This window comes from Larimichthys crocea, chromosome III (assembly GCF_000972845.2).
Source record: "Larimichthys crocea isolate SSNF chromosome III, L_crocea_2.0, whole genome shotgun sequence".
Taxonomy (NCBI): domain Eukaryota; kingdom Metazoa; phylum Chordata; class Actinopteri; family Sciaenidae; genus Larimichthys; species Larimichthys crocea.
Window position 1 is genome coordinate 40,991,897 of NC_040013.1, and position 510,081 is coordinate 41,501,977.

The window sequence follows — 510,081 nt, forward strand, 5'->3', positions numbered from 1 at the left end:
AGCCTTACTATACAACGCTTACTGGGGTGTGTAAAAACATGACAAGGCTACTGCTGGTAGATGACGTTCTTGTTATAGAATTGTTTCCATATGTCGTAAGGTGATATGAGTTCTGTGCTCTCAGTGGGAGAATCGAAACCAGATTAACAGTTTTTTTTTTCATTTCTATGGTACAATAAAAAAATATAAGAATTATTATATCATTTAAAAATTAATTTATCATGTATTTTATGTTTAAGAATAATTTAATTTACTAATCCAATATGCTTGACTTCATTGTATTTATAATACAACTGTAAATAGTTGTGAATTTCACAACTTTGAATTTCATGGATGTCTGTATGTTTAAAAATAAGTTGATTATTTATTTAATGTGTGTTTAAAAATGAGTTTATGATTTTTGATATATATTTTAAGTTAAATATGTGTGAAATTCATTGTAAATAGTTAAAAATGGTTAAAAACGGTGTATTTCATATGTTACGGGAACTTACCGGAGACCAGATGGAGGCCAAAAGGGGCTACGGGAACTTACCGGAGACCAGATGGAGGCCAAAAGGGGCGGAGTCTTGTCTGGTATATAAGGGAGAGGGGAGCGAGAGAGCTCATTTCTCCCTTGATCCTCCTACAGACAACATCTGTAAGGAGAGAGGTTTATTATTATTATTGTATAGGTGTGTAGCCTGAAGAAGACCGTTACCGGTCGAAACGTTGTGGCATTTTAATTACCTTTTTGTTTTGTAAAAATATAAATAAAAAAATACCTATACCTTCCTACGTTTTCCCTTCCTTTTGGAGGTTTTTTGTTTTAAAAGAAAATTATGGATGGTTGGATGGAGGTCAGTTATGGCAGGCACCACCAGCCGACACGGGACTGGGGTTACGGGAGGTCCGAGGGCTGGATAGACCGAGCACTCTCCTTCCCTCTCCAGAGGGAGTTTTTCCCTTATTCTACCTCTTTCATACAGTAAGCATCTGTAGGAGAGAGGAGTGTTATTTTATAGGTGTGTAATTGCCTGAAGAAGACCGCTAACGGTCGTTGTTTTATTGCACACCTTGTTTATTTGTGTTTATTTGAGTTTTATTTTATTTCATTAAAAAAACTAATAAATACATATCTCTTTAATAACAAGAAACTATCAGTTAATTTTTTACTTACTTACCAGATTTTTTCCTTCCATTGGAAGTGTGTTTTGTTAAAAAATAAATAAATTAAGCACCATGAGTGACTGGACGGAGGTCCGTTACGGTCGACGGAGATGACAACGGCCACGTGAAGAGACATGCAACTAGGGTTACGGGAGGTCATTCTCCCGCCCCTTCTGGAGGGAGAATTCACACTGAATAGTTTTGAAGCCCACTGGGTTTCATTTAATCCAAAAACAAATAATACAGTGTGGCTTTATACACACACACACACACTATAACTAGATTTACAATATACACATATACTTAATTTAACGAAATTAACAATAATAATACTAATATTTAATATTTTAGTAATATTTAATTACTATGCAATTCAAACAAATATACTTTATGTATTCTGAATACATAATCTGATTCATATGCATTTAAATTCAATAAATTATATTAATACTGAATACATAAACCTGGTGAATATGCATTTCAAATGAATAGATTATTTTACATTGATGTATATGCATCATGTAAAGTTTATTAGGTAGGTTTATGTTCAAAATATAAAACAAATTAAATGGAACTTTGTCATGTAATTATTTTACATAAATCTTAACTTTTTGATTTTGGGGGGAAAAAATGTCTCACCCTATTTTAGGAGAGCTTTGGGGTCCCTGATCATAAATCAATAATAAAATTTGACCCCCCCCCCAAAAACAGATATGGGTTCGTTGCTTCAAGGCAACAATATGCGACAAGGGTCATAAAACACTATGGTTTTCTAAAATACATTATATTACTGGAACAAGGACAATACACAAAATTATGCATGTTTTAAAAGTTTTTATTTGATAAATCCATTGAAGACATAAAACATTCAAATAATTCATTTATTCAGTGTGAAATTTCAGGAAGCAGTTGCGATCGGGGGTAAAGCAGAGGTGGACATTGCATTTGCGGCACATAGCTTTTGGTGTACCACTGCACTGTGGCACCCTGCATCGCCCCTTGTCCCCGGTCATAATGAGCCAGTGGGCTGTTTGATCCAGGCGGACATCCGGGACTGGAATGGGAGCTGTGGGTCCTCTCTTCCTCTTCTCCTCATATGCGCCAGCAATGGACAGGCTGTGGCGACCTCTCTTCTTCTCCAGGCTCTTCCCACTTTTGCAGAGGCCCTCTGCAACATATGACTTGAAAGTATAAAGCTTCATTACCTCTTTCTTCCCCATACCACTGCCTTCACAGTCTCTTCGGTAGAGCAGCCAGGTGGTAGTGATGACCATGTCCAGGAAGTGGAAGACCAGACGATGGTACCACTTCTTTGATCTGACTTTGGTGCGATAGAGGGCAATCAGTGAATCAAGCAGGTCCACACCACCCATGCTCTGGTTGTACTCTTTCACCACAGCAGGACGGGGAACACTGATGTATCTCTTTTGCTTGCGATCCCACCTGTATTAAAAGTTGGGGTTAAATAGCTGCATTCCCAAACAACCCGACTCAGAGAAGACGATGGGGACTGTTACCGGCCTCACACCGTCCACGGGCTGAGCCTCGATCAGAAGGACTCAGGCTCCCGAGCAGGGTCGGACTGGGAACAAAATTCTGCATTTTTCCTCTGGACCGGCCCACCATTGGACCGATGAACCTGCCCCCAAAAGACACGCAATTAACTTTGAACATATAGGGCCGGTGTTTAGCTCGGTAGTTTTAAGCAGCTGCTCCATATTGCGAAGGCTCACTGCGGAGGCACAGGTTCGACTCCGGACCTGTGCGGCCCTTTCCCACGTCTTAACTCAGATTTTCTTTGCTCCTCCTTTCCTCTTTTTAGAACCGCTGTCGTCCATAATTTATTGTAATTAATATTTGTGCAACATACAGTATGAAGTTTATCTATAGACTGTATATGAGTCTATCCCTGTTTCGGTTTCACATAAACCTAGCGGCTGCACGGACGCATCCATTTGAGGGGGCAGAGGAGGGGGCGTGTAAATCGTAACTTCTGAACCTGTCATGAAGAGGCAAATATTAACTGATATTAGCCAGTGCAACCCAAAGCCTATTCCAAATGGATGCAAATGGGCCGCAAGTCCATTTTGGGCTGCTGGGCAAATGTTGCAAAGGCTACAAAATAACAAATACATACATACAAAAAAACATCGGAGGCCACTGGCCCAAATGTGGCCGAGATGGACCGGCCCATCTGGCATTTGCCCGGTAGCGCAGACTGCCAGTCCGAGCCTGCTCCCAAGCGACACCGGGCAAGCGGTCTTCCGTACACCACATTTCCCATGTCCGCCCGTCGGATGGGGATTCGGTGCTGGGCTCTTCGCTCGCCGCTACTGAGGGAATCCTGGTTAGTTTCTTTTCCTCCGCTTAGTAATATGCTTAAATTCAGCGGGTTGTATTGTCTGATCTGAGGTTGTAGTCAAACTGTGTTATGGCTACAGATGTTATAGTTTGGGTTTGTATTTTTATTTTTAATAAAAATAATAAACATGAAAAACTCAACATGAGCCCCGAGGGCTATCTTTAGGACTTAAAAATGGTGTCCTAAAGGCCAGATTCAAATGCAGTGTAGCAGTTCACTGCATTTGGAGGTGGTCTTTAAGACAGTTGGCTATTGCATTTAAAAATATATCATTTCCCCTCGGGGTGAAATGAACTTTATCTACCAAGAATAGCCCTGGAGTGTTATGTCTAATGAGAGGGTGCTCAACAATGGCACCATCCAAACCACGCACAAATGTAGCCATAACACTGTTGACAAATCTCCTAGATCTATCCACTCTCACCGGATTTGCACCAGCCACTGGCACCTCTGACACAATGAAGAAAACATGATCATCATGAGGGTGCCAGTGGGGAAGCTGGTGCAGGTCCTCCTTCATCCGGGTGACGAGTTCGACACTGGTGGTCTCCCCCAGGTCGTTCCCGCCACAGTGGATGAGGAGGACATCCGGCGCTGCTCTTCCTCACAGGCAGCTTTGGAAAAAAGGAAGAAGACGTCTCCAACGCAGGCCAAACCAGCAAATGGAGACGTCAGTAAGGCCTAAGTTCCTTCCGGTTGTCTCTGCAGCTCTCTGGGCACCACGTCGGATAATAGCTGTCCCCTATTATCCAGACGGTGACTATGGGAAGATAAAGAGAACAATTACTTCAGTTGATGGAAAAAAAAGTTAACTAAAAAGTGTGGTTCATTTTGTTAGGTTTCAATATTATTGTCGTATGCGTTAATTAAAATAAGATTGATGAATAGCTGAGACTGATGTTTTTGGCATTGGCACTCGTGTTAGGGCGGCATGTGGCAAGCTGCCTTAAAGCTTGATCCATGGAGAGAAAGAAATAAACATATTGAAACAATATAACAGGAAGTCCATATATAGCAGTAGCCTTCATGTTTTACACACCCACAGTAACAGTTGTTAGTCAGGCCAACATTGTACACTAAGCTCGACTGATACTTACTGTTATCGGCATCGGTAGGGGTGGTTATAACCACCATTCTGCTTGAAGCTTGATCCACGGAGAGAAAGAAATAAACATATTGAAACAATATAAAAATTTGCAAGAAGCGAACATGAAGTCCACATACACACAGCAGTCTATACATTAATAGTGACCTTCTAGTAGCCTAGACTGGTACTTACTGTAATTTCCAACTTTAATCGTAATGGTTGCCATTTTTTTTATCTACTGAGAGAAAGAAAGAAATATATTGTTATTAATTATAACATTGTTATTTAATTGTAATATAGTTATTTATTACCCATTATAAACATGGTTAGATTGATTGCATTAGTATTTTTTTATCATGCAGCTCTTCTACATAGGTTACAAGTTTTCTCCAATAATTACCCATGTTTAAAAAAAAATAGAAACAAGAGAAAAAATATTCGCTTTCCCAGCTCGCCGTCACCAGTTTCACTTCTCCTATTTTGCGTATGTCCTGGCCAATCAGCTCATCGTACATGCTGTTGATGGAATCCCGGTTTTGACTCTGCCGTCATCCTCTCAGATGTTGCGCACAGTGAGGAGACGTTGGATGGAAGGAATAAAGTGAGGGGTGAAAAGCATCTTCATTATCCTGTGAAAGTTGGTCTGGTAGTATTCATCTTACAGACGGGTGCTGTCTCTGGCTAGGGTGGTTGATCTGACACCTGTAGCACTGCTTGCGTCGAAACTTGTGAAGGGTGATGTTGAGCAGATGGATGACGGCTGCCTTTACACTGTTGAAGAAAGCCGATGACACACCCCCTGTCCGTCTCATCAGCCGCGTTTTCGTTGTCTGCGGGAGTGGATGTAGCAGGTGAAGAGGGTGGTGCCAAGATGCCGGCGGAGGAGTAGGAGCGCTGAGACTCCCCATCCGCATTGTCCGTGTCCGAGTTGGAACAGCCATCGGATGAGAGGATCGGGGATGGAGAGGCCGCACGTTTACTCTTCTCCGGGATGTGGTCTGGGGAAGGGAATGGAGGCCAGAGGAGAAACTTCATGGCCGGGTGAGGGGAAGGATGAGGCCTCCGGCTCCTGAGGCAGGGGGGTCCATGTGGTGGTGAGCCGTCTCTGGCTGTAGCGTCGGTTTAAATCGTCCATGTCTTTCAGCCGGGTTGAATCAAACAGCGGGTTGTGTTGGTACATCTGCTGTTGTGTCTCCTTTGAAGCGTTGCATGGGTGAGGGGGTGCGGTTTCACAAGGACAGAGTTTTTTTCACTGCCAGAACATCATTCCATTTACAGCAGCTGGTAAACCGTGACGTAATATTTTTTCTCCAATTTCTTCCATCGTCGTTGGAACTCAACATCCCTACAGCAGACAGAGGCCCCACTGTTTCACCCTCATTCCTCTGATACAGCCAGAGCTCACTTGTATCGTACTTGAACACATAGCCCCAATAGCCTTGCACTCCGTACGGCTCCAGAGACCATTCTTCATGCAGAGAATCGCACGGGGGCGATTGTAGTCGACACAGATAGACTACGCTCTTTGGAGCATCAGCGATCGATCTTGATTCTTGAAAGATTGTAACAGGTGTCTCACATATCAGAGATGCGATGACTCTCTTCTGCTGTAAATGCTGCATTTCTTCGTTGCTCGAGTCGTTATTATTGTTTTTTTCTACAACATTTGGGGTCTTATCTGCGTGTGTGTGTGTGTGCGTGCGTGTGTAAAACTGCTGACGGGGGTAATAGAGAAGACACCCCCATTTCCAGAACATTTCTTTAACTTTACCTACATTCAGCACAACCAATAAGTCCCCAAGACTCCATGACTCAGAGGGGAGAAGACCATAAATGCTAATGCATTTAATAGGTAAAGTAATGTGTGTGTGTGTGTGTGTGTGTAAACCTGTTGATAGGGGTATTAGGGAAGACACTTTCACACAACTTTTCCCTTATCTCATCTTGCACTAAGTGTGTGTGTGTGGGGACGGTTAAAGTTGTAAAACTGTCAAGGTGGGGTCAACGAAAGGTGTGGAGTATATCTCTTATTTCATCCACCAAGTAAAAAACAAAAACTAAACAAAGCTTACTGAGGACATCCAGAGGATGAAAAATTCATTAAATTTTTGTTTTTTCATTGTGCTTCATCAGTGCTAGAGACACAGCATTTAGTTGGATCATTACATGAGATCACAGTAACGTGTTCAAACATGTTAGCACTGTCGCCTAACAGCAAAAAGGTTCTGGGTTCAAACCCCCCCAGCCAGGTCTTTTGGGGCCTTTTTTGTTGAGGAGTTTGTAAATGGGGCTTTGTGGAGTCTGCATGTTCTCCCTGGTTATCTCCGGGTTCTCCGACTTCCTCCCACAGTCCCAAGACATGCAGGTTATTTAGTGACCCCTAGGAGAGAATGTGAGCGTCACTGCTTGTTTGTCTCTGTGTGCCAGTCCTGTGATGAACTGGCTGCCTGTCCAGGGTGTACCCCACCTCTCGCCCAGTGTTAGCTGGGACTGGCTCCAGCCCCCTGCAGCCCTGGTAAGGATAAGTATTTAGGGAAAATGAATGAATGACATGGCAGCGACCAAAGCCACCACACTCTGAGCTTCAGTAGCCTGTGGTTGATGTCACCGATACAACGTCCATATTTTATACAGTCTATGGTCTGACTCGGTGTAGAGAGATCAAAGTTTCTCGTCTATTTTTGGCTCAAAACTCAAATATATAAATATTTAATCTAAATACTGACTGGAGATGGAAAAACTCACCATTCTTGTCTCTTGACATGTATTTTCTTTCATTTGCCTATCTTTATCACTGAAAATGTATTTTTTTCATCACGTGAAATAAGAGAGAAGCGATGCTGTGTCACCACAGTGGTTAGTTCATTTTGTTTGTGTGCTTTGTCAGAAGCTGTCAGATACGCTGCTTTCACAATGTGAGGACACTGTGCTGCCATGCTTCCCCTTTTCTCTGTTATCCGAGTTTGTCAAAAAATGAATTCAACTTTGAGTAAGGGTTGACTACACGGATAGTTTATATAATATACAAGCATCTGTGTCATAGTATTGAGGTATAAGTGTGTGTCAAACAAGTATTTACTAATTAAATATACATAAGTTATGACCCAAAGGGGTCAATGTCACAAAATTAAACACATAAATGTTTTGGTGCTATTTAATGGTGTAAAATCACCATAATAATAATAATAATTTTACACTGTGCATTGTTTATTTAATAACTAATAGGTTATATCAACACTGAATGTAGCCACAAGGGGGCACAAGCCAGTGTCTTAATGTGCTGGTCCCAAGCCCTGATAAATACAGAGGGTTGTGTCAGGAAGGGCATCCGACGTAAAACTTAAATCAAACATGCAAATCGAATCTATGACCATCTATCGGATCGGTCGAGGCCCGGGTTAACAACGACCGCCATCGGTGCTGTTCACCTACAGGGTGCTGGTGGAAATTGGACTACTCTTGGTCGAAGAAGGAGAAGAGGAAGGCGTGTTCGTAGGAAGAGGGAGAAGAGGAAAGCCAAGAGTCTAGGACTGAGAGTAGGGACTTTGAATGTTGGAACTATGACAGGAAAAGGTAGAGAGTTGGTTGACATGATGCAGAGGAAGAAAGTAGACATACTGTGTGTCCAGGAGACCAGGTGGAAAGGTAGCAAGGCTAGAAGCTTAGGAGCAGGGTTCAAGTTGTTCTATCATGGTGTAGGTAGGAAGAGAAGTGGAGTAGGAGTTATCTTGAAGGAGGAGATTGTTAGGAGTGTACTGGAGGTAAAAAGAGTGTCAGATAGAGTGATGAGTCTGAAGCTAGATATCGAAGGTGTGATGTTCAATGTTGTTAGTGGGTATGCTTCACAGGTAGGATGTAAGCTGGAGGAGAAGGAGACATTCTGGTTGGACCTCGATAAAGTGATGCAGAGCATCCCTAGAAGTGAGAGTTGTCATTGGTGCAGACTTTAATGGACATGTTGGTGTAGGAAACAGAGATGATGAGGAGGTGATGGGCAGGTTTGGTATCCAGGAGAGGAACGCAGAAGGACAGATGGTGGTTGATTTTGCAAAAAGGATTGTCGTGTATTTGGTAGTGATGCAGTTGAAGATGTTTGAAGAGAAACTTCGCCGACACTGTCTTAGTTGTATAACAAATTTATTACAATAAGTTCAGTATTGTAACAAGTAAAACGTTACTTCGAGAGCCCCTGGCCGAATGATGAGACCCTCCTGATCTATGCGGGACAAGCCCTTATATGTAATAGGTTATGCCCCCAAAACATACAATAAAAATAACTCACCCCAAGACATGCAGTAAAATAACTCGAGTCAGAGCGACAGATAGATAAGAGAAATTCCTTTCCCAGGATACCCCACCTATGGGCCTTAACCTTTGACCTGACCCCTTATCTATCCAGTTAAAAGAAATCATATTCTACATCACATCTACACATCTGACAGCGGTGCCAAGATAGTATTAGCTTTAGTATACATGATCTATACATGTTGGCAAGGCAGAGAGACAGAGATGGGAAGGACGTGCAGCAGGCTAGGGTGATTAAGGATAGGGATGGAAGTGTACTGACAGGTGCCAGTAGTGTTATGGGAAGATGGAAAGAGTACTTTGAAGAGTTGATGAATGAGGAAAATGAGAGAGAATGAAGAGCAGAAGAGGTGACTGTTGTGGACCAGGAAGTAGCAAAGATTAGTGAGGATGAAGTGAGGAGGGCATTGAAGAGGATGAAGAGTGGAAAGGCACTCGGCCCTGATGATATACCTGTGGAGGTATGGAAGTGTCTAGGAGAGATGGCAGTAAAATTTTTGACTGGGTTGTTCAACAGGATCTTAGATAGTGAGAAGATGCCAGAGGAATGGAGGATAAGTGTGATGGTGCCCATTTTTAAGAACAAGGGAGTTGTGGCAACTACAGAGGAATAAAGCTGATGAGCCATACAATGAAGTTATGGGAAAGAGTAGTTGAAGCTAGACTAAGGGCAGAAGTGAGCATTTGTGAGCAGCAGTATGGTTTCATGCCAAAAAAGACTACTACAGATGCAGTATTTGCTTTGAGGATGTTGACAGAGAAGTACAGAGAAGGTCAGAGGGAGCTGCACTGTGTCTTTGTAGATCTGGAGAAAGCTTGTGACAGGGTGCCCAGAGAGGAACTGTGGTATTGTATGAGGAAGTCTGGACTAACAGAGAAGTATGTTAGAGCGGTGCAGGACGTGTATGAGGGCTGTAAGACAGTGGTGAGGTGTGCTGTAGGTGTGACAGAGGAGTTAAAGGTGGAGGTGGGACTGCATCAGGGATCAGCTCTGAGCCCCTTCTTGTTCGCTATGGTGATGGACAGGCTGACAGACGAGGTTAGACAGGAATTTCCATGGACTATGATGTTTGCAGATGACATTGTGATCTGTAGTGAGAGCAGGGAACAGGTGGAGGAGAAGCTAGAGAGGTGGAGGTTTGCCCTGGAAAGGAGAGGAATGAAGGTTAGCCGCAGCAAGACGGAGTACATGTGTGTGAATGAGAGGGACGCAAGTGGAAGAGTGAGGTTACAGGGAGAAGAAATAAAGAAGGTGGAGGATTTTAAGTATTTAGGATCAACAGTCCAGAGCAATGGAGAGTGTGGAAAAGAAGTGAAGAAGCGTGTGCAGGCAGGCAGAGATAGTGAATCTATTGGTAGAAGGATGCTGAGTTTTGGGTTTATGGATGCAGTGAAAGAGGACATGAAGTTACCGTAGTTGGTGTGAGAGAAGGGGATGCAGAAGACAGGGTTAGATGGAGGCAACTGATTCACTGTGGCGACCCCTGAAGGGAAAAGCCGAAAGAAGAAGAAGGTTATATCAACACTGTAAACTGTAAGTGCTATCTGCAGGGTTTTTTGGACAGACGATTGACCTTTTTTATTTTTTTAATGTTTATTCAGTGTGATGGAACAATACAATCAGATATACAAAATGCTTTATAATGTGTAACAAAATAAGGTATGTATGAGGTCAAAGTGACAGTCTGAGAAGATTGGAAATGAGCGTAACATTAGCAGACTTCCCTTCACATGATACACATAGAAATAAGAGAAAAGAGAGTTTGTTGTAAGTACAAGAATAGCAGAAAACAAAAACAAACATTGCTGATGGAATTGTGAAAGTACAAAACGTATCATGTCTAAGTCATAATGCAATGCTGTATGCCATAATGTTATAACTGACTACTTTAAATGTTTGAAGATATTTAAGATATTAACATAAGTTTTCAGCAATCAGCCGATATTGTTTCAATGGTAACACTTTATTCATAATATGTAAAATGTAACTTAAGTTCAATAGCAGTGTACAGATGAGAACTCACAGCAGTTATTCATGTCATAGGATGAAAAAGCACAGCACAACCCTGATTCTAAAAAAGTTGGGACGCTGTGTAAAATATAAATAAAAGCAGAATATATCAAAATTACAAAAAATAAAGTTTATTTGTTTGAACAGTAAATATGTTGTCTTTCTACGTAACAGTGGAATAGAGGTTAAACAAGATTTTTTTTACCCAGCTTTGTTGGAATCAGGATTTGTAATTAACAAAATTCATTATTCTTTCCCATTTTAATAATGCAATGGTATTGTTATTTTTTATACATGTGTGATTTCTTGAAAACAGTTTGGAGTGTACTTCTTTTTTGCCTTCACAGATTTAGAAAGAAGAAATATTTCATTAGTTCTATATTTTGGGCTTATCTCTGCGTGTAACAAGTTGTATTCTAAACAGAAATGTGTTTTGGTAGGCAGGACATGTCTTACCAAATAGGTGTTATTGGTTGTATTATGTATTGTAAAATGAAGGATCCTAGAGTCAGGATATTTCAGCCTTTGCTGCTTTGATTTTTTTAAAGCTTTGCCCAGCAACATCCCATCTAGCTCTGTATATAGCTGGGGAATAAATAAAAAAATAACGTGCATAAGATGCTGGAGTAGCACAACACCATCGTCACACACAGACAGACAAGACAAAAGACTCTAATTTACAGACACAAGCACACACACATGCACCCTGGCTGCTGGGGCAAGGTGGCCACCCACACCGCACTTTCTGCAGGAAATGCAGTTTTTAGTTATTTTCATTCTCCAGGCCAGTCTAAAACATAATAATGGCTCAAAATAAATATATAAAATTAAATAAAACATAAAGATTTAATACGTGCAATAATTTCACAGTACATGCATGTCATAATGACAAATAAATCCTCCTCTGACCAGAGGTTTGATTGTAGGTTTTATTCTAAGGATAACGGACCGATCTAACGGCTCCACTTCCTCCGTCTGAGCGGCTGCCCTCCGCGAAGATCGTCTATTGAGGCGATGACTCAGCAGGAACAAAGAAAAAGAGAAAAAAGCAAAATCTTTGAGACAGACGGGGGCGTGACACAGCCCGAAACTGCAACTTCAGCTCCCACTTAACTTAAATAAAAAAATACAAGTATTGTTCAGTATGAGCACATGTGAACATTAGGTTTTTCTTTTTTTTTTCATGAGAAACACTGATAATTTCTCATCCAGTTTAAATTATAAGACAATAATCTGTTGCATATCTCAGTGCACCAGGTTTTAATTATTAAGTGTTAATAACCTATAAGGTAAGCAAACTATGGTGGAAAACTAGATATCATTGACATCAGCAATAGCAAAATCAAGTCATCTCCAACGAATAAACACCCACTGGAAGAAATAATCCACAATACAAACACCAACAAACTACATTTATAAATATACCGAGCAGAAGAAATATAAAGAGAAACATATGTACTGTAATATTAGTAACTTGTACATACATATGTACGAAAATAAACAAATTTCAAAGTCAAAATGATTGAAGTCACATTTTTCATTTACCATATCACCATATGTAAGAGAGTGAAGAGGAAATCTTAATAATAGTACATAGATAGTAATAGTAAGGACTGAAAACATTACTTTAGTAAAGGTATCAGAATAAAATATACTTAATGTAACAAAAGTAAAAGTACTCATTATGCAGAATGTAATCTATATTACATTTCAGAACATCATTGGATTCAATTCATTGATGCGTTAATTGATGGCTTCAATGCAGCTGGCAAAGATAAAGCTAATTTATTTTATACTGCTGGGTAGCTATCATAATCTGTAATAGTAGACCACAAGTTATTAGCTGATTTATATTTTATATTTAAAATCTATGCCGTAAATTAAAGTAAGTATTAAAGCTGTTAAATAAACATAATGGAGTAAAAGGTACCACATATGCTTCCAAATGGTTGTGGGCAATAAGCAGTAAAGTAGTGTAAAATGGTTTATACCAAAGATTCATAAACACAAAGCTTATGTGCGTTAAAAGTGTAGTCCTTTCCTTCGTGCTGACAAATGTGGTCCTCAGAAATGTGTTGAGAGTGAGCCCTCGTCTCGTTTCCCCCCTCTGTGCTGCCCATATGTCAAAGTCTTTGTGCTTTTCAAGACAGCGAGGCGACACAGGGAAAAAAAACAGCTGGATCCGAGGATCAGTCCGGCTAGCTCTGTCCTCACCTCAAGACACCTCTTTCTCCTCGTCTGCCTGACTTCGACAAGGTACCGTATCGTTAAACTCTCCGTCAAACAGAAGAAAAACAGGCTCTTTATCTCGGTCCAGGCTCGTTTTTTTTGTTGTGTTGTTTTTTTTTACCTGAGCTTTCTGTTTTGACCTAATTTTCCAACTGCCTGCTAGTCAGCTAGCTCCCACATTAGCTTCCCTCTGGATGCTGATTAGCGAGCTAGCTTAGCTGATTAGCCTCCTGCTGCTTCATGAGCGGATTAAATCAGCTGTCAGGAGAAAGGAGAGGACAAAGCGGCTCAACTCAGCCCACGGTCAGTGTTTCCAGTCGCGAAACAGAAATAACGTAGCTGCATTAGCTGCTATCAGTCTGCCTGATCTGTGGACTAGTGTAGCAAGACTTCAGATGACAATAAATGACAAACAAATGAAGCCAACATCACAAACGCCTTGGTCAGAAATGTTATTTTGTGTGACTCTGATCAGCCTGTGAGTGTTTTTCTCTTTCACAACATGTCATCAGAAGCAGATATCGATCAAATGAACAACCTGACATCATCATGATAATTATTTAATAATTATATTCACCTGAAGTTCAAACTGCTGCCATTATTAATGAAGCTGTGCACATGACTCACTCAGTTACTTTCACTGCTCTGCGTGTCATTTTAAAGAATTAGTTGAAATGAGCACCACAATGTCAATTAGAAAATTGTTTCCAAACAACATCCAAAGTAAAACCTTCATAAAGTCATTGTGTTAGGTTTGGAAATATAATTTAAATGACACAAATGGTAAAATGAGGAAACACTGTGATCATATCCAGGGTTAAGGTAGAATCTCACCCAGATCATAATAATCAATAATCACTCTCCGAAAACACGTGACAATGTTAAGTTTAAAGGTCCAGTGTATAGGATTTATGAGCATCTAGTGGTGTAATCACTGCATTGCAATCCCCTCACATCTCCCTCACCTTACTAGTGTAAAGGAGAAACAGCACTTGAAAGGCCGTGTCTAGAGTCAGTATTTAGTTTGTCTTTTATTTATCTATTATTTATTGTCTATTTGATATATGCATAAAAACATACAAACAGCTCCCAATCTTACACACTGGACCTTTTTTAATATCTTGTTTTATAGAAAGGTAAGTGTTTTACAAATGGACTTATAATATCAGTTCTTAATGCCAGTTTCACTCGGAAATGTGGATTCAAAAACTGTGACATAAGGGAGTGAACCCATTGGGTTCAGAGTTAAAACTGTCAATTGTTGTAACTCTAATGAGATTTAAACTAGCCATCGTCCAGTCTGCAGGTCTTAATGCCTCTAATCAGGTTTCCATGCAATCTGGTTTACAGCCTGTATCTGGCTGATGGTGAGAATGGCATCATAGATGGCTGAGGAGGTGGAGGAAGCTCAGAATTCGTAAACATATTCATTCAAGCTGTTTTTTGTTTGTTTTATTTGTCTCATGCCGGCATTTCTAACTCTTTCTGTTACTGTGTGCACACTATAAACATTACAACATCTTATTGAACAACACACTGTCAGAGAAAATGTCATTATTATCAAAAATGTACAAGGCTGATAAACAAAGACTAATTTTTAGTCGTTTTCTTTGTATCCTTTTCGATGACATCCTTGTTTGCGTCACGTTTGCTTTCTTGGTTTAGTGAGTTTGGTGAGAAACGCTGAACTTTTCTGTGTTCTGTCTTCTCTCTGTTTATGCAGATCATTTTAGGCTTGTAGAGATGTTTTGTCTCTGAGAGTTCCCCACAGTTCTTTTATTGTATAAAACATTCAACAGAGACATTTATTTCCAGAAACTTTTTCCTGTTACTCTGGATAATCCAGACATCACTGTAAAAAATGTTTATGAACTGTTGACGGAGAAGATTGCCAATAAGAACAAGGTCTCTTGTTCCAGAGAGAGATGTTGCCGTTTAGTTTGTGTCAGGTTTTTGTCAAACTAAATCCTCCCCACGAAAGGGAGATACCACTACGGCGAAGTAAAGAAATATGTTTTTGTTCATTTGGACGAGCTGAACTTTTAAAGAATCAGACTGTTTTGGAAAATAGGTTTGTCTTACATCTTACCAAAGTTTCAAATGAAAATACATTTCAATGTAATTTAAAATAAGTTGTTTTCTGTAAGATTTAGTTTCAGTCTCAGCCTGTTACGTAGTTACACTCACATTTAATTTCACTTTAACAAATAATCTAGATCTGTCAGCTCTGAAGAAAACTTATATCCGTTCTGTGCGTCCAGGATGTATTTGATGTACATGTTTTGTCTTGTTGGCTAACAAACTAGTCTGTAGTCAATCCACTCTCTTGGGGTTAGAGTTAAGACCAAGCTCAGATCTGATAACCCCTCTATGAGTTCAGGACTGCTGATGTGAATCAGACAGGCCAAGGGTTGTTGATAGGTGAGTTTTCCTGGAGTTTCCTTCCTTTGATCAGCTTCGACCAGCAGTTTCACCTGACCTCTGAGGGAAATGTGCAGAAACATGTATCTAATTTCACATTGTAGAAAGAGTAATAGAATCCTTGTGCCTTGACTTTCTGCTCCAAAACAACATTTCATCCGTCTTGATTGTTTTCGTGTCTCGATGCCTGGAAGGATTTGGGCCCGTCAGCTGTTCACATAAACAGAGAAAGCATACATCTTCCTTCTTCTTCTTAGTCTTCTTTTTTTTTCTTTTTTTTTGATTCAGTCTTATTTTTGATGTCGGGTTTCAGGCCTAAACTGTTGTTATCAAGGATGTTCGGCTCGACTGTTTCTCAAAGCTGCAATCATAGGTTTTATTTTGACCGGTTTAGTTCTGTGGTCACTCCCACACAGTCTGAAAACAACTCGGCTCTTACATGAAAGCTTCACAGTTTGCTGCTTTCTGAGCGTCCTGTGACTATGAATGGAAGTTTTGCTTATTTCAAAACAGAAAGAAAACTCCAAGAATGGAAAAAACAATCATTAACACCTCTGACCAAAACCAAACAATGGTAGCTGTTATTTTGTCGGTTAAACTCCATCATCCTTCATTGATTACTTTAGGAAAACTCTTACTCTTAGTGAGGCATTTACTTTCATAGCATAGCATAGCGGTGTGGCTCTGTCACTAACCTTTCTGTGGAAGATGTCTAACAGAAAAGCTAGTAGCTAGTGGTACAGTAGTGTTTGTATTCCGTTTGTTCCAGAGAACAGCACCAAAGTAACTAAAAGCACCCTCAGCACATCTGGATCTTATTGTAGGTACGCCACCTGATGACGTCAGTGCTTTGACTGGACTGGTGTCAGCAGTGGTTGCAGTTATAGCAGCTCCTTGTTGCCCCTCTAAGGTCTGACGCTAACAATGATTTAAATCACTGATTTAATCTGTGGATTATTTTTTCAGAAAACAGTGAAATCAACTCGGCACAATTTCCCAGAACCCAACATGGTGTCCTCAAATGTCCAACCAATAGTGAAGCCAAAGATATTCAGTGTATAATTATGTCAACCAGAGAAAAGCAGAAAATCCTCACATTGTGGAGGATGTTTAGCATTTTTTGCTTGATTAAAGGATCAGTTTCTGATTCGGACTCATTGAGTGTGTACACTTTAGTGACATCCGATGGTGTTGTGGCACATTGCAGCCCCCTCCACTTGCCCTCCCTTTCCAGACATAAAGGAGAAACTATGGTGGCCACAAAACATGCAAAAAAGAACCCTGCAACACTTCCTGTGTAGAGCCAGTGTTTAGGTTGTCCATGGCGGACTCGGTGGAGGAGGACCCGCGGTTCTGTAGACATAAAAGTTTCATCCTAAAGTAACAAAAACACAACAATTCTAATTTACAGGTGATTATACACTAATTAAAACATAGTTATTAAACGTCCATGTCTGCCATGTTCTGTAAATCTGAAACACTGCACCTTTTGTTCAAGTAAAACATCTGTCTATTGTTTAATAGTAATGTTGATAGCAGTCTGACTGATAAAGGGTCATTTAGGTTGATATTGCGAACAATCAGAGAATCTATTCATTACAATATTATTTTTTTTTTTAACATGAACAGCCCTAGTTAATAAGGATCTCTTAGATTTGGTTATTCAAGAATTGCAGTTTCCATACAAACAGAACCTCAGCAGTTATCAAAGTTATTTGCTGTGGCTTTAAATCTTTGCCCACGGTGAAAGTCACACTGTTCTCTGATTAGTCCTGATTATCCTGCTGTTTGTTGCCTTTGATCAGAAGGGCTCAGGCAGTTTGTGCACTTGACAGTTCGGGGGCTTTAAACCGTTTTAAACCGAGGGTATTACTGAGCAGAAAAGGATTTGATTTCCTTCAAACGACACTTTTTACATGCAGCCTTTGGTAGCTGGTAAGAAATGGAAGTCATATTTGTTATTTCCCTAGTTTCCTCTTTATTCTCTGATCAGCAGTTTGTCATCTCAGTCAGAAAAAGCTCAACAAAAACACAGAAAACACTTTAATGCAAGTTTTCAACAGGACTGTTCTCAGTTTCCTGCAGTTGCTTCCTGTGTTTTATTCCTACTGATCATATCACTGCAACATTAATACCCAAACGTGTTTGTCGTTATCATATTTACGGATATAGAAGATACAAACAAAGGGTATTATGGCTTTATGGTTACCAAAGTATCTGTGCTGAGTGATTTTATTCAAGGTCAGAAATTTTGAATAGCGCACAAAACAGTAATTTTCGTATGTCATAGCTTTTTTTAACGTGACTTGTTCCCACAGCTTTAAAAAGAAGCCAGATAATGTATGCATATAAAAATAATGGTATGATATGATGTGTGTTATTGTCTGCAGCTGGTTGGGAGGCTGATGATGTGGTGTGAAGATGGAAGCTCCTGAATACCTGGACCTGGATGAGATCGACTTCTCTGATGATTCAGTGGTCAGTATGATATCAATAAGCCAGCAGCTACTTACTGCTACAACTGCTAACTGCATCTAAATAACATTACTTCTTACTACAGCTGCCATTTCTCTTAGAGCATGCAACTACCTACAGTGATGTGTCAAAACTTGACAACCATTGCATAGAACACTGACGTTTAGCCTCTGTGGTGCCAGTGTAGACGCTGCAAACGCATTTATACACTCGATATCCAGTTTATTAGGTACAACCAGCTTATGCAGTCTAAAAACAGACCTGCAATAATTTGGTTTTAATAGATTAAATATTAGAAAAACTACAGCTTTTAAAATAACCACGAAACCTCTCTAAGGCAGTTTGAAGTTAACCTCATGAAGGATTTAGAGAGGCTCCATGAGTTTTAACTCATGTATAAAACTAGCCAATGTGTGAGTGTTTATCTGTAATTATCTCTACTTAGAGCAACATTACTGCTGCTGCTGCGATTAACTAATATCTAAATATAACTGCACAGCTGCACAACTGCTGAATACAATTTTCAGAAATATCTTTCTTTTGGTCTTTCTTTCTCATCCTGCAGTATTCTGTTACGTCTCTGAAGAGCATCCCAGAGTTGTCCAGGAGAAGTGATGGCCAAGCTGAGGAGAGGCCAGGTAACTAAGTGTTATAGAGGCATAGATTAGTTTTTTGTTTAGTCTGTTTTTAACTAAGTTGTGAAGTTGATTTAAAAGTTATAGCACACCTCAGAAATACAGAATTTGACGTCCTCGTTTACTTTTAATACATCTGAACTTCAGCAGGTTCCATTTATCATAACTCAACTGATTATCAACTCTTATTATCTCTCCTCCTCCTGCAGCTCCAGCCATCAACTGGAGTCGTGGCGTTTCCTCCCACAGCGGAGGGGGAATCAAACCAACAGGGCTTGCTGAGGTTCACAGTAAATTTCGGCCGGTAAAGAGAGTGTCCCCTCTCAAACACCAACCAGAGACCACTGACTCTGATTCTGATGGTAAAGTTCAGGGCCAGGTGCTGGGTGAGCCGGTTGAGGCCAGTAAGGATGACCCGAGCTCTGACAAACCGACTCTTGCCTCCACCTCCTCTGATGGGTCAGGAGGGAAGGCTAAGGGCCTGGGTAGCAGCGTTGGTGTCGTTGGTGGGAACAACCCCCAGGCCCTGTTCGGGGAGTTGGAGCACTACGATCTGGACATGGACGAGATCCTGGATGTGCCTTATATCAAGTCCAGTCAGCAGATGTCCACGCTGCCACGCGTGCCACATGACAAGCGCTCAGTGACGGGAAGCAACCTGGGTGGAGGCACCCTGGAGAGGAACCGTGGAGGAGGGCTGAAGAGCTCTGCTTTACCCCACAACGAGCCTCTGAGCCTGGGCAGCAGCAGTTCACAGACTCCGGTACAAATTCTTTAATACTGTTTATTTGGATCTGTTCTTCAGAAAAGACACACTAGTAAACATGAATACAAAAAAAACTTTAAGTTATGTAAACGTAACTTTTCTTTGTTTATAAGGAAACTCTACAGGACTGCTTAAACCGTTATCCAATAAACGTGTACCGTACTTTATATAGGATTCTGTTTCAATGATTAATGTGTTTAATAACAATAAATATGAGCTGTTTTAATAAATTACGTAATCTACTGTAATGTTATTAAGTGGAGTTGAAAACTGACCCAGCTGTAAATCATCTTTCTTTTCTGCAGTATTGTGTTCTGTCTCCGGTAAAGTGGTCCGACCTGAGGAAGTCCAAATCCATGGATCCAGACCTCCACCACCTCCACCGCTCCCCAGCTGGAGGAGGCTACCAGTCGGAGTTGCTCTCTTCCGGACTCCTCAGCTGCTCCTCCTCCCTCTCTTCTTTCTCTGATGCAGGTACAACCTAAAAATATCGTCAAGTTTTCTTCTTTGTTTTACCCTTTCCTGTTGGACAAAGACCCTGTACGCATAACTTTGACTTGTATGAATCATGACTTCCAGACAAGCTGGTGTCTGCACGTGTCTATCCAGACTCCCAGACCCAGAGGCCAGGCGTGGATCCCCCAGGGGGCCCAGGGATGATGTTCCCCATGCCAGGATGCAGTGTGGGCAGGCAGGATGCTTCCAAGTCCTGGGTTCCTGGACAAGGAGGAGTAAGTGGAGCCAGTACTGTGCCAAGGGGCTTTGGAGGAGGTGGAGGAGCAGGAGGGGAGGTTGATGAGGAGACCAAGAAAAACCAGAACATCATCAACATCGTAAGAGAAGGACAGATCTCTCTGCTGGTAAGTGGGAGGTCATCCTACTAAAACGTTCTGACCAATGGAGGGAGCAGTATGTGGCCGATACTACTTCTCATTTTCCTCCTCACCTGCTCCTCTCCCTCTACTATTTCTTTATTCTTCTCCTGGTGGTCCTGCTTCTTTCTTTCTCTCCTTCCTCCTCCTTTCCCATCTTACTCGTCATACTGCAGCCTCATTTAGCAGCAGATAACCTGGAGCTGATCAGAGATGAGGACAGGAACAACCTGCTGCACATCTCAGCCTCTCAGGGTCATGCTGACTGTCTGCAGCATCTCACCTCTCTGATGGGAGAGGACGGCCTCAACGAACGCAACAACCAGCAGCTCACCCCTGCGGGACTGGGAGTCAAGGTGTGTGTGTGTGTGTGTGTGTGTGTGTGTGTGTGGTGTGTGTGTGTGTGTGTGTGTGTGCGCGCGTGCATGTGCATGTTTTTGTTACTTACTGGGGACCTTTTCTGATCTAAACACTGACCCTGTCAGGTCCAGTAGTCCTAATGGGGACCAAAGACCTGTCCTAATCCTGCAAAGGGGTGGGTAAAGCATCAATCAAGGTTAGGTTAATGTTTAGGTTTAGGCTTGAGTTAGTTGCTTGGCTGATTGGTTGTTCAAGGGTTGGTTAAGGGTTTGCGTTCGGCAGTTAGGCTGTCCACGGTGAATGAAATCAATGGAATGTCTTTACTATGAAAGCTGCTCAAATCATAGTGAGTCAGGTATTATGTTGGTTTTAGAAGGATTACAGTCTTAAATTACTCTTGTTCATAAGCTTTCATTGCACTTACAGTAATGTAACGAGTTGTTGTCAGGTAACATTATCTTCACCTGTTCTGTGCTGTGTGTGTGTGTGTTTCAGCAAGATCCGCCCTCAGTTATTAATATCAGTGAATGGACATTGAGAGTCAAATCTCCTGTGTAATTGGTTACACTGGTTTTGACATAAGTTTGTTAACCAGTGGGAAAACCTCCCTAGTTTACTGTAGGATGTAGTGTTAAGCAGACATATCTGGGCAGGTATTAGCTTTTTATTAACTTATTCCTTCAGTGTTGTTACAACCAATATGAGTCAGTTTAAATGATCATTAATAGTGTGACTGGTTACTTATTTACTGTAGAACTGCTCACTAACACAGTGCCTGTAGAAATATGTTAGAAATATGCCATGTGGAGCTGAGAATACCGCTGATTCTTACCCATTTTGACACGTAATTTCATAAGCATCAACTTATTGACACAATGAGCAAATACAGTTTTCCTCATAAATAATAATTAATACCTGTGTGATTAATAAATGGCTTCAGCTCATGTGGCAGTGGTCATCTGTGATGTACTTTTCCTGTGTTCCGCTGCTAAAACAAGCTGTATATTCACCTTCCCTGATGCTCCTGTTCAGCTTAAAATCTTTAAGAAATAAGTTGATTTTCCTCCACTGTGTACTTGCAGGGAGAAGTATCAATTTTCAAGGAGGGGAAAAAAAACATCTGGAAGCTAACGGGCATGCAAACATTTGTCCAGCTGTTGGCAGCTGGTCAGTGAGGTCACAAAGTATTAAGATGGAGGTTTTTGATAAAATAGTGCGAACTGTTACACAAACTCTTTTCGGCCGCAACAGGATGTTCAGGAATGAAAGTGAGGAAAGTGAGTGTGGTAAAGACTGAGTAGCTCTTGTTTTGTCTGCGCTGTATTGGAAACCAGGCACTTGATTCGCTGCCAAAAAGGAAGTGTGTTATCTAGAGACAAGCTGGCAGGCTGAGTCCTGATTGGCTTTTATCAACAAACCTCATGTTTACTCACTCAGATTATTGGGATGACGGCTTTCCAACCGCCTGGATCATGAAACATGTTAACTGTGTGTATGTGTGTGTGTGGTGTTTGTTGCAGAACGGTCATTTGGAGTGTGTTAGGTGGATGGTGAGTGAGACAGAAGCCATCGCGGAGCTGAGCTGCACCAGAGAACATCCCAGTCTGATTCACTATGCTGGCCGCTATGGACAGGTAACACACGCACACACAAACAAACACACACAAATTTAGCTTCTACATGTCAGTACTTACTAGAAGTTGACAAGACACATCTCAAGCCACTGGTGCTCCATCATGTTTGTGTAAACACGTTGATATGTGTGGTGTAGGATGTGCTCTGTGCAGCTGTTTATGGGACACATAACTTAAGTATCTGACATGCAGGGTGGGAGTGTGTGTGTTTTTTGTTGAAGAAGACTGGGGTGTGGTCGCTTCACTTGTTTTAATAAAGGAGGGTAAAAAAGCCGTCCTTTCTGTCTGTCTCTGCAGGAGAAGGTCTTGTTGTGGTTGCTTCAGTTCATGCAGGAACAGGCAATCTCTCTGGACGAAGTCGACCAGAACGGAAACACTGCTGTCCACGTGGCAGCCCAGTACGGACACCTGACCTGTATACAGGTGTGTACTGCTGGGAAAAAAAAGCAATTCCTCTGTTTTCTGCCAGCCTGTTGTGGCTGGTACCGAGGTCAGTTTCATTAGATCATTTGACGTCCCTTTCCACCTTGGTAGCACCATACGTCATGCAGATTCAGAGCTGGGCCTGATGGGAGCAAAAGATTAAAAATGGAACACATGGTTACTCTCTTACTTTAACAGTCTTACAATTTGTCTTTGTTTGTTGTTCTCACTTGACCTTCCATCATACGTTGTGCAGAAGACATGATCACATTACATAATGGGCCAGATGTTCTGCTTTGAGTTTACAGACAAAGAGAGCCCCACTAAAGATGTTGTCCTTGTAATTCTTAACCTACAACTCAATGATACAGAACCACACATAATGTTATTATTTGAATACTTTAACACTATAAAAGCCCAAATTAAAGCCCAAGTTTTAGTGTTATTTAGTTTTTTTGTTTGTTTTTTTTCCCAGTCCGCAATCCAGGCGTTGTGTTTTTCAGGAGCATCCTGTTCCAGTTACTCTGCTCTTACTAATCAAAAACATTGATTTATTCTAAAACGCTAAACTAAGCACCAAGTTTCACAATGTGAAGCTCATTTTCCTACAGTCAAAGCAGACTTTCAAAACTTTTGTATTCTGGTAGGTGGCACACCCTGCTGAAGGAGAGGGGGATGTTATCAGTCTTGTCTGCTTCCTGCTGGCTAGCCAGGCTGACAATTAAAATACTGATTAATGATCCATTTTAGATAAAATAGCTCCTTTTTTTTCAGCAGATCCAAGTAGATCTCCACTATGGGGAGAGCATTTTACTACACCGAGGCAAAATTACAGATAACAAATGTTTCTGATTTGAATCCTGACTCCTTTTTAGAAACAAGCATCAACATGAAAACTGAAATCTTGCCAGGAACCACAGGTCAAGGGAAGTAATGATCTCAGTCTCTGTGTCTGTATCCAGACTCTGGTGGAGTACGGCTCAAACGTGACTGTCCAGAACCAGCAGGGGGAGCGGCCTTCCCAGAGTGCCGAGCGACAGGGACACACCACCTGCGCTCGATACCTGGTCGTCGTGGAAACCTGCATGTCGTTGGCCTCACAGGTTGTTAAACTCACCAAACAGCTCAATGAGTAAGTTATAATTTTTACCTTAAATATTTAAGTTAAAGATTTTTGGACTGGATGGTTTGTTGTAGTTTCCCAGTTGTTGTAGTTTCTTAGTCCCCAACAAAAATATTGTTTAAATTAACAACATATCTGTCCTGCTGTCTTTAAATGGCCTGTAATTTGATAAACTGAATGAGGTTTTCATACAGTATGAATCACCAAATTATCAGCTGAATGTACCAGGAACATACATAATTTTGAAATGTCTACACTCAGTACAGTGTCTAAGACTCATCTTTTAGGAACAACAGCTTGCCTTTCACTCAAAGCTCCTGCCTACTTGCACCTCTTGGCCATTAAGTTACCAGTCAGACAAAAGCAAAGAGAATTTCAAAGACAGCAGAACTGTTTGTGCTGGTTGTAGCAGTGCAATGAAAATACGCTGTGTGTGTGATTTGTCATGCAGACAGGCAACAGAGAGGATAACTCTACAGAAACAACTACAAAGACTGCTAGACCCCAACAAGACAGAGGGGACACCTTCCAGATCACCAAGGTAACACACTCGCACATTTAGGATCCTCATTTTATACATGCACTCTCTTTAGTGGTACTTCAACCACAGCTTTGACTCCATTGAGTCTTAAGTTGTGTAATTTTAGTTTATTTAGATTTATAAATTAAATTTGTATACCACTATAACTCATCCATTATGACTGTGAGAGAAGTCAAGCACAGCAGAGTTTGAGGATGGTCACCTCCACTGAGATGAACTCACACATGAGCAGCAGTAGTGAAGGCATGAGATGGCTTAAATTGAACACCTGAACCAGCTGCAGGCTTTGCTCAGTTGTGGGGTTTAAATTAAAAACAAAACCAAAACATACATTTTTAATGTGATAAACAAACAAGTACAATAACATACACCTAAAAGTAAATGGTCATTTCTGTCTCTCTCTGGAGTCCAGCTCGCATCAGCCCTCCGTGGAGGCGTGGCCAGAGATGATGCTGACAGCAGAGGGGACTCCAGGTGACGGTCAATGGTTGGTTCGTCAGGGAGGGGTGGGTCCAGACTCCGTGCTGCGGCAGCTGCTGGGGAAGGACATGTCGGACACAATGTGTCCCAGGGAGAGGCTGCCTCCGGCAAGTGGCCTTGCCAGAGAGGGCCCTTGTGGCCCTGGGGCTTCTGGGGCCCGTAGGGCGGGGCTTGTGGAGAGGAGAGAGCTCAAACTAGCGAGACTCAAACAGATCATGCAACGATCTCTGAGTGAATCAGATACGGATGGTTATCCACCGGAGGAGGGTAAAAATCAAGGAGCTTCGGCTTCAAATACACTGCGGCCTGATAGGCCGTCCCACCTGCCAATTACAGAGGAGGAGCCAGTGTCAAACCACCTTAATCTGGTGATGAGGAAGCACCTTCCCCCCTCTTCCTCCTCATCTTCCATAGCTGAGAAGAAGCTGGCATTTTCTGTCAGCGGGTCAAAGTCGGTGGACAGCATTGGTTACAATCCATCCCCCACCTCCAGCGACCCTGAGGCCACAGACGGTAAAACACCAGATGCTTCTGCCGACTTCCATGACGCCACTAATGGGCAGAAAATTGCCACCAGCCCCAAGAGTGCCCTGAAGTCACCCTCATCTCGTAGGAAGACGTCTCAGAACCTCAAACTGAGGGTCACCTTTGACGAACAGGTCCACAAGAGCACCAATCAGGAGGCAGAGCAGACCAAAGGGCACCATGGGAAGGAGAGGACTCCAACAGGAAGCTCTGAAAGCAAGCGGCCGTTTGGGGCATTTCGCTCCATCATGGAGACACTAAGTGGAAACACAAACCATAACAACAACAACAACAGTGGCGGTCAGTCAGGCTCTGCTGTTAAACTGTCCACCTGTCAGAGCTCTCCTGGCAGGAAGTCAGAGAATAAAGGCAGTCCAGGAGGAGGAGCCAGGGGCAAGAGCAAAACCAGTAACGTTTAACCAACCAGTGCCTACTGAAAGGCAGAGAGCACATAACGAACAGACCACTACAAAGAGCAAATGGCAAGAGGCAGCGAACATGAGAAATTCATAGCCATTGAATGACACACACTCACTTTCATGAATATCTCAAAACCTAATGCACATACATGATGTGACATGAGCAGAACCTACTTTTTCCAATGGTAGCCATGATCTCTGAGGATAAACCATCCATATATCCACTTTGAAATCATATCAAAAGATATTTAAAATGTATTCAGATGTAAACCAAGTTACTGACTCCATTGCAACATTATATTAAAAGCACCAAGTATCATGGTAAATGTAGTGCTAAATTATGTGATTAGGATTATGTAATACATGTTCTAGGATAACATGGCATTTCGTCTTGAACTCTGGGAGTAACTATGCCAGAAGTCAAGTAAAGAGAGCAAACCCAGCCAAGGGTGTGAAGGGTTTTTCAAAGGCTGAGAAACAACACATCAGCCAATTCACAGCAGTAACGGCTCGATTTGATGCTTAATAAAAATTGGACTTCAAATTAACAAATCAAGAGAGTGATTGGATCATTTGAACATCAGACTAAAGTTCTATCGACATATGTACTGTATCTCGACAGCCACAGTTTGTATATTTGAGCCAAACCACAAGAGGTGGAAAAGCTAACTTTGCTTAATTTTTGTGTTTGCTTTGGCTATAGTCACATCAGCTGATTACAAACAGACCAGGTCTTGTAAACAAACAGTTTGTTTATGACCTGGTATTCTGCCAGTTTGTCCCCTTTTAATAAAGGAAACTTGAACTTGTCAAATAGCAAAAGTGGCTTTGAGACTGCACAGAATAAAAGCATGCAGCGTTTGTTTGACTGTGCGTAAGAAGAGCCAACATCTGTCCTCTTTTACCTACAATACCAAGTTGGCATTGCCATCACAAACATACTTGTTTATATACTTAATTAGTCAGTAAAATATGATCTCACTCAGTGTCAACCTTTTTTTCTGGAACTTTAAACAGTATCTTTTTGTATAGTAGGTTTAGTATGTCAGCTCCAAAAAACGCTAGTAAACCCAGTGTTAAGATTATTTTGTCAAACTGCGATTCCCATGGTCAAGTTTGAACTTTGACACAAAATAAATGTTTTATAATACATGTTTATCCAGTAAATTAATTTGAATGACAACAACACGTTCTCTCTTCTGTTAGTTCTACTGAAGATTTTATACTTGCTAACATGAAGTTTCTCATGTTCTTTGCCTCAAACGTTTGACTTCCTGTGTGTTTTTTATTATTATTTTTATACAGTTCAAGGACTGAAAGACAAAAACAGAAACCGTCTTAGCTCTGTTAGTCTGTATAAAATGTATCTGATGCAGTTTTTCAGAGACGGCAATCACTGCAAAGTGAATGAGAAGAACCTTTGTGTTGAATGAAACTGAAGTGTTTTTTATTGACGAACTGAAGGAAGTTTTGTTTGTGTGTGTATGTGTGTGTTAATTGGCAACTTATCATACATTTTTAGTTTTGTCACATTTAGTTAACTTTCATTGGTCTGCTCAAACAAACCAAAACAAAAGTGTCAAAACTTAATCACGGCGATTAAAGGTTTCTGTTTTTCTGCTACTCTGTTACTGTACTCTGAACTACACTAAAGATGAATATTAGTATTTATGTTTATGCACACAGTTATATGATTTGATTTTTTTTTTAAAATGTGGTTATAATCATGCACGTGGTTAACGTGCACCAGCACAACAAATAGTTTTAAAACCACTGTATATAGAGTAGTATTTAATTTTTTTGTTCATCATATTCCACACCATTTTTATTTTTTTTAATTCCCATGGTTATTATCTATGCAGTATTTTTGGCATGAAGTAGATTATAGTTGTTTGATGTGTTTGAGACGGGGAGGTTTAAGGATGCACCTTCTACAGCGGCTGACAAACGATCATATGAACTTTTTAGAAAGATAAGAAGTTGAAACGGAAATAAAAACTTGTTATTTCGGAGATTTTATACAGAAGATTGTGAACATTGACAAACTGTCTCAAAGCTTGAAACTAGAAGATGAAGGCTGTTATCTGATGCTCTGATCCAGTGTTTGAATGTCATTATGGCAATGGTAGTGGAAATTGATGTATTTATTAAAATATAGCAAAAACAACAAAAGCATATATAGCAGAACAATTTTATGGCTGTTTGCTGTGCCTCATGGCATGTCTACAGATCTCTTCATGCATTTGATTGAAGTTTAATTTGACCAAAACATTGATGTAAGGGGAGACACTTGACTGGTCTGTCTCCACCACTTACTTTTACCAAATATTTACATCTCTGTGGCCTGGTAGTTACAGCAATAATCGCACAACACTGATGTCATCTGTAATTTCAATGCTGAATACAGACATGAAAGTGTCAATAGTGGCCCCAAGAGGCTGCAGTGTTCATTACACCTCACAATTTACCATGGTTGGGCAGACAAAACATGGTATAACTTAAGATTCTTACAGTATTTTGGGAAAATGTAATGATTTTTTTCCTGAGGGTGGTGCTGGTGCTAGAGGGAGGGTCAATTGGTTCTCTAAAATCACTGGGACTGGGATTCAGCAGGAGTATCCACATCTAATGTCGTGGAAATCTGGCCAGAAGTTGTCTGTCAAGTGTTAGTTGGACTGACTGTTATCCTCAAAAGAAAACTCTCAATCTTTTATTTTGGAAAATAAGTTTCATTTATAGCATGTGATTCATGTCTGTGTTCAGTTCTCACCTCTATGACATATATAACCTTAGCACAAAGACTCATAGTATTCCTCATATCGTTCCTTTTAGCCTTGCCACTAACAAAGCAAAAATTCTTCTGCTTGCCATTTTAGTTTTATTGCGTGTCAGCGGTGTGAAAACACCCCTAACAGAAACACAGATTACAGCTTCAGCTCTCTAATTTGCAGCTTTGGGAGAAACTGGATCACATCTGTTATGTTTTGATGCATGTTTATGTTAATACAAATACTGTGCTTGGTTCTGATACAGCAGAATTTTTTCTAATCCAAACTGATCATTGTTGGACATAAGTCTGTCGAGTTTTGCTTTCACATTCCTGTATGTTTGTACATCTACAGTTTGGATCAGAGCGATTCTGCTGTGCAGTTTACTCATCTGGTTTACCAAGATGTTTTTTTTTAGTTTTACACACACTTTGGCTGTTGTTGACTACAGTCTACAGATGATGATGGTGGGTGTTTTTGAGGCAGTGGCCTGGGAGAATTTACCTGCATCCAGTCTGCTGTTTAAGACCAGTTAAAGGAACAGTCCAACATTTTAAATGTCTTCAGCAGAGTTGGATGAGAAGTTGCTCGGCAATTTCATCTCTTTGCGTCCAGTAGAGAGACACTATTTGATACACACACTGATGCTGGTGATGATGTGTTTCCGTTCGTCCCGATGGTGTTGGATGAGGTTGAGGTCAGTCAAGCTCTTCCACGTACAACTGGGAAAAACATTTCTTAATGGAACTGGCTTTGTACATGGGCCATTGGACACAACTGGTTCTGTGTTTATGTTCAGTGTGATCACATGGTGATGGTGAAGGTGACAAGAAAACACATAAATAGTTGTCCAAGATGTCCACATACTTTTCGTCACATAGTGTATCTCTGAACTGGATGCATAGAGATGAATCTGGAATCAATCTTCTCTTCTGATTATAGATTTAATGCAAAGAGCTGAGTGGCGGGCATGGTCCACTTCACTCCCAGTCGTGGATTTGTACAAACAGAGCTGCAGAGTTGGTAACACTTTATTTTATGGATCTGTAATTCCATTTTTTCTCTTTCCTTTGAAGAAATAACTATGTTTTTCCTAATCATATGGGCAATGTAGACCATGCTTACTTGGCATCAACATATTTAAATAATGAATATCCCAATAATAATTGATATGAATAAATTGAGCTTTTCTTTTAAGGAAATTTGTCTAAAAACCAACAACTATAGTCTAAACTGAACAGAACTAACTACAAAAGCAGAGTAACATAACACTGTCTATATATTCAGTTGAATGAATAAGGTAATTAGAGACACCATTATTACAACAGACTCATAAAATAAAGTAGTCAAAAGTCCTGAAGAGGTTTTTCAGCTCTGTTCGCTGGAGTAACCAGGAAGATTTCCTGTCTCTATCGTCTCAAAATATTACTTGCTCAGTTTTCTGTCTGTGAATGATTTTCTGAAATGCAGTTTATTTTATTTGAAGTGTCTTCATTGTAACCACTCCTTCAGGATGAGGGAATGGAGCTTGGCGTTGTTAACGGGGCATCTACAGAGAAGACTGAACTCTACCTGTTTGACCTGTTTGTTGTATTTTTAATGAACTCTTCAGATGGACAGTGTTGTTGCATCGACTTGATGTTTACTCTCAATGCAAAAAAAAAAAAAAAATGAATGAAAGAGATGCACTATCAGTGAATCTTGATGTCGGAACTGAATTTAGTTTTTTGTTTTGTACTAACCAGCGTGTACAGAGACAGACGGCTTCTGTCCTTCTGTTATTGAAGCTATTGTGAAGACAAACTAAAATAAAATGTTACTTTGAGCAAATAAATGCTATTCTCTTTTTTTTTTTTTTTTTTAACTCAAACTTTTTCTTTTAACTGTTGAATAGCTTCATGATCAGGGCAATATTTCATAAATGTTTGAACTTACACATACTATTCTGGATCATCCCAAGATCCTTTTTGTACATCGTGACTTTATTTTTGATAACATAACGTAAAAATATAAAATTCTGGATGCAGTGGATGGCAGCAGAAAAACGTGTTTTTTCCACATAAAAAGGCCTACATAAAATCTGTATTTTAGAGCTTAATAATTGTAAACTGTATTAAGAACATTTTACCTTGTCATCAGACCGCTTTTTTTTTTTTTTGGCACTAAGCATAAAACATCTGTATTCCTACACATAAGTCCCGACTATACCACACCACAGTAACTGTGTCCAGACTCTCCCTTGAAACCACCATTTGATTGTTTTTTGTATGTTTTCTCTCCTTAACTGATGTTTCAGTCAAACCTCCCAAAAGCTAAAAGCTGCTTAGTTTTACAGCTCACGCTATGCTTGATTTTTTTTATTTTATTTTTTTTACAGATTTTCTGAATATTAGGTTAAAATTTGGTTGTAAACATGGCTAATGCTATACATATTTAAAATTTTACTAGTAGAGTTGACACACAAAGCATACCTCATTGAATGAGTCCTTATTGTCGCCAGCTGAGCAGCATGACACAAGACCAACAGATGACAAAGGAAAACCATGAAAAAACAGATGCAATGTCCGTGTTGGTTGATCGTCAGGCAGGAGTTAAACCCTAAACAAAAACTGAGCGATAACCAAAAAAGTCACATATGAGATACTTGATTGATTGAAGTTTGAAGACAAGTTTGGCAAACTTCAAGCTCTTTCAATAATGACTGAGGCTGTCTTTACTTTCAGTGAGACCTTCTCCAGCACTGTCAGAGGCCCTCTGCAGGTCCCTGGACCCCACTTTTGACTACTGCTGATCGAGATGGATGTCATGTGTGAATTGTGCTCTCTGGTAATTTAATGGACAATACATAACAAAGCGTATATTTATTTCTGTGTGCCTCAGTGGCATCAAAAACAGTCACTTAACGGGGCAGGATTTATGGTGTTTGGGTAGCAAATTGGCCTTTGATGGTTCCCACGCAGGGTCGACTGCTTCCCCATGGAGCCTAATGGGGTTTGCTCTAATAGCGTCCCTCAATCATGGCTGCAATATGAAACATGAGCTTGGTAGCTCACAATTAGCAAAACAACACAGAGATACGGGGATATGAAATGTGAAGAACGCAGGATTTATCAGGATTTTCCGAATACTTCTCGCCAGTTCATGTAACAAAAAACAAGAGCTATTTGTTTTCTTTTTTCCCACCCGCTCTCTTTCTCTCTCCTTCTTTTCTTTCAAGGGGGGTAGGGGTGAAGTTAAACTGATAAATTAGACCTCATTTATTGGACAACAGTTTGAGTCGATACCCAGGGGCCTCTGCTCTGCAGCGTGGACGAGGCTCTAGAGCCGCTAATTGGTTTGCTTCATGTGGATGGAGGGGGTGTTTGGTGGGGTGGGGGTAAAGGGGTTGGTGAGGCAGGCGGGGCAGTTGGGACGAAAATGCTGCATTTGGCCGGCACTGATACTCAAACACACACACACACACAGAAGCAGTTGTCTCACGGCGGATGTCCACGGCACACGCCACGAAAACGGACGAGACAAGCGCTTGATTTGACAGCCGGGGCGGAGGGGTTGGGTAGGGGGGTGGAGGAGTCATGTATAGATTTTTGTGTCTGTTGTTTTGGCTTATTTGTGTGCTTCTTTTACTCAGTCAATCAAATTTAATTGACACCGCTGGGCTGGGGCCGGGGGCCCCGCGGCATGCTGGGATGACAGGCCTTTAATGCCAAAGAGAGGAGAGGAGGTTCTTCTGCCTGTGAAGGATGTAGGGGGGGGTGAGGAAGTGAGGGCGGGGAAGAGGAGGGTAAGGGTGACAATTCCTCAACCCGTCAACATCATTAATTGATGTAACAACAGCGATGATGGATACTAATAAATACAACCTTTAAGAAAAAAAGTAATTAGATGGTGTCCTGCTCAAACTGCCGCCCCTGATTCTAGACTGGCTGATAAACACCATTTGTCTTCCACGGAGGCCTTCAGACGGACACGGGGCATGATTTCCATGCAGATCAAACAGCATTTGCATTTTGGCCTCAACAAAGAAGACAACAGTGTTCTCACATCTTGAGAAACCGCTCTTTCAGTTTGTCTTCCTACAAAGAGCCAAACTCTTTCCTGGTCTCAGGATGAACCTGTTGATATCACAGTATGAATCTTGTTGACCTTTTGTAGAACATCCAGTCAGAATGGCCAAGGAGTTGAAACAGAATTTATGGCAAGATAAATTGCATTTTTGCATTATGTCATTTATTAAAGACTAGTCATTTGACAGGCCGCAGCTTGAATTGTCTGCAAACATCTACATCGTCTCCACAGTTCCTCAGAGAATGGTATTGTGGGTGATATCAGGTTGTAGAGGCTACTAGTAAATCTCTACTTAACCTTAGTGCCATGGAGGATTCAAGTAGTTGCTTCATCCTGTCTGATCAATGTAATCCTGAACCGGTTTATTGACATGTGGAACTCTGCAACTTTTTTTTTTCCCAACTTCGACCATCCAAAAACATTAAGTACTGTGTCAGCATATTCATTGTAACCAACAGAGGGAAAACCATCCAAGATTGATCAAGAACTTTCCCAACTCTTGACTTCTTCAAGAACAAAGATTAGATTAAAGTTGGTAAAGATAGCTGTAAGCATTGGGATGTCATTACTGCGCTGGACATGGATGCCATGATGAGTATGATCTATGCATGGCGGGAGAACCCAATGAGGTTTGAGAAGTCTCATGATACCCTGGTTAGTGAGACTGTCCCAAAGCCTGACTGTAAGGAGGAGGAGGAAAGTCTCATCCTTATTGTGTAGGGCTTCCTGATTTACAACAATGGACCTTTGATCAATGTGCTGAACCAACGTTATGTTACCAATGTACTTTATTTCCATCCTGTATGAAGAAGAAGAGGTGAATATGAAGAGGTGCTGTAGGAACTAGACAGTGCCAGAACCTTCTATCTCTACCATGGATTTATCTCTTCCCCTCTTGCCACTGGACACACATGACACACACTGATGTGTGATGACAGTTAAAAATAACAAATCCTGAATCTGACCTTAGCTTGATGCAGCACAACCCAGACCTGAATACGACAAGTCCTGACAATGAATGAGCAGCTCTGAAGCTGTTAAACTTGAATGTGAGCAGGACATTCCTACAAAAAAATACCTGGATAATTTATGTTTATTGTAACTTGAGTCTCATTTTCATAGTGTCCTCCATCACATCTGTCTGTAATAATAAAAATGTAATCACCAGATTAATAGCTGCAATGTGGGAACAGCTGGAGCAGTGATGGAATGTAACTACTGTAAGTACATTTTTTCCAGTACTGTACCTAAATACAATTTTGAGTGATTGATACATACTACATATTTCTACTCCAACATCGTCAACATATAACATTAACAACAAAAATCAAGCTGAGCCACAGAAATTGTGTTACTACTATTATTACTAGTGTTACTAGTAATTTCAGTGCTGTTTCAGTGTGTGATTTAGTGGCATCTAGTGGCGTAGTTGCTCATTGCACACCCCTATGACCGAAACACCCTATCTAGAGCTAGTGTTTAGTTTGTCCATTCCGAACTACTGTAGAAACATGGCGGTTCATTTTAAGGCAACAAAAACAAAATAATTCTTATTTTTATGTTATTATATACAAATCAAAACAGAGTTATTATAGATTTTTGCCATATTCAGTGAACAGAGCCCCCTAAATCTGACACACTGGACCTTTAAATTACATTTGAAGAATTGAAACAGCTCTTTGTTTAAATATTGGACACAAATGAAGATTGAAAATGCTTTTAAACTGCTTTAGTTTAGGATCATAAACTTAAAGCTGCGTAAAGGCACCACTTGAAAGCAGTCATTTTTAACCAGTAATTACTGGTATATTAACATATAATAATATTAACATATAAAAACAGTTGAAATTGTAGATGGAAAAAAAAAACGTTTTGTTTGTGAGCTGATGGTATATAAGGGAAATAATATATGCATGCTGCATTCACAGATATTTATTTTACAAACAAATGTATTAATTACTTATAGTTGGTTGGTTCCTGGTGTTCAGACTCTACTTGTTTATATTTGGATCACAGGCTGTGCCTTTAAGTCTGTGACATCATTCGTTTTTGTATTTTAGTTGCTTTTATTGTGTCTGTGTTTTATGTTTCAAAAATCATTTCAGTTAATATCTGTGAGAAGAAAGTGACTGCACAATCATTTATCACATTAACAGGTTCTATAATGCCTCATTCAGTTATAATCTGACAATTCAGCCTGTTAGTGAAGTTCAGTGTTTATATTCTGAACACAGTATTTATAATTCAGCAGTAATATTGGCAGGTGAACAGATAACATCAATACTCAGAGACATACTGGAAGAGGAGTCAAAGCTGAAAATTACCATCTGTTGTAGTTATTACACTGGAAACTGATGAAGCTCTGTGAACCGAAAGAAAGAAAAAAACGTTAATCATCAATATGACAGAAACATTCAGAAATTTTACACTATCCTTTCAGAGTTTTACTCTAGTGCATCTGCACGTTATACATCTGTACTGTTCTTTATCTTGACGTTCAGCTTTTGCTGAATCTCAAAAGCACATCTTTCATATAACAGCTACATTCATTTCTAGACATTAATCTGCAAACATGATAAGCACATTTTAAACATAATTTGTTTTCTGGACCAAAAAAAAAAAAAGCTTTGATATTAAAAGAAAAAAAAAAACACAAAACAGATGATCAAAATGTTAAATAATGTTTGTGCACACCCAGTGAGAAGCAGACCAGAGTAAACAAGTCTATTAAAAAAAACATTCTGCACGACTCTTCTTCTGCTTTATCCACCAAATGTTATCTTCATGCAGAGGCTGCTACCATACAATGTGTTTTTACAACATATTGATCTATCATGTGATCAATATATCACCAGGTACCATGTTTAATCAAACTTTACAGTTTTAAAGATTTCTTTCTTTACAAACCTCATTGTTGTTAGTCTATACAAAAAGTATAAATAAAGGCAGGATAAGCGAAAATATAATTATTGTTGAATGAACATAGACATGTTTTTCTAATGCATTTCATTATTGGATTTGTTTTAACATAGTTTTTTTTTTACAAATTTGTTCATCTTGTTCATTTGTATTCTCCAGATGCTTCAGTGGTATAATTATTTTCACTTTGACTTCTTATTTATATATTTTTACTCATTAAACCCTACTTTTAATTGCTTTATTCATATTTGTTTTGTTTTGTTTTGCTGTTGTTGTTTTGCTAACAAAAAACTTCTCCAGAATATTTAATTTCTCCATAACAACATTATACTGTTTAATACCCAGGTTACAGTGTTACACACAAGCAGCAAATTAAAATGAATTATTAAATCAAATCAAGACATTAACTGGACTAGGACAAGGTAAAGCAAATATACAGGATAAAAGAAATCAAGAGACAATTCAGTTACAATAAAGTTTTCATTTTAAACCATGTTTTTTAAGGGATTTAAATATATATTCATTATTATATTAGATTCATTGCAGTTAGTGAGGTTTGTCTGCTGGTCTGTAGATCCTGTGCAGGGTCAGCGGGGGGCAGCATTGCAGTTTTTAACCTGTTGTAGAAACAACTGGGCCTCCAGCAGCAGCAGTTTTGCTCTTTAGCTGCCGTTTGGCATTTAGCTCCTCTGTCACACAGTCGATTTTGTTGATTCTGGGCATGAAAACAGCAGCAGTACCTTGTTAAAGTGTTTGTTTGGCCTTCAGACTGTTTGTCCCCAGAGGACAAACACACACAGAGCACATATCATGAATAACCTGCAGTAAACTGCTGTCTTATTTTAATTTGCCTCTGTAATTGACAGCGGGCTCAGTTTGCTTCTGAGTGTCACCCTGGAGACGAAACCGACTGCTGATGATGTTCTGTAAAATGTCAGAAATACACAAGTGTTAAACTCAAAGAGATAATTGATTTTGTTCCCCCTTAATTTCCTAGAAGTTGTTGTTTGTGTGGTGGCAGGAGATTTTCAGCAAAGATGCTCTTTAATAAACTGCTGCTTTTCTCTCTTTACACAGACCTGAAAGAACAACAGAAAACATTGTTTACATTTCTACATCAGGGGAGAATGGCTGAACGGAGACATGACACTGTTTAAGTCTGTTAACCAGCCTCTTTGAGTATCAGTTATTTTCATGTTTTCTTCTTTTGGCTGAGCGTTGGATGAGCTATTCAAAATCTCCTTTTAATTTTAGACTAATGAAAAATGAAAATCAGCTTTCAATACAATACAAAGTTTGCCAAACTCAAATTCACTTGATGTTTGAGCTCAGTAGACATTTAAAGTACATACAGTCTAGAGTACTATTTCAGTACTATATTCATTGTACTGGAATCAAGTTAATTAAGTTCATGGAAACAGATTGAATTAATGTGACTGCACTGAAAAACTTGCACTTCTTTTTACTCAATTGCGGACAAAAAAAAAAAAATCACCCTAATGAGACTTTTTCTTTTCTTTTGCAGTGAACATAGACCAAATACACCAAACCACCAATAGCTGTTTTTAACAACACCTTTGGTATTTTATAGTGGAGTTTTCCTTTAACTAGACACCATGCATCAGAGCATGGATCCTAATGTCATAAAACTTTGGGAGTAGAGAGGATTTTGTCTGTCACTTATTGTTTTGTGAGGAGACGACAGCAGAGACTCAAACCTCTGATCGCTCATTCTCGCTCAGTCCGTTATCGCCTCCTGAATGAAATAATAGTCAAATAAAACTCTCTCATTTTGCTGAGGGGTCCCATGAGAGCCTCTTAGGGGCCCCTGAGGGTCCCCAGACCCCACTTTGGGAGCAGTCAGTCGGGCCCACGTTTACAGGCTGCGGTAATGATGCTTGTTTGTCCAGTGGTCTGTAAATCACACCGATATTAGAGCTGTCACAGGATCCACTGGAGACACAGCAGACCATCACTAATACCCCTGAACCCTGGAGACGCTTCCCATTGGATCTATAACACCAAAAAAAACAAACAAACAAAAAAAAAAACACTACAGTCAGCCTGCAGAGGAGATAAAAGTAGTTTTAAAGCAATACAGACCATCTTTAACAGGAACCTCTGGAGATATATAGTTTAAACTCTAAACTCTATAAAAGAGCTTTTAAACAGAGAAGGAAAGGGGAATTTATTTGTGGTAAACTTGTCTTTATTTCACTCTCCTACTAATGTCACTGCATTAGTTAGCAGGTCAGTCATTCAGTGTTGGGGTAAAAGGTGGTTTACATTATCATAATATAATCTCACCTGTGATTGTTTGAGCCCCCACTGTAAAGGAATAGTTCAACATGTTGGAAAGTTTCTCAGTGTTTGTGTTTGTTTGTGTTCCACAGAGATACTCTTTAAGAAGCTGCAGAGATGAAATAAAACCAGGGAGTCTCATTTCTGTTTTTAAAAAGAGGAAACTGTTTTACCAGACAGAAACAGTTTGATTCTGTTAAGACGTGATTCCAACATTTTAAAAATCTCTTTACTGCGATTATTTCTGTTACAAATTGAGAGACGTTGACTGTCCAAAGTTCAGAAATACACTTACCAGTATCTCTAAAGCCATGGTTAGCACAGTACAGTTCAGCCACATGGTCATGGTGGCTCAGTCTGGTGTGGTGTGTTCCACCTATGATAGACCACTGATGTTACTGTTACAGTGTTCAAGATTTGATTGGCTGTAAATAAGGTCCATCTACATATTCTGTCCAAATAATACTAAAGGGGGGCATCACTATGAAAGAAAATTATAAAATTTCTCCCTTTCGGTTTTAGATTTTTTCTCAAAGGAGAACACAGTAAGTGATGTTAGAGCACATACAGTATGTGTGCGATGCAACCTCATGCACTTTAAATAAAATTGCCACAATCTGTGGCTCTCTTTCCATGTACTGTTCCATGATCAGTCTCATGTATGTGTGTTTGTAAGCCAAGAAATTAATATTAAATACACCTTCCACTTACTATATAGCGAGAAGTAGAAACATATTTTATAATTTTCTCTGGCTCCTGATGATTCCAGATGATGGGAAGTCATTGCACTTAAACACTGAATTGACATTTTCCAGGCCTACATTCATACAGCCAAGTTTGAGACCTAAATCTTTGAAGAGGGTCTGTTTTTTTTATCATCCATTAGTATCCTTTAATTATCTACATTAAAAAATAACCAAACCCAATCCGACACTGAGGCTTTATACAATAAACAACCTTTAAAACCAACACTTTAAGAAAAAAAAACTCCCCTTACAGGACTGAATCCTCCTGCAGAGCCTCACAGCATTTCAACAACCTCTCCACCCTCAGCAGCATTTTGTCTTTATTTTCTGCAGCGTTCTTCATTCATTACAGCAGCTTTACTGGAAGACGAGCAGCTTTTATTGGCACTGTTGCCTGTAAAATCAGTCAGAGCCGGCCGAGAGACTAACCTTTAAACTGAGAGAGAGAGAGAGAGAGAGAGAGAGTTTGTTAGAGGAAAGATGGACGTTTAGACAGTAAACAGGAAGCAGTCCACAAACACACACACACACACACACACACACTGTCATTATTTCACACACACATACACAGAACTGTAGATAGACATATTTTCAGCACTCCACACTATGTGTGTGTTCTGATATTTATTGGGAAGCGACGGCTCCTTTAACCTCACCCATCGACCACCCAACGCTCCCATTAAGGCTGACTGGGATGTCCACAGGGAGAGAGAATGTGAGAGTGTGAGTGTGTTTGTTTTGGAGGGGGGGATCTTTAAAAGGCAATAGGTTGTTTCTTGGAGCGTTTATGGGCTGATCTCTTGTCTGAATGTTTCTATGTGTGACTCCATAGTGTGTGTGTTTATAGTGAAGTGCATACAGTGGGCAGCGTGGACTAAATTTAGCTCATCAGAACAGAAAACCAGCTCCTTGTTTCAGTCTATTATTAAAACTTTACCTTTATATGCCATTTTTTTCATTTTATATGTATAATGGATCATATTTCTGTAAGAAACCTCCTGGTTTCCAATGTTTACTGTTAATACAATCACACTTCTCATTAAAGGAATAGTTCCAGAAAGATTAGATAGATTCAGGAAAATATATTTATTCCTTTATTATAAGAATAAAATGACAAGACTGATATCAATCTCATGAAAGCACTCAAAGTCGGAGTTTCTACTTGTAAACTTCGGGCAAATCCATCGACCCCCTAATACAAGAAGAAGTAGTTATCTGACATTACACTCACTTCTCTTAGATACGTTTCCAAGTATATAAAATCCATAAAATAATGTACAATACTGACACCACATGTGCATATATATAAGACTGCTGTGCTAAGAGTTGAATTGTGTGTATACTTGTCAAAGAAACATCAGTGTGTCACGGTCAGTCTTTTTTTTTGTTGTTTTGATTATGTTTATCATTTTTCACCTGGAACATTTGGAGGTCACAAGTTAGAAATATTAACTACGTAACTAGCATTAATTCCGACCTTTGACTTCGTGAAACAAACGGCAACCTCCGTTGCTGTGAAATGAAGCTGACCCCCCTAAGTGCCAAAACCTGCAGTTCCTCAAACAGCCACTTGAGGCTGGCTCCAGAATGAGTCCGTCTCCATAAGCCCCCATGTTAAGATGTCCAACTTCACAGCAGAAATAAACATGGTCTCTGTAGCTAATTTCCCCATTCATGACAACTGTACTGAGGCTGATTTTTTTCTTTTCACTCACCCATTTTAATGATAATAAGAGAGATTACCTGGTGGGGATAGGCTTAATCAGCATTGTGTGAACTCGTTTGGCCAGAGCTTTAACATAATTAACATTCATTTATGTAAAAGTCACCACCAGCTTAGCATATTACCGTAATATTTGCTTTTTGCTAGCCTGTTTTCAGCTGTAATATAATTATATATGCACATCTGTTTTATTCACCAGTCTCAACAAGTCGCTACTTTATTTTTTTAATGATCTTTATTGTAGGTTGTAATTTACAAAAAACAGCTATTGAATACACAGATCTGCTGTGAACTGATTCACTTTTGAATATAAAAATAATAATAACAATATTAATACTTAATGGCTCTGCGTCACAGTTGAAGTTTAACCACTTTGGTTTCTCCGTCACTTCCCCGGGCAGAAGGGACAGGAGTTGTTCTTGCTGGACTGCAGCCACACTCTGATGCAGTCTTTGTGGATGGTGTGGGAGCAGCTCAGTGGGTGGCGGCTCTCTGGATCCACGTGGTTCTGACACATCAGGCAGAGTTTGCGTGCCATGACAGCCTGACCTCCACTTGCTGCTGTTCTCTGGAGGGGAGGTGTCGGCCTCTGGATGGGGCCAGGGGGCGTGGGCCTACTGATGGGCCCCGGGGCTGACCTCTCGTTCTGCACTAGCTTGAAGCCGACCTGCTCGATGACCTCCTCCATGGACATGCCAGCGAGTGTACCGCGGGAGCTCTTTACCTGCTGGAGCAGTGACGTCAGCTGAGCCCTGTTGCACTGAGGGAACCGAGTCCCGAGTTTCTCCAGGACCTTGTCTAGTTTCCCGGCAGAGGTGGCTGCAGCAGGGGGAGGTGGGGAAGGAACCACAGGTTGTATTTGCTGAACTGGAGGGGACGGGGAGAGATTGGGTGGGGGAGTCACCCTCAGTGGTACTCTGATGTGGGACTGGAACTGAGGCTGAGGTGGGAAGGGAGGCTGTAATTGGTGCGGAGGTAGGTGTTGGGGTTGGAAATGATGGGGGGGTGGCGGGTGGTGGTAGCGGTGACGGTACTGTGGATGGTGAGGGGGCGGGTACTGCTGGTAGAAGTGTGGATGTCTCTGGGGAGGGAGGGGTCGGTTCACTGGACTTAGAGGAGCAGGAGGGGGCATGTACTGAGGGCGGACCAGTGACTGCATCACCTGATTGAATTTCAGGTCCGCCTGTAGGAGTAAAGAAGAGCTCACGTTAAAAACAGTAAGTTGAACACCTTGAATGCTGATATTTCTGAAAAAATGTATATTATGAATAATTTTGTAATCATTTTAAATCAAACGTTTCCTGGTTTCAGGTTCTAAAATGTGACGATTTGCTGCCTCTCTTTCTTCTGTTGTAAGAGGCTGAAAGACAGACGCCGAGCTGGGCTTCAGGCTGTTGGACTATTAAGTAGTATTAGTTGACTGCTATGTCTTGTGTTGTTACCAAATGGCAACCTCTGTGGCTGGAAAATTAAGTCTATGTGGAACTGTGTAAAACTGTAACTCCTTGAGACAGGCCACAGAACGTTTCAACCTCAATAAGCGCCTGTATTAAAGCGTCCAGCTTCACAGCAGAAATAAACATGTTTACAGCCTGGTACAAAAACAATTTTGTCTCTATAGGTGAGTGTGAATGTTTTTTTTTTTTTAACTCACCCATTCAAATGATATTAAGGCTTAAAGTGATGCATTTATTAGCTGGGAGGCATGACGGCATATTCTGAGCTTCGAAACAGCGCGTCGGAAACATTTGGGTGACGTCACGCATACGCTGTTCATTCTTTATACTGTCACTGGTTGTTGCACTTGATGTTTGCACTGATGTTTGACTATAAATCTTTGCTAAGAGATTTCATAACAAATACACGTGTACAGCTGTCCTTATTTACAACAGCAGTACTGTACTCTAAAACTGGTGGCGCTGAATCGCAAAAGTACCAATTTCTGTGCAGTGTTGCTTTAATAGTTGCATAGAGGAGAAAGCCGTCATATCATATCACATGGTAATATCCCAGCCAATTGAAATGTATGAGGTAAATATCGTCACATTTGCTACCTCTTTGTAGAACAATGTTAGAGTGAAAGATTTCATGTTGTTCCACAGTTTATCAATTCAATAAAAATGGAAATATTTAACACGTCTTTTCTGTGTAACTCAGTTAAGAGTAACATGTTTTTGGAAACTTTGGGATTTCCACTGAAGCTCAGGGTTAGGAAATTTGAATCTCAACGCCTCTTTGTCCTGGTTAAATAAACTTTACATGAGTAAAATTGGTTCAGGTAACATTTCATTCAACTTCATCCATTTAAGAATATATGAAATTTCCCTATCTGAAATCCTCACAGTTGATAGACAGGTCTTACCTGCGGGACCTGCGGCAGAGTCGGTACGTTGATCCTCGGGAGGGACTCTAACTCGCGACCCTGCTGGAGCTGCTGCAGAACCTCCTGGAAACGGCTCTGAAGCTCTACCTGGTTTCTCCGGACCAAACTTTCCGTCTTCTCCCACTTCTGTCTCTCCTGTGGATACTGCTGCGGACATTCCACCCTGAGAGTGTGCAGGTACTGTGCCACCTGGGTCAGGTAACCACAACAAGGTCAGTGCGGCTGCAGGGTGTCCTACCACTGGTTTTATATCACATGATTTTGACTTAAAAACTAATACTTGTAGTCTGTGATGACTGTACCTCTTTCAGCCAGGCCTCGATGCGAGCCATGGCGACGTCTCTCTGCTTTTCCACAGCGACGATCTCATCTTGTAAGGCCAGCAGCTCGACCTCCTGCGCCTTCCTCACTCGCTCCATCTCCTGCCTCAGCTCTTCCAGCTCCTCCTGCCACCTCCTCTGCTCCTCGCTCTGCTCCTCTGTGAGAGCAGTTAGCTTTTTCGAGCTCTCCTCGAGCTCTTTGGCCAGCCTGGAGGGAGGAAATGTTTTTTTTTATTTTCTTTTTACTCTTTTTTCTGCAATTGTCCTCTTTCTTTTGTTATAAAGTGTGAGTTTAAATTATACATACAGTCTTTTCATTCATTTATTTCACTGTGTTCTTGGTTTTTACCTGTTCCTCTCCTCCATTGCTCTGTTTTTCTCTGACATCATTTCCTGTTTCTTGGCTAAGAAGTTCTTCCTGGTGGCCTTGGAGTTGTTCAGCTGCAGTTTAACTCGCAGAGACTCCAGTTTGTCCAGAAGACCCTAAAACACGCAGTAACAGTCTGATGGTAGAATACACTACAACACCACACCACACCACGCCCTGCCGAGTAACAGTGAGTGTGTGTGTCTTGATCTCACCTGGTGGTGGCGGGTGGCCTCTTCCTTCTTCTTCTGCAGTTGTTGTTTGTCCTTCTCGTGCGACACCTCCTGCTCGTCCTGCTTCCTCATCAGACTGTCATATTGCTCTGTCAGGCTGGAGCTGTACTCCAACATGGCCGCCACTTTACTCTCCCAGTCGGAGTCCGTGTTGACACCCAAGTCTTCTGTTGTCTTGTCCGTCTGCACAGCCTGCACCCTCTGCAGCAGGTCTGGGAAAGGAAACGAGGAAAGGACAAAACCAGGAAACAAGAGGGGACAACAACTGATTATATGAGACCAACAATGATTTCAAGGCGCATGGGTATTGTAGTTTTTAGTGACAAAAAACAGGTCAGTAAGATCATAATGTCACTGCTTGATTGATCTCATATTTTGTCCCATTAAGCAATTCTAAGTTTCTCCCCTCTGGATGGAGATTCAAGTATAGCAGGGTTAGAAATTATTTTCTTTTTTATTTTATTTTATTTATTTTTTTAGACTTGAATTAATAATATTGGTGGGGAGGATAGTGATTTAACCACGACTGCGTAGGCTTTAATACATGCTTTACACATCTGTTAAAGGTTTTATGTGTATATATGACAAGACCAGTTCCTCCTTCACTTTGGGGATAAAAAGTTAAAGCTGAAGTTTAAAGAACATGTGATATTACATTATTATTATTATTATTGTTATTATTGTTAATGCACTGACCTATACACAGTGTTTTGATTAGAAGGGGGGTCATGTTATAATACTATAAGCACTGTTGGTTAGCAAGCACTACATTTCCCTGTGAAATATACAATAAACTGAATTTGAAAATTCAAAAGCGTGCGTCTTGCTTATAGAATAATACAATAACATGTTTATGCATGTTTAATATACTTATAATCGACACAACATGTGGCATGTTACTGTTATTATCATGACTTGACACAGTGTGTCAGTGACAGTGTGGGAGCGCTTGTTAAAGGTTGGAAAAGATAAATAAATAAAAGTGTCCGCCTGTTAACATATAGTGACCACAGGGGGCTTTTATTTTGAAATGAAACTGTCTTCCAGGTGCATGTCACATATTGTGGGTGTTGTAGTTTGAAAGAGCAGCCTCGTCCTGACTCTAATAAACATGTGAGCATCAGACAAACAAGCACGGCTCATCTCTCCGACACAGAAATCGGTTTCATTAATTTCTGACATGATATTACCTTCCACCGTGATGTTTGCTGACTCCAGGTCCTCCTCCTCCTCCTCCTCCTCCTCCTCCTGGACGTGCTCTTCCTCTGAGGCCACGCTAGCCGTCGCCCCGTTAGCGTCCATGCTAACGAAACTACAACCGGAGCTGAAAGTTGAACCCGGCTCTGCTTTGACTTTTCTGTCTCACAAACACGCAGGCTTTGCTCCGCAGCTACCTAACAACTACCCCAGCGCAGACACCGTGGTTTTAAAACACACGCGTGAGCCACATCAGCTGTAGTTTTACTTTACTGCTGCCGCCAGTGATTTTCTATGAACACGGAAATGATGATCGTGTGTCGCTGAAAATGACCCGTCTGAAACAGCGCAAAGATCGTCTATGACACTTTAAAAAAAACAAACAAAAAAAAACTTTATTGAACATCACCGAACAGGACAGTCACAATAGAAATATTAAATTACAAGTAAAAGTTTAAAAGCATTATCAGCAAAATGTCAGTGTTATATCATATTACTGGATCATCAATATTGTAAAAAGGTAATTTAATGTTACACATGCTTTATATACTTATAGCTGGATGTTTCTATATCACAGCATAATATTTGATAGTTTGTTCAGGTGTTTTGATGCTAAAGTAACTAACTCAAATAAATGTAGTGGAGTATAAAGTACAGTATTTAGGTGTAGAAGAGTAGAAATATATACCCGCTTACACTGCTGTACAGCATTTATGTAAATGTAGTTCAATTCCACTGTTGTTTAGTGATACACGTACATTTTTCACATGAAGTCTGAAGTTAAGAACACTGTATGCTGACACACATGAATACAAAATCATAAATAAATTAGCTTATTAAAGCAACTAGAAAATAACAAAGCAGCCTTTGTCCAAACAGAAAAAACACGTAATCACTGGCATGAACAAACATTATTCAACTCTGAGTTTATTTTACTTCCAGTCATCATTATCCTGTCATTTCATTATGTTATTGTGTTTTATTATGTCATTTTGTGGTGAACACCTCCAACGAAACAGCACCCCACAAATAAATCTGTGACTTACTACAAAAGTTTTTTGTCCTTTCTTTAGACATCTTCAGTTTACTCACCTGGCTACCAAAGTATTCTATTTTTCTATTTCCATATTTTAGCTGCAGCACTCTTTGTAAATATGTTTTCATACATAACTTATGAACACTGTTAGAGGGAGCCTGAGATCTAAGGACGTTCTAGCCTACGACCGCTTGACTGCTGTCTGCAAGAACATGAAATAGTTAAAATAATAAAATAATTTTTTATTCTAATTCAATAGACACCTTTCACAGCAACCATTGGATAGTAGATACCAATTAAGGTTCAGATCCATTCAGGTCAAACAGAGTCAGGGTGAGGCTGTGCTAAATGGGACAGGGCCTTGGTTGGCATCATTGAAAACACCTGTGTTGACCCTGCTATTGCATGTTAAAAAAGGTCTACCATTTTATTCTGACTAAATTTGAATAACTTTCTATTTCTGTTTGTAACTCTGATGTAGTTTTGTACTTGTAAAGATCTTAGCACGGGTTTAATTTCATCTATCCATTCAGTAAATCGTTTTAAAACCTAAAATCTTACAGATACTGAGTAGCTTTTGTAAAAACAACAATTTCCCAGACATATACATGTTCTGATATTATTTCAACTTGAAATAGGAATGAGCGGCGGAGTGAGACCTCCTCTCTGGTTTCCATCAGGAGTCCAGTCAGTCACATGACGGAGCCGGGAATACCTCCTGACTCCCCGCGCCTCCTCTCCTCCTCCCCTCGCTCAGTCAGTCAGACTGTTTGCTCTGTCTTGTCGGGGTGTGTGTGTGTGTTGTGTGTGTATGTGTGTGTCAGTCAGCTAAGCTAGCTCGCTCGTTAGCTATCATCACCATCAATCGCAGCGGGGAACGACGCGAACATGGCGGACACAGCCAGGCACCCTCCGCCGGAGCACACCGACTTCCAGGAGCTGGAGGACGGGGAGGACCTGTTCCTGGAGCCGGCCGCTACACAGGAGGTAAGGTGGTGGAGGAGGAGGAGGAGGCAGAGGAGGAGGAGGAGGTGGTGATGAAGGGAGGCCATGGCAGGCAGGGCGTGATGCTTCCAGCTGACAGCAGATGAAAACTTAAAGGAGGGGGGGCTCCGGTAAACAGGGTTAATTTTCTGAATGAGGTTTGGTGCGTGTGCCCGTTTCATCCATTCGTGCACTGTCATCATTCAGCAGAGCAGCCGTGGAAACGTTTAGCTGTCTGTGTGTGTGTGTGTGTGTAACGATGGCCTTCAAAGCGACACTTACAGGAGCCGAGGAGGGTCATATTTGCGCAGACGAAAACGCAGGCTAAGGTGTGTTTGCTCGCGCTGTCAGGTGACAGTCACACAGGTGCGGGTGATGCTTTCAGGGACGACTGGGAAAAAAACAAAACAGAAAAAGAAAAACAACCAAAAGTGCAGTTCAACAAGTTTCTTCCTTGTTTTCATATTTTAAGACAGTTGTTGATGTTTTAATTGCTTTTGTTAGACACAATCCTTCTTGTGGGTTTACTTTACCTTTTTAACGGTGGAAGCTACAGAAAGGAGCAAGGATCCAGACAATGTTTCAACACGGTGTTGGCTTACGCGTAAAAACAATTACAGGTGGCCGAATATTCTAATGTAATAGGGCAGATGTCAGTTAAATGCTGTTATTTTCTAATTAATAAACATCATAAGCTGCAGCCTCAAAAGTCTGAAAAAAACTGAACACTACAGAGGTATGTTATGTTGCTGGATTATTGTACGGTGCACAGGCAAAACTTAATCTATCTCGCCTTGTTCTTTCTAAGAATTACAGAGAACTACAGCTTTTTCATTTCTGAAATGAACACAGTGCAACACCTTTTATGTTTCTTCGATTTTTACTACCCAGCACAACAGACGTGTATTTTCAAACATGGACAGCAAATGTTAGAAACGTGTTTAAGCTCCGTGTATTTTTCTCAAACCTTCTGTGTGAGCAAAATCAACTTTTATTGGTCGTCCATGTCGACAAAGAACTTTGATTCTGGTTGCAGGTTAATTATTTAACCTTAGGTCAAAATATTTTCCGCACTGTGCAGAAAAGAAATTCTCAGGACACTGCAGATGCAAACATCCAGCTAAACAAATGGAAACATGTAGCTGCAGGCGAGAGCTGAACAACTGTATGTACATGTACAGTGACTGTGACAGGGACATGAAATGTGGCTTCCTGTGTCAAAGTGACACAGGGCTTGTGTTTGGGCACCTTTTGTTGTTGTAGCCATGATGTAATTGGCACTTATGCATTACACGGCGTGTAATGCTGCCAGCAAACCACATTTTTCATTTAGTTTCAGAAAACTGCTGAACACAACAAAACAAAAACACATAGGGGGGTTCCAGAAGATTTTCATGATGTATGTTTTTAATTTAATATGTTCTCCATAAAGACAACCAGGCTTGTTGTAGGACTTTGTTGCCAAATAGCAATGAGCAGTTCTGTAAAAATATAACATCTATCTATCTATATAACTTTTTTGCTCACCTAAAACCAACTATATGCATGACTAGGTACCACCAGTGGTAAATTGGTATTTGTACGGTCTACAAGACGAATCACATTGATGTTGGATAAAAAAGAATTGTAACTTTCCAGAGCAGCAGCAGTAGCGGTACTGCTGTAAACCTCTGCACAGTGTCTTGCCGTCTGATAAGTCTTCAAACTCAAATGACACAAATTTTCATTGTCTCATCGGTACATGTAGCAACATATACCAACGCAGCCCCAGTAATATCTTTAGTCTGAAGGACTGGACAACAAGTGCTTGTGTTGACTGAAAACCAACACAAGTGCTTCTTTATATTTAATCTCCAGCAACAACCGCATCTGAAGTGACGCGTCAGGTCATGTTTTTGTTCTTCTTCTTTCTTTTCTTTGAATTTAGGTGAACAATAGTGAAAGTCCAAAACATTTAGAACAGTTTCTTATGTGAAAAGTTTCCTCTTAACATGTGTTGTAACTTCAGCTCAGAAACAATCTCACCAGGCTGCAATAACACACACACACACACACACACACACACACACACACAGAGGCCTGTTTTTCTCTTTTTGCCCTGTCAGCACTCTGGATTTCATTCCTGGTGATGATTGCCTTCCTTGGGTGTCACAACAGGACTCGTAAATGACCTGTGTGTGTGTGTGTGTGTGTGTGTGTGTGTGTGTGTGTGTCAGTCATCCACCACTTCCCCTGTGAGTAACAGAATGGTTCTGGGTGTGTTTTCATGGCTCACACACTGCTTCACAAGGACCAGTAAACAGATGAAGGATGTTAAACTTTAAGGTGGACTGGCGTTAAGTGCAGTGCTTAATAACCTCTGACTCCTTGTGTTTCCTCCTTTAGTGTGTCATTTTGCAGGAATGTGACACAGACATTCAGTTGACAGTTTCTCAGGTGTAACCTAGCTGAAACTGAGACAGTCTAACGTAACAGTCCTGCAATAAATCCTCCAATCATGACGTTATACCGACAGCTGTTTCCGTTATTTAGTCTACCATTTCAGATATAAATTTGGTCTTCAACTCAGGGTTTGGTGAGTATGTGGTCAGATAAGCCAGCAGGGCGCCCTCGATAACAGTTGCACCTTTCTGTGTTTTTTTAGTGTCACTCCAGTTCAGCTCTCACATGAATTTCCTCTGTCGTGTCCTCGTGTTCCCTTTTTACACTATTTCTTGCAGACCTTCTAGCTCAGTCTGTCTGTCTGTTTGTTCACTACTGCAGACTGAAATATCTCATTGACTATTAAATAGATTCTGATGAAATGTAGTTCAGACATGCACATGAGCCCCTTTTTAGATGAATGAATTTACTTATTTTTGATCTGTTTGTCTTAGAATTATTCAGGACTTCTGATCTGGATTTGGCCTAAGTGATTGGTTACATGTCGCTGGTTGTTGTAGCTGTTTCCAGTTGAAGTATGTGGTCAGTAAGAGATTTGCACGTTTGTTATTTGATATGTGAAAGTATCAGCGTTTCCTAATTGCAGATATTAGTGCCAGTTTGTTTATTCACTCTTTGTTGAATTCAGGTGTGTGTGTGTGTGTGTGTGCGTGTGCATGTGTGTGTGCACACAGTGTTTCCTCTGACCTCTCTGTGCGTTTGCTGAGTAAGGAAGGAGGAAGCTCCTTATTATCATCACTCATTTCCTCTTCTCTTCCTCCTCCACACTCCATCCTCCATCCTCTCCTCTTTTCATCTGCTCAGCTAAAATCTCTCAGTCGTCCTCTTCCTCTTTGCCCCCTCGACTCCAGCCGCGTACACAGGCTGAGAATTTGCTTTTGAAGCAGCAGGTGATGGTTTCATTCAGGTCTTTGTCTTTCGCTTGTAACAGAAGCTCAACAACAGACCACCGATTACGAAACACCTTTCTAACGGTGTCACTTTTCGGCAGAGTGGACTTGAAAACACAAACTGGCCTCATACAGTCATTATAAAATGTTCTGAAGTCATAAAGTGAGTGAAATCTTTTCTTCAGGATGTAAATCTGGAAAGTTAAATGGCTCAAATATTTAAACTGCTACTGTTAACAGATGTTCTGCAGTCTTCTACATCCACAACATTTTCTTTGTGTGTGTGTGTGTGGGTGGGTGTGTTAGTTGCGACACACTCTACCCATGTGATCCAGTAACTGTCAACCGCTACATGCAGATGAAGAAGGCTATCCTCAAGTTGATTTGCGAGCTTCGGTTCCTTCTTTGCAGTTGTGTTTGGAACTTGTCTTGTTTACCAGCTCATGGTTTAGTGCCTTGCAGGAGAGCACTTCACTGATGCAGGAGCTTGAAAATAAAGAAGCTGCTCTCATATTAGGGTCCACATTTCACCTTTCACTGCCATGAGATGAGGGATTTTACAGCTCTGGAGAGTTACAATTATTTGAATCGTCTATGTAATCATCATGTAAACGGCTTAAATACAGCATCCACGTTGCACGGTGATCTACCAGGAATGTGGGCTATATTTGATCACCTAATAAAGTTTCATGATGTTACGGCAAAATGCCAACTTCTTTTTGTCAGACGACCCAGTCTTTATTATAACTATTGATTGCTGATCAACAATTCCTTCTGTAGGTCCTATTAGGGCAAAAGTGCTGTAGAAAGTACCTTTTTAATCACACAAATCCAGTTTTTCTGCATCATTTAATTGGAATAAAATCCACAGACTACCTTAGTTTCCTGCTGAAACTAAACAATTTTTTGTTGCTAACTCAACATGACTGATTACACTAAACTTCCTCTAATGTTCCTATGTCTCATTACTGATCCGAACTGCGAGTCTCTTTGCCTGGAAGAGCTGTGACTGTTGCTGTGACGTCACGTGATCAGCACCACGCTGCTGCTGATCGATCAGTTTTACCTTCAGTGTTCGTGGAGCAGCTGGCCGTTTCCTCGCTGGCAGGCAGGAAGTTCTGTGGTTCAGCAGGATGGATGACACAAGCTGCTGGAAGCATTTTCTTCTTCTTCTTCTTCTTGTTCTGTGGAATATGTTGAGTCTGCACAGCTACTGTACAGATGTGGCCGCTGCTCTGCCTCCACTTCTCCTCTGCTGCTGTAAAGGGGTGAAAGTTAAAAGACTATGAGGAAGTGTGTGGAAGTGAAATACTCTGGAATAATGATGTTTAAATGACAAAGTGCATGTGCAACCACTGTTGAATATTTAATTTGGGGATGTGCTACTTTTAATTGCCTTACCTCAAAGTACCTTAAAGGGATAGTTGTGTTTTTTGTAGTGGGGTCATATGAAGTACTTATAGTCAATGTTTTACCTGCAGTAGATTGCCATCAGCACATTCCCAGTTTGAAGTCCCAGCACAGAAGCTGAGCTATGTGCCGCTGTGGACAGGATCATCAGAAAAAATTACTTACTTCCAAAATATCAATATCTGTATGCTGTATTGAGAATATTTTCACCACCTTTATTTGGCACTAACCAAAGAATTTCTGTATTCCTACACATATTTTATCCTAATTTTTTTTGGAACGTCCGTAACAATAAAGGGAGCCTATGAAAGATAAACAAAATAATTTAACAAGAATCTCTTGATACTAATAATCTATGATATTATCAGTATGAGTATTAACTTTATATTACTCATAAAAACTGTCTGGTTGCCCTTATTGCTGCACAAGAAGTGACGTATTTTTTTTGTGTGTGTTTGTAGTCAGGACCAGCCAGTCTACCTGCCGAAGACATCAGTACCAACTCAAACGGACCCAAACAGGATTCACTGTTTGATGATGATCCGGAGGACCTGTTCGCAGGTACAAACTGTCATTGATCTCTGACACCGTAGTATGCGATGTGGACACAGCAGCACACTGAACAGTGAAGGAGTCACTGAATGTGACGTGACACCTTAATTTACATATGTATATAGATTTTGCAGCTTTATAACACACACACACTCACTGCGCGTCTCTTTTCGTCTGTCCTACCGTAGAGGCAACAGAGGAGGTTTCGTTGGACAGTCCAGAGAGGGACGTCCTGCTGTCCGACGGCCCGTCGCCTGCCATCACCCCCATCACCCCTCCCACCTCAGTCATCACCCCTCGCCTCGGCCTCGCCCACGACGACATGTTCACACACTCCTCCTTCGACGAGGTGAGTGAACACACACACCACTTTTATTTTTTACACACATTGCTTTTTAATTCGTCTCGATCAGATCCTTGGAGGGTTTATTCTTTACTTTTAAACTGGGGAGAAAAACTTTTTTTTCTCACTGAAAAGGAAAAGAATTTCAAATTTGTTTTGTAGAATTAGATGTCAATTTCATTTTGTGAGGTTAGTATAAGACCAGATAAAACTTAATGATCCACGGAGGGGAAATTCACATCTTCTTATCTATTTGAAAAGAGTCATCATAAATCATGTTGCTGTAGGAAAAAGTGTTTTGTTCCCGTTTTCTGTAGATTGAAGAGGAGGAAGGCGGCGATTCATTTGACATGCACATATCAGTGTCTGACCCTGAGAAAGTTGGTGAGTACACACTAATTTCACACCCCTACAGTCCTGGAATATCCTGGATTATCCTGGAGCAATGAGAGCTGTATTTCAAGCAGAATAAGATCAGAGAAATCTTATTGGGGAAGTTAATAGGACAAAATGGGTTTTCCAATTAGTTCCTTTAATCAGCAGCCAGGAAGACAGTGCTTATGTTTTTCATCAGCCCTCCTTTCTTATTGTCCTTCCTGGAGATGATGTATTACATCACCTTTTCTCTGTAAGCAGCGACTCTGAAATGGATGAAGTAAGATGCAGAGCAGACAGTGACAGCACAACGATCTGCTCAGTCATACTGTTCATCGTACTTTATTATCGTGCTCATGGATTATTGATGTAACCACTGAAGCTCTGCAGCCTTGCTAATGCCCTCTGCAGTCTCTAATGCGTAATTACAGGCAGGTCACAGCCTAAAGTGTTGGACAGAACAAACGACACACTGGTGATTTAGTGGTCAAGTCTGTCCTGAGAGTTATTAACCATAAAGATGTAAGCTGACTGTACAGGACATTTGTTTTGTATTCAGCGGACGGTTTAGCTCTTAATTACTCAGCTTTCTTGACAGTCCCTTTATGTAAATATGAACAAGGCCACAAAGAGACAGTAAACAAAACTGTTGCAGCACTTTCTCCAAGAAAACACATTTAACCAGTTTAACCAGTTTGATATCTGAGCTTAGTGTTATCGCTGTTTGAATAGCGAGGAAACAAATGAAAATGTATTTGTGTGTGTGTATTTTAGTGCTTCATGTCAATACCATAGACCAACACTGATGCGACATTGAAGCAAACTAGTCATTTTTGTGTGTATTGTGTGTTCCAGGTGATGGGATGAATGCATACATGGCCTACAAAGTGTCGACCAAGGTGAGATTTATTTGAAACTGTACATTTTATATGATCTTACTTGTCTCACATTGGTCTATTTAATATATAAAGACAAGAATTTGTTGCGGTGACAATAAAGAAAATCAGAACTGCCTGCTACATTAGGCGGAAACGTTCATTACACACTTATTTACCACTACTCAGATGAACATCTCCAAAACTTATTTGAAATTGTTGTGGATATAAACAGATTGCGTTGTGCCAGAGACTGTTCACAAAGTTATCTAAATGTTAGTTAAGCTGCAACATTTTCAGTGAAATCAGACTGACGATTCAACACCAACAGAGACCAGCACAGCTGCTGAGACAAACACAGTAAATTTTCTTATGAGCTGTCTGTCTGAAAAATACATTTTAGTGTCAGAAGATATGTGTTTTGTCTTGTGTTATCTTATCTTATCTTATCTTATGCTACCTACAGTTAGCATGCATGTGAACAAGTTTTGGAAGTTAAGTTAATAAACTTCAGCATTTAACACTTACTGTCAGTGGTTAAGTAAATAAGTACATTTACTCTAAATATTTTAGGTAATTGTACTTTAGTCTATTTTCTGCTATTTTAGACTATCCTACATTTTAAAGGGAAACTTACTTTTTACTCTACTACATTTAATTTACAGCTTTAGTTACTTTAGTTAGTTTAGTTACCATGCAGAATAATGATGCACGATATGATCAGCAATCAAATTCTGTTGTATGATTAAGATAAGGCTGTATTAATGCCAGGTGGAAATTAATAAGTTACACAGCAGAATATAAAGTTATTAATTATGAATTAAAATCATCTCCACCTTTACCAGCTGCAACATTCAAGTGATGAACACATTAATGCACCAGTAAATATAATGCAATAAAATGATTAAAGTTGTTGTAAAATGGACCATCCTGCATGATGAGCACTTTTACTTATATGTACATTTTGATCCTGATAACTTTGTACTTTTACTAAATGTTTGAATGCACAATGTTTACTTGTGACAGAGTATTTCTACACTGTAGTATTGAAGTACTTTTACTTCAAAAAATAAACTGTCTGTTTACTCAAAGATAGAATGAAAAGATCATCTAAGTCAGTCCGATGCATCCCCTGAGGAACCTCAATGTATTTGTGGTGATATTTTTGTCTGGACCACTAGCAGTGTTACTACATGAAACATGTAGAAAGCTGTTGCACTGATGTTTTGGTGGCCATATTGAAGAGTCTCGAGTATTAATGTGAACATAATATGTTTCGATTTGTCTTGTAGACAAAAAACAGTCCTGTACTGTCATTTGAGAAGCACAAAACCTCTGCATGACCTCAGTTTTATTTTCTGCCCTCTCTCTTTGTGTCTCACGCACAGACCTCCATGTCTCTGTTTAAGGATAATGAGTTTTCAGTAAAAAGGCGTTTCAGTGATTTTCTGGGTCTACACAGTAAACTGGCCTCAAAGTACCTACACATAGGCTATATCGTCCCCCCAGCACCGGAGAAAAGCATTGTGGGTAAGTAAGTAAAGTCCATGTCACACTCTCTCCGCTGTTCCCAAACTGAGGTCCAGGCACACAATAGTAAATATTCATAAATATAACTAATAATTCACGTGTCTCCTCGTCTGCAGGGATGACCAAGGTGAAGGTGGGGAAGGAGGACCAGTCGTCCAACGAGTTTGTGGAGAAGAGGAGGTCAGCACTGGAGAGGTACGACATGAAGAAAACAACAAATACACAAAAACACAGCTGCAGGTTTATTCTGAAGGTTCACTATATAAAAGTCAGAGATATCTTATTAATAATGAAACCTTTGGCTGTTAAGTGAGCTGCAGTCACCGTCCTGTTGCTCACACCTCGTAGGCCAGTGACACAAGACTGAACGTTGTAATAAACATTGAATGGTGGAAAATAAATTACCCATTGGACCACAAACACCCCATCAGCCAACACCACCAAGCAACTGATGTCCAAGCCAAGCCACAGCCAGCTGGCTAATCCCACTTTAGTTACAGTCAGGCCCCTACCTATCATTGTTGTTGGTTACTGGAAAGCAGTCAGCCCCGAAGGTCCTTGATGAATTAATTGTCTGCATTAACAAGGAAGCTAATGTTAGTCAGTTAAAACCATAATATCACAGCATATTTGATGTGTTTTTTTTAGCTTTGACTTTGAACGTGTGTTGTAGCGGGTGTGCCCAAGTGTTGCACATTGTTGACACCAGAGGGAAGTGGAGGCACCTGGGAGTGTGCATACATGTGAAAGTCTGTCCTGAGTCTTTTAATATATGAATAATAATGATAAATTAAAGGGAACTACCTTTATTTTATTTATTTCTTTTTTTTTTTTTCACAGTTGATGCAGGGACAGCTCTCTAATCTCTCCTATGTGATGCATTCAAGGGCAGTCTAACCTGAGAAATGATATCAGTTACTGGTTTTAGTTTTTATTGTTCCCACAAAATAAACAGTAAACACAATTAGTAGCTTTTGCAGAAATAATTGTTAGATAATGTTTCTGTTATATGAGACCAAATAGTTTCTGATTTTCTTTCCACTGCTGTAATGTAGTAATGAAACAGAGATTATTGTTTCCCATCCCCCAGATTGGTGTATTTCTGGCTTTTAAAGTGACACAAACTTTTTAGTTTGACCTAATTCAATATTTGAATCTTTATTGACATATGCACAGAGAACATAACTTTGTTATAAATATGGCTGAATTCCATTTAGCCCTCTTTATTTACACATGTGCTTTTCCTTCCTCGATTATAATTAAGTTTGCTTTAATTGTGTGTGTGCACGTGTGCATGCGCTCAGTTGTGATAAAGACTAACTTGGTCAGTACTTTACGGGCCGAAAGGTTAAAGCACAAATATTAGATACATCATTATCACAACACACATGTAACTGTGTGTGTGTGTGTGTGTGTGTGTGTGTGTGTTCGTTCAATACCGAGGAGGTTGGGGAAAGGTGGGTGGGGCTGACATTCTGCTGCCCTTTACTGATGGTGTTTGATTGACAGGAAGGTCAGCCAGTGACCGCTGATGGATCTCAGAGCTGCAGAACTCCACACTGATGGACACACATTTTAATTTTTTTCTTCCTTTTCTAAAAGCTGAATTAGGAAATCTGAATATACACACCTTCTACCTCTTTCTCCGCTGCCTCGTATCAGTCAGCCAAGCGTTATAACTAACTAGCAGGTCTGCCAACAGCAAAGGTTTTCTTTTGATGAGTTTCTCCTTTTGCTCTGTTTCAGGTATCTGATGAGAACGGTGAAGCATCCCATCCTGCTGAAAGATCCAGATGTCCTGCAGTTTCTGGAGAGCTCAGAGGTAAAAATAAAAATAAAAATACTCGAAGATTATGAAAAAGAAAAAACTAGGACATCACTCCAATATGACTTTTTAATATTCCCACCACACCCAAAGAACATGAACGTACCTGATCAAGTGTCAAACACGTTAGCGGCAGTCAACAACAAACATGTTATGAACAGTCAGACCTCCATTTTTTTCTTGTTTCCACACAGAATCGATTTAGTTTAGTCAGCCTTTAAAAGTTGACTACAGTGTGCATTATCAGTGAGATTCTTCGTCTTCATCAGTGCTTCACTGCAGTAAATCAACAAAACCTATAAATTGCAGTTTGGCTCTGTTATTTTAACAACTTGGACCAAGCGAATGCTGTTGTCTGAAGCAGGCCTCAGTGCCAACACTTAAAATTCGTGGCCAGGCTGAACGTGGATGGCAACTGTAACTGTTGAGCCCTGGTCTGAAGTCCTTTTCCATTTCTGGAGTTTAACTTTCACCTGGACACTAGATCACTAGGTAGGAGCTAAGTGTGGCAGATTTGGTTGTGAGATGTAATTTGCAGCAAGGTTTGGATCAGGCCCCTTTTTTTTACTTTGTACTGAACTAGCGATAAGACACCACGATGAGACTTCACATGGCTGAACTATATGGGTGTTATAATTGATAGTTACTATCCAGGATTTATCTATTTATCATGCTAGGGCTTGGAACTATATTGATTAATTATTTTTTTTAAATTGTTGCACGATGTCTCATTTTCAGTCCAAAAGTAACACAGATGACTGATGATGTTTTGAATCACATATTTTTGAAATCTGTTTAATGATGATGGTGATTAATGATGTTGATTTTATCTGCTGCACAGCTGTCCTCTACACAGAATAATTGATTAAACATGACAACTTTGGGGCAACAGAAACGAGCTATGTTTGCCTCCAATTGATAAAAGTCAAATATTCACTCTCTTGTAGCTCTCTCTTTGGTCTCTACCTACTCCTGAGGGAAATATCTGTCTCATTAGCTGCTAAATGCTCCACTATATTCACCAGCTGGTTGCTTAACTGTGTCTGGCTGCTGGTTGATGCTGAACAGGAAGTCTACAGCAGGAAAATTGGATTTGACCCAGGACTGCTGCCACAGAATATTCCAAAAATATTATGTCTCTTTATTCAATAACCTTGACTGCTGTTCTCCAGTGTGTGACACTCTCTCACACAGAAGCAGCTTGGATTGTTCAGAGTGTCAATGGTCAGGGGGTCATGAATAATCCATCCTCTGAGGACCATTAATATCCACGATAACGTCCTCGTAATCTGACCAGTAGTGTTGCGACGTCTCACTCTGGATGAAGAAGTTGGACACACACACAGACTGACTGAATAACTAATAGACAGCCTTGGGCCCTGCCTCAAAGAGGGTAAAAGCAAATAACCGGCCCCCAAAAGAGGCACAAAAAAAAAACTGTGCCTGAGTTTCTCTTCACTTCTTTTTCTCAACATGCAGCAAAGCGTCCTGACAAGGTCAAACCAACGAGTCTGCGCCTGCAAGCAGAGCCTCTAAAAACTGCCTTAGGGTTTAAGGGCCTGCGGCGTTTCCTGTTTCCTTGTTTTATTGTCTACTCTCAGTAAATTCTCTGTAACATTTCATCTTGTTGGTTCAAACTGTCCAACTTCCCCTGCCTCCTCCTCCTCCTCCTCATCACCCTCTCTGCCATCTACCTAACTGCTGGTGGGATTATGTTGGGAAGGAGCCGGCAGTCGTGAGGTCCAAAATAAATGGCCTTGTGTCACAGATTTAACAGATGAATCACTCGGACACTTGACCGAGCGTGTCGGTCCGTCCGGCCCGCTTAATGAAACACAACCAGAGGAGGAAGGAGGGAGGGAGGGAGGGAACGGTGCAATTCAAAGCTATTTTTACCCCCCCGCCTCCACACATTTACCCTCGTTCCCCCATCAGTGAGGACCCCGGGGACCGAGCCGTCCCCCGGTTGCTCCCGTTCCTGTTAAATGAGATTGGAGGGTTAGGGAGGCGGGGAGGGTAAATCTCCTCCAGCATCAGAGGAAAACCCTGTATGTCCAGGAAAAAAAGCAAACTTTTCCAAAATGAAGAAAAATGAGCCTATTTTCAGATGGACGTCCAGGCGTTTTCAGAGTGATGCGATGGGTTCTGAGTTGGTTTTTGCGGCTGTTAAAGTTGCTCTGCACATAAAGCAGCTGCATTAAGTCTGATTGGAAACGTGGGAGACATTACAAACACATGGAGAGGAGAGAAAAGGCCAAAGCTGGGATAGATTTAGAGGTGGAAGGAAAGATGGGAAAAAAGCAGAAAATGGGGGAAAAAAAAACAAAAAAAAGAAGAAAAGAGAAACAACATTCAGCAAAAGAAACAAAAAATTAAAGGAAAGAACAATCATGGTGATGAAAAAAAAGTGGACAGTGAAGATTTAATACAGAGACAAAGACTTGGAAAGGTGGAAAGGATGAACAGAACAAATTAACATTAACAATTAACAAGAAATGAAGAGAAACCCACACGAGACAAAGATGGAGAGATTTTTTTTTTTAGAAACTATGAATCAAAAATGAGTATCTGACGAGATAAAGATAAAAAATGGAAAATGAAAGCGCTAATTAAAGAGAAAACTGTAGGAGACTGGAAAGAAATGTAAATTAAATCAAAAGATGAAGAAAACTGAAGATTGGATAAATGGATGTTTGCAAAAAGGTTATTGGAAGCAATCAGAAAATGAGTGAGCGACAAAGAAAGAAAACAACGGCAAGGAGTCAAAGAAGTGGATACAGAAAGAGAAAAAGATTAAAGTGAAAAGCAAATTATAAAATGAAAGAGAGAAAGGAGGAGAGTGATATTATAACATGACTATAAATCCTCCTATAAAAGCTGGGCCTGAATTAATGACCAACTACAAACTAATAATGACTGTTCTCTAATAAAGTTCAGGTGGAATTATCAGTACTATAAAAGCTCACCTGGTAATTTTAATAAACATTTACACTTTTACAGATTTGTCATATTTTCCTGAAGATTTTGTAAAGCTTGAAGCAGAAACAGGTGGGATTATGCCCCTTAAACCACTGGAAGACTTGTGATGTGAAACATCGGTGCAAGAAGTGTTTTAGTTTAATTGATCAAAGCAACTGGAAATAATGTTTTAATAAAAACAGTATTGAGGTTTAAGGGAGAACGTATATGAACGTATATTCATCAAATGCCTGTCTGTGTTTGTCTCTTTCTCCGTTGTCCAGTTGCCGCGGGCGGTCAGCACTCAGGCTCTGAGCAGTGCCGGACTTCTCCGAATGGTCAACAAGGCTGCAGATGCCGTCAACAAGATGACCATCAAGATGAACGAGTCAGACGCTGTGCGTAAAGAAGGGGAGATGGAGGGTTGAGGGGAGTGATGGAAGGAGGATGTACAGGAAGAGAATAGTGGATATCAGGGAAGAAGAGAAGAGAGAATGAGGTCTCAGTAAGATTGGATGAATAACGGGAAGTATAGGAGCAGAGAAAGATTAAATATGAAAGGATGGAAGTGTTGCAAACAGTGGGCCTTGGTCAGGAAGAAAGTAAGGGGAAATGAGGGAGATGAAGATGGGAAGGAAAAAAGGAAGGCAATATGCACTAAGGAAGTAGTGATGGGGGAAGGAGAGGACGAAAGAAGGATGAAGTAAGGAATTAGGGGAGATGGAAAGAAGAGAACAAAAAATGAGAAGGGAGGAAGAAAAGAAACATAGGAATAAGGAAGTAGGGAGGAAGAAAGAGGATAGAAACAAGGCAGTAGGTATAAAGGGAAAGAAGGACGATTGGAAATATGACAAAAACAAAGAGATGATTACTGAATAATGAAAGATTATTTTAGTTGACACAATTTAGCTTAGCTTAACTGATGCTCTGACTGAACTGCCATCTGTGTGTGTGTCAGTGGTTTGAGGAGAAGCAGCAGCATTTTGAAAATCTGGACGTTCAGCTGAGGAAACTTCATGCCAGTGTGGAGTCTCTGGTCTGTCACAGGAAAGGTACGATGCCCAGTGTGTGTGCTTGTAATTATTTCCTGATCTCTGAGGATTTCGTGGTTGCTCCGAAGGATCAGGTTCAGCTATTAGCTTTCTGTTCACATATACAGAAAATACAGTGTCGCTATTACACCATGAAACATTACTCTAATCACGCTTCCATCCAAATGGTGAGCAAATATTGACCAAATTCTCAGAAAATCTGCAAAAAAATTAATTAATAATGCTTGCTTCCAACCACTGCTTCTGCTGCATTTGCCTCGACAGTGATGTTTCATGTAGCTGTAACACAATTCACTTGAATTATGCAGGAGATAGTGTAATTTGTAGATTGTTCAGTTTCATTCCCCAGATATCAAATACTGACACTTTGGGTTGGTGGACTGAAGATTCGCAGCATGCCACCTGTTGTGTTGTGTAGCTCACTCTGAGCCACTTTGACGACCTGAGAATGAGACTTAAGAGATAAACTGCAGTATCTTTCTGACTGACCTGACCTTTAAGTCACACGTGTCACATGAAGGTGGACAGATCAGGTTTTACTTCAGGGAGTGAAGACTTCTTATAGCAGTAGAAACATTCAAACTATGAAAAATGTTTGTTATTCAACTTTCTGTTGTTGTTTGTTTGATATAATTAATATTAATTATATTTCCACAGAAGCTGGATTTACAAATTAATAATTGTTGTTTTTTTTTTTAAATAGTTAAGTAAATTTCCTCTGTCGTCTCTTCTCCAGAGCTGTCAGTGAACACGGCGCAGTTCGCCAAGTCGGCGGCCATGTTGGGGAACAGCGAGGACCACACAGCCTTGTCCCGAGCTCTGTCCCAACTGGCCGAAGTGGAGGAAAAGATCGACCAGCTGCACCAGGACCAGGCCAACGCAGACTTCTACCTGTTCTCAGAGTTACTGGGTGACTACGTCCGCCTCATTACTGCCGTCAAGGTACGACTGTGTCTGCTTATTACTCATTCCTTCATTTTTGTAGTCAGTTTAACGACTTCTCATCATGAAGTCAAATCAACTAAATAAAACCTGCAGCTTCTGTAACAGAGGAAAACATTTTCCGTCTTCAGTACTCCTCTTTTCAGCATCCCTGAAAAGAAAACACTGTTTGTGGTTCATAATAAAACTTGAATAAAGGTATTTTAGTTACATTAAATGATCTCAAATGATCTGATAAATAATATCTTGTAATCGGAAACTGATTTTTTGAAGTTTCAGGGTCTTTGTTCAGAGTTATTTATTAATATTGTGAGTATTTCTAGGACAATTAGTGTTTATTAAACTATGTGCGTGTGTTTGCAGGGTGTGTTTGACCACCGTATGAAGACGTGGCAAAAGTGGCAAGACAGTCAGTTGCTCCTGCAGAAGAAACGAGAAGCTGAAGCCAAACTGCAGTGCACCAACAAACCAGACAAACTGCAGCAGGCCAAAGACGAGATCAAAGAGGTGAGACAGACAGACAGGCAGACAGACAGGCAGACAGACAGAGAGACGGATGAATGGCCAGAAAGATAGATGGATGAATATAGACAGAAACAGTAATGAAAGTACTGTGGTTAAATTCAATTAAATCTTCGATTTAGCCTCATATATATCGTGTTCAGTGTGCACGGAGTTGCTGAAATGGGCCAAAATCAATTAAATAAATTGCTGTAGATTAATAATGGTTCATTTTATTTGATTGAATGGGCACGTAATATTAATTTCTGGAAATATAGATTACAGTCACTCTAAACTAAACTTTGAAATAAATTACATGGCGTATAATCTTTCACTTTCACTAACATTTAAGCAACAATAAATAAGAAAGTGGTAATAAAGATGATGCAGCATTGTTAGACAGTAATGTAATATTAGTAAATAAGTAATAATAGTAAGTTTCAGAGCGTACATGTGTATTTTAAAAGCTAGTGAATCTACAACTTTGCTAACAGCCAAGCTGGCATTGCTTACTAGTCCAACAGCAGTCAGCCCAGCTCGGCGTCTGTCTTTCAGCCTTTTTATTTCACAAAGCTCTCACCAACGACTGAAAGCCAGTCACAGATTTGCTCTTGTCTAGCAGCTTCTTGCTTCATCGTCTCCTCTGAGCCTGGCTTCGTTGCCCGCTCTACTGGTTCTGATTCCGGTGCCCATTCTGGCATCACTCCCCGTCCCCGGGCCTTAAAAACCTATCCTTCCCGGCAAAGCTGCTGTGCTAATGGTGTACACACTAACTCTTTTTTATGAGATGGTGAGACCAAAAGCACTTGCATTCATCACGTGAACACAAACACAAGTCCAAATGAATGATGATATTTGCCTTTAATCAGATAAAAAAAACAAAAAACGATGTTGGAGGGCACTGAATCACATCGGCCACTTAAGAAACTAATGTTGCAGGTTATTGCTCTGACATCTGATGATTGCCTTCATTACACCCTATAATCATGAACATTATTGTTCTTGAAGCCTTTGAAAAATGAACTGTGCACTTTTTTAGCATTTTATGAGTGTAATTATAATACATTTTATACGCTTTATGGCTCAAAATCTAGTTTTACTTAATCAAGTTAAATGTTGCTCCCGGGAATGACTCTCCTTTCGCTGAGGTTGTTGGTGTGTCCAGTCAGATAAAACGAGCGCACCTCCACTGCTCAGTCATGTGAAAACTTTTTTTGGTATAAAAATCTTGTTTTCTTTCAGTCTGCAGACTTCACATGAACTCAGTACGACAAACAAGAGCAGGAGAGAGTAGAAAAGTACTTTATTAGAGCGTCTGTTCAAGCTGTCACCACACAAATTCATCCTCTCTCTCAGGATACAACACACACACACACATACAGTGGGCATGGTCGGGGGTCTGGTATTAGAGCAGAGGAGCTGTCAGATGTGGGGTGTTGGGAAGTGGGGGAAGCTGTCAGAAGCTGCAGACGAGGACAGATCGCAGTAGAGTTACAACCAACATTTATTTGGAGCCGACATGAGTTTTGCCGCCTGTCAGGAGTCGGGTTTTGGTTCACGCCTTGACAACAGCCAACAGAAAACACACAGCGGCTTTTTCTAAAAAAAAAAAAAAAGTCAAAAAAAGAGAAAAGAGTTTTACTTCACGCTGCTGCTGTTGGAAACCTGGTGAGCCGCTGCTACAGACAACACGTCACTGCTGGAGACCAGACCTCTTCACACTGTACATACATTTATAGTCCATGATCTGAAGGGAAAGAGTGATTCTGTGCACATGAACCTTTTTAAAGGTCCACAAGAAATTTGTGTGGGAACGATTGGCAGAGGACGTGGGGAATGTGTGAACGTCCTCCTCCTGTGAAAGCAGCAGAAACTCCTCAGCCGCCTTCTTTCCTGCTGCCTCGCTGCTGCTTGTGTCATGATGTTTTCCTTTTCCCTGGACAAACATATCTGTTATCCTCCTCACAGTAACAAAAAATGAGATAAGTACGAGGGAGCATTTGAGACCAGGTCCACACTGAGCAAGCTAATTTCCTACTCGGACACATGCACGCACTGTAATCCATTATATCTTGTCTCTCATGTCATTTGTTAATAAACTGGCTTCAGTCAGGTACCTTATATACATTACATCTGTTGCATTTGCCCCCTATGTAAATATAAGTACAATTTTGTATATTTCATTCTCTGTACTTCTACTACAATTCAGAGGCAAATATTGTACATTTAATTTGTATTAAGACACAACTTTAACTTGTTTATATTGTCATGCTAATACTTTTGTACTTTTACTCAATTAAAATTACAAAGCAGGACTTAGTAACTTAAAATCTTTCTTCACTAAAGTAGTAAACTCAGTCGGTAAATTAAAGTAAGCACAGCAAAAAAATTCTAATTATCTTAACTGAGGACTGTGGTTCAGCACTAAATCAAACTTCCCACAGCTCAGTGGTTTAAAACACAGTGGTGTGTTTAGGGTCTGTCACATTATTGAACCACACTGCCCCCTGTGGGCACCAGACAGAAACAACAGGCAGGGTTGCTGTTGCTGTGAGTCTGCTGCTGTCTGTACACTGTTTTGTTCATAGAAATCCTCCAAAATGTGTCAATAAAAGTCATTTATCTTCTAGATGATAGACCAGACTTAAATCAGAGCTAACCTTTCAGGGAATTTATGGACCTGAAGTCTTTTTTTATGTTTTGTAATTTAAAGTTGTTGTTTTTTTGTTTTTGTTTTTTAAAGGAAGATACGAATATTATTTAGTCTCAGAATGCTTAAATCTGAAAATGTGCAGACCAAGGGAAAAAAAAAACATAAAAAAAAGAACAATTAAAGGAATAATTTCCAAATTAATATAAACGTTTACAAAATGTTCATGCCTCTTGATCGATGATCTTGGGGGTTAAAGTAGCTGTTTAGACTCTTAAAAGTCCTCCTGGCATGCTCCGTCGTCAGATACACTTCTAACGACTGTATATCATTGGTCATATTTACAAAAAAAAAAAGCTCATTTTTGATGTAAACGTCTACATTTAGCTATTCCTGCTCACAGAGCTAGTACTTTAAGAGTAAGAAATAAAATAAAAAAATACAGTAAATACAGTATATGTGCTGCTGTCTCCTGGCATGCAAGGTCTCCACCTAGTGTTGGATGTATTTTTAAACCCACTGGGAATTTTGAGTTTTGAGCCTTTGCTGTAGCTCGTCAGTGTGGTGTGCTGAAGCCAGAGTAACCTTACAAATTAGAAATAATTTTATGATAATTATTGATGATGTCATTGTGATTAGATCAGAAGCTGGCTCTACAACTAAATCAAAGCACGCCATTTCTATTACTTTCTCAATGTCTCAACTCAGACTAAGCCAAAATAAAATAATATAATATAACTTGAACAAAATGTTGATTTAAAGGTAACATCTGATCATAGAACAGCACAAAACAATAAATATTTACTTCAGATTGAGTTTGTACTCAGAAAGTGCAAAGGAAGTGTTTGTTCTCAGCTCTTGTGGCTTCAGAAATATTAGATATCTCATCCAGGTAACGCCTCGGCTCGTTTCATGGTGTTTCAGGGAGGACTTTTCCTTTTGGTTGGTGATTTTATTTGCTCATGTCTCTGGATCTTCCTCTATGATTTTGGAAGCTCTGAACATTTTTTCTTGCCTCTTAAATTTTGTTGCATTTTCCTTGCCATGCCTTCCTGCAACCAGGAGATTGAGGAGGTAGGACCTGCCCCGTCTGTCTGTCTGTCTGTCTGTCTGTCTGTCTGTCTGTCTGTCTGCACCTCTATGTCCACCTGCCTTACTGCCTGCTTTACACTCTTTAGTTGCCTCATTGTACTGTTTGGTTCTCATATCAATTGTTTTGTTGAATATTTTCATGATGCCATTCATTTGTCCATTTCTCCTCCTGTCAAACAGTTCAGCGTCACATGAATTAGTTTGTCAGATTAGGTCAGAATTTCTGAAATGTTCACTTTGGAATATTAAATAATTCTGATCTTTTTTTCTGAACATCAGTGCAGAAAATGTGTCCAAATTCTAACGTGAAACTTAAAATCAGACAAACCCTTTCATGTGACAGATCATCAAGTCAAACAAAGTTTTTTTTTATTTGCATCCATGTGGCTGATAGAGCCTTCGGTCTTTGTCTATGAAAACATCATATAACCAGGGATTCGAGCTAATTAAATTCATCATTATTTCATCTCTTTAAAGACTCATTTAATCAGGCAGTTGTTGTGTTAGTTCAGTAAATAGCAATAACTTCAATTAACAAGCTTTCTCTAAACTCCAAGTATTAACACTGTTCAGCCAGTTCATTACAGGGATGGAAATACATGCAATGCTCATTATTTGATTCAATTAATTATCTCTTGATTACTAAATTATTAAATCTTTTAAACGTTTTTAGACTCCCAAAAAATGTAATCATTATCCGCTTTGAACATTTAATATCACTTGGGCCATGATCTTTAAAGTCATACAGTGTGCACAGTTTGTTTTGTTGTTGCTGAATCTTTAAAGTCCAACATCTGTAAAAATCTTTAGGTGTTCAGGATTTGTTGAGTTTACAGCTGAGAATTTATAAATCAAAATATCCAAACAGACCAACAAGACACCTTGCTGGGAACAGGAATGCAAAATGCGGATATGAAATGCAAATCATAATTATCCTTGTCCTTCTTTGTGTATGTGTGTTTCAGCTGGAAGGGAAGGTCCAGCAAGGAGAGAGAGACTTTGAACAAATCTCCAAAACCATACGCAAAGAAGTCAGTAGGTTTGAGGTGAGATGGGTGGATGGATGGATGGATAAATTAAATGTTCATCTGTTGATGTCAGGTACCTGAAATTCTCTGTATATTAAAACATGAAAATATATGTCTGACTTTTAGCCGTTTGTTTTTTTCCAACAGAAAGAGAGAGTGAAGGACTTTAAAACGATCATTATCAAATATCTGGAGTCACTGGTTCAGACACAACAGCAGGTATACAAAATAACAATATTATCACTATTCTTTTTATCTTTACATTTATATATTACAATACTGTTGTATGTAATTTAGCATAATAGTTCAATATAAACAAGGATGACTCTCGTTTTATGGAAGTCTACGGCTGCCCATATTAAAATCGAATTAATCAATTTGGATGTTATACGATTTCTTCTTTTGGAATTATCTAGAATTAGGAAATGATTTATACATAAAACAAAATTTCCATTTTGCATTCATAGCAGTGCTATGTTTAGGAGTGCACTGAAAATTCTTTGTCAATGCATTAATTATATTATATATAAATTATATATTTTCACACATCATTTCAAAATACATCACGTGCACACAAGGTTCACTTAGATTCAATGATTTCATTTGTAATATTGGCAGCCACAAACTTCCATAGTCTCAGAAGATTTTTTTCATATAAGATTTGTAACTAAAGCAAATCTTTTTCTTTTTCTACTGCAGCTGATAAAATACTGGGATGCCTTCTTACCCGAGGCCAAGGCCATCTCATAGAGTCCACACATACACAACAGACAGTCCTGACTGGCTCTGGTCAAACTACTCTACCCATAATGCACCTGTCCTCCTGGGTCACCCTCATCCTCCAGTTTATGCCCAGAGTGAAAAAGAAAAGTGAGGCAGCGAATCAGAGGGACTTTTCTGCAGTTAAAAAAAAAATCAAAAACAAAACTCTCTTGAATTCACAGTTCACCTTCTGCTCTTCCTCTTTTCCTCCTGCTGAACTCTGCTGCGTTCACGTCCTGAGAGAGTCGCTGTTGTTTCCCTGACTGATGCCATCACAATTATAACAACAAAAAATCTGAGTTCCCATGTGGAATTTTTTTGTAATCTGAAACCTGTAATGATTATTATTTTCCAAAGCTCAGAATCCTGTATGACATGAATGCAGCATGAGTTATGACCTCTCCTCTGCACACAAACACATTCTAACATGGTGGTTTTTACAACTTGAGCACTTGGTGAACTTACTTTTTCAGCAGACATTACATGAATGGGTGAGTGGAGAAGTGTGTTGAGGGTATTTGCCTTTATTTTTAAGAATAACCTCAGTGTTCTGACCTGTTGAATGTATGGAAGCACATTCCTACCATAGAAAGGAAAAAGATGAAAAGTTAGAAATGATCAAAATAAAAGTGGTTCAGATCAGAGAAAGTCAAAACGATGTGATAGCTTGGATTATGGTACAGTTTTAGTGAAGAACTAAAGTCAAAATTATGATACATTAAGTCTAACAATTACATTTTTAGACAAAAAACATGACTTTACAATGTCCCCTGATTTAACATTTATATGCAGTGTATAAAAATAAAGGAGAACACTCTAGTTGTAATCTGATATAAGTGTTTATTCATAATTTGGAACAACTGTAATCCTTAGTATGAGTACCAATACCTGGAGGCATAAATGGATTATAATAAAAGAAAATACAGTCAAACAGAGTTGTAATAATATATAATATGTCTTAATGGGAGTTAAGTTATAATTGTCGACAAAAACCTGACTTGGAACTATATTATATTGTCTTTAAAACAATTTCAATCAATACAATCTTTGTATTCTGCGTAGAAATGCTAAATCGGAGGACTTAACGTTATCCAGATAAATGTTCCCAAGGTCAAGAATGATCCGTCACTCTCAGATTCATCATAGTGTTTGCACGTGGCATAAGATTTATATATTTAATCATTCCTGACTTTTCATTTTATCTTGTTTTCCTGGCAAGAAAAGGCTTCCATACATTGTTCCTAAATAATACAGTAGCCGTGGCAGTTGCTCTGGAGAAGGTTAGAGTCAGTTGAAGCACATTTAAAAAAAATGCAAAACTGTAACTTCTACCATTTCCTTCCCCAGCAACAGAATTTGAAGCTCTCTCATTGGATGTGTCCTGCTGACTTCTAGCCTTGCAACCTTTGATTTTCTCCTTTTCACCTTTTTTTTTTATTTTTTTTTTATCCAGCACTACCTGTTGTTATGCCAACAGTGCTAGCAGCTTTTTTTTTTTTTTCTTTTTCTTTTTAAAGAACAGAGCAGCAGGTGGGGACAAAATGGGAACTTTTCTCCACTAAAAATCTCCCAAATAAACTTTAAGTTAGAATGTCTGTGGTTTTATTTTGAAGTTTGGAACGTGAGCTGTGAAACTGATCCAGGGTCAGTGATGAAGGACGACTGACTGCATCCTTCCCTGTTTTGTGTCTTGTACTTCCTGTCACCTGTTCAGTCCTCTCACTTCCCCTCATGCCTTTCAAAACAAAAGACCTTATTTTTGTTTCTTTCTTATTTTGTTGCTGTATGATCGTCAGTGAAGGCAACATTTTTCTGACTGTCATTTTCTGGTTCAGTTCACTGCTGCAGTCAGATGAAAATAAGATACCATTATGTCTAGGTATTGTTAAAACAGTGTGTAGCTAAGTCTTACTCCACACTTAAAACACTCCTGACAGGGGTTCCAGATCTAGTTTGGGAAGCAGCTCCACGTCCAAGGAAAAGTCTTCATTAGTAATTCAGTACTTCATTTAGATAATGTGTTCGATCATGCAGTTCAAATCAACAGTCAACAAGAACTGAGCAGCAGTTCAGAACTGAACATGAAAACTTCGAACAGTACCTTGATGTTTTTCTTCTTATCTCTTTTCCTCAAAGAGGAGAGACTTTGATGTTTTGAATTTTGGTTTAATAAATTTAACTGGAAATTAAAGATTGCTTCTTAGCGTCTTTAGCACTTTCAGTTTCGGCAGCTTGTGATGTTAACGAGCAGTTTTCGCTGCAGAGGAAGGATTTTCTGTTGAAGGAGACTGAACTGAAGCCAAAATTCAGAGTGTCCGGGTAGTTTCAGGAGCAGAGGAAGTGAGTGACTGTCAGGTGACAGACTGCGTGTCCGTCCAGAGAGCAGCCTCAGACTGTGAGGATTATTTTTGCAGGCGGTTTCTCTTCCTATTGATCAGTGTGAGGGCTGCAGTTATAAATACTGAACTGCAAATTTTACTCTTCTTGATTTCATTTTGTTGAATTTAAAGCACATTTCATTATGAGAAGATCTCACATCCCGAATCTGTCAGAGAAACTACAAATCTGACATTTTCATCTCTTATTAGATTCAAGTTGAAAGTAAAACTGGAAATATATATATTTTTTTTTTTTTTAGCCCTCGTACCATCTATTCCTCAATCTTAAATCATATTACACTGTGTTGATTGCTACCTTTTTAATTTTATTCAATGTTTTATTTCACGTTTTTGCCGCCCAATTAAGTGCAATGGTTGAGAATATTTCAGTACGTTTTTGCCGCCCAATTAAGTGCAATGGTTGAGAATATTTCAGTTGATTTTATTTTATTTTTTTCATTTTCATCATTGATGAAATGCTTTATCTGGACAGATTTTTTAAACTCTTTTGGTTTTGACGTGACATTCCTGCAGCGCGGCAGAACAAATGTTTGAGAACTTTAATTACAATAAAGGAATGTATCTCATCAATGGTTGGACTGGGTTATTATTATTCAACAGTATATTTCATCTTTATTTGAGGGGACGCAGATCACTTAAAAATGAAAGATGAAGGCAAAAGGCTGAGAGGGCTGTGGATCTCTTTTTAAATGTTTCTAATCTTTCTAAAAACAAACATTTTAAATCCTTTTACTTAGTGTCTGTTATTTATATTATTATAATTATCACACTAACATTTTATTTATGTATTCCTCTGCTTAATTTTACAATTAGTGTTAATTTTATTTTTATTTCCCTCATCTTTATAGATGTATTTTTATTGTTTTAATGAGGCTCCATTTTAAGGTGCATTTCTCATTGGATGCTATATCAAAAATACTGTTTATTTTATTTTTATCATACAAATATATGGGATATTCAGTATTCAAGTGACAGTATACAATCCCATTTATTTTATATTTATAATTATTAATGTAGGTTTTCAGTAGACAGCAATTATTATTATAAGTCTTGCATTTTCTTTTCTTGATCCTGAAAATGAAAACTCTTTTTTTAAATTTTGCAAACTAAAATTATTTTTTTAAGAGCAGATAAAAAAAAACATATTAACACGTTATTATTGTGTGTTCACAAGATGTAAAAAGATCTTTTGTGCAAGATAACAATTTTTTTCTTAGGTACACTGGGGGCGCAGTGAAATGTTAAAATGTGTCGGAGGTGTTTGCCGATCAGATCAGGTGTCATAGTATGAAAACTGAAGGTCAAGAACCGTCGTTCCTTCTTGGATCTTGGAAGACATCCTTAATTACAGGTAAGACACAGTTTGACCCGCAGGCAGACAATCCTTAGCTGCACACCTGTCCTGTTACCTGTCTTCTGTCACTGTAATCGCCTGTGTGTTCTGTGAGAAGTGTGGCTCTCATCCTTTTTTTTGTTTTTTTGTCCAAAGAGTCAGTCTGTCAGAACCCCATAGTGATAATGAGTGTTGAGACTGGAAAAGATTCACACAGACTGTCAGGAGGCCTCGCATCAGCTCTGCATATACTACACACACACACACACACAGACTGAGCATATAGGCAGAGTGCTGTCAGAAAGTGGGCTGTATGTTACTTTGCATTATGGTTGTCACAGGATCGACTAGCTGTCATATTCAGCCTGCAGGTTTCTGTGGAAGATGAACAAATTCATATCTGACTTTATTAAGAGACACCAGAGCAATATTTAGTGTGTTCACACAGTGTGTGAGTGATTAAATTCATGCCTTACAATATCATGAAGTCCACCGCAACCTACACACTCATGACCAGAGTCGAAACGGCTTCTTTCCCACACTATTAGCATCATAAATATCAGCATTAATTAATTTTACAAATGTGGGATCATTTCAAAAAGTCACTTTGATTTTTTTATAATCCCAAATGTATACCCCAAACATACTGTTTTTTTTGTTCAGAATGAATCATTTGAACAATGCATTGGTGTAATTTCACGTGTTTAAATACCACTGACTGAATCAATTATGTTATCATGACTGTAGCCACAATTAGCATAGCAACCAACCAGTAACGCCATAACAGTCACTTAGCCAACAACCGTTTCAGCGACCACATCAATGTGTATGGAATCCTAGAAGGGACATGTAGAGGAGAAAAAAAAGTACTTATAAGTGAGATCAGGTAAAACTTTTGATAAATACTGGTGTTTGAAAGAGTGTACTTTTGCATTACCTCGCAAAAGTGCAGAGGCTTCAGAACATATGTTAGAAGTCAACTAATAATGGCCAATTAAATTTTGTTTTGCAACTGATAATGTCCATATTTATGTCCTATGTGTTTATATCTATGTTATGCAACTACAGTAACTAAAGCTAGCAGAAGTTATATACAAAATGAAAAGCCTTGTAGGGTTATAGGGATGATCTCAGTTTTTAAAAACAAATAATATCAAACACATAATGTTTTTATAATTTTATTTTTATTTTAATTGGCATGCTTCTCTTCCTTTACAGTCTCTGCTGCCGTACAGCCTTACCTTTATCATGATTTTTCCAAATGTCATAAATGTAAAATGAACACGACATTATTCTTTGATGAAGAGAATACCAGTAGTTTCGTTTCTTAAGGGCAACACGAGAAGCAATAGATTGTGATGGTGCATCTTACACATGCCCCCTGCTGGAGTACAAGGCACAGCCTGTTGAGATTTTTCTTTTGGGTATCAAATGTAACATTTTTCCTAAAATCCATAAAATGTAACGTCCCTATAGCTTTTGCTTTTGTGTATTAGACAACAAGTCAACCTCCTCTTTAGGCACATTATAAATCCTCCCTCTTCATATAGTTTTCCTTTTCAAAACATACAGGACCATTTATATTTAATGGCTCACACACTGACTGTGGTCTTCCTGTCTCTTTCAGCTTGAGAATAATGTAGGTAAACCTGCATCCTTAACCTCCCACTATCACTTAAACTGAAGAGTAATGGTGCATCCACATTTCCAGCTTCACCTCCACCTTTAAGATTTTCACTTTGACTCCAGAATAATGTATCTGCATCTGTTTTCCTTGCTCACTCTAACCTCTTGCTCTCACATGACTCCAGAATAATGTAGATGTATTTATTTTTACACTCTCTGCCTCGACCCCAGTCGCTATCAATCTGGCTTTAGAATAATGTAAGCACATCTGTTTTGCTCACCCTCCTAACCCCTCAATTTCCCCGCCACTTCAGGATAATGTAGGTGCATCTATTATCTCCGCTCACACCAGCACTGCTGTCTCCAACCCGTTTTTAGAATAATGTAGCTGCATTTACAACCACAGTCGTAACCACCGCCCCCGCCCCAATCCTCTCACACTATCGCTGCAGAGTCGGGGAAATAAATAAGACACTGCACAAATGAGCTGAAAGTGCAGCTCTGCTTTAAGCTCCAAAATTGTGCAAAGATATTTATTATTTTTGCTTGTCATTTACACCAAATCACCAGACTCTGAGGTTTCTGTATTCTCTCCATCAGCTACTTTAACTTTCTCCTCATTTCTCCGGAGATACAAACACAGACGAGGTGCAGGGAGGGAGGAGAATGAAACAAAAAGCACTTGGTAGCAGATAACAGTGTTGTTGCGGCGTAACACCAAGCGTTTATTTATCATATCTCCAAATGGCGGTGTAGCTGTTGTGCTGTGGTCAGGATACAGTGACCTTAGTTGATCAACTACCCCCCTCAGAAGCCTGATAAGAGGGCTAATATAACAGCAAGCAAGGGGGGAAGGCTGTACTGTAATTATTTCTACGCTGTCAGAGGGGGAACAGACCGTAGCCCCCTTGCCGATTCAAATCTGAGGGGAAACTAAAAGGAGGAGGAGGAGGAGGAAGAAGGGCCACAACAGCAACAACGCCAGTGAGACAAATATCAGCCGGCCGCCGCGACACGCCTGAAATTGGACCAGTTTGTCATGCACAGGGCTGCCACATACACACACACACACAAACACACAACTGAAAGGCCGGACAAGACTTAATTCAAACTTTACTGGTCATACACAAAGCCGAAATACTCACAAGAAGATGTTTGAAAAATTGGTCGGAACATTACACCATATCATGTCAGTGCTCACCTGCACACCGAATTACATACATACACACCGTAAATGAATGCTTAAATCTAAATGTTTTACACCAAACCCACATGAACTTACAGAGGCCAGAGAAGAAAGCAAGCCAACGTAAAGTGTGAAAAACATCAAAGATGAAATCAAGTAATGGCAGTGACTGCAACCAATACTAACTACTCAATATACTCTAAGATTTATCTTCCCACTTAAAAAAAAAAGTCTCAATAACAACAGCTCGTCACTCTAATAATGAAGGAACATGTTACCCAGTTAAGAGTTTGACTTGCTGTATTTAATGGAGCTCTACAGCACCTATAAAGTAGTGGTGATCACTGTTTCTATCTCTAATCCCAATCCAATCTATCCCAATTTTATATCTCACAATTTTGTGAACGGGACGTGGATGTTGACGTCCCCTGTGACCAAACCAAATAACGGAAAGTTTTAGCAGTGCACAAACTCTTGTCAGCTATCAGCTAGTCGTCTTAGTCCGGTTCTTCAGCTCAGCCAAGCTCATGTAGTCTCACTGATGTTGGAATATTAAATACAAATGAGAGACCACAGCTGGAGGATCCTCCCATGACATTTTCCCACTGAGTTACAACGGAAATGAACAAAGATTATGGTGGCATTGTTCAGGGTTCAGTTAGAACAACAGGACAGAAACAGTGACGTTCAAGCAGCCTCTCGATGCCCAAATAATAACTAATGCTGTAGAAGGCTCTATGGCTGTGGATATGCGACCATACTCGGTGGTAGAGAGTACAGGACTCTTTGGTCAGTGTGTTTGAGCTCCACTAGAACGTGCCTTTGTGCCTCCCCTGTATAAACAAGAGAAAGCTGCAGTTGTTTCTGGAATTATCAACTGCACTGGCAGTCACACTCACCTCCTAATGGATCTTTAGGGCTACAGAGAGCCACTTAACAATGGCTGCCCAGTACATCACTCTGGAGGCAGAAATGAAAAGTCCAGTCCTGCAAACTCGCCCCATTTGTGAACAGCGAGCGTCTGGCAGAGATACTAAAGGAGGTGGTTTTAGAGTGGAAATTGGAGAGGTCAAGGAAAAGTATTGCAGTCAAAACCAACAATGCAAAAAATGTTATTAGTACTGTCCGCGAAGCTAGACCGGGTCCACCAGTGCTTTGTGCAAACTATTCATTTAGCACCACAGAAAAGAACAGTTGGCCAGCCAGGTGTCCCGACTCATCGCAGGGATCAGAAAGCGTGCTGCTGCATACATTTTTGCAGAACAAGCAGGTGATGCTGAATGTACCATTCACCTTCATTCAAGATGTTCCTATCCGCTGGAACTCCACTACGACGTGATGGAACGCTACTTAGAAGAGCAAGGCACGGAAAAGACATTGTTGATTTATCTGACCAGGATGTGAGATTGCAAAGGAAGTAACTGAGGTCCTTCCACCTCTGAAAACTCACAACAACGAGCTCTGAAACTACATCTTCAGTTGATGAAGATGCTAAAGGACGTTGTCAGAAAAAACCTGCAAAACGGATACTTCTGAGTGTGAATTTGAAATTTAATTGAAAACAAACACTGTCTCTAAATCGTGTTTTTGATGATTTATGGTTCATCACTTGGTGGTGCACTGATCCAGCATCATTTCCAGACTTTCTGCTCTTGTTCCCTCACTACTGTTTGATGCATCAGAAACAATCGCAACCAAACTTTCCCCAAAACACATAATTACAGACAGCTGCAGAGTCATTTATGAGCAATTTCAGTTGTTTTTTTCTTTTTATCTGTCTGGAACTGAAATTCAAACCAAGTTTGTTTGACCTTGAAAACAACAAATAAGAAATCCAAAGCTGCTCTCTAGCTGCCGCAGCATATAATTGTTGAGAAACCAAAAAAAAAAAAAGTGTCAATTGTGGCTTTTATTGTGAAGCTGGGACGATGTATGGGCCGTTGTCGCTCGGTGATAGATGACACGATACCCAGCTTTCCTGATTTCGCAAATTTCTGTGAAATGTGTCTGAGTTCATGAAGGCGAGGAGATAAGAGACTGGAAGAGGTTCACCGGCCAATAGGATTCATCCATTTCTGCCTCTTATCTGCTGATAGAGGAAGACCCTCTCTCTCCTTTCCTCTCTCCTCCTTCCCTCATCTCCTTTCAACTCATTTCCTTTTCTTCTTCATCACCATCCTTTACCTCGTGTCTCCTTCTCACTTCTTTCCTTCTCTGCTCTTCTGTCATCTTCCTCTTTTTGTCTCCTCTCCTCATCTCCTCCCCCTTTGTCACAAATCTGTTGTTTTTCTCCTCTTTCTTTTCTTTCCCTTATTCTCCCTCATCTCACCCCTGTTGTTTTTCTTTATCCTCCCTCAACTCTTATTACTTATTACCTTCTTCTCCCTCTCATCTTGTATCCTTCTATTTCCATCTCCTCCCTCGTTCTTTCCTTCGTGTTTCCTTTTTACTTCTTTGCTTTTCATTTCCTCCCTTTGAGTTATTTTAAGTTAAGTCTACTACATATGGCTTAAGTTATGGTCTTTATTTGTCACATCAGCATAACAGTTACAGTTAAGCAGTTATTGTTGGCAATGAAATTCTTATTTTCATGCTCCATCCAACCATGCATGAAAAATCAAGTAAAATGAGAAAAAAAGTAGTGCAGAAATTAAACTATCCTCCATCTCATCTCAGCTGAGCAAAAGAGCTGATTGTGAACTACAGGAAGCGACATTGAGATAGACAACACCATTAATGGGGTATGATAGGTGTATGACCTGGTATAGTAGCTGCATCATCCTCAGGCATCACAGAGGGTGGTGAAAACTGTTCAAGAACTGCCATCCATGCAGGACCTCTACAGCAAGCGCTGCGGGAAAAAGGCCTACAACCTCGATCACCCCAGCCACAAACTGCTCTGCACTGCCACTGTCTGGAATACGGTACTCTGAAACTCATAGCTGTCACTTAGAGTGCAATTTCCTCTTTTTTAGGAACACCCTGATCACATTCATATACTTGCACAGTCAGTAAAACCACAGTCTGATCCACTGGCCACTGAACAGCTCTGCCGCAGCAGTTGGTGTTAAGGGCCTTATTCAAGGGCACCTTGAGGGAGGGGCAAGTGCTGCCATCCAGATCCCAGAGTGAAATGTTTAGGTCTGTCAGAATACAAAAGACAGATGCTAAAAGTTTTGTTGAATATGTTCATTTACATCAAGTGTAGGATTTATAATGTATATAGTTAACAGAGATGTGAGTCTATAGAGGAAGTGCAAAACAATAGACTAGAAACTGTAGAAATGTGTATTCTTAAATGTTTTTTTGCTGTGGTGACTTGCAGTATACTAATCAATGTTAAAACCATGAGACATAGTAAATAATAGAGCTGCGCTGAATAGAGTTGGAGTGTAAAAAGTGTGTTGGCACAGATCTTCACTGATTCACTCTGTGTGTTTTACTGAAAAACAGGTTCGAACTGTTTGTCTTTAAAAACCTCAGAGGCTCTCCACAGTTTCCGGTAAAACTGCCAGCGCTGCCGTTCATCTGGCTGAGACACTAGATCTTCTTTTTGTCTTTTTGTTTTTTTTTTCAGATCTCTTAAAACAACATTGATTGTTTCCCAGAATGACTTTCTGTCGCTGTGGTAATGATTATGCAGATGTGGCACAACCTTTCCATTTGACGGGCGGTTCCCACAGGGGAGGCGGTGACATGGCGGCTGTAGCCACGGCCGACAGGCGACCGACATGCCCCTTCCCCTCCCCTCTCCTCCACCCCACCCGACCCTCCTCCTTGTGCTTAGTCTGGCCTTTTCCTGGATGGTGGAGGAGGTGATGGAGGAGTGGTTCTGTTCAAATCAGCACTGGAGCTGTTATCTTAAAATGAACGATTCTATAACAAGTAACCTGAAATGCACTGTAGCACTGAAATGACATATTTTTTTTTAATGATATCATAATAAATATATATATATATATATATATATATATATCACAATACATTTTTATTATTATGAGATTAATTATTATTATTTAATTTTCAAGAATTGAAGAATATACTACAAGAAATATTATTCAGCACTGTTTCACAGTGTTGGACAGACAGATCAACACTTTCATTACAATGCAAATTTATACATTTTTTATATTGATTTTTGATATATAACATATGCCAAACTATTCCAGTCAGATATACCTGCATACATTTCTGGGCCTTTTAATACAAGACGAATTGTTGGGGATTGTAATGACAATGTCTGCACATCTGTTCAGTCTGTTATAGTTTTGCACATTTAGGCGAGGTGGTTCACTGTTCATGACAAGTTTCTCTACTTGCAATATAAAACAGACATAATTGATCAATTTATGTTTGCGTAACTTTGTGACACCTGAGGAAATAAATCAAAAAACAGACTTTCTAAAGAAAATATTAGACATGTATCAAGTAAATGTGTTTGGACTGTGACAGAATAAAACCTCCTCTCATGTCTCTTGGCTTCTCGCTGCTATTCCCTCCTCCAATGACACACTGATTTATTCTCTCTGATGATTGGCCTTCTGCCGTCTCATTGACAGCAAACCTTCTTCATCATATCTCCACTTTTCCTCTTCTCCTCCTCCAAATCATTTTTCCTTTCATATTAAGTTTTTTTCCCCCTCCCTCTGCTCTGCCACTGGATTTTATTTGACAGGAAATATTCCAGGCGATGTGGTGTGGTTGTAGATCTCGGGCCGTGGCAGACAGTATTGATCGGGCTGATTTGCATACATAAATCTATTGGCTATCTGACACTTGCCAATATTCTGGGCAGCAGGGAGTGGCGGTGCTGAGTCGGCCGGGTCACATTATCATTGGTGATGGAGCTTTGATGAAGTGTGACAGCGCTGCACAGCTGCTGACTGACTGGCTGAAAGACTGCACTGTAAAAAAAAAAAAAAAAAAACATGGGTCAGGTTTAACAGCAGTTTGTGGCTTTTTAAGGATATATTTGTCAAGACATGTTTTCATTGCTTCATGATATATTTTTAACAACACTTTTTAATGTTATTTCATGGAAATTAGGATATATTTTATCATAAGTTGTTGATGAAAAAGATTGAAAAAAAAAATTGAAATATCCCCAAAACTTTTTTTTTTTTTTTTACATAAATTCATTGTCCCCAGGAGATCAATCCAAAATTTCTTGATGATCAATTGTGTGATTGTTCATCCAAGAGATGAAATATCTCGACTCAACAATCAACAATCATATGAATGCTATGAAATTTGATTCACACATTCATGGACCCCAGGTAAGTATCATAAATCTCGTAAACAAAGTGCAATGTTAGAAATATAAATTTAGTCAAAGTCACAACTAAAACAGAACATTTTAAGTTTGGTCACACAGTGTTGAAGCTGCATGGAGGTGGTGGTCAAATGTCTGTGGAACCAGCATTAGGACTAGCAACTTCTTAGTATGGGGAACACCATATTGACGATACCCTTTAATGTAGAATGTGCTGTAATAACATAACATGTCATGTCATGTTTAGTCTACACTGTAGAGAAAATGATAACTTTATTTCGATTCAGTTACTTGATTTAGTTTTATTTTTTTTCTAAATTAATAAACAAAAGATTATGGACATTATCTGTACATTAGTAAGTATTATGCCAATAATGACAAAAAAATAACTATATTGTTTATACAGTATTTCTTCTGCTTTAATTTACATACACATTTATGTAAAATGACAATAATTGTATGTAATACATTTGTGGCTCATTATATGCATGTTTATGTCCACACCATTAATAATGGTTTTCTGTAATTTGTAGGTAAATCTTATTAGTTTTAAATTCATGCATATTATGCATGATATTTTGAATATGCAATAAGTTTCTTCTCAATAATTCTGGACACAAATGTAGCAAATCTTCATTACATCAAAAAAAAAAAGAGTACAAAGCTGCACTGCTCTCTTGAAGTTGAAACCTTCTACATGATTTGGACAAAAAAGTAAAAAGAGTAAGGACAAAGTCTCGAAAAAAATACATTACATTGCATTGTCTGTCAGGATTTAAGCTAGTGAAAATATTGTTTTTGTTCTGACTTTAAGTGGCCTCTTTTGAATCAGAGATCAATAAAAGTGAGAATATTTTTTTATATTTAACAGGCAGAATCTGACATGTTGCTGTACCTGGCAGTGAGCCTAGAAGGTAACAAACTCCAACTTGACTTAAGGACAAATTGGGCCGTTTTCATAAACAAAAACACAAATCTTCTCCACTTGAGCTCTGCTGTGGAGCTGCAAAGGAAAAAGACAGGTCAGTTTCTTGTTACCATCTACAGGGAGCTTTGCTGTTCACAGATTTGCTGTTAGTAAGATTTGTCACTGAAGTCACTTCACTTCAGATCACTACAGATTTGGCTGAGATCTGGCTGCCAGATCACCTTTAGCGCAAGTATCAGATTAGATTTTAATGAATGACCATTTATAAATAATACACAGATGTATGACATGTTCATGTGCACAAGGTCAGCTACTGCACCTTCATGAGCTGTTTAGTTAAAGACATGACAAACATATTTAAAGTGTTAAATCTTTGTGGTCTGTACTGTTCTCACTCCTGACAGGAGACTCTTGAGGGACCGCAACAACCTGCAAGTCACCTGTGGTCCACCTTGCTGTGCTGTAAACCATAAACCGCAGGTAAGGATGTCTTCAATAGTCTATACAGTGACTTTACATATTCTGGCTGTAGTAATATCAGATACAGCTCAAACACATTATTTTAGTAAAGGCATAAAAAAACATTAAACAGTGAAATTTGTGTAATACTTTTAATAACTAATGAAAAAACATCATCATATGGACAACCAATGGTGGAAGGTAGGTGTTCCACCACATTCTCTAACTCTCACTTGGACATATTTATATTACATATCTTTATTTTGAGCTTTTTAGTGGACCTAAATATGTAAAATTATTCTCCGGAGAGCAGGAATGTGGTCAGGGAATTTCATACAGTAACAAAGGTTTGGCTAATTGCTGAGATGTCTCACTCTGGACCAAAGTTACAGACCAACTGACCTCTTAAACAAAGCAGCCTGTGCCTCACTGTCCCAGATTTTATACATCCATAGGATTTTTCCCGTTTTATTTGAATAATGTATGAACAACGCCTGCAGGTTGTTAACCACTAACCTACTTGATAGATGTGACTTTTTAACAACAGTACACATAGTAAATACACTACAAGTGCTTATTACAGTATGTGCGTGCACTTGAGTGAGTGCATTTATGCACATCTTTATGTGTGTGTGTGCTGTGAAGCAGTGCTGCCTCCAGTTTCTTTGTTTCTGTCGGAGGAAAAGGTCAAAGCAGCAGAGAGAATTAATTGAAGAGTGAGAGAGCACAGCTGGCTCTGTCAGACCAACCAGGCCTGTGTGTGTGTGTGTGTGTGTGTGTGTGTGTGTGTGTGTGTGTGTGTGTGTGTGTGTGTGTGTGTGTGTGTGTGTGTTTGCAGTGTATAGAAATTGTGTTAATGTAGATTTATGTATTTCTCTGTCTGTCCCTTGTATGTGTGTTGGCTTCAGTATGTACTCAGTAATGTACTGGGTATTTTAGATTTAAACCATTTTTAGATTTTTTTTAATAACCATTATTTATTATAATATCTATGAATTATTTAGTGCATAAAATGTCAGACAGCAGATGATACCAGATATCCTTTATACATCACCTGTAAATATTTGGTATTTAAACTTCATAAATAATTTCACTGGTTTCTTGATCAGAATTTTCATGCCCATGTCATCAGTCAGTGAAGTTGTGAATTTGAACCGGCACCACCCACCTGTCTGCCTGTAGGATGCTAGCACAAAGTCGAGCTTTTAACAGATTAGACAGGATTAGCCTTTATGTTAATTGCGATGGTTTCCGGTGGTAAAGATAATTCTGGTACAAAGCACGTCAGACTAGACAAGTGGAACATGGAAAATGGTGCCCTCAGGGCAGTGTGCCATATTAATTTGTGATAATTCCTTGAAAACATGGTTGTATTTCAGGCCTATATATACAGTATATATAAGACCTAAGTGGGAAAAAAACAATAATTTAAGTAAAACTTCTTCTTAAGATCAAACATTTAGATGAACTATGGACAATAAAAGGGCAGAGTGGGTGTTCAGCATATCTGTCTGTGTGTAAAAGTGTATATAAACTGCACTATAAACACAAAAAATCATTTAATGGGGTATTTTTTCATCAAACATATCTCAATACTTCTTCCACCACTGGTGTGCTTATGTGTGTGCATGTACCTTTGTGTGTATATGCTCTTGATTGTGTGTGTGTGTGTGTTTACTCCCTCATTATTTGGCCATGTTCCCGGTGTTGTGTCGTCGTGGGAACGTACCGTGACAACCTGCTGCTTTCGTATGCAGGAGACCAACACTGATGGCAGAGCAGAGTTAATAGCTCTTCTGTGGCAAAGCTCTGATCCTTCAACAACCCCCAAACACACATCACCGGCACCCCTCCCCTCCCTTCTACGCTGTGATACAAACACCGAGTGGCACAATTTAATGAAGTTCTGTTCTTTAAAGCAAGTGGCGGTTTTCAGGGTTGGAGGGAAGGGGGGGAGGTATGAGAACCTCCCTGCTCCTTCAGCTCATCTGTTTCTTTGAATAGTTTGCACGAGCCGATCGATGCGCCAGTTTTCTCCTGGCCTTTCAACGCTGTCACCCGTCATTGAGGGATGCAAATTCACGTCAGAAACTGGCCTGACACTTTTCCTGTCGGGCTCGGCACTCGAAAACGCTGCAGCTCAGCAATAAACGGGGTGAAGGCCTCGTCTCTCAGAAGGCCGACAGAGAGAAAGAGAGACCTTTTCCATCAAAGTTTTCTCTCTCCGTCCTGACAAGATAAGGATGTGAAAGGACACTTGGTAAAGTTCATCTGTTTCTAGATGGAGAAGCAACAAAGTCAGAAAAAAAGGAATAAGTTCTCTGATAGTTGACTGTTGAGATGGGTTCAGGTGAGAAATACATATGTATGTATGCATACAGTACGTAAGCCTCCAGCGGGTCAGACTACTTCCAGTCGAAAACATACATATAAAGTACCAGTCAAAATTTTGAACACCTTCTCATTCAAGTACAGCAAAGCGAGCAAACACCCCCACAACCCTCACACCTCCTTCTCCATGCTTCACAGTGGGAAGCACACATGCAGATACCATCTGTTCACCTTCTCTGCATGTCAAAAAGACAAGGCAACTGGAACCAAAAATATCACATTGGGCCTCATCAGACCAAAATGCATATTTAGACTGACGAAGAGGGACAAGGAATCGACTTCCTTGTCCTTCTTTGTATTGGTTTCTTTTAGCAGTGGTTTCTTTGCAGTAATTCAGCCATGAAGGTCTGATTCACACAGTCCCCAAAAGTTGATGAGATGTGTTTGCTTTTTGAACTCTGTGAAGCATTTTTTATGCAGACTCTAAACCAAAGTTCCCATAATTGCAGATTTCTGTGACTGGTAACTGTAATGAACTTGAAGCAGAGGTCATTCTTGGTCTTTCTGTCCTTGTGCGAGAACTATTTTCATCAAAGAATTTAATGGTTTTCGTGACTACACTTAAGGATAGATTAAGTTCTTAAAATGTTCCGAAAACTGACCTCCATGTTTTAAAGTAATGATCAACTGTTTCTCTTTACCCATACTTCTTGCCATAACATTGATTACTATTGCATATTTACTATATACCAGTAAAACATCAAAACAATTAAAACAATTTCTTCTGAAAAACTGAAAAAAAGAAATTAGAAATTAATTAATTATAATAACATTCAATATCAATGCAAGACGTTTATGTAATAAAACTAAGGGCCATGGTTGCAGGTATTGTACAAAGGGAGAATTGTAAAATTGTTGGCATTGAGTCATCATTGCATCATTTAACATAACCTGGGATATGCAGAATAGTTTAATATTGATGTTCTTGTCTGGTGACATTGTTCGGCAGATTGCAACAGAAGAGTCAAGGATTTTGGGCTTCTCAGCTTTGATTTGGTGCTGCTACTACTGACACTGATCGTACTCTGTCAGATATTTTTGCAGAGAGTGAGAGTCAGAGACAAAAGACAAAATGAAAGTGAAAGACCTTTTCTAGAAAGTTTGGTCAGTCGATCCTGACAGAATGAGAATGTGAAACAGCTCTTTGTAAAGTTCACCTCCATCTGCTGGAGGATAAAACAGAGAAACAACAAATTAGGAAAAAAGTGCAAAAGTAAAAAGAGCAAAAGAGGAAAAAGAGAGTAAAGAAGACCTCATAGTCTAGGTAGGAAACATAGTAACTCACCTCAGATACTCTGACTGTATATTTGATTTCATGACATTTAAGTGCTTCATGACTAAATTCAAGCTTTATATTTCACTAGTACCACTATACTTTTTAAATTCTCTCAGTGTTGGATACTTTTTGGCTGGAGCCCTTTTCACAGGACCAGAATTTCCTGTAGTTTTTAGATAATACTCTCTGTATTCCACAATTTTTTGGTGTAAATTTGTGAGGCACAGAGCGGCAGTCATACAAAGATATCCACCCGAAAAGTAAATATGTAAAGAAAAAGGGGTTGTAGACACATGCTGCTGCATGACTAATAAGTTATCTTTTAATACAAACTTCTTGGGGATACAGCTACCATAGTATGCAGGCAATACACTCTCAACCAAACCTTAAAGTTTCTCTGAAAATACTCAATGAGGTTATCAAGGTAGCTCATATTAATGGATTTTTCTGCTCGTGGTGAACATCTGTACTGTACTATTGGTGACTAAAATCTTATCAGAAACATTCAGAAACATTTACTAAAAAAACACCCTCACTGCCCCACTCATCAACTCCTCCATGTGACCCCCTTTACCTGCACTCAGAATGATCTCAAAGTTACATAGCCCCTAACTTCCTCTTATCCCTCGTGGAAAGAAAACTCTCTGGGAGGAATACCTGGCAGAGGAAATAGTATAATGGGAAGACTTTTTGTTCAGTCTACTTCCTCCTCTTGACCCACTTTAAAGTTGTTCGGTGAAGTGAAGTTTCTCTGAGAAAAATGTAAAAAGAAAGCGTCTGAGGAAGATGCCAATGTAAAGAGTAAGATCTGTGTTTATTAGTTTGCCAGTTGAAACATTAATGCTCCCCAAAGTCTCTTGACTTTTGACACTTTTGAATCTGATATACACCTTCCAGGCTGTTGGGGTAAAATGTGCCTTTTCCTTTGCAAAGAATACATTGTGACCTGCTGGATGCAAGGCATCTACTTGTTTGCAGATGATGTGGTTCTGTTTGCTTTATCAACTCTGGCACACAGTGAGGCCGTTTGAAGCTGAATTAGAAGCAGCTTCACCACATCATGACTTCTACTTCTCTTTCTATCTTCTCATTTTTTCTTCTCTTTGACCTTCTGATCTTCATCCTCCTCTCTCTTCTCATCTTTTCTTTCCTCCTCTTCCTCCATTTCATCTGATTTTGTTCATTCTCTTTTTCCATCTCACCTACCCTCATCAGCTCTTCCTTGCCTTGACCTTCACCCTCTCTCTTCTCTCTCTGTATATCTCTTCGTCTCCTATCTCCTTGCTCCCTAAATCATGCTTTTGTTTTTCTCATCTCCTTGCCCCGCTCGCTTCTCCGCTCTCATCTCATCTTCTCTCCACTTTCCTCTCTCTTTCACACTTCACCTCCTCTTAGCACTTCTCTTTCCCTTCATCCCCCTCCTCCCCCTCACCTCCCCTCTCTGCCTTCGGCTTATTAAGATTTCAAAGATACAAATGGCGGTGGGCTGATTGCTTTCAGGGAATCTGCCTTTAATAATTACAGGTGGAGAAGCTCGGGGTAACGTTGGCGGGGCAGAGACTAATGGAAAACTAGATTTTTTCACTGAATTAGAGTAAGGAGGGGGATTGATCCATATATTGACAAGCCATCAACGGGCCGTAGATCAGGAGAAGTGCTTCGGACTTGTCGGAGAGGGCGGCGGCAAACTGGCTCTGACGCTCCGTGGCATCTCGATGCGCTTCCTGTAGCCACTGCCGGGATGCAAGGAGGATCAAACCCACCTTCATCTCCAGGACTGTAGAGGGAGGACAGGATGGAGGCTGCAGAGTTAACCTTTTTTTTCTAATGACTCCCTCCTCCTCTTCTTCTCATGGAGGACCTGAATCAAAATGTAAATGCTGGAGCCACAGAGGGAGCAGGGCTTTGGGATCTGCTCGTATTGATTATATGAAGTGAGTCGGAGTCGCTCTGTTCAACAACCAAATGTGTTTTCCCCCGATGCTCTGTGACAAGAATTACTCAGCTGGCTTTGGGCTCAGTTGCTAATGACATTTCTGATTTCAGAGTACACACATTCACTTTGGCATAAAATTCAAGGACTCTTAATGTTTTTCACAATCCAATTTAGTTTTAAAAGAGGCATTTTTTAAAATAATGTGACTCGACTTTAATCATATTAGTCAATAATGAATATTTCAATACCCAAGATATTGTGAATTTGTTGGTTGAAATAGTAATCTCAATGAAGAAATGCATCCACACACACCAATCTGTGCAAAAATCTTTGCAAGCTTTGGTCAGAGTCCTTCTTTAAGGAAAGAACGGGTAGCTAAATAGGTAATTAAATCTGAAACCGGATGAGCTGTGTTTGTTTTCTCTATGCTTGAAATAGTAACATGGAAGAAATATGATATGAATATAATATTAGATATCACATGTTAGATACGGCACAGTGGTGCAGTGGTTAGCACTGTTGCCTCAAAGGTTCCAGGTTCAAACCTCAGCTGGGGCCTTTCTGTGTGGAGTATGCATGTTGTGTCTGCATGGGTTTTCTCTAGGTGCTCTGGCGTCCAAAGACATGCAAGTTAATTGGTGACTAAATCGCCCATTGGTGTGAATGTGAACACGGCTGCGACGCTGATAAGGATAAGTGGTTATGGGAAATGGATGGATAGACATGTTAAATTAAATCAGAGTTAAAGTAACACTTGGAATTAGTGAAATTGGCCATGCAAGTGTCAAAAAGCACAGAGCAGCTAGGTCCTAGTTTGTTATTTAATGAATTAATAGAGGCACCTGCTGTTCAAGCCACAACCCCCCCACAACTGTTAGGTGAAACCATGACCATGACCTCTGACCTCTGTGTGAAGGAGGGAAGAGTATTTCCCTGATTTCCCTGTGGAGATAAATTAAGGATCATATCATTAGTGCAAGGCTTTAGTTTTACTAGGTTTACTAACAGATTCAAAATCTGTATCTGATCAGTAGGCTTGTATTTTTCTTGAAAAACTACAAGTACTTATGAGCAAGTAAAGGAAGATGATTTTGTCGGATCTAAAGCTAAAATGAACTTTCATGCTCAGGTTGTAAAATATAATTTCTAACTGATGAATGCAAGATTGAAGCTAGCTCTAAAATGACTGTACCTTCACCTAAAAGAAATGTTTTTTTAAGAACATAAACCCTCTCCATGTCTCTCAAACTGCACTGTAGCAGCAGTAAAACCCCCACAGCTTCCATTAAACCTCAGTTTGCAGAACAGCACGCAGTCTGACCCCCTCAGGAGTTCATATATTTTACTGTAAACACTGATGTTAAAGCTCAACTTTAATGCTTTCTGAGATTTTTCGGTTTCTGTCCCCCGAACGGAAATTAAACTTTCACGCTTCTTGCTGTACAGTAAACACACCACATACAGAACAGGAGTTTGTGTATTTTAAAAAGTCCATGTGAGGTAATTTTGTCGTCTCGGTGTGTGTGTAGGGGGGTTGTTTCCTGCCAAGAACTCTTGATTTTTTTCTCATTTTTTGGGTGGTATGATGTGTTGTGTTGTGAGCGCTGTATGCTGCAGCGAGGCGATGCAGCTGACCGATCCATCCATCATCTGCTTGTAGTCTCTCTGCTACTCGCTCCTCAAACTCGGTTTTTGTTTGGAAACCATTCATCATATTCCTGGCCAAAAGACATCCCAACCACAGCTGTGTGTGTGTGTGTGTTTCTTGGTATGCAGTCATGTATTTGTGCTACGCATTAAAACAACTCAGTACCAAAAAAACAAAAACAGACACAAAATTGTCCCCGGGATATTTTTCATATGGCTGAATTTATTAAGGTGAAGGTTAAGATTCTTGGAAAGAATTATCTATTTTTCATCTCAATGATCATTGATTGTAACGTCCCGACTGGACTGAACAGAGCTTCCATGTTCATGAGCTCATGTTATGCAGCTGGAGTTTTATTGTAGTTGAGCCCAAAGCTTCTAACACCAAAGACAATATCTAAAATATCTAAAGAGGTAGAGATTCCATTTATTTGTTCAGATACAAAAAATAGACATAAAGTACAAATAAAAGCCAAAATATTTTCAGTTGGCAACAGGTGGGGGGGCTGCCTCCACATGAAGCCAACACAGAGTAACGTAAGAGTTACGTACGTAAGGTTTCATTGAAACCATTTAAAGGCACTAAAACTCTCACTGAAATCCTGGCGTCCATTTCACAAAATTTGCAACATGCAACATTATTTTTGAGCATTTACTAATCAAAACAATTAAATCCATATTTATCTGCACCAGGAACACAACAGGAAGTCCAATTTTTTGTCATCCTATCCAACATCCAGTATTATTTTACAAACAAAATATGAAGACCTATACCTGCATAGAGCTCTCAAAGTCCAGATTATCTTATTCCTAACAGATAATAAATTGTCCGCACCATGCAACCTTTTAGGATTTCAGGGGCTCTGAAGACTGTCATCAACAATAAAAATTCACATGTGAAAATGAGATTAACATAGTTGTTAGTATGATGCCTCTGTGTATGTGCATAAGGGCCTTTTATTAATTAAGATTTTCTTGTAGTTAGTTAATAATTCATGATCTAGGCCAGACCTGATTCTTATTAATTAGATATATCATCCTCTTTTTCTGCTTTATTTAACTTAAATTAATGTTTTTGGCAGATGAGTTTGTAAATTTGTAGTTTCACATTTAACAGAAGCTAAAAAAAACAAAAAAAACAAAACTTGATTTGAAATCATAATTTACTCGCAGAGAAATGGAGCAGAAATTCGGACACTGCAATTAGTTTTTTACCTCGAGACAGGCCAGACCTTTTTATCTAGGTCTCTCTCTCTCTCTCTTTCTCTAACTCTGGCCTGCTTCCCGTACATCTGCGGACTCAAAGCTACAAATGACGTGATTATGATATATCATGTAACAGAGAAAGTCTCTTTGTTTCTGCCGTAAAAGAAAGAAATCAATACTGGGGCGGTGCGGATCCTTCAGGGGCCACGGCGTCTCCTCTGGACTGACCAGGTAAGGGTTAGGCCCGGCCGGGGGTTTGGCGGGCTCAGAAATGCTGATTCTACATTTAGCCTGACAGTGATGCATGTTTCGGCCTCGGCGTCCGGTTAGCCCGGTACCTGAGGGTCCGGCCGAGGAAGATCAGCTGCAGACCAGGATGAGGTTAAGGATGGAGGAGGAGCAAAGGGGGAGGCCAGAAACCCAGAATTATTTTTAGAACCAGCAAAGTCTGGGAGGGAACGAAAGATGAAGGAGACAGAGGGAGTATTTTTTATGAGGGTGGGAGACGAGGGAGTTGAAGAGAGAGAGAGAGTGAGAGAGAGAGAGGGGAGAAACAGATAATTCTGTGAGAGAAAGACGAGCTGTTCAAGATTTCATATGAAAGTCTACAAGACTTTTATTTTATTCTGGTGATACATTTGGGAATAACCAAGAATTTGCATCTTATCCCAACATTATGAACATTTGAACACATGGTTATTTTTGCTCAGTTTTCACTTCTTATATAATATTTAAAAATATATATAACAACATTTTTGGTTCTTCAGTGTCACAAATCAGGTACATGAGAAATAAATAAAAGTGAAACAAAAAATAAGATGGTAAACATTAAACCCATAAATAAACATCAGAATGTTGGCATTGTCATTGTGAGCATGTTACCATGCTGATGATGATTAGGCAGCCTCACATTGCCGCTATGGCTGTTGACGATTTGGACTCCATGTGAGAGATACTGTATATGTCCTGAGACAGTTTCTTTTCATCACACGTTAAATATGTATGTGTATATGAATGGATAGTGGAGTATCAGTGATGATATGACATTATGAGCATCAGCACATCAAAAAACAACATAGTGATTAGATGGTTTTATTTTATTTATTTATTTTTATTTGCACTTTATTCCTGCTTCCCCTCCACCATAGGCACACACACACTCTGTCCCCTCCCTGTTTGTGATGTTGACCTTTGGCCTCTGACCTCTCAGTGGAGCGTGTCGAGGGTCATCATTAGACTGGTCTAGAGCCTGTGGGAGACATTCAGCTTTGACACACTGCTCTGACTCTCTAGATAAAAAGATTTGAAGGTTGGATACTACTGAGGGTCGATGTATTGAATTACCATTACTGTCTGTTCTGTAATTCACTTGCTGGTTTATGGACTTTGCAAGTATGTTTTTCTAAGTCAGTGATTTTACTAATCAAGATTATTTGAAGGGTGTCATTTTCATTTTAACTTTACATTGTGTTTACAGGAGGCATGCAGTGCAATGTGTGTTTGCACAGGATGATGAGAATGTTAGCTGAAATTCTGATTGGCACAGTAAAAATGTGACTTGAGAACATGAACGTTTATGTTTACTTACCTCTGTGTGGTCAGAATTTGGAGTCATAAAATATTTTGATTGTTGTGAGTTTGTGATTTATGCTGTCTGAACCGAACCATCTTTCTGCTGTCTTTCACCAAAGGTAATGACAATGAGATCTTAACTCTAAACTAGGGATGCATCACTTTGATTTAGATTGATCCGTATTGGCTAAAATAAATCATTCTTTACCGAACTCTACAGTGTTTTGTGCGTCTCAGCCTGCGAGTGTTGCAATGCTGCTCTCTATTATTAATATTATTATTATTAGACTTTATACTTAGAGTTACAAGAGAAGACATGGCATTTTCAGATTTATTAGTTTTGTCCATCATCCGTAAACATCATCACAGTTTATAGAATCACTTCTTGCGTTAACTTTGACCTACTATGCTGAGTGTAGTTTGCATTATAAAGAGAACAATGACTCGAGTCAACTCAAGTCCACATCTCTGCAGTTTTACAGTGCTAAAAAAAAGTACTCAGATCTTTTACTTAGAAATACAACCAAAAGTACTGCATTCAAAATCTTATTTGAAAAAGCACAACATTATTAGCATCAAAATATACTTAAAGAAGCAAAAATAAAAGTTTGCAAAAAGGCCTATTTCAGAAGAACATGTTATGTTATATTATGTATTATATTATATTATTGTGTTGTTATAATTATTGATGAATTAAGGTGTTCAGCACTTTAATGTTGTAGCTTGTAAAGGTAGAGTTTATTTTATTGACTTCATATTCTGCTGGGTATAACCTATAGTCATACAAGTTTATTAGTTGATTTATATTAATGTGTTAATAATCAAAATCTGAGATGGGACAACAGCAAATACATGTAGCAGAGGAGAAGTATAAAGCTGCATAAAATGGAACCTAAAAGTAGCTAATATACTCACTATTTAGAGTACTGTACATTTCACCTCTGTAGTCCTGTCTTCTTTAATTGTGCAGACACGTTTCTCAGTACAAAAATCTCCACAAACAGATAAAGACGTTGCAAATAAAACATCAGAAGTCAGACTAATGTCATACAGAATCAAAGTTTTTCCCGTGTGTTTCCATATGGGAATAATGTCGACAAGTAAACAATGCTGACAGGAATGTGTTTACAATAGATAACAACAACAAAAAAAGTAGCATTTGTTAAACTGCTGGCAGACTGTGCAGCTGGCCAAAAGTTAAAAATAAGGCAGAGGTCCTCACAGAGAGCGTGTAAATCCTCACACAGGATGGATGTAGCTGTCGTTATTGCCGTTGTTGTTGTTGTGTCCACCATTCCTTATAGAGACAATGGTGTTAATGAGCCTCACATATCAACCACAGCACACTCCATCCTCTGTGTGTGTGTGTGTGTATGTTGGTCAGGGGCTGTATATCTCAGTGTGAAGGGTTGGTTTTGCTTGTATTTGTCTTTAGTTGTCTTTTGAAGCAGCTCAGACCCAGACTGAAAAACTAATCCACACTTAGACAAGATCAATGACTGACAGCTGATAGCTTAGCTTCTTTCATTCAGCTGTAACCAAATCAAAAACTATTTATGGACACACATACTAATACTAAGGGCTTACACATACTAATTTAGTGTATTATCTCCCCAAAACTCTACACTGAAATCTCCTTTTATAGACAAACTTTATGACATTTTTGATGACAGCACCCAAATTCTCCAACCTTGGACTGTAAAATTACAGTTTCAACTCTCACTTGGTTTGAAATCTCTGATCATCGGGCTGGTACAGCGCTGGATTCGGGTGGGGCGTCATGGTGCGTTCACTGTCTGTCAAAGGCAGGATGTGGTAGAAATTCTCTGTTGAAATCAGGCTCAGGTTTGCCATCTGTCAGCTCTGATGGCCTGGCTATCGATCCAACGCTTGGGTCACCCCAGGACCCTGACCCCCCACATCACTGCCTGACACACACACACACACACACACACACACGCACACACAGAGGCAGGTTTAGGTATGTGACAGTAATGTGACAGTCATTTTCCCTTTGTGATGGCTGTCATTGTCAGCCTGCTGAGCAGCTACACAGCCGTCACTCCCAACCTTTTTATCCAAATCTCACATAAAACCCCAACGACCTCCATCACAGGCTGATCCACATGCTGTGTGTGTCTGTGCGTGGGCATGTATGTGTGTGCTGTTCAATCAGGTTGATAAAATACACAGCAACAGCTAATGACAGGCAAAAATAAATCAAATATAAAAGAAAAACAAATGGGGTGTTTTTGTTTTTATAAACATGACAAATTGACAGCTGCAACTCAGGAGTGTACGATAAGTGTGTGAATGGAGAGTGATTATAGGTCTGGACGTTAATTTAATGTCATTGTTTGGCAAACATTTTCAAATATAGATTATATAGCTCTAATGTGTATATGTTTACTGCCTGCACTACTAACAAACCACTACTGTAAACTGTTTTTCATATGATCCAATGTTTTGGGATTAACCTCTATAACATGGTTTCTACTTATAGACAAATCAGCCAGCTGACATTTGTATTGCACCTGCCACCTCGGCACTTGCAGGTGTCATTTCTGTCATTGTAATCGGAATAATAATGCTATCACATCACACCATCTTATAATGTGATCACATGATACTGTAAAATGAGTACAAAGCTAATAAAAAACTGAGAATCAGGAAACTGGCTCTGACAGATCTCTTTGGACGGATTTCTTGTCAAATGCACTTAGAAAGTGAGAGGCTTTGGGCAAAATACTGAACAAGTTCAGGCCTGTAAAAATAGGACTGAAATAATTCAGAAGAACTTCATTTGTAATGTTATGCAATGCAATGTAACTGTTCCACCTGTTTGTCCTCCAACAATGATGGGTTATCTCTCTGCAGGGGTTAAGTCAGAGGCTACTGGACCTCCATCTGTTCTCTTTAGTTGTGCCCTCTTGTCCTGAAGATTGTTTTACAGCAGAATACAGTCTCATAAAATTCTCAGTAAGCAAGTAGAAGAAATAACAAAAGGAGGCCAATATATATTCTCTAAGATATCTTTGTATTTCATTTTTATTTGCTCCCATGTCCTGTTGGACAACTGGCTTTGCAAATTTAGAAAGTAAATCATATACTTGTTCTTTTAAATGCCCAAATGAAGACTCTAGTCATTAAAAACGTACTTAATTCTTAGTCCTTAATTAGGCTTTAAACTCATAATCCTCAATTAGAAGCTGCTGCGGTGAAGAATTGGTCTCTTTCCATTGCCATTTTTGCAGTTCTGTGAGATGGATGATCATGGTTTCCTTTGTCTACTTGCACGCCCTCCTGGTCAAGATGGTTACGCGCAGTAATCAGGAATAAATCAATCCAGGATAGTCCAATCAGTCCTGTACGAGAAAAGAACCGAAACAGCCAGATATAAAGTATCAGAATGAACTAAGACAAAACGCGTCACTTTATCTCGGAACGGGTCCCTCAATTTATCAATATGTGCTCATTTACACCTCATATGCTTTTACGTAGACTGTATATCTGTATTCTACAAAAGCAATGTTATTATCATTGAATGGTATATAAGTTCCTATTTTTTAGTTCAGTTTCAAGTTAAGATTTTTGTCTGTTCATCTGCCTCTCTAAGTAGTATGTGTATTTGTGTTTGCTGATGTATAGCTACAATTTCCCAAATTATAAATCAGGGGTGCCAAATGTATGGCCCACGGGCCTGACAGGGAGTCTACTCCAGACCACTCGATGACTTTGCATAGTGTAAAACTGTGCAAAGTCATCCAGTGGAGAGAAAAAAAAAACAATGGAAAACTGCCCATTGAGTTGTGCTGTCCGAGAATAAAGTAGCAGAATACATAGATTTTACCTTCTTATGTACAAATTGCCACAATGTGTCAGCTAATGTTCATTTAGCATTTAACAACCAGTGGAAAATGTCTTTTTCAAAAAGTGAACAGGTGTTGGTGTTGTCAAGAAAATTGGGCCACTTCCTATTTATTCCCCGAGGTTAGCGTACTTATCATGGTGAAAAATACAACTTGCAAAAACAACTGAGAACAGAGAAGATAAATGAATGGTTGGTATGTTTGAAGAAACAGCCATCTGTTTTTAGTCGTAGCCATGAGATCAGCGATGCAGCTGTGAGATCTAGCTAACGAAATAGCATCAGCATCAGAGCCATACTCAGGGCGAGGTTGCATTACACTTTCTCGTTTTCTACCATTTAATCATAATCTATTGTTACCTGTCATTTCTAATAAAAATTTTATTGTATGTAATTATTGTATTTAATGTATGTTCCAACTTCGAAAACACCTCCGTAACTCTCCTTCCCTTTCTTCAGCTGGCTTTCAGGGTTCAATCCAGACTTTGAAAAACACTTAAGCAGATCAAATGTGCCGTCCTGCAGCTGGGACATGCAGCAGAAGAAACAGCAGAGAGGAGCACATTGAACTGGAATTGGTACTCAATTAAGAGTCACTTTAATGAGAAGAAAAGCTGTTTTTTCCTTTTTTCCTGTTTACCTTCAACTGCAGCTGATCTATTCAGGTTACTCATCATTGACAGTGTAAAGCTGATCTCATTTTTCACTTAAAGTTTACAACACTACATTTTTCAGGTTTTCTTCAGGTGGTTCTGTAGCTGGAAGCTCGCAGGTTTTAGTATTTCTTCTATCCATCTCTGTCGAATGAAACAAGGCTCTGGGACGACCTCTGACCTCTGACCCCTCTTTTTAAGGTACGCTCTGTTTTACACATGGTTAATGATTAAACTCTGAAACGATTAAACTCTGAAACGATTATTCATTTAAACTCACTAAAACTCTAATTAACTCATGAAACCAATACAATTATTTGACCATAGGACTCAAAAACATCTCAAATGTGCAGGATAAAAGCTAATTGCATTCTTTGTCACTGAAACTGAACGAGGATGGTACATTTTACAGAATACCTTCAGGACATAAATGATTAATTATGAAATTCTGTAAATACCAGACACAAAAACTTCACTGACATATTAAGCACAACTAACGGTGAGTGTCTAACGGTGATACGGATTCTATTGGACTCTAAAAACTCTCTGTTTCTCCACTAAAAACTGGATACCAGAAACAATTCTCAATTTAAACAGTGCTAATGAAATCCGCCCTACAAAGGACACATATACTAGATACAAATATTATCCACAGAAACATGTACTGAAGTAATGCATTCTTATTTATTATTAATTATATTGTAATGGAAATTGTTGCAGCCCAATACTCTAAACTGTGTTGAAGCAGAAAACCCAAATAAAATAAACAGGCAAAAATATTATTATTGGTTAGAAAACACCAAGCATCAATACAACAAACATTTTCCATTGAAACCAATGTTGTTCAAATTCTCACCATGTGGCATCAAAACTCTAAATCAAATATACTCCAAAAATGTATTAATGCTAATTCATTCTTGTGAACATAGGGCAATAAAGCACACATATACTCATTTGATAGATAATCAAACTGATGGAAAATTTAAATTTTTAATTGAAACAGACATTTTCTATGCAAGCTACTTTTAAAAAAACAGTATCAGTATCTGCGGCTGTAAAACATCCAAATTGTGAACAAAATTCACAAAACACTCACACACAAACTAGCTGAGATGTGTAAAATAAAAATCTACACACACACACACACACACACACACACACACACACACACACTCTCCAGCTAGAGGACGAGGCAGCAGTAGGCGGGCGGTCCAGTTTTTCTTCTTCATTAGTGTTTGTGCCTGCAGGTGTTAAATAATATTAATGACCTCCAGCGTCACTACTTACCTCTGCGCTCGGCCTCGCCTCAAGTGATTTTATCGACTCCCGACTCCTCAGTCAGCGTGTGTGTGTGTGTGTGTGCGTGCATGTGTGTGTGAGATTATTCTGCTGCGATATTATCAGGAACTTTAATAAGTTGATTAGCAGCGAGGCGCTATCTGCTAACTGGATCTAGATGATGATGTTGATTGGACGGAGCGCACCGCCATCCATCTTTCTGATTGGCTAATAACTGAAATCCATCACAGTTTCACCCGGCTTTGGTCATGGTGTGTGTGTGTGTGTCTCTCAGTGTGTGTGTCTCGTTCACCCCACTTAATCTGCTTTATTTCATTTTCTTCTTCTTCTTCTTCTTCTTCTTCTTCTTCTTCTTCTTCTTCTTCTTCTTCTTCTTCACCACCCTCTTGTTTGTTTCACTTTCGCCTCTCTCTGTTTTTACTTTCCCTCCCCTACCTCCTCCTGTTTTGTTCTCTCTCTGGTCCTACCTTTAAAAGTATTTTCGTTCTTTTCACTTCACCCTTTTTTCTCTCCTCCTCCTCTAGGTTTAGAGAGCAAGACCTTGTGATATAGGACACACACACACACACACACACACACACACACATAAAGAGGGTGTGTGTTAGTCTTTCAGAGCAGAGAGTAAAACTTTATTTCAGTTCAGATGATAAGAGGGAAAGAAAGAAGTTACAGGCGAAATGTTAAAAGGAGTCAAAAAAGGAACAAAGAAACAGAAAAACAGGAGAATGAGGGAAGGAAGGGAGCGAGAAAAGAATGAAGGAAGCGAGAAAAACATGGAAATGAAGGGTGGAAATATGCAATTAAGGATGTAGAGAAAGTGATGAAGAGTAAAATAAAGAGAAAGACAGACTGAACTCTATATAACACACTCAACAGAAAGAAAAGAAGAGGCGTGTGTGTAGGCGTGTGTGTGTGTGTGTGTATTGATCGGCAGCAGTAACCACATGTTCGGCCAGTATTGATATTCAGGGTCACTGAAGCCAACAGCTCTTTGTTCAACACACACTCGCACACAAGAGTGCACACGCCGTTAAACACACAGTGGTAAAACATGGCCAAATACCTCACACACCAAAGAGACACGATAAAGTGCTCACACAGTAATAAGAATATGAATAAAACGGACAACTATATTTATAGAGCAGCTTTCTAAACAGAGTTACAGTGCTTCTGGAGGCTGTCCGCACTATAAAAATCACAGCAGTTTGTTCAAAGTAAAATAACAATGTGAAAGTTTGTTGGAACCCTACAAGACATAACATTTTTTATGATTTCCTGCCAAGTGACTAATGAGTGAGTAATGACTTGTGTCTCAGAACCAGAGGTGGAGGTAATGCGTTGTTAAGGAGTAACTTGAGTAACACCACATGTGAATCTTACTTTTAACTTTTCTCCTTGCTGCAGTGATGTAGAAGTGTACTCTGGGACTCAGTGACATCACTGTTGCTGGTGGTTAGAGATACAACACAGCACGTTTCTGGCTGCACACAAGCACACCCAGCAGTGTTGTGGCTCGTGGTCAGAGGTGAAAATGAAGTAACTTAACTTAAGTAATGTAAGTTACTCTTTAAACACCATTTTAAGGGCTCAGTGTGGTTCCTGTACGTACATGTATGCCGTTATTTTAGATTCTTGATTTTGTGTGTGCAGTTGACAACGCTGCATAGGTTGTGAGGATGTTGAGGCCTTAGATGAGCAGCATAGAAATAAGTCTAAAAGACCACCCGCCTTCTCTACTTGTATTCTGCTCTCTCAAAAATTTGGACACTTGGATAAATCAGGGCTTAGCTTTTTGCATTCATTTTTACACTTCATAAATGAATCGGGAAAACCAGAAAATCTTACACACACAAGTTATTTGGCTGCCCCTCCACGCATCACTGCACCATCTGCACGTCTTTGCCTAGATCCCCACCTGAACCCAGAAGTCGTACCTGTTGCTTGCTGATGGAGGGCTATTTTCCAACTCAGTTTAGATCAAACACCTCTGTACTATGGTTACTCCTAATATTTACAAAGGCTCAGTCCTTGCCGCAGCAGCCCAGAGTTTGAATCCAACCTCCGGCCCTTTACTGCATGTCATTCCCCATCTCTGTCTCCCCACATCCATGTCACTTCTCAGCTGTCAAAAATGCCCCAAAAATATATATCTTTAAGAAAATAGCGACATGGGCAGGGCATTGAATTTGATGAATTTATTGTTTATCATTGTTGGGTTGTGGTCATTCTGAAGCACCATGAGTTAACAGTTGAAGTAGAGGCTATATTATACGTACAGTATATTATACTCCATTAAAACAAACTGCCCACGGTGGTGCTGATGCAGTGTGTTGTGAGGCATTGCTTTTGTTGAAGGAGAGTGAAGCATCGCTCCATTAAGAAAAACGCTGTGCGCATTTACGCACGAGGCACAGCAGCGTACATCATTGATTATTTGACAGGATCAGTCAGGATCTAATGTTGTGGGTGCTTTTACACATCTTCTACACATAGCGTTTATCTGTAAACACTATGCACTATGTAACTTTGTGCTCCAGGTACGATCATCCGTGAGAAGTACATAACGCTTTTTAGTCAGACACCACCAACTATTTCACTGATTATGGTGAAACTGGACTGTCAACAATGAGAGTGGTATTGCACTCTGAAACTGGGGGTGCTAAATTGCAAATATACCAATTTTTATACCATGTTGCTTAAAAAGAGGTATTTCCAGCAGCTTTAACATACTGCAAATGTTAAAAGCTCCAGGCATTGGACACTTGAGATATCTACATGTTGTGTTTGACGGAGCAATTTTAGGGATACACAGTCCTCTCAGACACTATACACAGAATCACACTAAAGTACATACAAAAGACAAAATCGCGTGTGTGTGTGTGTGTGTGTGTGTGTGTGTGTGTGTGTGTGTGCACAACACATGCATTCTTCTAACTTGCTCTAATTAATTCCTGCCTACTATTCTCTGGCTGTAATGTTCCCACACCTCACTGTCTGACACACCTGTTGACTGGCTGAGGTGTGTGTGTCTGTGTGTGTGTGTGTGTGTGTGTGTGTGTGTGTGTATGTGTGTGCAGGCATGTCACTCTGAGTAATTAGTCTTTGGCCTGAGCAGAGAGCCAATACACTGTTTCCACAGCAGCTGAAACTCTTGAGACTCACCATCTAACACACATACACACACGCACACACAGATGCAAGCAGTAGCAGGTTAGATTAATGTGTGTTGTGTTTGTCGTCCCGGAGGAAAGCAGCTCACTTAATAAAGAAAAATAATTCCTTTCCTCTTTCTCTAGATTCCCTTCACTTTCTGGGAACTGTGTGTATGTGTGTGTGTGTGCGTGTGTGTGTTTGTTTGTTTGGCTGAAAAATGCTCTTGTTAATATTTTGGATCAACATGTATTATATTATTTGGGTTTTACTCAGCCTGCTATATCTTACTTTGCATTGCAGGGACCTACTGTTTTTTTCTTCCGTTGTTTCTTGTTACTAAAAGCCAAAATGTCAGTGCTCAGATGATTTAAACACCATTACTAGTAACCGAGGGGATAATATATGGAGATATGAAAAGATATGAAATTTCTCTGTTCCTTTTCAGGTTCAAGATTTGTTGTTACTGCTACAGTTAAACAAAATGTCACTCCTGTGATGCATCAAGGCGCAACATAGAAGCATAACAAAGACAACACAACAGAACAGAGACAATAATAAATAAACACAATAATTGCCAAAAACTGCAGTTCCTCAAACAGCCACTTGAGACCGGCTACAAAACGAGTCAATCTCCCGAAACTCCCATATTAAAACGTCAGTGTAAATAAACATGTTTGGTGCCTGGTTAAAAAAAAAAAAAAAAACAGTTTTGGTCTGCATGTTTTTGACTCACCTGTTTAAATTATATTAAGACTTATGCATAATTAAGGGCATGGCTGTTTTGATTGAGAGGTGCGTAAACTCTGTGGTGAAAGTTTATTCTTAATCTTGAAACCACTGGTTAACAAAACAATCTCATCATAACATGATCTTACTCAGCAGATGATTTTGACAAAATTGAAATGTTCATATTTTTAAGTGTTAATGCGCATGACTTCTTGTTCATGTTTCCAAAGTCTAGAGCACTGTATCCAAAAAACTTGGGATGCTGTGCAAAGGCAAAACTTTTGACAGCAGAAGTCAGTCATGTGTTTGTTTGTGTTACATTTCAATTGTTTGTTGAGTGTGCTGCTAGCATCTCTATCAGAAGTTAATCAGTCGATAATTTACGCTGTATTTTTTAAAGTTTCTCTTAGCTAAAAAAAAGTATGGGAACCCCTGATTTTGAGTGATAGGTCCTTAAAATGTAATCAATTACACACACAGTGCACAGAGAGTGGTCTCCAGGGACCAACAGACTGTATTTGCTTCAGGGCTCCTAAAGTGCATTAATCCAGCTGTGGTGATAACAATATTCATTTTAGTAAAACCAGGTCCATGTCAGGCCCGGGTCAAACATCCCTGGATGGTTTAAACAAGGTCTTCCAAAAGGTCTCGCAATGATTTTAATTTCTTTTTAATGGTTCACCTTTCAATTCAGCATCAAATTCAAGATTCTTGTGATCACTTCCAGCTCTTGCCTACAGCAGAGATCTACAACCCGCAGTTCTGTGAGGGTTTGTTGGTTGTTTCTCTCCAGACTTAAAACTGTCCTTTGGAGGAGTCACATGCTTAAACTTTGAAACACTCTGAAACACTCTAATTTTGGACTTATACTTGGACATGTATAATTCTTCTATTCACTCTTATTTTAAATCATTTTATTCTAAAGTCTGTGTTTATGCTTTTTTGTGAAGCACTTTGTGATGCTCTGCTATTGAAAGGTGCTATGTAAATAAATGACTTGATGATAATGAATCATTCATTTAACCAAATCTTAGCAATGAAACAGCTGCTAATATTTTGACCCAAAAAGTTTTAGTTCAAGATCAAATAATTTGATGGACTTTTTTCCCATAAATTATTACAAAAATCCTCCCCTTGATAACGGTTGTACTCTGTAAGCATAAGCATAACGTCAGCAACATTGCTGAGTGTTTTTCTTTAGGATGCCACACACAAACACACACACAGTCCAGTTGAAGGAGAGTTGTATCATCATTTAGTCTTGTTTTGTTTCCTCTGTTTCCTCATTAGAAGCAGGAGATTAAAGCTGCCTGGCCATTGGTCTTCATTTGGACCAACACACACATTGATAATGGACCTGAGTGTGCGTATGTGCGTGTGTGTACATCTTCCAACATGCATGTATGTCTTTGTACTTACTGTGTGAGCTTATATGGATGATTTGTTACTACTGTTCAAGTGTGTGTGTGTGTGTGTGTGTGTGTGTGTGTGTGTGTGCGTGTGTGTCAGGTGACTGCCTTCGTAATTAGCCAGGTCAAGCTAATTGACCTTGTGGTGTGGGTTCGTGTTAGCCGCAGATTGCTAACGTTTGTCGTGTTGTGACTCTGAGCAGTGATGGATGTGTCTGAGAGCTTGTTACACAAACCAACAGAAAAACCAACAAAACCCTGTGAACCACAGTGAACCTGCAGGACTTTACTTGTTTTTATTTATAAGTGATTGTCAGGGTCAGACCACCAGCAAACACCCAAACACATTGTCTGTTTCAACTGTTTTCCTCCATGCAGCCTCAAAATATTGCTGGTTCCCTGATTTTGTCTTAACCCTGAAATATATTATATTAATATGTGATTTGATTTGTTGCAGTCCTACTTTCAAGTGTCAGGAAATGTTCCCACTGTAGGGCTGAAAAGTGGTTGTAGGAAAACATAGTTTCAGCCTTTATAGATGGTGAAGTACTAATGAAATATGTTTTCATGGCAGCCTCACAGACTGGCCAAAATGTAGCTAAATACATTAATAAAATATGTTGATGGTGGCTTTAAATTTAAAATGTTTTTACTCCAAAGCAAATGTAATTTTACTGGTGAAATATATTGTCTTCTGTGGTAACATTTTGTCCTGTTTCCTGTAGGGTGGCATTAGAGGTAAGCCTCAGCCACAGAGACCTGGACCTGGATAAATGGCAGAAAATGGATGTATGCACGCAAATGAGCAGGACCTGCTGCTTCTGGAGGGGGGGACAACACCTGATGTGGCAAGTAGTGGTGGTTAGTACATTTTCAAGTGCTGTGAGTACACATAATTTCCAGTTTATTCTGTTTATGCTGGAGTTTCTGCTCACTTTATAGATGAATGTACATTTAAAATATTAATTAATGCCACAAGGTTTACTACTGTACATTCAACTATATAAAACTGGTAAAGCATAAAGCAAAAACATTTGAACAAACATGATGAATGAATTTCCTTCAAACCTACATAGTTTACCTCCTACCTACCTATGCAAGCTTCCAGTCTTCTTCTTTCCTACCATTTGCTGGCTCATTACTGTTTCTTGGTTACTGAGAAATTAGGAGGGATTAGTAGATTTTGCTGTCCTCTGTAGAAAATGTTATCTTATTTCCAGAACTTGTACTTTTAATTGTAATTTCTACATTTTATCATGTTTAAATATTAAGGTACACTACTTTTATCCATAAAAGGATTTATTTTTTTGCAGCTAAATGTATCTTCTGGAGAACCTTTGCCAGCAAATGTGGAATGAGTGGAATGACAGAGGAATTCTTGCAGATTGTTGATTACCCACTGCCCACAGTGTAATGATACAAGGTTGGTTGAAAATCAGCAAAGTTTCTGAATACCTTTTAAGCCTCTGAATACAGTCATTATTATTAATCATTATTATTATATCATCATTTTTCATTTGCATGTAATTATACATTGGATCATACAGCATTTGTGTGAGTTGTCTGACACTGATTCTGTTGTACAAACTGTTTCCCTTCTAAACATTGAACATAAATTTGGGATCAGAGCAGCGCTGAAGTTGCCTTCAGCTAACAAGCAGGATAGATTTGTTCTCCGGATCCAGTCCTGACCTGTGATCGGCCTCCTCGCTCCATACAGATCCACTCTGAGGCAGCGGCGGCGGGTTATCGACGCCTCGAGGCCATTATGATTTATACCGAGAAACATCTAGTCAGCCGGCTGCTGGCGAGCCTTTTTACAAATGATGAAACGATAAAAACAGGAAGTCATATTTCCTCACAAAGGCTTTTTTTTTTTTTTTTTTTTTTTTTTTGAAAAATTAAGACAGAGCGGTGGAGATGGATGAGGCTTTAAAGTGACGGCGGTGGTCTATGACTGCTACTGAATGGGCCGCATCCTTAACAAATGTCCCCATCACTCCTGCCTGTGTAGTGAAGCTCGACCCCCCCCCCTCTCTCGCTCTCCCTCTCCCTCTCTGCAGAAGATGGATGTGTGTGTGTGTGGCCTATGACAGAGTAATGTGTCCTGGCATACTAGTTGGGTTTATTAGCAGAAACTAGTTATTTCTGGGCCCCCCTGTGAGTGTGTGTGTGTGTGAGTGTGTATCAGCAGTGATAGATGCAGTGTGGCTCCAGTTGATTTTGTTCATTTGTCAAACGGCTGGAGAAAGGGTTAATCAGCTCTCTCTCTCTCTCTCTCTCTCCCTCTCCCTCTATTTCTCTTTTTCTATTTTACATCTCTCCGTCTCTTCCTCTGTCGCAGCTTCTCTTCTTTCTCAATTTGTTTCTTCATTCTCATTTATAGTGTCATTCCCTTTCTCTTTTCCTTTTCTTCTCTTTCCTTTCTCCTGTACATTTATCCCTCCCTTCTCTATTTCATTATTGTTTTTATCTTTCTCTCTTTTGCCTTTCGTGTCATCTTACTTTCACATATGCAGCCGCACCCAGAAAAGTGATAAAACTGCACCTGTGTTAGCATTTATGCACAAACAGTTAGTACAGTATATCCAGGAATTTCACTCAAGATATGAAAAGTAGTGTAAGACATCTGGCTTGTTATTAATGTAGTCAGGTGTGTGCTGGACAATTTCTGAAGCCAACACGAGTCCAGATTTGGCCCATGACTTCCCAAAACAGAAGTCCTCACTCAGTTTTTTAGAGCTGGTTAAGTTTTGTTTCAGTGCTACAACCCTGATTCCAAAAGAGTTGAGATGCTGTGCAAAATGTAAATGAAAACAGAATGCTAGTGCACAGTTTCAAAAAGCAAGATTATCAGTTTGAACATTAAACATCTTGTCGTTAAACTGTATTTAATTGAATATAGTTCAGAAAGGATTTGCAAATCATTGCATTCTTTTTTCCATTAGTTTGACACAGCATAAAGAATGGGCGACGTACACGCAACATCTCATTTCTGAAGAGCTGAAGGTCAAAATCTGTGGCTCTAGCTGCTGCCATGTTGGTACTCCTGCCTCTGCCACATCCCGGTTAATCTAAACAATAAAAAAATTTTAAAAAAAGGAGCCGGATGGTGCCTGGGTATTCAAATAAGCCATTTGTAACAATGTACACATGTCATTCAAAGCAGCCACACTGTTAATTATGGTATGTTAATTAATAATGATTAATTTGATGATGGTGGTATGGTGAGTTCTTGAACATTCACCCTCAGTACAGTTGTCATGAATGTAGAAATTAGCTATAGAGACTAAAACGTTTTTTTGTACCAGGCTGTAAACATGTTTATTTCTGCTGTGAAGTTGCACATTTTAACATGAGGGCTTATGGATACAGACTTGTTCTGGTGCCAGCCTCAAGTGGACGTTTGAGGAACTGAAGTTTTTGGCATTTGGCATAGGCTTCACTTTACAGCCACGGAAGTTACCACTTGGTTTTACGCTGTGCCCCAACCTTTTTTAAAAGTGGGGTTGTCAAGCACAACAGGCTGACTCAGCTATACGAACAACTGTCTTATCATATTAAAGCCATCTGCAGCCAAACTATACTAGCAGAAATTGAGAGAGATATCAGAGAATTTTTTTTGCTTTTTATTGCCACCAGAATAAAAGCCGTTTTTTTTTAATTATTTGCTCATCCATTTATATACTTAATATTTTATTGTATTTTTATAACTTAAACACAGTCCATTTGAAATATGATCTGAAATCAGTCTAAAAATCAAGCACCATGACAGAGTATAAATGACAATCAGAATGAAAACAGTGATGGAGAGGAGCATGTAAGAGAGAGATGTAGTGAAAAGGAAGTAAGAAGAAAGAGAAGAACAAGGCGACACATGGGAAACAAACGGTAAAAAAGATAAAAAAGTAATAGCCCGTAAAGAGATGGAAGAAAAGGAGGATGAAAAGATAGAAACGCACACACACACTCATCCCCTGCTATCCATCCATCTCAGCTTGTGGAAATAAGGGCCTCCTTGTTGTCAGCTTGTTATTTTTTTCCCTCCTCCTCCCTCGCTCTCTCTCTTTCTGTTCATCGCTGCCTCACTCTCCCTGCTTCCTGTCGTCCGCCAGCGTTCTGTCATGTGTGAAGGTATCGATTTGCCAGCGTTTTAACCATCAAACTGCGGCTCCGATTTTTAAACAATATCTGACGGACTGAGGGAGGGAGGAGGACGAGGGAGGGGAGAGATGAAGGAGGAACCAAGGAGGGGAGAAAATTGGGAGAGAAAAGGGAGGGGATGAAGAAGGGATGAGTAGAAAAGGAGTGACGAAGAGGAGGAAATTATGAGAACTTAAAGTGGACAACAGAAGAAGGAAGTAGTGGGACAGAAGAGGAGAAAGAGAAGGAAAAAGATGAAAATAAAGGAGAGAGATAAAAGCAGGATGAGGATGAAAGAGTGAGGAAGAAGAGTATAAGTTCACCTTTCTTATTCAGCTGTAAAAAGTGCTTTCCTTGAATGATGATATGCAGAAATGCAAGAGAGAGAGAGAGAGGATGGAGAAGACTGGGGGGTGGACAGAGGGAAAGGTGGAGGAATAAAGAGGAGAAGACAAACATGTCTCCTTTGAAGCTCCATCACACTGGCCTCACCTCCGAGGGCAGACAGAGTCATCAAAGCAGAAAATAGAGAAAGAGGGGAAGAATAGAGGGAGCTGGTTTGAAGAACAAAATAGATGGACGGATGGGGGAGGAATAAAACTGTTTTTTTTTTTTAAAGAGAGATGTAAGCATTAAAAGATTTGAAGAGACAGGCAGGGAAATGTGACAGAGTAGTTTATAGAAAAAGACAGAAGACCAAAGACACAAAACAGAGGGAGAGAGAGAGAGAGAGAGAGAGAGAGAGAGAGAGAGAGAGAGAGAATGATTAGGAGAGATAAGGAAAAAGAAGAAAACCATATCAAAATGAGGGGGGATACATCGGTTCAATCAAAAGAAAGAAAGGGAGACCGTGGAAGCCATTGGTATATAAAGAAAAGAAAAGGTAACAGAAAGATTAGGAGATGGGAGAGGGAGAGGATTTCAGAGAGAGAGATAAAAGAAGAGACATGGACAGATGGAGGAATTTAAATAATGAAAGCATTCAAAGAAAAATGAGCAAAGAAAAGAAAAGCAGAGTTGAGAGATGGAGCGATTGGACGACAACAATCTGACTACTGAAAAAGACAGAGACGGAGAGGGACGGAGTGATAGAAAAACGAGTGTTGGTCCTCTTTATAGATCGCTGTTTGCTCAACCAAAGTTTGGCAACATTGATCTGCTGCCAGCACTGCATTTATCACCGTGTGTGTGTGTCTGTGTGTGTTCACATTATTCTGTTTCTATTTAACAATCACGCCAATAAAGCAGAGTACATTAAAGTGTGTGTGTGTGTGTGTGCGTGTGTTTGATCTCCAGACCTCCTGCTGCGAGCTCACACACACACAAACACACACTTGTCCGCGGGGTGTTAAGGCCATTCAGTGGAGCATCTCGTCTTACTGGTGTGTGAAAACAATAAGAGAGATGGAGGAGGACGAAAAATCCATCCATCCCACTGAGAGAGAGAGAGAGAGAGAGAGAGAGAGAGAGAGAGAGAGGGAGAAAGAGAGAGCTCCATCATCTTAAAAAAAAAACCCTCCTCTCTCTCTGTAGGTAGTTTCAGTTTTAACAAGCGCGTCGTCTCTGATCCAAACAGCTGAGACAACATGAAGAGTTCAATCAAAAAAAAATCTAAAAATCAATCCATCAGGGGGGCTGTGGTTCAAATCGACGCCATAATATCAATCAATCAATCAATCAATCTGTTTTTGTAGTTTTGTCCGTCATTTTGATTAGTCATCATTTTTCAGCGATCACGAGCCATCAGTTTTTTTTCTAAGTTAACAACTAAGATCTGAGAAGCTCAACTCGTCCATCTCATGCAAGTCTTATGCCGCACGTCAACAGCTTCAGTCTTGCGTCACTGTCACACCTGGTGTGTTCAGCCACAGTACTGCTGTGGGACATTTGACAGTGCCACAACTCAATACGCTCTCTTTCACTACAGGAACTTAACAAACCCAAAACCTGGAGTACATGACTGAAAAGGCAACAACAGAAATGATCTTCCAATCTAATAACGTTTAAACATTAGTATAATTAAATCAAATCAAATGAAGAGAGGGGCTCTTCAAATAAATGATTTGATGATACCCCAGACCAGCACACACCCTGCTAACCAGCTGTTCAGACAGACCGTCCCCCCAGACTGACTGCTGCTACCAAACACAAATGCCCCATCCAGCATCCAGAAGCTCAGTGCTTCTTTTTCTCTAAGGAATCAGAATAAGCTTAGCTGATTTTCACTCTTACTCACTCTTCGTCAGTAGTTTACGCAGGTATACAGAGTATAGATACTTATTTTCCAGTCAGCACTGGGTATACCTACTTACTGATGGACATCATTCAGCAGTTTTTTTCTAGGATTGCAAAGGCAACGTCCTCTTCAGTCTCTTCACCTCCGCCATTATATCAATAAAGGCTGCTCAACCTGGTTACATTGCCTCTTGCCCAACATCCGTTCGGACACCACACCCCTTCTGCATTTCCCTGCGCCCTGGGACTGAGAAACTCCTCTTCCTAGTGGTCCAAAACACCTGTTGTACAAACACTAACACCCCAAAGTGCTCTGAGTTCACAGTCAGGGCAGTCCGGTTAGCAAACAGCAGCATTAGTTCACAGCAGTTTACTTTACTGTCCATAATGTATAATGTGCATTGCAGTCGGAGGCCATCAGAGGGAAAAAACAGAACATATTTTCTCCATAAAATATGTTCCAGTATCACCAAAATAAGTGAAATAGTTGGTGATGTGTGACTTAGTGTTGTGAAGTTTAGCAGACTTATTGAGGGTGATGTTACATGGTGTATGAACAGACGTACAAATGTTGTTTTATGGTAGAAAATTTACACAATGTAGCTTTAATTCTAAAATTTTCATTTACATAATGATCTTTCTTTACAAGTGACAGAAGCCACCTGACCATGTGCAAATAGCACCGGCTTAATTTTGCGTTAACTAAATATGTAGTAGTCTTACATGTTACTGTTTATAACACAGACTGTTTATCCTTTGCTTTTGTATAAATGGAGAGTGTAACGTCTTCTCCATGCACCACTACACCACTGGGTGAGCAATACACTGAGATTCAAAACACTCGCCACTCATCATTAATCGTCATTTTGCATCGCCACTGACAGGTGTAGGGGTTGCAAGTTTTTCAGTTGAGTTATATAGAGGATAAATTTCAACTTAAAGTGAACAGGCAGTGATTTTGTGTATATTATATTTTACTGTTAGTGGGCATCATCATCATGTTTTGCAAGGGTCAATTCACCATGAATAGCAATTGCTTTCTCCAGCGTTTGAGTCTGTACCTATGAATAGGGTGTTACCCAAGTAAGTGCGACCTGAGGCATATTCTTATGCTTTTGTTAAGACTTACGCATGCAGCTTTATTGAACGTGTATTAGGTTGTGAGCGCTGCCAAGATTTATAGCGCTCACCTCTAGCTGAATGTATCCAGTGTGACACTGATGAAGGACTAAAGCTTTTGCTTCTGACTGAAGCTAATGCTTTGGCTATTGCGTCCCCAGTTCACTTCCAGCTGAGGATGAGGATTTGTTGCCCCTTTTCCACGCTGCTCAAAAGTTGCTTAACGTTGTTGCAGGGAGAGAAAGTTGTTGAGTCTCTGCCCAAACCTGCTGCACAATACAGACCTACCTCTGCCTGTGAGTATGAAGCGAGAGGGGAGGGAGAGACCCCCAGTGTTGTTGGCAGAAAAGACGCTCAGCATGCATAGGAATGATGAATATTTGAATATATTTTTATTATATTCTGTCTGAATAATTAACTAAATTTATCGCAAGCTGATTTTTAGGAAATAACTCTGAAAAGCTGCTAAATCTAGCCAGAAATTTGCCAAGTTGGCAACACGGAGAGATGCACTGCCCAGCTAGGTTAGGAAGACAGACAGACTAGAGGGAGATGCACTACAAGATAGCACAACAACTTAACATTACTGTCATTTGCTGACATCAAACTTGGAGAGGCGAGAACACAAGTTTACCTGACTGTTGTTCCTGCAACTCACTTTCATGATTTTATTCTTCTTTATTCTTCATCCTCTCGTTGAAGCTGTAGACATTGCCACCCAGCTCTGTATGATGACAGAAGAGCGTAGACTTATTTGGGACACCACATGACTGTATCAAGGATATTACTACATGAACTTGGGAACACTTTGGAAAACCTTTGTCGATAAACACAGCTTGTCACTGCATCACCAAATGAAAGTTAAGACTCTACCCTGCAAATCGAAAGCCACATTTCAACAATATTCAGAAACACCACTGACTTTTCCGAGGCCGAGCTCATCTGGAATAGACTGATGTAAAGTGGAAAAATTGTAATTTAAATCCTGGATGTCCTCTGGGCTGAAGAGGAAAAAGACCATCCAGATTGTTACCAACGCAAAGTTCAAAAACCAGCATCTGTTAGTGTTAGTGCCCATGGTCTGATGGGTAAATTCCACATCTGTGAATGCACCATTAATAATGATTGATAAGTACCCCTGCAACGTATGCTGCAAAACCTGACGACAGATGACGTCTTTTTTAAGGGCGTCACTTCTTATTCCAGGAAGACAAAACCAAGCTACATTCTGCATGTTGTATATGACGATAGAAGTGGAAAGCATTTCACTCCAGTGTCGGATAAAGGTGCTGGTGCGGCTGTCAGGAAGAAAACACCAGTGAAGAACAAATAGAAATTGTTTCTATTCTCTGATGTGGCTGTTTGCAGCTCTGGGTTAACCAGGGATGCAACCATCTAATATGGATCTTTTCTCCACTTTTAGTATCTTTTTCTCCTTCTTACCTCCTCTGGTTTCTTAGCCCTCCTCTCGTTCTTCATGTCTCCCTCCCTTGCTCCTCCCTCTGCTCCGGCCTTCACTGCTAATTAGTTTCAGAGGGAGAGGAGAGAGAGAGAAGGGGGGAAGGACAGATGAGGAGGAGAGAGAGAATAAAGAGAGCACAGCAAAGAGCAAAAAAAAAGGAGAGTTAACTAAAAATCATTCTTACTGTTTCTAAAAATGCTACTACAGTGACTACTGCTAAAACTACTGATGTGATTACCACAGTGAAACTGACTACTACTTCTTCTTTTATTTTATCTACTGGAGCTTGACGGGACAGGGTAGCTTCACTACTGCTACTATTAAATTAAGACTCCACTGATTTCACTCATAAAAATCACGTACTAGTCAAAAAGAAGTACAACGCTACATGTGAAAATGATTCTTCTGTAGCAGGCTTCGTCAAGTCTGTGAAAATAAACCTGATGTCATCAGGACATGCAGGCCTGAAATACAGCAGCAGTGAAACAGCACAAAACACAAAAATGTCTAATTGTACCAACAAAAATGAAACATTTAATTACTAGAAAACAAGAAAATATCCTAGTAGATTTAGAACAAAACAGCAACTTCTACCAGTCTTTGCACTTTTACCCAACTATTGTATAACTTCTACCACTTTCACCTACTATTACAATACAGCTTTTGCGACAAACACTCCTACGATTATCGGTATATACTATGAAAAGCCCTGCTACTGTTAATACTACTACGAGCATTACTTCTGCCTACTACAGCAACAGTTTCTTCTTTCATGCCACGACTAGTGGAGCTTCGCCATGCCTCAAACTCCACAATCATCAATTACAATCCAAAAACAAACACACCCTCCAAATTTGACGGTCGATTTAAGGTGCAAAAAATGTCCATCTCTCTCTCTGCTCCGTCAATGCCATTGCTCCCACGTCAGCATCACTGCCTGTTCTTCAGCCCCAGCACCCACCTACAACCTCTGGGGCTTTTAAAATATTATACTCATAACTCCTGAATATCTGTATCATATCTGTGCCATCACATTGAAATCCAATTAGTGTCAGTCTCAGGTTTGAATTTCATTATAGCAATTAGTTAGTTAAAGTTTATCCAGGAAATCTAACTGAGAACACCCAGACAACACAGGGTAAGAAGTGACTGTACAACTTATGCCATCACGCATAAAAGTATTGTGCCTCACATATTCAGAATTAAGACAAATGAAATAAACAAAACTAAACTTTAAACCTTTCCCAGCTTCTGGACTCTGTTGGCTAAACATATGATGACTTTGAAATGGCAATGTCACTGTCTATCGGTCAGCTACTACTTTGGTCCAGAATGATTTATCTCAATAGCTATTGGCCGAACTAGCCCTGACTTTTTGAGTCATCATCAGATATAAATTTTAAATTTGTCCAAAACTTGTTGGTGTATTTACAGTTTGGTTTTCTTTACAGTGAGCATGATACACTATATTTGCAGAGCTGCCAAATAGGTTGTAGGTTGTATGTTGTTTTGTTGGACCAAGGACCATTTTAAAACTCATAAGCAAGTAAGTTGATGAATGAACAAACATTTTAAACATTTTATACAACCAGGGCTGTTAATGCAAAACAAGAAAAGGAAAAAAAAAAAAGGAAAAAACTAAAACAAATAGGTACTTTTGAAAAATAATGACTAAGACAGGAATCTCTCTCTTCTCCTCTCAGTTAGGACTCTAATTGGACAATGAGAGGTGTCTGAGGGGCCCGCTGAGGGTGTGTGGTGGGTGCGTGTGTTGGCAGCATGTACTGTATATCTCTGTGTGTGTGTGTGTGTGTGTGTGTGTGTGTGTGTGTGTATGTGTGCGTGTCAGCATTTCGATTTTCTCGCAGCATCCCTCTCTCTTTTCTCTCTCCTTGTGAGGAGGAGGAGAAGGATGTGTCACCGCGGTTACGGTTGCAGGCGGTGACAGGACAGCAGCTGCTCTCTCTCTCTCTCTCTCTCCGCTCCACCCCTTTTTATCTCTCTGTCTCTCTCCCTCCTCATCGGTCCGGATGAACGAAACTCAGGGGAAATCATCACTATGTTTACTCCGACCCCCCTCCCACGCCACCCACCATCTCTGTCCCATAACCCCCTGCTGCCCGAGCCCCTCTAAACCTCCCACCCCCATATCTCTGTTTTCCGCCCCATGATGGTGGTTGTTAGACAGATAGACAGCACCACCCCCTACCTCCCCGCCCCTCCACTCTCTCTTGTAAATTTGTGACCTCCGCTAGCATCCAAAGAAGAGAAGAAGGAAGAGATAGAAGGGGAAAAATGGCCGACAATTGGCGGTGATGTGAGGAGGGAGGAGGGGGGAGTAAAGGCCAGACAATTGGTGGTGAGGGATGCAAGAGAGAGGGATGAAGGGGAGAGGAGAGAAAGAGGCCTTGAGAGGGCGATCAATGCGATGTTCACCTGCCGTCCACCTCCCCAATTTAAAGAGAAGGAGCACTAACGATTTCCCCGGCGGCTCCTCCGGACTGATGGAGCCAGAGAGGAGAGGAGGCGCAGAGAAAGTAGAAAAATTAGGCTTCAGCACAGCAATGCATATAGATGGGAGAGATGTGGTAGGAAAATTAGCTTTTAATGGTGGAATGCATGTAGTTAAAATAGAAACAAATGCGGAAAATGGCTTTTAATATGTGTGGGTGAGTGGAGGCCAAATTAGGCTTTTAATGCAGGAATGCATAAGATGGGAGAAAGATTACTGGTCAATTGGTGAAATGCATACAGAGAGAGGAATTTGGATTTAATGCAAGAATGTACGTAAGAGAAAAAGAGTAGAAAATAAGCTTTTAGTGTAAGACAGAATATAAATAGGACAAAGATCGCTGAAGAATGAATACACATAGTTTAGAAGAAGTAGGTTTTACTGTAATTAATCCAAACGGAAGATTCACTGTAATTAAGAAAAACAAAGTTAACAATGTATGAATAAATACACAAATAAAGACTGCTGGTACTAAGATGCAGAGAAAATTAAAAAAATAAACTTTGCATAAAAAGACATCTTGAAAATTGCCTTTTATTTTCAAAATGCAAAAGCAACAGGCTTGCTGTGACGGTGCATTTAGAATAAAGCAAAAGAAAAGTAAATATGCAGATGCTGGAGAAGATTACGGTTATATTTAAAGGTACTGCTGAAATCTTCTGGCCACAGTCCTGCTCAAGATTTTGTGACGCTGGTAACATCCAAGCCCCAAAGAAGCGCTTTGATTGACAGGTGGGTACCATTACAGGTGACTTGATTAAGCACCCATGCATATTTCAGCCTGGCTCAGGTCCACCTGCTCCATGTCTTCCAAGATTTTTACATTAGCTGCGACTGGAAAGATGACGACAGCCAGAGCCTCCACACTTTGAACTTCACCACATTTTTTTTAGAAACCTGTGGGTGATGTCATGGATACGACATCCATATTTATACTGTCTATGGTCTTAACCATGCTGTCATTCTCATCTAGTGAGAACAGTCTCTATGCTATGTGGTACTCACTGACACCCAAAGGTAATGTATATTCCGCTTGATTATATATGTCTGTTAAGATATATCATATTAATCAGAGAGTTTTTAAGGGTTGTAAGCACAGAGATGATTCTCATCTTGTCATAAACTGTTTGCGGAAACCAAAAACATCAGTCAGTCTTTTTTAAAAGACACCTGCCTGCCAATCATAAATGAGTATATGAGTATCCATGACCATTATATAAGGAACAGTACAGTATAATGTCTCCATGTATGTCGATATATATTTCAGCACAGTCTGTACTGTTCTACTGTGTTAGATGTCAATATGTCTGTGTAGAAATGTCAGCAGACTAATTCCTGGGCATTTATAAGACCTTGTGGCCTCAGTGATTCAGAATTTGAATTGACTGTGTGTCATTGTCATAATATCAAAGCTACAATAAGACACACTGATATATCTGACCGCCCCTCCTCCTCTTCGCTCTGCCTTTGACACATGTGACTATTCATGTTCCCGCTCTCCTGCTCCGACCTGTCAGCCCTGTCAATATGATTATTCCTCTCTCTAATTGCAGTCAGAGAAGGAGGAAGGACGAGGTGGAGGAAAAGAAGAAGAAGGTGATAATTGTCGCTGTAGAGAAGGGCGAGACTCCCCATCGTCACAATCGGGTCAATATGGCCGACATGGTGACGGCGGTAAGGAGAGAGAATCCACTTATGATGGGAGTGTCGTTACTGTACTGGAGGTGAGGAGACGACGAGATGAGAGAAACAGGAGATCTTTCAGAGCAGTTTTAAATCCACAACCACTTTTGTACAGTCAGCCACTGGGAGCAGAATCACTGCTGGAAAACAGATCCTGCAACAACGTCCAAGTTCTGTTACTTTACTGATGTTTTACTCAGAACTAGAACCAAACCCAGAGTTGTAGATTTGAGTCCTGAGGTTTAGGCCATAAATATGAGAACTGCCTTTGTGTTGTATTTTCCTGTTTAGTGTTGTTTTGTTCATATTTTTCTGTTTGTTGAATACATGTGATAGCATCACAAGTAGCTAAATAGATTGCAAAAGAAACACAAGAAAACATGTCATATGTCTGTAAATGCAAAATTAGAAGCTAAATGTATGGTTCAATGTGAATTTTAAGTCAAAACTCTTTGAAAGTCTTTCAAGACGAAGCTTTAAAAGCTAAAACTTAGTATGACCATTCAAGTCTCAAGTTTTGAACTGGTAAAATGTGAATCAAAAATAGACATGGCTTCAATAGCCTCACATCTTAATATTAGATTAATTATGAATGTTTCTATAATGAAACAAACTTGCATATGTTAATCAGTAGCTTAGTAGCTTTTTAATGTATTAGCATTCAGACCTTAAACACTTGAACTTTGCTCACTTGAATTGCCTCAAAATAGCTCTGACAAATAAATCTCCTAATGTACTTTGTAAAGTTACAGAGCTGCAGCGTACTTTTTAGAACATTTCCACTTTAAAAGGCTGAAAGATCTGAGTTCAAACTGCAGTAGATTTTTCCCTTCCAAAGTTTTTGGATTGATTTTCAACCTTCTAGGCACAGATAGAAAGCCCTCCAATACAAACATGTGAAAATGATTTAGTTCAGTTAGTGCACACAATTCAAGCACTAACAACATGTTCAATGCAGAAACTTCAGTCCTCCAGTGATTGTCTTACTGAAAGTGTTCAGGCTGTGTGGTTACCCACATGGCAGCATTTAGACTTGGCTCCTGAAAAGGGGTCACGCTTAATCCATTAGAGGAACTTGCATAGGTTTTGGGGTTCTGGATAACTCATTGGTTAAACTTTTTTTTAAATCCTGGATACTTCCACAGAAACTCATATATGACATTATTTGACAAGGTTTTAGCCATGCCAGAGGCTCCACTGCTTTGCTCCAGACTGAAATATCTCAACAACTATCAGATGGATTCCCATGAGTGTAACAACACTCTTCGACATTCCCCAGAGGATGAATCCTACTGATTTTGTTGTCCGCCTGACTTTTCAGAGTGAAATATCTTAAGTATTTGATAGATTGTAAAACCGATTGTTTTTTTGTTCTCAGCTCTTAAACTGGTGAGCACAATCTCGTTATTAGTGATGACCTGAGCTGTAATAGAGCAGAATTATCCTTTAATATCTGACTGAATGCAGCCTTACGTTTGTGTTGTGGTCAGTTTAGTTTGTGGTTGTGTGCAGGTTAGCTGTTAGTTCTCAGGGCTGCTCTCTCTGTCTGATGATGTGTTTGCTGCTGACCTTTAAACAACTCTGTCCCATCATCCTTCTCTTACAGAGGCCTGCAGGGAGCGAACACACACATAACCACACACATAACCACACACATACACACAGACACACACACACACACACACACACACAGTTATACAGAAAGAGAAAGGACAATCTTGCAAACACACACACATGCATGTAAATGGACTCCTGCTGGCATGGGAATACACACAGTATACATGTAAGAATGTACACACACACACACACACACACACACACACACACACACACACAGAAGCATCACTGTCTGAGGTTTGGTGGTAATGAGGCCTGTCATCCTTCCACACAGCCTCTCTCCCTCCCTCTTTCTCTTTCTTTCTTTCTTTCTTTTTTCATTGATCCACTAACAGATCCCCAATATAACAACTAGCAGTCGCTGTGGGAGCCTCCCTTTCCTCTCCTCCTCCTGCTCCTCGACACGCATCCCACTGGACCATTTAAAAACCTACCACCACTTTCTCTCTCACCTCCTCCTTCTCTGTCTCTTTCTCTCTGTGTCTCTCTATCGCTTTCTGTTTCTCTCTTTCGTCCTCCGAAACCCTCTCTGCCCTCCATCTCTGGCTCTCTGCTGGTTCGTAGGGTTCAGACAGTCTTGTTATATCGGCTGACAAACAGAGAGGGGTTTCTCTGCAGCATGTTGAGGAGAGGTGCTGGATGTTTAAGGATGTACTTTGTCCATCTGTGCGTCCATCTCACCTGGTGGTCCTGTGGAAAAATAATACAACAAGAGCCAGAAAATATAGACTCAGCTGAGATGTTTCAGACAGTAGAGAGGACCAGAAAATGACATTTCTCAGAGAGTTTGCGCCACTGTTTACCTTTTACATGCTCATATGTTTATAATAACCTTCAAGGCACAAGAGTTAAGGGGTTTTTAGAAACTGTATGAACGTGGGCCAACGTATCATGTCCCATTATGTGCTAGATTTGAAACCACTAAAACAATCCTTTTTAAAAAGTAAAGCTTATCCTAATTTTCTGTGTAAATTAATTTTTTTTTTATTTAAACATGACTGAGGCAGCTGTGGCTCAGGAGGTAGAGCTGGTCGTCCACTAATCAGATGTTCAGAGGTCCTCCAGTCTGCATGAACCCCCAAATTGCTCCCAAAGGCTGCGCAATCGGCGTGTGAATGCATGTGAATGGTTAGTTCCTAAAACTGATGAGCAGTTGGCACCTTGCATGGCAGCCAACGCCATCACTGTATCAATGTGTGTGAACGGGTAAATGAAATATGTAGTGTAAAAGTGCTTTGAGTGGTATATAGTGTATAAGTACAGTCCATTTACCATTTACTGCACACAGAGAGTGGACAGTATCCAGTAATGACTGATTTACAGATTTACAGAAACTCAGAATAAATAAGTACAAGTTATAAGTTTAAATGATGATATAAATGATAAACTCTAGCCTCTAAATGACTATATTTTATCATGTAGTTTGGTCTCTCTTCCTGTTAAAATTACATTATTTAAATGATATGAAACCTCTCTATATGGATGTTTTAAGTGTCTTAATAGAATTCTCATACACCATACATTTGATATCTATAGCATGTGAGTATTGGAGATGGAGATGGAGTTAAAACATCCTTTCCAGTGTATCCTTTAAACCTAGATATTTTGACACCAGATGTTTGGTGACAGCAAGTCTCATAGGTTATTTTGGAAGATATGGAAAATCTCAGCCTTTTTGGCATGTGATGTCTAATAACACAAACGTACCTTTTGTGCAGTCTGACTTGCATGAGGTTTGTAGCTTTTCTCATGCTTTTGACTGAAGACATCATTTGGGTTTGTCTTCTGGGCTTAAACATGTATACATTATTGGCTTTGTTTATAAAGAGAGTGAATAACTCACTTCACTTCACTTAATTTCACTTCACTTCATCATTACACTTTTTGCTATTGACCTTTAAAGGAAAAGTCACTTTGCAGCGGCCGTTTAAAATACAAAACAAGAAGCACAGTGCATAAAAAACAAATGTTAAAGTATAAACCAACAAACAGAAAAACAAACCAAAAACTAGATAAAGGAGATTAATAACTAATAATTTATGGCTTTGATAATCACTTTCACAGTAACTTTAAAAAACTCTGAAGGACTGGCCAGGGACCTTTGTTGCTCTCTCTGCTTTGTTTCTTGTTCTCTCTCCACCATCACTATCTAATACATGCATAAAATGCCCAAAAAATTATTTTTCAAAGTACGCACATCATATAAGTTTCCATCCAAAATCACTATATAGAAGCTTTCCAAGAAAAGAAAATACAGATAAAAAACATGAGTGGAAAGAAGAAAATGGTCTGATCATTTAAAATGAACAGAGCTGAAACTCCCCCACAGCCTCGGGCTGCTGCTCACCTTTAGCTGTTCTGAAATAAACAGGAGTCAGAAGTGAAAATCCGGATTATTTTCTTAATTTGTGGAGATCTGACTTTTCAGAGGAGCAAGTGCGTCGAGTTGACGGCGGGGATACATTTCACTGTTTTCTGTCGACTTCCTGTCTTCCTCCAGAGATTTCTGCTCCGCTCTGACCTTTGTGTTTGGAGATGTTTTCCTCCCCTGTGTGTGTGTGTGGATGTGTAGGTGTGAGTGTATCTGTTTATCTGTTTGTATCTTTGTGTGTGTATGTGTGTTGTAGAACAGGGGAAAACAAATCACCCGCTGTAGTTCTCATTAGCAGCAGTTTTGTGTCAGCGCTGAGAGATCAGCTGTCAGCTCTCGGGCAGCTTCACCTTTTACCAACAATAATTACACCGTTTAACGCCAACGCTACTCAAACAGCGGCCCGCAAAACCCACAGCTTGTTCGAATGAGAGACAAAAGAGTGTTTGGATTATTTCCACACGCAGCAGGTGTGTAAAGTGAGAGTAAAGCAGAGGGACTTCAGGATCTGGCATGGTGTACTGGTTCAGTCATGACGAGTTTAGCAGTGTTTTACCCACTTTGTTCAAAGTTTTAAGCATAAATAGGTTTCATGTTCATGATTTTTTGATGTGATTACATGTTTAAATGCCTCAGTATCGCATTTGTATTGTTTACAGAAAACTCACATAACCAGGATACTAGTTATTAAGCTCTATTTATGTTGAATTTATTGAATAATGTTATTTATCAGTGCAGAGAATTGCAAGATACTGCTGGTTTCTAAATGACTAAATTGTGAGTTTAGCAGTTTTTGGTCTTAAAACCATAAACGTGTAAATGCTGCCATCATGGCAGTCCTGCATGCCTCTGCTGCTTCTCGGCTAATGGGGGAAAAAAATTGGCAAAGACGTGGGTCATTGCAGACATGAGGTGGGCTGAATGATGCCTGGTTGCTCAAACAAGCAATCTGTAATGACACCCCCATTAATCAAAGTGGCCATGCTGTTTTTATGTATAACTTTAAGCGTTAATATAATTTGAACAGGCGAGTTCTATAAAAATGTACCCTCAGTACAGTTGTTATAACGTTGAAATTAGCTATAGAGACCAAAACTGTTTTTTGTACCAGACTATAAACATGTTACATTTTAACATGTGGACTTATGGAGACTCACCTCTGTAGCCAGCCTCAAGTGTCCGTTTGAGGACCTGCAGTTTTAGGTCTACTTATTTAGAAAGAAAAGAACAACTAGTTTTGCTCTATTGAACTACCTATTGACTCAAAGTCAGTATCAAATTAAACACATAATTAAATATTCATTTTACATCATGCTTCAATGCCAAATTTAAATTTCTACTTATATTTACAGAAAAGCTGGTGGATGCTGTATGTGTATATATTTATAGTTAAAAGTGTGACACCCTGCGCCCTGAAATAGCACCAGACATTAGGATTATAGCTAAAACGTGTGCATGATGATGTGCAGAATTGTCCAATGAGAATGTAACATAACATTTTAGGTTACAGGTCATGTGATACACAGTATTTATCATGACTACCTGAATAATACCAGGTAAATATGCTTATGTGATATTAGCTTTCTTAGAGAGTTGGAGAGGATGATCTGATATATTAAACAAACTGTACATAATGTAAAAAAAAAAAAAAAAAACATAAGTAAGACAGAGCCAAGCACCAAAATAATGAAACATTGCAAGATTGTTTTGCAACAGTATATTATTTATTGTAGAAAATACTCCTGTTGGCACTTCTTCTGCTGTTTTTATAAATAATGAAAACAGAACATGTGATATATCTGTTAAAGAGGTTTTAAATGTTGTATTAACATCAGTGAAATGAGTCATAACTTTCCTAGATTATTTTGCTACCATGACTGTTTTTCGGGTTAATTTAAATCACGACGACATTAAAAAGAACAAATCACAAAAGATTAACAGTCAGAAGAGTTCACTGATCTGGTAACAAATATGAACATTTCTGAGGGACAGCTACAGTATCAGTACAGTAATAATAACCACAGAATATTTCCTCCTGTGCAATTTGTGCTGTAGTTTCTGCATACATTATATAATGCATAATGCATCAGGAAGAAAAGACTCATTTAATCAAACACGGAAACAGAAATCTTCAGTTTCAATGATGGAATGATAAAAATCATCATAATAAAGTGCAAGAATGGCATTTGACACTTGCTACAAAGGTTTTTGCATACACTTGTTAACAGTTATTGAAAATGAGATATGTCGGTGCTGATTAGATGCATAGCAGGTGTAAGCAAATTTGGCAAATAAAGAATGATTTGGCAATAAGAGATTAATAAGGAGCTACATAGTTCTGTAAGTGCAAGTTTCCATGATACGCATCATGTTTGGGTCACAGTTCATTATTTAGTTTGATATGAGTTTGGGGATAACACTAACTGGCACCATCCACTAAATATGCAAGTATGCTAACATATTAAAATGGTTAGCATGAACCACAGTGAACCTGATAAACACACAACTGTCAAACTGACACTGCTCTTCTCTGCATACAATGAGTCATAATTGGCTGTAAACGTCATATCTCCAGGTTTTGGTATGTATATTGCATGCTCATGTTGAATAAAATCCAAAAAAATCACCTTGCAGCACATACATAAATGCTGTATTTCTAGAGTGAAATGTGGTCTTCTGTTTCATTCAGTTTTATGTTTTTAAGTGACTAAAATCATGTGTCAGGGCTCATGAAACCTTTTGTTTAAAAGCCCACTAAATATTAATTTGAGGATTGTAAAGTTGCTTGAATGTGGAAAATTCATCTAAGTGCAAGAAAGAAAATGCCATTTTGGAGATATTAGGTTTTCACCTGAGCATAGAGAATAATTTGACATGCCAATGTTTACTATCTATGATGAACTTAACTTTGTGTCTGATCTCCAAACCAAGTCAAAGTTGTAGAGTGGATTCAGTTGGTTCATTTGTCTTTTTCTTTGTCCTGTATACCCTATTTTAGAAAGTTTCCCCTCCTTTCACAGACAGTTGTTCTTTTATAACTTAATTAAAATATCTGTTTCCTATCTGCATACAGTAGAAATCGATCAGAAGTTCACCTTCGCCAGGTTAAAGCACTCTTGCTGACTGCTTCAGAGGGAAAGTTAAGTGTTTGTTAGCATGCTATGGCTTACAACTACATTTAACATGCTAACATTTAGCCTCTGTAACACGTCACAGTTAGCATGTGAACATGTTACCATTAAGGATGCAATGCTTCATGCTCATGTTAGCTTGCTAATAGGTGTGGGTATTGAACTGCAATGTATTTTTGGTACAAACCAAAATGCATCAGTGGCACTTTCAAATACTGAAAGATGGAACTGAATTTGGTTGAATGCTTGGTTAGATTTTTTGTCTCGTTTTCTATCTGATCAAATCTTTCTTGATTTAAATCAACATTTCTGATAACTTTTGTCTGCATTTTGTTTTTATGACAATTAAGTCACGTTAAGACAAAATTAAACACTGATAAGTTTGAAAAGTTTATAGAAGAAAAAAGAAAAATAATATTTATATTAAGTACAGAGAATTGTATTGTTTCAGTCTCAATACCAGTATTGGTCCTGGTAAAATTTCCAACAATACCCAGCCTTACTTGCTAGCATGCTAGTGTTAGTGTGTTAACATGTAAAAGTAATCATATGAAATTTGATTTTGACAAACTGCAAAAATGGACTTCAGATCGATTTCTAGTATGTCATAATAATATACTGTCTTTGCTGTAATTTACCAGCCCTCCACCTCCACTATGAAGGGTTGTTTGACAGGGATCCTGCCACTGTTGACGATCACACACTCGGTGTATGGCAAGTTCCTGTCGTTGGTGTCCTGAAGCTCAATGGTGTGAACCACAGCCTGCCAGATGGAAAAGATTCATATATTATCAGCAGAGATGTATAAAGTACTGGAGTAAAGGAGTGGAGTAGAAGTACAAGTGCTATATCAAAAAACTGACTTGAGTAGAAGTTGTTCTTTAACCAGTGTTCTTTAAACACCATACTTACTGTAAGTGAAAGTACTAAAGTATTCAAAATGTTTTGTACTTAAGTATTGCAAGTAGAAGTATGTAAAAAAAAATGCTACTCAAGTACTGAAAGTAAAAGTAAAAGTACAAGTACAAGTACTGTTTTTTTATATTACTTCAAATATTTATTAAGGCACAACTTCTAATGTTACAGTGTTACAATGTTCATGGTCGAGTTCTGTGATTTCCCATGGTCTGTAATCGCGTCTGAATGAATGCGAGAGCGAGGGGGCGGGGGAGCAGGTGAGAGAGCGCGCGCCTAGGTGAGTCAGGTGTATGATGTACGGCGCACGAGCGAGGTTGATGTGAGACCAGGACTGTTATGTTGTTGTTTTTTTGGCGTGGTTACGGCCGACAGTAATCGAGTCCTGTAACCAAACCGTTCAGCAATAAATGCAGGTTTGTTGAATAACACCTCGTCATTCATCACGCGTCCGGCTGGACGCTACAGTAGTAACGAGAAACGATTCAGCACATGAAAAATGTATCGGAGTAATTCATCAAAAATATGTAGTGCAGTAAAAGTGGAAGTTGGGGAAAAAAATAATACTCCAAAAAAGTACAGATACTGCATTTTAGTACTTAAGTACAGTACTTAAGTAGTTCCACTTTGTTACTATACATCTCTGATTATCAGTTGGTTTTTATAAAGGAGATCATCTGTAAAAAACAGAGTGGATTATTTCTCCATAACTGTACAGTGCATTATCCACCTTGTACAATATCCCGAAGATTGTCTAACATTTTGTTTTGTTTTTCTTTATCTTTAACATAAACCTTTTTTTAATCAACAATTCTTCCTTTAGGCTGCTGAAAATATTTCATCCTGTTACATCTCCTCTTTGTAGGTAAGTATTTGGTTTAGTCGTAGATCTGTTAAGAGGTCAACTAAGCCAATTTAAGAAATCAAACTTTTTCTTCACGAATTTCAACTTTTCAACTACAACTAATTTAGACCTGGTTGATGAACTACAGATTCCATGAGGCTTTGACAGCACACCTGGGACTAAGAGTATTGAGAGCTGTAGTTATTGAATGCCAAAAAAAAAAACTGCTCATTGAAAAAAATTCAGCACAAAGAACACAAAACATTTTGTCACTCAAATGTATGACTTGATCCACTGATGAAGCTGAAAGTTGCAGTAAGTAGACTTCTTTGTCTTTGTTCAGTTGGTGAAGTGCTGTTGTTCACTACCCAGTACAGCAGCAGATACTGAATAAAATTGTATGCAAAAAACTCATGACCCTCATTATCCTTTCCGGAAAGACTAAGGAAAGAAGTTGTCTTTAAAAGAAGGCAGGATTTATGAGAAAATTCTGCTCCTTTTTTAAATCTCTCCCTACCTGACCTGGACTGCTTCCTGTGTGGGTGGAGCCCCTGTATCTATACAGGAAGTCAGCTCACTTGTGGCAAAAATTACTAAACAAAGAAGCAGGCAGATCTCACGTGGATGACCTTTTCTCCTCCATAGTTTGGATTGTATGTTTTGATTTTTTGATAGTGTAAAAATGAGTTTGGTAACATTTCTCATCTATCATCAGAAATGTCTGGAGCCAGACTCCACTAGCAACAAAATGTCTTAAAATGTCATATCTGTCAATGGGAACCTAACCACATGTCACAACAAACTTTCATGGAGCAGATTTATGGAAAATGTCTGAGGGTATACCCACCATCCCGTCCAGGACTTTGCCAAAAACCACGTGTTTCCCATCCAACCACGGTGCTCTGGCAGCCAGGATAAAGAACTGTGATCCGTTGGTGTCCGGACCAGCGTTGGCCATACTCACCTGGTACATGAACACACACAAACACAATTCACGTTATCATTATTTTGACAAGTTATACTTCGGTTTTAGTCACCTTTTCACTGAAAAGGCAGAAATATGCAGAGCTTCAAAGCATTTTAGCTCATTGTTGAGGAGACAGTGCTCACCCAGCCTGCTCCGAGATGCTTCAGTTTAAAGTTCTCATCTGCAAAAGTTCTTCCATAGATGCTGTGACCTGCATAGAAAAAGAATTTAGTCACTTTTTGTTACTGACAAATTGTGTATAAAAAGCTAAAAACAACACAAATACGTGCTTTTTTAACATTCTGCAACTTTCCTTTTGCACCTTATTTCTTAACAAGAAATATAACATGGGTACAAACTATTGCACTAATCTTTGTGGCACAAATGGCACAACTGATGTGTTGACAGCTTTGCATGCAGTATTTTGGTGAAAAAATATGTGTGTCTGAGACACAATGAGTATCTGAATGGAAAGCAGAGAAGTGGATTATACATGGATGATAGTGGAGTTTGCTTTTCATGTTGTGAACTCAAGCCTGCAGAAAGTGTTTGAGTGTTGAGTGTTTGATATTCAAAAGAGCAACACATTTAGCAGAGGATCACTTTGAGTCTCATTCTTACCTCCAGTTCCATCTCCTGTTGTGAAGTCTCCTCCCTGGATCATGAAGTCCTTAATGACCCTGTGGAACTTTGTCCCTTTGTAGCCGTAACCTTTCTGCAGAAACAGACAGAAACAGGAAACTGTCAGCATGAACACAAACACACACAATGACCACTGCACAGTCACAGTAAGAGAGAATAAGCAGTTTGAGAAGATTAGATGGTCACATTTGTGTCCTCACTCATCATCACAGCCCCATGCAGGCAAGGTGTAGGTGCACTTTTTCACACAAAAAAAAAAACACCCAGTCTGAATCACTTTGTTTTCTTTGTCAATTAGAAAATGGTTGGCGGACCAACATAGCACCCTGTCAGTTCTTAAATTGAGTATCACTGATGTAGAAGGTCACAGCAGACAAGAGACTGAACAACAAAGATTAAGATGCAATTAACAAAAAAAATTATAATTTTAATATCTCAAATGGAAATTGTGGAAATTACATGTAAAACACAACAAAACCATCACTGAGACCTAATGTGCAATATTGACTAGAAATATAGAAATGATGCACAGTATGATTTAGTGTTAAGTTTCCTTATAATAAAAATAAATAAATAACAAAAAAAGAAAAAAGTGAGGAATATGCAATATGTATATAAATTAGGAAAGGGAACATAAGAAAAATTTGTGGAGGATAGAAACTTAAACACTATATGCGTTGATGTCAGAGTTTCTGTGTGTGTAGACAGCCCACCTCTCCGGTTGCCAGGGCAACAAAGTTATTGACAGTGAGAGGGACGACCTCCCCAAAAAGGCCGATGACGATCCGCCCCACCTCGTGACCCGCCACTGTGATGTCAAAAAACACCTGGACACACACACACACACACACACACACACACACACAGACTGTCAATCAATCAGAGGTGTAAAATGACAGGAAACATTCACTTGAGCAGTTTTTGTACTCCTATATACTACTCTAAAGCAAACCACTGAACTTGTAACTTTAACTACATTTTATTGCAAATTAGGACGTGGTGAAAGTAAAGTGCGGGAAAGTACATTTACATAAGTACTGTACTTACCTTATTATGAGACAATTCAGACAGACATGTGGTACTTTTTACTGCACTATATTTGCAATATATTTAACTGAGTTTATTTACTAGATTCAGATGAATGCAACAAAATATAATCAAGTAATAAATCATATTATTATATCAATAAAACTTCATTGATCCATGGGAGAATCCAAGCTAAACCCTTTGCAAAACTTGTAACTTGAGTTTGTCCACGCTGTATTTCTTCCACCACTGAAATGAGGACAGAGTGATGTTTTTTATTTCTTCGACAAATCATATCCTGACAAAAGTCAAGATTAAATTTGACCGCAGAGATAGGACAAGCAAATTTGATCACTAAGAGGGATCTGAAGTGCTTTCTGGTTTCATGAACACACACACACGGCGAGTAATGCTCTCCAGAGTAAAGCTGATGGATATCAGGAATATATGTCTGAACATCCCATACTTACTGCAGATAATAAGTATGTTGACTTCAGTGAAAGTTTGACTGATGAACCTGCAGAACTCATATATAGATATTGTTTTCTCCCTTCATTTAACGTTTCATCTCCACTATTTCACAATATAACCACGTGTTGACAGGCCACGATATATTTTATGCTCTAATAACTGGATATTATTTTACATTAAACCATTTGAATATTGTGTGTGCGTGTATGTGAGAGAGCCAGAGATAGAGTGAATGTCCTGCAGGCAGACCCACTGTCTGAATGGACACGTGTACAGCTGTGCGTGTGTGTGTGCGCGTGTATTAACGCACATATTCTAGAAAGCTCTGTGTGCTTATGCAGTGAGACAAGTGTGTGTTCCGTCTTCCGGTCTTGGCCTGACCCCCCTCTGCTGAGACCGGGCTCTTCGTTGCGCGCGCGGGCGAGCGCGTGCTCGTCTTCTGTACACCAATGCACGGTCCGGGGGCGCGCGCAGTAGCTCGCCATCAACGGAGGAGAGAGAAGAAGACAAGGGTTCATGCAAATAAATGCGGCAAATATTATCACCCACCTTCTCGGTGACTTTCGGTCCTGATCGTGGAACCACGCCGGATACCGGCTGCAGACATGCTACAGAGAGGACGAGGAGAGCAGGAGGAATGGACCGGAGCTCCATCTTTAATCATAGAGAGCGAGCGTCAGGCCCCTGCTGGGAGTAACGAAGAAGAAGAAATCACTGCGAGTCACAGCTGAGAGGCTGGCCGGGAAACAGCGCTCCAAACTCGGCTGCATAAGCAGACCACTCCCCCTGTGGGCTGACCCTGGAACAAAGTCCCGCCCACTGAGGAGACGAAGCGAAAGGAAAGGAAAAGAGAAATGCTAAGGAGAGAAGATAAAACCAAAACGTGTAAGCATAAGGGATGACATACAGTATGCAGAGAGGAGAGGATAGGAGAGGAGACAAGTGCAAAGTAGAAGTGCAAAGTAGGATGATGATGAAGAAAGGGCAATCAAGGAGATATATATATATATATATATAGATATAGATATATAAAATAGTGTTTCTAAACAGAAATGTTGAACATGTATATGTCCCAAAAGCTCTGTCTGCTGTGAAAGTGGTGAAAACAGAACACTGTAGATTACTAAACACCTCACTTTGAACAATTGTGTGATAAAAAGATTTTTTTAAAGTATAAACAGAGCAAAGTATGTTTTATATTTTAGACCACAGTAGCCACCTTTTGCTTTGATGATAACTTTGCACGGTCTTGGCATTCACACGGTAGTCCCAAGAAATGGTTTTCCAACAGTCTTGAAGGAGTTCCCATATACAGTATGCTAAGAACTTGGCAGCTTCACTCTGCATTCATCCCGAACCATCTCAGTTGGGTTTAGGTTAGGTGATTATGGAGTCCAGGTCATTTGATACAGCAATTACTGTCTTCCTTCATCCTGGAGATGTGTTTTTGGTCATTGTTCTGATGAAAAACAAATGATGGGATGATACGTCACTGCAGAATGCTATGGTATCCATGCTGGTTAAGTATGCCTTGAATTTTTAATAGATCACCAACAGTGTCACCAGCAATTTGAAGATGATGACCTGATTCAAGCACTTCCTCTAAATAGTTGAGTTGAGATGTGTCTGCTAATTAAACTCAATGAAGCATTTATGTGGGCTCTAATCTGAGGTGTTTTCTTTTGGATTCTTTATGCTGTTTCTGTGTTTGGCTTCCGGACAAATTGACGCGGGCTACTCGCGGGTGTTCCTTGCGGAGCCAAGCGGAGGCCAACTTCTGGGACACTTCTGAACCAGACCACAGCGGAGTTGTTGGGATTTGAAACATTGACTAGAACAGCTGCATATTGCTCTGGCAGTCGCGGCGCATACGCAATGCAGCGTATCCGTCCCTCGTGGAATTTTGGGGGTAACTCTGCAGCAGGTTTTCGTGTCTTTTCTCTTTACTTAGTTGAGTGGTATTTGGCATAATGTCGATTACTACAGATAGAGCTGTTCAACACTTGATGGTCTTGAACATTAAGAATTAAGAAAAAATTCCACTGCTCAACTTCTGTTAATCAAAAATTATTACATGTGACTACCTCATGAAGGCGTTTGAGAGAATTTCAAGCCAAAGAATGTACAATATAAAACATACTTCATTTTGATGCCTTCATTGTTAATCTATAATGTAGTAAAAACCACTGAAAGTCCAAACTGTGTGTCCAAAACTTTGACTTCATGCATGTTTTTTTTTTTTTATCCAGTGTATTCAAAACCATAAAACTACTCCACTTTGGGTTAGACAACACATCCTGAGACACAACACACCCTAAAAGCATGTTGAGCACAAAAATGTTCTAAAATTAAAACACAACAACTGTGAACCTTCAAGTCCACCAAAACAAATAGTGTCACATTTTCATTCTGTTCATTAGAGAGAAAAAACTCAAGCAAGTTGTTGACACTGACACTTAAGTCAGTGGTAGGGGTCTCATGGTGAACATGAAGGGCTTATGAGACAGAAGGGAAAGCATTCCTGCTGAACAATGGATTTGCTTCTAATTTTAGTCAAACCTTCTCTGGATAAATAAAGGTTACCAGTCCTGTTTGTGTCGACCTTTAAGATCCTGAGCTGATAGAAACACTAACATCTGTGTGTTTGATCATTTGTAGTAACCAGCAGAATGCCACACCTGTCAGAACAAGCACTGCTGCCGGAGCACAGACTGATACTGAGTGAATATAAACACAAAACTCAGCTGTTGTTTCTGTTATTAAGTCAAATCTTAAAGTGAGCGCAACAAAAACAAATGTTTTAACAATTTATACTTTTGCAGTTTTATATGTCATGAAGTGTTTGTCCATAACAGTGACCCCTGTCTGCTGGAGGAGCAAATATCTCCAAGACATCATTTCAAATTCAGTCGTTTCACACAGATGCATCCCTCATGTGAACATGTTAATATGTCTGATGACAGCAGGAATTATGCTTTTACTTCGGAGGAGACATGAAATACTGCTACAATAAAATCACAGATCTGTGGAAAACTAAAGACCTCAGTTCAATAAATACTCATTTATCATGTCAAAATGAGATGACTGCATCATAATTATAGTGATGAAGTTGTAAATACTTGAAAATGAAATAAATTTAGAATAAACAAATAGTATTGCTTCTGTCTTTACCAGGGCCGTAGCCAGGATTTTAAAAATACAGAGGCCTCCTCAACCCACCACAATGTATATACTGTAAATATATTGGATTATTATATTTTCTGCAGGTTTTATTTCTATGGAGCAACAACTGCTGACAAAACTCTAAATAATGTTATCCAAATGTAAAATAAACAAAATCATCTTTTGTCCTTTGTATAATGATCCTGCATCTCTGTGCATTTCTATTCTTTCTTCATGATTGACAAACGAATGCATTTTCCAGCATGCAGAAATCAATAATCAGCTGCAGCAGTTAGTTTTTAACATTAAACAGAGGGATAATGAAGTCCATACAGTCGTGTATTAAAGCTTTAAAACACTGCATTAAAAACACCTCCGCTCAGCTCGCCTTCAACTGCAGGAAATAAAGCTGAAAAAGAGAATATAAGTCCCTGCTGAATACATGTCTATAGAGATGAATTATAATAGTCAACTTGCTGTGACCTTAACACCACAGCCAGGACACACACACACACACATTCACACACGGTTATCGGTCTCCTGTCAAAGCAACCCGTCCATTCGTCTTTTCTTCCCGCCATCCTCCGAATTAATTAAGCAGAAATGTAAACGTTTTAATTGAATGTCAAAGCAGGACCTTAACAACATGCTCCTATGTAAATGAAAATGGCACTGCTTTAAACCTGTATATTTATATATATATATATATATATAATATATATATATATATATATATATATATATACAAGAGGCTCTCACACCAAGGTTACGGGGGGTGGTGGGTGCATGTATTTGTGTGTGTGTGTGTGTGTGTGTGTGTGCGTGCGCGCAATTGAACGAGGACATGCCAACGTTTTAATTGAATTACCATCAGTTATGTGCTAACTAACCCTCATGGATTTAAACCAACACGGCCTCATTTAGCACCAAGTGGAAATTAACCCATTCAAATATATAGTAGCAGAATAGGATCTTAGGACATTCAAAAAAGCATTAATATGTGTTTATTCAACTTGTCCTGATTACTTTATAAGCCTTTTGTCTTGTACTGGTGTAAACAGACCTAAAGCATCATCAAAATACATGAATAATTCAGATTAAACTGGCAAAAACCTATTTTATGATAGATACTCAACCAGAGATGACAGGAAACAAGGACACAATGCTTCCTGCTTTGATGCTGGATGTAAATTCTTATTAATAGCCACCAGCTTTATTGGCTGCAACAATAAGGTGTGATTGTATGGAGTCTTATGGGGAAATTACCCTACTTCCCCCATTGATTTATGACCTTAGAAAACTGTTTCCTCAAGAGTTTATGCTCTCCATTGCTAGTTTAAAGTCTTCTTCAGTACAGTCTGATGTTTATTTTATAAATGATGGTCCTATTTAGAGTGAAATAGATGATAAAGCAGACTATGCTTTAGGGCGTGGCTAACTTGTGATTGACAAGTCAATCTCAGTGAGTCCAACCTGTGCAATTAGGCTCATAAAACTCAGATCACACTGTTAAACTAGGCAGTGCTGATCAAACATGACCAGTTTCTGTTAGTGCACTGTGGATTTCTCACCAGTAACATGATCACTATGACAATGCTAACATACTGATGCTTAGCAGGTAAGATGTTAACCATGATTACTATCTTAGTTTAGCATGTTAGCGAGGAGAATGGATGTGTGAGCCAAAATTTCATGACAATCTATCCAACAGTTGTGGAAATAGTTTGATCTAAAGTGGTGGATGGGCCGACAAGCATTCCTATTCTTAGAGGTGCTATCATGTCTAAGAAGTCCAAACCTGCAACTTCAGGAAAAAAAAAGGTCAAAAATATATTGTTTATTTGTCTTAACTATTTTATTCAGATGTAAATATGAGTATTAGTGATTTGAAGGGAAATTTTTGGTCAGTAATCAAGATTAAATCTAAATCTGTTTTCATCATTTTGAGGAACTATAATCTCAGTTTTACTGATTATGTGAAAAATAAAGCTCTGAGTGTAAACAGCAGCTCTGCAGTGTTCTAACATGAAGGAATACACTGCTTTGCTAAATGAACTCTTGTTAATATTGTGTTTTTTTCTTTTCCTGCAGCCGTCTAAATAATTAGCTTTTGTTGTAGAAAATGATGAATTTGGGCAGTTAATTTATTGATCGGCCGGCTCCTCCGATGTGCTTTGCTTTAGAAAGCCATTAATCAATGGATGAAAACACCTAATTCTCCTCCTGCTTTCCTTTTTTTCTTTTTTCTTTTCCTTTCTGTATGTTTTCTGTCTCCAAAAGAGGATCCCCAGCCACAATATGGAGAAGAACGGTAATTATAGACTAATGATGATGATGATAATGAGGTGGAAAAATAATAGTTTATGTACATTTAGAACAGGGAGGCTCATGCATAAAAATACATAAAAGCAGTTCAAATATGAGTTAACATTATAAAAACAAAGCTTAAAGCCACAAAAGAGATCAAGCTGTCGATTTATAGGTAGTTACAGTGATATTACGCCTAAAATATAACAAAACAAAAAAAAGTGAGCAGTATCAATTTATACATTTTTAGTAATTCATCCATATCAAGCTTATATCATGCTTGTATGAATTGTGTTTAAACATTTACAATATCATTTTAATGATCAAATCAGACCAGTTTAACTTAATTTACCTTCACATATGAATCCAGTCAATCAGTGTCTCATTTTATTTCACTTGAGCCATATTGGATTTTTTGTTTAATTTCACGAGAAGAAGTAAAAAGATTCAGAAACATTCATGTAAAGGAGGCGATAAAGACTGATTCATATTTAAAGATGAACCTATTTCTGTCATAAATTTCTGGTGACAGAATGATTATTTCATGCTCCATGACCTCTGCTTACTGATCACAGTAATTGTTATATTGTCAATTATATTGGATGTATTGACTTTAGCTGTATGTTGAAAATTTGGGAAATGGTTTAAAATACTTTGCACTTTTAGAAATCAGATAAGTTACACAAAACTCCACTATAATTACGAAGTGCATTTTTTCCAATGTCTTGAATCCAAGAGCAGCATGTAGGTATATATAACCTTTTTTAGCCATGCTAGCGACATGGCTGAGTGACAGAAGCAGTTTATGATGACCAGGAAAAAAAACATTAGATATATTTACTCTCATTTGCTCTCTGACCTCCACATATTTCTTATCTTATTGCAAAGAATGTGTTTGTCTAATGACACAAAATAAAGACTGGAGTTGAACAGAGATATTTAAAAGTTTATTCCTACTGACTTTCGGATGAAAAGCACAACATTTTCACCACATTACTAAACCCTTCTAAAGTCATCAACACTAAAAATAACGCGACACGGCCTTGAGCAAGTTTTTCTCTTTCTTTAGTTAAAGATGTCATCGTTGCTGACATAAATCTAATGTGATGTTATTGAAATGAGTTATTGTGATGCCATAGATGTGACTCAGGAATGTCAAACAGCTAAAAAGATCATGGAAATGACTAAAAAAGGAACTAATGATGTATAAGTGGACTGAGAGCCCATTCCACTTCCTTTAATGTCAAAAACTGTTTTTCCTAACAACTCATTAACAGGACATTTTTTTAAGGATTTATTGTTATTGTACAATACAGGGTTACACAATAGCCTGCACTGTATAATTACTACACTTATACTTTCAATGGACAACTGTAACTGCTACACATGCTGTAGTGTATTCGTCTCACTCTGTTCATCCTGTTACATATTGTTTATATCTCAGCTTAATGTATTCACATATATATATCCCATGGAAATTTTAAAATGTTTATATATCCCTCATCTCATTTATATATCACTTCTTTTTGCACTTCTGGTTAAATCCAAACCTCATTTTATTGTCTCAGTACTTGTATATTGAGCAATGACAATGAAGATTAATCCAATCTAGTCAATGAAATGCAGCTCTAACGCCCGGCAAGAAAATGAAGATATGCAGTTACACACACACACACACACACACACACACACATATCTATATATATATATATATTATATATATATATATATATATATACACACACACATACATATATGTATGTATAGATATACATAAATATATCTTCACAGAAAACCAAAACCTTAAATTACCTACTAGTGGAGCCAGGATTTGAACTCCCAGCCCTGTGATTCCCCAATGGCTACTGTCGACCCTGAACTTGGGTTTCAGCCAATCAGACGGCCTGTTGTTGCCCCACATTCCTCTGCGCTGAAAAAGTCGCTTTAAGCCGACAAGAGTTCATTTTCAGACGCTTATGTTTGTGTTTTTGTTCGTTATCAATCTACCAGAGGTCCCGAGGATGACAAATGGGGCCTGTCAGAGCGACGCCAGTCATAACAACACTCGCGCTCACACACACACACCCACACACATTTACGTTTTTAGGCATTTAGCTGATGTTCTTATCCACAGCAGCTTACAATGACTGATGTATACACACACACTGTATGCTTTACATGCCTGTGTGTGCGTCTGTGATTGTGTGTGTGTGTGTTTGCATGAGCAGCAGACGGGTGGGAAAGCTCGGGGTTGTGGATAACAGGTCAGACCCAGAAACACAATGAGCTCGGCTGTAATCTGTCTTATCTGCACACACACACATACGTATGCACGCTGAATTGAAGTGAGAAGTTGATAAAGAAGCTGAGGTGAGCTGACAGCAGGATGACCACCTACAAGACAACAATAATAATAAATGTTGTAATGACAATCTTAGTTGCAACACTGACAAATGGGTTCAAAGTTCTTAAGAAGATACATAATTGGAAAGAAGAAAAGACTCCAGCTAACACCCTCTCCCACAACTACTACAAGTTCAACAGAAGGCAAGTTATCTTTACATTTTCATGGCAAGAGACCTCTTGAGAGTTTGTGAGACTGGTGACCATGATGGTGGCATGGTAATATTATTCTATGACACCTTCATTCAAGCTCAAACCTGCATTAAAAGCGACATTACGTAAAAAGTGGTATTTTTGCAACTTAGTGCCCCCAGTGATACAGCTGTCATAAATATGGACAGCTGTAAATGTGTATTTGATACTTATGATCAAAAACTAGTGAGTCGACAACAGCCATACATCAGGCAAGTGCAACAACACAAGATGTAGCTGCTGTTGAACTTACTAGTCCAACAGCAAGAAGCCCAGCTCAGTGTTTGTCTTTCAGCCTTTTGTTTCACAAAACTCTCACCAACAACTAAAAGTCAGTCCCTGATTTACTATTATCTGGCAGCTTCTTGCTGATTTACTCATTCTTTTCTCTTCTTTGCTTCTTTCATCAGTGTCCTTTTCACCTCTACCATTATGTCCACAGAGGCCGCTAAGCCCAGTTACATTCTCCACTTGCTCAGCTCCCGTTCTTGCACAACATTGGCTCTGCTCTCCATTCCTTAAACTTCCTCCTCTTCCTGTTGGTCCAGAAACACCTGTGGTGCGAACGCTAACACTCGCCCAGTGGTCTGAGTTCATTGTCCAAGCCGCCTGGCTAACATACTGATCTAACATTAGCAATCAGCAGCTATACTTTGCAGCAATTTACTTTACTGTCCATCAGGAAAGACTGTTCATGGAGTTGATGCGGAGCAGCTGGAGGACATCAGAGGGAAAGTAGAAAGCATTTTTTCCCATTAAATATGATCCACCAAAATAAGTGAAATAAAGCATTACATATTTCTCACAGATGATCATACCATAGTGCAGAAACAGGCGCACTGAGTTGGAAAAGCAGAGGCACCATTCACCTAATTATAAGGTATATAATATGGTAGAAACATTACGCAATTGGGCTTTACAAATGTAAAACTTTTTTCATATACTTTTTACTCCCCTGCATTTGTCTGACAGCTTTAGTTGCTAGTTCCTAGCTGGAAAATGCACCATCATAAAGCTTAAAACACAACAGTTTTTTTGAATAGTTAACTTTTTCGAGACTTGTGGTTCTCACAGGACGACCAAATTTCAGAGTTTATTTACATCCCACACCACTTACTGTAGTTTTTGTGACCTAACCCTGACTAAACCATAATCATGGTGGCTAATCAGAAAATGTAATGTCAAACTCCCTGTTTATCATTTAATAGATCAGTGTGTAGGATTTAGTGGCATCTAGAGGTCTAGTTACTGATTGCAGCCGAAATGCCCTATCTCAAGTCAGTGTTTAGTTTGTCCACTCTTTGTCCACTCACTGCAGTGTAACAAACCATAACAATTCTTATTTTCAGGTGATTATACACTAATGAAAACATTGTTATGAATATTATATTTTGATTCTGCCATATTCGGTATCAGAGCCCCCTAAATCTGACACACTGAACTTATTAGGAGCATCTTTTCCCGACAGTCCTTTTATTCTTATATGCATCGATCAATAAAAGAGATAAAATACAAACAAAGATAACACTGACCCAGTGTTCATTTACTATGGACCACAGTTCACTTCACACTTTCTAGTCAACATTTAGATTTGCTGCTCTGGTAGACACACGCACACACAGGAGAGAGATTCACATGTAGCCATGTGACCATATGAAATTTGTACTGTCAATAAAGATCATTTGAATTGAACTGAGCTGAAGAGAAAGAAGAGAGAGACACGGGAAGAAACACAAAAGCCAACTTGTAGAGAGGGAAAACAGAGAAAAAGAGTGGCTGGAGATGTGGATGGAGAAAAAAACGGGGAAAGTGTGAGAGTAGAGAAGGAGAAATAATACGTGTGAGAGAGACTATAGGAGATAAGGGAGAGAGTGGGGAGGGGTGAGAGAGAGCGAGCGAGAGAGAGAGGAAGAGAGAGAGAGAGAGGATCGCGCAGCAACTGCTCCTGTAGTTTTGGCTCCGGAGACGCGCAGGACGCAGCGAACTGTCCCGGCTCCCCTCGATGGTTCACCGCAGCACGGAGGAGGGACAAACCTTCCACCGCTGCCCGGAAATCAGCGCACAGGAGCCGCCGTACACGCTCTGACAGCAGTAAGCATCTTCTGCGCTTCAACAACTTTCACATAAAAAAGAAAGAAAGAAAAAAAAACGCAGCACCCCGGAAAACTCCGTGAAAACCCAGCAGAGCGCCCACACGTCTTTTGCCGCCGAGCGTTGCCTCTTTTCGGCTACGGATAGCACGCTGCACCGCCGATTTGACTGGACCTAACTGGACCTATTTATTCCGTCTGATGAAACTTTTACTTACTGCCTGGTTTACACTGTAAACTCACCCAAAGTGCGCGTGAGTGTGCGCTCGCAATTTTATTGCTTTTATTTGGTGCGTTTTTGAGCTTGGCGTGCGTAAAATCCGCGCTAAAACATCCGAGACCGAGACAGCGCAGCGGAGCAGGGTTGACGCGGAGTGTCAAGCCAGGCTGGAATCAGTTTGTACTGGGTTTTTTATGGGCTGTAGAGTTTATACACATTTTAAGCCTCAGAAATTAACCATTAACCACGTGTCTTTTTTTATTGCCATATGGAGAGTTTACTGCTTTCTCTCTTTTTCTCTCTCTTCTTTTTTAGAAAGGATGAGGAGTAAAAAAAATGATAAAATACTTTTAGATGTGAAATTTATGTAAATAAGCTCCTGCAAGTCTCAGTTATAAGATGGAGAGGCTGGAAAGGCACAAGATGATACTTTCTGGCTATGTTGGGGACTCTATGTTGACACTATGTTGCCTTAAATCCTTTAAAATTTATCATATTTGGGTGCACCCTCTGATTTATTTAATCAGAACAGAAACAACCAGTCTTTCCATCCATCCTAAACTCATCTTATACTGCATGTTGAACGAATTTAATATATATAATCTAATATTTGTTTTAAACAGACACACGTGAGAGTTGATGTTCAACTTTCTTCACAGAGCAAAATCTGTATTTTCATTCAGTTACATCCTGCAGGCTGAAACAGTGAAGCGTGTCAGACAGAATAAACTGGTTAGGATCATTTGAAACACCTGAAACAGAAACTTATTTATTGTCAGCCAATAAGCTTTACTTAATTATAATTATTTCCACAAATATAAATTTAAAGCAGGATGTCTCTGTATGTAATTTTCTCTTTAAACTTCAAGTTTCAAGCCTGAAATATAAACTCAACACGAGGAATCAGACTCAAGTAAATGTTTCAAATGTAAATTCAATGAATAAAATAAAATAAAAGTTAGTAATCAGCATACAAAAAAGCAAAGTATCACTTTAAATACTAATATTTAGAAGCTGGATGTGTTTCTTTCGAGGCTTTAGTGTAGATTAAATTTGGAATACTTTATGTTCCTCTTCACACATAAAAAAAAAATGAATGAAACAAATTTCCTCGACATATTGAAACTATTTCTCATTATTTCGATTTTTTATAATTCACCAAAAGTTTAGAACTGAGTAAAAACATGATCAGACTCAGAGGAAGAAAGTGGATGAAATGTGCAAGATGAGGGCAAACACATCATGTGTGCTCGTGTAAATTTAACACAAACAAACAGCATCTGATGAAGCGTGAAGGCTGAAACAAACGCTGCCTTTTCCTGTGTTCATGTGTAAACTGTAAAAAGCTGTAAATCACGCTGAGATCAGGAGGCTCAGCTGTACGCCGAAAAGTGCAGAGAGTTTAATGTGAGTGATGAGACTCAATTCTGTGTTCGATATGTGATCAGCATCAGTTTCACACTTTTAGAGTAAACTCAATACAAACACACTTTCAAATAGGTTCAGTTGTTGAGTCTTGGTCTCAGTAAAATGCCTGAAAAGTGTTTTTATTTTTATTTTTATGTGGAAATACAGTGACACATTTGAATCTCTTAAATATGATAAATCTCCATAAAATAGTAAAACAACACTTCTTAAACATGACTTGCCATCTAGATTGTGAATGTTCTGTCTCCTTCATGTTTGTAGTGAATATGGTGAAATAGAAATCAAAAACGTAGCGAACAGATTTGACCCTTTGTGTGTCTCGTACATGTCTACATCCAGCCTTGACCTCTGTATTAGTGTGTGTGTGTGTGTGTTTTGATGCTGAAGATTGACATCCTCATCCTCTCTGATCTCTCCTAGCAGACAGGGTGCAGCCATGCTGAAGCCAGGCGACCCGAGCGGCTCGGCCTTCTTGAAGGTGGACCCGTCCTACCTGCAGCATTGGCAGCAGCTCTTCCCTCAGGCGCAGTTAAAGGCTCCTCTGGCACCGCCGCCACCTCCACCTGACCGCCTCTCCATCCCCGTAGACAGCCTGCGCCCGTCCCGCCTACACAGCCACCTCCTAGCCTCCACACACTGTACCTCCTCTTCTTCTTCTACATCCTCTTCCTCGGCTTCCTCTTCAGCAGCAGCAGCGGCAGCAGCAGCCGCAGCTCTCACCCCGTCGTCCTCCATCTCCATCTCCACTTCAGCAGGGATCTCCCAGCTGCCCGTTCCCCAGCAGATCGCACTCTTTGGGCAGGCGTTGGCCCCCATTTGTGCAGGGCCTGGAGGACCTGGAGGAGGAGGAGGACCTGGAGGAGGAGGAGGAGGAGGTGGTGGTGGTGGAGGAGGAGGAGGAGGGGGAGACCTGATGGTGGTCGTCCCCCCGGAGAACCAGCAGGGTCACAACCCAGCAGCGGGGCTTCTCCATCAGGCCAAAGAGCAGAGCTGTGGGGGCGTCAGCGTGGTGTCGTCCAGCGTGAAGAGCAGCAGCGGAGGAGTGGAGGAGGGCAGCAAAGGAGCGACAGCCAGGTTCAAACTGACATCGGAGGAGCTGGACTACTACCTGTACGGACAGCAGAGGATGGAGATCATCCCACTGAGCAACCACACAGGAGAGGTCAACAACCGTACGTACACACACAGAGACACACAAACACACACACATTCAAACTTGTCACTGCCTGTGGGGGTAGAATGTTTTTTGGGAGTTTTATTTGAAATTGAACAGTGAAGAGGTGACAGGAAATGAGAGGAGAGAGAGAGGACGACAAAGATTCCGCAATCGAACGGGATGCCACAGTCACAGTATGCATACCATGTGTATGCATCTTAACCACTGGGCCACCCGGGCACCCCATTTGAGTTTACATACACACAGTTATTATAACACTATATCATAAGATATTCTCGGTGGATCATTTATTGCGTCTACAAAATCAGTGATAACTTCTGACCTTCAGTTTTTATTTGTTATATTTTCCCATAATGTCTGATAATTCCCCATAAATTTAGGTCTGCAGTGCTCAGTAGTGATGTTGTTGTATATTTCTGTCCATCGGTAATAACTTTACAGTAATTTAATCATTGCTGCTGCATATTTCTGTCATGTTACTTTAATCATTCTGTGAAAACTCTCTTTGTGCGGTGCTAAATAGTGACGTTATTCAACTGTAACGAATCTCTCATTGCATTACAAAATTATTTTTCTAATATCAGGAAAAAAACAAATTATTTCCATAATATTTGTATGGTATACTCACAGGGAATGTAGCGTAACCATTAATTTATAACAACTTTTATATATATTTTTTATTCTCTGAAATACATTTATAATATTTTATTACATTTTCTGTGCTTGTTAAAATGTTTCAATATGTATCTAATCAAAGCTCCACAAAATTATTGTCCGGCCTTAATTACAGCTACATATGAGCTTAAAATCAACCACGTCAAATAAAGTAGGTGAACAAGAAATGTATGATCATCTGTAGATTTTTCCCACCTTAAAACTAATTTTTCACAAACACTTTAAAATTCAAACTATGAGGTTTATTTAGCCATTAAAACGTGTGTGTGTGTGGCCTCAGCTCACATGCAACAGAAAACTGTTTATTAAGTTGTGTGAAGCGGCGCGTCAGATGTTACAGTTGGTTTGACAGCTGCAGGGTTGGACAGTAGGAGCTGCAGGAGGGTCAGAGGTCAAGGGTCAGCAGCTTGGCAAGGGTGCAAACACACAGAGAGAAGCAGCAGTAGGCCTGCAGCTCAGTTAATATTAAACATACTTCATTCAGATTTGATGAGGAATAATCATCAAGACGTCCACCTATCTGCCTTTACAGGGTCATTTGACTTTTTGTAAAACATAAAACATATATGTTTGTTTCTTTTTGTGTATATTAGTTTCATTTTAGGAGAGTTTTCAATAGGTGTGAACAGTTAAACAAATCAAACGTCACGTCAGAAACATTTTTTTCTTTTGCTTCGACTTAAATGACTTGTGAATTGTTATTTACTTAAAACTTTCACACGTTCAAAACCCGCAACAAAATAACAAAATCGCGTTTTATTCCGCGTTAAATTGAAGAAAATCCTTTATTACTTTAATACCTGCTGTGCGCGTGTGTGTGTGTGCGCGTGGACAGATATTGACAGAGCGCCGTCATGCGTAAAAATCACACACACACACACACACACACACACACACACACACACACACACACACACACCGCTGTCTTGTTCAAAATCTCCTCGAGGTGGCTCAGAGGTGCGTTTCATCCGTAACGTCAGAGTGTCCCGTTACAGTTAAAAACGAAGTCTTCACATGCTCAGAGTTGAAGCTCAGCGGCCCGTTTGCTCGGCACCAAACGGACTGCCGCTGCGCTTCACGCCGGACACGTGGAGATGAAAGTTAAGTCTCACGTCCGATAGTTTGAAACTGTTCAGGGCGGATATGTTGTGTTTGAACAAAAAAGAAACGACAATGAAAGAGAGAGCTCAAAGCATAAAGTTGATCATTTCTCCTCATGCGTGCGAGTGCAGTGTTTATCAGTCTTATGGGATCTAAATGTAGAATTTCTCTCCCACCGTAATATTTTAATAGATGATAATATTCCCGTAAAGTTTGTCTTTATTCTAAATATGATTTTCTATATATTTTTGTATAACTCTTTGAAAGTTAATCTTAGTTTGATGGCTGTCTTGAACTTTATTTTATTAACAGTGTATACACATGTGGCTACGGTTCCTATAATATCTCCATAATATTATGACTTCAACGTTTCTCATTGAGCTCGCTTTTCATTTTTCCTCTCAGTGATGTTTCCAGACTTTAATAGACTATATTATCGATGAAATGCTATATCATCTTATTGATGTATTGTTTTCCTATGATAAGCCTTCATACTATTTGTCATATTTCTCTAGTATTGGACTTTAACGGTGAATGAATTAAACTTTATTTAATCTAGTGCTGTATTAACTAGAATATTTGGTTGACTGTGCAGATCGTGCTGTTTGTTCAGTAGTTTTGTCCTGCAGCGGTGTCACCATCCTCCTATAATAAAACTATAAGCCTAATATAAGTTCATAGGTTAACACTGAAGTCGTATCTTTGGAGTTTATCATGAAGTGACTGTCGCTGTTTATGGTTTCAGGCGCTATGGCAGCGATCCTAAACGCCAGTGAGATTATGTATGTAGCCTATGTATGTATAAGCGTGTGTGTGTGTGTGTGTGTGTGTGTGTGTTTGTGTATCTGTGTGCGCTCCTCTCTGTTTATTCCGCGGTGATAAAACGGACCATCAGCAGTAATCTGCGTCGATACGCGCCGGCAGGGCCGATGAGGGATGGAGGGACAAGCAGGAATTAATTGCCGTATATAGTTTTGTGTTTGTGGAGGAGAGAGAGGGAGGGAGGGAGAGAGGGAGAGACGCAGAGAGGGGAGGGGGATCGATCCGCCGGCCACCGGCCCGCTATTTATCATCCCAACACGGCCGTATTGAGGTCTCTGGGGTGTGTGTTTGAGTGTGTGTGTGTGCGCGCGCCCGCGCGTTGTGTTGGGAGTGTGTTGGGTGGTAGATAAAGCAGTCACACACACACACACACTCACTCATGTGTCACCGTCCGACCTTGATTATTAATTACACCAATAACAATTCTAACAACAATAATGGTAATAATAATAATTATAATAATAATAATAATAATAGAACACACATCTGAAAACTGAAATGACCCAAAAAGTCACATGTAGTCTAGCTTATGACTATTTGGTGAGTATGAATCAGATTTTTGTATTTATTCTACATTATTATTATGGTTACTGTAACGTTCTTCCATATATTTCTTATAGTTTCATTAAGCTTTAACATGTTCAGTGTCATTAAACAGTTTAACTTAAAATTTATTCACATGAACTCGCTCATATTCCAAGAAATCTGGAAACTGAACTTAAACTCAAATTTACATTCTATTACGGTTATGTTTTTCTAGACCAGTTACGTCATATTTTATGCAAATTATGTATAGAAAATCTCTATATAGATTTAAATATTATTGTTATGCAGCAGAATTACACTGGTTGTAAAAGCTCTTGGTGAAATGTTGTGATCACATAAATAAAATTTACTTGACTTGTTGAAAAAGATGTCAAGACAAGAATTAAATCAAACCGTTAATAATAAATTAAGTGTAGAATTTGGTGAATTTTCATTTCAAGTATTTTAGTATTGCACTTACATAAAGTTGGCGGACATGTGAGAGATGGACTGCAAAAACACTGGATCCTACATTTCCCATAGTTCAACATATTTTCATTTGACCCTCCCTCCCTTGTGCATGCGTTTGTAACACAGACTTTCTGTTATCAGTTTATTATTTTCAAGACCATGCACATATAAATTTGATGACATCATTATGACATCATTGGGGTTATTTTTTCAGACTTGACAAAGCCCTTCTGGAAACACAGAGGACATAACACTGACTGAGAAGTCCTGCTTGTGATGAGTAAAATGACTTTCATGTGTGTGAAAGTCTTCTTTCAAATACTCAGTACAGTACAATACAGAGTTTGTGACTACACTTCTGGTGTGGTTTGATGGCTCTGAGTGAATTTGGCAACAGGGCTGAACATAATGAGAAATTCATTATTTTGTGTATAAAAAGAGCTGTCAATCAACTGAAAAATAATATCAGCTTCCAATCATATGGTTTAAATTTTCCCAGGGACAAGGGTTAACCTTAGTTTACATCTAGATCACAGACAGATCCATAAATGATCAATTCTGCCAGATTTGCACTGTTGCCTAGGAAATCAACTCAGCTGTTATATCCTCAAAATACAGATAAATAATGAGTACTAGAAAATAAACGTATAATACTTTAACTTATAATAAACAAAGTTACCTAATTATTTTGAGAAAAAAAGACAGTCATAATATTTAATAGCTACAGGTTTAATGTGTTTGTATTTATAAAAGTGTATCTATGTCAGTATATAGTTTTTTTTTCTCAAGATTAAACACAATAACCTAAAAAAGAAGTCACATGAGATTCACTGTCTTAGTTTTGTTTGAGTATAAAGTTTAAACCTGTATATATTCTGTCCAGTGTATCAGATCTACTATCACTGAGCAAAAATTGGATAAAGCATAAAGTGTCTGGACTTTTATATTTAATACATTCAAAATTTATTTTGTTCTTATACAGAAATAGGTCTGGAAGTTATCTGACAGCTGGGATGTATTTTGTTCAGATACAAAAAAACACAGATCAATTCTAACAAATTACATCTGGACTAAATGTCAACTGGCAGTTTTATTGTAATTTAATAAAACTGGTTGCATACACACACACACACACACACACACACACACACACACACACACACACACACACACACACACACACACACACACACACACACACACACAGCTCTGCTTGTTAGATTCCAGCCGCTGTTGTTCACGTTCATATTTAATGAACCCATGTTTGACATGTTCATACTTCTGTCACACATTAATCCCCTTGCTCTCCACTCTTCACACATACACACAGACATAGTGGGCCTCTGACAGCCGTCCAGAAACAGTTAATATCTATAATTCCTGCATGACTCCTGTCCTGTATTGTAAGGTTGTATCACCATATCTTGATGCTTCTCTGTTTATTAGATTCTTACGAGCGCCACAACGCTGATGTTCTAGAAAAAGTTGTTTTTATGTTCATGCTCATATTTTAAACTCAAAGACTGCAGCTAACACCTTCAGCTTTTGTGCAGCTCACTCAGTAAAACATTATTTGCAATTCAAATAGTTGTTGTGTTCGTTGACAGCTGATTTCCTGGTTTAAAAAAACAACCAAGCCAACCAGACCTTGGTAGGAAGGATTAAGAATGGGGACGTCACGTCATTGCCAGAGCCAGAAAAATAGATAAGATCCATGCAGCTGTACAGGCGGTTATAAATCAACTCATGGGAATAACAACTCTTTTAACATTGTTATTTATTTCTGCAACCAACATGACAAATGTTAACTATCCCAGCAACCACCGTCATGCCGTGTTAATCTGTCACAAATAAATTTCCACGTTGCACATCTGATTACACATATTCTTGATTTTCATTTTTTTTCATATTTTTTGTGGCTTTTTGCACATTCTATCCTAAGTTTTAAACCCTATCCAGCTCTTTTAATCCTAAAACTGATATATTTAACTTTTTTTTATTTTTTGTAAATTGATATTTCTATTTCTTACCTATTATGTCTTATCTTTGCAGTATGCACCAAAATACTATGGCAAATGTGAAAACTTACTTTGCAATAAATCAATATCTGATCCAGATTCTGGTTTACAGAATCGCCAGTTTGTGGCTATTCCAGTGAAGGAAATACCTGACCTGAAAAATCACACTGATACAAATATTAATTAAAAATCTAATATCATCCCTAATTGCATTATACACCCAGAAATATTACAGTGATAGCTACAGCTATATAAACACTATAGCTAAATCTCTTTGTCTATCATCATGTCACACACGATCTTCCCACTGAAGTGGTCCTTGTGTATACATGATGAATGTCACTCCTTTTAGCTCTGTTTATGGTCTCCACCAACCCCTGATTAAAATATCTGTGGCTTTAGCTCCTACATGTAGTTGTTTTCTTCACCAGCTAGTCACTAACTGTGTCTGTCCAGTGTTTGGTGTATCAGAGCTTCTTTGCTGCCTTTACCATAAAACCATAAAAGTAAAAACTCAGAGCTAAAAGAGGCTAAAGTGCGCTGTAGAGTTTTTTTCAGTGTAGGTTTACAGAGTAAAAGTGCAGCCTCTCTGTGTGGCCCGTCCTCATCTGGACTCACAGCTGTGTTGGAAACAAACACAGCTATTAATATCGTTAGTCTTTATGAAGTATGATGGTTTTTGTTGAGGAGAAGCCCAGGCGTTTGTTATGGAGCCTCAAACTTCTCGTCATTTGGTGCGTGTGATGGCGGCAATTCAGGAAATGACACTGTATTTTGCTCTTGCAGTTAATTGCTCTGGATTAGAGTCAGATGACTTGAAATGTGTATATGAAAATTTACTTTTAACAGATAGAAATGTTTAAAAATCAAGATTTTTAGGCCGATAGGAAGATATAGTATAAAGTGCCCACAGACGTTTCCACTGGAAACGGCGTCCGGCGCTCAGAGATCAGAGGCAGAGCGGAGATGTCTAAACACTGGCGATGGATGTAACAGAATACTGAGTTTGAATGATGGGTAGCGAGGAGAGCACGCCATAACAAGTTCACAGCCAGTTCATCAGTCTGAAAGAGAGGAAAAGAAGAACGCAGAGGAGGAAGAAAAAATAGGTTTACTGAAGAAAGTAGACAGCACTTTAACCGCAGCATAGTATTCTTTTACTGTGTTTTTTTGTGTCTGTGTTAGTAGTCAGCTTAGTAGTAGTGCTAGTATTTACCATAATAAAGACACGTGAACTCATCACACATCCACACATCCACAGAATGTCACATAAATTGCGCTGAACACGTGTTAAATCACATACAATAAGCAAACAATATAGCAAATATGAAATATCCATAAGCAGATATACAATGCTAAAATATAAACAAGGTTAACAGTAAGGAAAGTGAGATACATATAGGTATGTATTAGTTTGACAGAAAATTATTAGCAGTATTAATTTTACTAAATGTAGTTTTCAGCCAAGCCTTTTATCAGCATTGTACTGGAGATAGTTCAGCTGTTATCATGTGACCTAGTATGGCATTTTAGTTACACAAATACCACAGCTGAAAGCTCTGGAAATGGAAACTCAAACCTCTTAAAACTTGTTTTATTGTTGACACATTATCAGAAATACACGTAAATACTTATTTTTTTTCAAGCAATATATTCCAAATTAAAATGATTGAACCTACATCTCTTATCATTTTTAAATTCAGAAATATATTTAATGTGAGTTTTGTTAGTGTACTGAAAATATTATGACTCTCATTTTCTATATACATATCTATATACATTAAGTGTATTAATAAAAACATATTTAGACTATAATTTCCTCTGAGTAGTAGCAGTAGTGATAGAGGTACTAGTAGTCAGAGTACTGTTTGTGTAGTAGAACTATGATTAATTTTTATGTTAATATTTACTTGTATTTACTCACATTCAGTATGTTCAATATCATTTAAGTTTCAGTTATAAAAATCATGTTTTTCTACATGTTTTTTCTTTGTATGTATGTATTTTTAGTTAAGTTCTCACATGTTTAATGTTATCTAAACATATGCAACTGCTTTAAGAACTCTGGCCCAATAAGATTTAAAATTGGTGAAATTATAATCAAAGAATAAGTAAGTGAGTTTCTACTGAACTCATCTCCCATTCATCTGTGTGCAACTGTATCAGCGTTTGTAGTAGCAGCTGCAGTATTAAGTGTATCTGTGTTATAGTGTGTGTGAATGTGAATCAGATCAGGACTCCAGTGTCGTTATGAGCTAAAAACACATGAATCATATCTCACAGAGCTCACCTCAGAGCTCAGTTTGAGTCTGAACACCTCATCATCTGTGTTGCTCTCTGCGCTGTGAACTTTCTAATGAAGCCCCAGCGCTGTGAAAATAATCTGTGTGTGTCGCTGTGGCTGGACAATCACAACTACTACAGCCAATACTAATCAGTTCAGCAGGGAGTAAATACCTATGCTAGTATATATGCAGATTAGATTAATGAATTAAACATTTCTTTATTAGAATTGAAACAAGAAACTTGCTTATTCTTTCTGACAAAAACTTTTGGGATAGGGTCACATTTTGAAAGTTTTTAGAGAGTGGTGAAGGAAGTATTCAGATTCTGTCTTTAAGTAAAAGTACGAATACCAAACTGTAAAGAATACTATTCTCAAGCATGTAAAAGTAGGTATAATACAAAATATTATCAGTGTTTTTATTACTCATGTAAAAGCAGTTGTAGTGGGTTGAGATGAATTTTGTAGAGAACTGCAACTAATTATTATGTTTATTATAACATATATATTATGTTATTATTAATGATTCTGACTTAATATTTTCTTCATTAATTTGTTATTGTAAAATTACCCAGTTTTTTCAAACAACAGTGCAAACCTCATACATTATATTATATAAATGTATTATATTAATACATTTAAATAAAAAAAAGGAGAAATTCTCACATTTGAGAAACTGAAAAACCATGAAATGTTTAAATATACTTAATCAAAATAGTTACCAACTAATTTTCTGACAATCGACTAATTGGTTAATTGTTTCAGCTGAACTTGTATTACCTGTTGGGTAGTTTAATTTATTACAAAACATCTTATCTCATAAACCTTTCTGAGGCTTGGTGTGCACAAATCTTAATTTGTAAAGTAACTAGTAACTAAAGCTGTTCTCCTCTAAAATGTAGTGAAGTATTAGTAAAAAATGTAATGAAAAGAAAACACTGGAGTAAATACAAGTATCTCAAGTGGTAAGTACGATACTTGAGAGTAAATTTACTTAGATACTGTAATATGTTAAAGGAATTGTTCAACATTAGGAAACTATCTTATTTTCTTTCTTTTCAAGAGTTATCTTAAAATATATATACCTCTCTCATATCTCTCATGCCTTAAGTACAAAGTGGTTAGCCTAGCTTAGCATAAAGACTGGAAGTAAACAGAAACAGCTGGTTTGACTCTGCCCAAAGTTCAAAAGTACTTCTACCAGCACCTCTAAAACTCACTTAATAAAATATTATATAATATTTCTTTATTCAGTACAAAAAATGAATGAATATATGTATACTATGTTGGGGGTAAACGCAGTCTTCGCAGTGACGTTAGTTGGCGTGGTTTGAGCAGATATCAAACTTTAAACTGAGATTAAAATTAAGTTTTTGTTTATGTCAATTTAATAAAGTCCAGGATCATGGAGAATTCAGCCTTTTGAATTTTTCCCATTTACTCGACCGTGAACCTGTGTTACTTTTTGTGGTTTATAAATGACCATAATATGGTTTAATTTACTTCTATCAATCATGTTGTAAGAGTAGCCGTCACTCTCTCAAATGGCGGATATTTAATTTTGGGAAAAACAGAAAAAAAACAACATTAACATCCTGTTCCTCTCAGCCTCTCTGCTCTGTGTGGCTCTGTGGGAGTTTTGTGTCCAGATAATAATCTCTCATTATGTTGCTACAGTCAATTAACATCCATTACTGTCAGACTGCATCTCTGAGTAAATGTTGACACTCGCTAATTCCCAGCTATACGCTGCTCGCCACATTTAACCTGGAAAAACAAAGACCAGAAAGGACTTTTTTTCCTCCCCCTCATTTGGACTTTTTATAGGATGGTTTCAACACATCAACTCCGTGATCCTCTACTTTCCTTTCTCACTTCGTCAGAAGGTTATTGTATGACCAGAACACACAATTTTTCTAAAGATTTAAATAACCATTGACTTCAAGCAAGTACTAATAAAAGAAAGTTCATGCCATCAGAAAGTGCAGATCAACTATACAGAACTCCAAAAAAAGAAAATAAACAATATTTAACCTCATTCATCATTATACAACTATACAGCTGTTACATAAAAAAACAAGTGTATTTACAAGATATATTCAAGGTGTCTTTAGGTCCTTAAAAGTTAAAATTTAAGCTCAATACTACTTTTATTTTCTTCAGTCATCTTGGATCAAGAGAATTGCTGCATTGACACGTCACAATAAACACACTTGGACTGAAAGAGAACAATAAATCATCGTAAAATTGCAAGAATCTTGCATGCATGCATAATCATAGATTGAATCAGGGTTTTTATTTTTTATTTTTTTTAAATACCTTTTTAAAATAAAGGATGTGTTTTTAAATCATATGCTGCATATGTATATTGTTTCATATAAATGTGTTTGTTGTTTGTGTGTCTATAAAAGGTAATAAACAGTCAAATCTCCCTTTTTCGTCTCCAGGCTGTGACATGTGTGCAGACAACAGAAACGGCGAGTGTCCGATGCACGGCCCTCTTCACTCTCTGCGTCGACTCGTCGGCACAAGCAGCACAGCGGCACCTGTCACTCTGCCGGACGTCCCTGATTGGCTCAGAGACCTGCCCAGAGAGGTAAGACTTCCTGTCTGACTGTTTGCTTATTCGGCTGCCTGACTATTATATTTGACAATGTTTCTAAGACTTTTTAGCAGATGTTGTGCATTTCACAACATCAGAAAACAATTTCTAACCTCTGAACAATGAAATAAAGTCATGGTGCTCAAAGTCAACACACATTGTTTTGACAAAACATTTTGATTTGGATCATCTTTGTTTAGAAATAGCAGGCATACCTTGCTGTTTTACCAAATGCACACTTGTACTTCATCTGATAACCTGGTCAGAATACTGACCTTGGTCCCAAACAGCTGCCCAGTGCATAGACATGAACAGATTGGTGATAGAATTATCTGTTCTGTGTTTTGTGTGTAGGTGTGTCTGTGCACCAGTACAGTTCCTGGTCTGGGTTATGGGATCTGCGCAGCTCAGAGGATCCCTCAGGGAACCTGGATCGGCCCCTTTCAAGGAGTCCCTCTGCTGCTGGACAAACTGCAGTCTGGAGCCATCAGAAACACAAGACACCTGTGGGAGGTAAGAGGGGTGTAAAGGGTGTGGACTTATGGGTGATGTAGTACACATTTTGATGCATGCTCACGCCCACAGCATCGTTCATTTGTACAATGAGATGAGCCCCTGTAAGCCGGAAAACAATGACGTGTGGATGACGCTTACTTTATCAGACTCCGCTAACAACACTGTGAATTAACACATGCCCTTTTCACGTTCAAGTACGATTAAAGATGTGATTATTTTTGTTACATATTCATGCTCTACGGACAATTAGATCTACTATTATCATCACAACTAACCAAAACAGAAATAAATCATCTTCTGACTTGAGCGTTTATAATATAATATACTCCCTTTCTTACATATTTTTCTGAGAAACAAACCCGAAACTTTAAAAAAAATATATTATTATTTATTCTTTACTCAACGTGTGACCACTCGCTTCGGTTGTTGTTGTTTCTTTGAGAAAGCAGACATGCATTAAATTCAGTGGTACAAGTATTAAGTACTGCAAACAAAAGACATGAAACATGTGATTTATGTGTACATTATTGGCTGCCACAAGATGTTCTAAACCTATAAGCATTTTAGTCATTATAATAATCATGGCAGTCTAAAAATTCATGTTTATTGACGTGAAGTTTATTTTTCCATTAATTTTTCCAGCCTGACTTGCACATAAAAATACAGTATATAACAATAATAAAGAATTGCAGTCTTTGTCCCTCATACTGTTCTTTCATACTCATATTTTGGACAACATTTGGCAGGTATTAAATAAAAAAAGGTCTTTAAAAGTGTTAAATGTGTGTGTGTGTGTGTGTGTGTGTGTGTGTGTGTGCGCGCGCTTGTGGTCAGTGTCATGTCACCTCTCAGTCCATTGATCAGAGCAGATTGTATTTACATACAGTGGCAGGAGAAAGTCAACGTGGCAGTTATAAACAGCTGCATTAGCATTAGAGAGAGAGAGAGAGGAAGAGGGAGTGATGGGTGCTGGGGGACAGAGAGATAGATGAGTCCCTTGTGGCCGAGCTGGTAAAGGTCAGTCAGACGTCGGTTGACCAGACATCAGTCTCTCCGCTGTTGACCGCAGCAGCACATCAGGAAGGGAGGAGGGGGGTGGAGATGGGTGGAGTGGGGGGGGACTACAAAGGATCAGAGGTCAGAGGTCAGGTGGGGGTAGGGGGAGGGTTCATGCAAGACATTATAGGCCAAGTCCAGCAGTCATGTCAGGATTTGTGCTTCAAACAGAACGAGATGAATGAAAGAGTTGCGTTCACTAGCAGCAGGATTTTACTGACAGTCTGTTTACAAGCTGACTTTGCAATACAGAGGCATCTACAATCACTGTGTTTCATAATAGTTCCTTAGTTGTCAGTCTCTTTCAGAAGGTAAAGTCACTGTCAGACAGCAGTGCGAGAGTCTTTAGCTTCTGTAAAGTGATATATATGAGAGCAGGGTTCGACTTTAAATGGCATATGATCAGAATATACTCAAAGGTGGACCTGACTGAACGGACATCAATATGGAGTTTATTGACTGCTTTCCTCCTAAACAGCAGAGATAAGGAAGGTGTGGATGGTTGAGAGCAGAGTGAAACTTAGACCTCAACCACGCTGGAGATATAAACAAAGTTTTGGACAACTGATATCCAGGAGCTAATGGTCAGGTGCAGTTATATGCCATGGGCGTATACTCGCTAAAAACACATTTGATTGGATACATTTATGCAACCGTCACCAGCAAGAAAAAAATAAAGGATTAGTAGAACATGAATGAATGTAAGGAAAATGTTGTTTTTTTTTCTTCTTGAGTCATTTCCAATTTTCTATATCTTAGAATTTCTCAAAAGGTAACTCTAAGATTTGTGACTTTAGAATGTAAAATGGCTTTTAAAAAAATGTTACTCAGTATTGCTTTATTCTCATATACAACCTTTCCCCCACAAATCGGCTCTTCGACTCTTCTACTCACTTTAGACTAGTATTTATTTCTTGTATGATATATTTTCTTTTTAGATTCCTAGTATTTTTTTACACTCTGGTTTGTAGAGCTCTGTTGTTTGTGTTTCTTTTTGCTGCACCTTTATTTAGACTGGACGCTTGAGTTTTTTTTTAAAGTAAATCCCTCACATTAAGGTATTTTATAGTATTTCTTGTTTTTGGACCCAGCAGACTTGAGCTGCGACCCACTGTGGGGTCTCAAACCAGCCTTTGAAGCCCTCAGCCCTGGAGAAATGCTGATCCAATAACCCGGCTCTAACCATCGGCAGATTATCGTCTGCTGGGCTAAAACCAGTCATTAGGCCTATTGATGAAGAAGCTTTACACACAGATCCCATTAAAACTCGTTTATTGATGCCCCCCAAAACAGGAAGAGATATTTGTCCTATAGCCAATCAGCGAGCTTGTGTCATGTTGTCTATGGTGTCCAGGAAGGGCCAGTTTTAATTAAGACACTTTCCGTTACGTCTGGGTGGAACAGTGGAGGGTTTTCTGGTGCTGCAGTATTTTACGGCTCGACAAATTGATCTCCTCTGAGGCAGCGCTCTGTGTTTGAGTTGGAGTTTATGGAGGAATAATTCTTTAACTATCTGACCTGGAGCTTTATCACTTACTGTCTGTGTGCTGTGGTGTCAGGAGAGTCATGAGGAATAGTGCTTAACACAAACATTACTTTAATATCAGTGTTATTTTTTGTGATTTTTAACTCCATATATATGGTCTGTTGCTCGGGCATTAAAAAAAGGATCACAGTAAGCACATTTTTCACAGAATCCTATAAATAAAATGTAGTTAATTAATCTGTTAATCAACTGACAGAAAATTAATGGACAGCAATTTCTTTTTCTATTCCTCCAGTTTCACTATTGTGATGACATTTTCTCTCATTATGTTATATTTGGATGGGAAATGATTTTCTGCCATTTAATGAACTAAAGGTTTTTTGGAGAAAAAGAAATGGACAAATGAAATATAATAATTTGCAGATGCAGCCTAAAAATATGGAGTAAAATGTGTTCAAGTACCCAAGGTTAAAATGTTTTCATGCACTCTCAGATCAGTTAAAGAATGAAAGAAAGACAAAGGAAACGTTGAAGGATGGAAAAGAAAAATGATAGAAGGAGAATGCTGGAAAGAAAAGAAGAGGAAGAAGAAGAAAAAGTAAACAGAACAAAATAGAGAATGAAGTAAGAAAATGGAAAGTAGAAAAGAAGGCCAAAAAAGAGGAAGATATTAGGGATATTTTCTCTGGGTATCAGGCAAAATCTGAATCTGTAAAGTAACTCCAAGACATTTTTCATCAGCACTGGAAGAGGAAGAGCTCAGATACTGGTTTTGAAAAAGGTTTATTTGTATGACGTTTATTTAAAATGTTTAACTTAAAATATAGTGGCTAAAACACAACAGAAAAAATCCTGATTTTGGAATACAGTGTTCTTACCATAAAACATAAATGAGCAGTAAAATTTACCCATCTATCTAACATTTTATTGCTTTTAAAGCAATTTAAGAAGGAAAGCGGTTAAGTAAAATAAAACAGGGGAGATTAAAGTCAGGAGTTTTCAAAGTCCTGGATGTCTATGGGATTGGGATATTTGATCCAATATACGCTCAAAAACAAAGCCAAGATAGCCTAATATATCTGTTTGACATAAGTTCATGCTGTACCAAATGCTATCTCTAATGGAATATTAAACTTCCACTTGTTGAGATCAGACAGTTTGGAGCCCCCGCCACTTTGAAAAACCTCTGAAATAAGTGACTAGTTCATGATCTTATTACAGTTTTATTGTGAAAACAGAATCTGTCAAGTAATCAATCTTGAGTGTTCCAGAGGTTCTGAATTACCATGCACATTTTTTAGAGATTCCAACAGGTCTAGCAGAAAAATTCCTGTTTTAAAACTTTGGGAAAGCTCAAAAAGCAAGTGGCAAACCAATCTATTTTGAGTCTATCCTAAACCAGTCATGTCACATAGCTCTTCTCCAGTACGCCACACTTTATTCACCTGAATGGTAGTGGAGAACAGTTGTCTTTTGAGTTTGAAAGAAAAAGTATGGAAGAGATGGACACAGCTGTACAGATAGTTGGAAATTGGCAGAAATAACAATCTTAAATCACTCATTTCTTTGTTATCATCTCCCAGCAACCACCACTGCACCTGTGTTGACTAAAAAAATGACATTGCCAGCTAAGATATTTATTTGCCACAGATTGGTTACAGCATAATAAAAACTCCCCCAAACACAAATCAGCCAGCAAGATGTTAAACAGACAAAATGGTAATTCAGTCTAATAATCAGACCATAAAACATATCTTATGGAGAATGTACAATCTAAATTTTCGAGGTAACCAATAACTTGAGCGGTGAGATAAATAAGAAAGAAATGTAACATTTCCCTGTGTAATGTAAGTATTTAGTAAATATTCACACTTTCATTTGACTAGTTGTTGAGGGAAGGCGATTTCTCATTTTGTCCCTGCTTGGAATTTCCAGAGTATTCAAACCGATGACCTCACGGTCCGAACCTCAAGGTCGTCCTGATTGAGAAGAATGTGCAGTGAAAACATGAGAAAAATCCTGAAGTCACAGCTCTGACCTCGTCCTCTTGGGTTTTACAGGAGTTTTCTTTTGGTCAGATCTGAGACTGGACAAGCTGTCAGCGCAGAGTCAGTGAAAACAGCCCCAAACATCATAACTTCAGAGCAGCAAAGAAAGGAAAACTTCAGCTTCACAGTTTGAGGCAAAATATTTTGTTAGTGTGGGATGTTGATGAGACACATGAGGATTCAGAAAATTCCAAAACGCATGTTGTTATCTTGGCTTTATGCATCTCAAAACAGATAAATCTATTTTCTTTGTCTGTTCCTCGTAACTGAATTACTGTTCCTCGACTGTTGGTCTGTCCATTTGTATTTGTCTGTCCGTCCATCATCGTATTCCCACTGTATTCCCAACAGAATTCCCATTGACTTTGTGTTTTCAGTGGTTTGTGGTCACAGCGTCCAGTAAAGGCTCTGTAATGTTTTCTTGACTGATGTCATTATTTAATGTTTGTGTAACTGTCTGTGTTCTGGGTTTTATTAAACGGTCTGATCGCCATTGACATCATCAGTTTGATTACATAATCATTGATGGTTTTATGTCAGATTACATGTTTTGGTTTCCTGTTGCTTAGATTTCACTGAGGCGTTTGGGTTTTTATTGATGGAATTTTTGAATGAAAGCAGTTGATGACCACAATGATATCAGAAGAGTTACTCTGGACAAAACAGGGTTTTTTGGAGTCTAAGCAGCTATTGGTTTAAATCACTTTATGTATGAAGCACACTTAAAGGATAAAGCTTGTGTTCATCTCTCAATACTTTTTGATTTCCCTAGCCTGTCTGTGGCTTCACAAATATATAGTTTCACTTTGGTTGAAACAAACATGAGGAAAAAGTGTGTTTTGGGGGTAAAATTCCAGCAGTGGATGAATACTGTACACATTTGGTGCTTGCATGACAATTTGTGGCAGCAGGATGGTATGTCATGGTATGTGTTTTTAATAGTTTTGCTACTGAAAATAGCTGAAAACACCTGTGCATTCTATATGTGACAATGCATAATGCATTATTTTAAATATACTTATTAGTTGTGGTAGTAAAACTCTGACCAGACACAGCAGGTTCAGGACAAGTGTGAAGCTGGAGAGCGAGGAAGAGGGAGGTCAGGCATCAGTCAGCACCCACTTCTGGATGCCTGAGCAGGAGTTACATGGGGGTCAACCCCTGGGTGCCAGGAGCCAAACCTGGCAAGAAGACCACCTTGGTACAATATTCCCTTATGTCAAACTAGTCTCAATCATTCTTGAACTCTGTGTTCATGCCTCGACTTGGTCATGTTCACTGGTATCAGCCAACAAAGCTAATGGCAGCTTCAGTAAGCAGCAGCTGGCGGACTCTTTAGCAATAAGTAAAGCTATCTGTCCATCAGGAAACTCAGTAAATCACCATGAGCAACCGAAAATATTTTCTTTTAAAGTGTGATCCAGTAAAATCAGTGAATAAAGTTCTAAAGTTGTCTTTTAATAATCAGTAAAGACTGGCCCCCAGAAACACTCCACTCTGACAGTGTCCATTGTTTTTCAAACCATTGTCTCATTTGTGGTTGATGAACAAGAAATCCTTAAAATTTACTGACCCATATTACTATTTTCCAACCTATTTTACTAGCTCATATGGCGTTGAGACTTTTGTCATACAGAAGTGGATGTGAAGAGCGATGAGCATGAAGTGCACCAACAAATCTGCACACATATTTGCAGATCTCTGCCACAGTAAAAGTCAACGTAAAATGTAAATGTAAAAACAGTAAGAGCAAAAGACTTTTCAGCCATTCATTTCTATATATTCATTGACAGATTTGTCTACACATTCATAAATCTATATATACTGGATATATAATGGATTGACGCACAGTTACACATCTCTCCACTCACATTTTTTGCTACAACAATGGTCCCACAGAGTAGAAAGTGTGTACCAAAGACCGTTTTCTGGGGGTTTAAAAAAAGATTTCTGGCTCCTTGGAGATCATGTGACTTGAAGGTCAGGCTGTGGCCACTATAAACCACCACTCACCCTGGCGCTGTTTGGTTAAACCCACTTGGTGAGTCGGGTTAACTCAGTTCATTTCTCTTCTCTGTGTGACATCACCCTGTAGGCATGGTAACCACGGGGGGGTTCAAGAACAAAGACTGGGTTTTTCCATCAGGACCTTCATGTTGGAATAACACAGAATGTGTGTGTGCGGACATATGTATAGTTGCTTCATAATCCAGCAGCATGTTTGATCAGCGTGTTTTTACACAGTGATAGAGCCGCCGCTTTTTTCCTCTCCTGTGTTGGTTTCTGTAGGAGCTTTACATGCCTGAAGGAGCTACAGTACAAACGGTTACATGCTCTTTTCCTGTCACAAGTTTGAAACTCTTTCCTTGTCTTCTTCTGTCAGCACAGTTTATCAACATGATCACTCATCAAATCATGATTGTACTAATTATCTGTATTATCTGTGTTCTATATACAGTATACCCGTTTTACCATTCCCATCCTAAAGGAAGGTTTCTTTGACTTTGCGAGTTAGGAAACGTCTGTAAAGAAGATACGTTTTGTACACCTGATTGAATGCGACTTCACTGTTGATCTGGTTAAAGGTTTGTTTGAACTGATGGTTGAATGACCTTAATGGCAAATTAAGTGGGTGGGGGTCAGTAAGAACTTTTGGTGCATTCAAAAAAAGACAAATTGATCTGAAGTTATTCATGCTCATACTACACCTTCAAAATGTAACATACACACATGCAGTAATTCAACTTATTCCCGGTTTGTTTGAGGAAAATGCAAGAGACGACCAAATGAGGTAGACATTAGTTTTTTTAAAGAAGGACATTTGTTCTTGAAAATCTGTTGTTTTATTGCAAATTGGACAATTAACATGGTTTCACTGCATAAACTTAAAACACTGTTTTCTTCAGTAAATAATACTGATAAAAACAAAGTAAATGACTGTAAAATCTTCAATTCTTTTCACTGGAAAGGGGTTGACTGGTGGATGTTTGGTACGAGTCAGTGTCAAGCAGTTGGGTTAAGGTACGTCAGACCAGAGGGTCGAGATCTGATACGGGTGAGTGGGATTGATTAATAGCTAAGTTGGTTTACTATGGAAATATGCATATAAGAAAAAGTGAAGGGATGGGACAGGATGGGTGAGTGAGATGAGTTAGTGGATAGTTGAGGTTTCTCAGGTGAGTGGAGAGGGATATCTGTCATCATGTGGTTGTAGGACTTTAAGATTAGTAGGGGTTCTTGTGTTGTTACCTCATATGGGTGGAGTTACCTCAGTCCTGTGGGCGGTGTTACCTCACTTGGTGCTTCTCCTTGTTGTGTGAGAAAGCAGCAGCTCTGCTTTCAGACGGGAATTGGCTGCTGTTGACGCTGAGGTGAATCAGGGTCGGTTATCCAAATATTATCAATTTCTCTGACCGATTATTACCCCTCTGATTTACGAGTCGGCTTGCTGCTCGCTGAAAATACAGTTTCAGCTGGTGAAGCAGCACTCACTGGATGTTTGGAGGCCCAGACTGTTGCTCTTGGGCATGGCGGTGGCGGCGGCGGTGATGGCAGTGATGGCAGCAGAGTTTATGAGGCTTGCTGCTGAAAAATGGACTGCTCAACGATAGATTGTGTTTAAGAAAACTAAAGATCTAAGAGACTAAATACCAGTGTGTCAAAGACAGGATGAATGAGAGGGAGTCTGTCTTCATTTTGCTCTTATTTAACCGCCATTTCATTTCACCTGGCAAATTGGCCATGGCTGGTTACAGAAGATTTAACATCCAGTGTGACAACAGAGAACAGGATCAGATGGAGAAGTGTGTATAACCAGTTTTTCTCTCTGTTAGGATATTGAGAGAGATGAGGAAGAGGGGGTGGATGAGACAATGGTAAAGGAACTGAGGATTTAGACGTTAAAGGGGAAGTGCAAGAAAGTAAAACACAAAGGAGATAAAGTTTGAGATATGTTTACTATGTGTCTATTTTGTGTGATTTTTTATTTTTTTTTACAGCAGCGGATTAATCAGCATTTGTTGCTCTAGTCAGTATTTAAGACTGAGGTAAGACTAATTAATTAAGTACCAATTAAAACTATATTCCTGAAGGTATGCAGAGGACATTGAAAGTACATAATGAAAAGTGAGGTGGTAGAAAATGTTTAGTTAGATCATATTTTGATGTTTCTTTAAAGAAATTACTTGAAATAATTTTTCAGGAACTGACTTAAAAACTAACTCATAAAGACCTTTGAATCGAAGCAGTGGTCTTTGAGGGTCCCTGGAACCTTGTTAGTATACTAATCACTGATGATTGGCCTTCAACCTTAAATGAACGCACCTTATGGGTTGGTGATTTTGTTTTTTTAGCCTTTTTCGTGAGGTGTTCACACTATTTTGTTTTCACTACCTGCAGGAGGAATATGAGGCACATTAAGATTAGGACAAGGAGGAAGAGGTGAAGGAGGAAGGAGAGAGCGAGGAGGAGACATGGTAAGATAAGGAGGAGGAGGCCGATGAAGAGAGCAGATAACAGTAGAATTAGTCGAGTTTCATTGATTAGCTGTAGAACAGAAGTGTGCAAGCATTGATCGGCTCTCAGGAACAGTTTTACAGGATTTGGACTGAAAAAGAAGAAGAAGAGTGTGTTTTGTAGAGAAAGGGAAGAAGAAGAAGCAGACTGACAGTCAGGCTTTTTCTGACCCTGATGTTCTGTCATTAGATACAGCAGATTGGTTACTTAGCATCGAAACACCTTGTGACCAATCAGGAACTAAAACACACCATCTAACGATGACTCTGTAATTCTGTAATCGTACTGTGAGTCCATACAGCTGTAGCTGAGCACTGCTGCATGTTCTAAGCAGATCGGTTGTGTATGTGGCACCCTGCAAGAGTAACAAACTGTCAGTCAAAACAACCATCTCTTATTACACTGTTCATAATGTGGTCAATACTTTACAATACAATAATACAATTTGCATCCCAACACACTCTCAGGGGGCGATCATAAATGATTTCTGAAGCTTGCCTTCAACGGGGTGCACCTGCGTTTGCTCCTCTCTTTCATTGTATCCTACAAAGTCTTTCTGGAGTTGTTTAGCTGAGCATACATTTTAGAATATTTTTAAGGTTTTGGCTGAAGGAAAGAAAAAAAAAATCCAAATGCACAGAGAGGGTTTGAAATGGTCTTTGAGGCAGATGCAAGTTTATCTGAGACTTTCCTGCTCTTCTAGCATCTTATGTAAAACCTGTCTTTTCAATTCTACACAGAGATGACTTAACATAACATGACTCAATAATTCTTGGTGCAACATTGTTTTTCTGGAGTCTTATTAAGCTCTTGCCAACAACTAAAAGTCAGTCCCAGATCAGTCCAGTCCCTGTTGAGCCCAGCTCCGGTTCTGGCACGACACTGGCTCTGCTCCCTATTTGCCTATGCCCCGTGACTGTGCAATCCTTTTTCCTGGTGGTAAATTGCCTGTGCCATCATAAAACTCAGATCTCAGATGCCAAGCAGCCTGAAGACATCAGTGGGAAACATGATCCAGTTTTAACCAACATTTGTGAAATAGCTGGTGCTGTGTGAATTAGGGCTGTGAACAGTTATATACTTCTCGTAGGTGACTGGAGTACAAAGTTACATAGTGCAAGAGCAGACGTGCATGGCGCAGAGTGGGACACCATTCACCTGACACGAGTAAAGCATGTGTGTATGTGTTCGTCTATGTGTGTGTGTGTGTGTGTGTGTGTGTGCGCGTGTGTTTAAGTGAGAGAGTGCCATATGTGTGTTGCAACACCTTTTAGACATGATAACTCACAGCTGCATTAGTGGCTTACCGACACGCACACACGTCACACACCCAGTGATAAACACATTTAACACGCACAGATGCATGTACACACACTCGCACACACACACACACACACTGTTCTCTGATGGTGAAGCAGCCATTTACATGCCAGTGTTGCTTCAGAGCTGCAGTTAAGTGTTCTTAACTGATAACTGAACCGCATTCCTGTCTGGACACACACACACACACACACGCTCACACACACGCACAGGGTATCTCTGTAGCGTCTGTTCAGTCCAGACAAGAAGGAGATTTACTCTCTGTAATAAGGTCAAAAGGGCAAAACACTGTCGGTAAATTTCAGACACACTTTATGTCTCTCTCTCTCACACACACACTCAGCTGTGAGTTGAAGTTGTGCAGATCACTCACCAACAGACGTCATTTACATATAAAACGTATGTGTTCAGCACAAAAAAGACATATTTTTGTCATATTAAGAGTGGATTTATTATTATTTGGAATACTACACTAAACATTTTTAGAGGAATAGGAATATTAAAATCAGCATTTTGGGAAATACATGTCTTACAAAGGTAACAAAATCATACATACATACATACATACATAAATACATAAATACCAGTGCCTCTAAAGCTCCCTAATTAACATGTCACATCCATGTTAAATCCCGGTAGTGGAAGAAACAAACTACAATAAACTAAAAAATACTCTATTACAAATAAAGTTCTGCATTTAAAATCCCACTTAAGTAAACTATTAGTATTAAGTAATAATAACTGTACTTAAAGTATCAGAACTAAAGAAATACACATTCTGCAGAAAAATCACACATCAATGTGTGAGCATCAAGGGAGCTACTTTGAACTTACAAACAGTTAGTGCTTGAGTAAATTTCCTTAATTAGTTTCCACCACTGTTTAACCGGAACAAAAAACAAAATATAAATATGATTCACAATTACATGTCAGACTACTTGTCAGTAGCTCTAAAGGACAGGCTGGCTGCTTCCCCCTATTTTCTTCATCTGTCTTTATGCCAAGCTAAGCAGCAGCTGGCTGGAGTTTCATATTTAGTCTACCATACCATACAACATGAGAGGTATCCATCTTTTCATCTAACGCTCTCTAACACATACCAGAAAGCAAATAAAGTATGTAAAGTATTTTTACCGCATGTTCTGTTTCTCTAAATATCAAACACACCAGTCTGCGGGCTTGGAATATGTCCGTCGTGTCCAATGTAAGCAAAAAAAGATAAACAGATAGATGGAAAATGGAAATTGTGTGCTTTGTCGTATTTGGGGGAAAATAGCTTTTGCAATATACTCCTCTTATTTAAATATGTTGGTTCATTTAATTTTTTTGATGAATCTGCATACACACAACATTTTATTTCATCCCTTATTTGTTTCACATATGGTTCACATTTGTTGTATCTTTAATGTTTTGTAATGCAGAAGAGTAACAAGTAAAACATAGATACATGCAGGAAACGTGATTTATTTTTATTTTTTTACCCTGAGCCCTTTTGCTTCATTGTGATGCTTTTTTATATTTTACATATTCTTTATATTATATTTGCACATTTTATATATTGTATAATATATATATATAGAATGTGCTTTCTAAGATTTTAGTTTAAAATGCAAAGAACAGAGTATCGCTGTTTGGTAGTTACCATGATTTTGTGTGTGTGTGTGTGTGTGTGTGTGTGTGTGCGTGTGTCACAGTGATAGAGCTGTAAGTGAAGCACTGACATCAGAGATCAATGACTGAAAGAGTGAGCTGTAATCCACCCTCTTAAAAACACATGCACAGTCTGTCACTGCAGTGTGTGTGTGTGTGTCAAAGAGAAAGAGAGAGAGTTAATCCTCCCCTCTTACCTCCACTCTTCTGGTTCTTGTAAATGTTAAGAGGCATAGACAGACAGATTAGACTCTGTCTCTCTGACATCTTCCACTTCAGTTTCACTAAAAAAGTTCAAAGTAAATAATCAGTCTCATTCTACTTTACTCAGTGACTTCGACCTGCAGTTAAATAAAAGTTAATTAAAAATAAAATTTAAATTTATCTTATTGAAATCAGAAAGGTCATGGATTGCTCTGGTAACTTAGTGGTTACAGCGTATTCCACATATCTGCAGCATCCACTGTTTGAATCCAGCTGTCACTTGTTTCCTGTCTGCCTTTTCATCACTGACTGTCCAAAAGAAGGAAAATGCCAAAAAAATTAATAAATAAAATGTACATTTAAATGTATGTCAGCATCAATCAGCATCTTGGATGATCCCCCTTTAATGTTGTTTAAGTTTTTGAAAATATCACTTTTATCACTCCTCTGTGGCATAAAAAAAACTGTTGTGCGTCATTTTATTTATCGGCCAAAAATGACATGTTTTGTATCTCTGAAAACTTTTGATCTGGACAAGAATTTTAAACACATTTAAGGGATTTTGAAAGCAGTTTTTAATGTTGGACAGAAATTTTTAACAAACAAAGCATTGAACGTTCAGCTTCTCCTCCAGCAGCAGCTCATGCGATGTGTGGTCTCAGAGTGTGAATATAAAGCAGTACGGTGCTGAAAGGGTCATCTGTCCCGAACAAACTGAAGGTCAAACAAGGATAATTTATTGAGCTTTAGGAAACCGAAGCTGCTACAAAAAAAAAAAAAAATCAAGTTTTGTCACGATTGTTGTTCTCAGATGGAAAAATGACAGCCAGAGCTGTGAACTGAAGCCGACAGGCTGGCAGTGTTTGCAACATTTTCTAGCTGTTGAACTAAACAACATGTTATATTTGGCCGTTTGTCTTGCAGATGGAATTTTGCCGCGATGGATTCGATAAACACAGGCAGCCAAAATGTCTTTGACAGAACAGCATCAAGCTAGAAACCAGCTGCTGGTCTGAGAGGCTGCAGTTCACTGTTTTTACTGTACAGTCAGCCTACAGTCAGTAGAGTCACACACAGGTGGTTTGGGTACATACAGGATATAACATATTGTCAGAGTTGCTACATTTAAAACATTACAGCAGGTTGTAAAAATGACGGGATTCATAAATTCCCAAATATATTTTTTTAATGTAATGAAATGTATTACAAGAAGATTTAAAAGTGAAACAATAAGAGTGAAAAGTAGAATGATTGAATGTATAATAAAATGATCATTTTACTTCATTAGCTTGGCCCATTTAGTTTTACGCAGGATGACTAGGCCCAAGCATCATGAAACAAAATACATGGAAATTATTTTATATACTATTTTGCCCTTAATGCTACATGAACTTTGTTTTTATGGTTATATTCAGGTACGTTACAGTTAGAGAAAGATGCTCTTTAAATATTGAGTTAAAGCACAATAAAGGTGTGTTTACTGTATGAACATTTAACCTAAAATGTAATTTCCCCTGGAATTTTTGTAGCATTAGATCATATCATCGTATCATCATACTGTCTGGTGAAGGATCATGACCCGTAACAACTTCAGTGCTGATTTTTATTCATTTTTTTACCTACAAGTTTATTATTCATTTTCATACAGTGGCCACAGAAAATAACTTTTTTTATGATTTATGATGTTTATGTCTGGTAGGTCTCTGGTAAGATCATAGAAGAGGATTCCTCAGTGCTCAGGCTTTAGTAGTTATTGAACATAAACAACAACAACAATACTGATACATTATACTGCATTACATTTTCACTTAATAATATTTGAAGAGATAACTTTGGAAATCTAAAAATATTTCAGCCCCTCAAGAATCTGACAACCTTGTGTGGCAGGGTGGACACGCCCCTACAGTCCCGTAGCTGAGATTACTACTAATTTTTACCCGATTTGTACACCTAATTTCATAAAGTTGTAGATATTTTTAATCACTCACATTTGGCTGGGTGGTTAAAAACACTTTCTTATTTAGTCTGACAAACTCATATTTATTCTTACTTTATGGACTCAAATGTTGTAGTTTTTAAATTCCCCATTATTGTTTTTTTTAATGAGAGTTTTAACCCAACACCAGTAGGCTCATATAACTCTAACAAGGATGATCTGATTCAGAGACACAGAGAGAAAATTGAAAGTGGATATGTGACATTTTAAAATAAATTCTCTACAGACAGACAGACAGACATCAACGTGCTTACATGCAGAGAATAATAAATGAGGCTGTTTCCTTTGATTCTCGCAGTCATTTACAGCATTGATTGTTTGTTGGCTGTATGGACAGCAGAGAGGCCTGCTATTGGCTCAGGTCATCACCTTATAAACGTACTGAACGCCTCCTCAATACAGTCACACTGCATCACCACGAATGGATGGAGGGATGGATTAATAATGAACACACACAGCAGCTGAGGGAGATCGACACATTTTAACAGCTTATTGTAGCCATGAATTCTTCTGTTGATTTACTTTTATTGTGTATACTGTTTTATCTTTGCACTAGAATCCCAGATATAAATGTCTGAATGTTTTCATCTTTATATTACAGTTTAGTCCACACCACCATTTATTATTTGTTCATTTATTTGTTCTGCAGGGAAGTACTGAATTTTCTCTCCAAATACATTTGACAAATACCAGGAGACTACGAGGACCAAAACAAATTATAACAAAATAACAGTATTTATAATTCCAAAAAGTGATTTGTATTGAGGTACCTTTTAGACTTAAAAAAAAGAGAAACAAAACTGCATACTTCATGCACCTTTAAGTCTCTGAGAGGCTGCTTGTTGACCAACACAAAACAAAGAGAAAAGTCAGTTTTTAAAGGTGCACTCCATCAATCTTTCACAATAAGAGTTCACTCAGACTATTAATATCCACAGGAAATTGTTGTTGAAGTCTGTTCGATGTTTGTTGGATGGACTCATAAGAAAGAAAAAATGAATGAAAAGAAAGAAAAAGTTTCTTTCTTCTTCTTTTTCTAAACGAGACTTGTTCATTTTATGCTTCATGTTCATGTATGTTCATGCTTCCACTGTCACACTGAAAACATATTTTTAGACTTCATAACTTGTTTTTACGGCTGAGGCGTTGGCAGACAAAGCAGCAAGGCTTTTAAGCAGATGTAAATCAGGTTTGTATAATGTTTAACACCCAACAGGCCTGTAATAATCACAGCTTCAGCATGACTGCAGATTAGAGGCTAATGATTTGTTGCCAAGGCTTGCTTAAAACATTTCAAATCAACTGGAGTTATTTCTTTTTGTTTAACCTCAAAGTGCCGGATTTGTAATAATTTTCAGTTACAAGGGTTCATTCTTAAAAACACTGAAACATGATGATGATTACTGACCAATCTTTTGTTCAGATTTGTGACTTTGCTTTCCCATAAATATGTCATGGGTATAAATACTCTGGAACAAAATCTTAATTTAATGGAAGTTGTATATTTTCAGCTGTCCGACAGAAGAGCAACATTTCTTAATGTGAGGCTTTCCACTGACAGTTATGTAACCTTTTACCTATTTCTACTGTAACTTCATGTCATGAAGTACTTTATGTCTTAAACATGGGAGTAAATATTGTGGGAGTGAACACTCATAGGATTTCAGGAGTGATGTATTTAACTCTGCAGGGACTTTTTTTTTTTATATATCTCTCATACCTCATACCTCATCCCAAACCCCAAACCTATTATCCACATATCTATATGGAATCATTCCCAACTCAAACAGTCGCGGAGGATGACCGTCCACCAATGAGCTTGGGACTGCCCAAGGTTTCTGCCTGTTAAAAGGAAGTTTTTCCTCACCACTGTCGCCAAGTGCTTGCTCATGGTGAAATTGTTGGGTCTCTGTAAATAATATTATTATAAAAAGTACGGTCTACACCTGCTCTGTATGAGATAACATTTGTTATGATACAAATACAAATAAAATTGAATTGAATTCATATTTTCTCATGAGATCTATGGCACATAGAAGAGACTGAACACACTTCCCCTCTGTTATTTTAGATCTGTAATGCATTCTAATGCTTGTATATCCAAGAAAAAAAATATTGTACCTATGTGAATGAAATAACATTTGAAAAAAATTCAAAGCCCAAGATGACTTCTTAAAATGTCTTGTTTTCTCCACAACTTATAAAAGCTAAAAGCTTTTCTTAATAAGTGACTTAAAACAATTAATTGATTATAAAAAATAGTTGGTGATTAATTAGTTGACTACTAATCGATTCATCAGGTAATCCTTGCATAGATGAAAAAGTATCTAGATATACCATCACTGTGTCTTTTACTTCTATCTGTAACACTGCCTTTTTTTAACAGCTATGCAGGACATTAAGGTCAATACAGTACTTAATTAATCATAATGATCAGAGCTCTTTTGTGTACTACTTTCAAGTCTGACTCTGTATATTTGTGTCTTCCAGATCTATGATTCAGAGGGGACGTTACAGCACTTTATTGATGGTAATGATCCCAGTAAATCCAGCTGGATGAGGTATATCCGCTGTGCCAGACACTGTGGGGAGCAGAACATGATGGTTGTACAGTACAGGTAAGAACTCTAAGTCTTAAAGTCTAATAACTCTGGCCGACATTTGATGGAGGTTTGTCATTCAAAAGTGCCCTCTAGTATACCAGGATGTGTAAAAAAATATGTGTACTGTATATTGATACCAGTAGGCTATACTGGGAAAACTGTGGTCTTGTTTCAGATCTGCTATATGCTTTTCATGCTCATCCTTTAGATCTTCCAGTTTTTCATCATGCTTTTCATTTTCTTATTTGTTTTGTATACATGAAATTCCTCACCTTACCCTTTCTCCTCTTTATATTCCTTTCTCTTATTCTCCAGTTTTCCAAGTCTTCCTCAAATGCTGTTTATTTCTTATTTTCTTGTTCTCTTCTGATTTGATCTCTTTTTCATATTCTTCAAGTATTCTGTTTCATTCTTTTGCTGCTGATTGCATTTTTATCTCCCTGGCATGGTAGGCATTGATCACCGGGGGAAAGTAAAACATCCACACACCTCTCTAACATTTTTAAATTCTCATTGACTAGCGAAGTCCTCTTAGCTTCCATCTCTTTTCACTTAACACCTGTTTAAAACAAGCCTTTAAACATTCAGTCACTACCATAGGATCAGCTCTTTTAAGCAAGGTATATTCCCTCATTGCCTCTGTTATCACTTAGCATGTTTTCTATCTTTTACATCATCCAATTCTTCTTGTTTGTTATTAGGATGGTGTATTTTATCAAGGTTGACTGTGTGCCTATTTATCACAAGTATTCACTTACTTTTAGAGGTAAAATATTATTCTTTCACTTTCATATTTCAATACAAATCTCTGTACCAAAATAAGAGTGGTCACAGTGCATCTCCTAAAAGTAGTGTAAATGGGGCAGGGCGGGGGGTACTCTCTACCGCTGTACATCAATCCTTAAAGCTTCATAGAGCTGCAGACTCATGGTATGATTTTATTTATCAAACATTTCCATATATAATCAGATTGAAGACAAAATTTCTTCCTGTTCACATTTAACATACTGCACTTACCGTACCCAAGGCTGTAGCTGTTCCATAGTGCTGTATTTCCCATTTATTACCCCACTTCCCCATGGAACATAAAAGATCTCTAACAATGTGCAAAGAAATTCTCACTTTCAGTCTAGTATCACATTACCAGACCTATCTCCACACTTTGTTTTAGCGCTGTGCAAAAGCACTACCAGTGTATGCTCACACACTCTTTGATGAGGGGATGAACTATTATGACGAGAGGAAGAAAAAAAACAGTATGAGAGTGAATTACGGGAACAGTAATCAGGTAAACCTGTTAATTACTTATATATATATATTATATTGTATTATATATACATTATACGTCTATTTATTTGTTTATTTGCATGTCCTTGCTTGTTGTTGTTTACCTATTGAGCGTACTCACCAGGTGAATTCTTACTGTGTCATTCAAAGCAAATGATGTCACATTGTAATGATATCACGTCAGACTCTTGGACAGGCTGTAGTTGTTTCACAGACTCACTCATGAGTATAACACCTTTTATGCTCAGTTCAAGCTCATTCATTTCTTGTTCTTTTTTATTCTTTAATCTATCAAAGTCTTTCTGAAACTTTTGCAAAATTTGCATGCTTCTGCAAAGCCTCTTGTATCTGAACTTTTTCAGCTTGCTCTCTGGCCTCCTCCTCTTTTCTCCTTTATTTTAAGCTGTCTTTTCTTTTTTCAGATTCCTTTCCATTCTTTTTCCTGCTAGTTCTTCTGAGTCCTAGTATTATTTTCTTTTGTTTTCGTATTCATTTATTTCCTGCTCATATTCTTCTCTAAGCTTTTTCAGTCGTGTGTGCTTGTCCTCTTGTCTCTGTTGATCTTCTCGATGTCGTGTCTCCCACCATTCTTTTCGTTCTTTCTTCCAAGTCTCTCGTTCTCGTCTCATCTCTTCTCTGTTTTGCATCAGCTTTCTGTCAGCGGTTGTGTTTATTTCTAATTGAGATCGGATTATTTTATCCAGAGCTTCAAGTTGCTGTTCCAACTGTTGTCACTGATATTCTTTATATATTTCAAATCCCTCTTCTCTTCTTTTCTCTTTTCCTCTTCTCTCATCCTTTTTTTCTTAATGTACTTCTCCATTTACTTTGTGTTTTTTCTCTGCTCTGTCTTATTTGAGTTTTTCCTTTTTCACTTGGTTTTTCTTCATCACTTTTTCTTTCTAGTTTCTCCTTCTAATTCTGCATCTTTACTTTCTCTTTCAGGATCCTCCTGACTCCCTTTTGTATAGCTGCCTCAGCTTCTCTGTGGTGTAGCTTCTACCACCATTTTTCTCTCCCATTGTTTCTCCATTGTTCAACAGCTGTCTCACATGTGTACTATTATTTGGATCTTGGACCTGGTATTTTCCTCCAGAGTCCTCATTAATTTAAAGTCCCGAATATTCTTCTATAAAACTCTCAATTGTTTGTTTTTGAAGATCATGATGAAGTCTCCTGACTTCTTGCTAAAAAAAACTCCTTCATCAGTTCCACAGTAACTTTTTCCTCTTTTGAAATGGCTGATCTGTAGCAACAGTATGAATACATAGGAGATAACAAGCTGATGCATTTTACAAGCTCCTGTTTAACTTTCTTATCGGACAGAGTTCTATTGTACAAACCATGTGCGTTGACTACAGTTGCAGGCTGCCCATCAATCTCTCCTGTTGCTTTTTGGCAAAGCTTGGTCACTGTCAGACTTACAGCTTGTTGGTCATGTTGGGCAACCAACCGACATGGAGGTGGAGACCTACTGACATAGTAGAAATGCTGCATTTACAGTACTTTTTACTAGTGTTTTATAATAGTTTTAATCTTTTAGCAAAATATTGTACTAACTCTGATAACTACAAAAAGAAATACGTCTGTGACTCAGGATAAATAAATCCTATGAACCAATACAGGCAATACATACAATACAACAATTCAATTTATCTTACTTATTTCTTAACATTGGGATGCATTGTTGTGCATTATCATTTATTTATGTTTAAGTTTAACATGTATAGTGTTAGTCTGTAAGCTTCTAATGAATAATAATAATTATAATAATAATACTACTACTAATAATAACAATTGTACATGCAAGAATCTATCTATTACGGTACAATATGGCCACACGCGGACCGTAGGTTGTGAAGATGGAGACAATAGCACATCTGTTATCATTAGTGTTTAGTTTATTTTTATTAACAAGAAACAAGAGAATACATTTCCATGCCATATTCTTAATGATTTATATGATTTTTTTGCAAAAAGATTTGAAAATATAACAAAACAAAGTGAACATGAAAGAACATGGTAAAACAATATGGTATTGACCTTCTGTAATTTTAAGCATAAGACGTCAACATAGAACAACAAAACCAGAAAACATATTTAACTTGTGAAACTCAAAGTACAGTTGAATTACATTATGGTACATCATTAATGTAAATGTGAAATGTATACATTACTTATTAAAGTAAAATAAAAGTGATTTATATGGTAAAGGTCCAGTATGTAACATTTAGCAGGATGTATGAGCAAAAATGGAATTCATAATTATGACTATGTTTAGTTGTAGTGTAAAGTTAGTTTAACTTTTTTGAAACAAGAAAAAAAAAAGATAATTTCCAATGATTGAACAGACTGTGCAGCTAAAGTAAAGACACATAATTAAAGCTTAATTAGTTATTATTTTCAGTGATGTATCTTATAAAATGTAAATAGTCAGAGCCCAGATAAAATCACATATTATCCTTGTAAACACATTTGGTTAAAAGCTTTTAACAGTTAATTGGCATGATAACACATTGTTTCATCAAATAAATATCCAACTACTGTAGCTAGAGCACACTAATTTACTAGCAGCTGTGTGAGGGGTATGTGTGTCGTCATGTGGAGACCTCTATCCCCGACCTCTAGATCTGGCAAATACAGTAACAGTTAGAAACATGTTAATGTTAATAAGATTAATGATGCATGCCACTTCATTTTAAAGATCATATATATCTGATCTACAAAGAGTGAATACACCATAAAATATCTACACTTTACAAAAACAATAAACAAAACTAAAAAAACAATTAAAAAGAATTACATAAGGAAAAAAAATAGCAATTATCATTGATTAACACGATCACTAGTTTTGAAATAACAGTGATGGGATGTAGTTTTGTGTTCACCAAGCTTGAACTTCAGTTTGAATCAGTAAAGAAATGCTTTTTTTGATGAGACATTTTTAGTGTGCATTGAGCTGCATTCACCTTTATTTATGTGTACTGTGCCAATGTTGTGAAATTTCTTAGGAACATGACACCTCACAAAATGAAACAGTTCCTACTTCTGGCTTTCTTTACATGTTCTTGTATCCAGATGTCTATTTCTTCCTCGTGTACTGTAATTAGTTCATTGATTTCTTTGTCCAGATTTCTTGTGTTTGTTGAAGTTGATGTCACTATCAGGGTATTCAATTCTTCTTCTTGCTTTTTCTTCAATATATCATAGTCTTTCCTATATACTTTGTGTTTGCACAGTTGTTTGATTAAAAAATCATTGTGTTTTTGTTGCTTCTGCTTCAGATCATCATGCTGTACCAGCAGATCTGTAAAGTCCTGGGTGTACTTGTCTCTGAATTCATTCATTTCCTCAGCTTGCTTTCTGGCCTCTTCTTCATGTTTCTTCTTGATTTCTGCCAGTTTTTCTGCAAGGGAGTCTTCTAGTTCTTTCAATACTTTCTTCTCTTGTTCTTTTTTGGTTTGATCGTCTTCTATTTTCTTTTCATATTCTTCTTTGAGCTTTTTAAGTTTAAGTGTTTGTCTCTGTTGATCTTGATGTTGTTTTTTCCACCTTTCCTTGTGTTTGTTCTCCGTAGTCTCTTGTTCTTGTCTCATCTTCTCTCTGATCTGCATCACCTTTTGGTCAGCAGTTGGCTCTTTTTCAGATTGTTTTGTCTTACTTTCTTCTGATTTTTTCTCTTCTTCCTCTCTATTCGACTGTTCTTGCTCCTTCTTAATGCACTCTTCCTTTTCCTGGATCAGTTTGATTTCCAGTGCTCTTTTTTGTTCAGTTTTGTTCATTTGTTCCATCAATATCTTTTTCTTTTCTTGTATTTCTTTTTCATATTTTCTTTCTAGTTCCTCTGTTTCTCTCTGTATCTCGTCTTCCTTTTCCTTCAGGATCCTGTTCACTTCCTTTTGTATGGCTGCCTCAGCTTCTTGGAACATCTTGGAGATGTAGCAGGTGTCACCATTTTTCTTCACCATTGACTTAACTTTGCTCAGTAGCTCTCTGACTTGAGTATGATTCTGATCTTTGTTGTCGAAGACCTGGTATCTTCTTCCACAGTCAGCAATCAGTTTTTCAACAAAACCTTCACTGTCTCCCTGTATAAAACTCTCAAATGATTGATTTCGAAGCTCATCTCCTCTGGTGAATATAATAATGATAAAGTCTACTGACTTCTTGCCGAAAAAATCCTTGATCAGTTCCACAGTATCTTGTTCCTCTTTCGTAAAGCGGCCAATCTGCAGCACAAGTAAGAACACATGAGGTCCTGGAGACAGCAAGCTGATGCATTTCACAAGCTCCTGTTTAACTTCCTCATTGGACAAACTTGTATCGTACAATCCTGGTGTGTCGACTACAGTGACAGGCTGCCCATCAATCTCTCCTGTTGCTTTTTGACAAAGCTTGGTGACTGACCCTAAGCAGGCTTTAGAGTTGAAGCATTCTCTGCCCAGAATAGAGTTTGCGGTGGCACTCTTTCCAGAGCCAGTCTTCCCAATCAGCACCATCCTGATACACTCTCTGCTCTGATGTTTATAATCTGCCATCTTCAGTACAGATTTACATCTTGAATCCCTATTCAACCGGGGCTTGGCCATCATGTCCTTTGTGAAACATTTGGAATCACTCACTCTCATCCTTTCCACAGTATGCAACACTTGAAATACTTGCCGCTCGTCCCTAATGTTGAAGACGACATATCGTTCTTCACAGCTCTGGCAGAGTTCCTGGATGTGCCTATTCTCCTTCAGAGAACTTACAACATCTGGAGAATTAGGGTCAGAGTTCACAGTGAACAGAATCATGGTGAAGTCGTTCACTCGAGAGCTGAATGTGTTCTGCATGGCCTCCATCTCTTTCTTGTCTTCTTCTGTGACGGGACCCACAGGTAGGACCAAGATGAATGCATGGACACCTTCAGGATCACAGAGGGACATACACCTAAATGATTCCTTTCTCACTGCCTCCTGAGGTTTTCCATACAAAGCAGGCAGCTCCACAAGGGAAACCTGACGTCCACACACCTCTCCTTGATTTTTGACACATTCTGAGTCAGAAGGTAAATCCAGCCTTCCTTTTCCTAGAATGGAATTTACAACCAAAGTTTTCTGGGTTTCAAATCTGCCACACAACACTAAATTCAGAGGAGGTTTAAAAGCTATTGTCATGGGATCAGCTCCTTCAGTGTAGTTTAGATGTCCTCCTTTGTTGTTATTCACTATGTTCTCCATCTTTTCTATCAGTGCCTGATAATCATGTTCAGGAAGATCTGTTTTATCAAAGTAGATCTTGTGCTGCTTTTGTCTGCAGTCTTGGATGACTTGGTTCACTGAAGAATTCTGTACCTCCTCATTTTGCATTTCGATGACCATTGTGTATTTAAAAGCATCTTGACCAAAGAAACTCAGAATGAACTTGAATTTTTGTCTGTCCTCTTCATTGAAATCACAAGGGTCCACCAACAGTAAGATAATATTTGGTCCAGGGGGGCAAAGAGCAACACACTTTTTCATCTCATGTCTCACTCTATCGTCATACAGACTGAAGACATCTGAGGTTTCCACTACTGTTAGTGCTTTTCTTCTCCATTTCCCAAAGGTCACTCTACATTGCTTTGATATATTCAGATTAGAAAAATCTCTTGTGATGAACTTGCTTAGTGTTGAGTTTTCACTTTTACTCTTTCCAAACACCAAAATCCTTAGTTCAGATCCTATAAAAACAAAAAAAAACGAAAAAAAGAAACAAGAGCCAAAGCATTAAAATTTGCACAACTTAGACTTAGATGAGTGTTCAGTTTTATTTTTGTCAGTTCATAAATGCATTTGAGGACCGTCAGAATCAACTGGATAATGTTTGAAAAATGCATCTTAATTATAGACATTTTAAATGGTCTCTCTACTAAACTGGCTACAGCTGGCTAATGAAGATCTGTTCATCCATTGGCTTGACATAAAGAGCATGGATGTCAAGAAATGGCTCCCTGTTGTGTGTTGACTATCAACATTTTTTCCATCTATGTTTATGCAGGTAAACCAGTTTCAGTCGACAACAATTAGTCAGCTGAAACTAAAAGGTTTAATCATATAGTTGCCAAGAACAAGTATGTTTTTATAAACACTTCTGCTATTTTAGCCTGTGGCTGTCTTATACACTCCCTGTTCCTTTGTCTGGTTGACCTCATGTCTATTCTCATGACATCACATATGAATTCTTACCATAGTTACCAGGTGTTGCCATATTCTCACTTCAGAGCAAAGGAGAGAAATTCTAGTGGAGAGGTTGTAGGGTGGCTGTTTGGGTTTAGGAAACAAGACAAAATTATATTAATAAAATGCAGAGATAAATTAAATTACACAAAGTTACAACTGGTCATACATGCTACTACAACTAGTAAGTGGACTTTGAGTTGGGACTGTCTGTCATATTAAAAGTGTTGCTTAAATGTTGGGTCAGTCATATTGGAGAATGATAGTTAAATGATAGTCCCATTGCCAGGACGTCAAATACTGACATAAATAGGAAGCAAATAAAGTGGCTACAACTACAAATAGCTACAAAACAACAACAGTCACAACTGATTTTCATGTAAAATAAATGATAATGTTGTTTTTTTCCAGAAAGATCTTTTTACAGGATCATATTATAGTCTATTACACACAGCTTACTATTTTTGTTGTCAAAAGTAACCAAAAGATACAGTATATGAAAAGTATAATTTTAATTTCTACAGGCACATTGGATAACATTCAATACATAAAGATAATCATCTGCTTCAATTTAACTAATTTCTGGTGTAAAACTTCATGATACACAAACCATATACAGCATTACCATAATTGCATTATATACTTATTTCATTTCATGAAACTATACTTAATTGACTATTAACTACTAATACATGATTAATTCTATTAGTAAATATATTAACATGTTGCACTAACCTGAGGTTTTTGCTGCTGTGCTTTCATTGTAGTGTATTTCCCATTGTAGCTTTTGTTGAAGTTCTCTCATTTGTTGCATTTCTTTTCTGATTGTCTACTCACCAGGTTAAATATTGTTGCATAATCTTTCATCAAGGCACATCGAAGTACCAGCTCTATAATCAGATTATCTTACTCAGGACGAACTTTATGTTGATACAGCTGACGGGGCAGGGCTTAACGTCACACAAATGAGACAGCCCAGTATGGACTAGGAATACTGACTTCTCGCTACCCATAAGTCATTTTTTCATAAATGTGAGAAGAGATTTATGGTAGTCAGGGTTGGGCATATAACACTAACACGCCAAGTGACAGTATCATCATTATTTCTACAACATGTGTGTATTTTATAGGTGTGTATTACTTTAACATCAGAGAAATGTGACTTGTGTGGGACACTGATGTTAAAGCATGAATCTGAGAACCTCTAATTGTCTGCATTTGGAAATTCCCCAAAGACCGGAAAAGGCGTGGGTGAGCTTTCCCATCAAGGCAATTAAAATTAAAACTGAAACTTGTCCCTAGCAGGGTGCAGCCATGAATAAGCATGTTATTAAAATAATGGGTCAGTTGTACTGTATATGAAATTAGCTATAGAGAACCTGACTGTAAAACATGTTTATTTCTTTGACATTTGGCATTTTGTTATGGGGCCCTATGGAGCCAGCCTCATATGGTTGTTCAAAGAACTGCAGTTTTTGGCACTACTTCTTTGACAGCCAGTGTCTGTGAACCTGTAAAACAGGAATGTCAGGTCATGGTTTTATATTCGCTTTTCCCAAAACTATGAGCTGAAAGCTGCACACGGCTGGTGACTAAAGATTTTCATTGTGGGATTAGACTGGCAGTGTTTTTGTATTGTGGTAACTCAAAGCTCACACTACAGTAATTTTGGTTTGATTATTTTTCACAGCATATATTGTGTGAATCATAGTATAGTACACTTCAGTAACAACAAACTGTGACAATTCGGGTCCATCTGATCATCAGGCACACCTGGGGATTATCAGTTAGCCTTTTTTGTAATAATTTCAGGGTGTAGTTAGTACTTTCATTGATTCTATGTATTTTTATACATTTGTTGAATTTACTTAGAGAGTACTTAAGCTTAAAACTCAGTGTTTTTGTCACGGTTTAGAGGCAGATTTCCACCAGTATGACAACCCTTGACCAAAGAGATGTTTTTGGTACCTCAGATTCAGTACCCTCTCAGTGTAGGCAGAGCTGATTTTCATTGATTATTATAGCAGTGCTATTCCAGCAGTTGGGAAACAACACACAAGAGCTTTACTCTGATCTTGAGAATTACTTTACCACCTCTGCTGCTGGCTCAGAGGTGAAACAAGAGAGAAAGATGCAACAATCTCACCTACACCAGGCTGTGTAAGTGGCAGAAAGTGATGGCAAATATAACCTGAGCAGAGGATAAGGTGAGCAGTGAAATTGTCAGTCTTGCAGGTTACACTGCAGGTTACAAATTGTCAGTAAATAAAGGCTGCAGCGTCTCCTGACTAAAGTAAAGCTCGTAAAGGGTTGCTATGATAATCAACTCTGTCTATGTTGAGCCTCTTTTCCTACTGGATCGCTGGCATGTTTACACTGGGCGGCCTACTTAACTGATGTCCTTTGCATAAGCTGAAGAACATAGAGAAGAAGCCACAAAAAACAAGCAAAATCGACACAGTAAAAATCAGGATTCACTGCAAAACTATACTGGGTGTTGGGTGTTGTAACATGTATTGTCGTGTAGCCAATATTAACTTTTAGGGGCATCCGCTGGAGCAATGTTGGATTATGTACATTAATAGTGAAGGACAGTGCACAAGGAATACCTTTTACCAAGGTCACTGAGGACAAAAACTAAGAAGTCTGGGTTTGTCTCTGTAGTTAAAAAAATCGTGATGAAATCATTTACTCTAAAGCTGAATGTTTTTTGAATGGTCTCCAACTCATTCTTGTCTTCCTCACTTGGGGTATCTTTTGTTACAGAGCATTCACTGTGTGTTTTGAATGTTGGCCGGCAATGGAATGTAAAGACAAATATGAATGAAACAAAAAGATGCTGCTCTGAACTGGTTAGCTCTGACTATCAGTAGCTGCTACCTGTAGCACACTACGTAGCCAGAAGGCCACACCCCCTATATTGGTTTACCTGTTCCAGTAAGAACGGCAACAAAAGCAAAAGCTCCTTCCATAGACAAAGTCTTTAGAGTTTTTAAATCAATGAAAGGAGTCTTTCAGTTATACAAAAATGCACAAATTGAAGCCAAGTCTTCCAAGGTGCAGAAGTTGCCAGATTTATTCATAACTATTAATTAAAAAGAAAGAAATGTTACATATGGTTTAAAACATCAATCACCAAATTATAGTTTTGTTTAATAAATTCAAAACAACACAATGGAGAGCATTAATTCATAAATCAGGTGTACATTTATCATGTAGCTAAATTAAATGTAATCCAGTCCAACACTGTGTCTCCACCTTGGTGACATAATACACACAAAACTGCTGCTAGACTTGCTTGGTGAGCTTGTTTTTCACAAGGGCGGAGAAGCCAGTAAAGAGTCAGAGCTGTCTTCTGTCCAATGAGGAACAGACTCAGTATTTTTATAGCAAGATACACATCAACTAGCACTGTTTTTCAGTGTCACACAGTTCTGTTGCCATGTGAGATTATATAACATACCAATGACATTAAAACAATATATATCTGTATGTTTAAATATGGCCACCTCTGTAAAGACTGAACTTCTTATTATTTACAACCAAGAACTCTATGAGGAAAATAGAACAATGTAAATATTCAAACACTTTAATTATCTACATATATATTTTTAAATAGAAAAGTAACAAAAGAATATATTAGCAAATTTTGTGGAGGAAAAACATTCCACTTGCATATACAGTAATACATGGTGATAAATACAGTATTAACATCCTGTAATTAGAAGTTCAACTGAACTAAAAGATAAAATAAGATATTTATAATGTGGCAATATATTTAGTTACATTTGACAACTGCAAACATTAATGTAAATGAGAAAAAAACTAAAACATTTCTTTTAAAACCAAATTAAACATGATTATATCCTTTATGCATTAATTTATCTGCTTCATGTTTCATTGGTTTACAACATTTAATAATTCTCAACTGAGTTAAAGTGTTAAAGCTAAATGTTCGTTAACTTTTTGTTTAATTTGTGTAAAAACATCATCAAATGTCATTTTAAATGACAATATACGCTTGCAGATTCGACCATTAGGCCAAAAACATTTTTTTACAAACATGCTGTCTGTTACACAGATACAATGAACTTTACACTGAACCAGCTAATGAACATGAAAAATGTAAAATGTTATAGAAATGATTTGCTATAGAGTGCAGTGGCTGCCAGGAGAACTGTTAATTATTCACAGACATTTGCATCTACAACTATACAACATAAATAAGGTATTGGTATCTAAACATATTGATATAGGAATATATATAATATATACATCAAGTCAATGCAAAAAAAAGGCCAAAAGTCAAATCACTTAATATTTTAAGTTGTCAAAGCCATCCATCCATTTCCTGTAACCACTTATCGTTATGAGGGTCACGGGTGGCTGGAGCCTTTCCCAGCTGGTATTAGGCATGAGGCGGGTTACACCTTGGACAAGACGCCATTTCACACAGGTCCATTGTCAAAACAAACATTCACAATGTTCCATTTGAAACTGTGCCAAAACGTCTTATAAAATGGAACAAACCTTGTCTTCTGTGGCTTTTTCCACGTGTTCTTGTATCCAGTCATTTATTTCCTTCTCGTGTATTTTCTTTAGCTCCCCGATTTCTTTGTTCAGCTGTTCTCTGTTAGAATGTGTCAATAGCGCATTCATTTCTCGTTCTTGTTTTGTCTTCAGTTTATCAAAGTCTTTTTTGTATACTTTGTTTCTGCGCAGTTGTCCTATCATCAACTCATTTTGGTTTTGTTGCTTCTGTTTCAGATCGTCAATTTCCTTTACGTACTTACTCATCTCAGCTGAAAGATCATTGGCATATAAGTGTACGAAATCATTGTAATCTTCAGCTTTCTTTCTGGCCGCCTCTTCATTTTTTCTCTTGATTTCTTCCATTTTCTTCTTGTAGTTTTCTTGTACTTCTTCCATTTCTCTTTCCAACTGTTCTCTTCTGACTCTAGCTTTTTCTTTTCTTTCGTTTTCGCATCTTTCGAATTCCTCCTCATATTCTTCTCTGAGCTTTTTAAGTCGTTTTTGCTCCTCCTCTCGTCGCTGCTCATCTTCTCGATTCCGTTTCTCCCACCATTCCCTTCTTTCTTGCTCCCAGGCCTCTCGTTCTCTATTCATGTCTGCTCTACTCTGTATTAATAGCGTCATCTCAATAGTTGAGCTTTTTTCTTCTAGTTTTTGCTCCACAATGTTAAGTTTTTGTTCCAACTCGCGTTGTTTGAATTCCTCCTGCCTTTTTTTGTTCCTTTCCTGTTCTTCTCTCTTTTCTCTTTCTCTCTTCCTCTTTTCCTTCTCATTCTTCATTCGTTCTTCCTTTTCTTTAACTAGTTTGGCTCTCATATCTTGGTTACATTCAGAGAATAATTCTGCCATTTTTTTCTCCTTCTCTCGCATTTCTTCTTGATGCTTTCTTTCAAGGTCCCTTTGCTCTCTTTGTATGTCTGCTTCCTTCTCCTTCATGATCTTCTCCTCTTCTTTTTGTATTGCTGCTTCTGCCTTTCCAAATACCTCTGAGGTGTAGTAGCCATTGCCATTTTTCCTCACCATTGACTCAACCTTGACCAGCAGCTCGTTGACCTGAGAACGATCCTTCTGATTGTTGTTATTGAAGACCTGGTATCTTCCTCCACATTCTATCAACAGTTTTTTGATGAGGCCCTGAGTGTCTTCTTCGATGTAACTTTCTATTGTTTGTTTTCTAAGATCATCTCCTCTGGTAAATATGACAACAATGAAGTCTTCTGACTTCTTGCCAAAAAATTCCTTGATATGCTCCACAGTCTGTCTTTCCTCTGGTGTAAAGCGGCCAATCTGTAGCACTAATAAGAACACATGAGGTCCTGGCGCCAACATGCTGATGCATTTCATAAGCTCTTGCTGAACCTGACTGCTGGACAGAGCTGTGTCGAACAAGCCGGGAGTGTCGACGACAGCGACAGACCGGCCATTAATCTGTCCCTCTTCTTTTTTGCAAAGCTTGGTCACTGACATTTGACAAACTTTAGAATCGAAGCACTCCCTGCCCAGAATGGTGTTTCCAGTGGCACTCTTTCCACAACCAGTCTTCCCAATCAACACCATCCTGAGGCACTCCGTTCTGTGCACCGCCCTAATAGACTTTTTTTTCTGCACTGCCCTAACAGACTCTTTAGCTGGCATCGTCCCGACAGACACTTTTTCCTGCACTGCCCTAACAGACTCTTTAGCTGGCATTGTCCCGACAGACACTTTTTCCTGCACTACCCTGACAGACTCTTTACTTGACCCTCCCATGAGAGACTCTCTACCCTGAGCCATCCTGTGAGACGTATCCTGGTTTAAACAAGACCTACTTCTAGTAAGCGGTTTGGGAAGCATAACTCTTGTGAAGGCTCTGCATCCTCCAGCTCTCATCTTTTCCACGGTATCTAACACCTCAGGCACTTGTTGCTTGTCCTTGACATTGAAGACAACATATCGTCCACCACAGCTCTGCAAGAGCTGCTTTATGTCTCTGTTTTCTTGAAGAAACTTCACAGTCACTGGAGAGTTAGGATTTGTCTCTGTAGTTAAAAGAATCATGATGAAATCATTTACTTTAAAGCTGAATGTTTTTTGAATGGTCTCCAACTCATTCTTGTCTTCCTCTTTTGGGGAATCAAAAGGTAGGACAAAGATGAAGGCATTTGCACCATCAGGACCACAGAGGGAGATACACTTGGATGATTTGTTCATTGCTGCCTGCTGAGGTTCTCCATACAAGGCAGGCAGCTTCACCAGAGAAACCCACCGTCCACACACCTCTGCCTCCTTTTTAACACACTCTGATGAGTCAGCATGCGGACCAAACTGTCTCTCCCCTAGAATGGAATTAGCTGCTAAAGTCTTCCAGGCTCCATGTCTCCCACACAACACCAGGTTTAGAGCGGGTTTTGGACATTCAGATGCTTCCACGGTATCAGTGTCCTCAGTAAAGTTTAAATAACGTCCCCTGTTTTCACTGACTATGTATTCCATTTTTTCAATCAATTCTTGAAGCTCACAGTCAGAAAAATCTTGTTCGTCCAAGTTGATTGTGTGATGCCTTTGTCTGCAGTCTTGGATGAGTTGGTTCACTGAGGAATTACATTCCCTATCATTTTGTGTTATGATAATCAGCAAGTATTTGAAAGCATCTTGTCCAAAGAGGCTCATGACGAACTTAAGTTTTTGTCTGTCCTGTTCATTGAAATCAGAAGGCTTCACTAACAGCAGCAGAACATTTGGTCCAGGGGGGCACTGAGCCACACACTTCAACATCTCGTGTTTCACTCTAGTCCCAGACAAACTGAAGACATCTGCTGTTGTCACAACTGTGAATGGACTTTTTCTGCAGTCTCTTTGAATATACCCAAATTGCCTGGTCATTTTTTGTTGAGAACAATCTTTTTTTCCAGTGATGAAGTTGCTCAATATTTTCTTTTCATTCTGACTTTTTCCAAGCACGACAATCCTTAGGTCAGTTGCTGTAAAACAAAAACAAAAAAAACAAAAGCATTACACATTTTCAGAATTCAATTCCATTGTTTTTTAATTAATGCCTGTCATTCATACATGGTTTTTCTTTTTTAAAGTTAAGAGACAGGTTTCTCTTCATCATGTAAAAATAACACACAAACTGCAACTGTTTGGTCTATCTGGGTTAGGGAATGTTTTTTGGGATTTATGTTTTTCTTAAGTACACAGTTATAAATTTTGTAGAATTTTTATTTCCCAGAAACTGGTCACCATGAAACAGATCATGGTCTGCAGAGCTCTATAATTCATGATAATTATTAAATTGCAACAAAGCGGCAACCTCAGGTTCCAGGAAATTAGGTCAATGTAATGCCTCGAGCGACCACTTGAGACTTGCCCCGGAAGTAAGTCAATCTCCTGGTTCAGAAAACGTTTTGAATTATTTTTAACTCACCCGTTCAAATAATATTAAGGCTTAAAGTTATGTATTATTAACAGCAGGGCCGCTGCAACACTATGAGTCATTACTTTCATATTACAAATATAAATTTAATTCAGTATTTTGTCAATATTGAAAATATTGATTCATGCAAGAATGCAGCTTTTAGTATTATGGCATCATGACAATAAACATGACATTAAAATTCTATATATGATAAATGTAAGGTTGTCTTCCATTCTCTCACCCTGCAACTATCTTATACCAAGTTTGGCCCACTGCCTTTGTTTATCTTTGTTACATAAGGCAATTTATTTTTTTGTAGTGGATTTCATTAATGTCTTCCTCCTAACTGGAAAGCCTTATTAGTCTTACCAAATGCTGACATAGCCATGTTGTGTTAGGGAAATTCCACTGTAGCTGAAGTCGGTGTCTGTTGGGTTTAAGAAAACAAGGAAAAGGAAACAAACAAAAATTATGCCATGTTGCTGGGCAAAACACATCACACATAAAACATCTGAATACATGACGTATGTATAAAAGTTCCTATAGATATAAATATAATATATAATATTCATTAGCTTTCTTGCTGGTTGCTAGTTTTCTATTTGTCTTACTTTATATTCTTTTCCCTCTTCACATAATTAAACATGCTGCACTTACCTGAGGTTGTTGTATAATTTATTGTAGTTTTATCATATAGGTTGCTGCATAACCTTTTCTCGAAGTGCTTGAATCAAGTCCCAGCTCTAAAAAGAAAGTCAACTCTTTATCTTGCCAGCATACTTAGAAAGTTGATGGGTAGGGCCCACATACACGGAAGTAATGTTGACTCTTTAAGTGCCAAAACACAACACTGAAATCATCCTGGCGGTGTTCGGTGGATTAACTGCTCATGACCTATTTCCCTTAAAAGACGCGGAAGTCCACGTGATTTCTCATCAAGGCTCAGAAAAACTGGTAAAACTCGTCCTGTTTGGAGTATTTATAGTGTGCATGTGAACAGTAAATGACCAACAGCTGATTTTTTAAGCAAAGTCATGAAATGAGTTCAGTTACCTGTTGAACCTTTGGTTAGAAATTGGTCTTTGGCCACCTCCAATGTTTTAGAATATTTTCAAGATGTTGGGTTTTTCAGAGATCAGGTTTAAATTGTAGAATGGACTAAAGGTCTTTCTCTAATAAGATATTTTTTCTTTCCTGTTGACTAGCTTGGACAAAAGTTTAAATCACTGGCAGGGCTGAACAATAGGAATTGTCTGAGGAAAGTAAAAATCCATGTCAGGCTAGTAAATGTTTTAACTGACTTGCCTGATTGGGCAAGTGGTATATAAAAGATAAACACACAAGAAGTGTGCACATGTGCTGTACCTAGCACTATTGGGTACATGCGAAAAAATGGTGGTGGGTTAAGACAAAGTTCACGAGAAGCACAAATTAGCTTTTAAGTTATTCTGGAAACAGGAGCTTATTTGGGTGACATTAGAGGATTTGGGCCAAACTCAAAGTATGTATTGTGCAGTTTGCTGTTTAAGAGCAAGACAGATCGCACATGGTCAGTTTTCAAAGGTATGTTTCAGATAAATGTTTCAATATTGTTCTAAATAAACCGGACAGTACGTTGCATCTAAGAGAGAAAAAAAACCCTCAATGCTGACACCTGACTGGCTGCTGCTGATCTTTTTAGGTCTGACTTGTTAGAAGTTGAGCTGTAAAGTCATTTTGAATGTAGACCCTTCAAACCTCAGAAGATTGCCACTGAGTGACTACAATTTTGGAATGACTTTGTTACGCTTTGTCAGCATGAATGTTCTAGATAAACATATTTTTATGCATGTAGACACATTATTACACCTTTTTAGGTATTTGGTTTGTTTAATTTATAACCTCACACTGTTCATATGTATGCTATTATTTAAAAGCTGTTTATAAAGCTATTTTTGCTTTGTATGAAAACAGAACAGAGGAAAGATCAGAGAGCTGACGATACTGTGTCCCACTGATCTGCCAGACGAACAGTTTTAAACTCAACCACGCTGCTGTAAGGCAGCAGGGGTTTTTATTTTTCATACCTGAGAGCCTGTTGGATGTGTTTGATTTATAACACAGCCCCGCCTGAATGTAGCAGCGTGTATGTATTAAACACATACATTTGTTTTAAATACATACAAGCCACTCCATGTTTGTGGACCCCACTTTCTCTTTTTATCCTGGGAGGTCATCGGGTATGTTTGATTTATAGCCTGGTCCCTCCTGGCTGTGTTTTTACATGGGTCCAACACCACCCCACCCCTCCCCCAGTGTGGAAAGAATTAATAAAACACACAGTTCAAGTTGTCTGGCTGAACTAACTTCTCTCCTTAAACATTTCTGATCTTTATCTGTACTTTCACTCACTGACATTAATGGAGAAAATGCATATTTTTTTTGTTTTTGTTTGTGAAATAGTAGTATAGCACTGAAATCTGAACTTTGTTAAACTGCTAATTCGGTGTCAGTCAGGTTCTGTTCATGTTTTTTTAAAAATCGTTCATTCCTCTCCTCATTGTATTTCAGCTCGGTGTGTCTTTACTTCATTAAATAACCGTAATGTCACACAGCTGACACCCCCCCTCCTCCTTCCTCTTTGGCTTTTCTTTTTGTCTTCTTTAATTTTTCTGTCTGTTTGTCTTTTCTGCTTTAGTTATTTATCCTCCTCAAAGTGTCTCTCTCACTGTTTATGCTGCCCTCTTCCCTTGAGAGTCGGTTTGGCAGAAAAAAATAAAGTTGTTTAAATTTTGACTCTGATGGATTATCTATCTGTCTATCTATCTGCAGAAAGTTTCAAGTCTTTCATGGAAATCAGATTAAACCTTGACGAAATGAATGATTGGCTGATTCAGAAAATGGTCAAAAAGAAATCGTTTTTTTTGTAACGGATCAAATCTTAAATCTTAAACAACACCAGTGTGGTTGTTGTTTCTGTATTTCTTCACTAAGCAGGTTTGGATTTGACGTTGAACTTTGGTTTTGGATGTATTTGTATTTTAACAGTCTGACGGTTAAATGGGGCTTTTGATTCCATCAAGAGGCGTTTTAGTGGAGTGAAGTCAAACTTAATTAGTTGAACGTTTCTCACATGGGGAAACTCAATGTGTTTTGAATTATCTGGATATTAAAAAGCAGTTATGGTTTGGATTAAATATCTTCTTTTTTTCACTTTAAATGGGTGTTTGCAAAGAATAATTAGTTATCTGGCTTGAAGGCACTTTGGCAGGAAAACATGGGAGTCGTGTGGGAGTTGAACCTGTGACCTCTCAGTTACCATCAGATCTGTCTGACACCCTGCCACCCCAGTGGGAGAATAAAACATGTGGGAAATAGTTTTAAAATAGTTTGGACTGGATATGAAAACGTGGTTTAGAACATGGAGTTTGCTCATGTTGTTAGAATGATATTTTTGGGTGGATGAGGTGTTGTTTTAGCAGTGGTGTGACCCAGGAACCATCAGCTCACTGGCTGCATGTTTGAACAACATCACATTAGCTGGTCTGAAGAGAGTGAGAGACACCAGATATTTCCCATAAATCATTCGGGTTTGCTCAGATGTGAAATCAAGCTGTTATCAGATGGGAGGCATTTCCAAAATCAGACCTGGACAGAGTCAGCGACACCTCGCACTGTCCTGTCTGCGTTTCTGTAAATCAGCTGGGGTTTAAGGATGAAGACAGTGTCAGACAGACTGCTTGTTCAAAGCTATGAGCTTTCAGTGAGACACCAACTGGCCACATACATATGAAGATATTTATTGATATTCATGGTCCTCAGAGTTATGTTAATGACCCCCTGACCTTTTCTTCAGCACCACCAACAGGTGAAAATGTCAATTTGTCACCAAGAAAATGATCAAAGTCTATTTTTCAACATGCTGCTGTTAGTGTGGCTACACTTAATGTGTCATAACCTTCATATGAAAATATTATGGAAGCCAGCAGAAGGAACTTTGTATTCCAACATCACTATAGACTAATAATACATAATTCTGTATAGTTAATGTTTTTTTAAATTTTTTGTCTTTTCTTTTCCATCTTGTTTCTTGCAAGACAAATCTGATGATCCCAACCCTCATTTTGGGAACCATTGCTGTAGACCTCAAAAGAAAAAAAAAAGAAAAAAACAACTGAACTGGACCACTCCTGTTCCACAGCTTCACACTGAACCGTCATCCGGATATTTGATTTTCTTCCCAGATATTTTCATTTATCCTTAAGATAACAATGGGTTATTTTTGTGCCACATTTCAAAATCAAAGTGTGTGTGTGTATTTTGTTGCAGGTCCTGTATCTTCTACAGAGCATGTATGGATATCCCCAGAGGAACAGAGCTGCTGGTTTGGTACAATGACTCCTACACTTCGTTCTTTGGCATCCCACTGCAGTGCATCGCTCAAGACGAAAACTGTGAGTGAACACTACTCACCTTTCTTTCTTACTCTTCTTCTTCTTTTTTATCTCTTTGTCAGTGACACTGTAGTTCATCATCAGAGAGTTTATAAAGTGTCTGTGATATTTCAACTGTTTAGCTTTGTCTGTTGGTGTAAATTATACATAGAGTATATGTTACAATTAATGAACATACCCTAAATTAACCTAATACTAAAGAACTTAACCAGAGTGATGCAAAATCAGAAAAGGGTATTGGATCTCCACAAAATGTTTCAGATGTAAACATGACTCTGTAACATCTAAATGCTTCGAACATAAGCCAAACCTCTCTGCTCTGCAACTGCCCTGTGTGCAGGACAAAAGAATGCAGTTTTCTTTGGATGGTGCTCTAATTTGATTACAGACAGTATTTAAACTTTAAGACTCGAAGAAAGCTTTTTGCTTGCACACAAAAACAACGCAGTGAATGCATTTTTTTTTGTTTGTTTTTTGTTACAAACTCACCTGATTTATTGGTCTCACCAACTGAGCCAAGACCCCAAGAATCTTTTGTTTGCTAAATTGTAGACATTCTGCGGCCTGGTGTTATCGCGCTGCGCCCTCTCTTCCATTCCTTGATGTAACACCAGGGTTTTCCATCAAAACCATTCATCCTCTTTTTACACATTTGTGAACCTCCATCTTTTATCTGGGTTTGTCCATCTTGTGTCAGACGATTTCGGCTGCATCTTGTAAACCTCATAGTTCCAGTTTGGTGATGTTCATGTTTTATGTCAGATGTCCACCTGGTTCTGGTTTGGGCTAATTTTAAATAAATGTATTACTTTTCAGTTAAAGAAGGCTCCTGTCAAAATGGTTCAAACAGTGACTGAAAGGAGCAGTTTGTATTTTGCCTTAAATGATTAAGATTTATTTAGATTTATGTTGTGTCATGTGTCTTTTTTTTTTAACCTTTGGATGTCTCTTCTTATTTCTATCTTGTTTTGGTAGATTTCACATACAGTGGTCCCTCGTTTATCGCGGGGGATACGTTCTAAAAATAACCCGCAATAAACGAAATCCGCGAAGTAAGTTTTACAATTATTATACATGTTTTAAGGCCGTAAAACCCCTAACCACACACTTTCATACAGCTTTTTACACGCATTTTGTACAGTACTGCCTTAATTAATCAGGACGCAGAACACACGTGCGGTTCTCACTTAGCCAATCAGGACGCAGAACACAATGCGCGTTCATACTGTTACAGTACGCTGTAAAAATACTGCATGCAAAATTACACTAAAGAAATCCGCAAAACAGCGAGTCCGTGAAAAGTGAACCGCGATATAGCGAGGGAGGACTGTATCTTAAATTTGATTTTACAAATATCAAATAGTCCTAAAATGGTCTAATAGTCTTTTTTCAGTATAAACTGATTCTAATTTGTCAAAGTTAGTAGTTCTTCAACAAAAAGTTTTATAGTCTGTAAACACCCACACAAGCATAATGCTGTGTTATATTCAGCTCTTCACTATGTGTACTGAGTACATTTGCATATTTATTTGTTTGTTGTTTTTATACTGCGTAAGCAGATAAGGATGACACTCAAAGTCAAGTTGTCCAGTTGGTCTCCTCAAAGTTGACATTTTCGTGATTTCAGTTGATTTAAATGTTTTCGACAAACTGGGACATTTGAGTGCTGGTGAAGTTTTTCTTTCTCTCTGTCTGTCTGTCTTTCTCTCTGTCTGTCTCTCTCTCTCTCTCTCTCTCTCTCTCTCTCTCTTTCTTCTTTCCACTTTGTGTGTCCTCCTTTCTTCTCCCTTTGTCTCTTTTCTGTCCATTCTCTCTGTTTCTCTGTCACTAATTTATGTTTGTTTACATCTCCTCTAGTTTTCTGCTCAGTCAGCCTGTTTATATCTTTTCTATTGAAACTGTTTTTCTCTGGATTTGACAGAGTAACTCCCCGCAGGGGGGAAAAAACAAACTTTGACTTTTTTTTCGTTACAATTATGGCGCAAAAAAAACAAAACATGAAGCCGGAGTTTTAATCTGTGGAATCTAAATTGAAATGAATTGAATTAGGAGCTCGTCTTTCACAGAGTCGCAGTTAAATGAGATCGTGCTGATTGCAAATTAGAGACGTTTGGCCACAAACTGGTTTGTTTTACAGATGGAACGACTCTTTTACATGACATCGTTCATCATGACAGGACTGCGGCAGCCTCAGCACACACAGTCACATACTATACACAAACACACATTTATACTACCATGTTTATGAAGACCTGGTTTGACAAGACATACAAAAGCTTTTCAACAAAAATTGAAAATAGATGTTTTGTTTTGTTTTTTATCTGCATTAGCTGTGTGGCTGAGGTGACGATCATGTTGACTGGTACAAAATGTTTACCCAAAGTCAAATATTTTGGCAATCACTGGATGGATTATGCAATCTAATACACACAGTTCATGGTCCTCAGAGGATGGGATTGATTTTTAAATGCAAAGCGAACAGGCGCTATCAAACGTATGCACTTTACTTCAAAGACACGCCTTACCTGAAACAATACATATAAAGTGCACAACTTCTGCATGTCATCGCTCTAAAGACTTGGACTAAAAGTTTTTTTTAGCTCTCTGTTTCTACTCAGTTCTAGCAATGAGAACTTGGAGAAAGTCCTCAGTCTCTGAGGAAATCGATTGAAACTGACTTATAAGTCTAGCTAATATGAAGCTTCTGCAGAGCTAGACAAATGAAACAGGTATCTTACAAAGTTACTATTTTTTTAGTACAATCCCTTCGTGTTTCCTTGCTTCTTGGATCAGTGTTAAACTGATAATATTTGTATGTGTGCAAAAATGAATTATAGGTTATTAGTGTAGTTTAGTGCTGTCTGCCAAAGGGTCTTTATTACTAACTGAGTGTGCATTGAAGTAACTCTTTCATATGGTAAGATACTAAAGAAACCAGAGTCATAAATCTGAATGAATCCAGTGATCTATCAGTAGGTGTCAATTATTTCATCATTTGAAGGATGTAAAAAGGCCAACACAACCAACTAAAGTCCTGTGCTTCAACAGACAAAAACTCAAAGAATAGAAATTACCTAAATGTCCTCAGTTAAAATTGACTTGCCTCTATCTGTGTAGTCCTCTAGTGCAGATGTACCAAACGCACACAGATACATTGCGTACCTACACACACTGGCAAACAAAGACCGGAGGATTTGCTTTTGTTCCACTATGCAGTGAAAAAAGTTTGTTCACATCCAAATGAAGTGAAATTAGATTACGCTTCTTTTGTACAAACTGAAAGACAGCCGTTCTGCTCTAAATTAAAGACATTTAGCTACTAACTGAATTTGGGTTTTTCATGGCATTCATCTTTATCTGCTGATTGTTCCCACAAAAGATGAGTGTGCCGTCAAAACTGAGACAGCAGGACTGTGAGTCTTTGTGTCCTGAGTGGAGCAGACAAGTTTTATTTTGAAAGTTTTGATTTTGACTTTATATTTGTGCAGAAATCACAAACTGAACAGATTGAGGCTAGGACCTGTCCAATACTGCCACAGTTCCCTGTAATTCTATATTTAGCTTCTTTATTTGGGTGCTACAATATCCAATCTGAAATTGAAGGGAATTTAAGCTGTCAGAACCCAATGTGCATAAAATACTACATGACTTGGTGTGTCAGTAAATCTGCCCTCCATTGAATCGGTCAGTCTGCTTCATTATCAGAGAAAAAAGACTAAAAGAGAAATTAAAAAGGTGAAATTAGTCAAAAATTAAAATGTGAAATAAAATCAAATGGATTTGACTGACACACCATTCTTTTTTCTTGTTAAACACACCTGACATTAACTTTGCTCAGAGAAGTTTTACTTTCACACAGAGTTAAACAAGCTTGGAGCACAGTGACACTTTCACATTAAATGCAGAATTAGCACACATTCAGACAGGATCAGGGATTTCAGAAACCAGTGGTGGTGGAGTGCGGTAGGTGGGGAGTGTTGCTATTTGGCTTGGCACGTGATGTCATTTTGGTGGCATACCACCCCAAACAAGAAGGCAGTAGTGAACCCAAATCTGTTTTCCCGCCAAGAACAGAGAAGAAAAAGAAGACGCCCATAAGAACATTGACCTGAAGCTTTTCCTTCATTTCCTATCTGCGAACCAAAACAAATGGATCCCAATATGAAGAAGCACACGACCCCCACTGAAATGAATAGAAAGATCTCTGTTTTTTTGCCTGTCTGAACACCCGCTTAGTGTAGCTCCACTGGGCCAGTCTAGTGTTCAGTGTTTTGCCAAACAGCTCTCAGGCAGCAGTACCAATCAATCAATGTAAATCCAGATATTCGAACCCGCAACCGCATTGTCACAAATCTGAAGCCACAGGGACAGAAATGTAACAACTGGTTACTTGAAGTTATTAATCCCCTTTAAAAAAAAAAGAAAAAAATTGCAATGCACCAGGCAACTTTTTGAGCAGCAACATCCTGGAGCATTGACCTGGGTCACACAGTCAAAATATCTACTCAAATCCAGCAATTAAAATCCAATGGCGCATTATCTGTTACCTTGGTGAGTGTTTCATTGGGACAACAAATACAAGGAGTAACCTAACCTAATCTAACAGACAACACAGACAGATAATTAATAACAATTATACATAATGCAGATGATGATTTAAGTAATTGTTTAAATAAGAAGAAAGCCAAATCTAGATAACAAAAATTAAGAGGTAATCATCAGCCTGAATTATAACTTTATTAAGTTGCCAAAAATGTGTGTTTCATTCATTTAAGTAAATTCAAACACACACACACACACACACACACACACACACACCAACAGAAACACACAGCATTAAATACACATTGCCCTGAACACTCAAACACACATATTAAAGATGAACATAGAACACAGCGAAGCCAAACCACACAGCAACACACAACAAAGAAAATACACACACACCCACCGAACACACAGACACACACTATCAAAGCACACACACCCTGTGGTTGTTTACTCATGCACGTTCCATCCAATCACAGCCTGTTGGCTTGACGCTGCGCAGCCCGGCCGCCGCCTAACAACAACAGCATGTGCACTGACAGAATCACTTCAGGGGGACTCCTCACTGTCTTTCTCCTCCTCATGTTCCTCCTCATCTTCTCTGCATCCTTCTCCCCCTCTTACATGTTTCCTCTTCTTTTCCCTTTTCCTATTCCCTCTCTGTAACACATTAGCTGTAAAACAAAAGCTGTGTTTTTATAGGAACATAAGAGGAAGAGTACAAAGAGGATGAGGAGAAATGCTATGAGTGTGAGAAGAGGACAGAAGAGAAGAGGAAAGGAAAGTAGCAAGGAGAAAATGGGAACGATGACGATGATGAGAGCAAGGAAAAGAGAAAAGGGGGAAGAGAAAGAAAGAAGTAGAGAAGGATGGAAGAGGTGAAGAGAGAGGGAGGAGAGAAGAAAGGAAAAGAATACACTAAGTAAAGGAAGGATGGAGGACATTTTGTCCACCTCTGCAGTAAACTCTACTTCATATTTACATCTCTTTATTTGACGTATTATTATTACCATTATCATAATCGCCTCTATTGATTTTATAAGTCTTTATTATCTCTGGTAACCTATCATTATTGATTACTAACAAAGCTTTGGCAACATAATCTGAACAATACTTCATACCAGTAAAGAGAGGAAGACAGAGAGACACTTAGAGGAAGCACAGTCAGATACAGGGAAGTCTCTGGAGGAAGTCAAAGTTTTTCCAATAGTAGTTGGTTCAGTTTTATTGATGTCATTATATAACAACATATGTATAAATGCAAATTATAACTGTAAAAGATATGGCTGTCAATTATTTCCAAAACATCCAATGTGCAGAACCAAACCAACAATGAATAAGTCCTACTAATAAGTTTTGTGTGTAAAAGCCTGATATGTCTTATACCTCTGTGCAAAAGAGCTTCAAAGACTATGAAGAATACACCAATGAGCCACCAATACGTTTAGTTTCCTCAAGAGCACAAATCTGCCACTGAAAATAGTCCCCAACGAATGCAATGTTCCCATCTGTTAGTGTTTGCTAAAAAACTAGCATCCAGTTGTTTACATAAATTACACAAAAACAATAAGAAAAGTATAGGATAGTGTAAGCCGTGGTTAAAATAATATTTAGGATATACAGTATCATAGAATTTTGCCCGCACATAAACAATTAATAAACAATGCAATCACTCTTGTAAGTAACACACCAGGCTGGCTGTTGCCTGTGGCGCTAAATAGTGAATTAACATCATTTGAGTAATGCTCGATTTTAAAAGAATCTTTTGATTTTGAAGACATCAAAGTTCTTATTCTCGTGCGCACATGCTTTGCAGGTGTGGCTCTGTTCCACACTCCTAAATGATTTGTGGATCAATTTTGTGTTTTCCGTTGAGCTGTTGGACTTTATTCTGTTGATGAATGTAACGTGCATACTGTCAAAATGGATGACAAAGAGAAACGGATATAAACAGCAAATAAAAGACAGGATGGCTGGGAGGGGTCGTCATATGGTTCCCATCACGAAGAAAAGAAGGAGAAGAAGAGTGTTAAAATGATCCTAGAAATGATAGATGAACCGGAAGACTGATACAGAGATAGAGGGTGATACTCCACCCAATTCTTTTCAGTATCAAACATTCACTTCCTTTCGACTTGAAAAGCTCATTTTAAAACTTTGCACTTAGCTCTGTCATTGAGATTGGAGTCTGTGGTCAGTTTGTATTCATGTCACACCCCTCTGAAAGAGAATCCACCCCTTATAAAGAAAGAAAACACAGACTCTGCAATGTTGCAAACTCCATCTGCATAATTCTCCCATTTCGATGATGCATTTCATGTGCAGCCCAAACCGTATTGACTGGCATTTTTTGTATATGCAATGTTTGTTGCAAAATGAATTAAGTGTTGGTGAGCGGTGCGTAACGCAGGCATCAATAGTGCCGTCGGGAAACTTACAGATGGTGTAATTATCTCCTCATAAGGTTATTAGAGGATCAATGAAGCCTGGTGGCCTGATGGCAGAGGTGAGCAGATGAAGGATGGAAAATGGTTATGATGACCGGACTGCAGAGGTGCAGCACAGCCATGTTACTCATTGGATTAGTTCTAATGAACGTAAGAGTCTAGATGTAATGGGGGTATTACAGATGCAAAATGGTCCCAAGGAAGTGGTGGAATAATACAAATGAAAAAAAGCAAAATATATATATATATACTTAATAACAAAATAAGTAATTAAGTTCAGGAAATTAAAATGACTGTTAAAGTTTAGGAAAAAGTCAGTTTAATTGACTTCCTGCCAGGCCACATGGCAAGTCTTTCCAAACAAACCAGTTTTACAAGTGAAACTGTCCACAGTGAGTTAAAGTAAGACAAGCCCTTTTAATGTCATTTCAAACATAATGAAGAATTATAAAGTCCAGCTCTGTCAGTTCGTCAGACCACAGAACAGAACACAGCTGAATGCTGGGTCAAGTGAGGACAGCTGGCTTCAGCTGGTTCACCCAAAATCTAATTTACACACTTTTATATGTTGTTTTTTTCCTGTTAATGTCATTTTACTTCACTGTTTTATTCACCAGCAACACTTATGTATTCTGTATCTGTTCATCTTATCTGCCTAATACCTTTATTTAGACAGCTTCCATTTTTATATTTTATGTTACAAAGCATCTATCAAAACAGAATTGACAAAAGTGTCTCACAGTTATAAGCACAACATAAAAACCTTGAGAATACTCAGCATGAAGGACAAATGCACAATAAGTTCAACAATAATTGAAATAAAATACATGTTGGGTGTAAGTTGATATAAGACAATATCAATCATAGCATAGTGGTAGCAGTAGTAGTTTTGATTGTACTATTGGATGTTATACTGGCAAGATAATCTGGATCTAGTTGCAGTACAAGTAACAGTCGAAGTTGAGTAGTATTGGTAGTAATAGAAGACATAGTATGAGCAGTATGCAGTTGTAGAAGTAAAAGCAGCGGTACTGTTTTTATATTTATCTTTATTATTGCTACTATTATTCTTGTCACATAATCTCTATCATAGTAGTTGTTGCTGTAATAGGAGTACTGTACAAGTTCAAAGGTCGTAATAATATTAGGGCTGGCAATATCATTAATGGTAGTTGTAGCATTAGTAACAGTAACAGTAAATGTTATAGTGCGCTTGTCCAAGTAAATTAAAACTCACTGGGACCTTAGTAACCCCCCAGAAACAGGCTGGAGGCCCAGTTTGGGCCCTGAGCCGTAGCCATGTTTTGAGAAATTTCTGTGGTCAGAGACAGGAACAGCATGTAACTGTAACTGTACTAACGAACAGACTCCAAACAGCCTAACTAAACCCATAATTCCATTCACTGGAAGCAGGAGCTGCAGTTTGCCCTGGGCTAGCCATGCGGATCTGGCCTCAGTTAGGACATTGTGGCTGGCTTTTTTGTTTCCATCACAACAGCAAAATCTGAATTACTTTTTATTCATCAAACACAGCACACAGACAAAAAGATTGTTCTGGTGACAGATAAACATAGACATATAGAAGGCCACTTCAAAAGTTGCTTGTAGCTAAGAATGGGTGAGTTGATCCACCTGTCTGTCCATTTTTCACCATGTGTCCAGATCTGCTTGGCAGTGTTCACAAATATTTTTAGACCACTCCAGATTTCATTTGGCAAAGTTAGCCTAGTTAAACGTCACCCATTCCATGTGCTCCAGCTCATCGTGTTTTCTGGATCCTGTGACTTTCCCAAGCCAAGTCAGATATATAAGTCCGACGGTATGTTGTTATGTTGCTATAATCCATCCACAGGGAGGAGTTTTGAGCAGATGCAGAGTCACTGGTTCTTTACTTAGTTCTTTGTGGATATCTAAGCTGAGAAAGTCTTTCTGAAAACTCATTCTCTTGCATAACCTAATCATTTCTGTCTTTCTGATATTTGTCTACAGTAAACGTCCCAGGCACGGTGGTGGAAGCCATGACCAGGCAAGAGTCCCTCCAATCCTTCAGCAAGAACGGCAAACCCTCTTCCTCGTCTTCCTCCTCTTCCACCCCCTCCACCGCTCTCATGCGCTCTATGGTCTTTCCTCACTCCCCCTGCCCTAGGAATTTCTCTCTGTTGGACAAGGTTGGGGTCGGGATTCAGTCGGATTCCAGTTTTGGCCAGTTGGGGTCAAAGAACCAGCGAGTCCTGGCGAGCCCAACCTCCACCAGCCAGCTGAGCAGTGATTTCAGTGACTGGCACCTGTGGAAGTGTGGCCAGTGCTTCAAGACCTTCACCCAGAGGATCCTGCTGCAGATGCATGTCTGTCCGCAGAATCCAGACAGGTAAGACAGCATCTTTTAACATTTCTATCTCTGTATGAATCTTAATGCTGGATGAACCCACTACATAAAATATCACAGCCAGAAAATATTACACAGTCACAGATACTCGAATGTTGACCAATTCATCCAAAGTCCAATCTCCCTTAATAATTGTTAGTAGGTCAGACAAGCTTAACCAAAAGACACCGTATGACACAGCATTTATTAGATTGTTTTCAGGGTCAGGTAATACAGCTTCAAGAAGCCATCAGCAAGGACAACAGTATGTGATGGAATGACATGTTCTCAATATTAACACAATTAACATTAATTGAGGCTCATTTGGGCCTCAACAAAAAAAGCTCCTCAAACATAAAAAGTTTTATGTTCTTTTCAACATGGACGAGTTTCTAAGTACAGAAAGGGGAAAGCCAAGGTTCCATTGGGTGGAATGGATTAGATGAATTGTTGAAGAAGATGCTAAAGTGTCCTCTCCGTTGTGAGTTCCCAAAAACTCGAATTCTTTGCTTCTACCAAAGTCAACATCTTTTGTCATCAACGATTTCTCTAAGGAGCTCATCCACTTGTGTTGTAGTCAGACTATTCCCATATGAGTCCAAAACTCAATACATTGAATCATATTCAACTTTTGGGCCCCATATTGCAAATTGTTGTGTACAAAACTTTAGGATTATGACACACAAGCTGCTTGTGAAGGTTGATGGACAATTCATTTATCTTTTGAGCTTTAAAATAATGATCACTTTAACATTTGTACTCTTAAGAAACCATTATGGACAAATATAATGTCTGACAATGGTAGCCATTGCCACAGTCCAGAGCAGAGGCGGTCCTGGCTACATTTACGCCCTGGGCGAACTACCCACTTGTTGTGTTGCAAACACAAACCAGACTAGGTTGCCAATGGAAATTAGTTGCATGACATGATGTCAATTCTAATAGTTGCTAGTTCAGCAAAACTAAATACGACCAAATACAGTCTGCCCGTTTCTCCTCTTCTTCTTTTCTTTGTTTTCTAAACTGGGCACCTGATGGCTTCTTTGGTTTTTTACTTTGGTCCATGATGAAAACTCGACATCACTAACCACTATACCTTTACCAACACCGTCAGTTCGCCGTCACGAGGTCACGTAGATGAGTGAACCGATTTTTTTATTTTTTTTATTTTTCATTTTTCACATAACCCAATTAATTACATGTAGGTATACGGGTCTATGTTAATTCTAGGAATGAAATACAATTTATTTGGAAGCAGTTTGTGTTGTGTGGCCTGCTGCCTGGGATCAGTCTATCCCTCACCCCCCCCCACCTTGCCTCTTCTGACACACACACAACCTGTATGACTCTCAGCAGTAAGTTGACGTGACAATGAGGGTGCCCACTTCACTAACTTGACGTGGAAATGAGCGGTATAGTTTTTGTTTTTTTTCAAGGCGCTCGTGTGCCCTCACATAGATTGCGCCCTGGTTGGTCGCCCACATTGCAAAAACCGGCCCTGGTCCAGAGATTCCCAACTAGTAAATTTAATGAAGAGTCAAACTAATTTACTGCTAATTGCTTTAAAGGGAATAAAATTAGACGTTTCAATCGGTTTCTCCCTGGATAAGAGAGCAAAAATGACACTTTTTGCAACTTATCCTGTATCTTAATAAAGCCTGTATTACTCACACAATGAACATGACACAGCATCTGAGTTTTTAAAATCTGTTGTTGCAGTTTTTCAGCGGAAGCCAGCAAACCAGACACTTACTTGTAATTTATTACTTTGGTTGTCTCATCATCACACCGTTTGTGTGTGACAGAAAGTGGGAGTATTTGGGTAAGACTGAAGAGAGTGTAAAAGTGTTTGAGTGTTTATAACATCTGCCAACTTAATTATATACAGCATGGATGGAAGAAGGAGGGAAGAAGAGGAGATGTGATGTGTGTGAGTGTGTGTGTGTTGGGGGGACGGAGGATGTATTGGAAATTTTTTGCTTAGCTTTATTTTTTGCGGGGAGAGTCAGAGTGGCGTATAAATCAGTGCTGTGCGTCAGTGAGAAATACCTCGCCTTACGGTGACGGGGCCAGGAAAACAGATGCCACTTATTCAATAAACTAATACTCATAGGGAAGAAAAATGTGGGCTGGATATGGAGGAGGGAGGGAGGGTCGATGTGGAGCTGCCTGTCAATTGGAAGGTTTTATGGGACAGAGGAGCAGATAAAATTCAGCTGAACAAGCCAAACAGACCTGAGTCCTGGAGCTCCGGGGCCCCACTAAACCTCGCATTCACACACGTGGACCAGTATACCCATCACAGCGTCACTCTGCTCATAGAAAAAAGGGCACACCTCATGTCAGAGCATCACATTTTATTTTTCTGCTCCGTCATAGTACACAGCAACAGAATCTGACAGGATGGCAAGCAGGAAAATATTGCAAACCTGTAGAGTTTTGCAGACTCAACTCAACTCAGGAATTCAACAATCACAGCTCCCCTGAGCCTAAGCAGCAGGTACTTTGGGTCTTGTAACAGGTTTTAGTTGTCCTTTACAGGGGTTGTGGCAGTCCTTGCAGTGGTTCTTGTGGTCTTTCAGGAGTAATTGAGGGTATTCTATCTATGTTTAAGATAGTCGTTATGGTCATTGAGAAGGCTCTAGGAGTCCTTTGGGTGGATTTTATCGTCACTGTTGTGTTTCTAGGTTTTCTTCAGGTGGTTCTTGTCCTCCTTAAAATGGTTAGGGTTCTTTTCTATGGTTGAACACACTTGCACTGCATACTGACACCCTTTATGTTGGTTTTTATTTTGATTAGTCACCATTGTGTATTATCTATGATGAGACAGTTTCCAGTGTTTAGACATTAAAGTAGTATGGCTGCGCTTTGTGGAGTCTGGCTTTTCCACCATTTGCCTGTCTCTCTTTCCCTTCTTGATTTCTTAACGCCTCTCTCCCCCCCATTCTCCCTCTGCCTCTCCCTTCATACATATTTATTGATGTTTACTTGATGGGAACATTTGGAGCTGAAGACTGATGGCTCTTTATATCAGCTTTAAAAAAAACACCACACACCTCCTCTCAGCTCCATCTCTTTCAGGTTTGTTTTTTTCTGCTGAGTGTTTCTTTTTCTGAACTTTTTCGTCTTCTGTCATTTTTTCCCCCTCTGTGTCATTTCAACAAAATCCATCATCAGAGGAGCAGTTTGTTTATGCCAATGAGGCCTTGGAAGTGCTTTCGAATCAGTTTTAAACTGGTGTCAGGAGACAGGATACTGTTTAAGTTTTGTGATGGCGATGAGTGATGAATCAGTAAAAAAAAAAACATAACAGAAATGGACTGCGTTTCCACTTACAGGTTTGACATACTACAAAAGCAACGCAGTATAAACCACTGCACTGAATGAAATTAATAACCACTGCTTTTATGATTGATGTGTTTACCACACTGGTGTTTAAAAGAGTCATTAGTGCTTTTACTGAAAATGGGGGTATTTTTGCTAAGCACTTTGATCTCCAGTGTTCACAATTCAGGTCTCATTCTAGTGGCTGATGTTGTTTAGGAATACAGCATGTATGTGTATATGGATATAATCACGCTTGTATATCAAAGGCCAGAGTGTTTACAGCTGATTGAAAGTGTGTATCATCACAGAGTTGACTTTATAGAGGAATTAAAAGTTCATTTTGTCATTTGTTTTTATCATCTAGCAATGCCTTGTCAATGATTTGGCCTCAGCAAATGGTTCTTCCGTTTTTTTCCAGTGATACTTTAAACATTTAACATTCTTTATTACTAATGTAAGGTCTACAATAATCTCATGTGAGTAATGGGGTATGTTAAATGTGTAACTCTATCACTGGAAAATATGAAGAACCCAGAGCTGAGACAATTGACAAGGCAAGAAGTTTAGCCAAATATGAGCCTGAAAAAGCCACTTGGTTTTGATGTGTCAGTGAGGTTTGGATTCATTTTCATAGTGATACTTTCAATAATGAATGAGTGAATTGTCTTAACAGTTTTTATGTTTGGTATAGCTTGTGCTCTTAGAATGTGCAGAATAAATAAGCAGCATTTAGACACTGATTTAGATTTTATTGAAGTGAGCTTTTACTGAGGGACATCCAATTAAGACTTTTAGTTGAGTCCAATTAGCCTTTGGTAATTAATCTGCTTTTGTGTCAGCATTTGAAGCTTCACAAATATACATTTTGGTTCTTTGTAAGAAAAGAGTCACTTTTGCAATTACAAAATAATTGATGGAACAAACTGCACCTTTATGAAGTGTTGCCTAAAATGGTGACACATTCACAGACTGAACAACTCTACATTTTTATTTCGTTTTGAGGTAGGAAAAGCATTTTGAGTAATCAATAGCTTCTGACTGAACTGTGTCCACTATAGTTAAATAAAATACAAACCCCACTTGCTGCTCTGTGAGCAGAGAAAATTCACAGAAACAAAATTAACTCAAAATCTTTGCATGTCAGACTAAAACAAGACTTGTTTCTGAGTCTTGCTAAACAGTTGACATTCGGGAGATTTATCACCCGACAGTGAGGACATATTTGCATTTAACACTAACACAGATGTGTGTTGTCCCTGCTGGACACACAGATGTGTTGAGAAATTACTTTATTCTTTTTTCTCAGTGTGTAGCCACAGGAGTAACTAATAATGATCCATCACTGTGATGGACGGGCTTGTAGAAATTCCTTCAAAGTCTATTTGTATCTGTCATGTTTGCCACCGTAATAAAAACCTACTTTGTGTTGTGCCTGCATACCAGTGGATTTTAATGTTTCAGTAGAGGTCTGTGCATTTCACACTTTTCTGTTTCAGTTTCTTAACTTTGGTTAAACACATTATTTGTGTTCATTGAATCTATTCCTTTAGTATTAATGTTGCAGCGGTTAAAGCAAGAGCAATTTGCTGCTTGCTGGCTATTCTGTCTTGTATTTTTCTTTGATTTTACTGCCTGAAACATGTGCCTCACTGTCCTCATTTAGTTCCACGGGACTCCTAATGTGTGAAATTAACTAAAGTGGGAAACACTGCGGACGCACCGTTAAAACACTGATAACAGTGTTAAGATGGTAAGTGTCCTGTGTTCTGTGGAATACGTCAGTTGATGAAAATGTGCCCCCAAGGCTCTCTCTGTGATGACATGATATTGGCTGTTAGCTTGGTTTTTGTGGTAGGCTCATAAGATCAGTTCAACTGGTTGATGAGAGGACATTATGTGAGTTCTCTGCTTTAATAGGTTGGTCAATACAGTCAAAGAGAGAGAGAGAGAGAGAGGGAGAAAGAGACGGAAACAAAAAAGAGAGATGGATGTTGGTGGAAAAGACAGAATGAGAAGTAGATGGAAGGAGTTTTATGTGTTTGTATGAGGGTTTACCAGTGATTTTATTTGTTTGTGGATGTGCGCATGTCTGCTCACATACATACAGTATGTATGTATGTGTGTGTGTGTGTGTGTGTGTGTGTGTGTGTGTGTGTTCAGAGTGCCATTGATTGTGTATTGACGAGGCAGGAGCGGTGATTTATAGCTGCTGGTCCCTGCGGAATAATGTCTTCATACGAGGCGGACAGAGGAGTCGTCCTCACAGCGCAGTTATAACTCCATATGGATTAGACCGACTCCATACGGGTCAATCAACACGCTTCACTCTGTATTACTGCATGCTGCAAACACACACACACAGATTCACTGAGTCTGAAATTAACTTTAAAGCTAAAAACAAAAACAAAAAACCTCTAACTCTGCTAAGAATATTTTGTTTAGGTCCATGGCACATAAATGTGCTTGTCTGTGATGCTTTTTGCAGTCATTTAGTGATGAAGTGTTTTTCTTCAGTTTACTCTCTGTGATAACTAACATTTTCCATCACGGAGCAAACAGTTACAAAGTGAAACTATATTTGTTAGATTGTATATCAGTTATAACAGTGGTTTGGAGTCCAAATAGACAATGTATATATTTGATTTGATCTTTACCTTGCAGGTTATAATGAAATGTTACATTTGAATGTAAGAATGTGTTCTTACTACCTTTTGGGTGTCTGTAAAGTTGTGTTGTACATAAAATATATCTATTATTGCTTTTGTTGATTGAAAAAAACATATATAGTTAGAATTTAGTGTCAACAAAGCAGGATGAGTCAAATCAGTTTACTATAGTATCAAGAAAATGATTCTACGAAATTCATCTAACAAGTTGATTTGTGTTGGAAATAATTAACATTATCTCACAAAATGATCACTTGTATTTGTTAAGGACAGTGCTGTGACGTAGGTTGGTTAAATGTAACTCATAAGGGTTAGGTTTTAACATGTTTTGTTAAAAGACACGTTAACAAGGGCGTCATGGTGAGGGTACTCAAGGGATAAGACATGCCATGTAAACCACAACGTCCACTTGCTGGTATGAATTACTGTTTTTTCCTACAGTCAATGGACAGCAGTTTTAAAACCCTACAACATCCAAACCCCCTGCTTTCCCTGCTCATGACCGCCTCTTGACCTCTGACCTCCCTCTGATTTAATGAAAACATGTATATGTGCCAAGGAACTTCATTCCCATGTAGTTTTAATAATTGGAGCAGGGAGGAGCTGGTTGGCATGCAGTTTAGGTCTTGCACACACACATTTTGTCTCTTTCATCAGCTCATGTGTTAAAGGTGTGGACACAGCGACACGTTGACACTGACTCTGTTGTTGTTACCACATGTTGTGCTGAAAGGTGACACAAGGTTTATTGTCCTGAACCACATTTCGAAGACGTGTTGAAAATGATTAATTTTATAGATCCTGCACACACACACACACACACACACACAGGCAAGATTAAGTGGGAACAACATGGCAGCCGTTTCTACTCTCATCGCCCGTCCAAACCAAGCAATATTAGTTTGCCTGTGAACCAAATCGAAGCTCCAATTTTGTGTTTTTGCTAGGCTGTCGCAATGTTGACTTGAACATATGTGGCTGTCTGTGTTGTCGACAGACTGTAACACCGTCAGACTGAATAACTGTGTGATGCTAACAGGCACCAAGAGAGATGCTGCTCTGTTAGCTGCACAGGACAACTGCTCAAGAGGAACACGTTTGTTTGTAGTGAAGATTAGAAACAAAACAGAAAAGAGTTTTAAACTCTGCTTCTTTCTCCTGTTTGAAATCGTACATTTGCAATGGACTCGGTTGGTCGGACAAATCAAGACATTTGAACATGTCACCGTGTGCTCTAGGAAATCATAATTAAATTACATTTTTGACTATTTTGACATTTTACAACCAATAAATATTTGCATCGTATTGCATTTTTAACCTGTATCTCCTCTTTTGTTGTGTGTTTGAAATAGTTTTAAAAAGCAGTGCCTGCAGTGTGGTTGTGATGCTTTTGCTTTACCTGGAAGTCTGGTTTGAGTGACAGATCCATGAGTTTAAGGGCAACAGAACATTTCTATTACTTTCTCAGGTAAACTGTAGAATTAGACTTCTCGCACTGTTGTGAAGTAATACTCCAGGAATATGTGCTTGTTTGTATTTGATCCAAATGAAAGGTTCTATTTTCCTGGATGGTTCTTGCTGTGCACAGTAATACCATTGAAATTAATAAAGGGACTGCTTTTTTACACACAGTGCTAATCATATGAGCTCAGGTCTTGCTTGTCTGTCATGGTTACAGTTAGAATTAGGGTTTAACATCAATGAATTAGACTTACTGTGAGCTGCATGTTGTACGAAACTCATGGACAAATAACCAAAACCATGTGGGTGGTAATTCATGCATATGTGTGATTGTGTGCAGAAGTTTGCAGATTTTATTCATTTGTGCAGCATATTTGCATGTGCCTGTGTGTGCATATTTAGGTTGCATATGCACATATTTGTATGTGTGTGTGTGTGTGTGTGTGTATGTGTGAGCGCGTGTGTGATGGAGGTGTTTATGCTTCACCTCCTCCTCCGTCTCTTTCCACTGTAATAAACAATAACCGGGCATTAATCTCTCGGCCTGCTGCCTTAATAAATAATATCCACACATTCATCAACTTAAACTATTCACAATCAATGCAGCTCTTCATAGAAAACCCACCTAATAAATAGTGGTGCGGCCCACTGAGGCGTGAACTTATAGACCAGCCGGCTGATAAATGAACCGACCCCCACGGCGAGACGCCTTTTATGTGGAAAACTGCAAGTGAGAATTTTTCGATTTTATATTACACTATTTTACTCTTATTACTTTCCTCTGTGCGTGCGTGCAAGTGTGTGTGTTCTGTCTACATCCTCTCAGGGTACAGTAGGTGTTTGTGATTTATTGGAGCGATGAATATGTTGGTCTATTTGTTTTATTCTAGTTCTGGGGTGTTTACCTATTTGTAAGGTACTGATGTCAGAGTTTTGTCTTATTGGTTTCAGAATAAGAATCACTTTATTTTCTGACTAAAGGAAGCAGATGGGTATTTGTCCCAGTCGCACTGCTGGAGAGACATTTTAACTAACACAGTAATACAGAACACAGTGATAAACAAGGCACAGGTATGTGTGTATGTCTCAGAGGGATACAAGCACAGTACATAATATATGGAGAAAGACATTCCTACCTACACTGTGTGGAATACGGTGATTAGAGCTGCATATATGAATGTGATGTTAAAATTATTGAGGATTTTATTGTTGTTGTTGCTGTTTAGGGGTAAAATCAACATATGTACGGTGAATAGAACATTAGAAACAAAAAGAAAAGAGTTTCCGTCATCCCTCTGAGACAAAATCTTTGAAACCGAATTCAGTTTTGTGGAATTTGAAAAATGAAACAGATTAATGCAGTCAGTCATGTAAGTTTGAATAAAGTAAGATCAAGGACAAGTCTAAAATGCTGCTAGTTGGGGAACATTTTTTGGAATAGTATGTGAGCATACTGTACTATGTAATAGTTTCGGTCTCTATAAGTGTGGATGTTCAGCCTTTAAAAGGATCCACCTTCATGATTCTCATCTTTCTTTTAATGCCTGATTTAGGAAGTGATTAGCAACCAATAGAATAATCTGTCTCTAAGCATTTGAGTTGAGAAAGAAACTGAATTTTTTCATTCTTAAAATTGTTACCTCTTTGGATAGTATTTTGATTAAGAAAAAGGAAATACTTATTTTATTTGTAAAAGGGACAGAAGCAGGAAAAATGATGGAAAACAGAGAGGGGATGCAAGATATGAGCAGAGACTGTGATCACACTGAAAGTGTCCTGTAAGTTAAAACAAAATAACAAGATAATGATAGCAGGAGACTGTGTGTTCAGCTCAATAAATAGAAACAGTGTAAGATTAGATCTGCTGCTGCATGGAAGCAGGACACTCTATTAGCAGACACACAGCTATTGTTTGGCTGTTTGTTTCAGTCTGATTCAGTCCCACTGTGAGCTCCCATTTGGGCCGAGCACACACACACACACACACACATTCTCTTTATATCTATCTATATCTTAGTTTTGGTTCTGTTACTGTCTCTATCTCACTCTCTCTAACTACACAAACACACACACACACACACACACACACACACACGCACACACAGATACACAGTGATAGATGGTCCAGTCATGATCTCAGCCTGCATTGTTGATGAGGGTCATGCTGCCATGGTTACCGGAGCAGTGTCCGACTCCCCCTGCCCTGTGTGTGTGTGTGTGTGTGTGTGTAGGCTATCTGTGTTTGTAGACCTTTATCTAGTTCTATGTCTTAATGTGTGTTTGTGCCCTGTATGTGTTTTTTGTGTTATATTTATTTGTGTTATTAGCTGTGTTTGTATGTCGACATGTCTTCCTGTTTATGTATGTGTGTCTTTTCGTTTGCATTCTGTATGTTTGTGTGGTCATTTGAATGTTTTATTTGTCTGTAAAGTCAACCCTATGAAGTCTCCCGGGCTTCATAATCTAGAGAACACAATACACTATATCCTAACATCCTCACTTTGAAAAGGACAAAACTCAAAAAAGTTGAGAAAGAGAACAACATCAGTCTGAATAAAGAAAAATGTTTCATCTGCAAAAAGTTCAAGGAATGAATAACTTCTTTTTTTTTTCTTGACATTTCTGTGTCGTACCATTGAAGTGGGTCATTCCCACAAGATAATAACACATATAAATTTCAGTAGTTCAGTCATGTTCCAATGAAAAACAGTTGCATACCATATTACAATGCATGACCCAGAACAAAAGAAAATAACATAAAACATATTTTACACAAACAGCAAAGATACATAAAATACCAAAGCTACCATATATTTGTTTTGTAAAGATTATCTGACAAAGTGTGCACTTCAGTCAATATTTTAGTCTCCCAACTAAAGTAATCACAATCTATGTTTAATTGTCTTGATTAACAGAGATTAAAAAAAAAAGAAACGGAGCAATTTTACATCAAGCATCTTCAAGAACTTCCAGATTTCACCAAATCATAACAGCAGCTGTGCTCCACAGGAGCTGGACAGACTGCACATACACACTGGCCTTATTTTCTCACCTGTTTCTCTCTCAGACCATACCAGTGTGGCCACTGCTCCCAGTCCTTCTCTCAGCCGTCAGATCTGAGGAACCACGTGGTGACACACTCAAGCGACCGACCCTTCAAATGTGGATACTGCGGCCGTGCGTTCGCTGGTGCCACAACACTCAACAACCACATTCGCACGCATACAGGGGAGAAGCCGTTCAAGTAAGTAACAGTGAGTACCCCCCAACCCACCTTGTGCTCCCTCCAGCCTGCTCTAGACTTCAGCTGGCCTGACCAGTTTCACTTACAAATGACACCTAGCTAACACCTACTGACATTCTCTTTAACCCTCTACTGACACCCTCATTACTACTTCATGAATCCCAAGCTATCACCTGCTGGCATCCTACTAAGGTTTTTCTAAAACCCAAACAACCACGCAATTTTATTTTACTGAATACAACCAAGCTACCATGACTCTCCTACATCGTAGAACTGAGTCACTTACTGTAGGCAACAAGCTTACAGGTGTGAGGTCCACTGATTTTTCATTGCACTATGGCTATGATGATTTTAGAAAATTGCTATCAGATCTTATCTTTGCAGCTCTGACTAGGCTTGGCTAATATAACATTTTTCATACTGGTTTGATTTTAACCCAAAGACTGGACTGATAATACTGAATTTCACTAGCTACTCCCATAGAGGTAGGGAGCCATGGATTTTACAAAAATTTCCACAACACAATCCTGCAAACGTTTCACAATAAAAGCTTTGTTAATAAAATAAAGGGTTTCTGTTCAATGAAAATTAGAAAAAGTAAGAAACTGAAACTGAACACTTATACTTCTGCTACATTACTGACTGTGCTATCTAAAAAGCTACCTTCCTAATGTTGCAAACAAGCATGGGTGACATTACAGTTATCAGGGAGTTATATAAGGGTTATATTTAGGGATGCACCGAAAATTCGGCCACCGAAAATTTTCGGCCGAAAATGGCCCAAAAGTGCATTTCGGCTTTAGGTGAAGTGGCCGAATAGTGGCGTGACGCAATTGACGCAATAAAACAACGTGCGCGGTGATCTGGCCACGGTTGCTGATTCTTTTCTCATTCACACACAATAAATCCACGATGCAGGGTATAGGAAAAACACAGGCAAGAAATACATCATACACTGCTCTTTAGCGAAGCTGTATACTTCTCGCTATATTACAGCGTCTCACACATGCGAGGTGCGTTCATTGACCGTCGGAATGACTTTGATGCGTTCATGAACGTGGGAAAAATGGAAATTCACCGGAAATATAATAAAACTAAATAGTATTTCTTTCAAGAACAAATGAACAGTGATGAAAACAACATGGGCTTTCTAACAGTATAAATGAAATAATAATTGTACTAACTGGAATTCTATTAGAATATTTGAAGAATATTTACTTTCTTTGAAAAAACATGTCTACAAATTTATTCTAGGCTATTTATGCAATAGTAAAAAAATTGTGAAAAATTTAACAACCGCATTTCTTATTCGGTTTCGGTATTCGGCCAACCATTTCATTTTTATTCGGTTTCGGTTTCAGCCGAAACTTTTCATTTCGGTGCATCCCTAGTTATATTGAAAAGGAAAAATGATAAGTCATTGTTAATTAACTTTCCAGCAATGTATTTCACATACTAGCAACTTACTGTGAAGACTCGTCTGCTCAGCTGTGATGCTACACTGCAAAGAACAAATAAGCATATGTTTACAAATGTCAAACTAGTCCTCTAAAACTGTCATCACTATAACTGTTTACACAGAAGCAACTAAAGTCATGTAGCTAAACTGAAATCTCTTATACTATTCAAAAGGTGTTAAGATTTGCACATCTGTCCATCCGTTCATCACAAGCACTTACAAGCATCAGATTCTGGTGAATTTAGTTATAGATGTGATAAAAGTTTTGTCTGAATTTCTGCCAGAATGCACCAACAGTAAATTTTAACAACAGTTAATGGAGACTTCTTGATATGTGTCTCTGAGCGTAATCTCACCAGAAAAGGGATTGATTTTTTTTATTTTGTTACATGGAGAAAAATTTTAAATTGTTTAATGCAAGTGTTGTGAGTCTTTTGGGAAATGTAAATACAGTTTTGAATTCTTTTGCATTTTATTTTAGTTCCATGTTTCTTCTCAGCGTTTTGGTTCTACAACTCAAAAGAGATGGTGAGCTTTGGGGTATGTGTTGTTATAGCTCTTTTCCATTATTTATGATCCCTCTGTGGACGTGTGACTATTTTGTTACATCTTCTGTGATGGCTGCTGTGACCTCTGACCTTTTTCTCCTTACCAATGACTTCCTATGATGTTATCCATCGAGAAAAAGATCTGCTTGTTCTTGTATTTTGCTCTTTGTAAATCACTATGGATGAGGGAATCAGTGAAAATGCACACATGTTGTTCAGTGTAAATACAGAAGCAGCTCGATCACAGCAGTTAGCCTGGTAATGAATCTCTGCACACTGAGACTGCTCATTTCCATTTTTTACTCGGTGAAGACTGAAATAATTAGAGGGCAAGCCACACTGCAATTAGGGGTTTCTGGAAGCTGCTGTTGTCATGCTGTCATCCCATCAGTGGTGGAGGACAATAAAGATTCCCCCAATGGACACAGAGGTCAGCATTTAGAGAAAGGACAGGAGGGGACAGAAGGGAAAGGGCAAAAGAGTAAGAGATATAATAGAGAATGAATAAAGCAAAATAAGGGATTTGAGTTGTGGGAAATCTAGAGGACACCTATCAGGGGAAAGCTGGGGGGAAACAAATTAATGTTCTTAATAAGCAATCAGAGAAATCCGAACTTGTCATTGACGGAGAGTGAAAGGGCGAGAAGAACAAGTGAGAAAATGAGAGAGTGGAAGAGCGTGCAGGAACAAGAGATCACGTTGTAAAAAGTGAAACAACAAGCTCCGGCGAGAAATCCGGTTAAAGCAAATCAGCGTTCTTAATAAGCAATCGGAGGAAACCCCGAACCTTTTCATCAGCACTTCAGAGTCTCGGTGGAGGCAGAGCGGGACAAAGACAATCATGGACGGGCGTCAGAAATCTTTAGCAGATCGATGGCCTCTGGGAGTTATCTCCTTTTGGACGATGCAGCGAATAGATTAAAGCTGCCACTGTCACTTTGTCAGGAGGAAAACGCTCAACTTTATTTTCCCGCTGAGGAGACGGAGGCAGGGATTCTGTGTGGTCGGCAGCTTTTCAGCACTGATACTCGCTGGACTGTGGAGCTTGTCAAACTGCTGCTGTTTTCTCTGCTCTTCTGTTTTTCTATTGTATTCTATTCAGTCTCTCAAAGTAAAGCAACAGCAACATCGCAACTGTAAATGTTTTCCTGAGGACTGAAGAGAGCAAAAGAGAAATGTTTATGTGATGCCTGCTAGATTTTCTTCCAGTTCTTTTAGGTCAGAGTTAAGTTGTAAGCATTTTCTTTTTTTGCTTTTCTATGCTCTGTTTAGTTTTATTCCACATCTGCTAGTCTGTATGACTGAAGTACTCGAGAATCCTGTCAGAATAAAACCCTGTGCAATAAAAAGTCTGTGCAAACGTCAGCCCAAAAAAGAGTTTAACTACATAGCATATTTACATATTTAGAAGCACATGGACCAGGGAAAAATTATCAAATCTGAGCAAGTTGACAAAGTCTGGCAAGCTAAGCACTCTGAAAGGCTCCTGGTGGGGTTTGAAGTCACATAGAAAATGGACAAAAACACTCGGCCGTGATGTGACAGAGACACACGCCCAGTGGGTTTTGGTGTAAAAGCTGTGTATGACTGTGGGTTCATCACTATCAAAAAAAAAATTATAGAATAATTAAGTTGCACGTTCATCACAAACACTTACAAGCATCAGATTCTGGTTAGAATTGAATAGTTAGAGATGTGATCAAAGTTTTATCTGAATTTCTGCCAGAATGCACCAACAGTAAATTTCAGCAACTGTTAATGGAGACTTCTTGATATGTGTCTCTGCCTCTTCCTGATCCCATCAGTCCTACCAATCTGTGACTGAACACAAGCTGAACTTGTTTACTTCCCATTCCGTTGCTTTTTAAAGGAAAGATTAAGATAAGAGTGAAGCTGAAACTTCACTGATCCTTGAGAGAAAGTGATTAAAGCTACCTCTGTCATTTTCTCAGGACAAAGTGCTCAATGTTATTTTTCCCTGCTGAGAAAAGAAGGAGGCAGTCGGTAACAGACGCTGGCCGGTCGATTGCCAGCGGAGTGCAGCCACCTTGCTGCTCTTTGTTCTGCAGGACAACCGTCTTCATGTCTGTCCTGGTGGCTAAGTCTCTGTGACAGAGAAGCTTCAGAGGAGCTTTGATGTTGGCAGATGTTGTGGTTTTGTAGACTTACAGACAAATTTGAACAGGAGGGACCACCTTGGGGGCAGTTTAGTTCAGTCAGAGGTCTGTTTTGTTTTTCTTGTGCTGTAAGAAAATGTACAAAATGAGAAGGACTCAAATGAAAGATCAATCTGCTACAAGTCTTCTCAGAATAAATACTGCTGTTTACAATACTGCATGATGCCTGACACATTTATTTAAAGTTCCCATGAAATGGACAAAACGGAGTGCTATTTGCTTCCACATATTTATTAGTTTCCTGTACAAACAGGAAGATGGGGAGGGACTTGTCATGGATATTGATTGCAGTTTGCAGTAGCTAACAGAAAACAAAAAAACTGAGTGTGTGCATTGCATGTAGTGCTAGAAACTAGTGTCAGCATCTAGCATCTTCCAGTGAACATGGACAAACCTGCAACCAAACACAATCTCTGAAACCAGCATTGTTGCGAGTTTGACTGGGAATGAAGTTGACTAACAAGGTAGTTGTCTTGCTGGCTTTGGCCATTTAGTGGTTCGCTACTTAGCAATCTTACCATCAGGAAAGTCCCCAAATCACCTCAGTGCCTTTTGGTCTTAGATGCTACTTTAGGAAGTAGTTAGGCTAAAGCTATTTGTCCATTAGAAAACTCAAATCCAAGAGAGTTGAAGTTAAGCAGCCAGAGGACATCAGAGAAAGTCTGAAAATATATTCTCTATAAAATATTTACCAAATTCAGAATATCTAATTTCACAGTTAAATGATTGCTATAGCTATTGTAGTATTGGGTGCATGTTTAAATGGATTTTGAAGTAACTTGTTTTATTTGAACATTTACTGTACGACAACAAAACAAACACTAAAGTACTGCACGTGTGTATATCACATGCACGTGTGAATATCACATGCATTGTTGCATTTGGTGTGATATTCCTTCATTGTGATGAACATTGGCAGTTTCAGTTCTGTTCTTAGACTTAAATATCTTGAATATAAGGTTGCACATATGTGGGAGATGATGTCTGGACAAAATTATCATCCAAATCATTATATATAAAAGAAATCACATTTGTTTACTACAGAAAGTCACCATTAACCAGGTTACTAAATTGGAAACATTCTGATTGTTGGTTTACAATGGGTTTGAGATTTAAAGAGCAAAAACTCAAGTTAAAGACCTTCCAATTTCCATTGTTCAGTCCACACTGGGCTGAGCTTCAATACAAAAAAAAAAAAATGTCTTTCTCCTTCCTTATCTTACACTCCCCTCCCTCCCCCTGCTCCTATCTATCTAACAGCATGTTAGTCTTGTTTCAGGGCTGCTAAGTCCAATACCTCAACACAGCTTTCTCTTTGAAGAGCCCCCCTCCTGCACACACACACATGGCCTTGATCCAGCACACACACACACACACATTAATGTACATTTAACTGCCCCCTAACCCCCTCCAGCTCAGACTAAAAGCTCCCTCTCTTCTCCCTTTCTATTGAAAGTGACAGTGACGCTGCTTTATCGGGCCTGGACATGTCTGTGTGTGTGTGTGTTAAAGTGTGTGTGAGATGGGAATACCCTCCCCGCCTACTAGATAGATTATTGACAGGTGGACCTTGTGTGTGCATGTGTGTGTGTCTAATTTGTCGGTCAGGTTGTGAAGATCAGGGCAACAATTACAGCTTGCTGCTCCGCTGGGCCTCACACACACTTTATACTGTCACTGGATATTAGAGTTAACAGGGAGGTGTGTGTATGTGTTTGTGTGTTGACAGATCTGTAGGTTGTGTCTGTGCTGTTTAAAGTCTTGTTCTTTTTTTTCTTCAACAGTGTTGTTGTGTTTTTCTGATCTTCTCTACATGCAAACTCTACTCACTGTCTATTAACCATCTTTTTTTATGTGTGTTTCTCTTTCTGTACGTGTTTGTGTGTGTGTGTGTGTGTGTGTGTGTGACAGGTGTGAGCGTTGCGACCGCAGTTTCACACAGGCCACTCAGCTCAGCCGCCATCAGCGACTTCCCAACGAGTGTAAACCAGTGAACGAGAGCAGCGAGTCCATCGAGGTGGATTAACCCACAAACTGAAAAATACTGACTGACGCTACATCCACATTAAGGCAGCAAAATCTGAAAACGCATCTTTTTCCCTCGATTTTGGCCCGTCATCCACACTAAGACGCCTTTTTTTTCCTCATGACAACAGCAAGAAGAAGACAACAGGAAGAAAACATGGCTTTACAGGTTTTGTGTGTTGATTCAGGGATTTTAATTCCCCATCCGCTATAATATGCCTGAAGTAATTACAGATATACTTAATAAGTACACGACATATAGTCAGTTGGAGATATTAACTTCACTAAGCATGACAGGCTTTAAAAATTGCTTTATGTCACCTTTTAGTGTGAAAGATGAAAACTGAGCCATTGGAAAACTTTGACAAAAGCCTGTTAGGTGATTGTCATGAGGTGCACGGCAGTAAAAATTAAGAAGACAACTTTCTGTCACCTCTAACTCACTCTGTGATTGCTCATTTCAAATGTCAATATTGCCCATCTCAGGGTGCAGGTTTTATCATTAAGCTGCATATATTGATCATCAGGAAATACTGATTTAGTCGCCTCAATAGCGGGTAAACATGTAGCATTTATGAGCCAGAATCCAATCACTGTTTTATACTTGTTTGGTTGTCTGACAGAATCATAGGATGGTCTGTATTGGAGCACATTATAATCCCACTGCTGAACACACATTAGCTGTAATTAATAGTTTTGTTGTTTGCTGACCGACAGAGAAGCTGTTGTCCTGGAGTTTCAGTGTGGACAGAGATCTTTACAATAAATCTGAAAATTGACGTTTTTCTTGAAGAGCGTTTTCAGATTTAGCCATGTGTAGTGTGGACGTAGTCCGACGGTTTACAGCTTTGACCTAACTGACTGACTAAGAGACACAACAGCCACATTCATCCTGCTGGAGAGAATCCTGATTCAACCAAACCAAAGATCCTTTTTTTTTTTCCAGCAGAGAGGAACTTTCAAATGAAGGAGGGCCGGACTAATAAACTTACATTTTTTTGGACAAGGATATTTATTGGAGACTTTTGGGAAATCCCGTCAGGTTTCCCTCCAAAGAAAACTCTTTCTTGAAACCGGGACAAAAACAATGAAATACCAAAAAATTCAGACTGATGTTCTGTCTGTAGCTTTACTTCTCGGTTTCTTTTTTTTTTTTTTTCTTTTTGCAGCAGCGATGCCAAAGGAGGGCGCGACCAAAGTAAACAGACTGAAAATGCACAACAAGCAACAACACGAACGTCTGAGGATGACGCTTGAGTTTTACATCACAAAATGAACAAAATAAAATGACGAGGAGTATGTATTGTAAAGAAACAAAAACAAAAAAACAAAAAGAAAGGACAAAAGAAACAAATTATATTTACCTTCTTGCTCATATCATGCTTCGGGCACTTTTGTTTTGTTTGTTAAAATGTTAATAATTTAATTTTTGTAGCTCTGATGTTGGCAGATGAAAAGGCAGAGAAAGAAAGGAAATACAGATGAGATAATGGATGTGATTTCTTATAGAAATAATCCCACATAAAGAGATGTGTTAAATATAAAGCTGACACAGCGTGTGTTTAAAAATGTATTTGGGATCAGTCCTTGTTTTTTCTCATCTTGGCATTTAAAACATTTTCAGGGTGAACATTTCTTCCATTGTATTCCATCTTTTCAGTTACTTTCATTTCAGATTAATATAAAGATGACATCTGATCATCAGAGGCACAAACATCTTCAAATCCAAAAGGGCAAATGTTTCTGGTTTAAAAATGCTTTCTCATCTCTCTCATAAAGTGTCGTCTCATGAACTATATTTGCTACGTAATGCAAGTTTGAATCCATTCACAAGCAATCTCAGATGTGTAAATAGTCCTGTGTCATTCTGATACACTTTGTATTAAAATGAGTAAGGGTAAAAGCACAGTTATTTCATAAACACCAAATAGGTTTTTGTGCCTGAGAGTTTAAAAAGCTTTAATAATAATGATAATAATAATAGTAATCTGAATACTGTAATTTCCCAAAGATTAACAGTGTGAACCTAGTGGATGTAAAGCTACAGTCCAAACCAAATTCAAAGGGATGTTTCACCGCACAAAAACACCTTTACTTTTGTCACACAGGCGTCTGTAAGAGTTCCTGAACACTTTTGGTCATTGTCAGAGAGTTCAGATCAAGAATCTTAGCTATTTAATTGTTGTGACTACAAACCTGCTCACATCTCCACCTACTGTAATCATAACCTGTACTTAATATGCCACTTTAAAAGGGCCATTCTGAACAAGCTAGAGTGTCAACAAACTCGGCTGTCTTCTGGCATGCACACCAAATGTGAGCTAAATGAAACGAGCACCAAATTTCATATTCATATGTGGCTTTGCTCAGATTTGGCTGCAGCTCTTACCCCGAATTTGTGCTGACTTGTGCATACCAGTCACTGCAATGTTTGGGTACCTTGTCTGCCCGCCAATCAACATCAGTGTCTGTATGTTAACTTCAGGACATGCTGTCCTTCAGTAAGTCTGCACCACAGTTTTCATGTTTGTCGGACTATTTGACTGTTTTGTGTAAATTTTGTCCAGTGTGTAAGATTTAGGGGGCTGTATTTATAAAATATGGAATATTCTGGAATATAATCTGTAGAACTAGAAAGGACAGGGTGAGGTGAGGGGTTGCAATCAGCAACTAGATGCCACTAAATCCTTCAAACTGGTCCTGTAAGTTATGTTGTAACGCCTCACATGCAACTCTGGCAATGACTTTTAACAATTGGAACTATCTAGCAAGTTTTGAAGTTTGGTGAATGAAATTTGAAGTAACCACCATCTTGGCCTTTCATATTTTATAAAATAATCTGTCTGGTGTCATAATTTGTGTTAAGTCTCAAATTTCAATCACATAAATTAAGCCTGAAAACTAAAAAACATCTGTTTCACATTTTCACAGATGGAGTTTAATGATAGTCATAGATCATCGAGTGTTGTACTTTATTAACATGATGGTTAGATCAGTTCTGTAATGTGATAACAAAATCCTGATGTTTGTGTGGTGGTGGCGGAACTGGAGAACAGACATGTTGGAACTGAACCAACAGCTCATCAAACTCTTACAGACTTGTTTGTGTTACTAAAAGTAAAACAGTTTTGAGCCAGAGTGTGACATCCCTTTATTCAGAATGCTGAATGATCCAATGCTGTATATAGAAAAATACAAACCATGGGGTTTTTATATGATGGATCAGTGGACAAAAACACAAATGTGAATATGAACCAGAGCTCTGAGCAAATTCACTTTCTGTTCACGTGAGAGGATGGACTTGAAACATGTGACAAAAAGTCTTCAGCTGCTATTTATTTAAAATAAAACCAACCTAAATTACTGAACATAGACAACCTGGTGACATATTTGTATATTTATACAAGCTACGGGAGAGTTTGACAGTAGAAAATGTTTCAAAATCAAACTTTTCAGTTTTTATGAATACCCTGTTTTAAGTCCCCCTTTCTGATTTCACAAGGTGACAAAGACACAGCATCAGCCCATTCTCCAGAGACCAGAGTAATTCTGGGAAATGTAGGAACTCCCTGACTAAAGTAGAGCTTGCAGTAGTTTGTTTTTACTGTTCTCTCCCATTAAGAGGTACTGTGGAAATAAATAAATTTACTGTTGGCTCTTCTTTAAAAATGAAAAAAAATATTTGGTGTCAGACCACAAATTAAATATTAGAAAATAAATAAATAAATAAATAAATAACTGATATACAGCATTTATTTTCCCACAGTTGGTTGAAAATATAAAAAGACTTTCTGGACAGAAATTGAATCTTGCTCAGCCCTTCTGATGATGATAATCATTTTCTCTGTTATATGAAAAAAAAAAAAACTGTCATGCCAAACAGACAGACTCTGAATCCATTTTGACTCGATCTTGTTTGCATGATTTCTCTGACTCCTTTGCCCCGTTTTTTAAATGAATGTCAAAATGAGATCAAAAACCAAAAAGACGTTGTTCCATAGGAAATAAAGCTGAAGTCCAGTTTTGATTCTTATCAGTGATGCTCTTTGTGATTTTATTGTTCTACAGTGTTTATCCATGCAACTTTACAGAGGATGTTAAAACCAATGACAGCCGTAAAGAATGGACAGCGCCTGAGTGAGTTTCTGGAGCACCATTTTGAAGCCCAAAAAATGCAGCACTGGACGCCGCCATGTTTGACTGTACTGCTTCTTCCGCCTCCCAGCTAATCTAAATATCGGTAAAGATGTGACTCATCGGTCTTTACAGCAGTCATCAAATGACGTCTGGGTGTTTGAAATAACAGCACATCCTGTCAATCAAAGTGGCCATTATGTGCAACTTTAAGCCTTAATATCATCTGAACGGGTGAGTTAAAAAATAAAAAAATCAGACTTCTAAACATCATCTGAACCAGGATGTAAACATGTTTATTTCTGCTGTGAAGTTGGACGTTTTAATACGGGCTCACTTCTGCAGCTTGTCTCAAGTGGCCGCTCAAAAAACAGTTTTTGGCACTTCTGCATTGGCTTCGTCCTCTAATGTTTAACTAACAAACCGCTTTTAAAACAGCTTCAGTGATTTTTACCAGCTGAGATTGAAAAGCAGCGAGGTGCAGAAGAAAAATTAAAGGTTAAAGCAGGTAATATTCTGTTGTTGTTATTTTTTTTTAAACTTGAAATGAGGTGTCTGCACTTGCTCAACTCTTGCCCAGCTGTGTTTGGAGCATTTTAAAAGGGGTGTGGCTTCTTCCTGCTCATAGATCACCTGACTCACTTCAATGTGTTTGGAGCTCAAACAATTACATAAATTGCCACACAGGTTGTTTAGTGAGGTTTAGTGACTGATCAACAGCTGCCTCTACTTACTGCTAATAATTTGTCACACACACACACACACACACACACACACACACACACACACACACACACACACAGCGCTGCCTTGACCTCAGCTCAGTCAGTCTGCATATATACCAACTGGACTTTCCACTTTCCAGTCTGATTTCAGAAATTATTCCTGTGAGGATTTGAGAAATTCACCAAAACAAACACAGTCAGAGCTTTCAAACATCAATCACAGCTGTTTTTTCACCGTGGGAACCGGATCCAAACCCTGAGGCCAAACAAATGATCACACAAGCAAAAGTTTCATGTCTTTTTCTTCTCTTGCTTTTCTTTTTTTTTTCTCTCTTCCTTTTTTTGGTTAAATGTCTGAATAAGTCCAGATTTGATTACACGTAATGAGATTATGGAAGTGGTAGTTTTAATTAGAAGCAGTTAGTGAGAAAGAAGAAAAACAAACTGAGAGAAACTGCTGACTGAGAAACGAGGCTGGGGAGGGGAAAAAAAAGTTTTTAACTGTTTTGAGTTTGAGTTTTATTTATTTGAACAAGTTGAAATACAAAAAAAAAAAAAAAGACATCAAAGTAATGTGCACAAAGAGAGGGAGAAAAACCTCAGGAATGGCTGATTCATAACCTAAATAATATAAAACATTCACAATGTGAAAGACATGTCCACATTATATAACAAAGAAAAACAGAACAAGCCAGATGTATTAGTAATAATTAATAGCATAATTAGAATAATTGGTCACTTGGAAACCGGGCTGAAAAAATAATAATTGTTCATAATAGTTTGAGATAACATGACTGACATTTGACTTGAAAGTAATCAGATTACAAATAACGGAACCACAGAATGTTTCTGTAAACATAGACTAACAAAATTCAGAGGAAAAGTTACTTCAAGTCAAAACTTGCCTGACGCATCTCCATGAAGGTTGTGGTGATATCAGCTGCTATTGCCCAACAAAGCAGCGCTTCATCAGTTTCATGATAAATAATATGAACAGCAACAACAGCCTGCAAACAGTCCTAAAGAGGTTACTGCTTTTAAACGTCATCAACTCAAGAGAATTGTATCAGTGAAAGACTCACCTTCAAGCAGGTTGCTCTGTTGCAATGAGATGCCGCAATGTGCTGAAGTGCCAAGTCAAAGTCAAAGCAGCATCTATGGATAGAAAGGGCCTTGACTGTGTTGTCTGCTGTTTGGTACTGGGCACAGTGAGAGTGAACCAAATAGGTGTGGGTCAGAAAACCAAAACAATGAGCCGAAAGAGGCTAAAACTACAGAGTTGGGTGACAAATCTTTTCTAGTTCATCACAAAAAGTCACGTGATCCATTATTACCAAAGCATATTATTGTAGGAGCTTTATATATTGTTGTAATGAAATGGGAAATCATCTTTAAATGAACAGAGACATTTTTTTAAGTAAATAAAACCTGTATCTAAGAAGTAACTTCAAACTTCAGTTATCAGATAAAAATAAAAAATAGAATATTTTTGCTGAAATAGAATGGAGGGAAAGTAGAAATGCTCTCGAAATAAAAATGAAGTGGATAATTTTTTAACTGACTGCTGGGAGGTTTGGGCATTTTTATCAGCTGTGACAGCTAAAAAAATAAGTCATCAACAATAACAGCCTTAGTCAGGTATCAGTAAAGTTTCCTGGCTTTATCACTGTGTGTGTGTGTGTGTGTGTGTGTGTGTGTGTCTTTAATGGGTGTAATGGTTTGCTTTTGGTGGAATTTCCTGTGGGGGGAAAATATTAAGCAGACGAGAGGTCACACTTTCAAAACCAATTAGACATGAAGTTGTGGAGTTTTTTTTTTTTTAGTTTTAATTGGAAACATGTTGGAGGAGAAAAGTGGGAAAGTTTCACTGTGAGAAAATCTGTCTGCTGTTAACCCGGCCTCAAGTCAAAATATGGCATGAGTGAGTGTGTATATATGTTCTTAGATGTGTGTGTGTGTGTGTGTGTGTGTCCTCTCTGAAGCGATGGGAAGTAACTAAGTACATTTACTCACATCTATGAGTTGTCAGCAGTTCCACCAACGAGACATTTCCCCTCTAAACTGTTTGAGGCCCAAAGAGGTTTACCTCCAGTATTTCACAAAAAAATGAAAGATTAGAGAGGGTTAGGGTTCCTCTCCCATTAATCATCTCATGACCCCTCACATTTGTCTAGCTCCACCTCAAACCAGCTACAACAGTAAAATGCTGCTTACACAGAAATAATAATGTGATTCAATATATCAGACACAAGGGCAATGAATACGTTTGTCTTTGATAGTGTTTTGGGAAATATAGTAGATAGTACTTCTCTTAGGAGTTTAAATGCAGGACTTTTATTTTTATAATGTTCTATTGGTACTTTTACTTTAGTAAAGAACCTGAGAACTTCTTCCGCTTCTTCCTTTTTGTAGGAGCCATTGGGTACAAATGATTTTATCAGCCTCTTAAAATTCGGTATACAAGTATATAATTTGGTTTTACAAGAAACAAAAATAAAATGTCAGTAACACTTTACATACAGAAATACATTTCATCAGCTTAATAGGTGAGATTCAACAGCCTTTTTCTGATATTTCAGGTTTGATTTAGGTTTAAAAACATCTTGGTTAAGGTATGTTTATCAACTGTCACATATAGACATCTTTTTAAGCATCTACAGACAAGCAAACAGCTGAAATGTTACAAATCATAAACTATCTGTAGGCATACGATCCAAATAAAGTGTTACTGTATGTTTTAAATGTATTTTTGCTGCTTGTTAAGTTTTGCGTGGAGGACTTGATAGTTTCCAGTTCATTAATATCACCATTGTGTGAAAGATGTGTGGATCTGTGGTGTGTGGATGTCCATGTGAAACTTGCCTGATGAGTTTCACAGAATAATTGTGGGAAATTGCATCGATCCCATGGCGTCACGTGTGTACTGTATCCACAGTAAGAAGGCAGTACATATTTGAACTGAACTTTATTTAACCTGCAGCACCGACGACGGGTCGGACAGCTTCAGTTCACAGCTCCACTGTGTTCATGCTGAAGTTTGTTTTTTCTCCCCTGAACTCTGATGAATTTCTGAGGTGAACAGAAACAGAACAGAGCAGGAACATTTCATTTTTTTTGATATTCCAAAAAGTTTTACTCTCTCTCAATGAAATGCGCTCGTCAATAAAACAATTGTGTAATAAATGGAAACTCAAATAATGATGTCAACTTGGATGGCCTGACACAAGAGTCATGTTTTCTATGAGACCATCAGATTAGATCATCTGATCAGAGATCAGGTCAGAGGGAAAGATCAGGCAATTAATTTACATACTCTGTTACATGCATTGAAGTTCAGAATTTGGAAGGCTTTGACCACAATGATCAGCCTCTCTTCTATTTAATTTGAGGTTCTTTAATGAAGAAAACAATTCGGTATTCTAGGGATCAGACTGAATAGAGCGTCAGAGGACGTTCACATTAAGTTGAACTTCTTTATCTTCCCCTGTCAGTACATTTTAAATCATAGGGTGTGGCCAGCATGTTTTTCCAGGTCTACTTCAGGTTTAATTAATAAATGGCAATATTGTCACACCAGGAGCTGAGCGCTCCACCAGTGTTTTAAATGTGGAGCGTCTCCAAGTTCTTTAACAGACACATTTCTGGAAGTATTTGTTTGTTTTGTTGAAATAATTTGCTGCATTTCTTTAACGAGAGATGTTATGACAGATCGTTTGTGTACTTTACTAAAGTGAAAGTACTAATATCACACTAACTATATACTCTAATACTGTACTCCTTTGCATTAAAAATGTTAGTAGTAAAAGCAAAATTAGGAAAATGTATTAAAGTATTAAAAGTGATAATAATATTATTTTAAATAGTTTTAATAAATCAATAAAATAATAAGAAATGTGTATCTGTATTGAACAGTTAATATGAGCTAAAGGAATTCGCATTCCTTCTCCTGTGTTGTACGTTTGTAAAGAAAAGAAAAGTAACAAGTAACAAATGAATTATGAATTCATTGCCATTGCCTTATACATGTATACAGTGAATTTTAGGCTTTAGAAATGCTAGACCCAGGACATAAATACAATAGAGGGGGAAAAAAGCTGCTAGTGAGACAGTCCACTCATTGGCTCGGTGGACATTGGAGGTCAGAGGTCACCTCTATCATTGCCATTTACAGAAGACAGCACTGACTGTGCCAACCAGCACCAGAGGTAACAACTTAGCGAACCGAAACGAAACTGGTCATTTTATTCATCATGTGATTGTTTCTGTTTGTTTTTGTTGTACTTTTTTGTCGACACACTCACACACACTAAGACTCACACACACACAGACTGTATGTGTGCGTGGTTGTGTAAATACATGAATACCTGCATGGTTTTCATTTTCACAGCTCTTCGACAACTGAGGAAGCTCCATCTGCTGAGGAAGATTGTGTGATATGACCAAAAGCTAGTCACATCTGCTAAATGGACCTTGAGGTGACACTGTTTCGCCGATTTCACTTTGATGTGATTTAAATCTTTTTCCTCAAAATGTGTTTGTCTTGAAGTGATGGATGCTCTCTGTTCTGTCCTCACGTGAGCATTAAAAGTGTGTGAACTGTGCAGGAAGCATTCAGTTATCGCTCAAAACAAGTTTTACAAGCTGGAATTCACGTAAAAACACACGTGGATGATAAGATATTAGAGGAGGATTTCATTAGAAACCTCAACATCACATTTCTTATTTTGTGTCTCTCTTATTTTGTTATCTTCCTCTCCTCCTCCTCTCAGTAGATAGATGAGTTGGGAACATCTGTTCACCGTCAGCACTGAGGGCCCAGATGTCAACACACACACACCCACAGATGCAGCAGTGTGTGTGTTAACATGTTGTTCTACATATGATAACACGTGTCGTCTGTCTGCAGTTGACCTCCAGCTGGTTTTGTTCTCACTTTACATTCACATCAACCACAACTTCCACAGTCAACGTTTTAGTTTTCATTTTGTTATTGGCTTTTATTAAGCTTTTAGCTAGTATTATAGTTTTTAATATTATAAAATATATTTGTAATATATTTTCTTTTTTTCGTTATTGAAATTATTTTTACTACATCAATTCATTTACATATTTGCAGTTTTGTAATAAGGGACATTATAAAGTATAAAGATTATTGACTAATATTTTATCCTACTACTCCACTACACGCAGCTATAGTTACAATCAATTGTAATCGATTATAATCAGCTCATAAAATATAACATTTCTATCAAAAAAATACATAATGTAGTTGAAATAAGACGCTTACACGTAATCATGTGTGAGCAAATATCTGCAGTCCTGCAAAATCAGTACTTTTACATATAAAACTTACTTATATAATACATACCTATACTTGTAACTTGTATATAAGTATTTTTGACTTTGTGGTACTAAACAGGAGAACAGTCTGTTGAAAAACATTTTAAAAGGTGAAAATTAGTGTGTCATATATCAGATATTTCATATTTACATCTCTTGCTCTTAATAAGCATTCATGTGTAGTTATTTTAAAGAAAAACATCAACCAATCAGAGCAGAGAGTCCAGAAAAGTGTATTTATCTATGCGGAGAAACGAACAGACATGCTCGGGATTTAAATACATTTTTTGAGCTTTGATTTAAATAAAATACAATTCGGCTTTTTGTTGGAAGTTATAATTTGAACCCAAAAAACAAAATTACTAAAAATGATTCAAACAAGAATAAAAATGAAATATATCAGTGTTTACGTTATGCTTGAACCAAAGCAAAGATAAAGGATTAGAAAAGAAATTCTTTATTTATTCATCAGTGGAAACATCTCTCCTGTGGCACATTAATCGTTTTAAATAAGCAGAAATATATTAAAGATCTTTATTATAAAATAACAAAAAAACAGCAGATTTTATCCCAAAATAATTTATTACAGACAAACACAGTTCAGTCCCCAGAGTTGTCTCTGATGATAAAAAAATAAATTAATGTCTCACAGTCTCTTGGGTCAGAGGAGTGTTTGGAGGTTTTTCTGAGGCTACAGCGCCACCTGCTGTCAGATAAAAAACCCTCATCAGAACACACACCAACTCATCAACACAACTTCTAATAACTTAGTAACATTTTATTTCCTCTTTTTTCTTCAGATTTGAAATATGTCACTTCAGGTTCAATAATGCTTCAGATATGACTTGTACGATGCTCAAACAATCATATTAAAAAAGGACCACACAACTGGTTTTGGTAGTGATAAAACTGTTCATCACATACAAAACCAGGGGAATGTTACTTTAAACAAAAGTTTCACGTTTCCAAATGACCACATGTGGTTCTTAATCACTGCTCCTCTCCATACCTAGTGGATTTTGCAATTTTGAAGAATCCCCACTTTATTTATCTCATTAGTTAACTAAACTTTAAAAGGTCATGTTTGCACAGAACAGGGTGGTTTTGGATTTGGTCTCAAATTTTTCACATAGGAATCACATTCAAAGGAATCATTCCAGGACCTGTATGGACAGGAGGACATTTTCCTTCAAAGTTTTACTTTAAAGAATGCTGACTGAGAATTATTAAAAATATTACAGCACATAACAAACATAAAACTACACTGAAACACACAGAGCGAGAGAAGAAAAGAAATCACTTCAGCACACAAACACAACAGAAATACACAAATAAACAACCAGCATTCAGAATTAAAACTCTTAATCTGTATGCAACATAACTTCATCTGGAAAACATTTAGATATCACCAGGTTTCCCAGTTTTGAAACTGACAGAATGAAGTAAGATGTCAAAATACAGCTGAATACATCAATAAATAACTAATGAATAAATAATATAAGAGTAACAGAAATCTAAAGCTCTGTTATATAAGCACGAAGCATGGAAAACAGAAGTAATGTGTGGCAAGACCCAAAAAAAAGCTAAATTGGCTAGCGAAAGAAAAATAGAAGAGGAAACTAAATGATGTTGTAGTTTATTTAACCAACATATTGCTGGTAAAGAACAAAACCAAAAGTTATTTCACTGACTGTTTGGAGGTTAAAGTAAAAGCTTCATTTTTTATTATTATTTTACTAAGCATTGTTATTTAATGGTATACTCTGCTATAATTTTGACTTGTCTGATAAGTGTTAAAGAAACACTTCGCACAGAAAATGGGTGAAAAATACACCTATGAACAACTCTAAAGCTTACTAATTAAAAGGTTCAGTGTGTCAGATTTAGAGGGCTCTATTTACAGAATATGGCAAAAATTGAAAGAAGAATTTATTGTTTCCAGACCATGAAGATGAGGATAAGGCAAGGTGTCTGCAATGAGCAACTACACCATTAGATGCTTCTAAATCCTACACACTACTCCTTTAACATGGATCTCATTTGTTGGCACACAGAAGAAATATATAAGCACATAACTTTCCTTCAAAATGTTTTAACACCTGTGTTTGTGCACAGATTAAACAATTGTACCAAATGTAAGAGCTGATAAAGTGGAAAGTCTCAGAGGTTTTGTTTACACACAAAAACACTTACATGATTGTGTCAGACCTCCTGAAGTGGTTTAAAGACTTTAAAGACTAACATGGAGCAGTCAAACAGCAACAGCAAAATCTGAAGGGAATGAAGTTCTGGATGCAAACATACAAAGATTTGGCACTGGGCATTTTTGTCTAAATGCAGTCTGAGAGGATAAATAATGACTTGAAATGAACCTGCTGCTGACAGCTGTTTACCTGCAGTCTCAGGTGTAACTGTCTCTGATTGGTCAGTTCCAGCAGATGTCAGAGATTCCCTCTGTCTCTCATGGCATCCTGTATCTGTCTATTCAGCTCAGCGATGATCCGGTCATCATGGGTGTAGACTCCGGTCCTCAGCAGAGTGTCTCTCTCCTCCAACAGGCGACTCAGGTGTTCGTCAGCGCTCTCATTCACACTCTGAGGGGGGGCAGGGCCACTCAGGGATGAGGCTGGGCCTAATCTGTCCTCTTCCTGCTGTTTTAATCTGAGAGGGCAAATACCAAAAACTTGTCTTAATTATCTGTGAAGATGTATGATTTCCATTCACCAGTTTCAGAGTTTGAAAATGATGATCGGACATCATCGCCGTCATCACCTGTTGAGTTCGTTCCTGATGTTGTCTAGCTCCTGTCTCTCCTGCTGGACTGCCTCTTTCTGCTCCGTTGCTAGGTAACGCAGCCTCATGGCCTCAAGCTCCGCCTGCTGCTTCTTCAAACGCGTCATGGCATTTTCCTGCTCCCGCTGCAAACACACACAAAGACACGAAGTTGTTACTTTCACCCAAATTTGTGTTGGTGTTACAGTATCATCATTCAATGTCCTGACTGTGTGAGAGTTAAAGAACTTCACTTCGGGGCCATCATAATGATTTCAAACATGTTTGACTCTCACACACTGAATCTAACGCAAGTCTTGACATCCTGCACTGGTCTACAGATCAGATCTGAACTGAGAATATTTAAAAATAAACCTCTGACCTCGGTGCTGAAATGTGTGCATTTAGATGCCAAGAAACTGTTTTACCTCATTACCCAGAGTAGAGTTTGGTGATGAATTTGTCTGGTTTCACATTTTCATAAAACCTCCCTGAGAAAAATGCTGCAGGACCTGAAGAATTCACACGGAGACCAACACCAACAGGATGAGAACAGAAAGAAAACTTCATAAAAACGTCTAAAAAGTCGTATTTCTTTTAGCTGCTCGGGCCTCCAGCACAGATGGGCCAGACTTCCCAAAATTACCCATAATACCAGTCTGGGCTCTGTCTACTGGCTTACAGCTGGACATTAATAAATCAAGGAAACGGTCTGAGGAGGGAAAACACAAACACTAATCTTTGATAATAAATCAATAAAATGAATACAATACAAAGGTTGCAGTTGTTTGTCCGACAACCTGTTGGGAAGATATGATATATTTGTTCTTATGATCAAACTCCAATAACTTCTGCCGAGGTTCTCTGCTTCAACGCAGCCAATAACTGCAAAACAGACAAGACTTTGAGCCTGGCTCAGTTAGTTCATATCTAGGGCGTCACTGCTCCATTCAAGCTGGACCCAAAACAGAAGTAAGAAAAATATACACCTCGTGAAAAATAAAACAACATCAGTATTTTACTTAAAGTTGAAAGATGCCTAGCTGTGTACTCTGTATGGATGAGCTTAATAATGGTGATGGCCCACTGTCACCACTCAATCTGACATCCGTAGACAACAATACAGTGAATATCATCACTATCATCACTATTCAATGCCTGACCGATCAGCTCCCATAAATGTCTTTCCTCTGTCCCAGCAGTCATCAACTCCGGTTTGGTCAATATGAACTGCGATGTCCAACCTCCCTCTCGTGATATTTTCTCATCCATCTCTAACTAAGCTGAAACAGTGGAAACTCATTCAAACTGACATCGTTTGAGTGAGGTGTATTTTCTTTCTGTCAGCTTTGAATGAAGTTAGTGTTATGATGTTATGTCTGGTAAAATTACAGTCCATGGTTTCTGGTAACAGAGCAACACAGCTGCTGCTTCTGGTTATCAGTGGCCAAAACAAGCCCCTTTGTTAAATACAAGACCAGCAGACTCACTACTGTTTTTGGATATTAAAAAAATGATACAGGTGGCATTCTACTAAATTTTTTTACTTAATTTTGTAGTTGAAATAAAGGTTGGGAAATAAAAGTTCAGTTTATAAACTCCAAAAAATAGAAGACTGCTAACAGCATCGATCGTGCTTTTAATTTTATGGATGATAATTGTGCACAGGAAGACAAAACATATTCATTTTGAAAGCAGTCATTGTTGCAACAGTGCACTCTTATTACTCCTAAATATTTTCTCATGGACTGACACGTGTTGGACGAACAGACTGACTAACAGACCATCACCATCATTCAGCTGCTTTACTAACGGAGCAAAAATTGAAAACATGCCAACCAGCAGACTGCAGGCAGTGGGAAGGTGATTTGAGAAGCTGGAATCTGTCTGTGTGTTCTGGTGATACAGAGCAGAACGACCAGCCGGCTGATTCTGGATGGGAAAACTAACATTTTTACAACACTGCCTGACACACATGCACATAAACACACACATAAACACACACACACACACACACACACACAGGGAACGCTACCATTTTCACACGGCTGATCACCTCACCTCCTAACAGAAAAAACACATTCACAGACGCACATGAACACACACACACACACACACTCACACACACACACACACACTCTCATGAACACATCATTCACATTCTCTCACACACACACACACACACACACACACACACACACACACACACACACACACACACACACACACACACACACACACACACACAGATGGTGTGTTGACACAGGCTCAGCTCTCTGTGGACCATTAACAGTCTGTATTACAGGCAGTTTTAAGGCTAATTACTACAAAAACAAACATGCTAAACATTTTCTCTGGTGCCCGCTGCCAAGGACAATCTGAAGCAGAGTCATGAAACAATCAGAGGACGAGGTGATACTGAGGCCTCGACGGGGGGGGGGGAGAAGGAAGAAGGGGTGAATGAAAAAAAAAAAGCTACTAAAACTCAGTACCCTGAAGCTGATATTTTACAGTTACATCATGAATCACTCAGCAGCTACAGCTGAGGATGAAAAAGTGCAACAGTTTGGTCCAAAAACTGACAACAATAAAATATTTGCTGCATTTCTGACTAGAAGAATAATTTTGGACCAAATGAAACAAACCCGAGGATAATAAGAAATCAAAACAACGGTTAAATCATTTCACAGAGACAAATCGTGGATTACCAGAACCATTCGGGATGCCATAAACTCACACATTGCAGCCTACAAATCAGTTCTGCAGTCTGGCAACACAGACAGTCGCAGGCAGCAGCCTACACTGTGAGAAGAGCAGTAAAGGATGCAAAAAGTGGACAGATCCTCAAACTTGCTGGTGTTCACAACGTGCCTCGCTCAGACTGTCACACCCATGTGCTTTAAAAAAGTCCACCATCATTCCTGTATCTAAGAAAGTAAGTCCAGCCTGTCTGAATGACTATCGTCCAGTGTCACTTGTCACCTCTGTAGTGAAGAAATCATTTGAGCAGCAGGTCATGGATTACAACTGCCCCTCACTCCTACCAGGTGAGTGTACCTCATCCACTTTCATCGTTTACATCAGAGCACCCCAGGGCTGTGTTTTGAGCCCACTGCTGTACTCCCAGTATAAACACCTTTGTCAACACCACTGTCAAGTTTGCTGACGACACAGCTGTGGTAAACCTGATCACTGAAAACAATGAAAAGGCCCATCTGACGGAAGCAGAGAGCCTGACCCACTGGTGTCAAGAGTACAACCTCCAGCTGAACGTCAGCAAGGCTAAAGAGATGATAGTGGAATTTTGGAAGAAGCAGGGGTGGAACTACATCTCCTTAATGTCAATAGGCTGTTGGTGGAGAGCATGGACAACTGACTCTATGGCGACTAAGTCAAGATAGAGAGGATTTCACCTCAGATATTTGAGGAAATTCCATGTACTCCCCCACCCAAATAATGAGGAATTTCTACTCCTACATCAAGAACATCCTGACGAGGAATGTCACTGTCTAGCATGGAAACAGAACCAAACAAGTCTTCAAGGCCCTGCAAAGGGTGGTTCATTGAGCTGCATGTACAGTAGGTGGTGCTTGTCATAATGGTCTTTCAAATTCTCTATAACTTGAATCCAGGGTGAGACTCCTGTTAACGCTTTGCGTCAAGTATAAACTTTGGAAATGCACTGGACTGCTAAAAGAGGTCAGGGCCTCCAATTTGGCTGCAAGACAGTGTGTTATGTCCGTGGATGTATGATTTTTGGGATGGATGACCAGAGAATGACTTCTCCTCCCCCAGTTTACCCTCTGTCTTTTCTCCATTACTTGCCTTTACTTTCAGGGGTCAACATTTGGAGCAGCTGTGGGAAGACGTCATACAAACACTCACAAGTAGACACTTTTCTCAGCTCAGATGCAGTTTTCAGAGCAGCTCACCATCTGTGGAAGTTCAGCGGGAGTTTTTCACCACCGCTGTATGAGGTTTTTCGGGAATGTGATGGATAAGACACAAAGAAGTTGACTGGGACTCATATTAGAGATAAATGAGTGTGGTTATGCAACAGCTGAAATCACAGAAAAAGATGTATAAATATTTAATGTCTGTATAGAAGTTCTGGTAGCTTGACACCTGAGGGGGTTCAAGGGTAGTTTTCCAGCTCGTAAAGTGAAATATTAAGACAACTTAAAAGAGGAAAAGTAAAACATGTCAGGACTGTATTTTGTTTTATTAAATCAATTTAAGGGAGGCCTTTATGTTCTATTTGTATTACTTTTTTATTAGATTTGTCCCACACAGGGTTAAATAACTTTCCGCTAGTACTGTATCTACACTAACTGGGTGGATGCAGTGTCTGAAAGGTTAAGATCAGTATTTTCAGGATGTTCTGTTGGGTTTTTAGAGTGATAAGAGATAAGAGACACAAGAGTTACAGAATGTGGTGTTTGTCTGTGATACAGGCCACTGGTCTGTATGAAACACCTCTTAATATATATATATAAATTAAAACCACAGACTCTACTGCTATATTCGTTTAGTATTCTTGGACAGATACAAGGTACTGAGTTTCAATAGCAAGCAAATAGTTTTGTTGGTGTCGTACAAGAAGCCAGTTCTTAATGTTAAATGCTGTCTGAACAAAAGCAGCTGTACAAGAACTTGAATGAAAATGTGTATTTCGTTCAAGAACAACCTGATAAAATAATGAATAGACAAGTCAACAGTACGACTTGGCATTCAATGTCAGCCTTCACAATAGACCGCAACTAATTATTATCTCCATTAACAATTATTCAATAATTTGGTCAATTTGTGAATATTTAGCATTTTTGCTTTAAAACTATTTAAGACCTGGTAGTAATGGAAGGCCCCACCAGGACATTTTTTAAATGCCAAAAATAAGGCCAAACATTGAAGCACCTCTGAAGAGAAAGGCAAACAAAATGGTGGAAATCACAAAATCATTAAAGGGGCTAAGACCACAAGCTGCAAAGTTCTTCCAACCAAGTCAAACTTCCAGATTTTTTTTTGTAAAGCAGCTATTTATGCAAAATAGAAAATAACAAACTAGTTAAATTATTTAGACTGTGAACATAAAAAATCCTCTCAAGTCCTTTAATTGGTCATTTTAAAGTTTCGGTGTAAAATATTATCATGGTGCAGCCTCTCCCTGCTCTGTCAGGTCCAAGCACCTCCACACACAAGCAGCGAAGTCATTAGGTTAGTACACAACACAGTAAAACAACACGTTGGCATTAAAAAGAACATGTACTTTTGAATACTTCAGTATTTTTAAAAGTACTCTAACACTTACCTTAACTTTGACTGAACTTGTATTGGTGTAATATTTGAGCAGTAAGTATGTATACTTTGACCAAAGTGCTGGTGATATGTACTATGTCCACCTTCAGTCGGTGCCAGTTGTGACCGTGTGAATCATGCAGGAAAATACACTAATCCTTCAATCTGAAGTTTGTGTTGGAGGCAGGTTCCCACTGTGGCCCAGAGGAAAGATTTTATGGGCTTCATGCAAGAACAACTTACGGACAGATTTGTTTTTAATAGGTGATTTAAAGGCGTTGAGAGCTTTGTTATCAACATTAAGTATGTTAAGGTGTTAGACTGATTTGTATGGGGCCATTATCTTCATCCCCGGGGCCGCTGTAGGGTACTGTAGTCCCTGCCGTCAAACAGCCTCGTTGGTGTCTGAGGAATGGAAGTGGACGTAGATAGAGGTACGGAGACAAATCTCCACGCACATTTGCATAATGCCACATGCATTTGCAGATCTCTGCCTCTTGTTGCTCTTTTTTCATATTTCGAAATATGATTACACGCACATGGATTCTGAACACACTTTTGCAGGTTCCTTTACATGTTCACACATCTTAGTATGCATTAAGAGATTCTTTAACACATTTTCAACTTCTCACACACAGATTGAGATACAGTGCTTCAGTTCACATTAGGGCAGCAGATTTTCTCTCAGAGGTTTCTGATTTGGTAAACTGTTTTGTAATGATGGGTTATGTGACTGTTGGATTTACAGATATAAATATGTTATGAATTCTGTGGTGCTTTCTTTACAGCCTATAAAAATGACTAAGTTTAGTTGGCTTTCCCAAACCAACTTTTAAAAAGCCAAATTTAGTTGCCTGACCTTCTACTTTGGCTTTAAAAATACCAAATTTAGCCCCCCGGCTCAGAACTTTAATCTCTTTGTCCCAATATTTTTGCTTTGAAAAGACCAACTTAAGCTCCTTGTCCCAATATTTTGAATTTAAAAAGGCTGAGGCTAACTCTCTGATCTAATACCTCAGTGTTGCCTGGATATTAATTATCGCTCTGCTTCTTCAGCCGCCCGCACCTCCTAGGTTGAAAAGCACATTATTCCTCAGACAAGAATTTTTATGATCTAACTTGAGCTAAACAGCACGCCATGCGAGGCGCTGAGAGGAGAGAATAAATAGGCGAAGAGAGGACGAGAAAAACCAAACAAGCACCGGCTTTAAAAACCACAGAGTAGCAAGACGGATGGTCATGTAAACACAGGCCTGATATTTTATAAAAAGCGAGAGTGTGACATCTGAATAGTTAGCGGCTGGCTAGCTTATTGCTCAACACAATCCCAGGGATGATTAATAGGCAGGGGTGACACACAGCGCCGAACCCCCTTAGAGCTGCATAAATCACAGCGTGTTTTCTTTACAATGATGTGGCACTTAGAGAGGGGAGTAAGGAGGAATGGGAGGGGTGAGAAGGACAGAGAGTAAGAGGAAAAGAAAAGACAGGAAGAGAAGAGAGAGACTGAAAACAAACGACAATGACAGAGACTGGGAGACAAAAAGGAGAAAGGGAGTTTTGACCTGAAAGAAATGAGGTGTGAGATGGAAAGGAAAATGAAACAAGGAAAGAGAAGTGAGGAAGGTGAAAGAGAGGAGAAAAAAGTAGAAAAAGAAAGGAAGGAAGAGGAAAAACTGTTAAAAGAGAGTGGACAGGAGTAATAAAGTGAAGAGTGAAGGAGGGAGAAGGAGTGAATGTCAAAGAAGAGAAAGAAGAGGTAGGAGAAGAGACTGAAGGGAGAGATGGGGTGGAATGGAAGGCAGAAAACAGAAAGACGGGAAGTGATCGATGCAAAGAGAGGACAGAGAGAGACAGAGAAAGAGAGGGAAAATGTAAGGTCCACTTTTCCAGCTGGTTAATGTCAGTAACAGTTATTAGTTTGTCAGATAAGGTCTTGTGAGTGTGTGTGTTTACATTAGTCTTAGGCTGACTAAAGCCCCACTTAGTGCTGTGTGTATGTGTGTGTGTGTGTGCATATGTGTGTGTGCTGTTAAAACTGATGGCTCTCACACATTTCATTGTCTACTTCACCTCAGCTAAATATTTGGCTCTGGTGTAAAAACACACCTCTCTCTTTCTTTTTCAGTCTTTCATTCTGTTCTTCCTTCACACACACACACACACACACACACACACACACACACACAGAGGGTTTTTCCACGGCCCGGGTTGGCCCACTTTAGCCAAAACAGGATGACGTGTGTTTCCACTACAGCCTCACTGCAGGGGATGGCCGAGCCGAGCCGTGCTGTACTGTGTTGTGTTGTACCGAGCCGAGCCAGCCGAGCTGCTGTGGTCCTGCTTGGTATCAGAGCCTGCCACTGCCAACATGTGAATGCACTCAGCTGTGTCCTTGGTAGCTAAACTCATGTGTGTCAGTTGGTCTTTTTTTTTTTAAGTGTTCAACTCTCAGTCATTCTCTTGAGTTCCTGTTAGGCTTGGGCTGACATAAATGCCAGTTTAATGCTAAAACAAAGCCTGGACCAGACCAGTAATACTAGATTTTACCACTAGGTGTCACATGTGACTCAACACCTCCCAAGTGGAACATAGTGAAAGACATGAATAAGAGTGGCGTTGCAAGTTTTCTACAAGCAAAGTGAGTTGGTGAGCAATGAGATGACAAACTAAATTTGAAAATATAATATTACTGAATACTACTACTACTGGGAACAGCCTTTACACTGCTGCCCTTACATACATCAATCACCTAACTGCATACATACTGTACTTGTGTACGCATGTTTGTAGACGCTCCCACAGCCACTGTATGGTGTCAGCTGACGGACGAAGGCTGAGTTTCCTCTGCTTGCTCTGTATCTTTAAACAGAGCCGTTAAATGTCCTAACACTGTCAGCTTGTCTCCAGCAGCAGATTAAAAAACCTCATCCCACCACCGAAAAACTACTATTATCTGCTGTAAAATATGACTGCTGTCAGGAACCAGAGGCCTGAGCTTGGCTTTCCTTAAAGACAAACAAAAACACCTGCAGCACCAGAAGTTCCAGTGGATGGCACTGTCCAACAAGACACAACTTTTCAGTTTATCTGGACCTGCAGTACAGTGAAAGATCCTGCTGTTGATTTTAAAATGGAGCTAAGCCAGTCTCTCTGTTAGTGTTATACCACTGTGAAAAACAGGAAAAGTGAACCCCGTGGTTTCAACAGTTATGTCGGCCTATGCATTGGAATCAATGATCCACTGATCAGCTGTTCCTGGCGTCTGTTGAAAGATCCAGCATTCATCACTAGTAACAATGTTTTTGTGGGGAGTAGTAAAAAAAAAATTCCAAGAAGGATGCGACAAAACATCCAGCCACCAAGCCAAGAAAGACTTTGAGAAAATCAAAACACTCTCAGACACTAAATACACACACCAGGGGATCTTGACCACAAAGCCTGGCTTGATGTTTGGCTGATTGTAATGCTGTCACTCAACAAACACACACAAAAACACACAGATGTAGGCAAAAGGAACAAAAAGACCCTGCTGGGATTTATGTCTGAGTAGCCAGAGAACTCTCTCTCACTCTGTACTGTCACTTCAGTGGAGTGAGCATTTCTTTCACCTAACGTTAGGTATACTAGAGAGCCCGTTGGGGTGAACTTCCTTCGTTGCATGTAGCCACAGATTTGAAAAGCCAATGCCACCAAGACAATTAACGACAACCACAGCTTGTAAATGCACCACTGTACGAAAACTCTCTGATGACAGGGCATAAATGTGAATCGTCCCTGCAAAGTTGCTGCTCAAACTACAAATGATGCTGAAGCACAGACTTCATAGACCTCAGTTTCAGACCTTAAAAGTTAACCTACTTAAATGGTCATTTTTCATTGAAACAGTGAGTGGGGAATTTGACTGTACATGCCCCTGTCTCTAGATGAACAGTACCTGTTTGAACCTGGCCAACTCTTTTAAGGCTCGCCCCCACTGCTGCTTGTAGTGCAGCTTGGACTTGGTGGTGGACTCCAGCTTCCTCTCCAGCTCCACCTTAGTAAAGACAGAGCAAAATGATCAGTCACACACATCTGAAAAGCTCTAGGCAGTTAATATTATGCCACTGTAGACAACCACTGTATGCCACTGTGTGCGTATCCTTAACCTCTAACAAACAAGTTGAACACATTTACAATGATGATTTTTTAAAACATTTTTACATCCACATTTATATATGATTGAAAATAAATACTAATTACCTTGATAATAATGACATGAAAAACCAGTTGATTACCTTCTCAAGAGTCAGAAGGTTGATCTCTGACTGCAGTCTGAACTCAGGTCTGATGTTCTGTTGTTCTCTGTAGAGCTGGAACTCTTTCTCCAGCTGCTTGTACCGAGACTCCCCATCCGCAATCTCAAAAACAAAAAATAAAAGAAGTTATTATTTTTATGTAACTGTGAACATCACTCTTGCACAAACACGACTCCTTTCTCTCTACCTGCTGCAGCAGCCGGGCTCTTTCCTCCTCCATCAGCCGGACTTTGTCTCTCTCCAGCGCGACCCGGTGATCACAATCCTGCTGCAGCCTCCTGCTGCTCTCCTGCAGCTCCCTCTGGGTCAGACTGTGCTCTGCCCGCAGATCCCTCTGCAGTCTCTGGGTCTAAACATGCAAGAAGAGTCATGAAACACTGTAAAACACACATTTAAACACTTTACTGTGCTGCATTTTGTAGAGAAAATTTTGTTATACTTTAATAAGAGCCCAATTAATGACGGATTTCATAACCGTCTTTTACACAAGAGCAATTAAAAAATCTAATTGCCACAAAAGTGAAAAACTTAGGGTATATTTCAAGCACAAATAATAAACATTTTGTGTTAATTTGTTATCTTCGAAACACTGTGTAACATCTCATCATCACAATGCTGTTTGAAGTGTCACAGGTGAGTCTGACCTCCAGCTCGGCCTCAGCCAGCTGTTTCTCTCTTTTCTCGAGATCCGACAGAGTCTTCTGAAGCTGCTCCTCCAACATATTGTACTCCACCTCCTACAAGCAGATGGAGATTTGGAGATAAAAACATGGGCAGTCATTATTTGAAAAATAGTTTTTGTCCCTTATTAAATTCAGATTAAAGTTTCTTGTGAGTCTGTACAAATAGGAAATCTTTGTGACATTGTGTATGTCTGTAAGTAGCTGTGAACTCTCCACCTTCTTGTTGACCAGAGCTTCTCTCTCTCTGTCTCTTCTCTTCCACTCCTCTGCCAGAGCCTGCATGTGGCTCAGCTCCTTCTTCCTTAACTGAAGCAAACAACATAATTTGATACACAGAATACACAAACACACACACACAAATACACACAAACACACACGTGTTTACCTGATCATCAAACAGATCCTCCTGCTCCTCCTTCCACAGCTCCAGCTCCAGGGCTGTACGGTACTCCAGGGTGTCCCTGGGGGCAGCTGGAGCCGTGGGGCCCAGTGAGGTGCCGCAGGTCAGGCTGGAAGCAGCAGGTCTGGGTGCTGCAGGATGGGAGGGCAGCTGTTTGGGGACTGCAGGTTCAGTCTGATGGCATATGAGGACAGGGAAAATATTAACAAGTACACTCAGTTCATTTTTAATTTTAATTATACTGAAATGTATATACCATCTATGTATATAACAATAGTAGTCTCTTTTTCCCTCCTTTAGCAGCAGTGTGTAAGTTTATGGCATCCCCAGTGGTTCTGCTAATCCATGACTTCTGATTGTGCAATGAGTTAACTGTTGTTTTGGGTGAAGTTGCTAGTGGACAGTGGTGTCCTGAACGTGATCCAGACCGAGTCGTGCAATACAGACTGCAGGGTGGCCTCAGATATGAGACATGCGTTTGACAGTGTTTACATACTTTGCCCCTCGACAAGATAGCCGTGTGGTCACTCTTCCTGAATGCTGGAAAGGTGTGTAGATGTAATCAAGAGTGTTTTTTTGAAATCTCCAGCAACAATGAGCCCAGCAACAGCAATAAACATGTCTGTGAGCAGTTCAAAGATTTGTAAAGATCTGACAGGGCAGCTCCTGTACTTGTCTGAGGTAGGATGTAGACGGCTGTCATGATGTCTAAGGTAAATTCCTTATAATGTTTCCTATGTTCCTATTCATGTGCAGGTCAGATTGGCCAAAACACATAGGAAAATCAAAGTGCTGTACAATCAATCAAGTGTCAATCAATCCAATTCATAAATGCCTGCACACACACAGAGCTGTCTCACCTGTGAAGACTCAGACACGATGACTTCTCTGGCTTTGACCAGTCCCAGGTCCTCCAGTGTTGCCACATAGCTCAGCTCTGCCACTTTTTCACTGGGGCTGACAGATGTTGACACAGTTGTTGAACAGTGAATAACAAGCACCATATGATCAGCCTGTCAGTCAGTGATGTTTCCTACCGGTGTGTTTTGACCACAGGGATCTGGTCCTGATGAGTTTGTCTCCAGCTCTGCTCTCCCGTTGATGCCAGTAATCTGCTCCTCTCAGAGCTCAGCAGGTGAGACAGCTGGATTGAGGCTCGTCCTATCAGCTGGTCTCTGCTGGTGGAGTCTCTGTGCCAAACCTCCACCACCAGAGGAACTCTACAACACACACGCACACACTTTAAACATATTACATCACACTACAGGAACAAAAGACAGCACTGTGACTGAATGTTCACAGAGACTAAAATAATGTTGACAGACAGTCCTACTGCACCACCTGCTGGACAAAAGAGTTAATTTTCTTCTTCCTGACTATACGTGCAGGTCAGGACACAGCATGTGTTCATAATTTGAGCATAAAGTATGTAAGGACACAGCATGTGTTCATAATTTGAGCATAAAGTATGTAAAGAAACACGTTTTGTGTGTGTGTGTGTGTGTGTGTGTGTGTGTGTGTGTGTGTCTACCTCAGGAAAGTGTCCTGTAGTTGTTGTGGCAGAGCGGCAAAGTCAAAGGCGCAGTAGGACTGAGGCAGAGACACCTCCATGTTCCTCTGCACCTCCACAGGAGGGTTGGTCATGATGGGAGCTGGACTGCCAAAGAATTGATACGAATACCTGAAATACAACAAAGAAACATAGAATTATATATAGTGCATCAAAACAATAACAAAAGACGTAATTTATTAATATTGTGAATTTTTAAACAACCACCACTGGAAATAAAAAATGAAAAACTATCTGACGTTATGTATTAAAGTTTTATTTTGATTCTTTTTAGTCACATTCACAGACTTCCTTCCTCATTTTTTCATTTTTACTGATAAATAATAGCAAATAACAGCAAGAAGGAAATGCACCATTACCTAAATAAAATGATGGAATTCTCTGGGTTTGTTTGTTGGAAAGATTTGGGATAATATAAGTACAACACTCAACAAAATGAATCACCTCGGTGTAGCTTTTGTGATGAGATGCACTAACTCTTAACTAGACATCAAAAGAGGGTGAAAGTAACCATAATGTTATGTATGTTATGTTGTGTCTGAACAGTGAAACTTCACATGTATATAATGACTTTCTGTCTGAAAAATTCTGTCACTGCTTATGGCTGTGACTTGTCTTTCACCTGAGCATAGCAGCAATGGGGTGCGTTAGGCTGAGGCTTCCTAGGCTGCGCAGGTCCAGAGAGAAGCAGTAGTGATGGGCGGAGGATGGGATGGACACTTTAGGAGCAGAGACACTGACAGATGATGCTACACCCTCTGCTGTAGGTTCAGTCTGAATCTGCACCTGCACAGGAACTTCCAAATCTGCAGCTGGACACACAAACAAGCACATTTTTGCTCCTCTTGGACATCCAAGTTCTGAATTAATCAAACTCCTTGTGTGAAAATAACTTGTGGTATTTCCAGCCTCACCTGCCTGTCCTGCTTGCTTTTTACTGTGTTGAAGCTCTTCCAGCAGACTCTCTGCTTCACTCTCTGTATGAGAGGAAGGAGGGGGAAGAAGATGATCAGGAGAAGAGTCGGGAGGTTTTCGGACTGGAGATGAGCTTTCAGGTCTCTGTTCAACAGGAGGAACAGAGAAAGGGACAGAAGACCGAGGATAGGACTGTGTCTGAGGTCCACTGGCTTCTTTAATCCCTACAGACTGAAGAAATGACAGCAGGCAATACTATCAGTCAAAATATGAGAGTGCATAAACAACATAACTCTAAAACTACAGCAGGTGCTCTGATTCTGATTAAATGACCACATTTAATCACAGCTGAACTCTTAAATACTTGTTTTGAGTCAAACCAAAACAATTCCTTGGTGTGTGTACCTGTGGTGTGACCTCTTCCCTCCGCAAAGTAACAGCCACTCCTACAGTTGGCTGTAGGTCGGCGGGTAGAGTCGGCAGAGTCTTTTTGATGCGTTTAGGAGGTTGGAGTACAAATGCACCCTCCACCGTCGCTGCTTTGCTCTCCAGATCCACAGAAACAGCAGCCAGAGCAGAGAGAGAAACATCTGTGCTGCCCAGAGAGTGATTCCCACAGCACAGGTGGATCTGAGGACAAACAGGAACATATGATGGTACATGGCCATGTAGTAACTAGAAGAGTAAAAGAGTTATATTATAGCCATAGTAAAAGAAAATAAGAAGAAAGAAATATATTCCTAAAATATGCTTCTCTTCCACTGAAAAACTTGCAGCACTGTGGAGATCTTGAATTTCCTCAGCCACCTGAGGTGATATAAGCCAAGTCCATGTCAGGTCCTCAGAGATGTGATCTCCAAGGTACCTGAAGTTGTTTACTTTCTCCACCAGTGTCCTGTAGATCCTGAGTGGTGTATAGTGTGTAGGGGATTCTCTGCTTCTCACCATCTCCTAGGTCTTCCAAACTGTTGTCTTTACCATGATGACAGTACCTCCACCTCCTCCAGATAACCCATCTTGTTGTTGCTGGAGTTCAGGTCCTCTACATTGTGTTTCATGTGTCTTCTGGTCAGATTAATGCAGCGTTAACTAGACTATATATTTTAAAGATGACACTGATATTTTGAGGAAATGAAAATCGCCATCACCATCAATTCTTGATGAGTTTTTGCCAGTTCCCATCATACTTGTAGCAACGGCTGCCAATTTTGAGATTGTGAGATGAGGTCAATCACATGCTATTTGGACTCGCTATTTGGACTGAATTGCTTAAGATTTGAGTATCTGGTGTGACTATGAAAAGAAAAACGGTTCCCAGGGAATTCGTCCAGAGTTTCCACTAAACCCACTGTCTGGAATACACCCCAGAAATACTTTGAGCAGAATGTGTTCACATATTAATATCTGTCGAAGTCACATTGTTTGTGATTTGTTGTGCATTCAAGCACAATATTGTTTTTTTTTTTCATTTGACTAATAAGTTTTTTAAAACAGTGTAAAACAGCTGATGATGATCTCCCCTCCTGTCTTATGCGACACTGACTCTCACCTGTAAACTGGGCTGTTGAGACAAAAAGGTTTGGAGGATCTGCTTGCTGCTGCGGATGCGCACAGAGGCACGCTCCGGCTCGAAGTCAGGGCTCAACAGGTTGTGGAAAGGCTCACTGGTGATGTCGTTGCTCAGTAAAGAGTAGTAGAAGAAGAACTCTGACCCTTCTGCTGACAGTTTCATAGTACTGGGGATCAGCTTTGGGAAACAACAAGAAAATACATTTGGTTGGTTGGCTCCAATAAATAACAGCAATTTATATTTTCACTTAAAATATCAAAGTGGTGTGGTAATTCCATTTAGCAAAAACAAGAACTGCTGATAAATGTGCTTCATGTTTTCATTTAGCATTTATTTTACCGTTTTTATTATGGTTCAAGTAAAGTTCTCGGTTGGTGAATAGTGGAAAAAGCAACAATGGCAAAAACACTGAGAACAAATAAGTGAGAGTTTCCAGCCAGGAAAAAAAACTCTGCTTGGTAACAGCTCAGGTTGGACTCAATAAGAGGTAAATGGTTAGAGGTCCTCACCTGTTCTAGTTTGGTAGCAAAAGCCACAGTAACAGACAGAATGAACATGTCACGGCAGTGATCTGCAGGTCCGACTTGATGATAACCCTGGTCTGGGATCAGTGTTGCCTCCAGGTTCTCTGGGAGCAGGTCAGTAACTGCAGGAGAACCTACAACAGCAGAGAGTTAAAATAAGAGTGATAGGGAAAAGAAGAGAAACAAGAGCAGAATATGAAACGAAAAGTTCATGTTCAGTACACCCAAGTACAGCAAGAAATATTCATTTCCAAACTTTTCAAAACACTCAAATCATATTGCTCCTATTTTCTAGAGCCTGAGCAACACGTCAACATGGCATATCCAATAGTCAGATTTAGGAGACTCTACTTTTATTTTCAAACATCAATATCAAAACCCAGTATCGGTAAAACTTATTGAACCTGAAGTGAACCTGGGTCTATACAACTACAGAAAACACTGATGAGCACAATAAATGTTTTAACAGGTTGGAAACCTGGAAAGTTGCAGCAGTGCAGCCCAGTGCGAGGTGAAAAAGACAGACATGCCAGATATTTCTCAGGGTTTTAGCTCTAATAAGGAGTACAGATAGCTGAGTACACAGCACATACACACAGTTTTCTTGACATAAAATCCATATCGTGAGATGTTAACACAAGTCACATGCTGGCTAATAAATGGACCAAACACTTCAGCATACAGCGATTATATTTAAAGCTCTCATAGCCCAGAACTATTATCACATAAGAACTTTAAAGAATTTCACTGTGTGGGATATTAAGATAAACTAAAACAACTGTAACTCATTAGAGTAAACATTTTCACTTACTAGTTAAGTTTTTCTTATGTGTGCTGCCTGTGATTACATCTAGAAATGTGTATTTCTGTATGTCCAAAATTCTTTAGTATAACACCAGTAAGGGTGAAGGACAAAGCGAAAAATCATTAGCACTCCTTTGTTCAATTAAAAGTGCACATGACAGAGATTTGAGGGATCTGGATCATTGCAAAAATCTGAAAATATCACAAATAATATGGTAACAGGTAATAAGAGTCCTGTATGACAGAGTCTACACAGTCATGTACGCCATAAAATCAAGTATGACACAACACTGACAGCTTACCAGAGAGACAAAGCGGACAGACTGCCGACAAAAAAAACAACAAAAAAACATTTTAATCAGACAGATTACTGCTGAACATTATTAATTTTATGCACCATAATGATTGACAATATATATAGCCACATACAGCCATCAGCTGGGGGCTCAGTGCCTTGCAAAAAGACAGCTTATTTATTCACTTTCTTGCTGCTAGACTTCCCAGTTTGAACCTTAATCTCTACGTTGTGGAACTGCTTCATGTATCAGCGATGAAGAGCAATTTCATGAAGTTATATGAATAAGATACAAGAGATGAGAAAAACACTGAAATGAGAGCAGCACAAACAAACAAGCAGGACTGATAAACCGGCTAACCTTTCCGGGGCGGGGCCTTTTTGGCTTTGAACCTATCAGGAGAGGGTTCAGAGGACTTGGTGTCGTTCTCCAGCACCATGCTGAGAAGGAGGGCTGGTCTCTGTTTGGTATATTTACTGCTCAGCAACGGATACCAGCGAGGCTCCTGAAAACAAATCTCATCTTTACATCACTCAAAACAGGACAAAGTATAGATTTTTACTGACCATAGTGAGCAGACACTGGATATCACTGATGATGAATTTCAACATGTCACCCAGACAGACAGAGAAGAGGTTTACCTGTTTGACCTCTTGTACAGATCGGAGATCCAGGACAATGTAGCCAACACTCTCTCTCATCTTATTCACAGAGTCAATAGCAAAACACTGAAGCTTGATGGGAGTTCTCTGCAGTCTGAGAGGACGGGGTCGACAAGATGCGTCAATATCACACAGTTTAGTTTAGTGCATCACTTTAATGACACTGTGAGAGAGACGCTTTACATGGCAACAAATATAAATGCAGGATAACAGTTATTTCCTTGCGGGTTTCTGTACATCACAAACAGTGGTTTGTATAACATAGTGCTATAATCAAACAAATCAGCCAATTACAGCTGAAACAAGGAGTTGATTAACTGAGTGGCTAAACAAAAGTAAATGATTCAGCCGTTAGTTTGATAATTGATTAATCATTTAGGTCATTTTTCTGGTAAAAATGTGAAATATGATGGTTCTAGCTTCTTCTTTGTTAATGAATCACTTAATCGAGACAAAAATAAAGAAATAATTGTGAGCTGTAGCACAATAGTCAATCATTAACCAAATCTACTGGTACTTTTTGAGACCTGTGTTGGTGCAGCGTCCTGCGGTCGAGCTCCCAGGCGAGCTCTGTGCTGAACTGTGGCTGATCTCTGTGCTCCACTGGGTCTGTGGCCAGCTGTTCACCGTCAAAGCTCGCCTGCACCACTAGACTGAGCCGGGGACTCTTTGGGAAGTGGCGGCCTGTGGAAAAGAAAGACATGATGAATCAAACACAGAAAGATAGACTGATTTATTTGTCCAGCAGTATCAAAGTAAACCCCCATATTGACTTCTCTTCAGAAGTCATGCCCCCCTCTCTGTTTGACATTAATAATGAGAAAATCAAACATAATGCAACAGCTGAAAAAGTTCATAACACAGACTTTAGGATGATATTCACCTACTGTATATCACAACATCATTACTGCTCATATCAAATCATGTGCATTATAAGATCTGACCTGTGCTGACTATGTTAAGTCTATATAACTAGCACATTACAAACAAAAAACAACTTTTTTGTACACAGGTCAAATAGTTAGTGGATGTTCAAATCTGACAGTGTACAGATAACCAGCATTTAGCTGGTGGCTGCTCTTAAATGTCTCTCCAGCTCTGGACGTGTTGCTGTGGGTGGGTTTAATGCCCAGCAGCAACAGGTTGCTTTTTAGACAAGTTACGTTATAAGTGACACTCGTGTAAGTGCAGTCAGTATTAAAAACAACGCCACACACTGGTAACGTTGACATGTATTGAGTAGTTTAGTTAAACAGGTTGTAATCTGCTTAACCTACCTTCCAGGATGGACACAACGATCAGAAGTTGGTCTGTCTTCGAAGCCATGGTGACATTTGACAGCTTTCAAACTGCCAAGCTCCTGTTTGACACCTCGGTGTGACTTGTGGGTATAAAAGTTGTTCACAGTAGAGACTGTGTTTACTCTGTGGCTGTCTGACGGTTGCAGGCAGCAAACAACCGCTTTGTTGTCAAGCTTTGGCGCCACCCATTTTGTTTTAAAAGCGGAAGGGATGGCGAAGACAGCAACTGTTCAGCGCCTCCTGTCGGTGGGAGGTGGAACAGCAGGCCGAGGACAGTATTACTACTGACTGAGCTGAATTCATGTTATTTTATTAAAACATGGCATCATAAGATGCAGCAGTTTTCCGTTTGCCAGTTTATTTCTTTTACAATTTTTGTTACTCTCCTAAATATATTTGAAAGCTTTAGATACTAGTTACTTTGAAATTTGTAATGGTAATACAAATATAATATAGCAAATTAATTATGATGTATTATGTATCATTATAGATTAAGCAATTGGAATTATATAAATAATTAGAATTGGCTCCCACGAAAAACAATCCTATTGTACAACAATGTGTCTTTGTCAATGTGTTTTTGTTCATTGTCAACAACAGTTATATACTGACTATAGTATTTAATCCACAATGTAATGATGGAGGAATATTGTGGTGGTTTTATATTAAAGTACTTTGGCAAAAGCCACATTTTTTAGTTTCCTGGTGTCACTAAAGAGAAAACTCCACAGCAGAAGAATATATATAAACATCCTTTAATCATGATTGCCAAACATATGAATTAAGGCATATACAGTATAAAAAAGCAACAGCAGGTTTCATGTCTATACGATTTCAGTGTGTTATTAACTGGATACACTGGGTGGATGAACTGAACATACCAAGCAGCCTTTATAAGACAACATTGTGTCTCCCAAAAGATGACAGCATTTTGTAAACAGAGTTCATAGCACTATATTCAAGTAATAGAATGATCACTGATACTATGCAGGTAAGATGTTGTGTAAGTGAGGCAGAGCTGCTGATAGACAAGGTTGGGCCATTGGGATTTTCCATCTTGTAAATACTTGCACCCCACACAAGGTGAGCATTGCATTACATTATGCTACATTGGTAGAATGTGAAGAATCAATACACTCAACTTGGGAGTGTTGTTGCATTATTAAAAGATGTTGATTGTGAATCAGTCAATCCTAAATTATACATTTAAAGAAAATATTATGTTATAAAATTCATAATATTCATTTTTATTTGGATGTTTGCTATGATCAGTATCTCTGGCCCAGAATTAGAACTAGCAGGTTAACATGAATGGTTTTACCATTGGTCTGTCGATTCCAACATGAACACATTATGGTTGAAGCTGATGAAATTTTCTGGTGGCCATACTGGATCAAGTTGTGTATATAGCCAACTACAGTATCACAGGTAACCACAATGACTTGGTCTAAATGATCCAGGCCTGGTTGCTGGACCCATGATGAGTGATGCACCAGAATTAATGTCCAATCTTGTTGGTAATACTTTGACACTTTTTGACATTTGCTCTAGAGATGTGGCAGTGGTGTGGCACCAATGATAAAGCCCGACAAGTCTGTCTATCAGAGGCTCTGCAGTGAGCTAGTTAGCTTGTAGGAGGCACGGGAGCAGGGGCAGGGTAAAGGATTGTGGAAATTTTATTTAACATTAATTTTATTTTCTATTTCTGTTATCTTCATTAAGGTTAGGTTATTATTCAAAATAAATATTCTGAGAGAATCATTTTACACTATGAGTTGATCCCAGCAAAGAAGAAAAGAATCAATTTGGAGTTGTTCCACTATACTCAAAACTAAATGAATTTAGCATGTTCTCAAACTGCTGTTGGATATGGAGCAAATGCTTTTATACAGAACTTGTAAATTCCCCAAAACAACACATAAAATGGTGTAACTCTATGACGTAAACCGAAATCCTATGGCCACTATGAAAGTTTTGGCAAGTTTGACAAGCGATGAAGCTTCTTTTTGGTCACAAATTCACTATTGTACCTGAGCAAAACACCAAATTCCATTTAGTCTGAGTATAGTGCAGACTGCAGAGGTAATAATAATGAAATGAATGTTAAAAATGAGCAAAAACCCATGAGAACACTGAAATTGTCCTTCAGAGGTGCTGTGTCTACAAGTATAACTGGTACATCCTTCATGTTTAAACAAAGTAGCATGCTCTCAGCACGTACTCACTCATTAGTATTTCTTCATCTAGCCCCAGCTTGTACCTCTGATTTAAGGATTTTTGCATTAAAATCTCTGCTTATTATTGTCCAGTCCAAAATCTGTGCACACTGTTTTGTTCTGTTTGTTCTATATTTTCTCTGGTGTACACTGAATTTGGTGCAAGGGTGATCTCCATTTCTTGAGGGCAACTGGAAATGATAGCTGGTTCAAATTCCAGTCCAGTTGCCATATTTGTTTGAATAGTGCTTCCAAGGCTGCACCAAAGTTGCACAAGGCAAGGCAACAACAATGTCCCATATCTGCATTGTGTTGACTCTAATAATCAATACAAAAGTCCAACAAGTCCGCCAAACTAAACAACTAAATACATCATTTCTCATAGCTCTTAAATATGACCCATATTGACATCTGTTGGTATCCCTACCAACAGGACAACACTGTTTGTCAAAAATATATGGTTAAGATTTGGTTAGGGTTAAGCAGAGAAACTACTTGGTTAATGAAATAAAAGATCAAGGATTGGGTGAAAATGAGGTACTTGGTTAACGTTAGCAAGTTTCTCATATCACACCATCATCCCTTTGCCATGACATTGTAGTTGGACCACATGGCCCATTCAGAGAATATTTCTTTCAATTTAAAATACAATGTGAACATGGACAAAATATCCTAAGTGCTCAGAGGGATGGACATGTGAATACCTACAATTCCATGCCATGTTGTGTACATGTGCACATGGTACCATCATTAACTGTCAGATAGGAAGGAAACAGCAGCCTACTGTGGAAAAGTAGCATGCTAAATTGTATTGTTTTGTATATACAGTATCTTTTTTCTTTTTTTTTTAGAGGGAGGCAGTCTCCAAAACCAGTCTCCAAAAAATGATGATTCCACGAGAGGCACAAGCTGGGGCTAACATTCCCTAAATAACACAATGACACATACCCTAAGCTCTAACCAAATGGAATATGTGCAACATAAATTACATTACTGGAACATGTACCTAAAACAAACTGCTGCAGGTGAACTGACGTAAGCTAATAAAGCAATAGCAGTTATGTTTCTGCTGGTTTTCTTGCTCTGCCCGCTGCTCCCCTGCACGGCTGATGGAGATCAACATAGAGTGCGATAAAGCATGTTAGTGCTCTGCCATGAATCTGTACAGTATATATACACCACTGGGTTCCTACATGGCACTGGGCAGGTCGATGTGAAGGTTTACTCTCACATAAAGACAATACAATCAACATGGTTACGCTCAAGTACAGGTTAGTAATACAAATGTAGCGTCAGCACTATGGAGGGAGGAGGACCACTTTAATAATCATAATGAGAATAATAAGGATAATAATAGACTTTTTAGCTTCCTAATGCTGTTTCCCAATAGGAGTTTAAAAAAACGATCAACACTTTTGGGATAATGTAAGTCATCATCAGTACATTCAGTCATATCATCATAATACACTACAATAAATGTGCATTTTATAAAGCCGCGGCTGGGTTGAGTGCACGGTGCTCTGGGATTTTATACATGCCGCCTGCTTCTGTCAAACCTGCAAAACTGAAAGCTTCAAAAGTCTCTGATCTGGAATTGTACAGATAGTTCCTCCTTCAAAAAGGTCCTGATCTGGCTTTCTGTCCCTCTGTCGACCCATCTGCTCTTTGATGACGTGTTATAAAACAGGTGGTTGTCAATAGTAAGAAATGAAAGACGTTTTTTAAATTTTTTGTTCTCTGCCTCTCAACGAGGCGAAGCTTATTCAACACCATGGAATTGATGTCTAATAAATCTGCCGTTCCTCATGTGAGACGTGGTCACATGGTCCTACTTCTTCCCTTCGCTATCTGTGGAGACGAGGACAAAATACAGACTTTCAGTCACATGTTGGTCTGTTAGTTCAAGAACTAGAGTCAATACTGTTGGTATGTTCAGACTAGTAAAATAAAATACATTAAAATTAAAAGACAGAAGTGCTGGCAGTTTTGCTTTAAGTTTGTAGAACTTTAATAAAATTAATTAAGACAACAACTTTTTCAAACTTTGATGGATTTGGATGGATGGAGCCATTAGCCATTATTAGCCCCTTCAGTGTTTCTCATGATATAAATACTTCATGCCACTCCCCCCCATAGGACTGTACCCCCCAGGACACAGAAACCATTATGTTATTTTCAGATAATGAATTTGTGATGGTAAAAAAAACAGTTTGTTTAAAAGATAATATAATTAATTTGTGATCTTCAGATATCAGGTCTAAGCATCAGAGAAAACACCATTGCTTTTGGCTTCTGTAGAAATTAGCTGTTGTGTGCTTCCGCTGTTGGTTGTTAATCTGCTCTATTTCACATCAATTACCATCTACAGATAACTACAGTCTGCACCAGTGAGGTTATTATTATTTCACACTTTCAAACAAAGGCAGTGATATATATGGATATATAAATATATGTAGAACACTGCAAAGTAGATAATGATCTACTTAATGACAATTTAGGCAACAAGATGCAAGCCTCGGAGAGATGATTAAGCAGAGAGCTGTTATTTCCAGAAGAGAAGGTTTTGATATTTGATTAATTGACTCACCAGACGAGATACTTCTCCAGTTTATTCAGTTCCCGGTTTGTATTTTACGGTTAAAAAAATAAATAAAAAATTTAAGCCAGCTTATTAAGATGCTAACTTACTGGTTAATGTTGAGTCGGTAGAGTCGGGAGCATAGTGTGCTGCATTTACATTAACTACCTAATTATTTCATCTAGACTGAGTGAACAGCATTGAAATTGAACATTTTGAAAATACTTTTCTAAATGACCCATAGTAAAGTGACAAAGCTGCATTTATGCAATAACTGAGGCATAAAATAAATGAGGCATAAAAAACGGAATCGCGTTTTACAGGTAACAACAGAAACAGATGGTCAGTCTGATATTAACAGTGCAAAGATCCAGTGCTTCAAGCTTACCAGTAGACGAGTGTCCTGACACCTGCTGACTGGAGACCAGCGACCTGGAGCTCAACCCTTCAACACATTGAGAAAACCAGCTGTGAAACATCGCATTACAACAGAAAAAATGTTCCAAGCACATAGACAATGAGACAACGTAGCTGTTATTCATCCAACTCTGAGTAAAACACTGATAGTAGCAGACAAGCTGAATCTGCTGGTTTAAAAAGAGCATATTAACTATCTTGTAATTCAAACATGCACAGAACAAGTGGAAGGTGGGAAAGTTAAGTACAATTTTGAGGTACAAGTACATGCAAAGTACATTTTCTTTTCATGATACTTATGTGTTATACTTATATGTATAACACATACACTACATTTGGCTATTTTACAGATTAAGATATATAGAGTTTATCACATTATAACATTCTGATAAATAAAAAAGTTTGGACAATACAAGCATTGTGAAGGTGTCCCTTTGATCTCTGGTTAAACCTCTGCAACACTAAGATGCTACTCAAATATGAATACATGAACAACATTTAACAATTTTATTATGTTATGTAGAATATAAAAGTCACAGGGATCATTTTATTGCATAATTGTCATTTACTTCCTATTTTTCTGAATATTTCTACTACTAACAATTTCAATACAGAACTTTGACTTGTAAGGGTTTTTACAGTGTGGTAATTGTGCTTTTACTTACTTCAAGGTCTGAATACTTACTTACTATTTACTTACTTACTTACTTACTATTCTACGGGAAACATCCTACACTAACTGACCAAAAGTGAGTGGTAACCTGATAATTATAAAACGATAAGTGATAGCTGAAGATGTCATTCCAAACCCTGGGGCATTATCTGCCCCCACCCTGAGTCCTAAATATGCAGTTGCTTTTCAGTCTATAGATCAACCAGTCCTTCATGTTTTACCACTGGTCAGCTTCAGTGTGTGTGTGTGTGTGTGTGTGTTCAGTGTCGTTGTACCTTGGTAGATGTCGTACTGTCCTGACATCAGGTTGTAGCTCATACCCAGGTGTGTGTGATGGTGTGTGTGAAGGTGTCGGGCGAATGACACATGATTTCTCTCTCGCTCTGTCTCTCTCTCTCCCTCAGGGGAACCCTTCTCGCCAGGCTGTTCAAACACACACACACACACACAGCTGAATTTAGACTTTTATGAAACTCTTTCTCCAGCCATACACACTATTCCTTTGTGTTGGGTCTACAGCCAAACAAAAAGTCAAGTAATTCACTTACTTAATGACAGTGGAATAAGCAGCAATGTGTACTAAAAACTAAATAACACCTACTACTGAGGAATGCTGGCATTTTTGTAGCTGCAGTTCCCCTGATGTCCATTTGATACTGCTCAAATAAAAGTCCAATTGTATTGAAGTGAATGCTTTTCTTCATTGCCCCAATTTTCTGGCTCCAGTAGGAGAAACAGTTGCATTTATAACGATGAGCTTTTGTTTCCTGAAAATTGTTTGTCTTTAACCTCCTTTTATTCATTGTTTTTGTGTGCTGAAAACAAACGTCAGAGGTGTGTCTTACAGCAGGTGATTTTCCGTGATACTGATGGCTCTGCTGCTGCAGCAGCTCCATGGCTGAGGATGAAGATGAGTCGCTGCTCTGCTTGCTGCTCACCACTCCTCCTCTGCTGGGCGGAGTCACCTCCGACTCCTCCCTGCCCGCTGTCTTACCGTAAAGAGGGTAGTGGAAACCTGGTTAACACAAACAGAGATACACAGACAGCCACAGAAACATACACAAACACATGCACAATTACTTTATATAGCCACAAAAACAAGGTGTACATTCATTTGTTTGCTATATTTAAAGATACACGTCCTGAATTTGTCATTATTGTCTAATAGCTTCCACTGTTGGGTCTGCTTTGTGTAATAGCAAGTGTGTGGCTAAAGCTGTTTAATAGTTCAGGCCACATCCAACAGACACCATCATCCAATTGGTGTTTGTCCAACATTCACCCACCTTTTGCTTTATTTTGGTTTGGCTAAATGTTAATTTTTTTTCACATCTCTAACTGTGCTTTACAAGGCACTAAAGGGAATGAGAGGCTCAGTAGGGCTCCAGAGCTGATGGCAGTTTTCATCTCTTACAGGACCTCTTAAAGGTCCAGTGTGTAGGATGGACTGGCATCTAGCTGTGTAGTTGCTGAAACTTAAACTTACACACACTTTATGCTTCAATTGCAATTACAAACCCTTTCTGTGCTTCAACATCAACTGACATAGCTCTTTTAATTCCTCTAACGTAAAGCTAGAACAGGTATTTTAGAGGCATTTTGTTAGATTTGTAGAAATTTGACTGACATCAACTATTTCATTAAACCCAAGCAAAATAACTGGATAGTTCTTCTGCCTGTTTTGTAGCTTTTTTAGTTCCCTGTGTTGTGTGTTTGTGCGAGCTATTGTATCCATTGTTAATATAAAAACTACTGGTATGTAAAACTTTTAAAGGAATAGTTTGACATTTTGGAAAATATGTTGATTTGCTTTTTGTTGGGAGATAATGAGCCTCTGTTTAGAGGTAAATTTAGCTAATTAAGACGTTATAGCTCCTAATTCGGTTTGTACAAAAATCAGAGATTAGAAATAATAGTTCAGCTATTTGTGTGAAGCTATGCTAAGTGGCTGCTGACTGTAGCTTTATATTCATCACATATGATGAGTGGCAACTATTATTTTAAAGTGAACACAAATCATTACTCAAACTCTTACCTGGGTAATTGTGGACCAGGGTTGGAGACACCCCTCTATAGGAGCCCCCGCTGCTCTCACACATTGCTAGGTAGGGTGGGTAGGAAGAGTGCTGGTATTGGATGTAGGGCTGCTGGGGGGTCATGGGAGGAGACACTGCTGCCCGGGCACTCTGGGACTCATCAGACAGTCCTCCCATTGGCTCCTGGCCTTGATCATCTAGCCCATCCAGCCTGTCTGACTCCTCCGTGTCGATGCTGGACAGGAGTTCATGGCCCCTAGGTTTTTTAGCATCTCTGCCCACACCTCCTCCCCTCTCTGCTCCACCTCCTGCTGAGGTCATCTTGGCCCCGGCAGGCTCCACGGTAGCTCCCCATTCTTTTCCCCTCTCTGCTTCACCCTCTTCGGCCTCCTCTCCATGTTGACTCTGTAGCTCTGAGTATTTGCTGTGAACCAGGCAGTGAGCCCAGGCTGGGCCGTCTGAGGACTAGATCGATGGGGACAAGTGTTGGTGCTAGTTGCAGTGTTTCCCCTATAATTCTTTGTTAACAGTGGTGGGTGGGAGTCAGTTTGGAGTCAGTTCAACTTCGGTCCACGTCTTTGTCCCAGTTTTAGTTTATTTGGCCAGGTGCAGAGCTAAAACTAAATACCTGTTTCATGATAAAATGTTAGCCCTTAAGCATTTTGTCTCTTTTGTGTTTTTTGGAGGGAAATGAAGGCTAATTTATGAGTTTAATTTGTACATTTTCTTTTTAGCAGGGTTGGAAAATATCTTGCTGCGGTGGCCCACCGCTGCTGAATGACTATAGAGGAAACACTGTGCACTTGAGTGAACAGAACCATAGACAGACCATCTATCAATGGCTCTGGGTGTAATGTTGATGAAGGATGACGACGTTTCAACAGCAGGCGGCCATTCACAGGTGGGATGTGAGAAGTGCGGCATCCCTCTCAATGACACGAATCAAGACACGTCTCACACATGATCAACCGCAGAATTTAGGCCAAACTGAAGGGGGAAAAAAACAACCTACCCTCCCAAACACGGCTTTCATTCAATTCATACAACCTTTGTACATCACCCAGAATGGCTAGAGTTAGCAGTTAACCGCATCATAAGATGACTTGCTTAAAAATCTGTACAAGCTTTCTGAAAAAGCAGCTCATATCAAAACCAACACTTATGTGTTAGAAATGTTACTTTTGTTTCTTTATGTGTTTGTTTCACATTTACAGCTAAAGCGAATAATACATTTCCCCCATTAATCCTTACTCTAAACATTAAAAACATGTGCATCCATCAAATCAAACCACAATGATTTTGATTTCAACCAAAATGACTAAAGTACTGTAGTCTGTCAAAGTAGAGCTACAGCACCACAGAAGCCACATGGGGTTTGTTATTAGCACCTATTGGTTTGGCTGTACACAATGTGTGATTAATCTCTTTGTGACACTCAACAAACAGTCATTAATGCACACCAACAACACCATCAGCGGCGGCGGCAGGTTATAGACAGAGGGAGAAACTTACACTGGAAAAGGAAACATTTGAGTCCAGATCTGTCTGACTGTTTGGGTTGTGGAGTGATGAAGAAGAGGAAGAGGACGGTGACTTGATGTCATCACAGTCTTTCATCGAGACCTGGTGCTGGTCCACTATGCCACCGTGCACAGCCTTTATGCCCAGACTCTGTCCCCTTTCTCCCCTCTCACTCATCTCCACGTAGGATAGGACGGGTTTGGGACAGCAACCTTTAGCGCCATCTGGACCTTTACCTAGCATGGGTCCAACAGCTGAACCCCCAACAATATGTTTATCGTCCTCACTGTCTCTCACCCCCTGTCCCCTTTCGCCCCTCTGCTTGGTACTGTGCGTCTGGTCACAGCATTTGGAGGCCAGTAACAGTTTCTGGTCCATGTACAGTCCTCTGGAGTACTGGCCATAGTACAGTGACTGGGCCAAGGCAGTCTGGGTTTGACTCATAGCCAGCTGGAGCTGAGACTGAGGTGGCCCGTCGCCTTTCTTTGAGTCTGAGAACTCATGGGAGGAGCTTTTGTCGTCCTCTTTCAGTTCGTCCTTTCTGTCTTTCCCTTTGCCATCAAGGATAGAACTTTTGTGGAAAGCAACATTGCTGCTGTTTTGCCTGTCTGACTGCATGTACCCCTGCAGGTAGTAGGGCTCATAGCTGTGGTAGTATGGGGATTGGGGGTCTTTTGATAATTGGGCGGATGCTGTGGGTGGAGTTTTACCAGAGTTACCATGGTTGCTGTTAGAGCTTACCTCTGAAGAGGTAGAGGAACTAGATTTAGATCTAAGTCCATCTGAGCGACATTCGGAAGATCCCCCATCGTCCCCGGCATCTGAGATATCAGAGTAGGCAGGGCTGTTGTTCTTGCTGTTGCTGTCTGCTGTTGCCAGGCAACTACCACTGGAATCAAGCCGCGATGAACTGCCAATGGAGGGACTGGGGGCATTGTCAGTGAAGGTGTAGACCTTGTCAGCCTCAGCCCGGATACTGGCCATCCTGCTCTCCTGGCTCTCCGTGAGCCCATTCATTACATCCTGCTTGCTGAGGTGCTCTTTCAGAAGACTTCCAGAAATTTCCTTGACACCCATTTTAGAACCACCACCAATATCTTCCATTTTGATTCCACTGCTGTCACCATTAGGTGTCCTAGTTGGTGCATCTTTGTTATGTTTGTCCTTCAGCCTCCGTTTCTCTTTCTTCCTGGTCTCTTTGCTGCAAGTAACCAGAGTCGCTTTGACAAGGCTTGGTTCCACAACAATACTCAGCTTTGGTTTAATGGGTTTCAGGGGAAGATTTTTACTGGTGAGACCTACGGCTGCCATTGGTGAGGGCTGCTGTGAGGTGGCAGTATCTGCTGTTCCAGTTGGATATGCTGTGTTGGGTATGGCGATCAGCTTGGGAGGAGCAGGGGCAGGTGCGATTGGGCGGTTGGTCCGTGACTTGGACAGCTTCTCTACCTTCCCATTGGCCTTCTTTCCCTTGTCACATGCACCTCCCTTTTTGTCAATCAAACCTTCTGCTTCCAGCTTCGGCATCTCTACCGTGGAGTTCCTGTCTGGTACCATGCAGTTCTCCAGAACCACAGTCATGTTGGAGATGATGGGCAAATTGCTAAGATCATCAATTAGCCCATCTTTCAGCAGTGAGGTTCTTCTGGTCTTGGAGTTAGCTGTAGGTGTGTGGTCAGTACTGAGAAGTAGTCTTCTGTTCTTAGGAGACCCTACTGTGGTCACCTTATATAAAGGAGCAGGTTTCTTAGAGGAGTTGTTGGCATTAGTGCTGTTGTTTGTCTCTGAGAGGTCATATGTCATGTTGCTGATGGTGTCATCACAGTCTGATAGTCGTTCCTCACTCTCCCCATCCTTCATGGGCTCCAACTCAGGCTTCCTCTGCTCCTCAGCCTCCAAATGTGCATGTGTCTGGTGGTAGCGCAGGCCGTTGATGTGCTTGTAGCGTTTAGTGCAGTTGGGGTGGGGACAGTCGATGAGGATGGGGGGAGGTGGTGAGGAGGCACAACCTCCTCCAGGGTCCATGAACGAGGGGTCGGATTTGCCCTGCGGTGTGGATGGGGCACTGCGGGATTTGGCTCGGATCCTCTTACCATTTCCATTTTTAATGTCGTCAGTGGAGACCAAGCTGAGGTCCAGGTCAGCAGGCGGTTTGTTCTTTCGCTTGCCGGAGGAGAGAGAGGAGGCGCTGTTGGCAGGTTTCACGTCCTCCACAGTGAAGAAAGAAGGAGGCGTTCGGCAGTTGCTGTTGATGAGATTCAGGCTTCCTCTCCGTCCCTTGCTGTGGATGGGTGCAGCGGTTCCAGCCACACCACCTCCACGGCTCCTGTGCTGTGATAGCCCCCTGACTTTGGCAGCAGGGGCTGGCTCAACACAGGGTCGCTCAGCAATGGCCATTCGCATTCGTTTTCCCCTGCCACGGCCACCTGGCAACTCAGGATCACTGGAGGGAGACTCACAAAACCTGGACAGAGGAAGAGATAAACAATGGTTTATACAAAATAATTTCTCCTAATAATCACTTACTTACAACCTGGAAATGCCTGAGAAACACAGTGTTGTGTTGTGTGTGTTGTAACCTGCTAATTACTGCCCATAATGTTCAAGAGGCATCTTGGGGCCCAATAAAACAATGGGTTTCACTTGTGATTGACCGAGTAACCAATAAAAACCAATACTACCATTGTTACCAATACTAACCAGGTATTAAATAAGGTTTTCTACAGTACTTGTGTTAAAAGCATGAGGGGGGCACGCAGGCATTGTTTAGCCTGCCTCAGGTCTACCGATGATCAACATCTTTGCCTGTTTTTAGTTTAGCTGAGAGGCGGAAGATGGTGGGGGCTGAGCCAGAGATTTTAAGCTTCAAAACAATGGGCAATGTAACATACAGTATATATGATGATTCTCATCATATATCATGTCAAATTGCATCACACCTTATTGTTTTAAATATTATTGTTTTAAATGATATTATATCATGTCTTATCATATCACATCTTGGTATCACATTGTCATGTATTTCATATATTTCATACTGCTTTGTTTCACACCATTTCACACTATATCTTTATACACTGTATTGTATTATGTCGTGTTCAATCGAGTTCATAACAGCTGATGGACAAACTGACACATCAGACCAGCTCAAAAGAAGACTGTTTTTCTTGTTGATGTTGCTCTTGAAAGGTTTTAACCCAAGAACAACTCGTTCATATCATCACCCAAATTGAACTCTTGTACAATCAGATACAAACGTTGGAAGATAACAGATTATCATCCAAGGCTTATGTGGACTATTCTACCGAGACGTCAAGGATAAAAATTGATTTTTCTCTGTACAAAGCCTGCTTCTCTTTTGATAACATAAAAACCTGTACAATCCACAGTTATCTCTGAATTTGATATTGAGGCATTTTGTATTCACATGCCGTTCATTCTACTTTGAAGTCTTTTGATGCTGTTTGCCAGAGTGCCTCGCATCTGAACACTGGAGATGCTTTTCCACACTCACACATTGTTATTCATATCAAAAACCTGTCTGTAGTGATGGTGAAAATGCATTGCTTTATATTTATCTACAGAGTAAGGCTCTATTTTCAAAGCTGGACCCTGAACCTTGCATCTGTGCTGGCCTTTTAATGCATTAATTATGACACTACTATCAGAGGACTGGTTGGTGTTAAATACTCAATGAATAAATTCTGACCTTGGAAAGACTGTTTTGGGTGTTAATCGCCTTATTAACAGAACATACTGCAAAGCGCGTTGAGACTAGACTTTCTTGTCCCCCTCTGTGATTTTAAAATGATGATATCTCACATTTCCTATGATGTTTGTAATTACTTTTTTACATCAGTGTGTCCCTGAAGCTGCAGGAACTCCAACAGACATTCTAGGTATTTTCTTTGGCATTTCAAGGTTATTTGTTAGTCGTGTCCCTAGTTGGTGTTGTGTTTTTTATTTTCTCAAACTTGTTTGCTGTTTGTGATATTTTGCACTTTTAATTTGGTCTTTTAGCTTTCAGTAACAGTTTTATTCAAAGACAGATAATATTCGAAGAACAAGCATTTTATTCCATTGAATTATATAATAAAACAGCATTCAGTCACCACTGTCAGACATCCACAGTCCAAATGGAAAAAGCAATTTAGTCTCTGGTTTCTGAGATTAAGCTGTAATTGCCATGACAACAATCATTTACATACAGGAGCAATATTTGAGAGGTTTTAGCCCTTCGAGGAGGTACTATCATATTTTCCACTCAGCAATTACAAAAACCACTCTCCATTTGTAAAACAGTTGGGATGCAGAGTGGAGAGTGTTTTTGTAAAAGCTCATGGAACAACAGCTGATAGCCCCAGAGTCAATTTAGCCTTCTTTTTTAAAATAATTTTAGCAACATTAAAGCACTTTAAAAAAAACAAGTGCACTTTTCAGTTAATCAAATAAACAATCAGCAGCAAATAAAGAATAACAATAAAATGGTTAAACATGATAGATCAAACAGGGAAATACACCAAGCAGAAGTGAGTATGAATAATTACGAGGCCTGTCCTCAAAATGTGGTTTTAATTAGATTGAGAATTCATTTCAAATAGAATTTTAGGCCTGGTTTTAACATAGTTGCTGCACATACAGACATTGACTGATTTTGTACTTCTGTTTTGCAGGTCAAACTTGAACAAAATGGCATTATGTTTTTACAAGTGAAATCAACAGTCAATGGCAGTTGCAACTGTCTGTACATAGAAACACACATGAATAAATGTCATGGTAACTGTAATAAGCCACCAAACAGGACTCTATCAGGCTCTAAAACAAATGCTACGTATGGTTAGCATGCTGCTATTTTTTATTTGTTGCCAACTTAAAAAAAGTTGCATCTGACACAAATAAACAACTATTTTTTATTTTTATTTATTTCGACATATTGATGCCAAAAATAGTTGTTTTTTTTACAAATCCAAGCTGACTATAAATGCCATCCTCTGCTTTTCAAGAAGCTAACTCTTTAAGCCCACATCGGAATCAATCTAAGATTCACATTTTCTACAGATAAATATTTTTTTTGTTCTACATCGTGGACAGATTTACCCTAAAACCTAACCGATCTGATCCATTACTCATTAATGCCTACAAGGTCATTTGCAATTCAGCTAATGTGCAGTGTGTAGGGTTTAGCGACACCTAGCGGTGAGGTTGCATACTGCAACCAACTGAATACCGCTCGCCTAACAATCCCTGTACAATCGTGTAAGAGCACCTATGGTGGCTGGAATACTAAAAAGACCCTCTCTCGAACCAGTGTTTGGTTTGTCCATTCTGCGATACTTTGGTGGTGCAACATGGCTCTCTGTGTAGATATAAGCTGATCATTCTAAAAATTGGCACATAAGTCTACACTCTTCTGTCATCATGCAAACCCCTTGTGTCAAAGCAGATGTTTGTATTATAAATGTTCATAACTTTGAAGGATGAAGTGAACAAAACACCATGAGGGTGAATTGCGGAACCAGCAATCAGATAAACTTGTGTTCTCTCCTCTCCAGGTTTGATGTCAGTAAATAACGGTAACATTAAGTTGATGTGCTGCTTGCAGTGCCTGTGTGGGCTGTGTTCTGTGACTGAGAGTGAAATTGAACTATTTATGACAGAAAACACGTTCATATGGGCATACAAAATGAAACTTTCCAGCAGCAGCCTCTGTGGGGACCAGACAATGTATGTGAGGCACTCCTCACACATTCTTTAAAACAAGACAATGATTATCTAGCCTCAGCCTTCAGTCACAGTATATTTACTTCTCTAATCTTGAGTCTCAGCAGTGAGGGAATTTGTAGATTTTTGGGAATGCTATAAAATATATCATAGTCCGTCTTGTTTGGTGTGCCTTTAAAACTCTCCGTAGAGAAGCACAGAGGCAGAGAAAAAACAAACATAGTCTAGTATTACCTTGGAGGAGCCCAGTCGTGTTTGGTGCAGTCTAACAGAGTTCCCACGTAGGTTCTCTTCCTCCACGTCACATTCACCACCAGCACACCTGTCAATCACACAGGACAGAGATGGAGTGGTTAGTACAAGATCCACTGGGACCATGACAGGCTTCTCAATGAGTATCAGGTTGAAGAGGTCAGAGAGCAACACACGGTTCAGGGGAAATATTGCTTGTTCAGCGTTAAAATGTATTTTCATATCAATCATAGAATACATTTTGACAATTCTGACTATTACAGAAACAGCAGTGATACAAGGGTGTTCCAAGATGGGTTATTCTTTGTTTTATTTTACAGCCAACCCCGTCTGACTGTCTGGTTTCTTTTCTTTTCTTTTTTTTTTCAGAATTCCTAGCAGCACTTCTTTTCCTGCATATATCACCACTCTTTCTAGCTCTGCAGACATTCTCATTTCTTTGTTCTCACTTGTGTCTAATGAGGAAACTAATGAAACACTGATGAAAGACAAAGGTACAGAAATCAGAGGGACACACTGCACCTTAGAAGAAAGGAAAATAAATCAGACGACCAGACATCTGAGCACAGCAGCAGTCTGGAAATGAAAACCTGTGGCAACCTGCAGGACGGAGTTCACAGTTTTAAGAGGCTCAAATTGTTTCCAAAATGGTTCAAACTGTTAGTTACAGACTGTAGAATTGCCCAGACTGATCTTAGTCAGCAACATCCGAGGAAGAAAATGCAGTCATCTGTTCTTGTCAGGTCTTTGGTTGAAAGCAAAGACTCAAGCTCTAATATAAGGATTGACGGACCCTCAGCCATCCAAAACAAGCCAGCCATCTCTCCCTTTCTCAGTCTCTCTCTCTCGCACTCTCAGACTGACATTTGAAAACCATTAACCTCCGTTTTGATAATTCCACATTCTGTATTACTATATTGTGACTGAATGAATGTAACTAATGGCAGCAGAGCAGTACTGTATTTTATGACAGCGTTGACAAAAAAATCAGTCTTTTCTAACACAGTGCCAGTAGAACCAAACTAAACAAGTTCCTTTAAATATCATTGGATATTTGTGTTTTCTGTGTTTTCAGAGTCTGTTCAGGCTTGGACTGAGCTGTTGTTGGGTCTGTTTAGCTTTGAAATATCCCTCTTGGGTTCTGTCAAGACAGATGAAGGTCCTTTATGGGTCAGGTATAGTTTTTGGAGGTATAATAAATCCCTGCAGTGCACAAAGAGTGTGGTCTACATTCCACATGATGATTTTATCACGTAGCTTACTCGAAAAGGATCTCAGGTTTGGCCACTGGATACTGTCTCCACCACTGATCAACAATGGTGGAGGAAGTATGCAAATCCTTCACTTAAGTAAAAGTACTAATACCACACAAAGTACTCAAAACAGTGAGAATACTGTCACATTCAAACTTGTAAATTATTGGTCTGCTGGATTTTTTGCTTCACAGAGTCTGTGTAGAAAAAACAACTCTTAAAGAACCTTTTTATAAAGGACACAAATATTATCATGTACCTTTTCTGCATATGAGCATCAGTGACTTCAGTGTTTGTTTTGTTATCACTCTTTGAAGAAGAAAATGTTTTCTCTGTTCTCTGTCTACCTTGCCTGCCTTTTGTGCCTCCTCACCCACTGCACATACCGAATCACTTTTAATAAAACTTCAATTTCAAATGTTCAATTTGGTCTATTGGTCTGTGCTCTTGCTCTGCAAGTGTTTCTAAGTATTTCCACAGTCACATTTTCTGCCGCTGTTTTGTTTTGAGCTCTCAGCACCATCTCTGCAAAACTGCACTGCCATGGCTACTAGAAATTACATTTCTATAGCGCTGAATTGTTTTCCAGACTGCTGCCAAATGTATACGTAACGTAATAGCTGCCTGGATTTTGTGCAAAGGAAACGTTTCTACATTTATGTACCTCAACAGAGGTGGTCAGACGGAAGTGGTGGGCATTAGAGGTGCGGGACTCTAACACAGAACAACGTTCATATCCTGATTCCCCTCTATGGTCAGGTTCAGGTAACAAAAGGTTAAGGTTAGGTAAAGATGTTGTGTTTCAGTGTTTTCACTGCAGAGTTTTTCTGTATTAAACCAAGGCCATGATGTTTCCCTTCCCTTCATCAAGTGTTGGCGGTGCATAGATATTACCATAAAAATGTTTTTAAAAATAATGCTACAAGCAGATATTGTATCGCAAGATCAGATGGTTTGCAAGAAAACAAATGAAACATGTTGTCAGTGGACATTAAACGTATGAATATTTTTTTAGTTAATACAACATAACCCTCTCAGCATTCCATTACCTCCAAAGCATATTTTCTGTTTCAAATGTACTGTACATAAACATAACTTATCTGCATGTGACATTTCTTCCGTTTTTTGGCTGTTGTTTAATGTTTCATTTTTATGAATGAGTTGGTTAACTGTTTGCTGGTGTGTAGAAAAGTGACAGAAAAGGAAGAGATCAGGTCGGGGGTACCACAGACCAATGAACCAATCATCAGGATGGAGCTGCAAACAGTCTCCGCTGGTTGCCTGGCAACTGCTCAGAGCCAAGTCTGGCAGAAACGCCCCTGAAAAAACTGTTTTCATTTTTACTCATTTTTATACATTTTTTAAAGTTTTTGTTCAGGTTAAACTAATGAGATGTTGTTTCCTTTGGGCAGAGTCGGGCTTTCTGTTTTTCCCTGTTACCAGTCTTTATGTTTAGCTAAGCTAGTATGCTGCTGGCTGTAGACTTACATTTACCTTACAGATGTGAGAGTGGTACTGATCACCTGAACTCAACTCTGCAGCTCTTCACCAGAAGGTGAATAGGTATATTTCAGTGCACTATTCCTTCAAGGGCAAGTAACATATCAGCAAGTGCAAATCACCTTCGAGCATTATTTACAATCCTTATAATTTATTTATCTCTGGCATCCAGTTAGACAGACAGACTGACTGACAGAGTGTCTTGAAGTCAGACGGTCTTCGGAGCTCAGCTAAGAGTTGAGCCAATCACCATCTGATTAGTGCTCATCAGACTCCAGACTCCTGCAGAGAGGAGGAGAGGAGAGGAGGGAGGGGGGTCTGAAGCTGAAATGGTGGTCTCGTCTTCTTCTGCTCCTTTCTGTCTTTCCAATTAGTATTCTGCTTAATTAACATGCAACCGGCATCTTCCCCTTGTATCCCTCTTCACGAGGAGGGGCTCCAGTTATCCCTCCGCCTCCTGAGTGACAGTCCCCAAGCAGCAGGGAGGACTTCTCAGGATGAAAAACACAAAAAAAAAACACTCTCTCATTTATCTTTTTGTCTTTGTCGTCCTTTCCCTCTCTTTGACTCTGACATTGTCCATCGAAATCATCCTTCTTCATCCCTGTCTGTTTCTTTCTGCCTCCATCTTTACATTCCACTCCATCTCTCCACCCCCTTGCGATTTAGAAATATAGACAAAACCTCTGTTGCCATTCTGCCCGTTATCTCCCCACTTCTCTCTCCCTCTTCCATCCATCTATCCATCCATCCTGTTAGCCTGTTCAGACACAGACAGAGCACTGAACCGCTGCATTATCTCAGTTATCTCGTCTTCTTCCCTCCATCTTTCTCCTGACACTCCCTGTATATTCAAGAAAATACATACTGTATGTTTGGATGTTAGCATTATATTACAGCGTATCTCTCTATATCCGTGTTATGGCAGTGCAGACAGTATGTATAACTATAGGTTTATCTATCATATAATTTATGTATCCTGTTACTCGGCTTCACTTCACTGATGCTGCTGCTGTTTGTTTACTCAAACCTGGGAACACAATGCTTTGATGTTTTCTGTTTCCTCCACTGAGGAGGCAATGTGTTCGGTGCCGCTTGTTTGTTCCATAGCAGGAAATCTCAAGAATATGAGAACAGATTTGAGTGGAATTTGGTGGAAAGTTCAGCTATGAACCACAGAGTAAACATTTTTCTCATGCTCTTAATGACAATAATAATGAAATCGGTTTGTATGAAATAAAACTTAAAGTACTTTAAAGTATCACCTCAATATATGAATCTTACATGAATCTTTGCATTGCCAGCATACTTCCACCAACCCCACATCTGCATAATTCAAAATACACACTTGAAAGGGAATAGTGGCTATAATTTACATTCAGTTCTGTGTAATAAGCACAGCAGAAAGTTAAATATTCTTGATAATCTTTTATGAACGCTTCAACACTTCAGTATTAATGAATATCACAGACAGTGAAATAAAAATATATTTTCCATGTTCTGAACCTGAAAACTGTCCCTGTTCACTTATCTCTTGCTATGGGGCAAATGTGTTGAATAGCTGTCTCCTTTCTTTTCCTGCAAAACGTTAAAATATCTTTGATGACTCATCTTGAACTCATGGGCGTGTATATAAATGTATCCAATCAAATATGATACAGGAGTCTGAGACTGTATAAAAGAGATTACCTATCCTTTTATGTATTTCTACCTCAGTTTTATATTGTTCTAATCTATATTCCTTAGTCTTGCCTATCATTTTTAAATTTTATTCCTGCGTGCATGAGCTAATTCATACTTTAGTATGCGACAGCAAAATGTGTTAAATGAGACAAACAGGTCAGCTCAGCGTTAAGGGCTCTAGTTGCAATAACACTGCTAGGCATTAAAAAAGAGACATAATAAATAAAATAGAAACACATCTAAGTATACACGTGTATTAAGTACCACTATAGAAATGTAAAAATGTACTGTAAGTGCATATATATACTGGTGTATCATACACTATACATTGTATAAGTGACAAGTGACGATTGTTTATAAAGTAACAAGTGTGTACTGTATCACTGTATGAATAAATATTAAAGTATTGCATATATATGATATACTACACAATATAAAACTAAAATGATGTACATGAGGTTGTTATATTTTGTGGAGCAAGGCTGCAGTGTTTTATGCAATACTTCACTTATAATCAATATTAATTTATGATCTTATTTCTATGATTTAAAACCATGCAAATGGAAAATGAAACTCTAGGTCTAAAAGTATCAATGTTGCACAGTGGGTGCAGTTTCAACAGTGAAGACATTCACTGAAGACATGTTAAGAGCACTCGGGAACTTGGAAATACGTCATATTATGCATTTGCTATATGTATCTCATGTGTATTTAGTTTCATTTACAGCTCGTCTGTATATTGTTGTTGTTTAACGAACAGTCCAAAGATAATAAATTAACTGTGATGTCAAAGCAGCAATTCTCACATGGGAGAAGCAGAGAACATTTTCGGTTGCATAAATGACTTAAATTCATGAATCAATTATGAAAATGTATCAATTCCCTGATGATTGACTACAATTGCTCAACACCAAATTTTTTATTTTTGAAATTTCGAGAGCTGCTCAGCCTTGAAGAATGTTTTGCACTCTGGTTTCTCATTTGAAATGTTTAGCTTAAATATTGGAGCTTTATTTGAATCATTTCTGTGTTTGCCGAGTACATTTTGTTCCTCCTTGTGTTTGATTTTTTTCTTTTTTCAACGTTTAACTGCAAGCAAACATTTAAATTCAATTTCATCTCAGTGTTTTTCTCAGAGTACTGTGGACTGTTTTACCCACCGTCTGGTTTTCGCTCACTTCAGTCTAAAGCACAAGATGTATTATTCACTGTCTATCTTTCCTCCTCTCCTCTCTCCATCTCTCCAGCTTGTCCAGAAGCACTCTTCGGTCTAGGATTTATTCCCCTGTGTAGTGTTTGTTTTTTTTCTTCTTCTTCTTCTTCTTCTTCTTCTGTTTTATTTTTGCCCAGGCAGAGTGAGTAGCTCCAGTTAATTAATACTGGGCCAGGAAACAAACGCCTCTCCGCCAAACTAAACACTACACTTCAGAGGCCCTGCGGCTGGCAGAGGGAGATGGGATTTATTCATTAGCAGCCTGCAGTAAGGTATTACACCTCCGCTGAGAGGCCGCAGTTGCTGAGCACTGTCCTCGTTAACGGCCTATCAAAGTGCAGTGGCGTCAAAATCGGTGGGTGAATCATTGGGACGTCTGATCCATCGCCCAGTACTCCCATGGTATTATTTTGTATTGTTGGACGGGTTTCTGGTTGTACTTTTCTTTTTGTGCTGGACTTATGATTATGTGCAGCTCAACGCCAAAAGTGCTCTTATGAGGATATCCAGTCATGTTTAAAAATAAACTAGACTTTGGTTATTTTTGTTCGGAAAGCACAAAGTGTCAGGAATGATAAAGATAAGAATCATCTACATTTTCTAGTGGTGAATGTTTTTCAAACCTACACTAGCTATATTGACACGCAAATTTTTTTACTTTTGGAAAAGTAAAAAAAAAACTTTTTGAATCTCAGGGGCTAAACTGTGTAAAAATATCCCAATTTTTTTCTTTCTTTAAGAAGAGGACATATTAAAAGGTATCATTCTGGCTAAGGTGTATAGGGAATCGAGATATAGATTAAGACTTTGTTTTTTCCTCCAATGACACAAAAAGACATCATAGGAATATTTTGTGATCTGATGGTCCTATCCTAAGGACAAAAGTTTTAAGAAATTATTCATGTGACCATTTTCTGATCCAACACATCTGTGGTTAAGGTTTGGTGAGATTTATTTATTTGTTGCTTATAGAAAGATAGTTGGTCATGGTTTAAAGACACTAACACTGAGGTGCTCTGGTAGCTCACCTGGTACAGCATGTGCCCCATGTAGGAAGGCTCAGTCCTTGCCAACCTGTGGCCATTTGCTGCATGTCATCCCTTCTCTCTTTCTGCTCCCTTTCCTAATTTGGGAAACCACTGCCAGCCGTCCTGTCCACCCCCCAACTCTACTCCATTGACCGAACATTCATTGGTGCCCAAACACACATGTCACGACACGTCAGGCAGAAAAAAAATAAGTAGTCAAGGTATCTAGAGTATTATACTGTACTGATCAAAAACACTTAAACACGTAACATACAGCCAGCAAAATGTATAAGGAGAAAACATAGAATGTGAGCTGATTAACATATGAAACGTGTCATCAGTTTGTGCCAAATCTTCACCAAATCCAATCTTCACCAGTATTTTACTGTTAAACTAACCACCCAGACAGCTGGGACTGTGAGTGTCTCTGTGACTCTTCATGTGTGAGTTGGGAGCAGTTTTACTGCATCTGCTTGGCTCATCGCCCATAGAACAGAAGACAGGATGTGCAAATTTAATAAAAGCTGCTGCTTCTCTGGACAGTTGACATTAGAAAATAGAGCAGTGGCATATCCTGATACTTTGCAATGACTCAATAAGAACACTAGTGTGGTGTAGTGCTACTATAACATACACTATTTCCTCAGGAGTCATTATCTGCATAGCCACAAGAGGATGGTCAGCAGATTACCAAAGTCTCCTGAAAACCAGGCCAAAGTAGAATTAAGGAGGACATTCACATCTGATTCTGGAGACATTTGAACAGAGGCAGGGGTTACCACCTTCCCCCATACACACACCACCTGTTATCACATGACCAGAATGTTATATTCAGGTCAGACAACTGCCTGAAAAGACTTTGAAACGGGCATAAACGTTCTGGAAATATTATAGTTAAGATTGTTTTGCCAAACAACCAAATACAAAACAATCCACTAATCCTGAAAAAAAAACCAATTCTAAGACATAGAAATATTTACTCAGACAGATTGTTTCCCCCAGAGCTGTCTGAAATTTGGATACCATCCCTCTACAGCTTCTAAATAAAGAGTCTCCAATTACAGTCTCTCCTGCAAACAACACTGTCTTTAGTTTTAATGAGAAGGACAAAAACAAACCATTTGCTGGAAACTTGCCCCTGAATTTTTACACCCCTTGGAGACTTTTATTTGGGAAAATGGCAACAGTCCAGCATTCACTCAGACTGCATTCAGTAAAACTAGTGATTGTCAGTTTCTTAGTCTGTTTAGAGAGATATATTAAAAGAGCAAGACAACCACTAATCATAAAATGTGAAATTCAAAAGTAAGGTAAGTCCTGGCTTTTCAATACATCAAGGCAAAAAAAGTCTTTTGTCAAAGTCAAGTCAAGCTTGCGGATCAGAAAAGCTGCTAATGCATTTCCACCACCTTGGCTTTCACTGGAGCATGACCAAAGTATTTTATTGAGCCGTGTTTGACAAATAAGACTTTCCACATCCTCACATCACAGCCTGCTTTTCTGTAAACACTCAGACTCTTATGTTAATTGACTTTCTGCTTCACACACACACACACACACACACACACACACACACACACACACACACACAGACAAGGTGGAACTATATCACTGCTGTTTGTCCATTCTGGGCTACTGTAGAAAAATGGCATTCATCATGGTGGACTCTGATATAAAAAGTCCTTTTTAGGGGTGTGATTAGCTCAGTTGTAGAGCATCCGCCCCATGTACTAGGGTTCAAATCCAACCTGTGGCCCTTTGCTGCATGTCATTCCACATCTCTCTCTCTCCACATTCCTGTCACTCTTCCGCTGTCTCTATCAAAAAAAAGCTTGAGAAACTTAAAAAAAGGCAGTTTTAAGGTGATAAAACACATAATAATAATATAATCTAGAAGAAGAGAAAAAAAACGATGACCCTTGAAAAACACTTTTTTTGAATTTTGGCCATGAGGATAGTTTTATGTGGCACATTGGTGGATAAGGAGGTTTTGTTTGTGCTATTAAAAGCATTAAAATGACCAGCAACATCTTCTAAGAGACAATCGTCGCGCTACCTCATATCCACAAATTGTCCCCATGAAATGTGTTTTTAGTATTTTAGTGCTTTAAATAGGCAGATATCTCTGCAGTTGAAGTCTATGTAGATACCACAAAATATAGTTCTCTATTGTAAATTAGGTGAACTTGGTACTTGCTACCATAGAGTGTGGATAATATTAATATATAATATAATCTATTTAATATAATATAATGTAATATAATACTCCTTACCTTCCTCAGTCTCATGCCAGACGATGCCCTCCAGGTTGACACTAGTCCCAGGTTGGCAAGGCCCCAGACAGGCCGAGTCGCCCTCCAGTGCTCCTGAGACACCTCCATCCTGGGTGTTGGTGCCTACAGACCTCGTCCTCACTACCAGCTGCTTGGGGTTAGAGGTGGGCAGGGCCGGAGGAGAGAAGGAGGGGGCCAAGGGCAGAGAAGATCCAGGGGCCCCGGGATGGCCTGGAGCCGGGGGAGCTGGCACTGTGAACATGGGATCAACCTGAATGGAAGAGGTGAGAATTCAATAAAAATCAAAGAAAGGGACGACCATGCATTGTAATGTGTAATTTTACTTCCACTTTACTTTTTGGTATTAATCTTTCAGTTCAATTCAGATTATATTCATAGGATTTAATGAATTTAGGTGTCCGTGCTGAATACCTCTCCAATAAAAGTGGCGGAGAGTGAGAGAGAGATGGTCAAAAAAATAAGAAAAAGGATTATTAATGTCATTCTAATATTACTGACGAGAGTCCATCTGACATCTGATTATTTGAATGCAGGATCCCACTGTATAATGGAAGAACATTTTAGAAGAGTAGACATTTTCTCCAAATGTCATACCATTCATTATTCTATCCGCAGTCTGCACTTACCAACTTCCTAATATTGAGTGGCAGCTAATCATTTCTCAACTATATCGAGACCTAGAAAAGCCTTGTTTTTTTTAGGCTGTCTCTCTCGATTCATCTCCATCTCTCTATCATGAGTCCATAAGCGGCAAAGATTTCACCCTCGTAGTTTCACCCCCAGTAGTTTCTGGTAGGAGAAACTCCCAAGATAACACATACATACTGAAGCTGCACACTATAATTAGCTGCCAATTTTGCACAGAGCGACTTAGAAAAAATCTGCAATGGTATAATAAGGCAACATTACTTGAGCTAATCCAGTGTGACTGTAACAACAATAATGGGTTCTCTATTGACATGGGAAATGAGATTTGTATGCTGTTTGAAGGTTGGGTCAGTAATGTCTTTCTCATGTCTTTCTATGACGGACCACACTTTTAAGTCTTTGGGATTCAACAAGATGCAGATTATTTATTGATTTTGTTGGTCTACAGCTTCAACAAGACATTAAAGCGAGACCAACAGCCTTGGTGTTATTCTCCTTTGTTTCAGTTGTTCATTGATCATTTTACTCACCACCTCCGTCTGGGGAGATGTGGACTCTGTACCAGAATGATGATTTTGGAGAGAAGCCTCCTGCAGCTTTTTAAAAAAACTTGACTGCAACAGAAATCATCTCATACAGCAGATACAAGGATTTTCTATGTTCACTTTCGATTGCACTAGAAGATGATGCATTGAAGTTTTTCAGAAAGCTTGCCACAATCAAAGTCATTTTTGTTGCCCCTACTATGAGTCACCAATGCAGTCATACAGTAAACATAAAAGCAAGTCTCCTGTGACAAATACCAACATTCCCTTTTACTGAACACTTTAATTGGCCAAGTAACAGCAAAATCCCTGACTCGCACAGCATTGCATTTGATTACTTATGAATTAAATTTCTCATTAGGGAAGAAAAACATGTTATTTCTTCTTTTAGTTACACAGTCTAGCCTTTAATGAACTCATGATCAGTGATTTATATGTAAAAGAACATTTGTACCACTGCCAAGAACGTCTCAAACACAAGTCTGGAACCTGCTGAAAAGTAACTGTCTGATATTTTATTAACAGTAGACAACAAGTAAATCAAAGTTATTAAAAAGCTAAAATCTCAGGTTTTTCAAACTGAAGCTGTGCAAATCATGAACATAAATGATGGGAACAAACTGAAGCTGTGCAAATCATGAACATAAATGATGGGAAAATTGTAGATAAAAAGTCTGTATCCACCTGTATATAGTTGTCTTTTCAGTAACATTTCCACGTAAACTAAGAATAAATTAAAAGATATCCACAAGTTTATGAAATTAGCTGTCAAATGTGGGTAAAAATTAGCAGTATTCTCAGCTCCAAGACTGTGGGGGTGTGACTGCTGAATGTGCTGAAGCCCACTTGTGGGAGCAGTCAAGCAGCAAGTTGAAGTGACTGAAACGTGTCAGAGGAGTTCAGAAAATGACATGACTGCCTTTGAAACACTTTGAGTTAGATGAATTAATCTCTATCTCTCTGCTAGGGGTGCAGGGGTATGCTCAGGGTGGATTCAGTCTGTCATCGCACTACCCTGTTTTAAAACTGTTTTAATCTCTAGCTCCACATTTCAGTAATATATCGTTCAAAGTCTTTTCACGTTTTAAGCAACTATTTTCCAACATATTTAATATTTTGAAAGAAATCTCAGAATTGCCTTTAAAGACAGTCTGTAAGGTCTGTTGTCATGTGCATATTTTGGCTTAAGTACTGAGACAGTCTGAAAGTATACACAAACTGCGCTGATCAAGGATGAACTTTTGTTCACTCATGGTAGACGGCTTCTAAAAGGGACCCAAGGGCACTCAGACCTTATTAGAATACTACCGGAGATAATTAGATCCAATCCAAAATGAGGGTTTGACTCTAGTCTCAGTTTGATAAAGCTAAGAACATTGGTTTTCAAAGTGTGTGGTGAGTGATCTTAACCACTGTCATCACCATGGTTACACATAATGAAATACTAAGTCATTGGTGCCTATAAGAGCCTCACTCTTATCTTCGCCACTTATTATGGTCACAATTACAACAGCTCTGGGAAATAATTCTGCTGAGCGAGCAGCAGCAATCAGCGATGAAGGATTTTTCTCACTGTTATGACTTAATAAAGATTACAGGCTTGACAGATAACTCACTGCACAATATTCTTGAGTGATTTCCTGTTTAGGGAAAAAAAAACACTCTCACCAAGCCAAGTCTGTAAATACTTGAGAAAACAGCAGTGCTTTGTCAAGTTCAACACGGAGCTCTTCTGTGGCGTTTGGTGTCCCAGATAAAGAAGCTGTGTTTCTGTTGTGTTATTATGGAGATCAAGCAGTTACTCACACAGGTCCCGCTCAAATCTGATAAGACTTTTTTTATTTTGGTGAGAAAAAACAGCAGCTTAAACTGCAGAGGTTGCTGCCAAGGTTACAAGTTTAGCACTGTGGACTGGATGTCTGCAGAATCAGGGGCCAGAAAAACTTGATTGGGACATCCCTATCATGGTTAATAACATAATTTTAATGCTTTTCTGCATTGCTGGTTAATTTAAGACAATTGATTTATGTGAAAATATTTTGGGTAGCATTTCCCTATGTCCCCATAAAGTTACACCTCTGCTTTTGACTTGCAAAGCAATTACTTTTCCCCCTCTGGTCCTGGTACGGGCAGCTTTGTTTCAACTTGTTTCTTTTACTGCATTTACAGTATGTAAAACCCTGTTAGACAATGCAAATTGATCATGCAAAATAGTAATAAAGCAAAAGATATGATCCCCTGTGCTTCCTGAAACCGTCTGTTATCTCCCACACAGCTGCTGACAAAGACCACCCAGGATTTATTCAACCAAATCACAAAGCAAATTAACTATGAAAGAAGAATCATGATCTCCGGGGATTTCTGTTCTGCCATTAACGCCTTTTTCCTACCTCAGACACCCAGAATAACAACACTCGATCGCAATTCACACTGCAGCTATAGTCAGCCAGTAGGGAAAGTCACACAGCAAAATAACAATAAAAACAAAAGCCAGCTCCCTTGAGTGTTAATGCTTCAAACAAATCATCCTTTCTCACACTGCTTCTTAATTAAAAAATCGTACAACACATACACAGCAAAATAAGGGAACTGCATGCACGTTTAGGATTGAAGGAACCGGCCTAAACATATAACCCAGTCTGACCCTACCACAAAGCAAGGCAGTCAAAACAATCAGTGGCTATACAGTCGTCCCTCGCTATATCGCGGTTCACTTTTCGCGGACTCGCTGTTTCGCGGATTTTTTTCAGAGTAATTTTGCATGCTTTTTTTATAGCGTACTGAACGTGCATTGTGTTCTGCGTCCTAAATTGGCTAAGGGAGAACCGCACATGTGTTCTGCGTCCTGATTAAGGGAGTACTGTACAAAATGCGTGTAAAAAGGTGTATAAAAGTGTGTGATTAGGGGTTTTACAGCCTTAAAACATGTATAATAATTGTAAAACTTACTTCGCGGATTTCGTTTATTGCGGGTTATTTTTAGAACGTATCCCCTGCGATAAACGAGGGACCACTGTATTTCTTTTATAGTAATCCATGTTTTGATTCTTTTGAGTTGATCGATAACCCTCACTGAAAGAGACAAATTCATTTCCCAGTGTTGACGTGCATCATTTCTTGACAAGCAGTTTTATAACATTTCAGCTAGGCTACCACACTTTGGCTACATTTGTCAAATTAAGCTACATGCTGATGTGCAATGCACAAGAGTGTCCCGCTAGTTTCCCCCTGTTCACTTCATTCTAGCAACAAAATCCTTGCCCTTTTTGAAAGAAGCCTTCAGTTTCTGCTTCTGTTTTTTCTGTTTTCTTCTCAGCTTCTGTTTTTCCCAGGAGAATAGGTATGAAGAAGTACTTGCACTCCTCAGTCTCCTCAGACCTGACACAGGAGCACTCTACCAAACCAAATTGAGGCTGTACTTATGTGGTGCTTGAGTTAGGCTACAGTATATTGGATTTAACAAACAAGCTATAATGTGCTAATTATGGTCTTTATTATAGACATGCAGACAATCTGAAAGGTGGAGCAATAAGCAGACATGATCCTGTAAAACTGAAAACATACACACTGCCGGAGTCGAATTGTCTTTAAAAGTTTTCTCGCACACAGCTACTACTGTCGAGCAGTGACTACGCTGGAGTTTCCTGACCATATAACTGTTTTTAAACAGATATACGGACATAAAAATGGCAGTGCATCAACACAAGACTGTTTTTATGAGGTGAACATTTTAACCAAAGTAATGACTAATTTAGCCTAATATGGCTATCAACAATAACAGTGTGTGGTTGGCTTCAAGGACAGGATAGCCGCGATGTGTCAACAAATCGACCTGTGATGAGTGATATCACCACAGTCAACCAACTTTATGTTAATTCAGAAGCCCAAAACAGGCAAACTAAACACTGCCACTAGATAGGGCCTTTCATGAGTTTCTCCATCTTGGGGACAGTGAGGCGAAGGGTTGCAATCTCTAGATGCCACTAAATCCTACACACTGGACCTTCAATGTGTTTTAGTGCTCAAATTTGTTAATTATCTAAAAGTACACTTGGTTACAGGCTCATGGATTTTGGTAACAAAACAAAGTATTGGACAAGATGAGATGTTCTAATGATGACCACCAAAAAAAAGTATTTCCCATATTGTCATCCCATGATCCTTTGCTGCTAGCTTGGCTAAAAATCTGGATTGTAGGATCCAGTACATGATCAAATATCATCAGTTTTATTATCATTATCAGTTATGATTTATTTTAACCATGAAGATGATCTTTCCCTAACAGTAACCTCTATCCGAACCCTAACCAAAGATTAGAAATGTAATTTTGACCAACAACTTATTATTTGGTTGTTGGGGATGAGGATTTCATTTGGTGAGTAACACTTTTTTTTTCTATTTATCATCCTCTCCTCCCAGGACTTCATGCTGATTAAAACACTGCACCACCATTCTCGTCTCAAGCTTCTGCTATCATTGATTTCGGTTGTTGTCTTTTACCCTCAGTCTCGAATATCTTGTTTCGTGAGCCCTTTCAGTTTCTAACGACGAGAGAAACTCAGGTATTACTGCTTAAACTAAACCACAGAGGAGAATGAAATACACAAAGACCCAAACAACACTAAAATATGCATGGGCCCTGGAGCTGTGCACAAATACAGAATCTGTCTTCTTCACTTTCTTTCAGACAAAATGCACCAACACAGTTCCTCACAGAGTTATCAACAAGCTACAAACCACAAAAAGATGTTTTAGATGTTTAGATTTCTTATTTCTACTTCCCTTACAAAAATCACAGACAGACACAATGTTCTAAACCAAAATAAGGATGCAATAGTTCTGTTTGTCCTGTTACCTCAAGATAATAGTTACGGATAACCTCATCATCTTCAAATAACAAAGTTGTTTTACCATGATAATGATCAACATCCGAAGAAAGTAAAAGGTAATTTTCTCATAATAAGGTAATTATCTTGGAAAATCACATATTGTTATCCAATAAAAAACTATAGCTTTTGTTTTTCCGTGAGATCAAGATGATTAACCCAATATCTTAAGAAATTTACTTTTCTCGAGATAATGAGATAATTAAAGCCACAAGAAAAACACAGTTATCTCAAGATCACGAAATTATCTCGAGATAATAGAAAATGTTAATTTGCTACAACCCTGGATAATTAGCTCATTATTATCAGTATCTACACAACACATTCCCAAGTCCAAGATATCGTTAGTTAATTATAAAGTATTTTATGGCGTTACAGGTAATATTAAAAAAACAGTTTCCAGGATGAGAACATCACTATTTGGGAGTCAGTCCTGGATCAAGGTTTAATTTGAAGTTAGTGGCTCCACTTTGTATTTATTTCACCCAAGATAATGTCATCATAACTTGGTTTCCTCCACAAATATTCTCTTCTAATGTCAGCTTTTTAGCGATAACCTCTGCTGTCTAAAAACACCATGTGCCATGACTCCTAGTCCCATCCATGGTGCAAAAAAAAAAGCAAAATATGTTTGAGATTTCTGATTCTTTTGCTTTGATGACAGCTTTGCACACTCTTGGCATTCTCTCAAGCAGTTTCATTTGAAATACTGGCCATGAAATAAAAATAAAAAGAACCAGCTAAGAGGCTATATTTTAATCTGTAGTCCAAGTGACTGGATCTATCTCTAGTGTTACCATTGTAAACTGTGTATGTGCAGTACAATTGCAACCACGACAACATCAAATCTTTGAAATAAAAAATTGACATTGAAATAAAATTTTAAAAATGAAAAATGTGTTTTCACAATACTTTAAAAGCTGCGTGTTTAATCAACCACTATGCCTTGATTCCACATCAGTTATAAAAGGCGGTGCCGTGGGAGAGAGGAAAACAGATATGCTGCAGTTCAAACTAAAACAGATTAAACGTTGCTGTTTCCTCCGACGAGCTTTGTGTTGAGGTTGAATCACAAACAGCTGTACTAACTCGCACACAGTGCTGGATTTACCCAAATTAATCAGGAGAGGGAGGCTGGGTGGATGGTGGGGGGGTGTCAGGGGAGCCAGCTGAGTTTTCCATTAATTCTGCCTCTAAAATCTATAATTAAACAAAGAGACATTTTTTTTAATCTTTGGTTTTTATGCTTTTTTTTTAAATCTTCAATCACATTTTTATGCACCTAGGTCTACAGAGGAATCATGCTGTATGTGTTAAAAAAGAATTTTAATCAATCCAATGATCCAATTATTCATCCATCCCTTCATTTATCCATCCATCTCGACGCCCCCTCATCCAGCTCTGTTAATGGATGAAACAGTGTTTAGAGAAGCTGTACAGCTGAATTTTGTCAACTTGTTTGATGGGAAGGTGCTGCCTGAACCGCAGTTATCTCTTCTTCCTCTTTCTACTCATCCTCTTCTTCAGTTTTCTTCTATCTCAGCTTCATTGCTGTCTGATCAGCCTTCCTCTGCCTCCATTTCTTCACTGCTCTGTTTGTCTTTCTTTCCTCCTCCCTTTTCCCTCCATGTTTTCCATCACCCTCTCACTTTCTTTCTTTATGTCCATCTAATTTTTTCTCCTCTTCCCTTTTCTTTTTCCTCCATCATCTCTTTGTCCCCTTTTCCGTTCTTTTCTCATCTTTTCTCATCCCTCTTCCTTTCTTTCTGTCCTTCTTCTCCTCTCATCTTTTTTGTCTTTCTTCTTTCTCTTATCCTCCATCCCTCATCTTACAGCTTCAAATTTTCTTTTCTTTCCTACTTGCCTCTCCTTAATTTTTCTCCTTTCTTTCCTCTTTGTCTTGTCGCTTACTCTCTTATTCCCACACCTCTGTTTTTCCTTATTACTTTTCTTTCTTTTCTTCCTTTTTCTTCTTCCTATTTCTCGACTGTGTCCTTTTTTGTCCTCTTCCTTTTCTTGTCCTCCATTTTCTATTTCTTGCATCTCGTCCTTCTTTTCTTTCCCCTTGTAATCTCTTCATTTCTTTGTCTTTTTTCTTGTTCTCCCCTTTTCTTCTTAATTCCTTTCCTTTCTCCCCTCTTTATCACTTTCCCTTTCCTCTCTCTTTTCTTCCTTGTCCTTCCCTTTCCTTGTCCTCATGTCCCCCCTCCTCTCCTCTTCCTCCTCCCCTCCTATTAAATCCAACAGTGAGCAGCCACACTGACAGTTTTTTTTTTTTCCCCAGACAGAAATCATCCCTGTCTTTATTGTCAGGCTGCTGAAAGAGGAGGCATTGTGTGTGTGTGGTGGTGTGTGAATGTGCAGACAAGCTGTGGTAGAGTGTGTGTTTGTGTTTGTGTGATTTTTGTGTTTTTGCGAATGGTAACCATCTTTTTTTTTCCCCCATTTTCTCTCTCCAGCCTCTCTCATCTCTTTCTTTTTCACTCTACAGTATCATCATAAGAGCGCACACAAGCACAAACACACACACACACAAACACACACACACGCACACCACTTAGCTTCCTATTGAATGACAAGCTCTAATGGCATGACATTACTCACTGCCATAATAACTCCTGCTGCTGCAAAACATTTGAAAACTAACAACCGCTTTCTTTCCTTCAACACCACCACTGCTGCACAATCAACCATTAACAATAATTATGCTAGCCTAATTCTGCATAAATTAATCTCCCAGAGTTGCTGTGTTTGCAAGCAGTGTTTTTATAACGATACAATTATAAAGCATCTGAACTGAGATAGACATCACAGGCATTCAATTTGGCAACTGATGTAACACCGCAGACACTTTAGATATACAAGAGACTCAATCAGGTTACTGCAGGGAAATCTGAAACCTTTAAGATGGCAGAGCTCACTGGCCAAAAACCTGCCAGAGAAATATTACTTACAACATACAGTACAACAGAGGTAAACAGAAAATGCCTGGGACCTATTATCTCTTCAAAGTGACATTTTAATAATACAATAACCCCAGATGTTACTGTTAGATCCCAGATGTGGACTGCTAACCCCTTGCTCCAAGAAATTATGTTTATCCAACTAATTTTACAACAGCACATATGTATGAAGGAAACATAATGTCTCCCAGATTATGCTTTCAACAACACAATGAGAACATATTTGCCAGATTGCGAAACACTTCCTCTTTTAGCTCACTGATTTGATTCTCTGGCTGTACCTACACATACAGTTTGTTCGTGTTTTTCTATACTTTAAATCATTTTGATGCTACATTGATATGTAATCAGGAGCTGTCATTTCCATTTAATGCCCTCTACATCTGTTCTTGCTCTATGTAACTTTGTGCTTGAGGTACGATCACCCACAACAATTGTGTTACACTTTACAGCACTGAGTCACACACATGATTCTAGTGAAACTGGATCATATTTTCTGGTTTTCCCACTGATGTCATTTGGCTGCTGCCCATCAACTCTCTATGAGTGTTGTAAAGTGGACACTAAAGTAAACTATAGCTGCTGTTAGCAAATATTAGCTCAGTATGTTAGCTGGGCTGCCTGGACTGTGAGCTCAAAACAATCTCTTTCATGCTGTGAAGAACACTTTACCACGAGAAATCTTCTGAACCAACAACACATATTTTTTACTTGGACAATATTCAGCCATTCATTTATTTCCCATTCATTTTCCACCATTTTTCAGATGAAATAATCTTCAGTCTGTTTTTAGATAAGACATGCGCTGTCTAAGCAGAAGAACTAGAACCCCCCGAAGGCACAAGATGTTGGAAAAGCTGCAGTTAAATAAAATATGAAAGGCAAAAAAGAGGAAGATATGAGGTGACTCTTAGAAGGTAATGACAGATGCTCGACAGCGATATTATGATGCATTTTCTTTATTTTAGTGTTTCCTTCAGCAGTGGAGGCTGTGGTGAATAAATGCAGTGGAAAACCTGCCAGCCTGCAGAGCAGAGCGCGTTGGCGTACTGTAGCACCATGAAGCCTTTTCACACTGGTTGGCATTGATTCTTTGATACCTACAGTAATGGAGTCTCAGTCCAGCAGCCTCCACATGAGCTGTTGTACTACTCTGAAAACACACTTCTGTGCCTCAAGTAGGGAACAATGTCAAAAAACAACTGGTAGCGGTGCGGTTTACTCGACATGCACTTGTTCTTGTACTCCTGTTTTTGAGCTATTATCAAGTCGAATGGAAAAAAAAAATCTGGCTCTGATGATGCAGATGATTGACCACATATTTATTGTGGAACTAATCCATTTAGAACTGGTTACACTACGTCTTATTAATCCTGTAATTCAGTTATCATTTCTGATATTTATATCCATGTATTCATTATAAAATGTCTCACAATAGATTTCCTTCCTCTGTCCAAACATTTGTCTGCATCCTTTAAAAAAACTCAGGAAACAGTTAGAGGACAGAGGACCACCAAGATCATTAGGGATCTTACTTTGGGGACCATGAAAATCAACAGCAATTATCCTAATTATCCTTTTGTTGTTCAGATATATAATGACCAATATTGGATGGACCAAAGCCAATAACTTGTCACAAATCCACTGAGCTGTTTAGCATTTATATAGTTAACATGACATAATTATTTGGCCACAATCCAGTGGAAGTGTTGTCAGTATATTGAAAGCTGTAAGCCTCTAATTTCACAGCATTAAAGTGGTGATAACAGAAAATAGCAACACAGCAGTATCTGAATCTCTCGTTCGCACTGGTCATCAAAGTCATGCTGGGTGTGGCGATCCTGATGTTGGTGCTGTGAATGTTCCACAGAGAGCATTCAGGTTTGAACAGTGAATTAGCACCTGTGACAGACAACTGGCAGACAAATCTCCACTTCATTATCTGGTGAGGAGACACAATAACAGTCTAGAGGTGTGTTCAAATGGAACACAATGCAAATTATAAAATGCGCTGAAATTGTATACACTATCAATGGAAAGATGTCAGTAGGCATTAATATGTGCAAATTTGGCTAAAACTAGTTGCATGAGCTAAAAATGTTCCTGTGCTTATTGTAGTAAATGTACAGGGAAACGGAGAGAAACAACTGAAGAAGTTTCTGGTCGAGTTCTGAGATCATTACAAGCTGACATAACCATGTTTCCATCCAAATGTGCAAATTTTTCACAGATTATGCAAAAAATCTGCTAAAGAAGACACACATTCATGCATATGCATTATCCTCTATCGAGTCGAGGAAATCTACTATCACCCTGGAGCTGTGCACAAATACCCATACTGGTATATTTCCTAATTTATTAAAGGTTGGTCCACCGAGATAAGCAGTAGGTGCCGATGCTCCAGTCAGGTGCAATTATAAAAATGGCTGTCAAACTCATTTTAAGTGACCTCAAGTGAGCTGGACCAATATAACCATTGCATAATAACGTATAAATAACAACAACTGCAAATGCCCCCATATCTTTTAGTGTATAGAAGTCCAGGTACACCATGAAAACGTTCACTTAAGTAATTAAGAACCATCCATGCACAATATTCAACACCTTTAAATACGAGAACTCTATACTTGTCAGGGTTGTAAAGCCTCTAAAGCAGCATTATACGGGCTACTCAGTTTAATTTCTTCCTGAAACCTGGCACCATGCAGTACTTCAACCAGAGAGTTGAAAATGTAATTTGTTGTTGTGGTGTCATTGGCACCAACTCAAGAAACTCTTGTCAAGCTGATGTTGGCAAAAATCACTTGTCATGGCACACAATTTCTACAGCCTACATCATGCATGTCTTCACAAACTCACCCTCAGAATATGGCTTTGATGCTGATAATGTTTCGTTAGTAATAAAGCACAACTTTAAAAAAGCATAAAAACAGATGGATGGAAACCCAACTACAGACAGTGCCTCCCTTTGTAGCAAGATATCGTTTGAATCAACAGGTCAAACTAATAGTCTAGTGGTAAAATTCATCTGATTGAGCCAAAACAACTTTATTTGCTTTCTGTCTGAACACACCTTAATAATAATATGAAATTAAGAATCCATATATGTTTCTTTTACCTTAGGATGCGCCTTATCTGTCCACCATGTTGAACCACCATGTTTCTACAGTGGCCCAGAACTGATAAACTTAACACTGGCTCTAGACACCTTTCTCATTTTTCGTGACTTTGACTGCCACCCTAAGTTTTCCCTTATGTGGGAAGGGGAGGGTGAGGTGAAGGGATATTTAGTTGGTTGCAATCTCATCAGTAGTTGTTATTACTACGTCTTTTGGGTGAAACATGAATTTGTTCAGGACTAGAAGAATTAAAACTCTTTCTTTTACACCTGCAGATGTTCATCACAGTTTTTCTCAGGATGGTTGATGAGATGAACTGAGGAATACTAATGAAGTTAGGTGCTAAAGAAAAAAGGACTTTCAAGGTCACCTTCTCATTTTGAAAAACTTCTAAAGCTTCAGACTTTTCTCAAATTCACCAGGGGGAATAATTTTGCTGTCTGCATGTCTGGTTTACATGTTTTCAACCAATAATCTCCTGTCAATCACAGCCCAGTAGAGACGACAGACAAGACCAAAGCAAGACTCTGCTAGCATTAGTCTCTTACTAGTCGGTTAAGCACTGAAATTAAAGCTGCATTTCTTCCCTGAGCTTTAAGGTGATGATTTTCTTAGGAACAAAATTAAGGGAAAAATACATTTTTCCCAAGAAGGCAAAAAAAATATTCTTCAGGGATGAAAAATGTTGAATAAAAAATGAGCATGACCCTGAGCACATCCTACTTGCCCACTTGTGAGTTGGACTGTAAAAAGATGCATCTCACCGGAGTGTATAATCTCATGTTGCACCTGGAGATCTGAATAAATACCTATCATAAAATGCTGGATAACAACAGTGTTATTTCTAGTCCTGAATTCAAAGCAGGTTTCTCCCAAAAGTCCATGAGAAGCAGCACCTTTTAAGACATGTTTTCACCAATAACTAAGCTGAAATGTTCAGCTCTCTCTAGGGAAAGCTAATTAATGTAATGTGGAAGTCTTGGGTAAAATTGGCAGATAATTGATAATAAAAACAATCCTTAAGATGCCTTAATTTACATTGTGCAAACAACATAAAAATATCCACCAAATGTTGAAGCTGTAAACGATTGAGATTAATGAGTATGAAAGTCTGGAGAACAATTGTTTTGTCCTCAGTGTTGGCCCAGTATCCCTCATATTCACTCTTTTATAATCGACAAACTCTGCAAGTCTACGGATCTTTTTAGCCTACTTTACCTGTATTGTTTTGGTTTTGGTTCTGTCCCAGTGTTTTCATTAAACAAAATGTGATAAACCCACTGTACGCTATGCACAGCAACAAACACCAGACAAACAGTTAGAAGCCAGATTATTTTCTCAGGAGTTAGAGACCTAATATCTCTAGGCAATGGACCAAGAATTTGGTGCTGGAAAACCAAAGACCAAAACAACACAAATACAACTCCTAATTAACGATAATGTTGAATGTGTAAATAGGCAGTTGTTTTGCCATACCAACTTCAAGGTGATAATGTTATGTTTTTGCAGTTTGCTCCACCACCATCAATTTGCCAAAAAAAAATCATTGAGATTTCTACTAATGCTAGCCATACTTTAATCATACTTTGTTTTCCACAACCTTAGACACTAGAAGAAAGAATAAATTCATAATTGTTGGGACAGGACAATAAATAAATAATCAGCATTCTACCTGAAAGGAGTTTGTCATCTGATTGGATGATGTCACATCAAAGTTCGAGCTGGATATCCCTGCATTTGGTTTTGTTTTTTCGTCTAAGGCTCTGCACTGAGACACGTGCTGTTCTAATGCAGTGGTCTCATTGTAAAGCATGAGGCAGCTACATTTTTTCATTCAGTGGTGTCAGATGCAGCTTTAGTTAAATTTGACTGCTCTCAATGTTGAGATTCGTCATTGTTTTACACTGAAAGGTACAGACTTTTTTAAATCAATGCTCACTCCTGGTAAGAGTGTGATTATGAGTCACAGTTTAACAGCTGTAAATGAAGTCTTTGCACATGTCAGATCTGACGTCTGAGCACATGTGAGGCAGATCCAGTTTGTCCCGGTTTAGACACATCAAGAGTTAGGAGTCAGACATACAGTATTGCGCCTTCAGAAAATTTGTTCACCGTTTTTGGAAAGACATCTGACTGTCTGGTCGTTAGATAACTGTCGCATCACGCTGTCTGACTGAGGTCCGCTCCAGCCAATATACTTGAATGAAAGCATTAACAACATCAAAGTATCAGCCTCTGGTGCAGACTGGACACATGCAACGTGGGTTTGTATCCTTTTTCTGATGATGACTTGCTAAGTAAGCGGTCCAGTCTAAGAGCCAGAAGGTAAACAACTGCTAATAAACATAAAAATTATGATTACATTTTACATATTTTTCTGCCTCATTCCATTCAAATTTGTTCAATGCTTCTTAGATGTATATAATGAATTCAGTGGATAACGAGTTGATTATAATTCACAACATCTCTGCATTTGTCACACTGTAATAATCCATGTTGAACTGAGGCATCTTTAACACATTTTTTTCCCTTTTTAGCACCATTAACACATTGTAAGTGTAATGTGGTGAACAGGAACAAGGTGCATTAAACCTCCGCTGCTGCTCTACCATCCATGTTGAAAGGCTCCATTTGAAGGTAATATTAAAACAACAACAAAAAAAACCACCAAAAAACACTTAAATAATAATTTTGTATTTGTTGCATAAAGACCTAAAGTGAGTGTGGGACTTTAACACATACGAACATCTGTTACATTCAAACTCTTGCCGAGGGAGTTCACAAAATGTTGATTAAGCTGATAAGAGTCTCTCTGTATTTTGCATTATGCCAGAGTTTTTAAATGTGGTGTCCCAAATCACGTCATACATTTTGAATCACCCAGCAATAATTGGTTTGCTAGAACAAATGGATAGAGCAACCACAGCAACGGAGCAACACGGACTATGGCGGAGACATTCGTCATAGTACATGTCGACAGTGTTTGTGTAATTACTTGTGCAATAACTTCTGCACTGCAGTGTTTCAGCGTATTATTTGTATTTTTCCTTAAAATTAATGTGTTTGTATCAGTTTATAAACGCAATAGTTTTACTAAGAAAACATGCAGTGATTATAAGTCTTTTTCTCAGCTTAGAAATTGGGAGCCTGTTGGCTCTAAATCCTCAAAATATTTAGTGAAAAAAACTGTTACATCACTTCGCTTTGCTCCAGGCTGCAACATGACTGCAAGTGCACTGATGCAAACACAAAAATAAAATCATTTTAATAACCTGATATATGTATCATCTTGTAATATATTACAAATGTACAGATAGTGAAGACACGGTGCAGTAATATTATAACATATAACATTACATACAGTATATAAATACATTGAACACATAATGAGTTTATTAAGCAGCGTGATTCCTCGTACAGGAATGTGCATCACGAACAGGACAGGTTTCATTTCGTACAGTATTTCCATATAATGCGTCAGCTAGTACATATGGGGCTAATATTGATTATGAATAAAAAATCATATCATTTGGTTTAATAAACTATAGAACTTTGAAGACAAGATGTCAAATCTAAGAACTAACTACCTGTGACCTGACTTCAAACTTGAAAGATGTAAGTTTTGCGATGTGTTATGTTGTTTTAGTGCTTATTTTACAGTTTAGCCTGTTGAACTTAGTTGCTACTGTATGTAAATTTAGTTGATAGACATGCACTGAAGGTAAAAATGGTTGAAATGGTAGAAAATGTATTAACTTGCTTGGCAATATTGTAACTTTAATTAGCAGCTTGCAGGTAGAGTGCACTCAGCACAATGAGGCTGATTAGTTAATCTTGAGATAACATGTAGATTTGTTTTATTATATATATATATATATATATATATATATATATATAGACCAATTGATTGGTTAAAGAGCACAATTTCATTCAATTTTCGTTGGTTGGTTGACTACAGCCGTGTAGCTGTCAGTCACATTTTGATTATTGTAATATATACCAGTTTTGCCAGTGAAAATCTAATAATTGTTGAATCGTAGATTTAAGAATCTGTGTGATGAATCTTATTTAGCTGCAAGAATCACAGCAACTATAATGCAGCTATAGCACTTCATAATTCAGAAGCCTTTTCCTTCAGCAGTACGTGTTTTCCTGCATGCACCTCTGCTGATCACTACGCCATCCTGATGCACGCTCACTCGGGATTCAGCTGTTTATATGCAACATCACACCCCGAACTCCCCCTAAATAAACATCGCCATTGTAAACCGAGCATTTGCAAACCTGGTAAAACCCACCAGGTAAACAGGACGATGGTTTCACAACATCTCAGCACTGTTGTTACAGGGAATGATGTTTCCATACAAGAAAATAAAACCACTCAAGTCCCGAGGAACAACCGGATATTGAGAGGCATGTTAACACTCCTGAGGGATTATCAGAATTCAAGATAAACCAATAAAATCCAACAGGAGCAGAGTGTGTTTGTTGTCTCAGCTTCATCCAGCCTGCAGGGATCCAGACTGACAGACAGAAAGTGAGAGCAGAGCAGCCGCTGTCATTCACAGACAAACTCAAGTGCATCTTATTGTCATGCAGATGACAGTCTGATCTTCAGAAACCGCAGAACTGTTTTTATTTCTGTCAACAAGGCTGGATCAGATTTTAAATGGTCGCTTGATTCATTTAGCTGTAATTTAAGGGGTTTTTTTTGTTGTTGTTTTTTAATTATGTCTCCAGAGATAGCAATGTTGATCAGTCAGTCCAACACTTTGGTCCAGGCTGAAATATGTCCACAACTACTGGTTGGATTTCCATGAGACATTCATGGTTTGCAGAGGATGAATCCCAAAGACTACTGATCTTCTTTATGAGGTCAAAATCTTACTATTTCCAATACTTAGGTTTATGTGTACTTGCAAAACATGTCGTTTTCATCAGCTGTACTTTGTGTTTAGTGCTAATTAGTTGTGAATATTAACATGCTAACATGCTAAACTACGATGATAAGGATAGTAAATATAATAGCAGCTAATAAACAGGTCAAACCACTACTGTGCCTGAGTACAGCCATACCGTACTGCAGGAGTATAGTGAAAGCAGCATGTCAGAGAGCAGCAGAAGCTTCACACAATTTCCATAATTATTCAAGTAAAATTGAAGAAATTGACTTAAAGGTGCAGTGTCCCAGATTTAGGGCTCTAGGCTCTATTTAGAGAATATTTTTGAAATGGAATATAATGTACAATTACTCTTTTTATTAGTGTATTATAGGGGTGTCGGGCCACCATGTTGAATTGCCATGTTTCTACAGAACAAACAAAAATGCTCACCCGAGATAAAGTCTTTCATGTTTTTTGCAAACACACTTCTCTTTCAAGCTAGGAAGGAGATGGTGAAACGAGTGGGTTGCAATCAGCAACTACATTGCTAGATGCTTCTAATCCAACACACTGGTCCTTTAAAGCATTATAATACACTTATGCATGTATAGCACAAGTGAAATGTGAGCCATTACACAGCCTGTGTAGACAGCCGTATTGATTAAAATGGGAGCATATCTGCTCCATAAGACGTGTGTGAGACAGACGCAGATGAAACGCCTCCTGTGTAAACACACTGTGAGGTATCAGTGAAATATATTTAATATACAGCTCTGTTTAGTAACCTTGTTTAATCAGAATGCCTTTCTATATAAGGCCTTTATATCCACACTTTATACAAGTATTTTATGCACTCAGTGATTCCACAGTTGATCCTGTCATCTGGGTTGTAATATAATCCAATGATATGAATGAATATTATGATACAGTTTAAATTAAATGCATCATAAAATCTCATATTCTGCTTTTTATTTCAGTTGATTTAGATCGTCCAGTAGCTTTAAAACTGCAAAATGGACACAGCAATTAAAGTGTTTCATTCACTTAATCATTAAACACATCCAACCTCACGCCGAGGTACGAAATGAGCAGTGATGTTTTCAGAGTTTTGAATCGTAAATGGTTGAGTCTGGCATGGATTTAATAAATAAAAAGAAATGTGGTGTTTCAGTCACACTTCTTGCTGTTTTAAAACCAGAAGCAAAGACCATAATGACCGTGTGACATGATGACAGTGTAGCAAGCGGCGTGTTCAACCAATCAGTTGTAGAAAGGATTCATTTGATAACTGGGTGAAGGGGAGAACTGTCAATCATCGATCATCCAGTTGATTCAAAAAGGCTCCTTTCCAAAGCAAATATCATTCACGTCTTTCCTGTTTGCAACAAACCTTAGCAGACATTTTAATCAGTTAGATATTATGAATATAATTAGTTTAACCTGAGCTGTTCCTGCAGACATTTCTGTGACATCAGAAGGGCTTTATGCAAGTAAAACCAATTAACCATTTTTACAATACCCAAAAAAAGGCAATTAAAATTGAGAGTTTCTTCTTTCTCGTTGCTTGTTCTTCCCATAATCTGAATTATGTCTGTACTGATACCCACACTATATTTTGCTTTAAGGAATATTAACACATACACAAAACAATAAATTAAACTCGTAAATGTTGATATTATATCAACAAAACCATTTGTACAAGATCTCTTCCTAAATAAAACACATTCTCAAATGATCAAAGTTACAAATTAAATCAAGCAATATCTTAACAAAGAATATGGTAACAAGTAGGTCAAAGTCTTAGTCTTGTTTTCTCCTTTTTATTACTAATTCTGTTCGATTCTAACTATCAGTACTTTTGTACTTTTTTATACAGGCACATTTCTGTCCCACAAGTTGAGTTTAAACGGCTAAAATTAGTGGTTAATATAAAGATGGTGGCCATGGTTAAGAGACACCAGTACTGACTGTCAGGATGCAAAGAGTGGTCTCAAAGGTTGAAGTCAAACACTTTTTACAACCCAACCATCCACCTAGACCTCTTCCTGAAGAGGTTCTGCAACGCCATGACAACATCAAACGAGACAAGAATTATTTCTCACATGATCACAAATTCTTGCCAGTAAAATTTAAGAAGTGGGCTTTTTTGTTTTTCATGTTTGGACAAACTGACAGTTGTATTTTTCAGGTGATGACATGTCTCTCCCATTCGAGATATTATACTTATGTATTCTAATGTCCAATAAAGTCTTAGGAGGGAACAACTCCTCTCACCCCCTGTATGAGACTGTATAGTGGCTTTAAACAGCTGCTTCATTAATAGACTGCTACTCCCACCATGTAAGTAGGACTACTACCACAGGTCCTTCATTCCAACAGCTGTCAGACTCTTTAACACCAGCATGACTTCATCACTTTTTCTATATATTTCTTCTTCTTCTTTCGTCAAACTCAAATGCATTTGTGGTTAATATCCATCTAAAATTTGCAAGATACAATTTTTAAAAAAAAGAAAACATCTGTTCGAGCATAAGGAAAAGAAGACAAAGAATGTGACCACAGAAATTGTGTTTAAAAGACAGAGACATCCACAGTCTTAACATCACACTGTCCATATGAGGTTTTGGAAAGCCAAAATAGATTATTATTAATCATATCTCCAGTTAGACATTGTTTGTGCCAACATTCACAAAGCTATCTTTAAATCGTTACACACTAATTAATTACTAATTACTAATACTAATTAATCTCAGTTATTAGTGTTTGAGGTGTAAAAGCTTCTGGAGCTCCACTACAACCATCCCAGGACTCTAAAAGTCTTCAGTGGAGGCCAGATTACTGTTGACAGGGAATGAATTACAGTCACCACAGAGCTCAGGGTGAGTATGTGTGTGTGAGTGTGTGTATCACCGCCGAATGGGAATCCTTCAGATCAACAAATAAACAAAGCAGCCGGGGCAGGCCAGCGTTCCTCCTGTCAGCAGCATCTGCCAGCAGCAGGGAGGACGCTTCAGTTTTTCCTGCCTCGTCTAATCCTGAATCAGTAAAAAAAACCCAACCAATAACCCCAAAACTCCTTCTAGACATCCTCCATCTGTTTCTTTCTTTCCTGTGTCTGTCAGACTCTTTCAGCTTGTGTCCTCTGCTGTCGTGTCCAATTCCTCCCTCTCTATCAAACGTCTCTTTTCCCCCACTTCACCCATCCCTCCATCTTTGTCTCTCCTGCAGATGACTTATTTAAACCCAAAAATGATTTCACAAGTGGCAGCATCCCTGCTGTCCCCTTAAATGACTAGAAAATGGACCCCAGTGTGGCTTGTCAAACCTCAGCAGTCCAACCTGTCAACCTGCAGTATTTATGTCTTATTTAACAAGATTTTGACCCACGCTGATTACATTACCGATTACACACTTAAACACCTGATTCATTTGGACGTCGTGGGAATTTTCTCAAGTGAAATGAGCAAACAAAGCCTGTGCAGATGCAACAAAAAAAAAAAAAGCAGCATTCGCAGAAGAGGTTCATTCTCATTCCCTCACCTTTTGTTGAGCTGATGCTGCACATGTAAATAGTTTATTTTCTGATCTCCAGTAAAAACAAGGAGGACTGGATTAAATTATTCCGAAAGGAGGTGGAAGAGGAGGATGGAGATGGAGGACACACTGCTGCTACTGCTGCCTCCCTCCTCCTCTTCTTCCTCCTCCTCCTCCTCCTCCTCTCTTCATCTTCCCTCCAAAAGAAAAAAGACACACACACACACACACACACACACACACACAAAACCCTCATCCCTGTACATCAGCATGGTAAATATCAGCAGACAGACAGTGAGACTGGGAACAATGACACCAGCTGGGCAACAACAATAGGAAATAAATATCATGTGGCAGGCAGGCGGTCATCCCTCCATCCAGCCATCCATTTAAACATTCCTGCTGTGTGTCTGCTGCTGTACAGGCTTCTTTGTGGCCTTAACACCTGCATCTGGCTGACTGTGTGTGCTCTGAATATCAAAAAATATTTATTTTCTCTGCTGTTTCTGTTTAATGTTTTCAATCAAAGACAGAAACTACTGAATAGGGGGATGAGGTGGTTGCAGTTGTGAAGCGATTGTTTACTGCTGTGTTTATGTTGATGTGTTTTATTATTGGCCTCCAGACAATAAAAAAACTGCCTACCTTCTCGGCTCCTCTGTGTTTCTTGGCCGCCGGTGTGTCGTCATGCTGCCGCCTGACAACAATAGCGCCACCGCCGCTTTTAACTCCACAATCCAGCGCGGTTTTATTGGCAGCGCCGCCGCCGTTACTCCCGCAATTATTGTTATTGTTTACGTTGTTATTGTTGCAGTTATCTCCCATGATCCTGGAGTCCGGCGCGGCGCAGTGGCAGTGTCCGGGGCCGTCGCGGCACAGATGATGCTCGGTAAGGGCGGACGACTGGAGGAAGACGGAGGGAGGAGGAGACGAGCCATCGCCGGGTTTCTCCTTCCTCGTCCGGACTGGAGGTGCAGCAGGAACGGCAGCGTCCCTGTCCCTCTCCCTGTCTCTCTCCCTCTTCCAGCCCCGGATCACGTTCTTCCCCTTCCTCTCCTCCTTGCCTTTGGCGCAACTCGCAGGAGAGGCAGTGCTCACTTCAGAGACCCCGCTGTTGTTATTGTTTCCGCCGTCCGCGTCTCTGCTGACCGCTGAAATCATCTCCAGACCGTCTCCACCGACGCTGCGTCCTTGAGCCTCCCGACGCTGATGCTGCTGCTGATGCTGCTGATGCTGCTTACCGACCCCGACGCACAACTCGCCGCCGCCGCGCACCGCGACGGCAGCCTCTGAATGGTCCTCCGGTTCCTCTCGTCCCTCCCGGCCGGCTCGGCTGCGTTTAAGCGCGGATCTCCTCGGCTCCGACCCGCCGCTGCCGCTGCCGCCGCCGCCGCCACTGCCGACAGGTCCCCGGGTCTGGAGCGAGGGCAGGGCCGCGTGTCTGTCGGCTAAGCCAGCGGCGTTGGAGGAGGAGGAGGAGGAGGAGGTGATGGAGATGGAGGAGGCGGTGGAGGAGGAGGAAGAGGTGGAGGAGGAGACGGTGTGGTTAGGTGACAGCTCCCTGCAGTCCGTCAGCAGCCCTCCATTCTCCCCAGCTCTCAGGAAACGGTTCATCTCCTCCTTTCCTTGTGTCCTTTGTCGATCTTCACAATAATCAGCATTCAAGTCATTGTCAGCCGCAGTGTAGCAGAGAGCACCGAGCTATAGGTGGACACATGCAGGTCTGTTATAGGCTGCTGGATCAGGCCTGGTCCATCACAAACTACAACACAGGCTGAATGACAGCTGCGAATTTCTGTCAGAGACAGAGGTGCTCAGTAGGTAGGATAATATGGCCAAGGTCTCATTTGTAATAAAAATAAATAAGTATAACCAATAAAGTTTTAATTAAAAAATATACACATGAAACACTAAAGATGAAGTTAAAAAGTCACACAACACCTCAGACACATTGCTTTTCAAATTAGACAGTATAATAAAATAAGATGTGTGTCTTCTTGTTTGTCTTCTGAAATAATCTCAGTGCATGCACTGTTGTGTTATTTCTCTCCCACCGTGAACATATATAATGACAAATATTACAGAAGCAACTAATTTGATTTGGAAAATCATATTTCTTTCAGAAGATGACACTGGTTGGCCAGAGGGGGTGCTGCAGCATTTCCTGTATTGTTTAAACATCAACTCAGGTGAATGTCCACGAGATCTACTGACCTGAAGTTGAGCATCAGCCGCTCCTTTCTGGATCCTACAAATTGCCGTGATTGGTCACAGGGGGCGCTATTCTATGTTAATATGATATATTACAACATCATATAGTGAGGACATTTTTTAATAGATATAGTGATGGGCAGCTACATAGCAGCGCCCTAGGAGCTATTAGGGGTTCAGTACCTTGCTCAAGGGCATCTCAGCAGTGCAAGGTGAATTGGCACCTCAAGTTCCCATCCACCCTCCATAGTTTTGGTCCTTTGGTCACCCTCTCTCTTCAGTGGCAATATCATCACAGTATAATAATAATAATATTAATACATAATCCATTGCGGTCAGTAGTTTTCTTAATGGTATTTCTGGTTAAACTATATTATTCTGGACATTATTCCATGCAACACTTATGATACAGGACATGATGCACATGTTAATAAAAGGCTTTGCTTACTGTTGAGAGTGAAGTGTGCGGTAAAACCTGAGCAGTCAATAAAGACAACATCACTTCAAGGAACAAATGGAATAAATAGACACATAGATACAGAACAGCAAAATATATGCGAGTGGATTAAGACATCTAATGAGAGAATATGAAACTTTAGTCTTTCTTGGAAAATTGGGTAAATAATAGTTTTAAAAAAAACATTAGACTGCACATAGCAATTATTTTCTTAGGTGTGTGTGTGTTCAGTGTTAATGCAACTGTCGAGGAAAACAGTCAGCCCACTCTCTTTGTGAAGAAATCTGTCCAGTAAGAATTAGATGCAGAAATGTATTTGAAGTTTGAGGTTATTAGTTCTAGAGAAGCTCTTGACAGGATGGAAATTATGTACAATACGGTTTTGTGAAGCAACTCATATATCAATATTTTTAGTCTCAGAGCCAGTGTTTTGTGCCAATATCCAACCTTTTATGGCTTAGACCTCATTTATTCTGCCTGCCAAAGGACACACTCTGTCATTTGCTCTCATTAGAATGTATTCCTTGCTACACTAAGAGAAGTACATTTTGAGTCCAAATTGCTTCTTTGTCAGGTACAGACAGGTCAAAGTGACTTAAAAAGAAGCATCATACTTATGGGGAATCATCAATCTATGATCTGGATCTACCTCTCTGGTGGCTACACAGAGATCTGTAACCATCCCATTTGAGGACTCTTTTAAAGAAGGACTTTTTAGGAAATGTTTTGCAGCCAAAGTACAAACACAGTTTGTCTATATAGACCAGTGTCACTGATAAGATATTGTGGGCAGGAGGAGGAAGAGGGTTCAGTAAAATGTCTACAGTATATGACTGTTGCACACTGTACTGCTGACAAATCAAACAAACAGAGCCTGAACTGTACAGCAGTAAGACAATGTTTATTTTGCAAGGTTCGAGAGGTGTGTCCACAACATGTCCTTCAGTATATATTGAGGGAAAGAAGTGAAGTACAGACAAACACGCATGAAATAATCCAAACCAATGTGACATGGACTGTTGAACTGATTGGAAAAACACAGCAGGGTGAAAGGTGGGTTTATTGAATCCCAGTGTACCACATGGCACAGTAAATTAGGTCGACAAAAGTACACAGTTTAGCTCAGACAGCGGTGTCAAAGTGTCTCCCAAAGTGAGTCCATCACTGCAATGGAGAATTACAGCACAGACAACTTGTTTCAATTTAAAAGGAAGAACACAATGTCCAAACCTTCCTGTGCTCTGTACAACCCAACTGGACATCGTCATCATAGTCATCATCATCATCATCACGGGTAAGAAAATCTTTGGTTACCAGAACAAACACTGAAAGTCTCCAGCATTGATATTAAGTGTTCTGTACAATACTTTCCAGAAACTGAAGTGTTTCTATAGGTGGAGCCTCTGTTTGCTTTAGTTAAGTCCTTGCCAAATATCTGCTGCTGCTTCTTCTTATGTTTACTTTATGTGTTGGAGGTGGAGGTAAAGTAATTTCATTAGTTTAAACCAGATTTGATTAAAACATTTGCAATATGATGAAAACACAACCATGTTTAATTATTTTCCCCATCTCACATTCATCATTTATCAGTCACAACACAAAGGAAAGTTGCCTCAAAGGCAAAAATTGAGTAAAATATTTGATATCTAAAATAGTCAGCTGAACTGTGTGTATATCATGCATCATCCAGAGCACCTAACTTTATCGTTCACAGCAAGAAGTTTTTGTTACATCCAGCAAAAATGTCAAAGATCATGCTCACCTAGTTTAGATGAAACAACGGCCACTAGCAAATAGATAAGTGTCGGACAGAGGTGCATTTTTAATGGCGGATTTCATGCACATTCACTGTTTTGGAGTCCGTGAATAGCCTTTTCTTTTTTGCAAAGATTCAGGACGTACTGTCGCTCTCTCTTAGTCCATGCATGATCACTCCAGGCTAATATCATTTTGATTGTAAGATGATGAACTCAAATCAAAACAATCTTAAAATTGCTTTGGGTCAGGGTTAAACTATTAACACTATATGTATGGATGTGACATCACTCATAGATTTCTGATGAGCCGTATGTGAAGCTCTGGCAGTTCTGCCTCTGCTGCCTCTCGCCTAATCTATAAATGAGCAACAATGTAGAAGTACTGTTCAGCTCAGTACAGCTGTCATGAAGGAGGAAATTCGAGACCAAACAGTTTTTTGTACTATGTTGTAAACATGTTTATTTCTGCTGTGAAGTTGGGTATTTTAATATGGGGGATTATGGAGACTGACTCATTCTGTAGCCCGCCTCAAGTGATTGGCCATTTGAGGAACGGCAGCTTTTGGCATCATAGGCTTCTCTTTCAGCTACATACTGTATGTTGCCACTTGGGTTTAATCCACAGTTTTCATTGTCAGTTTTATGCTTCAGCGTCAACAGAGACACATTTTATGCGTAGGTCTTCTTTATATGTGACTGTCAATAGCTTCTAAACCTGGTCAGAACTCACATGAGCAAATGTTGATTTGTGTAACATATGAGTGTGCGACATCTGTACGCATCCTGCCTGACTGGTACTGCACATGTGCAACTCTCAGCAGAGATGCAAGAGGACTCACTCATTTGCTACTTTCATATGTAGTTTTGCCATGTATCAGATTTCTGGGACACTTAGAGGTTGTGTCTCAACTGAATAAGTTGGTTTTCCAGTAAGTCAGCCTCAAAAGCCAGTTTTCTGTTTGTTTATGCTGCCTATTCTGCTGCCAATAAATCAATCATTTATAAGTGTCAACCAAAGTCTTCAAGCATCCATAAAACACTTGAACACTTAATTCATTAAATACTAAATTCATTAAAAGCCACATCTATAATGTTTAATGACATTATGTGTGTGTATGTCATGAAGAATTATGAATACCCCACACTATAGATGTAGTCTTCTTGGAAAGTGTTACCACCCAGCTTACATCCACACAAACACACACACACACAAGTACATTCCTCGCTGTGATCTGGACAGAATGGATTTGCAATATTTTCTGAAATGAAAGATATGCTCCATCTATTTAATATTGCATTTTCCATTTCCAATGGACAAATGTTTTTAGCAGCAAAGCATGAGCTGCAGTTCATACAGTTTGTGTTTCAAAGGGCGTCTGGACTGTTTACACACCACAACATGTACAAGATATTGGCTCACTGTAACCCACTACACCTTGATCCAAGAAGCGTAACTTTGTCTCCAGAGCTGGTGCAATTAAATTGTCCAGCAATGGCTGTTGTAGCATTTGGTAGTAGTTATTATATTTCCAAGAACCAATAGAGTAATGAGACGTGTTAAGTAATACAACAATAGATTTATTAGGATTTCATTTGGAGTAAGTAAAAATGAGAGTAAAAAGAACACAAAAAATGACAGCTTATATATTATATATGCAGAATGACTAGAATGAATGATTAATCATTCTAATAATATAATATAATAATTATATGACAGGTCACTATAAACTATAAATCTTAAATTGTGTCAGAAAATGAGGGAAACTATAAACTATAAATCTTAAATTGTGTCAGAAAATGAGGGAAACAGAAAAAAAAGATGAATCAGCAAAGTTGAAAGAAGAACATGTGTGTGTGTGTGTGTGTGTGTACAACACACTACAGGACATCTGGAGGTCAATAACACTGATACAGTTATTCTTTAAATGACTGTTTGACAGTTCATACTTGGTCAACAATGGAATGAAAATAGCCTTAAAAACCACATACTGTTATTACTATTACAATCTTTTTAAAAATACAAACTATTTAGATGAGCTTTACAGGTGAATTTGTTTTGTAACTTTGGACAGGGAGCCAGTCCAACGGTCCAAAGTGCCTCCAGTCTCTATGCTAAGCAAGGCTAACCTGCTCTTTGACCTAAAACACAGCTATGAGATTTTCTCAGTTTTATCATTTCACTCTCAGAAAGAAAGTTATTTAGAATATTTCTCAAAATGTTGAACTGTTTCTTTAGAGCCTATACTTATAGGCCAGGAAGTGCCAATATCAGTGTTGGTCCTCACAAGTACAGAAGTGTAATCATGCATTTGTGTATTATATATGTATATTATATAATTGAAGCGTAATTGTGTGTTTATGCATTAGTACATGTGTGTACATCAGTGGAAATTATTTAGTGTGTTATTAAGTTTATTTGTGTTTCTGTATATTTGTGTTTTTTTCACGTTTATATGTCTATCAAAATGTGTGTGTGTGTGTGTGTGTGTGTGTGTGTGTGTGTGCGTGTGTGTGAAAGAGTGACAGAGAGAGCATGAGAGACTAACATATAAACACTGAGAGATACACTTCATAATATGTTTGTTGACTGTCTCAGTGACACGGCTGATATCAGTCAGCTCAGGTTTCAAACTACACACACACACACACACACACACACACACAAAGAAGCAGGTTAATAGCTGGATCATATATCTTCATTCAGGACTGCACACAGTTAAGCAGTCAGTTTCATTTTGTGTTAATGGTCAGTAGTTGAGTGTTATAAACACCATGAGGATAAAGTATGACGCAGTAACGCAGTAAAGTTGCAAGTTTAGATTACCACGCAGGTGCCACAAAACCAATCACAATTGGATTAATTTCAGTATGAGTATAACATCAACTATCGGCAATAATAAAATGGTGTGCTTCTTGAAAGTATTATTCAAAAGCTGTTAGCCAGGCAAACTTAAATTACCAGACTTTTCAAGGGAGTCTGGTGACATAAGCATGAGACACAAACTCTACACAAACTCACAATTTTCTTGTTAGGAAAGCTCACTGATCTGTTATTATAGAGGACTGCAGTCAGTGGAAAGACACACAACCAGTGTTTTCTCTACCGTACTGACCTCCTGTCCTGCATTACTGCAAATAGTAAAAATTAAAAGACGATACAATTTTATATCAACAAAGGTAAACTGATCAGATTTCATTCTGTTTGTGCGGCCTGTTTCCTGTTTTTGTAGACAAAAGGAGAAGTTTTGCTCCCATGTAAACTGAGAGGAACAGACGCATGGGAAAACACCGTGTTCCCTCTGACACTAAATATCTGAACTTTTACTGCCTGCCAAGATTTTATGTGAAAAGAACAGAACAAGACAAGATGATAAAGTATTCAGCAATGTAGAAGAGAGCAAAAATAAAACTATTCTTCAAAGAAACTGGGTACAATGTCACTGATCAAAGGTTTGAATGCTCTCTCTCTCACACACACACAATCATACACACACACACACACACCACCACCCTGCCCTGCCATCTGATTGGCTGTGACACGTGAGACCAGGAGGCACTCCCACAGGCAGGTGAAGCAGCAGAGGATCAGGCTGCAGGGTCAGTTCACCTCTCTCAGTTCTCACGGCGGCAGACAAACAGAAAGGACAGCAGGACAGGCGGGCGTGATGACAGAACAATGTGTAAACCAGCAGATATCGCATGAAGATGCCAGGAAATGTAACAGAAGAGCTGCAAAGCATGAGGAAAGGGATTATCAGTGAGTTTATGAGATAAGATATAAGATGTTGGTATTAGTTGTAGTAGCAGTTGTAGTAGTGTTTGCATGAGTAGTAGTATTGGCCTGCTGGCATCTGTTTTAAAATTTGTTCAAGTATTAGTTAAAGATATGTTTAAAGTCTTTTAGAAATAGAGTATTTATTAGATAATCCACCAGAGAGCAGTAATGAATGTATTTTGTGCAAAAAGTTTAGTACCCTAACGTCTATATAACTTATGTAAACAGTTTCTCAACATTGTGATGGAGACCTCACGAGGGGTTATTTGATATGCAGTCGGGGTTGCAGTAAATCCCTCACACTGATATTTGTCTTTCATTCAAAAACACACGTTGACCTTGGTATAAAATGCTCCTGGGCAATCTAACAAGATTCAGTTCTTCTGACTTTGATTTTGATATGATGATGATTCTGATATGTCATTAAATTAAGTCAGCTGTGAAGTGCATTGGTTCTTAATCCTGTTGCTGCTAAATTAAGCATTTTGTGTATTTTTGATGTGTTGTCTGAATGTTGTGTGCTTGCTGTCCGTAGTTCAGATGTTGAAAATGCGGAGGAGCGGCACAGATATGAGAGGACGATCAGTGAGCCTCTGCGTGCCGTTGATCCGGAGCAACAGGAGCTCTCAGGCAGAAGGAAACCAGCATTAGTCAGGTAAACAATATATTGTAATTTTTAACTAAGCATGAAAAGTTCCGGTTCAGTCCACATAAAGTCAAAATTGATATTTAAGTCTTTGTATCACATATATCTAACTATATGTCACCTATACATCAGTATGTGGGCAAACGAGCGTAACAAAAGAATCATTTTTGAGGCATTATTCTTAATGTCATTTTATAGTTTGTCATTTCCTGATAAAGGAATAAAAGTCGATGACTCACTCAGCACTTGGGGGACATGTACTAATTTTGTATCCTTTCTCACTTATGATGCCATTGGAGTGTTTCCAGTTTTATACAATCTATGATTGCTTCTAAGGGCTGCTACACATATCTGTGGTCGGGCCTCACTGATTACTGTAGAAAACACGCCTTTATAACTTTATTCACTGATAGCTTTTTTAAGCTTCAGCCTAACAACTTGCTAAAGTAGGTAACCTCTAATTAACTTCAGCTACTGTACTGGCTCTGCCATTAGCAAACCAGATTTGTGCACAGCCTTGGAGACCAACAAGGAATAACCTTACACTACCAAAGTGATTTACAGACTTTCCTGACGGAAAATAGCAAATTGTTAATATGCCATTAGTTACGTCAGCACCTTGATAGGCTACTGTATTCCCAGCCAAAGTGGCCACCGGTTTCCAAAGTTGTGTTCGTTCCAGCCGTGTTCACTGGAAGGTAGACGTTGTCCCGCCACTGCCTGTTTTTACAGGAAACATGTAAATATGAGCAAGCAAAAAGCACCCTGCTTTCCATTTCACATTTCACTTTAAAACCACAAGTCTCATATTGTGACAGTACTAACCATAGTAATAATCTGACTACCACTCTCTCCCCAGAGTTCAAATTTTCATTCATGCTATGTGTACGAATCAATTATTCACACACTTCATATACAGCAGTCCCAATTTAACATCCTGTAGTGCAAAAACCGGCAGCTGCTTTTGTTCTCTAATAACCATAAATGACTAATAATGTGAAGATATATTAGTGAATTTGTTGCGAGCTCCCTCGTGCTAACGATGGCCATTAATTAAGGTTTCAAGGTCTTACATCTTGTTACCATAACATTTCAACATTTTCTTTGTGGAGACCAAATCAGAGCTAAAAGGAGAGAAAATATTGGAAAAACAAACACAACTCCAATGGGATGATCAGTTGCTTTGTGCTGAATGTGCCAACACGATGTGTCAGCTTGTTTTGATGTTTTTCTGTCTTGTTGATTTTGAGACTTTTACTTATGTAAAGGGCTAAAGATCATTTATGGTTCCTGTTTTATCAAATTATAGACATGCAGACAGTTTACAAGCAGTTTATTTCATGTTGTAATATGTTAATTCTTCTTCTCTGTCTATACTGTTTGTTTTTCTTTTCTGTCTTCAGGTCAAAGACATTCGACCATTCCCTGCTGACCCAGGTCCAGACAGAATCAGACCCCAAGATAGAGAGGAAAAAGTCTCACTACAGCCAGGTTAGCATTCATTAAGTAAACTCTGATACATATTTTATTACACCTATAAATATCAAAGTCTGGGATCTATCAGCCGGTTGTTTTTCCAGCTGAATCAGATATCATTTCTGCTGACTGGACAGATTAATGATATACATGTTCAAACATTAACACATATAAAAATGTGAAAAATCATAATGCCACAAAAATATCAACGTATAGTCCAGAAATAAGCCTCATATCTGCCAGGTCTGAGTAGTTTCTACAGCTCCAGAATGGATATTCACAGTGTGCAATTCACCAATGCTGGTTCCCATGCAAGCATCATTCAGCATTATGCATTAACGTCAGTGTGCGCATGTTGTTTGTGTTTCTGCATGTGTGTTTCAGCTTTCGAAGAGCAACTGCCAGTACCATAAAATATTTAAGGAAATCAGCAAGGAGGAGCAGCTCAGACAGAGTAAGTCTTTAATGATCACAACTATCCGCTCCACCTTAAATACTGAATGAGGGATTGGGTAATAGTTGAACATTTGATACCTTAAACACTAGTTGATGATTTAAAGGGCAGGTTCACATGTTTGAAGTCTGTCTTGCATCAATACACACATGGATATATGAGCATTGAATTAGTTTTAGGTTGCTGTAATTGTAGTAAATAAGTAAATGCAAATCATTTAAGTTCACGTAACTAGTTTAAGGGTCCAGTGTGATGATTTAGAATATGGCAATATCAGTATCAGTAATCACCAGAATGTTTTTTATGACCTTACCATAAGCCTTTTATATCTGCAGAAGTTGGAGGTGACAGCATAGAAACACGGCGGAGTCCGCCATGTTTCTGTTTCAGTACAATAACAAAAAATCTGAATTTTAAAGATAAATTATAATTACTATAAATATTAGTTTAAAATTTTTGTTTTTCCGTTTTTTTGAATAGTATATATATAAAAAAAGTAAAATTACAGACATTTTCTGTAAATGTAATGTTTTTGCACATTATTTTAATTAGGGTATTTTACTTTAATTTCACGTTTTTTTGTTTGGCAGCCATAGGTGCCAGTCATTGACTGTTTTTTTTTTTTTTTTTTTTTTTTTTTTACAGTGTAGCCCAGAACAGAAAAAATAAATACTGACCTTTTCGTTGGCATGTTCACGGCCACTGTAACTTCTCCTTCATGCTAAAAGGAAAGGGTAATGAAAGGGGACTGCAATCAGTAACTACACTGCTAGAGGCCACTGAATCCTACACACTGGTCCTTTAAATAAAAAATCTTTTTTTTTTTTTAACATAAAAAAGTAGATCTGGTTTATCTGTCTTTTGCGAAACCCAACTTCCAACTATATTTATTTTTTTTTCCACTAAACAGACACAGATTCCCCCTCAGTAATGTGATGCCATTTACCTGTTTGTCAGGTTACACCTGTGCTCTGCAGAAAGACATCCTCTACCAGGGCCGAATGTTTGTCTCTGATCACTGGATCTGCTTCCACTCCAAGGTGTTTGGCAAAGACACAAAGGTAACATAAACTGGGGCAGAGTTTACTTTTTGTGTGTCGTGAACATTGAGCTGTAACATTCACTGTTGAAAAGGTTTCTGTCCCGAAGGTCTTTCTCAGACTTGTACACTAATGTTCCCACGTCAGCCCGACGTCAAACAAAGTCTTCACATTGTTACACATTGTTTTCTGATGTTATGTATGAAGGCTAGTGTGGTCACTCCTTAGTGGCAAATACAGCGGGGTGCCAACGGAAGCAGGTTTGATTTGCTGAGAGATTTTATGTTTCCCTAAATTATTAAAATTCACCTGGAGTCATTTTATAGAAAACTGTCAGAGCGGAGCACAGACGACAAGAAGCATTATGAAACGCTTTGTTGATCATCTACTTGACACTCCAGAAAAAGCAAACAAAGAAGACATTTCTCACATCTCACCATATACAATTTTATTTTATTCTTTTGAATGTGTGTGTGATTTCAGTGGGTGGGAAGCCAGTGGGGGATCACATTCTACACTACTGACTGGTTGTTCAGGGACTATGCATTCCCTATTCAGAGGATGTAGGACAGTAGATTTCTTTCTTCAGTTCTTTGAGAATTATTTTATTATTTGTCCTTGTAAAACAGGTGGTGCCAGTCGATTAGTGACTAGGTATGGAGTAAGCTGATGAGCCTCCGTAGCTGGCAGACTAACCACCAACTAACCACAATAAATGTGCTGCCCAATTCCTACATTATGATTGGCTGTACCATCCTATCCTGTCTGATCGGCACTTCACTCGTTCACTACTTCCATCATCAAAAGAAACAATGTTTTTAATTCAGAATTTTATTGGCTCTAATGGTACAGAGCGATTCAGTACCAAGTGAGTAAACTAGTCCCTGCAAGGCTGATCTGTTCATCCTGGTGTTTGTGTGTCCCAGATCGCCATCCCAGTAATATCCGTCACTCACATCAAGAAGACCAAAACTGCCATCCTGGTGCCAAACGCGCTGGTGATCGCCACCGCAAATGACAGGGTGAGAATGATGACTTTTCTCATCATGATTTAATTTCTCACACATGGACACTTCGCCTTGAAATTTACCTGACTTTATCTGATTGTAGTGTTTTTGATGGATTTGATGGTTTCGGTCAGGTCAGGACTGAAACCACATCAGAGGACAAACATTGTCAGCATAAAAAAACATGGAAACTTATAAAACTTTTTTCTTTTTCTTTTTTTTTTTGCAGTACGTGTTTGTGTCCTTCATGTCCAGAGACAACACCTACAAGATCTTGATGTCAGTCTGTATTCATCTGGAGGTAGGACATTGCTGACATGGGGGTAAAAATGTACTGTTTGTAGTTCCAATAAATGTTGTACTAGATTTATATATTATTATTATAAATAATATATGTAATAATATATTATTATATATTATTTAGGGCTGTTGTATTAGACCGCATTAGTGTTTTTTTAGTGGCTCATCAACAATTTAGTTCCAGTATTAAGAATAATTTCTTCACACGGGCTCCTGTAGAATGATTTCTGATTAACAGTAATTTGACTTTTCTGTCATATCATCTGATCGTTTGGAAATGAAAACTTTATATTTTGAGCATATAAACATACTATATATATCTGAGTGTATATGATATGTATATGTACAGGAGAAGAGTCCATGCAGCAGCCCCATCCCATCCTCACTTGAAAGCAGCTTTAGAAGTCAGAGGTCACCTCTATCGCCTCGCTTTCCACTGGTAGGTGGGACACATGCTCACCAAAACCACTTTTACACCAGAAGAGTGTATGGCACTAACTAGAACATGATGGACATAGTAGTACTGATAATATGTGTAACTGAGCCAATCACATCACTTAGTTTTTTTGTCTACATAACAAAAATAGCACATTTACAGTATTCTTCCCAATGAGTCTGAAAATGTGATATTGTAAATAATAGCTGAGTCAAAGGAGATAATCAAACCATGGAAGGGTGCTAATGTTAATGTGGCGTATCAATGGCTAAGACTCATGGGAGCTGTAGTTGCAAAATGCAAAGAAAGTACTTTATGGAAGAATGTGTCTTAAATATGGACAAAAACAACCCAGAGTAAGCAGATGGAGTAGATGAGGTGAAGAATGATTTCATGACTGCAAATGACTCATATGCGCTACGTTTTTTTCATTATACTTCTGTATTTTTTTGTTTTTTGTTTTCCTGTTACTGCTGTTTTATACATGAAGGAAGACTGTGTGTTACACCGTATCAGCCCATTTCTCTCAGCTCAGCTTTCATCATTTCATCATCATTTCATCAACATCATTCATGTCTTAGACAATTAGCTTATCCCTTCTCCTGACAAACATGTAAGAGGATTTGAAAATTGGATATTAGGTGCTCAATAAAATAAGTCACTCACTAACTAACTAAGCATATATTGTCTGTGTGTGTGTGTGTGTGTGTGTGTGTGTGAAGAGTTTTACAGGTGATTTCAGCGATCTGGACGGGGCAGTGAGACAGAGGAGGCAGGAGATGGAGGAGAGCAGCAGCTCTGACTCCCAAATAGCAGATAACTATAAGATAGCAGGTATCACAGTTACTAGTTACTTTACAGATTACAATTCATCATACCCTTCCGTTCCAGTGAAAACCATGTACTGCAAATGTGTTGTGAATGTTGTGAAAGATAAACAGAAGAATTGAGTGTTCCTTTATGTCTTGAGAAAATTCTCAATCCTCTTAAGCTGAATAAAAACATCATTACAAAGCTGAAAACAGGGGTGTTTCACTAAGCTTGTAAAAAGTTGACTATTTAAGGATATGCCATTCTCACAAGACAGAGATGATACAAACTTATGATGGTCTTATAGAATAAGAGGCATTGCTAGCCAATAGTGTATGACTGACTGCAAGAAAAAGATGGCCATCAAAATTAAAAGTCTTCCCCTTCACATAGTTTTTTGTCTCTTCAACCCTGCAGAGTTTTCTGTTCCTCCATTTATGGATGTGTTAAAGCACACCAACAGCGCAGCTCCTCCTGAACATCCAGACCATCAGCAAAAAGTGAATAACCAGCTTCAGAACCAGCCGAGCTCAGAAAACAAGCAGCACGAAGCACACCATGCCGGTACGAATATTGTTCTGTCTGCTGCACAACTGAGAGGTTTTGATCATGTCTGTAGTCCTCAAATAATCAGAACTTCTCAAGGTTTTATTTAATAATACTTCAAACTGTCTTATATGTTCTGATCTTACATTCCAGGAATGTTTATGATTTATTTCACAAATTTCCAGGCTCAGAGCTGGCGATTGACAGCAGACCTCTGAAACCAGTTTCTCTCAACACCGTGCTGTTTGTATACCTGTTTCTGTGAGTTTACAGCCATTCATTCATTCATTCATTCATTCATTCATTCATTCATTCATTTGTTTTGTTTGTTAAATTCTTCTCAAATTCATTTATTAAGTCTACAATTCTTTATTGAATTAATTTGAAATATTTATCATCATTAATGCAGCTATTTGTTCATCTAATAATTAATTCACACTCCTACATTTATTTTTTTTACTTTTTTATTTTCCCTCACTTCAATAAAATATTTGCATCTTTTCATCCATAAAGCAATCCTTCCTTTGTTAATTTGTTATGCGTGTCTTCTCAGAGTCTGTGTCCTGGTCTTGTCTTCCTGTTACCTCGCCTTCAAGATCATCTCATTGGAACAGAGACTGACGACGCTCGGCTCCGTCAGCGAGTTCACCCACCAGGAGTGAGTTTGCAACCTGTCATACATCAAGCTTCAAGTCATGAAAAACAAAGAAAAAATAAGCTTGGAAAATAATAGAAAATATACAAACTGATATTTATGAATATATGTCCTCTATTGTGTGTGTTTGTTTGTTTTTTCTAGAAATGATTTTCTGCAGGGAAGCGATGGGAACGCAGAGCTTTTCTCTGAACTATTGACCATCAATCTGATGAAGCTAGAGAAGGTCAGTCAGTCTGTCTGTCTCTTTCTTCCAGGTTAAATCTGAGATAGTAACATTAGCAACAGTTACCTGGAAGGAAATTGTGGGATTTCTGGAGTATGTCTTGAGCAAAAAAGCTTTTCGACGAGTTTACAAAAATCTCATAAAATGTAAATGTGCACATGAGAATAGAGAGAAATAATCACAAGAGTGATGCAGTGCTGTTTCCCCAGTGAGAACATGACTGATTTTAACAAAATACAACAATCAATTTACAAATCATAAGATCTACTGTACAGGAGAATACAGAGTATATACCATATCCAAGTTGCAGCATGTTAGGATTCACAGATTTAAGCTGAATTTTCACTCCAGTATGCAGCTGCCGAAATCTATTAATTGTCTGTAACAATCTCTAAGGACTGTTGGTTGGTGTGGGCCATATTTCCATTGTTTTTTTCATTTGTCAGTGAAACTCTAACTACCAAATTCTGGCAGGGAGATTTGAGCCAATGCATCCAAAGTAAACTTTTGTTAACTCTGCTACATAATGACATTTTTATTTTCAACTCCATAAACACAAATACTGCAAAGCAAACAGTGGGTCAGCTTGTGTTATGGAAGTTTCCCCTCCTCAGCATCCATTCATCAACATGCGAAACAGAAAATTGTGTCAGAAACAGGAACAGGAAAGCATAGTTTCCACAGAGCAAAGTGTAACCAGACTCTTGTTGCCGTTAATCAAACATTTATAGTCAGTGATCTGTTCATAGAGAAGTGTGGACGTCATCTGTAAGAAGAGCTTGTTCCTCATCCATCAATCTGCACTTGGTGTGTCTGAACAACATTAACATTTCAGGCTGACACTCAGCAGCTGACATCCACGGTCATGTTAAAATTGTGAAAATAAACTGCAGTCTCATCGGCAAAAATGTATCACGAATCAAAATTAGATCAGACTGTACCTGTAGCTAGATCCGCTGCATCTAGCTGAAAATTAAGCTTGATCAATTTGGAATAAAAACATGTATAAGAATGTGTAATTGTAATATTAGTGACTAAATTTCATTTCCAGCTTTTCATTGTCTCCAAATATTTTGATTATTTACATGTGACCTCCTTAGAAGAATCAGGAAGGAAGATGGTATGCAAATTAGCTAATCAAGCTAAAGAAGAAGCAAACAATAAATAAACAGAATAGATAAAGCTGAAGAAAAGAAATAGTCATTATGAATGTGGCATTAAATAATACAAATTAAAAAAATGATTCAACATTTTTCAGTGTTCAAGAACACACCTACCAACACCACTGAAGCTCACATGATTGTAAATCTAGGCTAGGAGGACAATGTGGATGTTGCATGTTAGCTCTGCTAACCAACAAACATAGATAACTGCTTTTGGTAGATGCATACAGAGAAATATAATTGAATTACAGGAGCTTTCTTGTGCATTTGAAAATTTGTGGTTATCAACTATGTCTGTTTTTCCAGGTGCAGAAAAACCTGCAGAGACTGCTGGATGAAGCTGCCTGATGTGCTGGAAGCCAGTATATTATAAATGTAAACAAACTGTAGACATACTGTATAGTTCATTATAGTGGATGTTGCAACCTGACAGTACTAATATGTATTAATGATAAGCTAAAAAAAAAGAAGAAGCTGTGTCTCACTTCCCTCTGAGGTGGAAAGTTTCCCCTGTAACCACACCCAACAGTGATGTCATTATGTACTGGCACATCATGGAGTGCACGTCTCCATCAGAGCAGCAAGGTGAGAAGTTAAACTACTGCAGGTCAGAGAAAACACGATTATCAGCTGATGATAAGTAGCTCTAATTACAGGCCAACCTGTGTTTAACATTCCATTGGTTGATTAGAAATCAAACCTGGCAGAATTTTAAATACAGTATTGTAATAGTATTGCATCTGCTTGATGTAATAGAAATAGTAGTATTTTTTTAAAGGGTCTGACATTTCAAGAGATCACCTTCTAAAGCAAGTGATATTAGTTGTTATATTTTTGTCTCTGGCACAAAATGTACTTTCTCAGTTACTGCTGTGGTATTTACTTTAAGTTGTGAACCAGTGGCGTCACTAGGCCTATTTTAGGGGGGCTTCAGCCCCCCTAAAATATTCTCAAGCCCCCCTAAACAAAATTCAGTGCGTCATTATACAATCTATTCCACTTTTTCATATAGAGAACGCCCACATCACTGAAATTCCAGTCCATGTTTTCCATGCGACCCTGCTCACTGCCGCTTGCGTGTTTACCTCTGAAGTACACAGAGCCGAACCTCACAGCGGCAAGAGCAGAGCGCGAACGCATGGGTGAAGGATGGACATTAGAGCCTTTTTCAAGAAAGTAAGCATTCATCACTGCTGGTAGTAACACTTAGCTAACAGCAGAAAAGTTCCATGTAATTAATAAACCAAAATGTTCCGTGTTTGAATCCCAGCTGGCCAGCTCTGAAAGTTCCTAGCTGCTGCTAGCTAGTTGAGATGACTTCTGTTAACCATTCCCGCTATTCGTTTCCTGACCGTGGTCGGGAAACACAGGGGAGATCCGTCTTCTCCAGGGCCGAAGTAGTTTCTCCGGGGCGAACTCCCAAGATTCGACTCCACACTAGTGATGCGCGGGCCGGCCCGAAACCGCGGGGTGGGACGGTGCGGGTAGAGAATGTTCCACTTTATTGGCGGGGCGGGCTGGGGCGGGTCGAATAATGTATATTGGGATTTTTTTTCCATTTTCTTTAGCCATAGTTACTAGTTACTCCTCCAAAAAAGTACCTGCGTTAGTAACATCGTCTTAGATTAATCAATTGATTGACAAAGCTTAAATTGGTGCTCTGAAAAAAATTTCGGCGCGCGCATAGCGCGCAATAACTTTTCTCCTCTATGGGCTAAGCCACCCCAGTTTCTTAAACCTAGTGACGTCCCTGTTGTGAACGTCTGGATGTTTTTTAGTCAGTGAATTCACACAGGCCTGTGTTATAGTACTGTGCGTCTGAGGAGATCGAGGTTGTGTCCTCAGTCACCTTTGTTATCGGTCAGCTGAAATAGCAAACAGAAGTATGTTTACATGATGACAGTTAGGACTAAAAACCAGCTCTGGACTTCAGCCCACTCCAACTTGGTTGAAACTGCTTTTATAGATACTGTAGATATTACACAACCCTTGACTGGGTTTTCCTCTTGTTTACCACATGTTGCTCTATAGCTGTACTTACTGTCATTTCTTATGAAGTCCTAGTCACTACCAGATGCCTCAATAAATATAACTTTCAACTCTTAAATAGTGGCTTTGAAACTTCCACACTGTTATTATTCACACAGAACCTTTCCACTAGTTAAATTACCCGTGTGCATTGATGCATTAGACATGCGGCTGTAACCATATGTGTACACTTTGTGATTTATTTACTGTCAAGCTGAGATACATACGATAGACTGTTACAGAGATATGAATGACTGTGATTCTGTAAATATAAACAACTACAGATTTAATGATGTGATTTTATTTACTCTGTAGGGAATAAAGTTCTATTTTGAAATAAAGTTTTATTTTGCTGTTATGTTTCTGCTTTTTTTGTTATTTTCTCTTAGCTGTATTTGACACATTCTCTGCTAAAGTGCTGTCACTTATCAACCTCACTTAAGTTTATTATTTGTTGTTTAACAGTTTAGTTTATCCTGCATACTGGGGCTATGAGTGACTTCTAAGTGACCTAGAAGTCACTCATAGCCCCAGTATGTGCCTCTCATGTATCAACATACATTTAAGTCACAGAGGTAACCATCAGTGTTTCGATGTTTGCAAAACCCAGAATGCCCTTTAAAAACTCCGCTGTTCTGAGGGTTAGGGTTACAATCACAATCTACACACACCTTTAACCATGTGGATGAAATGTAACCTCCACTGCAGGTTAAAAAAGATTTTTAACCTGTTTGCTAAGTTGCAACTCTTATCAAGGTAGCCTGCAGGCTGCCATCTTTCTTTAGATCAGCAAACACAGGCGCAACTTGGGAAACAAAGTGGGGCCAGGGAGCTGCTGTAACTTCGCTATTTCAGACATGTAAATATAATTCATGCCAACATCTGTCACGATTGAAACTCTGGAATCTCGACTGGACAATTTGGACACCTCAGGTGAGGTGATCAGAGTGTTTATTTAGCTTTTTATCTTCTTAAAGCTGATGCATTTAGATCACAAATGGCAAACATAAATCCTGACATCAATATGTGGCAAGAGGTGACCATTTCATTAAATCTATAAAAAAGACACAAATCACTTTTGGAACACTGCCATGCTGCTTCAGATTACATTCGAGGGCTCATGAGCAGCTGTTGGAGTAAAAACACATAAAAATGCAACACCAGTATCGTGGTAAAAATGTAATGACCCTTTATGAAATTCTTTGATCTGTTGATGCTCAATTGTACCCTTATTTCAACAGTCAGTCCTGTCAGTTTGAACCAACACTCCACTGATTCACTCTCAGAGTCTTTTCTTGTAATCCTAACCACTATACCCACCATGCACTGGGAGGTTTCTAAGGTGACCCCGACAGTCAACAAACATGGCTAGTACAGCAGGGAGCTCCCACCAACATGAGTGAGTAATGTTTCTGACTTTTATACTGAAAACAGAAATGTTGCTGTCAAATCGGCATTAAAATGCATATAGATGTGATGTGGACATTCTTACTTGGGTTTTAAAATAATAAAACTTCTAAGAAATAAAACTTCTGTAGTGTGTTTTGATCAGATGAGTGCAATTGTCTTAATCCTGGAGACACATTACAGTTCTTTAACTAAATATAAATGTTTGATTACCATGACACAGATATTATTGTATTCATTTGAAGCCAAAGGTTTGTCCCCAGTGCCTTAAAAGTAAACTAAGTTTTCACATGTTCACTCTGAGGCGATCCTGCTCCCACATCCCAACATTCTCAGGACGTCATCCCATGATCCCCAAACTTTATGTGATGCCATGGAAACAGGACATGAAGAACCAGAGGCTCCTGATGAAGGTAGAAAACAGGAAAGGAAACAAACACACCACTGCAAACTGCTTAGTCAGATTCAATGTCTAAGTGTGTGTGTGTGTCAGAACGCAGCTCTAGCTGGGATCCCTGTGGTTCCTCTTGAGGAGTCTTTGTGTTTTTGTGGCCGAGAGCGTCTCTGCCACAGTGAGAACTCCACCCACCACTCCACCTCTTCATCCTCCTCCCCGTCCCCCTCTTCGTCTGCCCTTCTCAGCCAGACTGGACTAATAGCTCATCACTCTTCCCACTTCTCCAGGTAAAACACCTCAGAGACTGATACTGCTTTCAGGTGGTGTCAAGAGAAAAGTGAAGTTTGGTCACTTTCAATAAAGATTTCTGAGGATCTGTTTACCTGTGAGGCATGATTGATTGACTGATAACAAATCAGTCGTGAATAAAATGAAATATTCGTCACTCCTCACTTGTGGAGATGATTACATCTTTTTACATTTTCTGTTTTCCTGCAGGTACAACAGCTCTGTGGTGACAACCAGACAACTCTACCAAGCCTGAAGACACATCACACAAATACTGATAAACCTGAGTGGCTATTGTTTTCATCACATCTGTGCATTTAATATTGTTTAAGCAGATATGTGATCCTTTAATTAGCTTGCAAAAGATTAATTTGTCCTATTTTGAATAAATAACATTATATTGAAGGTGTGGCTCTATTTAAAGAATACAGCAGAAAATGTATATGCATAACTATGTTTTCATTAGTACGTAATCACTGGAAAAATGTTTCTACAGTAGCCCAAAAAGGACAAACCAAACACTAGACTAATTTAATCGAGCTATTTTAGTTTTTCAGTTTCATGCTTTCTTTTCATGTCACCACTAGATGTCAATAATTTATAAAAAAAATCCAAACCTGAAAGCTTCAGAATACAGATGATGGAAAACTTGTACGAGATAAATGTGCACAAATGTATAGAAAAGTGGTATGCAATATATGCAATGAAATGAATGCTGCAAAAGTACAGAGACACTTTATCAAGACATTTGAGACAGTAAAACAAATAGGAAAGGTGTATACAAAATTTTAAAAGGTGTCTTTTCAAATAGTATATGTAGTTCTCTTTTCTACATTGTAAAATAAAAACTGTTGTTTTTACAGTAAAAAACTGGCTGCTGTGGTTGCCAGAATCTTACGGTAATAAATACAGTACAGCTTTTTCTAATATTTCAGTAAAAGGATATTAGTACATGGCATTTTATTCCATATTTGTCTGTATGTCTGTAGACTAGAAAACTGCCAAACCATGACAGCAGAAAATATGCCATTCAAATATTACAGTGTTTTACTGTATAATTAAAAGTCTCTAATATAAAATACTACAATATAAATACTACAAAAACACATAAATAAAGGTTTTGAAATGTGACTGTGTTTAACTATACAGAAAAACAGTCATACTTCATGGCATATTTCACAGTGTTTTACTGTCATGGTTTGGCACTTTTTCACATTTCTTACAGTGTACCTGTATCAGTGTTCCTTCTTCCACCTACCTGCTCTTTGTTCTATGTGAGATATAAAATATGACAGACTGAATTACAGGCTGGTTCTGCAGTATCCACGTTCACCACAGGGTGTCAGTGTTTGTAAATCTTACCTAGGGCCAAGTTTTGTGAGAACAAACACCTGTATATCAGGTCTGAAATATATCAAACCATGTCTCTAGTAAGTAAGTAAGTATTATTTTGACAGTCTGAAGGAGAACATGAGCACAGAACAGAGCTGCCTCAGTGTTGTTGCTTTAATATTTTCAGAGCATATTTTCTTTTGCTCTCTGTAGTGTTGTAATATATAAATAATTAAAGAACACAGAGTGGATTTTATGTGTTTGATCAAAATATTTTTAAAACAAGAAGAAATATAAATAGTTTGAATTAAATGTTGATTGATTCAAATTGCATTCAGTGTTAATTCTACATCTACTTTGTTTTATTAAGTGTCCAATAAGATAATAATAGTGTTAGGGTTAGCATTTTAATTAAATTAAAAAAAAAAATTGTGTAATTAACTCAAGTCAAACATCGTCAAATTATCAGAAGTATCCGTGTGCAACGTAAACCGGTGACGTCATTATGTATATAGTCTTAACATTTAAGTTGAATAGAGTCAAACTAGTTAAACTGTTCAACTGGTCTGTCCCTGTATTTATTGTCCAGTGTTTGGCTTCAGCATCAAGCACTTCGACAGAGAAAGTAGCTGTTGTTCCTTATGCTAATCACACACTCACACGCACACCTCGCCTCTCTGGCCTGGCCTCTGTGTGAATGTCTCAGTGTGTCACCAGCCGTGATGACAAATCTCTTTGTCTATGCTACAACACACACACACACACACACACACACACACACACACTGGGTTTAATGTTTATATTTCTGATGGTTTTATTTGAAGTGTCAAGTGTTTTCCAAAACGTATGACAACAGATTCATGTTCCATGTTCTACCTAAACTTTATGAGGTAAAATCTCTGTTTTCTATCTGTCTCTTCCTCTCTCTTTGTCACGACTTGGATGCGCCAGGACGCGTGCCAAATTTTGATGCGTAATGGACACCGATCCACCGATCATTTTTTCTCCTTCCTCCTCCTCTGTGCCGTATTCCTGACATGCTGGGATGTCTCGAGAGCCCAGAGAGAGGAGGAGGAGGAGGAGGAGGAGGAGGAGGAGGAGAGAGAGAGAGAGAGAGAGAGAGAGAGAGAGAGAGAGAGAGAGAGAAAGAGAGAGAGATGACAATACATTGTTCACAATCTGAGGGGACGACACGCTTGCCAACTCGTGGATGGATAGAGGGAGAAGACACTGAGAGATAGTCAGTGAAAGAGAGAACAGGACTTGGTGTCCTTTACGCACATTACGCACAGATCTCTGTCGTGCGTCCTGGTGCATCCAGTAGTTAAAGTTGACAAGAGGACAGCCGTGGAGTATATGACTGTTTGTGCGTAACTTTTGTATCTAAATGTTTAATTTGTGACTTATTTCTCTGTGTCTCTGCGGCTGTGTGTCTCCGCTCAGACTGCTTGGTACTAAATGCTGCGGCGCTGTTGCCTGGACATCCCCACTTTTGGAACAGGTGTTTATTTCACGGTAACAGTTTATCTTACGGTGCATTAGTGACTCTTTGGACGAGTTGTATCGTCTATTTGGGCGGACATGTCGGGACAGAAGCCGTCCTTGAGGAGCGGCGGCTCCGCTCAGAGCCGTTTCCAGGTGGATGTGGTGACAGAAGCATCATCCGGAGTACCAACTCCGGCCACAGCCCCGACTTCTGCTCCTGCCCCGACCTCCACTGATGGATCCAAGCCACCTGAAGATTCCAAAGGCCGGTTCAAGGTGGTGGGGTTTCTGGATCCTGGCGCGTTGGGCAGCGCGATGGACATCGGGCTCCCACCTGATGTGTCCCACGAGCCGGATACAGCGAGGAGCGACTCAGTCAGCCTCCATTCAACGGGCACGGGACACACGCACATCTCCGACTCCCACTCCAACACCTACTACATGAGGACCTTCGGACACAACACCATAGACGCTGTGCCCAACATTGACTTTTACCGGCAGACTGCTGCGCCTTTTGGGGAGAAACTGACCAGACCATCGCTGTCGGAGCTGCACGATGAACTCGATAAAGTAACAAAAAGAAACCCTGTCTTACATCCATCACTTAAAATAACTTGACAGGAAAAGCAACATTCTCCACTGGGAATATTATGAATATTAGAAACTTTTATTAGTAGTAAGTAGTATTAGTGAGTTCATATTGTACGTTATGTCAAATATTCTTAAATAACACAAACACACTTGCAGAAATATTGTAGTGAGAGGAATGTAGTATTTTGCACACTGTACATCCTCTGATGATTTTATAGTTTTTTCACTTGGATGTATTGTGCCTTAACTTAAAGGTCCAGTGTGTCAGATTCAGGGGAACCTATTTACAGAATATGACAGAATTTTGTTTTTATTAGTGTATAATCACCTAAAAATAAGAATTGATATCTCTTTTGTTACCTTATAATGAAATTTACATATCTACAGATGCCACAGGTCCTCTTCCACAGAGTCCACTATGTACACCACTCAATCCTACTCCTCTTTTAAAGAACGTCATGTTTTCCCGAGTTTAGTTGAGGTTTGCAGTCAGTGTGTAGTTATTATTTCTGACAGTTATTTCAGCAAACAGAACATATTCTTTTCCCTCCCAGCAGACAGACCCTGAGTGGGCTCAGTGACATCACTGGAGGCTTGACCCAAAGGCACACAGACACACACACACACATACAATGCTGCCTGTCATGACCTTGCAGGCATCCCCTGCCACGCTCCCACTCCTCTGATACAACTAGGTAGCTGTAACATACATACAGGCGTACATTGTGCACTGATAGAAAGCAGTTAGTTCTGACGTTGGGTGACATTTGAGCTCTCAGTGTGATGACTTTAAATGTGAAATATTTTATTTATTAAATATAATTTTCAGCATAGCAGATAGATAAAGAAACTGCATTTAATTTCATGGTTTTAAATTGGTATTTTGGTTTTTTATTCATCTAAAATGGATTTGAGCACCCTCAAACACTGTGAGTTACCAGAGCCAACATGTCAAAAAAACAGCTGTTTTTATAATTGTAAGCACATGATGATATACACTTTATAACCCACAAATCTTTGTTACTATAATTTAATCAAATATAATAAAACAATGAAACAAAATTGATGTTCAAACTTTAGATACTATATATTGATTTTCCATTCAACAAGTTTCATCAACATTTCATTTCATCTCTGTTACTCACCTGTCGGCCTCTTGTCTTGCCTGTCTTTCACTCTTTTCCTTCTTGGCTGTCACTGATTGTCAGGAGCCATTTGAGGACGGTCTCGCTAATGGAGAGGAGCCATCAGCAGCTGAGGAGGCAGCGGCCTTGGCGGCAAAGGAGGCAAAGGGAGGAACTGTCAAGTTTGGTTGGGTCAAAGGAGTCTTGGTTAGTGTTATGTACATGGACAAATGTTAAAGGAGCATTCCTCTGTTTCTCTCTGTGACGTTTAATATGATCTGATCAAACAAATGTTATTAATCAGGGAGAGGACTACACCCTGTTTTTCAATTGTAGTTTTATTAATCTAACTTTCAGTCCCATCTTAAAATATATGTGTGTGTGTTGTAGGTCCGCTGCATGCTGAATATCTGGGGTGTGATGCTCTTCATCCGAATGTCCTGGATTGTCGGACAGGCTGGAATAGGTTGGTACAAATAAATCAAGTTCGACTTTAGCAGAAGTGTAAGCTCAGTCACCTTCACAGAGCCTCCTGCCTACAGTCTAGCCAATCAAAGATTTTCTCAGTAGATGTTTAATGTGGAAGCAACAGTACTTACAACCCTTACAAACTGTTTATATCATTTCACAGTATGGACTTGGTCCAAGAAAATCCACACCAAATTTTGAACTACAGATCTATTTAGAATATGTAAAAAGCCTATCTGACATTAATAGATTCATTACTATTCCTTAATTTATCATTTAGGTAGCATGAGAGTGTATTTGTTAGGTTCTACACCACTCGTCTTTGGACAAAAAACACCCATATCACATTATACATGTTTTACCCAAGACATGAACACAGTCATAACAGTCATAATGATTTAAATAGATTGTATTGATAGTGAAAATGGCAAGAACATTCTGGAACTATTATAATATAACCACGTATAACAATTGCAACCATTAGACACTGTCCCTACTTACTGACTCATCCTCCTCCAAATCACTATCAGCTTCCTTATCGTGGAAAATCTGATTAAGTCTTGAAAGTAAGTCTATTCTTACCGCTGTCAAATGTCAAAATGGGTCCATTTTGACCCAAACAGTATGTAAGAGTTAAAGGATAGGCTCTATCTTAAAGACACTATATATTTATTTTCTTTATCAACAAATGACCCATTGTGCAGACCCAAACCAACAATGAATGTGTTCAGCTAAGAAGTATTGTTTGTGTATCAGAACCTGCTTTATCTTTGTCATCTGTGCCAAAGAGCTAGGTTGTTGTCAAAAAACTATCCAAATACATTAGTTAGCCACACTGTTGCACATTACTCAATCACATATACACTGTCCTGTTGCCCCAAATACTCAGTAGGGCACTAAATGTGGGGTAATCCACTGCTGAAAAAGGTCCCCAACAAATGCACTATTTCCACCTGTTTGACTAATGTTATTAATGTAATGTTAATGTATGTAAGTTTTGTGATGGTCATATTACTTTAGCCAGGAAGATGACTTGAAATAAAAGAAGTAATCTATTTTAATACTTCAGATATAGTAGTTCAGCAATGGAGGAAAGTTGCATGCTATCAACCTATTAGGTAGTTAATCTCATTAAAATCTTCTGTATCTGTGACCTGTTTTTGTTTGTTTGTTTGTTTGTTTGTTTGTTTGTTTGTTTGTTTGTTTGCATATAATAGGACTGACCATTGCGATCATTCTGATGGCCACTCTGGTCACCACGATCACTGGTCTGTCTACCAGTGCTATAGCAACCAATGGTTTCGTACGTGGAGGTAAGACAGCATCTGTACACAAGCTTTTATTTTGAAAATGTTATCTGATGTTTGGTTAGTTTATCACCCAGTTGAAATACAGATGATTTGGGGATTGATAAAACAATAATATAGAGGTTTTTGCAAATATATTGCCATTTGTTCAGACTTTCAGCTCAATCTACAGAATATATTAGATAATAACTAGTAATAACTAGAAGATTCTAGCAGAGTGCTGATCTCTTCTGTTATCACCAAACAGTGTATATAAATGCACCAGTGTCTTTAAGTCATTTCGGATGTTATCACAAGACCTTTTGTGCCTTTCAACTACTTAGCCCAACTACTAAAAGTAGTTGGGCTAAGTAGTTGATATTCCTAAGGTAATTAATACTGAGTCAGGTTTTTCCTCCACCTCTTATATCTTTGAAAATAATCTAAATATCTATTCAGTAGTTCTGCAGATTTGATTATAGGGCGTATCTGTGTAATAAGGTCACTTCTGTTTAGCCATATTTATCACACTGATGAGATTTCCAGAAATATTTGGGTAATTTTTGTAATTATAGTGCAATCCTTGCAATACCTTAAAGGTGTTGTGTAATAATCGGACATGCATGTATATATTTCAGACTCTTGTCCCAGATATCCTCAGGTAACTGTTAACCCAATTCTGCTTCCCATTCTGCCTTAATAATGTTAGTTGTAGTTGGGGCTGTACTCTACACATTATTGTACAGACAAGAAACTTTATTTTCAGACCCGGTGGAGTGCTTTAGACAGCCATCCAATTTGTCCAGCCCTGCAAGGTCACAAAGATATGATCTCACATAACTCTAAATCTAAAGATATTTAGTCCTGTTTTGGGAGAGCATATTTTTCTTGGAACTATTGATAGGAAACATCATCAAATTAAGGAAAATGAACCCTGTTATAAAGTTCCTGAGAACTATAATTAATCTCTAAAGTTAACCAGTACCACATGATGTAATAATGACAAATGCTGTGTGTCACTGCTGTCCAGGAGGTGCATACTACCTGATCTCCAGGAGCCTGGGGCCGGAGTTCGGGGGCTCAATCGGTCTAATTTTTGCCTTTGCCAATGCCGTGGCTGTGGCCATGTATGTCGTAGGCTTCGCAGAGACAGTCGTTGAGATGCTCAATGTGAGAATTACTTTGGTATAACCATTCATACATCTGTCTGTCTATCTGTCTATTGATCACTGATTCTGATTTTGCTCTTGTCCCTGCTCTGGTTGTTGGTTGCAGGATGTTGATGCTCTGATGACTGATGAGCTAAATGACATCCGTATAGTTGGGACTCTGACCATCATCCTGCTGTTGGGAATCTCTGTAGCTGGGATGGAGTGGGAAGCCAAGGTAAGATTGTGGATCAATAATCCACCTAGAATCCTCTGCTGACATCTCAAAGACATTTAAATAATTTCATTCTACTTCCTTGAATCTATGGAACATGTTTGTCATTTTTTGCAAACAAATACATTTGATTTGGACTCATAACCTCTGTATAAAATCCTGGCTACAGGGCTGTTCCCATTTGTAGTTTTTAATAAAAATATCTCAAAAATTATATATGAATTATATATATGATATAAGGATTGACATATATCGGACATTCATGGTCTGCTCAGGGTGAAATGCAATAACTATGGCAATCCTCTCACTTTAATTTGTCCAATGCTTTGATTTATGATGAGATACCTGCAAGACCAATGATATTCCCATCAGCCTCAGCTGTACATGTTTCATAATTAGCAAATGTTAGCATACTACCAAAGCTAAGATGGTGAACATCATTATACCTGCTAAATATCAGCATGTAGCACTGTCAATGTGATCATGTCAGCATGCTGCAGTTAGCATTTAGCTCAAAGCACAGCTGTGTCCTGGCATAAGCCAGTCAGACAATTAGCCAAGTGGTTAAGTATGAACATGCTATGTGCAATTTACAAATTCAAGGCACATTATGTTTAATAAAAAATCATAATGCAATCTGTGTAAGAGTTACCGCCAGGACCGTGATCTGTGATTCTCTCCAGGTGTAGGCCTATAGTAGCTCCCCAAATTCAAACACATTGCTCGTGTTATTTTAAGTAAATTAGTAGGGTTCTTTTTATCTAAGAACATCAAAATATCAGTGTCTCTTACTTATAACCCTCTCCCCATTTCTTTCTATTTTTCTGTCTTCTCTGTGAATCAGGCTCAGATTGTCCTCCTGGTGATCCTGCTGGCAGCTATTGTTAACTACTTTATAGGAAGCTTCATGCCAACAGAAGCCAAAGAGCCCAAAGGATTCTTCGGCTACCACAGTCAGTCTGCACTCTGCTCTTTAGTCTATTCTATGATTGAATCAGTCAAAAATGTCTCCGGTCTGACATTTTTTTAACAATAGAATTGAATTAAAAGTCTAGCCTACATATTCCATTGTTCTCTCCTACAGGTGCCATTCTCTTCGAAAATCTGGGTCCAGACTTCAGAAAGGACGAGACATTCTTCTCAGTGTTCGCTATTTTCTTCCCTGCAGCCACTGGGATCTTGGCAGGAGCCAACATTTCTGGAGACCTCTCTGTGAGTTTTACATTTTGCATGTTACATAAAGTGTATTTTGACCCTCAATTTGCATATGATTGACAGTTGATGTAGAAAGAAATAAAGAAAGCACCACTCAAAAGAAGAACTTCAAAATCATTCTGAAATATCTTCTTTTCTTGACATCCAACAGTTATATCTCTCATCTTGCTGTTAAGTAGGCTCATTTTGGTCTTACCTAATAGGTCGAGACTACTTTGTTTCCTTGGGAAGTTGAGAATGACTAAATATTTCTTGTGGTGTGTCCCAATGTGCAGGGCATTTTCTTTCATTACATGCTGCCGATTAGGTTCTATTACCTGCTAATATGACATCTGATTCCATTGATATGCAGATGACACACAACTCTACATCTCTGCTTCATCCAATGATCTTTGGCCTTCTGAGTTTGCTTAGAATTTTTACTTTTTTGAATTTTTACTCGTTTTGACCACTTGAAGAACACACAAATTCTTTCTTGGGTCAACTGTGAAAAAGCAATATTTATTCTACACCTCTGTTTACAGTCAAAAGACTGCAGACAGGTACTAAAATGTCTTCACTAGCTATCTATGACATAAAATTGATTTAAGATGATTTTTCCCTCTAGACTACAACAAGAAAACTATTTATTGATTAATTAGTCATTTATTTTGCTCTCTTTCTGATTATTATTAATATTATTATTGTTGTTGTTGTTGTTGTTGCTGTAACCACAATAAGTCAGTGGAACAGACAATAACTCCGAATCTCATAATGTCTCCATCTTAAGGACCCTCAGTCAGCTATCCCTAAAGGTACGCTGCTGGCCATCCTCATCACAGGAATCACCTACGTAGCTGTTGCTATCTCTGCAGGTAATATTATACACTGATGTTTAACACTTATCAACTTGTAAGTAACTCTTACAACTACTCTAATTCTGCTTGCTCTACTTTGTTGAGTTTTTCTAGATATTTTTCTTTGTCCTGGGGAAAGACAGACTGGGCTCTCACTTACACCTGGCATGTTGTCTGGATAAGGATAAACACATGTTAATGCCAGCTGTAAATGCATGCAGAATGCAATGGGAACAAAATGGAATCAGATCAACCAGTGGATGGCTCCTGTTCACTGACAGTTTTTACAGTAATGTCAAATTATTTTGGTTTTTCCTTCTGTAGGCTCCTGTGTCGTCAGGGATGCCACCGGGGACCACAATGACACAGTGAGCGACACAGTGAACTGTACCGATGCCGCCTGCACACTGGGCTACGACTTCTCCATCTGCAAGGAGGGAGGCTGTCAGTACGGCCTGATGAATGACTTCCAGGTAACACATGCGGCTCACAATGCCAGACCCTCAGTTCAGGGTTAGATTTGAGAAAAAATAATTTCACTAAAATACTGGAATAATCTGTGAGTGTTCACTAAATCAAGCAGGGTGGGGGCATCTGATTCACTAGATTCACAATAGGACAATCTTCAACATCATACCCAAACAGCCAACAAACCATGGTCTTAATTGTCTGTGGTTGAATCTTGTGATGTGCTTAAATGTGATTTGAGTTTTATCATGCAAATTTTGTGTGTTGTGTGGACCCCAAGAAAAATATCTTCTGCTTTAGTGAGGTTAATGGTGATCTTAATGACTGAATGTGAGTTCCTTCCTTATATTGAGTTATTTGAAATGACCTCACTGATTTTACGTTAGATCATTTTGAACCAAGAGGTCATTTTTGTTACAAAATTGTGTACATATGACATGTTGGTTAGTAAATGAAACATTTGACTTCAACTCCCCTTCATTCTGTGATGTTAGGAATTCCAAGTTGGCAAGATCTGATATTTTTAAACAAACACTTGATGTGGTCGCAGTATTTTGGCGTTATTTTTGACTTGACTGATTGTAGACAGTAGAGAGGTGACAGGAGATAAGAAGAGAGATGGGAAAAGAGGAAGGGAATGATGATTCAAACAAGTTGCGGGTTATGTTTTGGTTATAGTACAAGGTTTGTGCCTTAACAAGTGTGTAGGATTTAGTGGCATCTAGTGGTGTAGCTGTGGGTTGCAACCCCCTTATTTCCCCCTCTCCTACCTAGCATGAAAGAGAAAGATTATGGCAGCAAAATGCACTAAAATTCTGGCTCTGAGTCTTCCGTGACTCTGTGGAAGAGAACCCATGGTCAAAACATTAATGAATATTATATTTAATTTCAGCTAGGCCACATGGAATCCCTGACAATATAAATATTGATGCTTTCAGTAGATATTAAGACAAAAGAGAATGAATAATTACATTTTGTATTGTGAGCATGATGAGAAATCAGGTAGAGGCGTTTATGTTTATTTCACTCAAAGCACTCAGACTAGCTCAGGAATTTGTGTTACATAAAGGCTAACACACACTTGGCAGAGTGTGACGTGCATCAAATCACCCACAGCTATTGTTTTCTATGGAAGCCCACACACTGGCTGTGATGCAGTGTCAGGATACGACACTGTCCCGTTTCCCATCGTTGACATGCATCAACGCTCCATAAAAGCAGGAATTTCATCACATTCACTCCGTGTCCAGGTCCAAGTTCAGTCAATTTACCTTGACAACATTGTCTGTATGGATGGACTACTAGATCCATTTACTATAACTGATATTACTTGAATTACCTTTGCATCATAAAGACCCATACTGTATAATTCGGTTTCAATGCAAGCGTATTTTGAGCTGCTAACACAGTTATTTAGTAGTGTTCTATTTTCTGTCTCGGATCCAAACATTTTTTCTTAATCTACAGACTCACATTTGGTTTCTCCACAATATTGATTTATGATTCTGATGGAACAACAACTACTTCTGCTCACTGGATGTATATTTCTAATGGAACAATAGAAACAAGGTTAATAAGTTAAGCCCATTAACAAACTCTTTGTCAAAACCCCTGCGGATTCTGTTGTGGTTGTTAAACACAAGTGAGAATCGTGTCAGACCGCTGCTGTGATCTTGTTTCGCTGCATGTGTTCCTTGATGCCTCCAGTGTGTGTGTATACGTGTGTGTGTGTGTGTGTGTGTGTGTGTGTGTGTGTGTGTGTGTGTGTCTGTGCGTGTCTGTGCATGTGTCTGTGTGAGAGAAAGAGACAGAGCTGTTCCCAAACAAAGTGCAGCAGTGATAATAGTGACTGTTGTTTTGAGTCACAAGGTTCTCGCTGGCTGGAGCCGGAGCTCAATGGGAGCATTGACAACATTCACCTACACACACACACACACACACACACACACACACACACACACACACACACACACACACACACACACACACATATACAGACACGCATGCATGCACATGTACGCACATACACACAGCTCACTGACACTGATATCACTGACACAAATTCACAATCTCATCATTTGCTACAAACGACAGAAACACTCGTTCTTGTTTCATTCTTATTATATTGTAATTACATAATTTTACACTCACACTAAAATCTAGCAGAGAACAGATGTGAATAAATCCAACATCTGTGTGTGTCTCTCATCCTCTTACATGCTAACATGCTTCACATAATGTTGGTAGGTGTTGATGACTTTTAAAAAACAGAGCTGTGTTCTGTTCTTCAGTTCAGTCAGTAATAAAAATATTCATGTTATAAGATGATTTTCATGTTCAGCTTGTTTGGGAAAAAACAAGAATGAACATCTAATTTAAAAAATAAAATACACTGTCGGAACCTTTTACTGCGCTACAGCATTGGGTTAGCTCATAAACTACATAAAATATGATTGTAGTCTCTGTGATATCACTACAGGTTTCTGAAGAAGCTTGAAGCTCAGAGTGTCGTATCTCTGGCCACAGCCACCTTGGCTGTTCTGCCTCTGCTGCTTCACAGCTAGTCTAATAATGGGCATTGTCAGTGGACTTGAGGTGGGCTGAATGATGCCTGGGTGCTTATACGAGCCACCTGTAACAGCACGCACCCGTCAATCAAAGCAACCATGCTCTTAATTGTGCATAATTCTAAGCCTTAATGTAATTTTAATAAGTAAGTTCTATAAAAATTCAGCCTGAGTTCAGCTGTTATGAATGAGGAAATTAGTTATAGAGACCAAAACTGTTTTATTGTCTAGGCTGCAAACATGTTTATTTCTGCTGTGAAGTTGGACATTTTAATATGGGGGCTTACGGAGATTGACATGTTCTGTAGCCAGACTCAAGCGGGCCATTCGATGAACTGCAGCTGTTGTTACTTCCGCATTGGCTTCAGGTTACCACTTGGGTTAGCCGCTCACTCCAGTTATCCTCTCTGCATAGTGCTGCTTATACTACTGATAAATGTGTCTCAGCTCAGTGGGTTGAGTCGAGGCTGCTTCAGACCATACGACTTTCAAAATCTCAGAAGTGCTGTCATATTCAGAGAAAGCTGTGACTGACTGTGATAACACACACGTCCCTGTGAGGCAGATTGTGACAAATTCTGAGAAAGATTTAGAAAACAATATTTTTAACTGCACACAATATCTGATTGTACCCGCAAACACAAAGGGGTGGGGGACTTATACGTTGTATTTCAATGAACTTAAACTTGACATTTTGGTTCCTGCACTCTTGATAAGATATTTTATTTTTTGCATATGGCTGAGCTGCTGGACCTGCTGCTCTGCTTTAGCAGAGGATTAGGGGTTAAATACAATAAGACCTCCCACCCCCCAAAATACTATAATGTCTCACTTGGAAGGATGGCTTCACAGTTCCACCAAATATACAAACTACTTGAGTCATGTGACTTCTTAACAAACCATGAGTGTTTTGTAATTGGTCAATGTGAACTTAAAGGTGTGTTGTGTGTGTGTGTGTGTTTGTTGTCCAGATGATGAGTCTGGTGTCAGGCTTTGGTCCTCTGATCTCTGCAGGGATTTTTTCAGCCACTCTGTCCTCGGCTCTGGCCTCGCTGGTCAGTGCGCCCAAGGTCTTCCAGGTCAGAAATCTTTATCTTCAAACTTATTTATTACTCAATAACCAACAGCAACATTTACACAGACACAAGTAGAACATTTAACAATCATTATAAATTGAACTTTTTCTCGCTTTTATTTATATCGGGGGAGTTTCTTTTTGAGGAAGACCCTGATCACCTGAGCATAGTTATGGTACAACCACAGTCTGATGGGGTTGTTGAGGAAGTGCTGCTTTTCAGTTTCAGCATTTTTTCTGCCATTCTCAGGGATTGAGCCAACACAAGCTTGCTTCTCTAACTCAAGTTCAACTTACTAGCTTTTTTTCTACTTTTCAATAGCACCTCATGCCTTTCATCAGTGGATGAAGTTTTCTCAGTTGCCATGGAGATGGCTTAGGTCCCATCACCAATAAGAAGCTGGACCTTGATATATATTTTTGCAAATTTCACACTCAAAATTTGGATCACATAGAATCAACTTTAGGACTACACTGGACTGTATTTTCATCCCAAATCCGATCCAGCCTGAACCAAGCAGTCCTGAGACTGATCCAGCACCAAAAGTCAATGTGTCAGTGTGATCTCTCTCTCTCTCTCTGAACAACTTCACAAATGAAAAAAATGAATGAATGAATGAACAGCTTATGTGATTCTAGGCTCTATGTAAGGACAACATCTATCCAGGGCTTGGTGTGTTTGCAAAGGGTTATGGGAAGAACAACGAGCCTCTCCGTGGCTATGTCCTGACCTTCTGCATCGGCCTCGCCTTCATCCTCATTGGTAAGCTGTTGTATGTTGCTGCTCCATCCAAACACATCTTCCATTGTTTAATTTTTCTTGAATATTGAAACTCTCTGTTGTCGTTTGTTAGCGGAGTTGAACATCATCGCTCCTATCATCTCCAACTTCTTCCTGGCCTCGTATGCTCTCATTAACTTCTCCGTATTCCATGCCTCACTGGCCAACTCTCCTGGTAAATTTAACGTTCACTGATTTAAGTCTCATTTTATTAAGGAAAAGTTGTATAGCGGTCTGCTTATATATGCTGTGAGAGTTTGAGTTACCATCCTGCTAACAAGGCTCTTTTTGTTTCATACTCTCATCACAGGGTGGCGTCCCAGCTTCAAGTACTACAACATGTGGGTGTCTCTTGCTGGAGCAATCCTGTGTTGTGTGGTGATGTTTGTCATCAACTGGTGGGCAGCTCTGGTCACTCTGCTTATTGTCCTCGCTCTCTACATCTACGTCAGCTACAAGAAACCTGGTAGGAACAGAACAATGTCATATTTAATGTTTTCTAACGACTAACAAGCAATTAGTACAAGAATTTAGGGGATTAATAACTAATTATAGCTTTTTAAGTGAAGCATTGTAATCATAACCTCTAGAGAGTAAAGTTGCTTAAAAGAACTACAACAAACCCGCGTTTTGCAATAAAATATGAATATTTTAGTGCAATTACGTTGAAGAACGTCTACTCAAACTTGCCTTACTCTGCTATAGAGTATTCAGATTTTTTTATTCCACTTTATAGACACTTAACACCATCATCTCACTCAGGCTCACGTATCTACAGTGCTCTAATCAGTTTGTGTGTGCTGTTTCCTGTAGACGTGAACTGGGGTTCATCCACTCAGGCTCTGATCTACAACCAGGCTCTGACTCACTGTCTGAGTCTCACTGGAGTTGAGGACCACATTAAAAACTTCAGGTCAGCTCGAGGGTTTGATTTAGGCTTTGATCCTGGGTTCAGACACGGTGCTCTTAAAGGTTTTATACCAAGTCAGCCCTCTAATGCTAAAATCTGTACCAATTACTACTGTTTTATGGGCCTTTAGATAAGAGTATCATGAGTGTGAGGTTTAAGGAAGTGTGTAAGCAATTGAATTCCATGTTTACAGGCCGCAGTGTCTGGTGCTGGCTGGATATCCAAACGCTCGCCCTGCTCTGGTTCAACTGGTTCATTCTTTTACCAAAAACGTCGGCCTCATGGTCTGCGGTCACATCAGGACTGTACGTACAGATTAACTGATCAACTGATTAACTTCAGGAAACATCTCACCCTAATCATCACTTGTTCAGTATATTGTTTAGATTGCTGCTATCACAGTAGTAGTTGATAGAAACCATCTTTTGTCTTCTCCTATCATTGCCTGTGTCCTCAGGTGTCCCGTCGACCAAACTTTAAAGAGTTGTCCCAGGACCGTGCCCGCTGTCAGCGCTGGCTCAATAAAAAACGTATCAAGGCCTTTTACACTACTGTTTTTGCTGAAAACCTAAGGCACGGGACACAGTTCCTTCTGCAGGTATGAACACCTGGCTGAAAATGATATATATCTTCATCAAACCGTTAATCTGTCAAGGATATGTTGTCAGCGGTTTGTCACATTCCTGTTCTCTCATGTTCAGGCTGTCGGTTTGGGTCGTCTCAAGCCAAACACGTTGGTCATGGGTTTCAAGAACAACTGGAGTGATGGAGACATGAGAGATGTGGAGATTTATATTAACACAATACAGTAAGAACTGATGTGTAAACATGGTTTAAGGATAGTTTAGGATTCGTGCTATGTTTGGGCTCTATAGACGTTTGAAAACAGTCAGAGAAGCACAGTTAAATAAATTGGAATTTATAGAAGGATGCCTAACATCAGTTTATCCAGCAGTTTGTAATAGGCTGAATTATCTGTTCTTTGTTCCAGCGACGCTTTTGACCTGCAGTTTGGAGTGGTGATCCTTCGGCTCCAGGATGGACTGGATATCTCTCACATCCAGGGACAAGGTACCTCTGTCTTTCTCTGTAGAATCTACACCTACCTACCTACCTACGGCATGTACTGTATCCATGCCCCTGTTTGTCCCCGTAGACGAACTCCTGTCCTCCCATGAGAAGCCTCCAATTGGGAATAAGGATGTGGTGGTTTCTGTCAGTCTGGCTAAAGACTCTGACTCTGACTCCTGTCCTTCAAAAACCACCAGCAACCAGAGCAGCCCACTCATCTTGAGAGGTAAAAGAGGAAGCTTAGATGAAGGAAGTTTGGTAATCGTGGCACAGTCAGACATGAACGCTTTTCCTTCTTAGCCTTCACATACTGTGTTACTTTTCAATAATGGCGCCATTTTTCCTGGTTTCTCATTATCTTTATCTCTACCAGAGATATGTACAGCTTGTGTTTAGCCTAGTGTAGCAAAAAGACCAGAATCAGCCGTAAACTGCAAGCCAAGGTCAATCAAATTTAAAACATGCAAATCAGACAGTGTTGTTGGTGGTTGTATCTTTTCTCTTAACTCAATCTCTGTCCTGGATCAACTCATACAGGAAGACAGGGGAAGTTGAAGTGTTTCTTTAACTTGTGTCATATTATGTTGTGTTATATCATCTGCTGCAGAGACCAAGTCTCCTCTGAGTCTGACTGACCAGCGTCTGTTGGAGACCAGCCAGCAGTTTAAGAAGAAACAGGGCAAAGGAACCATAGATGTCTGGTGGCTGTTTGATGATGGAGGTCAGTTTGTATGTCTAGCAAGAAGATCAATCATTTCTATGTAGTTATTCTTAAGGCCTGTCACTGGGTTGGGCTCAGTCAGATTACCTTTGAAACACAGCAAACAAGTCGGAGGCTGCCAGAAAAGTGTTGAGTGTCAAAATATACTTAAAGTGCCCAAAGTGAAAGTAAACTATGACTATGACTTTATATACTGCAGGAAAGCTTGTGAATTTGCAGTTTGCATTTGTTAAATTGAATAAATATTTATCTTAACTTAAAATAATACTATAGTAATAATAACATAGTGTATTTGTTGATTATATTTATGATCAGAATCTGCAAAGTAACTAGTAACTAGAGTCAAATAAATGTAGTGGAGTAAAAAGGAGAAACACAGTGGAATAGAAGTATACTGTACAGTAGTGGAAAATAATTAACTACAAGTACATAAAAGTTGTACAGTACAGAAGAGAAAAGAAGGACTTAAACTAAACATGTGTTTGTGTTTGCAGGTCTGACTCTGCTGATTCCCTTCCTGCTGACCAACAGGAGCAAGTGGGGCGACTGCAGGATCCGCGTCTTCATCGGTGGGAAGATCAACCGCATCGACCACGACCGTCGAGCGTGAGTCATATGAACTCTGATCTTATTTACTCTACAAAAAGCTTAGGGGGAAAATAGAAACCTGTTTCTGCTAGACTGTTTTTCATGCTGCTAACCTGTATATTTTTACTCTCTACGTACTGTATGTTCATTATGGTCTGTGTGTCACGTCAGGATGGCCACACTGCTCAGCAGGTTCAGGATCGACTTCTCTGACATCAACGTCCTTGGAGACATCAACACCAAACCCAAGAAGCACAAGTAGGACTTCTGATGGAGCCTCAGCTCCTTTAGTTTACTAAAATGTATCATCATTTATTTATATGCTTTATGTAAAGGTTTAAATCATTTATTTAAATGTTCAACTTTAAGGTTTATGAACATTTCAAAAGCTATACATAGTGGCTTTAAACTGTAAAGAAAGATAGTTTACATGGCTTTAAAATGGTTTGAAAATGTTTAAAATGTAACAAAAGGCTTAAAATGATTGCTGATTAAGGATGGAGCTGTTACAGCTGTGATACCTCTGTGTGGTTTTGCAGTAAACTGACTTTTAAGGAGCTGATCGAGCCATATAGGCTGAAGGAAGATGACATGGAGCAGGAAGCTGCAGAGAGGCTGAAGGCCCAGGAACCCTGGAGGATCACTGACAACGAACTGGAGCTCTACAAGGCCAAGGTCTACCCACACACTGCAGACATATCAGCTCTGAGAATCACACCATGTTACAGTTGTTTAACAAGATGCTGTTTGTGTCTTTCAGACCAACCGTCAGATCAGACTGAACGAGCTGCTGAAGGAACACTCCAGTACAGCAAAACTCATTGTGATGTAAGAGGATATCTCTTTAAGAAGAGATTGTTCTTTTCATTGCCAATGTCAGATTTCACCTTCATGTCATCATCAGCAATATTATAAATATATTAGTGGAAAGTATTCAGATTCCCAAACTAAATCCTAACCCTAATCACTAGAAGAATGTGTATAACCTAACACTGACTGGCAGCCGTTTGACCTAATAGGAGGGAGAGACAAACCAGTTTGTCAGATTTGAGAAATCTTTTGGCAGAAATGGAATTTAATATTCAGAATTGTGTTTTCATTATTGCGTAATCACCTGAAACTAACTCTTCTACGGAGCCCATCATGTTGCAGCACCATGTCTCTACAGTAACTCAGAATGGAACCAAACACTGGTACTAGATTGATGGATTTCATTTTAATAATGATAATCAAAAATAAAAGCAACTGGAAACATGAAGAATGATTTCAACGATAAGCAAAATTTAAGATCAAGCTAAGATGTTGGGGTGACCAGTACATCAAAAAAGTACTTAAGTACAGTATGTGTCAAAATGCACTTAGTTACATCCCACCATTACATGGCACAGTATACTGGTTTGACTCTGAGTACAAATCCAGTTTCTATAAACCAGGATGAGTAATGATGAATAAAATGTTTGCAAATTGTATATTTTCTGTAATAATTTTCATTCTGTCCTCAATATGCACATAAATCTCTCTGTGTGTGTCTGTAGGAGTCTGCCTTTGGCCAGAAAGGGAACGGTGTCGAGCGCCCTCTACATGTGCTGGCTGGAAACTCTGTCCAAAGACCTCCCACCTCTGCTGCTGGTCCGAGGAAACCACCAGAGTGTCCTTACCTTCTACTCCTAACATACACACACATACATACAAATGTCTACACACACATACATGGTGTGTCTTATTGTCTTATGTATTTATCTGACAGTATTACACCGCCTGCAGCTGCACAAGAACAGACATATTATCATGCTTCAAGTTTTGTGACACAGATCTGAAACTCTCCTGCTGTGAAAAGAAAAAAAAAGGGTTTGAGTCTAATTTTGTATTTCCATTTCAGTCAGTCATTAACAAATTAATCAACCCGGTCCACATTACATGGCTGTTTCTTTTACCTTCAACAATAACAGGCTGACAGGCTGCAAATTCTTTGGCTCCTGTGTGTTTTAAGTGAATGAGTGAGTACTGAATAACTACAGTAAATAATAACTTATTTTATTAAAATAAAAACAGTATATGCATTATATAGTATTAATTTTATTTATTTGGAATGATGAGATCATGATTTCAGAATGTCTGTTGATATTCAGGTGACGTGTGATAATGAAGTAGTATTTTTTTCCCCACTGGGTTTCAAGAAGCAAGACACTGTATCTCTGGTAACGTTATTTTGTACATTATTATATTAAAATATTAACTAAACCGCTTGTTTCTGTCAAGTCTGTTTCTGGACGGTAATAGAAGATTACCTGATCAACAGAACATGAAATAACAGTACATTTCAGTATTTTCATCATTTAATTATTAAATTGTTGTTTCATTACTGTAATTACTAAAATGTCAATGTTGATCTGGAAGAACAGAGCCTGCAAGCTGCGTTCAACATCAGCCATGACAGGACTACTTTGGGAGGGGAAAGTGCTGCAAAGTCTGTGAAAGTGTTGCATTTAGAGGCTACTTAGAAAAATCTATCTTCCATGGCTCTGAACATCTTGATTAAGGAAATCAATGTTCAACAGACATCACAGCTTAAACAAAACAGGGGTGTCCGACTACGTATCAAAATAACCTCTAAGATAGGTACAATAAATACAAACATAATAAAACAAACAAAAAGAATCTGAAATATATGAAAACAAATAAACAAACAGAATAGTACAAGTAAATAAATATGTAATTAATCTATGAGAACTGGACTGACAATGTAATATATATTAATGATGTCCGTCTTGGTGTGAAATATAGTTACTGGATCAGTATTACTTCATTATCTTTGTTTGTTTCTCTCAATAAGAGCTAGCCAATGTGTGAGTGGTTGGTGTTCATCTTAAATCTAATTAAAATGTTGTTTTAAAAACAAAAAACAAGGAGCTTGACAGGTAAATACAAACAAACTATTTTGTATATATATCTGTACAAAATAGTTTGTTTATATATATATATGGATTTATATACCATTTGTAGCAGGAATATGAATAAGACAGTAGTGCAATGCTGCAGAGTGCAAAGGATCCTAAAACAAATATGGTTTATGTAGCACGTTTCTTGCACCTGACAGTATAAACAAACTAAAGGTTAAAAACATTTTAAAGAGTAAATAAAGAAACACGGAGCAACAGCTAACGCCTTATATCTTATTTCATCGCTGTAACACTCGGAAATACAACACGTTGTGGAGCGCTTGAAGGCGGCACAGCTGTGTTCCTCGGCGCTGTTGCTCTTGAACGCAGCTCGTCACCTTTTACCCAACACGAGGATAGACGACGGGAAAACAACACGGAACGGAAGCCGAGGTGAGACTGTTTTCTTCTTCTTCTAATATTTCACCTTAAAACTGGCAAAGTTAAATAAACTCGAGGTGGAGGAGAGACGGAAGACAGACGAAGAGATTCAAACCTCTTCCGCAGTTACAGTGCACAGTCAAAGTCTACATGTTGACACTGAAAATATCACAGCGGGAACGTTTACAGCGAAACAGCTGTTTGCACCAGTAGGAGAATAAAGTTTAAAGGTCCAGTGTGTCAAATGTCATGTTTCTACAGTAGCCCAGAATGGACACTAAACTCCGAGGCTTACTTTTTGTTATCCAGGCAGCCAGAATGACGAGCCTCCAGCTGAGTGCGAAGGAGGAGATGGTGGAGAGATTTCTGGATGCTGCTGCCAGAGGAGACCTGACCCAGGTGTCCACGCTGCTGTCCAATGCCGCCTCACTCATCAACGAGACGGGATACAGCGGCTGGACGGCGCTGATGTTTGCCGCTCGCAATGGACACTACCATGTGGTGGAGGCGCTGCTGTCGCATGGGTACAGAGAACTGAGATTAAGACTAAGAAAGCTGAATGTTACATTTAAATTCACCTTTATTGTGGTCATGTGACCATTAAAAAAAGAGTGGAGGAGGGTGGAGTATCATTTTAAAACTGCATTTCTAGAGTTTTGGCCACTAGGGGGCAGAAAAACTCCAAAGCAAACTTTAACTAACTTACTTATCACCTTATGAAGTTCATATAGTTGTAGCTAATGTCTTATTTTATTATATTTTATTATGTTGTACTTTGTTTGTGTGATGTAAGGTATTATTTTAGTCTCATGTCTTTATTATACTGATATAGTTTTTAGAGCACGAGTAAACAAAGAAAATTCAGGCCACATTTCTAAATCTTTAGTTTGGCCTATTTAATTATAACGGATTAGTTGCTTAGTTAAGATAAATGTATGTAAATAAATAGCAACCAACTTATGTTCCACCTACTTCCCAAACATAACCTGTACCCTTGGATAGACGGACTCCTCGCTTCACCTGAAATGACTAATCTCTTCTCTGTTCTTCGAACCTCCAAGCTGCGACAAGTTCTCAGTGAACAGTTCGTCACACACTGCCTTCGATATCGCCAAGTTCTGGGGTCACAGACACATCTCAGACCTGCTTGGCCGGACAGACGACCGCTGCCAACGTGTCCTGCCAGGCTCTGACCTAAACCAGCATGAGAACTACTTTAACAGAGAGACGCTGGACCGGCTGGCTGTGAAGAGGACCGACAAGGTCTGGTTGGAGGCCAAACAGAACAACCCAGATACAGTCTATCTCCTGTTCTCCAACCTCAGCCCCATGGTCAACAGCTCTCAGGAGGATGACAATGCAAGGGTACATGGCTGAAGGCAGATGTTGCTGATATTTTGGAAGGGATGTTGTTGGTCAGTCTGACTAATTGTTATTCTAACTCTTCTCACAGGTTGAGACCAAGCTGTGTCGGTTCAGATATGAGGCGGTTAAAGAGCTTCTTGAGAGACCTGCGACTGTGCTCATCTTCCTGGGAGTAGAGAAGAGGAAAAAGCCCTCCTCATCCTCCTCTAAGACAGAAGATGGTGTCCAGGAGCCTCCTGCTTGGTTTGCCATCAGCACAAATGAAGACCCTGCTGCACTTCTTAAACTCTGCAGAGAGAAGAACTGCTCCTTCCCGAAGTTACCCAACAGAGACCTGCTGAAATTCAGTGAGGAAGAAGCTGGTGAGGAGGATAGATGATCTTTTTATGACTGCCATGTTTGATTGAATATTCTAAGAACAACTTACTGAATAATGTCCCTTCTCTTTGTCCTCCAGGAGTTGTAGCTCAGGCTAGATCAACGTTGGCCTGGCATGACCGCTACAGCTTCTGTCCAACATGTGGCAGCAGCACCAAGCTGGAGGAGGGAGGATACAAGAGGAGCTGTCTGAATTCTGACTGCAGGAGCCTGAAGGGTGTTCACAGCACCTGCTATCCACAAGTCTGTACGAAACTCCAGCCCCACCTCACCTCACCTATCTACTCTTGATCAACAGCAGTTATCCTGCAGGATATTAGCTGTGTTTAAAATGTAACATCCCATGTTTAAGTACAAATTTAGATTTGACTGACATGTGCATTTATTTGTGAGAGCTGTAGCAGTTACTAATAAATAAGTATTAATTAATGGATTAAGTGCATTGGTTACAATAAAATCAGATGTAGAGTGAACCATGGTAATATTATTAGGGCCATATTGCAGGAATTTTCGGAAATTTTCCACAATTTTTTTTATATTTTACAGACCTGTTGGTCCTTTGTGTTTTCAGGTCCAGTAGTCATCATGCTGGTGATCCATCCTGATGGAAACCAGTGTTTACTGGGAAGGAAGAAGATCTTTCCAGCTGGCATGTTCTCCTGTCTGGCTGGATTTATAGAGCCCGGTAACAAACAAGCACACACATTGCATTGCATTGACTTACCTTAACTAAAGCTCAAGTGTTACATCTTTATTTTCGCAGTTAGGTGACTGTGCACAGGTTTATCTCCCAACAGCGACGATGCATTTTCTTCGACGTTCCTGTAGGTGAGGCGATCGAGGAGGCGGTCAGGAGGGAGGTGGAGGAGGAGAGCGGCGTGAAGGTCGGACCGGTTCAGTATGTCTCCTGCCAGCCGTGGCCGATGCCCTCCAACCTAATGATTGGCTGCATGGCTGTTGCCATATCGACCGACATCAAGGTGGATGAGAACGAGATTGAAGAAGCTCGGTGGTTCCCACGGCAACAGGTACTAGCATAACAAATTTTACTACTTCTACTATGAGCACAACTATCAATTATAAAAATGATAATTATAGTAAAAAAGGCTGTCATGGAGATATAAAATCTGATTACATTTACAGCATATATAATATAGTCAACCAGTAATTGTGTTAGTAGACAACATGTATTATACAGAAGTCACTGTCCGTTCACAATAAGGAGGAGGAGGGTAATAATAAAAAAATGTCAAATTAAGATTTAACATTTTGTCATCTCTTTATCTGTTATCCCCATTTTAAATTGCATACATAATTAAATACATAGCACAACTGTTATTACTTGGATTTGTCATGCTTAACTTTGTGTGGATAAAATATTGATTTCATTAACGCCTCTGTGCAGCACAGCAGGAGTTACTAATCATCTGAGTGTCTGTATTGAAACACATTAGAAATGAAAATGGAGAGTATGGGAGATAACAGAAGGTTTACAGTGAACAATTTTATTGTTTTTTGACCAAAAGAAAAGAATTGATTTTGTATCAGTGCGAACAGAGATCCTTATGAAAAAATGCTAGTGTTTAGTGTGGATAAATCTAACTTTCTTTTCTTTCTTGATGAGGTGATCGACTCCCTGTGCAGAGGAGCCAGTCCAGCCTTCTTCGTCCCTCCCAGACAGACCATCGCCCACCAGCTGATCAAACACTGGATTGGCATGAACTCAAACCTCTAACCTCCGATCCTTAGCACTTCATCAGCAAGGAGTCTTATGTAGACAGTGAGTCCAGGGAATCACCACTTCCATCACAGTGATGGGCGTTTACTTTTAACTGACCCCAAATCATTTCAATCCACTGCTTGTATGTGGAATGACAGCACCTCTAGCTAAAGGCAAAAATAGAAGTGTAGCAAAATGAAAGGAAAAGCTGACAAAGAACTCACTTCAGATCTCAGATCTGAACTTACACTTTGCGGTGTGATGATGGATGAAATAAGTTTAGGAAGAAATAGTGAAAGTGGAGTGTTTCTGTTATGTCTTCTGATAACAGACATATTCAACACTACAGATACTCAGAGCATAATGAAATATTTTAATGCTGAAACATAATTTGAAGACATGTCAAAATCAATACTGAATAAAATAAACAAAATTTGAATAAATGTCTGTTATATGTACAGTTTAATGCCTGCTTGTAAATCAGCATATTGTTCAAACAACATTGAGCTATGCTGGGATATCAAACTAATCCCACCCACTGTGAATAAATCTACAGTAAACACAACATTTGTGTTCTATCATCCATCAGTGTCACAGAAAACTCAAAACTCCAAATATCAGCCGTCTTCCTTAATGTATTAAATGTAGTTTAATGCTGTATTCACAAGCTATGAAGATTATAAGATCAAACCAACGTTGATTCCCCCTGATAACTCCTCCTGTACAATTTTACTACTAAACAAAACATTTTTCTAATTGCTACAACTACAGCTGAGGTCTGTCCAATCTGAACATTGGCAGGCAATACAGTACATGTCAACGAACACACACTGCACAAACAGCAGTCCAGTTCATGCGAGTAAAGCTTAAGTGAATTCACTCTGTGCTCAGTCTGAAGTTTTGTCCTCATCTGCAGCTTTTGCACCACAGCAGCTGTTTGCTATGTAATTAGTCTCACAGATCAGATAAGAACAGTCAGTCTGTCCACACAGTGTTTGAACATCAGTTTTCCCCAGAAAGGAGGTATCTACATGCTCTGTCTCACAGGTCATCTGATAAACACGCAGATTGATTGTGTTAAGCATGAATTCATGGAAACGGTATGTTACATCTGTTTCTTTCCGATATAATGTCTCAGACAAGTCGCAGGGTCTGTGCTCTTGCTCGTTCTGTGGAAAGCAGCTGTTCAAAGCAACAACTTCATGTGGCTGATGCAGCAGAGCAGCTTTGGCCTTTCGGCTCTCCTCAGAGAAGAAAACTATGTCGGGATGATGACAATTCACTGCGTAGTCAGGATGAAGGGACTGAAGAGAGACCAGTTGGTGATCCATGATTACTGAAGCATTAGAAACGTACTCTGTTGTCTTGATGATGAGGTGACGGTTCGACAGCAGAGAGGTGTCTTCATGTAGATTCTCCTCTGAGGAGTGCTGGGAGTTTGGACAGACCATAATGAGACTTTTCTCCCCAAGTACATCAGTCACCTGGAAGTCCTCTATATCCAGGATGTTTCTCTCTGCAGTTTTCTGTTGAAAGAAACAATGGATTAGATTTCAATCAAGACAAGTGATGCTGATGAAGAAAAATGATTAGATATCTCACTGGAGTCAAACTGAGACTCCAACTGTTCTTCTGCTGTGTTCTACATTAAATTTAATGGATGCTCGTAAAGATCCAAGATGTTACAGGCAGAATGGCGACCAAGCATAAAAGTGACATTTGGAAGAGTTTGGAAAAAGTAGACAAATTAATGTTCAGTGCAAGCTATGTAACTTTAAACTTGTTTATCATGCAACCAGTTCAGTGATTAACCATTTGTGAATTAGCACAATGAGAAAACAATGGAGACGGCTATTTACTTTGACCCCAGCAGGGTGGCTGGGTGGTCGCTCTTCCTAAATGAGATTCTGCCGTTTTTGAACTTTCTAACTGAACGACAAACAACAAAACAACAAGAACACCCCAGTTTTAAGAGAATCAAACTCTCCTGTAAAAAACAGATCACCTGGGGATTTGGGTCCATCAGCCACTGGCCTGCTGTACTACCCCGAGGGCTAGAGATGGGTGGGAAGAAGTACCACTTGAACCTGCACAGAGAAATTTTATAATTCTAAATTTTGGAATGAAACAGGATGTATGCCATCAGATGTAATCGTGTGTGTGTTGACTTACACAGTCCTGAGCAGGATAGAGAAGATGAAGACAACAACAGCCAGAAGCAGCAGAGGTGTCACTGTAGCCACCACTGGTACCTCATCTGAAATGGATAATCATTCACGATAAGTTCACTTCCAGAAAGAAGAATGAAATTATTAATGCATGCACATAAAATTCATATAAATATATCTATTGGACTTTTTGGAGTACCATGGCCCAACACACACCCACAAACAGTTGAAATCATACTGTAGATAATGTAGTGCACTTGGAGCTGCTTTGTATCTGCATCTTACACAAGATAAAAAAAATTATCTGTTGCGCAGTGACCACTGAAACCATGATTGCAGTTGGTGTCCCTTAAAGTTCAACACATTGCAACATACAAGCAAATTAAGTAAACACACACACGCAAAGTGACTGCCAGATACAGAAACATGCAAGTAGCACATACAACAACAACAGAAACTTTACCTTCTAGCTCATTTTCCAACACCACTTGTGGTTCCCACACTGGGATTATTACATGCCGTACTGTATTTACATAAAGTAAGATAAACCCATTAAACTCACCATAGTCTGTTCTCACTGAGATGATTTCCCTGATTTCAACGGAGTTTCTGGGAACATTATCAGCCAATAAGAGAAGAGAATACTCAGTGTTGGGTTTCAGATTGGGGAGGGTGTGCTGCCATTGGTCCGGCCACAAAGGCAGAGTGGGAAAGGTGAGAAGGCTCTCTGTATTTATGGATAGATTGTAAAAGAAAAAAAGTTTCAAAATGATGAACCAACACATTAACGTCAGTGAAAAATAGCCATGCATATATCATTTATTATTATTATTTACCAGTCATTACTTTTCAAATGACACTGGAGTGGGATTTTATATTAAAAAGAAAGTGTTTTGGCATCCATTGCTAAATTGAGTACTGTGACTGTTAACTTTTTTTCCCACAGGCAGTCAGGTTGCTCAACAGCCGACACACCCATATGCATCTCACATTGTTGTGTTATTGTGTACACAGTCTATGTAAAAAGAGAGAGTACAAGAATTTAATTTATTTCTAATACACATGACATTAAAGTTGAACTTTACATTTAAGAAGAAAAGCCATTTGTAAACCTACTTTGTCTCTCCGAGTCTTTCCTCACCATCACTCTGTATCCATTCACTCTGATTGTTCCGGACTTCCTTTGCCACACACACACAAATGTCACTGTTGTCTTGGTCACGGCTACCACCTTCAGTTTTACCACCTCCATCAGAGCTGAGAAAACACAAAAATATATATATCTCTGTGGATGCTTTCTATCCTGGAGAGGAAACCAGATGATGTTCATATCAATCGATCGTAAATCAAATGTATTGAAATGTTTCGTTTACCTTTTGTTTGTTTCTGGTATTATTTTATTCTTTTATTATTTCACTGAAGCTGTAACCTTGGCATTGAAATGCGCTGAAAAAATTAGGTTTTATAAACCTAATGATAATGTGTTTTTCTACATCTTTTCTTTAAAGCATTTTATCTGTTTTTATTGATCAAAGAGCAAAAGTCATTTACCTCAGTCTATCCTTTCTTTTTGAGGCTTCTATCAATTGTCTCAAACTAATACGAAGTTAAAAAAAAGAAAAATAATATATAGTATAATATAATATATATATATATTATATATTATTATACTATATATATTTATATATACCACATCTACAATATACATATATATACACACATATACACATACACACACACACACACACACACACACACACACACACACATACATACATACATACATACATACATACATACATACATACATACATACATATACACACACATATATATATATATACACAAAATCCTACTGATCCTTTGAAAGAGGTATTCGGGCTGGATACAATCATGATCATCGCCATATGTTCTTGCTCTTTCGACTTTACCTCCCTGCTGCAGACTAGCAGACAGTGACTGAGGAGATCCACACTGATGCATGTAGACAGGGATTACACTGATCATGTAGGACTCATCAGGGTCGACATCTGTAAACACGCCACACACACAATTAGTATAACTGTACATGCTGCAAATAGAATACTGTACAGGAATAGAATAAACAAGTATATGTTCTTAATATTTAAACTAAAGAGTGAATCAGGCTTTCATCTGAGACAGGCATTTATTTTTAATTAGCCTTTATTGTCACATACACCTACACCAGTTTTAGAGTAAAAGCCTAGCCACATACCAAATGACTACATTTCTCTGCTGGAGAAGAAGACTTTTCCTGTGAAGCAGCTGCAGAAAGTGTTTTGCATGTGTTGCTGCAGCAACTGCAGAGTAATTTTGCAACCGGTCAGAACAAAACAACTGCTTGACTTTCACAGTTTCTAGATGGTGTTAGATTACAGAGGAAATTTGTTACGTTTTTAAGGTGTTCTTTTTTAATTATTTATGATTATTATGATTTGTTGTTACTGTCAATGAATCCACAACATCAATGTTGCTCACAAATATTTCATTAAGAAAGAAAGGCTCAGTAATCTCCTAAAACTGCTGGTCACAACAAGAAGAAATACATTTGTTAGGAGTATTTTCAGTGCTGGGGCAGTAGAGCGGTGTGTTTGAGGTGTAAATGGGGTAAAAGAAACTACTATGTGTGTTCATTATAATGAACAAACATCACTGAGTGCAACAGTGAGGCTCATTATAGCATTTTTAACAGTTTTTGGACAAAAATTGAGCTTGATGACACAAAGGAACAAGATATATCAGGTGACGGATACACACAACACTTGTTTATAGAATAGGTTCAGTGTTGGTTTGGTCTTTTCATTATTTATTGTTGACAATAAGAAAACATTTTCTTTGACTGAAATAATAATATGGGTTAGGCATTGAGCCTAGCTTGACCAGTCTGACCACAAACGACTATTTTTTGCACATTTTAAAATAACATTTTTTGTTTTAACTTTTACTTTCCTTTTTAAAAGGTCCAGTGTGTAGAATTTAGTGGAATCTAGTGGAAAAGTTTCAGATTGCAACCGACTGAATACGCTGCACTTCACTCTCTTGTTTCAAGCATGAAGGAAAAACTACATTGTCTGTGAAACTTGGAAAATGCAAAAAGTCCTAGACAGGGTTTGGTTTGTCCCTTCTGGGCTGCTGTAGAAACATGGTGGTTCAACATGGTGGACACTCACTCGTTGTAGAAATTAAAGGCTTGTTCTAAAGTAAAATAAACAACAATTCTTATTTTCAGGTGATGAAATGAATGAATATTATATAGATCCCCTTAAATGTTACACACTGGACCTTTAACTCACTAATTTTAATTAGTGCCATCTTCACACTGATTGATGCATCTTTTGTTTAAAACATGCACAACGTAAATGTAAGTGAGGTGTTGGTGATTCCAACACAGTGGCACCTTGTATGACAGTGGAGGTGTTGAAGCTGTCCACTGTTTTCCAGGAGCTAGTGGATGGATGTGTCTCAGAGGACCACTGTACAGCAAAATGACTGACAGGAGGGAGAGAGGGCGAGGCTGTGGGGTTCTTCCATTGGACCAGAAGGCTTTTCATTGGCGGGAAAAAGCTGGAAACCCACAAGTTTCTGACCGAGGGAAGAGCTGCAGAAGACAACGGCAGGATTATTAGTGATTAAAAATAATATGTTTACCTGCATCTTCACTGCCACAATCTGCATGAACACCAGTATACCAATGCAAATTTAAAATCTCTTATTTTAGAAAATCCATCCCTTATCTCAATCGGTTTATCATTTTTGCTGTGTCACAGGGGTCCCAGCTGTCATTTGGACAGGTAACAGGTTCATAAATCATGATATGATATTATTTGGATTTAAGTCATAAACATGCAGTATAGAGATAACTGCCACAACCTGTATGATTTAAGATTTCTTTTTAATAACTACAAATCAAAACACATTCAGCTGCTGCATTTGGTGTTTGTTTTTACTACTGAACTAAAGAGACCATTTGACTGGAGAAGTGCTATGTTGCAATACAGTTATCTGAAGGTCTTGTGTGTCTCTCTGCACACACGAGATATAGCATTAATGTAGAGCACAAGGTTTCAGTTTGATTTTGCTGTTTTTTGGAGATTTAATAGATAAACATAGCTGAAGATTAGGACTTATGGCTGCCTCTAGGAGACAGAGGTTTGATAACTATGTTTCACTTTTAAATATTCTGCATACTGTGAATTTTTACACATTAACTGGTGAAAACTTTGCCCAAAACATTATTGAACAAAACATTTGTTTTTTAGTTGTTTTCATAGTTTATTGCCTAGACTTGTTCAGGGTGTAACCTGCCTGACGCCCAAAGTCAGCTGGGATAGGCTCCAGCCCCACTGTGACCCTGATGAGGATAAGTAGTTACAGATAACTTTTATATCTTCTTTATATCCATCTATCTATAACCATTTATCCCAGGGTCACAGGAGGCTGGAGCCTCTCCCAGCTGACCTATGGCCAATTTAGAGTCACCAATTAAGCTATTAACTCCATGTCTTTGGACTGTGGGAGGAAGCCAGAAGGCCCCAGACAAGGTTCGAACCAGGAACCTTGTTGCTGTAGGACAATCGCAATAAGCCTGACTCTGTTTTCTCCTTCTTGGTGCACCTGAACACATCACCAGGTCACTACCATGAAAAACTATTTGCATGCTAGAAACATTGTTCCACTCACTGTTCTGTCTTTGTGTGTCAATGCTGAGATGCGCAGCAGGTCCATAGCCAGCTGTGTTGAAGGCTCTCACTGTGACAGTGCAGTTCTCCTCCCCCACCACCAGGAGTGCTGTCACCTCTGTGACATTTTGAATTATTCCGTCCCACGGTCGTTGCTTCTTCGCTGGCTCGTAGCTCACCTGGTATCCAAGGATATGGTCTCCGGCATAGAGGTCAAGCTGCTGTAGAGAGGAGAGTGTTAAATTGGTAACACTTTCTATGATGACCATAGAGCATCATCAAGGAAATGCACGATGGGGGCCGTGCAAACCAATCAAGTAATCAAGTGAAGGCTAGGAACAACTTCCAGCCACATACTGTTGGATTTTGTGACATGCCAAATGTGTGTCCTTCCTTCCTGCCTCTTGCCCTTTCGTTTTCTTACAATTTCTGCCCTTAGTTACCTGCCCTACAGTACTGTCCCCTACCTATTTACATATTGTTTGACTGTTCACCAGTGTGCCACCATGCTTAAATAATCTCACACCACTGCAGCAAACCTCTGAGATTTCTTTGACAGTAATCGTAATAATAATAGTAATATAAGCCCCAAGTACAAACTAGTCAAGAGCATTCATGAGTCACTGTAACTTATAATTCGTTACAAGTCACACAGTTATGATTGTTGATCAGAAAGCATTATAAATGCATTGAAATTGTTGCAATGGGAAAAAGCATTGCCAATATATCACATTTGCTTTGAGAATTTTTCTTTTTTAGTTCATAAATTTATTGGTGGTAACATTAGCTAACCCTAACATTTCTAAAACGTGAGATATTGCTCATTAGTGCAGATGCATGCAGGTCCTTCAATAAAACTTTGCATTGAAACAGTAATTAGTTCTATTGTCTGTCATTCATATAATCATTTGGTTTTTATTTGTTGAAGAAAATGCAAATGTTTTGTTACACTTTTTGTTTACAAAGGTTACCAAAAAGTACCAAAAGTACCATTTCATCATTTCCCCAGACACTTTGCCTGTTGCATCAAATCTGTTTTAGTGATGTTGCTTGTCCCTGATGATAATAGACCATCAAAGATCAAAGTCAAGAGAAGATTTGATACTTACAGAATATGACTTTTCTTTATGTGCTAAAAATTGAGACATGGCTATTCCAATCATTTCTAATGTACCTTCCACATGAGATGAAGGAGGAATGATCCACCAGAGTCTGTTTTCTCGACTCTGTAACACACCTCTGGAGGGCTGGAGGGGACTGGCAAAGGTAAGTACAAAATTAAAACTTTAATGTCAGTGATTGATTCTATTTAATGACAGTATACTACAAACATATTTAAATAATTTTAGGTCTTCTTATTAGTCTCTCCCCCGACAAATATTCTTGTGAATTAAATCTCCAGCCATTTGTTTGAATGTAAACTTACCCCTGTCCAGTGTCCTCATCGTGACGTCAGAGCTCCAGTCGCTCCAAATGCCAGACTCCTCTCTGCAGGCCACAGCAGCCCTGTAGAGAGTAAATGGCAGGAGGCCTTTGATTGTGTAGGTCAGTGTCTGGTCTTGATGTACAGGAACAGAAACTGGAACCTGGAAACAAAACAGTGAACATCCAATATGTCAATGTGTTTATTCTTGTGTAAATTGCATTGGGTGGACACTGGTCTGTCACAAGCAAACAATTAACAACACAAAAATGTGAAAAATGTGCTTGTAGCATCATGGATAACAATTGTATAGTGGTTATCGTGTAGACATGGCGTGACTTCAGTAATTCATGTAAGATAATACAATGTTCTCATATGATGCTAACCTTGGTCCATGTGTGAGTGCGGTTGAGGGTGTAGCGAAGTCGACAGGTGCTGTAACTGCTGCCTCCCCAGGACACATCGACCGAGTCCGCAGTGGAGCCAAGTGCAGTTAGTACAGGCTGAGAGGGTTTGACTAAGGAGAGGAGAGTTTAACTACTTTATTATAATTTTATAGTTGTCAAGCTGTCTTTGTGGGTCTGTCAGTTATCAATTCTCACTGGGAATAGCATTACACTTATTCCTGGGTGGTAGAATGATAAAATGTCTGGGCCACTGACCTACATCGTAAAGAACCACAGTACGAGGTTGGGACCAGATCTCACTCCCCATGTAGTTTTTTATTCTGGCTGTGATGCTGAGGGTGGCTACAGGGTTGAAAATTCCCCGACAGGAATAGATTGTAGACTTGCTGAAGAAGAAAAAACAAACTGAATTACACATCCGATAAATGTAATCTAAAAAAAAAAAACCTTTAGAGTAGATATTAAAGTCTCATTCTAAGGTAACAAAACACTTCAAACACTAAAAAAAAAATCTTATTTTCAGGTGAATACACACCAATGACAATACGTAAATAAATAAATGTATGAAGATCATATACACACTGAGCCATTAAAACCATCAGTGTTTACCTCCTGAACATGAGTGAGACATGGCTGTTGAACTCCTCACTCCACTCACATGTCATGGATTTGTGTGATATCTGGTAGTAACATGACATGTTCAGGGTCTCTACAGGAAAACAAGAGGGGGGTCCAGTTTTAACGACACGCGGTATTTCACAATTATTAAAACAATTCCTACCCAGCATAAGCATGTTGGAACATTTTACATGTATACATACATAAACAAACTTGATTTAACCTGAGTTAGTGTACCTATAAGTCCTCATTTTGAAGACTAGGTTTGAAGTCAGATCAAACTTAAATAGGAGGTACCAATGAAAAACAAGATAAAAACAACCAGAACTCAAGATATCTGATTGCTGTGTGTGTGTGTACTCACTCTGTACAGATGAAGGGGGTCGGGGGCCACAGTCTCTGAGGTCAGTGACACACACTTGCCTGTCGTTTTCACACAGCTTCAGATCAACGTTCCTCACAGTCATTTCTAAATCACAAACGCAAAGTCAGGCATGACATGATTCTGCTTTTTCCAAGTTAGAAATTAAATAGGCTTCAATTTAGTCACAACCTAAATTTCGGATGAATGGATAAGTATAAACCCCATGGTTGACATGGTCAACATAAGCAACCTTTGCTTTTGAATTCAAGAATAATGTGCACAGAATAAAATGCTGAAAAAAAGCAAACAAACAACAACCTGAAGGGCAATTTCAAACTACAGGTGATACCTTGCTCGGATAACATAATAAATAAAACTTGACATGAAGTAACTCTAAACTTCTTCCAGAGAATCAGTTCACTCTAAACTTCTTCCAGAGAATCAGTTTACTTTATTCAAGATGAATCTAGATCTGAGTCATTTAAATTCTAGACTAAACATTAGATGTTAGATTAATCGCTGCCTGGGAAATCACCCCTACATTTTCACATTTAAATAACAGCAGCATGAAATATGTGGCTTTTATTAAGAAAGCGATTTATGCAACTCACCATGAGAAAACACACAGAGAAAATTCATCACGGTCCAGGTAGCAACGTGCAGTTTACGTGACCAAATGTCCATCTTAACTGGTAAAAACAACAATCTCATTCTGAACATCCAAAAATGTCCATTTTCTACACCGACCCTAACCCACCATCTAAATTAAGCAACGACAGTTTGAAAAACATAAAGAGGATGTGCCGTTTTTATCTCTCATGGTTAATGATGAGGAAGTCAGATGAACTGAGAAGCGAGCTGCTGAGGTGTTTGCAGTCAGGAAATTGCTCCATGCCTATAAGTGACACCCATCAACACATCTAATGTATGTAAAAATACTTGTTTCCTCAGAGATGACAAAAAATTAGACAATTAGAAGATGACTAAAACAATTAAAAAGGTGGTACATGTAGGATTCACTGTAAAAGAGGTGTTTAGGGAGTCGTTAAAAGCCTTTATTGTAGCAGCACAGCAGCATGGCTCTAGGACGGCAAAGTCATTGTGTTACTCAACACATTACCACATGCTGGCTGACTTTTTGAGGCCAGTACCAACATCCATATTTGCGAGTTTGTGGCTGATTTTCCTTCTTTTAACATAAACATAAAACAGTCTTAATGACGATTTATAGTGTACAAACTGAAATATTTAAAGATTATTATAATTAATAATGAAATATAATTAATTAATATAAATTAATATAAATTGTCTGTTCTTCTTCTGTCATCTCCTGATATAGCAGCTCAGCCAATTTTATCTCTGTAGCCGTGGTTCAACCATTCATGCTCTCAAAAGATGGATCTCACTAACTCTGGTGATCCCCCGACTTTTCATCTCATGCTACCAACAGATTAAAATGTCCACTCGCCCAGTGCTTCAGTAGGACACCTCTAAAAGTAATCACCAGATACCCATCAGCCCTCAAGACAAACTTTAAGATCAATGCTAACATACATTAGACACACGTGTGCAGGCCTCAAAGTGTCACTAGGTGGGGATAGATCTGATTTCACATTTTGTTCCACGTTCGTTTTGCTTGTAGTGTCACACAAAGTTCTTCTTTGAGTGACACAAGTTTCTTTGGTAACAGGTTCTTATGAACAAATTTCTCCTGAACAAGGCATTCATCCAGCGTCATTCCTCCATTTGCTTTCAGGTAAACAGGAAGTGACAAACACCCAGCTGTTCGTCATTTGTTTATTTTTCACTTTCTTCCGTCAAAAGCAAAATTTCATCTACTTCCACTCATTTTTTCTTTTTCTTATAGAAAATGGAAACAAAAAAATTGCCTTGTACAAACATTTAAAAATGACTAACAGCAAAAGAAAACAACAAACAAAGAAATTAAACAGAAAGAAAGAAATGCTGTACAGATTAGTAAAGAAAGAGGATCAGTTCTTCCTCTGGACTTGTCTGTCTATCTGCATCAGTGGTGATCTCCACACTGTGCAGTGAATTACAGCAGTAAACAAGCTTTCTAAGCTCACACTCCATTTACACATACACACACACACACAGAATTGGCAGAGGAGTGCATTACTGCTGCTGTAGACAAAAAAGGCTAAACGCAAGTACATTAAGTTCATTGAGGTGTTGTTGGGTTTTATGACCTTTGGGCCTTTGAACCCTGCCAAAATGTCAAGTTAATGGATGTCAGACCAAAAAAAAAAAACTTTTCCCCCCTTAGTCCTGAAAAACAGATGTCTTTGCAGTGGTTTTTGCCTGGCAACAGAACATAAACAAGTGCAGCAAAGAAAATCTGGTTATTTACAAAAGAGACAAGAAGTAATATATAGAACATTTCTCCACTGGCCCTCTCCGATCACAGAATATCCTACAATCACATGTATAACTGTGAAATTCATAAACCCTTTTTGTTGAGTCTAACAAGTAAAAAAGCTGCACCAGTAGTTGTGAGCAGAATTGATAGTGTTTGTAAAAATATAACAAATAAGAGAGAATTTCGTCTTTGATTACCTCAGACGCCTGATTATAGATTTGTGACAAGTATGACATACTGGAGGCTAGGAAACCTCACATGGCGCAGCTACTGTTATTTACAATCTGTCTGGACGTGACTGCGGCATGAGTTTACAGTTAATGAGGTTCAAAAAGTCTCAGAAAAACCTGCAGATCAGATGATTAATTCTTCAGGTTTTGTGTAATTAGAAAATTCTGTTTCCTGCCTGTTATTCATTTTGTTAAAATGCAGTCATTTTGTAACATCTGAAGTGTTCTTTGTGAATGATTTCATGGGTTAGAATCAGCTGCAAACTATTTTTCATAACTCATATTGCAGATCCCTTCTGACTCCATTTCCCAGAGGTCCATCCTGTATCTTCAGTATAAATTAAATTTCCAGTGACCTAAATTTAGTAATATTTTTCACTTTGACTTCACATTTTGGTGTTAGCATTGTCACTTTTAAAGACCAAAGCCAATGTACTCGAAACCCATTTACCCATTCACTTAATAAATATTGTCCTCCGCCTTTAAAAACCTCGGTTGATCCTTCGTCTGGATGCCCTTCATTTCCTTCACCTTGGAGAGGCAGGTGTGGGGTCATTTCTACACTTAAGGCATCACTTTGGTACAAGCATATTGCTCCTTTACATCCATTCTGATTAATATTTTTCTTGAATGAGTGTCTCACCTCTGATCTTTCTCTCTGAGGAGGGAAACTGACTTGATAGTGATTCAACAGGACCCACAGCTGCTGATGCTGCCCGTGGCAGGAATCAAATCTGCGACCTTTCTATCACCGTCTCTCTTAAGTTAATCTTTTAGAGTTCGTGTTTAGGAGTGCAGGAGAGAGGTGCATAGGTCAGAAAACACACATTTAGCAGGAAAAGAGACAAAAGACGACAGTTCAAGCTGAAACAAACCCAAACAAAAAAAAAAAAAGCACCAACTTCTTCCCAGTGAGCGACAGCACTGAAAAGTCCCAGTGCTTGAAAAGCTGCAGACTGGCTTAAAGTTCTCACAACACCCAGGATGTGTTATTCAGCCAGAACAGCGTTTCAAGCTTCCAAAAGTTGAGGAAAGCAGTCAGAGTTTACCCAAACCGAGCTGAGCCGGGACAAACCAAACTGGTTTCATGATGAGTCCGTGTGTGTGTGACAGTCTGTACGTCTCGGTGTGAGTATAGCAGTGTGTGTTATTTGTTGCGCAGCAGCTCCAGCTGGTCCTGGTATTCGGTGAACAGTCTCTGGAAACGCAGGTTCTCACCAATGACGGGTAAAACCTCTCGCAGCAACTCCCGCTTCCGTAGACCCTGAACACACGGGAAACAATAACAAATAAAAAATAAATAGTAAGCAACATGCTTACAGTCCATCAAAGAGTGTTTACATTGTGCAAAACAGTCAGCTGCATGTTATATCAACTGATTAACATATCTAGACATTAATTAACAGTATTTCCACAACTTCAGGACAAGCTTAACTTGTCTGTTATTGGTTTGTGTGTCTGTACACAGCCAAAGATCTTTTGATAAGTGACTAATTGTGAGACAAGAAAGTCTGTCGAGCTTTGTGTCTGTGACAATACTAGCCCCAAGAGTATGACCTCTTTTCTAGATAAACAAGCTGATCACATTCAAGTCGTCAAATTATGTTATGAACTTTTAAATCTTGCGGTATCACTGATTAGAGTCATATACATATAAATATTTAAGTTGTCAGATGACTGCATGAGTATCAGAGTATGAGATTTTAGCAGGAATAAAAATTTACCTGAGTAGCAATAATGATTGACGTCAAAAGACAAGTTTTTGACAGAAGGAAAAGTGTGGCACGCAAACCTTCTACAAACAATCAGAGCATTACGCAGTAAAATTAAAGCAGAAGACCGTAGGAGTGTCATACCAGAGTGGTAGGCTCCCAGGATGTAGCCGCTGATTTGTGGACAGGACCCAGCAGCTCCTTACAGAGTTCACGGAGACGATACTCTGAGCCTGAAGGGAACACACACACACACACACACAAACAAACACACACACAGACTTAGTGTTATCATTACACTGTTGGGGTTTGTCTTGTTTTGTTTTTTTACTCGTCAGACTGGACAAAGTGTGAAATCATTAGACAGTGAGGTACCTTCGTTGACGAGGAAACGGGCGTAGATGAGCAGCCAGTAGCGATACTCCTGTGCTGACTGCAGAGTCAGAGCGGACGCCAGCTGATTCTCCAGGAAGGCCAGGGTCATGCTCTGCTGCAGGTGGTGTGGGGTGGAGGAGAGGCGGGACGCCAGACGACCAGCACTACAAGGACCAGAGAGATTTATTTACGTCTTTTTCACATTTTATCTGGAGTAAGAGGCGCTAGTGGTAAGACGAGGAGATTAAATACTGTTGTCGTACTTGAGGTTGCGTCCCTGCATGACAGCCAGTGGCCCTGAGGACACAGGGGCATCGTGGGTAGGTAGGCAGCTCCTGAAGTCAGCACACTGGACCAGAGAGTCTCCTTTATCTGCTATCAAAGTCCTGAAATGGAAAGTGTGTAATTCTTGTAGTTTATATTGCAAATCATTCAGTCTGTGTCCTCGATAGGTGTCTTGAAGTTTATACACAAATTTGCTCCATGTCCCTAAATGATCATACTCAATGCATCTACAGTTATGTGACTTTATAGAGGCTTCTATGGTATTTACGTATCTGTGTGTCTAGCCACTAGTGAGTCAGACAGTTACCTTCTCTAACCTTGGTTACCATGGTAATACTCCTTTCCTGTTCCTTAAAACAACTGCTCTGTGTCTCAAGGAGAGAAGTCAGTGTCGCTATACGATCGAACACTTCCCCTCAAGACATATGCTTAGCCATGTGGAACCCCTGTATGTGCCATGCTAGAAGAGAAAACTCCCTCAACAAATATAATATAATATAAATTACCTATCATATAATATAATATAATATAATATAATATAATATAATATAATATAATACAAAAGAAATAAACTCAACATCAGTACTATTGGCAGCAGCTGTTTCAAGGATGTGTTTTCGTGGTCACACTGCGTTTCCACGCTTTCATTTCTTACCATGTCTCCAGCGAGGAGCTGAAACAGTAAGACTTCCCATTGGACAATCCAATGACTGGGACTCCCTGCTGAGTCAGCAGAGACTGAGACACTGTGATGTCAGCACCTACAGAGGCAAACAACATATTTTTAGGGAGGACCGCGTGACAGGATTCTACAGACACACTGATAGAAACGCTTACTTAAGTCAATACGACCTGGTTTGAAACCATCTTTGTGTAAACTCTTGCACTGATTATCATGTGGTGAATGTACTTTTTAAAAAGGAATGGTGCAACATTTGAGGAAATGCTTCCTTTTAGTTTGATGGATATCTAGCCTAGCTTGGCATATAGACTGGAACCAGGGAAAAACATACACCTAGTTTCACAAAACAGTTAAACATTTTAGGGCGAGTTATGTGCTGGAGCGTGCTGCAGTGTCTCACCAGATAAAATGGTCAGCAGAGACTCGTTCTTCACCAGAGCCTTCTGTTTCTGAACATCCCTGCACACAGACAGATAACAAATTAACAAACTATTTTGATTCAGCTCTGCATGAATCAGCATAAATTAGCATAAATACATTATGCAATATCTGAACAATATTTCTCTTCATATATAAACATCTCTGTAATTTAAGTAACTCTTCCTCATTTGTACCTAATTCTTACAAAGTATGTTTTAAAGCTGTCAACAAGGATGGCAAAATAACAGACTAACATTAAAAACATTGGAAACCTGTACTTGACACGACATTTCTAACAGAATATGTGAGCACTGACCAGACGGACAACGTCGCTCCGGCAGTCAGAACCATGACAAAGTGGGCAGAGCAGTGCAGTGCAGATGCAGGCGTGGCCAGCTGGATGGCTGGAAGGAGCCGCCGACCACAGGAAGAGAACACAGACAACATCCTGTCCTGAGAAGCGACGGCGAGGACGTCACTAAGAAGGAGGACGAGCAGGAAAAAAACTGATGTGAATCCTTTACAATTTTATATTTTCCACAATTCAAGCATAAAGACAAGCTCTGTCTATTTTATATTACAACACAAGACATGTCAGCAGTGCCTCCTACCTGCTCCCTGCAGCAGTTACCACTGAGCTGGGCAGAAGTGTGTTCCAGTCTCGTCCGTCTCTGGAGCATCGCAGCTGGCTGAGCCTCGAACCCGCAACCACCGACACCTCGTTCTCCACTTCCAAGAACACCGACGGCTCCATGCTCACCTACACACATACACGTTTTGTATTTAGAGCTTAACAGGTACGTAAGAAACAGTCTTATTCTAACTAACTCACAATGCATTTTCATACCCAGCCATTTTATTTAATCTGTGCAGTGTTTCTTTCCTTAGCTTGAGTGGTGTGAGCACATCAAAACAGGCGTAGACACACAAAAAAATCACTGAGGCGCAAGATGCCTCTGTTCTCTCAAAGTGCACTGCCACCAAACAAACTTACACATTGGCAATGAATGGATAAAAGAGATTCAAAAGGAGGCTTTCATGAACAGATTGAGTCTATTGTGTAAATATGTAATTCTATTCAAGAGTGAAAAATATCAGACATATCTGTGAGCGAAGGTCAGAGATAGTTTAATATTATGGACATGTCAAATATATCAGATCATTTTGGTTTTAAAAGCATAACTGCCAGCTAAGACCAAAAAGAAAAAAAGAAAATTGCTTTGCTTTAAAAACAATCGTTATGTCAATCTTTTCCTAATCTCAGGTGTGTAACATGATATAGCTATACTTTAAACACAGAGTCACGGTGTGTTACCTGCAGACTGAAGGCCTTCTTTATACTTGGCGTTGGTAGTTTGAGAGCAGCTGCAGCAGCTGGAGGAGCTGCCACTCTGCTTGGCTCCCGCTCTGCTGGAGGAGTTATCTGACAGGAAGAGGAGGGACAAAACACTCTTAAATCAAGGACACGTACAGAAAAGGAACGTTTACAAGACACTTGTAGCACCGCTTGCTTACTAATTCTTTTTAAAAATATTTCGGGTTAAAACATATTTTTGACCATCCATAACTTCGGTGTTAATAGGTGTCCCTTCTTCCTTTTGTTTTATATTAACGACTGAATGCATCTCTTCGTCATCCATCCAACCATTCATCTTTTCTCTTAATCTCTTTTACCTGAGTGAAGGGCTGGGCAATGGGAGCAGCCATCTTGTCTTTCCTGGGTCTTCCCTTCTTCCTCTTCTCCACCACCTCTGCTCCGTCGAGCAGCAGCTCGGGTTTCCTCTTGCTGTAAGATAAATTTTTGTTGATGGTGGCCATCTTGTCCTCGCTGTCGCTGCTGGTGTCTTCTTTGGATTTTATGTCTTTCAGGGTGGAGATGCCGTCTTTAGGCCTGGTGGACCAAGAGAAAAGTCAAAATGTGTTTTGGGGACAGTCTCTTTTTGAGCTCCACTTCACACTTTACTTGCACTACTGCACTAAAACTGAGTCAATCACCTGTCAAGAGGCACAAGTCCAGCGGTGGAGGCGATGGCAGCTGTGACCCCAGGTGTGGCCTTTGACCTCTCTGTGAACCTGGAGTCCAGAGCTTTCATTGGCTCGATTTTGGAGGCTGAAGTGAGGAGTAGACACTGCTTCACGCTGGAAGGACATAAGGACATTTTAGCGGTGAGATATCTGGTTAGGAAGTAAACAGACACAGATCACAGTGGGTAGAACAGCATGCTGTTAGCTTGTACCCATCCTTGTTGTCCTCCAGGCCCTTGGTTGCGTTGCTCGGTGAAGGCGAGGTGAGCATGGGGTCGTGGCTGGGCCTGAGCCCTAAAGTAGAGGCCTGTCCTGGACTGGAGTCAGAGCTGAGCTGGGAGGTAAGCTGGTTGGACATCGAGGAGCCCGAGGGCAGGATGGGAGCGCTGTTGAACAGAGCCGGCGAGAAATCCCTACAGAGAAAGAGGAACAGTGATCTACTGTTTCTATGACTATTACCGTGAGTGCTACTATTGATAATACAGATACTACTGCTGCAAGAAGATGTGGGTTACTGTGTCAAGGTCTTAATGACCCTTGTTGGGTGTGTTTGGGTTGTATGGATGTAGTACCAGGCAGAAAAATCCTGGCTATTACAGGATGAGACGCCTGACAAAGGACAGCACACTGGGCCACGTTAGGGCGGATTGGTGTGACACTGACAAAGCCATCATACATAAACCATTATGTTAGTGCTATTTCAGAATGGGTCTGCGATTAGTCCTATTCAGATGTTTCCTTTTTGAATATTAATTCAAATCTCCTTCAAGCAGGTCTGTAAGTTAAACTCACTAATAATTTACCATTTTAAATATCTTCTATTTGTCATTTCTGTTGTTTTTATTGTCTTGTTTTAGTTGTTATACCTCAGACAGTGCATGTTTCCTGTTTTCTTACCCTGTGTCGAGCTGAGCGATGCAGAGCGGTGTGATTCGTCTTCTGCCATCTGCGGTTCTTGTCTCCACCTGTTTCTTCAGTAGGTTCTGCAAGATGATCCAAGAAATTTTAGCTCCAAAAATCTAAGTGTTTTGACAGCTTTTAAAAAATGTAGCTCTGAAAAAAGTATACATTATAAATATGTATCTAATGCATAACATTAAACTGTATCTATTGCAACGACTGCATTTATTCTCTATTCTGATGTAAATATAATAAGTTATCAACAGTTTCTAGATATTGCTTCTTCCTTGCAAAGTGAATCCTAAAATCCTGAAAGAGTGAATCCTAAAATCCCTAAAGTCCTGAATCAAACTGACAGCAGTTAAACACTTTGTGCTGCCTGTTGGATGTTACATTTTAGCTTCTCACCTTCCTGATGTCTTCCAGAGACTCGCCGTTCATCACACTGTTGAGTTTGGGGGCTGAGGATTCAGGCCCGGTGCTGCCAGGTCCCAAATTGGCCTGGCCCGAGTTCTGACGTTCCTGCTGGTATTTGAGCATCTCTGGGTTCTCGATGATGGTGGTGGAAAGCTGAGCTTCAGTGCTGGTTATAGCCAGACTCTTGCCGTAGATGTTCTGGTGGATGCTGTTCTGTATGTTAGAAGAAGAAAGAGAAGTTAGTTTAAATTGGATTTCTTGTGTGCTTTTTTTGGGTGACACTGACCAAACATACAGTCAGGATCAGAATGTCTGACCTTCTCCTCCTCACTCAGCGGGTCTCCAAGTTCATCCAGTGAGAAGTCCAGGTAGGCCACTGTGCCATCCATCGAACACACCAACATCCCCAGACCTGTCAGAGTCCTGACACAGACACAAACGCACAAACTCAGAGATGTGATGGGATGTATCAGTGAAGTATTATAATGATGCCCTTGTTGTGTAAACCGACCAGAGAACAACTTTCTCCCCAAAACCTTCCTGTTGATGTCACAGTCTTTAATCCAGAGTCACAAGGTGCAATTTAAAGTCAATGTTGAGGTAGTACTGTTATGATAATGAAAAACACTGGGATGAAGGGGTATATTTTGTTTTTGTTCCCTTTGCTCTTCCTGATCCGAAACAGGAGTCCCTTGAGTTTAGCTCCAGTGAACTTGGGTTTGGTCTCAATGTGTGCAGTCACCTGAAAGCGCTAAAGGAGCGGTTCATGTCCGGTGTTTCCTCAAAATTCCTTTTTTCCTCAGTGTAGGGAGCGGTTGCATCGTGTCTCCTCAATTGCAAAAGAAGATCTCTCTTATTCCCAAAATAGCACGAAGAGGCGGTTTGATAGGAAAGCAAATGAGCAACAGTTTCAGCGTGGAGATCAGGTTTTGGTTTTACTGCCAATGCCCGGCTCTGCACTCACTGCTCGTTTTTCAGGATGTTATGTGGTGGAGAGCAAAGTGTCCGATACAGACTATGTCATCCTCACACCTGAACGGAGACGGAAAACCAGTTTGTGCCTCATTAATATGTCGAATTCCTATCATTTAGCTACCAGAGTAGTAGACTGTCAGGTGTGTGAGTGTCTGACAGTGTCGCATCTGTCTTACCTGTCCAAACGTCAACAAGATGATGTAATCAATTTACCAACGCTTTACAGCATGATATTGATGTTAGTGTGTAACAATCTTTTTCAGTGTGTCAGAAGTGTGTACCGTGTGTCAGAGTCAGCCTTCTCCCAACTGTCAAAAAAAAAAAAATCCCCTGGGGCCATAAAACCTTTTTTTTTTTTTTTCATAGATTATGATTTTAAAAATAGACATTGTTAAGACCTGCTGACAGGATAACTGGAACTGCACCCAAGGCCAGGCATCACTCTTTCCAATTAGCATTAATTAAACTATGAAAATGTTCATATTTCTAAAACCATCTCAGAACCCAAAGGAGCATTTTCGCATCTGAGTGACGTCACCTCGATGTTAAATCTTCATGATAGGGGAGGGAGACGGCACTAATGGATGTGCGGTAGACCACGCAGCACTTGTCTACAACTCACCAGGAAATGTCCATAATCGATTTATCGAAGAGATCATGGATGACCACCAGGGGACGCTTCAGTGAGGTCAGCTGAGGAGGAGAAACAGACAGAGCGACAAAGTTAGTGTTGTTAAGATCTTTTCCTGTGTTTACCCTCACTGAACAGGAACTAAAAAGAGGATGGAAACGTTCTACTGAGCACTGAACAGGAACTAAAAAGAGGATGGAAACGTTCTACTGAGCAATCAAAAAGTGGGGTGAAAACCAAAAACTATGGCAATTTGCCTCTCGTTACTTGTTAAGTAATCACTACGACAAGATCTTGCCTCTCGTTACTTGTTAAGTAATCACTACGACAAGATCAAAATCCACAGCTGGACTGAGGAATCTGCATCACTGGTATTAGTATACAACTTGTATGTTTGTACCATTTTCTGTCCACTGTAAAACAAACTTAAGTGTGAACTGACCCAGACGGAGAGCGATCGGTCTTTGCTGCCGACAGCGCAGCAGCAGTACGGACAGCCGGGTTTTGGAGAGCTGCCGTTCTTCTGCTTCTTCTTAAAGATCTTTGGGTTGAATTTCTACAGAGGAAGAAACCAGACGCATTAGAACACAGACAGATTTAGGGTGTGTACATTTAAAAAGGCTAAACGTGTGGCTAAAATGCACGTACCACCACAGTGACGGCTTTGCGGTGACCGACAAAGTCCATATTAGTCTTCCAGCCGTCTCTCTCCACAATCTGAGCGGTGGGACCTGAGTTGTTCATGGCGTGAGCCGACACCAGGTACTGACCATCTGGAGACCAGGACAGACGCAGGACGTGGGTCGTCCCTCCACACTGAAACACACACGTACTCAATTGGTGAAGAAGTACTTGTAACAGAACTGTTAGAAAAACATACATGTAACAAATCAAAAGAAAACCCTGAATACCTCAATAAAAATGCTAAACAAATGCAGATGTTTCTGTGTAAGAATGCCAAAAGAATACAACCTGCTCCCAGGCAGGTGACAGTGACACACAGTGACTGTGTTTTTGTACCTCACTGAACGGTTTGGTAATGTTGGCATCCATCTGCCAGTCCACTGTCCTCCACACTTTGAGGCTGTGGTCGTCAGCCTGGGACGCGATGTACTTCCCCACAGGATCCCATGTCAGACCTTTAACCAGCCCGGTGTGTCCCCGCAGACACGTCACCATTTCTGGAGACACAAAGAGGACAGAGATGACGGGCTGCTAAGAGAGAAATATTTTCCTGCTCTATCACACATTATACTGGATAGCATTATGGAAATAAAATATTAGAGATTAAACCTTTGAACAATTACCAAATCAAAAGAAAATTAATCTGCAAGAATTGATAGATTACAGATATAGATTTATCTTGTAATCACGAGCAGAACTATCATACAGATTCTTAAATACGAGAATTTGCCAAAGGTTTTTGCTTAATAGTTTTAAAAGTAACAGGCAGGCAGAGGAAATTATTCTATTTTTTTAAAACATTTTATAGACCGAATGGTCAGTTTTTTGAGAAGTAATAAAAAGATTATTTAATCATAAAAACACTTCAGTTAGTTGGTTGCAGTCTGTATGTAGAGAGCGTTTGGACTATTTTAGATTTTTAGGAATACTGTTCAGCATTATGTGAAGGATTTGAAAATACATGATTTTGACATTTAGTAGTGTCAAAAAAAAAGTACTTTGACAGTCTTTATGCTAAGCAAGGTGGGTTGCATCACATTTATAAGCAAGTGAGTTTAGAGCACAGTGCTCTTATTCAGACTCGAGAAGTCGTTATAATACTTTTGTCTCGGGGAGATATGTATTTCTGCAGCTTTATGTTTCCTGGTATATATATCTTTTGATGCAGCACCCATCCAAGTGGAATTTTGGTCATGTGTGTGTCTTTTCCCCAATCGTGGAGCATCATGTTTGCCATAGAAACACAAGAATAGTACCGATCTCATTGAACTCTTTGCAGGATAGTAAAAAAAAGTGTATTTAATAAATTACAGGCTTACTCCTTTAATAATGTAGCCCCCACTGCAAAGTTTCCTTTAACTTTTAACTTCATGAAATGATGTGTTCAAAAGTAGTCTTAGAACCGGACAAAACTGCAAGCTAATGTTTTGTTTGCTCTGGCGGATCTGTCTGGTTCCCTCCTGTTCAGACAGATTTCCAGCCGACCTGGAACCTCTGTTTATCTAATATGTAGCAGGTTTGATATGACGTCCGTACACAGTACGAGTGCAGTTGAGGCATTTTTGTGACCAAGATGGCTGCTGATGTTGAATGTTCTGTTGAAACTGCCATCACATCAGTTTTAAACAAATTGGATGGTATATTTTCTACAAAACAAACAAAAGAATTGCACTTAAAAGCTTTTGTTGGTAGTAAAGGTGTCATACTTTCCAGAGCTCAGCACTATGTCCCACGTCTCTCTGCTCTGATATGAACTGAGAAGTCATCCATTTTTATTTTTTTTAGCTGTGATGCTACAGACAGGCTAAGCTGGTTTTGGTATTTCTTACCTGGAAATTTGCGAGCGTTCCAGATGACAATGGTGTTGTCCACACTGCAAGAAGCCAGCCACACGTCATGGGGAGACCAAGCCACGTCCATGACATCTGCAAACAAAAGACACACACACACACACACACACACACACACACACACACACACACACACACACACACACACACACACGAGTTTAGTGTTACGACTTAAAAGGTTTCCAGTGGAGCCCCTAGATGGGCAGCAATGCATCAGCACAGGATGGATGAAAATAAAACTGTAATAAACATAAATATAAAATGCATGATGTAAAATGCTAAGCAACACTGAAAGTACATAACATAAAACATAACTTATATACATATATACAAGATTTAGAACATTTATATAGCATCAAACAACTGAATGCTATGTAAAGATATAGTGGAGTAATGGCATCAGGATCAGGGAGTCACATCACACTCAAAGCCTGTCTGTGCCTTGTTCACATTCACATGTGAATGGGTTCTACAACTGAGAGGAGTGACTAGAACAGCTGTCAGTGAATTAATGATTTATTTCAACCAAACCACAGTCAATGATTGCGGGACTAGTAGATAATGGATTTGATTTTGTTCCTCTCCATTTTGAATGCAGTGTGTTTTATGATGATCGGCGTGGTCTGGTGGTGGCAGCAATATTACAGCTGTTTAGCTGTTTCTGGTCAAACTAAAAGGATCTTACACTTCAACAAAAAGGGTTTATCTTTGTAGGAACACTTGGGAACACTACTACTGCTATGTGTCATTGCAGCCTTTCTCATGAATATTTTTATACCTAACTCAGTAAACCTGCTCTAGGTAAAATTACTGGTTTTGTGAGTGGAGTCTGGATGGCCATAGCGCTTCTTGTTTTAGTCTGAGATGTTGGTGCTTGAGTGTGACGTCCAATGCCAAGTTAATTTCGTATAACCTTAAAGATAAACCAGTTAAGATACTAGTGTGTATGCAGAAGGTCTCTGATGTGTATGAATGTGTTATTGTGTACACCTGCATGTCTGTGTGTTTTCAAAGTTTTTTGCATTTTGTGGATATGTGTACATATTTACACACTTAAATGTGTGTGTGTGTGTGTGTGTGTGTGTATATCTTACCTCCAGTGTGGTTCCTCAGGATGGTAACACACCGCCACTGCTCAACATTGGCCAACTTACTGCTCGACCCGAAAACTGTGCTCGGACCGATGAATCTAACGAGAAAACACACACAAGCTATAAAAATCAAACCTACCAAGCTCTGAGTGTTCAACACACAAAACAGCACAAACCTTAAACATTTCACTTTCTTTGACTGAAAATAGCCAAGACATTGATCTAAAAATATTACTTTTTAAAATACAACATGTGTTTTTGTGTGTGTGTGTGTGTGTGTGTACATACGCAGCTCGCTTCCACACCATGACCAGCTTGTCATCTCCTCCGGATGCCAGGTACAAGCCGTTGTTGGACCAGCGCACACAGTTCACACATGCTGCAGAGACAAACAAACACTTCTGCTGACTCCAGTCGTAGATATAACTTTCATGGATTTGTGCTGATGAGGCTGTCTGTCATGGTGGGCATTAAAAAATACCTGCAAATGTTCTTCTTATTATCATTTACATTTATTTGGTTCTTTCGCACTGCAGCAGCTTGTCTTTTTGTCAGTGGTAGTGCAAGACGGATTAGGTTATTTTAATCTGTTTGTCTAGGGAACACATGAGCAGCCGCAGTTGTGCAGGGAGAATGAAAAATGTGGAAAGATATTCAAACCAGCTACTTTCTTATCAGAATCCCACTTTCCACTACCTTTAGGGTTCTGGCATGCAACTAAACATATTATTCATAGTCCCAGTATAAACAGTTGGAGTTGTATGATTTTTTTTCCATGACTCAAAGTTGTTGAAATAAACAGCAGCAGTGTGAAAATCACATTTGGTGCCTGGTTGTGGGAAAGAGGAGAAGCAGTATCTCTTTATTCTCTATATCTTGGGAAAAGAGAAATGCCTTTTTTAAATAGAAGCTGTCTCAATGCACACCGGCAGCATTCCTTTTTCAGCCTCTACTTGATATTCTGATATCAATACGCTTGTAGTCAGTTTCTGTCTGTGCCTTTGAGACGACAGCTGCTTATAATGTCAGTGACGCCACAACAGAGGTTGGAGTCAGTGAGAATTTAAACAGATGGACACATCATAAGTGCTTACATGTTCACGTCTCGTATCTGGACTCCTAACTGAGATTTAAACTAGTACAATCCATTTGAGAGACAGCTGTACACGTTTTAGAAGAAAACACTCTAGCAGAGGTGTGTTGTGTGTGTGTATTAATCAACAAAATATATCACTTAACCAAACTCATACAGATAAGGCTGGTTACCTAGGTGATTGTCCATCTGGCAAAGCATTTTAGGAACATTGTCATTCTTCTCGTCCTCCTCTCTGAGGACTGGTGCCATGTTCCAGATCATCACCTTGCCGGAATCCTCTCCTGAAAACAAATCCAACATTAAGAAAAATTAATAATAATGCACTACTGATACAGTTCTGACTTTTTGTTTTATGACGAAGTGATGAAGACATTTTTGTGTTTTAATTTGGAAACATTTTCTCGGGCTGCAAAATAAATCTGAGGCTGCAGGAGAGCATTTAGTGTGGTGTGATACAGATTCAGAGCTGGGTGTTTTAAAACTGACACTAACACTGTACATCAACACAGCATTGTGCACACTAAACTAAATGACAAAAGTCCATTTCAGTACAACATCCCAAAACAGTAAACGGTTTCAGTGCCAGAGGTTTTAAAAAAAAAAAAAAAAAAAAAAAAAAAAAAAGGTTATTGGTCTTACCTTGCCCACCGGTGGCAAATTTTGTCCCATCAGGGTGGATGTCAACCGAAAATATGGGTTTGCCTGTGAAACAGTCAACATAATGATATTTATCAGTTTTAATAGATTCAGAGACACAGACTAACAGATACTGTAGACTGATGTTGTAAATATATAACTACAACTGAGAACTTCATAATGTTGGCCTGATAGAAAATGCCTCAACCTTTCTGCGATTTTCCAGAACAAAGTCAGTGAATGTTCATGATCTGAAAGTGTCCTTTCTTTTCTCGTTTTGTCAGTGTCTGTGCTCAACATGCATTTAGGGATTTTTTTAGTAAAGGGACTGATTTGTAAAAGTTCTGAAAGTACTGAGATAATATATTTAATGTGTGTCTTTGTGTAGCTATATTCCACAATATTTCATAAAAACAAAACAACCAATTGCTATATAACTTCTATTCACCCTTCAGTAAGTCAAGTAGGTGTAATAAATAGCGTTGCCACATTAGAGGTGTTAAAAATAGCAAAAGAACACATCAGACGATGGCTGGGACGACACAAGAAGTGTAAATACACACATAAAAACTGTTAGCCTGTATTTAACACTTACTAGAGAACACGTCATAGTAAAATGCAAATAACAAGCACCAAATGTTGCAGATTAAGGCACTGGAAACTAAACTAATTCTCCAAGTTCATTTGGTGCTAGAACTCTATGATAGTGAGAGACTGTGAGAGTATTTGATTTCATTTTGATTGTTGGGATTATCGTTATTAGATCAGACAATGGAGTGTTTTGTGAAGTAAAAACAAATAAATAAAGAAATTAAAGAAACCAGCTAGTTCCAGTTCCTCAAATGTGAAGATCTGATACTTTTCTGTATCAAAGTATCTTCCAGTTTTGGACTGCTGGTCAGACAAAAATTGTAAAGAACATGTCTCACTATTTAATAAACAAAATGAAAAACTGATCATTTGTATATTTACATTTTTATAATTTTTTTTGTTTTGTTTTGCCTTAATCATCTGTGTGGACATCTGTGTCCCTGAAACATATCACTGCACTTGTGCATCCTGTAAAAAAAGAAGGTAACTCTTGCTGGGTGATTATTTTGGGTGTCAAAGAGTGTTAGTGCTGGAAGTTATTTATCAACAAACACTAGCAAACATGCAGCTTTAAAAACGATTTTAAAAAGGATTTGCATGCAGTCACTGTAGCTACATTTTGTCAGTTATGGACCGTTAGTTTTCAGTTTTCTGACACGTTGTGATAAACATTTGTACTTCCCCACAAACTAAACGATTAATATTCAAAACAAAACGAGTTAACTACGTGACTGTAGTGACAATAGTCGCTAGCTGCGGTAGAAATTCAGGCCATTTCCCCAAACTAGCCGGTAACTTTCCCAAACTGACAGCTTGGAGACGCAGACACTTTTTAAGGCTGCGCGTCGAGCTTGTTCACTGCACACAAAACAACATACCCCCGCTAAAGAGTCGTGGGTAAAAAAAAAAAAAAACTAAAACATTTAAAAACAAGAGGGTCACTTGGAGACAGAAACTTGGACGTGGGTCATTTGGCAGGTAAGTTAGCTAGCGCCGGGGTATTTGAGCTAGCCGGGGGAGGGGGTGGTGGGGTAAGTAGCTAGCTAAGCTAAGGTTAGCAAACATTGATACATTTGGAGTTACACTGATAGTGACACAAACACCAGCTGCGTGCTCAGCCAACGTATCAAACGTGAAATGCGAGCGACTATTAAGTGGCAAACAAGTCACAAGTGTCAAGTGTCGACCACCACCACCGCCACCATCATCATCATCATGCCTCCTTATCAATTCACCCCCCTCTCCGACAACAAAAGCCCAACTTGGTCCAACAGATTCCTGCACAAGCTTACCGTTGTGGCTCACCCAGCTCGGCTTCAGCAGCTTCATTTTTTTTCAACCCGACTGTTTTTAATTTCCTCCTATCTTATTTTTAAACAAACAATCCATCCAGCGATCAGTTCAGTTGGAGAACTAACGCCGACCCCCCTTTCCCTTTGTCTCAAACTCTGACCGACACTTTGTTGTTTTTGTGATTCAACTCCATCTCTGCAGTAGCAGTAGTAGCAGCAGCAGCGGCGGCGGCAGCAGCATCATCATCCCCCGAGCCTCGGAGCCGAGCAGAGGCAGACAGGCGGCCCCGGACCACAGGCGAGGTGACACAAGGCAGCACGGGAAGTGTTTCCGTTATTTTGACCGCGGACCGGAAAAGCGTGGAGGGCAGCTGTCACAATAACGCCACAGAGGAGGAACAGTGTGTGTTTTTTTCAAAGATACAATCCGCGAAAATAGTCGGAAGCATGTTTTTCATGAATTTACATTCAACTTAACTGTGATTAATCAAACCTGAAGGCAAAAAGCGATCAGATTTCTCACGTCGGTGTAACGTTTTCTTAATGCGACTTTTATTTTGAAAAGTCATATAAGTTGTAGTGCGCAAACTCAGAATTTAAACGGTCATGAAAGTAACAAGAAGCGGTTTGGTCTTTTTTTTAAATGAGCATGCATGACATCTACTACTGAAAATATGAGGCTACTTCAGATAAATAAATAAAAATCTGTGAGACAGATAAGGAGAGTGTAGAACATTGTTTTGTTGTTAAGTGATTGATTGAAGTGTTTATTTAGAATATGCAAACCAAAATAAAAATAAAAGTAAGGCAAAACATTTAAACATAGACATACTTATGAACTCCCACCCCTTCTCTTTAAATAATGAATGACAACACCAAGCTTCCTTGCAACTTGTTTAGATATACCTGATACTTATAGATAAATAAAATATATTCCTGACTTTGTATTAAAAAAAAAAAAAAAACAAGCAAACAAACAAAAAAATCTACATATACACTTAATACAATACACACATACACACATGCACGAAGAGAAACAATAAAACAAAACAAAAACAAAGGAGACAAAAACCTCATGACACTTAGTGCTTACCCAACACCTCCCTCATCCCTGTACCTCTTAAAAATAGTGTCTTTGTATCTCATTTTAAACTGTTTCACATTTGGACATTGCTTCATCTCCATGGTAAACCTGTTCAATAGTCTCACCCCACTAACTGAAACACAAAAACCCCTCCTCTTAGTCCAAATTAAAGTTAGATAAAAGTTTATTTTCCCTCTTAAATTATAACTCCCCTCATGCATAATGAATAATATCTGTATATTTATTGGTAAAAGATTATTTTTAACTTTAAACATTATTTGAGCAGTTTGATACTCCACAATGTCTGTAAATCTTAGTATCTTGGACTGTAGAAATAAGGAGTTTGTGTGTTTCTGATAGCCAACGTTGTGTATGCTTCGTATTGCTCGTTTTTGAATGGTGGTTAGTGGCTGTAGTGATGTTTTATAGTTGCTGCCCCAAACCTCAGCACAGTATTGAAAGTATGGTGAGACTAGGGAACATTAAAGAGTGTGAAGTGATTTCTGATCCAAAACCTTTTTTGCTTTGTTTATTATTGCAATGCTTCTTGAGACTTTGGTCTGTACATGTTTGATATGTGATTTTCAAGTGATTCTGTCATCTACATCTAAAATGTTATTTTGTGAACTTTTCTATTTTAACTCCCTCTAATTTTATTAATACCTCTGTATTCAATGGACAATTACCAAATACCATTAATTTTGTTTTGCTCAGATTTAATGATAATCTATTTTTGTCGAACCATATTCTAGTCTGTTCATTTCTGTAATGATGCAGGTGTTGTCTATGTTTAACTTATGTTTAGGCCTGCTGCTCTCTTTAGGCTGAGAGTGATATTGCCTTTGACTTGTGCTGCTGCAGACTTTTAGTTTTGTAGATGAATAGAAAACACATGCTAAACCTACATACTTTTGGATAGATTGTATGCACTATAAACCAATACTCATTTTCTCATTCACTGTGTGTTGTGATTGAACTAAATCTATTTACAAAATATTTACAATGAATGAAAGCACAAAAATGAATCCCCTAAAACTGGGTATTAATAACTTTTTCTATTCTTCATGGTTTAAAATAGTTTTAAACTAATTACACAACATTTAGAGGAAGATACCTGCGAGTGCATGTTTGGCTCTGAAACATTTAAATATTCCAAATTTATTTACATTTATAAATATTTATATTATTTCATTGTTCTGATGCAGAAAAAGTTATTGTTGTTATAAATGACAAAATAAACTAGAACTTATGAGAGGTTGAATTCATAGAAAAATACATATAAAAGAAAATAATAAAATATACTAGTTTTACCATTATTAATCAAATATTTACTCTTTTTTTATAAATATATCCACCAGAGTTTTGTATATATTTGTATGTTTATATTGATAAAAGTATTTTTTTGGTGACTTTCTGTCCTGTGCTTCACATGTAGACTCTTGACAAGTGGAGGCTGTGAACAAAGAACAAAGCTGAAGATCTTTTAATCATTACTATATAACACAAGATGTTCAAAACAACACAAGATTTTTATCCACAGACATTTATTTCAGATTCACACTGGGATAATGAAACTGGGACAAAGAGCTTCATTTGATTCCATTCAGAGTGAATTTGGAAATTATATACATTATATTACAAACCAGCCAGTGGACAATGGCTTAAAGAGTGGAATAATGCATCTATTTCATAGCTTCACTGAATTTATAGCAAACAAGCACCAAAAAGTTATTTATTCCCATAGAGAGAAAAGTACAAAAAACAGAGTACAAAAAAAATCGTATAAATTATAAAGAGGAAAAACATGATCATCAGGTTTCTTCAGAGAAGTCACTGAAAACAAATCAGATCTATCCCAGTTGTGTATAAGTCAGATAATATATGTTCAAAACATTTCCTTTACAAGAGTATCCCAAGAGAATATTATTACAAAAACATTACAAAACACACAATATTCTCCAACTTGTAAGAGAGTTTACAGCTGGCAGTTTTTAATTCCGGTGATGTTTAACAAGTTTTGCATTATAGAATCGGTTTAATTGTATTTCATTTCGCTGATGACGCACAGTTAAATTAACAGCCAGCAGAGTCAGTTTAAACAGTGCGCTCACTTCTCAAAACATCAGTGCAATTAAGTTTCTGCAAAATTCCTTCATGACATTTTGACTATAAGGAGGTATACCGGGAAACCAGACATTATTTCTTATCTAGTCAATAAAGAAAATAAGTCTGATGAATTTGGCACTGAAACTAATTAACTGAACACCAATATTGTTTCAAGCAGTCTCTGTATTCCCTAAACTCTCCAGCATTGTACCAGCTTCTGTTAAATGAAAAATAATGTGGATAAAAATTTCAAAAAACCCAGAGAGTATTTGTTCTTTTCTTAGTGTAGAAAACTAAAACTAGTTTGTCACAGGCATGTTTCAACCTGCTAAAATAACAAATAATAATCAAATTGGCATTTTGTTATTTCTTTTTCGCAGTAAAAACTCATTACATTTGTATCTTTCATACCCGACATTAATTTAAGCTTACCACAACCTCTTTTCACCAATTTTATTCTAATATTTCACAGTATAGAATCCAAGCCTGAAAGATCGTAGTTTTATATAGAATTTTCACTATGTATGTGATTCTCATTTAGAGGTGAGCTATAGCAGGGGAGACCTGCAGGGGGCAGTGTAGACTAGTCTCACTGGAGGAAGCAGCACACTGAGGTTCTGTGTCACCACAGTCACATGTCCTATCCAATCCAAATATTGTTAGGGAAGACACTAAACTGTGCTGACTCTGCTCACTGAGCGTTAGTCTGGAACTGTTTTTAAATGAGTGCTTTACTCTAGTAGTCCAACACGATATTCGATTATTCGACATATTTGTTTCCCAGCACAACATAAAATTTCAAGTATTTGACCTGAGGAGAACTTTAGTCTTCAGTGGTCTGATTAAGGACCAGTGTGTCAGATTTAGGGGTCCCGTTTACAGAATATAACAGAAATAGGATATACTATGCAAAATTATGTTTTCATTAGTGTGTAATCACCTGAAAAGTAAGAGTTATGTTTTTGTTACATTAGAGAGCCTTTTATATCTACAGACACTGTGGGTCCTCTTCCACAGAGTCCGTCATGTTGTACCGCCTTGTTTTTACAATAGTACAATAGACAAACCCAACACTAGCTCTAGAAACAGATGATTTACACTCAGTTGCCAGTTTGGTCAGACCTCTTTGATACAGTATATTTCATACAATAGGGATGGAAAAAATAGTATAGACACCTCTCAGTTCAACAGCATGGTGATCATACAGTTCAATCACCTCTTTTTGTTTGACCAAAAACTGAACATCTTCGTGAAGGCAGGATTTATTACTGAGCTAAGTCTGGATGAGATTGATCTCCTACTGTGCTGTGATAAAGTGTTTCAATTAGTTTTATAGCTTTATTAGCTTCACAAAGTTTTTAAAAATGCCCTTACAGTGTCACAAGGACGAGTCAGTTCAGAAATACGAGGCCTGAGATTTTTCAGTTTTTGTGTGGGACGTTTTTTGGTGGCTGGGTCGGTGGGGCTTCATGGACCTGATGTCCCTCTGAATGTGGCTTCAATCTGCTCTAGTGTCTTGCCCTTTGTTTCTGGGATGAAGGCAATGGTGAAGATGACATTGACGATGCACATAGAGGCAAACAACCAGAAGGTCCCAGCGCTGGTTAGAAGATTCTGGAAGAGGCAGTTATATAGACATGGATGCAGTGATGGTGGAAAGGTCATAAAGGAAAGTTTCACAATACATACCAAAACACATACAAAGGCAACGGCTCCAAGGCATGGATTATTTTTTAATCAAATTATTTGTTTAATTTAATTCAGAATTAGTGTATATTTAAAATATGCAATATATAAAACAATAAAGTCTAATCATTAAATATCTTGTCTTGTACAATGTCTGAACTTTTTCAGAATTTGGGTTGTTGTAATAGTTAAAATACTTGAAATGGTGTCTTGTTGAGCACTCACCATCATGTCTTGGAAAGTTTTGGTGACGACGAATGCCATGCTCCAGTTGGTGAGGACGCAGACAGCACTGGCAACGCCCCTCACTTTGAGAGGGAAAATCTCCGACATGACGAGCCATGGGATCGGACCCCAACCAAGAGCAAAACCTAAATGTGGTAACAATTATTATTAATATGGTATGATCCATCTTATCTTGATATGCACCCGTGTAGTTGCCCTATATTTTGACTACGTTGATTGAGTCCTTTGCGGGATTAGATATTGTACAGATGACACCAACATTTTGCTCCAGTTTCTCAAAATGTATTGGGGGCAAAATAATAAACTCAACAGATAATAATTGAAAAAAACTTCCCAGTTGCCCTTTTTAGAAATGGAAACCAATCCCCCCCATCTCACATACGTATAACACAAAACACTGCACAAAAAGGATGCTACAAAGAACAAAAAATAGACAAAGGTAACAAACATAATAGTTCTTGTTTTTAGGTGACTAGACACTATTCAAAACCTATGAAGACCTATGAATATTCTATTCCCTTTCTGCCATATTCTGTAAAGAAATCAGCTCAAATCTTACTCTTTCATTTGGGAAACACAACTATTTGCATTACCTTTGGAATAATTTTGATCGGAACACTTACATATAAACGTGTTTATGCTCCTGATGGTAGTTTCAATAACAAATTTAAAGATCTCACCCATGATGAAAACAGCCATGCTGGCCAGGGCCAGCCAGGCCAGATCAGGGTGGGGTTCTTCAGCAGACGTGCTCTGCATGTCCAGCATCAAGAGGCTCAACGAGGTGGTGCTGTGAAGTTTGGACATCAGGTAGAAGTAAACCCCAAATGCTGTGGTGCTGATGGCCATTGCAACACCTAGATCATGGGAAAACAAACAAAATCTCTTATGACCTCGTAATCTTGTCTGGAAGTGGCATTAAACGAGAGAAACTGGGAATGTGGGGATAGGACCTTGTGAACATACCTGAGATGATGAGAAGGACTTTCCTCCCAGCTTTGTCCATGATCACTGCTGCCACTCCGGTAAAGACGACCTGAATCAGACCCACGATCACTGAAGCCAGGTCACTCTCCTGAAAAAGGACAAAACATTCACAGCTATCCTTTCAACAAGATAAAATTGTGCTTTCACAGAAAATGTCATTACAATTTTGTGTGCAATATATTTTTGAAAAGAAAAAAAAACAGACCAATTATCATGTACTTTTTGTGAGTAATTAAACTGTATTTAAAATTAAAACAGGAATTGCATCAAATCACTCTGTCAAAACAACAGAGGACAGAAACAAGAGCACAATTACAGAAAAACATGAGAAGACTGAGATAAAACTTAACACTGAACAGTAGTTGTAATGCATATGTGCCAAACTGAACATGTGTAATTGTAACTAAATGGAAAGCTGTCTATTTCCCATGAATAAGTAACTATTTTAGAGCCCCCTTACCTTAAAATGTGCCTGTTCAAATATGGTCTCAGCATAGAACATGATTGCATTGATGCCCGTCATCTGCTGAAAAAACATCAGCATGACCCCGATCATGAGAGGCTTGTAGACACCAGGATCCTTGAGGTCAGACAGTTGGAAGCTAGAACCCTGAGAGAGAACAGAAAGACAAAGCAATCAATGAGACGCTTCATTGTCTGGGACTGCAGACTGAACTGTTTGACCTTTCGATCTAAACAGTCTCGGTATTTACTTCAACATTTCCAACAATGGTGGCATTATAATAAAGAGGAAGGTTCTGTTTTGTGCTCATTTGTCATTTGTTGATTTCTTGATGGATGTTTTCTGCAGCTTCTCTGCCTCTCTGTTTCTTCCTTTTCAGTTTGATTACAAACCATATACCTACTGGCTACTAACAGCCAAGCCAACCAATCACAGACCCACCTGCTCATCACAGGCATCCTCGATGCGTGCACACTCCCATTCGACGGGGGCGTCCGGACCTCGCAGGAAGCGTAGAGCCTCCTCTGCCTCCCGCCTCTTGCCCTGTGACAGCAGGAACCGGGGCGTCTCTGGCATGAAGCACATGCAGACCATCAGCAGTGTAGGCGGGATGGAGGCACAGATCGCCAGCCAGCGCCAGTCCACGAAGAGACCTGCAAGATGAGTTCACACTGCTCAACAGAAGCTGGAACCAGACAGTATGCTGCATTTTTGGTGAAAACTTACTTGCATGTTCTGTCAATCGACTAATTGATTATATATGAAATTATTAATATATTGTTATTAAGGGCGTGTCATCCAGTCTCATGTTGAAGTGTCCTCAGGCAAGATACTAAACTCCAAATTGATAGTAGGATAGTAAAGCAGCAGCTGCAAAACAGGTGTTTTTTCATTGAATAAAACACAGTTATGTTCCATGTTGCCCCTATTTTTGGTTTCTATAGTTTGGTTTCTGAATGAGGTACCAGAATGAGAGAATGCAGAAGGGTCCTGAACCTCCTCAGGGATTAAGGTATCTTCCAGTAGAAATATGAATCCTACTGAAAATTAAAGAATGCTGTTGTCTTCTTGTTCCTATTTTAAATGGGTCACCCAAGAAGATCTCAGACCGTAGGCTGCAGGACACAGCAGAGCTTTGTCCAAGTCCAAGGTTCTACACTAATGCCTTCATCTCCTGCATCCAAAAATATACTCCTCTAGCTGATCTGATTGTTCCACTGAATTTTATACAGAGATCATATTGTTCACTGTTTTACAGAACAGTAGCTAGTTTGTGACATTTTTCTTTTTTAGCTTGCAAGCTATCATACAATTAAAACAGGATTTACATGGAAGATATTTCTTCAGTCCACATTAAGTTATTTCATCTGGTGATTCATTTCTGTTTAATTTCTGTGTCTGAGATAAAATGTGCCATAAAAACAGATCATTAGTTAATGTAATCATTTATTTAGTACCCTTGTAATTTTTTTGACTTGCATCAACCACATAAATACCAAATTTGTTACACAATAAAAAGCTATTTAACCCGAATTACATAAAAAGCATCTTTTCACTGACCTCTAACACGAGACAACCCAGCTCATGTGACACATCGGCTTCTATTGAGTAAATGTGAATGGCATGCAGCTAACAAGATTAACGAGAAGCTGCTTTTTTTTCACACAGATCAACAAGTGAGGCTGCTGTCAAAGGGACAGCACTTATCTGATCCTTTCTTCAACGCAGAGGTTTAAAACAGTACAGGAACCTCAGAAAAAGCACTTTAAACAAAATGATGTTGTCACAGGGTGTTTGGCAGAGTGACAAGGAGAACCATTACAGATAAAACCCATGACCTACTCCACAGAGGTGGATGTTGTAAAGTTACATCGTAGAAAACTTGACATAATTTACAGCTCGTAAACTGCTGAGTTAGAGTAACTCTGTGATTACTTTTTTTTCTTCTCGTGTTTATTTCAACACTCAGCCAGTTTCAATAACCTTGACTTGGACTTTACTAAATGTGATGTCATAAATACTTAGCTGACACACCTGCAAGATACACTCCCATGATGCCTAGCACCACCATGAGTTGCACACAGGAGCCTAACGTTCCGCGTACCCGCTCGTGTGCCATCTCAGAGATATACAGCTGTATGAAGAGGGAAAACAAGTAAAAAACACAGGAGGAACACATGAGAACATAAGAGTGACTCACAGCAATTAACCAACTCTTACTCCGATTTCAGGCATTTTAGCAGAGGCTTTATCCATGGAAACACAATAATGAAGTTTGGAAAACAGAGACTTTCTAAGCATTGCCAAAACGGTTAGCCTATGACTAATACTGATTAATAGTTTAATTCTGCAACTAATGAGAGTTTATATTATTGATTAAAATGCTGTTTACTTTCCTTATTAACTGATTAATCTTTTGGTGTACAAAACCACAGAAAATACAGATAAATGCGCAGTTTGCAGTGTCACATATTCATAGTGAGTCTGGTGGCCACAGGGCAGAAAATAACAGTATCGATATCAAAAAAGAAAGCAGGAAGGAGAGGAAAAAAGCACGGTCATGGTTCTTACCGGGACGACCAGTGACGTGACGCCACTGGCGAGGCCGGTGAGCACTCTGCCAACATAAAGCATCCACACATTCTGCGCTGCAATAATTATGGTGAAGCCAAACACAAATGGCAGCGAGCAGAACATCAGACTGAGCTTCCTGCCGATCTTCTCCACCATCCAACCACCGAGTAGCCCGCCTGCTGCCGCTCCCACCGTCACTATGGACTGAAAAAAAACCAACAACATAGAGCTTGAGGAAATAACCTCTATATCTTTATTTGCATTGTACCCTGTGTTTAACCAATGTTAATATGCCAAGTAATGTAGAAATGAGAAGCAGGTTACTGCCATTTTGTTACAATCTGCACTTTTCTGCCTAGAACAGGGGTCGTACTGTTTTTCAGGCCAATGACCCTGTAGCTGACAGACTGATAAACGGAGCAGGCACTGTCTACTACATATGTAGTATAAAACTGTGTTGCATAAAGCAACGTTATGTAAGAATTGGTGTTTGTTTTGATTACTAAATCGTATTAAATTTACTGTTGTATAATCAATGTGGGATTTAAGTACAGATGAACAGCTTTGGTTTTATGTTAGCCCCTCATTATCAAGGGATTAAAAATAACTGGGCAGTTTATGGACAGGCGTGGGCTCTTTCTTCATCATTTCTTTTAATAATTAGGCGAGTAAAACGTTTGGAGTCTATTCCAAGTTTGGAATTTACATTTTCGAGCCCACAACATGCGGTCAAAGGAGTTCTCAATGCGAGTGAAACGGGCCATCTTTAGGCTGTAAAAAGAAAAAAAAGACCACTGATAGGACTGATAGGAACACAAAAGGCCAGATCAGAGTTTGCTAAAACAGCCCAGTTGTCGAAACTAAGATCAATATGTACAAGAATGGTGGGAAGAAAAAGAAGAGGAGAAGAGTTGAAACAGCTCATGATCTGAAAAATACCACATCATCTCTAAATCACAGTGGAGGCAGTGTGATGACATGGATATGCATGACTTTCAGTGGCACTGGGTCACTAGTGTTTAATAATAGTGTGACTCAGATGAATTGTGAAATGAGAAGGAATAAACTGTCTGCACAGATTTAGCCAGGTTCATCTTTTTTTTCCAAGTTCATTTGACTGTGAAAACAACCTAGGAGTGTTTTAAGGCAATAAAGTGGAATAGTGTTACTTTCCAAATATTTCCAGACCTAACTGTATTTATTTTCTCCTTTTTAAATAACTGCTGTAAGCAAATTTTACATTTTGATTGCATTTGATTGCATTGCACTATGAGAGCCGTTTCAGTGTTTCTTTATACTGTAACTAGGTTTTCAATCTTCAAGTGAATCCACAACATGTGATGGCATTAAACTGCTGATAAGTTAAAAAACACTGTCCAAAAGCTGTTCTGCTTTGAGCCTTGTGATATTTAATCATACCCCAAACCAAGAGGCCTGGACATCATTCAGCTTCAGCCGTGGGTCATCGATTGTGGTAAGTTCAGGGATGGCGGGAGAGCTGTATCCCAACACGAACCCGAAACTCATGGGACCCAGAACAGACACAAATGTCGCCAGGTACAACTTCTTATTCTTCACTTTACTGTGGAGAGAAAGAGCAACTGAGCAGAGCGCATAATATCAACCATGGTTTTCACAAAGCAACACTGACTTTAACAAAGAAACATGACGTTGAACAAACAGTTTAAACTGTAAGAATGATAAAACCTTTGATCCATATTTTATAGTGGCACCTGAGGTTAAAGATTTTGAATGAATGTTGTATAAGTCGTACTGCTGCAGGCAGCCATCAGCCTTCCAGTAAAACAATGCTGAACTAATCAGTTAGTTAACTGATGAACTAATGATTAGTTAGTGATTGTATCATCATTCAAAGCACTTATCAAGCAAAACATGTCAAACCTTGAAGGACAGCAGCTTCTCCGAGGTGAAGATTTGCTGCTTCATACTGATTTTAATATAAATAAATACTTGAGGACATCACCTTGGCCTTTGGGAACTTGTCATGAGCGACGACAATAGCTACTCTTCCAGCTGATTATGCAGTATACAGACTGTAGTTATACTGCGCTTGTCATTGTTTATTTGTGTGTCAACCTACCTCAGGTAAGCATCCTGCTCAGACATGAGACCTGTAGGATCCTCATCTCCACCCTCCCCATCCAGCAGCCTTCTCCTCTCGTTCTGGATGTCCATACCGACAGTAGAGGAGTTTCCTGGTGTTTATCTTCTCTTCTTGTTCACCGCTCACATGGATCACATGTCAGGGAAGACTAAAACTCAGCAAATCAGCAGTAGCTATTGCACAGACAACTGGCAACTGTGCAGTCAAGCAAGTGAAAAAAAAGCCCGAAACTATAATGTCACGGAGCTCTTAGCTCAATGAATTAAACATCCGACATGTCAGTCGTCAGAATCGGACCATTTACTCATCGCTGAGGCTATCACTGGGTTTTTGCTTCCTCCACCGGTGGCCGACTTGCTTTGTCAACATTTCAGTCAGCTGATCATCGTATGAGGGTGTCATTTCCTGTTTTCAAAATAAAAGTATGGCATTGCTGCCGCTCAGCCAAAGACTGTGTCGTGTAGCTTCTTATGCAGGAACTGCGGTTTAACCACTGTCAGACTGAAATATGTTAACGTATACGTTACGGAAGTAAAAAAAAAAAAAAACTCCCGCCAAAGTACAGTTTAGAAAATAAAAGCACCTGCCTCCTCGCGCGGTGTGTGTTGAAGTTTGTTTCCATGGAGACAGTGGGAGTTGCGAAGCAGACAGTTATAAGTTTAGAATACCAGGGAAGTGAAAATAAACCTGACAAAGCTGATTTAAAACAGACACAATGGACACTTCTGAAGAGAGACATGACCAATCGGTAAATAAATGTTGCAAAACAATCAGAAAGTAGCTATCAGGTACAAGTCTGGGGTAGTTAGCTGATGCTAAAGCATAGTCTGCGCTACATTTAACGTGACTTTTATTGTGAAGCTAACTAGACGGTTGAATAGTTTTTTGCTTCAGTGAGGCCAGACAGATTTTAAACAGTAATGTTACAAAATAACTTGAATTAAATTATTTAACTTCATTGACACGGACTTTATGTTTAGTCTCATTTAGTGTTAGCGGGTTAACTGGCTGTATTTGACAATTGAATAAAAAAAACAATAATTTAATGGCAACTAATATTATGTTAACGCATAAAAAAAATAAACCTACTAAAATACAGAGAATAAATCGTGGTATATTGTTAATGTTTAATTAACCTCGATAGAAATGTTAAACATTAATAACAAAGTAACAAAAAAAAAAACTTTTGTGTTTAAATCTACATAAAAAGTGTTTTTTTTTTGTCATGATTGTAATTAAAGTTTATCAGAAAAGTAAAAAAACAACAACTAAATATGTTATGCATAATGTTGTTAGTTGAATATTTATTATTATATCCGATCAGGCAGTAAAACTAGATTTGTTTAACTCTAAGTTTTATTTTTAACTTCTTCATTCCTATTTATTTGGTCTCTGCAAATATGTAATCAGTTACATATTTCCCTTGCATATTATTTTTCATTTCCCTCTTCACATTTCATCAGGCTGCGTGAAGTTAATAAAACTACGCCAACTAAAGTCAACTCCAGTAACTTATATTCACTTCACCTGCAAAACATAGTAAAGGGTGGGGTGGTAGGGGGGGCATGGATGTACTATGGTGTCCCGAAGGTGTCGGAACATTGTTCTGGAGCTTTCCAGCCCTCTTTAATCCCTGTGTGGTGGTATTAAATATTAAATCGTTGTCAACTCATTGTCCACCAGCAGGCAGGAGAGCAGAGTTTATTTCCCAGTACTCGGTCAGAAGAGGAGCCGGATGAGACCAGAAGAAAGAGGACCTTCAAGCACCTTTTTGGCTCTAGTAAAATATTTCTGGCACCAGAAGAGAAACCCTCTGAAAGACCAGAGCTACAGGGGAGCCTTATCATTCAGAGCAAGGCCGAAGAACAGTGAGAATCATGAATGAAATATGTAAAGGGGTTGATGTCAAGGATGTGACCTTCTACTTACGGATATGTGACTTTTGTCAATAAATCTATATCAGTTTACACTATAGTATTTTGCTTTAGGGTTTGGTGTACAGGCCTTGAAAATCATGGAAGAAGACAAAATATGAAGGATCTTTGCTAAAAATTCATGCAAAGTTAAAATATGAAATCCAGTCGTGCCTTTTCAGGGTTGAATAACACTTGTGATGTTTTTCTTTGCAGTTACACAAATGGACAGGAGGCCATGGGAATGTCCAAATATGAGAAGGCTGTGATCTGCTTCTCCAAAGCAATCACACTGCAGCCAGAACAGGTGCTGGACTAACTAGCACACAAAGTTACCAATGTTAAAACTAACAATATATTATGATTTGTGCTTCCAGTGTTAATAACTGACACATGCTATTTATGATAAATAGATCTGTTGTTTAAGAGAGTTTTATTTCTAGATTATCTGTAGTAATAACCCTGCATATATTGAGAATGATCAAAGTACCCATATAATCTATAAAGTAAGTATCAAAATGGCACATATGTTCCACCCAGCTTTTGGTTTTACTTCCTATGTGTTTATCATTTTTGTATTTTGCTGGTGTCTTCTGTGTGAAATGTTTAATAAGCTCCAGTAGGTTTGTATGTCTCAGACACACTGTGACAACCTTTGCTGTGGTGTGTTTTAGACACGGCTGCATGTGAGCCAGGCGGAGGCCTACCTGCAGCTGTGTGACTTCCAGTCAGCAGCAGCCTGTTATAAACAGGCCAGGCTCCTGGAGCCCGGAGCCTTCAGCGACCGCTTGGCCTTCATCTACTATCTCCAGGTAGGAGTCTTCACAACACTCCTATGTTGTGTTGGGGTTTTTTTGTTACCACGGGTACAGTAAAACATTAGATGTGGGTAAAGTTGCAAAGCCACTGAACTATGACAACAGATATGAAAATATATTTTTGTGATAAAACGGAAATGATACAAAATTGTTACACTGGTACTTTTATATTAACAGGACTCAGTTCTGATTATTTGTACATTCATTTTGGTAAGTTAATGTGATTTCTTGGTTGTTTGGTTTATGGACTTTATTTTATTAACAAGAGTTTTTCTGTCTTGTGAGTTAAAATCATGTACAGATCATTCACCTTTAAATTCACTTTGCATGTGAATACAATGAAAAATAAAATAAAGATGTAAAGATGATCTTTCTGTTTCCTGTTGTCATTAGGGCCAGTGTTTGTTTGACCAAGGCCTTTTCCTGGATGCTGTGGAGGCCTTCAGGAAAGCTGCTGAGGTTAAGCCTGGCTGTAGTGCTTACAGGATCAGAAGGTACTTAAAGTATTCGAGACTTCAGATGTAATATTTACAATCTACAATTTTCTTTTTTATGCTTCTCGTTGCTGTTTTGTTTCTAATGAACTCACACAGTTCTTTAATGCATTTTGTACCTTATATCCTAGCCTGGCCTGTCTGACAGCTGCAGGTCACCACTCTGACTGTCTGAAGCTGCTGAACGAGTGTATAGCATCAGATGGTCCTACTTCTGACTATTACATCTTCAGAGCCCGACTGCACAAATTGCTCCATCAGGTTACATCTTGAAACCAGTACCAGCCTATACTCTTAACATATCAAACAGTTAGCTGATGCTGAAAAGAATCAAGCAGAGTGAGCTTACAGCCCCGTAAACAACCAATAGTAAGGTCACAGGAAATGCCGTTTCATGTCTTAAAGATCCAGTGTGTAGGATATTGTGGCATCTATTGGTTAGGCTGCAGATCGCAACCAACTGAATACTGCTACCCCTCATAAGTGTTTATTAGAAACTATGGTGGCTGTGAAATTCATGAAATATCCAACATGCCCATGGATGTGCACCATTGCAGACTCCATGTAAGAGTATCCACTCTCTCTGTGGATATACTGTAAGGTAGCAAAAACACAATGATTTTTATTTTCAGGCCATTAAACAATAATGAAAACATTCTTAGGAATTTTAGATTCTCCTCTTAGATCTCCCTAAATGTTGTACACTGGACCAAAATCTTTAGTTTATCCTACTGAGAGAGAAAATTGCAACAAAATAAAAAATCAAACAAAAGACATTTCTACAGTTCAAATTATATTCATAGTTGAAGTAAAAAACAAAAGTCTTAAATGAACTTAAAAAATTAAATCACAATGTTTCAAAGAAGTTGTATGTATAACCAAAACAATTCAATTTCCTATGATTAAACTACTATTCATTTTCTCTCTTATTCAGACATCAAAATGTTATCAAGATGTAAAGTTGGCATTGGCTTTGAGCCCAACTTGTCCAAATGCCAGAGCCATGTTGCTGCAGCTGCAAGAAGCCAGTGAGTATGCCAGACAAAAGGCCTTGGACAGAGCGTTGGCTGGCCAACTACCTGAAGCCCTCAGCATGATTGATATTGCACTGCAGAACTCCCCAGAAGACGAACGCCTTTACCTGTTCAGGTGAGTCCAGCCATTATGAAACATTCAAACAACCTTTAAGTAAGAAATAGCTTATGATAAACCTGTAAAGTAAAGTCAACAAAATGTACAAGCCAACATATTAGTGACATCCTGCATGTTTTGACCAGGACACCTGAGTGAATGAAGGAATTTTTACCTGCTTATTTAGGCCAACAGCCAGAAAGACAAATTATTGATTTCATAACAATATGAAACAGAGAAAGGCTTCAAATGTGACCATGATGATTGATATTCTTTCTATTAATTTAACTTCAGGAATCAGTCAGTTAAAGGTCCAGTGTGTAATATGGCATAAATTAAATATAATATGCATAATGTTGTTGTTAACTATGTTAAGATGTTATTTCATTTTTATTTAATTTCAGCTAAAATGAATTCTATGTCATTCACTTGAATTCTCTGTCCATCAGAGGGACTCTGTATCGACGTCTAAAAGACTTTACAGCAGCCATCGAGGATCTGGTCCAGGCTGTGGAGCTAAGCGAGGAGGAGGAGGAGAGGGAGGTCAGAGGTCAGGTGGAGGCTAAAGACAAGAAGGATGAGCACGGCTCTGTGCAAGAAGAGGCACAGTTTCAGCTGGTCCTTACCTACAATGACTTTGCTGTTCAGTGCTTCAGCAGAGGCCTCTATGCTGAGGCCACTCTGCTCCTCAACAAGGCCATCGAGGAGGAGAAGGGCCAAGCCGGCCTGTACCTGAACCGAGGAGGTGAGGCTGTGTATTAGATTTGTGTGCGTATGTGTACATCTCTTTCTTTACTGTGCAATCATTGTGTGTATATTGGAACTTCAATCAGAGGAGAATGTTTTGTTGGATCAGTCATTAGTATGCATCAACAACTCTGTGAATCTGATCGTCATCTGCTGCGGTGGGGAAGAAAATGCTATTTGTCCCTTTCAAGCTGAAATCTGTAACATTCTGCACATAGAAAAGACAGAGCATCTAGTGTGACATTTGTCAAGTTTTTTCCTTGTTGACCAACCAGGTAGGATTTACATAGTTAGGTGGCACCGAAACTGTCAGCCAGACATGCGCAACCTGATAAACCTGATCCTGATTCTCAGCAGTAGAGTAGGAATAACTGCAAGTGACAGTAAACTCACTGTTTGTAATGTGTCACCACTCTGTATTGATTTTTTAATTTATGAACACACTAGAGCATAAATGATTAGTTGTTATTATTATTATTATTGTTAGTTGGTTCACAGAAAATGAACAACAATTTTGATAACTGATTAATCATTATTGGTTCTAGCTTATCATATGTGATGATTTGCTGATTTGCAGTGGTGGATATAATTATAAATTGAATGTCTTTGGTTTTTGGACTGTTGAATGGCCAAAACAAGACATATGAAGACATCACCTTGAGCCCTGGAAGATTTTGATATCAGATATTTAGGTATTATTCACTCTTTTCTTCTTCATTAATCCAAAAACTTTTATTGACTATCCATCAGAGATCATCAGAAGCAGCTGTTTTGAAAATTAAAATAAGAGTTAATTGATTTATAAAAATTACAGAACTGTGTGGACTAAATTCTGAATCTCATGTGTTGGATGGATCCATTTATTTGTTTATGTATGTATGCGGTTGTTTGTACAGAACATTTTGTTCTTTGAAATATTCAGAAGGGTGTAAAATAATGAATGATGGTAAATTATGAATGGAAACACTACTGCAAACAAACATTCAACTGTATTAAAAAAATGTCACAGTGTGACATCAAAAAATATACAGTCACAAATGTACATGGTAATCAGTCCTCCACAGTGGGGCAGCAGCAGCAACTAAAGGCTGCTGTGACTTGGCCGAAGAACTTACTGCGAATACTGTCCAGCAAGTTTTAACCAGAGGAGGCTGAGGCTGCAACAGTGCAGTCTGTTGTTTTAGCTCCTTCAGAAGAACTCCATCAAAAGACCAGAGACTAAGGTCTTCATCATTGGAGAGGGTTGAGCTCCATCAGAAGTCCAGTCTGATGGCTCTCTGTCACAGGAGACATTGGGCAGTTCTCCCCCAGACCAGGCAGCTGGATCTTTGTCATGTGAGCCATTGGGTAGAGTTTGAGTTAACTGTGTCCACCTACTCCCAGTCTTTATGCCAAGCTAAGCTACGCTAACCAAGTTCTATCTATTATTTGAAAGAGTAAAATGTGAGACAAGCTTTACACTTATCTTAAGCTGAAGATAAGTGTGAATAGAACAACAAAAGCATCGTCCTGTAAAACACTGTTGGTCAAGTATTTCAACTTTGATGGCTGCGTTAGAGAACATGGTTCTGTGTGGAGTGGTACATTGTGTTCCTTCTTTAGCAGGTGTCAAGTAATGTAACCTGTAACATGTTTCACAAATTGCAAATGGGGAATATGACTTGGCTGCAACTTGGAACAAATTTCAGTCAAAAGATATATATTTTTTTTGTGTGTCAGACTGTTTCTTTAAACAGGGTGATTGGAATTTTGCTCTGGCTGACTACCAGCAGGCTGAGGAGATGATGCAACCTAATGACCCTGCTGTCCGACTCCGTTGCGCTGTCCTCCATAACACGCTGGGTTCTTTCTGCTTCCAGGACGGGTCAGAACCACACAAACACACGCATTGAAACAGAAAAACCTGAAAAGAAAATGTCATCTGAAATTGTTTAGATGCTATTTTTGTAAGTGTGTATGTGTGTCTACATCTGCAGGCGGTTCTCGGAGGCAGCTGACATGTTTTCTCTGGCCATCCAGTACAATCCCGAAGTCAGTCAGTATTATGAGAACAGATTAAAAGCCTCCAGAAAGGTCCCAAACTTGGAGCAAGCCAGACAGGATTTAATCTGCATGCTGATCCTGGATTCCACCAATGAGGAGGTCAGAACTTCATCTCACCGTGTAGTACACTGACACTGACTTTTTTTTCTACACTACACCACTACAACTATAGTAGCTGGAGTGTAAAATACTAAATTGTCTGTGTTTGTTTGTGTAGGTGCTTCCCTTGCTCATGAATCTGTTCCCTGGCTGCAGCGTGTCTAATATTTTATCCAGTCCAGCAGGACAAGCAGTCAGAGTTCAGCTGATGGACACCATCCAGGCCTGCCGCTCCTCCTCCTCTGATCAACAAAAGTCAGTAACACAAAACATCGCTAGAAGGCTTTGAAAAACCTGCTTTACACTGACTGTTGAACAGCTGACAGCCAGACACAGATGTACCGCAGTTTAACATGTTACAAGTTAGTAAATAATAATTATTATCTCTTCAGCACCTGGGAGATTCTGAGGGAAAACAGTTTGCTGCTGGTCAAAACTGAGATGGAGGACCCTTACTAATTTAATTTTCACATCATACATCAAAATGACTGATGATGTGACTCTCTCATTTACACTGAGAACTTTCAGTCAGGCTCAAGCTCAATAGTGGAAACTCTTCTCTTGCACCGAATCACCAGTAAAAAAACATATACTAGATACTGATACAATGTAAATCAACATGCATTGTTTGTATTGACTGGAATAATTGTCACTGTGTAAAGACAGAACTACTCCTTGTTTTGTAATGTGTTCTTAGACTGACTGAGGAGCTCCAAAAGATGGCCCTGACCAATGAAACCACAGAGCCACAAGCAGAAGAGTCATCTGAAGCAGAAAAGGAGTTGAAGTTGTGTGTTGACCAACAGGAGATGCAGATAATTCTGAAGAGCCTTCTGCAGGTATTGATAGAAAAATCATAAATAGCTGTCTGTCTGTCCGTGTCTGTATTTTCGGCAAAGTCAAAGACATTTCCAATGGGTTGTTGTGTGACTCCACCAAGGTGGTCTCAAGGTAAAATAGAGCATGAGATGGACTAGCGAAACTTTGCAGCATCAGCAGTAATGCGGATGGTGTATTTGACCGATTGTGGGGTTAAATTTTCTAGTTAATCCACGTTCCAACCTTCACCTATGGCCATGAGCTTTGGGTAGTGATGGAAAAAATGAGATCGCGGATATAAGCAGCTGAAATAAGTTTCCTCTATAGGGTGGCTGGGCTCAGAGATAGGGTGAGGAGTTCGGACATCCAGAGGGAGCTTGAAGTATTGCCACTGCTCCTTTGTTGAAGTGATTTAGACATCTGAACAGGATGTCTCTCTGTGCTCTCCTTTGGAGGGTAGGAAACCCCAGGACAGACCCAAAACTGTGAATGCATTGTTCACATATCGCTTATGGGAAAAGTCGTACCATACACAAAGATAACAGAAACACAAAAAGATGAAAGCAGATATCAAAGAGGTTTGAAAAGTATGTGTCATCGGTGAACTACAGCTGTCTTCTGCGCTGACTCCGGCAGGTTAAGGAAGTGGTTTCGACCTTTGTACACTGAGCCACGCCTCTCCACACAGCACCTGCCATCACCATCACCACACAGAAGAACCAGGCCAGTCTGCCTGCAGACAAGAGAGGAGCTCATACTACAGCAATATATTTGAAGTGTTCTGAGGTGTGATTGTACATCTCACAAGTGAAAAAAATAAATGATAAATGTTCTTTTATCTACATCAAAGTGCTTTTTTTCTTAAACTGTAAACTTTTGCTGTACAAAATCACAACATTTGAAGAAAATATAGAAATACACAAATATATGGTTCTTTAACTCGGACTTATTGTTGCTTTGAAAACTGTTTGGCACAAGAAACAGCACACATCACCCTTGCATATTCTTAAATTTCTTTACACATGAAAGGGAACAGTGAGACCTCAGACTCTAAATCAACAGTGGCAGCTTTTCCAAAATGCAGTGGTATTATCCTTTAATTAAGATGTTATTATGTATTGTAGTCCAATAGGTGGCAGCAGAGGCACAATCTTAACATTATGGTATTTTTTAGCACTGCGTTTGACTGGTTATATCTTAAAAAACACAATTCACTTCACTTTCATGCTCTCTCTCTTGTTGTCTTTATCCCTTGGATTTTCTTACTGGAGTAGTAAGATAGTATTTATATGTTTTTAAAATGAATAATATTCAATTCCCATCCATAATAGTTGAATCTATTCTCTGAAGCTGAGCAGTGTCTGACTTGAGAGTCGTCAAGCTTGTCAGGTCATATTATTAAGAAAGATGACCCTTTCATATCCACTGCAGGCCAAATCTGTGTCATTGTGTTAGTCTAAAAGTACACAATTTGGCAGTTTTATTGATGGATGAGGTGCAGCTGGGTCTTAACACGAATAGATGATCCAGCTTAAACATGGTGCGTTGTCCGCTCGTGTCTAAAGTTAAAAGTTCAAGCCCACTAAAAAGTTGACCGTCATAGAGATAGATGAGAGACACTGTAAATTATAAAAATGGTGATAACAATGCTTGCTTTTTTGTACTGTCTCTTCTCAAAGTCCTTTATGGTGTCACACTTAATGTACAATGTACATGAGAAGTGACAGAAAACAGTTGTGTATAGTTGGCATGGGTGTTGGGCATCTCAGAAATTTCAGAAAGTTACATTATCATGTGCAGCCCCACACCACTATTCTGCCACTGCAAAGGTGTGTGTAGCAGGTGGCAGTCAGACATAGTTCGACGACGTCAAGTACTTTGTTTAAAGCATACTGAGGACCTTAAGATACTGTATGTTGTTGAGGGTAAAAGCTCCGAAAAATCTAGTAAGTAGACCTTGAGTAAGAAAACCACTCTTTGCAAGGCCAAAAATGAACTCAAATAGATATATACTTAAGTGAGCACTGCTCTTTTGCTTCAAATCTTCTGATCTGAATTGGTGTATCAGAGGTAATCAGCGGTGTTAGCAGTGGAGATGTGCTGCAGCTCTGTGGTATTCTGGAAGAGGCAGCTGACGGTTCACAACATTGACAACAGCTGTGGCAACAGCTGACAGAGAGAAAGGACCTGTAGCACATTGGCTGCTGTCTCACCATATAAAGTACCCACGCCACATAGCTAAAAGCACAAACATACCAAACATACCGGAGTCTGTCGCAGTGTCTTCACGCCATGCACTTTGGTGTTAATTGATGAAAATTGATACAGCATATTTTCTTTTTACCTTCTCTGAATAGGCTGTCGCAAGAGGAATATTGGATGAAGTAGTCTTTTCTGGTGTAGAAGTCATATTTTTTATTTGTTCAGATGTATGTCTTCATTATATTTCAATACCCACTGAAATTCCTCGCCGCCTTGGAATGTGGGTGCAGACGACCACGGAGGAGACGACCACGATAACACTCTTGTCAATCAACTCTTAATTTGTTGACACTGTCGATGTCTGCTGAGCAGTACAGCCGTCCAATATAACCTGCAGCGGACAGGCATGGGTTCAGACCCTCAGACAGTGTGTGTGTGTGAGTGTGTGTGCGTGTGTGTGTGTGTGATTCTGCTCTTGTAAAGATCACACATGGCTGGTTCAGGTTAGGGTTTAAATTTAGGGTCAAGATTAGGATTAGGATTGGTATTAGATTACCTTAAGTGTACTGTTAATGTCAGGAATTACAGACACTTGAAAGTTTTCACAAGTACAGTAATACAGTTTAAATGTGTGTGGGCTTCAGCCCCTCAGCAGAGTGCTGCGGGATAGACAGTGGTCATAAAGGAGCTGAAAAGTGTTTCACACTTGTGCAATAAAGGGCTCAAGTTACCATCCTGTCAGGGCCAGAAGGCACAGCCAGCCGGGTCGTGCCGGTGGCCCAGCAAGCCAGGTTTCTGAGGCCAGACAAAAACACCTTTCTCTGGGCACAGGAGCTGGCGGCTTGGCCTCAGCTCAAAACATTCCCTGGTGGAGGGGAGGTTCATTCACGTTTTGGCTGGAGACTGTTTTGTCTAAGATACGCAGAGCACGTTTGTAGTCTTTGGGTAGTGTTCGGGGCAGGTGACGTGCATGGACGCACAACTCAATGTCCTCCTGAAGTGAAAGTGGAAGGGGATATGTGGGTTTGGAATTGGATTTGTGTTGCTAGACTGGAGTAGGCCTTGAAGTATGTTGCAGTCAGGGTTTTTGTCAATGGTCGGCCTCTGCAAAGTACATATCACTGCATTATGATAATGGCTTGGATGGTTGAGGCTGTTAAAATTCCATACTGTCCCTAAAGACCAGTTGAAAACAAGGTCACAACATTTCAACATTTTATTTTCAAAACATTACAAAATTATCAAAAACAAATACACTCTATACTGAATATACAATCTTTCGTACTGAAATAAATAACAATATATTATTAAGAGTATTCAACAGAAACATTATACACTCTGAACAATGCACATTAGAGACAGAGGTCATAGCCAAAGCTGCTCGGTCAATGAACTAGAGTTAACAGACAGAGGAGTCCACCTACTGATCCAGAAACACATCAAGATGCTTCCGTCAGATTACAGACTGATGTCTGGGCCGCCGCTTTCCCTCGTTCCAACATCTGATGCTCCACATGACACATTTGGCACCTTGAGGACGTATAAGAACGGTAAAATTTGCTTTACAGTCTTGTAATTCTTTTGAACGAATTCAGCCGCGTGGTTCCTTTCCCTGAGAGAGACGGGAAAGAGAAAGAGGGGGGACGGACAGACAGAGGCGAGCAGACGAAGGGTCTCCCCTGAGGAACATTTCTAAAGACAATTTATATATTTTGGAGAGATAAAACATCTGCCTGTTTGTTCTTCTCATAAATTTTCCAGTCAGTTTTACTGGCTTGTCTCAGCCACCGTCTCCCTGTTCGTGCTGTGTGTGTTCTTTCGTAGCGTGCTGCCTGTCCTCAGCTTTGGACAAGTGCTTCAGACAGCTGTGTTCTTATTGGGTCTTTGAGGGCACCGGAGGCCTAATTCACCTTTTGCTCTTGCCCTTAAATTTTAGAACCACATCAGGGTGCTTTTGTTTCTTTACCTGCTGGCTACAGTAGCTGGTGGATTCCTAAAGTCACTGCTGACCTTAAATATTCTACCAGCCAAAAATGAGTTTTTGGAGTAGAAAGGAACGTCGACATGATGGTTGGTTTCCTGCTGAAGTAGATTAACTTACCAGCCACATACAAGTTTATCAGCATTTGGCTGACAGTTATTTGGTGATTTTCCCATTTCCCGCTTATAACCGACCACTATCTATGTCTGTTCTTCAGGATGAAGTCCTCCTACATTGGACCTGACATTTATGTTTTTGGGTTCATTTCCAACCATTCATCTCTTTGAGCTTGCTGATGCTGGTGCCTTTGATAGGTGTTGAGGGTGGTTGGTTGTAAAGAGGCAGGGTAGGGGTGCTACAGCCTCGTGTCCACAGCTTTTCGGTGGGGACTGTCCACACAGTCCGAGACTTCTTCTTTGGTTTGTCTGTCTTTTCTTTAGAAGTGCCAGGTGACATGGACTGTAGTGGAAACAATGTGAAAATACAATTAGGTGGGCATAAAGTACATTTGAGCTTGACTAACAGTGAATGATGCTTCTTTATTACAGTCTGCTTGCCCACTCAATAATATTAGCTTTCTCTTTCTATCTAGTCCACGCAACCTACTCCTCTATGTCTATGCTGCCCTCACATGACCCGTCCAGCTGCATTCAACCTCAGCTCCCCTTTTTTTATTTAGATAAAATAAATATAACATACGCAGCAGCAGAGAGCGAAGCAGCTGAGCTTAGCAGCGTTTTGTCCTGTCCCTGCATAGCGGTTCTTCTTTGGCAGCAGCAGGATAAAGGACACAGCCAGAGACAGATGGTAGAAGCTGTGGACGTAGGCGTAGTCCCACTCCTGGAGTGAATCGAATAGAGCACATACTATTTAGGGTGATTTATTTTAACATATGAGTATAATTACTTTTATTTTGATGATTGTCACCTCAAAGTAGAAACGCAGCATCAGAGCGAGAGCGCCAAAACAGCAGCCTGGACCGACCTGCTGTGTATACACTGTCTTCTCTGGATACACTGCCCTCAACTGCCTCATCTTCTGCAGCTGAAATTACAACGATATCCAGAAATTAGACACACACACAATTCAAGAGAGAAATTTACTGATTTCATGGCAAGCGGAAAGAAAGGACAATGGAAGGAGAAGAGAAGTGTAAGTGAGGGTTGAGAAAAGAAATAAGTTGAAAAGAGAACAATAAACAATGTAAATAATTAGTGCAAAAGGGAACAAGAGATTAGGAGAAGAAGTTAAAAAAGTTAAACACTATCTCAGACCCGACTATGGACAATAACCTGCCATTCTAATGCCACTCACCCATTTGACAGTGATGATGAAGACTGCTGATCCGATGGGCCCAGAGTAGATCCCATAGCCCCAGCGATCCTGGTAGATCCTCACTGCAGTTGTCAACACTCCAAACATGGTCATACTGGAGCGCTGAGGTTCATCAAAGTCGCCTAGAGCTGAAACAAGGACGCACATACTGTATGAGACAGGAGTTTTTGAAATCATTCAGTTTTTTAAGTGCCCCAGCATGGTGACATTTCTGATATTTAGTCAGCCATTTTTACAATCATTACACTGTCTGATAAAGAGGGTGGACCAATCAGTGAGTCAGCTGTTGAAGCATTTGGCCCTTCACAGCACGTGATTTAAAGCCCTTGTTAGATGGTCAGTGGGTGTGTTTGATCATACAAGAAAGTAACGGTAAGCTGTAATCTCTGAACACATGTGAGCTAAACTCAAAGACACAACATGTGTCATCAACAACTGTTGCAGCCAGGGCTGGTTCTTTTTTAACTCCAACTCCTGTGCTTGCTGTTGAATACTAATAATCATTGTGTTCTGATTATACAAAATGATGGCACAAAAAACTCCAGATACAAGCCCCAGTTTTTCAGAAAGACCAAGAAATGAAACCTTTGCTGTATCTGTGGCAAAATGCATACTAAGACTTACCTATAAGTGTGACCCACATGGAGAGAGCTGTGCCGTAAACACTGAAGTACTCCAGGATGTCATATTTCATGAAACACAGGATGGAGAGGCCTGGTCCATCACATGCATGGTAGATCTACAGAAATACACACCATGTCAAACAGGCAGTATCTAGGAGCAACCTTTACATGCATTCTTAATTTCAACAGCACAATAATTTGACTACAGTAAGCCTTTCTCCATTATAATAAATATGTACTGCAAATAACTTGTGGATTGGCCATTTCAGTGTTGGAATCTGTTTAAAGTTGGAAACATATTTGATTTTGTTCGGTTTTGAGTTATGCACAAAACATACACATCATAATTAGCTAATAGAGATAGCTTATAGGTCATCTGTGCCTAGCAAAAGGTTACAGATTTTGTCCTTTTGTATTTGAGTATTTAAATATGAGATTGTTTACAGTTTACAGTCTTTAAGTGTTAAAAATGTTGGCTAAATAGAATCAATTTAGAGAATAAATAAACAGGTCCTATACTGGATTCAGATTCAATAAAATCCCACTGAACCTCAACATCAGTCTATCACGTCAAAACAGAACCATAAACACATTCTGACCGCAGTGAAGAACATGGTGAAGAAGTAAACCATGGCCTCCATGTGAAAGCCCCTCTTGGCGGCCACGCTGGCTATAGGCAGGAACACCAGGCTGCTGACTGTAGGAAGCAGCATCTTAGCAATAAATGCACCCATGGTGGAGGGACGGCAGTCACAACTCAACTCGAAACTGCAAAAGGTTGTTGATGAAGAATATCCTTTGCGCTTTAGGAGTATATGTAATTTTCGTTTTCAGGTCTCTTAGTCCTTATTGCGTGTGACTAGTGAGTCCAGCGAGTGAATGAGCACGAGAACGCATATACAGCACACATACACTCCCACACAGCATGAACACACCCAGCTGTCCAGTTTGGCCCTTTAAAGTTTAAATGTCCCCCAGGCTGGCAGGTCCACAGAGGCCAGTATGTGCAGTGTCATGGCTGGGCAGCTGTTTGCATACCAGTATGACATAGGAGGGGCTGCATTCAGGGCAAGGGCTAAGATGCCATATTGTAGCATATCTATGGACTACATGACACTATCTGCTAAATTATGATTGTTTTACTTGTCTGTGTGAATAGACAGAATAACTTTTTCTAGTGACTTTGGGTGTCAACATGAATTTGGAATGAGACTTTGAGACCTGTTATGGAAACCATCCAGGCTTGAGCTAGACACTGACTACTTGTCCAGTCTCCTTATTATATATTATACTTGTGATGTTGATACTGAATGATTCCACAGTTTAAGCTTAATTTTAAGCCCATCATTTTATTATGGAGGACAACCTATTTATGTAGTTGCAATTATCATCTAGTCAGCTTTGCATGGCAACAAGGGGCAAAGCTTCAACTTAAATCAGAAATGTTTTGAGGTCAGTCTTCCTGGATAAGAGAGGTGAAGTCCAGTCTGTTTGCTTGCTGCTTTTCTATTCATATGTATGTATTATTTAAACTAAAATATAGCATGCGGTGTTCAATTAGATTGAAGCAACATTACATAGAAAATAGTATTTTTGTGATTTAGCACCCCCAGTTTCAGGGTGTAATACCACTGTCATAAATATGGACAGTTGTACAGGTGGATTTGTGGATTTTGGATTATATTATTTATGGTCAAAAACTAGTGAGCTGACAACTCTGCTAACAGCCAAACATCAAGCAAGTGCAACAGCACAAGACATAGCAGCCAGCTAATATTACTTATTAGTCCAAAAGCATAAAGCCAAGTCTTGCCAACTCTCACAAACCACTTAAAGTCAGTTCCAGATTTACTCTACTGTCTGGCGGGCTCTTGCTCCATCACTCTCCTCTTTTCACTTCTTAGATTTCTCCGTCATTCTCTTCGTTTTCTTTGTCTCTGCCAAGCTCTGACTCTGCTGAACCCAGCTACATTGCCCACTCACCCAGCTCCAATTCTGGTGACTATTCCAGCTTTGCTCCCTGTCTGCATTCCCATGGCCCTGCCCTGGGCCTGAAACCCTTCTCTTCCCCTTAGGTCCATAATGCCTGCAGTACCAGTGGATACACCAACACTACCCTAGTGTTTTGAGCTCACAGTCTGGGCAGGCTAATGTTAGCTAACAGTAGCAATATCTTCAACAAAATTAATGTAGATGGTGGTGTGTGACGGAAGATCGTAAATTAAAGTTACATAATGCAAGATTAATGGTGCCTTGGTTAGTGATACTAACCAAGGCACCATTAATCTGCAGGATCTCATTTTTATTTTATTTTTTTTAAATAATAATAAAACTAAGATCTGCTAGTTTTTGGTAGGAAGGTTACATAATATTGCTTTAAAAGAAACGCTTTGGGATTAGATTTGAAACCATTCTGGAGTACCACTCCAAGTCAACAGATGGAATCTTGTAGAAGACATTAAAATAGCTGTCATGGGTTTCTGTTTGTTGTGGCCGTATAATGTGGCGTTGAGCCCAACCTGCTGAGTTACTCCCATTAAAGTAAAAACATTCACCAAGCACTGGGTAGGGTGGTAAATACTTCTGGTGTGGAAAATGCCCCAATCTGCTGCTCTGACTATGTGAGCAGTAAAATACACAAGATTTCCCTGCCATTATCTCATCATGACACAGCTGAGCTACTGCTCTCTTGGCATTTGGAACAGATTCTTGATTGTGTTGGGTACTGACCGAATGGCCATTTCCACTCATTCTTAAATCATAAATGTAGTTCTGGCACCAAATACTGCCTCAATCAAATGTTTTGGCACACAAAAAAGGGATATCAACACAGTCCACATCATCAAACCTAGCAAAGACAACACCTCAGCTCCATTTCTACACTGCAACAACACATCATTCATTCAGTCTGGCACAACAGCTGAGATTGTCAAAAAATATAAACAGTCTACCAAAACCTCCCAACCCACTGGACATAAATAAATAAGACCATTTATTTATTAATCAGGTATTTATTAAAAGGTGACTAAAAACAATCGAAAAAAGACCTACAAACGATTAGACCCCAAAATGTGCAAACAGCAACATTGGTAGCACCGTGATGATCAACCAATTAGCAAGCAGCTGCATTTGAGAATAGAGCAGTATTACATGTTATTGGCACTTCACAGCTGACATGCTGTGTCAGAAAAACAAATATTTCTCCTGTGATGATACACCATGTGACCAGATAGATTCCTTACTTCCTTACTAGGTATTAGACATGTTGGCATACTAGCATGAGACCTGATGTAATACAACAGAACCCTACCCAACCTCATCAGACAAAATATAACTTGGGCGCTGAGCCTGACTCAGTTGGCTCTCAGTTATGAATCAAATGGACCCATGAAGATCTCATATATACCACTAGAATAAAGTGGAACAACATTTTTATGTAATTTGAGAGAACTGACCCTTTTAAATCTAAAGCTGAGTCAAAGCCAGTATGTGAGTTGAATGTGTAAAACAGCAGAAGGTCTCAGGTTTTATATAAACAGTGGTCATGTGCCATATAAGGCTAATTTCTGTTTGCCTACTGTTAGTGAAGCCATATTTGACTTTGTGCTGCACTGTTGTTCCCAGAAAGGATTTCTGTATGAATGTTTTCAATGATCCCATGATGGTGGTGAGACAGCAGTTGCCTTTCTCTGCTCTCCTCTCAGCTGTTACACCTGCTCAAAGGCTAGAGGCAGTGACACAAAGGGTGCAGTATTGCTGAGGAGTTTCACCCCACGCCTCAGATTCCTCAGCATTTCAGTAACCCGAGCTGTCGGGGCTGGAAACAAACTCTCAGGGCCCGATGGTTTTGGAAACGCTGCCATGGCCTAACCACGCCCTCTGCCGGGAACTTCTCTGCAGATTTAAACCTCCTGTTGTGTTCGAAATGGGTCCACAACCTTTGTTTCCATTTAAAACGCACCAGTCTGATATGTGTTTATATAGTACAAGAAGACGTAGTCTATAAAGTAGTTTGTAGTGTGTAATGTACAAAGCTCAGGATAATGGAATAAGTGCCATTTTTGTAGCTGAACTGGCTTTTACTGTGGTTGCGGGTCACTCTCAGTGACCTTTGGTTTCCCACTACAGTACCCAACAGTTGGTTTGCCACTTTCTGTGAGAGAATGTCCATGTGTCCTATCCATCTGTAGTACCACTGTCATTGTCAGCATGGGTCAAATGACCTTAAGTTACCCCCTCACAAGCCCCTACTCACTCTTCATGACCTGGTCAGTGAAGTCGATTCCTGGGTCTACTTTGGAATTTACCATGTGAAAGTAGGAGAAAGGCTACAAGGCTAAAGACTTGTCACAGACATCAACAGCAGTGTGGACGGTGACTGCACATGCAGTTCTGTTTATACTCTGTGAGGTGTCTTTGGGGAGGGTGACGGTGAAGGGTATTGTAATTCAGCAACAGTGCAATACTACGTCTTACGAACTGGTCCTTTAAAGAATTACAATCAAAATGCACACTAAGCCGGACATTGTAGTGTTCTCTGGTACAGACTATGTAATGATGACACTGTTTTTAAATGACTTCAAACCTTGTTTGGCATTTCTGTACTGCAATGTCTCAATTATTTATTTCTTATTGGCAGACATGAACACCACTACTGATATTGCAATAGACCATGTTAATTGCAATTTAAAGGGACAAAAGATCTCCTACTGATGACCATCCTGACATTGATATTCACTAATTTAATCTGAAGGATCTCAGTCAGTAGACAAAGCTTATCTAGCTTTTGGACACACTAAATATCTTCTTTAATCTAGATTTTTGTAGCAGTGAAATGTGTCCAGGAGAGTTTGTGGCCTGTGGTGACTTTCACCTCAGGATCCCTCAGTCTAAACATGGCGGGTTAGTGTGGGAATGTTGAACAGACTTCCTGGACACATCTGAAAAAACACCGGGCTTCCTTTTGATTCAGTAATAAATAGCAGTCACCTCTGACCCTCAGGCCTTCTTTCACAAATAATTTGAAGGCAGTGCTTATATTTCAGCCAGCCAGTCACTCAGGACAAATGGGAACCAGTACAAGTGGTGTGCTTTACCTCAGTTCTGGTGTTATTTTATCAGTAAACGGTTCTCTTACCAGTTACCGTAATATTTTTTTTTATTGTTGCTTTTAATTTGTCAGACATTTTATTTTAATTCTTTGTTTTGATTTAGATTCCAATAAAACCCCTATTTTGTCTTTTAATTATATACAACATCTAAATATGCAGGAAATTATATTTTTGCTTCAGTTTCCCTTTTCAGAGACTTTTGGCCGTCCTCTTTCATCAAACTTTAATTAAAAGCTAAGCCTTGTTTTTTCTCTGGATACTGTCATTTGAAGGATAGTTTCAAAAGCTCTCGAAGCAAAAACAGCTGTCTGCAAACAATTTACTGCACATGAGTGGGATAATATTTAATATATATTTCATATTTAAGACATAGTTTTGAATTAAGTTAGAAAATAAATAAATAGTTAGAAATTATAACAAATGGCATGGCACACTGAGTCATTTAAGCTGTGAAAGTAGTAACGGTATTTTCATCAGCAGCAGTACTTTTAGGTTTTCCCTGAAACAACATATTACCTTTAGGTTTTAGTTAAATATCACTTGAATTAAACATGCTACTCAGGAGTACTTAAAAGTCAGAGTGAAGTCAAAGTAAAACTGCAATTAAATAAGTTTATTTGTTCGAAATTTTGTCTGATCATGTTTGACAGTGGTAATGATTTCAACATTTTCATGAAGGAGAAAGTTTGCATTGATTTATCATTCATGTTCTGTAGTGATCCAAAAAAGATTCCAACCAAAAGACCAAAAAAAATGGTTGTTTGGACTAAACCTAAGAGAGAGAGAGAGAAAAAAAGTTGAAGAAGCCAGCCAAAGTGAGAGGGTTTTGAGTACAAAATGTCAATCAGCACTGATATCAATAGCAAAACACCAAAGTAGTGATCAGTTACTAGCAGCTGTATCACAGGGCTTAAGAACTCTTGCAGAACATCACAATTTTTACATTAGACAAAAGCCATGTGAAGACAATAGTTTGAGCAGTTAAATGACTTTCCTAAATCCATACTCAGTCTGTATTTGGCTGCAGCAGACAAGCTAATGTGGTTTACCGCTTTTATTACCTAAATTGCTATTTATGAGTGAGTTTTGGAGATTTCAGCCTAAGAGTGGGCTGCCTTCTCTCAAATATAATGGAACTAGATGGCACACGGTTTGTGGTGCTCATAGCAACAAATAATACATTTGGAAGAAAAAAGTCCGGAAATCCATGTTCCAGAAATCATGACCTGTTACTCAAATAATCCACAGAACTTGTTGTGGGTAACAAACTACACTCATTAATCGTAACACAGCGCCAAAGAAGAAGCCTGTCGTTCATGATGTAGATGCATGCTTCCTTCTGTAACTGAGTTGCGGTGGCACAGCCAGAAAAAGGCAAGCCTATACCAGCTTTTTTTTTATGTGGCTGAGAAACATTGTACGTTTTTCTGCTGGCCTTGTCCACAGCAGTGCATAGCCTTGTGTTTGTGATTCCTGTCTGCTACTGGAAACTGGGAGCACGCTTACTGCTGTCTACTGACTACTTCATACAACCCCTCTTAAAAATACCCTTTAAATGCAACACACATTGGCCATGTTACAGACCGCCATGTCATATGGACAGTGTTAGGGTACTGTAGTGACTGCTATGTGTCAGTGGTATTTGAGAAAATTGCTTTTCTGGAGTGTTGACATGTGTTGACACAAATAGGACAGGGGTGTATCCTGATGAGTTGATGTGCGTCTACATGTGATGTCATGCGTCAGGACACCAGCAGTTACATGCTGATGTGGTGTTTTTATTCACATAATTCATTGCCGGTGTTTGTTGCCCATTAGATTAAAAAGGCAAAAAAACTAATAATGCTGCATCGACTGTCCCAAATTCAGCTGAACTTCCAGGTTCTTTCTTCTTTCTTTTAGTATGTATCTATTTTTCCATCCAAGTGTTCTAAGGACGAAGTGTGTTTTGTTTCACACATTTTAGAGCGAAGCTTTTTTTTTTTTTCATTTAATTTTTTCCTCTTCCTGTGGTTGTGTTTATAACGCCTTTAATTGCTCCTTTGTCTGCATGCACCAACCCTAATGACTCCAGACTTTGTTTGGCATGCTGCAAGTGGGCACACAAAAAACACCCATGGGAGTGTTGTAAGCCCTCATGCAACATGTTTTCTCTATAGCGTTTATTTTTTTCATCGTGTGGAGAGTGGTGGGCTTTAATTGGTGGTGGGCGGTGCTTATTCCTCTGGTCTGGCAGCCTCCCTAAGCTTTGTCTATCTGCTTATAAATCTGGCAATGGAGCAGAGCAACGGCTAATGTAGCCAACAGACACACTGGCAGCAAACTTAGATGAAGGAGAGAAATGGATGGAGGAGGATAAGGGGCCACAAAGGGATGGAGAATTAGAAAACGTCAAAGAGATCAAAGATTTCTGACAGGAGTAGCTGCTCAAGTCCAGTTTGCCAAAATCTGTGTGAATATGTACAGAGCAATATAACAGAATTACACGAGAGATCAAGAGAGAGAAAAGAGAGTAATGAAGGGAACAAGTGCAAAGCTGCAAAGAGACAGCTGTAGAAACAGAGAGAAGTGAAGAAGACAGTGTGACTGAAAGAGGAGAGAAAGAAACATAAAGAGTGGTTGAGAGGGAGGGGTGAGAAATAACAGCAGAAAAGATAGAGAAAAACACGAGTGAGAAGAGGAGGAATCGTAATACAGCCAGAGGGAGCGAGACAGACAGATGAGGAAAAAGAGGGGAAGACGACATGGTGGGCAGACATGGTGGCCCTCAGACGTCTGCTCGTCCTCCTCTCATTATTCACTCTTCTCTCCTCGCCTCATTCCTCCGTCTGAATCGCTGTCTTCCCATGTGTTTTTGGCTTTCTCTGTGTTTGTCAGTGTGTTTCGGAGAAAGACAAATCCCGGTTCACCATCACTTAAAGGAGTATTTCACCTGAAAAGTTCATTATGCAAAACCTTAGCATGCGCTTCAATTCCAAAATAACTGAAGACTTCAGGAATTTGTTCTTCGAGACACCTTTTGACAAATTTTGGCTAAATTTCCAAACTGCTCATATAATTAAAACCGGTTCTTAACTCTAAATGTTTCTGTATTCATCAAACACAAGCTTTTAGAATTAAATTCACAAGTGAAGTGAAAGTGAATTACATGTGTATATAATGTTGACAACACTGCAGATTGGAATGAGTTCTCCAGACTATTATTTGAAAACAAAATAAGTAGATGCAGGAAGGTGCAGGTTTTTGAATATGACGTCCTCAGTTACAGTTTTTAGCTTTATCGTTTTTTTCTCACCATCAACAGTCATTGTAGGCCAATAAGTGTTCCGATTACATAGTTTGCCCACCAGAGGGAACTGACAAGTTTATTTTTCATCTGTAAAATGTCGTACTCTGTATTGTTAAATTATTTTTCATCTGTAAAATGTCGTACTCTGTATTGTTAAAACAGAAAAATCTTAAATACCTAATAAATCTGAAAGATTGTGAGGTATTTTATATATTGTTTTTATGTTTTGATCAATTTTATTGCTAATCAGTGAACAGGTTTTTACGTAACTTCCACAACCTTTTTGACTGATCTGTATAGACTCGGGACAGACTTTCCGGGAAAATTCAAAGGATGCACACTCTGGAGTGCTCTCTCTTTTTGCTCCCTGACAGTGTCAGTAGTATGCTAACAAACGACCATAGTTCAGAATCCAACACAAAGTCCAAAGCAGTAGCTAGGAATAGCTAGTAAGTAAGCTATTAGCTACTAATCGGAAGGTCGCAAGATACTGAAGCCCAAATCTGTATTGTGATACAGAGTCCGCCCCATGTACAGAAGGCTCAGTCCTTTATGCAGCGGTCCGGGGTTCGAGTCTGACCTGTGGCCCTTTGCTGGGTGTCATTCCCTCTCTCTCACTCCCCACTTTCCTGTCAATCTTCAGCCATATCTGTCAAAATAAAGCTTGAAAAAGCAAAAAAACAAACAAACAAAAAACTATATAAATACAACTCCAGTGAGCATGTTTGCAGGCAGAATACATCCTGTATGTCACTTTTGAGCAGTGACCAGGATAATGCTCACATCATAGGCATAAAATCTGAGCATGAGTGACAGGTAGCTGACTGCAGTTCACTCAACAACCATCAACCATTACCCATGTTTATATGTTTTATGTTTAAGATAAATGAGAATGTGACAATATATACTGTAATATTTAAATAATTTTTAACTCATATTAGTATGGTCCAGAAAAGTCATTCTCCAGACTTAATAAAGCACATATAGAAAAGAAACAATATTCAAGTTGCGAATAAAACTTTTTTCTTATTTTGCTTTTTAACTGAAAATAATCACAAAGTATAATATTTAGCAGCTAAAGAGACAGATTTTGACCAAACGAGAGCTTAAGTGAGTATTGGACTTAGGGTACATTCATCAGGTGGAAATGAATATGAGTAGAATGGTTGAGAATGTTTTTTTGCTAGATGCGTAAATCGTTATAAATTAGCCACGACAACTTCATAAGATGATAAGATCACGTAAAGTCACTGCAGCAAAACACTTTTCTCATCTTTTGCTGCTGTTCACTTATGTCTATAAAGCTGCCATATATCCCTGGGATATCTGCATCCAGATCTGCATACCGAGTTCATGTGCATGGTGCAAAATCCGATGGGCGCTGACAACTCATGTAAAATACTGCGTCTGCACTTTTCCTTCTTCTTCCTTTACTACTCTAACTGCTCCTACTTCTTTTTTATAATTGCATTTGCTGCCTGATTAGAGTTCATCACTTCAAGAACAAAAGATAATTTGCCCATCTCAAACTTCCTCCACAAACATTAAAGAATAACTTTGCTATCATTTTCACAGTTTGGTAAGTCATCTCACACTATTAAGACACAAATCGAGAAATAACGTCAAACAACAGTATATCAGCACTGACTCTGAGTATTGGCAAAGTATCACTACTGTGTTGCACATATGCAGATAAAATTATTTATTCTTTGACCGTTTTAGGACAGTAGATGTGTCAGATTAACTACAGAATAAAAGCATCATGGTTTTTGTGCGTGCACAACTATAATAATAGTCTTTTATTGGCTACAAAAAATACATTATTACAACCTGAGAAAAATGGATGAGAAAGCCTCTTCTGGAAACTGATGTTTCAACTCAGTATGGAGGCAGTGGACCCAGGGGAGGAGTGCACTGTGGGAAATAGGTTATAGTTCCCTTCTGTCTCCAATCTGTCTGTCTGTATCTTTGTCCATTTGTTTGTCTGTCTCTCAGAATAATACTCTTCACCCCAACAACAGATTCATAAGGAAAGATGGCGGTAAACAGTAGGAAGGTGTAATGTAGACGTAGATGTAATAATAACAGGTAATATTTGCAGAGATTTTTTTATATCCAGTAGACTTGAGATGCTACAGTAATAAACTTTCCGATTTAGAGAAAAAAAAAATGGTCAGAGAGAATGAAAACAGAGCAGCCAGCCAGAGTTGCTCCTGTTTTTGTTTTTTTTTTGTTTTTTTTCTCTAACTCCTCTGATCCTCCCACCTTCTCCCTCTGCTGCCACTCTGCTGCTCCTGCTGACTGGGGAGGAGGAGGAGGAGGAGGAAGAAGAGGGATGCAGGGAGAGCACACCTTACCTCCCTCCCTTCCTCTCTTTCTTCCTCTCTTTCTTCCTCCCTCTGTCTGTCTCTCCCTCTTCACTCCACAGTGACAGCAGCACTCACTAACACACCACAACACACCACTGCTGTCGCTGGCACGCTAACACACACACACACACACACACACACACACACACACACACACACACACACACACACACACACACACACACACACACACACACACACATACACACACACATACACTCACACGCACACACAAACACACATACTGTGTTGAGCGGCATCCTCAACACAGACCGAGACGCCCTTGGACTGCTGCAGGCGAGGTGAGTGGGTAAATATTTGAAACCTCCTCTGTGAGTGTGTGTATGTGTGTGTATGTGTTCATGTTGTGTTAGGGTTTGTGTAAGTTTGTGTGCTTTATTGTGTATTTTGGAATCCAGTGTGTGAGTAAGTTTTTGTGTGTGTTCGTGCATGTGTTGGCTGTTTGCATGTCTGCATGAGCTGGTGTGGTTTTTCATCTGCTGTGTGTGTGTGTGTGCATGTGTGTGCGTGTGTGTGTGTGTGTGTGTGTGTGTGTGTATTTACGAGGTACACCAGAGCCAATGAGACTTGTGTTTTGCACCAGACCAAAACAAATCCACAAAATAATGCTGACTCTCTTTCAGAAGTGTGTGTGTGTGTCTGTGTGTCTGTGTGTTTTTGTGCAGGCATGCATGTGTATGTGTGTGTGTGCCTGGAGAGGCCAGTCTGTCTGGAAACTTGTCAGATGTTGGGAGTGTGTATGTGTGTGTGTGCATGTAAACTAGTGAGGTAGAAGCTAACATTTGTGCCAGTGCTACTTGTCAAACTGTGGATTCTGGTTTTTGTGGCTCTAAACTGTTGCAGAAAATTACAGGGTAAAACCTCCCCACATTTTGCCTGTTGAGTTTCACTTTAAAAACGTACTAAATCTGCTCTTAGTATTGTAAAAACGTATTATCCACTGACACTAAAGGACTAGCATCAAGCATACTTTAGGTCATTATTAAAGATAGAAGTCACTGATGATGATTTGTTTGTGTTAATTCAAGGGCTATTTTTCCTCCATCGCAGGATGTCACTTTAATCTTTTATAACTAAAAAGCAAAGCGGCGACCTGCGTGGCTAAAAACTGCAGTTGGCCAAACGGCCACTTGGCTGGCTGCAAAAGCGAGTCAGACTCCATAAACCCCAATGTTAAAAACAAGTCGCAACCTACATGGCTGTGAAGTGAAGACTGCGTAAGTGCCAAATTCTGCAGTTCCTTAAATGGCCACTTGAGACTGGCTACAGAACAAGTCAATCTCCATAAGTCCCCATGTTAAAATGTACAACTTTCACAGCAGAAATAAACATGTTTTCAGCCTGGTACAAAAAAAACTGTTTTAATCTCTGTAAACTAATTTCCCCGTTCATGACAACCGTACTGAGGCTGAATTTCAATTTAGCGCACCCATTCAATTTATATAAGCATAAGCATAATTAAGCATGGCCACCTTGATTGACAGGTGGGCTGCCTCAGCTCCACCGACGATCCACTGTCTTTTCCCATTTTATGATTAGCTGGGAGGTGGCAGAGGCAGGACTGCTAAGAAGGTGATGGCCAGAGCCACCACAGTCTGAGCTTCAAAACTGTTCTTCAGAAACCTATGGATGACATCACAGATACAACGTCCATGTTTTACACTGTCTACGGTTAAAAACACAAATTCAAATTATATTAAGGCTTCAAGTTATGCATAATTAAGAGCTTTGCTCATTTTTGGATTAGCTGGTAGGCAGGACTGTCAACATGGCAGCAGTCTTAAGAAACCTGTGGTTGATGGCACTGAAACTACATCCATTATTTATGTTTTTATACAGTCAATGGTCTAGAAATCAAAGTTACAACTGTATCAAATTTGGTTTAAAGAATGATTAGATAATAACATACAGTGACTGGCTCAATGGTATTTAAAAAACTTCAATCCAGTTACCGAGCTAAAACTAATGCACTCCTTCAGGAAGGTTATAATCTACAGTTTCTGTTCAAACTTTGTTCTAGAGAGTTGTAGTATTCTTGAATTGTATTACTATACTATATTACTATATTACTAATATGTGATGTTAACTTTCTAATATTTAGTCTACCCTCACTGATATAAATAGGACGAACAACACCATTTAAATGCAGCTGAAATAATGACTGTTAGTAACTACTGTAAGTTTCTATTTGCAGAAAGTGAGTGGACCGTCACGACGGCAAATTCTAATAATGGCTTGCTGTTTTATAGCTAAATACACAGTGTCTGCGCTTTTTTTGTCTAGAGGATGGTGATAGTGTAATGTAGAAGCAGCATTTTTATCTTTGGATTTTATGTTGCTGACGTTTACATTTCTGCAGGTGGCTCTCTTTATTGATATTACTGCTCTCAATAATATCATTTTATTTTATGTTTATGAACAAAGCCATTTTTCAGACTGAATATAGAGTGGCAGCAATGTGTGCTTCACCAACGTGCTATTAAACTGCACAGACTTGCTCCAAGAAGTCTGGTGGTTAGACAAACCACTAATGGGCTCACTTGCCTTTGCAAAACCTGCTTGGGAGTCATTTGGTTTTGGTTTCATTGCAAGTGAATGTAATAGAGTTGAAGTGAGCCTCATAGTTTTCCTGGGAAAGCTAGCCTTGAAGAAGAAGTCAATAAATAGGTCAGAGTTCAAGTGTGAGCAATCTACACTGGCTTCTGTTTGCTCAAGGGGCAACTAAACTCCACTGACCTCTCCTCAACTTCTCAGACTGCCTTGCTTACTCATCCTCTCCTCTTTCCTTCTTTCCCTTTTTAACTCCATCTCCTTATTCATCATCATCTTCTCTTCTCATGTCTTCATCTGTCTGTCTGCCCATCTGTCTGTCTGTTAGCTCTCTTGGTTTCCTTTACAAGAGGCCGAGGAGAGCCCACTTTGCATGTGTACTTGAGAAGGGACTGCCGCTGGGAAAAAAGACTAGAGTAGAGAAGAACAGAGAAAGACGAGAGGTATGCTCATGGAGCAAAAGACAGAAGGGATGAATCTGTCCGCTGACAAGCAGACATCCACAACTACCCCGCACTCCTCCAAGTTCGACCAATATGGGCTCTGGAAGGCAGGCAGTGACACTAATCACACTGTGAATATGTCATCCCACTTTATTGTGTCACAGATATTTAAAAGAATAAAACTAGTGGTTTTCATATAAATCGAATCAACAAAATCGTCCATCTAACCAAAAATCTATCTATAACCAAAATTATGCATATTACCGAAAAATATGCATATTATTATTTCAGCTTTCCATTACCACCAAGTGACTGCAGTGTCCTGAGTTTAAAGTTGGTCTGGAATTTTCTTGTCTTTCCTATTCTGTGAACTGGCTAATTTAGTTTTAGTGGTTATCATTTTAGGTATATGAATTACTGGTAAAGTTGTGCAGGTGATAGTCATTACATTGGATCTGCTTTTGGACAATTATTAAGGAATAATTGTGTCTGGCCTGCAGTCCCAACATGTGCTTTTCGAAATAAGAACATTGTGGCAAAGCTCGGCAGGTAGAGCGGGTTGTCCTACTAACTGAATGACCATTTGAATGTCTAAGTATGTGCTGAATGAACAGATGATTGTAAGGAGACCCCTGTCTATAGGAAATATAGACACAAACATGCTGATGTATGCTGATTAAAGGGTGGTAAGAGTATCTCATTACTCCCTCTTTAGGAATGCCATATTATTATTATTATCATAGTATAAGTACAGCAGCACGATTCAAAATAAAAGCACTCAGGTGAACTATTGTCTTAGCACCAATCAGTCAGTACTGTATAAAGAAGTATCTGGGTGTCCCTGGTTTTATATGAACCAGTGTGCTTGCTGCACAGTGCAAATTACAGTGTTCAAAAGGATGAGAGTATATATAAAGGAGATGGAGTGTGGTTCTTTAGGTTTAAGTTTATGTTTGTTATTTTTATAAATTAACAGTTTGAATGACAAAATGTAAATAAAAGTGGTAAAAGTGTCATATCTCAGTTGCCAGAGTCCAAGGCAAGGCTTCGAATCACTTGTCTCTGTCTGATTAACAGTCCAAAACCGACAATATATGCAAGTTACAATTGTGTTAAACAGAGGAAGGCCACTAATACAGTGGATATTTTGCTGGATAAATGAATGAAACAATAAGTCGATCATCATCATGTCATGTCAGCTCAACCTCAACATTTCTATTTAAATTGTACGATATCCACATTACAGGTGGCTAACCGTGCCTGGCTAATATCCAGTATTAGATAATAAACGTCCAGTATTGGTCTGATGTATCGGTCTGACTGCTCTGCTTCGGTCCAGCCTCCCAGGGGACAGACTACTGCTGTCTGTCTGCCAGCGCTACAAAAACAAGACAGAGAGGCGAGGGGCCCCAGGGGGCCGTCAGGATGAGGACGGCACAGGGGTGAGGTGGGGGTGGAAGGATGAGGGGACTGTGTTTACTTTTGTCCTCTGTGCATGCCCTGCTCGGATGGCTGGGAAATGACAGCAAAAGCGAGGAAGAAGGAGGAAGACCCTGTCTGGACAAGCAAGAGGCAACAGGCCAATGTGTGTGTGTGTGTGTGTGTGTGTGTGTGTGTGTGTGTGTGTGTGTGTGTGTGTGTGTGTGTGTGTGTGAGAGAGAGAGAGAGAGCCAGAGAGATCCATAGAGAGCATGAAATGGAAAGATTGAAATTTTGGGTGTGTTTCGTTATAGGGGCAAGAACTTCGATATGTGTGTGAGCTCCTCTATCTCTGTGAGCACCAAATTGTGTTTGGTTAGGATACTGTGACCAAGTCAGGATGTTTCAACCAATTGAAGATACCATGGCAAAGTAAGAACTTTGTAGTAAAGTGAGGACTTTGTGGCAAAATAAGGATATTCGACCCGAGTGAGGGACATTGCAGCAAGGAGAAGACAATTTACCAAAAAAAGGGTTAGTCAAGTCCAAGTTAGTCAGTCATTTTGGTAAACTGAAAACATTGTTGCAATCTAAAGACATCAGGCCAAAAATGAGTGTGAATAAGGTGTTCCAGCAAAGTGTAGCAAAATGAGGATATTATGGTGAGGAAAGTGTACTAAAATAATAAAGTTTCAGTGAAGAGAGGTTATTTTACATTGTGGCAAATGAGGATGACTGACCAAAGTGAGGACATTGTAGCGAAGTGAGGACATTGTGGCAAAGTAAGGACTTTGTGACATGCAATATGAGGACTATTTTGGTTGAGGTGCGTTGGTCCAATGGAGGACGTCGCAGCAAAATCAAAGACATTTTGGCCAGTCCACACAGTTGTGGGGCCATTTTAGGGCAACAGCTTGGTTTAAGATTGAGGTTTAGACTCAGGTTTAGGTCATGGTTAAGGTAGCTGTGATGAATAAGGTTAGCATTATGGGATACAGTAAGCATTATAGTGTGTCTTATAAATGTGAATAAGCATCAGAGACAGAAGTCTCTGTGTTAACAGCACTCAGACTACGAGAAAGTATATGGCTGTGTGTGTTTTTGTGTGTGTACATTCATGCTAGAGCATTTGCATGCCTGTATGTGCACAAGGCTCAAGCTTAGCGTGAATGTGCACGGTGGGCAGTGTGTATGTGTGAGTGTATGTGTACTCAGTCACGCCACTGGCTGTGTATACACGTGCAGCTGTGTCTGACCGAGTGTCCGTCTCCTCTGTGTGTGTGTGTGTGTGTGTGTGTGTGTGTGTGTGTGTGTTTGGCAGCTGGCCGGGCTCCAGCTGTGTCTGGTTGGATAATGAAGTCCAGGTGCTGCTGCGCCTGCTTTAAGACACCTGTCACCAATATTTAGTGCCAGAGAAAGCCAGACTGCAAACAGGGCGAGACGAGCTGTTTGCTTATTTTAACAAGGCTGCCTAACTGGACCTGAGGACACGGGATGTACTATGAGCCCTTTCCTAGAAGTTCGTCTGTGTGTGGATAAGTATGTGTGTAAGAATACTGTATGTGAGCATATGTGCAGCCTCCAGAAATCATTCATCCCACAACTTTTGCTGATTCAGACATTGCAACCAAGAGTGTTTCCTTGAAGTTTCGGCTCATAAGGTCAATATTTTAATAGATTTGTGTTTTCTCTTTCTGAAATTTTATTAACACATATCTGCTTTGTCATTTGTTGAGGATAAACATAATTTAATTTCATCATCAAGTTTAGGTAAAAACACAATATCCAGCTGTTAATGGGGGTTCAATATTGCAAGTGATAATGTGCTTTCACAGATCATACAAATAAACAAAAGAGATTTCGGTTATGTTGATTTGAGAAATTTCTATTGAATATTTATTTTCTTATTTTACAATGAAACTGCTGTCAATCTAAACATCCATGAAGGAGCTGCCATACTCCAGTACTGCTGAGATAAGTATTTTATACTCTAAACATAACTTTTTGGTTCAGTATTCCTTTAAATCAAAGCCTTCATTGAGTCATTAAACTCGTATATACAAGTACCCTCCTTTTCCGGTGTGTCTGTGCCTGTTCATGTTAGCCTTTACATACAGACATCTACATTTCCTTTATAGTCTGAAGAGCCAAACAAAGGCCTACCTGTGTAAAGTTCTAGGAAACTTACCTTCATCCTTCCAGCACATTGGGGCTTGTTTAACTTTTTACACGGGCCCCTCCGCTGTCCAACTCCCGTCTCCAACACCTGTAGCCTTTCAACAGCCTGTCTGTGTCACCCTCCACATGCCAGCGCCAGCCCACCACGGACTGCCAACACATTCAAATACCTGCCGCTGGCACGCTGGCTTCGGTGTGAGCTTGCATTGTCTGAGAAAATGCCCTTCACTTGCTGTGCTGTTGTTTCCCTAGTGTTTCTCTGACGTGCTTGGAAACCTGACATGCATACTGGGTTACATTTAAAGCACAGTTTACCTGATGCTGTAATCCGAAACATATTTTAGCTACCAGCTTTATACTCTAATTCAATTAAGGAAATAATATGAGTCAGGCAGGAGCTTTATAAACACTGAGAAACATTGTTTATGTAAGTGCATTTAGGACCCTGTTAGACAGAGGAAGAATCCCTTTATGGAGACTCAGTATAAAGGATTATGGGAAACATAGCTCGAAGCATCTGAAACAATCAAATATTCAAAAAAAGGTAAAACATATTGGTTTTGGTAGTTTTTGGGCCATTTTCCCCAATCCTGACTTAAGCTCTATACGTTGTAGTTGTCAAATCATAAGCAAATCATTTATCAAATCATATAAAATCATTACTTATAGTAGTAAATATTTCAGTTAAAATACCTTCATCAGGCCATCAGAATGTAAATTGCAACTCTGCTTTCTGTGCCACATTAAGTGTTGGAGGTGTGTCCATTTTTTGCTGTTTGAATTGTCTCTGTTACTACTGCTATGTGCACATGAATCCTGAGTCTTGGATCAATACTGATGTGATTTATTGCCAAACACCCTCCTCTCTGTGTGCAAAGGTGAAAGACAGCAGCAGCACTTCAGGTATCCCCCCTTAAACAACCACAGATGTTCTTGGGGGTGAGGGATTTCACTGGAGAGTCAGAAAGGAAATATTACGACCACAAATGTGATCTCGCGGCGTAAAAAAAAAAAAATCTGACTTCAGGCCCTTCTGTGGGTTTGGAAGCTAAGAGGCCTCAATTTGGAGAGGGAAAAGACATGAAAAAACACCCACACGTCTCAGCAATATGCTTTCATCCACAATTCACTTAAGTGCCTGGACGTGGGTTTTTAATGCCACGAGAGCTCATTAGTGGTCATGATATTTCCCTTCATACCCTTCAGCCTTTGTTAAAGACTCATCACTGGGTGCTTCCATCTAGAAAAACAGACAGATTTCTGGCCCAAATTCCCTCCATTAATCATAATGTTGGCCGGCTGGTATTTGGTCAAAACTGTCAGATGTATGATGTTGGTCTGAGTGTTTAACACTTGAGTGGTTGCTGATTTTCTGGCTGTGTATTATCTTTCATCACAAACAGATTTAGACAGAAATATTACAGATCATAAGGGTGACATTTTCCCAATATTTTTCTCTCATGTTTTCAAAAATGGTTTAATAAGCATCAAGGGTCCTATTATTTTACTACTACACAGTGCTACATCAGTTTCTCTATTTTTTGTGCAGATATTAAATCTCTCTCTCTCTCTCTCTCTCTCTCTCTCTCTCTTTATCTATCTATCTATCTATCTATCTATCTATCTATCTATCTATCTAACAAGGATGAGGGTGTGGTCATGGGAACAGTTCGGGGAGACGGGCATCGTCCTGCTGGGCTTCCTGACACTGGCGGTGTCTGTGGGGAACCTGTCCACCCGGGGCCAGCAGGTACACAACATAATCTGTAATGACAGCACTGACGACTTACAGCATTATTGGTTGTCTAACAAATATGAAATGTATGACACTCTTGACTGTAATGTGATGACACCAGACAGACTGAACTGTGTTACTTTTAGGAAATGTGCCCATTAAGTATTGTAACACACAAAACAACTAGGGCTGAAATTGCTAGTTAACTAGCATATGGTTAACAATATTTAGTATTTTCCTATTGCGAATTACTAGTATTGATGTGTGTTAATGCTCTAGAAAATCAGCAAATTAAACAAATTTGGTCTCAATTACAAAAGGGTTTAAACATTTTGGAGGTCAGTGGAAGAAATCCTCTTTGTACTACATAGTCAAATGAATCTGGACCAAAACTGGTTGGAGGTGAGAGCACCTAAGGATAGACAGAGATAGACGCAAGAGACCAGCTGGTGTAATTTGCATTGAAATTGTCACCACTGTGAAGAGTGTTGTGTTGGTATAATACAACACTAAAACTGTCATCAGAGTATGGAGTAAAGACTCAAAAAAAGCTCTGCTTTATTATATACAGTTGTAGATACAATAAATACATTGTTTGGCCAGTCTGTATAAACTTGTGCAGACTAAATCACTTTCAACGTTTGCACCTCTTGTCATTTCCCTCCGACATGACATGACAAATTCTAAAGAAAAGGTCTCCATCACTACAACACGCATCTAAGCAGCAACATCAAAGCCGAGGAAATCTTTAGAGATCTGAGTCATAGTGACTTGTCAGCACCACGCAGGGTGGAATCACTTTTTCTGCTGGTTGTCTTTCCCTGTTCCTGCTGGTGATGATGCCGTCTGTGTTGCCCTCACATGTCTAGTTTCCCTTTTAGGTCTTAGTCTTACTTTTCCCCAGTTAATCTTACCTTGTTAACACTTTCAATGCATGACTCCTATTTGTAACAGAGTATTTCTATACCATGGTATTGCTACTTTTACTTAGTACAAGGTTGAGTACTTTTTCCCCCACTGTTAGTCAGTAACTTAGTGTGTTAGATCACCACACCAGTATATAATTAGTTAACCATAATTCATGTGTATTATTTCCTTAACGTAAGGGAGATTATTTAACCAATAACATGTCTGCTTGATGTCCTTCAACATTTTCACATTTAGTATCACTTCCATGTACTGTAATGCTACTTAATGGAAGTTAACATTATTGAGAGGGGTATCCTGAGGCAGCTTGAATGTTTACTTTCACATCAAATGTCAAACATGGAGGATTTCTGTGGACTTCCTCTTCTTGTTTATACCAAAGCTACATACAGAGATGACTAGGATGGTAGATCCATCTGCCTAGAAAAACTGAGAGCCTGTCACTAACAGATATTTTATTGGTGTCATGTCAAATGATTTCAAATATAAAGTCAATTTCAGGACGGAAAAAAGATTTAAGGCTGACTGGAGTGAATTTAAAAACATAATAACATGCCAAGTATTGATAGTAGCTTTAAAAAGTAGCCTGAGCACTGTGATTGTTGTCAAACTGATCTGTCAGTCCTCTCTACCCTAACTCTGTTCTTTCTTCTCTCTCTCTCTCTCTCTCTCTCTCTCTCTCTCTCCGAATCCATCTATCTCTCGCTGTCTCTCTCTCACTTACGCTCTCTGTCTGGTATTTCCAGTGTCTCTCGCCCTCTCTCACAGCTGCTCTATCTCACACCTTTACAAGGAGCTCAGTGCACATTCCAGCTCTCACTCTCATGAATCTGCCTGAATGAAAGGACACAGGCATCGACCTGAAGTCATTTTGCTCCTGCACATCAGGGATATGTGAAAGGCTGACCGCCTTTACACACTAGAGTACAAAACACTAAATGATGCTCATTTGTTATCATTCTATTTCTCCCAATCATTTGTACAGCAGTTTTACACAGTTCAGAGTACTACTAAAACTTGCAGTTACTGTAACTGCTATCACTGTTATTAATACTCCATAATTTATAGATAACAAATACAATTTTACAAAGGCTTGTACTACTACTGCAAATGCTACCACACTACTGATATTTAAATATGGTTGAGTTTAAACACTTACTGACCGGTTATGGCAATAGCAGCAGTACTGTGGGCACACATGTGAAGTTAAAGTTTCAGTGAATTTCCGCAGATAAATACAGATTTTTTAAAAATCCAACCAGATACATGTAAGATTTATGACGAGGCTTGTGACAGAATTTGCGGATTCTGGCCTCAATATCACCCACATGCAACAAATCAAATATAATCTGCTTTTAGGGAAACAGGCCTGGTCATATAAAGGCTAAATTGTGGCCCATGCAAAGCTCAGAGCCTCAGAGCTCAAGGTAATGTGGCTATGATCTTGCAGACACATTTTGATAGATTCATCACTTAGTCCATTGTGGTGTGTGGGTCAAATGAACTTGGTAAGCAGTGGGCCATCAGTCAAACAAAATAATTTGTTACTTAATAACCTCCTTCTCACAAAATCACAATTGAAAGTACAGCTACAGAGAAAAATAACAGCTTCAGTCATCTGATTTGATTCACTAAATAAGCTAAAAGGGTTTGGTGCCAGATTCAGATGCACAGTTGCTTTTCTATCGGTCTTAATTCTGTTAATATGACTAATGCTACGTCTACAACTGAGGCACAACTCTTTGTGTATCTATGTATCTGTGTATATGTGTATGTGTGTTTGTTTTCAGGAGGACGGCGTGGCGTCCAACAGCCTAGAGGAGGAGCTGGAAGTGACCACGTACTGGTGGGGTGAGTGGGCCAAGTGGACAGCCTGCACTCGTACCTGTGGAGGGGGAGTGATGTCACAGGAGAGACACTGCCTGAAACAGAGGTTAGTCAGTCTACACACACACACACACACACACACACACACACACATTTTAGAGTTTTTCAATCAATCAATCAATCAATCAATCAATTCACTTAATTATCACATACCATATAATAATAGAGGTACAATCAAAGTGAACTGTATTTCCATAAGATCGCATTTTTTAAAATTACAAATGGGGTAAAATAGGATTGTAACACAAATAGAACAGAATCATGTATCACTGCTCATCAGGGTCATGGTGGGACTGGAACATATCCCAGCTGACTTTAGGCAAGAGGCGTACACCCTGGACAAGTTACAAGTATATCACAGGGCACATAGAGACAAACAACCATTCACACTCACATTCACACCTACGGGCCATTTAGAGTCACCAATCAACCTGTTAACTGCATGTGTTTGGACTGTGGGAGGAAGCCAGAGTATCCGCAGAGGACGAAGGCCAAGGTTCGAACCAGGAACCTTCTTGCTGCGAGGTGACAGTGCTAGAAAATAAGAAAAGAAAAGTAGAAGAAAAAAGTCCTCATTTCCTAGTGGCCTGAGGATAGAAGCTATTCCTGAGCCTCTCCATGCTATGTTGTGGTGTGTCTGGAACCTTTTTCCTGATTGGAGCAGGTAGAAAAGGTCATTATCTGGGTGGTTGGAAACCTTGATGATTGTCCAAACCTTTTTTATGCAGCGTCTGGTATACAGTAGATGTATTTCAGGCAGAGTAGAGCACCACCTATTGTACATTCAGCTAAATAAATCACTGACATTGTTTGGAACTTGACAGTCTCTGTTGGCTTTGAAATAATGATCAGAATCAGAAATCAGAATCAGAAATACTTTAGTAATCTCGCAGGGAAATTGTGTTCATAACAGCAGCTCCCAAACGGTAAGTTAGATAGTAGTAATACCAAGAAAACTGAAAATAAACAGAAAATAGAAAAAATATATATAATTTAGTAGATTCATATATTTAGGGTGAATTGTACTTTAAGCTCACACAACACGCATCTTAACCTGATATACTATTAGCTTCCAATGTGATTTATATCTAATCTTTTTTACATGTTGTTATTTCTCCAAAGAAAGAAAGTTGCTGCTGGGAAGGACAACATGACCTGTACAGGAACTGCTAAGAAATATCACCTCTGCAACACTAAAGTGAGTCACAGACTTCTAGTTAATTTCTCAACACTCAAACAAACACAGTACTGACAGTAGAGAGCCGCAGTCGTTTGTGGTCGGCCTTGTCCAGGCAAGACTGTATGTAGCTGTTTGAAAGTGAAGCCGGGCGGGGCTCGAAGCGGTCGTACATTCTCAGAAAACCATCCCTGCACAAATAAACGCTTTAAAAGAATTTATTTGTACAACATACTATAAAACCAAATCTTAACAAGTATGAATCAGACCTTTTAATGGTCTGTGCTGTCTCTCTGCACTACAGGAATGTCCTGCCACTGGGAGGAGCTTCAGAGAGGAGCAGTGCTGGTCCTTCAACTCCCAGTTTTACAATGGGAGGAACTACCAGTGGAAACCTCTGTATCCTGGTAATAACACCCATAAAACGCTTTGACAACTTCTTATTACCCTATTAAACAGAGGTGACTGAGGTCTTTGCTGTCTGAGCTGCAGTGCTTCAACGTGCCCTGCATCCAGAACAGTACCATCCTTTAGTTCTTATAACAAATGTTGTCTTCTGATATGCTTTATATCTTTTTCAGACTTAACTGCCTATTACTACACTGTGTTGCCTATTAAAACATGTTCTTAACAGGAGATTAAGTGGGTAAAATGTAAGCTATCGAAGGCTCTAGAATGGTTCTTGTACTGTGAAAATGGCAAAAAGGGAACAGAAAGAAATGTGTAGGGGAAAAAATGTGAGACAAAAGGGAGACAGGGGTTTGACACACTATTAGAGTGGTCACACACAATGCCGAACCCGCAGAGAATTCTCATCAACATCAACAGTTTTTCTCCTCGTTCAGCTCATAGTTTTGGTATCACAGCACGCTTACTGTTTCCAGCAGCAGGCAGCTGTTTTCAGCAAACAAGCTCTGATAAACTCACTGTACTCTACCTGCTCAGCACCAGACAACAGACACACACAGCTAGCGACTAACTGGTGAAGAAAGTGGAGTATTTAGCAGCTAGAGTCAGATATTCTCATCTGGAGTTGGTGGAGACCAAACCAGAGGTGAAGGGAGAGTGGACTTTCATTCAACAGGTGAACACAAACATGACTCCAAATGAGTGCTAATGTTACTCTTGTCTGCTGGATGTCTTGTTTGGGGACATAACAACCAAGCAATAAGACTGTGAGTTTACCAGATACTGATGATTGTAGCTTTAAGATATAATAACTTCATTTATAGCAGTGTTAACGGTAGTAATTGCAGAAAAAAATGTGTGTAAAATCTTTTATTCCTAGTGGTAACGGTTAGATAGTGACCATTGACCTGTGTGCCTCTCCAGATGACTACGTACACATCTCCAGTAACCCCTGCGATCTCCACTGCACCACCCCTGACGGCCAGAGGCAGCTGATGGTGACGGCACGGGACGGCACTTCCTGCAAGTACAGCAGTTACCGTGGTGTCTGCGTGGATGGTAAGTGTGAGGTGAGTCCAGCTTCTTCTTTACTTTGTACCTGTTTTACTTTCGTTTAAATACTTTCAGTTTTCAGCACCACTGAACGCACAGCACCGTGTTTGTATAACCAACAAACCCATCGGGAGGAAGCTGCTGCAGTAGGATCTCAACTTTCTGACCAACTGAGGTGTAAAGTTAGAAAATATTCTTAAACCGACTGAATGAAAACTTGATAGATTTACAAAATTCTTCTGATGTCAAGTTTGTTTAAAACTACTTTTATACACCTCTGGTGTAACACCAGGAACTCTTCTTTATGAATCAACCTCCAAAATAATCTAATCTTGTGAAAGAAAATATTTGTTAGCTTCTGCTTCATTATCATGTTATTACTGATCATTTAATGATCTATATAAGTTTGTTTTAATGTTATCCTTTTTTCTTACACTTCTTGCTTTGCTACTCAGCCAATCGGATGTGATGGAGTACTGTTTTCCTCCAACACCTTGGATAAATGTGGGGTCTGTCAAGGTGATGGCAGCAGCTGCAGCAGAGTCACCGGAAACTTCCGCCGTGGGGCCACGACTCTGGGTGAGCCTCTGGGTGAATTTTAATATTTACATACGCTCAGAGATTTAATGAGGAATTGACTGGATTGGTCAGAACAATCTTCTTGGTGATGTAAACAAAATAAATTACCAATAAAAAGGGAAGACGCTGATCACTTTCTATTTCCTGTCATCAAGGTTATTCTTTTATCACTCAAATCCCTGAAGGATCATGGGACATCCAGATCATTGAGAGGAAGAAGTCAGCTGATGTTCTAGGTGGGTATATACACATCGTATTTGTTCATTGATTTGTGTGTGCAACAGTTAGTTCAAATGTTTACCGCAAATGTTACGTTACAACTCTTAAACGCAAAACAGAATTTACTGTTTCCACTTTGTTTTGAGTTTTCCATTTATCTTGTTCTCCAGCTGTGACTGACCAGGCAGGCAACTTCTTCTTTAATGGTGCCTATAAGGTGGACAGTCCCCAGAACTTCCATGCAGCAGGAACAATTTTCAAGTACCGCCGCCCTATGGATGTGTACGAGACTGGGATCGAGTACATTGTTGCCAAAGGTCCCATCGATCAGGCCATCAATATTCTGGTACACCTGACCATTTACTGAACTCTGTCACTTGAGCTCATCCTCCACACTCACCTGTAACTATTCAACAGAGAATGTGTACATTAGATCATTATAAATGCAGTAAATGCAGCAACTTACCATCTGCGAATATCTCTGTTTTTTCTATGACTCACTCTGTACTGAATGTTTTGTCAGACTGATTGTTATTTGAGGTGCTCTCTACTACTTTGCTCTATGCTGGACTGCTAGAGTGTGTAACCACCTCTCACAGCAGTAGGTTTTCTGTTTCTTCTTCCCAGTTTCATTCCCTAAAAGTGAATATCAGGTATTGTACTGTCTCTGTGCTATCTGTGCACATATGGCATGTGTGGTTTTAATGTTTTTTTTTTTTATCTTTAGAGTCACCAGAGGGAGCTGTGTAAAATCTGATAAATGTCCTCAAGTGATGTCACTTGAATCAGCGTTGGTTGGCGAGAAGTTTCAAAATTAAATCTTTAACCAAACGTCCAACGTGCATTCATAATGTAATGAATAGGCGCTAAGTTTTGACAAGGATGAAAAATGGATCAGAAAAGACTATCTCTGGCTGGACTGCCTCGATGGATGGCCAAGGATGATGCACAAAGTCCTCTTGTTGCTAGTCTTACCCATCTAAACCAATTTGTTTAGTGTAGTTACTTTACTTTTCTGACCCCTGACCCCCAAAGAGAAATGTGCACATGTATGAATTGCACATGCACAAATGCACACTACTTCATCACACTGTAATATTCGACTTAAGGTTCTCCAGTGGAGACTGTCAACACTTTCGGCAACAAAGCACAGATGCTATTCAGAATATTTCCTGGCAACAAGATGCTCATGTGTGGTCAGAGCTGTGATGTTGTAGCAGCTTGATGCACAAAATGTGTGTATTGTCTCCTTTTTTAAACGTGTCTGCCAAATGTCTGAGATGTAAATGCAATCAAGGCGTAATAGTCTGTGTCTCAGGTTGATTGAGTACAGGCCTCAGCTGTTCTGAGAGTGGCCATAAATTCCAAACAGTGTCCATGTCACAGGGCAGGTTCGACAGATCTCCCAGCAGGATGCTGGAACACAGAGATTCTCCTGGAAACTCATTGGACATTGGTTCATCTCTGCTAACAATGAGTATTTATCATCTTATACTGCATAAAAAATGTTACAGACAGTGCTCATTGTCTCGAAGGAAACATTATCTTAATACAAAATATGTATTAAATCACATCTCTCTTTCTTAAAGGAAACTTTTAGAGGATGATCTGAAAGCAATTATAAAGAATGATGGTTAGGGAGTTGGTTTTAAAAACAGACAAATCATGGATATGCCTATGACATAACTGATGTGCAGTGTGAAATCAGTTTGAAACCCATGTAAACTAACCTGTCCTTGACTTTCTTTGTGTCATTCAGGTTTGGAACCAGAACGGTCGTACACCGTACATCACGTACGAATACACTGTCCTCCGAGACTCACTGCCACCCATCCCACCTCCTCCTGTCTACACCGGATCAGACACCTCAGCCGGAGAGATTTCTGTGGAGATGGGGGGCCTGCTTGCCCCTAACAGCAGTATTTATGACCATTCCACCACTAAGGGCCAGTTGGAGCCAGGAGGTGCAGATGGGCAGAAGGGCCAAGAGACCAACGAGGTGTACGAGGAGACAGCAGCCATCGGCTGTGACCAGGATGGAGCCGCTGCCCCTAAATATTCAGGTAGTGACCATAGGTTTGTTGTTTTTTCAGTGTTTATAATGCTGCAGTGTAACACTATTGCTAAAGTACCTTCAACTTTTCTTTTGCATTTTTGTACTGTAATCTTTTGTTACTTATCAGCATATCATGCCAATACCAATATATCTGTAATAAAATAGTCATTCTTGCTGATTTATTGGCCGGGCTCTAAGAGAAAGAAAAGAGAGAGAGACTGTGAGAAAGGAAAAAAAGAAAGCAAGAGAAAGTAAGATAAGGAATAAATCAGAAGATGGTTCAGTGGCCTATTGGCAGATAAGACAAAATAGGTCAGATTTTACAGCTCTCTTTTTCTGTGTGTCTGTGAGATGGCCCTTTGGAGTTCTGCATTATTTATGGTACAGACACATAAAGAGGATCAGCAGCGAATGAAAAATTCAGACTTTCGTGGTGTTTTCTCCTTTTTAAAAAATGGCTGCAATACGAGCGGTAATGGCCTTCCTGCGGGCTCTCAGCTCACTCAGCTGACTGTCGAGTCCATTACACCACCGCTTTGGGTGGTGAGATGAGATGGAGAGGTGGTTGAAAGGCTCACCATACACTTTCTACACAGGCTGACGTCATACTACAGACCAGATACTGAGCGTTGACTGGAACACTTTGAACTGAGTTTATCTCCTAGATTTCCGTTTCTATTTTCTGTCACCTCTGATATTTTTTATCCACAGAGTATTTTTGACATTTCCTGCAAAAACTTTTAATTCTTTTTTCTAAAGATGGCTCTTATGACAAAAACATAAATTTAGTAGATGTCCAGTTTTCTTATCTGTATGTACAATATAGTAGGATGCAGTACAGCAGCCTGTGAATAAATCTTACCCATGTGATTTATATTGTATTATTTATATTGCTCAGTTTCCAATCATTGCATCATATTTAGAGGTGTTTGATGATAGACACCCCTTAATATACAGTTTCCCCCCTGTATTCCCACCTGAGTAGCTTCCAACTTGAATTGACGTTTGGGACGATAGTTCCATGAGGGTTCATAGTGTCTATCTATATATATATATCTTATATATCTATATATATATATATCTATACTATATATATAGTTTTTTTTTTTTTCCTTAGTATTTGGTCTATGACTTGATGTATTTGGTATCTTTGGAAACATTCAGTCTCTACTAAAATTTAAACTCAAATATTGTGGGTTTAACAAGTTTTTGTTTGAACTACCATGACAGTCCCACTAGTGAGTCTAAGACCAAGCAGCTGGGTTACTTTTAATCCCTGAACATGATATAACACGATGTCTTTTTCTTTGACTTTGACTCAAATTTGGCCAATACAACCACACAACTAATAACAGAATGTTTGGAAGGGCTGTTGTATTGGTTTGCATTCGATTATTGGAGGGTGTACTTCATAAAGTGGTACCTCATCACCTTATTACCTTTGACTGTTGATTTCTTGATGTTGTGGTTGAGAAATGTTTAGGTAACCACCCTTTGATGCACGTGTCTGACACTTGTGAAGAACCAAATCTGTTTGTTTTCATTCCAACAGAAAACAGCTGCAACATTTTCTAATACGAGTTGAATATGAATTACGTTCTCAAGTGCAACCATGAGCAAAAGCTCCATCACAGGTTGCACCTGAATACGATAAATACATTTTCTCTCCAAGAATAGCTGATTTTTTTTCACTTTGATCCATCAGAGGGAAATAGCAGTCATACAGGCAGCACTGCCAAACCTGCCCCTGATGGTGGGCCCCTGGATACGGGGCCAGACTCTCCAAACCTCATCTGGAGGGTCCTGCTGGATGGCCGAATTAGCTCAGATGAGTTGCTCATCAACATCTCAACTAATCAGCTGCTGACAGATGGAGACAGTTTGTTCTCGGCAGAGGTGGGACCAGCCGAGATGGACCTGAGCAGTGTGGAGCAAGATGGACTGTTTGGTGTCAACGAGACGCTGGAATTTACTCTGGGTCGCAAACGCAACGACAGCGGAGACATTCCCTATGTGAACAAAACGGTACAGAGCGGTGGAAGGACCTCCGCCCGCTCCAACAGAACCAGGTAATCTAACAGAACCTAGGCAATCCAACAGAGCTCAGGTAAAAAGAGTCAAATGAGTTTTAAGATGATACACAGCAGAGGTCCACTCTTCACTACTGCAGTCTGGTTTGAGCTCACAGAAAGCTGTTTCCCTTCAGGCTGGATTAAGTCTGGACCAAATGTTTTCAGGTTAGGGTCACAATGGGTCTGAATGTTCAGATGTTGTCAAGCCCCTGGGTCTGCTGCTGGCTGCGGGAAATATGCTGCTGACTGTATGAAAAAAAGGCTGGGCGGAATGGACATCCTCAGAGAGATGTGGGCAGACGAAGTGGCAGGGAGGCAGGTAGGCTGCAACACAGTTAGACAGACAAGCAGACAGACAGGTTGTAAAGCAGTTGGATAGACAAAGTGGTTAGTAAAGTGTTTAGATATACAGGCAGCAAAGCAGGACTGACAGGCAATTAAGGCAAGCAGAAAGGTAGTAAAGCAGCTTGACAGGTAGACTAAAAGGCAGTTAAGCAGTTAGATAGGTAGACATAGAGAGTAAGAGTCAGAGACATCTAGGATAGACAGGTAGGCAGTAAAGCGAGCGGACAGGTACTGTAGATATACTGTACAAGCAGTGAGACAGTGAGACAGGTAGATATATTGGCTGTAGGCAGGCAGACAGGTAGACCTGGCAGGTTTTGCAGTCATCATATTTATAATTCATGTTGGCTTCCCTGCTCTGTGTCCAAACACGGCTTCACCAGCTCTGCAGCCAGCAGCTATAAAACACACGATGACACACCCTTTCCTCTGAGAGACAGAGAGAGGAGAGGAAACGAGCAGAGCAGAGGAGCACAGAGCGGGGGTGTGGGGGGGGGGGGAGGGGGGTGGGTGGGGGGTGGGGGTGGGAGGCTTACAGTCACACTTAGAAACAAATAATTCAAGGTATTTGCAAGAAAAAGTGAAAAATGTGATGCGAAGGGGGGAAAGTGTGCTGTCAGACTGGAAGTCACCTCTGGGGAGAGAATAATGTGCAGGAATCAGTCTGGCTTACATGGAGGGATGCCGGTGAGATATAACTCAAAGCGCTGATGTGACTTTCAAATAAACGTCTGGCGGCTGGCGGAGGCGGAGGGAATGACCGGTGTTATGACAAGAATGTGCACATGACTTTTATGTGATGTGATGAAAAAACAAAGTGCGTCTGCCAGCATGCAGGCTGTGAATCAGCTGTCACACTGTGGTCGTCTGAGGCCTGGGAGACAATCTCTGTATGTGAGTGTGTGTATACGACTGCGTATCCTTAAACGTCCTTGAAAGAATATTTCAGTCGAAACATACTGCATATATGTCAAAGCAGCGTAATCCACTTCTCTCTTCAGGAATAAATGCTGCCACGGCAACTGCTTTAGTTTTTATTTCCATATATCTATATATATGATTCTTTTTTTGTGTGTGTCCGTACTTGTGCGTGCGTATATGTGTAACAGAGCAAATCAAAGGATGTACCTGAAGCAACTGAGCATGAGTCCTGCTGACTGGTATCGCTGGAAACTTTCCTCTCAGGAGCCCTGCAGCATGACATGCTCTATAGGTACATGCAAACACACACACACACACATCAATAGGCAGTTAGGCAAATTACCCTCTTGTGAATAGTAACAGTTATCACTCTGTGAGTGCTGAGTTTCTTTAATGATCACATCTTTCATTCTTTCTAGTAAAGCTTTTTGTTTTTCTTGTGTTGCTCTCAATCCAGGAGTGTCAAAGTCCTTCGTCACATGTATTCGTTATGATGGTGTCGAAGTGCACGATATGTATTGTGATGCTTTGACCAGACCGGAGCCAGTCCATGACTTCTGTATTGGGAGAGAATGTCAACCCAGGTAGAATCTACTGGAAAAACAATTTAAGGAACCGCAAATTATTCAAACTGTACTTAACAGTACATGGTGCAATATATTTGTCTTTCAGATGGGAGGCGAGCAGCTGGAGTGAGTGCTCGAGGACCTGCGGGGAGGGTTTCCAGTTTCGTCAAGTCCGCTGTTGGAAGATGCTCTCACCGGGCCTGGACAGCTCTGTCTACAGTGACCTCTGCACCATGGCCGACCTGGAGAGACCTGTGGAGAGACGACCCTGCAAGAGCCCCGCCTGCGGCCCACAGTGGGAGGTGGCCGAGTGGTCCGAGGTATGAGACGTCATGTCGTGTAATGATTTACTCTGCTGAGAATAGAAGCCGAACAAAGGAGTAAGAAATCAAAGAGAGAAGAAGCATGTAATACATGCTTTTGTCAGTTCTTCTTCTGCATTTTGTATTTTTTAGTCCCTAGTTTCCTACCTTTGGATTTCTTTTCTTGGTTTTAATTTTAAAAAAATTGAACTTTGAATTGTTTTCTTGCAGTGGAGAGATCTATCTCTTACTCTTGTGAGACTCAGGTTTAGCAGCTGTCTGCCGCAGTCTTGTGGTCTGATTGTAGTCTCTGATGGATTCTCCAGAGACACTCAGCAGACACCAAAAAAACCTTGATGTGATTTGAGCCAATGGCCAAAAAAATGAATGAAATGTACAGAGAATCACAGTGTTTAAACACTCAAATAGAATCTGCTGTCCATGGTACATTTTTAAAAGAGACCTGGAGTTATCAATTTGATATTTTCTTGTTTCACAGACAAGAAAAAAAATATTCACTGTAACATACTTTGTAACAAATGTGAATGTCAGTGTTTTACTCAAGAGCACTTCATGATGTGTTGGTGAAAAGCTTCAGTGCGTTTCTGTGTGCTTCTCCTTCATCCAGTGTCCTGCTAAATGTGGCCGCAAAGCCCAGGTGACGCGGGATGTCCGCTGCTCTGATGAGACCAGACCGTGTGACCCAATGACCAAACCACCAAACATCAAAAACTGCACAGGTCCACCCTGTGAACGCCACTGGACTGTGTCCGAGTGGGGGCCCGTGAGTGTCTTTACCTATATATGCGTATGAGACATATGTGCTGATACCAGGGTGTAGTTGTTATGGAATTTTCTATCCTTAGGTTACACAAGGTCACGTGGGGCCCTTGAGGTCCTCAGCAGTATTAATTGTTTGGCTTTGACTAGGTGCCAGTCTATCTCAATACTGTGGTGGCCAGGGTCGAAGACATAATAGATAGCTGGCCGTTGACGTTCCAATCTGCGTAAACAGACATCTGTGACTAGAATATGTTGACAATAACACCTCCATGGGTAAAAACATTCTCTTTGACTAATTCTGGGGTGTGTGGTATTTGTGGTGTTATCTTTGGGTTTAAAGTCTATCCACCAGCATGAGTTCAGCAGAATGTGAGACTGAATAAGGCACTTCGGATAAACTTTAAGAGTGTCTCTAATTCCCCTTGATCAAGCGTCAATAAATAATACAGCATAAGACATCAGAGGCTCCTGAACACTTTCTTCCTTCCTGACCTCACCATTGACCTTTGACTTCAGCAATTTCTCCACAACAGTAGTAGCTTAAAAGAAAGAAATGTTTTTGAGCTTGATAGTTTTATTACAAAAGAGCAGCTTGCGTGTCCCAGCTGTTTTTACTTCAGCGAAAAACTGTTGTGAACAGTGTGAATTTATGGTTTGTATTACATTGTACAGACAAATGTAGTTCCTAATGTTCCATTCTGTCTGGAAGACTTGTAGATCTAATTTACAACCATGGAGTCCAACCAGGCACAAACATGGATGGATGTGAGTTTTTCTTTGCACAAAGTAAAATATGATTCCCCATGCAACAACTTTCTCTTGCCTACAAGAAATCAACAACAGTGTATTGTACCATTTTGTATAATTCATAGAACATAAGTAGATGCTGTAATTACAGTGAATAATTAACTCATGAGACATGATGTGACATGATTTTATCCCATGTGACGTGACATTATATGATTTTTCTTTTCCTCTGACATGGTGTGATGTGACATGAAGCTATTTCATTTCATGTGATGCTTCATTTTTCTTTAATATGTGAGGTGACCTGATATGACCTCATGTGACAAATACCTCTGAGCTTTGTGGCAAAACTTCGCTCAAGGAGGTGATAATAATTACGGAAATCTCTCCTCTTGTTCATGAATCATCCAGTTTGATTTTTGCCCTTGTTGTTGTAGTGCTCGGGGGTGTGCGGCCAGGGGAAGATGGTGCGTCATGTGTACTGTAAAGCTCCGGAGGGTCGCGTGGTTCCAGAGAACCAGTGTTCTGCGGAGAACAAGCCGCTGGCCATCCACCCCTGTGGGGAGAGAGACTGTGCTCCACACTGGCTGAGCCAAGACTGGGAGAGGGTGAGGACTTATCACAGTGCTGAAATTCGAACGAGTAGACTAGACTGATTTATTGATTGGCAGAAAATGAACAAATATTTTTATGATTGATTGTTTAAGTAATTTATCTAGAATTCAAAATGGCTCCTAGTTCCACAGCTAAAATTTAAGGATTGTGGCATTTGGACTGTTTGTTGGACAAAACAAGCATTTTGTGGGAGTTATAATATCTGAAATTCAATTGTCATGGACAGCTAAAGTGTCCCATCATTACAGTTTTCACTGTTCAACATCGTCCTTTAGTTATCTTGAGGAAAATCAACAAAGATATGAATACTGGTAACTTTCTGTTTTTTGTTTGTAGTGTAACACAACCTGTGGTCGTGGCATGAAGCAAAGGACTGTCCTGTGTGTCGGCATCAGTGCAGGAAAGTTCCAAATTTTTGATGATGAGGCTTGTGGAGGCAGCGAGAAGCCCGATGAGGAAAGCACCTGCTTTGAGAGGCCGTGCTTTAAATGGTACACCACCCCGTGGTCTGAGGTGAGGTCAACATACACATACTTCCCCTTCACATCTCTGATGTAGAGAATGGATCATAATGTGTTTCCATCCAGGACTCTTGGTGAAGACACACTGATGTAAAAGTATAGTTGCTCGATATACTAAAAGGATGCTCCACCTAAAACTTTTTTTTTGATTGTCAAATAGTCAACACCTTCAGTCTTGCTTGCTTGAGTTCTCTGTATATACTGTATGCCAAGGCTCCTGCCTGTATGCCACGCAAAGATGCAACAGGTAACAGACTAATATTTCTGGTGGCAAGGGCAGCAACATTTAATTGGCTAGTCAACTAATCGGGCACATCTCTGTTAGATATGTACACAACAGGTCCTCAGATCCTCTGCAGTTGGACTTATTACTGGAAAAATAAAACACACAGGGAGTCTGCCATCATCTCTAGGACAGTCTGCCTGTGGATCTGAGGGACTCTTTAAAGAAATAGCTTTTATTTAAGGTGCACTGTCCTTCAGTGGCTAGTTTTGAAGCCCTAATCATTTGACCTCCTTTCCTAATTTATTCATTTTTAACATTTTCTGATAATATTTTATATTTTTCATTCATGTTGCAGATTTTAGGTCTTTGGTTTTCATGCACTGGGTCTCATACTTGTGTTATCTATTTTATCGTTTAATTATTTTAACCTTGCACAATTATATTCATTGTTTTCTATTTCTGTTTTTACTTTTAATGCAATTTGGTATGCATGTTTGTAGCTCACAGCTAAAAGGTTCCTGGTTGGAACTTCATCTTCCTTAATAGGTCAATTGCTGACTGGAAATTGCCTGTAGGTGTGAATGGTTGTTTGTCTCTATGTGCCCTGTGATAAACTTGCGACTTGTCCAGCTTGTACCTCGCCTCTTGCCCAAAGTCAGCTGGGATAGGCTACAGCCCCACCATGAGCCTGATGATGATAAGCGGTTACAGATAATGGATGGATGGATGTTTTGAGAGAGTACCAGTGTGCAAAGCTGGACTGTGGACTGGTAGCTGATGAGGTGCCAGTTCACCTTCTCTGCATAATTTCTTTCAGATTTCATGCTTAAATTTCAACTCAAACAACAGAGGCTGAGTAGTAAAGCCTAAAGTTTCAGAAATGTTATAATATAATAATATTGCAAGTACTACCACATTCACTACAAGTTCAAACTTTGTAATTCTTGTCATTTAGATTAGTGTCAAGAATCATGCTTAACTGACAGACAAATAAAATGCCTGACCACAAAGAAATCCTCAAGTGCATCAGTGGTGTGTTTCTGCTCCTGTGTGTTCTCAGTGCACAAAGACGTGTGGTGTGGGTGTGAGGATGAGGGACGTGAAGTGTTACCAGGGCAGGGAGCTGGTCCGAGGCTGCGACCCCCTCACCAAACCACCGGCCAAACAGACGTGTACCCTGCAGCCCTGCCCAACTGAGCCGCCAGGTAACACCCCAGGAAACCTGGTGTGATGCCTCCAGAAGCTTCCACCCACACACACACACACACACACACACACACACACACACACACAGTTATGCCATACATATACTGAAATACAGGCAATTTGTCCAAGGTTAAGTGTAGCTAACACCGGTTTAGTTGGCCGGCATCTTGCCCCAGAAGTAGATCCCCATGCAGCTACAATAGCTAATTCAGGAATCTTATTCCTGTTTAGTTTCATCTGGAGTTCATCTTTAAGTTTATGTGTAGCTTTAGAAGGCTTGTGCTGCTTGCCCCAGACTCATGTTTCCTTAGTGTCCACATTGAAGGTGAGTGCAAGGTTAACATGATCCATAGTCAGTACCCATAGTCACAGTTGCAAGACTAACACTGTGTCTGCGCATGATGTACAGTACTCAGCGTAGTTCACCTGTGTTTTCTGCAGTCATGAGTGCAAAAAAAAAAATAGACTTACCCATGTGAAACACAACAGTTACTTTCTTCTGTAGACAGATTAAAATAGAAGTGTATTTGTTCCATCAGACGTGCATGAGAAAAGTAAACAACACGGCTAAAATGCTTCCTGTGTAGACCCAGGTTTAAAAGGTTTTCAGGTTTGACGAATGAAAAAGGTTTTTGTTTTAAGAACAGCAAAGTGAGCGATCGAAAACAGTACTGACCACAGCTTTTTTTTAACCTGCTTCTGGATTTAGATTTAAATGTTTTAAAATCCTCACATGAACTCCACCATGTGTGAACTGTATCCCAGATGAGAGTTGTCAGGATCGTCCCTCCGCCAATTGCCTGCTGGCTCTGAAGGTCAACCTGTGCAGCCACTGGTACTACAGCATGGCCTGCTGCCACTCCTGCCGCGCTGTACGACCTCCAAGCTTCTAGCTCCAGGACAGCACGCCTTCTCTCCACCCCAACTCTAATTTCAGCATGAGGAAAGAAATGGGTATGTTTATGTACACGTGGTACAACAGTTACTGTGAACAATGAGAGGAAGCTGATTATAAGAAGCAGAACTTTCTCTAATAACATGGTTTTCTATGATTAATTTGTCAGTTGGATAGTTTAAATGATCTAAAATGAAATCAGGTCATCTTCATATCAGACAAAAACAGTTTGTCAGAATACTTTTGTAGGCCTTGAGCCTCCTGTCACTCCTTCACACCATCACAGAATACTCATTATCATTAAACTGTATCTCAGTTATTAAGGCAGTTGTTCTCAGCTGTTATTAATTATTTATCTTCCTCTAACAACATGTGGAGCTGGAGACAAAGTGGAGTCAAACGGTCTTACAGACCTCCGTCATCAGTTAGCAACGTGCTCTAGTTGTGTTCGTCGCTGCAATGAGAATATGTATTAAATTATTTTTCAACGGAATATACTGCATGACTAGAATATTTAATACAGATACTGTTTATGAAATATTTAATTGTATTTCAGTTTGGTGTCTGGCATGTAAAAAGTTTATATTTCCATTCCACCCCCTGCCGCTTGGCACCGTGCCGATAGGCCTGCAGGATATGGAAGCATATTTATTAGCCATAGCACATTTTCATTTATCGTGACGCTCCTGATGCCAGCCGATGGTTATTCATCGGGTCATCTGATGCCAGTTCTAGTCTGTGTGTGTGACAGAGAAGGAGAGAGTTAATACAAACACAGAAAGAAACATTCCTGACACTTGAAGTATGGTTGAAATGTATTCAGACGTGTACATGTATGTCTCATTTTTAACTATTGTGTACTGTGTTTTTATATAACTGATACCTCTTTGTACAAAACTAAGTATGGAAATTGTGTACTGTTGATAATAAACAGAAAACCTAATGGTACTGTCTTATATTTCAATAAAATAACAGTTCAAATGAACATATTTACCTTTTTGTTGTTCTTATATACCCTCATATATGACTTGCTCAAAGACAACTTGACAGTAGCTATTGGGGGAGACGATTATAGATTTATTTCACTTTTATTTAAGCAGGATTGAGATCTCTTTGTCAAAACAGTCCATGCGAACATGGTAGCACAATTATGGTATCCAGCACAGACACAATACATTAAAGAATGAGGAGGAAGTAATGAGTAGGAAAAAATGTTGATGATGTAGCACAGCTAAAAACCAGTCCAGGGATTTAAACTTGCAACCTTGAAACTGAAATGGTCCCTTTTCCCCGAAATTATCAACAAAGTGTTCTCTCTGTAACTTAAGCTGAGGTTTTTGAGGGAATAATTGTAGTTAGTTAGTTAGTTAGTTAGTTAGTTAGTTAGTTAGTTAGTTAGGCTCATACTGAAACTGGAGGTCATGATAATTGTGTTGCAGGAAAAAAAAATTGTTATGATGATGATCTGTCTTTAGTGACTGCCACCCTCTTCTCTGAAGCTTCTTCTGATGAAACAAATCAACTCTGATCTGATTTATCTGATCAAAACTTGCTGAAAAGCAACAAAACAGAATAAATTATTCTCAGAGAACACAGATACCAAGCAGATTTGAGTCATTTTATTCACACTCCAAAATTAAGTCACGTTCACACTATAAAGCAGCTACATGGATGCATGTTTGCAGCTGACGCCCCCTGCTGGTCAGTGTGACAGCAAAATCAAATCTCTCATCTACTGAACTGCATGATAATAGAAACACATGAACTACTGAAGCAGAAACATGGAACAGTTTCTCTGAAAAGAAAAACAAACAAACAACAAACAAAAAAACTTGATGTCAGGGAAATACTGAATAATAAAGTAACTCCGCACTCATAATTCCCCAGGAACTTTAAAATAAGTTTAGAACCTGCAGCTTCATCGCCCAAAACATCCTGATAAGATGGCAAGGCTTTATTGATGAAGGGGTTGTCTGTCATAAGTCCTTCCTCTGTGACCACATACAAACTTTAACCCCAACTATGGCTGTAAGTCAAACTTCTGTCATCTACAGCCTAAAACCTTTAACAGGTGGAGCTGTTTGTGGGCAGTATCTGCCTGAGAAGAAGCACTGCCTGGTAGGCTGAGTGCTGGGCAAAACCATTGTCTAGGAGGAGGTCAGAGGTCAGGAGAATTTGGTCTTTCAACACTTCAGTGCAAATCAAACTTTCCAGAGATAGAAATATATGCGTGTCACTTTACTCAAATGTGTGTAGACTGTGCAGCATAATTTATGTATTTTAAACTATAGAAAACAAGGTGAGCTTCCACCACAAATGTAGTGGAAACAAAAGTTTCAATATAATAAGCAGAAAGCAGAAAATGTTACAGTATTCTGTGTAAATTAAATGTAAATAAATGGCTTTATTTTTGTATATATATATATATATATATATATATTTTTTTTTTTTTTTTTTTTTTTTTTTTTATATATATATATATTGAAGATGCTATGCTTCTGCCAATTTTGCACCACTGAAGGTAATAAAAGAAAAATCATAAGTCATTCAACTACAAAAGAATTTTGAAAAGAATTTTCAGTTCCCCAACGGTGTAACACAGGTTCAGATTACACAATAATTTTCTTATTAATACATCTGTCAGACTAGAGGCAACTATAGTGGTGTATATGATACTGGCTGTCTTGTGTTCTGAAAAAATATCTGTGAGCTTTCCTCTGTTTCATCGTTCCGCCCTGCAGCACCAACATCATTCTTGTTTCGCTTCGCTATGTTTACAGCTGAGGAACTTTCTGTTCTGTTGGTCAGTGTCACAAAACACGTCAATTTCACATACTCAGGAAGAGAAGGAACATTTGAAAAAAAAAGAAAATCACACTATTTAAAGGGTTAGGTAGTGTGTAGGATGTGGTGGTCTCTAGTGGTAAATGCTGATTGCAACCACATCGCCTCCTTTAGAAGTGGACCCACAGTATCTCTTGATATAAAAGACACATTTTAAGGGAACAAAAACATAATAATTCTTATTTTTAGGTGATAGGTGATTATAAACTAATGAAAACATAGGTATGCAAATTATATTCAATTTCTGCAATATCCTGTAAATATAGCCCATTGAATCTGACATACTGGACCTTTAACATTTTCTACTAACAGGAAATTATAAAATATACCATTTCCAGCTGTGCTTACAGCTCATCCATTTCCTTTTTATTGTGGGAGAATAATGCAGATGAACATCGCACACAGAAATCAAGCCTTTTGTTTTCTGCACACTGACTGTTTTGAGTTTCCTTTGTTTATTCACATTTCCAGTGTGAACATGTTGCAGAGTCAAAACCTGTGAAGCCTGGATTTGGACAGTCATGTATCAGTAGAGGTTGTTCTGGCAGGACTACATGGAAGAATCAGTTGATCGGGAAAAAAAGTATTTTTTCTCTCTTGAGAAGTACATTTAGTTATTGATATTATTTAAGTATCATTTCACTTCAGCTCTCTTAAACCTACAACATCCCCGCCCTATGGTACAGGCATGTTAACTACTGCTTCATTCCAGTGAAGGTGTTTCAGGTCCCTGCAGGTTCTGCACTTTCATCCATCTGACACACTCATGATCAGTGTTAGCTGAGCACGACGCGTTGCTACTGGAGGCTTAACACACTTTCATGAAAAACACAGAGGGACAAATCACATGTGACAGAAAAAAATCAACCTGTGTGAGAATAAAAAGAGTTGTAAGTTTGCTACAAAGGAAGAGTTTTATTTTATTTGAATGTTTAACATTTAATAAGCAGCTTCTAGAGTCGGGTTGTTGATATGGTGTGAAGTCTGTAAAATATCAAATACACATCTACTGTACTCAGAAAAGGAAGATAGAAATATAAACTACTTCAAATTCCAATTGCCATGTACGCATATTAACTAATTAAAGTTAAAATCATGCAAAGAATGTGTCTGTCTATTACATTAGAGTTTACATAAAAATTTTGATAAAGAATTCAACTTTTATTCCTTTAATATAAAAAATGCATTATATTTTGTCTGGTTAAAATTCTATTTCAGATGTTATATATTATATTGCATTTTCTGTTTTATTTCTGCTTCATTAGACGGTGGCAGCTAGGCAGCAAATGGCTGAGGTACGGACTGATGCAGGGGGAGTACAGGTTTAAACAGAATGGTTCTCTTGATGTATTTATAGTGTTTTTTTCATGTTCACATTTAAATTCATCTCTACAGGTTCATCTACAAATTTAACCTACAATATTTGGGAATGTATAGTATTTTGCAATTTGGTATACATTTACAGGCAGGTAGGTACACAGGCAGATAGACTTATTATAGGCCTGTGACAACCACAGATACCAGAACTTCTTTTTTTCAGAGCATTTGATTTATTGATCCCTGTTGGGATTTAGATAAATTTGAACAAATATAACAAAAAATGCTTCTCAAAGCAGCTCCCACTACACGTGTTTTCAGTTAGTATGGTAATTGTGCCACCATTGAGTCTGTACACAAGAAGAGGTGTAATCAGGCTGAATAAGCTGCACCAGCTTCACTATAGTGTGTAGGAGCTTCATCCTAAATATAAAATAATAAACTATATAAAAGGTATTTTATTTTTATTTTATTTTTCGGCTCTTATGAGGTGTTACGTGGAGGAATTCCACTGTGTAAGAAAAAAAGGTGAGATGTTACTGGACACTGTACAGTTGTTGGTACACAAACAAACGTACACACAAAAAAGGGTTTGTCTGTGTGAACATCCATTCTTTTCTTTTTTTTTTCCACTGCGTAAATGAATCACAATCAAGTGATATAATAAGTACACACATATAAAAAAATACACATATATACTGTATGGTCAGTACTGGAGTACTGGTCTGATTTAGATTTGCATTTGTGACTGTATGTGAAGTCAGTGTGTTGATTTGAAGCTTAAATAATACACTTTTTTCAATATTGTTTTTACAAACAAATCCCATGAAAGTCCAAAACCAATAATGTGTGTGTGTGTCTTTCAGTACTTTCTGACTTCTCTACCCTGTTTATAACTCACCTCTATAAACCCCCTGATTCCTACTAAGTCACACATTTTTAAAACCACTTCAGAAGTATGAATTTAATTGATTTTAACAAGGCTCAGTAATTCCCTAAAACTCACAGTCACTGTAGTTTTCATCAAATGTTTCTCAAACAGGAAGAAATAGTGTATTTGTTGGGAACTATTTTCAGCGGCGGATTAATCCACATTTGGTGCTCTGTTAAGTATTTGGGGCAGCAGCACGGTGTGTGAGGGATTGAATCTATTGAGAATAAACATTGTTGAATGCATCACATTCATTACTGGTTTTGGTTTTCACATAGGATTAGTTTAAACTAATATCCTTTAAAAGAAACTTGGTTAGCCTAAAGAAACTGGTAGATGGTTCGATAACTACCCTCACAAGGAAATTCAGATTTCTTTCCATTGTTTCTGGCTTTTGTGTGGTGCATTTGAACAAACAAAATGTGTGTTAAATCTCCTAGAAAACTCTTGAATTCTTAATTGTTTATACTTTGATACCATTATATTAGCTAGCTATTTAGCAAACAAGATAATTCTCTACACACAAAATCAGACAAAACTCACAAAAATTTGTTGTTTCAAGTTTGTCAGACTGTTTAGATCAGAAATGCCTTTAGCTGTTAGTGGCTCCTCCAGAACTGTAGCCCTCCGATATGGCTGCCAGGAGATGTGGTACATCACCCAAAAGCCCTCAGTGTTGCAGTACATTAGTACAACACAGTATTAATGCTGCACCCATAGCACAACACATTAAACTTGTTAATTTGGCGTGTTTGCACAGCCCAGTTTGTATAAATCAGCCTTTCTTCCAGGCTAACAGGATGGCACTGCCTCCACCCTGCATGCTCCTAGACATCAGTGCTGACACTGTGAGTGACCACCTCCCTCATGGTGACGGAGCGGATGAGATTTAACTTCTGGTAGAAGCTCGCCAGGTCCACGGGCAGTTCCAGGTCCTGCTGCTGCACAGTCCTGTAGCTGATCCTGCGGCCGCCGTTGCACAGCCTCTCTGGATGCTGTAGGTAGAAGGGCAGCGAGCAGCGGGCGCAGGACTGGCAGAAGGCGTGTGAGCGCTGGCACCTGCGTGGTGGCGGTGTGGGGGAATAGCTGACAGGCCCGTTGGCCTCAGTGAGAAAGGTCGGGGGGTAAGTCTCTGGTTCGTCACCATACCTTTCCGGTGTCGGAGGTGTAGGGGGAGCAGAGAGAGCCAGGGGTCGGGTGGGCGACATGGTGGCGAGCTCTGGTTCTTCCTCTTCCCCCTTCTCAGACTCCTCCCTCTTACAGCAGTAATACTTGGTGGTGGTGAAACACAAGAAGAGAGAACCACAGGTCAGAATCACCATCAGATGTTAGGGTTGGGGTTAGGGCTAGGGTTAGGAGTTAGAGGGTCAACACTGACATACAAGGACAAGAAGTCAAGCAGAAGCTAATATGAAGCAGCACTAACTGGAAACAAACATCCCTAAATTATTGTGGACTTGAGTCCCTGTAAACAAGAAGATAAATCTTATCTTTCCTCTAGTGTCACGATCAGGTTGATATTGGTGGTTTTGAGTGAAATGTTTCGACAACCTGGCGTCAAATTTGGTACAAATACTTGAACAATTGATGAGTTGTAACAACTTTGGTGAATCAAGTCATAATTTCACATGGATCCAATGTTTTGGTTTATGACCAAATAAATGGAAAAACTAAAGACATCCCCATCAGCACTAGCCACGTTTTGTTTCGTGCTAAATAGCAAATGCTAAGTTGACTGACTGATAAATATAACATCAAGTACCGTGTCTGAGACACTCTTGTAAATATTTATTGTACTTGGATTATTTTTTACAACAGGGTGACTTTTTGATCGCAATGACCAGAAAATTGAGAGGCTAATCTGTCACTACATATATTACATTTTCATGTACATTTGAATGGAAGTCAATAAAATAATCAATAGTAAACTTAGTCATACCTGCAACCTACATAAACACAGTACAGCAACGATGGTCAGTAAGATGACTGTAGCCAGAATTCCTCCTGCGATGACCACTGTCCCGGCTGACATTCGAACTGCTCTCCATCAACAGCCTGCAAGGAGGAGGAGGAAGAAGTCAGGGAGGAAGATGGGATGAGTTGAAAAGTGGGAGGCACAGGTTAGTAAAGAGAGAGGAACAGATGGGAAGAAGATAATGAGAGGAGGAGGAAGAGGAGGCTTCAAGGAAGGGAGAGGACAAGAGGGAAAGGACAATAAAGAGATGAAGAAAATCGATGGGGAGGAGAGAGTATAGTGGTAACAGTGAAGAGGAGGAAGAGGAAGGAAAATGAGATAAGGGAAGTAGAAAAAGAGAAAGAAAAAAGAATAGAGGACATGGGAGAAAGACAGGATACATAGAGAAGATAAGGAGTAGGAGGAGGATAGAAGAGAGATAATGAGGTCACTATAAAGTTTTTACGACTCTACCGTACAGCTCCAAAATGTTTAAACTGGTTCCTCTTGCCAGCAGTCATTACTGAAAATACTGCTGATCGATTTTTATCTTTTATCTTTTACGACACAGTGCATATTTTTGGCAATAAATTAAACCATCACAGTGAACCGTGCAAATATGAGCAAGTCTGACCTTCTTCCTCTCAGCAATGACCACATAAGGCTGTGTACTTTTGTCTGACAATCAAATACTTTTTCCTTACTTCAAATAAATCAATCAAATAATCGTTTTTATACTTTAGTTTAGTTTTTACACTTTCTTTGGTCCTGACAGACAAAATTCTTACTAGTAAATATTTTATTATTTATAGTTAGTTCTTTATATTTTTATCCTTGTTGTCTATCGTCACTGTGTGTGATCTATCTAATTCACAGACAGTAGAAGTCCTTGTCAGGTAAACACAAAATCTTAATGGAGACGCGATGTCCAATTTTATTTAAAATAAATCCTTACAACAAAAGTAAAATTCAGAAGCAGCCTAAAAAGGAAAGTCTGACTCAGCACAAACGAGATTAGCTATATTAACACTGAAGACATCAAAACTAGTAGTAGTATGCAAGCAAAAGTGTAAACAACGAAAATGTTTTATATTTCAGATTATTCAAAGTAGCCACCTTCTACAAAAGAAAACTTTTAAAGTTATAAGGGGCATCCGATTTCATGAATGAATGAGTTGAATCATTTATGTGCGTTCATATTTGAATGAACTCATAGTTATTAATAATGGTGAGAAATACTCCAGACAAGCCTTGAGGTCCAGTCAAGAATGAGTGCCTATGATGGTTTATTGTTTGTCTTCGAAAACATTATGGATGTTTTTCATCCATAATGTTTTGTTTTGAAAATGATAATTGTCTAGTGGCTGAACCAGATTGGGCAAAAGAGACATGACCAGTGAATTTGCTAATCTGCTGATAAAAACAGAAAAAGTCTTCTTAAATGGAAGTCATTTGTTCATTCATTCATTCATTCATTAGTAGAAGGTATTTTCAGAAAATCATCCTTAAATGGGTAATGTGTAAGATATGGCCAGAATGATAGTTCATGGTGTTTAAATTAAAAAAGAATTACTTTATTAAATCCATTTCAGAAGTGTAGACATTAACAGTTGTTATTGTAGCTATGAGGGAACCCAGAGCTCTATCATACTCCTTCATATTTATACAGAGGCAGAAAAAAAAGGAGATTGCCTAGAGTAAATTGGAAATAAATTGTGTATTACTGGACTATTACTGGATTCCAGCTATGGGTTATACTCCGAACTAAGTTAGTATATATCTCATCAATCTTAATTCAGAAAACCAACAGTTTAAAATCTTGATTTGACTTTGCCATTGCAAGGTTTATTACACAGGTCTAAATAATCATGTACACTTTCATTTTATCAAAGGTATGAAGAGGATGAAATGAGCATTTACCCAGGAATTACACATTGCTCCTTTAAAAACAATCCAGATAATATGTATTTGTTTTGTTTTTTTCTGGACAAAAAAAGTCACCAGAAGAGATATGGGCCAGGGATGAAGAAGGAGAATTAAATGGGAGAAAAGGTGACACAAGGTTCTTCAGTTTCCCTTTATTTCCCTTTTTTTGTCAATTAATCTGTTTATAATTTCCTTCAAATTACATTGGTGAAGAGAGAGACTCCCTTCATGTTTTATACAATAAATCTTTTCCCAAACCAGAATTAAGTGTGCATTAGCAAATGGTAAGAAAAATCAAAGCACTAAAGGGACACCAACAAATGTTCCTCAACCTTTAATGTGACAACATGGAAATTAAACCAGTTCCCCATAGAAGCTTTTGCACTATTGTACTCAGCAGTCAAACATCCTGAGTGAAACCAGTCATGCCTGATGTTAGATTAATATTATGAATTGCTAATATTCAGCTCCCTCATGTTTTATACAATAAATCAGGAACCAGAGCATCACTTACAAAATGTGCACTAATGACTGGTAAAACACAGGCAGGCAGATCATCTCATTTCCTCTGCTTTCTGTGTGGGTGTCACGAGGGTTGGTAGCAGGAGTCTGTCGTATTGTGGGACTGTCATGCTATATGTATGAATGTGAAGGTATATGGCTGGCACACCATCCAATATGGTATAAAAAAACAACAAGGGGTAAAGCTCTTGGACAAATAAGATTGCACCTGTACGCTAATACGCAGCAACAGCACTATTACGTTATTACTATTAAGATGTTTTTTCTAACAATCAAAGTACTTACGTCAACATACCATGTTAAAACAAAAAAAGTGATCTCAATGAGACATGTTGGTTTGTGAAAAGAAAATTCAAGCCAGTATGTTGTAATAATGTGAAAAATATCTTCATACAGTACAACGTGAAAAGGATTTTGTAAAAACAAGAAAAGTTTCTCATTAGAACAAGGTGTCAGGGCGGCTGCGATACACTGTCGTAAGATTGGTGAAAATAAAAGAAGAACATTAAAATTCGGTCCCCCCTCCTCAGTCTGGGTGTAAAAGTGCTGTGTCGTAGCTGGCACTGTTATCTTCTGATTATAAATCAACAAACTTGCAATTCACAATGTTTCACATTGATGAAATTCATCACTCAATAAAAAAATCCTGAAAAAAGCTTGAAACTTTCAAAAAAGAAAGTGGGCAGGCCGGCCAAGAAAAATATGGCAACTGCAACCTCAACACGTAAAATCATAACTATATGCACAGGTAGAGCGAGAAAATATGTGATTTGGGTGAACTTTACGTTTAGAGCTCAACTACGCAGTTTTTATATTCATGTGTGTATGTCCTGTGTTCTTTTGGAGCTTTGATTGTGTTCATCCTCAGAAAATAAAGGAAAATGTTGGTAGTCTTGAACTCTGTTCCCATAATGGTGGCCATTCTGATTATTTCTGACTTGAACACAGCTAGAGACTAAATGACTTTATTGGAGCTCCATAGTGTGCTACAACTGATTGCTGAGAACTCTCTGACAAAGCAGCAAGTCACTAGTAACTCCAAACATGTGACAAACACGGCTGACTCTTTCATCAGCACCTCATCACTGACTATTGCATTGTGTTTCCATAGTGACAAAGCCCTGGTCATCAGTGTCCCTAAGGGACAGAGAGTTTTACACCCACACAGCCAGTCAGCATCACACACAAATTACCAGACAGACATGCTCGAAGGTCAGTATCCATCCATCAATCCATCCATCAAGACTGGATGGATGAAAAATTTAAGAGCTAATCCAACTAAACATGTATTATCCTCTTTGTTAGATCTGAACAGAACTCATAAAATCAAGTGCATTTTATCCATTATTGACTCGCTCATTTTATTGCTGCCTATCAACTTGCTCTAAGAAAGTTGAACCTTGATATCTTTAAATAAGAAATCTTTAAATCAGGTTACTGCACCGAAATCAAGATTCAAATTGCTCCTCAGAGATAAGACAATAAATGGTGAGATGAAGATGAGGTGAAATGAAATATAAAAAATAACCAACATTAGCTTTTTGTTTGTTTCTGCTGCTCAAAAGCATCTTTCTTGTTTTTAGAGATTCCCATCTTCAGTAGGAACTCATTGGATTGGAGCTCTGCGTCACAGACAGTTTTAAGATTTGGTGGTTTTGGTCTTTTATTGACATTTGTTATCAGTTAGAAAAATCTAGATGAATGCTAGTTTTACCTGCAACTCAATTTACTGCAAAATATGGCTCCAAATGTCCTTCGAAAAGGTGTATTGTAGAGGATGTGACTAAATGCTATGAATTTTATGGAGCCAAAAATAGGATTAAAAACACTGTGTCCATGTCCCTGTTTTGGGCCTAAGAGGAGTCACGTTTAAATATATTTAATTTGAGTACCTTTAGGCTAATAAATAATTAAAGCAACCACTATTTCATCAACAGATTTCCATTGCAGATGGTGTAGAGAATACGTCAGACTTTCATAATGGGAAATAAAATCTACAACCAATCTAAATGAGCAGCTAAATGAAATAATTCAATGTGAAAATTCAAATCATTGAAACATATGGTTGAAGGATTTGGTGGACACGTTATAAATTCCTAAGGGAATATCATCTGCACTTGAGTTTTCATGTGACAGTCACCTAAGCATTAACAGGACTATAGATGTGATATCATTATATCAATAAATCATATGATTGATTTCCTGTTTGCAGAAAGTAAATGTGGACATTTATTTTCAACTGAGTTGGACTTTTAACGAGTCTAGGTGGTTGTTTAAAAGTGGTTCATTTTAACATTCATACTGTCAGTCTCTCCGTTCAAGAAGTTCCAGCAGTCTCCTTCACTCAGATTTCAGCGGTGTGGAGTCACATCAGCACCGCAGACGCACGCTCTCTCTCTCACACACACACGCTCCAGACTGTATTACTAATTACTTTATTACATTATTACTACACCGGCCTTATGTATGTCTTTCTATAAGTGAAATCATGCAGGTTAACATTCATCTCTCCACTCTATCTGAACATCTGCAGAGAAAGCTGATTGATTTGTGTGCGTAAAAGCGTCACTAAGCACAGACAAAATGACCACAAACTGAGGATACCACAGGAGATTTGTTTTACCCAATTGGACATCCGCGTAAAATGGACTAAACTGCTCTCTTTGAGGACTGTTTTAGTTGATTTAACGCATTTTAAAAAGCTTTCTAGCATATTGTGGCACCATCAACCGTTTTCTGTCACTTTGTACAGTTTCCAGTTTCCTTCTCAGTGCACCACAGGAACCACTGATGCTTCCATATAAACAGGTGATAATCTTACCCATCACATCAGTATTTGAATCGTCTCATAGCGTCTCCCGCGGCACCTCCAGCTCGTGGAGCTCCGGTTTGCGGTCAGAAGTGACAGTCAGGAGGGTTGAGTTTCCGCCAGGAGAGGTGTAACCAAAGCCTATAACTCTCCGCTAACACCAGCGTTTTTTACATCCACGCAAGCGTCTGACCTGTGAGAACGAGGAGCAGTGATCTGTCTCGGTGCGTCAAAGGGAGAAAAGAAAGCACATTGCTCCTGTGATTTCATAACCTTCGTTCCACAAATGGAGACGCAGCGGCTGCAAATCTGACAAAACTTTTGACTGTTTCCTTTGTTGTTTCTTCTATTAATTTCCCTTTAATTTAAGTGCAGCTGCCTGAATCAACAAAATCCCAAATTTTGAAGTACTTCCTCTCCTGGTCCCCAAGTTTTCTCTTAGTCCAAACAAAACCTTAAAAAAACAGGTAAGCAGCTGATCCAAACGCGCTGAGGGTGACCACAGCAGGACGAGTTGTTAGGAGAAAACCTCGGCTCCGCTTATAATTAAGTGGGAAATGTATGTTCTGCACGGATCCGGTCTCATCCTGTCTTTGTTGCAGCGAATTAATTTCTGATGCTGACCTGACTGGATGTGACCATGCGTCACAGCAGTGGGCGCTGCAAAAGTACCTGAAGGATGCAAGCAGGTCCCAGTTGCAGAAATCTGAATTTTACCTTTTACTGAATCGATTGATATCTTCTTGATGGTTTTGAAATGATTTGTGTCACTCGATATTGTTTTCTGGGGAAGAAATGTGCATAAAACATGAATTACATGGGAAGAAAGAGAAATGGTCTCAGATTATGGATATTTTTTTCCTTCCTTTTTTTCCATCTCTTCACCTCTATGCAGTGTTTCAGGTGACTTTAAGGAGTGTGTACATTTTACCTTCTGTCGTCAGTCACCTTCATCCTCTGGAGGCTGTGAGGCTTGTTCAGAAGATCTGAACTGGGATCTAAAGCTTTATGAACACTCTTGTGAATTACAGGGAACTTAGACTTGCCAACAGCTTGCAGGCCTATTGGTAACTATTCATCACTCATGGACATTATTTTTTATTATTTCATTATTCATTATTGATTGTCGTCATTCAGTAGGATTTTATCAATGCATGATACCACTGGCTTGCATTTACTCACAGACAGACAGACAGAGATATACCTAATCTGAAAACTGCAGATTAATTGCAGCTCAGGACCATATAAGTCCTGTTACATGTAATAAACATTGTGTGTTTGCACTTATTCGGATATTGGCAGTTTAAGAGTGTATAAGAGCTTAGAACATTACATTAGAAGTATGATGGCCATTGCCATTGTTTATACCATAACCATTGTAACCATTCTGACTACCCCAAATACCCTCAAAAGACACCAAGAGTTTAAAGAACACCATAGAAAAAAATCCTGATGGTTTTTCCCTTAAAAAAAATAAAAAAATTTGGGTGATTGTATCTCACTACTCTTCTGAAAAGACAAATAGTCTCACTACAATGAATTTCTACTATGGGTGGAACATTATCCCACATTAATACAATTGGGGTCTTTCCAGCTTTCCAGTCATACCAAATTCATGTAATCCCAATACTATTTAGGGACCCCAATATGCAGAAATATTTAAATAAACTAGGTGAAAATAACAAATTACACTGCATGGAAAAAAGCCATGATTATGCCATGTTTATGCTAAGCCATGTAGGTAGTTAGCCAAGTAGGTATTTCTATAAAGGGGAGACTCATGGGTCCCCATAGAACCCATTTTTAAGGGGTGAGATGTCAAAAGACTATGTTGAATATGGCTATCACCAACACTTTGCCCAAATTTCAAGCAAACCGAGCCCATAATCCTTCATTGGCTTCCCACCTGGTGTGTTTGTTGTAATGAGAAGCTAGAGGCACTGCTGATAAGAATCGAACCTCTGGTCTCTGTAGTAGTGGATAAAAACTTCTTCCAGCAATACACAGCGATGTATTTGCCCCCATGTGTAAACCCTGCATGGTGTCACCCACTGTTTTTGTGGACAACCGTTCCGAAGTCTCAAGTTTGCCATTTTGTTTTGTTTTTCGAGTCAGAAGTGACCACATTTGGACGACAGCCTAGAGCTAATGGGCGATGTACTACATGTGGAACTGCGCTTACCTGAAGCGTCAGTGTGTTTACTGTTAATGTATTTATTTTTTCATCTGCAGCGCACTTCTGTTGTTGTATTTGTTTTTCATTTCTGCTTTTAAATTGGTGTCATCATCTGAGACTTCAGCACATCTCTTTGCCTTTGCCGGCCACCAAAGATACCTCTGACAGGACAAAATCTGAATCGATAAATGAGTATTGGCTTACTGCTGTGTGTTCTCTCTGTTCACAATTTACCTCCCTCCCTCTCTCTCTTTTCCATCATTCCACTTTGAGCAGCACCAAGAAAAGACGTGTCTAAGGGAGGCCGAGAAAGAAAAGATTTTATTGTGTGAATTATTTAGAGGTTAAAGCAGGCTGAGATTCCACTGTATTGTACAGACAAGAGCGTGTAATATTAATGAGTGGAGATGTTCAAGGTTATTTCTCCTCTTTTCTGCTGCTCCTGCTGTGCTTCAACACTTCAGCATCCAGCTGCTCCCACAGGAAGCAGCGAAAACAGACTTTCGGGTCAAACATGGACTCACACTGCAGAACTTCATCGACACAATTGCGCTCTTGACTCTGTGATTATTACGATTTTTCAAAGCAAGGAAGTAGAAGTCATTGTCTGAGGAAGTCAGCATGATTCACATTGTGTCACATGAGTCACATTTAACCGAACAACACAAAATAATATAAAAAGGAGACTCTCTACAGCAGCATCTGTTATTTGTTGAGATGGAGGAAAATATGTCTTATGTTATATGCCCAAAAACTTCTTTTTGGAGGAGAATTACTTGAGAATGGAACATTCCATTTTCAATCTGTTTCCTAAAATCTTGAGCATTATCTTCGCCTAACCAGGCCTTTATAATAGTAGTGGCCTTCCGATAAGGTTACAGATCAGATGGGTCATTTTGTTGTTTTTTGACTTCAGAAACTGCTGTTTGCATCTCATCTACAACCACCAGCATAGGTTTTTGGCGAAGGCTGGGTGTTCTAACCTGCAGCAGAGATGAGGAGTGGTCTGTACAGATCTGGTAAGCTTACTCTTTCCTCCAAACTCTGGACCAAGTTCTCCTTTAAACTCCTTTAAATCGTGACTGAGCCCAGGGCGCAAATGTGGCCAGGACCGGCGCTGTGTATAATAACATAAAAACAACACTGATAAGAAACAATCAGCCCTTCTTTGTCGCTGTTGTCACCTCTCCACCTCTTTCCTCTCACTGCCCGTGCAGTGACATCACTCAATAAGACAAACAGGGTCTCGGTGTAAGTCATCCACTTAGCATTGATTCCCACATCACAGAGATGGATTAGCTTACAGTGGAGACTGCCTACATGTGGCAAGGTTAGGGAACAGGTCAGCACTGATGAGGCAAAGTCCAATACAGACGGTGCATTCACTGTGTCAGAGCTTTTACTGTGAAAGCAACTGATTCTACTGAACAAACACAGACAGATAAATAGAGCACAACTGTGCCTAAATACAGCCTCACAGACTCGTTTGTATGTTAACGCTTCAAGCTTTAGTGCTAAGTTTGAATTTATTGGGTGGAGTCTGCTGGAATAAAGTTTGGGTTTAAATTCTGAATTCACATCAGGACCCAGTTGTTTTGGTCCCACAGAACAGTTTTACCAATGAGAAGAATGGATTAATTTTAGCAGCACCAGTACGCAGTTTCTCTACTCCTTTACTTGCACTTTTTCTTCTCAAGCAGACGAGGATCTGTGTCCTTCAGCATTTGTTCCACTCCGCTTCATAAGCCTGACTGACGCACAGGAGCTGCAGAATCCTTAATGCAACACAACGTTGTAAAACCCACCAGATGCAATCGTCCTCCTTTGTATCTCTCACATCCTGACAAGCCCCATGTTCAACTAAGTTCTTGTTCTGTCACAACATCATCCAGAACATGGTCACAACTGAGTGGGCCAACAGGATGACAGGATGTTTCCATCTTCCTCTGGGCTTTTCCATATATAGTTTGTTTACAACTGCAGTGTCACCACAACAAGGTGCAGGACTGGAAACCAACAGAAACAAATATCCAACTGAGCATTTAAATCGTATCATAAAACAGTTGAGAATTTAAAGTTATGATTAATGATTAATTTGGATTTTTATGATATCAAATCCCAATTTTTAAAACTATTCTAAACTATCCCTTTCTATTTTTCATTCATTTCCTCCCTTTATAGTTGACTTTACTGTTACTGGCAGAGCTGTGGTTCCTGGACAGGATTCCAGTTGTGATGAAATTTAAATTCTCCTCACTCTTTGTGTAAATAAGCAAGTAGCCTAAGAGGATAACAAAGTCATTGTCTAAGCCTTAAGTGTCTGAGTAGACCTTCCCTTGGCCATGGCTGACTGAAAACTGAAAGCTGGCATGGATAGGAGATAAGCTGTCAATGTCTGTGGCTCAAAATTGACTGTGAAATGACAAATGTTTGTACAAGATAAGATTCTCTTTCTATTTTTTGACAGGTATCCATTAGCATTAGTCCCTTTGCAATATTTAGCATTTGTAAGAGCCATCGTGCAGTTTTATTTGTAAGAATGGAGCTAAACTAGCTTGCTGTTAATCACAAGATATTACTTTGCATTTGTGTTATATTTACATCTGCTGAGCCATCGGAAGCTTCCTGTTGTGTATGCCTCACAGGGGTCTTGTTAGCATTAGCAAGGTTATGATGGAAAATAACCACAAAATCAAATCTCACCACAACAGGTAGACATGGATATCTTAGGTTATGTTGGTCATTCATGTGTGTTTTTCATGCTGTGTGGTTGGGGTTGTTACATGGGAGGTTGAAGAGAGGGTCAGGCAGGCTATCGCCAGTGTTCAAGTGCTGGAGGCTGCCCTCCATACCGGTTGTTTGTTGTCATTCCCCTCAAGGCCTTCTTCTCTTGTTCCCTTTTCTTCATTTCCCCTTGTCAGATATCTCCCTGGATGTTTTGTCACAGGGTCCCAGTCCCCCTCAGAAGGTAAGGCCACAATAGTTGACAGATTCTCCAAGATGGTTCACTTTATCCCTCTGCCTCTGAAGTTTCCCTTCACCAAGGAGACAGCATAGATGGTTCTGTCCCATGAGTTTTGCCATGATGTAGTGTCTGACTGGTACCCACAATATACATCTCAGGTTTGGAAGACATTTTCTCTGTTTGATGCCTCTGTCAGCCTCACTTCTGGATATCATCAGTCCATAGTCCAATGACCAAAACAAGAGGCTCAACTCACTCACTGTCTTGTCTCTCAGAACCCTGCCTCCAGGAGCAAGCGCCTCATTTTGGCTGAGTATAACACACTTCCTTGCTCTGCCTCTGGTCTCTCCCTCTTCCAGTGTGCTTATGGGTGACTGGAGACTGAGGTTAGAGTTAGAGTTCCCTCAGCCCAGGCCCTTATTTGGTGGAGTTTGGTGGACTGCCAATGGACCCCTACTCCTGCCTACAGGACAATTGCACTTACATAGTCTGTAACTATTTGTTTTTCACAAAGTTCTTCTAATATGTGATCAGTCAATATGTGACCGATAGCCTGTCAAATGTTCCCTTTGTTGCTTTGTTGGAGCCTCTGTGGTTTACTTCAGCTGTAATTTCCACAATAACTGTTTGTTCCATCTGAAGGGATAGTAAGAGGAAAAAAAAAAGTGGCTCGATATGCTTTGATAGACCACCAAACTCTCTGGCCAGAGTGGCTATTGATTTGTGGCACTGCAGGCCTGAGGTCCTGGAGGCTGGGGAACCATAAAACTTTTCACTCAGAGTTCAGATTGCTGAGAGGTGGCTTCACTTCTAGCAGAAAGATGAGCTGCTGCCTCCGATGTAGAAACTGACAGGCTCAGACCTTCACTTCTCTATAATCTAAACTTTCCTGACTCATACTCCATATTTATTTATTCATAAAATGTACTAGTTTGATGTACATATTGGTAATTACATTATTTTCAGTTAATAATTTCATTTAATACTGGTACCATACATGAAATCACCAGAAAATGCCAAGAGCGTTAATAGTGTTTCACAAGCTGTTCATTCAACTGTATAGTAAATCAGATGACAGCAAAACATATCAGATGTACACGGAGCTTCCAGTCTTCTCTGTGCAGTGTGGCATATAACATAAAGTACAACACAGACATGTCTTTGTGGCAGTTATCAACCCTGACAGATCTTCAGTCCTCACTGAAGCGATGACTCTTCAGCTTCTGGCATTCAATCTCAGTTAAATCTGTCCTGACAAAGTGGCCTGCAGCAACAAACTGGCAATAACACTTTGTCCCATCAAACCATGTGAACAAAGTCAGGGTGAAGTTTAATCTTTATTCATCCAGTAAAGTATTTTTGTAGAATCAATGATCTTTGTCAGTTTTAGAAACCATGAAGGGGTTTACAGGTTTACTCATATTCCTCTGAGGCTAATTTGTTTGGTTGAGTTCAAATTCATCGGGAGAAATAAAAAATGTAGGTGCGTGAATGTGATGAGTGTATGTGAACTTTCACTGAAAGTCCATGTATCGCAAATTTACAGGACTCTAAAGGAACTTAACAGAACAAGCTAATAGGTAATAGGTTCAGAGTTAGTGAGGCTTGTATGAAACTTGGTATAATTAAGCTGCACAGTAAAAAACAGGTCATTTTGGTCAAATTTGTATGTACCTGTAATTTTGCATGAATGTGAAATATAACAGGTTACGGTGAAGTATCCATCCATCCATCCATCCATCCATCCATCCATCCATCCATCCATTTCCTATAAGTGCTTGTACTTATCAGGGTCATGGGGCACTGCAGCTTATCCAAACTAACTAACTTGCAATAGGGTGAGAGGCGGGATAGACCCTGGACCAGTTGTCAGTTCATCACAGGACATGGTGAAATTTATCATATGAATTTGGGGGGCAAAAAAAACACGGTTTAATATGTGTTATGTAAGTGTCGGGCTGCTAAAGACCTAACGAGTTATGTAGATATGTTTGTCTTTAAACTGAGATGAGAATCAGTGAATGGCTGACCGTTCACCGTGTTGTTTGTCCAGTTTGTGTTTTAATCGTCCATCTTCCACGTCTGTTACCTCTGTGTGCTATCTGGAAACAGAGAAATGCCACAAAATGTCATTTTAATGTCATCACAACTCATGACATGTTAATGAGGAGCTTCACTCCAAGCTTCATATTCAGGACTATTCTTTGTACTACTTGATTTAGTATTAACTCCTAAGGTCTTTGAAACTGTTTTGTGTTGATATCAGGAACCTATTGAAGTCCAGCTTTGACAAACTGATGAAGACAGCAGCTCTTTGTTGCTGCAGATGCCATCTGAACTTGAAAGTGCTTGCTGGGTGTCTCCTACAGCTGTATGAATCTAAGAGCAGACCTCCTCCTTTGATCCGGCCTGTCAGCTTACAGGTGTCTACTGTTTCGTCTATTATTTAGTCTAGGGATTCCAGTATGAGAGGTGCCTCTGACCTGCCTGAAGGAGCCTTTGGCACCAAGCAGCTTTATTATCATTTCATCAGCCTGCTGGTTGTCTGTGAAAAGTCAGACTCCTGGATGTCTACCCGCTGTGCTGTGAAGGCCCTTACTGTTGTGCTGGTGAATTACAAGACTTTGCTGGATCTCCTTAAAATGCCTCAGGCGAGGGAAATGTGATGTTGGCATGATACCCGCTGAACTAGCCCTCCCTGGCTTTCGCACCAAACCCCAGTGTTTATGAAATATATAGAGTTATCCTCATGTTACGGCCCATGATGTTAGGCTGCCCCTCCGTGCCCACACCCTGCGTCATAGGTCGGGCCGGGCAGTGGAGGTTGGAGTCTGGATCTATTCAAACGGGCGTCTGATCCTGAACACTGCACAAACAGGCCCTCGCCTACAGACAAAGCAGAGGAAAGAACCTGTATTTCTCTTGACTTCAGACACAAGCTTCTGTTCTTACTTTGTTTGATTTGTTTCTAGTGGTTAAAGGTAAGGTAAGGTAAGGTGTAATACAATTTTTTTAAAATACATAAACCTCCTTCGGGTTTGTTAGTCTTGTAGGTGTTTAGCTTACAGGTCAGGCTTTAGAGGAATTCCAAGGTTTTGTTCAAATGTAGCATTTTGCTCATTTTTCATTCATTTAATGTTAAATTTCACTCTTTACACATTCATGTGTCATTACTGAACGATACACTATCTTAGAAATACTGATTCTCTTTGCTAAATTAAATTTTTCCTTGTGAATGCACCCAGGCAAACATACAGTGTCGGAGCAGTCGGTTTTCTTACGACCTATATAATAATTTTACTATAAATAAGTTCTTCACTCATTTGTTTTCAATCCTTCAGATCAAAATGACAAAAAAAAAGAAATTGATGTTCACATATTACAAATCACTATTGCAGTCGTCTTCACACCTACTATTAAGTGAAAGTATTTATTTGCACAACTAAGACAACAAACCTTCATTAGTTTTTGTTTTGGGATATGCCATAAAATACATTTTCATGACATCAAGAGGGAAAAGACACTTTGCTTGATGAATTTGCATCTCTACTTAGCTTCCACACAGGAAACTACTGCACTGACCTCCAGGAGAGGGTTTTAAAAACAGATACCAGCTTCTACTAGTTGCAACATAGACTGCCACTTTGCTGTGGCAACCAGGCCTTTCTCATATGATCATATCTCATATGATCCAATTCCAGTTGGATGGTATTTCATCAAAAACATTCTTCACAGTCCACACACTGAATCCTTTCACTCAGGATATAAAAAATGTGCCTGTTGCAACTTAAAGAAGCACCAGTGCACAAACAAAATGCTGATGGAACAGAGTGGATAAGTGCTCCTGTATGTATTTTCAAGAGTAAACTGTTAAATTAGGAATTAAGATGAGAAACAATTCAATGACAGTTTCTCCAAAAAAAAAAAAAAACCTGAGAAAATGCACCACGATTAATTTAGAAAAATAAAACCAGTCAACAGATTTATAAGTACTGACATAGAAATGTCTACTGTTGTGAGTTTCTCTGTCTGAGTCAGTACAACATATCACAACTGGTTACCAAGGTGCATCTTCCCCCTCCTGCAGCTCCAACAGCATTATTAATAATAAAACACAAAGATTTCTATTTGATGGTTTGGTCCTCTCTCTGATGGTCTAACCCCACTTTTAGAAAAAGAAAAAGGCATTTTCAAAAAATATTCCAGCTCGTCTCCACTGAAGCGGGTGGAGAGCATCTCTGTATGAAGAGGCTTTTATTGGATATGAAGGCCTAAGAGCACCTGACTGTCCTCCTCTCCCTACGCCATCTCAGCCGGTTCTATCGCATAAATGCTGCAGGAGACAGTTCAAACATTCAGATATCAGAGGCTGGGACTGGGATTACTTGCTCTACTCAAACAAAATCTTCTCAGGTGCATTGGATTCATTTGTCATAGTGAAAAAATGTAATTGTCCTCATTGGGTTTTACAGATGGCACATATAAGTGCAGGAGTTACGATCACAGGTGAGGTCAGAGTATATTCATGCTTTTCTAGTGACTGACAACTGTTTTTCCTCTCTTTCAGATCTACCCCCACATCAAAAATCTCTTTTAGCTTGTGGCCATTTTAAACAAACAAACAAAATTCTAATTCAACTCATGACCCCTTCTATGAGCAAAGACGGTCCAGCATGTAGGAGAATCTACAGTGGCCATGGAAAAACATGAAATGCCCTCACTAATGCCAGTTTAGTTTGTCCATTCTAGCAGCGCAACATGGCAGACAACATTGAAGACGACCCGCTCTCTCTGCAGATATAAAGGGCTCATTCTAAAGTAACAAAGGCACAAGGACTCTTAGTTTCAGTTGGTTGTACACTAATGAAAACAAACTGGATGTTATATTCCATATCTGCCAATAGATCCTCCTTAACATTATCCACTGGACCTTAAAAGTAAAAGTATTTCCATCACGTTGTGAAAATAAAAGTGAAAGTAGAGTGCTATTTGCTTCCATATTTTCACATGTTTCTTGTAAAAACAGGCAGACGGGGGGTTACGGGCGTTTATAGTGTAGCCAATAGCATGTGCATAGACCAGCATCACTATGCAGCTAGCCCTGCAGCCACTTTCCAGTGAACATGGCCAAACACAACCTCCAAAACCAATGGTGGCCAGTTTGACATGGAATACAGTAACCTACCAAGGTCGTTTTGCTGCTCTCCAGTTCTGTTGCCCGCTAACAACAGATACAGTCAGCAGCAGTTAATTTACATTTAACTACTTTAGCAAGTAGTTAGGTTAAAGCTATCCGTCCATCAGGAAATTGTAAGTCAAATAGAGTTGCTTAGCAGCTGGAAGACATCAGAGGGAAAACCAGCGAGCATATTCTGTATAAAATATGATTCAGTTTTACCTAAATCAATTAATAAAGTTATAAAGTTGTGCAGTTGTACAGTAATCACTGAGGCTTGGAAACAGATGCTTGAATCAGCCTTCAGAAACACTCACAGTGTCATGGTTTGGGGTGCCTTGTTTAGTGTTTCCTATTTCATTTTTGTTAATCTCCCCTCTCCTTGTGTCTGTAACTTTGCTTCCTGCCAATGTTGCCTTTTCCGCCAATTTTAAAACTCTGATTAGTTTTCACCTGAGTCTTGTTGTCCTGCTTTCACTTGTGTATTTAGTTTGTGTGTTTTGGTTTCAGTGTCAAGTTTGTGGTTGTCCATATGTCAAGGGAGCCAGAGAGGTCCCCTGTGTTTTTGACTACTGCTTTGTTTTCTTGGACTTTGCCCATTCTATTGTTTTTTTGCCTGTCCTTTGTATTTGTTTGCCTTCCTTGGACAGCTCTTCTAGTATTGACCTTTCTCTGCCTTATCAAGTCTTTGTTCTTTGACATTTACAATTAAACCATTGTTCTGTACTAGTTCTGCCTCTGTAGTCTGTATTTGGGTTCAAATTCCTTGTGTTCCTGATTACTCTGCTTGTTATTTGTGACACAGATATCATGTTATTGTTGGGCCAGATACTGGAACATAGGTGACATGTAAGACAAAATGTTATGAAAGCACTTTAGCAATTTTGACTTCATGTGAGCTAATTTGAACTACTAAAGTAAAGTACCTGGAATTATTACTCACTGGTGAAAGTCTTCCATGAATAAATGAAGGTTAAAAACTTTGTCACAGGCAAGGTTAGGCTATTAAGATATGCAGATGAGTTCCAGGTTAAAGAAAATCAAGTGATCACTATGACAAAGCATGCATAAAACTAGAGGCTGCATTAAAATAAAGGTCAAAGAAACAGTTGTCACTTTCTGAACACATAAGCTCTTTAACAACAACACTCTTGTTTCACATACAGTTGTACACATTCACACTGTGAGCGGTGTACAACAAAGGACTCATTAAGATTTTAATTTGTGGGTGAACAAAGAAAGGCCAACATGTACCAATAACAGACTGAACAATACAGCAGCATCAAAACCCTATCAGGGTTTGCAACTTTAGTGTGAAAATTGGTTTGGAATGAAAATCCTGCTGAATAAGAAGCACAGGAACTAGAAGAGTTCCTGTAATGTGGCCATGATGTCACCAAGGATATAAAGTTCAGGGTACACCTCTTATACCTGCCTTTCCATTGCAACGTTGAGTTGCTACAGGATATGACTAACAAACATTTGCAACCCAACTAGTCTAGGCAGCAGTCCCCAACTTACTGGACAAGCAACTCAAAGTGTGTCTATTAGTGTTCAGCGAACATCTTTTGATCACTGTGTGATCTGCAATCTTTTTACCTGCTGAAGGAAGATACGGATCAACCATTTTCTCTTAACCTCTTGAATCAACGTTTCCCTCCATTGCCACACAAGGACCAGCGTGCCACAAAGCAATCTCAAGAGGCTTTGTCTGGGTAGAGACAAGTTACTAATGTGTTTATTGAAAGAAAATTGATGGTTGTACCATGGTTTACACTGAGCTAATATTACCTAACAGCAGCTACATTTAGCAGCATTTTACTTTACTGTCCATCAGGAAACTCCGTCAGTAACAGAGTTGATGCAGAGAAGCCGGAGGGCATTCGAGAATCATAAGAATAATTTCACCAAAATAAGTGAAATAGTTGTTGGTGTGTGACTTAATGCTGTAAAGTTTTACATACTTCTTGCAGGAGATCGTAACCAGAGTGTTATGGAATTTTCTCTTTTTGGGTTACACGAGGTCACGTGTGAGCCTTGTGGTCCTCTGCAGTATTAATTGTTTGTCTTTGACTGGGTGCCACCATATCTCAACACTGTGGTGTCCAGGGTCGAAGAGGCCTGTTGCTGCATTCCTAGACATAATAGGTAGCTAATTGTTGACGTTCCATTAGCATGAACAGACAACAGTGTCTCCAGACTAGAATGTGTTGAAGGTGAACACGAACATGGGTAAATGCTTTCCCTTTGACTATTTTGGGCGTAAAGTATTTGTAGCGTCATCTATGAGGGTTTAAAGTGTGACCACCAGCATGAGTTCATCAGAATGCGAGACCGACTCAAGCACTTCAGGTGTACTTTGAGAGTGTCTCTAGTTCTCCTTGATCAAGCTTCAATAAATAAAACAGCATAAGACATCAGAGGCTCCTGAACACTTTCTTCCCTCCTGACCTCACCATTGACCTTTGACTTCAGCAATTTCTCCACAACACAGAGAATAACATTAACACTAACATTTTTACCGTATGTTCACCGTGTCAATTCTTAATGTGTTGACATTTGTAAAGTACAGCTGGACAAAATTATATTTTGACTTGATGATGGCACTAGATAGAAAGTGAAGAGGGACCAAAGTAGGACTTTATCCTCAAGGGGACATGAGCGTTTGAACCAAATTTCACGGCAATACATCTCATAGTAATTCAGACGTTTAGACTCACAACAACACACAACATCAACCTCAAAAAGTCAGAGGATCACCAAAGTCAGGATTCATGCTCAGGGGAACATTCACAAAATTTGATGCCAATCCATACAGTAAATGTTGAGACAGTTCTAACTAACAGATCTTTCCACCCATAGAGCCATACAACTGTCATGGCTAAAATTAATAAACTTGAAGTGCTTGCAGCTCATATAAATATGAAACCTTCTTACTGCTACCTCACCAGCTCTGTGTACCCATCCTCTCTGGAAATCAAACCAGCAACTTATTATTTGCCTCAGGTCACCTAGTGAGTCATCCAGACCAGAAGTTTAGACAGAGAAAGTCACAAAGTTTCTATGTACCTGTCCTCCAATGACATTGAGTCTTAGCTCCCAACTGTCAACCTGAATATAGTCCAGTGTGTTAATGAATATTCATTGACCTTCATTAGCATATTGTTCTGAAATATTAGCATAGCCAGTGACATCAGCATCAGTGTGAGGGGGAACAGATGAATCAGAGGTCGTGTAGAGAAATAGTGGGCAGATTGGGACCGGAGAGGACAGCAGGTCAACATTCATTACTTTAATAAACCGGACAGGTCACGAATGACACAAAGAACCCCTGACAGAGAGAGGTAGCAGCAAAGTAGACCATTCAAGATACTAAAGTCCAGGCAGACATAATCACATAGAGCCAAGGAAGGAACCACAGCTTTACTGCATATTCTCTAGACTTTATGTTTCTTTGTCAATTTAATGAGACTTGGGGAACTAAAGAGATAATATTCAGTTACATCTGAAATTCTCTTTTGGTAGCAAAATACCAGGCTTCACAGTATTAGTTTCAGCTGCCAGCTTGAAATGTAAGGAGCACCCAAATCCCAAAAGACGTTTGTGTGTGTGTGTGTGTGTGTGTGTGTGTGTGTGTGTGTGTGTGTGTGTGTGTGTGTGTGTGTGTGCGTGTGTGCGTGTGCGTGTGTGCGTGTGTAAAAACATGACTACTGCATCGCTGAACTTCTTTAACCAACTGTCATACTTCCCCATATCTCTGTGATGTTGATGGAACAGAGCTGCCACACTTGCTGTGGGAGATTACCTTCAACCAATCCTATTTCTGAGAGTTATGTTACATCATCATGCTGCCGTGAGATGCCAGGTAAGATGAAGCTCTGACATGCAAATGTGCTCATAGTTGAAGCTCGTGCATTTTTCATGGTGAACATTGCCGTTTCGCCTCTGATATGACAATGAGCTCTTAATGTCTTTTGTGCTCAGCCGGGCGTGCAAACACGGACACAAAAGCAATCCACACACCTCACTCACTGGAACAGATTCAGCTCAGCACTGCGGGACATAATGTACTTGTTCAAAAATGATTTCATTGTATTATGACTTACAAATCAAAATATAGACAGCAAAGTTCTTCAAATATTTTGCAGTTTTGTTATGACGTCCACCTTCTGTCAGTGCTGGGTTCACACTGCATGCATGTCACAGAGTCACAGTTCAAATTAGCTGAACCTTGTCTGCACACATTGGCAGAAAATCAGGAAACTTAAGAGTTGGCAAAGTCTTACAAAGCTTGTATGTTGTCAACCTATAGAGAGGATCTGCTGCAGCTGCCATGATTTAAAAAGCTAATAGCAGTTGCACATTTGACAGTGATTTTACAAAAAAAAAAACATTGTTAAAGACGAGGTATTTTTTCCCAGTTTAAACCAGTGACAGTATCAAGAATAGTAGTCGTATGCGTGATGAGTGTGGTGACTCTGGCCGCTGCCATGTTAACAGTCCTGCCTCTTCTGCCCCCTGGCTAATCTTAAAATCAGCAAAAAACGTGGATCATCAGCGGACCTGAGGCAGGCTGAATGAAGCCTGGGTGCTCATACAAAGATGATTGGTCTAAACATATGATAGCAGTTACAGAGCTAAATGCAGACATTTAGCATTTAAGATGTGTTTCCACCACAGGAACTTTCCACAAGGACTAGGAACCTTTGGAGGAACTCATTTCCATCACAGGGCCAGAATCTAAATTAAGTTCCAGAGACATTATTTTACTGCTCATGGGGTAGTACTTCACAGAAGTAGGAACCTTAGGGGTGGGGCTTGCATTTAAAAATCTGCAGCTGCAAAACAGCCATCACTTCTAATTAACCTAATCTTTGTGGGGTTTTAGACTGTGGTGGAAATGCAAAAACAGGCTCAAGGAACCTTCTAGTTTCATGAAAAGTAGCTCTTGGGATTAAAAGTTCTGGGTACTTTGGGTAAAATTGTGGCTAATGATGTAAGCATATTGATGTTTAGTAAATAATTTTTACTGTGTTTGAGCGTTATAATATTTGCTAATCAGAACTAAACAGAAAGTACTTCTGAGGATGTTGGGAATTACATTAGTTTTGCAGTTATTTGGTCATAAAGTTTATTCACTAAATAAATTACAACAATTATGATACTATGTGGGAATGTTGTGGTTGGCGTGCTGTGATCCTCATCCGCTGACTGAACAATGCCTTTGGCTGTTTGTTTACATGTTAAATTAGCATGTACATGTTAGGGGAGATAAAAGTTCAGCATGACTAACATCCCAAGGAAGCAATCAATGCAGAAAGGCCACAAATTATCTCAAGCCAACAGTTTTAGCCTTGAATTTAGCTAATCTTTTCAGGCCACCCATGAGGATGCGTGCAAGGGTTTATAATAATGACAATAATGATGAGTAATAATAATAATGTAATGCTGCTAAAACAAATGTGAATGTAATATTCAATAATTTGTATGAGTATGAACAGCAATAATAACAAAAATATACAGTACATGTATAAATCATTTATTAATTTACAATATTTTCTAAACCACATGGAGAATGTTTAAAAAATATTATGTTAACATACAGACCATGTAGTGCATTTTCCAAATGCTTCATGTGTGTGACTAAAAAATAACTAGCTTCAGGCACAAAGCTACTCATTACTATCAGTATCTCATTAAAATAGGCACGGCCTGGTACTTCAGATGTCTTTAATGAGCTGTTTGCCTGATCGCTGTTACCCTGAGTGCGGGCAGCCATGTATCCAACCACCTCAATCAGAACAGCTCACTCAGCTGAAATGAAGCCTGACGAGACCTTCAAGGGCACAGCAAAGTGCATGCTCACCTAAAACTCACTTCAGTCACTGTCTCTAACCTTCGATTGGACAGGTGTCTGCAGAAATCTGCTGTGCAGCAAACATACATACAGCACACTCACATTTTTATAAAAAAAATAAAAAAATAAATATTTAAAAAAATTTATAAAATATTTTCTGTACATTTATCCCTGATTTATCTGGTGGTTAGCACCCAGCTGGGACCTTTCAGTGTGGAGTTTGCATGTTCTCCCTGTGTCTGAGTGGGTTCTCTCCAGGTACTCCGGCTTCCTCCCACAGTCCAAAGACATGCACTTAATAGGTTAATTGGTGACTGTGAATGTGAATGGTTGTTTGTCTCTATGTGCCCTCTGATGAGCTGGCAACTTGTCCAGGGTGTACTGCTCGCTCAGAGTCAGCTGGGATAGGCTCCAACCCCACCGTGACCCTGATGAGGATAAGTGGTTACAGATAATGGATGGCTGGATTCTCTGGCCATAGGTGTAGATGCATAAAAGATACAAACAAATGCTTGCAGTGAAATGAGCCCGACATCTGGTTTCTGCAGAACATTAACACAAAATCCTAATTAAATGTTTTTATGTAGATAATTATTTTTGTTTTGTTTTTTTATCCGTTCAAATCTGAAAATCAAAAATAAAAACATGTTTTTAATGGACTTGTTTTACAGGTTGACATGAAACAACAGCAACCTTGAACCACATTGATTAATAAGTAATTTTTGTTTATTTTGTTCTTTAAATTAAAATGACTATTTATAAATATAAATGAACAAAAGTGAAACAAATACATTAAATGTCAATGCTTAGAATGATACCAAAATTTATGTCCAAAATCACGTTGTCCATTTTTATTTCTCTGTCAATCTGTTGCTGCCCTCTGCTGCCTGCAAATGTAAAAAGTGTCCTGATCACAGGACAGGATTCAACCACCACACCATTCAACTGATTACAAATCACTGTGGCAACAAAATGATTTAAAATATTTTATTGGATGGTAGAAAAGTTGCACAATGTTGATTTAATTATTGACAAGCTATTTTCTATTACATTATAGTTGTACAGATTTGTACTGTTTGCAGTCATACAGCAGGCGGTGCTGTTTGTTTCATTAGGATATCATAACCCTGGTCATTAGATGTCCAGCCACACCCACAATATATTGGGCTTTTTATAAGGGATTCAAATTACCTCTCAGTAGTTCTGGATATAAATTATCTTTCTTTTAATCCCACACCCCCTGTCATAAGGTGATCAATAATCCAATTTTGGGGAAAGTCATGGACTGAGAGATATGGTTCGTTTTAATAACATTAATAACTATAGCCTATTTTTCATTAACAGTTGTAGTATAACTGTATTGTATAATTACACTCATTCTCCAATGAATTACATTTTACCATCCAAGTGTAATTGTAATCTAATAAGCTTGTTATGTTCAGTGGACAACAACAAAAACCTGTAACCTAACTGTAACCTCTTTGGTTAACATTAGCCAGCATGAACATGGACCATGATGAAGTTACCTGACCATTTTTATAGTCAAGGCAAAGCCAGCATGGAAACCATGACAAGCAAACAAAAACTCACTAATAAATCACAAAAAGTCCAAGAAAGTCTATTTGAAATGTCTTTATTGTCATGGCATGGTCAAGTTAGGCAAAAACAAATTGTGATGTGTTTCAGCGTCAAGTCTGCTTTAGGGGGTCAAACATGTTTAGGAATGGGAATCTTCCACTTGGACATATGACAGCAGTCTCTAGAAGTGTAGTTATATTAATCTCCAGCAGACGACGTTGTTTGGCCCACAATATTTATCAAAATTTAATCAAAGAGAACAAAGTGAATAATGGTTATAACAAAATATGCTTACACATAGATGTTAGTTATGCATGGGTGTTTAGCAGAATGTAATTCGTAAATCCAAAAGGCTTCCTGTTTGTTAAATTTCTTTGGTCAGTCACCTTTTCCTGTGGAAGACGAGATGTGGTCAGTGCCAAAAGCTTGTAACATGAATGGGTTCCATTATTTTCAAAGCAAATCATGAAGGTAGTGAAGAACACCACCAGATACACATGACAGGAGTTGAGTTTTCATTCAAATAAAGACTGTATAGCATTTAAAAGGCTTTTTTTTGTCTGAGGCAGTGTTCACATGTCTAGTTCACATCAGTGAAGGGAACTTCACAAGAACAATGAGGTCTAAATACCATGACCAGCCTGTTTTACTATATATATATATATATTCATACACATAAAGAAAAAAAGACAGTGACGACTGAGCACAAACTAAGGAAATAACAATAGAAATACTAATAGAAAGTATTCCTTTAATGTTTGGGTCACTAAATGTAAAGCACGATGATGAGAATAAAGGAACCCCCTCAACTCTGGGTGACAAATTTTAGTTTATTAGATGTTGTTTAGAGGAGCAGATGACATTTGTACGAGATACACTGGAGGTCAGGGATACAGTATAGTTTAAAGGACAGAGCCAACTGATAAGTTACGGCCTTGTCAGTCTGTTTTTTTACTTGTTAATAATCCAGAATCTTATCTTGGATTTTTTTTTTATAATGGGTCGTAAAATAAGCATTAACACAAGAGCGAGGTTAAAAAAGGTGAAAGAAAGAGAAAGGTGCAAATAAACTTCTTCAGAATTATCTTTCATCAACTTTATCTTGTTAAAACAGTCATAAAACTAGAGACATTTCCATCTGCTGACCAGTAATTTTAACTAACTATGATGTGGTATCTTCCTTTGCTGCAATCTAGAGCCTCAAACTGCTTTCAGCTCAACAGGATCAGTTGCAGCTAAAATGTTGATCCCTTATTTTAAAGATACACCCCTTAATTTATTTACAACTACTAATAACAACCATAAATTAAGAAAAATATATTGACAGTTCATGTGAACTGTATTGAATTTGAAAATATAGGGAATATTAAAGGTACTGATGAGCACTATTGCCATGGAAGGATGACCACAGAAAAATGTCCCCATTAATTAACTTCTCTTACAACCGCTATGCTGACAATAACCAGCTATTCTTGTCATTTACCCATCTGACACTCAGGTGGAGGCATGCATCACTACTTACAAGATCTCGCAGTGGATGTAAAGGTTCCATCTAATATTCATCCTGGACAAGACTGGGCAGACCTGTCCAACACCACTGATAATACTATGGTAGTGCCAACTCTTTGGAAGAGATGCTCTTACAAATTTTGACAACATCTAGCTTGTTTCTACAGAGGTTGAATTCACTTTTTTTGCAAGTCTATTTGGACTGAAGTATCCAGTGCTAAATGAATTAATAGTTACTGTAAAAAGACTCACTGTAACTGTTATTGACTCTCTCTATTGAGTCTCATCCTCGTATATAAAGTTCAATATATGCACTATATTTACCGTAAATCAGTCAATACCTCTTTGAAAGGAAATAGACAAACTAACAGGGCTGAAAACGTTTCTTTTAGTAAAAAATAATTCCCAAAGACACAAAACCACCAGTCCCCCTCAGCTGTTCACGAACCTAGTGCACCACCTTGTCTTTATTGATCCATGTCAGACAGAATGAAAGTACACAGTCTGCTTTATGGTTCAGTCATAAACCAGTATATATAAACCTGGAGTTGACTGGCAGCGGGGAGCGACTGTAAGGGTGAGTGTTGTTCAGTCTTTTTTCCCATGAAATCATTCAGACTCAGAACAATCACTGATGATCATGATTAATAACCAATAATCTCTAGTAATAAATGTATATGCATTGGTTATAGTGCTATTCCTGTATGATTTAATTTTGTTTAGTAAAGTTGTGTCGAGTAAAGTTTTGGCTTTATCAAATGTCTCTTGGAAAGAATCTGCCATTTTAATGTTTTTGGTGTAGTTATTTAAATTTACTTCATATAATGGAAGAATAAAGTGTAGTTAATAATAGAATGTGTGCTTCTACATACTACATACTTGACCCATAAACAAAGTTTTTGATTTTACTTTGAAATTAAACTGAAATAATTAGTATAAAAAATTAAAATAAAAAACTTAATAAGATATAGATAATAATAAATTGTTGTTTTTCAAAAAGTGAATTCAGAAAAGTTATATTTACTCCTACTTAATTTACTATCATTCATATTATCGTTCTTTATTCTCAAAACAGTCAAAGGATTCAAAGGTTTATTTCTCACATACATGTGCAAATTTCTGATTATTTAATAAAGTCCATGTGGCTTTTGAACCCCTACAGTAAATTTTACTCCTTTCAAACCTATAATGAGAGTGTTGTACATGTCTACTGATGTACATTGTAATGGAAGTTGTATATAACGCGTAGCAGCAAAGACAGAGATCATACTTGAATATGCAAAATGTTGATTTGGTTAAATAGAAGGACCGAATAAAGGTGGTTTTGTCTCTAATGTTCAGCCTAAAGGAAATTATAATACGATTCACTCTAAAGTCTAAAATTCATATCCTTTTTCAGAATAAAATACAATGATGGCTATAAAATTTAAGATTTCTGCATCTTGTCTGTTAGCTGTTCTGTTTTTAAAAGGGTGAAATGTCCTGAGAAGAACTTACAACCTTATTTCACAAGTTTTAAAGGCATCTTGTGTTAATCCATTTCCAGATGAAGCTGTCAGTGTTGTTGTTGCTGGCCCTGCTGGGTCTGTCCACAGCCAATCTTCAGGACATTGTGAAGAAGAGCTCACAGTACAGAAAAGGTAAACTTTTCAGATTTTTTTATATTAATCAATTCTGAAGTTGACTTTTCCAGAGGTTCCTTGTGAGTTACTCTCCAGTTTGATGTATTTGGTGAGCACTATGATTTAATATGTAACCTTTTTGTCTGTATCTTTTACCCAGTTTCCTTACTGAACCCAGAGCTGGAGGACCTGGTCCCTGAACCAACTGGTAACAATGTGGTGTCAGCTCCTCTGACTCCTGGTGATTTGGCACAGCAGCAAGATGCCTCATTCATTTTTGGTAATAATGTTAACCTGGAATGGCTGGCCTGGGACGGTTCTCTGCCTAACGGAGCTGTTGCAATCTACAACAGTTACACCGAGCGCACCGACTATGTTTGCAAATACAAGTGTGAGGCTGGATTCTACAACCCGAGCCTGGGCCCATACTGCCGCTATCCTTATGGAGACCGTGAGTACTATGCCCCCGAGTTCGAGATCCTGAGCAACAAAGACAACTTTGAGTTCTTGGAGTGGAAGGAAGACTCCTATGGTTCAGTGCCCCAGCATTCAGTCAGGACCTGCGCAGGTGTTGGTATCTATGTTGGAAAGAATAAGTATGGTCTTGGAAAGGTTGTTCCTCAGTTTGAAGCTTTCTTCCTACCTTGGGAAGGCGATGAGTATTGGTACAAGCGTTACCAGGTCCTGACTATCAACAGGGATGCCTACACTCAGCACATCACTGACGTCAAGTACAAAATTGATGAGGTTGCCATTTTCCAGTATCCTCCTGAGACCATGCGCATCTCCGGTGTCACCAACAATGAGTGCCAGACAGTGGTGAAGACAGTCACTATCTCAAAGACATCAGAAGTGGAGACCACCTGGAATATTGGCCGAGAAACCATGCTGGGTATCACAGGAAGCATCACAGCTAAAATCCCACTCATTGGCTCCGGAGGAATTGAACTCAGCGGTGAGAAGACACTCCAGTTCTCCAGGGGAACCACTGTGGTAGAGGCACTCAGTCACTCTGTGTCTGTGGAGCTCTCCGTCCCACCAAACCACTACTGTAGAGTCCGTATGGAGGGACGCAAGATCAAAGCTGACATCCCTTACACAGCTCGCCTCAGCCGCACCTACCGCAATGGAGAGACCCAGTGGACATCCATCTTTGGAACATACGATGGAGTCCAGATCGGAGAAGTCCGTGCTGTGGTGGACCGCTGTGAACCAGTGGCTGACGCCAAGCCTTGCCCCTGAAAGACTGATGGAAAACACACCAAAAGACATTTTTCAACAACATCTGATGTTTTTGATATTGAACGCAAATTATGTGTCACAATAAAAATAATGCCATGCACATGTTGTGCAGTAAATGAAAAACATCTCTTGTGTCGAATGGTGTCTAAAAGAAAATATGTTGAAAATACATCCATACAAAATAAAATCATGTGGTCCTTTAAGTTCTTCTTCACTTTACATACACAAACATGAGAGTAACGAAGTACATTTACCCAGTGCTCATTTTTGTCTAAGTCTAATTTATCTTTGTAGATAAACATTTTCCATCCAAAATAAACAATACATGCCAATTTATTAGTACATTACCTTATTACAGTACATATTAACTTAAATGTCATAGGCAGCTGAGATTAGCATAACATAAGTAGTTGCAGGGGATTGAACAAAAACATGAAAAAAAGGGAAGAGGAGAGTGTGTGAAAAGAAATGTTTAATAGGGAAAAAAAGGTGAATAATAAAGGGTGGATGATTCATAGTAAGTCAAAGTTGTGTTATGACTTAAGATAAACATGAATGATTCCATGTATTAGGCTTTTTCTAGGTGAGGCTGTTTCAATCAATTTTAGCAAACATCCCAAAGTTAATAATAGATGAATATTTCACTACACATAGCTTACACTTAGTTTACCTCTCTCTAATATGCTTCAGGTATGCATTGCATTACAGGATTTACATTCTGCTTGCTGTGTATGAATATGATGGGGAGGAGTGGCAGCTGTTAACAGTAACAAAAAATGCCATTGTCATGCAGCAAAAGGCAGCTGTAGAGACTAATCTTGACTCTGGACCAGTCATTTGCTTGTATGCAGCAATGAATAATTGCCTGTTTCAGATTAGAGATGTTTATAATCTATAATATAATTTATGTCATACGTTGATATCTTGAATCAGCAACTGACTAAACTGCTGAACATGATGTAAACAGGCAAAGGGGACATGTAGGGAAAGCATCTATTTAGATGATGACTTTCTATCACATGTTACACATATTACTGAGGGCGTTTTAAAATTCAGACACACAAATGTTGAAAATTTGAGGTTTTAGCAAAAAATAGGTATTTTTACACTTGTATATTCTACATTAAAGTATATCCACACAAAAGCAGTGTGCAGTTATGCATTTGCTTTCCATAGCCATATGAAAATTTAGCTAATTTAAATGCAATCTTTGAGTGATTTATTAGCAGTGAAACCTTATGACCAAATACCTGCAAATATGATGACAGTCACAAAGAGCTGCTTGCATGGCTGTAGACTTAGTCTTGTTAATTTGTACAGTAGGACTAAATATACTGTAAACTATTATTATATTATATATTCTACTGTTTGTTTCTGTGATTCAGTTCATGGACAAAATGCTCCAGTGGCCCATAAAGAGGGAAGAGAAATGCTATTTGCTTTTCCCACACACAAAAATGCTTTTCAACACTAAAATTTGACATAGCTTTTGTTGGGAAAAAATAATGTAATTTTTGTAGGTAATTTAGTAAGTAAATTACATACAATCAGAATCAGACTGAATCATACTCACTATACCTCTGGATAATACACAGAATCTGAATACCATAATATAAAGTTCTCGTGTTGCATTAATGAAGTTTTCAGCCAAATGCTGAAGCAGCTGAAAGCAGTGACAGTGCAGTTTTGTCAATGTAAATGACCTTTTCTTTACACAGTCTTGTTTCACATAGAGATCGCATTCAGACTGAAATAATAATAACTTTCTGTCTTAAGGACACGTACAGATGGCCATGACATCAGCAGTTTTCAATGATAAGGCTGTGCGTGCAGAACAATGTGTGTGTTGAGCGGTTTCTCCTCTGGTTTAATCTTTGCAACCATTGATATTACACAACAAAGGACCTCCTTAATCAACAAGGAATCTAATCACTGTGTTCCCAGCCTGAGCTTATCTTAACATACAGTATCTTCTCATCAATAGAGAAAGACTGCCAAAGCACTTTGGACATCATGCGATCTTCTGTCACGCAGTAGATACGGGGTATTAAATCCAGGCACTTCTAAAAGTCTCATCAAGAAATAAATTTGCAGTAAAAGGATCAGTAAATAATTCTGTTATCATTGTCCACACGAATACACTTCTTATACTCCTCCAGAGCTGCAGGTAGATGGTTTTCAGGTCAAGGACAAAGACAAAACAGTATGAAGACTGTATCTGTAGCTAGTTTTGATTAGCAGAAAGACAGCTGACTGTTACAAGGAAAATAAGAAAATGTAAACAAGAACATATCAAATTCCACAGTATGTATGTTTAGTTAACCTAGCATAAAGATTAAATCAGTTAGTGAAGTCACACATGACCTGGAGTCTGTCTTCAAATGAAGCAGTTGTGGCGTATCTGAAGTTAGAGGTTAGGTCTACAAGCCAGACCACCAATACCATACAGGCTTCACTGGAAACAACAACAACAACAAAAAAAAATGAATCCTGTATCACTAAGGTGTACTTGAGTAACTGGATTTTTTAAAAGCATTGCTTAAAAAAATGTCTTTTCAAGAGTTAAGAACAACAGACTCATTTTTCAAACTAAAAGAGTTTTGCTTAGGAGCCTAGGAAGTGTGACATTTCTTTTAAACTTAACCCAAATATTGCTTAAAAAAATATATATAAAATGCAGATACATATTTCAATACATTTAGAGGTGATGTGGCGGGGCATGATGTGTATATGTAAATAGCATTTATCAACAAGTCAAAAAGTAAAAAAGAATCTTATCATAAAAAGCAATAAAGCAAAGCCATTTTATGAGGTAGTCTGACATGCCTCCACATTTTCCACACTTATGCTACTATTATATATATTTATATTTTATACTACACAAATAACTATTACCGTTAAGCTAAGCCCATCAGATGTCTAGTGGGAGACACTTTTATAAGACCTGCCTTGAATCCAGATCATGCTGGGAAAGCTTGTCTCCTTCTCACAGACTGTCACTGCCATCAGTGCCCAGTGATTGTACCGGTTACCTTCCTACCTCCATTATATGCGTTTTAAACTTGTTAATTGGGAATATTTCATTTCAGAAACGTCATGCGTGGCAATTTTCACACACCAGATTCAAACTGAGCAGCAGGAGAGTGTTACGACTGGGTCAGTGGGCGAGAAGCTGCTGCAGCCCTCTCTATCCTGTTTATTGCATGCAATAAGTCTGCAGGGAGGGTTTAAAACTCAGCACATAGTGCCACTGCACTAGTCAGTGTCACTGCAGGAGGAACCTGTCGAGGTAAAAATCTGCTTCTCTATATCTAAATGAAGTGCTGGTGTGGGCTCATTTTTCTGATTCACAACAAGTATATACAATTGATTGACAATCAGAATCAACAATAAATGCATCTAAAATATTTGAATCAAAATTTATTTAGAACATGTTGTTTTTTTCCCCTGCTGTGACATGTTTGTTATTATTGACTTTTTAATAGAAATGATATCCAATAATAATTAATTTCTTAAAGCTGCTCTTAAATGAATAATCTGTAATAGCCTGTATGAAGGGACATTAATACTGCTGTCTTAATTATTTATTTAACAATTTAAAATGTAATTATTTGGGTTGGCACTAAGACCGATAGCTTCTTATTTAATTGTGAGGACATTCAATCTTTGTGTATTATAATAGCACAAAGTTAAAAGTTATCATAATTGTTCTTTCCACTAATTTCCTTTTATTCATTCATTAATTTGTTGTTGGAGTTGTTTATATTTGTGTTTATGTTGAGAAAAATAATAAAAACATTATTCAAAAAAACAAAAACAACAACTATATAAACCCCCCACAAGTTGCTCATTACATCCAGGTTAGGTATAAGCGGACGCAATGCTTATAATAAGCTTTGCAAAGGGCACGGGCACATGGGAAAAATGTATAAAAGACTTACACTGAGATCGGTTAAAAAAAGGGGTAAGAAGGAAGGTAAAAGATAAAATAAAACAAAAGCAATAAAGTGTTGTGGTTAAAAAAGTAAAAAACTCAGTGGCCACTACTCAAGTGAAGCAGCAGGAGTATCATTTTTTAACAAGGTCACTCCTGTTCTCCAAGATACCTCTCCCAGTTCAAAGTGCCCACATCCTTGTCGGTCTGTTCTTTATTTTTTTTAAATGGATATAATAGAGTAAGTTAGAACAGTGGTTCCATAGGTTACAAGGTTACATAGCCCCTTTTTGGGCACAGATATTTAGATTTGTAACAACAGGTGTAACAAATAACATTTTGTTCCTGAAAACTCCAGAAATTTGGATGAATTTTACTTTTATCACTATCATTAAAAAAACAGAAATGAATGAGAAAAAAACATTATTAGTTTTGTAGCTTTGGTGAGTCTTGGCTTTCTTTTTCTTTTCTTTTTTTGCTTCAAAAAGAATTCCCACTGATACAGACATGCTGCTTGTGTTTTGCCTGTGTGTCCAGATGAGGTGGTGTATCGCTGTTGTCTTGCTGCAGTTCTTCAGCCCAGCGCTGCAGGCTGACCCACTGCTCTACGAACTGCAGAATGGGCAAGAAAAACCCAGTGAGTCCTATCATTATCATCATTACAGTTTTACTGAGTCAATCACTGAAATAGGTACTTGATTTAAAACATGTTTTATACCAAATCCTACTACCATTTCCTTTCTGTCTTGTCAGAGCCATGGCTTAACCCTGTGCTGGAAGATGTTTTCCCTTCTCGGGAACTCAGCAAACCAACTCAAATTAGAGAAATCCAACAAACTGAGATGACCTCACACTCCTTCCCAATGTTTGCTGAATACACCAATCTCAAGTGGGTTACATGGAATGGCTCCCTCCCAAATGGTGCTGTAGCAATCTTCAATGGCTACACCGAACGCACTGACTACGTGTGCAAAGTCAACTGTGAAGCTGGCTTTTACACTTCCACCAAAGGGAACTTCTGCCAGTACCCATACGCTGACAAAGAGTATGCATCCTCCAAGTTTGAGGTGCTAGTCAACGTGGACCACTTTGAGTTCATAGAGTGGATAGAGGATTCATATGGGTCAGTCCCCCAATATGCCATAAAAACCTGCCCCAACTCAGACATCTATGTTGGCAAAAACAAGTATGGTCTTGGCAAGGTGGTGGCCCAACACGAGGCCTTCTTCCTTCCCTGGGAGGGTGAAGAGTACTGGTACAAGAACTACCATGTTCTTGCTATCAACACAGACAGCTACAGCCAACACATCTCTCATGTAGAGTATGGCATTGACCAGATGGAGCTGTTCCACCATCCTCCGGAGGCCCTGCAAATGGCCAAAGTCACCAACTTAGAGTGCAGAAACGTGGAGAAGACAGTGAAACTGGAGAAGACCAGTACTGTGGAGAAGACCTGGGACATTGGCAGAGAGACCCGCAATGGCTCCATCTCCACCATGAAAGCCAAAGTGCCCATCCTTGGCCCGGGGACCGTGGACTTCACCAAGGAGCAGACCGTGACCTTCTCAGAGGGAACCAGCATGTCGGAGTCAATTAGTCACTCTGTCTCTGTTGAGCTGCTGGTCCCACCCAACCACTCCTGTGCTGTGAGGATGGAAGGCAGGAAGATGACGGCTGAAATCCCCTACACTGGTAGGCTGAGCAGGACCAACCACAAAGGAGAGACCCACTGGACATACATCACAGGCACCTATGATGGTGTGAGTGTCGGCGAGATCAATGCTGTGGTGGACAGATGTCAGCCGGTGACTGATGCTGTTCCCTGCTCCCCATCTCAAGACTGATGACCATCCTGTTGAACTTACAGCTCAAAAGGCAAATGTTAAAAATGAATGTTTCCAAATAAAATTCTGTTAAAATTTTCAAAGAGTTTCTTTTTATGTCTTCTTTTAGCTGAGACATTTTACTTGTCCAGTTACAAGACTGTAGTATTTATAAAATCTCTTGACATTTAATATGTGGTATTTTTAAATGTGTGGCATCAGTATTACATAATGACTCTAAAAATATTAGAGTGCCTTTCAAAGTGAGTTAGCAATAAACCTGATTTTGATATAATGTTCACTCTGAAATAAGAAAAAGTACAATAAAACAAAGAGAATATATTTGCTTAAGAATAAAATATCAAGGAATTCACCACATACGCACTTATTTAAGTGTTTATAAGCAATATTTTGAGAACATGTAGTAATATTCAAGTGTAGTAATCGAGACATACGCATGCACACAATCATAAAGAAATAAAATCTTGAGTCAAACATAGTCATATAAACTAACAGCTGTCCTGAGTCTCCATCCAGTGGCAGAATGACTGAAGTGCTGAAGGGAAAGAAGTGTGTTTTTAGGGAGAAATGAAAACTTTAACAATACTACAGGACATTTAGGGAAAGGACATTCTGCTCACACCATACAGCACCTTTTCAGTTTAGTTAGTACATGTTATATAAAAAATCATTCATATCTAGCTGGTTTATACATCTATGTTAAGGGCTGTTATGAAAACATTTATAATTTGCATTATTATAAATTCTACACTTACATTCCACTAAAAACTAATAAAAACCTTTCAACAACACTTCTTTCATTAAGTCTTTGATGACCTGATGTATACCTAAATCAGAAACTCCAATCAGAAACTGATGCATATACAAGGGACAGGAAAGGAAGAAAACATTTACAAAAAAAAAGTCCAGAAATGAATAAGTCCTATGACACCATAGTCATGGAGTATGTGTGCAAACGCTCATTTATAAAATAACAATCCAAGCAATTCAAGCTGTCTGTCTATCCTACCCTTCGTCTGTCAGTCTAACTCGAGGCAGCAGTAACTCAGTAGCTTGGGAACCAGAGGGTGGCAGTTTCAAGTCTAGTGTCGAGGGGTGGACTGGTAGCTGGAGTTCACCTCCTGGTTTTCCGAGGTGCCCTATAGCAAGGCACTGAACCCCTAACTGCACTCAGGGTGGTCCTCTGTGTGGCTGGCCATCACTCCAAATCTCTCCACTTTTGCATTTCGAGTAAAATGCATGTAAATAAAAACTTGAATTATTAGGGATGAGTAAAGTATCTATTCTGTCTGTCTGTCTCTTCATTAACGCAGTATCTTCTAAAACACATCACAATTACACCACATTATACATTATAATAAATTATACATGCATGCAGATAGTCACCAAGCAGCTGTAACTAGAATAGGTTTGGACGATGTGTTAAGAAAATTAATCAACAATGCTTTGTGCCCTCAGGGTGTTTTTAAATATATTGTATTACTCAATCACTACGTTAGATGGCGCTGTAGCCCAGCAGAGGAGGAAAAGCCTGTACACTCATGTTGTCTTTCTGACTCTCATTGACTGCTGTCATTGGACAGGACGGCTACCTGCTGTAACCTCACATGAGACTTAAAAATTGTATAATTTCTTAATTTAACCGGTTATATGTGTTAGCCTCACTGGGTCCAGTGTTTTTGGCCTGTGTTGTGGTTGTTCTTAGGTTAGCGGTGTGCTGGTTAAAGACAGCCAACAAGGTGCAATAAGCTAAACTCAGCTAGCATTGACATTTAAAGTTACCCTCACATTGCTGAGACATGAGTACGATGTAAAAAGCTTTATGTATGTAAGTGCAGGCAAATATGAAGAAACCAGTCCAGTGACAATGAACCTACAGCTCTGACTGGCTTTGTTATGGGCCGATTGAGGAAAGTCACAGTTTTAAGTAAATGGTGTCGTTATTTGTCCGTCTTTTTAAAGAAGCTGTTAAACTTTGTCACGATGCGCCGACTTTTGACACGAGTTATAAACCGAGTTTTGCTGAGTGAGCTGTTTACACCGGCGATGGGCTTTGAAGCAGAAATACACGTACAAGGCCGCCGAAGGATGGTAAGTGTGTAACCTGACATCAGCTGTCTAATACACTGTGTCCACATGTTTGTCTAACTGTGGCTACCATACATTTACAAATCATAATTAGCCAATAATCGTTGCCCAGGTTTGTTAGTGTTACGGCCTAATGGGTGACCGTGTTAACTGTTGACCGTTAGCCGAATATCTCTGTGGTTGCCGTAGTTACGAGCACCAGAGACGTACCAGGTATGTTTTTTGATATAGTAACTTCAATTTGAAAAAAATAAATAAATAAACGAATAAAATAAAAACACATAAGACATTCACGGGGACCGCTAGGTGACTTCCTGTTATATAAGCAACAGCTGTCGTTACTACGACAACCAGAGATATTCGGGTAACGGTCACCAGTTAACACGGTCACTCGTTAAACCGAAACACTGAACTTAAAAAACACATAACTGAATGTTGTTTCGATGATTGGACAAAGTAGACACTTCATAATATAAGTTTGAATACATTTTCTGAACTATTATTATTCAATTCTCCATTTTCATCGACGGTATAGCTGTTATTAAGTAAGACTGTATTAAATTAATAGTTTTTTTTTTTTTTTTTAATGGAGTACAGCTAGCACTTAATTTACTGTAATGTGACTTTAATGACATTTTGTCCATAGAGTTCAACCACAAAAATGAACCTGATGGGAGACTGAAAAGTTGTGTTGTAGCATTTCTGTCTTCCCCTTAGTGTCACATCTTTCATCTTACTTGTCAGTTGCTGTGTTAACTTGCTGTTCACTGTTCAACCACAAAATAAATAAAAGCTCAGTAGAAGAGGCAGGACACAATGTCCGCAGTGTGTCAGCAGCCATAGAGGCCAATACAATGTAGTCTGTAGTATTTCTGTAGTAACAGAGCTGTTGCTGCTCCCAGTGGATCAGTGCCATCAGTACAAGGCTGCAACTGTATATGTGTACTATGTGTTGATGTCAGGCCCCTCAGCTGACATGAAACTCTCTGTCTGGCTTTTCATGAGGAAGATTTGGCCTGATAGAAGCAATAATGCATTTGTTATTTTCCTTCAGTGTGTTTTTAAACCTTTTTATTGGATGTGACTCAGTCGTCTGATCAAACTTCATTTAACAATGAAGCTCTGTGGCACAGAGGAATTAAAACATACCGGGCTTTACACATTCCCAGTAGAACTGATTCATTGTGTGTGCGGTCTTTTCATGAGAAAATAAAAATCTGTCAGAGTTGGGACACACCTTAATATGTATCAGGAGATCTCTTTACTGCTGTTCTTATTGTGTGTGTGTGTGTGTGTGTGTGTGTGTGTGTGTGTGTGTGTGTTTGTCAGGTGGTAGGGCTGGGTAATGTGGGGATGGAGGGTACCAGACACAGTGTCGGCATGGCGGTACTCGGAACGCTTGCCACCCGGCTTGGTGTAGCGGATCGTTGGCGCGGCGACAAGCACGTGTCCGGTGAGGTCATCATGTCAGAGGTACAAGACACACATGTGGTGCTGCTCCGCCCCAGGCTGCTGATGAACGTCAATGGAGTGTCAGTGGCCAAAGCAGGTGAGATCATCGTGAGTGTGTGTGTGTGTATCAACAGGCTGATTTTGTTTTAGTGCACGGGGGTTAAGGTGGGATTTGGCTGGTGACAAAAATCTTAAGATCTGGTGTACCCCACAAGCTGTAGCAGGTCAGGGGACAAAAAAAGTTCCCTGCTGAGAATTGGTTGCTTTACTTTTTATTTCATATTATCTTAAATTTAAAATTTTAGGGGTTTTATACTGTCAGTCAGACAAAACAAGTAATTTGAATCTTCATGTCCTTTCCAGCTCAGTGCTCAGTTATTGATTAGTTTTGTTGCTCTGTGAACAAATATGATTCCCTTATCTGTCTGTCTTGTGTGTCTCTTTCTCTCTCTTTTACTTGCAATAAACTGTCTTTGTGGGACAAATAATTAATTAAACAGAAATTAAATTAACAACACTGACGTCATACAGCATCAGTGTGTGCATATTTACACCAAAGCTGGAAATGACAGATTAATTGGGACTTTTGGAATTGATCTAAAGTATCTGTTTGTCCTCCCCTAGCTGCTAAATATGGCATCAAGCCTGAAGACATCTTGCTCGTCCATGATGAACTAGACAAGCCTCTGGGGAAAATCGGCATCAAACATGGAGGAAGTGCCAGGTTGGTTTTGTTCATCGCGTTCTGGCGGGCTCTGACTTAATACCTCTCGATACTGCAGTGTGAAGGTCTGCAGAAGTGAAAGAAATAGTGTAAAGCTTTCAAAGTGTCATTCAAATAATGTTTACCTTTGAGTGATCCCAAATTCTCCTTCACAGAGGTCATAATGGAGTCCGCTCATGTATAGACTGTCTTCAGGCTGACGTAAGTGACTGCAGAATTGTTTCAGACGTTGCAAGTTTGAACTGTTTGTTTAGTTTTGAGTTAGGAGTACAATTATTTATTGTAGTCTCTTATTTTATTTTAGGTGTATTCTTGATTTTATTGTCTTTTTTATTTGTGTTTTTGACATTTGTGTCTCTCTTGCAGGTGATGCCCAGACTTCGAGTTGGGATCAGTCGGCCGACAGGGAAAACTTCTGTGGAGCGACACGTACTAGGAAGATTCTCCACAGAGGAGCAGAAAGTTCTGGACTCTGTTCTAGTCCAAAGTGTGGACCTTCTCATCTCCCAGCTCTCCCAGCAAGACTCCAAACAGGACCCCCAGTCCTCCTCCTCCTCACCAGCAGGGGGCAGACATGCAGCACAGAAGACGAACAAGAGGGAGCGCTCAGCCTCTCCAGCTGAGGACTCTGCTGCTGCTGCTCAGAGCTGAAGCTCAAAATTTCTGAACTCAAACACAAATATGAAGTAGAAAACAAGAACCTTTTACAGAGAGAGGATTTTTATTGAGACTGAATTTTCTTCTGTGGTGGGTTAAATAAGATGCACATTTCTGCAGAGCTCAGTATGAGGTGGAGGAGCACAACCTCCTAAAAGCAGAAGCAAAGCTAATTCTGTCAATTTATTTAATTTTTTTTGGCTGAATTACGGTTTATAAACACAAGTTACCATTCTAAACAGTATTGATTACTACTATTTGTCTGATTGTTGGTTCAGATTGATAACAAAACCTGTACAGCTGCCAACAGTGTGTCACCAGAGTAGCTCCTTCCTGTGACATAAATAAAAAGGGGAACACTTTATACAAAGTCAAATGCTTAAAAACATCTTTGTAAAATAAAGGCATGCACATAATAGATGCGTGGTGGTAGAGGATGTGGAGACGTTTGATGTAATACATGTTGGTCCTGATGTGATAAGCTGGGGTGTAGTGGGGGATGAACCGAAGTATCTACCTCTGAGATGAGGCTGAGATCATCTATTTTCAGTTTAGCTGTATCAACGAATAAAGGTAAACTACACTTTACCCATCTTTTTATTTACCCCTACGCCCCTGTAGATAAGCTGCTATCAGTTGACATGTCAGCAGCAAACTACAAGTAAGATGGATCTTTGCCTTGATCACTACTTGAGGATACATGTTTCTAACAGCAGCTGGACTTCAGTGCTATTTTCTGTTAGGACCCCACATTTTGGTGTGGTGCATGTTATAATTTACTCATGCAGTGAATACAGCTGTAGAGCCAACCTTAAATAACTCGTTATAAGAAACTTAGGAGGTCAGAGGTTAAAGCTGCTGAACCTAAAAAGACATATTTTTGTCCATACTCTAGGTCTAGGACTTCTGGTGTGTGAGCACTGTTAATGTCTTATCCGGCCCTGACATTAAACAGGAAATTATCAAGATGCTTTTCTCCCAAGTGACGCAGTTCTAACAAGTCGAGAGTCAAGAATTGAACTGAAAAAACCCCAGCTCTTTCCTTGAAGCTCCATTTCTCCTCTTTTATATCTAAAAGTCAAAGAGAGCCTCGTCATGTTGCTGTCACCCAAGCATAAGGTTCTCCTCACATGCTGCTCTGCTCCATCTTGTCCACCCTGGCTCTTTTGGTTAAAAAAATATTGATTTTCCCTTTTGATTGTCACACTAATTACACTCTTCATCAATTAGGTGTCTTTAATGAGTTGCATCCAGTCAAGAGGCTCACTGCGTTCTCACACTGCAGAGAATGCCAGGGGAGGGAGGGTTTGGCGGGGGAGGTGGTGGACAAAAAAAGCCAGAAAAGAGCATATAAAACAGCGGAAAGAGGCCGACGAGCTGCTGAATGAGGGAAATCAATACAAAGGAGGCCAGTAGATTGCGATGGAGGGCTGAAGAAGAAAGGCAAGCGAGAAACAAAAGGGGCCAAACATTGTTTAGACCCGGTTTGTTTGAGGCCTTCTGTCTTGCTGTAGCTCAGAGTCACAATAGCTGCAGGGACACACTTGTGGACATGAGGAGGAGGGGGGCTCAAAGGGAACTTCTTCACTCCATGACACCCCCACCACACACACACACACACACACAGACCCTGAACACCCCTCACCCTCCTAAAACCCCCCATCTTTCTCTGCTGTGACCCCGTTGAGCCACCTCTCGCCTCCATCAGGCCACTTTCCCAGCCCCTTCTTGCTGGTCAGCTTTAGGGGGCTTCACCAGTGGCTTCAATAACTTTTCTTCTGCAGGGGTCAGAGGTCAGCAGTAGGGCTGGACACCTGGGTCTTTAGAAGAGACCCTAAATTTATTCAGCAATGGGACCCCTAACCTCCCCCTATGCTCTACAGCCAAGCATAGCTTGACTAACTATGGACTGGTGGGGGGTCTTCCCACATATGTGCAAACTCTGCAGAAACACAAAACAAGCCCACTCACTCTACTGATACAGTTATGGTTAATTAAGAAAAGCTTTATTATTAGAACATAGACACATGTACACAATTGAAATCAGTATATTTTAGCCATTCTGCTGCTCTAAAGTTAGCAATGTCCACCACTTTAGTCCATACTGAAATATCACAGTATTATTTGGATAGACTGGTAAGACATTCAAATTCCCCACCAACTGAATCTTCCTGACTTTGATGATACTCTGACTTTTCCTCTAGTGCTCACATGAGGATGACAATTGTGTTTTTGAGGTTTTTTTTTTAGTTTTTTTTAAATTACTCAACATCTACCTAATGTTGTCTAAATTCCTGTCCGTCCAGTTATTTGTTTTATGACAAAATAGGGGAGAACATGGTTCGTTGTCACATACATTTGATGTTTTGTTAAAAAATACGAATACTGGAATTTTCAGAATTTGGGTCATGGCCTTTATCTAGACTATAAATATCCAGTTCTCATGTGTTTATATTTCATTATTTCAAACAATAGGTTTTTTAATAAAAATATCACCATTCAAAATATGAAGGGAGAATTATGGTTTTTGTTTTATGGCACACTTCCAAAAACAGCAGGCAGCTGTTTTCACTAAACACTACAACTTATCCAGCATCGAAGAGCAGCACTGATGGACCAGCTATCTAGAAAGTGGGCAAATGCCAAAGGGTTACCCAACTATGGACCATTCGAGCGGCCATTATAAAATAAAACTATTCCAGTTCAACTGGTAGATGAGCTTTTGCATCTGAGGCCAGCTTAGCTGGTTGTTTTGCTTAAGTTTTATGGACTACGGTAAACTTTGGAAATGTTTTTATGCATGAAAGGTTATTATACAAGTTACAAGTTGTTAGCATGAACAGGTTAAAGACTAACCACCACTGTAGGCATTTTTCTTGCACAAGGAAGAAAATGGTCCAAAAAAGAGGAACAAATAAGGAACAAAAACTATTAAACATTATAAATGTTGGTTGTGTATTTCTTAAAATAGCCAACTGGAATTAATATACTAATGGTAGCCTATAGTATACTTAACATAGTGTAGTCTTGCCACCTGACCAGGTGAGTCTCCCTGACAACCTAACTCCACCTATCAGGCTCCTGCAGGGAGGGAATGTACTCATCCAGGTTGTGGATAGTCTGTGGACAGATTTAGGTTTAGCCAGAGCCAGGGTGCCAGCACTAATATGTGCTTGTTCTAAGCAGAACCCTTGCTCTACTTGCTCTACTTTTACTAAAATGTTGTTCAGAAATCTTGTTGACATAAAGTGTGGCATTGGGGATTGTTTAAGCGGGCCTGTCTGAATCAAAAAGTCAAGCTGGTCCTCCCCTGGATGAACAGAGATAGAGACTAGTGAAGAAAGAGCTTTCAAATGCACTCCCTGGTCTGGTAGTGATGTATCTGTGCAAAGATCCTGTCTGTCCCTGAATGGCCACTCTTCTGTATTCGTCTGTTAAAGCGATTCACACAACCATGGCCGACCTGTCTTTCCTGCTTCCATATGGCACTGGCATCACAAGACCAGGTCCTGACCACAATTACCACAGCCCCGTTACCTTGACAACCTGTTGCACCACCAGCCTGCTGCAGAGGCATGTGGTGTTAGAGGTGTCGACACACATGACAAGACAAGCAACTCTCACAATGTGTCCGAAGAGTTTGAAGTATAGCCTTACTGCAGACATCAACGGCTCCCAAACTGAGGCCCCGTGAAAAGTGAAGCGTAGAGTAATTTCACCAGTACTTCACAGTGACTGGTGTTCATGGTGGCAGAATTACAGTGAGTTGACAGCTTTGTTTTGCAAGTTTTGCCGTCTCCTCTGTCAAATCATTGATTTTAGCTAGCTGATGTCAAGTCTGCTTTCCATTTGTTGTCATAGCATTTAGTCCCCTCATTGTTTTGCCCTTTTGAAACAATAAAGACCACCAGGATCTAAACTCTCGACTGAAACTTTTTGGTGAAATCTCTCCAAGTGTTAGCAGCTCTTTAAAGGAAAAAAAATCACTGTAAAACAGCACCATGCTGTTAAATAATACTGTTCGCAACTTTAATTTTAGGGTCCTTGTCTTATTTTCCTATTCAGATTTCCAGCAGCTCCAACACTGACCTGATAATATCTCAAACTGGTCCCATTTATTGGTCTAATCCCAACATGAAATCATATCAGCTGACAAAGTCTCTTCAGACAGTTCTCTTTGGACAACATCCACCAGTTTATCTCATTTTAGGCATAAAGGTATCAGTCTGAAACACAGAACTATGTGTTACAAACAGGAGGTGTGGAGTTTGAAAGACTTTAACAGGGCTGTCAAAAAGTCACATTACAAAAATGTAATTCAGTCTAATACAGTATAACACCATATGTAGATGTAAATCTTGTTATCGGTGGTGGTCTTTTTATAAGGTTGTGTGGGGAAAAGTACACAGTCAGATGAAGTTTACAGCGCTCCACTCGTTTCTGGTGCCTTGTTGCCTGATTTTAGCTGCAGCTGAGTTCTCAGATTTGTTGTGGTTTTAAGTAAGTAAGAGTAAGAAAGCTGTTGTTTTGAGTTACACAGTCTCATCTTTGGTTGGTCATTTTACCATCAACTGTGTAGAACCCAAGGTATTTCCACACACTGCTACTCAGATGCTTTTGCGATTATTACATCAGCATGGCTTTGCTTGCTAGTGTCCTTTTTCATTAACTAACGAATACCAATCAAGCTTCAGAAGCTCTGTTGCACTTTGACTTCGACCAGGTCGTTACAGTTCAAACGGTTCAAGTTTTGAATAAATGGTGACAGCCGTAATAGGCAAAACATGCCATCAAGTTGTATGATGGGAAATGAAGGATCCAGCATTTTCAAATACATATTAAAAGTCATGATATTTCAGCTTTTGCTGCTTTGATTTGAATTATATTTTTAATCATTCTCTGTCATAAAAACCTTGGAGTGTAATACTAAATTGCTGAAGTGCCCCTATAATGGTGCTCTTTGGTAGTTCATTGTGAACTATTGTCAGTTGTCATTTTTATTACATATAAATGTACCTATATACATACATATATATATATATATATATGTACGTATATAATCCTTTAGTTTAGTGCAGGTGCTCTTTAACTGTATTTTTATGTCATGCAGTAACATCATATTTACATGGAATATCACTAACATTGACTCATTGTGTCCCTATGACCCAAAATAATGACCTTACTGTGCTTCCCCAATGGTCTTGAGGTAACCCTCATTATGTTCCTTTAATCTTTCTGCACCTTTTTACTTCTTGGTGTATTACTGTAATGTTCCCATAGGGACCTGTAGTATGTCTGTCTGTATGTCATTATCACTACAGTTTCATTACAGAACGGACTGAAGCCGTCCTGGGTTCCCATGGCAGAGCTGTGTGTTACAGTGCATCCAAGCCCGTTGGGGATCCTTTTCTCATTCCTCTCTTTCCGATGAGCAAGCATTAATAACGCGTCCTTTTCCCTTTTCATAGCCATAATCTCCAATGATCTCAGGCCTCCCGCACTAAATTATTCTTACAGGGCCATGAAAAGGCAGCAGCGGGGCCCTTTAAGAGGCAAATGAGCATCCAACGTGCAAAGATGTTCCCAGCAACGGAAATGTTAACTCACCGTACAGAGCAGAGCAGGGCAGAGGGAATCCACTGACATGTCTGATGAGAGGGGAAGGAAGGGTCCACCATCGCCCTGAAGGCAAAGCCTGCTGGGTAATTTATCCTTTAACTCCTTGTCTAACTGTTTACATTTGGCTTTATGCTGATGGTTTTGTACAGAGCGGCTCACAAAGAGTGCAACAGTAAAGATTCACATGCTGGATTATCACCCTGAGAACCATGATGTAGGGATTAGAAGATACTAAATATATAATATATACGATTTTTACTGTTTCATTTCCAAAATGATAAGTGTTTAAAAGATGAGGATTTTGTTCTTCTGATGACTCACATACAACATTCAGACTATCCTGTGACACCCAGAGCTCGGAAATTCCTTCATGGCAAGCATCTCTTTCTGGCTTTGAACTATATCTTTGAGTGAAAACCAATGCTGACACCAATATTTAGACACATTTTATGGCACAGCATCTCTGGAAATTATATTCATATTAGGTGATTCTGCACCTCAGTAAGTAGTCCCTTAATGTAGAGCAGCAGAGAGTAAGTGTTCTTTATATTCTTAACTGTGACCACCCAAGCCTTAAACATGTTTGCCATTTCTTAGAAACTTTGTCTTTTTCTCTGTTGATTGACAGAAAATTCATTTCAAACTATTTTGGTAATTGTTAAATTTATTTAATTACCACATAGCTAAACTATTAATTAATTTCCTGAATTAAATTAATATCTGTACAGATGCTCGATAAGCAAATTAGGTGAGTCCATCATGTGTGATGTGACTGAATTTCTACAAATGAAACAATGAGTTGATGAATGGAGAAAATCTTCAAAAGATGAAACTACAATGAAAATACTTATTAGTTGCAGTCATTCAGATAAGCTCCACCTCCAACTACAAAAGTAAAGTAACATTTTCAATGTCTGACTGTTACTTGTAACAGAGTGTGTTCTCAGTGTCGTGTTAGTACTTTTATTTAAGTAAAAGAACTAAATACTTGCTCCACCACTGTCACTGGCAAATCTAAAACATAAAGCTGAATGGTTTTTAAAAAAGATCCTTTCTAGAGCTAATACATTAGTTTTTGAGTCATAATGACCGTCATTGACATATTGTCAGAATCGGTGACATGGTTTGCTGCTGATATAATATTTAAGTTAATCTAATTTAGGCCCAACCCAGGAGAAATTGCAATAGTAATGTTTCATAGTTTTTATTGGTTCTAATCCACTCCTGCATCACAGATTAAAATCAAGCCTGCAGTACTGCAGGCTCAGAGTGGCTTCAGATCTGCTTATTTCCAAATATTTGTTTCTGAGTGGTTTATGAATAACTTGCTCATGGTCTGTTCTTAAAGATGCAGGTCTGTTTTCAGTTTTGTGCAGACTTTCTTCATGACGCTGAACAGACAGTGTAACCTTCGTCTTTACAGAGTGTGACAGTTTGTAGTCCTTAAAGCAGATGTTTGAGATGTGGGTTTTCTTTCCACATGTTACATATGGTTTTTGCATATTCCCCAAAAAATGATGTACAAACTCCGCATGCATGCAGGCTGAGTAAATATATTATTAAGGACAATTCTCTGAGATCTGTCACAACTTACAAAGATCTTTCTGCCTCATCTGCTTCATCTGCATCGACATCTTTGTGATCAGTATTGATTTAATGAGGGAAATCAATGAAGGATATTAGCTTTGACCCTGGATTCACCTCATCACTGGGCTGTTGATGTTTCCACCTTCACCACATTTGTGTTTGCAAAGTTCAGAGAGGCTAAACCTGTAATTATCCAAAATAATAAGAGTCTTTTAGTAGTGTGCATGTTGTGTCATTTTGGACAGACTGCATACATCATGTAAAGTGAATTTTAAAGCAAACCTATGAAAGAAATCGTCTTGTTCTCCATCTTCTCTTGGGTCAGAGACAGATAAGCCGAGGACATGCCTAGCTTAGCACAAGACTGTGAGGGGAAACTGCAGGGACACACTGTTAGCCTGACTTTACTTAAAATTTGAATTAAGAAGAAATAATATATTTTATTAGTTTTTTTTTTTCATTGCTGTCTTTTTAAAACATGTTTTAAAAAGACAGAATAATCCAGTCGGTGTTCTGCAGGAGACTGTTCAAAGATATAACACATGAATGCTGCCAATCTCACGCCTACAGACACAACATCTTGTGTGATTTTAGTTTTAATCAGGGGTTTTAGATTTATTTAAATAACAGCACCTTGATGGCCAACATGTCTGCTTTTGGCTTAAAAGAACAGTAATAGAAATGCATTCTCGTGTTTCTGAGGTAAGTGTAACTTATCGTACAGAGTGCTTTTGTGTTCTTGTCCTTACGTGATGTTTACATGATGAGAGCTTGTCTTTCATTCCTGTTTGCCACAATGTGTCATTTTATTCTCTGCAACCATTTGGTGACCCCCGGAAGTTATCTTGAGACCCTCTTGGAGGTCCCAAACCAGAGGTTGAGAACCACTGTATTGAGAAATAACCTGCAGAAGCTGATCTTTTTTTTTATTTTTGTTGCAGAAAAAAATAGCCATATATTTCATTTATTTTGCTTGTATGTGTGTTGGCTGAGAAGTGGAGCATTAAATGCATCCAACTAATTGATTAAATTGGTATTTTAAAATGAAACGAACACTGTCATAACATGTCAAAACGAAAAATTGAAAGAACTTTAAGAGAAATACATTGAGCAATGAGTAAACCAACCAAGACCTTGCAGTAAAACTGTATTTCACTTTCATTTCCCTCAGATCATTCCGTTGTAAACACTGTGTGCATTTGTGGTGAAAACTTTTTGTTTTCCTGCCTGGATTTCGTTCGCCTGCAGTGAACTGAACTTTATGCAGCTTTTTGTTGTTTATTGTTGTTATTGTAATTATTGTTTTCTCACCATCACATCATCAGTGAGGGAGCTCCAGCTGTCTCTTACAGCAGCGAAAAGAGAAACGTCATGTACAGTCGGCCTACTCAATGTGTGTGTGTGTGTGTGTGTTACAATAAAGTGTTTATAGGGGGGTTAACAGTGTTTTGATTGTAATTGGAAATGAAGAAAAAGCAAAAGAGAGAGAAAAAAGAAAAATAAGAGCGTTGTGTCTTTAAGAGGTTTGCGGGTCCTTCATTCGCAGCTGCTCTCTCTCTCTCTCTCTCTCTCTCTCTCTCTCTCTCTCTCTCTCTCTCTCTCTCAGTGCAGATCCATTACTTCTTCTTCTTCTCCTCCGGGCACAATGGGCATTTATCATCACCCCTGTGGTGTGTGTGAATGTGTGTGTTTATTCAAATCTCAGTACCAAGAGCGGACCGGCCCCACTCTCGAGCTCTCTCTCGGTGACACGGACGCACCGGGGCTTATTGTTGGAGGAGCCCCAGAAAAAGCCCCCCAAATCGGCCAGTAGGGGAGGAGGTGGAGGAGGAGACCAGGAGCGACAGAAGAAACTGGAGGTGGTGGTGGTGGTGGCGGCGGCGGCTTGCCGTCCTGCTCTCGCATCCTGCCGGAGGGGTAGCAGCATCTCTCTCTCTGCTGCCCGTCTCCCTCCTTCTTCTTCCCCATCATCAGCCTCTTTTTGCTGCCCGCTGGAGTAGACTACACTGCTTACAATCTCTCTCCTGGAACTACACGCGGAGGAGCAGGTGCATCATGCAATCTGCAACACATTTCCCGTCATTTATTTTTTTTTGATTTATTTATTTATTTATTTATTTTACAGGTTTGTGCGAGGAAAAGGTGAGATGCTGTGCAGCTGAAAAGAGCGGTAGATGGTAGTTGCATTTTTTTTTTTTGAGAGGGGTGGGGGGTTTCGGGGAGGGGTGGACTACAAGGGGGAGGAAGGAAGGATGGAGGAGAGAGAGAGAGAGAGAGAGAGAGAGAGAGAGAGAGAGATGCGTCTTAACAGGTGCAGATATGGCGGAGAGGAGTTTTGGGCAAAAACTGCTTTGATTCCCGGGGTTCATATTTTTCTTCTTCCCCTCCTGATAAAGTTATTCTCTGTGTAAGAGGGAGATTTATGAATGGAAGTTGATATTTTTTTTCTCGGCTGCTGATTTATTATTTTTTTTAATTTTACAGGAGGGTTTTTTCTGATAAATTGGAGAGCTGCTAATTGGATAATATGGCTGAAGTGGCCTCTGATGTGCAGTCAGTGTTTGACTTCAGTTTGAGCTCTTATTAAATGTGGAGACGTGATGGAGGAGAAGATTTACTTGTAAACACAAAAATCGACTCATTTTAAGCTTTTTTTTGTTTTTTTTTTAGAAGTGTTTTGTCTGTGTTCTTTTCATATCTGCTTTCATGGTGATTTGATTCATATTTTTGAGCACTAGCTGCTGATTGTCCAAACGCAATTCTTGTGAAATTTCAAATCCAACCCGAGAATTGTGCCTGGACATCTGTTGCTGGACGCTCCTGCACTTCTGATCCTCTCTTACAGGATAAAATCAGCCTTTCCCTCCTCTGCATGTTGCTCATTCGATTCATTAATTTCAGCACATGATCATTTTTTCCATGTTTCTTCTGGGTTTTAAGTACATGTTGTTGGGCTTTCTATTTCAGGGCCTTCTGATGGGCCACAGTCGTTTCCTGCCACCTCAATTTGACTCCATTTTGCTTTTTAATGAACTTTAATTCCCCAGAAACGGTTATTTTTGTCTCCTTTAACTGATTAACTGAAGCAGAAAAACTCCAAACACTCACTTTTTTTTTTTTTTTTTTTTTTTTGTGTGTGGCAGATTTGGTTTCATTGCAGGCCTGTGGGAGAAGGAGGCCAACCAAAAAATAAAGAGTGATAATTAAGTATTTTACAAGCTGGGACATTTTTTCTAAGTTGTTGGAGTGAAACTAATATTTCCCAGGCAGGCCTAGCTCCACAGTTTCTCTCTTTATTCGCACTTTTCCTGCTGAAAACCTCGCAGGGAAGGTTTATTGTCGCTCCACTGGTGAGCTTTTGTTGCCGCCTTTTGTTGGCGTTTTGGGGATTATAATTTGCATAATTCTTCAGGAATGTATCATTTTAATTTTGTTTAACAAACCGTGACCTTTTTCAAACCCTTTATCCTTTTGATAAAGGATGCCATTACAAGCCAATAAAGACGGACTTCGTTTGTACTCATTCTACTGTTGATGAATAATAAAGAATTAATGATCATTGGAAGCATCAGATTTTATTTTTTATTGTTCCTTGTTTTTTTTTCTTCTTCTATTCATCCTTCCTAATTGATTTTTATCTCATGTGCATCCAGATTTCTTCTTTTGTCTAATTTTTTTTATTAGTGCAACAGTCAAAGTTACACAGGTTAAAGGGTTTGAAAAGAAACAAATGATTGTAGTTTTTAATGTTGGAAAAATGTCTTCTTTTTCTTGTCTGATAGGCCCTAATGATTAGTCTTCTTTAGATGGAGTTTCGGTCATGTGACTTCTATCATCAGAAATCTAAAACGTGCATAAAACCTGATATTTTGAATTCATGGAAGAAGTTTGGATGGTTGGATGACAAAAGACAAATTAAGTTTTAGTCCAAAAAATGGGTGGATGGATAAAAAACAATAATAATATTTACAGCACAATTTATAAAATAATATTTATAACTGCAAAAAAAAAAATCTTTTTTTTTTTTTTTTAATTGTTAAACTTTTTGTTAAAGACATTAGACATGTTTTAGTTTAGTTTTAGTTTTTTTTTTTATAAATTGTTAGAGAATGAATGTCTGTGACATGACAGCAATCTGAAAAGCTGTCAGCAGCAGGGTAAACCAAACCCTCAGTTTGACTTTGGCCTCCTTGGGTTTTTGGACAGGGGTCTATTTGATTTTCACACCACAGCATCACCTCGGCTCGGATGCGTCGGGTCTTCTCAGACTAATTTGCTGCTGTAATCCGCTCTCAGCGTGTTGCCTGAGGAGCCGAGCAGCTCTGGGATGAAGCTCAGCCTCAGAACAGTGGATTAAAAACTTGGGGAGGTGTGTGAGTGTGTGCCGAGTCCAAATACCACCACCCAAGTTGGGGAGAAAAACACACAGGAGTGCCACTGAATGCCCCATCATGACAGGATTAGATAGTTAAAACAGAGAGGAAACACTTCTCAGGTTAAAATGTTTTGGGTGGATATAGGGTTGGGTATTATTTGAAAAAATGTATCATTAGATGTGTGAGTTTTGGTAGCTTACACTTTTTTGAAACTTTAAGAGATTAAAATCTTTTTTCTACACAACCATTTTTCATTTAACAAAAGAAGCAAAAGTTCTCAAATGTTAAATGCAAGAAGTCAAACAAAAACTGATGAAAATTTTGGTTTCAAGTCTGAAACTAGCTGATCAAAACTCACTTCTGGTACCTCTGGTGTCAGAAACAAAACACAATTGCAAAGGCTTAGCTTAAGGACTTTAAAATATTAATCTGTAAAGAGTTATGGAAGTGGTTACCATGTTTTTGACTGTAAAACAAAATCATATCTCGCCATCCTCCCAAAAAGTGAGATTTTTGTCTTTTCTCTTCTTTTAGAAGCCTGAAGAGTTGATAATTATCCTGTAGATAGAAAAAAACGGCACATAACAATGATTTTCTGCTGCAGAAATAAATAAAAAAATTCTATCAGACATCTTGCAACCCTTCAGATTTATCTTGTGATTCTTTCTGGGGGTCCTGACCCTGAGGTTAGTAAATCAGTATCTTATAATGTAAGATTTAGTTTTCAACAATCTTTAGTTTTTAATTATTCAACTTGTAAAAATTGATAACCAGAAATTTTCAAAGCCAAAATTCAAGTTTTACCAAAGAGGTATTATGTGAATGTTTCAAACAAAATTGGGCGTTAAAAGAGAACAAATGTGACTGTTTCATCAGCCTGGAGCACGATTCATCGTTCGTATTGAACCAAACCTTCTGTTTATTTTCTACCAATTGTACCAATCCCTCATTATTTTACACCAAACAAAATGATAAAACCTCCGCTGCACGAGTGTTGGTCTAGCTGAAGCTTTACTCTGCCAGTGAGTGTTACTTCAGGCGCCTCGACGAGGTGATCAGTATCGACAGTGATATTGATGGCAAAGATATCTTGAGGAAACAATTAGGAGAGCAGTGTAATGATTAGAGAGATCATTACAGCCATTTAACCTTGTTGGCATCTGCTGATGAGGTATAGACTGATCACTGGGCTTTTTTCAGTCACTTTTGAGTATTAAAAGCTAATATGCGTGACTTCTAGTTGTTTCGTGGACAAATATAACATAACCTCTCCTTTTGCTTCTTTTGTCTCCATAATGTCATCTTTCTTCTGAATGCATCTTTTTCTGCTGTGAAGCGTAATGTCTCTGACTGAAGACCTTAAGATGCTTCTGCAGCATCACAAATGGTGGAAATGAACCTGTGTACATATATTCAGGGTTAAATTTGGCAAATAGAATGCAAGTTTATGAACATTTTTGGTTGCCTGAAAGCCTCTCTTGTGTTTCACGTAGACATCTTTTGTGAACATCTCAAAGGAAAAGCAGTAATTCACTGCTTTCTTCGTCTCCATGTTTTGTCAGAGGCCTGTATGTCAGTTAATGGGGGGGGGGGGGTTGACTGAAGATAAATGTGATTATGGACGTTGACGCAGCATTAAAACATTTGAAAATGCTTCCTCTTCCGCTTTCGGCCTCCATGTTGGACGGCTTCGAGCAGCTTGCGTCCTGCCGTGTTCTGCTCCGGGTCACTCACTTCCTCATTCATGCACCCCCCCCCTCCTCCTCCGCCTACCACCCAACACAACCATCTCCACAGTCACATGACCCAGGCTGTGTCATCACCGTGACACACACACACACACACACCGCCGCAGAGTAAAAAGGCAGGGAGGATGGAGAAGGAGATGAAGGGAGGGGACCGGATATAGGCGGAGGAGGAGAAGGAGGAGGAAGAGGAGGTGTGGGAGCATCACAGGGGTGACGTCACATCACGACCTCCTTCCCAGCATCCCTCCCTCCTTCCCATTACACAAGCACACGCACGTACGCGCACGCACACATACACACACACACACTCCAGCAGCAGTATCTCACGGGTGTCTGAGAAACGTGCAAGAATGTTGAAGGTCCATCGCTGGAATGACTTCCGGTGACTGCACAAAGACATGTGGCGTCTTTTTTAGTAATGAGCAAAGAGGCCATTTGTATGTGTGTATGCGTGTGTGTGTGTGTGTGTGTGTTTGCATACAGCATTCATGTGCATCTTCCACAGTCTGCAGTGTCGTTTGTTCAGGTACAATTGGAGGCGAATCATTGCTGAGTGCTAGCCAGGCTGAAATGGGTTAATGATTTTGGGATTGGGGGTGTGAGAGGGACTGCAGATGTCCATATGATGTTGTACTCCCCCTTCTCTTACGCCTAAGTCCCTCGCCCACCTCTACATACACACAGACACATATAAACATTCACATCATCACCATCCCCGACCCATCGGCTCCTGCAAAATGTCACCGCCATTCTGCTCGCCAGCACAGTTTGTTCTGCTGCATTTTGCAGCTGATGCAAGAACAGGAGGTGGCCATGTTTGACACAAAACACCAGAGCTGACAAATTGACCCCCTTTAACAACGCCCACACATACACAACGTTTAAGTTCATACCCGACTTAAACGTGTGTGTGCTTTTTTTGTTCCTCCATTTTGAAACCCGGCTGGAGACGCCCGGGACGTCTGCAATTTGTCTCTGACCAAGCCGGCATCACCACTTTTATTGGTACCAAACAGCAGCCGGTCCCCCCCTACACTGCACCACTGTTCAGCCCCAGCTGCAGACGCACAGCTGTGGTTCAGCAGGGGCGCTCTGACATCACCACTTCCTCCCAGCCAATCATGTGCTTTGTTTATTTTAAGCAACACTTACTGCTTGGCCAGAAGAGGACATGTTGGGTGTATTGCTGGAAGTAGTAATGTCTCCGCCATCCACAGGGGCAGAGCAGAACAACATCAACAAGTTTTCGTCGTCTTCAAATGTAAAAATCACTTCTTTCCACATAGACAGGTAGTATGCTGCATTACGGTTGACCTGTTTCCAGCAACAAGGCCAAACAGGTCAGTCCGCTGCACCGTCTAGACAAATCAGGGCTTTTTTTGACCTCTTTCAGCTGAGCACTTGTTGATCTTTTCTTAGACCTTCAATGTCTCAAGTGTAAAACAACAATTTAAGGATCCATCGTGAAGCTCTTGATTCCATTTCTCCAAACCCCTGAAGGTCCATGTTTGTTATCTTCTTTTGGGCACGTCATGTATGGTCACGTGTGTGTTTCATTTCAGGATGCAGCAACTTAAAATTTGGTAAACAAGGATAAGAGGAAGCAGTTTTAACACATTTATACACAGAGTCCTTAAAGAGGGAGCATGAAAACTTGTTGCTCATCCAAAATGATTCCAATTTATTAATACACACAGAGAGAAACTGGAAAACAATTACATTTGTTCAAAAATGATCCCTGTTTGCTTTCCAGTCAATCTGAAGATGATGAGTGTTTTTTTGGAGGTAGTCACAAATGTCTTACACTGGATTCAGTATTTATAGCATTTGCATTTCTATAATCCTTATAATACTATTTATATAATAATTGATGCATGTAGAAACATGTTGGAAAACTGAACCCACATTAATTGTTGAGGTTCCACTTGTTCGGTGGGATCAGAGAGTTGTGCAGAGCAGCTGCAGAGTTGCGGCTCCTGGTCTCATTCAGCATTATTACCATAATTTGTGGTGGGAAAGGAATCGCTCATCAATCAGAAGTGTTGGGAAAGTGACCACGCCAAAGACCCGGAGCCGCTGTTTGAGCAGTGGGCTCACAGGGGTCAGCCGGGGTGCTCTGTGTGTGTGTGTCTGTTTTGTCATTAATCACTCCACGTTTGAAGAGAGCGAGAGGCGTCACACTCTTTATCCTTCCCTACTCTTCATCCTGTTCCCTCACGGCCGGTGGCCTTCGCACTCCATCTGACCACCGCACAGAGACCAAGGTCAGCCTAGCCCCCCCCCCCACACCAACCAACTCATCTCCCATCAACCCTCTCTAGGAGTCACCCTTCACCCCACCCCACTCAGCCTCCCTCCTCGCCTCACATTCCCCCTGCCGCGTCCCCTTTGTTCACCTGTTGTCCTGGAGACTCGATTGCCAGAGACCCAGAGACCACCCCTTTACTATGTACTATGACTATGTGTGTGTGTGTGTGTGTGTGTGTGTGCGTGCGTGTGGTAGAGGTCAGAACAGAAGCTAAAATAACAGATAATCCCACAGAACACTGGTCAGGACATGACACCATGGAGGCCACTCAGTGACATGAACAACAGACGTAAAGTCACAGAATTAAACACTCACAACATATTATATTATCAGAACATAACACAGACTTCTTCAGGTAACTTCTAACACATCTTTCTGAAATATCTGTTAAACTTTATTTAAATGCCCTGTCACCCAATCAATCAACAAGAGCATCATTGTTGTCTTTGTTAACACAGAAGGGGTAAAATTATTTAAAGTGTGCTACCTAATTGTCTGAGAAATAAAACATGGAAGTATTATGATATGAAATATAAATATAAAATTAATTATGAAGGTAAAGGGTAAGTTTGCTGCCTTAGAGTATAGACTAAAAGTGCACTGCCATGCTTTGAGCTATATACTTATGTCAGCTTGCTAGCATTCTCACAATAACAATGCTAACATGCTGACCATAAGAAGTTTGAATGTTTACAAGCTTAGTTTGTCTTGTTAGCATGCTAGCATTTGCTAATTACCATAAAACACAAAAGTGAGGCTGATGAGTTTCGAATAGTTTCGCAGAAATTTGGTCCTTTTTAATCTGAAAATGGCGGTTGATGAAAAAGTCAGTGGGTCATCAAAGTGATCTTCCTCAAAAACACTGTGAACATGGTGGCACTAGAGGAGAAGCCAGGGTCTCAAGTCACAAGTCAAGTCAGTAGGATCCATCCTCTGGTCACCAGGAATGTCTAAACCTAATTTAAATGGCAATCCACACAGTGGTTGTTGAGATATTCCAGTCTGGACCAAAAGGAAACAAACCAACAATGCCATCTCAAAAGCCATACTACTAGGTCAGAAAAAAGAAAGATTTTTATAGTGACTTCACACTCCGGATAGCACATGTTGACTTAAATAAATACATAATCATTCCTTAGCTGTAGGATGGCAATGTTGGCCTGTCAGTCTTGTCGGTTCCCAAGAGGATAAACTTTCTTGACCTTTTATATCACATCTTTTGTGATGAAATACCTGTAAAGCTAGTGCCAATTAGCAAAAGTGTGCTAACAGGCTAATCTAAGATAGTGAACCTGCTAAACATCAGAACGTTAACATGCTGATGTCAGTATTTGGCTTAAAGCACTGTTGTGGATAAGTTCAGCACTGTCTTGCTTAGGAGACAGTGATGCACACTGTGATCAACACTTAAACTCATCATAAACCATAAACTTATTGGTGGATCACCTGTTGCAATGGGTTCTCAATGTTGCATTCTATGGATTACAATGTTATATCTTGTTATGCTATGCTAACGGTAATTTGTTTAAAATATGACACATCCTCCTTCTGGGGTGGGTACACAATTTTTGACAGCTGAGGTTTCCCTCTTGTCGTCCCACCACCTCAGTCCCATCTCCATCCTGCCGGGGGATGGCCGGCTGCAGAAATGTGAGGCGAGAGATGGGTCCGTCCCAACCGTCCCAAATGACTGCACACACAAAAAAGGATTTAACTCTTTGTCACAATTGTCCCCTCACACTCTGGCCTGCAAGAAAAAAAACAGCACAAGACTCCCTAAACCACCACCCCCCCCTCCCTTCACCACCCTCAACCCTGACCCACCCCCTCATTGTATACACCACCCCCCTTCTCCTGCCCCTACCTTTCTACTGACCCCGGCCGCGTGCATAAAAGACCCATCAGAAGTATCGCTGGCCACATTTACAAGTGAAAGAGGCCCAATAATGGAGCGGTTAGGGAGAAGAATGAGGAGACAGAGGGGCACTCACAGATGTGGAGGTGGGTGGGGAGGGAGGGAGGAAGGAGCAGCGTCCCATTGTTGCCCCCCACCCCCCCCCACCCCTGATGGAGGGAAGGAAAAGGGAGGGCTGGGAAGGGGTGAGGAGGTAAAGTAGGAGGTGAAAGTGGCTTTTTACACCCGATTTGTGATGGGTGAGGAAAGAAGGGGGAGAGGAGGAAAAGAGAGATGAAGCAAGCGGTGAAAGTATAGAAGAAGAAGAAGAAGAAGAAGAAGAAGAAGAAGAAAGTGGACGGAGTAGACAGCTGACAGCTTCTCTTTCTGCTATCTTCACTCAACTTTCCTTCTCACTCTCTTCTTATTTTCAACTCTCCTCTCTCGCCCTGGCTGGTCCAGCTGTTCTGCAGGGAGCGTGTGAAAACAAGCTCAGAGGTCATAAGAGGCGTGTGTGTGTGTGCGGTGGTCATCGTGGCATTATTATGTATGCGTGTGTCTCATTGTCCAGAAGCATGGAGATGACGATACAGCAGCTGTGGTGAAGAGGCCTCTGAAAGCTGACCTATCAAATCCCTCCTCTTCCTCATACTGCCTGTGTGGTGGTGATGGTGGTGGGTGGGTTGAGTTTTGCGCGGCGGTGGGGAGGGTTGCTAATAAAGTTGTCACGGCAGGATCACTGCGAGATGTGGCATATATAGGAGGCGACGGGGTGCCGTCAAAGGACAAGGAGATGTTTCCATAATGTCAGTAGGTTGCTTACATCCAGCAGGTAACAAGTCAACATTTGGTCAACAAAGACACCGAGTTGGCTGAGAAAATTGGGTCCAAAGTAGCTGGCGAAATTCGGCAGCCCAAGGTGTCGCAGATCCAAAGGGTTTGCTTTAATATTAAAGGAACAAAGCAGTGCTTTCTGAAGGGGAAGGTTTTTTAGTTATTTGACTATATTAAGTAGCACAACAAGGAGATGAAGTATGATGGGTTACGCAGGTCCATGCAAGGGTATGAAACTGGGATGTTGCAATGTCAGTGTCTTAAACCTCTACCCAACAGGATGACCCCAAACCAGTGTTTTTGATTGTCATAGTCTTTTTATGATAAATAGTGTTCTCTTAAGAATCAATTTACAAAAATATCACTTTGTTTCCTCGTCAGTAAATATATTTAACTTAGACATCACTAAACAAGTAACTTAATGCACTGGTTTCCAGGACACCCCATGCCCCCTCAAGGGGCTGTCATCTTTGGCGCCCCCCCACCATGACATGTTGGAGAAACGTCAAAGTGATAGTGACATTGCTGCTGTTGATACATTACCTTCAGCTCATACATTTATGTAGTGTAACATAAGCCATGATTTATCGTAAGATAACTTCAAAGTCAGATTGCAGTGTAACATTACTTTGACTTCTAACTGTATACGATCACTTAAACTAACACTAATTCCTATAAGATATGAAAACTGCACCCTGGATAAGTGGAGAGATTGTTTAGCTCCACAGGTTTCATCATAGTGACCAAATCTGTTTTCACCACTGAAGTAGTCACTTCCCAGGTGCATCTTTCTCTCAACATCTCTCTTTTTGAGTTGACGGTTTGGACCTACGTACATGATTAACAATAAATTTTGAATATTGAACAAAACAACATTTTACTGTCAGCATGACAGTCCAACAAAGAAACAGTTTCAATGTTTTTGTGGCTCTGGAGGAAATGTTTTTAACTTATGTTCATCTCTTCATTTATATCCAGAATACTCAAGACCTCTGACACCCGTTCATTTCCGATGGAGAAACTATTAATTTCCTGCTGAAGCAGATAGTGAAGCTACGTCTCTGTTAGAGAGATCACATCTCCTGTGCTTCCTGTTCAGAGCTCGAAGGAGGCGACACACTCATTCTCCATCGGTGACAGGTGGAGAAAAACAACATGTATCAATACTACACCACTACACAAAAACATAGATATCCCATTTAAGTCCTGATAAAATACCCAAAGTCAGTCCAGTGGAAAAACTTTGGAATTCTGGATATTGATGATGGGATCAGTTTTGATCAGCATGAGATTTTTACCTAAAGTATCATCTGTGTATATTCCAACTGTCCTTAAATTAATGCCAGATATTCCCAAGACAAGCCCTGGGGTGTGGATAGTTACCCGACCTTGAGACAGTTGCATCTAGGCCATGGAGAAACTATGATTCGTCAAAAAAGTCTGTGGAACTTTATGTCTGAACTGTCTGTGCTGCATTTTTCCTCATTGCACCTCTAGCAAGAACAAGATTTAATCAAATGTTAAAGCCAGGGTAGGTAATGAAGAAACTAGCAGGAGACAGCTAGATTTTAAAGTATCTAATAAAAAAAAAATCGCACCGCCTCCTTTCAGGCTTCCCTCCAAAATCAGTCTCCCAAAAACAAGTGTGCAAGCAGAGTGTGCACAGGTTGGTAGGTAGTTAGGCCAGCCAGTCATTTCCTTTGACACGAATGAAATGACAGAAATGTTTTCATTCTTTTTTTTTCAGAGCATTTTATTTGATATGGTGTCAAGAGAAAAATAACTCAAATACATTAAACTACCCTTAGTTCTTAGGTCTGTGATGACATATTAGCCCACAACCCCCATCTACACTCCGTATTTTTCCAACAGGACAAGAACAAATGAATTCTTAGAAACAATTCTCTAAATTGAATTGAGTCACCGCTGTCACTCAACAAATCGGTAGCTGTTAGCAGTGGAGCTCCTTTTGCACCACAGTTAGCTGATACACTGTTGACTATGCTGCTTTCACATTAAACGACCACAAACACCACAGAAACAACTCATTACTATTATCTGACTGTTGTGGATAAAGTACAGTGCTACATAGCTTTGTACCGAACTGAACGTGACAGCTTAGACCAACACACTGAACTGAATCAGCTGTTCACTCACAGACATATGAACCGAGGCGCGTTTGAGCGGTGATGCATTCATCTACTGTTGTACATATTAGGTTAAATGGTGACTCTAAATTGCCCATGCGTGTTAATGTCAGGCAACCTGTTGAGGGTGTACCCAACTTCAGCTGGGATTGGCTCCAGCTCTTTGTGATACCTCAAAGAATCAGCTGTTATAGATAACAGATGGATAATTAAGTGCATTTGAAATGTGATGCGTTCACTTACTGCCATATGTACTGAACTGTATTTGAACAGTGATGTGATTTTTAAGCTTAGGAAAATAATGAAAGAATGACATAGTGATTACAAATCTTTGAACTGAAGTGAATGTAATGATTCATATCAGGGAAGTGATCTCCTGAGCTGTTGTGTTACGAATTTTAACAGCATTTCCATCACTCTAGGGTGACAAACTGATGTGTTAGTGAATGAAAATGGAGTCTATCTATAAAGTGAGAGGCAAGAGAACAGCTGTACAACATCATCAAAAGTTTGGTGAGTAATATGTTGCAATGTGATACGAAAGAAATAGTTGTAAATGTAAACAATGCAGGTTTCCAAATCTTTTAAGGCTTCTCGACTGTTTTGAGGTGATGAAATATGGAGAAAAACCTAAAGAATGGTGAAATGGCCTGGTGTTGCCATCAGGCAACAAACTACATTTTTGGTCCTCAAAACGCCCCTTTCATTTTTTTTCAAAGAAAAACAAACAAACAAACAAACATAAATACAAATATCACCAGACATTTCTGTGCCCAATGAAATTAGAGGCTCTGGTCTTTTATCTGGAGATGGAGCAGGCGTTTCAGGAGGTAAAGCCACATGAGACACTGCCACCAATTGGTAAGACAAACATCACATCTTGAAATATCCTTATAACCTTATAAAATGTGTGTATATGCATGCAAGAGAGTGTGTTTGAATATTTCAAGACTTTTTTTGTTTATATACTTAAACTGTTTTTGGTTTGTTGCCTCGGGGCAGCATTGTGCAGTTAAACTATTTTTTGTATGAGCAATATCATTATACGCGTGGGGATTTGCGTATATGCACAATTACCACCCGTTTTTTTCTTTTACACTCTTGTTTTTATTTTTAAATCTACTGACACCCCAGCTACCGCAACATTGAGAATAGTGAGCTTGAGAAGACTTAGGAAGAGATCCCTGAATGAGGTGTGTGACATCAAGGGTCAGTCAGCAGAGTATGTATGTTATGTGTGTGGGTGTTTAATTGCATGCATGTCAGTAGATGAAATGAAGTGAATTTAAATCAAGCAAAGTGCAGAGAAAAGGACAATCAATCACTAAATACAGGTTGTTTTATAATGTAGACAGAAACATGGTACCATGTGTTTATTGGACATCTCTCTTGAGACATTGGACATTTCTCTTGACACGTCTGAAAGAGAACAGAAAAACAGTTTTGTTGTGTATTTATTTATTTATTTTGGCTTTAGAGTAAGCGTCAGTCACTTCAGTGGCTCAAATTTCATGATCACATGATACTCGAAGATATAAAATTAAAAACAAACAAACAGCTGCTTCTGGTAGTGATTGTTGTGGGAGATGATATCCATCTACCATAGCAGGGTAGGAAGTCTGATCACCACTGATAGTGCCTGGCTGCTGTGCTACGTGCCACAACTGACCATTTTGCTTAGAGTCTTGTGAAAGTTTGCAGGCTACCTTCTCTATGGAAGAAGAAAAATACTACAAACAATACTGTACTAGGATGACAATGCATCTAAATACTGATGGCTTCATTTTGAACAGGTTGTCAATGCTGACTGAACAGTAAAGGCCCGTTACAGACTTCTGAATATGATGCGTCTGTATCGTGTATCAGTATGCAGTCTATCCATGTGTCTTTGCCTTGAATATTGCTGCATTTTAATTGTATGACTTGCTGCCACAGGTCTTCTCCATCACTTAATACAACAAATAATTGATGCTTTATAATGATTAATTAGTCGGAAACAATTCAGACTCGTGGCTTTTTTGGCAGATACATACAGACTTCTCATCACATTCTTTGCCTTCACAAAGATGGAGCGAGACAAACTGCTCTTCATCTCAATAAAACATCTGGTCCAAAAGTAAAGTGCACTTTGAGTGTGTTTAAACACACAGGCAGCAAACATTTTACACTAAAACAAAAATAAAGTTTTTTTTTTTTTTTTTAAACAGAACTCACACATGAGCATAAACTGAATTAAGATGCACTTAGCAGCAGGTGAACTCTGCTTCAACTCTTCCACTCATGGCCAAATTAAGTCTTTACTGCCACCTCATGGCACAACTGATGACCTGCACCAAAGCTCTAACATCAACCCCTGTTGGACAAGTTGCAAAGTTAAACCATTTTCAAGTAAAATCTATTTTTTCCTTTAGATTTCTTTTCCTTTCTTCTGTTTTTCCATTTATTTAAAATAGACATGGCACTCTTCAGACAGGACCTAGGTATCACTTAAATCTCAACACAGCCTCCTAGAAGAAAATACATCATCAATACATACAATATGTAATTTGGTACAGCATTAATTCAGAGGAGAACTAAAATTGGCTGAGTAAAGTCATAAAATGCATTTATTCTGGGAGCTCATATATCAATTCCTATTTAAAAACCAGTATTTGTTGATATCATTATAATTATTGTATACTTTTAAATGGTTAGGTTTGATTAAAAACCAATGATGGCATGAGCTAAAATATCTGCCCTGAATGTACTGCTTAAACCTCTGCTATATTTCTCAATCTTACATGGAATTAAAACCCAATTACTCAAAGTGAAAACATTGTATTTCTTATTCTAGTGTTTTTTTAAACACTTGCACACAAGTTGAATGAGTTCATGAAATCAATTTCTACTCCCCATTAAAAAAAAAAAAAAGGAAAAGAAGCCACAATTACATCATAATCGATAGCTCAATAGATCTAGATCTTTAACTGCTGCATGCACAAACTCTTTGCAACTTTGTGTTGACCATAAAGACTTTTTCCACTAGAAAAAACACATTAAACCAACAAATCGTTTGACTTTTGACTCCCTTTAAGGAACTGCTGGTCCCTTTTAGTAAACTAAAAAACTGAAAATCTGCATCAGTGAGAAAAGCTTCTTCCTCCTTCGCCTCCTATGCATGGGCGAATTGGGAACCTTCCCATAGTGAACAGTGTGACTGTATGAGAGCAAAAGGAGGGTGGTGTTGAGAAATAAATACAGGATAAATAAACTTTAGAGTAAAGTAATGGATGGCCCGCACTGATGGTAAATCAACTGCAGCTGAAATCTGAAGCCGCACTGTACCAACTTAAGAGTTCATAAATTAAAAGGGAGCGGTGGGTTTGAGGTAGAGCGTGGCTGATTTAGACACTGAGTAAAGCTCAGGGAATAAACTCTCCTGTGCTCACAGTTGGACATGTAGCGACTGCTTCGGTAGAGATACCTTCAGAGACACCGATGGCACAAAACCACTTTGAATTCTGGGAGTTGTGAGCGCAGGAGGCCTCGTCAACTCTGAATCTCAGCCTGTTCCAGATGCTGCTCTAAATGAGACAGTCTCGGAGATCTTTTCTTTTCACTGACTCACGTCAGAGGGAGTTTCCCTTTCAGTCATATATCATCAAACAGCTCCCCAACCCCTCAACTCACAGGAAGAGGTTGATTTTGGCAGGGACAGCTTTACAGCCTGTCGAGGAAAAGTACTTTCCTGAACTGGGAGTGTAGATCATGTCGCCCCCTACTGCCTCTACCACGTCACTGCGGGCACAGCTACCTCGCTGGCAGAGCTGCGAGCGCACACAACGCTCGACGTGGTGTCGACTCAGCGGAAGAAACGGAACGAAGCTGGTGATGAGCTTCTGCTGGATGATGCTGGAGTGGAAGAAGCCACCTGGAGAGAGAAACTCACTTCAGTTTCCTTCATCTGACAGTAATGTAACAGTAGCCTGCACAGCAATATACTGGCAAATTAGCTTGTTTGATCAACTGAACAAAGACAAGCAGCTGTTTTATCTCTGTGTGTCCTACATTTAGCTCATTATTGTGCACGGCTGCAGTGCAGGAAGGAGGTTTAGTATCATTTCCAAAATATTATGGCACATTAATTACTGAATGTAGAAAGTCTCCATTCCATCTGAACTGATAAAATTAGTGAGAAAACAGTGACTACTGCCCATCAAACTTTCCTCAGGTCCAAGGTTATATCTTATTTGTTTACTCTGTCCAACCAAAAAAGCCAAAAATATTGACTAGACAAAGAAGAGCAGGACATTTTGCATTTTTTCATAATTAATATTAATACTAAAGGAATATGAGGCGTTACATGAAAAAAAAAACAGACACTGATGCAGAACACACCAACATAACTCTAGAAACATCTGTTGAAGTGCTGAGCAAGACGATGAACATAACACATTTAAATCAGCCCTTTGAGTCAAAGAATATTAGAAATGCAGTTGCAGGAATAATACTTTGATTTGATAGAGACTTATTCTAATCATCCTATCAAGCTCCCCTGCTATTTGTGTGTCAACTATGCGCTCTCCCTCGTGCAGAGCTGTTTTCTCTACTACTCTGCTCTGTGCTGGACTTAGCAGTAGGTTTGATAGGTTTGATATCTGATATTCACCGTGAGGGAGTGAATCAGATATTACTGTCTCTGTGCCATTGTGTACTTTGTGTACTGTGTACTTTGATGCACCATCAAAGTACATCACATGTATGTGACATAGTTTGGATGTCTTCTCGTGAAGACAATGTGTGTTTGGACCCAGTTGGACATGGACCACTTTCAGTTTTGCCCTAGTGATTGTCAATAAACATTGTTATAGGTGCAGCCCTCTGGGTCATGGGAACTACAGGTTCCTTTAACTAGCTGAAGAAAAAGCCAATGATGGAAACTCTTGACACTCGACCTGTCAATGCTGTAACTTCAGTCAGCATCAGAGTTTCCTGTTTAAAGGGCTGGAGCTGGTTTTGCTGCAGACAAACAAAAGTGTTCTGTACAGTATGCACTAATCACTGAACATTGTACAGCTAAGGGCCCTTACTTGTGTTGCTGTTGTACACTGTTTCTGCGATGGCTTTTTGCAAGTCGGCCAATTTAATCTCCTCTCTGTCCTGTCCAGCCTGCCGGTTCTCCACTGCCATTTTGTTAATCACCTCCTCCCCTGTGGTGCTGCAGTAAAAAAACAAAACAAAACACACTCACAAGTTCACAAAAACTGTCTGACGCTGCTGTTTCTGATGTACATATTTTGTTGTATTACCCCTTGGGGAGAATTTTAACCTCAGAGTTTTACACAGAGGTGGGAGGATACATTCTAAACTCATAGTGAAGTCTAATTCCTGAATTACGAAACAATCATTCATTATGTGTTATGCATTATGTGCATACAAAGCAAGTGCGTGGTTGAGTGGTTGAGAGTGAGAAGCAGAGAGTGAATGAATGAGAGTAGAGCAGAGCTGAAGCTGTCAGTCTGGCAGTGAATGTACAGTGTCTGTTACAGTTTAAACAACGTGCACCCACCAATTAATTTTTTTTTGTCAGTGTGTTAGTGTGTGTTTACCTAATAAAGACATAGATGGCCTTGCGGTAGTTGGTACGAAACACAACGTGGGAGGGACCCAGGAAGGGCTCCAAGACATCGATGAGACCTGGAGGCAACTTCTCCATCTCGTCAAAAAGGAAAACAGAGCGAGCGCACTCTGTCAAGTTCCCCTGCACCCAGCTCTTCAACTCCTCCTGTGAACCAGCAGAGGGAAATTCATTCCTGACAGCAGCTCCAAAGGCTGTAATTAATCAGCACATCTTTATTCCACCTGCCATAATTTTCTTTCTGCGAGCAAAGTTTTACCAGAATTAAGCATTGAGTGAAACTGAACAAATCCTACTTCTTAGCCTCTGTTTAATCAGTTCTGTGTGTCTTACACGAGACAAAGCCTTTTTGTCATAGACATGTAATTAATCATGATTGCTGATTAATTACCATGATTACTGCTGAAGTGATTACATCAAGAAATACACTGCCCTCCTCAGTAATCCCTTACTTACCCTGTACTTCTTGACCCGGCCAGGTAAAGGGAAGTGCAGCGTGGGGACAAACTGATGGACGTACGGGCTGCTCATCGCAGATCCGTACAGATGATTTCCCAGCATTGAGCTGACCATCGTCTTCCCAGTCCCAGAGGAGCCATGAAAAGACAGCACGAGGGGCCGCTCAGGGTTTTTATTCTGAAGGAACCTTGTAACCTCCTCTGACACAATGTCCTGGGCCAAGTGTTGTCCGTAAAGATTTTTGTAGAGGTCCCACTCCAGGTCTGGTTGTCAAGAAAGAAAGACACCTGTGATGTTAATGTTAGGTAAGGGATCCCAGTGAAACCCTGAAAGGGTCCTAAGCACTTGACAAAATTCAATATGACCCTGCTACATTAGCTCTGACCATTTGTTTGATCTCTACCCACAGAAAACAACACGAGTTTCCAGAGGACATTGAACACAGCATGTTTGTAGCTCGGTGTCTGAGTTTATGAATGTAACATGATAACTTACTCATAATATTTCTTATTTTCGTACTATCACCATGTTTGTATGTTTGTGGTCAGCTTCATACTCTTCATACTGTCTTTGGTAGTTAATAGTACATTTAGAAAAGTCTAGTTATCTTAGCTTAGGGCTAGTTAGCTAAATTGACTTTAATACCTTTAATTTCCATTTAGGTTGCCACAACTTGTTTTTTTTTTTTTGTGACTGCCGCATTTTTAAACAACATGGTAATATAGGCCTTTATAATTGGTTGTAATTTACAAAACAATCTCTTTTAACAGTAACGCTGCCTTCAATAACAGCTAACAGCAGAGCACACTTCCTGTGTTTATTAGCAAAGCAGCTCCTACAGCAGCAGCGTCTCCTAGTTTTTCGTCATCACTGTAGACTAAAAGGCCAGATAACCAAGCCAAACAAAACGTAATTATAACGTTAAAGTTACGTTTAGCTACCTGTACTTTATCTTTTTTAGCCTAGCTGGCTGGCTAAGAGGCAGCAGCAGTCAGTTTACACCCTCTACCCACGAGAGAAACTCATCATCTTACCTCTGATGTTCGGCTTGAAGTCGCAGTCGCAGCTGTCTGATATGGTGCAGTAAAGTTTCTGAAAAACTCCACAAACCGGGTTATAAAAGTATAAAAACAGCACACACAGGACGGCCAGCATTTTGGCTGCCTATTGGCAGCTGGCAGGCAGGAAAAACTGAACGGACCTTCTCCTTACGCTAACAACTCGCTTTGTAGTTTTTCTACTTAGAGGAACGCATCCGGAAACACGTAACGAATTGCCAAAGAGGACTACATTTCCCAGAAATCCCACCAAAACCCGTAGCATGGGGCGTGGCGTGCTGTACACGTTGGAAGATCACAGTCCAGAAAGCACAGCACAGATATTGATTTGTTTTTGTCGCTGTATATGAAGCAGTTAGAAATATATATTATAGCATAAATTAGTGTAATTATAGCCTAGTATATCAAAGACTATGGTGGCATTGGACAGAATGTTTCATTAGCAAATACTTTAACAGAAAATAAATAAGGTTTTATATAATGATTGTTAATAATTGATTATTAAGAAGAAGTTTGTGGCACACATTATGAACCTGTTAATGGCAGCACAACAGCCACTATACGTTACAGAGATTAATGATACATTAGCAGAGAAGTTGGTAGATATGACCTCAATTTGGAAATGTTGTTGTGATACTGTGTGCTTTTTCACAGATACATTTGTGTGTCAGCACTTTGCATCTTGACAGACATTTTATGAAAAGCTTGAAGAACATTAAAACATCCCAGACATCTTCAAATATGAGAAATCTATATGGGTTTTCTATTTCTCAATAATTATGCGGCATGAGTTAGCTGAATCATCAGGCATGTAACTGGCAGATGCATACGAGAGAGTTTTATTCAATAAACTGGATTGACAGTGAGGTAAACATGTTTATTCACATTTCAGATAAATATTACACATTAACACTTTGTAAGGCAGGCTAATAAAATGCTCCGTACCTATGGGCTGTACTCATGTGGTTAGGGTCAGTTCACTCACTTTATTCACATAGTGATAATGAGAGATAAAGAGAAACAAAATGAACTGAAAGCCAACTGACCCCAGCACTGATTACAGCAACTGTAATTACAATAAATAGTTACTTCAAATTAGAAAATCCTAATGATTAACACATGCCGATAAACATAATACAAAATATAGAAATGGGCGTACAGTGTTACTCTGTTATTGTGTTGTACAATATGACATACAGTTTGTACAGTTCCAGGGAAGGTCCAGCCTTCAGGCAGACGTCAATATATATCTATACATTAACCGAACAGCTGAGGCACAGCCTCATCTCAGTAACTATTTTGATAAAAAGAGATCTCAGATTTCCTCTAACTTTTTTTTCAGCAGAACAAACTTACGGTAGCGCAGAAGAACCTGGCATATTACTGCATATTTGTACTTATATCTTATGTCCACAATTTGATTGATTGGGGGAAAGATGAAGTCCTCTCAACATATTAAATAAAAGATGGTTGGCAAGAGCTGTGATGCCATTAGACTGTAACTTTTGCAGCTTTTTGGTTCATATTTCTTTGTCGTACCTCAAACTTCCAGTGCCTCCACCATCCTCCAACAGTTTTGACTTTAAAATAAAGTTGTAGAATTAAAGCTAAACTATATGCCCTTAAGTTTCATCAGTTAGGCTCAGCATCATAACTACTAAAAAATACTGATATTAGAACAAATTTGAAGCTAACATTCATCCTGCTGATGTGCTTTTTAACAAGAATCTGAAGCTCCGGAGAGCCAGGTGAAAAGTTAGTATCACCTTCAACCGTCACAGTCTGTTACATGTGGACATGGCAAAGGTGGTGCACTGTTTATAAATAATAATATTTACGAGATACAATGAATTAACTTCAGGAGCATTGGTTTAACGATGTGCATTTCTCCATTATATATAATATTAAAAACCTGCATACATCTATTGACATTTGGTAAATGAACACTGATTTAGGGTTGGTATGAGGAGGCAAAATAAAGGCATATCTATCCGTCCATTTTTATTATTGAACTCTTGACATTTGCTGTCCTCACTCATATTTGCCAAGAAGTAAATCCAGTCACAGGTCAGAGATGAACTGTCACCACTTCTGCACAGATCATTGATCACTAGAGTGAATCAGTTTATTTTCATTGTGAATTAGAAAATCTGCCCCGTGATGAACCAGCGACTTGTTAAGGGTGTACCCTGCCTCTTGCCCAATGCCAGCTGGGATAGGCTCCAACCCTCCGCGACCCTGATCAGGATAAGTGATTACAGAAAATGGATGGATGGATTAGAAAATGGTCAGCTGTCACGATCCAGATTTGGCCCACAGATAGATGCTTCTGAAGTCTGAAGTTCATGGCTGGAGCCTCACCGTATATTTAATGCCCCGTTCAGGTGCAACTGGAAGGTCATTAGAACCCCAACTGCAAGGTGGAGCTGCTCAGTCTCCAACAGACTGTCCCATGTAGGAGTAAGAACATGACAGGGAGCTCTTTCTGGATAAATAAACTTTAAAAAAAAAAAACAGATCTGGGATCAGCGTGATCTCACAGGTGGCTCCAGCTTGTTGGACAAGGCGGTCAGCACCTGGTCAAACTTTGAGTATCGCAGTGCCTGGTTCTCCTCGGCTCCCCTGCTCCCCCACAGCAGCCTCATCTGGAAGTCAGTCTGGAAGAGCTCCAGGACCTCTGTCTGCTCCTGGAAACCTGCAACATCACATCAACATCAACATCAACACTGTATCAACAGCAGAATTTAGAATATGGTGACGATAATCTACATTACAAGTTATAGGTGTGTTATTTAACGTTTATACTTCAATCAAAGTGGTAGCACAAAAGAGTGAATGGAAGCTCTGTTTCAAAACACTGGCTAGTTGACATCTTGGTTGACTCCTTCAAGATGCCAGTTTGTGTGGCTGAATTATTGTTTGTATGTTTAATTTAGTTGTCGTCTAAGCACCTAGTGAATTAATGACAGTACGCTGTTTCCATAAATGATTTAAAGCTAAAGATCTCATCAGCTGGATGAATAAAATTATTCTCTCTTTATTAGGTAAGTTTCAGAAAATATTGTGATATTTGCAAATCTTATAAACCCCAAACTAAAGCTACTGTGTCTCTTTCAAATTATTCTTGCTGCATATGTTGTTGTGTTGTGTGCATTGCTGTCTGGCATAGATTCTTCTTTGCTACCACAGCTTGGGGGCGCCAAAGTCTGAACGTTTCAAATCCTACAAAAGGAAGCTTTGAGGCTGCAGCCTTAAAGCTGACTAACATACAGGATTTTTACTCATTAAGAGTGACAGTTAAGTTGTTTTACAACTGATAAAGTTTTACTACTTTAATCTAATTATTCAAACTAATGCATTTATAATATCCTTCTGATAACTACTACAACAAGACCAAATAGATTACTTCTCTTTGCTCTGCTCTTTTACCTTGGAATTTGCTCTCAGCGTTGGAGCGGTAGATTCCCCCCAACTGAGCGATGGTCCTCGCCGCCCCCAGGTGATACATGACCACAGTGGCGTCACTAGGCCTATTTTAGGGGGGCTTCAGCCCCCCTAAAATATTCTCAAGCCCCCCTAAATAATTTGGTGGTGTTTTATTATTATTTTTATTTATTACATTTTTTTCCCACAAAAAAATGCCTATTTATGCAATATAAAGTGGCCAGAATATGAGTTTAAACCAATAATCATATAAACTGTCATTATTCACTTAAATATGATCATAAATCTCATTTCATCGGGTACGGTAGAGAGAGCCCCTTCAGTGCGTCATTATACAATCCATTCCACTTTTTCATATAGAGAACGCCCACATCACTGAAATTCCAGTCCATGTTTTCCATGCGACCCTGCTCACTGCCGCTTGCGTGTTTACCTCTGAAGTACACAGAGCCGAACCTCACAGCGGCAAGAGCAGAGCGCGAACGCATGGGTGAAGGATGGACATTAGAGCCTTTTTCAAGAAAGTAAGCATTCATCACTGCTGGTAGTAACACTTTGTGCAGGTATGTATGGCACCTGCAATTGTTTTTATTTGTATTTTAGCACAATTTAACTGGTGTTGTTTAGCTGGTAAAGCAGCTGAAGGTGTATGGAGGCGTCATCGTCTTAGATTAATCAATTGATTGACAAAGCTTTAATTGGTGCTCTGAAAAAATTTTCGGCGTGCGCATAGCGCGCAATAACTTTTCTCCTCTATGGACTAAGCCACCCCAGTTTCTTAAACCTAGTGACGTCCCTGCATGACCACATCCACCCCAACTTCCACCGTCTCCCATGGCTCCGTCCCCTCACACACTGCCATGCTCTTCTCCAACAGAGACAGAAGGGGGAGCACGTGAGGGAAGGTGGTGTTAGACAGTGGACAGCTTTCTGTAGGATAAGACAGATAGAGTCAGTATTTATTTTTTTATTTTTTTTGCATAGAGGAAGGTGTGCACTACAAATAGGCCATAAGAAATCAGTATGTAACCAAGTGTTTTTTTAGTGCTTGAAACGTGTGATGTGTAGTTGTAAGAGGACCTCTACCTCTCCCATCGTTCAGACTCTTCATGAACGGCCTCAGAGTTTTCTCGTAGAGAATAGCGCCCTCTGTGTGTCGCTGCCGTAACGTCGTCCAGGTCTGCTCTAGACGGGAAACCTGAGAGACACAAAAACATCACCATCATCATTTTATAAATCAAACAACATGTCTGAGGAACATGAAAGTGCTGGTGACTTAGCATTACCACCACTACTACGATATCACACAGCACGAAGCCAAGCTTAATGAAACAAAAAATAACATGACATTCCCTTTCTGGTCAAAGGTATGCAGGCCCAAGGTTTATGAATGGAGATAAAAAAAAACATGAAGAAATTATTAGTTGTTATTGTGAGTGGGCAAAATTAACAACATACTATATTGCCTTGTAAAAGAAACAAATATTAAGTCTATACTACAAAAGAAGGTCGAAGAAGAGACAAATATAATCATTGTTCATTTTTGACAATAAAGTTTTAGAATGTTGTGTGTGTGTTTGTGTGTGAGAAATGTGTAATCAGTGACTTTGCTGGCTTCATTAGAATCTTGCAAAGACATGGTTTGCATTAGGGATATGTAAATCAAGCCACAAACAGCACACCTCAGCCTGCTGATTTTTAAAGAGGATAATTCATAAATTCAAAAAGATTATGTTGCTTTGTTAGTGCTGTGATCAATACGTTGTATTTTTTTTTTTACTTTGAAAACACACTGCACAAGCCCTACTGATGCGCAGATCGGCTCAAACTTATCTAATCAGCAAGAAATGCATAAATCCTGGTGGGGGTTAGGGTTAGGACTGAGAATGAATAAATGAATGAATGAATGAATGAATGAATGAATGAATGAATAAATGAATGAATGAATGAATGAATGAATGACAAACACAACTACAGAAACAGTTACTTCCTCTACAATAAAAAAATAAAATTTATATTCAACTGCCGTGCTACCGACTTTTATATAACAAACACAGGACATAGATTGCATAATCGGAAAGCAATCCTTGCAGTTTTAGCACCAATAAAAATAAAGTATGGTCATGGTGTAGTTTTATCAGTGTATTGCAGTACTCACTGTTTTTTGAATAGGGGTACAGGGGTTATGTGGCAGGTTTTATTACAGAGTAAGGCAGAAATGACTATGGTAAAGGTGACACTGATTATGTGCTTGCCCCTTGATGAACTGTTCTGAATTGAAGATTTGAACTCTAGCGAGAGTTCATGTTCAGCCAGGGGCCTCTGTTGCATGTCATCCCTCTTCTCTCCTAATGTTTCCTGTGTGTCTGTCTCCACTCTCTCTATCAATAAAGGCAAAAAAATATCAAAAAGTTATCTTAAAGTAAATATCCAGTCAGTATGTGACGCTTGTTTACCTGTGGGAGCTCTAAGGCTCTCATGACAGCAGTGAAGCCAAACATGTTGCCCATAGTGCTCTTGAGTTCAGCAGCGATTTGGATGATTTTATGCAACAGACTGGCCCTCTCCTCAGTCGTCCCTGTGCAACCCAACACATTACACCAACATAGTCACCATGGTTTGGAACCTGCAGGAGGGTGAAGAGGGTGTGTGTAGGTATGTTTAGTTCATATCACAATCATACCAGCTGTACATGTCAGGTTTAGTTCAACTTTCACAGTTTCACAGCATACTAGGTTAAAAAAATGAACACACTATCACATTTCTGCTTTCAACCAAACTTCCACAAGTAAACATGAGTTATGTGCAACTCGAGATTCATGAACCAACTAGCAGAGTAGAATGCTGATCTCTACCAGGTCAACCCTGAAATCTCCTAAACTATGTTTGTATTACTAGGCTGCCAACTTTAAATTGTTTGCGTGAGATTTGGCAATGTTTTCAGATTAGGCCTTTTGAGAAATCCCTCTCAGGGCTGGATGTCACTCCTCAATCACCAGGAAATTTGCTCAAATGTTCAGCCAGCAGTCAGAGTTGAATAAATACAGTTGATTAGCATACCTCCAGACACTAGTCAACATCAGGAGACCAAACCTAAGGTATCTGTCTAGAAAGGGGGCACTGCAAAACGGGACTCTCAGGAGAATGTGAAGTGTTGGCAAGTAGCCACATCTCCAAACAACACATTCTCACACACCAAACTTCAGGTTGCACAAGGTTGACAAGGATTTCTGAATCCGTACTCACCTCTCCAGCAGGTCCAGTCTCAACTGATGGCCATGTGGCAACGTGAGCAGCTCCATCCCAGAACTAACTCCCATCATCCTTTGCACCTCCGGAGTCACCTCCAGAATTCTGGCCACCTGGAAAACACAGTTACATGAGTATTGGTCTACCTCTGACTATGTCTTTATATTTTGGTGGGTGATGTGTGATGTGTTTCGATTTCATATTTGTATTCTTTATTTTTTTATTTCTTCAGTTTAGCCAAAGGTTTATTCTTGTTGGGCAATCAGCAGTGACTGGTACCTGCTGGGTTTGAAGGAAGAGACTGTCTCCACCACCGGTGAAAAGTACACATTCCTGTCCTCTACTCTAGTTGGACCAATGCCCACGGACCCTTCCTCTGTCTGCAGCCTCTCCACGTAGCTCTGAGGGCCGGGGACCAGCTCTGTGTAGCAGCTTCCATCTGCATCAGATGGGAAGTCCTGTTCAGTTGAGGTTGGGATCTGTTGTTAGGGCTACACTGTCCGTGGAGGGGACTAGTGGGAGAGGGGAGGGTTGGGAGGTATCCCAGTGGTTGGAGAGGGACAGGGATGGTGCCATGCTGGCTGCCTGGCTAATGCTGGGGCTCCTAGACAGTGGAGCTGGAGAGAGAAGAAGAGATGGAGATATTTTTAACTCTTTTAGTTATTTTTAGACCAGCTACACTATTGTCCTATCAATAAGATATTTCAACTCTTTTCTTTCATTATACCGGTATTTCTTTTTTATTCCTTAAAAAGTCAGGTTTATCACTTTCCTGACAAAATCCTCAGCTTCTGTTGTGAATTGTTTATTTGTTTTTAATGTGTAATTAATTTGCCTTCATCTGTCTTAAAGTCAGTGAACACAGTTTGGTTGTAGTTTTATTCACATGTTGCACACTGTTTGCTTGCACATTGTGACATCCTTCAACTTACATCCACAGTAACCTTAACACTACCTCTACCATGTAGGTGAAATGTTTAATATGATTTACCTTAACTGTATTCTATCCACATTTACTTTTTACGTCTGTGTTCTGTATTTTTTTTTTTTTTATTAGATCCTGCTTTTAAGTTATTTTTTCACTTTGTATTGGCATAATAATTTATTTTAATGTTTATTGCTCTTCTGTTTTTGTTTTTTATTCTAAATTACATGAATACATAAAGATCCTGCTCACCAAACTAAAGGTCATTGGAGGTTCTAATGCTGAGAAAAAAAAAAATAAAAAGGAAAGCATCTACATATGTGATCTGTGTAATATTCATCAACAAGCTTTCTGTCGAGACCTTCATTCAGTTCCTTTAACTTATAAGTATGAACCCAGAAGGTATGAAATGTGAATAAATAAGGAATAAACACAAAAAAGATATCTCTGTTGTGTTCTTGTCAGGTCATTTGCATATTAACCTGCAACCACAGATTAGTCTCCTAAACTCAGTAAAGTAATATTAAATTCGACTCTGCCAGTTGGCCAGGTTCACTTAACTCAATCAGCTCGAGTAAACCCTGCTGCTTACTACATAACACACACACTCTGAACTTTGGTCCTATTATTTAAGTGCCGACGCCCTCTGAGCTGCTTTGACCCTCAGAGGTGACATAGTCAGTCAGTTAGTTGTCTCGGTGAGAGAGGCTGGAGGCACAAACAAGCAGCTCGTGTTGACCAAGCAGATCTGTTGACTGGGACACTCACAGTAAGTGTTTAAATTCAAGAATGAGTTTCACTATCTAGAATACACTGGTGGTATCTTAATATAAAGCTAAACGCTTCTTATTGATGTTACAGTCGTTGTTTTTTGTGTTAGTGTTAAAAGGTTTAGTCTTACTGTGTGGCTGTACTGGAATATTAACCTAAACCCTGAGCGCTTCCAGATGTCTGGACTTAATGAATGCAACTGAGCAACCTTCTATGAGCTGTGCCCATTTCACAGCTCTAGTAAATTTCAGCTTACAAGCTGTGAGAAGAAAATCAAAGTTAAGAAGTTTGGATGGGCAAAATCATGGCAATAAAAACATAATGAGTACTATGTAATGTAAAGCAAGAACCTGAGTAATTTTTTGTAAACATTTTCTTATCAGTTCCCAAAGTAGCTTAATGTTTCCTGTTCACAAGAATGTAAAAGATAGCATTTTCTTTTCTTTTCTTTCTTTTATGTATAAATTATTCAATTCATATATTATTTTTTTCTTTTAAATAAATGTATTATTATTGCATATTTTCATTATTATTATTATTATTATTATTTTAGTTTAGTAGTAGTAGTAGTGCAGCCAAACCTAATATACACCACTACAAGTCTTTCTACAGATGATTTTTATTATTCTTCAGCTGAGGTTAACTGGGACATTCTGCTCGTGACTTGCATAACACAGCACAACAACAGTTTCCTGATTACACAACTACACGGTGTGGGATTTCAAGCTGCTAAAATCCCAGGAGGTTACAGAAGCTGTAAAGTTTGTAGATGTCCAACTCTTGGGTTTCACAGCTGTGTTCATGCACGTGTTGCTCAGTAATGATAGGTATTGAACTATAAAGGGGGTTTAATAACAACTGGATTTTGTATTTACATGGTCAAGGGACATTTATATATGGAACCAGTACTGCTAGTAAAATGTTCAAACACGTATATAATTTTGTGCATGCAAAAATTATTTTGTTTTCAAGTTTGCTAAAGATATTTTTTATGTACTAGGACTGCCACCACAGTTACTACTATACTGCTGCTACTACTACCACACACCACCACCACTAACTACACAAATAGGTGATCTCAGAGTAGAGACCTGTTGCTGCTGTGTGCAACATTACAGAAACCAATATCAATAACCATCAGCACTGGTGCTAATTTGCACTGTGTTTGCACACTACAGTCAATGATGACAAAATAATATTAGAGGAAATAGAGCTATCTGCATTGCAGATTGTTCTAAAACTGTGTGGTCCTTCTAATCTAATTACATTTTATACTAGTTTCCAGCTAAGGCCAGATTTCAGATGACAGGCTTAATTCATCACAGTTTGCAGGGGGCAGTGTTCAACACAAACTCTCTAAAACTATAAAGTAGCTTAAATTTGATAACCTGTTCTCGATTTTAAGTTCTTTATGTTCAGTTGTTAAGATGGTGTTCACCCTTAAACTCGACAACTGTAAAACCTTGACAGATCTAACATCTCTTGTCATCTCTTTTATAGATGTACCAACCAACCTTGGTGGCACTTGTGGTGCTGCTTTGCTCTTCACCCTTGGTAAATGGAGGGAAAGTATTGGTGTACCCTTTGGATGGAAGCCACTGGGTCAACATGAAAGTCCTCATTGAGGAGCTTCACAGCAGAGGCCATGAAGTTACAGTGGTGCGGACATTAGACAGCTGGTACATCAAGGCAGAGTCTCCACACTACAAGTCCATCACTATAAATTCCACTTCTGGTTTTGATGAGGAAGAATTTGGTTCATTTGTAATAACAATGATAAACATTCGGCGTAATGGTGCTTCACTTTGGAGCCGAATATCTCTGGAATATGAAGTGATAGAACAGTTCTATCATATGAACAGACTGGTGCTTCAGATGGTGGGGGAGATGTTTGAGAATACCAAGTTAATGCAGAGCTTCCACGATGCCAAATATGATTTGGTTCTGACGGACCCTGCAATTGGTGGAGGGGTGGTTTTGGCTCACCGTCTGGGTCTTCCGCTTGTACTTAATGTAAGGTGGACTATTCAGGTTGAGGGGCATAATGCAATTGCGCCTTCCCCATTGTCCTATGTCCCACTACAGAGGTGCAGAGCTGACTGACAAGATGACATTTCTCCAGCGAGTCAAGAACATGCTCTACTATTTCTTCACTTGTTTTTACATTTGGTTTGTCACAGACTCCACCTACATACCCTTTGTCCAACGTTATTTTGGGAATGATGTACATTACATGGAGCTGTTTCAGGCAGCAGACATCTGGCTGATGAGGAATGATTTTACCTTTGAGTTCCCACGCACCCCCCC

The 510,081-nt window shown here is 39.3% G+C and overlaps 25 protein-coding genes and 1 pseudogene across 39 annotated transcripts in view; 13 read left to right on the plus strand and 13 right to left on the minus strand.

The window, feature by feature from the left end:
• The first annotated feature begins 12,846 nt into the window (after positions 1 to 12,846).
• On the plus strand, positions 12,847 to 30,256 carry sncaip (synuclein, alpha interacting protein). 2 transcript variants are annotated; one of them, XM_019278527.2, is made up of 12 exons: positions 12,847 to 13,170; positions 17,955 to 18,042; positions 18,605 to 18,677; positions 18,884 to 19,437; positions 19,746 to 19,914; positions 20,050 to 20,300; positions 20,489 to 20,668; positions 22,193 to 22,306; positions 22,604 to 22,729; positions 23,692 to 23,861; positions 24,304 to 24,393; positions 24,806 to 30,256. In XM_019278527.2, the coding sequence occupies exons 2-12, from the start codon at positions 17,986 to 17,988 to the stop codon at positions 25,815 to 25,817; spliced, it is 2,796 nt and encodes a 931-aa protein (XP_019134072.2). In that variant the 5' UTR covers positions 12,847 to 13,170; positions 17,955 to 17,985; the 3' UTR covers positions 25,818 to 30,256. The 2 variants fall into 2 exon arrangements, with proteins under 2 accessions (XP_019134072.2, XP_010751552.3); XM_010753250.3 differs by having other exon boundaries at positions 12,848 to 13,170; positions 20,020 to 20,300.
• Positions 30,257 to 40,558: 10,302 nt separating this feature from the next.
• On the minus strand, positions 40,559 to 45,195 carry rnf214 (ring finger protein 214). Its single transcript, XM_010753254.3, has 6 exons — positions 44,836 to 45,195; positions 43,628 to 43,857; positions 43,395 to 43,528; positions 43,028 to 43,253; positions 42,705 to 42,914; positions 40,559 to 41,525 (listed from the first exon to the last, which is right to left on the minus strand). The coding sequence occupies exons 1-6, from the start codon at positions 44,945 to 44,947 to the stop codon at positions 40,728 to 40,730; spliced, it is 1,710 nt and encodes a 569-aa protein (XP_010751556.2). The 5' UTR covers positions 44,948 to 45,195; the 3' UTR covers positions 40,559 to 40,727.
• Positions 45,196 to 46,520: 1,325 nt separating this feature from the next.
• On the plus strand, positions 46,521 to 70,673 carry snx2 (sorting nexin 2). 2 transcript variants are annotated; one of them, XM_027277278.1, is made up of 16 exons: positions 46,521 to 46,865; positions 52,066 to 52,165; positions 52,345 to 52,505; positions 52,817 to 52,883; positions 53,730 to 53,773; positions 55,138 to 55,279; positions 55,396 to 55,474; positions 57,026 to 57,101; positions 60,347 to 60,460; positions 61,021 to 61,114; positions 61,851 to 62,056; positions 62,420 to 62,563; positions 66,270 to 66,281; positions 67,265 to 67,345; positions 67,475 to 67,546; positions 68,027 to 70,673. In XM_027277278.1, exons 1-16 carry the CDS (start codon positions 46,767 to 46,769, stop codon positions 68,075 to 68,077), a joined length of 1,542 nt encoding a protein of 513 aa, XP_027133079.1. In that variant the 5' UTR covers positions 46,521 to 46,766; the 3' UTR covers positions 68,078 to 70,673. The 2 variants fall into 2 exon arrangements, with proteins under 2 accessions (XP_027133079.1, XP_027133082.1); XM_027277281.1 differs by lacking the exon at positions 66,270 to 66,281 and having other exon boundaries at positions 46,523 to 46,865.
• Positions 70,674 to 121,297: 50,624 nt separating this feature from the next.
• On the minus strand, positions 121,298 to 128,486 carry ppic (peptidylprolyl isomerase C). The gene is made up of 6 exons (XM_010750451.3): positions 128,116 to 128,486; positions 126,783 to 126,896; positions 126,049 to 126,142; positions 125,571 to 125,638; positions 125,308 to 125,424; positions 121,298 to 123,464 (listed from the first exon to the last, which is right to left on the minus strand). Exons 1-6 carry the CDS (start codon positions 128,218 to 128,220, stop codon positions 123,336 to 123,338), a joined length of 627 nt encoding a protein of 208 aa, XP_010748753.1. The 5' UTR covers positions 128,221 to 128,486; the 3' UTR covers positions 121,298 to 123,335.
• An 8,873-nt stretch (positions 128,487 to 137,359) lies between these two features.
• On the plus strand, positions 137,360 to 218,566 carry prdm6 (PR domain containing 6). The gene is made up of 10 exons (XM_019276127.2): positions 137,360 to 137,721; positions 139,789 to 140,249; positions 140,430 to 140,540; positions 150,889 to 151,037; positions 151,398 to 151,556; positions 168,325 to 168,452; positions 188,163 to 188,287; positions 197,269 to 197,647; positions 208,166 to 208,342; positions 214,438 to 218,566. The coding sequence occupies exons 2-10, from the start codon at positions 139,805 to 139,807 to the stop codon at positions 214,550 to 214,552; spliced, it is 1,788 nt and encodes a 595-aa protein (XP_019131672.1). The 5' UTR covers positions 137,360 to 137,721; positions 139,789 to 139,804; the 3' UTR covers positions 214,553 to 218,566.
• LOC104934730 (GTPase IMAP family member 8-like) lies at positions 172,167 to 176,823 on the minus strand. Of its 2 annotated transcripts, none has more exons than XM_019276126.2 (3): positions 176,762 to 176,823; positions 175,934 to 176,008; positions 172,167 to 175,428 (listed from the first exon to the last, which is right to left on the minus strand). In XM_019276126.2, exons 2-3 carry the CDS (start codon positions 175,953 to 175,955, stop codon positions 172,748 to 172,750), a joined length of 2,703 nt encoding a protein of 900 aa, XP_019131671.2. In that variant the 5' UTR covers positions 175,956 to 176,008; positions 176,762 to 176,823; the 3' UTR covers positions 172,167 to 172,747. The 2 variants fall into 2 exon arrangements, with proteins under 2 accessions (XP_019131671.2, XP_010748764.3); XM_010750462.3 differs by having other exon boundaries at positions 176,660 to 176,817.
• Positions 179,796 to 184,642, minus strand: LOC109142419 (uncharacterized). The gene is made up of 3 exons (XM_019276125.2): positions 184,512 to 184,642; positions 184,224 to 184,281; positions 179,796 to 183,417 (listed from the first exon to the last, which is right to left on the minus strand). Exons 2-3 carry the CDS (start codon positions 184,240 to 184,242, stop codon positions 180,437 to 180,439), a joined length of 3,000 nt encoding a protein of 999 aa, XP_019131670.2. The 5' UTR covers positions 184,243 to 184,281; positions 184,512 to 184,642; the 3' UTR covers positions 179,796 to 180,436.
• A 6,437-nt stretch (positions 218,567 to 225,003) lies between the features above and the next one.
• Positions 225,004 to 246,062, minus strand: cep120 (centrosomal protein 120). 4 transcript variants are annotated; one of them, XM_027278151.1, is made up of 21 exons: positions 245,817 to 246,062; positions 245,067 to 245,223; positions 244,519 to 244,633; positions 244,238 to 244,382; positions 242,763 to 242,911; positions 242,233 to 242,430; positions 241,089 to 241,313; positions 240,683 to 240,914; positions 240,391 to 240,580; positions 239,730 to 239,879; positions 239,236 to 239,418; positions 239,059 to 239,155; positions 238,184 to 238,372; positions 238,015 to 238,104; positions 237,760 to 237,852; positions 237,303 to 237,464; positions 237,095 to 237,217; positions 236,755 to 236,853; positions 227,523 to 227,668; positions 227,144 to 227,411; positions 225,004 to 227,038 (listed from the first exon to the last, which is right to left on the minus strand). In XM_027278151.1, the coding sequence occupies exons 1-20, from the start codon at positions 245,863 to 245,865 to the stop codon at positions 227,192 to 227,194; spliced, it is 3,012 nt and encodes a 1,003-aa protein (XP_027133952.1). In that variant the 5' UTR covers positions 245,866 to 246,062; the 3' UTR covers positions 225,004 to 227,038; positions 227,144 to 227,191. The 4 variants fall into 4 exon arrangements, 3 of the variants coding, with proteins under 3 accessions (XP_027133952.1, XP_010748776.3, XP_027133953.1); XR_003462310.1 differs by having other exon boundaries at positions 225,010 to 225,456; positions 226,944 to 227,411; XM_027278152.1 differs by having other exon boundaries at positions 225,010 to 225,456.
• A 2,826-nt stretch (positions 246,063 to 248,888) lies between these two features.
• znf608 (zinc finger protein 608) lies at positions 248,889 to 292,794 on the minus strand. The gene is made up of 9 exons (XM_019276124.2): positions 291,446 to 292,794; positions 270,202 to 270,472; positions 261,234 to 261,321; positions 255,273 to 257,742; positions 253,760 to 254,225; positions 252,570 to 252,739; positions 252,000 to 252,147; positions 251,023 to 251,079; positions 248,889 to 249,904 (listed from the first exon to the last, which is right to left on the minus strand). Exons 1-9 carry the CDS (start codon positions 292,412 to 292,414, stop codon positions 249,885 to 249,887), a joined length of 4,659 nt encoding a protein of 1,552 aa, XP_019131669.2. The 5' UTR covers positions 292,415 to 292,794; the 3' UTR covers positions 248,889 to 249,884.
• Positions 292,795 to 294,394: 1,600 nt separating this feature from the next.
• Positions 294,395 to 308,803, plus strand: gramd2b (GRAM domain containing 2B). 2 transcript variants are annotated; one of them, XM_010750485.3, is made up of 14 exons: positions 294,395 to 294,762; positions 299,536 to 299,655; positions 301,050 to 301,137; positions 301,507 to 301,576; positions 302,534 to 302,637; positions 303,543 to 303,638; positions 303,853 to 303,924; positions 304,273 to 304,362; positions 305,082 to 305,193; positions 305,587 to 305,733; positions 305,901 to 305,976; positions 306,269 to 306,373; positions 306,515 to 306,596; positions 308,066 to 308,803. In XM_010750485.3, the coding sequence occupies exons 1-14, from the start codon at positions 294,638 to 294,640 to the stop codon at positions 308,105 to 308,107; spliced, it is 1,329 nt and encodes a 442-aa protein (XP_010748787.3). In that variant the 5' UTR covers positions 294,395 to 294,637; the 3' UTR covers positions 308,108 to 308,803. The 2 variants fall into 2 exon arrangements, with proteins under 2 accessions (XP_010748787.3, XP_019131664.1); XM_019276119.2 differs by lacking the exon at positions 294,395 to 294,762 and adding an exon at positions 297,768 to 298,982.
• Positions 308,804 to 311,111: 2,308 nt separating this feature from the next.
• On the plus strand, positions 311,112 to 312,605 carry LOC109142418 (uncharacterized). Of its 2 annotated transcripts, none has more exons than XM_019276122.2 (4): positions 311,112 to 311,186; positions 311,499 to 311,607; positions 311,688 to 311,878; positions 312,090 to 312,605. In XM_019276122.2, exons 1-4 carry the CDS (start codon positions 311,152 to 311,154, stop codon positions 312,133 to 312,135), a joined length of 381 nt encoding a protein of 126 aa, XP_019131667.1. In that variant the 5' UTR covers positions 311,112 to 311,151; the 3' UTR covers positions 312,136 to 312,605. The 2 variants fall into 2 exon arrangements, with proteins under 2 accessions (XP_019131667.1, XP_019131668.1); XM_019276123.2 differs by having other exon boundaries at positions 311,153 to 311,186; positions 311,531 to 311,607.
• Positions 312,606 to 314,407: 1,802 nt separating this feature from the next.
• Positions 314,408 to 332,021, plus strand: LOC104934760 (solute carrier family 12 member 2). The gene is made up of 26 exons (XM_010750497.3): positions 314,408 to 315,266; positions 316,496 to 316,618; positions 316,802 to 316,877; positions 318,097 to 318,192; positions 319,196 to 319,335; positions 319,441 to 319,551; positions 320,393 to 320,501; positions 320,633 to 320,760; positions 321,533 to 321,617; positions 321,924 to 322,072; positions 325,606 to 325,713; positions 326,349 to 326,472; positions 326,564 to 326,665; positions 326,801 to 326,956; positions 327,304 to 327,403; positions 327,594 to 327,705; positions 327,858 to 327,998; positions 328,102 to 328,208; positions 328,392 to 328,471; positions 328,557 to 328,697; positions 329,079 to 329,192; positions 329,687 to 329,798; positions 329,952 to 330,038; positions 330,320 to 330,455; positions 330,541 to 330,608; positions 331,316 to 332,021. The coding sequence occupies exons 1-26, from the start codon at positions 314,793 to 314,795 to the stop codon at positions 331,449 to 331,451; spliced, it is 3,315 nt and encodes a 1,104-aa protein (XP_010748799.1). The 5' UTR covers positions 314,408 to 314,792; the 3' UTR covers positions 331,452 to 332,021.
• A 954-nt stretch (positions 332,022 to 332,975) lies between these two features.
• Positions 332,976 to 336,999, plus strand: nudt12 (nudix (nucleoside diphosphate linked moiety X)-type motif 12). The gene is made up of 8 exons (XM_010750509.3): positions 332,976 to 333,112; positions 333,410 to 333,624; positions 334,162 to 334,465; positions 334,554 to 334,827; positions 334,923 to 335,090; positions 335,415 to 335,528; positions 335,672 to 335,871; positions 336,468 to 336,999. The coding sequence occupies exons 2-8, from the start codon at positions 333,419 to 333,421 to the stop codon at positions 336,576 to 336,578; spliced, it is 1,377 nt and encodes a 458-aa protein (XP_010748811.2). The 5' UTR covers positions 332,976 to 333,112; positions 333,410 to 333,418; the 3' UTR covers positions 336,579 to 336,999.
• Positions 337,000 to 337,140: 141 nt separating this feature from the next.
• Positions 337,141 to 347,163, minus strand: LOC104935192 (interleukin-6 receptor subunit beta). 2 transcript variants are annotated; one of them, XM_019276128.2, is made up of 15 exons: positions 346,855 to 347,163; positions 346,244 to 346,348; positions 345,871 to 345,970; positions 345,517 to 345,647; positions 345,241 to 345,371; positions 344,858 to 345,017; positions 344,606 to 344,688; positions 343,433 to 343,649; positions 342,150 to 342,350; positions 340,663 to 340,761; positions 339,848 to 339,988; positions 339,294 to 339,458; positions 338,736 to 338,820; positions 338,569 to 338,650; positions 337,141 to 338,089 (listed from the first exon to the last, which is right to left on the minus strand). In XM_019276128.2, exons 1-15 carry the CDS (start codon positions 346,961 to 346,963, stop codon positions 337,451 to 337,453), a joined length of 2,448 nt encoding a protein of 815 aa, XP_019131673.2. In that variant the 5' UTR covers positions 346,964 to 347,163; the 3' UTR covers positions 337,141 to 337,450. The 2 variants fall into 2 exon arrangements, with proteins under 2 accessions (XP_019131673.2, XP_010749304.3); XM_010751002.3 differs by having other exon boundaries at positions 343,433 to 343,652; positions 346,855 to 347,162.
• An 863-nt stretch (positions 347,164 to 348,026) lies between these two features.
• hira (histone cell cycle regulator a) lies at positions 348,027 to 364,552 on the minus strand. The gene is made up of 25 exons (XM_010750522.3): positions 364,516 to 364,552; positions 362,636 to 362,698; positions 362,167 to 362,277; positions 361,189 to 361,279; positions 360,904 to 360,998; positions 359,789 to 359,884; positions 358,296 to 358,456; positions 357,924 to 358,091; positions 357,718 to 357,831; positions 357,267 to 357,337; positions 355,987 to 356,092; positions 355,661 to 355,882; positions 355,250 to 355,335; positions 354,565 to 354,765; positions 354,323 to 354,466; positions 354,002 to 354,218; positions 353,643 to 353,750; positions 352,939 to 353,087; positions 352,644 to 352,805; positions 352,308 to 352,366; positions 351,881 to 351,986; positions 351,204 to 351,326; positions 350,941 to 351,104; positions 350,710 to 350,798; positions 348,027 to 350,117 (listed from the first exon to the last, which is right to left on the minus strand). The coding sequence occupies exons 1-25, from the start codon at positions 364,550 to 364,552 to the stop codon at positions 350,001 to 350,003; spliced, it is 3,060 nt and encodes a 1,019-aa protein (XP_010748824.1). The 3' UTR covers positions 348,027 to 350,000.
• A 2,574-nt stretch (positions 364,553 to 367,126) lies between these two features.
• slc2a8 (solute carrier family 2 member 8) lies at positions 367,127 to 376,230 on the minus strand. The gene is made up of 10 exons (XM_010750534.3): positions 375,763 to 376,230; positions 375,081 to 375,243; positions 373,659 to 373,865; positions 373,122 to 373,221; positions 371,529 to 371,740; positions 371,085 to 371,234; positions 370,604 to 370,712; positions 370,318 to 370,494; positions 369,617 to 369,762; positions 367,127 to 369,319 (listed from the first exon to the last, which is right to left on the minus strand). Exons 1-10 carry the CDS (start codon positions 375,855 to 375,857, stop codon positions 369,173 to 369,175), a joined length of 1,506 nt encoding a protein of 501 aa, XP_010748836.2. The 5' UTR covers positions 375,858 to 376,230; the 3' UTR covers positions 367,127 to 369,172.
• Positions 376,231 to 376,366: 136 nt separating this feature from the next.
• On the plus strand, positions 376,367 to 382,726 carry LOC104935202 (tetratricopeptide repeat protein 16). Its single transcript, XM_027278508.1, has 9 exons — positions 376,367 to 376,534; positions 377,470 to 377,654; positions 377,916 to 378,006; positions 378,374 to 378,511; positions 378,911 to 379,011; positions 379,143 to 379,272; positions 379,946 to 380,160; positions 380,592 to 380,887; positions 382,626 to 382,726. The coding sequence occupies exons 1-9, from the start codon at positions 376,502 to 376,504 to the stop codon at positions 382,628 to 382,630; spliced, it is 1,194 nt and encodes a 397-aa protein (XP_027134309.1). The 5' UTR covers positions 376,367 to 376,501; the 3' UTR covers positions 382,631 to 382,726.
• A 1,037-nt stretch (positions 382,727 to 383,763) lies between these two features.
• On the plus strand, positions 383,764 to 427,547 carry ttc16 (tetratricopeptide repeat domain 16). Of its 2 annotated transcripts, none has more exons than XM_027278507.1 (19): positions 383,764 to 383,870; positions 409,016 to 409,121; positions 411,824 to 411,966; positions 413,043 to 413,118; positions 413,402 to 413,504; positions 414,430 to 414,575; positions 415,014 to 415,137; positions 415,293 to 415,373; positions 415,527 to 415,702; positions 417,116 to 417,419; positions 419,118 to 419,481; positions 420,939 to 421,042; positions 421,208 to 421,334; positions 421,423 to 421,636; positions 422,247 to 422,402; positions 423,586 to 423,756; positions 424,100 to 424,276; positions 425,571 to 425,715; positions 426,482 to 427,547. In XM_027278507.1, the coding sequence occupies exons 2-19, from the start codon at positions 409,017 to 409,019 to the stop codon at positions 426,607 to 426,609; spliced, it is 2,844 nt and encodes a 947-aa protein (XP_027134308.1). In that variant the 5' UTR covers positions 383,764 to 383,870; position 409,016; the 3' UTR covers positions 426,610 to 427,547. The 2 variants fall into 2 exon arrangements, with proteins under 2 accessions (XP_027134308.1, XP_019127860.1); XM_019272315.2 differs by lacking the exon at positions 383,764 to 383,870 and adding an exon at positions 405,156 to 405,216.
• Positions 387,404 to 390,920, minus strand: mymk (myomaker, myoblast fusion factor). Its single transcript, XM_010750540.3, has 6 exons — positions 390,591 to 390,920; positions 389,993 to 390,107; positions 389,348 to 389,496; positions 388,961 to 389,077; positions 388,733 to 388,873; positions 387,404 to 388,492 (listed from the first exon to the last, which is right to left on the minus strand). The coding sequence occupies exons 1-6, from the start codon at positions 390,723 to 390,725 to the stop codon at positions 388,295 to 388,297; spliced, it is 855 nt and encodes a 284-aa protein (XP_010748842.1). The 5' UTR covers positions 390,726 to 390,920; the 3' UTR covers positions 387,404 to 388,294.
• Positions 427,548 to 431,254: 3,707 nt separating the features above from the next.
• fam163b (family with sequence similarity 163 member B) lies at positions 431,255 to 439,416 on the minus strand. Its single transcript, XM_027278131.1, has 3 exons — positions 438,927 to 439,416; positions 433,643 to 433,758; positions 431,255 to 432,974 (listed from the first exon to the last, which is right to left on the minus strand). The coding sequence occupies exons 2-3, from the start codon at positions 433,733 to 433,735 to the stop codon at positions 432,531 to 432,533; spliced, it is 537 nt and encodes a 178-aa protein (XP_027133932.1). The 5' UTR covers positions 433,736 to 433,758; positions 438,927 to 439,416; the 3' UTR covers positions 431,255 to 432,530.
• A 20,305-nt stretch (positions 439,417 to 459,721) lies between these two features.
• On the plus strand, positions 459,722 to 461,155 carry LOC104934802 (natterin-3). Its single transcript, XM_010750551.3, has 2 exons — positions 459,722 to 459,815; positions 459,958 to 461,155. Exons 1-2 carry the CDS (start codon positions 459,722 to 459,724, stop codon positions 461,037 to 461,039), a joined length of 1,176 nt encoding a protein of 391 aa, XP_010748853.3. The 3' UTR covers positions 461,040 to 461,155.
• Positions 461,156 to 464,289: 3,134 nt separating this feature from the next.
• Positions 464,290 to 466,819, plus strand: LOC104935236 (natterin-3). Its single transcript, XM_010751046.3, has 3 exons — positions 464,290 to 464,328; positions 465,511 to 465,610; positions 465,727 to 466,819. The coding sequence occupies exons 2-3, from the start codon at positions 465,511 to 465,513 to the stop codon at positions 466,815 to 466,817; spliced, it is 1,191 nt and encodes a 396-aa protein (XP_010749348.2). The 5' UTR covers positions 464,290 to 464,328; the 3' UTR covers positions 466,818 to 466,819.
• A 1,538-nt stretch (positions 466,820 to 468,357) lies between these two features.
• Positions 468,358 to 472,326, plus strand: ptrh1 (peptidyl-tRNA hydrolase 1 homolog). Of its 5 annotated transcripts, none has more exons than XM_010750571.3 (6): positions 468,358 to 468,655; positions 468,780 to 468,908; positions 470,235 to 470,454; positions 470,982 to 471,081; positions 471,237 to 471,282; positions 471,448 to 472,326. In XM_010750571.3, exons 2-6 carry the CDS (start codon positions 468,801 to 468,803, stop codon positions 471,730 to 471,732), a joined length of 759 nt encoding a protein of 252 aa, XP_010748873.2. In that variant the 5' UTR covers positions 468,358 to 468,655; positions 468,780 to 468,800; the 3' UTR covers positions 471,733 to 472,326. The 5 variants fall into 5 exon arrangements, with proteins under 5 accessions (XP_010748873.2, XP_019127857.1, XP_027134338.1 ...); XM_019272312.2 differs by having other exon boundaries at positions 468,783 to 468,908; XM_027278537.1 differs by having other exon boundaries at positions 468,358 to 468,645.
• Positions 472,327 to 493,692: 21,366 nt separating this feature from the next.
• On the minus strand, positions 493,693 to 499,584 carry tor2a (torsin family 2, member A). Its single transcript, XM_010750578.3, has 5 exons — positions 499,362 to 499,584; positions 498,325 to 498,590; positions 497,840 to 498,015; positions 497,321 to 497,448; positions 493,693 to 496,161 (listed from the first exon to the last, which is right to left on the minus strand). Exons 1-5 carry the CDS (start codon positions 499,480 to 499,482, stop codon positions 495,917 to 495,919), a joined length of 936 nt encoding a protein of 311 aa, XP_010748880.2. The 5' UTR covers positions 499,483 to 499,584; the 3' UTR covers positions 493,693 to 495,916.
• A 665-nt stretch (positions 499,585 to 500,249) lies between these two features.
• The window catches only part of sh2d3cb (SH2 domain containing 3Cb), a 26,687-nt gene continuing 16,855 nt past the window's right edge, over positions 500,250 to 510,081 (minus strand). The window contains 9 exon segments of the mRNA XM_027273783.1: positions 500,250 to 502,080; positions 502,815 to 502,896; positions 503,635 to 503,759; positions 503,916 to 504,027; positions 505,286 to 505,427; positions 505,429 to 505,455; positions 506,076 to 506,230; positions 506,423 to 506,517; positions 506,564 to 506,695. Coding sequence (XP_027129584.1) covers positions 501,911 to 502,080; positions 502,815 to 502,896; positions 503,635 to 503,759; positions 503,916 to 504,027; positions 505,286 to 505,427; positions 505,429 to 505,455; positions 506,076 to 506,230; positions 506,423 to 506,517; positions 506,564 to 506,695 — 1,040 coding nt within the window. The 3' untranslated portion in view covers positions 500,250 to 501,910.
• Positions 507,690 to 510,081, plus strand: part of LOC109141546 (UDP-glucuronosyltransferase 2A2 pseudogene) — a 3,840-nt pseudogene continuing 1,448 nt past the window's right edge.

Coding starts and splice junctions, on each gene's coding strand:
- nudt12 (XM_010750509.3), top strand. CDS start 333,419: ATGACGAGCCTCCAGCTGAGTGCGAAGGAGGAGATGGTGGAGAGATTT. Junction 333,625..334,161: donor GAGGCGCTGCTGTCGCATGG/GTACAGAGAACT, acceptor CGAACCTCCAAG/CTGCGACAAGTTCTCAGTGA. Junction 335,091..335,414: donor CACCTGCTATCCACAAGTCT/GTACGAAACTCC, acceptor TTGTGTTTTCAG/GTCCAGTAGTCATCATGCTG.
- mymk (XM_010750540.3), bottom strand. CDS start 390,725: ATGGGTGCATTTATTGCTAAGATGCTGCTTCCTACAGTCAGCAGCCTG. Junction 388,874..388,960: donor TGCTGCGTTTCTACTTTGAG/GTGACAATCATC, acceptor GATTCACTCCAG/GAGTGGGACTACGCCTACGT. Junction 388,493..388,732: donor GCTTCGCTCTCTGCTGCTGC/GTATGTTATATT, acceptor TTTCCACTACAG/TCCATGTCACCTGGCACTTC.
- prdm6 (XM_019276127.2), top strand. CDS start 139,805: ATGCTGAAGCCAGGCGACCCGAGCGGCTCGGCCTTCTTGAAGGTGGAC. Junction 197,648..208,165: donor TGTCCGCAGAATCCAGACAG/GTAAGACAGCAT, acceptor TTTCTCTCTCAG/ACCATACCAGTGTGGCCACT. Junction 208,343..214,437: donor ACAGGGGAGAAGCCGTTCAA/GTAAGTAACAGT, acceptor TGTGTGTGACAG/GTGTGAGCGTTGCGACCGCA.
- hira (XM_010750522.3), bottom strand. CDS start 364,552: ATGAAGCTGCTGAAGCCGAGCTGGGTGAGCCACAACG. Junction 362,699..364,515: donor GAGCTGGGTGAGCCACAACG/GTAAGCTTGTGC, acceptor ACTGTTTCACAG/GCAAACCCATATTTTCGGTT. Junction 360,999..361,188: donor ATGGTGTGGAAGCGAGCTGC/GTATGTACACAC, acceptor TTTTCTCGTTAG/ATTCATCGGTCCGAGCACAG.
- snx2 (XM_027277278.1), top strand. CDS start 46,767: ATGGCGGACACAGCCAGGCACCCTCCGCCGGAGCACACCGACTTCCAG. Junction 52,884..53,729: donor GTCTGACCCTGAGAAAGTTG/GTGAGTACACAC, acceptor TGTGTGTTCCAG/GTGATGGGATGAATGCATAC. Junction 61,115..61,850: donor TCTGGTCTGTCACAGGAAAG/GTACGATGCCCA, acceptor TCTCTTCTCCAG/AGCTGTCAGTGAACACGGCG.
- rnf214 (XM_010753254.3), bottom strand. CDS start 44,947: ATGGACGCTAACGGGGCGACGGCTAGCGTGGCCTCAGAGGAAGAGCAC. Junction 43,858..44,835: donor AGCAAACATCACGGTGGAAG/GTAATATCATGT, acceptor TTCCTTTCCCAG/ACCTGCTGCAGAGGGTGCAG. Junction 43,529..43,627: donor AGGCCACCCGCCACCACCAG/GTGAGATCAAGA, acceptor TGCGTGTTTTAG/GGTCTTCTGGACAAACTGGA.
- LOC104935202 (XM_027278508.1), top strand. CDS start 376,502: ATGGACACTTCTGAAGAGAGACATGACCAATCG. Junction 378,512..378,910: donor CCTTCATCTACTATCTCCAG/GTAGGAGTCTTC, acceptor TGTTGTCATTAG/GGCCAGTGTTTGTTTGACCA. Junction 379,012..379,142: donor AGTGCTTACAGGATCAGAAG/GTACTTAAAGTA, acceptor CTTATATCCTAG/CCTGGCCTGTCTGACAGCTG.
- ttc16 (XM_019272315.2), top strand. Junction 409,122..411,823: donor TGTCCACCCGGGGCCAGCAG/GTACACAACATA, acceptor GTTTGTTTTCAG/GAGGACGGCGTGGCGTCCAA. Junction 411,967..413,042: donor AGACACTGCCTGAAACAGAG/GTTAGTCAGTCT, acceptor ATTTCTCCAAAG/AAAGAAAGTTGCTGCTGGGA.
- LOC104934730 (XM_019276126.2), bottom strand. CDS start 175,955: ATGGCAACACCTGGTAACTATG. Junction 175,429..175,933: donor GGCAACACCTGGTAACTATG/GTAAGAATTCAT, acceptor TTGTTTTTATAG/GATCTGAACTAAGGATTTTG.
- ptrh1 (XM_010750563.3), top strand. CDS start 468,714: ATGGGCCGATTGAGGAAAGTCACAGTTTTAAGTAAATGGTGTCGTTAT. Junction 468,909..470,234: donor TACAAGGCCGCCGAAGGATG/GTAAGTGTGTAA, acceptor TGTGTTTGTCAG/GTGGTAGGGCTGGGTAATGT. Junction 471,082..471,236: donor AAACATGGAGGAAGTGCCAG/GTTGGTTTTGTT, acceptor TCTCCTTCACAG/AGGTCATAATGGAGTCCGCT.
- gramd2b (XM_010750485.3), top strand. CDS start 294,638: ATGGAGAATTACAGCACAGACAACTTGTTTCAATTTAAAAGGAAGAAC. Junction 301,577..302,533: donor GGAGGAGCAGCTCAGACAGA/GTAAGTCTTTAA, acceptor CCTGTTTGTCAG/GTTACACCTGTGCTCTGCAG. Junction 303,925..304,272: donor CAGTCTGTATTCATCTGGAG/GTAGGACATTGC, acceptor GTATATGTACAG/GAGAAGAGTCCATGCAGCAG.
- LOC109142418 (XM_019276122.2), top strand. CDS start 311,152: ATGGCTAGTACAGCAGGGAGCTCCCACCAACATGA. Junction 311,608..311,687: donor ACCAGAGGCTCCTGATGAAG/GTAGAAAACAGG, acceptor TGTGTGTGTCAG/AACGCAGCTCTAGCTGGGAT. Junction 311,879..312,089: donor CACTCTTCCCACTTCTCCAG/GTAAAACACCTC, acceptor GTTTTCCTGCAG/GTACAACAGCTCTGTGGTGA.
- ppic (XM_010750451.3), bottom strand. CDS start 128,220: ATGGAGCTCCGGTCCATTCCTCCTGCTCTCCTCGTCCTCTCTGTAGCA. Junction 126,897..128,115: donor GACCGAAAGTCACCGAGAAG/GTGGGTGATAAT, acceptor GTGTGTGTCCAG/GTGTTTTTTGACATCACAGT. Junction 126,143..126,782: donor TTGCCCTGGCAACCGGAGAG/GTGGGCTGTCTA, acceptor CTGTTTCTGCAG/AAAGGTTACGGCTACAAAGG.
- LOC104935236 (XM_010751046.3), top strand. CDS start 465,511: ATGAGGTGGTGTATCGCTGTTGTCTTGCTGCAGTTCTTCAGCCCAGCG. Junction 465,611..465,726: donor GAATGGGCAAGAAAAACCCA/GTGAGTCCTATC, acceptor CTGTCTTGTCAG/AGCCATGGCTTAACCCTGTG.
- cep120 (XM_027278151.1), bottom strand. CDS start 245,865: ATGGCTTCGAAGACAGACCAACTTCTGATCGTTGTGTCCATCCTGGAA. Junction 244,383..244,518: donor CTGTACAAGAGGTCAAACAG/GTAAACCTCTTC, acceptor ATTTGTTTTCAG/GAGCCTCGCTGGTATCCGTT. Junction 239,880..240,390: donor CCCATTGCTGCTATGCTCAG/GTGAAAGACAAG, acceptor GTTGTATTTCAG/GTATTCGTATCAATTCTTTG.
- fam163b (XM_027278131.1), bottom strand. CDS start 433,735: ATGTCAGCCGGGACAGTGGTCATCGCAGGAGGAATTCTGGCTACAGTC. Junction 432,975..433,642: donor TGTGTTTATGTAGGTTGCAG/GTATGACTAAGT, acceptor ACCACCACCAAG/TATTACTGCTGTAAGAGGGA.
- slc2a8 (XM_010750534.3), bottom strand. CDS start 375,857: ATGGACATCCAGAACGAGAGGAGAAGGCTGCTGGATGGGGAGGGTGGA. Junction 369,763..370,317: donor CATGGCTGTTTTCATCATGG/GTGAGATCTTTA, acceptor TACCACATTTAG/GTTTTGCTCTTGGTTGGGGT. Junction 369,320..369,616: donor AAACTTTCCAAGACATGATG/GTGAGTGCTCAA, acceptor TGCCTCTTCCAG/AATCTTCTAACCAGCGCTGG.
- tor2a (XM_010750578.3), bottom strand. CDS start 499,482: ATGCTGGCCGTCCTGTGTGTGCTGTTTTTATACTTTTATAACCCGGTT. Junction 498,016..498,324: donor GCCGGGTCAAGAAGTACAGG/GTAAGTAAGGGA, acceptor GCTGGTTCACAG/GAGGAGTTGAAGAGCTGGGT. Junction 497,449..497,839: donor GCCATCTATGTCTTTATTAG/GTAAACACACAC, acceptor TTTTTACTGCAG/CACCACAGGGGAGGAGGTGA.
- LOC104934802 (XM_010750551.3), top strand. CDS start 459,722: ATGAAGCTGTCAGTGTTGTTGTTGCTGGCCCTGCTGGGTCTGTCCACA. Junction 459,816..459,957: donor GAGCTCACAGTACAGAAAAG/GTAAACTTTTCA, acceptor TCTTTTACCCAG/TTTCCTTACTGAACCCAGAG.
- LOC104935192 (XM_010751002.3), bottom strand. CDS start 346,963: ATGTTCAGAATGAGATTGTTGTTTTTACCAGTTAAGATGGACATTTGG. Junction 345,971..346,243: donor ACCCCCTTCATCTGTACAGA/GTGAGTACACAC, acceptor GTTTTCCTGTAG/AGACCCTGAACATGTCATGT. Junction 339,989..340,662: donor TGCTAGTCTGCAGCAGGGAG/GTAAAGTCGAAA, acceptor GTGTTTTCTCAG/CTCTGATGGAGGTGGTAAAA.
- znf608 (XM_019276124.2), bottom strand. CDS start 292,414: ATGAACCGTTTCCTGAGAGCTGGGGAGAATGGAGGGCTGCTGACGGAC. Junction 270,473..291,445: donor AACACAGAGGAGCCGAGAAG/GTAGGCAGTTTT, acceptor TCTTCCATTCAG/GTTGATCCCATGTTCACAGT. Junction 252,148..252,569: donor ATCACGGAAAATCACCTGCT/GTAAGACACACC, acceptor GTGTTTGAACAG/CCTGGCGAGAAGGGTTCCCC.
- sncaip (XM_010753250.3), top strand. CDS start 17,986: ATGGAAGCTCCTGAATACCTGGACCTGGATGAGATCGACTTCTCTGAT. Junction 20,301..20,488: donor AAGGACAGATCTCTCTGCTG/GTAAGTGGGAGG, acceptor GTCATACTGCAG/CCTCATTTAGCAGCAGATAA. Junction 22,730..23,691: donor GACACCTGACCTGTATACAG/GTGTGTACTGCT, acceptor GTCTGTATCCAG/ACTCTGGTGGAGTACGGCTC.
- LOC104934760 (XM_010750497.3), top strand. CDS start 314,793: ATGTCGGGACAGAAGCCGTCCTTGAGGAGCGGCGGCTCCGCTCAGAGC. Junction 316,619..316,801: donor GTTGGGTCAAAGGAGTCTTG/GTTAGTGTTATG, acceptor TGTGTGTTGTAG/GTCCGCTGCATGCTGAATAT. Junction 327,404..327,593: donor GACCACATTAAAAACTTCAG/GTCAGCTCGAGG, acceptor CCATGTTTACAG/GCCGCAGTGTCTGGTGCTGG.